Source organism: Plecotus auritus (genome assembly GCF_963455305.1).
Source record: "Plecotus auritus genome assembly, chromosome: 5".
NCBI lineage: Eukaryota > Metazoa > Chordata > Mammalia > Chiroptera > Vespertilionidae > Plecotus > Plecotus auritus.
The window spans coordinates 22,604,303-23,154,858 of NC_137776.1; the positions used below are offsets into that span (position 1 = coordinate 22,604,303).

The 550,556-nt window shown below is 48.7% G+C and overlaps 10 protein-coding genes and 1 pseudogene across 29 annotated transcripts; 7 read left to right on the forward strand and 4 right to left on the reverse strand.

Annotated features, from left to right (window-relative positions):
* Positions 1–96,326: 96,326 nt before the first annotated feature.
* On the reverse strand, positions 96,327–318,336 carry TNS1 (tensin 1). Of its 10 annotated transcripts, XM_080669586.1 has the most exons (36): positions 318,034–318,069; positions 295,256–295,314; positions 294,038–294,151; positions 275,130–275,244; positions 264,777–264,814; positions 205,079–205,120; positions 193,593–193,634; positions 192,719–192,769; positions 186,359–186,408; positions 184,153–184,333; positions 182,089–182,139; positions 180,853–180,975; positions 180,321–180,385; positions 178,763–178,846; positions 175,037–175,149; positions 174,601–174,661; positions 174,254–174,329; positions 173,518–173,647; positions 171,691–171,756; positions 170,465–170,581; positions 141,561–143,138; positions 130,335–130,531; positions 129,290–129,365; positions 125,836–125,928; positions 124,694–124,732; positions 117,493–117,691; positions 113,655–114,796; positions 110,600–110,686; positions 109,689–109,820; positions 109,235–109,327; positions 108,307–108,384; positions 106,467–106,538; positions 106,078–106,246; positions 105,290–105,358; positions 104,808–104,840; positions 96,327–101,748 (listed from the first exon to the last, which is right to left on the reverse strand). In XM_080669586.1, exons 3-36 carry the CDS (start codon positions 294,131–294,133, stop codon positions 101,604–101,606), a joined length of 5,703 nt encoding a protein of 1,900 aa, XP_080525712.1. In that variant the 5' UTR covers positions 294,134–294,151; positions 295,256–295,314; positions 318,034–318,069; the 3' UTR covers positions 96,327–101,603. The 10 variants fall into 10 exon arrangements, with proteins under 10 accessions (XP_080525712.1, XP_080525716.1, XP_080525714.1 ...); XM_080669590.1 differs by lacking the exons at positions 294,038–294,151; positions 295,256–295,314 and having other exon boundaries at positions 141,561–142,194; positions 142,534–143,138; positions 318,034–318,336; XM_080669588.1 differs by lacking the exons at positions 294,038–294,151; positions 295,256–295,314 and having other exon boundaries at positions 141,561–142,239; positions 142,534–143,138; positions 318,034–318,336.
* Positions 318,337–320,610: 2,274 nt separating this feature from the next.
* RUFY4 (RUN and FYVE domain containing 4) lies at positions 320,611–348,812 on the forward strand. The gene is made up of 11 exons (XM_080668707.1): positions 320,611–320,740; positions 320,842–320,945; positions 322,208–322,333; positions 322,679–322,785; positions 323,103–323,246; positions 323,695–323,761; positions 324,943–325,590; positions 326,291–326,397; positions 340,470–340,616; positions 346,596–346,706; positions 347,250–348,812. The coding sequence occupies exons 1-11, from the start codon at positions 320,695–320,697 to the stop codon at positions 347,350–347,352; spliced, it is 1,710 nt and encodes a 569-aa protein (XP_080524833.1). The 5' UTR covers positions 320,611–320,694; the 3' UTR covers positions 347,353–348,812.
* LOC308249512 (pleckstrin homology domain-containing family G member 1-like) lies at positions 335,506–338,839 on the forward strand (annotated as a pseudogene). Its single transcript has 2 exons — positions 335,506–335,601; positions 336,210–338,839. The product of its transcript is annotated as a pleckstrin homology domain-containing family G member 1-like (transcript).
* Positions 348,813–363,925: 15,113 nt separating the features above from the next.
* CXCR2 (C-X-C motif chemokine receptor 2) lies at positions 363,926–364,939 on the forward strand (the record flags this gene model as incomplete). Its single annotated transcript, XM_080668720.1, has 1 exon — positions 363,926–364,939. Exon 1 carries the CDS (start codon positions 364,010–364,012, stop codon positions 364,937–364,939), a length of 930 nt encoding a protein of 309 aa, XP_080524846.1. The 5' UTR covers positions 363,926–364,009.
* A 29,563-nt stretch (positions 364,940–394,502) lies between these two features.
* Positions 394,503–395,460, reverse strand: LOC308249599 (C-X-C chemokine receptor type 2-like; the record flags this gene model as incomplete). The annotated part of the gene is given in 3 exon segments (XM_080671144.1): positions 394,503–394,909; positions 394,912–395,103; positions 395,106–395,460. Coding segments are annotated over 3 exon segments (954 nt in total).
* A 20,210-nt stretch (positions 395,461–415,670) lies between these two features.
* Positions 415,671–445,206, forward strand: ARPC2 (actin related protein 2/3 complex subunit 2). Of its 4 annotated transcripts, none has more exons than XM_080669259.1 (11): positions 415,671–415,850; positions 416,053–416,134; positions 423,512–423,546; positions 425,293–425,405; positions 429,183–429,228; positions 432,043–432,229; positions 432,886–432,979; positions 439,423–439,549; positions 441,397–441,497; positions 441,824–441,924; positions 444,755–445,206. In XM_080669259.1, the coding sequence occupies exons 2-11, from the start codon at positions 416,061–416,063 to the stop codon at positions 444,777–444,779; spliced, it is 903 nt and encodes a 300-aa protein (XP_080525385.1). In that variant the 5' UTR covers positions 415,671–415,850; positions 416,053–416,060; the 3' UTR covers positions 444,780–445,206. The 4 variants fall into 4 exon arrangements, with proteins under 4 accessions (XP_080525385.1, XP_080525386.1, XP_080525387.1 ...); XM_080669260.1 differs by having other exon boundaries at positions 415,673–415,826; XM_080669261.1 differs by having other exon boundaries at positions 415,754–415,793.
* Positions 445,207–452,891: 7,685 nt separating this feature from the next.
* GPBAR1 (G protein-coupled bile acid receptor 1) lies at positions 452,892–455,976 on the forward strand. Its single transcript, XM_080669263.1, has 2 exons — positions 452,892–453,073; positions 454,807–455,976. Exon 2 carries the CDS (start codon positions 454,852–454,854, stop codon positions 455,842–455,844), a length of 993 nt encoding a protein of 330 aa, XP_080525389.1. The 5' UTR covers positions 452,892–453,073; positions 454,807–454,851; the 3' UTR covers positions 455,845–455,976.
* A 246-nt stretch (positions 455,977–456,222) lies between these two features.
* Positions 456,223–462,558, reverse strand: AAMP (angio associated migratory cell protein). Of its 4 annotated transcripts, none has more exons than XM_080668875.1 (12): positions 461,927–462,558; positions 461,004–461,206; positions 460,424–460,579; positions 459,617–459,736; positions 458,958–459,097; positions 458,561–458,705; positions 458,185–458,268; positions 457,954–458,069; positions 457,699–457,802; positions 457,457–457,547; positions 457,143–457,297; positions 456,223–456,705 (listed from the first exon to the last, which is right to left on the reverse strand). In XM_080668875.1, exons 2-12 carry the CDS (start codon positions 461,122–461,124, stop codon positions 456,630–456,632), a joined length of 1,308 nt encoding a protein of 435 aa, XP_080525001.1. In that variant the 5' UTR covers positions 461,125–461,206; positions 461,927–462,558; the 3' UTR covers positions 456,223–456,629. The 4 variants fall into 4 exon arrangements, with proteins under 4 accessions (XP_080525001.1, XP_080524999.1, XP_080525000.1 ...); XM_080668873.1 differs by having other exon boundaries at positions 461,004–461,209; positions 461,927–462,386; XM_080668874.1 differs by having other exon boundaries at positions 461,004–461,482; positions 461,927–462,227.
* Positions 461,376–532,304, forward strand: PNKD (PNKD metallo-beta-lactamase domain containing). 3 transcript variants are annotated; one of them, XM_080668876.1, is made up of 10 exons: positions 461,487–461,639; positions 462,411–462,579; positions 525,706–525,821; positions 525,937–526,049; positions 526,942–527,000; positions 527,732–527,824; positions 528,161–528,324; positions 528,997–529,083; positions 530,084–530,199; positions 530,407–532,304. In XM_080668876.1, exons 1-10 carry the CDS (start codon positions 461,573–461,575, stop codon positions 530,578–530,580), a joined length of 1,158 nt encoding a protein of 385 aa, XP_080525002.1. In that variant the 5' UTR covers positions 461,487–461,572; the 3' UTR covers positions 530,581–532,304. The 3 variants fall into 3 exon arrangements, with proteins under 3 accessions (XP_080525004.1, XP_080525002.1, XP_080525003.1); XM_080668877.1 differs by lacking the exons at positions 461,487–461,639; positions 462,411–462,579 and adding an exon at positions 508,702–508,921; XM_080668878.1 differs by lacking the exons at positions 525,706–525,821; positions 525,937–526,049; positions 526,942–527,000; ... (3 more) ...; positions 530,084–530,199; positions 530,407–532,304 and adding an exon at positions 464,079–464,742 and having other exon boundaries at positions 461,376–461,639.
* Positions 465,188–483,290, reverse strand: TMBIM1 (transmembrane BAX inhibitor motif containing 1). Of its 2 annotated transcripts, none has more exons than XM_080668879.1 (12): positions 483,181–483,290; positions 472,538–472,773; positions 471,139–471,233; positions 470,377–470,441; positions 470,153–470,206; positions 469,650–469,700; positions 468,871–468,910; positions 468,631–468,668; positions 468,388–468,475; positions 467,980–468,075; positions 467,001–467,054; positions 465,188–466,603 (listed from the first exon to the last, which is right to left on the reverse strand). In XM_080668879.1, exons 2-12 carry the CDS (start codon positions 472,731–472,733, stop codon positions 466,457–466,459), a joined length of 924 nt encoding a protein of 307 aa, XP_080525005.1. In that variant the 5' UTR covers positions 472,734–472,773; positions 483,181–483,290; the 3' UTR covers positions 465,188–466,456. The 2 variants fall into 2 exon arrangements, with proteins under 2 accessions (XP_080525005.1, XP_080525006.1); XM_080668880.1 differs by lacking the exon at positions 483,181–483,290 and adding an exon at positions 482,725–482,865.
* Positions 532,305–539,776: 7,472 nt separating the features above from the next.
* Positions 539,777–545,239, forward strand: CATIP (ciliogenesis associated TTC17 interacting protein). Its single transcript, XM_080669439.1, has 10 exons — positions 539,777–539,845; positions 540,001–540,093; positions 540,463–540,663; positions 540,959–541,014; positions 541,770–541,856; positions 542,033–542,200; positions 543,232–543,356; positions 544,153–544,229; positions 544,515–544,603; positions 544,816–545,239. The coding sequence occupies exons 1-10, from the start codon at positions 539,821–539,823 to the stop codon at positions 545,116–545,118; spliced, it is 1,224 nt and encodes a 407-aa protein (XP_080525565.1). The 5' UTR covers positions 539,777–539,820; the 3' UTR covers positions 545,119–545,239.
* The last annotated feature ends 5,317 nt before the right edge of the window (positions 545,240–550,556 follow it).

The window sequence follows — 550,556 nt, forward strand, 5'->3', positions numbered from 1 at the left end:
TATTGTGTGTCTTTTGACTATTTATTTAACCTTTACATGCCTCAGTTTTCTCATCTATAAAATGGTGGTGATAATGGTACCTACCTCATTAGATGATCATCATGTTTAACTCCTAGCATATTTAAAATCTAGCATATCTATTTCACTCTGGAGGTCAGCCACTATTATTCATTATTAATAACAGTATTACCATATATTCTAGGTGAATAACTGAGATGCAAAGGTTGTCAGGAAGGGATCAACAAACAGGAACAATGAGATAAATATTTGAAACTGGGAATGCATTAATGTGCCTCTTTGTGTCTTGCTCATTCTCAGTATTTGAAAAAATTTAATATGTTTTTGGGTAAGAGTTCAGGAAAATAGAGGCAAAAAGACCAGCAAAGAAGTCATGAAGAATCTGGAATCAAGAGGAAGAGAGCCTGGACTGGGCTGATAGTAAAAAAAATGGCAAAGCTGGGTCAGATCCAAGGACTGGGTCTTTGAAAGGTCCTTACCACAAAGTATTTCTCTCTGAGAATTTTTTCCATTGCCTGGAAAAGAACCAGTCTGTTTTCCATCCCCGGTCTCTGCAGAGTCGTTGTCATCACCACCCACTTTGTTCATACCCCTCCCTACCTTGTAAAGTCTTTCCTACTTTCTTCACGTTCCAAATCCTTCATGACCCAACTCCTTTCCCACTTCCTCTGAGACACTCCTTGGTGGATCCATCCCTCTCCTACTTCCTCCTCCCATAGCCCCTCATGTGGGCTGTGGTCAGTTCCACACCATTTACCACAAATTTGTCTTCATTCCTAGGCAGTTTGCTGTGGTTTCACGCATGCACGTTTTCTTCCCCAAACCAATCATAGTTTTTTTCCTGAGGGCCAGGACCACATCTTTCATTGCTTCCAGGCCCAAAGCTCTGGAAGAAATTAGACTGAGCCCCCAAGGAAAGCATAAAGGGTATATATATCTAAGCTTTGACTAATAACTGGAGCCTTTGCAGTAGGTCTTGGCATCCAGATCTCACTGCCCCTAGACCCTGGATGCATCCTTGTCTCAGATCACTAGGATGAGTGAAAATGGAAAAGGAAAATGTATGTGAGACTCACTGTCCACATATTCGCCTGAATCCTAACCCCACTCTAATGAAATTCCATGATTCTCTACTCCCCAGGGTAGCTCCAACTCTGCAGTTCTTCCTCCACCAGCAGAGCAGCAGGGGACAGAGGTGAGAACTAAGAGGACTTTCTCTTCCATGCCTCTTCACTTTCTCCCCTAGCCAAATATCAGTAGCAAGATGTTAGGAGGCAGAATTAGGTTGAGATATGGGTCAAATAACAAAAACACATATTAACAGGAATATTTAATGTACAATTCTAAATTTTAAATAAAAAATATCAACTGATGCCTAGCCAGTGTGCTCAGTGGTTGAGCACCATCCAATACATCAAGAGGTCACTGGTTCAATTCCTGGTCAGGGAACATGCCCAGGTTGCAGGCTTAATCCCCAATGGAGAGTGTATAGGAGGCAGCCGATCTATGTTTCTCTCTCATTGATGTTTCTATCTTTCTCTTCCTTTCTCTGAAATTAATAAAAATATTTTTTAAAATATTTTTTAAATATCAAGTGCAAAAGAATAGCATGGTGAGACCTAATTTAAGTTGACTACAGACTCAATATAAAACAATAAATGTTATTTAAAAAGTTAATGCAACCTGGATACTTCAATAAACACCTAATGGCCAAAACATTGAGGTAATATTTCCATTCAACTAAATGCATTAGTCAGACCAGAACTACAATATTTGGGATTTTTAAAGGAGGGCATAGACCATTGCCAGGGAAGGATAATGCCATAAAAGGGTCTATAAACCAAATGACAAAAGGAATATTAAAAGGAACTAGAAGCATTTAGCCTGAAGTATAAATGTCTCATGGCGATATAATCCCTGTTTTCAAATATTTGGAAAGCGTTCATGTAAGAAAGAGACTATTTATTCTGTTACTCCAGAATAGGGCAATTTCAATCTGAGAAGAAAGTTCCATGAGTTTTCTTAAAAATATAATGGATTATTTTGTGAGGTAGTGAAGTCCCCACCACTGGAAATATTAAGTAATCATGGTTCTTTTCAGAAGCCTGCTACTTCATCCAGGAGTTCAGTGTCTTTTTGCTGCTCTTAGACTATTCTAGATACCCCACAGAGGAACACAGGGACAGGAAAACAAGCTTATTCCTACAGAATTGACTTTTTCAGTCCTCCATTCCTTAGCCCAATAAGGATGCAGTGTTGCTAGATAAATCAAAAAGAATTAAGCTTGATGATTGGCTAACTGATGGAAGAAACATACCCTTCTGACCCCAGGAACAAAAGAACCATAGTCAAGGCAAAATGCTCAATGGTGTTTTGTAAGAGATTTCACTTTCTGAAGGAACTCCAGGTATCTAGCAAGGTGGTGGTAAGGACATTTTTAGGGATGTACACTTTGATCTACTAGATCACATCAAGAGTAGTTGTCCATTGCCCATTCCATGACAGAGACAGGAAGATCAGGCAGTGGCTACATAAAGCAGAAACCCCAGCTCTCCCACCTACCACTGTGTAACCTTGTGCACATGAATCTCCTGTCCATGCCTCTCTTCCTCATCTTTAAAATAAAGATGTTTAGCCCTGACTGGTTTGGCTCAGTGGATAGAGTGTCGGCCTGTGGACTCAAGGGCCCCAGGTTCAATTCTGGTCAAGGGCATATACCTTGGTTGCAGGCACATCCCCAGTAGGGGGTGTGCAGGAGGCAGCTGATTGATGTTTCTCTCTCATCAATGTTTTTAACTCTCTCTCCCTCTCCCTTCCTCTCTAAAAAATCAATAAAATATATTTTTTTAAAAAATACGTTTATCCTCATAGTACTTATGATGATTAAATTTTTGTGTCAACTTGGCTGGGCTATGGAGTGTCCTGATATTTGGTGAAATGTTATTCTGAGTGTTGTGTGATGTTGTTTTTAGAGATTAATCTTTAAACAGTAGACTGAGTAAAGCAGATTGCCCCAATTATGTGATTAGTCCTCATCTAATAAACTGAAGGCCTGAATAGAACAAACACCTGACCATCCCCCCAAGGAAGAGAAAATTCTCCTGCCTGATGGTCTTTGAACTGCGGCATCAACCCTAATCCTATAGCAGCCTACTACCTTCGGACTTGAACTGGTGCATCGACTCTGCAGAAGTTGGAATTGCCAGCCCATAACCACATGAGACAATTTCTTATAATAAATCTAGATGATAGATAGATAGATAGATAGATAGATAGATAGATAGATAGATATTTAAGAGATTACACTAAAATTAAGTAAGATATACTGAAAACATTTTGCTATATATCTGGTATAGAATAACTGCTCAATAAATGCAAGCTTTTTAATGAGGCCATTCTTGAAGAGCAAAATCATCTAATCAATTTCATTTTGAGAGAAAGAGAAAGACTTATGGACAGGACTATAAGATTGGGGACAGAAGTGATCACACCCCTAGGTGGGGAATGGCTGCAGCCTGGACATCAGTGGTGTCCTCAAGAGCTTCTAAACTCTCCCATTCAAGGATGTTCCTCAATGGTGGATATACCACCAGGTGTCTGGGGAGCTTCTAGAGCATGCCTCTCTTTGACAAAGATAATAGCACTGCCCTGAGACAAGGAGGGGGTTAGAGGTTCCCCAGCAATGCCTGGTACCCATCCACTGAGTTTCCCAAAACACTACTAGCTATCACTATCCTCCCTGATTCCAAACCAAAGCCTTTGTCCAAACTCTTCACACCTTCACCCCATATCCTCCTCCTCTTTTAGTCTCCCTGCCTTTCTAGGCCTAAAGCCTTTAGCTAAGTCCACCCTCCGCATAGAAATTGTCCCCATCATTCCAGGAGGGATCTCATCTGTCTCATCCCTGCTCTTATGGGCTCTGATAATTTCAGCCACTGTGATCACTTATTGCCACTTAAAAGGCCCTCGTGTATTGCTTACAGGGTCAATTCTCTCTCTCTCTCTCTCTCTCTCTCTCTCTCTCTCTCTCTCTCTCTCTCATCCTCATTCGAGGCTATCTTCCCATTGATTTTTAGAGAGTGGAAGGGAATCGGGAGAGACAAAGAGAGAGAAATATCGATGTGAGAGAGACACATCAATTGGTTGCCTCCTGTACGAGCCCCGACCAGTGTGGGGGATTGAGCCTGCAACCAAGGTACATGCTCTTGACCAGAATCAAATCCAGGACCCTTCAGTCTGTGGGCTGACACTCAATCCACTGAGCCAAACCAGCTAGGGCTCAATTCTCATTTAATTTGCACCCACTGCCTTTTTTGAACCCTGTAAGGACAGAGACCCCTGTGTCTTGCACCCTTCCCAGCATCTAGAGTAGTCCCAGACCTGTTCATTTACTTTGATGATCAGTATCCTTGCCACTCTTTGGCCCTCAGCACCTCATCAGTGTTCTCTAATCTGGGGCATTGATGCCCAAACCTGGATGAGCATCAGAATCATCTGGGGAACTTTTGTGAATTTAAGATCCCTGAGCCTCAGCCAAGACTACAGAAGCAGAACCTCCAGGGATGGGGCATTGCAATCTGAATATTTTTAAAGGGGCTTAGGTGATTGTGATGAGTGGCTGGGTTTGAGGACCACTGCTCTTAGAGATAAAGTAATCTTTTCCCATGGTCTTGAAATCTCCCCTCCAAATGACTCAATTCACCTAAGGCCAGGTTGTTAAACCCATCCTTCACTGCCATCAGGCCAGCCTCCCTGTGGCACCCACTCCATTCTCCTGTCCCTTGCCTTTCCCTCATCCTCCTAACTCACCAAACCACCTTCTTTTATCCTTCCCTCTGCTTTCCTTCCTTACCATGCACTTGCACATCCCTCCCCTCTCTAGCATCCCAGTTCCAGCCTCCTCCTGAATGGATCCTCATGTTGGCACTGTCTCTGCCTTAGCCTTCCTAACTAGCATGCGTTTCCAATAAAGGTTTGGGGGGGAGCTACATAAAATTTCTTAGTTTATATGCTGACTATTAAGAATAGTTCATCCATGTATTTGTTCCAAGATAAACACTCAGAATATGGCTGATTAGGTAGAATGTGCCTAAAATTCTATTTGTGGTCTGTCTCACATCTTGGAATAACTTCTCAAATAGAAAAAACATCTTAATTTAAATAACTTTATTGCCTTTGAGAACATGAGAGGAGTTTCAAAACGTTGCAGTCTTCCTAAATGAGGTCTCCCAATTAAAGAGCCAGTAGCCTTATGACATACTTGATTGTACTGAATTCTAAAATATCAGGATTGGAAGGAATCTTCAATGTCATCTTCTCCAAGGGCTGATAGATTCATAAAAAGTTCTTAGAACACATGTTGAGTGTTTGAAACTTTCTTTAATATGTTTGTTGTTTTACCAGGCGGGTGTGGCTCGGTGGCTGAGCATCGACCTATGAACCAGAAGGTTGTGGTTCGATTCCCGGTCAGGGCACATGCCTGGGTTGTGGGCTCAGTCCCCAGTGGGTGGCATGCAGGAGGCAGCTAATCAATGATTCTCTCTCACCATTGATATTTCTATCTCTCTCATTCTCCCTTCCTCTCTGAAATCAATAAATTTTTTAAGTTCGTTGTTTTGTCCACCAAGAGGTGGAAACAGTTAATGCTCTTCTCAGACTGTAACCCTTCACAAATTTCTGTCAATTGTTTGAGGAATTTGACCACAGGTTATTGACCTCCTATGGCAGGTTTCTCAACAGCGGCACTATTGATATTTTGGACCCAATAATTCTTTGTTGTAGAGACTGTCCTGAGCATTGCAGAATGTTTGATAGTATCTCTGAATTCTGACCACTAGAAGCCACTTGCACTCAGTCCTGCCCCTCAGGAGAGGGGCACAAAATGGTCCCCAGTAAGAATCACTGCCCTTTAGTGTTCTATTCATACAGTCCACATCCTCCAGAAGCTCACAGTGCAGCCAGGACATTGATATCTACACCAATATTCACCAAACCCTGTCATAAGCTCTGTAACAAGCACATGAAAAAGAAAGAGGGAGACCCAACTTTACCCTAGGAGAGTCAGAAAAAGCTTCACAGTGGGGAAACTTTGGGGTCAAGTCTTACAAAATAAGAAGGCATTTCCAGAGGAAGGGCATTTCAGGCTAAAGGAACTGCTTACACCAAAGGCATGGAGTTGCATGGTATATTCAAAGGATAGAAAACTATTCAGAGGAGCCCTGGCTGGTTTGGCTCAGTGAATGGAGCATCGGCCTGCGGACTGGAGGGTCCCAGGTTCGGTTCCGGTCAAGGGCATGTGCCTTGGTTGCAGGCACATTCCCAGTGGGAGGTGTGCAGGAGGCAGCTGATTGATGTTTCTCTCTCATCGATGTTTCTATCTCTCTATTCCTCTCCCTTCCTCTCTGTGAAAAATCAATGAAATATATTTTTTTTAAAAGAAAGAAAGAAAACTATTCAGAGGAGCCGGGGCTTAGAGTCCCTAGTGAGAAGTGACAAAGAAAGAAAGACTCAATCAAATTCTTACCAAGCCCTCTTGTCCCTTATGCATTGCCCCCACCTAATTTTGAAAGTGAATTGAGTTTAGAGCAAATTGAGCATGAGTTCTAGGTATAGTAAGTGGAGATTTATGGGGTTGCATCACACAGTATTGACCTCAAGTCTCACAGTTTCCATTCATCAGACCCCTAAACCAAAGATGTTGGTGTCAGTACATTGTGCATTAGAATGTTGACTTTAAACAAGATCACAGTGAAGGCTAGTCTCGTGAAAACAAGCCCCATTCACATACCTTTCTAGGACTGTCAATTCTCAGAAGCAGGGGATGAAGTCTGGGATGGACCGCCATTGCTGCTGCCTGATGTGGACAAGGAGACATAAGGAGATAGCAGTACCTTAGCGAGGAAAATGGTGATGGACAAAAGAAGTCTGGGCTGAGAGCAAAGACACCAGCTAGTGGCAACCTGGGTCTGCTGCCAGCTGTTTGAGTCCCTAGAATTCCCTGATCAGTTTTATCATCTCCAGATGGAAAGAATTACAATAACTCTCTACAAGACCCTAGTTTAGCCATATCATCTTGTTGGTCCTTGGTCCCCCAGAAAGTCAATGTGGAGACTGAACTGGACCACTGATTTGAATGCAAAAGAGAGTTGGATCACAGTCTCTTTTAGAAATGATGAAAGCTATACCTTGCCCCCATGCTCCAGAGGGAAAAAGTGTGTGTGGGGGGGGGCACATATGCAATTTTTTTTTATTTCAGGGCATTCTCAGAAGACCCAGACTGTATTATCCTTTCAAAGAACCCAGGTAACTTTGGAATCCTATGAGCATAATTGCCATAGCTCTGATACAAAGAGCTTCACATTCAGGTGTTCTTGAGTGGGGAGGTCACCTGCTGGTAAAAGGATGGATCTACCTTTACAGAATACACTAAAGGTTTTTACCAAAAGAAGAAGAAGAAGAAGAAGAAGGAGAAGAAGAAGAAGAAGAAGAAGAAGAAGAAGAAGAAGAAGAAGCAGCTCCCTGTCTGTAGCCATTGCTTCTGGCCTTCTCAACACCCCAGTGCTCCTCCCTACCAAACTGTCCCTACCCTTCTTCACAGTTTCTTCCACTAGTCTTCTTCTCATCACCATCCACTTTTGTGTCCTCCTATGCATGGCTGAATCACAATGAAATAGCTGCATATCTATACCCATATATTTTCTCCATAAGTTTGATTCTTTTCTTTATCTCATCCCTAACCACTCATTCAGGCCCTGCTCAATCTAGGCCCATTGTCAGTGTGAGTAGATGACCTCTGGAAGACCCTCCAACTGACGTATTTGATTCTATGTCACTGAGGAAACCAAAGAAAGGAAAATGTTTATTAAAATCAGTGAAATCTAACAAGAGGGTAGGGATAAGGGGGAGCGCCTAAATTCCAGAACTCTCCCCACAGAGAGAGGGTGGAAAAACCCAGGCCCTCTTGGCCAGACGTCCTCAGATCCTGGCCTCCCCAGAGCCACAAATCAGTGAAAATGTATATGTATTTTAATACACCCTCATTACAAATAAAAGTAGTGTTACATCAATACAGTGGTTGGTTAAAACAAGTTCCAATTTTGCTAAACAGGGAATGCATCGAAACGCCTAGAATAATATCAAGCAAGGCAGCCCCTCTGCCAAACTTGGACAGAGGGGAATTCACACTGCCAGAGAAAATCTGTTCTTCATCAATGTTTCAATATTCAAGGAAGCCGGGGACATTTTTCTGTGATTGAAGCAAATTGCCAGCTGCCAATGCTATGATTTAATTCCCTCTTTTTTCCCCCTCACTTGAAATAATTGCCACAGCATTTGGTGGGTCATTGAAGCCCTGTGTATAATATAGATTATAGCTACATGGAGGGATGGGACTCATGGGGGAGATAAGGGGGAGAGAAAGAGAGAAGCAGGAAAGAGGTAGAGAGGAGTCAAAGAGGTGAAAGAGGTGAGGGAAACACAAGAAAATGTAGAAAAATAGAATGAGAAGAAAAAGAAAAGATGAGCAAAGCAGAAAAATAAGACAGGGAAGGACTGAGAAAAATAAAAAAGTTGTGGAATGAGGGAAGGTGGGTAGAGAGAAAATCACACACAGAGAAGGGAGAATACTGGTTGGAGGTGGAAGAGATTTTTGAAGATCTTACAAATCAGTTTCCTCTCAGGTGCCAGGCAGAAGGTGAAGAAGGGGTGACAGTTTTGTCCAAGGTCACTGAGCTCAGAGCAGAGAGCCAGGCCATCTGACTCCAGTCTAATGCTTGTTACTCTTCAGCAGGTAGAAAGCAAGGTGAAAAGAAGGGAATTAAAAAAAAAAAAACAACCATGAGAATTTGCATGTGTGTGTATCTACATGCAGCATTTGGCATCCTCAAACACCTGTATAGTCTAATATAATCTAATATTCTAAAATCTAACATGACCTAATATAGCTTCCTGATTTTTAGACACTAGGAGCTTCTCATGCAATGTATCTAAGAACTAAAGGACATGATTTGCTCCCTCATCAAATCATAAACAGTGGGGAATGCTGAAGGGGACATCAAGTTGTCACCAGGCTAAGGCTTGGCCTCTGGGTGAACCTCCAAGTCCCCAAGACCTCTGGTTTCTGAGTATGGTAAGTATGCTAACAAGATCTGAAAATCCCAAGATCCACGGCCCCAGTCCTGGCTTTGGAAGGTTCAGTCACCTCTCAGAGATGGGGACCTTTCTGGCTTAAGCACTAGTTACTTATTTTCAGTCTGTCATTCAGTTAATAGTACTGTGCCAATGTTGATTTGTTTTCATGATGGTACTATGGTTGTGTAAAATATTCTTACTAGGGGAAGTTGTGTCAAGAATATATAAGACCTCAGCTTTGCAACTCCTGTAAAATTCTTTCAAAAGAAAAAAAAAGCCTTCATAATAATCTCAAAGGTTTGAATTTGGAAGTGTCCATCAGTCCCTGGGCCCCAGCCTCTGGACTCTGGTCAGTTGCTTACCTTTATGCTCCAACTCCTTCCCATACAACAAGGAGACCTACACGTACACATGTGAATACCCTAGCCAGCCTTGGGCAAACTACGGCCCGCGGGCCGGATCCGGCTGTTCTATCCGGTTCTCTTGCTCTCCCCTCCGCTCCTTTACTTTGAATTTATATTAGTTCACACAAACACTCCATCCATGCTTTTGTTCCAGCCCTCCGGTCCAGTTTAAGAACCCATTGTGGCCCTCGAGTCAAAAAGTTTGCCCACCCCTGGCTGCTTGTCCAAGCTCAGACCACAGTCTCCAACCCTGCAAATAACCTCTCCTTGGCCACCTCAGGGCCTAGGAATGTGTACATTGGGTGCGCAGGCTCCCTGAGGAAGACAGACCCGGGGAAGGCTCAGGGCCATTTGGTCAGGGAATTTCAGGGTCTAGGGTACCAGGAATATGGTCTAGAAGCAGGTGTTAACCACATGCTCCAGGGAGGCACATCCTTGGCATCACCCCCTGAGAAAGGGGCACAGGAGAAGAACCTTGAGGTTAAGGATGGCTTATCACCTTTTTCTGTCTCCATGAAGATAGAGTCTCTGTCCTCTGTGTAAGGAAGTAGGTCCTTTACTCTCAGGCCTGCTCAAATGCTCCCCAACCCCCTTTAGGAAGCATCCCCACGTTCATTGCTCCCCCGCAAACACAGAGGGCCATGACCTTGATTCCACCTCAATTCCCCAAACTCCTATTGTTGCCCTAAATAGAATTATCTGTGTTCAAGTCTTTCTGTTTCATCCACTAGATTGAGAACTTCTCAAAGGCAGGGACTGTGTCTCATTCATCTCTATACCCCTAGCCCCAAGTCTGGAACATAAACAACTGTTACTAACTGATGGCTAAATTGTTATATCCTCCAGAGAGCCAAGGGAGCATAGCAGAGAGGTTAGGAGATTATGTCAACTGAAATCAGACAATCCTGAGTTCAAATTCTGACTCACACACTTAATTGCTATGTTATTGTGAAACATTATTTAATCTCTCTGAGGCTTAGCTTCCTCCATAGAGTCATGGTCAGGATTAAATGAGACAAAGTTGTTGGAAGGACTTGACAGAACACCTGGCATTCAGTAAGCACTCAATAAATGTGGCAGAATGGCAGAATCTAGCCACCAGTATCATGGGTCAGACTTGGAAGAACTGGTTTGCTCACATCTCAATAGTTATCTTTATTTAGGTACAAGGAGAGCCTAAGTAGAAGATAGGTGACCAGAAAATCTATCCAGATGACCAGAAAAACTAGAAAATTGTGCCCCCTTCCTCTCCTGGAAGAAATAGCCTGGCGGTTGGATTAGTGACCTCTCCCTGCAAACTCAAGCTAACAAGCCTGCTGCTGATTGATGGAGCCCCAAACACTTCCCAAAGGGCTGACACTCCATTATCTCTTGCTTAGGCCCTCATATCTTAAGGTGGCTGGTGACAACTGTGAGACGCAATGGGGAGCTGACAAAGGAAAAAAGACTGTTTTCAAAAGATCAACACATCAACACCTGTTAGGCAAAGACAGACAGCTAACTCCAGCAGCCTGTGAATGCAAAAGAAAAATGCATGAAAGATGGATCCCTGGATGGCAGTAACAGAGACTGAGGACCAGAGCAAATGGCCCTATGTGGTCACAAGATTGGGTGGGGGTGAGAGTGGCAGTTCACCTATGGGTCCAGGAACAAGGTCAAATGAGAAGGTATGGCAGCTCAAAACTGAACCAAATAGATCCCAACTGCAATTAAAATGGGGGAAAAAAAGCAGAGAGAATAAGAAAGTAAAGGGTAAAATCATATCATATTTAAAACCCAAAGCAAAAATTTAAGAGAATGAGATCTAAGCAAATTAAATTTACATAAAAGAATTTAACTGGATAAAGAGCACATATGAAATGCAAAGTCAAAAGGGTACAGATGTAACTAAGCATAGACATTTGGGGTCCAATTCTGAGGAGGTAAAACAGTAGTGTTCTGGAAAAGTTGGTGTCTCTCATCATCCCCTGTAATTCAAAAATAACACTATGAGTTACAGCATTTACTGGTTTCCATAGTAACAGTGTGAACATTCCCACCATAACCAATTTCAAGCTATCAACATGACTATCACTGGACTTGGAGTTGGGAAGAAATTTACACAATTGACTCTCTTGCAAAACCAGCACAAACCTCCACGAGGACACCAGAGGAAATAAGATCAAGTTTGGGGAAAGTAAAGAGAAGCAGCAGCATATTAGGCATGCAGCCCCAAGTCAACAAAAGTGAAAAGAGGAGTTAAGAAATCAAACATCTTTCAAGCCCTCCCCAAAATTAACAGCGAATTTAGGATCAGATCCAAATTCCTCTACTCACTGGCTACATGACCTGGGAAAAGTCTTTCATCTCTTCTAATCTCAGTTTCCTTGCATGCAAAATGAGGCAAATAACACTAATTAGGGGATGTTGTCAGATTGGGGACAGATAATGATGTAAAGTGCCTGTGCAGTGCCAGGCTCTAAGGAGGCCCTGAACAATGTTTCTGTCCCTCTCCAGGCCTCTTTCTTCCACTCCCATTAGAACTATGTAAATGTGCTAGTCTACTATGAGCATATGTTTTCAGAAAAAAGTTCTGATTTGAAATATTCTATCCTTTTGTGTCCATGGGTACCAGTCATTTCATGGGGTCCTGATTTAGGAGTTCAGGAAATACGTTGAGCATAATATAATACTAATCAAGTTGTATATTGGCATTTATATAAAGATCTGTCTCCTCCTATGTATAGTGCATTAGCCCCTTAGGCAAGGATATGTGTTATTCTTCTCTTTATTCCAGGTTCAGTACCCAACATACAGTGGATTCTCAGTAAATGTTAATTGAAGAATGAATGAATGAATCATTTGTCCCCATTACATGATGCTACTGGAGAGATGACACTTTGGAATCAGATAAACTTGGATTTGAACCCTGATTCTGTCTGATATTGGCAAAGCAACTAAGTAAAATGGGATATATATAAAATGAGATAATAATTGTTGACTCATAGGATTGTTCAAAATAATGACAGTGACATATGTAAATAATTCTGCAGACTTTTTAAATTCCAATTTAATTTATATAAAGTGCACAAATTTTAAGCATACAGCTCAGTAATTTTGTTTATATCCATGTAAATACCACCCGGATCAAAATATAGAATATTTTTATCACCACAGAAAGTTCCTAGGGCAGTTTTTTTTTTTCAATCCTCACCCGAGGATATTTTTCTAGACAGAGTTAGAGTATTTTACCTTGTTTCTAATTTGAATCTTCTGATTATCATATAAGCCCACTTCCTCCTTCTGATGTGGGAGGACAGGGAGTTCCCTAGTAAGCAGAGAACAGTGCAACAAAATCCTTGACATAAAAACAATTCATAGCCTGGAGAGACATACAGAATTCCTCAGACTATATTGTATATGATGGGCAAAATATGTCTATAGGCCCAATTTTCTAAAATTACTTCTTTTCCATATTTTGAGAGATAAGACCCCCAATCCCTTTTTGTAGGCACAGCCATGTCCAATGTGTTCCTGAGATCTCAAAACTTCAAATACACTATTGTTGGTAACCCAGTGGTTCCTCTTCCTCTACAGGAGAGGGGGCTACACAAATAGGTTCCATCAAATAAGCATACTTATCCAAAAAGGACAGGACTCACTGTACACCAAGGGTGAGCAGTTTGTATTTAAAACAGTTGTCACTTTTTCAGACAAGAATACAACCAGTTAATTTCATCCCCCAGCCAGTCTTCATGCAATAACAACCCAATAGCCATATGGGAATCTAATTACTGGAGGTGGTACAAGATGGCCCACATACAAGATAGTAAAGATTGTGTGTGCGTGAGAGAGAAAGAGGAGAGAGAGAGAGAGAGAGAGAGAGAGAGAGAGAGAGAGAGAGAGAGAGAGAGAGAGAGAGAGAGATTGGGGGGGCAGTGAGTGGGGAAATTTTGTCATCCTAGACTCAATGGAAATGCCAAGAACTGGTTTTTCCACATTTTAAGTAAACTGAATTATAAGCTGAAAATATGTCAGTTTCTTGAAAAAGGTGTACAAGATACATTCCATTCCCAGATCAAATTAAACAATTTACTCCAAAGTAATCTACTTTCATGCACAAGACTCCTTGGAGTCTCCCTGCCATAAGCTAGGACTTAGCTCATGGGAAAAGTCCCCTTTTCCAAACACACAGTCCCTTCTCTGAACCATGTTCATTTCCCCTGATGAGTTTGTTCATTCTTACAAATGAGGGATTATTAAATTGATATTTTATTTTTCCTGTTTCCTTTTTCTCCTTACTCTACCTTTTTTGTAAACCATAAAGGAGAAAGTTATTCTCAAAGGTTAGAGAAACTAGGTAGTGTGAGGGAAGTTCTTTTGACTTTGGAAGGTATGCTAAGCCCTAGGAGAATGATAGAGAATCAGCAACAGAGTAAGATGGACATGTGGCTAAAACTAAGTGGTCAAGTTGGCTTCACTTGGCTTCACCCTAGATTCCCCACATCAGAGCTACCACAGGAGAACAAGAGACCTCTCCCAGCCATTTTAGAAGCCAGTCTTTCTGAGAGCTGGTTGACTCATAGAAATGCTTTAGAGAGCTGAACAGAGACATGCAAAACCCCCTGACCTTGTTTGATTGGCACCATCATTTTGGTCTTTGGGTGATTTTTTTTTAATCTGTTTTCAAACATCTTTCCAACAAACCTATTTCTAAAGTTGTAAATTTCAATATTAAACATTTAATTACATTCAACAAACAGCATATATAATCTGATTTCCTGGAATCTGAGATCTTCTCTGCTAGGCTACAAACAACCTAAAGAATATTGGCTTTTATCTCTGTATCTCCAGACCTCATCCCAGTGACTGGCATATAATAGGTACTTTAAAAAGATAGTGATTGAATAAAACAACGAATAAAGGCTCAACATAGTCCCAGCATTAGCTAGGCAGACCTTGGATGGAATGAATGAATGAATGAATGAATGAATGGTGGGAGAGAGAAAGGAAGGAACAGGGGGAAGGAAAAAGGGAGAGAAGGAGAAAAAGGAAAATAAAATAAGTAGCAAAATAATATACAACATTGGTTCTCCAGAAAGATAAAATTTTCCTGCATTAAATAATTGGGAAACAATGAAATTCAATGTGTGTAGTCCCCTGAGTTAGAAGACAAGTAAATAAGTAAAATTGAGTTTTCACAGGCAGAAAAAGAATGTGTGTGTGTGTGTGTGTGTGTGTGAGTGTGTGTGTGTGTGTGTGTGTGTGTGTGTGTGTTAGGGGAGATATGGGTTGGAGAAGGAAGGTAAACACCACATAGTCTACTGCCAAAGATAAAAGGGTACAGGTCTGATTTTGTTAGGTTGGCTGTATCTATTCATCAAACTCAGTTAATTGCTATAGTAATCATAATTCCTTTTTGCCTAAGTAAATGAAACCTAAAATATTTTTAGAGTGTATACCCTTGTTTTCTTAGCTCTTCTGAATGTGCTGTCAGCCAAAGACACTGGCCGCACCCCTCTCTTTCAACACTCTCCAGGGCTTTGTTCTACTTATCAAGCAAATAACTGGTGTGCAGCAAAGACTGTCTCCAGCTTTGGGGGAGCTGCTCTGTTGATTTGCTAATCTGTTTGAGGAACTGACAAAATCAATTATCTCTGTAGGAATCCACAGAAGTGATAGAGGCTCCTCAAGGCTACTCACTCCTTGCCTTTTTGAATGGATCAATCCATCCCATCCCCAAATGAAGGACAATACTGATGAGACACCCTTCCCCATTGCCTGTGTTGGCTGCCTCACTGTCAGTTTAATTCTATCACTAGATCCTGAAAGTTTCACTACATATTGATGGCAGCCTCATTCATATGACTTGCATTTCTTAGATTACATGCTGGGTTTAAGGGCATTTCAGTTAAACATTTAGAGACTCATTAAATATCACATAAGTATGCCTGTGCACATACACACACACAACATAAAAAATCCCATTGCTCACAGGATTCTGAAGTCATGCTTCTTGCCAAAAAAAAAAAAAAAACCTTACACCCTGCATAGGGCTTATACCTCTATGCCACAGAAACTGCTTTGAAAAAAACTGCTTTGAAAACTGAGCAAACCAAGAGCAAGGTGGGAGGAAGGTCAACTTATGTAGACTAAAAGAGAAAGCATGTTCCAATTAAATGCCTACATACTTGGTCATTGTCTAGATTGATTGTGACGTTCCAGTAACACAAATATATTTTTCTTTGAGTTCTACACAATGTATATATAAATCTTACATATTCATTCAACATTTACTGCCATTATTTATAATGGTCTGAGAGTACTGCAGATGTGAAGTCGATGCTTTCTGTTTAACATCAAAAACATCTAGAAGGTAACCACCCAACTCTGAACAATGACCCCAGACACAGAGAATCCCAACCCCTACTGTTACATCAGAAAAGCTTTTTTGAAAAATATTGATTGCTGGCCCCACGCTTGCATTTCTGATTCAGGATCTCTGGGAGGGAGGTCTTAAAAGCTTTGCTTTTAACCACACTCCCCCGCACTCACACTCCAGTGAACTTGAGCAGCAGGTAGTCAGGACTCACAGTCTAGTTAACGCAGCTGGGCTCTTAGCAGGTCTTCCACACAGAACATCTGCCAGCCTCTAGACCTCTCTGAAGGCCATACTCCCCAGGAGACCTATGAGAGGGAGATGAAAGATCTCAAAGAAGGCAGTTCTTTGGTCAAGACCCCAAAACATATTCATGGTAGAAATCAGCATACCCTGCACCTTTCAACAATGGCAACCTATTTTCCCACCATCCCTTCCTCAAATTGTCTTTCCACCTGTGGACTTCCTATGGACACAAGGGAGAGAAAAAAATGAAACCTTGAATGTCACTCAGGATTGTTCTTAGGACCTAACAAAGCAGGTTTAAAATTTACCCCTTCTGATGTTTGCCCCAATTCAACATTTACCCAGCCTCTAGCTTTTTACCTTTTCTCCAGCCCCAAAAGAGATGTTGCTCAGGCTAGTGCCATAAGCAGTGAGGACAATCTTGAGCCTAAAATAAGCCTCTTCCCTTATTTCATTTTGTATCATAAAACCCAAGAAAACCCTAGAGGCCAAATTCACCCCACCACTACCACTACCATTCATACTACTCTCTTTCTGGACTTTGAAAGATGGACTGTGCAAATCTTTCTAGTTCTCACTTTTTTATCTTCTGCTCTAGCAACATTCATCTCTCTTTCTCTTCCTTGCTTTTTTCTGCAGTTTTCCCTTTTTATGTTCTGCCAACCACCAGCAAATCCTAAAATTCTATCTCCTAGCACAGCAGAAAGACCTCAGCAGTGATACTAAACTGACCTCATACTGGGCTTTCAGACCCTCTCCTCTTTGAACCTCTTCCAGAATCTGTCACTCCAGGGACACATGCTCTTGTCTCTAAATTCTTTATAGCCATGGTCTCAACAGCATCCACAAGAAGGTCACTGACTGCCCTTCCCCATGACCTGCAGCTATATTTGTTTGTAGCCTTAAATAGTACAGGCTTCTTCTAAACAATCATGTCCCTGCCCCACCTCCCACCCACCACTCCTCATCCTTCAGCCCTGGGTCAGCCAGTGCTAACTCAAGGGCAAGTATGAAACAAATTTGCACTTCTCCCTCCTGTTCCAGGTCTCTCTTAATGCTAATTTTTTCCAGATTTCTCCCTAACATTCAGACATTTGTATTTGGGATTGCTGTTCACAGATGTATTTGTTTGTGCAGTTGCAGGCTAGACTTCCTTAAGTTCCTCTCTCTTCCCACTGAGAAAGGACCTCTAAACCTGGAAAGTTCTGTTCTGGAATCTTTGCTGCTGTCCGCCAGCACCTCCTATTCCAGAATCTACTCATGACTTGGAGAGGAGGTTGGGCAGAAGTGAAGCTCTGCTCTTCAATGGTTCAGGCTGCAAATACCCAGCCAGTCTACCCCACAGCACTCACTGATATTGGCAACAAACTTTGAGGCTGCTACCACCCCTCCCTCTGACCTCTGGCCAGTTCTCCAGCAGAGAACTGACTACAGTGCCTCCCAAAATAATCTGCAAACATTGCAAATTGAAATTTACAAGGAGCCCTGTCACATTTTTTCCTAAAATTCCAAATCCATAACATCTACAGAACTCCTTTCATCCAATTATTGAGCAATTCTGTGGATGGAAAAAGAACAGCAGAAAAGACCAATTCATCCTCCACCCACCCATTAAGGTTTTGATGTGTTTTTTTGTTGTTTGTCTGAGGCATTGGCCAGCAGCCAGGCCTGCCTCTCTCCCTGCTGAGGTCTGTGCACTTTCCCCATTGTGACCCCAGTTTTATTTTTTTCCATGGGTGCTCTGGCACATAAAGAAGTGATCACACTTGATTTGAGTTCCAAACATTCACCATGCTTTTGAAAATTAAGGACACCTCCAGGTTTTCATACACCCCATCATCCAGGGTCTTGTTGCCCAATGTATTTATTCATTAGGTGCTCTCTGAAATGTGGCACTGAGGGCATGGTCTGTGGGTCTGGAATCTGTGAAAAGGTGACTGCAATTGCATTGGCACACCCAGCTCTCCCTTAGCCACCTGTGGGGTTCCAAGTTATTTTGTATGATGCTAAGTATGAATCCATTTAGCTACTATATATATATATATATATATATATATATATATATATATCCATTGAGCAGTTTCAGGAGAAAGAAAATACAATGAATCCAGTCACTACCATGTCTCAGATTCCGAAAACTGGAGAATTTCTGCTCTCTATAATGTGAGTGGGTCAAAGTGATAAATGGATTGTTCTTTGCCATCTGACTAGTTGGCATCATGTAGACATGACTGGTATCTGATTCCACTGCCTTGACAAATGCTGAAACTATGTAGACCAAATTCCATTATAGCTTCCTCTGAGGGCTGTCCACATATATCATGCTGTATTTTGCTGCATCAAAGGCTTTGTGAAAGAAGGGGCCACCTGCTTAGAATTCTTATTGTCCCAAGAGTTTCTAGGAGAGCAGCAAGGGTCCCCTGAAAAGGCAGACTCCCGCTGCTGTTTACCCTCCCATGCAGACCTCTGGTGCCTGCAGAAAGAGACAGAGAGAGAGAGAGAGATTAATCCCAAAGCACTTAGACCCTGGGCTCAATCATCACACCCCAGTTACCCTGGAGCAGAGCTTAACAGACTATCCCATGATCCACAATGTGTTCCAAGTATTCTGGTCTAAATTCTGGTCTTCCTCACTTTCTCATGCTTAACTGGAAATCCCAAACTCATCCTAGGCTGGAACTCTGTATTCTGCGCTTGTGTAAAGCCTGGTGATTAGCATGGACCTCAGGCCTTGAGTGACCCCTCCCTTTCTAGTTTGGGTCCAAATCTTGCCTCTCTCTTCCAACTTGACAGGTTTCCACTTTGCCTTGCCCTCAGGACTCTTGGTAACCACACAAACCCAGACTAGACTGTCCAGCTCCCAGGCATGAAGCTGCCTCAGTTCAGTGACCCAGACCTGGCTACTTTTGATGATTATTTATAACTCTTCAGTAACTCTCATTTCCTACAGAATAAATTTAGTGTGACTTCCCCATGGTGTGCTCTAGCCATTGCTATGTCTCCACTCTGTCTTCATCTCTTGCTGCCTGCCCTCTTATCCCTACTAAACAGCTCCCCGGTCCTCAGAAATGCCATCCTCTTCAACACCTCCAGGTTTCTGCACATGCTGGCCCCTCTGCCCAGATCTCTATCCCTCTTCCTTTGGTTCATTTCTGCTTCCTTCAGATTGCAGTTCTAGATTTTCCAGGAGAAACCCTCCTCTAACTTCCACAGGCCTGTCTGAGTGTTTCACCCACAGCACCATGTTCTCCCTCTCTCAAAGCCCTTGTCACAAGTGCTACTGACAAAGTTTCTATCTTCCTAACTAGACCATACGCTTTAAGAAACTGTGTTCATCACAGCCAGTTGGCTTGGGGTCAATTCCTCCCAGTGATGCCAACAGCAATCAAGGCTCAGTTACAACAAAACTGTGCAAACAGCCCACACAGGGGCACGCCTAGAGTGCCTAGCTCAAGTGACTGGGGAGGCTAAGCCAGTGGACCACAAGGTGAGAAATATGAGTGACCCTTGAACTGAGAATGACCCTTGGCCAGTTACCCACAGTAAAAAAATGGAGATCTTAGTCCTACAACCACATAAGAACTGTTCCTGCCAGTAATCTAAATGGGCTTGGAAGCAGATTCTCCCCCAGAACCTCCTGATGAGAACATAGCTCAATTGACATCTTGATATTTTTCAACCTTTGAGACCCTCAACAGAGGACATAGGTAAAGTGTATTAGACCCTTGGAAACTGTGAGATAATAAATTTGTGTTGTTTACAGTTGTAAAAAAAAAAAAAAAGAAAAGAAAAGAAAAGAAAAGAAACCATGTTCAACTCACATTCCCAGAAATCACCAAGGTATTTAAGTACACATAATAGAGACTCAAATATTTGAAGTATGCTAAGCCTTTTCTGTGATGTGAAAATATAACAGTGAACACACAGGCTTGCCATCACACAGCTCACACTCTGAAGACAAAAAACAAGTGAATAAACATAAATGCAATTGGAGTTGTTAAGAGGGACATAAAGAAAAGAACCAGAGGGCTATCCTAGAGCATACTGGGAGAGGTGAAGCTGGAACACCTACTCTAGACATTGAGTGGTCAAGGAAGGCCTCTCTGAGAAGCTGACCTTGAGCAACGATCTGAAGCATGAAAAAGAGCCAGTGGTGCAAACACTGGGGAAGTGAAGTCTCTAGGCAGGAAAAAGCCTGGTATATTCTAGGAATGCCAGAAGGCTAGGATGGCTGAGCAAAGAGGGTAAATAGCATATTCTTCATACTATCACACCCACAGCATCAGAGGCTTAGACCACAGCCAATTTATCACTTGTGGGATGAGTCACTGTGGAGAAATGGTTTTCTTCCCTCCACTGGGAAAGGTGCTTGGTAACAGAGGAGTTCCACACACCATTGCTTTTTCTGCAAAACATTTCAAAGCCCCAAGGCCCTGCCTTTCAAGCTCAGATTCCAGTGCAGTGAGGTAAATCTGTTCCTATTTTTAAATTTAATTTTTAATTAATTAAAAGGAATCAACAAAGGAACAAAAATAAGTTTATTGGTGGGGATTTTTACCTGGTTGGGAAAAGATTTGTATGGGGAAAAAAAGAGGACTTGTCCTTTCACCTAGCCAATCAGGATGTGTCTTTTTGAGAAGATGAACTCTGAAGGTGTCCCTGAGATAAGTAGACTTCTATTCAAAGATTAGGAGTAAGGGCCTCCCTTAGGGTCAGAGCACACCCACTTTATTCCAAGGCCAAGTTTACACCTATGCACGCTAGATCTGGAATGTGCCCTGTTATCTCTTTCTGGTTTGGCTTCACCCTATTCTTGACCCAGAACAATCCCTAAGATAGATTGACTGTGAATAACTGTGGATGACAGCAGGGATGCTGGAGCCAAGAACTGTTTACATGTCCCTCTGAACAACCTGTTCTTTTGTTCCACCATCAGAATCAGAGCTTCCTCCCTCTGTTCCCCTCCTCCTCCAGCTCTCAGAGATGGTCCACATTCCTAGCTTAGGCAATGCATTCTTGCTGCCCTGACACATACCATCCGAGTGGGCCAAGCAGACCGTTGAGAGAGCCAACCTATCCACCCAACACTTGGCTTTGGCTGAGGGCATCAAGCCAGGTCATGGTGTCATAGCAGCTAAGGTCCCTTGATAAGCTGCATTGGCTCAACACTTAAAATGGATTGTGGCATTGTTAATGAAGTTGATGGGGGTTACATAAGACTATATCCCTCCAAAGCCCAGATTGAATGACTTTTAATTAAGACAAGCCTGGTGGTTCATTCTCCCCTCACTGTGGAGGCAGCTGCTAGATCCAAATTTGGAATGGGTTTCAATGGAGATAAGGTTGTTGGTTACAAGATGCACCATAACATAATTAGAACTTTTGGGTATGAAAGGTCTCAGGAAGCTCCTGGGTTTAATTCCATCATTGCTAAATCACCACTGATTCTGAATCATTTTGAACCAATATCAGTGCCTTCCATGAATAGGATTCATTCATTAATCCATTCATTCAGAAAGTGTAGTATATTACACCTCCTGAGTGTCATGCACTATGCTATATATGCAAGTAATGAGATGAATGAGACATGTTCCCTTCCTTCAAAGAGCTCCATAAGCGGCAATGCATATCTTTATTTCTCTTGAGAAAATGCCTGATAGACCACTAAATGAATCTTCCAAAGTCAATAACTACCAAAAGTCATCGTGAGCTATAATACTAAGTACTCTTTCTGCAGGGACAGTGGTGATAATGCTGGTGGCTGACTACCTTGGATTACTAAGTCATGTTAAATCAGGCAAATGTTTTTCCTCCTCCACAATGTTTCATGTGTCATAGGCAATTAGTAGTTTGACAAATAGAATTAAATAGAGCTACAGTCTCTGCAGTCTCCATGTGACATTACTTTATTATGGTTACTTACTATAATATTATTAATGACTAAATTTGAGTGCTCACTATGTACTAGGAATAGTTCTAAGTGCACTATATGCATATCTAATTTAATCATAGCAACCCCAAGAGGTAAATACTGTTGTTCTGTTTTTATCCTGACTTCATAGATGTAGAAACTGTGGCTTGGATTGACTTGTGTACCTGTTGTCTGCAGGGCTTTCTAGGGGCTCCATCTGAGAACTGCTGACCTGGTTCAAGCTCCTCCCCTTATGAAGCCCATTCATCCAGGCTTTATTGCTTCCAATCAGTGGCTACATTACTTTGCCAAGTGGTGGCCACAAACACACAGGCCCCAAATTGTGAGGTCATTTAGTCATTGAACAAATATTATTTTGTATTCCCACCTAATGAGAATACAGTGATGAAACAGATGCAGGCTCTGCCCTCAGGAAGCTTCCAATCTGGTAAAGTAAATTAGAAAAATGAACAGAAATAAGAGAAAACCAGGAGTAGGCACTGAACCCACTGGGTTGCCTGATGCCAGCAGAGGGTCTTGGCTGACACTGGCCCTTCAGCTCCCCTATTTCAAGGTCCCACACCTGTACCCATAGGCCCTGGCTCTTATTATGGCTCAGACCTTGGAACGGTGTCATCCTGTGGCCCAGGACCCTGAAACCCATCTCACTCTACCAGCATGCAGGTCATCAGCATCATTATGGCAAGACAGTGTCAAAAATTTACTTTTTGCAGCTCAGTGTAAATAGAGACAGATAAAACACCTAAATGAATGGCTAGGAGAGGCCTGAAGAACGACTACTTAAAATCTCATAAAGAATCAGTAAAAAGAGAAACAAGAAAGCATTAACCTGAAAAACCAAAAATTGAGCAATAAGGAACTGGAGGAGAATTATGGTTCAAGTGAAATTAATCTTTCCAGCATGAGAACTGGCCAACTCTTGGCTCAAGACAATGCCAGACCCTCAGGTCTCTCAAAAAAACATCATAAATTAGCAAGTTCCACCTTAGTAATCCAAGGTGGTTGCAAGGGTTCTTCATCCTTCAGTCTTCCCTGGGCTGGGTTGCATTTGGGATTTAGTACTCCAGTGATAAGTATATATTTGGGTTCTGTGCTTGTTCTGGTTGTGGGAATCTTTGTTTATTACCAAGAGATGAAAAGCACCAACATTATGATCAGATTCAATAAATTATTTCTCTCCAAACTCTTATCATCTGAGATGCAAAAGAGAATACAATCCCTGCAGAGCAGTTAAAGGCCAGGAACATAATGAAGATTAAAAGGAAAGACCAAATTCCTAGGGGTGTCATGTGGCTGGCTTCTCAGGGAGTAGACTAGATAATTTATCTCTTACTGGGAAGTCTAAGTCCCAATCCTGCTCCTGCGATTTTACTCATGGTAATATCCTTGAAACAAAAATCATTGGTTTCTTTCCTACAATCCATTAAAAAGGCTCAGCAACTAACATGGTCACCAACACCAACAATGACACCATCACTGGACAGATTGCCTCGCTGGCTTCAAGAAGGACATCTGAAATAGTGTCAAAAATTAAAAAAAAAAGAATAGGGAATGAAAAGACACTCATTGCCATTTGTTTGTATTGTGGTAGGAGTTGTTGCTTCACCAGCATATTTTTCTTCATCATCAGTATCCATTAGTATGTCTTGGACTCTACTATCTTCCTCCTTGGCATTATTGTGGCCCATGTACCTCCAGATCATTATCACTGACACTCATTAATGACAAGAAATGGATGGCCAAGAAGAACAGCCTGGTGAAGAACCTGAAGCAATGGAGACCCTCAGTCAGTCCAAGTGACAAAATTGACACTTGGACTCACAACAGAACCCATCTGTGGCTTGACCATCAGCTCTACATAGCTGACACACATGAAGAAGAGACAAACCAATTCTTGGCCTGAAGCTCTGGAATCTGGGCTTTTTTATTTAAGATAATAACACTGTATAATCAAGTTGAGTTCAAACAAGGACAGGAAAGTGTTCCCATCATTGAGAAAGTTGTGGTTGGAGATGCCTCGGGAAATGCCCTTGGAAATTCTCAGAGATCATTTTGGGTGATGTGATAAAAATTAGGAAATGAAACTTCAAAGTGTTTGAAATCCCTTTTGATTCTACCAGCAACTTTCAGCACCCCATACATGAGATGGATGACATCAATGACAAGTGTTTCCTCATGACCATGAGATCTTAGAGAAGTGTAGCACCATCTTTATCAATGTCCTGGAGCAAGCATCTGGACAAGGGCTTGGGTAAGGCCTTTCATACAGTGTACATGGCTAGGTGGCTTAGAGGAGCCACATTCTGGGTTTCTGTCATTCTACTTGCCAGCAATTGAGTTTCCAGAAACCTATTCATTGAACAGATACCATGACCTTTCTCACATCCAACTTCTGCTTTGTGAGCTCTTGTCAATGATTGATCCCCTTCAGTCCACTGTGCCAGAGTGCTGGGATCAATGTTGTTATGTTTACAGGTAATCGTCCCTCCACAGCCAAAGCTATTGCCAAAAGTATAGGTATCATTTCAGCCAACAATGAGGCAATAGAAGACATTTAAAAATGCCTCAACACTACTATGGAGCAAGTTAACAAATAGGCTGCTAAAGCCACTATGGTGACCAGTATGGAGCTGAAGGATACAAGTCAGGAACACTTGAATGATCTCAACCAACCACTCAGAAATCATCCTTGCTCAGACATCTCCCCAGCAGATGTTTGATGGGCTCTCAGAGGCAGGATGCAGATGTTGCTGTGACAAAGCATGGAATTAACCATTCTCCAGCTCTAAAGAAGGCACATATTGGGCTTGCCATGAGGTATGCAGTTTCTGATGCAACCAAAATGTAAGCACACAAATAACATCTGCTTATGGGGGAAAGTAGAGGAGAAACCAAGATGGCGGCATAGGTAAACACCTGAACTTGCTGCCTCCCACAACCACTTCAAAACTACAACTAAAAGGCAAAACGGACATCATCCAGAACCACAGGAAGGCTGGCTGAGTGGAAATTCTACAACTAGAAGGAAAGTGAAAAGCACACTGAAACTCAGAGGATCTGTGGAAGTAAAGTGCAGAGGTACGGAGGCACACATGGAAAGGGCTGGCAACAGAGTACACAGCTGGCTTTTTCAATCCACAGGGAGACACAAGCTCCCGACTGCTCTGAACTCCAGTTTCGGGCAAGACACTAGGGACCCAGACTCATACAGGGAGAAACTGGACTGTCTGGCAACAGGCGGAACTCAAGGGTGGCTTTCTCTCAGAGCTGCTTGCAGCGATTACCAAGGGACACTGAGACCCAGGGGCCTCTTAGGGCAGGGCTGATGGGAAGCCATTGCTGTTTGCTCTGCCCTGAGACTCCGCCCCATCCAAGCTGTGTGCAGAGGCTTTTGCATATAAATGGCCTGGTCCTTTGAAATCTAAACTTAGCTAACAAACTGCAGCTGAGTCAGAGAGACCCAGAACATCCAAAAGAAGGCCCACGGCCCTACAGCAGCTTGCATTGCTTCACAGCTGGGCCTCATCTGAGCACCTCCAAAACCCAAACAAAGAAGAGGAATCTGCAGATCTCTCCGTAGCTCCTGCTGGGTGGCCTCAGGCAGAGGCTAAATTAGTACCTCCTTGGAGATCCAAGAGCCAGTGTACCCAGGGGTCAGAGTAGGACCATCCAGATTACAACTCCTCAGATCCATAAGGGACACACTCGGGGGGGGGGGGGGGGGGCAGACTCAGTGAGCACCAAAGCCCCACTGAAGCAAGTCTTGCCTCATAAGGGTGTTTCCAGCATAGACACAGCTGATCCTCACAGCCAATTGGCCTGGAGGTCAATCCCTCCCAGTGATACCAACAACAATCAAGGCTTAACTACAACAAGACTGTGCACACAGCCCACAAAGGGGTGCACCAAGAGTGTCCACCTCAGGTAAATGGGGAGGCTGAGCCACTGGACCCTATAGGACACCTAGCTCACAAAGCCACTCTATCAACTCAGGGAAGCAGCCAAAATGTGGAGACAAAGAAACAGGTCACAAATGAAAGAAATGGAGAAAGCAAATGACTGGATATATAGTTCAAAACCACTGTTATAAGGTTTTTCAAGAATTTTCTAGAAAAGGTCGATAAATTTAGTGAGACCCTCAAGGATATGAAAAAGGACCAACTAGAAATTAAGCATACACTGACTGAAATAAAAAATAATATACAGAAATCCAACAGCAGACTAGATGAACGCAAGAATCAAGTCAAAGATTTGAAATACAAAAAAGCAAAAAACACCCAACCAGAATAGAAAAAAGAAAAAATAATCCAAAAATATGAAGATAGTGTAAGGAGCCTCTGGGACAACTTCAAGCATACCAACATCAGAATTATGGGGGTGCCAGAAGAAGAGAGAGATCAAGATACTGAAAACCAATTTGAAGAATTAATGACCGAAAACTTCCCCCACCTGGTGAAAGAAATAGACTTACAAGTCCAGGAAGTGCACAGAACCACAAACAAAAGGAATCCAAAGAGGACCACACCAAGATACATCATAATTAAAATGCCAAGAGCAAAAGACAAAGAGAGAATATTAAAAGCAACAAGAGAAAAACAGTTAGTTACCTACAAGGGAGCACCCATACGATTGTCAGCTGATTTCTCAGCAGAAACTATGCAGGCCAGAAGGGAGTGGCAAGAAATATTCAAAGTGATGAATAGCAAGAACCTACAACCAAGATTACTCTACCCAGCAAAGCTATCATTCAGAATTGAAGGTCAGATAAAGAGCTTCACAGATAAGAAAAAGCTAAAGGAGTTCATCACCGCCAAACCAGTATTATATGAAATGCTGAAAGGTATTCTTTAAGAAGAGGAAGAAAAAAAAAAGTAAAGATAAAAATTATGAACAACAGATGCATATCTATCAACAAGTGAATCTAAAAATTAAGTCAATAAAAAATCTGATGAACAGAATAATATGGTGAATATAATAGAATCAGGGGCATAGGAAGGGAGTGGACTGACAATTCTCAGGGGGAAAGGGGTCGGGGGGGTGCAGGAAGAGACTGGACAAAAATCATACGCCTATGGATGAGGACAGTGGAGTGGGAGTAAGGGCAGCGGGTGGAGTGGGAACCAGGTGGAGGGGAACTATGGGGGGGGAAGAGGAATAACTATAATAATCTGAACAACAAAGATTCAATAAAAAATAAAAATAACAAAAAAAATGTAAGCACACAGTCTTATTAAAAGACAATGACATCTTTGCATCTTTAGTCACAGAGTGGAGGAAAGCTGACTAATCATTGACAACCTAAAAAAGATTATTGCTTACACTCTGACCTAGAATATTTGCCCCTTTTTGACCTACATTATTGTTGGGCTCACTCTATCCAACTTCTTGTTCATCAATTTGGGCACAGATATACTGTAACTCCTCATTGCTTTATTTTAAAACTGAAAGTGACCTCATAAGCCAGCAGCTTCGCCATGAGAAGATGTACAGATTGGTGAACAAGTAACTTGTCATGTACTTCGGCCTGCATACTGGCCTCAAGCCCTGGGAGCTTTCGTTGTTTATGTCACCATGTGTGCACAGAGGGGATTTAGACCTAGAACTCTCATTAACCTTTTGGTAAAATGGAAAAGGGACAAGATAAGTTACTAGAAAGACAGCTATGGACAAGAATGGACAAAGTAGTAGAAGAAATACCTAGAATGAACTGGCTACACATTTGCTCTCATTGATATTATGAACCATTAAATATCATATCTGATCACCAGAAAGACCAGGATCAATTTCATCTTCCTTTCTGAAATAAAGCCATCTGGGTAGGGACTGCATCACAGCTCCTCATAACATTAACTCTATTCTATGGCTTTGAAAGTGTCACAGACCTGAATTCTACCATGTTCCTGGCTCAGGATTGGTTTGTGTTTATGCCACATGCCATTTTATCTTTGGGTGTATAAAGATGTGTGAAAACTTTTCATCAGACTTTACTTGGAAGCTGTCAACATATCCCTAGGACCATCTTTTTTCCCAAGTCTTTTTCACATTGGTGATGATCTTCAGATCTCTTGAGCAAAAATGACATCATCAAAATTTATACAAGTGAAAGACAAAAACCATGTGAAAGGCATTCAATTGATGTTTTATACTTTACAGCTGAGATTTAACTGGTTAATTATGACTTTTATGTCTATCTCCATCTCCTGTTTTTAAATATGTTAATTTTAAGGTGATGATGTAGGGAAGAAAAAGATATTTGTATTTACATAGGTTTCCATGGCATTAAATAGTCTTGTATAACCCAGATATCTGCTGGGTCTCCCTGCTCTGAAGCTCTAGGTAGCATTCTCCAAACCTCTGTTCTATATCCTATTGAAGAGTCGATGCCCTCCCCAAGATTTCCATATATTTCTGGGAAAATTGGTCACTTTACTCAAAAATTCAGCTCAACATTTGCAGGAAATAGAGATGGGAACAAGATTACATCTTAAGAACATGAACATCCACCACTTTGACTTTCAGACATTGCCATGACATGCTCCCTGGCCATATCACCCCTTACCCCAACCTTTTGCCATTTTACTAGTCCATTTTTGCAATACCTCCTCCCATCTCACTTCTACTCCTCCCTCCTGGACTGTCCTTCACCCTACCACTGGAACATCACTTTGGCTTCTTTCAAATCCTGCTCCAAAACTGAGCTCCAAGTCCACTTTCATATGCTACCTCAAGGTGCTCAACTGAACAACGGAGTCTTTCATTTACCAGGAAACCATTTTGGTTTGAAATAATATCTATTTCTTGTAAAACATTTGCAAAGCATTTTTCAGATGAACATTGTGTCAATCATGTTTCATGCTTTTAACTTAGATTTATTCATGTGTGGAAACACACATCTATGTTGACAGGTCCAGAGAGAACTCATTTTAAAGTAAAAGACATTTTACAAAACAAAAATACTAAGCTAGAAAGTATTAAGTGACATAATATTCATGGATCAAAATATCTGCAACTGACTTCTGATATTCCTTCTCAATTGTAATTTTCCATGATTCTGGATCAGATACCATGCCCAGTTAGAGGCATAAAGAAGTCTTCATGGAGCAGTTGCATCTGAACCAGACTTAGAGAAGAGACAGAGTCAAGATATGGGAAACATTGTTTATAGAAAAGTTTAACTGATTCCATTTTACTTTGAATGAATAAGAAAACTTTATAAGAAATCAATATTGGCACTTTGAAGTTTCTGGGACATTCTCAATTATCTTTTACCCTTTATTACTTGAAAAATTAGAAGATTTCACTGCCTAGCTTTCCACCCTTCCTTCCTTTAAACAACATTGATTGAGACCTTCTGTGTTTCAGGCAGTGTGCCAGGAACTGGAAATGCAAAGATGCCGCCCACAGAGGAAAGAGTTCAAGTCCAATGAGAGAAAGGAATAAGGAAGCAGCAGATCAGGCTCAGTCCTTCAGCTCCTGCATTCTTGCCAGAGTATCTGGTTTCTACCACTCAAATTTAGGCACAATATTCAGCCCCTTCTCTAGCACACTTGCCCGTAAGTTTATTCCCAGCCATTTGGTAATTTTAATAACTTACATTAAACCTTTCAGGAGTTAAGATCACCCCCAAAGTTTTTCCCATCTCCTGGCTGCCCCCTCACTTCATTCTCTTTTTTTTTTCTCTCCTCATTCTCCTTTCAGGAACAACACCAATTCCTCTCCTTGTCTAACACATAGCCATTCCAAAGGCATATATGTTACTTGAGCATACCTCTGGGTGTCACTCTCTACCCACAGTGACTCAAAGTGTTTCTTTCAAGTAAAAAATACAGGCCTCTCCCAAAAACTAAGTTCTGGAGAGGAAGGAAAGGGGTCTCCATCTGTGCTCAGAATGCAGTGAGTCTTGTCCAGTACATGACAGAAGAGACAGCTTGTTTGGTAAAGATTAAAACGAATTCTGGGAGTTGTCCATGGACTTGCCAATGTTTGGGTTATGTTTCAACCTTGATTGAGTACCAGGATTTCACATAGTGCCAACTCCCAGGTGCTTTGAGGAAGACTGGGTACATTATGCTTCCCTGTTTTTGTTTTTGGGTCTCTGCCCCATGTGTCTGGGGGTTTCTCCCATTAAAACCAGGACTTTTCCTCCCTCTGGGCCTCTGCACAGAACCAAACCCAAGGCTTACCTCCTGGGAGATGTCAAATCCATTTTAGGTCTAAAGTGTAGAAACCATTTATTCAAAAACATAGCAATAACTCTATGGAGAATGTTTGTGAGCTGTATCATTTCACTCTAGATTTCCTGATGGGAAGAGGTTATTTTGCTCAATCATGACATGGCAAGAACAAGTTATTTCTCTAGATGTTTCTGCATTGAAATGAAATGCAGGTCCATAGCATGAGGTGGATCTGAGGCTGTCCCCATTCCTAGGATGTACTATATTGTGGGAGTCTTTGTTTGCTCCCTCTGAGTCACCTCACTCTCTTTTTGCTATGTGCTTTTTACATGCAGAGTCCACATCTCAAATCAGGCCTTCATATGCAGTCTCCCAGTAGTTATGGCATTCTTGCAAAGACAGCCTGGATAAAAGATTCCAGAAAGACATTATCATTGGCCTCAAATAACTGAGGGCCTGTCAAATAGAAGAGGCATTAGATTTACTTGGTTCTGTGGCAGAGGAGAGGAATGGGGACAATAGAAAGAAGGTGTTAAAAAGCAAAAACATCCTCATTTTGTAAAAGAGAGTTTTAGAACAACACTACAATTGAACTATTTCAAATATCTGAAGTTAGGTACTCCCCCAGCTTCCCAACCCCAAAATGTATTTACAGCGGTGATTTGCATGGAGTGTTAGAATGTCCTCGAGAAAGAACTTGAACCATGGCTGAACTTGGGCTTTAGACATAGAAAAAGGCATGGTGAATTTAGGATGTAGAGGTAGAATATAGCAGGTAGAATGTGACAAGAGAAGTTAAATTTCAAAGGGAGAAGCAAAGGAGAATCTGCAATGGAGGCAAAAAAAATAGTGGAGTGCTGGACATAGCCCCAGGGTCTGGGTATCTCAGGGGTGAGAGTGGAGGTTCTGAGACTGTAGCAAAGTGATGACCCTGCTTTAATCTTTTCCAGTCCCAAGCACCCTGGTAGCATGTGCAGAGAGAGGAAAGAGCCATGATATCTAAGGACCCAAGGAATTCTTCAGAGAGAACCATAAAAAAGTAGCCCACCAAGAAAAGGAAACCATCTAGCTCTGTCTTGGCAGAAAAAAAAATTACTGTCAAGTAGCTTGGAGTAGCAGGGAGCACATCAGTGGTCTGGGGTAGAAAGGCCTTGACACGGGCTACAGGCCAAGTGCAGCTTCCGAGACTGAGCCTGGGTCAGAGCTGTAGGAACATCAGAATTACTGGCCCAGAGAGAGTAGTGGCCAGGTGCCAGAGTGACTGGACTGATTCAGGTGCCCACATGAGGTGATTCTTGCAGTGGCCACATCTTTTTTTTTCTAAAGTCAGATTTCTTCATGTGTAATTTGCTTAAAGTAAATTTTACCCTTTTTGTGTGTATAATTTAGTAAATTGAAGCACATATAGTTGTAAAATCATTACCACAATTAAGATACAGGACACCCCCAAAAAATTCCCCTCATGCTCCCTTGTAGTCAATACCTCTCTTCATCTTCATCACAGTACCAACAATATGTTTTGTTACTGTGTGTGTGTGTGTGTGTTTTCTATTTATTGCCTCTTTCAAAATGTCATATAATTGAAATCATATGTAGCCTTTTGAGGCTGGTTTCCTTCCCTCAGATAAGGCATTTGAGGTTTAGCCATGATGTTGCACATATCAGTCATATGTTTTTTCCTGCTATACTGGTAGTATTGCAGGTATGGGGACACCACAGTTTGTCTGTCCATCTACCAACTGATGGACTTCTGTGGATGTTTGGGTTTTTCCAGTTTTTTATGATTACAAATGAAGCATTTGGATGCAGCTTTATTGTGGACATCTGTAGTTGGTGGGTAATATCTAGAAGGGGATCACTGGACAGTACAATAAACATATATTCAACTTTATAAGAAACAACTGAACCATTTTCCAAAGTGGCTGGATCCTTTTGGCATTCCCACTGTGTCTGACTCTTATGGTGACCTCATTTGCACTCACAGAGTCTCAGGCTGAGAATATTGACATTCTACTTTTGTTGACCCAACATCCAGAAAGTCAAAAATGTCCAAAAGCAGAATTTGCAGCCCCTGGAAATGTGAGTTTCCTGTCCCTGTTGGTATCCAGGCTGGGTAATTGCTTGTCAGGGATGTGGTAGAGCGCTAGACAGTATCACCTTCCAGATCTCTCCCAACTCTGATCCTATGATGCTATGAAATGAAAGTCACCCTGGCCAGTGTTCTGAGACACCTGCCACCCACATTTTTACCACTTGGCTCACTAGACAAACATTCATCTTGATGTTTGACATCTTTATCAGTCTGACTGATGTGTTTCCCTGAGTCAGTATTTTTCATGCAATCAATTGGATCTCTTGGCAGTTTTTGCAAAAAAGTAATAAATTAATGGACCACCCACATACTGTTTCAGGTTCATTTGCTGACCTGTTTGGGAATGTAGATATTTTATTCAAACTCTCCATGCTTTAGCTTTCCCCCTAATCCTGCAGAGCACACTAAGAATAGGAATGGCTAAACAGTGATGTTGGTATTTATAACTAGAAAGATTGCTTTTACTTTGTCCACTTTGCCATGAACTCTGGAGTCTTACAGCCCTGAATTTGGATCCTGACTTTATTAACAATTGTGTGGTCCTGAACAAGTCACTTAACCTCTCTGAATCTTGATATAATGTACATTCTCTGCAGAGTATTAGTTATTGTAGGCAATGCACCTTCCATAGTGCCTGCTAGAGTCCACCTCTGGGGAGCATTAGTTTTGTTTCAACTGTCCCTGAATATACTCTATCACCACTACTTAAGAGAACTGTGGTCATCCCAGGCTAGGACAATAGGAAGTGTGGAGCTGGAAAACAGCACTAGACACAGAGCAGAATGCAGAAGAGGGCATGAGAAAAGTGACCACAGGGGCAGATCAGGGAGCTAAATGGGAGTTGGATGGGGGCTGTGGTGACCCCAGAGATGTGATCCATCAGCAAGCATTGAGAATTTTGTCTCTTTGTGGTGAAGCTAACCCCAAATTCTGGGTTTGGAACCATTGCCCATATCTGTCTCTGAGCTCCTGGCCAAGGACATCTTTCTGATTAAGAATTCACATTTCTATGTCTTCCAAGGCTAATTGACTCCTCTAAGCCATACTGGGTCTGTGGAAGGAGATATCCCCCAAATTCTTTGGGGACACCAGGACCACTGATATTGGGTAAAATGGTGACAGAGCAGTTCTGCAATGCTTTTCTCTTATAACCAAAATAGTGGTTAGATCTAACTAGGTTTTGTCAATCAGGCTTTTCCAGAGAAATCAGAAACTTAATACCTGTGAATTTTGTTTTTATAAAGATTTCCCTAGACCAGGCCTTTATCATTCTAAGAACGTAGAATGCCAAAGTGAATATGCCCCTCAGCTTTCATGAGAAACATCTGTAAATAGTTCTCTAAATCAACACAGTTTCTTTCTCATCTCCCATCTCCACCCCTGGTTTCTCCCCTCATTCCCTCTCCTGGCCATGTAGTAGACCAGGAGAGTGGGTTCCAGCCAACAACTGTGCAGTGAAGAATCCAAGAGATGGATGACCTGGTCTTGACCTATCCTGGATCTTGGGAAGTATGGGAGAATGAGAGCCCGCCCAGAACACCAGGGAGGAGAGAACACTTGATTGATTTAGAGAGAGAACATGCCACCTGGATCCCAACATTTCTGATTCACGCAAATTTGTGCAATTGACAGCTTCTCCTAGACTGTGCTCAGACTCTTCATTATAACATGAGAGTAATATCACCTCCTTGACAAGATTATTTGGGGAGTTAAAGGTTGTACACATAAAGCATCTGGCACATCGTAGGCACTTAATAAACCATAGCTACCAGAGCTACTTTTATCATCATTATTTTTCTTTTTGCTATAAGGGTTGAAGAAGACAATCCAGTTGAAATTCTAGCTCAGATGTATGTCTGAAAAGGAGGTTTAGAGCACAGGCTTTCCTGTCTCTATTACTATGGCCTGAATAGGGACATAAACAGGTTCTTTGTTTTTCATCAACTATGTCTTTGAGCAATAACCTCAGAGTGATGGATGAGCTAGGACTTAAATCATTTGAATGTCACTTTCAGCTACTTAGCTTTAAAAACATCTTATTAAGGGGGAAGTTAATGCAAGTGGCTGATTTCTCATACTCATTATTAATTTTTGGTTATAGACATCATTTCTCTAGGTCCTCCAAATGTTCCCTCATCCTCCCACACCCACCACAAATCATGGAAAATCAGGAGTTGGCCTTGGACACCATGTTTTGTCTCTGCTTGCAGCTCACAGGCAATACCTGTTTGTGGGACAAACAAGAGTCTGGTTTCCAAGGCTGTCAACCTGGAAGCCAATCCACTTGCTAAAACAATTAGAAACAGCATCTCAACAATGTGCAGCTAAGTATGAAGGCCTCTGCCTCCAGAGTAGCTCTCACATTACAAAACCTGGCAGAAACCATTTGCATGGAATGGGGGTTGGAGAGACAAGGCCCAGGTCACTTTGTTCCTGATACAGGAATCTGGGTGGCAGATAGAATTGTGTCCAGGTCCCAGCCTCAGATACCACTCAGCCAGAGAGCCACCCAACAGAATGGGCTGCTTCTCCCAAATCAGCCATCTTCCTCTTCCCTGACCCTCCATCCCATTTCTGTTTCCAATTGCTATATTAGAAATCAAACCTAGTTCTTTATCATATCATCAGGAGTTGATCCCAGGTAGAATAGAATGGTTTGAGGGCAAAAATGGAAGATAAAGTCAATATGGTAGGAAGAATTTAGACAGATCTCAGGGAATGCCATTTCTCTCTGATCCATAGTTCTAGGATCAGGATCATTAGGATGCAGGTCTTCTGAGAACCCCTGATAGTCTCAAAATGGATTAGAGGTGACAGAAGATAGCAGAGTGCAGGGGGTGGGGAGGAATACTCAAAAGAAGGCTGAAATATGGGAGCCACATAAGTGAACACGCTATCAGACCATTGAAGATGTCTTTCAAACAAAACCACCATAAATCAGCAAGAAGCAGAACTAAAAGAAGCAGGCTAATGAGAGTGTTGATCCTCTCTAATCATACATGCCTGATGCTCCATGTCCTCATTCCCAGGAAGATGATCCAGCACATTCCCTTTGGTGTTTATGCAGTCTAAGTTGGGATTCTATCACTTGCAATCATGAAAGCTCCAGCTATACATTAGCTATTGGTCCAAAGTCACACTGTGAGTAAGAAGCAAAGCTAGTCTGTTAACCAAGCAAATCTAGGCCTGCCTGATCCAAAGGCAGGATTTTTTTCCCATTCTCCACATTGCCTTCTATGTCCCTCTTTCCCAAGGCCAAGTTCATCCATTCCTACATCAGGGGCAGGAAAAAGGAAAATTAAGCTCACATATTTTGTTCAATAACAAACTGCCAAGAATTGTTTTAGGTGTTGGGACTACAATGGGAGCAGGTTTGTGAACAGACTGAATGGAAGGAGGATAGGAAAAGGGAGAAGAAAGCAGAACCTTCTGTGCAATCATTTATGGGTGTTCTCTCCTTTCTAGAGCCAGTATAGCTAAAGGTGCTACCTTCTGAGAAAGTGCATCCTTTAATTTTGTCTAGTGTAACTTTCCTTAGATTTCTAGCCAAGAACAAGCTCCACCCTCATACCAGTACGGAAACCCCACACTAGTGCATCTTTCTGTTTTCAACAAAATAGCTCTGCCTGCTTGGAGAACCAAGTCAGAAATCAAAATGCCCCATCCTAGGCCTTGAGCCTTCACTAACAGCCCCAGGCCCTGCATGCTTACTCATTTCTCATAGAAAAGTTAAACTCCTTTTGGAGAGAAAACTAAGCTACAGATGCTCCAAACCCAATTCCAAAAGCATTCCAGGAACAGGGCTCAAAGGGAGCCAAGGGAAGTGGAGCCAGGGTGGCAGGGCTGGGTGGGCATCAGAGAAGGGGAATGAGCTTCTGCCCTTCCATTACTTTCCAAGAGTGGTTCCTTCCAGCCAGACTGATTGGGATGCATACAGCTACCTCCTTCATGGGGTTCCAATGTTGGTTTCCTCTCCAAAGTTGCAGAAGGAGAGGACAGTCTTGCAAAAATTAAAACAGGACTAAGAATCCCTCTTCAGCTTTCCCTCAGCCCAAATGAAGTAGAAATGCGGTCAACAAAAATAGTAGAAAATGATATCATTAACAATTAGTACCTCAGCACAGGATTATTCAATAACATTGCCTAAGAACTAATTATTTGTGTTTCATGTCTCTAGCATTCTGGGAAGCAAATGTAGCCTAAAAATATAGAAACTGAGATTCTATGGGAATGTCAGCTGGGCACTTGTCTATGTTAATGGTCTTAACTCTGTTTTAAATATTATGATTTCTTTATTAAAGAAGCAGTATCTATTTTTTTGTAGGAAAAATAAAAACTTAATTACATAGAAATGTTTTTTTACAAACACCCTTAATTTATTTTCCCTCCAATAAGATGTGCATAAGTTCCAGATTTTTTCCTATGTATTTATTAATGCTTTATTTTATAAAAATAGAAACATACATATTTTTCAATCCTTTTCCCTCTCAATTTTATCAATAATATCTAATCCAGATCACCATTTTAAATGGCTATGTAGCATATCATCATATGGATATTTCATAATCTATTCAACAAATCCCTATATTACTTACTATTTCCAATTTTTGTAGTATAAACAACACTATAATAAGATTCCCATATTGCATATACAACTATGTGGATTTGCTTTGTCATTTCCTTAGGATAGATCTCTAGATATTTAAATAACATATAATACTTTATTAATTTTTTATTCATATGCCTGCCTTCCAGTATGGTTCTACCAAATTACATTTCCACCAAGTCATGAGTGCCTGTTCCCCCAATTCTCACTATTATAGTTATTGTCATTATTTTCCTTACTTCTTAGCTATATGTAAGTGTATTGATAACTACTTTGCTTTGATAGGCATACCATGAGAATTACTTTTTATTTTGGTTGTGTTTGTGAGATAAGTCAAACTTAATCATTGTCAGTTAATAGACTAGGAAGGAAACAAGATAGAGTCCACTCAGGTAAATGAGCAAAAGTCGGAAATAACACGGAAAAAAAAAATCCCCCAAGGGAAGAAAAGGAGATGCTGGAAGGTGACTTTGGTTCAGGCAATTTATTGTGCCTTTGACAAATAGCACCTGAGGCCAAGAACTCTTTCTGCACCATTGGAGGCCCTGGTTAGTTTTATAACATCCATTTTAAATTGATGTTTCCTATTCAAGTGATGTGTAGATTCAACTTGCAGATGGTATGCACATGATCAGAGTTATAGTTGCTTGGTCGGCAGAAGAAGACCACCCAAGAAAAATGTTAGAGATTCTTACAGGGAACTGTGCTGGGTCCTCACCTAATATGGGACCCCAACCCTCCCATCGATTAGCAGCTCTATTAACAACACCAGACTCTCAAACCCAAAATATGAAAGACTTATTGGGACCCACATGAAAGAAATGATAACATTTTGAAGTGCTTCTCCTGTGCTTATGATTGCATAACCTCCTTTAATTCTCACAACAAACGTTTGAAATAGATTTCATTATTTTTTCCACCCTACAGATGAATAGATTGAAGCTCAGACCACTGTGATTAAACCAGAACTTGAATCTGTGTCCTCTATTTCCAATCTCATTCCCTTCCCACTAACACCACTTGGTAGGATTTGAAGTAACACTGCTCACTTCTAGTATGGTCAAATGAAATTTCAAATGAGAGCCCAAGTGGTGGGGTGGGGGGGCAAATATTTTGTTGCACCAGATAAGAAAGAAAAGAATAGTGAGGTGACAATACCCAGAGTCCTTTCAAGTTCTGGGCACAAGGGAAGGGTATTTCCCTTCACTGGGTTATAGACTCCAATGTTTACAGAAATTCTGAGAGCTGGTAAGAAATCAATCTCTTTCAGACAAGTTAAATCTAAATTAATAACACCCAATTGGCTTCTCCCTGGAAAAGCCCATCCCAGGCCCATCTGGCTTAGGATGAGTTGCTTAGAAATCATGGAGATCGTGCAGGAACATGAGATGCTAATGTGAAACACCAATTATTTGGTCTCCTTCTTTCCACAGCAGCTTTCCTCTAGGGGGCTATGAGAAGGTCATGGCCACCAGATGTTGCTGAGAGGAAAAAAACTGATGCCTGAGCTTTCCCAGAAGCCTAATCCGAGCCTGCTGTACCCATGGGGCTCTCTCTGACAATTGCCATGGAGCTCACATCCACAGTGACTTCTCCAGAACTTCCGATTATGCATCTTCCTGAGCAGCAGGGCTCAGGGGGGGTGTGACATCACGACACAGATCATCTAGTGCTAAGTGTTTGTGGAGGCTGAGATGAGTCTGGTATGCTAGTTTGATGGCTGCTGTCTGAGACATCAAAGCAGTGAAAAAGTTAAAAACATAAGCTATCTTAAGATGTTCTCCAGAGTGGGTGAGGTCTCATAAGCAAAAGCCTGTAGAATTCTACCATCCTATCCACCTCCCCTTTATCCCACCCTTCTCATACTTTGCTGAACTCTCTGCTATTAGCCAAAGCCTCTTTCAACCTAAATTAAAGTTTTTACTGATGGAGCTTCAAAGCACTCCATCCCCTGGCCTCCTCCACCTTCTTGAATTTCTGTTAAAGGGCCATAAAACACCGCCTCTACTTGCAGAAAGACAAATGCCACATGGCTCTATCTTCCAACCTTCCAGTTCTTTTCCAGACCATCCCACAAAGCAGAGCAGTCCTCAAGCTTCCTGCTACCTAAGGTGCTTGAATCATCCCAAATCCCCAACTCTGGGGAACCTTCTCAGAACCTCCTTTATCCCACATACCCACACCAACTGCCATCATCACCACTCACACAAGCTCACATTCCAAGGCAGGCACTGACCACAAATGCCCCAGAGCCACATCTGCTAACCCACAGATTCACACATCACATTGCAGGAGCTCAATTATTTTATGACTAAAATCAAGCTCAGAAATCTTGTCTTCTCCACATTCAGTAGATTCTCTCTTCTTCACTCACCAAACTGCCTCATTTTAGCAAATTCTGAGATCCTCTGTGTTCCAAGGATTTACAGTCTTCCTTAGATCTCCATAACAATGAAGTGAGTTAGATATCATTATCCCCACCTTATAGTGGAATAAATTGAGGTTTAGAAAGACTGAGTGATTTGCGCAGGTTCACACAGATTTACCCAAGATCACACAGTTGTTCAATGGGGTTTAAAAAATAGGAACAAGAGGAAGATCAAATCCTGAGGGAGGAAACAGCAGGAATAAGCTAAGAAGGTAGCCTTATTGTTGAGGAAAATAGTTGAAGTTTTACATTATAGGCATTTAATGATGGCAGTTTTAAAGCAGAAAAGCAAAACTAGGCAGAGGAAAAGAAAATGTCAGTAGAAAATACTCTCTAAAAATCATTAGGTCTAGGCTCTTGCCTCCAGAAAAGACTTATCTTAAGCCACTTAGATCAGGTGGAATCATTTCTCAGAAATCCAAGCTGCTCCATGTTTATGTGGGAAGAAACACAATGTAAATGCCATAAACCCTCACCCGAGTCTTCCTCCCATGGGCTCATGGGCTCCCCTGTCTCAAGCTGCCCCAGGCCAGCCACACTGCAGCAATGGCTTGGTAGGCAGCTCTGATTTGAAGCACAAAGCTCAGCGTTCCCACTTGAGTCATAGTGTGGTTTCTGTGGGAAAGCCTATGCCTTCCCACACCAGACATAAGTGCAGGATAAATCCCACAAAACCTCCCACCCAAAACTGCATTAGGACCAAAATCCTGTGCATGAGCCCCTGGGCTGTTTCTGGCAGAAGGCAGAGCTGAGTCTCTGGTCACAGATGTGCACAGAACTCCCAGGAACTCAAAGTACCCCGAGACTCCAATAGCTGTGAACACACTCATCCCATTGGCCAAGCCAGCGCCCTCTTCCCAGGGGACTAGTGGTGGTCAAGAGGACACTATGACCAGGAGTCAGGAGACCTGAGTTCTTATCCCAGGCCAGTCACCAATCAGCTATGGAGCCTTGAACAAGTCACTTTACCTTCACCAGGTCTCAGCTCTCTTACCTCAAGGATATCAGCCCTCCCTACTCTGCAGGGCTATTGGAAGAACAAGTGAGAATATAGATGTAGAAATCATAACCAATTCCCAAGTCCATTTATACTTCTTGCTTGATGAGAGGCTGATAGATGATAGATAGATAGATAGATAGATAGATAGATAGATAGATGATAGATAGATAGCAGATGTTCTTCCTCAGATCCTCACAAGCACATTCATATTTTCAAGATGGTATGTCCTAATTTCTAGTCCAGAGAATAGGAAAATAATCCAATCCCAGAGAAATACTCACAACCTAGCAGAGTGAGTGATTAAGGATGTGCGCTTTGCAATCCTAACTCTACTTCTCATGAGTTGTATAACCTTGGACAAGTTATTCAGCCTCTGTTGGCCTCAATTTCTTCATCTGTAAAATGGAAATATTGATAGTATCACCTGTTTGACTTAGTCTCCAAGTAATAGTGAATGCTGGCATTATAAAAAAAAAAAATTCTGTCTTCCAGGCTCTAGCTCTGTTGCTCTGTCCTTACACTCCTCCCCATACCACACATCCCAAGTATATCTCATAGGTGTGACCCTGGGTATGCCTTGGATAGTTTGTTTTCTCCCTTGTCCCATGTCCACCTCCTGGCAAAAAGCAGATCTCCTGAGGCAGCCATAGAAACAGAGTTTGAGCCACCTCCAAACTGCTGGGGCTATCAGTGGCTGATGGGGAGACTAAGCAGAATGAGTGAGACCCCTGGAGAAGTGTGCTACCTCCCCCAGCATCTGACAATGAGAATCTGACAGTGGAACTCCATTGGACACAGTTATTGACTGTCATCTATGTTCATCAACATCATTGTCTACACCATTCATCAGCATGAGGGATGCCCCATGTGGTTTTATCTGACACTCCTAAGCCTTGGGAGCAAAGGTTGCATTCATTGCATGGAAGCAACCAGTTGAAATGTAAAGTGTTTGGCCAGACCTGCAATTCAAATTCACATAGTGTCTCCACCCTGCCACACTTCAAGCTTCTATTCCTCAGTTCTATTGGCTAACTTGTAACTGGGGATACAGCCCAAACCTGGAAGCACCAAAGGTCAAGGTTCTATGCCACCTTAGAGACCATCTGATCTACTCATTTTCCTGATGGAGAAAGCAAATCCCAGAAAAGGTAAGTTACTTACCCAAGTTTATAAGTTGGGCAGAGAGCAGCACAAGAATCTAGGAGAGGATAGAGGCATCTTCCCACTTCTTACTTGGGAGGAAACATGACCACAAAAAAGCGGGAGGTCCATTGTGGGATGAGGGGTGTTGGTTGAATTTCAGGTATATCACAGAGGGTGGATGAGCACTGACCAAGAATTAGAAAACCAGAGTCCTCCTGTTTAGACCAGCTGGATCACCCTGCCCCATCACTTCACCTCTCTTAGGACTCAGTTCTCTTTCACAAAATGGAGTATCCACCCACCTCTCATCTATGTAAGGAATAGATGAGAACGTTTCTTGAAAACCATAAGGCTCTACATGTGTGCCACCAAATTCTGCCCATCAGCACTGCCACCTTTTAGCTTTTGTTCCTAAGGCTTAGTGTAGGAACCAGGAAACAGGTAGAGGGGAGAGTTAGGCATGTTTTCTAAGCAGATCTAAGGCCAGGGACTTCTCTCAGCAAAAGGGCCCAGAGCACCAGGCTAAAGCCATGCCATTCACACAGGGCTCAGGTTGAGTCTAAGCAGATTTGATTTGAAAAGATTAAGAAGGAGGTAGAGTACAAGGAAAAGTTGATGACGCAGCAGTCCTGCCCACAGTACCACACTGCCCTCTGCTGGGAACCAGGGAGAAGACACCTAGGCTCGGCTAAGTCAGACAAATTGAATTCAGAGGGCCCAATGTCTTGGGATCTATCCCCCTGTCTCCACATAGTACAATCCTTCTCCAAGTTAAAACAGAGACAGGGGACAGCCCTCAACCCTCAGCAATCTCTTCTGCCCAGCCTAAATCTTCCTCCTGTTCTGCTGCCCAACACTCTCCACTCTGTCCTATGAGGAGTCTACAAGCAATCCTTAGTCTCTCGCTCTGAAGCCAGAATTTAACAGATCTAGAAAACAGAGCAGCCATCAGCTCCTGCCAACTCACTGTGTCCTTTAGAATAGGGTGGCTTCTCCACACTATGGGCATATTCCAGTCCTTAGGAAAAGCCCCTTGAGCTGAGGAGCCCTGCAAGTTACAGGGACGAACCAGAAATTCTGAGACTCCTGGGAACATCAGACACAGATTCTACAACTGACCTGGAATTTAGGGGGAAGACACCTAAGCCTGCATCGTGGCACCATGAGAGTACAATCAATGGCCCTTGCCGTGCAGACCTTCCCCCACTCCACCCCATTCTCTGGCCTTTCCCTGCCTTTATGGTTCAGAGCAGGGCACTCTGCAGCTGGCTGACCAGCCTCCAGGCATGGGCTCAGGCCATGCTCCCAGCGTGCCCTTGTATGGACCCGAGAGCTGCTGCAGCCGGCCTAGCCATGTGACGTGAGTGATTCATACACGCAGACACTCAAACCAGCTTGTCCATTCTTCCTCTCCCAGGCCATCACAAAAGGCACAGTCTCGGCAACTCAGGCTGGAAACGCTTCAGCACAGAGCTGCATTGTTCCCAGGGTCAGGAAGGGCTGGAGGCTGAAGGGAATTAGGAAGACAGGGAGCCCAGGCACAGGGTGGTTTTCCATGCAGCATATATCCCTCATGCAGGCCAATCCACTTCCTGTCCTGACTCCAGCTCTGGAGCTCAAGTTTACATCCTCCTTTAAAACCGACTTCAGGTTTGATTGTTGGCTCCTTTTATTTTCCACTCCCTGCATGTGTGCATGTCTTTGAAAAATATGTATATGCTGTTTCTTTTTTCCTCTCCAACACACATCATTCTTTAGAGACCATAATATAAATTTGGAGCCCAGCAACCCTTGTTTAGGGGGGGGGGGATGCTTTATTCATTCTCTTCTGCTTCCTACCCCCAATCAAACAAAGCCAGGCAGATAGATGGGACTAGAGGATGTAGTGATGGATGAAAGGGAAAGAGAGGAATCTGATCAGCATTAAGGGGATGGGGTAGAGTGGGGGTTAGGAGACATGGTCAAGATAGAGGCTGTCAGGGATTGGGGAAATTATTCCCATTCTTCTGAATCTCAAATATGAAAATCTTCTCCGGGCTGTTGCAAATAAGTTCCTAGTAAATAAACATTTGGAATGGGAAGAGCTTTCGGAGGCTAGGTGGTCCCATTCTGAACATCTAAAAGGTGTTCCTTCCTCCAGAGCAGGATCACGGCAGGCAAATCTGTCTGTCCAACTCATTAGAAAGAGCTTCTGAATATCCAATCAAAATCTGTCCGCAATGTGGTAGACTGTAAAATGGCCAGCATTCTACACTCCTCTTTGTTCCCACGTCCTTTGCATGTCCCTTAGCTGAACTGATTTAGTGACTTGCTTTAACCAATAGAATTCAGCAAAATTGATACCATGTCTTCAAAGAGCCTAGGCTTCATGGAACCCTGTCACTTCCCATGAGAACAAAATAAGGGTAGCCTGCTGAGGTTGATCAAACACATAGAGAAGACCTGTGTCATCCCAGCGTGGGCCATCTTAGACCATCCAGACCATGGCCAACCAGGCTGGCTGACCATAAATGCCACAGTGAGCCCCAGCCGAGATCAGCACAGCTGGCTCAGATCAGCAGGACAGCCCTGCTGAGCCCACTCCAAACTGCATGCCCTCATAATTATGAGCTTAAATAAGTGGTTGTTTTTTAAGTCACTAAGTTTTGGGATGTATTGTTTTGCAGAAAAAGTAAGATGATATACCCCATAACCACCCTCTAGAGCTATACAGAATAATCCTGACCCCTAATTCAGGGGACAGGTCTTGAATTATTGAAATAGCTAATTATCATTGCCTCTAAGTACCAGAATGGCTCTTAGGAAGTCACACAGACTAGCCCCTCCTTAGAGGAAAACCTTTGTTCCTAAGGTTCAGTGTAGGAAAGGGAAAGTCTGTACACCCAATGCATTCACTTCTTTCCCCCACAGTGCCAGCCCCTGGAGCTGCAGAAGAAGCTCTTTTACAGTTGATGTCAGCATCCTTCAGTAGCATCACACCACCTCACCTCCGACAGTCCCAGCACTCCAATATTCCTGTCTTTCTAGTACATTTTATTGCCAGTTAAGAGAAAAATGAAAGACTAATGTGAGGATGGTGCTAAAAGTACAGTGAAAATACTTAAGTTAATTAGGCTTCTTGAAGCCACTTCTAACCCAAATCAAAACTACCAAAAGCCTCCAAAACAAATGTCCTTAGTTTGTTTCCAGCGGAGCCCTTGCTCCATGGGCCACAGCAGTGGGAGGGTGGTCAGAAGCTGCTGGCTTCCAGAATTCGCCACGTGGAGTGAACAACAAATGCACTGAACTTGGTCTTGGAGTCTGACACAGAAGGTCACCATTCCCACCACAGGCAACAGATCGGGCCAATCGCTGCCCCTGTTTTAACCAGACACAGAGGGGAAGTGATGTTGTGGGCAATGGTTACCATCTGTGGATTTTCTGGCTGAAAACTTTGCTACAAATTTGCCAGTTTCAAACGAACTCTTGCAGCTTGGCTTCCTGTTTTTCATTTGTGCTCCCCATGTGTCACGGCACAATTATTCTGGGAGACCTTCTCAAAATGGACACGGTCTCCAATTTTCTTTCTCTAATAACAGTGAGGGAAATAGGGGTGAGGGAGGCAGAGAGAAAAAAATCCAAACCTCAGAAAAAGCTGAAAACACTTCTAAACTCTGTTTCAAAAATTTGAAAATCAAAATCGCCAAGTCACAGTGCACAACCCTCTACTCATTTGATCTGTTCCCCTGCTCTGGGCAGGCTGGGGAAACAGAGACCTTCGGGGAAGTGAGGAGTGTGAGCTCTGCTTTTAGGGCATGAAGAAAATTTTGAGCCTGGTCAGTGTGGCTTAGTGGTTGAGCATCAACCTATGAGCCAGAAGGTCAGGGTTCAATTTCCGGTCAGAATACTTACCCTGGTTGCGGGCTCGATCCCAAGTAGAGGGCATGCAGGAGGCGGCCAATCAATGATTATCTCTCATCGTTTATGTTTCTATCTGTTTCTCCCTCGCCTTTACTCTCTGAAATCAATAAAATATATTTTTTAAAAGAATATTTTGAAACTTTCTACCCTCAGAGTATGCACACACACATACGCACATGCACATGTATATGAACCTGAGTTTATCCATGCTTCTATCCATGCACATATCGACATACATTTGTGTTTGTGAGACTGCCCGCCAATGTGTGAGTGTGCATCAGTGACAACAGGGTCGAGTGGGTCCTGGTAAGATGCCCTCCACCAACAATTGTATTTCAACCACCTATGACATTGGCCATGACTCAAAGCAGAACAAAGAAAGGACAACTATCTTCGAACTCTTTTCTTTCTTTCACTGGACAAAAGTCTCAGTCCCAGTCCCCAAATCTATTCTTACTTTCGGCCATGAAAGAAGTTTGAAGTCTACAGTATGCTTATTTTAAAGGTCTTCAGAGCTATCTTGCTTTTGGATTTTGGAATAAATATTATAATGTGCATATGTGTGAGTGCGTATGCACACACACATACACACATGCACATGTATATGAGCCTGAGTTTATCCATGCTTCTATCCATGCACATATGGACATACATTTGTGTTTGTGAGACTGCCTGACAATGTGTGAGTGTGCATAATTAAATATCACTAGTATATAATGCATAACTAGGTATATAAGTAAACATACCTAGTAACACATTAACTTAGTACAAATGCCTGTGTGAGCCCACAGTGTGTGCGCTTGTTGGCCAGCATGTGTATAAAGTTGCTGTACATGTGTGCATGTGCATGCAAGAGTTTGAATGTTCTAAACATATTTCACCCCAACATATCTGTAGGTCTGTGTTCAAGATGGGGTTGCATGCATGTACATGAAAGAACACACCGTCTGTGAGAAGTTGTGCCTCTGTACATGCATGTGCCCTTTACAAAGCAAGGCCCCTTGTTGGCCCCATCTCCTCCCTTTCCATGAGCTCACAGCGTTATTTGTTTGCTTCCCTTTGGGATCTGCCAGTTAAGAGCAGGAATCCCTCTCCTGGGAAACAACACTCGTCCCTCTCCTCATTCGTGTCTAATCAGAGGGCTCTAGGTTCCAACCCATAAATGGCAGCCCATGATTGCAATGGATGAATTTCTTAATTGTCCATGATGCTTGCGGGTGCAGTGCAAACACAATGGTAGGTATTAGGCTGTGCAATCTGAAGCAGGGCTACATTTTGTGCCTGTGTGAATTTAGTGTTCCTGTGAGTTGGGAGGCTAGAGAGGGTTAGAGCCACCGAGAGGCTGTTATTATGGCCTGGCATGGGCCTACTGTTAGCTTCTTGAGACCATGAGACGATTTCACCACACTCCGGAATTGAAGCACACCCAGAATTTCCAAACCAGGGTACCCCTTCCATAGCATCTTCCTCCATACCCATGCTTTCTCTTTCACTCTCTTGCCCCTTTTCTCTGTTCCATCTCCTGATTTCTTTCCCCCATGTCTCTCCCTTTCTCTTCTTCCCTCTTATTTCTCTTTCTCTCTTTCCCTTTCTCTTTCTTCCTTCCTTCCTCTCTTCTCTCTTCTCCCTTCCTCTCCTCTCTCCTCCAGTTCTTAGCTCACAGCAGCAGTCTTAAAGCTGGACAATGATAAGAGCATCAGCCACCCCAGCTGCATTTCCCTTACTCCCACCTGTCCTCCACCTCCAGTCTTTCCCTGTGGTCCCCATCCAGCCCATTCATCAGAGCTCAGGGTCCCAAAGTAGAGACTGTTATTTTCTCTTATATCCAAGGCTTTGGTGATGTTGGAGTGGCCAAGCAAAAGGCTACCTTGATTCTTTATTTCCCTCTGCTTACATCATCTGATGCACCTGTGACAGCCAGTGCCCAACCCCTTGTTTTCTACCTTCATGGCTTCGGCTCACATGAAGGAAAATGAAGATCCAGAGACAGAGAGAGTATGCACAGACTCCCAGCAAGCCAGAGGAAAAGCTGCAAGTGTCTGAACTTAGGGCTCCCAGGTGATAGCTAATGCACAAAAGTGTTCCACCCTGGGCACAGATTGGAGGACATGGGTTTGAATCCTTCCGTTGCAGCATTTAAAGGAATTTGGAACAACAGCACACTGCCTGATTTCTGCCTAAGAATGGATTACAGTCATTCAAACAGCTCTTGTAAACATGTTGCTTGTCTCAATGTGTATGAGTGAGTGAGTACATGATGAATGAGTGAATAAATGAATGGGACATTCCTGGGGACTACGTCATATTAAATCTGGATGATGTCTCCTCAAAGTAAGGGAATGTGTGAGGTAACATCAGCAAGACTTGCCAACAGGAAGAGATAGCAGTCCTTGGGTAAGTCCCCTCTCCACATTGCACCCAGGTTTCCTTGTCTATAAAATGAGCCTTTACTAATAATCTCTATTGATCTTCCCACCAATAAAATCTTAGAGATGAGGAAGCTGTAGCATCATCAGGATGCAGGAGTTTCATGCTCTTTCATGTTTAATTTCATGTTTAAGCCGAAGCCATGAAGACATCATCCAGATTTAATATGATGTAGTCCCTTCATTAATATGATGTAGTCCCACATTTTCCTTCATGTGAGCTGAAGCCATGCATCCATGAAGCATCCTCTCTGGTCCTTCATCCAGCTATGACCGCTGGAAGCTCCTAGATGACCCCTGCACAGCCTCCTTGGCACCACTGAAAGACCATGGAACTGGCAATGCTAATGCCAGCCCTAATGCCCTTCCTGTTTATCCCACCTTGCCAGGTATGGGGGTCACTATCAAACTGGTGAGGAAGTAGGAAACTTTTGAGTTCCTGACCTCTAGTTGGTACAAACTCTGAGGCACAATTCTTATTCCCTCGTTCCCTGGCAAGATCCAGCTGAAGTTCTCCTTCATGTGTCTTTGCCTAAAGTTCTAAACTTGCTTGACTCTTGCCCCTCCTCTGTTCTGTATGCTTCTACCACTCAAGTTTCTCCTGGAAGCCCTTCATTAATGCATCACTCATACACATATATTTTTCTCCGGCACTGCTTCTGGAAAACTGATCTCAGATGATGACAGATACTCAAACTAAAGTGCCTGCAGTTAGGGGATGTAGTTAATGCGGTTATAAAAATCTCCCACCCATCTCAATAAGGCAGCCACTTTCCAGCTGCTTGACCCAGTGGGAATGGCAGCCACACTGCAAGATATCCTGCTTTAAAAAAACTAAAGGAATTCATGCTTTTATATAAGATCTCTTCATTTCAAGTGTAAGACACATCTGAGATCATTTTTAAAACATTATGCACAAACAAAACACATCCAAAGACTGGATTTAACACTCTTGACTACTAGATTTCAATATCTGACTTACTGATTCAAACACTCCAGTGAAATAATGATTGGAGGTGACTTCTACATCTGGTTAAGATGGCATCCAATCAAAAATCACCACACATTCAAAATTGCAGGAAAATACTACTCATATTGAGAAGATCAATCAACCTATAAAAAAAACAATCTGGAACTGACACAGATGTTAGAATTAGCAGACAAGGAAGTTAAAATTGTTATTATAGCTGTTTTCTATATGTTCAAAAATTCAGTGGAAACATGCAAAATATTTGAAAAACACTAAATCAAACTTCTAAAGATAAAAAGAAAAATGTCTGAGATGAAAAATAGAAAAATACACCCATTAGAATAAATGGTAAATCAGGTATTGCAGAAGAAAAAATTAATAAACTTGAAGACAGAGCAATAGGAACTATGAAATAATCCAAAAGGACACAAAGAGAGAAAAGAAAATTTTAGAAAAATGAACAGAGCATCTGTGAGCTATGGTCAACTTCAAGCAACCTAATATATGTATAATTGGAGTCACAGAATTGAGGTCAAGAGGTAGGGCAAAAACGTTTGAAGAAATACTAGCAAAAACTGTTCCAAATTTAATAAAAACTATACATCCATAATTCCAGGAAGCTCAATGAATGCCACCCAAAAGAAATAAGAAGAAAATCACACCACATATTTAAATTGCTCAAAACCAGTAATAAAAAGATGATCTTAAAAGCAGTCAGAAAAAAAGACACTTATAAACCAAGGAATATAGGTCAAAATATGAGCAGGTGTTTATCCAAAATAGTTCAAGTGAGAATACAGTAGAACAGTATCTTTAAAGTACTGAAAGAAAAAAAAAAAAAACGGGAATTCTATAACTTAGAAAAATCTTTCTTTAAAAAAGGTGAAATAAAGACGTTTTCAAGCATTAAAAAAAAAAAAACTGGAAAAAATTATTACCTGCAGATACACACAACAATAAATGTTAAGGGAAATCTATTCAGGTTGAAGGGAAATGAAGCCAGATGGAAAATGAATCTCACAAAGGAATGAAGAACACCAGAAATAGCACCTTGCACTATATAAAATTTTAACTCAAAATGAATTATAAACCTAAATGTAAAACTATAAAACCACATATATACAGAAAATACTGAAAAATATTTTATGATTTCCTAAAGGCAATTTCAAAAGTACAAGTGGTAAAAGAACAAATTGATAAACTGAACTTCACCAAAATTAAAAACACCTGCTCTTCCAAATCAGAAGAAAAAGATAAGCAACACATGGAGAGAAAATATTTGCAAAACATATAGTAGTTGATAAAATGACTTTGATACAGATTTACATGGAGAACTCTCAAAACTCAATAAGAAAATGAACAACCCTAAAAAACAAAAAATCTGAACAGATACTTCCTCCAAAGAAGATACATGGATGACAAACACACACACAAAATTCAACATCATTAGTCAATAGAGAAGTACAAATTAAAACCACAATAACATATCACTTGTTAAATTAATTACAAGAAGGCCATTAGAATGATGTGGCTCAATTACATGGCAGCCTATGTAAGCAAACCAAAACTTAAACCTGTAAATGCCTCAAGTTTACAAAATTGAAACTTAAGGAAAATCATAAACCAAACTAGCCTTTAAGTTACAGCCAACAATAATTTCCTTACTTTGCTTCCACCTTTCTCTATAAAAGTCTCTCCCCAAGCTCCTGTCAATAGCACTCCTAACCATTTCCAGTTTGGTACTACCCAATTCAAATAAATTTTTGTTCAAAAAAAAACTCTTAAATTTTGTAATATGCCTCACTGAACAACTATTAGAATGGCTAAAATTAAGATGATTAACCATCGCAAGTGTTGGTGGGGATATGGAGGAACTGGAACTTCCACAGCTGCTAATAGCAGTTTCTTTGAAAAGTAAACATACCAATAATACAATCCAGCCATTCCATTCTTGGATATTTATGAGAGAGAAATATTGATAGGCCATCTCCGGTACATATTCCGACTGGTAATGGAAACTGCAACCTTTTGATGTACAGGATGACACTCCAACCAATCAAGCCACCTGGCCAGGGCTCCTCCACTCTCTGTGGAGACTGGGTCCCTTCCCATTTAGAGAGCCACTGGGGACAAGATGTGCCCTTTAACAAGTCTCTTTCAGCACAGCTCAGAAAACTTGCTGAGGATTGCGTCTGGCCTCCACACCACGTCACCTGTGGACGTGTGCATTAGTGCTGCACTGTGAGACTTTGATGAATGCCACCCTGCCTTAGGGAGAGCCCCACAAGCGCAGCAGAACACACATCTTGCATTATAAACAAAGGACACAGACCTACCAGCCTTCATCCTACCAACGTGCTTAGCAAGCCAGACCAGCAGCTCAGTGCCAAATAATCACTTGGGGTAGGAGTGTAGAAAGATTCAGGGAGATAAATCATTCAGGCCCTACTTACCAGCACAAACACTGCCCAAGTCACAAGATTGGCTTAGAGGTGGAGGCACAGCTCAAAGTCTTTGGGAGTTCCAAGAAGGGAGTGGAGCCTTCCAGATGGAAGGCAGGCAGCAGGCATTTGACCCAGGTGGCATTTCTGTGCCCCAGACAGCCAAATCCTTGGGGATTTAGCTCCTGACTTTCCCTGATGAGGCACGGGAACAGGTGATGGAGGCAGCTGGGAGCACTTCTCTGAAGACCTTGAAGAGGAGACAGAGCTGAAATGTGGGCCCCTCTTTTCAAACCCTGCTCCATCCTCACTCACTGAGGCCTCCCATGCTGCCCTCCTCCATACCTCCTCTCCCAAATAGAGTTCCCAAATAGAGCCTGGCTGGATTTGCATGCTGAAAGGGTCTCACTCAGGACCTGAGAGTGACTTGGAAACCACTTGACTAAGAGAGAGCTCTGAGATCTCACCCACCTCTGCCCTCAACTTACCATGAGTCCTTGGGCCCGGGTGGGGAACGTGGGACTTCTCTGGTGCCTCAGTAATTCAACTGCACCCCTCTGCTCCCAGCCCTGAGACAAGTGCTGGGAATTCCTTTAAAAGGTAGGAAGAGATGAGGTATATAGTGTTAAAGTTGCCAAAGGAAGAACACATGAAGCCAAAAGGGGTAAAGACTTATAAATTTATTGTTACATCTGCTAGCAGAAGGGCTGAGGCCAAAACGGCATGAGCAGGGCAGAGTAGAGAGAGCAGGATATTTATCTCTTATAAAGGTCAGTCAGAGTAACCAGTGGGACCAGGTGCAGGTGGAGGCCAGGTGTAGGTGGTCACTGGAAACTGGATGAGGCAGTTTACTGGAAGCCAAAGGCTGTTAATCATGAAACCTACAATGAGAATAACAGGAAAATCTCCGGGAGGGGCAAGAGCCCCCACCAGGGCATAATAGAATGCAAGAATGTACCTAAGATTCCAGGGAGGAGCAAGAGCCCCAAGCAGAGCATAATAGAGTGCAAGAAGGTGCCTAACATATAGGACTGATTGGAAGTTCACTCTTCATCTCTCCCTAAAATCTCTCTGGAATGACTCCAGGCTTCTCGAATCTTCTTTCTTGAATGCATTCATTCATTCACTTACTTAACAAATACATATTACACCCTAGCTCTCTGCTAGGCCTACAGTCTCTCCCTCCTTTCAAAGTTTATTGTCTGCAGCTGTGCTTCTCAAATTGAGGTGGGTTGACCCACTGCAGCAAAAACATAAGGTGGTTGGAAGGGATTTCCAAGGGCTGCTCTCAGTCCCACTCCACACCGCCTCAGAATAACACAGTAAATTTGTGACCCAAGACATAAGCAGTGGTACACACAAGGCCCACTCCTGTGCATGTGACTTATGCGAGCACATGGGGTCTCTGAGCTCAGAAGGGCCCCATGTTGAGCTTGAAGTTCTACTGTCAAACAGTCTTGAAATTCTTAATAATTGTATGTTTGTATTTTGTAAGTGAAGCCAAATGGGACACTGGTTATACATGTGAGCACAGCACATATGGACATTACACTTGTCCACCATTCTCTGCCTCCCCATTTGAATACAGCAGTTGCCATCCCTATGAGCACAGAATTCCAGTGGATTCCTGGCAATTGAGAAAAACCCAAAGCAAATATAAGATAAGTGCATTATATCTATAACTAAATAATTTGGGAGCTGACAGCCTCAACAAGCTAGAACCAGAACTTGCCTTGAACATGAAGAGAAAGAAGTGGCTTCTAGGAAACATGAACAACCAAGGCAAGGCCAGGGGAAGGTAGAGCGATTCACAGATCTCTTTCCTTTTCATCTTTTCTCCTCATCAGTAAGGTGAAGGTAGAGACAGCTGGTATAATGTACTCATATCAAGAAGTAAAAGAAAAACAGAATTAATTTTGTGAGAGTTCCCACTAATAGAGTCAGGGTTAGGGTTAGGGTTAACTATGAAATACAATTGTGTCATTTCAGTGGCTGCACTCATTAAATGCACTTTTATCCAAAACTAGCATTGTACAATATAACAGTAAAATTCACTCTAACAATTTAATTTTTTAATTTTCAATTGCTTTAAACTACATTAAATAGTAAATTAAAAACACCTTGAAGCCCAAACCGGTTTGGCTCAGGGGACAGAGCATTGATCTGTGGACTAAAGTGTCCCAGGTTCAATTCTGGTAAAGGGCATGTACCTTGGACGCAGGTTCCTCCCCTGCCCAGGCCTTGGTCAGGGCACATGCAGGAGGCAATCAATGGTGTATTTCTCTCACATCGATATTTCTTTTTGTCTTTCCCTTTCTCTTACACTCTCTCTAAAAATCAATGGAAAAATATCCTCAGTTGAGGGTGGGGGGAAAAAAACCCTTAAAAAAAGATAAAGGAAAAGAAAAAAGCTTTATGTTTTAGTAGTTTAATAGCACTTTTTTCCTGCTGTATGAACAAGGGGCCTGCATTTTCATTTTTCACTGGAGCCTGCAAATTATGTAGCCAGCCCTGAGTGCACTTGTACAGGTGCATAGTGTAATGGTGGGAATTGTAACTCACCCCACCATTCTTTTGACATTGTTTCTGTAAATGCTGACTCTGACTAATATGTAGCTTGTAGATAAACAGAATGTTTTTATAAGAATCCTAGAAACTAACTTCAGTAGATAAAGACTCCAACCTTCAGTTATCCCAGTTCCAGGAGATTTGCTGACCTTCAACAGTAGAACCAAGATGACTCACACCAGACCATCACTTGACCAGTTTGGACTGTGCTGGCCTGCATGTAGAGAACTTTCCAAGGCTCTCTCCTTGATTTCTTTGTTCTGATTTCCTTCTCCCTCCTTATAAAAACCTCTGCCTGTACTGAGAAGTTGAGATGGGCTTTGCAACAAGAGTCACCCATCTCCTCAGGTGACCAGCACTTGAATAAACCACTTTCTTTTTTCACCAGCATCTGTCTCATGAGTTTGGTTTTTGTGGCAGCAGGCAGCTGAGCCTTGGTTCCGGTTACAATAGCAAATAAATGTTGGATAACATTCAACTGGATAATAGAACTTTCTGGGTGCCAGCGTTAGAGCAGTGGTGTGCTGGGCTGGCTCTTACAGCTCATACCAGCTCATAACAGTCGATATGGCATTTCTTCCCAAGTATGTACCCAACAATGTGACATCATAACTTGAAATCTGCCATGATGGGAGTATTTACACCATAGAAATGAGCAGATGCTACAGATCAAGACATTTTTTTTCAGAGAGCTAGTGTTAAACTTTTATCAGTACACAATTGGTAAGAGGCCATCTAGCTCAACCTCCTCATGATACAAAAAACAAGGGGGACATGACTGCCCAAGGTCCCACGACTCCTAAGGATAGGTATGTCATAATCCATTTCCAAGATCCTAACATGGAAAAGAGTGATCTTGGAGAGTCCACTGAAAACCCAGGGCCAGAATTCTGGCAAATATCCCTGTGTCAGGCACAATGGAGGCTCTCCTGGGATACTATAGGGGTTAACTGGAACTGATTGTCCTCTCCTTGGGTTGTCCTGTCATCAGGCATGAAGGGTAACCTTTGCTTATAAACGCTGTGTCTCACTCCAGAACATGCCTCCCAGTCCATAATTACTTTCAGAGCATGCTGTTTCCACTTAGAGAAACCTGAGCTTCCTTCCAAATGGCACCGTACATGACCTGAAATTACATGTTTGCCTTTCGAAATGGACACACAAGTCAAGCCCACGGCCCTGGAGTTACAGTGGACTGGAATGCAGGAGGTACTGGCAGGGAGCTGGCTGAAGCACGAGAGGCCATGGTGCTGGGTGAAGTCAAACTAAAAGCAGGGCCTCCTGTGGGTCCAGCTTCAATGAAGAGGTCTGCATTTGTCCCATCTCCACCCATACCTGGACCCACCCAAGGTATGGCTCTACTGCTCTGGCCACTGGAGACTGTTCAGTGCTCTGCTCTGCCTACAGTCTTCATTTATTAATGCAAAACACATCCATCAATAGCCTAGAATGTGACAGGCATTGGAGATGCAATCCTGAATGAAACATTTATCCTGTCCTGACGGGCTCACAGTCTGGTGAGCAAAACAGATGTGAAAGCAAATAATTACAATTTAAAGGAGTCTGTGATGTGATCCCCGAGAGAAAGAAGAAATGCAATGTAATTATATCTGGCCCAGCAGGGATGGGTGGGGTCCAGGGTGGTGTGACAGAAGAGGTGATACTCAATTTTGACAGTGAAGGACGGGTGGGACCTTTCAGGGTTTCAAACCACTTGCATGAATGTCAGTTAATAGGATTCTCATAAGCACACTGTCACAGAGAATAAGAAAGGTAGCATTAGCTATCTTTCGAGGGGTGAAAATTAGGGTTCAAGGTGACTTGTCCATGAATATATAACCAGGGAAGGAAAAAGAGGCTGAAAATAGAATGGATGAGAAAGAAGGTTAGACATTCGTTACTGTCTAACAAGAAGAGAACCTCTTCTTAGAAATCTGTAAAATAAAGCTGATTCTCATTTCGCCTAATAAAAGGGTATCCTCCATTTTCTTCCCACTGCCTCTTATCTCTCTCCCCCTCTGGCTTCTATCTTCTCCACAAATTCTCACCAGAGCCCCTTATTGCTGAGTGCTCCTCAGTCCCCATTTCCACCTTGTCTCCACAGACCAGCACCAGCGTGCCTGCCAACATGATGTAGAGAGCTGGGTCCTGGATGGAGAGTCTGGAGGCTCTCAGAACATAATCTCAGTGGGTTAGTGGGCTCCATCCATAGGTGCTCCCTGTTCCTCCCTGCTCTGCACCACCTGGAGAACTTGTGAAATACATTCTCAGGTCCCACCACTGGGGAGGATGGTTTAGTAGTCTGTGGTAGGAAATATCTAAGATTTTTAAATTTCCCAAGATAAAAATGAAAGAAGTACAGGTGCTTCTAATCCTACCAGCCGTGGGCAAACTACGGCCCGCGGGCCGGATCCGGCTGTTCTATCCGGTTCTCTTGCTCTCCCCTCCGCTCCTTTACTTTGAATTTATATTAGTTCACACAAACACTCCATCCATGCTTTTGTTCCGGCCCTCTGGTCCAGTTTAAAAACCCATCAAGTCAAAAAGTTTGCCCACCCCTGAATTAAGCAATGCCTGTAAGTAAAAAGGTGTCTCATACAGTGTTTTGCATTTTCATTAACATGAAAGGGGATAAAAATTTGCAAAGCTCTCCAGGTGATTTGAAGTATCCAGATTTGGGAACTAATCTTCAAGGCCCCTGAGAGTCATTTCATCAGTCAGCTCTATCTTACTCAGACCTTAGTCTGTGACCTCCTTCTCATCCAGATCTCTGGGGAGGAAGTGGTGATGGCCTCCCTCTCCCATTGGTCCCCATCGTCTGACTTCCCTCCCTGAGAGTGACCCCTCCCAATGACTCCACTCCATCCCATCTATTGCCCTTGCTTCCCTATTGTTAACTGATCCTGGCCACCAACAAAGACCTCTTTTCCTTATGTACTCCAGGGGCATAGAAACTTGCTGAGTTGATGACATAGTAGTGACAATATATTTTTTTATAAAAATAATACAGAACTTTGAACTGAGCTTTTATGAGGGGAAAAGATGGAGGTGGCAGGGGAGGTGGGGAAGAACAGGGATTCTCCTGACACCTTCACGGTGAGAAGAGACAGGAGACCAAGTATATTAGTTTGCTTGGGCTGGAGGCTAGAAGTCTAACCTCAAGGTGTTGGTAGGCTTGGTTCCTTCTGAGGGCCACATCATCTTCTCTCTACATGTGTCTCTCTGTCAAATTTCCTCTTTTTATAAGGATACCAGTCATATTGCATAAGAGCCCACTCTAATGACTTCACTTTAACTGCAATACCTCTGTAAAGGCCCAGTTTCCAAATAAGGTCACATTCTGAGATATTGGGGGTTAGGACTTCAACATATTAAATTGGGGGGCACACAATTCAACCCATAACACTGAGCTAAAATCTCGTCTCTTCTCACAACACTCAATGACCCAGCTCTTCCGCCTGTTTCACAGAAAGGCAAAACTGAGGCCCAGGCAGGGCAGGCTGCCTGTCCACTGGAGCTACAGTGACTTATTGGCAGGAGCCAGAAGCTGACTCAGCAACTCGGACTCCCAGCCCAGAGTGGTCACCACAGGCTCCTGTGAAGCCAGAAAGCAGAGGCTTCAGAACTGGAAACTGAGTGCATCCAATATCGTGTGGTTTGCTCAGAGAGCCTTTATTTACTTTAAAATATAGACGTATAGCGAGCTGCATGCCCTCCAACATATGTGAAACAATCTTGGTTCAGATGATCTGCAAAACCCCAAATTGTCCCCATTAGGTTCCCAGGAACCTCTTTGCTGAGCACAACCGGACCTCAAACCCCACTGCCTGGACAACCTCCAGTTAGTCATTCCGGTCACTCTGGAGTCTGAAAAATCCCTCACATGACCCCTGTCCCTGCCCCTCCCTTGCCACATCATCAGAATTCACTAAGCCCACACTCAGTTCATATCAGAAAATATTTTTTCCTTTTTTCAAGATTCTGAATTATCTTCTAGATGACAGAGGGCAATCACACCCCAGGTCTCCCAAGGGTGATCTGATGTTCCAGGGAAGGGACTTAGATTGAACCCTAAGAACTTCCGATGTGCCCAGCATAGCTCAGGCAGCTCTGGCCGGCCTCGAGCTGGAACTCAGGAGGCTCCTGCCGTAGCTACGCTGGAAGGAAATTACTGGCTGTGGAAATGCTGAGGTTATACCTGGTTCTCTCTGTGGCTCAGCTGAGTCCCTACATAATAAACTCAGCTGCCAGTGGTTTCCCTATGTGAGCATAAAGGCATGGAGACACGTACGAAGAGAATCAATTCATTTCTCCCAGGGAGGAGGAGTTCTCAGGAACAGCCAATGTAAATGCTTTCATTATCAGTCCTTTGTGAGGAAATTTGGGGTATGGCACAGTGCTCTATGGGATTCTTGGCCCTCTGGGCTTCACAGTCAAAAGCAGACACAGTGGAATAAACTCATTGACCTAGTGTATTGGTCATTTGCCTGTTTATCCACCCCCCCCCCACCACCACCACCCAACCACCACCACCACAACCCCCGTTTCCTCTCTGCTCTGTGCTACGTTGTAGAAAATTACAGTTCCCAGCCTCCTCTGCCCCTGGCCTGGGAGTCAGGAGAGAAGACTGAGGTAGGAGGAAGGGGGAGATCAGGCTATCTCTGCCCTCTCTCGCTGCTTTAAGCACTTTGGGCAGCTTCTATACCATGGCTCTAGCTGCCAACAAGGGCTGCCCATGGTTTCAGCTTCTGCCAGATGGCCCTGAGCTGATTGCCAGTAATGCCCCCTCCCCTTTATTCCTCCAGCCCCAGGGTGTTAGGAACTTCCTCTCCTGTCTCTGTGTAACCAATTCCCTGTGTTCAACTCTCTCCATATGAAATACTCAGAGAGGTTTCTGTTTTCTGTCTGGACCCTGACTGATACAGCAAATGACAGAAATCCAGTTCAAACCAGCCTGAAAAGAGGAGGAATGCATTGCCTCACAGAAGGAAACTGAACTATGGGCTGGGACGCAGCTGGGCCTCAGGAACAATTGGATCTAGAATTCTCTCATTGCCATCTCTGCTTCTCTCTGAAGGCCAGCTTCCCTCCCCCACGTAGTTTTCCTCCATGTGCCTGGGGGATGGCCCCCAATGGCTCTCAGACTCACATCATCAAGTTCAATGCCAGAGGCAACAACTGCTATTCCTTCAGTCCCAATTAAAAAGACACCAGGTAAAGACTGTTATGGGCCTAGCTGGGGACATGCTCACCTCCATGATCAAGGGTCGGGAACCAGTTGACAGAGTTCACTAGAACCACATGTTTGGGGGGCACCTAAGAAAATGAGCCCCGAGGCACCCCTTAAGTGATCGGTCTTATTGGGAGGCACAATCTCAAGGCAATGAGAGTGCAGGAGAGGAAAAGTAAGGCAGGGAAGAAAAGGAAGTGCATTTCCAAGTTGTCCACAGCTTCATGAAAGCTTATTGTTGGCATAGAATGGTCTAACATGATGTGGGCATAATCACTGTGCCTGAGAGCATCCCGTCAGAGGGAAGAAGAGAGAAAACTCGGTCTGCTGGACCCCTCCTCTCTTCTATTCTCCCCAGAATCGGGGAAGAGGGCCTCTGTGGGTCAGGTCACCGTGGCAGGAGCAATGAAGGTCATGGTGGAACTTAGAAATCATCCAGAGAGGGAACCGCTAACAGTAGTTGCAACTATGGGTGAGGTAGGTGAGGATCTCCATGAGCAAGCAGTGAGGCCTAAGAGAGAGGCAATCTGAGGTGATGCAGACATTAAGGCGAAGGGGTGAGGGGACAAATCCCAAAAGAAGGAAGCCCTGACCCAAGAAGGAAAGGGTCCTACAGAGACATAGCAACAGGTTTGGGCATAGGAGTTGCCAGATTGAACAAGAGGATGAACAGACACTGTCTATTGCATACACATCAGGGACAAATAAAAGAGGCATGGGAAGTGCAGAGAGAGGCGAAGAGGTGAGCTCTCTGGAGCTGTGCAGGTGTTCTCTGTCATGCTTTCCCTTTTCTGAGCACCAGCTCTGTGCCAGATGCCATTGCAAGTGGATGATGGTACATGGTCTGTGCCCACACAGATGCATTCTGAATGCAAGCACTTCTACCCTCCACCACCCTCACTAAGCCATCATCATCTCCCCACTGGTCTCCCATACTCATCACTGTGCTTTTCTGTGTGATTTGCTTCAATCTATACACAGCAGCCAGGTGGTCCTTTTAAAACCCAAAGCAGATCATATTTGCTTTGTCCCCTTCTTCAAGCCCCCCCAAAGGCTTCACATCACACTTCAAACAAAAGCCCCTACAAGATCTGACCTCTAGGCCTTGAGCCTCCTACCTACCATTCTTCCCTTCACTCTGCCCTGTCTCAGTCGCACTGGCCATTTTGCTGTCCCTAAAGCCCAGCCGGCATGCCCCATCCCGGGGCCTTTGCTCTTGCTGTTCCCTCTCCATGAACCACTCATCCTCCAGACATTTCCTTGGCCCCTGCTGTGGCTTCTTTCAGATCTCTGCTGGAAGTCACCTCCTTCAAAAGGCCTCCCTGATAACCTGAGACAAATACCACTTCTGCTTCACACTCTAACCTCTCAGTCTGCTTTCCTATTCCTCACATACTTATCACTCAGACATCATGCTGTGTGTGTGTGTGTGTGTGTGTGTGTGTGTGTGTCCCTGTTCTCCTTCCCCTTTGGAGTGTCAGTTCCATTCACTTAGGAGCTTGTTAGATTCCCTACTGTGGCTATAATAATGCCAGCATTACCAGGCTCTTGATAAATATTTATGCCATAGATGGATCAATCTGGTGGGAGATATTGATCGCTGAGGCATAAGTGCTAAAACAGATGTAAGAATAAGTGATCATCATCATGAAAGCCTTGGGTTAGATTCTTCAGCCAGAGGATCTGGAAAGTCCCAGGGGCCATTAGCAGCTGGGATCCATCTCGCTTGCAGTTTTCAAAGCAGTGCAAGGAAAATAGCAGACAAAGATCAGACAAAGATGACTGACCAAGAGAGACCAGACAACCCCTGGTGCAAGACAGTTCAAGGTGAGCATCAGGTGAAGTCATTTAGGACCCATGCATAAAACACTGTTTATTGTCTATTTTTAAAGTGCTTGCCATAGAATGTCAGTGTCAAAAGGTAGACTGAGAATCACCTACAGTACATGGTGGAGAACTGGGTCTCAGAGAAAGTAAATGACTTTTTTCCACTTGACACAGTGAGTTGGTGGCCAAACCCAATGTAGAGATTTTTAGACACTCCCAGTCTCTCAGCTGCTTAAAGGCTTTGGTCCCTGGGACATCCCTCCTTTCAGACAGATGTCTCTGAGAAACTTTCACACCAAGTTTTCCCAAACTAAGGGGAAATTTGGCTACAAAAAAGAAGCTTCATTGTATTTATGTTGAAAGCAACGGAGTGATTTGTCAGGAGACTGAGGGTTTTCTTACTCTTTAAAAAAATAGGTTTTGTAAAATCACAAGGGTCAAGACCACACTTGTCTGATTCACCATTGCATTGCAAGCGCTAGCCAGGTGCCTGGCACATGGTTGGTACTCAGTAATTATGGCTGACTTAATTGGTTTAGGAGATGGGAAACTAATTCCTTTGCAGGAAAAGAGATGAACACAACATTTGGTATTCTCTCCACTTTGCGTTCATATGGAGGGAAGCTGCGGGAGGTTTAAATTTCACACTGGCAATGGGAGTGTTAGAAAGACAAGCCAGAGGATGTCCCTGATTCAAATAATTCAGTTATGGATTAAAAAGCCCCATTCACCCCCTCAGCACTCAGATGTTTTTCTCAATTTAGAGAGTAAGAAGAGTTGGTGTGAAACTTGGGAGTTGTTCATAACCTGTAGGGTCAGAGTTCCATGAGTATGTCCCACGAAATGGCCTACTAGAGCTCTAATTATGAAATTATCAACATTTTCCAACTGCCCATTAGTATCAGAGAAAAGCTACCTCGTCATACTGAGGAATTTGCCTCTTTATTGACTTGCTTTTTAGGACTTCAGTTTACTCATAAATGGTTTTAATAAGCAGTTCTTCATGTTTCCAACATGAGGGAGTCGGTCAGGTGTCAGAAAGGGCCACCACTGCCTCATGCCCTAATAGCAGCTCACTTCTTTTAAGACAGGAACAAACCCCTTAGAAGCTCAGTCAGAAAATCTAAAAATAATCCAGATGGTGAGTATCCCAGTGGAAGCTGAGGACAGCACCGCCCTCAGAGCCAGGCAAGAGGGGCTTCCGCTCTGGGTCATTCTTAAAAGCCCTAATCTGGTCTTCCTCTGGCCTCAATGTTCTCTACAGGGTAAGGTTTTTTGTTTTTGTTTTTGTTTTTGTTTTTGTTTTTGTTTTGGGGGGGCGGGAGGGGCAAAGGGAATAAGCCAACCACAGTACTTCCTTCTGAATGCATTCTGGGTACCTGTGCAGGCTTCTGCCCAGGGTTTCTCCCAGGACTGGATGGAACCACTCCACTAGTAGGCACACACCTAGGCTTGAGGGGTGGCCCAAATCCCAGAGCAGCCCCCAGAGAGGCTGTCCTGAATTTGAGCTTCCACTGTCCTCTGACAGGAGGAAAAGAAGACTCCTGGGGAGTGCGGTGAATTGCCCAAGGTCATTGCAGGGAGGTCGGCCATTCCCAAAGCGGGAGAGAAAGAGAGGAAATCAAGGAACTTATGCTGGGAGAGGTGAGAAGGACTAAATGGGCTTCAGAAGGGCCTAGAGAGGTCACTGTCTTTGGCAAATGGTTCTCTTCAAGACTTTAGAGAGACAGGGGAGAGGGTGAGGGAAGAGGGCAGAGGCGGCCCTGGTTTTCCAGAACCTTGGATCCAGGTGTTGATGGAGTGGGGTTTGGCTCTGCATCAGGTGATAGCAGGGGCAGTGGGGCCCAGGGGAGTGCTCAGAGCCCTGGACCCTCAGACAAGGCTGTCAGGGCCACTGTGGCTTACAGCACCAGGCCTCTTTCACTGGGCTCTGTGCCTGGGGCTCACACTATTCAGGAGGCCCTCAAAAATGTGCCTATTTTAGTTTCATTAAGAACCATACGATACAGAAAGAAGAACAAAGTAGGTGGGATCTCAATACCAGATTTCAAGCTGTATTACAAAGCCACTGTCCTGGTACAAGAACAGACATACAGACCAATGGAATAGAATAGAGAACCCAGATATCGACCCAAACCACTATGCTCAATTAATATTTGACAAAGGAGGCATGAACCTACAATGGAGTCAAGACAGTCTCTTCTTCAATTAATGGTGCTGGGGAAATTGGACAGATACATGCAAAAAAATGAAACTAGACCACCAACTTACACCATACACAAAAATAAACTCAAAATGGATAAAGGACTTAAACATAAGACAGGAAAACATAAAAATACTAGAGGACTCCACAGGCAGAGAAATCTCAGACATAATGCCGAAGCAATTTCTTCACCGATACCAATTCTAGGACAATGGAAACTAAAGAGAAAATAAACAAATGGGATTACATCAAAATAAAAAGCTTTTGCACAGCAAAAGAAACCATCAACAAAACAACAAGAAAGCCCACTGTCTGGGAGAATATATTTGCAAATGTTATCACTTATAATGATTTAATCTCCAACATTTACATGGAACTCATACAACTCAATAAAAGGAAGATAAATGATCCAATAAAAAAAAAATGGGCAACGGACCTAAATAGATACTTTTCGAAAGAAGACAGAGGAAGGCCAAGAGACATATGAAAACATGTTCAAAGTCACTAATTATCCAAGAGATGCAAATCAAATCAACAATGCAGTACCATCTCACACTTGTCACAATGGCAATCATCAACAAATCAACAAATGACAAGTGCTGGTGAGGATGCGGAGAAAAAGGAACCCTCATGCACTGCTGGTGGGAATGCAGACTGGTGCAGCCACTGTGGAGAACAGTATGGAGTTTACTCAAAAAAATAAAAATGGAACTCCCATTTGAACCAGTAATCTCACTTCTAGGAATATATCCCAAGAAACTAGAAACACCAATCAGAAAGGATATATGCACCCCTATGTTCATAGCAGCACAATTCACCATAGCTAAGATTTGGAAACAGCCTAAATGCCCATCAGCAGATGAGTGGATTAGAAAACTATGGTACATCTATACAATGGAATACTACGCTGCTATAAAAAAGAAGGATTTCTTACCATTTGCAGCAGCATGGATGGACCTGGAGAGTATTATGCTAAGTGAAATAAGCCAGGCAATAAAAGAAAAACACCACATGATCTCACTCATTTATGGAAAATAAATAACATTATAACCTGATGAACAAAAAGATAGGTACAGAGGCAGTAAAGCATTGAACAGACTGTCAAATTATAGCGGGAAGGCTGGGGAGTGTTGGGGAGGAGGGGAAAGAGATCAACCGAAGGACTTGTATGCATGCATATAAGCACAACCAATGGACACAAGACACTGGGGGGGTGGGATGAGGGCATGTGACAGTGGGTAGGGGAGGTTGGGGGAAGGTCAATGGGGGAAAAAGGAGATATATGTACTACTATGTGTAATACTTTAAACAATAAAATAAAATTAAATAAATAAATAAATAAAATTGTACCAAAATAAAAGAACCATATGAATCAAATCAATATAATAGAAATGTACTACTATGTGTAATACTTTAAACAATAAAATAAAATTTAAAAAATAAATAAATAAAATTGTACCAAAATAAAAGAACCATACCTATCAAATCAATATTATAGAAATGAATATATAGTCATGAATTCAGCCTGAAATATATTTGTCTTTATACCAGTGTAGTCATAAAATAAAAATTTTAATATTTCTCTATGGAGGAAGGGGTTCACTAGGGCAAAGTGCTTCCGGCCTGCACAGATCCTGCAAGAGGCCTGGGGGCAGAAGCGCACCCTGGGGCAACACTGCTCAGATCTGAGGACCTTCTCAGCGCAGGCCAACTCCACCAAAGCCAGGAGCAGAGCAGTGGACTGAATGAGGCATATGAAGCATGGGGCAGCAGTCGGGAGCAGAGCCAGGATGAGGGGCCACTGGAGAGTACTGGTAACTGTGTGTGTCCACTGGCCCCAGAAGATGGCTGAGCATGTGGTTAGGATCACAGGCTTAGAATCAGACAAATCTAGGTTCCAATCGCTGCTTTGTTTCTCACCAAAGTTGTGACTTTGAGTAAAAACCTCGGTTTCCCAAATGTGGGTGATGCTCTCAGAGGGCAGCACAGAAACCCATACATACTAGCCGCTCAGTTCATGGTGACAATGAACGCTGACCATTTCAGGGCCAGATAAGAAGCAGGTGCCCACTGTGTAAATGAGAGGTACCTCCCATCCCAAAATATGCCCCCTCCCTGATCTCTCCTTCATATCTTTAAAACTGCCATGCAGACTCTTGTGAAAGGTAGACAAGAATCTGAAGGGCAGAGTAAGATGGTGAGCTTAGGGGAAAGAGGTGTGAGAACAGCAATGACACAGCCTCACTGTGCCCATCAGCTCAGCATCCAAAGGCATAAAAAGCACTGAGTGAGGGTCTCTGGAATAACCTGAACAGATGTCTAGCCCAGGACTGGAGAGAAAACAGAAGAGAAGGAAATACTAAGGAACCACGACCACAGCCCAGGGAAAGACAACTTGTGAAGGCCTCCACTCCCGCAAGTTGGGGGTTGTAATCCTGTATATTCAGCCAAACAGGTTGGTTCATCTCCGTCTGTGTCTGTGTGCCCTTCAGAGGTAACTTCATTCATCCCTCTGCCTCCAGGCAGGACTACTAAGAACCTCCGAGACACCAGGGGACCTACATACTTTTATATATACTAGAGGCCCGGTGCATGAAATTCGTGCATGGGGGGTCCCCTCAGCCCAGCCTGCATCCTCTCCAATCTGGGATCCCTCTCACAATCCTGGACCACTGGCTCCTAATTGCTCACCTGCCTGCCTGATCGCCCCTCACTGCCTCTGCATGCCAGCCTGATCGCCCTTAACTGTTCCCCCCCCCTACTGGCCTGGTCACCCCTTACTGCCCCCCTGCTGGCCTGGTCGCCCCCAACTGCCCCCCTGCCAGCCTGGTCACCCCCAACTGCCCCCCCTGCTGGCCTGGTCACCCCCCAACTGCCCTCCCTGCTGGCCTGGTCGCCCCATGCAGCCTGCTTGTTCAGTCGTTTGGTCATCCCTCACAAACCCCCCTGCCAGCCTGGTTGTAGGCAGCTATCTTATGAGGGTGTGAGAGTCAATTTGCATATTACCTCTTTATTATATAGGATATATTACTTCAGAGAGGAAGGGAGAGGGAGAGAGAGATTGAAACATCAGTGATGAGAGAATCATTGATCAACTGCCTCCTGCACAATTCCTAATAGGGGGCCAAGCCTACAACCCATGCATGTGCCCTGACTGGGAATCAAACCATGACTTCCTGGTTCATAGGTCGATGCTCAACCACTGAGCCCCACCGGCTGGGCCCTACATACTTTTAAGGTCTCAGCCCCTTTCTCTCTCCCTGCACATTTTAGACACTTTACAAATATGTCTCAGAAATTATGTCAAAGCCATAGAACTTTCTGGTGATCTGAAAATTCCACATTGGCCTCTTCCTTTCCTGCAACTCCCCACTCATTTGACTTGCACCTTTGAGCTCCCACCTACAGAAGACCCTCTGAGCAGGAATTTAATTCACAGAGATCATTTTCCAAACTTTTTTTTTTTTAATAATGGTTGATTTTCTTTTAACTTTTCATGTTAGGGTAAAAAAAATTTCAGCTAATTCCAGACCAACAACCTGTCTTACTAAAATATTTCTTTATTGTACTAAAATCAACCAAATGTTTTGTTTTTAATTTCCCAAATCAAACAACCTGTGTGGATCCAGGCTCTAAGCTTTGTACCCTTCTCCCAACCAGAGTATCCCTGACACGAAACACAAGGAAAACCAAACAAATGGGAGAGGAAGGGTGGGCAGAGCAAGGCTCATTCCTTCCGGGCCAGCTGCCTGATTTCCATCAGGCCAAGCCTGAGACGTCTGTGGTCCAGCCACGTGGTTGATTATGATTTGGAGGCTGACAGGGCTGCACAGGCATTTGCAGAAGCTAGAACCTCTTGAAGGCTGCCCACATGGAAGGAGGCAGAACTCATTTCAAAAAAAATCATATTATGAGATTAAAACATCGATCAGCCAGCATAAGGGCTGTGTGGAAAGAATCTTAGAGACAGTTTGTTCAAAAAAAATCCAGCTTTAGAAATCAGCACATAGATTTGGAATAAAGTACCTTGACCAGCAGGCAGCAGGGCAGGACTCATCCTGGCCAGGCCTAGAATCCAACAGCTGTTGCCCCCCTAACCCCAAGCTGTTTCCATTGCATCACTTTCCTCCATCACTCCAGCTGAGACCCCAAGCAGCCAAGGGGTCTCAACCGTGCTTGCATTTGAAGCATCAAAAATAAGCAGAACCCAGATTGTGTCCCTCACCCACCTTTTCCCACTCAACAACAGCTAAATGAACTCCGCTGAAAGTTTCCAAAGAATTTCACTTTGGGGCCAAGCCCAGAGATGGAAACTTTTAGCCTGGGAAGGGAATTTAGCAGGAAGCAGAGCAAGTGGAAACAGAAGGGCGGAATTAGGAGATAATGAGAGGGGCATCACGGCTTCCACACATCCGGCCAGCGAGATCCGGCACCACGCCTGGTCCAACCTGTGCTTTCCCCCCAAGTGGGGCATCCAGCTACTGAGTCACAGGCATGTATTGGTGCCCTGGCAGGTCAGCACTGGCCTTCTTCCCCTAGGCCCTGGGTAACGGGGTCTCTGGCCTTTGTCCTGTGTACCTGGACAGCTCATCATCACCCTGTACCCTCTCCTTCAGACATATCATGAGGGCTCTAGCTGGGCTTCCTCGGGGGCCCACCAGCCCTGACCTAATGTAGAGGAGAAGATGCCAAAGGGTCTTCGGGGCCTCTCGCTGGCCCCAGATGACAATGACCAAAGTCTTTCAGGCAAGAAGCCTTTTATAATTGCAGTCCAAGAAGCAGGGGAAATCTAGTGGAGAGATGTCTGGCCCACCAGGGCTGAAGTCTTGTGGGGCTTGAGAAGCTGAGGGGCCCAAAAGGGAGTTGGTGGGTGGCTGGATCCCAGAGGAGACAGGCTATAATTCTAAAGCCGAGAGGACTCCTGGAGGGGGAGCCCTCTTGGCAGCCTAGGTTTCTATGGGTCCCACTTGTCTCAGGAACCACAAAGCCAAAATGTAAAGGAATCTGTTTTCTAAGGAAAACACATACTTATAAATTCTGAGTAATTTCCCGTGGAACTAGGAAAAAATAAACACAACACCCCAAATGGTTTTTCGCTTACAAATGGTTTCAAGCAAAGAGATGTGGGAGAAGAAAATATAGGATCAGGGGAAACTCTCCTGATTCCAAACCTCAGAAACAGCCTGGAGGCTTGAGGGGGCTAGAGGGATAAGAGGTGTGGGGAGGGATTGGATGTGTGAGAGCCAGGCATGGGGGTGGGGTACCCAATTGCAGGGGCCTGCTGGCTCCTCTTCTAAGAACTCTTTGCCCACCCTCAGAGGACTGAGGAGTCACATCTCACACACAAAGGGGGTTTGCCAGCTAGAGGGGGACAACATGGAACCAGGTGCCATAAGCTCCGGACCGGGTTCAAAAGCCAAGTGCATTGTGGGAGTTAGCCATCCAGTGTTGTGCATCAGGATACAGGTGAGAGCAGGGGTCATGTGGCCATAGACTGGATAGAACAGACTGGGAACTGCCCAAGAGCCAAGGGAGGACAGTTACAAGGGGTGGTGTGGGGGTGCCAGATCACAAGCTTCGTTCCAAAGAAATCATAAAAGAGGAAATGGGTGAGTAGAGAATAGTGTGGTGGTGGGCATATCGATTCACTTTCTTGGGCTGGCCCAGTCCCCCCTGTAAAACAATAGGTACATGCATTGATTACTAACATCCCTTCCATACAATTCCACATCAGGTAGAGACAGTGAGGGGGGAAGATTTATAGAATTGGGGGCAAATGGGTGGGGGCCTGGATCATGGGAACTTGAGAGCCAAGAAAACTTGGAACAGCTAAGAGTCCATTTGCACTGCAGATCAGCCGCAGGGGGAACATCCTGACTGGCAGGGGTCCCGGGTAGTTGAAAGTTTGGCAGCTCCATCATTCAAGCAGCTGGCCTGGATTTTCGCTCAGCAGAAGATCTATATCATGTGGGGTTTCCAGATCTCCGGGTCCCCAAGGACCCCATTCTGCCTGGGTTCAGCCTGACTGTTTGCATCTCCCCAGCCAGTATTGACCTATCTGCTCCTTCTATACAGCACATCAACGGTAATAAGCCCTCTGGCCTCTCCTACTTCATGTGACCCTCACAGCAGCCTGGGGAGAAGGGATGAATCCTCATTCTCACTTTACAGATGAAGAAACTGAGGCTCAGACCAAACACATGCCTAGTACAACCAGTAATGATCCCATGTCTCTTGCCTCCTGCCCAGAGAAAGCACCCCACAGGCCAGTGGATGGGTGTCATTGTCTCCTGTGTGTGACAGGTTAGGGGGAAGAATGCCAAGGACAGGGGCCCAATTTCGACCTCTACATACCACCCAACTCTCTTCCCCAGGTCCTAGTGGAAGGTGCTGGAGGCAAGGAAACTCAATGACAAGAACACTAGGCTTCCCTGAGCCTTAGTTTCTTTATCTATAAAATTAGGGATTGCACCAGATTAGTAGTTTGTGATATGTTAAAATCAGATCCTTGCTTTCCCCCAAATAAGTCTTATTTTAAACCCTGATCTAAAACCAGAGAAACCTGGCCCATTCTAAATGAACCAGCCTAGGGACCTGCAGAGCTACAAGCCCATCAAACCTCCATGCATCCCCTGAGGCCCTTCCAGAGGACAGAGACCATGCAGAAAAAAGTTTGAAACCCGCTTCATGCTGCTCCACAGGGCCTCAAAGGGGTAGAACTTCTCTTCTTGAAGCCTGACCTGGGCCTCTTAAGTCTCCCTAAATGCTCAACCACCACAAAATGCTGTCAACTCCCAAATTTTAATGCCAATCTAACACCTATCTAACACCTACCCTTGGTTGTCTAAATTTGATGTATTTTGGTGCATAACAAATTACCTCAATATTTAGTGGCTTAAAAACAACAAACACTTATTATCACACAGTTTCTGAGAGTCATGAATCCAGGAGCAGCATAGCTGGTGGTTCTGGCTCAAGGTCTCTCACATGTTAAGAATCAGGATGTTGGCTGGGGCTGTGGTCATCTGAAGGCTGGACTGGAGCTGCAGGACCCAAGATGGTGCACTCACATGGCTGTTGGCCACATAGACATCTCACGACATGGCAGTGACTTCCCCCAGAGTGAGTGACACAATGGAAAGGAACAAGGTGGAAGCCATAATGCTCCTTATGACCTAGTCTTGGAAGTTATACACCTTTATTGTCATGTATTCAATTTATTAGAAGCAAGTTACTAAATTCAGCCTACAAGGAAGGGGAGGGGCATTGAACTCCATCTCTTGGGAAAAAAAGAGCATAAGAGAATGTGTGGATGGAGAAACCAAGATGGCGGCATAGGTGAACACCTAAACTGCTGCCTCGCACAACAATTTCAAAACTACAGCTAAAAGACAGAACGGACATCATCCAGAACCACAGGAAAGCTGGCTGAGTGGAAATTCTACAACTAGAAGGAAAGAAAGGGGCACACAGAGACTCAGAAGAGCTGCAAAAGGCTGAGGTACAGAGACACATGCGCGGAGAGGAAGGGCGGCTGAGTGCCTGGCTAGCTTTCTCTAGCAGGAGAGAGATGGAAGCTCCCAACTGCACTGAACCCTAGTTCCGGGCGAGACCCTGGGGACCCAGACTCATACGGGGGGAGTCTGGACTGTCGGGAAAAGAGAGGAGCACACGGAAACTCAGGGGAGCCGAAAAGGCAGAGGTCTGGAGGCGCGTGCACGAGTGCACACTGAGAGGACTGACTGCTGAGTGTGCCGCTGGCTTTCTCTAGCGGGAGGAAGATGGAAGCCCCCGACTGCACTGAACTCCAGTTCTGGGCGAGAATCTGGGAATCCAGATTCATTGGGGGAGAAACTGGACTGTCTGGCAGCGGGCAAAACTCGAGGGTGGCTTTTTTTTAGAGGTGCTTACAGCGATAACCGAGGGACACTGAGACCCAGGGGCCTCATAGGGCAGGGCTGACGGGAAGCCAAGGCTGTCTGCTCAGCCCTGAGACTCTGCCCCATCCAAGCTGAGCACAGAGGCTTTTACAATTTTGCAAGTCTTATCTCTTGAGGTTGTCTCCAGCATAGAAGTTCTCCCGGTGTAGACACAGCTGGTCCTCACAGCCAATTGGCCTGGAGGTTAATTCTTCCCAGTGATACCAACAACAATCAAGACTTAACTACAACAAGGCTGTACACACAGTCCACAAAGGGGTGCACCAAGAGTGTCCACCTCAGGTAAATGGGGAGGCGGAGCCACTGGGCCATACAGAACACCTAGCACACAAAGCTACTCTACCAACTCAGGGAAGCAGCGAAAATGCGGAGACAAAGAAACAGATCACAAACGAAAGAAATGGAGGAAAGCAAATGACTGGATATAGAGTTCAAAACCACGGTTATAAGGTTTTTCAAGAATTTCCTAGAAAAGGCCAATAAATTTAGTGAGACCCTCGAGGATATGAAAAAGGACCAACTAGAAATTAAACATACACTGACTGAAATAAAAAAATATTATACAGAGACCTAACAGCAGACTAGAGGAACGCAAGAATCAAGTCAAAGATTTGAAATACAAAGAAGCAAAAAACATTCAGCCGGAAAAGCAAAAAGAAAAAAGAATCCAAAAATATGAAGATAGTGTAAGGAGCCTCTGGGACAACTTCAAGCATACCAACATCAGAATTATGGGGGTGCCAGAAGAAGAGAGAGAGCAAGATACTGAAAACCTATTTGAAGAAATAATGACCGAAAACTTCCCTCACCAGGTGAAAGAAATAGACTTACAAGTCCAGGAAGCGCACAGAACCCCAAACAAAAGGAATCCAAAGAGGACCACACCAAGACACATCATAATTAAAATGCCAAGAGCAAAAGACAAAGAGAGAATATTAAAATCAGCAAGAGAAAAACAGTTAATTACCTACAAGGGAGCACCCATACGACTGTCAGCTGATTTCTCAACAGAAACAATGCAGGTCAGAAGGGAGTGGCAAGAAATATTCAAAGTGATGAATAGCAAGAACCTACAACCAAGATTACTCTACCCAGCAAAGCTATCATTCAGAATTGAAGGTCAGATAAAGAGCTTCACAGATAATAAAAAGCTAAAGGAGTTCATCACCACCAAACTAGTACTATATGAAATGCTGAAAGGTACTCTTTAAGAAGAGGAAGAAGAAGAAAAAGATAAAGATAAAAATTATGAACAACAAATACATACCTACCAACAAGTGAATCTAAAAATCAAGTGAATAAAAAATCTGATGAACAGAATAAACTGGTGAATATAATAGAATCAGGGGCATAGAAAGGGAGTGGACTGACAATTCTCAGGGGGAAAGGGGTGTGGGGGATGCGGGAAGAGACCAGACAAAGGTCGTACACCTATGGATGAGGACAGTGTGGGGGAGGTAAGGGCAGAGGGTGGGGTGGGAACCGGGTGGAGGGGAGCTATGGGGGGGGGGGAAGAGGAACAAATTAATAATCTGAACAATAAAGATTTATTAAATTTTAAAAAAAGAGAATGTGTGGACCTATTTTAAAATCACTGCACTGCCCAAGACCAGACTCATGAACAGCTTCTCCAATTCCAGTCCCATCCATCTGGTACCTATTAGAGCTACTGGTACCCACTAAGCACACCGGGAGACTGGAACCCCTCCTCATCTATGCTAACACCCCTTCAGATCTAATCCTACACCAAGTCTTCTCATGCTCACCTCCTAACATCTGGCTTCCACAGAGAAGCCAAAATGACCTTTACATAATGCACTTTTGATCATGTTCAACACCAATCCACCACCACTGCTTAAAACAGCTTCCTGATGCTTTCAGGATGAAGAAAAAGCCTTACTCTGGCCAGCATGGCCCTGAATCCTCCAGCCTCCTCTCAGACAAGGTCCCCTCTCTCTGCTTTTCAGGAAGTCCTTGAACACACCATTCTGCTCACCACAGTGTCTCTGCCATGCTGTCCCTCCACAGGAAAACACATCCTCCCTCACACCACCTTCACCCACCTTCCAGTCTCAACTCAATTCCTATTTTCCAAGGAAACCCTCTCAGACCTCCAGATTTCCTTAGAACCCACACATCAGTCAGTGATCACTTGATCAGTCCCTCTGTCTCCTGCTTGACACTAAGCTCCTTGCAGAGACCACACCTGCCTTTACTCACCACTGTTTACACAGCTCCTAAGCCAGTGCCTGGCATAGGACTGGTTTTCAGACACTGTTTATGAAACAAATAACTGGAATATTCTCTCAGGTACTTGCAGCAAGGGTTCCAAGACCCAGGGACTGGCCCACAGAAAAGGATCTGCCCTCCACAGCTTGCCTCATCCTTCCTCACTCAGTCTGATGGTGCTGACTCTTAGCTGGACCACCCCTCATACCCTGCAGCCTGGATAAATACTAACAGATACTGGACCCCTTCTGGGAACAGCAGAAGAGGCCTTCCTGCTTCACTCTGGGATTGGCTCAAGCTCTCCACACCTCTGAGAAAGTGATGGATGGGTTTCCTCCATGGCTTCCTTGGATGCCTGGGAAAAGCTCAGACTTGCCTGGCTTCCTCAAGGCTAGAGTTCCTGGAAGTCCAAACCCCTGGCCTCCTCCTCAACTGCCCTCCCTGAAACAGGGGTGAGGAATCCCATTCACTCTCCATCTGGTTTCCTCCCTTGCTCAACTTCAGCCACATCTCAGGGATGCTTTCTCCCCCAACTCTCCTACCCAGGCACCTTGAGAAGCAGAATATGGTGTCAGAAAGAGACTGTCTCCTAGATTTCTGACCAGCCTGATTTTGGCCTTGGGAAAAATCTCTTTTCTTAGTCTGAGAAAATAAGCTGACTCCTGCCCACCTCCTCCCCTAGATCATATTCAGTGATTCCTCCTGCAATTGCCCAATACTCTGCTTCTGCAATGATTTCCAAGTTACTTCTTCCCTAACTTTCCCCAGCTGCTCTCTGATGCTAGTGACACCCTGTCACACAGAAAGGTCTGCTCCTCCCTGGAAAATTGTACCATGGTTCTGGGCTGGGCACAAAACTCTGAGTCTGGCCCACAGAGAGAAGAGAGCCCACTTCTCACGTAATGTTCACACAAAGACCCTCAGTTTTGTCCATGACCTCCACAATGGCCCTCTTCAGTTTTTCTCGTCCACACAGCTAACTTCCTTATGTTGGGTCTCTCTGCCTCCATGCCTGCTGCTAGTGTACCTCCTGTTAGGATCCTGTCTGGTTTCTAATGTCTGAGGCTCTCCTGTTCCCACCACTAGAGTCACATGACATCACTTGTAACTCACCCTGTCCTAAATCCTAGAATAAATATTAACAGGAAGCCAAGAAAGAGAAGGAGTTTGAGCCCCCTCCTCCTACCCTGGACACAGCTTCCTGTGCCCTTGCAGCCATTGTTCCTGCATCCCATTCCCAGATCTACCCACTGGCCTCCCTCTTTCCTCGGGCCCATCCTGAGCCCCTGACTTGGCATCCTGCCTTGAAACCAGCCCTAGCAACCCAGATCTTGTCTCACTCTCATTCCTGCTCTTGCTCCAGGCCCTGCTGTCAGCTGGCAGACATCCCTGGTGTGACACCTGACTCTACCCTGGTCCTCTATCCACTCACTTGGACCATAACCTTCTATCATTTGTCTTCCAGCCTGAACCATCAGCCAGAACAGTCTACCTTCAGTTTTCCCTCTGCTTTCTTCCACATTTACAGGCCTCCCTCCATTTGTTCCATACAAATGTGTGGCCCAAACTACCCCTCTTCAAGCATCCCTAGGATACAATGTTCCTTTCTTTATATCCCTGTACTCACATTACTTATTCATTTAATAAAGTTTTTTATTGAGGACATAATCTGTGCCTGCCTTTATTTTATGCAGCCTTGAAGCAATGGGCTTAAAGCAATGAACAAAACAGCCAGGAAGCCCTGACCTCGTGGAGTTTGCATTCTAGTGAAAGCTCAGCAGAGATGGAGTCAAGTCCAAACAGAGATTTCCCTATGCCCGACCCCGAGGACTCTCTTCATACCAAGTGGAGTCAACCTTTCTAGGCCGCCATCGAGAATTCCAAAGAATCAAGCCCCTTATTGTCTCCTTTTAAGCTCAGCTCCTGTTCTAGCTATTGCTTTCCATCAGTTTCCCTTCTGGGGAAGGGCAACATGCCCCTTGGGCTTTTCCAATGTTTCTATTGCTTTTCCTTCCCCTTCCTGTACCTCCTCCTCTTCTAGGTCAAATTCACTGGTCAGTGCTTTTACCCCAGGAACATCTGCCTGTCTCCTCTCTGGCAACCCGTCCCCATTTCCTTTTGTCTCATCAGCACGCTAGCCGGCGCTGCCCTCCAGGAAGATTTTCTCCTCCCTGGAGGTGCTGCTGGAGTCCACAATGACAGGGCAGCCCAACGTTTCCCAGCCCTTCGCCAGCCCTCAGCAGATTTGGCCTGGGGCCTGTGCAAGCATCTCAGGAGAAGAAAATCAACTTTCCTGGACCCAGCCTCTGGCTTTCCAGTGCAAAGCCCACAGCCTCCGCAAGCCGCTGGCACGGGCTCTGGAAAGGACATATGGGATGGTAAACAGGACTGAGCATGTCCCACAATCTGCAGGCTTCACAGGCCAAAAGCCTGGCCTTTTCTGAGGAGTGGGCCTACACATTCATTCTCCTTTCGACCCCCATGTAGACTTGATGCATACTCATCCTAGGCTAAAGTGTGGACTTTGGCACCCCTGATCCCAGGGCAGCTGAGAGACTTCTAGGGCATCATCTTTCCTATAGGTCAATGCCAAAGAGATGACCATCCAGACTGAGAAGAGATTCCAGCTTCCAGATTGGGGGCGGCGGGGGGGGGGGGGGGGGCAGTCTCAGAGTCAGTTCCCCCCTCAGCAGGAAGGTTCTACCAGGGAAATGCTAGGAAGGAGTGAGACCAGTTCAGGAGGAGAGAGGGCCTGGCAAGCCCTCTGTTTTTGCCCATACAGCTTGGGTCTCGAGCCTCAGCTGCCCCCAGCCCCTAGCAGACAGGCCCCAGTGCTACCTCCCAGAATAGCAGCCATTACACAAGAGTCTAGGCAAGTGGAAGGGATCTGGGCCATGGAATGACCTCCTTTGTCCCCAAACTCCCGTCCCACGCAGGGAGGGGTGGGATAGAAGCAGCCTCCCTACACATATTCCATGCCTCCCCATACGTATTTCAACCAGAACACTTTCTTTCATCTTCTTTGTTCATTTAGTGGGGTTCCATTTTTGCTTTCATTTAAAGAAAAGTTACACAGCTAATGCACATCTCTAGACCAGATGATGCCCAAGGACGCTTCCATCTCTGATGTGCGTCATCTCACCTCTGCTGCCCCCTCTTCAGGTCCTGGAAGTAAGAGCTGACTAGCAAAGCTCCTCCAGGGCCACCTCCCTCCATTCTGAGCCAGCTAGCCCTCCCCTACAACCACTTTCACCAACTGCCATCAACCCACCTTTGTGTGTTGGTGCAGGGCCCCCATACCTGCATCATTGTTAGAAGGGGAGCACATCCAAATGCCTCAAAGGTCTTTCAAGATACCCCCAGAGAGATACTGGCTTAAGAGGCTCCTGAGAACACAACGGAAAGCTGTTGGCACAGTCCTGGGGCTGAGTTGAACCTGCCCTCCCAGCTGGCGTGGACACACCCTGACCATGCCCGAGCCAGTCCCCAGTGCCTGGACAGAGGGGCCTCCACTTCTCTTTGGCTGTAAAAATCGGGGGTTTAGATTTGCAATGTTTCCCAGAATATGATCGGAGGAACTTTAATCCCTTTAGATACTCCATGGAAAGAGGTTTGTCTGAACAAAAAATCCTGAGAAATGCTGCACTGTACCAACCTTCTTGGAGCTTCTGGTTGCCCATAGCATATCCAAGGCTTTGATGATCCTACAGTGCAAAGGGGTGAACAGGCAGCTTAGCTTCAGGTGATGTTTTGTGTTGGCTTCCATGCAGGGTCCTGTTCTAATGCTTTATCTCAAACCCTTTGGGGAAGGCACTATCATTAACCCTGTTTTATAGACCAGGAAACTGAGACAGGGGTTTTTCAGATATTCAGTGGCAGAGCTAGGATTTAAATCCAGGCAGATTGGCTCCTCAAGGGAACTCCTAACCCCGATGCCACAGTGCATAAATTCACAGGTGGCCAAATTGTGCCGTGGGATAAATGTGGCCAGCACAGTGCCACTGGGGTCAGCACTCTTTTCCCTAAACTGGAGGGACTGGGCTTCAGGTGAAAGTTATGCTCTTACAGGCCTCCAAACGGGAACATTCTCTGATCTTATTCTAGTGGTCAGGCTCTGGGTCAGCCTGCGTGGGACAGAAGTTTGGGGACAGGTGGCCATTTTAGCACTTCTCACATTAGATCTGAGCAGGTGGCTCTCATGAAGGCTGCACAAATATGGAGAAAAGACAAACAAAACAAAAAAAGAAAAAGAAAGTCCCTTTGAAGACAAAAGGGTGGGGGTGCAAATCCAAAGACGAAAAGAAAAGTTCCCCTTTGGGGCTCCTATCAGCCTGCCCAGAGCTGCAGCAGGTGGTCTGGGCTGACTGGGTCACAGGGTCACGGGAGTGGTTTGGGGAAACAGGCGGGTGGAGAGTGAGCACATGAGGGTCAGTGTGTGCCCTCAGTGAGCAGCATGCGCTCCCTTCCCTCCTCCAGATCCAGCCTCTGAGTCCCCAAGCCTGTCCCCCAAGGCCGGTGGCAGAGACCCCAGGCTCTTAACCCCAAGCCCAGTGGTCTTGGTTCTTCAGCAAGTCAACCTGTAGTTTAGCAGAAAGCACAGCGGGTGCAGGAGCAACACTGGAGAAGGAGACAGGAGGGATTCAGAACACCCTCCTCCATGACCCGCCCTCCAGGGGGTCTGGGCCTGGCTTCCAGGCTTCAGCGCTGACCAGTCCCGCAATTGCCCCCTTCGAGTTTTTTCGAATTCTACCTCCCCCCTTCTCCCTCCCCCTGGGAAGCCATGGCAGGCAGGCCTCTCCCAAGCCTCTGTTTACAAAATTATAAGCTTCCTTTGTCCCCAGCCTCCTCTGGTTACAAGAGTACTCCTCTGCTCTTCGGAGCTTTCTGGGGCATGGAAAATGTGACTTCACTCCTCAAGGATTTTCTGCCTTCACAACATGGCATTGGAGAAAGAAAAAGAAAAAAAGAACGTTTCTGTCCATTCCGGGTAGAAAAGGCACCAGCACTCCTGACTCCCAGCCCAGAGTCAGGACCAGAGGCCCCCAGAGGGTCCACAGATGGACAAGTGGCCTCACTTCCCCCACAGACTGAGGGGGGTCCTAAGGGAGAGAAGTGTCCAAGACAGAAAATGAACTCAGCCTGACTGGCCATTCCCTCATTAGACTAATTGTTATTTCGGTGTTTAGTTACTTTGCTCAGTAAGTCAACTACTTACTTGCTGTAAGCTCTTTAAGAGGTCTCTGGAGTCTGGCCACCTGGTGACTGGCCTGGCTCTGCCACTCGCTTGCTTCCTTACTTTGGGGAGTGGACCACCTCTCCAAGCCTCAGGTTTCCCACCTGGAAGATGGAAACAAGGCAGTACCAACCTGGAGGGGCTGCTGCAAGGACTAATGGGGTGCTGATCTACACAAAGAGTTTGGAAGCACACCCAGCAGATGGTAAGCACTCAATAAATGGTGACTGTTATTGTCACTCATTCCAGCAAATCTTTGCCAAGACAAATGATCTCAAGGTACCTGCAGTCTGGGACCAAGCCCTGGACTCTCTTTGCCACACCCCTTGCATTGGGCCTTGAGCAGTAGCAAGACTGTGATTGGCTCCCAGCAGAAAAGGGCCCAGTGGCATTCCCTGTGGTCAAGGCTCTGTGGGAAGCTATGGGAAATTCAGAATCAGCATCTCTAAATTGGCTGCGCAATTTCAGTTGTGTGAGTAATGTCATTTCTAAAAATGTCTTTGAATCCAGTTAAATCTGTCACTAAGCCCCCATCCCAACTGTAGGCAGGAAATTCAGTCTCAGTCCTTAATGAGACGCCTGCCCAACCTCTCTCACCAGCATCACGGGAAGGGGAGCACAGGTGGTCACTGGCCATTTTTCCCCACTGGTTACTTCTGTGACTCCTGGTCCAAAGCCACATGGTCCCCAGGATGCCAGGGCCTTCTGCTGCCTCTGGGCCAACTGGAGCCAGAGAACCCCTGTCCCAGACACATGGGGCAGTCACTCGGAGGTCCTGCCTGCCGTGGGCACTGCCAGAGGAAAGGGCCGCAGGGACGCTTCCCCCCAAAGGGCTCGCTTCTCAAAGAACTCAAGCTTCCAGGGGGAAAAAAAAAGGCCAGAAAGACTGGTCTTTGTAAGCAATCCCTGCTCTGTACCCTGCTGCCCCAGCCCCAGAGGCTTCCCAAGGAGCAGGCTGTCCACAAGGGAGGCAGGGGCAGCGCAGGGGGAATACAAGGAGAACAAATATGAGTCCCCCTTCTCACAGAGGTGGGTGACATGGCCTCACCTCCAAAGAGACGACTTCTAGGGACATGACATCTCCACCCTTCTTACTCGCACCACCACCCTCCACCCCACTCCCCAGGGCCAGAGGAGCAGCAAGTCACATGGTAATATTTCCAGGGTGACAGAAAATCCCCCAGAAGCTGGTCAGTCTGGCCCAGAGCCTTCCTGACTGCCGAAGCTCTCGCTGTGCCCTAAGCACAGATGACCTGGAAAGGGATGGGTGACTTATCACTGTGACCTCGAGGAGGTCAGGGTTATGGCAGAGGAACCTTTGATAGGGAAGACATGCTGGTCAAAAAAGGAACTTGGAATAATTTTAGGACCTACTATGTACTGGATGGTTTCACAAACATCCCCCTGTTCAGCACAACAGCACGAAATGAGCACTGTTACTCCCTGCTGATGATAAGCAAACAAAGGGTCTTGGCCCTGAAAAGGGTCAAGGTCACAGAGATGTAGTATGGCAGAACAGAGACCAGTATTCAGAACAATAATAACAACACCATGACTTATGGCACTGTAACTATTCCCATTTTACAGATGAGACTCTGAGGCCCAGCAATTCCATGAGCAGCGAGTCTCAGGAAGGTTGACCTGACACCTGGGCTTCAGCCTTCCATCTGTCTCCTCGGGTGAGGGGCCCTTGATTGGAAAGTCCAACAGTTCTGAGAATTAGTGGTCGGACCAGATTCCTGCAAATGAGTAGAGAGGCACCATCCCAGGGCACTAATGCCTCTGTATGGGACTTACAAACTCAGATTATTTTGAAATGAAATTTTTATTGAAATTAAAATACAGATTTTTTTAAAATCGATTAAAGCAGTGTTTTGAGGAACAGAAAACAAAACCTCTCCATTCCTCTTTCTCTCCTCCCCACCCAGGTCCCTTCCTCAAATCAATAGCCTGGAGTCCTTCATTCTTTTAAACAAGCAGAGGGATTTCTAAAGAGATGACCCAGAGGTGCTGGGCCACAAAGGAACACAAACTGTCAGAATGGAAAGAACCCTTCATTGGACAGATAGGAAAACTGAGGTCAGGAGCGACTTGCCCAGGGTCAGTTACTGAGGACACACCTGGGCTCACACAAATGTGCACACAGACAAGTCATGCACGCTCTCGCTCCTGCCTGCACAGCCCACACGTGCCCTCCCGCACGTACACACCACATCTCCCTCTTCTTGAGCCCACCCCTCATCCGCCCTGGGCCGCTCATTCTGTTTACTTGTGGGTAACGACTGCCCCCTCGTGGGCATTAGAGCCATCGCAAGACCTGTAGGCCTGCCTGGCCTCCTGAGCTCTTACTAGGCCCTCCTAAAATAAACCCAGTTACTGGGGCCAGGCTACTCTGGACTTCCATCAGTGTGGGTCAGGGTCTCAGGACTAAGGGAAAAAATAAAATAGCGACTTGGTGTTGCAGGTCAGGTTCCCAGGAGGCTGACTCCAAGGTGGAGATGAGCAAACAGGAAGTTTATTGGGGAGGGTTCTAGGGACCAACACCTGTGCAGGGGAAGGCCTGGGCTTCAGCACAGTCACCTGAAGGCCTCTGACCAGCTGAGCCTGCAGGAGCACTGACGCTGAGATAGCTCTTCAGAAGGGCGACCAGAGCAAGCAAGTAAAAGTATAGGACGCCCAGTTGGAATTTCAGATAAACGGTAACTTTTTAGTGTAAGTATGTCCTATGCAAGATGAGGAGGGTGTCTGGACCAGGCGGGTGGGAGTTGGGTGGCAGCAGGGAAAGAGAGAGAGATGGAACAAGTAGAAAATATACAAGGACAATGGGAGCCCAGGTTTTCACTATCAGAGATGGGAATAGGAACTACAGGCAGAGAGAAACAAGAATAAACCTTCTGGGATTAGAGGTAATGACGTGAACTCAGCTGTCAATATATAAAAATATTAAAATATGGAAGTAAATGTGTGTGCATGTGTTTGACTATAGATACATGCTTGACTGTATAAATGCATACATATGTACACATATTTTTGTTTGCTTGTTTGAATATTGTTAAAAGATCAACTGAGTCACATTAAAAATTTCAAGAGTTTAGTTGAGCACATTAAATTGGGCAGCACTAAACTGAAAGTAGTCAGGAGCACCCCACAGACAGGGGCTTGGGAGAGGTGTGTTTTTGTTTTGTTTGTTTGTTTTTTATCTTGTGAGGAAACTCCCCATTTTTAAAAAATATTTTTATTGTTGAGTGTATTACAAATGTCCCCCATCTCCCCCTCTTTGCCCCCCTCCACCCGGCTCCTGTCCCACCCCAGGCCTTCACCTCACTATTGTCTGTGTCCATGCATGTAAGTTCTTTGGTTAATCTCTTCCCACCACCTTCCCTCCCTTCCCTCTGAGATCTGTCCATCTGTTCCATGTTTCCGTGTCTGTGGTACTATTTTGTTTTGCAGAGCAGATGCAGACACAAAGCAAGTAAACTATTTGATTGGCTATAGTTGCCTTATTTGAGAAAGCCTAGCTGGCTGTTTGTGATTGACTGTTCTTAAGTTTCATTGTCTCAGATTTGAGTGCATTGACCATGGCTTCGGTTTTGGCTTGCTTAAGTAGTTTAATAAGGCATTAGAGCTCTCTATGTTACGGCCTCTTCTTTTAATTACTCTATGTATATCCATATATCCCCTACCTCCACTGAGAAGGCTTGAGAATAGAAACACCTCAATGACAATGAGCACATACCATGGTTTCTAAATACCATTGTGCATTAAAAGAAACCCAAGCTCCTTACAGAAATGGCCACTTCTAGGACCACAGCAGGAGAATAATGTCCACCACTGAGTGACACGTGAGAACATCCAACTGTAGCTTAAGTGCCTGACATTAAGCTTTCAATTGCTGAGGCATCCATTTCAAAGACCCTTTTCAAATAAACAGCTGTATGGCATAGCTACCAGCTGTCAAAATCAGTGACATACAAAGATCCAGAAAAATGTGACCCATTCTCAAGAAAAAAGACAACCAACTGGAGATCAATCCTGAGAACGACCAGATGTTGACATTATCCGACCAGGACTTTTAAGCAGTTGTTATAACTTTGCTCAACTGGGTATATGAAAATCTACTCAAAATAAGTGGGGGAAAGCGGGGGGAGACACAGAAATTTTAGCAGAGAAATAAAAATAATTAAATAAACCAAAAGGAAATTGTATCTGAAAAATTCATTACTGGAATAGAAAATGGGCTTACTCACGGAATGGAGATGACAGAGGAAAGGATCAGGGAGCTTGAGGAAATCAACCAACATGAAGAAGAAAGGAAGGGGAAGAGAAAAAAAGAGTAGTGCCATGCAGGACAATTTCAAAAGGTACTAGGATTCCCAAAGGGAAGGAGAGAAAGAATGGAACTGAAAAACTAAAGAAAAATGTTTTTAAAATCTCCAAATTTGGTGGAAGGCATAAATATGTAGATTCAAGAAGTACAGCAAACACCAAACCAGGTAAATTCAGATAAAACTATTCTTGGCTACATTGTGATCAACCTGCTGAACCTAAGAAAAAGAGAAAACCTTGAAAGGAGCTAGTGAAAAGGGAAACATTACATTTTCTTTGGACAACAGTGTGATCACAGATTCCCAGCAGTCATGGAGGTCAGAAACTAGGAAACAACATCATTAAAGTATGAAAATAAAATACTATCAACCAGAATTCTATATCCAGTGAAAAGAAATTTCAAAATTGAAAGCAAAACACACTTTCATATAAAAGCAACAGATTTCATTGACAAAGGACCTGCACCACAAGAAATGCTGAAGTCAGTTCTCCCGGCTAAAGGGATACCAGAGGAAAATGCCTGTATAGGAACAAGCAAAGAGCATCAGAAATTGTGAATATCTGAGTAAATATAAAGGCCAATTTTTTCTATTTGTTTATTTCCAATATATATGAAGATTATAAAATTGTCTTGTGGGGCTTACAATGAATGTGGATATAATATATACAGCAACTATAACATAAAGGAGGGTGAGGTTGGAAATTGATCTATACAATTGCAAGCTCCTGTATGTATTTGAGGTGGTACAATGGTAATGTTAAATACAGAGAAAAGTTAAGGATGTATCCTTAGAGCAATGACAAAAGAATCAAAGAGGTATAAAGAGATAAATTAAGCTGAATTAAAAAAAAAAAGCTCAAGCAATCCAAGAAGAAAGCAGAAAAAGAGAAACAGAGGCACTAAAAAAAACAAAGGGAGAGATAAACAAAACAAATTTTAAAATGGTAGACCTAAGTCCACACATATCAATAATTACATTAAATATTAATGGCCTTCTATGGCCTGAATGTTTGCGCACCTGCTCCCACCCCCTCCCCCAAATTCATATGTTGAAATCCTAGTGTTCAATGTAATGGTATTAGAAGGTGAGCATCACATTAGAAGGTGAGTTATTAGAGGCTGGGCATCACTGGACCTTTGGGAGGTAATTAGATCATGAGGATGGACCCCCTCTGAATGGGACTAACGCCCCTTCCTGTAGGAGAGACCCCACAAGAGCTCCCTGACCCTTCCACCAGGTGAGGGCACAGCAAGTGGACCAGGAAGAGGGCCCGCACTAGAACACAGCCACGCTGGAGCCTTGATCTGGAACTTCCCAGCCTCCAGAACTGTGAGAAATAAATGTTGTCCTTTCTATGCTACTCGTTCTGTGGTGTTTTGCTATAGCAACCCAAACAGACCAAGACATGGCCTAAACATTTAAACAGAAAGGCAGAGGTTATAAGAATGGATTTAAAAACAACAACAACAAAAGCATGACCTAGCACACTTGAAATATAACTACAGGGATAAGCTAAAATTAAATTAATGGGAAAAGATATAAATGCATAATCATAAGAAGATAAGCATGTTACATCTGTGACTGGGTACGGGGCAGTGACAGGCGGAGAGGCCATGCTTCCCATTGGTACATAACTTGCTTTGAACTGAGAAAAAGATGGTGGTGTTCTAAGAAACACAAACAACCAAGGAACCTATCACATTCTTTCCTATTCGTGTTACTCTCCTGTATTAGACAACCATTTATGCTGGAAATGATGACATAGAAGAAAAGAGAGAGATGAGAGATGAGCCCCTCAAAAGCATTCATTATTTCTGTTACTGTGGCTTTATTTCTAGTCTTTCCTTTTGGTTTTTCCTATGGTTTCCATCTTGATCTTGAAGTTACCCATCTCTCATCCATGCAACAATTCGGATGAATCTCAAAAACATATGGCTAAGTGAAAATAGCCAAACTCAAAAGGCAACTTACTTTATGATCCCATTTACATGACATTCTGGAAAAGGCAAAACTAAAAAGACAGAAAACCAGAGTACCAGAGGTGACAGGTACCAGAGGTGACAGAAGAGGACTGACTATAAAAGAGAACTTCGAGGATGACGGAAATATTATATATTTTTATACTGAAAATTCATATACCTGTAGACCTGAAATGGTGAGTTTTACTACATGTAAATTATACCAACAAACCTTATTTTAAAAAAAGACATAATGAAATGCCTGCCATTACACATACTCCAGAAGAGCTAAAATTTAAGAAACTGCCAGTATTAAATGAAGATGGAGAGCAATGGAAATTCTTTTACATAATTGGTAAAAGTGTAGATTTCTATAAGAATTTTGGAAAACTATTTGACAATGCCAACCACAGTTGAACATAAGCATACTCCAAGCCCCTCTCATTTCACTACAAGGCTATACACACACACACACATACACACACACACACACACACACACACAAAGTTATAAGAATGAACACCAAGAGACATGTATAAAAAAAATATTTGTGGAGCTTTATTCACAATAGCCACAAACTGGAAACACTACCATATAGGTGATAATTCATTTAACTCGGCACATTTATACATTGGGGTTTTGTGCACTTACTAGTATTTTACGCTTTTCTACACTTTATGAAAACATACTCCCTAGCACAGTATGCAAGGCCCTTTATGCTTGACCCCGCCCACCTCCACAGCCTGTTCTCTGGCTTACAGCCCCTGCCCCAGACGTACCATGGCCTCTCACCCTCCATGCCTTTGCACACTCTGTTCCACTGCCTGGACATTCTTTCATGTGTCTCACTTTATACTCCAGAAGGAAATCTCTACCTTGCACTTTAGAACCCAAGTCAGAGATTACTTCCTCCCAAAAGCCTTCTTTGAATTCTCAATTCACAAACCTTTTCTCCACCAAAGCTTACCTTCTGTTTTAACTTCTCATAACACCCTATGCTTTAGATCAGGTTTTATCAACTCAGCACTGTCGACACTTTGGGTCAGATAATTCTTGTTGTGAGGAACTGCCGTGTATGTTCTGGGATGTTCTTAGCATTCCTGGCCTAGATGTATCCCTAGACCCACCAGATGCCAGGAGCATCTTCCCATTTGTCAGTTGTGACAAATGTCATCCACGCAAGCAGAACCACCCCTCCCCCGCCATGGGGGCAAGCCACCACTCTCTAGGGCTTTGGAAGATCAATAAATAATATTATCCCTCCACACCTGAGTTCAGAAACAACTGAGATATTGATCAAAAGTCAGAAGATGAAAATCGAAACATTAGTGATAATGCCGGTTAAAGAATGTGACGTTAGATCTGTGGCCACAGGAACCTGCTCCTATATCACTGCAGCGAGGAGCACTGCTGAGCACCCACAGGCCCCTGCACAGGATGGGCCCCTGGCCACCTGGCAGGGAGGAGACTGCAATGCAAACATCCTGAGAGCCTGCTGGCTCCCAGGGGGCAGAGAGCAAGCATGGGGCGCTGGACTGCTAAGTCCATTTCTCCTCCCAGACTCCCAACCGGACGAGACTCTCCCCCTGGCATGAAAAAGACTGAGGGTGAGGAGGAGAGAGGCCCGGGTATTGCTCAGAAACCCTTCCAGGGAGAAATGGCTGTGCCCCTAACCCTTTTCCTCCACCCTGGAGAAGAATGTGTGTTTGCCACCTGGTCTCTCGTCTGTGTCCAGCATAGACCGTGGAGGGCATGGGCCAGCTCCGACTCATCTCTGCATCCTCAGTGGCTAGCACGGAGCCTGGCTCATGCTGGGAGCTCAGTGCAGGTCCTTTTGTTCTAGTCCCCACCACTGCCGCTACTGTAGTGTGCCTGGGAGCCTTAGAGCCCCAGAGTACCTCGGAGCAAACCACACTCTCAGCACTGCATCTTGAAGCTGCTGCTGTCTCCCTGCACCCTGCTCCTGCTCCTCACTCACGAGGGAGCCTGACATGTAGGAGGAGCTCAAAAGTTTTCATCAATTGGACATACTGCTCTTTGGGGCGCTTCCCCTGGTCTTCCTGCCTCGGCTTTGCAGTACCGCCATGACCACAGGAGGGCGACATCCTCTTCCCGATGCCTTACAGCCTCCACCCTGAAAACCAGCCCCTGTGCCAGGACCTGGACAGAGGTAGGAAGGTGGCAGGACTCTCCTTCCGCTGTCTTTAAAGGAGGGAGGGGATTCTGGACCAGGTGACTGGCCTCACTGGCCACAGCTGGATGTTTGACTGGCACAGACTCTAAACCAAGCCTCTCTTCCCAACATTCCCTTGAGATTGGTTCTCTCCTATTGAGCCCAGGAGCATCCCAGCCTCACCCTCCCACCCCCTAATTCAGGGGAAGTAACCCCTCCCTGAAGTGCTGCCTCAGAGCTCTCCCAGCTCCAGTCTGAGCAGGAGGCCCCCCATATTGACCCTCATGCTTCCCACCACCACCTCCTCTGCAAGGGAGTCGCCGCTGCCCTCTGTGGTCCTGCGTCCTGTGTCATCTGTGGCCAGGCCCTGGGTTCTTCCCACATGCGTCATGGAGACTGAGCCCAGCCTTGTCAGCCTCTTGATGCCTATTCTAGAATGTCCTATCACTGGATCTTTGGACCAGCCAGGCTCAAAGATGTCAAGTGACCTGGGAAAGCCCCTTCCCTTCTCTGAGCTCAGCCACCTTGCTTTCTAAGGGCCTGGTGAGATGAGATGGTCCCAGAGCTCAGGAGCCCTGAATTTTCTCTCTGAGTCCTGTGCCTGTAACCTCTCTCCCTCTCGTCTTTTCCCCTCTGGTCTCACAAGGACTTCTTTTTCTTGGGACCTACCCTCAGCAGGTTCATGCCTCCACCCCATCCACACCTTTCTAAATAAGCACAGTCTTAAAAGCAGAGAGACTTGGGTCAAATTCTTTTGCCAGCTCTTATGAGCTGAATTGTCACCTTCTCTGAGCCTTAGTTTGCTTATCTGTGAAATGAGGATGATAATGACCATGTTATTGAGTTTATCTACACTAATAAAAGAGAAACATGCAAATTAACCATCACTCCGCTATGCCCACCAGCCAATCAGGAAGGAATATGCAAATTAGAAAGAGAAAGATGACCTTCACCCAGCTGCTCCAGGCGCAGAGTGGCCTGCTATGAGAGGGAGGGAGGGGGCAAAGGGATCTATAGGAGCGGCACTCTAGCCACAGCGAAGACAAAGACTGCAGACTCCGGAGTCTGCAGCGAAAATGGCAGACTCCGGCCGGAGTCTACAGCAAAGACGAAGAAGGCGGCAGACTCTGGCTGGAGCCTGCAGCAAAGACAAAGAAGGCAGACTCTGGCTGGAGTCTGCAGCAAAGGCGGCAGACTCCGGCCAGCGTGAAGGCCTGGGTCCCAGGTGCCGGAGGAAAACCGGTGCTGGAAGCCAAGGGAAGAAAGGCCTATTGCACGAATCTCTTCATGCAACGGGCCTCCAGTTGTAAATAAAATCCTATGCATCTGACACAAGGCCTGGCACATCATAGTCAGTCAATAAATGTTCCTTCCCTCCCAATAACCCACACAAGCAGCGGACTAGACATTCTACATATATAATCACTAATACTGACATAACTTTGTCAGGAAGTCATTACTATCCCATTTTACAGACAAGGAAACTGAGATATCAAGAGGTCAGATAACTGGCCTGGGGTCATGAAGCCCAGATTGGAAGGCCTTGAAGGCTACTCCTCCCCCACCATGTGCTCATGCTTTCTGTGCAGATGAAAGGAGAGTGTTTTCCTGTCTTTGTTTTCCAGCTGGTTTACCAGTGCTTTTGTCCTGCCCCTTCAGAGTCACCCACCATCACTGCTCTTCAGGGAAAAGAGGCCTATTCACTTATTTTTATTTCCAATCAGATGCTCTTTCGTAAAGACCAGGGAGCAGTTTGGTAACATCGGAGGACTGAGAGTCCTCAAGAGAAACATGGATGTTCATTCTCACTAGCTTCCTGGGGGACGCTGACTTACAAGAAGAGGGAAGTAAACTAACCAGGCCCGGGGAGTACAGATGCCGGCATGCCTGGTTCTCAGACCCAGATCCCCAGGATGGGAAGCAGCTGCTTCCCGTCTCAGTGGGAGTTGGAACCTCCTAGTATGTGCTCAAATGGAAGGGTGAACAGAACAGAACTTCCAGGGCGCCAGGCCTTTCCAAAAGGCAATTGGAACTGAAGGAGAGACACTCACCTTCCTGCCAACTGGGCAGAGAGGGTGGACAGCAGGCCCGCTTGCAGGGGATGGGCAGGTTGGCCTTGCTGACCAGGGAGTAAGAACATGGAATAGGTCATACAGGGCTTCGAAAAGGCACCCAGAGACATCATCTGTCCGAGGGGCCCGGGCTAAAGAAGGGGACATAGAGGGGTTGGGAGGGGAATTTTCTTGGCCAGCCCCCACTGTGCCCAAGTATCCTGGCTGCTTGTCCAGTGCTCCTTCCACTGAGCCACACCTTGGGCCCAGGACCTCCCGGGTCCTGCCACCCCTGGCTACCTGCAGGTCAGTGAGTAGCTCTAGACCAGCTCCAATCCATAGGAGGGGTGATTGATGATGGGAACAGAGGCTTCCAGGTACCCTGGAGCTTTTAATAAACAGCCTGCCTCTTAGAGCCGGTTACTCTCTGATTCCAGCTATTAACCGTGTCTCTCAGCCAGCTGCCACTATGACCTCTTCCAGGAGGCATAGGAGTGCCTGCAGTGCCCCCTGATGGCCGCTGGAGGGAGCCATAGGCCCGTGCCTGCACTGGGAAGCCATCCTCCCGCCCTAAGGCTGGAGTGGAAAACCACAGATTACAGAATCCCTCTGTCTGGATTTCCAAAATCCTCCCTGAGCTCTCCCCCCATCCACCACCCCACGCCTAGGCCTCTCCTGTTCTCCGAGCTCTCCCCCCATCCACCACCCCACGCCTAGGCCTCTCCTGTTCTCCGAGGTCTCTGGGAAGAGAGGCTCCCCGGACTCCATCCATCCTCCACGAAAGACCGCTGTCATCAACCAGCCTGTCAACAGGTGACTCTGGTGGGTGGGGACTGGGAAGCTGCCCGGGAAACAGAGAAAGAGCAGTGATGGGAAGTGAAGGCACACAAAAAAAAACGGGAAAGGAAGAGGGAAAGAGCAGCTGGTTAAGGAAAGGTGGAGGCACTACACAGGCGAGAAGGGGAACTGCCTCCTCGGCTTCCCACTGTAGGTCCCAAACACCCACCTGTCTGATGAGGGACAGACACCCTCCCCAGGTGCCCACTCCCTGCCTGCCTGTGTACCCGCCAGCCAATCCCAGATTTGGGTTATTAGAGGCTGGGCATGAGCTCTGGAGCAGGAAGTGGAGAGCGGAAGTGGGTGAGATGCGGTAATGTAACACCCGGCACACAAAGGCTAACGCTGAGTCTCACCTGGATTTCACCTCCTTATCTCCAGCTGGGTAGAGTTCCCTGGCTTTAGTCCTCTGAAGGAGTGTCATTCAGAGGCGGCTTCTCCCTCCCAGCTGACACCTGCTGATACCCCGGCAGGGAAGATCCGGGTTCCATGTCACACAGCTTCTTCTGAGAGGCCACCCCAAAGGGGCTTCCGATTTCCAGGACAAATTTCTTTTCCTGGTCTCGGCCTTCCCCATCCCTGTTTCGCATGGGGAAACCTAGGCCAATGTGACCCCCTGACAACAGAGGGCAGAGCTCAGGGAAAGTTGAGGTGGACAGCAGTCGGGGTTTTAAAAAGCTGTCCACACTTGCTGTGTCTGCACTTCCTGTTCACACACCAAGTCACCAACTCCACACATTTTATCCAGACACTGCTGAGCCACTCCCTCAACCCCCACTCCCACCTCACTATCATTCTTTTCCCAAAGGAAAACACCAGGATGACCTCCTCTTGGGCAAATCCAATGACTTTCTCCCAGAGCTCATTTGACTTGATTCTAAGGGGGTGGCTGGACTGTTGACCAGCCTTTTTCTCCTTCTAGAAGATGTCACTCGGTTGCCTGCTAAGACAGCGGTCCTTCCAGGTTCTCCTTCCTTTCTGAGAACTCTGTCTCCTTCCCAGCACCCTCTTCCTTTCCTCCTCTCCTCCCCACACATGGATGTGCCCCTGGTCCCATGACCCTCCTCACTCCACGATGCCTTCAGACCAGGATGAATCTGAATCCACAAAAACACAATTTTTCTGTGGCTCAGCTTACGTTCTGCATCACATAAGCCTCTTCACTGAAGTAGTGAGAAACTTGAAGTTGTGTCCATTACTTGGAGCTTCGGTGGTGCCAGGGCATTGAGGCAAACCCATCTGGACCTCAAGTCTTCTGTCCCCAGAGGTCACCCCTGACATGTCCATCATCTGGTCTGCATGGCCCTGTGAGTCAGGCTATTCTCTCTGCAGTTTCTGGGCCACACGTGGAACACAGGAACCTCTGCCTTCTGCCCCCGTCCTTGTCCTCTGTGCTGAGACACAGGCCCACCCTTCTCCTGTGTCTCATCACTTCTATGGAGATAATGTTGAGAAGCCCATGCAGCCAGCCACCCTGGACACAGACCTTTTCTCTTTTCGTTTCTCTAGTCCAGGGAGGACCTTGGATGGTCCTGACTTGAACCAGCTACTCCCCCTCACCCTCCCCCCTCAACCAGCCTGCCATACACTGAGTGGCCAGATTATTATGATCTCTGAACGCATAATAATCTGGCCACTCAGTGTGTGGTGTGTGTGTGTGTGTGTGTGTGTGTGTGTGTGTGTGTGTGTATGTATATATATATTAGAGGCCCGGTGCATGAATTCGTGCATGGGTGAGGTCTGGCCAGCCTGGCCAGGGGGAGGGGATATGGGCAGTTGGCCGGCCTGCCTGCTGGTCAAACTCCTGGTAGAGGGGAAAATTTGCATATTAGCCTTTTATTATATAGGATATACACTGAGTGGCCAGATTATTATGCATTCAGAGATCATAATAATCTGGCCACTCAGTGTATAATGGGGAGGAAGTGGTCAGGTACCTCAACACACAGACACAGCCACTGGGGACTACCCCTGTAGGTCAGGTCCTTCCCATGAAAAAGGGCAACCACTGGGTTGTGCAACTGTCCCACATGGTATCATAGCTCCTGCACCTCATCTCCAGCCCTGACCCTTCACTTTTAATAGCCAAGTGAACATTTCCACCTGAAAGTCCCACAGCTACTTCTCTCAACACGTCCAACTCCGAACTCTTCCTCTGCTGCTCAACCCAGTGTTTCTCAGCTCAGCGTGTTGCCCATGTGCAAATAGTCCTCCCCAACTCTTCTCCTTCCATCACCCCTGTGTTTAATCAATGACTGAGCTTTTCCGACCTACTGCTGAGCATCCTCTGAGTATAGCCCCAGAAAGAAGCATAGTGCAGGCCTCACCTCCTGCTTCTGGAGCCACAGAGGGGTTCTCCTTCCTGCTGGCATTGGAGTGTGAATCAGAAACTAAGTTACTCCCAATGCTCACTCTCCTCTGCTTCTTCTAGCAACAATTCCCCAGAAGTATGGTTGAATTCATGGCTGAAGAGCACACAAGTAACATTTTCCAGCAGCCAGTTGAGGCCATGTGATGGTTTTGGCCATTGCAATCTGAGCAGATATAACGTATACCATAATGTAAACCATGTACTGTGTCCCGAAAGAGAAGAGCATACCTTCCCTTCCTCTTTCTGGCTTTCCGTGGACTGGAATGCAGTCGCGATGGCAGGGGCTGGTACAACCATAATGAACCACATATTGAGGGTGGCAGAGCACCAAAACTAAGGCACCCAGGGTTCCTGAACAACTTCATGGGAAGAGCTGTAACACAAGCTAAAGCCTTTACTCGACAGAGAAGTAAACTTCTATCACGATTAATATTTGATAATTTGGCATCTCTGTTATGGAAGATGAACTAGTATCCTAAATAATAGAGAGCTAAAGAGATCTTAAGCCCATTTCTGTAGCATTTTCAAGCTATGAGATCTTGGGGAAATTAATCTTTCCAAGCTTTTGTTTCCTTAGTTGTATATCTATTTCTCAGGGTCATTTTAGAAATAAATGAGATAACAGTAAAACACTTAATACAACATCTAACATATACTTGGAGTTCAACGGGTATTGAAACAGACAGCCCAGCCATCTTTGCAAAATGCCAGCATGATCCCATGGCCCCTTGATTAAGAACCTTCAAAAACTCCCCCTTCCCTTACAATAAACACCAACCCTCTCATGTGATTCAGGAAGTCCTCTTACCCACCCACCCTCTCTGACCCAGCCTCCCCAACCCCGGCATCCTTTGGCTACACTGACCTTGTTACCTCACTCCTTCCACAAACATTGATGGGGGCCTCCCTCTCGCTAGACACTGTGCTGGGGCTCCAGATGCAGACCTAGGTCCTTGCTCTTGGGGAATATCGTCTAGTGAGGGAGGGAAAAAAGATCAAATAAACAATAAATGTAGCTAACATTTATTGAGTATTTACTGTTTGCCAGGTGCTGCCCCAAGCCATTTCTACAGGTTCAGACTCTCACTTCCTACAACAATGCAAATTAGGTACCACTGTTACCATCCACATTTACAAGATGTGGAAACAGAAGCAGAGCAGTCAAGCAACGTGCCCAAGGTCACACAGCTAGTGAGATGGAGCCAAAACTTCAACCCAGGCGACCTGACACCTGGGTTAACCACTACTGCACTTAACCACTACTCCACCCGGCCTTCAAATAGAGGTCAAGTTACAATTGTAAACCCTGCCACCCAGGAGAGGCACATAGAAGCAGACACACCCTGCTCCTCCTGCCTCTGGACCTTGGTGCATGCTGTTTCCTCAGCCTGAAATGCCTTTTCTCCCTCCTCTGCCTAATTCACTTCTGTCCACCCTTCAGACCCTAGCATTTGGAAAGTGTCTGAAGGGACACTTCCTAAGGGACACCTTCTCTCCTCCCCCACAAGACCCCCTAGATCCATTTACAAATTCTTGCTTCATGGCTTTCCCCCTGGGCACTTATCCCATCATAGTTCCATATTTGCTGATTCTTTATATGTCTTCCCCACTCTCCCTTCCCCACTGCCATTAGACCTCAGTGCTACAAGAGACACGAACACCCCGGTATTGCTCAGTGCACATAGTGAGTGCTCAATATATATCTGGTGAATTAACCGACTGACTGATTGACTTACCTCAAGGTAGCCCCAAGGTCTCCACCAGCTCAAAAACTCTATGGCTGTAAGGCTTTCTCCATCTCTCCCGGGTGGTCTCCTGCCTTCCTCAAGTGCCTGTGCCCCATGTGGCCCCTGCTCCTAATGTCCCCAACCAGCCCAAGTTCCTGGGAGGAGGGGCGTGGTCCTGCCAGGTCAATGCAGGCTTTGGGCCTGGGGGAGGGTAGGGGGATGGCGACCTCACAGATGCCCCCTAGTTTCCCAGGACCCAATCCAGGAATGAGAGATTTCCCAAGACTGGCCCAGGAGTCAGGGAGTGGAGCAGAGGCTCGGAGGAGGGCCCAGACTCTGGACATCCTGTCTCGATGGCCAGAGATGATCTCTAAACCCCATAAAAGCTGGAGCCGTGGAGGCGGCAGTACCACCATCCCCATGTGCTGTGGTCTGGACTCAGGAGCCAGAGAGATCAATATCGCTCGGGAGGCTTTCAGCTCCAAGTCCTTTCTGCTGCCAAGTCTCCCCAGAGGCCCAGAGGCCCGAGGAAATGGTGCGGAGGAGGCAGAAGGCAAAGGAAAGGAAAGGAAGTGCATATTCCTTGAGGGCCTGCAGCCCAGCAGTAGACCCAGGGCCATCCTGCTTGCTGCATGTTCTCCATCCTCACACCAGCCCTCCGGGGGCGGCATTATCCCGTTTTACAGATGAGAAAACTGGGCCCAAATAGAGAAAGTTCTCCCGAGGTCCCAGCAGAGTCAGAACCAAACCCAGCTTTGCCTGGTTCTGAGGCCAGCGCTCTCCCAGGCAGGGCCCAGCCACACCTACACTCTGGGCTCGGCCGGGAAAAGGGGGCTCTCCGAGGCTGTGCCTGTGGCCACATCCAGGGTGGAGGCTAGGAAAGGTATTCCACAGGCCTTCTCCTGGACACCTGCAGGGACAGGAAGCTCACCCCTCTCAAAGCATCCCTTTCTGTTACCAGCAACTCCTCTTGCTCTGACCTCCCTGCAGCCCTCACCTGACTGGCAGGTCTGGAGCAAAGGCTCTACCTTTCTAATAAGCTCCCTGGTGATGCTACACAAATGGAAAGGTCCCTTGGGTCTCCTGTGCAATATGAGGTGTCAGGACCGCTCCCCTCCCTAACCTCAAGCCCGCTTGCTGCAGCCCCAGACATCTCCCCCTCCTTAGGTCCCCACCCTGCCTCACTGCTTAGTCCCCTCAAAGCCAGGTGCTACTAGCTCCTAGGCCAGCAGTGAGCAAACTACGGCCCGCGGGCCGGATCCGGCTGTTCTATCCGGTTCTCTTGCTCTCCCCTCCGCTCCTTTACTTTGAATTTATATTAGTTCACACAAACACTCCATCCATGCTTTTGTTCCGGCCCTCCGGTCCAGTTTAAGAACCCACTGTGGCCCTCGAGTCAAAAAGTTTGCCTGTCTGTCTCATCTCTCTCAGGCCCTGCACCAGGCCCAGCCATGGTACCCACATCACTCCACAGCTGGGGGGCATCAGAGGGTGACCTCCCCATCACACACCAGGAGCCCTGTCCACTCCCCAGAAGGCAGCCCCACTGCCCAGCGCCCTGATGACCCTGTCTGAGTTTAGTCTCCTGCCCGCCCATCACGCATCATCAGTCGTCCCTTCCCTTCTGAAGCGAACCCTGAGAGCTGAGGAAGAGGCAAGAGCTAAGCCAGCTTGCCTGGGTTCACAGCCTGGCTCTGCCACTCACTCGCCAGCTTTGTGTACTGAGCAATCTCGGAGCCTCTTTGAACCCCCATTTCTCTCTCTGTAAAATGAGGACAAGGACAGCCCTTATCTCGCTGGGTTTGTGTGCATGAGAAAACACACATGCTCAGCGAGGTCTTGGCACTTCGCAGGTCTGCCAATGCCAGCTGCCGCCAGTAGTGACAAGCACCAGCTGTGCCCATTAGAAGCAGTGTGACCTCTCACAGCCTCAGTTTCCTTATCTGTCACTTGGGTCTAATGCCACCTGCCTCATGGGTGTATTGGGAAGATGAGACCTGGCAAAGGCTAGCACATAGTAGGTCTGGAATACACGGTCCTCCACCATGGGCAGCAGCCGGGCTTCTTTGTTTTTGTATCCCTTACGGCCGTTCTCTGAGGACAGTCCGAGGGGCCCAAGGGGCCCAGGGATGCTTTCGGGGGTTGTGTGAGGTCAAAACTATTTCCTTAGTAATACTAAGCTCTTGTCCTTTTCACTCCGAGAGGCACGTGTGTGGTATCACAACTAAGGGAACCAGAAGCCTTCTGAGAGGAACCCGGCTGCCTTCTGAGAAGCCAGGCATGAGAGAGCTTTGGAAAACAAAAAGCAGTGTTACTCTTTACCCCAAGCTTTTTTGTTTTAGATAATATCGTTTTTTCATAACATTTCTATTTATGTTAACATGTAGTGAGCTGAATATTGCTATGGAAGGGAATTGGAAAACATTTTTTAAATGTTCCCAGTTTTCAGTTAGAGCATGGTGAGTATGGAAAGGTAGAACCCGTATGGACAAAAGCTCCTTGGGGTCCTCAGTAATTGTTTAGTGTAAATGAGTCCTGAGCCCAAACAGTGAGTGAGAGAAGCTGCCCTGCTGTGCTGGCCCCACAGGGGTCTCAGCACCCGTGTGCTCGAATCAGCCCCAAGCCACCTCCCAGCTGCGCTGTCAGCTCGATGGGGAGCTGGAGCTGCCACGTGAGCATTTGCGATCTCCCAGGGCACCCTGCACTGCGCTAGGCATGCCTCGCTAGGTACCACCCCAAACTTGCTGAATTGCAAAGAATTCACCCAGGACCACCGGATGGAACTTGCCTACGAACTGAGCTGAGTCAGAGCCGCGGGATGGAGACGCATTCCTGTTTCCCCACTTGAGCCCCTGGGTCCAGCTGTGCTTGCTTCTTGGTCACAGGGGCCAATACATTCCTTTTTTATTTCCTTAAGCCAATTTGAGTTGAGTTTCTCTTCCAGCAGAAAGAGTCCAGATGAAAAACTCATGGTCATCAGAACCAAGACCTGGAGGTGGGAAGCCGCTGGGAGGACCAGGTGAGTGGTCCAGCGGAGGCAGCCCGGGAGCCACAGCCAGAGCGGGGGGAGGCCTTGTTTTGCCCACCAGACACCTGGCAGACCCCTTTCCAAACAACACAGCTAGACAACAGCCCAGGTTTTCTTTCACTTTTTCATTTATAAAGCCATACAATGGATCGCAAAGAAACAAAGCCGCCTACAGGAGCGGGCAGCCTCAGTGTACAACACATTCATGTCCAGGGTAAGTAGCATAATCAGGGTTTATACAAGGCGGCCGAGGCTATAGGCACGATGATACAAAATAGAAAGTATATTTCCATCTATATAAATACACAGTCAGGGCACGGGAGGAGGGCGGGTTATTCTGGTTTTCCTGCAGAGGGAAGGCCTGGGAGGCAGGGAAGGATGGGGTGGGGTAGTGAGGGACTCCTTACATTTGTTTTGAATGACATGTCAGAGGAAGGGGAGAAACAGAGAGATGCATGCAGACACAGATGTGCTCCGCATGCGCGCACACACACACACAAACCCAACACGGACACAGGAGAGTCTCAACTGCTTAACACTGATTAGAAAACCAACTTGGGACATCCCTCTACAACTGCCTCACTGCTGGGAAGAGCCAGGCGTGGGAAATAAGCACAGGTCATCCCACATTTGGGACATCTGAAGACCGCAGAGCCCACCCCATTACCAACACTGAGATTCCACCCGTCGAGGCCCTACAGGCCTCGACTCCCGATTCCTTCCACGTCCGATGATATTGAACTTGAGATCTTCCTATTGCCCACCTCCTCCAACCCAACCCTGCAGATCCCTAGAGAGATGAGCAAGATATGCACACGCATACACACGCACTTGCACGCACGCGCACACACGTCCTGTGTTACCACTGCCAGGGGACTCTGGTCTTGAGATTCCGGGGCCTGGCCCTGGGTGAAGAGTGGCTCCAGGGCCCGGCCTCTGACCTCTCCAAGAACCCCAAGTGTGGGGAGACACAGGGGCTGAGGCTGCCCTTGGACTCGGGCATTGGCCCCCTTTGATCTCCCCAGGTCCTGAAGCTGGGAACAAAGGGAGGAGACCCCGGGGCAAGGTGGCAGTGCACGTCAGGGCATAGATGTTGTCCCACCTGTGAGGAGTCTGCCCATCTCTGCTCATGCCCATCCGAGGAGGGAGGAGAATGCCCCACTCATCTCCCTCCTGGAGCCCCTTCATGGAAGGGTCACGCTCATCCAGCCAGCTGCTCCTTTTATGGTGGCACAGCCACCAAGCCCATCACCTTGTCCTGCCAGCTTCTGACACGCCCAGGGACTCCCCAAAGCCCAGTGCAGGAGGGGTCCTACCCGTCCACAAGCTTGGAGCGGCTGCAGGAAAGGCTGCCATGAGGGCCAGATCAAGGCCTTTCCCAAACCCAGGACAAGACATGTCTGTCCCTCAAACACTAGCTAGACAAGGGAGCCAGAACACATGACCTCAGGGAAGGGGATGCCAGTCACCTTGGAGGCTGATCAAACAGCTCACTTCCTCCCTATTTCCCTTCTGGGGTCTGCTCTCCATTGTTCCCATGCCCCCATGCCCGGTCCTCCCCTCTCCTTCCACCTGGGAAGAGCCATGTGGCAGCACTGGGCCTGCCTCCCTGCCTTGGAGGCTTGGCTGGATGACAGCCAGAAGCAGGCGGGGCCTGGGGCCAGGCTGAGCCCGCCTGGGGCTGTGTGGCTGAGTCACAGGCTGACCATGCCTCTCCTGGACCCGCCCCACCCCACTCCCCAGCCTACTTTCAAGACCAGACAGCACTCTCCTGGCTGACAAACGGGTTCAACACTAAACAACAGCAAATATGTCGAGGGAGGGGGAGGAGAGAAAAGGATAAACATTTACACGATAATAACAATTATCAAAAGTGCTTTCTTTTTAAGGACATCTTTGGCAAGAATATACTGCAGTGCTGCGGTGTGTGTGTGTGTGTGCGTGTGCGCACTTGTGCGCATGGGTGCACGGGCCCAACCTGTGAGATGGGAGGACTACAGTGTCTTCCCAGCCAGTGTCTGACCCAAAGGGGGGACCTCTGTGGAGACTGAGGTGCCTTCCCCATTCCTCAGGAAAAGCCAAACTCTAGGAAACCAGCTCCCTCCAGAGTGACCCAGAGAGGGAGTGAATCAGCTCCCCAGTGCCCCTAGGTCCTGCTTGCGGGGTCACCCTCAGCTCAGGTCTGGGAGGTGGGCTGGCCATGCCTGGGAGGTGGGCTGCGGTGGGCGGTGGGCAAGCATGTGAGAAGGCTGACCCTGGGCCCGGGTCTGCCCGATGGTCTAACCCTCCGCTGGCCTCAGTGTGGAGAGGATGTCCAGACCAGGAGGAGAGTCCCGGGCTGTCCAGTGGGAGGTTAGATATTGACAAAGGAAGGGGTGGAATTTCTCCTATGGAAAAGAGAGGGGGAGGTGGGGAAGGGGGAGAGGGAATCCCAGGATCTGGCTTGAATGCCTCAGAAGGAAGAGCACTTTGGAAGAACCTTAGTCACCAAGCACAAGGTTTCAATCTTTGGGAAGCGGGGGCTGCTCCCCATCTTCGTTAGACACTCTCCTTTCTAACTCCCTGAAACAGTATGTCCACACAGATACAGCTTCTTGGAGGAGAAAAAATACAAGAGACACACACACTCCCCATGCCCACTACACTCACCCATGTCCCCCGCTGGCTCACACACCCGCTCCAGCCCTGGTGAGGGGGCTTCTCTTGGGACCTGATGGCCAAGGCCTAGGCTTGCCAGGAAATAGGGGGCCAAAGGAGATGGAACACGTGCACCCTTCCCTGCTAAGCCCCAGACAAAGTCTAGGGAAGGCCAAGGCCAGGGCAAGGAGACCCCTGATTGCTCCAAGGACAAAGGCCCCTACATTTCAGGCTTCCCTTATATATAGAAAGAGGGATGGGAATTGGTTTTTGCCCAGGGAGGCAATAAAGCAATATGGGAAAACAATAAATACTTCTTGTCAATTTACCTATTCTTTTTTCAACCTTTTCTTATATTTTATTAGCTTACAGAGTCTGTCAGTATGTCTCACATATATATTATATATATTTATATATCAGTACAATGCCTCTCTCTAGGGGACCCTCAGAGGCTTAAGAAGCCCCTCAAGAATGGAGTCCTGGTGACTTTTCTATTCGAGCTGAGAGTACTTGGGTGGAGGTCAAGGGGTTCCCAATTGCCCAGGTGGACTCCAGGCCCTTTGGCCTAAAGGCACGCCTTCTGCCCTCTGCTCACGGGCAGCTTGTCTCTGCTAGCGAAACCAAGGCAGAAGTGGGAACAGCAAGGCTTTGGTATTGTACACAGGCCATGTGGTATATAGGCAGCAGCCCAGAGCTCTGCTGAGTCACCTGGACAGCCCAGCGGAAGTCAGGCCCCAAACCCCGGCAGAGGGGAGGACAGGACCCCAGGTGTCCCCTGGGCCTTGCTGAGCAGGGCTCTTGGAAGCAGGTTCCCCAGGATGAGCCCAACAGGGGGACCCTGCAGGACAAAACAGAGCTGGGCAGATCAGGAAGGCTCGATCCCCAGCACCCAAAAAGACATCATGCAGATAGGCCGGTCTGAGATAAGGCTGGTGTGGTCTTGGCAGCCAAGAATGGGCTGAGGGCTGAGAGCTGGGGTGAGTGGCCTGCCCATCTTGCCACACAACTTGGGGAAGATGCCTGGAGGTCAAAGCCACTGTGGCTGATGGGTCACTTCCCCAAGGCTATGGAAATGCACGTCTCCATCTCTTCCAACCAATGGTCCCGTCTCCTGGCCGAGGCAGGGCGGTAGCCCCACTCCTGCTGGGGTCTTTGCCAAGGAGAAGGGGCTGGCAGCATGTGGGGCCAGTAGAGTGCAGGTGCAGGGACCAAGCCAGAGCCTGTCACCCATATTCCTGGGTGCTCCTGGGGAAGAAGGCTGGCATCCCCTCCCTGATGCTGGGTCACCCCAACTCTGACCTCTGGACAGTATGCACATGCGTGCAAATATGGAACATGGACAAGTACACTTGTTTATAATTCTAGCTGAGAGTCAAATATAAATCTGAGTGTGAGGATGTGGGAGCAGATATATACACAACCCCACATACATTCCCACGCAAACTATACATCAGAGGCAGAGCAGAGAGACCTTAGGTACCTCGGGTCTGAGATACTTTCAAAGCAAAAGTTCTGCCACGTGATGTCCCATGCGGCTCCTTTTGGTTTGACAAGGTACCCTAGAGGGGGCCAGAAAACGATTCTCTTGACTTGATTTCTCCTTGCAAAGCAGTTGGGCTATGGAGACATTTTTCCATTTTCCCCAAAAATATGGGTCCCCAAGGAGGCCAGCTCTGCCTCCTGTGAGGAGCTGCGTCCGCTGGGAGGGTGAGAGGGAGTTAGGTGGACCTGCTTCGTTTTGGAGACTTTGGGGGTTGCGCAGTAGCCATCTACCCAAGGGAATCCGAGTTATCCTCCTCCATCCTTTTCTTTCTTTCTCTCCCTCTCTACCCCGCCCCTCCACAATTCACTTCCCTCTCCCCATGTCACACTTTCTTCTCTCCTTCTCCAAAATTGGCCCAAAGTCCTCCTTCTGGATTCAGAGGTGGTCAGGATTCACGGGTCCCCTCCCCACATGCCCCATCCCCACTGCCCTGGCCCGGGGCATCGGGTGAGTTCATCTCTTCTGGCCGGCACTCAGCATGACCTTGGAGACAAAGTTGACAATGGCGGAGGCAGGCTGGTTGGGATCAAGCTCAGCAAAGAGGTGGCAGGCGTTGTCCGTGGTGCTGCCCTGCTTCCGGGCCACAAAGCCGAAGAGCCTGCAGGGGCAGAAGAGGGGTGACAGGTGAGTGGCGAGGGCAAGAGGGGCCAAGCCTTGGAGAGGTACCCAAGTGAGCAAGCTTATCTTCAGGCTGACCTCTCCCTGCATCTGTCCACATCTCCTAAGCACAGGGATTGGGGTGGGGGAGACCAAAAGAGAATCCTCTCTCTCTTCCACTGACAAGACAGTCAAGTGACAAGAAATGACAGTGGCACTGGTTTCAGAGGAGGCACAGAAATTCCCCTTTTGCAGTGGGGTGGAGGAGGAGTAGGGAGGAGGAGCTGCAGGCAAGTGACAAGACTGGACAGAGAGGTGGATACGAAACCAAAAATAAAATGGGGACATTCCTAGCTGAGCTTCTCTCAGTCCGTCTCAGCCCCACCCTCACCCAACTGTTCTTACACACCACACAAACACAAATGAATAAAATGCCGCCTGCCCGTCAAAGGGCTGGACCTCCTCAGACACCTGGGGAAGGTCGGGGAGACAAAAGGACAAGGGTCAGGACCTTCCCCCCACCACACACGCATTTCTCTTGGGCTCCGGAGAATGGGAGGAGAGGGAGGGAGACCCCACACCTGTTCCCCCAACCCCCACTCCCTGCACCAAGAATGGAGTGAGCTGGCATTCTCTCTGCAAAACAGAGTTAAAAATATGAGAGCAGAGAACAGAATGTCAACTCAGGTCCCCTCCTAGCCAGCGCATTGCTAATTAGAGTGAGATGGGGCAATCGGGACAGCTGGGGATTCCGATGGAAACCCCTCTCCCTGGGACTGGACCACAACAGCCAAAATTAGAAAAGTTGGGTCCGGCTTGCAGCCATGCACACGCATGTGTGTACACACCCTGGGCTTCCTACAGCTGTTTCAGGGCCTGGGAATCACTGAGCCAGAGGTCTGGGGTAATGGTCTAAGTAGTGGAAAAGCCTGGGGCCAGGAACAACCCCTGAGTCCCCTTTCCAGGCTTGCTGGGCTCCTTGGTGCAGTGGAGGACGCTCAGGGCACCAGCGGGGAGAGGCTCTGAGTTGTGGGCTTGAAGGCACGCCAACCCTTGTGGCCAGGTTCTGCCATGGTGGAGAGTCTGCCAACCTCATAGCCTAAACACCACCTGCCTCCCTCTCTTGATGTTTACATCAGCTCCAAGACTCCCAGGGCCAGCTCAACAATAGCCAAATCCTTTCTCTGCTTAGGGAAGTGGATCCAGGCAAGAAACCTCAACCCCAGGGGCATGGAGGAGCACTTACAAGGACCTGAGAGCTAGGCCCTCTTTACTTTGGGGCCTCAGGCATCTGTGTGCCTCACCCTAGTCCCATCCCCAGCCGGCTCCCTCGGCTGGTGCCCCCCCCCACCCCCTGCCCCAAGTAAGGTCAGGTCAGCAGGAAGCTCAGTGCAAAACCAGTTCCTGAATGAGGAGAATGAGTTACAGGCCTGGGACCAGCCCACTCCTGTCCCTGACCTTCTCCCCGCACAGAGCCCAGTGGTCAGTGAGCAGGAGCTTCCTCAAATAAGAAGTTCTGTCCTCCTGGTTGGTGGCAGGAACACAGAGACCTCAGTGAGCCCTGTGAGCCCAGGAGAAGGCTGAGGCAAGTGTGAGGCAAGCTTTGAGATGGCCGGACACCTGGGTCCTCCTTCCGCTGGGCTGCTAACTCGTCCTGTGACCTGGGGCACACTGAGGTCTCCTTCATTTCACATAGCCCCACTGCTGATCATGCTAACTAACTGCGGGTCAGTTCCATTCCTTCTTGACCGAGGTGGCCTCACTGTGACTCCTCCTCACTCTCCTCCTCCCTGCTTCATCCGTCCTCTCATTTCTTCCTTAGACAAATATTCATCAGCCCTTCCCACGTGACAGACATAACCCTGTCCTCAGGAAGCTTGCACTCTGGTGGCCATGCCTCCCTGTCCCCTCGAAATGATCTCTGTCCCACCCCCACACCCATTACTACCTATTCAAATTGTGCCTGTCTTTTAAGACCCATTTTTTAAAATGTAAGTTCTTCCCCCAAACCACCCTGACTCTCCCCCTGCCTAGAATCTGTCCCATGCACTCTCCTATGTGACATCCACAGACACAATGAGCTGCACCCTGGTGGCATGTTGCGTACAGCAGTGGTTTTAATTTTTTAACAGTAAAACTTCTCTTTTTCTAAAACAATCTTATATGAAGTCCAAATATAGAAAGTTGACAGCAGTGCGTGTTTATGGCTATAAATGTATCAATTCAACAGCACACCTTTCACCATTATAAAGTCAACCAGTAGAAATGTGAGCCCATATTTGCATGAGCCCAGCAGAGTAAAGTGTGGAATTACAGACCATAATGGTAATCTGTGTCAGCTTCAGCAGCCAGGTTATTCCCACACTTCGTCTGGGTTTTGTGATATAGAGAAAACCCTGACTCATACTGATACACAACTGCAAATTGTAACAAAGTTTTTCCTCCCTTCTTAAGAGCTCAGTTACAAACTGAGGATCCTAGGGTTCTGCGGAACACAGTTTGAAAACCACTACAGCATGTTAATGTTTATACATGTGTCCTATCCACTGTGCCAATGGCGGGACTCTTGGGGTTAGAGTTAGCCTTCTGGTCAGTGTGAATCCTCCCAGGGCTAAGTTCCTCTGAGGCACTTAGGAAATGCTGAAAGGATGGAGGCATCAACCAAAAAGTCCCAGGGTCTTCCCAGAATTCAGACCTTCTGGGCTCTCATGTTCTGATGAAGTCTAGCCCAGCCATGCAGAAGTCCACCCAAAGAGTAGACTGGGAATCAAGGAGGCCAGGATTGGGGCAGAAAAGATCATTTAAACAACTCTGCCCCACTGTCATCACCTCATTAAACTCGGCTTCCTGTCCAATTCCTCAGATCCCTACTGGCCTAGTCCTGGTAGAGGGAAGGTGACAAGATTGGAGGCAGAAGGCAAAAGACCTGGCTGCCTGGTCCAAAACTGAGTGACCCTCGCTGCCCTTTGCCTCCAGTTAGTCCTGGATTCTCAACCTGCCCCTGCTCTCCCCACCCCCAAAGAGACCAGCCAGCTGGGATGGGGGAGAAGTCACACTTACTTAGCAGGGGCACCTCCCTCTGTCTTCATCCACCTGTGGAGAGAAAGATGGTACAGCGTAATCCACTACACCTTCTCCCCGGAGCTCAACCCCGTGCATGCCCAGACCTTCTGGGGGAAGACAGAGGAGCCCCACTATGGGTTGGGGGGCATTCAGATAAAGAGAACTGTGGCCTGTCTCCCAAGGTCCCTCCCCAGTGTAGAGAGAAGCAGATTCAGGATCAGGAACAAGACAGAGGGGGCGAAAGTGGGCATTTGAGTCCCTGAAAGGGTCTCCAAATTTGTTGTGGAAAAAACTCAGAAGGATGCCCAGCACAATTACTTTCACTCTCACAGACACAGGCAGATCTTCAAGCTGAACCAAAAAATGCACACAAGCACACATACGTTCACCTGCACACACACGCACACACACGTGTGCACACACAGAGACTTCCGTGTTCTAGAGCTGGCTGGGAGGGAAGGTGTCTACATGAGACTCACTTTCTCTCCTGTGGATCCAGGTCACAGAAGGTGACAGTGTTGAGAGGGTAGTGTCGTCTGAAGAAGAGCCTGTGGTACAGACATCAGATAGACAAAGAGTGAGTGTTGAAGTGACAGATCAGGCCACCTTCCCATCATCTGTGGCTGCTGTAGGTCAACACAGCCTCTCCCTTGTGACCAAGATAACCTGGGCTGCTCACACTGGGGACATAAGCAATGCACGGAGATAGATAGATGTGTCAGAGAAACATCTCTCAAATGCTACAGGTTAGGAAAAGGAGAAAGAAACTGGCATTGAGGGATGAGAAATGGGGGTACCTTGGTGGAGGAAGGATAGGGGTGGGGGAACATGTTAGAGAGCATGGGAGGAAGGGTTCTGTTCTAGAAAGCAGGTACTTTTGTCAGTTGCATTTTCAGCTGTATACCCAATGCAGGCATATTTGTAGAAAGACGGAAAATGGGTAGATGGATAGGAAGATAGACGGAGGCATAAATGAGTGAAGGAATAAATGGAGGAGTATAGATGGGGGAATGAATGGATGCAGAGATGGATGGATCAACTGGTGAGTGGGTGAGCAAGGGGTGGATGGATGGATGGATGGATGGATGGATGGATGGATAGATGGATGGATAAATGGATGGATGGACAGGTGGCCGGATAGACAAGAGGATGGATGGGAGATAGATGGGTACAAGGCATGAGTCAATTGGTAAGTGGGTGGGTAAATGGAAGGATAGATGGGTCACAGGAGGAGAGCCTAACACAGAAGTGGGCAGAAGATTCTTACTTTCTCTGGTTGTCAGTCAATGTGATTCCTTGGGCAGACACTTTGAAGTGAACGATGGTGGCAGCTGGCGTGGGGTCAGCAGCCAGTGTCTCGGAAGTGGCTTTGGAGATGGCCTGGGGCCCAGTGAGTGACTCCATGTCCACAGAGTTGACGAAGAGCACATTGCAGGCTGGAAGAAACCCACCCAAGGAGATGTCATGGGAACTGGAGTGGGTGGGGACGACCCCCAGGTGCTCTCTTCAGGCCAATCTCAAGCCAAGGCACCTGAGCCCAGAAATGTGGTGTGCCCACCCAGAGACATTTGTGTCTGGGAGTGATGTCCAGCCTGCACCTGCAGGAGGGGACAGGGTAGAAAGGAGGAAAGGCCTGGGCAGGGTCTGGCCACTCACCTGCCCCTTGCTTTAGCAGGTCGGTGGTTGAGTTGGCAGGGCCCGAGCTATCTTTCGAGTCATCTGTGGGATCTGAGACAAAGATTTCATTCAGCCAGTAATTAAAACTCTAGACCTGGAAAAGATCCCCAGTCTGGATGGGCCTACGGCGAGCTCTGCAAATGCTTTGTGCAATGGATACTGCTTTTCATATCAGACCCTGGCAGCTGGTACATGCATGTCCAGTTGGAATGGTCAATACCTGCTTGCTGGTTGAGAGCTCTAGATTCCAACAGTGCTGGGTTGAGACCCTCAGCCCAGGACCTCCTAAGTATATATAAAGTGGAAATGATGGTGATAGAAGTGTTTCAGTGGGTTTTTTAAATGCTCCATGAATAGTGTTAGCCCAGTGCTTGGCATAAAGCATGCCTTCAAGTGGCAGTTGGTGGTATTGTTCTTTTGTATTGATGTCTGTGTAGATCAATAAATGTCTCCATTCATTAAACACTTAAATAGCACAATTATAATTTCAATATTAAAAAGCATCAAGTACCATTTACACCAGTGTTTTTCAGACTTTGCTGTGCAGACTTGTAAATACCAGAGAACCTGATTAGGTGGGACTTGAGAATAGTTGCACTTTAAACAAGGTCCCGGGGGTGTTGATGCTGCTGGCCTGGGGATCAGGCTTGGAGAACTACTAGTTTATACAATGTAAATATCAGTTTGATCATTGCTGAATTACTTTGGTAAATTCTGTAGAAATATCATTTAATTAGTGTCTAACTGTCATGGTTAATAATGCTATTTAAGTTGCATTTGAACTTTTAAGCTAATAATGCTAGTCAATTATCATTAATAATTCAATGAATCGAATTGGATACATAGAGACTATCAAACAATATTGGAGGTTTTCTATGTAGGCAAAAACCTCAGGAGCTCCAAGAGAGAAGAGGAAGTCCCAGGGGCACTTCTGAATATCTTATTATTGAACAGAGGGAGAAGGCACCTCGGCTCCCAGTTTCCAGACCTCAAATTCAGGGCCAAGCATATTCCCCTCCTGTGGGCACTGTGTACTTGGGGGCTGGGGATAGAAGCCTGTGCTATAATAGAAGCTTCACTTTGAAGAGCTTGGGGTCCACCTGCCATCTCCAAGGGTGGGACACCCCTCTGAGAGAAGCTGAAACCTCCTTTGCTGGCCCCGGGTCTCACTCGGATTCTCATCCTCTATGTCCTGAGGCTCTCGGGTTCCAATCAAACATCCCACAATCAAAAGTGGGCTCGCTCTTCCCTATCAGCTCAGTGTCGCCTCAGTCAGGGGACATCCTGTCAGCCACACAGACTAGAAACTCCAGGGACATCTGACCATCCCCTTTCCTTCCCACGCCATGCAGAGCCAGCCACCTCTCCTCTAAGATGTCCCTCCAGAGTGCTGTCTCCTGTCCATTCAGGCCAACCTCCCACCCCAGGGCGCCCCATGACCTAAATCTGCCGCCCCTCCCGCTCCCCTCGGCCCTGCCCACCGACTAGCAGCTCACCCTCTGTACAAGGTCCTCCCACGACTGTCTCCTGGGATGAGGCTTATTCTGATAATTCATTTGAATTTCTTTAAGCCTCCAGAGAATTTTCTAGAACAATCTGGCAAGTCAATTATGTACATTCCTGGAGTTAAGCTTTTTAATAAATGTTTCCTTTTTTTTTTTTAAAGTGGAAAAAAAGAGGTGGTTTCAAGTTTCCCCAGATGGCAAAATGACCCATGTCCTCCAAGCCTGGCCCAAGCTCTGGAGTGCTGGCAGGGCCAAGAAACGAAGGGGGCCAGTTCAAGGGTGGGCTGGGAGATGGAGGAGTGTCAGGTTCCTACCTCGGTTTGGAATGACCAGCTTACAGGGCAGGGCCAGCGGGATAATGGAGTGCTGGTAGACCAGGGCAGAGAGAGATCCTGTGGGGAGGGAAACGGCATGTCATAGCAGCTTTGCTGGAAGTGGGCTGGAGCACTGAGGGAGCCCACCACCCCACCATGATCAGCTTCTTCATTACCCTCCCGCATTCCACCAACGAAACTGAAAATCCACTCCCTCTTAGCGAGACCCAAGGGAGAATATCCCAACGGCTCATCCTAGCAGTCATAGGTTACTTAACAGCTTTCCTTTAGAGAAAGTTACTCCCAACATCTCTCCCAAGCCCCTCCATCTGCCAGGGCCCCTCTCAGGACAGTGCAGCAGAGGACTCAGAGAATCGTGGGATCAAATCCCAGCTCAGTCACTTATTAGCTGTGTTCTTGTGTAAGCCTAACTTCCATGAACCTCCATGTCCTCATATGTAAAACTAGAGGCCTGGTGCACAAAATTCGTGCAAGGGGCTCGGCCCTCGCAGCCGTGGCCCTCGCAGCCCCAGCTTCATCCTGAAGGACATCGGTCTAATTAGCATATTACACTTTTATTATTATAGATGGGACAATGGCACCTACCATGCAGGATTGTCATGAGATCAGAAGTAATAGAAGGGACCTAGACAGTGACTTTCACATAGTAGGTGGTCAATAAAGGAAACTGTTATAGCTATTATTCAAATTACAATGATAACAAGTCTCAGTGGGGTAGGACATCTATCAAGAGGAATCTGGCAGAGTGAAGGGACTGGAGGACAGAGGAAGGGAAACCACTGTCCATTTCTCTGCTGTGTCTAGGACAAGAGGGGTGGGCAGAACCGAGGCCGGGGGAGGTGGGCCCAGGGCAAGCCTGAGGCTCTCTGCAGGCCAACTGGGGAGACAGAAGTGGGGGAAATCTCACCAAAGTTTGGCTCGTTGGGGCAGCCCTTGAGCTTGACTCCTCGGGGGCCGGTCTCTATCAGGAAATGTCTCACCAACTCATGGGTCATGTCCCCTGGGATGAAAAGGAAGAAATGAGTACCAGTCACTTCTCATGGTGCCCTCCCAACACCTCCCACCATCGATTTCTGACTTCTCCAGTGTGCAGGGCTTTGACGGGAGAACCCTGGAATGGAGGGACTGCCTCTCCTTTCCTCCCTCTCAAGGAAACACAATCACAGAGACCCAATAATCTGGCTTCCCTGTTCTCTGACCCCAACCATCACCAAGCCCAAGACTTGCTCTGCTAAAGAGGGTTTAGCAGGGACCAGCTCCCATGAGAACTAGAAACCTGCCCAGCCCCCAGGTCCCTCTGGCTTTGAAGAGACCATATGGATCACCTAGTCCTGAGGCCCAGTTAGAGAAGACAGTGTTACCTTTCTTATTCTGCTGCATGATGGTCGGAGGGGGAGAAGACACCTTCATGGCCAGCCCATAGGCTCCTCGGAAGGAGTGGCTGTCACGGATGATGAAGGCCCCGGGCTCCTGGTCCTTCAGGAGAGCGATGGCTGGGTTGGGAGGGGATTGGGGGAGAAGAGGAAATAAGAAATTAATGGCACTGGCTTTCCTTAAGTCTCATTAGGCCTCTGGAACCTCATTCTTTCTTAAGTGAGAGAAGACTCTTTAAAGTGAGAATTCAAACACTCTTAAGGATCTTTCTATACTGGAATTGGCAAACTTTTTCTGTAAATAGCCAGATGTAAATATTTCAGGCTTTGCAGGCCATGCAGTCTCTACTGTAACTGCTCGACTCAGCCACTGCTACACAAAAGCAGCCACAAACAGGATATAAATGAATGGATGTGGTTGTGTTCAATAACACTATAGTTACCAAACAGGCAGCAGTCTGGATTTGACCTAAGGGTCACGTCACCAACACCCTGTCCTATGTCCACACAGACTTTCTCTAGGGGCCTGAGGTGGGCCTCATCTCCACCCATATAGCCCCAACTTTATTTTTCCGTAAAATATACAAAAATTTCCCACATCATGCAGATGGAGAGCTAACATTTCCTACTATCTTGGCCGGCCTTTTACTTTGCCCAGAAACCAAGACTTTGCTCATTTTAAGGATCCTTCAAAGAAGTGCTTACAATCACTGCTCTGCTCCCCCACACTTCACCAGAGCGACTGCTCTTCCTGTCTGACCTTGATCCCAGCCCTCTCTCTATGACCACTACCTACCGCAAAGAAAAAGGAGTCTACTTAAATTTCTTGCCCAGGGGAGGCCCAGAGGGCAGCAGCCAGCTATGACTTTGGATGGACCCCAGGGCCCCCCAGCACTCACCCTGCTCTCTGGAGATCTCGGGTTTGTACCAATACTTGGAAGTGTCCTGGACAAATTTCACTTTAGCCCGGGTCTCTGGGCTGTTGTCTAAAGGAGAAAAAAAAAGTGATATGGGTTAAATTGTGACCCCCCCAAAAAGATGTGTGGGGGTCCTAACTCCGATACCTGTGAATGTGACCTATTTGGAAATAAGGTCTTTGCATATGTAATCAAATTAAAATGAGGTATACAGGATTAGAATGGTCCCCAATCCAATATGACTGGTGTCCTCATAAGAGGAAGAAAAGATACAGAGACACAAGGGGAGAGCACCATGTGAACGTGGGGGCAGATTGAAGAGATGCGTCTACAGCCGAGGGACACAGAGCACTGCCAGCAATGAGAAGCCGGGAAAAAGGCCTGGAGCAGACGCTCCTCCCTCAGAGCCTCCAGAAGGAGCCAACCCAGCCAACACCTTGATTTTGGACTTTTGGCCTCCACTACTGTGAAAGAATAAATTCTGTGTCTTCAGCATAAAGTCTGTGGCACTTTGTTATGCTGCCTTAAGAAAGTCAGTCACCTCAAACATCAGCAGAGTATTGCTCAAGAGCCCTGAGCAGCTTTGGCATCCTCTCTGTCCACCACCAACCGTGTGCCACAGAGCTGCTCTCCTGCTGTCTGTCCACCACCAACCACCATGTGCCACAGAGCTGCTCTCCTGCTGTCTGTCCACCACCAACCACCATGTGCCACAGAGCTGCTCTCCTGCTGTCTGTCCACCACCAACCACTGTGTGCCACAGAGCTGCTCTCCTGCTGTCTATCCACCACCAACCACCGTGTGCCACAGAGCTGCTCTCCTGCTGAAGGGCTGGCACAGCATTCTCCCTGGGCCAATGAACCCCACTCCACCCCATCTCCTTTCTCTATAAGATTCAGACTAGACCCTTTTTGCAGCTTCTTTCCCACAGTCTAAGACACCCAGTTCTAGCCCCTTTCTCCAGAGGCTCAATGTCCCAACTTTATCATAACAACCTTGAGGACTGGGCAGAAAGAACATTTCGTTCCACTTCTCCCCAATCCCCTCCTCATTCCCATGTGGAAAGCCTGAGTTCTTTATCATAGAGGGCAAAGGAGTCGCTCCTGCTCTAGAACAAACAGGGTAAGGTTCAGCCTAGAATTTGAAAGCCATCTCATATGTCACATACCCCACTTCTCTGGCAGATGCTCCCACCCCAGACCCTCTGCAGACTTGGGATGATTTCACAGAACAATAGGTTCTAGAAGGACCTCTGAGAGCATCTAGTCCAACCTCCTACTCTAAAATGAGGAAAGTGAGGTTCAGAGGTGAGTGAGCTTCCCAAGCCCATGTGTGAGCCTTTCCATGGGTAATAGAACGGCTCCTGTTAGACCTTCCCGGGTGAGAAGACCCAGCAGCCAGTTCAGTGCCTGTTACACCATAGCTTCCTGCTAGGTATTAGGATGTGTGCCCCTCACTCTCCAACCTCTTCCTTTATCTTTGGGAACAAAAGGAAATCAAAAGAGGAATGGGTGAAGAGGGGAAAGGAATATTCCAATTGTACATGTTTCCTCTCCTTTCTTGAGAGAGGGGCAGAACAGAGGGAACCTATGTTGATGATGCAGTAAAGCTCAGGGCATCCAGACCAGGGACAGGGGTGGGTTGTGTGTCCAGTGCTTAGTCAATTTCAACCTGTCACTTAAACTCTGGTAGGCTCCTGGGACCTGTCTCTGGAGGACAGTGAGGGGCTAGATCAGCTCCCTCTCCTGAGCTGTGCACTGGGGGAGGCCACTGGGCTAGCCAGCTGGGCCGTGCAACTGTTGCAAGCTGCCTTTCTCTGCTCTGAAGCCCCAGCCGCTGGTGCTGGGCCTGTCTAATGAGCTGTCAGAGGCGGCTGCAGCCCCATGTGCCTTCCTGTGTTGACTCCAATGGCTATTTTAAGCAGGGAAGATGGTGGGAAACAGGAAATGTCCCAACTACTAGAAGTTTTGCATCCTCAAAGGAGAGGAGCTGGGAACCAGATGTCTCTTGTGGGCAGCAGGAAGCAGGGGCGTGCAGGGGCACTGTAGAGTCCTGGCTTGGCAGGCTCAGGGCAGGACCTAGTAGTGACACGTTGAGAATCCAGGCAGCTGGGGCCCATTCCAGGCTGCCCAAAGCATTCCCAATCTTCCTTGAATGCCTCAGGGCCCTGGGGTCTTCTGCACACAGGCAGGTTCCAGGTCTGGATGAGAAGCTGCATATCAGCTGAGGCCTTGACCTTTGTGTCTGGATAATGAGCCCTCTCAGCAGAAGCCAAGAGGCCGAGTTCTGGTGACGAGTGAAGAATTCAGTGTGCAAACCTGCACAGGCTTCAGTGAAGCCGGGTTGGCAGAAACTAGACTCCAGTGAAATGCCCTGGCCTTGGCCCGTATCACATCTGGCTGCCAGATCTATTATTAGTTATGTGTGCATAGTGGGGACCCAGATGGGAACAAGGGGCTGGCAAAAGGTTTGGCGGTCCAGGTTTGGAAGGCAGAGTGTCAAGGTTGTACTAAATCACCATAACCCTCAAGATAGGGAAGCCTGATCCAACAACTCCAATGTTTTAGCAGCACTAGTTTGGGTAGTATGGGACTGGATTGGCAGCTTGGCCCTGCCATTTCTTAACTGTCTGACCCTGGACAACGACTGAGCCCTCCAAGCCCGTTTCCTCATGTGTGGCTGTGAGGATGAATGAGAGACTGCTTAGCTCAGAGCCTGGTGCACAACATGTGCTCAACAAGTGGGAGTGGCTCCGGTAATCATAACAATAATACTAACATTATTATTATTTTCACCATCCTCCTCATCATCACCAGCAGCTTCATCCCTGCCCCACAGTCACCACAACCATAGTACAATTAATTCCGTTGAGGACACCTCCAAATCCCATTAAACAGATAAGGCAACTGAGGCCCACAGCCAGTGATCCACCCACAGTTGTCTGCCAAGAGGATGCCAGAACAGAGAGCAGTTCAGATACCCTAACTGGTGGACTTAACCTGTCAGCAGGAGACGCAGAGGTGAAGGAGAGGCCCACCTGGCATGGAGTACTTGGAGAAGTCAGGCAGAGTGTGTGAGAAGGAGACAGTGCTGCCCCCACTGGGACTGGACATGCCACTGGCGACAGGCGAGGACGACACCTTCCCATTGATGGTGGCATAGTTGGGGAGGCTGCCCACTCGGTCTCCCATGGACATCCTCCACTTCTCTGGCAAGGCCGGTGTTGGACTCCCTTGCCGGAAGGCTGCCGAATCTGGTGAAGGGGAGGTGGCGGGGCTGCTCAGGCCCGGGTAGTAGGCAGGAGACACAGGGAAGGAGGGCGTGGAAGGAGCCTGGTAGCCAGAGGCACTGCTCTGCCGGGACAGCGTGGGTCTCCGGTCCTCAGGGGTGGAGTAGCCACCATAGGCCACGTGCCGATCTAAGCTGGGGCTGCCAGGAACCATGGATCCAGATGCTCCAAGATGACGGCCCAGGCTGGGGCTTCCGGGGCTGGATATTGTGTTGCCATGGAGATTGGAGGCCAAGTTGCCCTGGTGGGCTCCGGGATGCCGACCTAGGCTGGGGCTCCCTGGAGTGGTGGCCACATTGCCAGGGAGGCCTGAGGCTTGGTAGGCCCCCGGCTGCTGGCCACGGCTGGGGCTCCCTGGAGTGACAGCCACACTGCCATGGAGGCCTGAGGCCTGGTAGGCCCCAGGGTGCCGGCCTAGGCTGGGGCTTCCTGGAGTGGTCACTGCACTGCTCTGGGGGCTGGAGACTGCATTACCATGGAAACCAGTTGCTGGTGGGCCCATCACCTGGCGGTGGCTCAAACTGGGGCTGCTGGGGGCAGCCATGCTGGGGTTGACAGCTCGGCGGCCAAAGCCAGGGCTGGAGGGAGTGTTGGTGCCCACTGTCCTGTGGCGTGCTTGAGGGCTCCCAGGGACAGCGTGGACACCAGACGCATTGAACTGAGGCCGGGCCTGGCTTTCTGGGGAGCTGAACTGCTGAAGTGAGTAGTCGGGGCTGCTGTAGCTGCTGCCCACGGTCGGAAGAGGAGAAGAACTCTGGTAGCTTCTCTGAGCAGAAGGGCTGGCCTGGCCCAGGCTGCCGGAGCGGAAGCCAGAATCCAGCAGAGGCTGGGTGGGTGTCCGGGGGCCCTGGTCACTGCTCTCCCCCGATGGGAAACTCCCCACCGAAGTGCTAGAGAGAGAAAGGGCAGAGTGAGATGTCAGCAAATGTACTTAATGAAGAACAGGTTTTCAGTGAGCACTCAGACCTCCCTCCCACCACTAGCAACAGCAGCAAGAGTTCCACTTGCACGCATGGGAATGTCAAGGCTTTTACATCATCCTATGGCACCATCAGAAGAAACTGAGGCTCAGATAGGTTAAGCAATTGGCTCATGATCACACGCTCATAAAAGACCAGGGTTTCGAGTCAGCTGTGTCTGATTCCAAAGCACATGTTTTTTCCACTGTACTACTCTGGCTCCTGAACCAAAGTCAAAGCGAGAAGCGCTCTTCCATCGAAACTGAAGGTGACTGAGTCTAATGAACAAAATAAACTAACAAACAAAATAGAAACAGACTTCTAGATAGAGAACAGACTGACAGCTGTCAGAGGGGAGGGGTGGAGGGGGGCTAGGTGAAAAAGGTGAAGGGATTAAGCCAAGGGGGAAAACTCATAGACACAACAGTTTGGGGATTACCAGAGGGAAAGGGGGATGGGAGAAGGTAGAAGAGGGTGAAGGAATGCATGGTGAAGGAAGGACACAATACAATATACAGACGATGAATTATAGAATTGTACGCCTGAAACCTATATGATTTTATTAACCAATGTCACCCCAATAAATTCAATGGAATTAAACTAAAAAACTGAAGGTGACTTCTTGTCAACTCCATATCACAGAAACTGAACACTGGAGAGGGGGCCAAACCACCAGGATCCCGTTCCCACCCTGATTCAGTCTCCCCAGGTGTGCCATCATTACCTGTAAATGTTGTGGGTGTCAGAATTGTGCTTTCATTCCTGGGTAGCTCCAAAAACCAAAGATAAGGAAGTCTCATCGAGGGAGATTTCAGCTCATTATAAGGTCTGCTCTCCAGCCATTGGACCTGGCCAGTAACGGAGCGAGCTGCCTTGCATAGTAATGAGACTCGCATCACTAGGAACATTTAAGCAAAGGCTAACTAACCTCTTGACCTGGCTGTTGTGAGGGAATATCTTCCATTGGAAGGTTAGATTAGAAGAGCTCAGAGGTCGAACCCAATTCTAAGACTGATAAAATTCAGTTGAGGAGAGTGTGCCTGGGGGAACGGCCACAATCAAAGGTTCTCCTCTGAAGTTAAGTCCAAGACCAGAGGGAAATATAACGCAATGGCCCGTGAGTTGGGAAACTTGGATTCTGCTGTTCAAGTTTTCCCATATGAAAAAATAAGGGGGTTGGGTGAGATGACCCTGATTCTTTCCAGATACAAACTTCCATCCCTCGATGACATGGCAGGAGAGACAAAGGTTGGCAGGGACCTCGCATGAGCAGCAGCTGCAGGGTGGTGGCAGGCAGGCTCTGCACCAGGAGGCCCAGGGGGAGGGGGAGCTCCTTACAAAGACTATGGGCCAAAGCCTGGAGCTGGCGACGGGGAGGATTCTCCAGGCAGCCAGCCCACTGTGGACCGGTCAGATAGGCTCAGGTCTCCTGGGTGATGTGAGGTGGGGGGGAAAGGGGGAGCCCCAGGCCAGAGCCAAGGGCAGGGTGAAGTCAGGGGTCAGACCAGGACAAAGTCTACCTCCCATCGCAGAAGGGGCCAGATTGGAAGAAAGGCCACTTCCTGGAAGGAATAACCTGTATTCTGAGGCGGGGAGGATGTGTCAGGCTGAGTGGGGCAGGAGTTCTGGAAGATCAATCCCAGAGGGAAAATGCTAGCTTCCTGAGCCCCGAAAAGAGCCAAGATCACAGCTGGAGGCATGTGAGTGGAAACTTCCTAATGTCAGGGCTCTCCGAACACCAGCAACGGTGGCTGAGGTGAGGAAGACTCCCCTTCCTTTCAAAGAAGACCATACCTCTGCCCAGAGGCAGACCTCCCGAGAAATGGAGCTGTCTGCCCCAGTAGGAGACTGGAGGGGCAAGGTGCATGCTGGGCTCAAGGTTTCAGAATTCTAAGAATTCTGGCTATGCCGTCCTTCTAGAAAAGCCCTCTCCCTCCCACCTCATCTTTTAACACCATGCTCATCCAGCCCCAGAAATCCTCCCTGCACCCCTAGTCAGAAGTCACGGCCCCTTGCTCTGGGCTCTGAGAACTTTACTTATGCGCCTGCTTTGGGCACATCTGATTGACGGGCACCATGCCCCAAGTCTGGCCGGGAGGCAGAGACATGGGCTCCCAACCAGAGGCCTTGGGTCTGAATCCTATTTCTGCTACTATTGAGCTGCAGGACTGTGAGCAAGCTACTTCACCGCTCTGTGCCTCAGTTTCCTCTTCTGGAAAGTGGGAGTGATAATAGTACTTACCTCATAAGATTGCTCTGAGGATTAAATAAAATAACCACAGGACACATTTAGCCAAGTGCCTGGCCATAGGAAGCATGCTCTACCTAGTGATTGCTGCTGCTGGATTTTAACCTTGGGGGAGGGACCCCGCCTGGTTCACCTTCGTACCCCCATCCCTTCCAGCACAGTTCTGAGTGGTGGGATTGAACTCAGCCTGGGGATTATAGCTGCCCACAGATGTGACACTCAGGGGATGCTCTCTCAAGGTGCCCTGAGGAGCTAGCTTCCTAGGACTGCATCTGGATGTTATTTCTGCCTGTCACACCCTGAGCAGATCCGAGAGGCCTCACCCATGTTGACACAGGCCTGGATTCTCACCCCCCACATGCTCCTCCTCCCTACTTACCTGTCAGCGCTGAGGATGGGGCTACTGGTAGAGAGGGGGCTAGGGGAGACAAAGGAGCTGCCCAGGGTCCCGTTCCTCAGGGGTGTGTCGTGGCCATAGGTCTGGGCAGCTGGGGCGCTAAAGCTCTTGGGCTCAGGGTCCTGAGATCGGGGCCCAGCCACTGCCGTCCGCACCACCGACTCAACGTAGCTCCGAGGCTCTGGAAGCAGCAAGGAGACAGACTGAGCACATATCCATAGGGTGGCATGTGGACCCCATCCAAACTGCCAGGGTGCCCACCTCTCCAGAGTCCGGCCTTGGGGACAGCCAAACACACAAAGGGCACTTCTGGGGCTCCTGCCCACCCATGCCCACCCCTCTTCCGCATCTTGGAGAAGCTGTGGGAGCCCCGCAGAACCTTTCCATGGCCTCGCTCAGAGCTCCCAGGAAAGGGATCCCAGCTCTGCCTCCGAATGTGGCCACCTCAGAATCTTCCCTCCCAGAGCCAGGATGTCCATCCCCTGCTGGCATCCCTCTCAGCTGCTTCTTTTCTTTCACAACTCTGCCCCCAGCCCCCCAGGCCCTTCTAGTACTCCAGGTACTCTAAGTACTCTCTGTGGACCTAGAACTCCAGCCGGCCTTGCCCCTATCTGGACAGCACCAGGGCTTACACAGGCTTCACCCCACACCCAGGATCCCAAGACAGGCTTGTTGTCCTAGCAGCAGGCCTGCGCCAGTGAGTCACGCCCAGCCCCTTCATGCCAAACACAGCCTCCTGCCTGACACACTTAGCATTCCTCCCAAGGCTGACACCATCGTCCCCGCGTGGTGTTCAGAATATCCTAAGAGGAAGGGGGTGGGGGGACAGGGGCCAGAAAGGTCATCTCACAGATGAGCACTCTGAGGCCTAGAGAGTGAAATGTCAGGAGGCCTGGCCAGGGCTCATCCAACTCCCCGCTCTGAAGCCAGCCCCAAACTAACTCGATATTAAGCAGGGAGAAGCAGCAGGACGCCCTGGGCTTCTCCAGGGACATGATGAGGGATGGATGACATCCTCCACCTCCAAACCTGGCACAGGGTCCCATCTCCCTCAGGAGGGACGTGACTGAGCACAGACCCACACTCTGCCCGCAATGCTGGCATCTGCTGAAACTAGCCTGAGGAACCGAAGAACCTGTGCACAGCCAGGCCCTGGCGCCTTTGTGGCCAGGACTGTGCTGGTCACTGAGTCAGAACAGCCCCTCCCTTCGCCCAAAGAAAACACTACTTTGGAACGAGCCTAATCACCACGGCGTTAGGGGCTCCTGGGTGTGGCTTCTGAAGTGACCTCAAGATCTGACATTGCATCCAGGCCCAGGGTCTGGGAGTTCTGTGTGCAACTCCAGCCAGAGGCTGCCAGCGGGTCCTAATTTTCACAGAGTTCCCTCCAACCAACAGCAGGGGCAGGATGTCTGCAAAGGGACAGCTTGGAGCAATCTATTCCAGTGCAGGGTGATGTAGCCCCAGCCACCTTGGCACTCAAAGCTAGAGTCCATGTGGGCAGCGGTCAGCGAGGCATCCTCAAGACCCCGCTCAACCAGCCCAGGCCACCCACCCACTTCACAGAAGCCCCAGGCCACATCCATTCCAAAGGCATTGGTGCTGTGCCATCTGTGCCCAAGGCCCTACTGGAACCAGGAGATGCCACAGAGGTCCTCTGACCCGGGGCAGGCGCACTTTCTTGTCAAGGACTTGGTAGTATATATGTTAGGCTTGGTGGTCCGACAGCCTCTGACACAACTACTCAATTCACTATTGCAGAGTGAGAACAGTTGTGGCAACAATGCATAAATCAATGAGCATGTCTGAGTTGCAATAAAACTGTCTTTACAAAAATAGATGGTAGACCAGATTTGACCAAGTTTGCTTGCCTCAGATCTAACCCATCTCCTCAGCCCAGAGAGGTGGAGCGATTTGTCCCAGAACACAGCCAATCAGTGATTGTGAATACTAGCACCACGGCCTCCTGATTCTCAATGGTGGCTCAGAGTGGCCTAGAGAGGGGCCACAGTCTCACGGGGGCACCCAGAACTGGCTGTTACCCAGAACCCCAGCCCATCACCAAGAGAACAGCCAACTCCACAGGGCTATTAATAATGATAAAAATAGCCCTGGCTGGTGTTTCTCAGTGGTTAGAGCACTGGCCTACACACTGAAGGCTCATGGGTTCGATTTCGAGTCAAGGGCACATACCTGGATTGCAGGTTTGATCCCCACTGGGGCACATGCGCGAGGCAACCAATCAATGTGTCTCTCTTACATTGATGCTTCTCTCTCTCTCTCCCCCTCCTCCTTTCCTCCCTTCCACTCTCTCTAAAAATTATTGAAGAAATATCCTCCAGAGAGGATTAACAAAATAATATTAATATTAATAATAATAATAATAATAATAATAATAATAATAGCAAACAATATATGAAGAAAGTATGATTTGGGGAATGTAAGTATCTTGCCCAAGTCATACAGAGGCAAGTGGGAACCAGGTGGTCTGGCCCAGAGCCTAATCGGGGAGTATCTTCAGCCTTGGGAGGCTGGCTGTGTGTCCTGGGGTAACCCAGCTTGGCAGAAGGGGGCCTCACACTCTCCCCGCCATTCCTCACTGTCTGAGACCACTCCTTCTGAAAATTCCTCCTGAACCCTTCCAGGCTCCCAGCCTTACCAGGGTCCCCACAGCACTCAGCACACCTTCTCTCCCACCCAGAGACGGCCGGAGGGTCTATCCGCCCCTTGTGCAGTACCTGACACCTAGTAGGCCCTAGATACGTGTCTGTCCCACAAACTAGCAGATGCATGATCTCTACCCTCCAGCCCTACCCAGGCAAAGGTGCGTCATAACTAAGATCTAAGAGGCACACATTCATTTTTCTCATTCCCTGGAAGTCTTGTTGACCGCAAAGCTCCAGCTAAAACCCACATGACCTCTGAAGCGTGTGCTCTTCTCCCACCAACAATGCCCCTGGGTCCAAGTAGACCTGGGTGAAGTCCCTTTGATCAATCTCTGCTCCTCATGAACCCAGAGCAAGAGGGACTTGAGGAAGTTATTTGATTTCCTGAGTCCATCTCAAGAACTGTTCAAAACCAACCTTTTAGGCCAAAAACTCAGTTTTCCCAAGTTTCCAGACTCAGATTTCTATAATGAAAATTCCTCCTTTTTCTGTCTATTCCCGCCCCACCCCACCTCAGTACCATGTACAACTTGTGGGCTCCCATTTTTCTAGTCCATTGCCTTAACCACTCAGTCACGACTACTGCATGGGCTCCCAGTTTTTCACTTGCTGGATGGGTGACCTAGGAGAGGCTACTGAACCTTTCCGGGACTCAGTTTCCTCATCTGCAAAATGGGAATGAGAATACGCACCTGCCCAGCCAGGATCAAGTGATAAGAGTTCCTTCTAATTCTTTCTTGGTGACTCCAATTAGCTGTTTACACTCAGCACCACCATTGCCGGCTTGTGCCCCTGCCGGGCCTGAGCCCCAACTGGGCCTGCGCCTGCCTCCCTCCACCCTCTCTCCTGTTGCTTCCCTCCTCTCCTCCAATCCTGGGGCAGCTGCACCCAGAGGCAACAGGGTTGGGCATGGGGGGGGAGAGGTGGGGCCAGGGAGGGTGCTTCATGTAGAACATTCCAGGAGCCCAAACCCATTCCAAGTGGCTGTTGGCGGCTGAGAGCAGCTGGAGACCCAAGAGAGACTTGGCCCCACCAGGCTAGGGGACTGTCGCCTCTTTACCCACACCCTAAAATGCATTCTCTGCCTCCTAGGAGAGTCTCTTCGCCTGGACAGGAGGGCGCCTGTCCACTCCAAGTAAATGAAGACTTGTGGGTAGGGGAGAGGGAGGAAGTAAAGAGACCCCTGATTCCCAATCCACAAGCTCAAAAGTCCGAATTTCAGACCTTTTCGATTGGGCCACATGCCACTCCTCTGAGTTCCCATTACACCCTAGCCCTGCCCCACTCAGCATTCCACCTGATGCTGAAATCTCACTCATTTTTATATCCTCAGTGCCTCAGTCAGGACCTGGCACATAGTAGTTGCTCAATAAGTCTGCATCGCACAGCACTGCCCTAAAATCCCAGGTGCCACAGTACACCCAGCACCAAGGATCTCAGAGCAGGAAGAATCCCAGGAGGGGACATTTCTAGACCCATGTGTCTTCCTTTATGCAAAATCGGTGCCATCTAATCCTCTGGGGGAGCAGAACCTAACCTGAACGCCCCCTTTCCCTTTCCTCCCTGTGTCACTGAGTAGATATTCTTGATGTTGGCCTCACATCTTTATTGCTAAAGGCTTTCTTCCTCTCCTTTCTTCATGAAAGAGTACCCAGTCCCCATGCCCAGTAAAGTCACTATTTATGCTCAGAGGTTGTGCCCTTGGCAACCACATGGGAAGGGGCATCATGATCCAATGTAGGATCTCAGCTGTTTCTGACTGATGTGTGGGCCTAGACAAGTCATTTAACATCCCCAGATGTCATCTCCTCCTCTGTAAAATGGGGTTCCTAGCACCTTCCTCTCAGTGTTTCTGTGATTATCAAACAAGATGTGAAGTAACTCCACATGGTCTTGTCCCTGCCTGTTGAACCCTACTCTGTACCACAGTCCCCCTAGTATCCCCTAATTCCAGCCTCCAGCTCCCCCTTGCTCTCAGCCTCACTGACTTCGTAGTTCCTACAAAAAAAAAAAAAAAAAACATGCTGTTGACTCCCACCCCAGGGCCTTTGCACATGCCCTTTGCCTCTACATGGAATGCTCTCCTCCCATCCCAGTTCCACCAAGTTAATGTCACTCACTCTCACATCTCACTTCTTCAGCCAAGATCAGGGCCTTGCCATAAGGTCCCATAAAACGCCATCCCTTCCCTTCAGAGCACTGATCTCGATATGTAATTCTGAGTGATCATTTAATTCTGGCTCCTGTTCATGCATATGCTCCATGAGATTAGGAACCATTGTATTCCCGGAGCCTGGCATAGGGCCTGTCCCATAGTAAGCACACAAAATATGTATTGACTAACTAAATCAATGAATGACAGGATAAATTAATAGAAAGCATTTAGCATGGTGCCTTGAACGGAGCAGAGTCCCCTGAAGTCTTTCTTTCCCCTGGCTGAGTAATTCAGCCTCTGACCACTTTTCTCACAGGCATTTTTTTTTTTTTCCCATCAAAGTGTCAGCAGGGAAAGCAGAGCTTCAGAGGGTCAGCAAAGAATGTGCTTTCGTCTGACCGGGAGGCAGTACATGAGTCAGGAAAAATGAAACTGGCTGCCCACAACCTAGCTCCCTGCCCCTGACCCACCCCACTTCTCAGGCCATGGCAGCAATTCCAACCCCCACGCTGCAATCCCAGGGTGCCGTGCCTGGATGCAGGAGGAGGGCTTTGAAACGGCACTTGACTAGGAGACAGGAGATATTTCCACTCTCAGCCCCACTGCCTTCTAACTGTGGCCTGGGGCACATGCCCCCCCCCTCCCCCACAAGCAGGACCTCAGCTCCATAGCTGTGAAGTGATGGGTGTGGCAGGGCTGATCCCTAAGAACCTTCCCCTCCTAACTCTGTGGCTTAAGGCCAGATAGAAGGGTCGGGGGGAGGACTAGAGGCCTTGTAGGTGAGAGTCATGCGTGTGGACAATGGGCAGGTCTCAGCTCAGTACTGTAGAAATTCACTCCTCTGAAGTGTCATCCCAAAGTGGAAAAGAGCCAGGCCTGTCAGCCTGTGGGACAGTCCCCCTAAACCTTCCCACAGGAGAGGGTTTGAGAGCCCACCAGTCTGTTGGAGTCAGCAACCACGAGGAGAACGTGGGTGGGCATCTGAAAGGCACGGACACTAGCTCTGGGTCCAAGCTTATTCTACACTCCTGTCCCAGCTTCCCTGCCTATCGGGAACCAGCAGCCAGGAGCAAGCTGCAGTTCACCCCGCTGTGGGATCGGTTGCTGGGGTGCCTTGCTCTGCAACCTCCAGGCAGCCAGGCGTGGTTGCCCAAACTCCGGCTGAAAGTGGGCAAAACTTTATGGAATCTCCAGCCATCCTGCCTGGGGGATGGCAGACTCAGAGCGGCACAACCCACGCCCGCTTTGGGGGTAGAGTATCAAGGCGGTAAGTGCAAAGGAAAGCAGAAGTGGGTTTAAGAAAACCAGGCCACATGGACCTAGGGTCCCCGTGGGAAGTCAGAACATCTAACACGTCAGGCTGGAAGGTGCTTCTACACTCATCTAAGCCCCCCTGGTAGAGACGGCCTGACCACACCAGGTGCCACCAAACCACACACCCAGGCCACCCAGGCTAGCACCCCCCTGTGTTTCACCTGCTGCTGAGTCATCATTTGAACTCTGTTCCTAATAACTTAAAGGCTTGCAAATAGACTGTGTCCCCATTCTGCTTCCCGTGTATAATGTGGAGCTCATCTAAATTAGGGGTTAGGCGGAGTCACAGACACGCTAACGCCTTGAAACCGCCAACATTATGTGTATGGTATCCAGATGCACAGGGGTGGGTCCATAGCTTTTCTGAAATCCCCAAAGACATCAAAATCCCAGAAAAACAGACCTCCTACCATCTGTGTTGATAAGACACCAGGCAAGAGCTTCAAGAGGTCAACTCATGGCTCTAAGACAGTGGTTCCGAGGGGTGACTGTCCCCTTAGGGGACACTGTCAATGTTGGAGACATTTTAATTATCATGAGTCGGTGGGTGCTACTGGCATCAGGCAGAGGCCAGGGATGCTTCTAAACATCCCACAATGCACAGGGCAGCCCCACAACTAAGAATCATCCAGCCCCAAATGTCCGTAGTGCGAAGGTTGAAACGCCTGTTCCGAGCTCTGCATGCGGACACCCAGGAAATGGAATGAGCCCCTGCCCTGTGTGAGTCTCCTCGCCCTCCAAAGGGGCTTGTTGTACCCCAGGAGGCTGGCAGAAATGCCAATGGGGTGGCAGCAACAGGGGGTGTTTTGTCAGCAAGGCACCTGGGCCCTGACTATGCCTGAACCCGAGCCACAAGCTCCTCAGTCAGGGCTCAGGCGGTTTCAGGGGGACAGCTCATCACCAGGGGGTAGGGACCAGGAGGCTATGTGCCTGGTCACTTGCGATGTGGTCAGCAAAGGGCTGCCCCCAGCCAGCCAGCCAGCTCCGTATGAAAAGCCATTCCCAGACCCAGACAGCGGGAAGCGGCACACAGCAAGCCAGCACTTACCTCCCGACGGCTTTATCACCTCCTTCCCCTCATCCTCCTCTGGGGAAGATGAGAAGAGAGGTGGGAGGAAAGAGAGGCAGGCGATGAAGAAGAGAGGGAGAGCAAAAGGGAGAGAAAGATCAATTAACAGAGATTACTTCTTGAGAGAGAATTAGCTGAGAAAAGGGAGGTGGGAAAGCAGGGGTGAGGCTAGGGCAGCGGTGACTCTCCACAGAAGTGCCCCGAGGGGAGGAGTGAGATCCACCCTGAGAGGACCCCGGGTTCCAGGGCGCCTGTGTGTGGCGGCGAGGTGCTCGGGACACACAGTGTAAAGAGGGCCTGGCTCTCAGGAGCTGCAGTTCCGGCCCCCATGGCTCTAAGTCCAAGCCATCCCTGTCACAGCCGCTGCCCAGGGCTCTCTCAGGCTGGGTCTCAAGCAGGGGAGTCCTGGCCTGGTGAGAGGCCGCCCCACCCCCTCTTCTGTGCCTGTGTCCCTGGCCATGCAGAACCTCCTGAGTGGGAGGCTGTGCCCGGCCGTGTGTCCGTGTGGGTCACACACATGCCAATGCGCTCCTACCTGGCAGGATCAGTCTTCTGGTGACTAAGGAAAAGAAGCCATGTTGCCCCAGAGTCCCAGCCCAGCCCTAACACCCGAGTCTAGGGAGCAAGTTCTGGACTCAGCCTGCTGGAAATGGCTACTGAGGGCCCAGGGCCCCCGTCTCTCCTTCCCCCAGAAGAAGGAGAGGAGCTGGGAGATGTGACAAGGAAGTGGGAGGTATGAGTGTGTGGGGGCATGCCTGCATGTGTGTGCACATGTGTATGCGTACACGAGTGTCTGAACACCGGGGCACGGGGCAGCCTGGCTTCTGGCAGAGAGCTGACCAATTCCAAGGAAACCGAGGCCAGGCCTCATATCCCCAAGTCAGAGGATGCTGGGAGTGGTGCTGACCCCACAAGTCAATGGGAAGGAAGGCTGCAAAGGGGTCTCCCCCCTCTCAACCCGGACCTCAGCATGGGCATAAACCCAGGCTGCCAACTTGTTTCCAGGAAGGTCTGGATAACCCACCACCTCTGGGCCCCCACCCAGGACCACAGGGGTCCTCCGAGTCCCCACTCCTCCCTCTGGCCTCCCCACAGTCTCCCTTCCAGCCAGAGCCACTCACCGCCCTTGGGATGCAACAGGATATCTGCTGGGTTGTGGGGTTTCAGGCCCAGAGCAGACAGAGGTGTCTTGGCCAGACCTGGAGGGGAGCGCACTGTGCGGGAAAGAAGAGGGGAGGCATGGGGAGTGAGTCAGGAGGTGCAGGGGAGGGGGGCAGGAGGGAGGGTACCCATTGGTGAGGGCTTGTTGGGAAGGAATGGGCCACAGGAGTGGGAACAGAGGAAACGGTCCCAGCCCAGGAGCGCTGCTGCGGCTACACTGCCCTTCCCTGTCGGGGTGTTTCTCTGCAGTTTGAAGGTAAACTGAGTCGGGATATGGTGTCCCTGTCCCAGCCTTGCCTCTCCACCTTGAGAAAATTCTTCCTTTCCCTAGGCCCTTAGTTTCTTCACTACAGTCCGTTTACATCCATGATTTAACATACATGCAGGTTTCTTTGGCTATCTCTGATTTTTCCCATGTTATTCCCTCTTCCTCCTCCTCACCCCACCCCCCCCCCACCCCACATATAGTCTTTCTAAGCCAGGTACTTAGATGGACTTAGAGAACAAAGGAAAATGGAGCATCCAGGGGGCACATCCTGTAATGGAAGGATGGAGGAGAAGGGGTCAGTGGAACCATGCCAACCTCAGGCCAGCGGCAGCCAAAGGTTTTTGACTCCCAGCCAAGCGTGTCCCTTGCACACCCCAGGCAGAATTTCTCAGCATGGGGCCCTCTATTCCCCAAAACCTAAGTGTTCTAGAAGAGGCAGAAGCGCAATCTCCACAATCCTCAGGCCAGAGCACCGCTCCCTGCACTAACCTCAGGTCCCTCCCAAGCCCCATGTCCAGGTCAGAAGTGTCACATAACACACGAGGTCAGAAAGGGCTGCCGGGCTTTGTCCCACCAACCAAGGAAGAGGCCGGACTCTGAGCTGATCTACAGAGAGATTGTTACACCCAGTCACGAGATTTTTCAATGGTGGCTGCCATGTATCCTAACACATCTCCAAGGAGAAGCAAGAAAAAGAGCTCTGTGTCTGCTATCCCGGTCATCAGGAGCCTGCGGAGGCCATGAGCTCTGAGGACACACAGCCACACAGATCCGCCAGCTAAGGCTGCCTGCCCCGCACCCACAGCCTCAACAGACTAGTTGTGGCCCTCAGTTGTCCAGGACCCCCCCAAAGCAGCTCTGGGACTCTCTCTGGCCCCACTTCCTTTTCCAAAAGACAGTGAGACCTACAGGAAACCAACAAAAAATACAATCTCTCAAGGCAAGTAACCTATATAACTTCTGTGTGTTTGCAGGTGTGTAGGTACGTGTCTGTGAGAACAGTGAGACATCATAGGGCTCCAGTGGGTAGCCCACTCCTGCACTCCTCCTCACTTTGTCCTCAGATGCCCAAAAGATAAATACATCACAGGGGACAACTGTGTACAAACACACAGCCGGGCATTGGGTAGGTCTAGGCGTGGTGTCTGTTGGTCCCTCCCTCTCCCTTTACACACAAACACAGAAGTATCTTGCCATAGACACTTATCAAGCACATATTAATGTTTGTCACACAATGGATTTCAATGCCCAGCCTCAGAGGCCAAGAAGAACCATGAAGGCTCTGCAGGCTGCAAGTGTGGGAGGTTTCTCTCATTTCCCCTCATGCATCTCCAGCTCCCTACTTGCTCATGTCCCCAGGCTGCAGGACCTGGCCCTTCTCTGAGGCGGAGGAGTGGGTGGCCCTAAAGCCAGGCAAAGCTTTTGCTTCAGGGAGAATTCCTCGCATTTCTCCGCCTCTGCCCTCTCTCCCAGCCCTGTGCATGGATGAAACCTCTGACTTATTCTCCCCTCCCCCTCCAGGGCACCCAGGACTGACCTAGGGGAGAAAGAGAAAAAAGGGAGCGTGAACAAGTGGTAAAACCCAACCCAAGCTTGGCCTACAGGGCTTCCGTCTCAAACAGGGGGATGGCCAAGATCTTGGCTGTTTGGACCAATAGGGAATTAGAGTAGATGTGAAGGTGAAGGGTAAGGCCAGGGAAAGAGACTCCATGGAGTCATAAAAGGCCACAGAGCTGCCTCTTGAGTAGATTGCCCAGGGCTTTGCACTGTCCAATAGGGTTGCCATGAGCCACACTGGGCTAGGGAGAACTTGCAATGTGGCCAGTCTAAACGCAGAGCTATAACACACAGATTTCAAAGATTTGGTGTGAAACAGGAGCACAAAATATCTTAATATTTATCATTCCATGTTGAAATGATAATATTTTATATCTCTGGGGTTAAATAAAATCTATTATTAAAATTTGTTTCACTGGTTTCTTTTTATATTTTTTAGAGATTGAAAAATACCTCATTACTATTTTTATAGTGATTTACCTGTTGAGATGATAATATTTTGGATACTTGGGGTTAAATAAAAAAGATTAAATTTAATTTCTCTAGTTTCTCGATATGTTTTTTAAATGTGGCTATTTAAAATATTTAATAACAAACGTGGCTCGTGTTATATTTCCTTTGGACAGCACCGCTTGAGGGAGAGCCATGGCCTCCAGTCATGACATCAGCCTCCCGCATACCCCAGATAATAGGCGACACAAGTTCTACTGGAGCAAGGGCCTGGTTCTGGTGGCAGCCACCAGGAGAACGCAGGGCCCACCCAGCTCTCCTCCTCACACCCCTCCCCTCTCATGGGGCAAATGCATAGAGAGCTTGGGCCCAGCCCAGCCAACCCAATCCCAGAGCAACACCAGTCCCCCCTCTTCTGCCAACCCAGGCCTCTCCCGGAGACCCTGGAGCCTTCACAGCCCAGTGTTGTTCCTTCACTGCTTTCCCACAAAGCGCTTCTCCAAGCTCCTCTGTATGGTCTCTTCCACCATAAAAAGGAGCACTGTCTCACTCCTGTGCTCATCCAGCCTTCTCTTTGGGTGGAAACCCCTCTGCCCTTTGGGGATTTGCCTCTCTGGTGAGTGCATTGGGGATGCAGACTAAATGCTCCTGCCTGAAGGCCAAGGATGGGAGAGATGGGATTCGGTAAGCCTGAGCATGTGGGGCCTTTCTTTCCTTGACAGACACTGAATGACGGGCCTGGATGCATACAGATATGGGCATTAGAAGCAAGAAGGTCAAAGGTTGTCTTGCTTGTCACAAAGAGTCACTTTAGGGTGTGGGATGTTTTGTATGGGGTATGCAAAGTCTCAACATCTAGGAAAACTCCACACCCGGGAGCCCAGGGGCCCCAACATCAGTCAGTGGGACCCTAAGGCTTCATTGCTGTCTCTGCAGATGTGGGGATGTGGACCACAGAAAAGAAGAAAAATGGGAGTGGAAGGTGAAATGAAATGAGCCACAGGGTGATTAGGGACAGATTGTGGCTCTGCTCAACTTTGCCAGCACTCCTGACCCCAAACCTGGAGTGCTTACACAGGCAGGGTCTGAGAGGGGCCTGAGGGGACCCAAGGAAGACAGGCTTAGTGGGGAGCTCTTACCCCCACTGGGCGGTGGACTGGATGGAGCAGTTACCTCCATCTCCTCGAAGGCCTCTTTGTAGCTGTGCAAGTGGGGCTGCAGGAGAAAAACAAGGAGAGGAAAGGGGGTACACTAGTAACCATAACCTTGAGAAGGAGGTGTTTCCCAGTTAACCAGGCCACAAAGCCCTTCGCCAACCCGACCCTCCACCCCTGCCAAGTAAACAGAGATCAAAGACAGATGCGCCCATATTCATGGCCCCTACAACTCCTTGTAGCCAAGAGAACAAAACGTGGTTATTTTGCCAGGCCATTTGTAAGGCACAGGCGGAATTCAGGAGCACCTGCCTTGGAAATATTTCAAACAGGGCCAAAGTGAAGGGCTGGGGGGCAACGGACACGGGTCCTAGCAGAAGGCAGAAGAGAAAAGATGTCCAAACGCCATTCATGTCCAGAATGACTCAGCCTGGATTTTATCGGACATGGACTACTCGCATCAGAACCTTCCAGAGTGCATGTTTAGAATGCAGGGTTTCCATCCCAGAGCTAACACGCTGGAACCTCTGGAGGTGGATTCGGGAGTCTACATTTTAACAAACTCCCGGTGATCATTATGCACGTTGAAGTTTAAGACCCAATGCCTCAAACCACTGAAATATCTCAGCAATGCAAAGGTTTGGGCATTTAAGTCAGATCTCCAGGGAAAACCCTATGCCTAGAAAGGGTTCAAAAACACTTTGTCAGACTATATGATCTGGTTTGAAGTTTACAGACTGTGGTCCCTGTGTCACACCCAGATCTTTACCAACCACTCAGGGAGCTCTTTAGGAGTCAAGAAGGGAACTCAATCTCAGTGTTAATGGAAGCCGCGAGGACATAAAAGCTATTTAGGGAAGGAAATGAGCTCCAAGTTCCACATGCGGGAGCCTTGTGTGAGGATGCGGGGAGGAAAACAATGACTAGGTTACTGACAGGTCCATGTGGCCCAGTAGACCATCATGTTGCTGGGGCATTCAGATGGGCTCTGCTACCTTCTGTGGCCCCAGGATGTGGCCTAAGGACTCACCTCTTTGGGTCGTCCTCCAGGATTGAGAGCAATTGTGAGAGCCAGCTCTGGGGACACACACTGGACTGGGGAGCGCACCCCAGGACTCCGGGGGGATGAGGGTTCTGGAGACTGGTTCTCATACTGTCCATCGCTGGCTGCCCGCCTCCGGAGAGGGGCTGGGGGCTCTGCAGGCTGCTTCTCCCGAGCCTGCACCCCTGGGAGGAACAGCAGGGCAGAGAGGGCCATGAGCATATTGTACAAGAAAGGATCAATGGGGCCTGATTCCCCCAGAGGAGACAGTGTACACTCAGGGACCATGCTGGAGCTGGGCCTGCCTCCCCTCTGCACCTCCCCCTGCCTCCCTCTGCCCACACTCTGGGTTTCTCTGCAGGGCGGGGGACCTGCTTAAGTTGGGCTGGCCTTCACCAGGAATCTACTCCGCACAGGGCTGGGGCCCAGAACACAAAGAACTGATACAAGAAACAGATGTCAACTCCTTCCAAGGCCTGGAGGCAGAGGGCCAGAGCTTCCAGGCAAATGAGGGAAGGTGGAGGGAGGAGAGACAGTCTCCAAGGCGACTGATCAAACAACAAGCAACATCAGGCCCATGGGGAAGAACTTTTGGAAAGAGTGCATAATGCATCATCTTGCAAATGGTGCTCCCAAGAAGGAACAAAGAAATGACTAAGTCTTGTTATAGTCTCCAGCCCAAACTGGCCCCTAGAATATTTCTGACCTTCTCCGGGGTTCCCCAACCTCATCTAGTGCACTTCTGAAACCTCTTACCAATTTCCCTTATGCCCGTCCTTAGCTACCCACCCCTTTCTTGCCCCCCAAAATGGTCCAGGTTCCTACACTGCCCCTCCCAGCAGAATAGCCTGCAGAGCTGGAGTCATGAGCTCCATCTGCTTTTCTGTTCTTCCTTCCACTCCTCAGGCCTGGGGATGCTGTTAACCCCACCCTCCTTCCTTCCCACTCTCTCTTCCCACAGCTGGGCTGAGGCACAGAACACATTGCCTCACCGAGCTGGCTCCAGAATCCTAGAAAACTTACCCCCGAGTTCCAGAGACCAAGGCCCAGGCTCCTAGTCCTGATTAGCTCGTGCCAGCTCTCAGCCCTGCCCTCACCCCCACCCAAGAGCAAGGAGGTGCTGGGACTTACCAAAGGTCACATGGGACTGAGAACCTGGCCACACCAGCCCCATGCCAGCACACCTGGGAACCCTGTCCCATGGCACACATGCACACACACAAACACATACACACACATACACGTACACGCACCGCACACACACATACACTGCTGGCCCCTGGGAACGTGCTGGTGCAGCTAAGCAGCAATCACCCTCCTTCAGACTGAATCATCTACCACCCAGAATGGGGTCTGCACACCATGGGCGGCCTCCCAGCTCCCGTCTGGCACGGCTGCTGAGGCTGCCATGAGAAGCACATGCTAGGAAGCCTTCCTACTTGCCATGAATAGTAGGCTGCCTGCTGCCAACTCCAGGGACAAACACATACACACACGCACACAGACACACTCCGACACACGCACTCATACTTGCCCGTAGTTAGGGGCCCTGTCTGGAGAGCTGCCAGACTGGCACACACACTTACAAATGCAGAAGGTACCCGGTGGTGTTTCGAGTCTCCACGTGGAGCTATTTATTGTTAGGGGGCAGCCTGCCTGCCATCTCAACTAAGAGAAAAGAGCCCAAATGGGGACAGTAATCTGGACTCAGAAACTGTTTTATTTAAAGAAAATAAGCCCCTCACTTTGAAGTGCCCTGACTTTCAGAATAGAAACTTGGGGATCACATCATCCTAACCAGGGGCCAGATGAAAGATGGGGTACATCTCCAAAAGTCTTGAGCAGCACACAGGGACCCCATTGCATACCAGGCCTTCAGCCCTCAGAGCAGCCACCTGCACCTCCCACCATGCCTGCGGGCGCCCCTACCCTGGGCTGCACTTCTCTCTTTCCCTCCGAGCCCCCTTCCCCTCAGTCTTCCTGGGCGCTTGGTTCAGAACTACTGCTGGTTTCATTCCTGGCAAAAACATTAGAGAGAAACAGACATAGCCATTGATTTTCTAATAATAATTGTGACAAAGGAGGCCCATTTGGAAAAGGCTCTTGGGGTTTGGAACTAAGTTCAGCCCCAAGGTTAACAGAAATGCATTAGGGCTGGTTTCAGTTCCGGCCGGCCCAGCCCCGCAGCCTCTTCCTGGCAGATCCCTGTGCCTTGGTGAGGAGTGGCCAGTTTCCCTGTGTAGGATCTGATGTCTGCCCTTGAAAGTGGGTCTGATGGAGGCACTGAATTTCGCAGAGGAACAAAGAACCTTCGCCCCAGTGTGCCCATGACAACCTCCATGTTCAGGTGGTTGCAATGCCTGGAGGGAGGCTGGGCTGCTGGAGGAGCTTACTGACTGTGGAGGGCAGAGACCCTCACAGAAGGCTGTTGGACACCTGAGAGCCATCTCCCCTCTTCACGGCCCCTCTCCAGTGCCACCAGAGCAGCACAGGGGGGCGTGGTCTGTCCAGAGGCAGAGGGACAACCAAAATGCCCTCCAAAGAGCTAGGGCGCTACAGGGGAGCCTTCCTCTGCAGGAGGGGAAGACCCCGCATTCCATTCCCATGGGACAGCCCCTCCCCCACAGAGCGCCCCACAGCACCAGTGCCCAGCCAGGGCCTCTCACATTCTTTGAACACAGTGTCTCACTGTTGTCCCCCTTGGCAGGCCCAGATCTGCCCCTCAGTGCCCAGAGAGCCATGTTCCCTCTCTCTTGTCTTTCCCTATGGGAGGGGAGATGAAGCTGGGCGGAGGGGAGAGAAGAGAGCCCCATTGTTCCCCAGCCAAGCTGGGCCGTCTGGACACAGGCTGACAGCCAGTGTCAGAGAGAGAACAGCCCTCCCTCACGTCCTGGAAACTGACCGATAATAAAAATAGGCCTGCTCCCCCACCCTCAACCCCAGGCCTTTCTGTCTCTAGGGCCCTCTCTCTCTCAGGGTCACCATGCCTATGTACTCCACTCTCTGCACGCACACAGGCACCATGCACATACACGTATACACACACGTGTGTGCACACATAGCCTTCACCCAACAGGAACAGCGGGAGGTCAGGGTCACCCTCAGAACCTCTCGTCAGCCCCTTCATACGGCAATCAAGTGTTCTTTAGGATAATGATGGGCCACACTCAGAGCCCTTTGTCATCCTCTCAGGGCTCACACACCGTGGGCACTGGGCCTTCCCCAATGCCTGCAGGACAGGGGTCACTTCAGCCCAGGGCCTCCACACGAGCTGCCAGATCTGAAGAGCAGGGCGCCGGAACAGCCCCATTTCCCAGGGGTCCTCACTCTGCTCCCCAGGACAGTGCTGAGCTTGGGAGCAGCTGGCTGCAAGGCTCCCCCCTAAAGTGGGCTAGACCTTTGACACTAAATCCACCTCATCTAGCACACACACACTCATACTCTCTCACACACACTCATACACACACACACTCACACACAATCATACAATACACACACACTCATACACACACACTCACACATAATCATACAATACACACACACTCATACACACACTCATAGACGCACTCACACACTCATACACTCACACACACACTCACACACACACTCACACACACACACACACACACACACACACACAAACACGCACTGCAATTCTGGGGCTGTAGTTCTAACACCATCAATACGCATCCTCTGGTAGGGTCCGGCCCTGACCGCCCATGGTCCCACAGACAAATATCCCCAGTGTCAGGCTTCATCACAGGCCTTCCCTTCAAGCCCATCCTGGCCGCTTCCACCCCACAGACCCAGCTCTTCCTTCCAGCCTTCCGATTTCCAGAAGACTGGATTCCTCAGCTCCAGGTGGTGGGGCAGGTGTCCGATGGCATGCCAGGGCTCCGGAAGTGAGGGGATCCGGGAGGCCACCTGCTGGGCCAGGGCACCAGAAAGCCACACGGCGATCACACTAGCAGCCCCAGGGCAAGCCATGCCAGCTCCCCTCAGGACAGGCCCACCACCCCAGAATGGCCCCGAACCCCAGGCCCAGCTGAACCCTGCACTCCCCACCACTGGGCCGAGAAAAAGGAGGAGGGAGAAGAGAGGAGGCAATCAGGGGCATTCTGCTAGAGCCATCTCCCTATTTTCCATGGACTGGGAGAAGGGAGGTCCAGAAAATACCAGATATTACCATTGGGAGTCAACTGTGCCCACCACCCCCTAATAAGCCTTTTCCCAGAACTAGTCAAGGTCACGGCATCTTCTCCTGGACCCAGGCCTGTGGCTCCGAGGAGCAGGAAAAGAATAAGGTGACTTGGTCCCCAGGTCTAAAAGGCTATAGGTCCATTTGTCAAGAGACCAAGGTAGACATAGTGAACTCCATCACTCTCAAACTGAGCATCTGGCCCTTGGTGAAGGGTCCCCCATGTTGGGAAGCAGGGCAGTGAGCCCTCCATTTTTCACGTGGGGAAACTTAGCTCTGAGTAAGTATCTGAGTAATAAAGATACTTGCCCAGGGTCACAGAGGTGGTCACATCAGACCCAGGACCACACCCAGGGCTTCTGACTCTTGGCCATGGGTATCAGAGATTTGGAATGAGGTCACAGCGGTGCTCTGTCCCCAGGGAGTGCTATACTCAGAAACGGACAGAGCAGTAGGAGCTGAGCACCACTCTTTCTCTCCTGCTGAGGCCCCAGACCTGGTGCTGAGCTCCCTCACTGCAAAGACCTGCGAGTCCACAGGGAGCCTGAGAGTTGGTCTCCTTACCCCAGACCCTGTTCCTAGCACGTAAGGCCAAGGCTGAAAGCATCAGGCCTGTGTCCATGCAGAAGTGGGAGCACTCACTCATGCAGAAGGAGAGAGGAGGGACAAGTGGGCAAAGAGAGAGATGGGGGCAGTGAGAAAAGGAGAGAGAAGGGAGCAGTGAGAAAAGGAGAGAGAAGGAGGCAGTGAGAAAAGGAGAGAGATGGGGGCAGTGAGAAAAGGAGAGAGAAGGGAGAAGGGGGCAGTGAGAAAAGGAGATGGGGGCAGTGAGAAAAGGAGAGAGGGGCAATGAGAATAGGAAAGAAATGGAAAGAAGAGAACAGAAGAAGGAGAAGAAAAGTGAGGAGGAAATGGAAAAATAAGGAGACAGGAAGAAAGTGGCAAAAGTTTGGAAGAAATAGTACATGAAAGAGGAGGGGAAGAGAGAAACTGAGAGCTGAGATGAGGGCCATGGAGTTATAAAGGGGAGAGGAGAGGAGAGGAGAGGAACCAACCAGAGAGAGAGGAAGATCGGAGCCGGTGGAGAGGAGGGTGCCGGTAGCTGACACTTAGCCCAAGACCCTGCAATCTGGCATTGTACGCTGCCCATACCACCCCGGGGGAGCCGGCAGGGAGGGGAGGCAAGCAGGAAGGGAAGGGATGACACCAGGCAAGGAAGGCACCACACCCATGGCACAGGGGACAGGTGGACATGGGACAACGAAGAACGCAAGGAACGAGGCATTAAACAAGACAAAACAAAACAAAAACAAAGAGAAAATCAAATTAGTTGGTGTTCTGATCACACTCTGGAGGGAAGGGGGGAGGATGTCAGATAAGAAGAGAGGATGGATCTAGGATCTTACTTCTCCAAAGGGCAGACAGATCTCCTGCTGTTCAGCAGATCACCACATCCCTCTATTTCTAACCCCAGCCTGGGCCCAGGAGATTTCAGTCCTGTTGCCCCACACGTTGCCTGCCCCTTACCGTCAGCATGGCCCCATCCTGGGTCCTCTCTCCTCTTATGGGCACCTGCCTCTTCCTGGATTCAGCTGTGACCATGCCAGGCTGAGCCCAAGGGCCATACTCCCTGGCATCCAAGCTTTGTTCTTCCATCACACCTACCATAGAAATCCTGCTCTGTGGGATTTTCTACTCCTGCCCAAAGCTGCTGGGCACCACTGCCAAGTCCTTAAAGTGAGCCTGCCTGAATGCACTATGAGGATCTGCTGTGCTATCCTTTCATTCACCCTAGCTGACTCCCAAGCCACCTTCACACTCATGGCCTCCTAGTGACCACTATCACTGGCTTCCCAGGATCCACGCCCTTTCAGCTTTCCTCCACACTTCACAAGCTGCTCCATAGCAGTTTCTCTGCTGATTCCTTCTATGCCCCTAACTGCTGAATGTGTGAGACACCAGACACACTCCTGGGACCTCTCCTCTACCTGTGCTCATCCCTAGGTGACGGCATGCAGCGGCATGCTTTACATGATAACCACGTAATGTTACTCTCACATTTCTAAGTTCTATCCTCTCCCCCTGAGACTCCTAACATATGTCCCAACATTTTGGATGTTTTGTGGGCATCTCAAATCTAACATGGCAAAAGTCACACTTACGATATCCCCTCTAAGCCAGCTCTTCCTATATCCGTATCCATCTCAATAAAGAGCAACTCCATCCTTTAGTTGCTAAGGTCAAAAACCTTGACTTTCCTATATCTGTATCTATCCTTTATTATTCCATGAAGAGGCATCTCACCTCCTGATATCTTTCTCTTACATCCCATTGCTAATCTACCTATAAGTTTTAATGACTCCACCTCAAAAATATGCCTACCATCTTGATCCAAATCAGCAGTCTCCTAATTGGTCTTCCTCCTTCCATCCAGGCCACACTGATCCTTTTAGAACAAGCCAGATGAAATCACTCTTCTGCCCAAATCCTTCCTAAGGCTCCTCACAACACAATGGGCAAAAGCCAAAGTTGATATGATCACCTACAAGGCCCATGTAAGCTGGCCCTCATTCCCATGACCTGACTTCATGTCCCATTACATTCCCCATAGCAGTTATCCTCCTGCCACAGGGCCGTTGCATGTTCCCTTACCACCCAGAAAAGCCATCCCTAACCATCCTATAAGAAGTGCAACCACCCACCCACTCTCAACCCCTCACTGGCACTTTGCTGCTTTATGTCAATGGCACTTATCACCCATCTGACATATTATATATGTCTTTGCTTATTTTTTTATTGTCCAACTCCACCATGAAGGCAAAGATTTTTGTTTACCACCATTTCTCAAGAGCCTAGAATAGCATGTAGCACAGATTAGGGGTTCATATTGGATGAATAATTGAATGGAGGGTTCTCAATTCAAGCTCCCAGAGCTTGACACTAGTATCTTCCTATATCTGTATCTATTTCTCCTTATTTCATGAAGAGGTATCTCACTTCCTGGATGAGCCTAAATTATCCACCTAGGCTCCTAAGCCTATCTCCTTTTACTTTTTTAGAGACCTTATTTTATCCATTTCTTTCTCTCTCATATCTTTTTCTTCTCCTTATTTTCTCTTTTCCTATATGTACAAAAAAGTTCTGAATATCTTGCTACCCTCTTTAGCTGCCATCTTCTCTCCTTTTATCACAAAACCACTCAGAAGAGTAGTTGACATGCTGTCTACACTCCCTCCCCACTCACTCAATCCCTCAGTCTGGCTTCTATCACCATCGCCCTACTGAAAATATGCCTTTGAAAATCACTGAGGCCACCTAATTGGCAAGCCCAGTGCATTTTTCTCAATGCTCCTTCTCATGACCTCTCTACAGTGACATTGCTGCCCTCCCCCCCACTCCTCCTCCTGGAAACCCTTTACTATCCTGACTTCTGTGATGACCCACAGTCCACATCTCCTCTCACCAGCATGAACATTCATTCTCAGTCCACTGTATGGCCTCCATTCCCATCATGGCTGTTTTACCCTATGTTCTTTTCTCTCCATGCCCAGTAACAGAGAGATATCACCCATGCCCAAAGCTTTACATTTCACCTTTATGAGGATGACTCCAAAATCTATAACTCTTTCAGACTCCAATTCTGGATATTCAATTGCCTTTCATACATCTCTACCTAGAGGCTCCACCATCACCTCAAACTCAGCATGTCTAACCCTGAAGTCTTCATCTTGCTCTTTCTCCTAACTCCTGGCTTGTTAATGGAACTATCATTCTATTTATATTCATGGGACTGCAGAATTATCTTTGATGTCTCCCTTTCCCTCACTCACATCCAATCAATTTGTAAACACCTACTTCTTGCACAGCATCCTTGGCATTCATCTCTTCTTTTTCATTTCCATGGTCAGCACCCTAATCCAGTCCCCATACCCAAGCTATCTAATATGCTCCTATATCTCCCAACTCAAAATGTCTCCTAAACTACAGCTTCCTAAACTACATCTCAGATCATGGCATACTCTCCCGATTAAAATACAGTTTCCTACACTGCCACTAAGTAAGATTCAAGCTCTTTAGTATGGCTTTTAAGACCAACCAGAGGCAGGACCCAGGCTACCTTTCTTGACTACTATGTTTTTCTGTCTTCACTGTGAAACCTCTTTCTCCAATGACCCTATTCACTTTCCAAAATCTTACCCATTGTCCAAGGTTCTGTTTAAAACCCACACTCAACACAGAGCCACTTCAGTCTCTCTCGCTGATAGTGATAACTCCTTTTTTCTCAATCCCACAGAACTTTCTCCATACTTCCCTTATTACTAATGACTTTAACATTCCAGTTCTTTTTTCCTCTTACTAAACTCTAGACTCCTTAAGGATAAGATCCACATCTTGCTTCCAACATGCATTGAAATCTCTATCTCTAGAGACATTTGAGATCAGTCTAGTCACAGAACTGGGATCAGAAGATAACTTGATTGGACTCACCAACTCTGACTCTTATTTCTTTTTCTTGTCTTATTGCACTGGCTAGGACATCCAATACAATGTTAAATGATAGTGGTGATAATGGGTATGCTTACTTTGTCCCTGGCTGCGATAATATTTCTAATGCTTCATAAGAAAGTATAGTGTGTGCTACAGGTTTCTGGTACCTACCCCTTATTAAGTTAAAAAAAAAACAACTATGTCATTATTCTCTGAGATCTAAGCTGAAATAAAACATAAGGAGTTGTTGGATCAAAGTGGAATAAACCAGGGACATAATACAGAGCATGGAGGATAGCCAAGTAGGAAAATGAAGACCTGAGGGAGTAAAGTCAGGAGAAACCAGATCAAGTTCATGGCCATGAAGACGTTCTCCCTCAGATCTGAGCTTCCTGGGTTACTCATGTTAAAGCTTATGTTCCAGCTTCCTGTGGAATTTGAATGAGCAGAAAGAGGTGACGCTGGAAATTTATCCTCCCTGGCTTCTAGACTATTCTGCACATTGATCCTGCCTATGTGCCTTTATCTACACTTGCATGGCAGACATCCTGAAGGGCTACTAAGGATCTGCTGACATAAGAAACACTGTTCATGATGGGCATGGACCAGAGAGACCCCTTTACAGGCCTGGAAACCAGGTATAACTGCCACTCTATGCATATTATCCCTTCTCCTGAGTCATACACAGTTGATGGAAGAAATGGGAGCAGAGATGTGCCAATAATATCACCCCTTTCCTGACTTCTTGGCAGCCAAAGACCGAGCAGCTACGAGATACAGAGGTTGAACGTCAAGACCTCAGAAGCTAGTAGGAGAGAAGAGGCTGAGGGGAGATGCACCACAAGATTGGCATCCTTCCTGAAACATTCAGGTATGCCTTCCTCTTGAGCACACTCCAGGAGAGCTATACAGAAGGGTTTTGTTAGGGGGAGGTAATTCATCTTGTTCCCCAGAGGAAAGTCCTCTGGATCCTACCCTTCATTAGGCTAGAGTGTCACTATTCCTCAGGCCACTACCCCAATTCTGTAAAATATTGGTAGAGTTCCATTCCCCTCCCTTCAAAAAGCCAGGAGGAAAAGTCTGGACCACTCCCATGGAGTCTTTCTTTCACTGCTAGGGTTACAGAGCTACTTACCCTGTGCTTTGACTCTTGGGTAAAAGCAATGATGTGCTGCTAGACTAGCTCTCCAGGGGAGAGCCCTAATTGCCAGTTTCAGTGGTGTAACTTCTTCCATTATGGCCAATTTCAAGTCATGGACAGTTGAGCTGGGGACTGTGCTCTGCTCTGAGTGTCCATGCCCCCACACCCAGGTCCAGGGCCCAGCCCAATAGCCAGCTGGCCTACTTCCCCAAACCCACCATCCATCCCCAGCAAGGGTGTTTCCCTCTCCTTGCAGCTGGCATGGTGACTCAGCTTCCCATAAATTTAGAAAAAAAGGGGTGCAGGGCAGAGTCAGCTGCCCAGATTGCTCTTCTCCTCCCTGAGCTTCCACAACTCTGTCAGCCGAGGAACTGGGCACAAGCTCCCCAACCCCAGCCCCAGGCTCTGGTTCACACCTGCCTGGGCTTTAGCTACACAACAAAATCAACCCATAGGATTCCCCACCCTGTTTGACTGCCCCCATGGAATGCTCATAGGCTTAGGCCAGTGGAAAGGAGGGGACCCTTCCTGTCGCCCCAATATGGCCAGAAGAGTCTGCCATTTCTTGCCTATATCTCCCCAATAAGCTCTTCCAGTTGCTCCACTCTCTCTCCTCTCTCCAGAAAGATAAACCCATTCACGTTCTGATAGGAAATGAAGCTTTGTTTCTCAGTGTCTGCTTCCCAAACAAAGCTGGTCCTAAAGCGAGGACCAACAGGACAGGACAACTGGACCAGAAGGGGGACGTGGGCCTCCCCTGAAACAGAGAAATATCCTGAAAGGACCCACCAGGGTTGGACACTCAAGAACCCAAGGGCTTCAGGATACCCTCTCAGGTTTTGTTATGCTCAAGAGGGAATTTGGGTCTATAGAGACCTCCCTCTAGCCTTCTCTATGCCTTCCCTAAGAAACTGAAGTCTGAGTACAGAGAGCACTACAGGCAGTTACAGAGGGCATTTCCTCTCTCCTTAGAAGGTATGTATTCCAGCCCCAAAGTCACTACCTCCAGGAAGCTCCCCTGATTGTCCCAGCTGATAAGCCTTGCATTTCCCATGCTCTAGGGCTTTGGTCTCCACCTCTGTTGTAGCACACATTGCACTGTTAGAATTACCTGACCCTCACTAGACTGTAAGTTCCTTGAGGACAGTAACTGAAAGACATTGATCTTTCCATCTCGATGCCTGCTTTGGAGCCCAACAGACAATGAATGCAGGAAGGGATGGCTAGTGTGGGCTCCTGCCAGCCTCTTCTCCAGGCCAAACCAGTGTCTGCTGAGGTGTGATGGCTCTGCCTGTACCTTCCCCCAGCTAGACCAACTGAGACCAAAGAGGGAAGATGTGGAGGGATAAAGGGGATACCCAGCACGGATAGTTCCTGAGGCTCTTACCTGCTACCCGGTGGGCCACCAGCCCCTCCAGGTTCAAGGGCTCCTCCTCCGGAGTTCGGGATGGGTCTGAAGTCGCCTCCTTTGGTGGGAGCTGAGGCTGAGCGGTGAGGCCAGGGAGAGAGGCGGGGGGCTGCTGAGGCCCTGGAGGGCTGTGGTTGGTTGGAAGGAAAGCAGGCAAGGAAGAGGAGGAAGCTGGGCTCTTTGGACGGTAACTCTGGTTGGGCCCAGCCGGGCATGCCTGATAATCATAAGGTGAGTAAGACCTGCCCTGAGGGACGGACTCCAGGGAGGCCCGTGGGGCTGGCTCAGGGGTTCCCAAGGAATGCCCACTGGGGATGTAGCCAGATCTGGACTGGGTCAGTGGATGGGTCTGGTAGGAGGAGCCAGAAAGAGGCTGAGAAGAGAGAGGGGAGGCCCCAGGCCAGGCCCCAGGGACACTCTGGGATTTGTGCAGCGGAGCGGCAGCCGAGGATGGCTCTAGGTCCAGCATCAGCATGTTGAGGGCTTCAATGGACTGCTCGATCTCCTGCTGGGAGGCTGCCCTCGGGAACTCAGGGAGGCCAGGCGTGGGTGTCTCTGCCAATGGCTGGGGGCCGGGCCTGCTGGGTCGTACACTCTCCAAGTGGGCTCTTTCCTGCTGACGAGGAGGCGGGTGAGGCTGCTGCTGCTGCTGCTGTTGCTGCCAGGAATTGAGGCCCCTCTGTACAGCCTCCCGACTGCTTCCCCCCCGGGCTGGTGCTGGGGGCAGCTGGGGCTCAGTGTCCGGGAAGGACTGAGAGCGGAACATACTGCTGGGGTCATGGCCATAGTGGGAAGTGGTCACTTGCTGTGCCCAGGTGGGGTGGGGGCCCTCCCGCTGGTAGCCAGCTAAACCCTCCTGTGCAGAATAGGAGGGCCGCATGGGAGCCAAGTGGCCCGCATGGGCAGGCACTGCCCGGCTGGCAGACTCATAGGGGTAGCCCCCACCATTCACCATAGGTTCCACGGCGTAGGGCTTGTCCAGGCCATTGGTCAAGGGGGACAGCGCCTCTGGATAGCCCCCCTCACTGGTGTTGGTGATCCCATCCAGGGAGGACAGTGTGCCCATGCTGCCCACGCTGTGCCCATCCTGGTTGGGCAATTCATCGTCCAGAATGTCTGTCTCCCGCTCAGATGCCAAGGCCCCACCGTTGACGTGAACCTGGGCTGGGACAACATGACGGCTGGCAGAGGGCACAGCAGGGCCTCCCGCCAGGCGGGACCGGAGGTGTTGGGTGTGGTACATAGTGCCTGGCTTCTCTCGTTCTAAGCCGAAGCCACTGAGCAGGCGTTCCAGCTCGCGCTTCTCCTCAGGACTCAGGACAACAGGGGCACTGGAGGGGCCGAGGGCAGGCTCATCGGTCTTGTCTGTCTTGGTGGAGGCTGTGGAGTTGCCGGAGTCGCTGCTCACAGACAGGGTGTGTTCCACGTGGTTGGGAGTGGCTGACAGGGCAGGACGTGTGGCATTGACAGCCCCGGTGCTGCCATTCAGGGAGTCCTTCTTCTTCACCTTGGCATAGAGGCTCCCATCTAGTGGCCCCTGCGTGTGTCCCACAACCTCTGCAAGAGAAAGAGCAGATGTCAGTGGGAAGCGGGGACAGCTTCTATTCTCCCGAGGAGAGGAGTAAGGGCTTCCATTCCCTGGATCCTAAAACCTCCTCTCAGTACCCTGAGATAGAGCAAGGCAAAAGGACTAAAGGACCCACCCAACACCCTGCTTCAGGGCCAGGCAGCAGATCTTAAGGTCGGGCAGGGGGTCTTGGGGGTTAAGTCACCCAGTCCAAATTTTGCCTCTGGCATCTTGCTAGCTTCCCAAGAACCTGGAAGTTCTGGACCAAAGCCAGCAGGCCCCATGTCAAATGAGACACATTCACTCTGAATGCTGGGGCCCATGAAGGTTCTGGAAAGGGATTGGGGAGGGGGCAGGGAAGCATCTTAAAGATGAAGAACAAAAGGCAGAGGTTTTCATCAGGGAGAGGTGCCCCCCGGTGTCATTTTGTCTACAGACAGCTCCCGGGCCCCCTAAGCAATACTTTCTCTGAAAGGAAAAAGTGAGTGCTGGGTGGCTCAAGGCCAAAGGGCTGACTCAGGAACGAAGAACTTCCCCCGCCCAGAGGAACTCAGTGATTTCACACCCTGTACAATCAGCAGCCCAACTCCCAGCCCAAGATACACACACACACACACACACACACACACACACACACACGCACACAAACACGCACGCACCTTCCCTCACTCCAAGGCAAGCCCCCACTTGGCAACAAAAAAAAAAAAGTTTCTCCCAAATACTGCAAAAAACCCCAACCTAGACCCAAACAGTCACACACACACACACACACACACACACACACACACACACAGAAAACTTGGCACAAAGACGTCCAGAGGCCTACATGCCAACCAGTAATCACCCAAATCAAGCACCCCGTGTTCACCCACATCAAATGCCCAGGTGCCCCCAGTCAGAAAGCACACTGTGGGTACATATATGCAAATACAAGTAATAATAATAGGTACCATGCAGCCAACACCTATTATGTGCCAAACACTTTGCTATATACTTTACACATACATTGTTTCTAATCCTGTGTGTTAGGGAGTGTTCTGCCTATTTCAAAGATGGAGAAACTGAGGTTCTGAGAGGTGAAACTAATTATTGGCAGACACATAGCACCTGGTAAAACTGGGGTTTAATATCAGAACTAATTTAAGACAATAAACATAAAACTAAATTAAAAACAGAACTTTGCCAAAACCGGTTTGGCTCAGTGGATAGAGCGTCGGCCTGCGGACTGAAAGGTCCCGGGTTCGATTCCGGTCAAGGGCATGTACCTTGGTTGCGGGCACATCCCCAGTGGGAGGTGTGCAGGAGGCAGCTGATCGATGTTTCTCTCTCATCGATGTTTCTAGCTCTCTATCCCTCTCCCTTCCTCTCTGTGAAATATCAATAAAATACATTTAAAAAAAAAAAAAGCAGAACTTCAAAAAGCACACAATTTTTATTATTCTACACTCACTGGCTCTCATATCTCACACATGCATACACACACAATAGAATGAACATGATAGGCAGAAGTATCCCAAAATAAATACTTAAATTTAAAGCCACAAACATTTCAAAAAACACAAGCTCCTCCCATGCCCCCTGATCAGCCCTGGGGCCAGAAGTGGCAACCTCTAAAAATAAATACTCATACAGAAACCCATGGCCAAAAACAAGTGGTCAGACAACCACAAAACAGGAACATCCTGATCGGCACACACACACACACAAACCACAGGCCAACCAAATGATGTCACCCATCGAGCGGGAGCACAGAGATGCCCGACAAGCATCATCCACACACACACCCCAGGCCAGCAGCAGAACCCAAGTGACACTGGCCAGAGTGTCACCACAGGACTCACGGGGACGGGGCTGGTCTGAGTGGGAGAGGGGTTTGGGCTGAGGTAGGTCTGAAAGTCCAGCAGCCTGTGCCTTGTGCTGGGACCCCTTGCAGGCTGCTAAGAGGCCACGGAAAGCACAGCTGCCTCTCCTGCTCGTCTCCCTGCACCCCTAAGGGTCACACTGTCAGATGAGAGAGCCTGACTCTCATGCATGTCTCTCCAAAGAACTGGGTGCCTTGCTACACAAAAATGCAGAGCCTCTAGCAAGCTGTTTCTAGAAGAGAAAAGTACTGAAGACAGGAGCCTTGCATCCACTCAGATTTCTGGGGGTGGTTCCCGGGAGGATGGGCCCCTCATACCAGTTAGTGGAAGTCTGAAGAGCTGTCTCTCCTCTCTGTGCCTGGAAAGCTGCTGACCCCACAGAAGCAGGCCCATTCTCAAGGCTGAGCCCCACTCGGCAGCCCACACCATGAGATGCCAGAATGTTCCTCCCGGGCCAGGGATACCCACCATACCCTACACCAGCCTTGGGCAAACTACGGCCCGTGGGCCGGATCCGGCTGTTCTATCCGGTTCTCTTGCTCTCCCCTCCGCTCCTTTACTTTGAATTTATATTAGTTCACACAAACACTCCATCCATGCTTTTGTTCTGGCCCTCCGGTCCAGTTTAAGAACCCATTGTGGCCCTCGAGTCAAAAAGTTTGCCCACCCCTGCCCTACACCCTCAAGTCAATACTCACCTGGTCTGGGAAGTGGGGAAAGCAAAAAAGCAAAGGATGGGGTGTCCCATGCCTTCCCATTTATACTTACATGGAAGGCAAAGAGAGGCACTGGGTGCAAATCTGAGAGTCCTCTCTCCTTCCGGGAGAAAGCAGACCCAGCCCAGCACTTCACTTGGGAGCATAAAAGAAGCAGTTTTGGCAGAAGAGCTAAGAAAGCATCCCCGAGGCTGGGAGGGAGAATTCACACTGATTCCCATCACCTGATATCCTGGCCCGGCTGGCCAGGCCCCACTCCTCATTGATTTTGAAAATGTCAATATTAAACGGATTCTGCCGTGTAATTTATCCCCACGTGGGCTCCTGTGTGCAGCAACAAGGTCAGGAATGATAACTGCCAGGCCACTAAGGCTTAGGAAGAAAATCGAAGATGTGTAAATAGTGTAATTAACTCCTGTTTGCTTAATACACGTAGAAAGGTCGATTTCTGCCCTCAAAGTAGGGCCTAGCTGCTCCTGATTACCCAGTGCTGGCCGAGTGCTCCAGGCTGTTCTGTAGCCTTCACTGGTCATCTTCCTTTGCATACCAAGGGGAGAAACTAAGGACAGACCAATCCAGGGTCTGTCCAGGCCCTGAGAGGGCTCTGCTGTGTAACGCAGTGCATGGGCAGGACCTGTGGGGCACCTACCCTGCTCCTCCCATCAGAGAGGAAGGTAAGTGCCCCTGCTCCCCACACCTTCTCCCCATCCACCACGGCCACACTAAGAGCTGTTTACCAGGACCACAAGAAGCCGGAACACAAGGTCGGTTTTAATCTATTATGGCAGGAAGGGCGAAAGAGAGGGGCGGGTAGAGCAAGGAGAAGGAGTGAGAGAGACTGGGGAAGGAAGAGAGGGAGTTTTGAGGAGGGTGAGGGCTCTAAAGCTGAGGGCCACCGGATCCATCTCAAGTCCCAGCAGATTCCAGGAATGGCCAGTTCAGTCTCAGAGGAGGAGTCAGACAACAGTAGAAGGGGGTAGAGGGAGGAACCTGACTGGTTGGGGCCGTGGGTACCAGCATGGATGACAATGGAATAGGGGAATACACTGCAGGGGAAACACAAGTTAGACAGGCCAGGGTAGCAGGCTCCCAGGCCCCAAGCCGTGCCAGCCTGGCCAGCCCATCATATGGCCGTCTCCCTGCCCACTTCTCTAGGGAAGCTGAGAAGTCCACAAGCGGCTCCACTTGTTTTCCCTGAATATGTCTCCCAGTTCTTCCCAGCAGCTACTCCAAGCCCAGGACTCCACCCTCAATGCTGACTTCGACTGCACCAAGGAGCCCTTATTCCAGGGCGGCTGTAATCCAGCTGTGCGAGTCATGCTTTTGGAGAGCTCTGAGGAAAATCCCCAGCTGACTTGGATGCCGACCTGCTCGCCAGGCTCCCTCCAGTGAGCTGCGCGGGAGCGCGTGGGGCCAGAAGCACAGTGCAGGCCAGAACTCAGGAAAGTCGCGTCCAGCCCATCCACTTCAAAAAGAACGAAAAAAATAAACATGGGATGCTAAGATATGGATTTAGGGCAGGTGTTTTCTAATTCTGATGTAATGAGAATCTCCTCTGGAGTTTGTAGATTCTGGGGCCTGATCTCCAAAGGTTTTTACTCATAGGTCTGGGGCAGGGCCAGGAAGCGGCATGTTAACTAGCTCTCTAGGGTTCCCACACACATGGTGGGTAACATCTTAAGGAGCCCTGACCCAGCTCTGAGGTTAAGAACCCTGCTTCTCTCACCAGTGTCAAGTGGGAAGGTTTCATTATGTAGATGTCAGGATAGGAGGCCCAACCATGAAGGCTACAGGGTGGCAGCCTGCTTGACTGCAAGAAAAAGGCTCCTCAGCGATGACTCAGTGAGGAGAGACCCCTCCCTGTCCAGCAGCAGGCCTGGTTTGAACTGTGGCTGATTTATTAAGGTTTTCAGGATGGGACCCTTCATGATAAAAAGTCCTTTGAGTCCACGTCCAGCAGGATAACAATTCATTAAGATACATTACCCGAAGCAGTGATGACCGACTGTCATGGAGGAAAATCAATGCTGTCCAATAGCAGAGGCACCGTGCCCACCCCGGACGCAGGTGGTTTGGAGGCAGACAGGGGCCCTGGCAGGTTGGGAGGGAATCTGGCTCCTTAAACGTGGGAATGAGGCATCAAAGGCCATATGTGTCTGGGAGGTAGTAAACTTTGACAAGGACTGAGGCTTGGCCAAGAGGCAGCCAGGGGAGCAAGTTCTAGACATGTTAACCCTTTAGCCACAGACTCCCCCAACTCTGGAGGGTGCCAGGCTGATGAGAGGCAACATGGGAGCCAGAGGATGGGGCTGAGTCCCAGGGAGGCCACAGGGATGTACTTCAAGAGAGGAGACAGAGAGGAGGCACCCCCTCCTGACCCCCCTAAGCCAGACACACCCATCATTCAGAAGGATGATCTCCATTTAAATGGCCAACTCAGCTTGTGTCAACCACTTAACCTTACAGAGCCTGGCCACACAGACTAAAAAGCCAACTTGCAGGTTTGCTGAGTGACAGGATTCAGGAGCTAAGTACCTTGAGGTAGGCCTGGAACATCCTCCTCTCTCCATTTCAACAGCTCTCATCACCCACAGGATAAAGCCCTACACACCACACCCCCTGCTGAACACACCAGACCTTTTTATCATCCGACCCTTGCCTGCCTTTTGAAGCCTAACCTTTGCTGTCCTCAATACTTTAAACACTCCCCCTCTCTACTCTTACTGCTTAGATGCTCTTTCCTTCTCTGTGCCACATGCTGTTCCCTCTCCCGAAGGCCCTTCCTCACCCTGCCTCTGCAACTCCCAACCTCCCTGACAAACCTCTTCCTCCTCCTTCAGGCTCAGGTGAGCTTCCCTGGGAAGTCATCCTTGGCCTAACCTCTCTCCTGTAATACTCCAGAGTCAGATAAACCACGTTCCCACTGCCCTTTGTACACTGAGTGGCCAGATTATTGTGATCTCTGAACGCATAATAATCTGGCCACTCAGTGTGTGTGTGTGTGTGTGTGTGTGTGTGTGTGTGTGTGTGTGTGTGTGTATTAGAGGCCTGGTGCATGAATTCGTGCATGGGTGGGGTCCGGCCAGCCTGGCCAGGGGGAGGGGACATGGGCGGTTGGCCGGCCTGCCTGCTGGTCAAACTCCTGGTCGAGGGGACAATTTGCATATTAGCCTTCTATTATATAGGATATACACTGAGTGGCCAGATTGTTATGCGTTCAGAGATCATAATAATCTGGCCACTCAGTGTACATGTCTACTGGGAACACCGATCATGTACTGGACAGTCATGGTTGACATCCAAGTTTGTCTTCCCCACTAAGCTGAGAGCTCCTTGAGGAAAAGCCTTTTCTCTCTCCCCCCCGCCCCCACAGTGACTGGTGTCCAGATGGTACCATTCACAGGTCTATGTGAACAGCACCTCTTGGAGTTCAGTGCATAACCACCATGGCTACACAGGATGGCCCTACAGAGCTCAGTGCCTGGCACACACTAGGTGTTCCATAAGTGCTTCATGCATTACATTAAATAGCCCAGAAAGATTTCTAGAGTCCTCTGAAAGAGTGTCACTGAGACACCCTTCTTCCACTGCCACCCAGAAAAGTGAAAAATCAGGGGTTCAAGGTGGACCACAAGTTTCTCCCAAAAGGAAGAAAAAAGAGAGGCATTCTACAGAGTTGGTTGTAGCACATGCTGGGCACAGTGGAGGTCCCCATAAACTGGCTGAGCCAGAGCTTGGCCCCTGGCATCCCCCACAGAATTCCCCAGCCACACACCACTCCAGGAAACATTAACTCTCTTATGCCAAGGACCTCTTGGGATAGTTAATGAAAGCCTAGACCCGTGGTCGGCAAACTGAGGCTCACGAGCCACATGCGGCTCTTTGGCCCCTTGAGTGTGGCTCTTCCACAAAATACCATGGCCTGGGCGAGTCTATTTTGAAGAAGTGGCGTTAGAGGAAGTTTAAGTTTAAAAAATTTGGCTCTCAAAAGAAATTTCAATCATTGTACTGTTGATATTTGGTTCTGTTGACTAAATGAGTTTGCCGACCACTGGCCTAGACCTATTTCCTAAAAACATGCACAAAAACACATAATTTCGGGGTGTTGATAGATACCCCAAAGTCCATCTATGAACCTTACATTAAGATGAGCACTTTTAACAGAGAGGGTGCTGCTTCTGGGGACCCCTCTCTGTCACCCGGGACTTCTGTGAAGAATGTCAGACTCCATCTGAGAGGAATGGGAGAACACACAGGAGGGAACCCCTTCCAGCTGGAGGAGCTCATGAAGGGGTCCAGCCCAGAGTGACCTCCTGGGTCTTCACTGGCCCAGAAGGGTGCATGTGAGGAGGGGGTGAGGATGGAGAGTCAGTGTGGAACCTCAGCCTATGGCTCAAGTTAGACCTGGGGTCCTCCTGAGACATCATGACAATGGCAGCAGGGACCACCTGTGGCCCAGTCTTGGCCTCCACCCATGCTGACCTCCCTACCCCATAGCTAGCTGGGGACTAAGGTGGCCCTTAGGTCATCGCAGCTTGCAGAGGGGTCTGGAACTTCTCGAAGTGGGAACGGGCTTCCCCGGAGCTTCTGAAGATCAGCAGCATCAGGGTTGAAGAAAAGTATCTGAAGGGGACCCACAGAGGAGTCACAGCCTCTGCCAAGCAAAGAGGCAGCGGACAGGTGCAGCTCAAAGAACTTGGTTCACGTGGGGAGGTGTCAACTGATGCCACACTGACAAGCATGGGCCTCAGGCCCTGTGGGCGGGGACAGATGGGTCCAGGCTTGGCACAGACACCTGTCTTTCTCGCTGTCTAACAGCACTCAGAGGGAGCCCCCTGCGCTTTCAGAGAGCAGACAGAGAACAAGATTCTCCTCGGGGCTGCTATCAAGTCCCCTGTACAAATGGCCTCGCCAGTGTCACCCACAAACCTGCCTCCGTGGGCCCAGGGAGGGTGGGTGGCAAGTGCCCCACCCCTGGCCATTCTGCTGATAAAGAAAGGAGGAGGCATGAGGCCCAATGTACAAATGGAGTCCATTCTGAATGTCAGCCTGTGGGCCTTGAACATGGAGAAACTCAGCACTGAAATCCAAATGGAAACTAGAGCCCCTCCCACTGGCACCTCCAGGCCCTCAGGGCAACAGAACTAAGATCGGAGAGGGACTGGAAAGTCAGCTGAGCCAAGAGAGCTTTGTAAAAGCCGTGGGATTTTTATAGCTGAGGGGTCTTAAGGGCTCAGTTCATCCACTGCCCACCCCTCATGTTACAGGGGGACAGTGAAGTTCAGGGCTCCCCTAAAGTCACCCAGCACAAAGTGCAAAAGGACTTGTCTTCCTGCCTACAAGTTCAGTGCTCCCCCCCCTCATGGCCTTCAAGGTGAAGTGGCTGGAGGAGCCGGGGGTGGGGAGTGGGGGGAGACTCTCCAATCCTCACAGTATAACATACGGGGTTTTAGTCAAGTGACGATGACGGATGTGTCCCCAGGCCCTCCTCAGGAAGGACACACAGATACCATCTTACTGGAAATTCTCCAGAGAAAGGGAGTAGGAGCACAAAACCTGATTGTGACCTTTATTTCAGACCCGAGGGACCAGAGCCTGGAGAGTGAGTGACCTGCCCAGGTCACACGGCAGCCCACGACCTTGCAGGGCAGGCCTCCTGGCCCTCAGCTCCCACCCCGGGCACTATAACCAGAGCCTGACACCCCCACTCCCCGCCTCGGCCTATCCGGGCACCAGATATCAAACACAGGACGGTAAAAATAGCTCCGATCCCACAACAACCGAAGTCCTTCTCTGCCAGGCCAGGGCGCCTGCCTGGACACTCAGAAATCCCTGGCCAGGGGATGGCCGAGCCACCAAGAGCTGTGCCAAAGTTGGGAGAAAGCCATGAATGGGAGCCTGCAGGAGGCCATTAGGGGAATGGTCAGCACGAGGTGCCACTGAGCTCAGCCTGCAGAAGGAGGGGCAGTTGTCCTGAATAAATATCCCGCTGGGGGTGTTTCAGGGGCATCCATGCCTCCCCCATGTTCCCTCTGCCCACCCCATTCTCATCCACCATGAGCCATTACCCCAAAAGGAGGAGGCCAACTCAGACACACTGCTCCCACCAACTCAGCGACCCTCAGACCTGAGTTGGCAGCTCTTACATGCCCAAGGGCAGCAAATCCTGGAAGAGGGTGGCCGGGTCCACACCTCCAAAGGGAGTATAGAGTGTCACAGCGCTGCACAGCCTCACACCCCTCCCCAGTCCAGTCCGTGGCAAATCCAGGACGAAGGGTGCAGAAGCCCCCACCGCCCTCTCCCCAGGTCCAGCAGAGCCACACAAGGACACACAGGCAACACAGCCGCCCAACAGGCACTTACCCTCTGGATGGAGAGGGAGAAAGGGGAGGGGAAAGAACCGCTCTGATTTGATCTCTGCTCCTTGTGCCTCAAGTTTCAAATAATTCCTACATGGCTGCAGCTCCCAGTTCAGCCTGTGTCCTCCTACTCAGCTCGCTGGGACTGTCAGGGTGGGAGGAGCCTGCCCGCCCGTGTACACACACAGCACTCCCTCCCTCGCTCGCTCGCATTCTCTCTCTCTCACTCTCCTCCTCCTGGCTCTGCCTCACTCTGGCTTGTAGGAAGCCAGTGGGATAAAACTCTGTCTGTAATTTCAGCCAGCTGGGTCCCCAGGGCTTCACTTATCATCCTGTAGCTATGCAGCTCTTGAATGACATCACAGTGGCTTCCCAAACCCTCCACATGGAGTGCAAGGCTCCAGACCCAGACCCAGTTCAGCCCCAGCTCAACCCAGTTCCAGCCCCAGTCCCAGCCCAGTTCCAGCCCCAGATCAATCCGAGCCCAGCAACAGCCTCAGCCCAGCACAGCCTCAGACCAGTCCAGGTCCCAGAACAGCCCAGCCCAGCCCCAGCCCAGCCCTAGTCCAAGCCCATGGCAGCCCCAGTACCCAGAGAAGAAGTGGGAAGAGAAACCCTGGGAGCAGAGCACAGGGGTGCAAGGGACAGAGAGGGGAGGTGAGAGTTCCTAGGAGGGTGTTGAGATTTATTTCCCCAAATTTTTCCACATTTTTTTTCCACTCAGCAAATGAAAGGCAGAACGGATGACAACAATTTTCCAGCTGCTGAACAATAAGGTGGAAATTTTTTCCCCTCTCTCCCCCTCCTTCCCCTCCACAGGGCAGAGTCTAGGAGCCAGGACACTTCCTTGGCTTATAAAAGGGGGGGACCACAAAGGCCCTGTACTTTACAGAGGTGTCCATGGGGCCAAATAGAGGGGCTAGAGTATCACCTGGGCAGGCCTCAGGGAAGGAGGACAGGAGCCCCAAAGTGAGATTCTCAAGTGCAAAGCTTTGGATTCTGGCCCAGCAACCTGGACAGTTTTTGAGGCCTGACTTTGAGAAGGCCAGTGGGCACCTGGCCCAGGATATTGATTCACCAGGGCACCTGACATGCTTCCAATTGACTAGCTATTGGTATTCAGTTTGTTCCCATCTCAAAATCATGAATGGCAGAGAGAATAACTTTTTTTGGAGTGTCAAACCATGTCCACTTTTACCCCCAACCACCTAGGTCTGAAGCAGTCCACTCAACCAAACACCCCACAAATCTGTCCCAAGTCTTCTCATCATCCTGATGGGCCCTAAAAAAGTGCCAGACATCCTGACAGCAGGACACGAAATGCCAACTCTTACCTGCATATTTTGACAACTTATTTGCACATCAATTGACTGTCCCAACCCAACTCCCAGAGTTGGTAGAGATGGCCTGGGATTTGCAGCTTTAGCACCTGTGTCTCCTCCCCACGGTCCCAGTTAAAGTGCTTGTGTGGCCACCCCACCTGGAGCCCAGCTTTTCAAAGCCAGGTCTGCTGGCACTGCAGGCTCCCCAAGGAGAGGCTGTCAAAGAGAGGCCACCTATTTCTCCCTCTTCTGAGCAGACACCTCATTCCGGCCCCCCTCCACTCTCTGGATGTTTTTTTGGGGAGTAAAGAAGGAAAACAATAACAAAAATAGAACCCAGTGCCCTGTAGGCTGGTCCCTATGCTATCTCAACTGCATCTTCACTGATGAGATGGGGAGACCCCCAGCCCAGTGTCAAAGACATCACAGAAACCATAAACATGGGTAGCGAAGAGAGGGATTCCATCCTCAGGCTCTGAAGTGGGTGCAGGAGGACTTCCCACTTTCCCAGGGCAGGACTGTTGTAAGAACACAATGTGGATAAACTATTCCAATCATCCAGCCATCCACCATCCAATCATCCCAAGCAGAACCACAAGGAGGAGAAAGGCCTGGGTATCCCACTGTCAAGATGTCACTCGGGAGAGGGAGGAGCTCAGGGAGTGCCCCGATGGAAATGCCCACAGACCCCTGCAGGATCCCCTCTATGCCTTCCAGCCCAGGGGAGAGGGAAGGAGGTAGAGGGAAGTTCAGGGCTGCAGGGGCAGGGCAGGCGCTGGGCACCCCTCACATGGCCCCAGCCTTCCAGGGTTTCTGCACACACACACCCCGCCCTGCCCCCCCACCACCCCCAACCCCCGGAAGGCAGTGAGCAAGGCCAGACTTGGAAGTATGTTCCCTAAGGGTAGGGCAGGAGCAAAGAGCCAAAGGATTACTCTGGAAGAGAACTGTCAACTCCCAGCAGATGTGCGAGTTGGACAAGGGTCTCGGGTATATCTACTCACCTCCCTCCTGCCTCTCCCTGCTCTTATTGCCTTGTGGGGCATAGACATCATCTCTAGCTGTCCTCATTTGGGAAGGATGAGGGAAGAATGGAGAGTGGACCCAAGATGGCTTGGGGAGCCAGGAAGAAGGAGAGAGTGCACCAGAATGGGGCAGACAAGTTACCTTTAATGCACATTCTCTCATTTGCTTCCACACCGAGGCTTAGAGGTTGCAGCTTGCTCAGGATCGCATTGCCAGTCTGACTCTGACACTCAAGTTCTTTCTGCTTCCCAGAGAGCAAGGAGAAACCAAAAAGGCGATGGATGGGCAAAGGGTGAGAGTCTGCAGGATCCAACAGGAAGAAGGGAGTGGAGAGGGGTGATAAAATCACAACGCTGGTTTAGGCCAACTAGCCCTGCCATCCAAGTGAGCCCTGTCCCCATCAAAGTTGTCCCCTGGGAAATGCTTGCATTTATCCTAATGACACTTCCAGGGCTCACAGCATTTCTGGAAACTCGCAGGGAACTGGTTCAGAACTGGTTCACAATTCACACCATGAAGCCGTCTCTGCATTTAGGTCGATCCCCATTCTTAACCCAAAACAGCCCCATTAAGTAGCATACATAAGTACTGGGTACCAAACTGGCCATGTGGTTTTATAATTACAGCTCCCGTCACTGCTGTGGGGCAGAGGTCTATGTGGCTCTACCCACACATGGATGCGTATGTCGGTGTGGGTAGCAGATCTGGATAGGTCTCTGCTTCCTTTCCCAAATGGGTCCATCCCTGCGCATGAGTTCAAGGAGGACCATGTAGGCATCTCCAGGGGGTCTCCAGGCAATCTCATGCAAGCTCACACACGAGCAGTGTGGGCCAGAGCAGGAAGTCACTGCCGCAGAAGGACAAGCTGGGAGTGACTCTCCTGACCCACAGAAGCCACATACCATGGACAAGCCTGGGCCCAAGCCTGGACAGGAGCCAGGAGCCATGGCACTTTCTAACCTCGGGCTTCTTTCTAGCCTAGTGTTACCTGAAGGGCACCTGCCTGGTTCTCGAATGTTCTCAGGCAGTGTATAGACATGGGGGGGCAGGGAGGCAGGAAGGAAGAAGGAAAGATCTGAGAGGCTCTGAGCTTTCATACCAAAATCTGATCTCACTGCCCCTGGAGAAGGAGAAGAACAAACATCAAAGAACACTTTGCTACTAACAGTGTGGTTGGTTTTTTTTAAAGCAATCAAGGCAACAGAAGGCGAAAATCTCCATGAAGCATCAGGGCATTGACTCGCTGTGATGATGATGTAAAGACTGGGTTAGGGATGAGAAAGGCAGTCCGACAGCTCTGTGGCCACTTCCCAGAACAAAAGAGGCCGCCTGTGGCCTGGATCAACCTCCCAGGGTCGGAGAGCAGTCCAGCAGGTCTGCCACCTGGGGCAGGATACCCCATGTCCCTGCAGGGGCGTCTTGTGGGTGCAAATAATGCTTGAGCAGAGAAAGGGAGGGAGAAGGAACGGGAGTTTGGGGCCAGATTCCTGAGTCCCCTTCATACACAGAACCTGCTAGGGCCTTGTCGGAGCCTCCAGAAGAGCTTGTCCTCCCACATCCATGCACCACGCTCACTCGCCCCATCTAGACAGATGTGTGGGTGGAAGGGCCCTCCTCAACATCAAGAAAACCCAGTCCTGCCACCAGTTCCTTTCTCTTATCCCTCAAAGGTGAGACAGTTCTCCTGGATGGCAGACTCCACCCTTCCCGGAGCAGCTGAAACCCTCTCTCCAACCCGGGTTTCATTTCCCTTATAGGGTGCTGCATGATGAACAGACCTAGAGAAGGTGTCATCTGGCAGCCACAGCAGGAGACTTGGAGTCAAGGGGCCGGAATACTAAGAAGTGATCTTGGATGGGCCTCAGTTTACTCCTCTATGTAATGGGCAAGCACAGCTGGATGATCCTTAACTTCCTGGCCAATTCTAGATGAGCTAGGATCAACTCAGAGAAGATGCTCAACCAGGCACTCTCTGGATCCCAGAGGTCCTGGACGCTGTGGGCCCATTTCTCCTCTCCTGCTTGGTCCTGCCTGGGTGGCTCCAGGCTCCAAACTTGTCTGAGACTATTTCCGTGGCAGCCACAGAGCCCCTGAGGGCCAGGACAGAACCGGTGATTTACAGGAAGTCTGGAAATACATGCCAGGCTGCAGAGGTTCCAGGGCCATGAGGGGCAATAAAGAGGCTGATTTATTTTCATCAGTAAAATGCTGAAACCCAATCCCTAGAGCGAGCTGACCTAGCAGACGGTGGCGAAGAGCTCATCACCCAGAGCAGAATTAGCTAGATCACAGCCTCCCAAGTCTCACCACTGGGGCAGGTGATGGGAAGGGACAGAAGGGGAAGCCAGGGCTGGCCAGCTGGGCTGATGTGGCTCCAGGTCCCTTGGGCTGGCCTCTCCCTACCCTGCCGCTGGCCTGCCAGGCTCTCTGGGATGCAAGCACCACAGTGGGCAGAGCTAGGCAGCCAGGCTTTCCATTTTAAATCAGCCCCTTATCCTCAGGAGGCTTAAAATGCAAGCTTCCGGGTCCACATGCCCACTTTTGTGGGGCAGGGCCCCTCAGACTTCTGCCCTTGTGAAGCCGTGGTCAGACATGGCGGCATCAACATCCCAGCTCTACATCTACCTGGCTGTGTAAACATTGGCAGGTTACTTACCCTCTCTGTGCCTGTTTCCTCATCTGAGAACTAGGAACGAGAATACTCAGCTCACAGGAGTGACGAGGAGTAAAGAAAAGTATCTCACATCTGGAGGGTGTACCTAGAAGGGGGAGGTAGGCTTTCCTCCTGGTCCCTAACCAAATTGCTGGTGGGGAGTGTCAATTAATACAACCCTCATGGAGGCCCTTTTGGCACTATCAACATTATATACGCATATATTCTTCCACCCAGCAAATCCACTGCTAGAAATTTGTCCTACAGGTAGACTTGCGCCAATGAAAATAGTTTATGTATAAGGTTATTCACTGCAGCATCTCTGAAAACAGCAAAGGATTGGAAAGAGCCTGAAAGTCCATGTTATTTAAATATCATAAATTAAAATACAAGTTAAATAAAACTCAGTACATATGTGCAGTGGGATATTACGCAGCTGAGAAAACTGAGAAGGCTCTTTATGATATGCCATTCGATGAAAAAGCTCAGGATTCCAGCCAAATCCTTACAGTGACTTCCAGACCCTAAGTGATCTGGTCCCCATTACCTCTGACCTCACCTCCTATTATAACATCCATTGCAATCACTCTGGCCCCTTTGCTGCTTCCAAACGTCTTAGATGGGCTCCTGAATCAGGACCTTTGCACTTGCTGTTCCCTCTGCCTGGGATGCTCTTCCTCAGATATTTGCTCAGCTAACTCCTTCACTTCCTTCAATTCATTGCTCATGTGTTTCTGCTCAGTGAGGCCTAAGCTAACCAGCTTTCACACAATTTCAACTCCCCACTCCCAATCACCCTTACTCTGCTCTATTTTTCCCAGAGTATTTGTCACTTGCTAACATGCTCTGTCATTTACTTATTACGTCATTTCAATTTTTTGTCTGCCTTCTTGCTCTAGAATATAATCATGACAAGGACAAGGGTCTTTATTTTGTTCACTGTTACATCCTCGGCATCGAGAATAGTGACTGCACACATAGTAGGCACTCAGTCTATGTTTGTTGAACAGGTGAGTGACTATTATTGAGGACAGCCCATGTACCAAAGTACACAGATGATTTGGCTTTTCTTCTTCTTTAATAGAGTGGATTCAAGGTTATGCCTATCATCACGTCATGGTCACTCTCCTGCATTCTGATACGTTTTCTCAAATGGAAGAGAAAGAAACAGCGTTACCGCTGCCCCCCAGGAGTCACCGTGACACAGCCTGGCAGTCACTGATGGCTGTAGCCAGGGAGGCAGGAGCCATGAAGGTGAAGACCCTGACAGACCCTGGGAGATGGCCTAGCTCTGCCCCCAACTTCTGTGTGACCTCTGCAAATCCCCCAAAACTAAGCAGAGGAAGAGCTCACACATGGGCATGGAGCCTGGGCATGCCACGAACACCCGGATTCCAGATCCATGAAAACCTCTTCCCATAAATGGCCCCAGAACTGTCCCTCAGACAGAAAGCAGGGCCTGGGAGAGTGGACCGTGAGGAAGGGGCTCTGTTGTCTGAAGAGAAACACACCAGCCGGAAGGCGGGAGTGAGCAAGTCAGAGACAAGCTTCAGGGACAAGGCTGCCTCTTGAGGCTGATGGAGAGATGGACCTGAAAAGCCAGGACAAGTAATGAAGGGGTTGAAGTCTGCCTCAGCGACCACATAGGAACCAGCTACGGGACAGCTATCCTGGGCGAGAGAAAGAGGGCTGGGTCCAACAAGGAATAATCCAGAACTACCCAGAAAGACAACCCTCACCACTGCGGGCAGGATACTGTGACCCACACCACACCCGGAGCTGAGGGAGCATGCATTTGAATTCTCAGCACTCACTCTGCCCCAGCTGGGGCTGGAAGCCAAATCGCAGGGTAGGGTCTGTACAGGCGAGGTGAGGAAAAGCAACAGGCCAAGCACACGTCCTCCCTGAGCAACCATCACTCAGCCATGTCCATGGAGCAACACATCCGGGCTCTGGGCACTCACTGGTCTTCTGCAGGATTTTGTCTTTTCCCTTCATCTGGTTCGTTCTCCCCTCTCGGGCTTCAGGCATGTAGAGGGCAGTCCAGCCAGGGAGGCCAGGCACATCTGATTGCTTTTCTTTCCCTCTGCTTCTTACACATTGAACAATGTTACTACACCACTTCCAGATTTGAAAAACAATTCTGTCCTCAAGGTCATCTACCTCCAAGGCCCAGAGCAAGCGTAGCCCCTCTGCAGAGCCATCCACCTCTGATCACCACCATCCCCAGAAGCTTCTTCTCCCCTGAGCAGCCCTGGCCCTTGGCCAAGATCCTTCTCCATTTGACTGTGGGTTGGAGTGGATGGGGCGCCTGCCTGGTCTCACTGCACCCCGCCCAGCCTTGTCTGCAGGCAACTCCAGGGCACGATTTCCATTGCACAGGACTAGCACAGTGCCCGCCACCTCGTAGGTGCTCTGAGAAAAGGAATGGAGGGAGGAGGGAATGGTGGATGAAAGGCAGCTCTCGCTGGGTAAGAAACAATATTTGATTAATGGAGACTTGAATTTCTTTTCTTGGACATGGCTAAAGTCGGTATCTTGGGGTCTTGCCGGGTCCAGCTAACTTGCGCGTGTCTATAGGTTTGGCAGGAGAGGAAGGAGGGAGGTGATGGCGGGGGAGAGAGCACGGTCTCCTCTTCCCCTGCCTCGAGCTTGATATCTGAGCACCACACAAGGGCAGACGGTGCTGCTCAGGCCACTGGCCAAGAGCTCTGCGTCCGCTCTGAGTGTGGCTCCGGCCTGCCACCCTCCACCTGATGGCAGAGATTACAGAGGACCAAAGGCACATTCACTCGGGAGGGTATCGGTTTACCAAATGTTCCACCGGCAGACACTGCTCCCCAAGCCTGCCAGCTGCCTCGCACCACAAGGCCAGCTGAGGGTTCGAGGGCATCAGGACAAACCCCGCCCGCCTGACAAGGAACAGCACTAAGCAGGTGTCAGGCAAATGCTGTGCCACCGGTGTCATCTTCTTTACCCACAAGGTCAAGCTGACCTTGCATTTGAATTCTCAGCACTCTGTTCCAGGAGGTCAGGAGAGGACTCCCCTCTTAGGGGAGGAGAAGGTCCCCAGATCCCTGTCAAGAAGGCATTTGATCCCTGCCTCTGTCGCTATCTCTGCGCAGCCCACCCCAACTGAGACCCTGCCCCCTTGTTTCTCGGCAAAGCTGACTTATCTGCCCAATGGGGCCAAGAAGACAAGGACCCAACCTCCTTGCCATGGCTGATCCACCCTCTCACAGCTGGGAAGTTCAATCAGGTGGCTAACTCACATCCCTCCTGCTGCAGTCTAAGCCTTTTGTCCAATATGACCTGCTAGAACAAGGACAGAGCTTCCTTCCAGTAGCAGCTTTGAATGTCTCTGCCCTTCCCTCACCCACCCTGAAGTCATAGACCAGAAGGGCTGGCCTTTCCCAGCAAAAATTTAAGTTAAGATTTCCCAGCAAAAATCAGTTTGGCACCGCATTCCAGGCTCTCGGCACTGGTGCTTAGAAAATCACCCTCTGCTCAGAGACAAGGGGCAGGTGTATCTCTCCAGAATCCCTGGGCCCTCTGCATGGGTTATTTGAGCCCACCTGCAGTCTTGTGCTCCCCTCTTTTACTGGTTCCTCCCATATCTACCCAAAAGTTCAGAAGGCAAGAATGTCACCCCTATGAATGTATGACACGGGGCTATTATCCCCACAGCCTAACTGACTCACTCCCACTGCAAAGGGGCCATCTGCTGCTCTCCCTCATCCTGTTGGCCCTGGGGACATGGGGCCATGCAGGTAGCTAAGGCAGCTGGAACAGAACTCCCGGGCTTTTGGGGAGCTGAAACCTGGCCTCCCTCTCTGTGTAATGGGGCAGGTTTTCCACCAGTGCCGGGGCTGGAAAGAGATCAGACCAAGCAGCCTAAAGCATTTCAGGCTGTAGATGAATAAGCTTTGAGATCAAGATTTAAAATGAGAAAAAGGATATTATCTTGGATAAGGCCCCTAGCCTCTCTGTCATTGCCTCCACTTCCTCACCTATAAATGGGAACATATAATCTGAAGTTAATATGAAAGCATTTGAGTCTCAGTTATGACAGAGGAAAATGAATGATGCCATGTTCCGAAAGTAGGAACTGTAATGTAAACCCTACAGAAAGAGATGACTGACTTCAAGAAAATGAAAAAAACAACCCACAGAATGGTAGAAAATATTTGCAAATCATGTATCTGATAAGGGACTTATTTCCGGAATGTATAAAGAACCTTTGTAACTCAGTAACCAAAAGACAAAGCCCCAATTTTTTAAAATATGGAAAGGATGTGAATAGATGTTTCTCTAAAGAAGACATACAATGGTCAGTTAACAAAGATGTCCAACATCATTAATTCTCAGGGAAATGCAAATCAAAACCACAATGAAATACCACTTTACACCCACTGGGATGGCCAGAATACCAAAGAAAATTATAAGTGCTGATAAGGATGTGGACAAATTTTTCACACACTGGCAGGGAGGGATATAAAATGGTGCAGCCACTTTGGAAAATAAATGATTAAACATAGAATTACCATATGACCTTGCAATTCTACTTCTAGGTATCCACCCAAGAAAAAAATGAAAACATAAGTCCATGCAAAATGTCGTACATGAATGTCAATAACAGCATTCTTTAAAACATCCCAAAAATGGACACAATGCAAATATTCATTACCTGATGTATGTATAAACAAAATGTGGCATGTCCATGCAATGGGACATTATTCAACAATAAAAATGAAGTACTGATGCATGCTACAATATGGATGACCCCTGAAAACATTACACCAAGTGAAAGCCACATACTGTATAATTTCGTTTACGTGAAATATCCATAATAGACAGATCTATAGAAAGTAGATTAGGGCAAGGGTGGGGATGGGGACAGAAATGGGGAGTGAGTGCTAATATATAGGTTTCTTCTGGGGGTGATGAAAATGTTCTCAAATGAAGTTATGGTTGCACAACCCTAAATATACTAAAATCCACTGAATAGCACACTTTAAATGGGTAAAATGATGATATTAAATTATATCAGTATAATATGATTTTATCATATAAAACTGAGAATAGTTATTATCAGCTGTTAAGTTTTTTAAAAGAGAGAAATGGCTGAAAACTGCTTTGTGGCTCTAAACTACTGCCTCATGCACATCCATTTCAGGAAATGGGAAGTCTCTAAGAGGAATTATTTTGCTATAAGTGCCACCTGCTAGGGGCTCTTCCCTCATCTCAGGGAGTCTGCTCAGCTCAACCTGAGTTGGCTGGAGCACGGAGAATGTGTGCTCAGGCCTGAAAGTCTGAAGGGTGAGAGGCAGGCAGGGAAACAGAGAGAGGGGTTGCCTTGGCCACCTCAATCCCAGGCTTTACTGAGGCCAAGAGTGCCTAAGGGCTCCACTGGACCAAAGGGAGAGAGCAGCCTGGGGCTGCCTCAGAGCCTGTCCGAGAGGGCCACCTGGAGGGCTTAGAGGACTTCAGCAGGAGGAGGCTGGAGGGATCCAGGGATGCCTGGGCTGAGGAAGGGTCGGGAACATCTGGCAGAGCTGCAGTCCCCAACCTGAAGGACACAGTGAGTGAGAGACTGATGGGGAGGTGGGGGGCATCTCTAAAACACCCACAGAAGTGCTGCAAGATAGAAACAATCAGCCTCTAGAGCCTTCCCCTGGCAAGGAAACTCAGAAGTCAGATCCACACAGAGCAGGCCTCTGCAACCTCACACGGGTGCCAAGCAGGCAAGAATATTCTGATCCCTTCCCTCCCCTCCTGTCTTCCCATAAGCCAGGGAAGCGGAGAAAACCTACTGAAACACACACACAGCTGGTGGCCAGGTAGGAGCGACAAGGGGGAAGAACGAACTATGCATGAAGTACCAAGGTCACGGCACTGGGCATATTCATGACTGACCAGAGGACCTTTTATTACCTGAGAGTGAACAGAAAGGCCCTGAGACTTGCCGTAATGTCATTCGGGGGCAGGGGAAGCAAAGGACAGGTGTAAAGAGCAGGGGTGGATAAAATAAATTGGTTTTATAATCACATCCTACCAGTTCTGCTTGTTCAAAAATAGTTACAAAACAGCAGCTACCTGTAGGTGTTTGGGGAGGAGTAACCAAGAAAACATACAGTCACTGGAGCGTGGCATAGGGTGGGCACAAAGGCTAGCTGTCATCTAATCGTTGTCTTTGTCGTCATTATTGTCATGGTTAGGGTTTTAGAGCTGGAAGTCCCCTTTGGAATCCATTCTCCCCAATTCACCTATAAGGCAACTGAGAGCCAGACAGGGAGAGTAAGTTTTCCAAGGTCACACAGCAAGTTGGTGTCAGAGGCCAGTCTCCTGACTCCCAAGAGTGGGACACCTAGAACAGAGCCATCTGAGGAATGGGACCAGGGGGATGTGGGCTTCTTCCTAAGAAGGGTAGGCTGGTATACATTCAAAATCACATTTCTGACTTCTCTCCACTAGCACTTTAATAATAAAAATAACAGACATAAATTATTGCCAGCATAGTGCATACCGGGCACTCTACTTTTCACATTTCACATATATTATTTCATTGAATCTTAATTCTATTCAGAAGGTACTGTTGTTGTACCCATTTTACAGATAATGCATTTGGATCTCAGAGAGGCAAAATGACTTGACCAAGGAACACAGTTATAAACAACAGAACTTGGAGCCACACCTTCTGATTCTCAATCCCACAGTCTTACTCCCCATAGTAGAGGTTAGTCTGTTCAACATTATTTCAGCTTTCCATCTTGCATGTACAACTTCCCTGCACTTGAAGTAAGGCATGGATGTATGACTTGCTTTGGCCAATGAAATGTGAGCAGAAAAAAAAGCATGTCACATCCAGGCAGAAACAGTACACAAATCATAATGTCCTCCACCCATTGATGCAGTAATGGAAGCATCTCTGAGATGAAGCCACCACCAGCCTAGAGTAACTAAGATGCACAGAGACCCCTGCCAACTCACACTGGACAGGCAGCAGGGGGGAAGAAATATGTTTTTGTTGGGTTAAACCACTGAGAATTTGGGGCTGTTTGTTACCCAGCATGATCAAACCTCTCCTGGCTGATACAACCAGAGCTACACTGCTTCCCATTCCACGCACAGGAGTTGGGAAGGTCTGAGAGGGAAGCTCGACAGGTGCATTTTAGCTCCTCACAAGTCATAAAAAGAAACAGTGATTCCATTTTTTTAAAAAAGGAAGAATCACTATTCCAACCCCCTCATTTTACAGGAAATGAAGATCTAAAGAAAAGGAGTTATCAAGGACACCCAGAACCCAAATCACCTGCCTCCCAGGCCAATGTCTGTCCGGGTCTGTCTCTGTCTCCATGTCTCTCACCTGTTTCTCTCCTTTCTCAGTCTCTGCCTGTTTACTGTGTATCTCTCCCTCCTTTCCTCTCTCTCAAAAAAATCAGAGAATCCTTGGATGAGTCCAGCTCATGAGAAGACACCACAGACTGAGACCCCTGGCTGTTGTGAGGAAGGCTCTTCCCAGCGCAGGCACAGAATTTGTGGGAGGGGAGAGGGGCCTACAGAGCAGGACGCTCTCCCTGAGGAAGGGATCCTGGGGGCTGAAAAGCTTGGGCACAAAACCAAGCCCCCTCGTCACAGCCCCTGGCTCTGGTGGGACTGCCCCAGAAACAACGGAAGGCTGCCGGGCATCACTCAGGAGGAGAGAAGTGGGTTGGTGACCAGCCCCCTTGCCACCTTCACAAGCTTGTCCTGCTCTCCCTTCACTCTTTTCTTTGGCCCTGAGCCATCTGCTGCTTTACTCAGCACTAGCCCCTCCTCCCGGTCCTTTCTGTAAATTGTGAGACCCCCGAAACAACTTGGTATCCAAAGAGGTCAGGGAAGGGTGGGAGTGATCCTGGGGAGGGAAAGCGAGGCAAATTAGGCCTGGTCAACCTTTGGGCCGCTCGGAGGCGGAAGGCAGCCCACATCCCTTGGTATGGGACTTGCTTCCGAGAAGGCTTGCCCTCAAACACTCTGGAGGCATCTGGAGACGGCTCTGTGCAGCATAGGCAAAAACACAGCCCCACTCCCACCCACGGGAGCTGAGATCTGGGCATGGGGCTTCAGAACTCAGGCCAAACAGCTAATGGGGCTTCTGGAGGCTGCGAAACGTGGTGTCAGCCAGAGCACTGAGCTGGCAGGCTCCAGACCAAACTGGAGAACTACAGAGACAGCCCGGGAGAAGGAGGCTGGTGGAGGACCAGACTGCCCTCCCCTCCACCCACCCTGGGCCTCTCTTCCTCCCCACTCAGGACCAAAGCTCAGGCATCCAACTATGGACAACCCAGAAAACTCCTTCCTAGGTGTTATGGGCTGAATTCCCTCCACCCAAAAAAAATCGTATATTGAAGTCCTAACCTCAGTACCTCAGAATGTGACTATATTTGGAGACAGGGACTTTAAAGAGGTAAATAAATTTAAAAAGATATGGGTGGGCCCTAATCCAATCTGACTCGTGTCCTTACAAGAGGAGATTAGGACCCAGACGCACCATGGTAAGGCACAGGGAGAAGACAGCTGACTATAAGTCCAGGAGAGAGGCCTCAGGAGGAACCAGCCTTTCGACAGCTTGACCTCAGACTTCTGGCCTCCAGAGCTGTCAGAAAATTAAAGTCCATTGTCTAAGCCCCTCACTCCATGTTGCTTTGTGGTGGCAGCCCAACCTAAGACACCAGCCCATCGGGCTCACCAGAGGGCACTGCTCCCAAACTAAGGGGTCCCTGAGATAGCAGGCAACCCCCTGCCTCCCAGTCACCTGTCCCAAGGCCTGGAAACGTCTGTGGTCAGAAAGTTCTTGACAATGAGCTTCCATTGACTCTTCCCCTTTCTTCGCTTCCCCCTCCTTCTAGCTTAAATGCAGGTGAGTCACAATGGTCCCAAGAACCCATGGTCACCCCAGCCTTGGTCCCCCATGGGGAAGCACACCCTCCCTTCTCCCTCTCTTTCTGGTTCAATCTCCTGGGCTTGTCCAAAGTGAAATGGGCCCTGCTGTGTGGCAGCAAGCTCCCTGTCACCTAAAGGTTTGAGAAGTTGGGGAGCCACCTGACATAGGGGTGTGTAGGTGCCAAACAAGCTGAGTTCTAAAGCAGATGGAAAGGGTTGTGGAGTTGAAGCCCTAGATTCAAATATCAGCTCTACTTCTTATGTCATGACCCCCGGCAACATCGCCCATCCTGCCACACCAGTGTGGTTGCTGGCACAGCAGGAGCTGAGATCATGCCAAGGTGGGTTCCACAAGTGGGGACTGTCTCCCAATTAGGCAGGTCCCTTCCCCTCCCAAGCCTCGGTTTCCCCACTGTGGCAGGATGGCATCAGATGGGTTCTATGGTTGGCCTGGGCCATGCCAGCCTGGGAGGTCAGTCTACAGAGAACAGAAGTCCCCGGGTGGCGCTTTCTTCCTTCATTTTGCCGCTGAGATGAATCAGGGCTGTCCTGGCAAGTGGAGGAATGTACTTCTCATCACAATGCACCACCTGAGTATGGAATTGGGAATGTGGAGGGTGGGGATGCAGGCAGCGAGGGAGGGGTTAAACACAGAACTGTGGTGACACTGAGGGTTAAGTCACGGTCACCTGAAGGGGTGCCCAGAGTAACAGGAGCTCTGACCCCAGTGCTGGCCGCCCCTCACTCCAGGGAGCGGACAAGGTAAGGCCCAGGCCAGCAAAGATTTCGTTCCAGAGTGCCTGGCTCAGTGCCCCCACCCTCCCCTGAGTCACCCAGTGGGCTCCAGAGGTCTTGGCCTGGCCTGGCCTCTCCTGTCCACTCCCCTGGCTGGCCTGAAATAGCAGAGGCAGGCTGCTTCCACAAATGGCCTCATCTCACCTTGGACACATTACCCTACACCTATTTTGAGAGGCCAGCCCCTCCCTCACCAGAGGCATTCCAGAGTGAGCAGCCCCTCACCTCCTGGGAGGTGGGGGAGAGACACAAAGGGATGCGTCTCAGTTGTTCCCTGCTCCGGAGACGTGCGAGCACCTGCCTCGGGGCCAGCCCGGCGGCCTCCAGGGTCCTACACTGCATGTACCACCACCTCTAAGCCCTCCCTCATTGTGAGAAGCAAGACCAGGGTGATCTGGTCTGCCCAGGGGTGAGAAGTGGGGGGTAAAGCAGGCAGACTCTCACCCAAGCTCAGCAGGGACCCAGCTATGACCACAGGACCAGATACCCAGAACAGGCCCCTGGAGATGCCAGTCAACCCAGGACTACTCAGTGGTTAGTGCTGGCTTTCACACTCAGATCCTCTCTTAACTAGCTAGGCCATCCTGGGCAGGGTACTTAAGCCTTCTGTGCCCCAGTTCCCCCATCTAACCGTATAATAGTGCCCACTTTCCAGGTGCCTTTGTTAGAAGAGATGGTGACTACCAAGTACTGGCACCAAGCTGGCATGTGGCAAAACCAGAGCTGGCTCCCAAAGCCAAGGAGCCTTCTCCCTCAGCCCTGCCTGCAGACTCTTGAGATGCTGCCACAGCAACTGATGTGCCAGAGACTCATGAGAAAACACAGCAGGTAGCCCCTCCACAACTGCTGACCCCCAAAAATTGTTCACGAAATCCCCATCTTATAGCAGAGGAAACTGAGGCCCCAAGAGGATGGCATCTTGTCAAAGGATTTGAACCCAGGTGGTTTAACTCCGGAGGCCACATTCTTAACCCCTATACTAACCTGCCTCTCCTGGAAATTGCTACGGTAACCCAAAAACATGGATACTATTACGGCCCCAAGTTTGTAGATGAGGACACTAGGACCACGGGAAGGCTAAGTAATCGGACCCAGGACATGCAGCGCAGAGGAGAGTGCTGGGATTTGGACCCAGGCAGACGGCCTGGAAAGCACACCTGCTCACCCACTGCACTGCAGTGCCCGGGGCAGCTGGCTGCTCCTGGTCCAGCAGTCCCAGAGAGCAGGCAGAGCCACTTGAGGTGCTTCATCATCCCCAGGCCATTCCCTAGCCCCATCACTCCAGGGAACGGCCAGGCCCCTTCCCACGCTCCAGCTTAAGCATCTCTTAAGCACCCCAGAATCTTGGGGATTAGAGGCCCCTACCCCAGCTGGCACGTGGGGAAACTGGGGCACAGGGACTTGTCCACAGCTAGGGAGACAGACACAGGCCTTCTGGTTTCCCTCTCTTGCCTGGAGAATTGGCCAAAGGAAATGCTTTTATCTCTGGGCCCCAGGATCTATTCTAGAGCCTTCATAAGTACCCCAGGCAGGATGGGGATAAGGCTCCTGCTCCCACGCCCCAGGGCTGCTCACAGCTTGCTTTCCTGTCCCTATGGGGGCTGCGGCCCAGCAGCAGCAGGGAGCACACCATGGGACATGTGGGGTCTGCCCTGGTGACCACCCCAGCTCACAGCTCCCCTCCCAGGCCAGGCCAAGGGAGAGGATGCCGAGGCGTGAGCTGCCTTCCCTGCCCACCCTTAAGGCATAGAGCCAATTCTCAGCCTCCAGACAGGAGCCCCTCTGACCCTACAGCCCTCTGTCCCTATAGGATGGCTGGCCTTTAACTGGCCAGAAGGTCCCTCTGGTTCCATCCCTGCCTGGGGAGCGGGTTTGCAGGAGAGAAGGCAGGCTAGGGGCCAGGAGGAGTCCAGGGCCTCCCCTCAGCCTCTCCCTCCTCTTCCCTGCCTTTCACTGTTCCGTCTTCCCTCTTCCTTCCCTCACAGCCCAGTGTCCCAAGCCCTGACCTTCCACAGCTGCTCCTTCTTCCCCCTTATTTTACCTTTTATTTGCCTGGCACTTTAGAGTTTACCAAATGTGTTTACATTTATCATCGCATTGAATCCACACCAGGGAGAGATAGGGAGACATTGAAAATTCCTTCAAATTGCCAAGTGTTCTTGTTAAAAATGCAAACATCCCCAGAAGATGAACAATTAGGATGGCAGCCACTGGTACCTCAGACTAATTTATTTCATCCTCTGCCTCATCCTCAGCCACTTAGCACAAGTGGATGGGGTTGGGGTGGGGGCAGGGGAAGAAGTAGTGCTTTGGGGGTGCTGCCTTGGCAGGGTGGGGAAGGCCCTGGTGTGGTGTCTGCACCCCTGCGGGGAGGAAGGGCAGGGAACTAGGGTAGGTCTGAGGACAAGCCTTCAGCTTTGCAGTGCTGCGCATAAACAACATGCCCTCACCAAGCCCTGAATTCTAACCCAACCACCGCCCTCCCCCACATCGCTCATGCTGGTGTCTCCGAGGTCAGAAGGAAAATCTGTATGCAAGAAAAGACTTAAAAGGCTTTCAGGGTGGAGTCCACAAATCCAGAACCTGGGAGAGGGAGGAGGGAGGCAGGGTGCGGGTGCCTGGTTCTCCCTAACCCAGCTCTGCCACGTGGCCCAAGGTCCCCTGCTCAGGGCAGCGCCCCCAGAACCAGCTCCAGCTGGAAGGAGAAGCCCATAGCCTGGGCGCTGATGAAAGGACACATACAGATCATGGGGGTCAATCAGGAGACCCTTCCTTCAAGGGGGTCTCCGTTACCCCGACAGAAAACTGATAGAGGGGTGGGCCTGAGAGTCCTCCCAGCTCCCACATTCCATGGTCTTGGGACCAAGTCAGGGAAACAAGCCTGTGGCCAAACCCCAGGCAGGGCATCTCAAGAGCCCCAGGATGTTCACTTTTGGAGGCCCCACCCTGCATCTCATCACATATTCAAATGAACCACATAAAAAAATATAACCCACATATAGCTCTCAAGAGTTGAACTGAGTTGCAGTTGACCATCTGACATAATGTTAGGTTTCGTAGCTAAACAAGTATTAATTTCAATCCTGTCGTTTTCTTTGCAAATTGTGGAGCCTATCTGTTTGTCTTCAGCTCTCAAACATTTTCGTTGGCTGTCGATGAAAGCCTGTAGGGCCTAGATGCTGTGTCTACATTCCCAGTGCTCTGACCCCAGAGAGCTTAGGCAGCGAGGCTGCAGAAATGCAGCAGCGGGACTTAAAAGAAATCTAACAAATGCTGTGTCGGCGTCACAGGGGGTACCTCGAGGTCCACTCAAGGCCATCTCCTTTAAGGAGCCCTCCCAGGTCACTCTAGCTAACAAGAATACCTCCCCTCCCAATCTCAGAGCACTTGCCATCCATGGGACTCATTTGGCACCAATGGCACACCCTCAAGGTGGCCGTTTAGCTTCATTTTTTTTTAGCTCTGTCTTCATTATTTAATACTTAACTCATGTTTGCCTTATCTTCTTCCACTGAACTGTGAGCTCTCCGAAGTGCCTCGGACCTCTCCTCTGCCTCCCCTCTGAGCCCAGAATGGAGTCCCACCAAACAAGAGAGCCCGGGCCCTGTGTGCGGGGGTTGTGCAGTTTGGAGAGACACAGGAGGCCACTGGTCCCACCTACCCTCCATGCCGTCATCGCGATGCCCATTCAAGTTGTCGTAGGAATCCCAGCGGATGAGGGGGTCAGAGGTGTTGTAGTCCACTGACACACTGGGCCCGTTCTCCAGGTGTTCCATGCCTAAAAGGATGGAGAAGGGCGGGAGGACAGTGAGGAGAAAGGAAAAAGAGATACGCAGCTGGAAAAACAGAGGAAGCCAACAAGATCCCCCGAGGATGCTCCCTACGGGACTTCTCATTTTCTTGACCCGGGTGGGGTGGGAGCAGTGGCTTCAGTTGGACGGAGAACCCAGGGGTCTGGTTTCTTGCATTCTTGAAAAGGCTCATACCAGGTCATAGGGGTAAATCAGGACAGGGCACTAAGGAATGAAGACCCCCTCCCGCAAGAGAAAGCTGGGGGACCCTCTGCTGAGTTCTTCTTCTTTCTTTTCTGTGTCCTAGGAGCAGTGCAGAGAGACCAGAGTCTGCCCCCGAGGTCAGTGGGAGTGTGGGAGAAGCAGGGCTCACAGCCTTGATATTGAGAGGACACAAGGTCATCCAGGCCATCTTCCTGCCCCCAACTTAAGAAGCTCCCCACTCTAGGTAAAAAGCTGAGGGGAGAGACAGAATCCCTCCTATACATCCAGAGAAAGCCCAGAATGAAGACAGCACAAGCTGTCAGTCAGACATTCTGGGGTGAGTCGCCTCCCTGAGCTAGCAGTCCTTTCTTTAATCTATCCAGAGTCCCCCTGTCTATAACCTAAGTTCATATCCTCCCATTCTGTCCTCAGATAAGATGGAGAACAACTGGTCTCCACATATAACCAGTCTAAAGGCTTAAAGGCTATTATTAAATTGGTCTTCTCTTCAGGTTGAATCACCTCAGTTCTCAGAAATGCCTATCATTTAGCCAGCACCTTGGAGTGTCCCCTCAGCCACACCCTCCATCCTCCATGGCCCTCAGTCTCTAAATATAATAGCATGATGACCTAATGGACTAGAACAGTTTATCCAACCCAGCGCCTCTCTGTCTGCTTTTTTATTTTTATTACCCAGAGATAAGTCACTGGTTCATGTTTAGCTGGGGGTCCACTATGATACCCAGATCTTTTACTGTTGGCCTGCTTTTCAATCACAGGTAACTTGACAATTATAGAGAAGATCAGTGGGAGAATGGTGAAGGAGGGGTGGGAATAAGCCAGGATAGAGGGGAGGAAGTGAATGATGAACGGATTCTAATTTGACTTATACCTTGAATTTTCTCTGGCCCATAAGAAAATACAAATTCCACCTTGCCATATTCTGGAAATCGATCATCTGAAAAAGGAGAAAGAAAAACAAAATGGGCAATCAATTTCTAAAAAGGACTCCATAAAAGGTTTTCTTCTACAAAAGATTAAAACAAAACACATACACATTGATAATATATTAAGTATTGAAATATATATATAAAATTAAGTCTCTTGCCCTCCCTTGATCCAGTCCTACTTACCTGAGGTAATCATTTCTAACCATTTCTATTTCTTGTTCTACTAGTGGTTACCTCTAAGACTCTAAATATTAGCCAGTTTTTATGTCACTATTTCTAGATACATGAGTTTTAAATAATCCCCATTGATTCACCACTATGAAAATGAATAATTTGGCTCACTTATACTACTCCTACCTCCCTTCTTCTAAAGTCTGGTATTATCATCATCATCATCATTTATTCTACTGATTACATTTGAAACTTTAAATACTATAGCTAAGCCTCTATTTCTAGACCCTATCCCTTTTTTTAGTATGTTTTTATTGATTTCAGAATGTTTTTATTGATTTCAGAGAGAAGAAGGGAGGAGAGAGGGATAGAAACATCAATGATGAGAATCATTGATGGGCTGCCTCCTGTATGCCCCCCACTAGGGATCGAGCCCACAACCTGGACATGTGTCTTGACTGGGAACTGAACCGTGACCTCCTGGTTCATAGTCCAACGCTCAACCACTGAGCCACACCAGCTGGGCTTGATCTGTCCATTTTTGACTCCCTCTATGTAGGTGAAGGAATTTGTGCCCCTCCCTTTCTTCCATCTTTCACCAACCCCACCTTTATTGTGTCAACTATTCCTTTATTGTTCCTTGTTAAGATTGATAACATTCATTCTGTTCTATAATTATAACAGGATCTTCTGCTTTTGTCCTCCTGCTTCCAGTGCAGGGAAAGCACATCACAGGACACATCCTTCTCCTGCACCAGCCAGACTACACGAGGAGATCATTCCCCTCCTCCTCCAAGTCCCAGCCCCGCTCTCTGCTCCCTGCCTGAGCCCAATCTGGACACAGAACATCATACACTGTGAAGTTATCAAGAATGGTGTCCACTCCCTGGGGCACCCATCATGCCTGTGCATGTCTATCACTGCAGGCATCACTTTGTAGTATCATGTTTGTGTGTCTCATTCTTCCATAAAACTGAGGTTATGGACTCACTCTTTCTCAAAGTCTAGCACACGCCTGGCACATATAGACACACAAGTGATGCTTGGTGGATGGATGGATGAATGGATGAACAGATGAATGGATGGGTGGATTTGGATGGGTGGGTGGGTGGATGGATTGATGGATAGGTAGAGGGATGAATACATGAACAAGTGGATAGGTGGATGAGTAGATGGATAGATTTGGATGGGTGGGTAGATGGATGGGTAGGTATATGGGAGGTAAGTGGATGGATCAACAGATGGATGGATCAGTGGATAGGTAAATGGATGGATAGATGGATTTGGATGAATGAGTGTATAGATGGATAACTTTAGATGGGTGAGTGGGTAGATGGGTAGATGCAAGGACAAGTGAATAGATGGATGAATGGATAGATAGATGTGGATATGTTCCAGTCCTGAATGTGATGTAGATAAAACCTCAAAAAAATAGAGAAAATAAACAAAGGAAGAAACCCCCCTGACCACCTTCCCTTCCCTCAGAAAACAGTTCCCCTTCACTGCTACCATGCTCCCCGCCCCCCCCCATAATTGCTCTTCTACCCTGTGATAGAATTATCCCTTGCTAGGTCTACCTCTCCACTCAATGAGCCCACCTTTGAAGGCATCATCAAGGTCCTCCTTCCCAAAAACAACGCCCAGGTCATGGATGGCACAGGTGTGGAACTGCACACGAAAGATGACGTCTCGGGCTGGGCTCCGGAACTTCTTGTGGTAGCACTTCAGCTGAGCGAGAAAGAGAGCAGAGCCCATCAGGCGCCCATGGGTGTGAAACAGGGTCCCAGGGAGCTTCTTTATCAGCTCCAAGACTGGGCCCCCCAGGCTCACCCCAAACCCAGTGAGGGAGAGGTCACCAACACAAACAGGATCTCAGAGCCTCTGGGAAAACTTCTAGAAGAGCAGAGAGTTGGAGGCTAGTCTTACCCCATGGGGACAAAACTGCCTCTCAAGAATTTCCTGCATACAGATCAGAATGGAAAAAGTAGGAGTGGATTTAAATTGATGGAGGAAGGGCTGAAGGTAGAATTGAGGGAGTCCTTGTCACCAGTAAGAAGCCAGGAGGTAAGAGCTCCCACTGGGAGACATTTCCCTGGAGCTGTTCCAGAATTAACGGTAAGCCCAGCAGAAGGGGCATCCAACTCCGAGGCCGGAGAATGCACAAGCATTGTCAGAGGCTGCAAGGCCTTGCAGGAATCCTGAGAGCCTACAACACTAAGACTGTTGGCCCACCAGGAGTGAGGTCTTGTCTGGAGAGGCAGGAGGAGCGCAGGAAGAAAAAAGGGAGAAAAATAAATGAGGAGGAGGGGCTAGAGCCAGAGGGGCAGCGCTCACCAAGATGTCTCCCTTCAAGAGCAGCCCAGGCTCGATGGTGATGCAGATGCTGGTCTGGCTGTCTCCTTGGACGTTGCTGTGGGGGAGAGGCGGGCAGAGGGAGAGGGGGACCGCTGGGGGGGCAGGCAGTGCTTTTCTCCCTGCTGCCTATCTGCCACCAGGCTACTGGGAAACCTTGCCGACTTCATCCCTTAGCCCTCTCCTGGAAGAGATTCAAGGCAGCCACCACCACCACACACACACACACACACACACTCACTCACACACACACACACACACGCCCCTGCTCCTGGTCCTCAGCCTAGGAGCTCTGACATCCAGGACTCTCATTCCTGTGGAATACTTACTAGATGCCAGATGTGTAAACAGGTTGCATGGCCTGGTAGATCCGGAGAAATGGCCGACACCCTGTAAGGAAGGGTGGTGTTAGCTACAACAGTAGGAAGGGTGGGAAGAGGGAGAGGAGTGAAGGAGGTGGGGGAGAAAGAAAGGAGGGGGAGAGAAAGGGGAAGGAGAAAAGATGAAGGAGAAATGGAAAGAGATGGAGGAAGAAATACTAGCTTTTCATCTGAAAGGCATTTTAAGTTGACAAAAACATTTCCCCATCCAGGTGCTGCAAGTTATCAAACCCATTCTGCAAATGAGTAGACTGGGGCTAAAGAAAGCTCAGGAAGTGGTGCCATTGAGACTCCAATCCAAACCTGTATTTTTACCATGGCTGCCTCTTCAGAGAAGGCAAAGGAAGACAGGAGGGGCTGGGAAGCCAGAGGCTGGGGTCAGTACCTCCTTTAGACTCGAAGTTGGGGATGCCATGCATGATCACATGGTGCAGAAACAAGGGCTTGTTGTTCATTTTGATGGTGCCAGAGAGCAGGCCGCTGAAGTAATGCACGTACCTGGAGCAGGGACAGGGGCAGCTTCAGCCAAGGAGGTCTGAACCAGAGCCGAGCCATCCCATATTCTCTTTTCCACCATAACACTGCCCTAGGTTGCCTGCCCAGCCCCCCACCAATGCCCCCAGGCCTCCAGGTAGCTGGGGTCTCAGCCCAGCACAGTCCTCCCTTGTTGTCTGGAGTTCCAGGTAGGGAGAAGAAGCAGGTTCTATAAGACCTGGAGCTGTGTCAAGCCAAACCCCCTACTTGGGGTTCTCCAGCGCCCCCTGGTGGTCAACATGAGCATCTCTTTCCTGCTTCACTCCCAGCGAGGAATCTCCTGCTAAACCAAAATTCCTCCCACACATCGCTGACAGGCATCCTTCAACTGCTCACTACTACATAAGACAGCCTGATCCACTATCAAATAACTCTGACACCCTTATACTGAGCCCAAACCAAGCTGACATTTATACCCACAGACCCTGGGTCAGCTCCACATAGTCCCACCAGCCACATGACACTCCAGCAAATAGTAAGAACATAATAATTATAGTCTTTCACTTTTTTAGATCATGCTAAGTGTATGAAAATCCATCTAGAGCATTTCATTTGGTGTTGGAAGATATCTAACTTCCACTAAGTACTTCTTAGGGTCAACATCTCCCAATTTTTTTAACAAAGATCTTGTTAGAAAAATGGAAGGATTAACCTATTCCCACTCCTTCTAAACAGAAAGAAAAAATTAGGTTCAGAAAGGCTCATTAGCCTCCCAAAGACACACAGCAAGAACACACAAAGTTGAGAGTGAATGGGGAGAGAAGGAAAAAAGTCTGACTCCAATGCATCTGCCAGAACAGAGGCTAATCCTTCCACCACTGGCCAGCACTTCCTCCTTCTCTGACTGGCCAGAGGACGCCAAGCTGAACCAATCAGAATGCATCTGAGACTCCGAGGGAGCCAACATGGGCTTTTGAAGTGGGTGAGACCAGAACTTGCATGACCATGATAATAGTCCCCTCCTATATCTTGACACCCTGGCCCATCTCCAGGCCCGTGGGCCTCTGTCCCTGGGCCAGGGTGGAGCCACTTAGGACAACCCTAGCAAGATAATCTGATGGGCAGCACCAGCTCCTATTCAGGCCCCTGCCCAGCCCCCAGCCCCATTACTCAAAGCGGAAACCTGGAATGGCGGGTTCCTATCAGAACTTCTGATCATGCCAACAGGATGTGTCTGTGTGCTGGGGACAATGAGTCCGGGGGTGGGGTGACAATGAATGGGGGAGCTGCAGGCCAAGCCCCTCCCTCTCTCTCTGCCTGCCCTCTTCTCCTCAACAGCCTCATTCCTTACCAGTGACACTGACAAGAAGGCGGGAAAGTGGCAAGGAATGCATGGTAAACCCAACAGTTGCACTTTCACATTTGGGCACAAACAGGATTACCCACCCATAAGCAGATGTGGGTGCAGATATGAAGTGCAAGGCAGACACAGATAATGTACACACATGTACACACACACACACACACACACACACACACACACCAAACACTGTGGAATCCCTGCATAATCCTATTCCTGAGAGGTAACACTGATGCCCATTCTCCAGGTTTTCAGCTTCAGAGATGCGACTACTCGGCCTGCTCTCTCCAAGCCACGTGCCACTATAACATCATGCTCCTCTATTTGTACCCCTTATCCTTCAAGGGCAAGGGCCAGACTCGTGACCAAGGCTGACAGCCATTAGTGGCAAGCCAGAGACTGAGGAGAGGGTACTTGAGTGACAGCTCTTCCCTCCCTGAGACTTCTTCTCTGGGAACACTCTCATGGATCCAGAGCTGCTGTGTCTGGCAAGCTAGCCAGAATTTTCTGCACATAAAGACATCCGGTTTCTGATCCAGCTGGCCTGAGGCTGCCTACCAGCTGTCTTGTGCCAATTGTAAAATACTGCGTTGCCTGAGGACTCACTCATTTCTGCTAGGGCTTCCCGCTCCAATGGCGGAAACCGTCCCCAGCAGTGCCAGCACACTTCTAGAAAGGCAAGCAAGGTACGAGTGATATGAGTTGGGGACACCCAACCCGGAGAGTCTGGGAAGCCCCCGGACATGCAGCGAGGGGGTCCTGCTTGCCAAGTGTTCCTAAGGGCTAGGAAAGCAATGGGACACTGTGACCTCCTTGCCTAGACCCTGTACCCCAGCCTTTCACTTAGATGCTTCCTTCTCCCTTCTCAAACCTCACCTCACACGCCACCTTCTCAGAAAGGTCGTCCCTTTGAATCAGCCCCTCATGCCCACTCCCATCACTCTCTCACCCATCATGTTCTGCTTTGGTTTACCCCCTTCAAAGCACTTCTCACTCTCTGAAATGACCGTGATGGCTAATTTCCGTGGGTGTCATCCACCAGAAGGTAAGCCCAAGAGGAGTTGCCTGAGAGATTTAGCACCATAGCCTTAGTCTGTAGCCCAATGTGACACATCAGACAGGTGTGATGGGCCCACAGCTCTGGCCACACAGGGGGAAGGCCGGAGTCCAACTCTCCAGTTCTCCACTCGGCCTGGGTCTCCACCTTTCTGGTTCCCACTCACATGCAGCCCCCCAAGGCCCACCTGATCCTGACACTACCTGTGCTTCCTGTAAATCAGACATCACTAAACAGCATGTCACCCACAGAGCTGAATCCAGGGGGAGCCCTCAGGATGGTGGATGGCACAGCCAGGGGGTAGGTCCCAAGTACATCTGGCTCTGCCACTACTCTCTGTGGACCCTGGCAAGTCACATCCCTTCCCTCTGGGCTCAGGCTTCTCTCCTGTAAAATGGGGATGCCCTGGATTGTCAAGTGGTAGGTCAGCATTATTCAGCTTTAGGCTCAAATTCCACTCCTCTGAGAGGTATTCCCTGACCATGGTCATTAAAATAGCCCTATTCCCCTCCCTTCAGCTCTCACCTCTGCAGCGCTTTCCTAGGACTAATCACGATCTGAAATTGTCTTGTTTGTGTATATCTTGTGTAATGTCCATCTTTCTCAATAGAGTATCACCTCACTAGGGGCAATGGATTTTGTCCCATTCAACTAGATATCCCTAGAGTTTAGAGCATAGCAGACTGTCTAAAATTTGCCAAATGAATGACTGACTCAGCCTCTGCCCTGCTTCCTGCCTGGGCTGTTGTGCACTCCATTGAGACCACGTGGTTGAGTGCCCTCGATAAAGTTTTTAAAGTACACCCAGTAAAAAGTGACTGTTATCGAGAGTGCATGTGACCTCCCCAGGCAGGTGGCAGGGACCTCGGTTTCCTGAAGACTCCTCCAAACACTGAAGCGATCCTGCTTCCAGGACCAAGAATGCCACTGCCTCCTCATACAATCTGCCTTCTTATACCCGGACCAATGTGTCCCCCACCAATGCCCCCACTGCTCTCTAGTACCAGCCTGAGGAGCCAACTGCCCTGCCCACCTGTGGGCACACACACAGCTGCTCGTGGGTTCACCCATGTCCCTGATTTCAGACCCCTCCAGACTGGCCCCTGAACATGCATATTTAGTACACGCCCACCGAGGCATGCTATTCCATCCCCCGTGGGTCCATGAGGCTAGTCCCCACACATAGCAAGCACACACATGTGCACTGGGCTGTGACCCACCTTCTCTGGGATGGCTGGCCAATGGGTACAATCTTATCCTCATAGAATCGCTTCATTGCAAACCGGTCCAGTGCCTGGTCGGCGCTAGGGGGAAAGACAGGTGGTCAGAGGAGCCAACATCCAAGCGCACGAGCCCCTCCGGCCCCCTCCCCCCTCCCCCCTCCCCAGACCTGCAGTGTCCTGCAGCCACCCTGTGCGGAGGTGCTTTCAGGAAAGGAGCGCCCTGGCAGTTCTCGACCCTGTGTGCTATACGGGGGCTTTGGAGCCAGACAGCTGGGAGCCTAGCACTAGTCCACCACTTCATCACTATTCTTAGGGCAGGTTATTTAACCTTCCTGAAAATGATTTTTTTTATTTCATGTCAAATGAGCGTGATAGTTGCCTTCCTCAAAGTTTGTTATGGTGATCAAGTGGGCTAACATCTCTAAAGAGCTTGGCGCTTGTAGGCACATGGTAGGTGCACAGCAAGTGCTCACCAGTAAGCAAAGATTAGGCTAAGATGGATTTCTTAAAGTTGTAAAATTGCCATCCTACAGGCAAGCCCTCCAAGAACCCTCTACCCATCCATCAGAGCGCTCAGAGAGATCATTTTAAAATGTAGTGACCGATCCCATAGCTTGCCCCTTCTTGACTCTCCCAACGACTTCCCATCACTCTTAGAATAAACCCAAAGTCCTTATCAAGTCCTACAAGGCTTGCCCCCTTCCAGCTTCACTTCCTACTCCTCATGCCCTCACTCACTCAGCTCAAAACATGCCAGCCCCTCGCATAGCATTCCCACCGCAGGCCTTGTCCCTTCCTCCTCTCTCTGCCTGGGAAGTTCTCTCCCAGACTTTATGTGACTCAGTCGGTCCCCCCTCCTCTGCCTAATTCAGGTCTCTGCTCAAATATCACCTCCTCCAGAGGCCTCCTCTGACCCCTGTCATGCTCTGGTCTCCATTCTTTCATAGATCTTATCACCTGCAATTACGGATATACTTGCTTATATACTTATGGGACAGTGGCCTGGCTCTGCCCACTGCTGTATCCCAGCACCTAGAACAGTGTGTGGCTGTTCAGTAACTACTATCGAGAGAATAAACCAGTGAGTAGATGGATCCCTCTGCTTCTCTGCAAAATGGAATCAAAACAGGGCACTGCTGGTTTACTAGTCTTGCTCCAAAACCCCTAAGTGGGAACAGGCCCTGCTGGCCAGGGACAGGGGGATGGATGAGATAACTCCCAGACGGTTCTGCTGGACCCAGACCTGATCCATCATTTCCTTAGGACACCCTCCCTGCTCACCCAGGAAAACAGAAGGCAGTTTGGCAAGAAAAAGTGGCCCCAAGAATCTGGCTGGATGGGGTATCCACGGATGGGCCTGTCTCCCAAGGCTGGGCAATGGGGGGATGGACTCTCCTCTCTCCTGCCCTCCACATACACTGGGGTGTGATAGGCACCTTCCTTCCTCATCCTAAGACCCTCTTACGCCCTCTGTCTTTATCCGCCCGCCCCAAGGAAGGGAGAAATCATGGGTGGGTCAATATGCAGAGAACGGGAGGCTCAGGGGCCCTCTTACCTGGCCGAAATGTTGCTGTAGTGCATGTACGCGGCAATGACCACTCCTATCCTGCCTCGGTTTCCCTGTAAGAGCCCCCAAACACAAAAGCCTTTATTTCTAAGGCCAGCCTACTGCTCCAGTGCCCATCCAGAGCCTTGGAGGGAAGGGGGCAGGGGCTGCAGAGAAGGGTGTAGTTCTAAGGGAGACCAGGAGGAGGGAAGGGATATGGGGGAGGGAGGGGGTGTGGGGGAGGGATGAGGTTCGGCGCTGAATCTCAAAGAGAAGAAACACAGCTGATCACCCACTACACTTGAGGGCCCCACACTTCCTGTGGGAGCCCCGGGGACAGGATCTATCATCCTTAGAAAGGAGAATACACAGACTTCCACACTCACACAGTCCAATGACACAGGCCAGGAGATACCCTCATCCAAGGATACATTCACGCATGGGCATGCGCACACACGGTCACACACACACACACACACACACATATACAAACACACACACACACACACACACACACACACACCCTGCAGCCGTCTCTGACCTTGTTGTGTAGAACGACAACATTGTGGGGGTCTGCGTTGAGCCAAGTGTCCATGGCCTTGCAGACACTGCAGATCTTCTCCAGGGCTGGGGTGTGGAAGTCAGGCCAGCCAAATTCCAGTACCTGCAGCCCAAGACAGGAGTGAGAAATGGCAGAAGCCCAGACGGTCAACCAGGGCAGTGGGGGCAGCACACACTCCACATGCTAGACCCGGGCAGTGGCCACCAGTGGCTGGGCCTTGGTTCCTGCCCTGCCTATCAGCCCAGCTGGGAGGTAGGGGTGTGGAAGGGTAGGACAATGGCAGTACCAGGGACTCTGTGCCTGAGTCTCAGTTCTGACACTGGCTTACTGGGGGCCCCAGCCCTTCTCCTAGCCTCAATTTCTCATGTGTGAGCAAAACAAAGGCAAGGTCCCTTCCACATGACTCTGACCTCAAAATGTGAAGGGGCCCCCAGCACTGCCCCCAAGCTCTGCTCCCACAGACAACCCCAAGGCCTGGCTCAGGGCAAGAGAGCAGAGCAAAGGGTTCCTGGCTGTTCGTGGCTCTTTTCCAGGCCCTGGCCACACACACCATTGATTTTTCAGGCCAGCCCAGAGAAGCTGAAGGAGACAGAGGGCAGATCTGAACCACAGTCTCCAGCTCCTCAAAACTTTTCTAAACTCACAGAACTTTACAGTAAAAGAGAACTTGTGCTTAGAAGAGCCCAGAGTATATACCTAATCCAGCCTGTCCACTTTCAGAGGTGCAAACTGAGGCCCAGAAAAGTGTGTCACCTCCCCAGGGTCACACAGCGACAGGCACCAGAATCCAGGAGCTGGCAGCAGGCACCATGCAAAGCCCAGCCCACAGCCCACAGGGTGAGCAAGTGAGAGCTGGCGGTGGGAAGGTCCACGTCGGCCATTCCCAGCCAGTTTAAATCCAAGATACCTTTCAAAGAAACTAACAATCTCACAGCTCCAGCCTCACCCAGAGATTCTAAGGGCTCCCCAGGGGAGGCAGAGCTGGGTGGAAATCACTGCATCGAGCTTTGCTTTCTGTAGTTCATATTATGGAAAAAAAAATGAATAAATTTCTTTCCCATTATCCAAGGAGAAGATGGCACTGTAATAGGCTTTGCAAACTGTCACAGCACTTTCCCTAAGACTCTGACGTGGGACCTGAGGAGCAAGGGGGACTGTCTGTTATCTCCCCTCCCAGGCAGGTAGACGCTCCCACCCTACTCGGCATGGGCTCACCTTGGCGTGGAGCTTCGTGATGTCAGGTCTCCGCTCAGAGAGGTTGAAAAGCTAGAAGGAAGAAATGGTAGAAAGGATCACAAGCTGCTCTGGCCCCTGCTGGAGATCCCACCCACACATGAGCTGGGATCCCAGATATACACACTGAGCAACAGGAACCCAACTATAGGTTCTCAGAATTGGGGGGGGGGGGGGGGGGAGTGAGGCGGGGAGAAGTATAGACTCTCAGCCACTCCCCTCTGTGAGCAGACGTCCAGAACTAAAGATGAGAAGGGAATGGAACCTGTCTCGGGTCCCATATTCAGTATTGGCCTTCTTTAGTTTCCATTCCACAGGTGGACTTTAGAAACTCACCCCTTGAAGATGCAATGGCTCTGTGGTCAGACACCCTCCATCAGAGGATGCAAACTGTCCTGGGTGGGCCCTCTCAGACCCTTGACATCCTCTCCCAGAAGACGTTCTCTGGCACCTAACCACAGCCCATGAGAATCCCCCAATCTCTGGAATTCCTGTCTCTACCTCTACCTTACTGCCTGGGAAACTCAAAGACCACTATGTTGTCTCCTGGGGAGAAAAGAGGACCCCATGGTCTGGAATAGGCAGGATGGAGGGGGGGTGGCATAGCACAGAGTCCCATGAAATCCTGGACTCCCAAAGTCAGGAAGGACCGTAGATGGCTTCTAGTCCACTCTTGAGCCCCATAATGGAACACGCTTTATTATGTGAACAACAGCTACCACTCGAGTATCCACACCCTGTCATATCCATGCTAAGAACTTTACATCTATCAGTTGGCTTCATTCTTTGAACCACCATAAGACATGGGTAGTATTATTAGACTCATTTTACAGATGGGGAACTTAAGACTTAGTGAGGGCTAAGTGTCCAAGATCAGCTACTTAATAAGAGCAGAGCCAGCATTCGAACTGAGGACTTTCTGATGTTTCAAACCAGGCTCTTCACAGCGTCTGACACAGCTGATGGATGGGTGTCTGTAGTGGGTTGAATGGTGTCCCACAAAAATTCACATCCCCCTGAACTTCAGAATGTGACCTTATTTGGAAATAGGGCCTTTGCTGATGTAAGTAGTTAAGGATCTGGAGATGAGATCATCCCGAATTTAGGGTGGACCCTAAATCCAATGGCTGGTGTCCTTATAAGAAGAGGAAAGGGCACACAGAGAGTCACAGGAAAGAAGGAAGGCCCTGTGACAACGGAGGCAGAGATTGGAGCGATGAAGCTACAAGCCGAGGGCCACCACGGATGCCGGAGCAACCAGCAACCAGGAAGAGGCAAGGCAGGTTGCTCCCCTACACAATTCAGAGAAACATGGCCCTGCCAATACCTTGATTTGGACTTCTAGCCCCCAGAGCTCTAAAAAGCTACATTCCATTGTTGAAGCCACCGAGTTTGTGGTAATTTGTTACAGCAGCTCCAGGGACCTAAGACAGCCTCCTACAGCCACCTCTGCTCACACAGCCAAGGGCAGCCCCTGAAGGTTGCACAGACTAGTCTATTGGTCCAGTCAATGTACCTCCCGGTAAAGTGGACATGAGCCCTCCTATAGAGCCAGGATTGGCCCAACCCCCCAGTCGGGCCTTTCTGACATCAGAGGAGACCACTGGCAGCCACTTCACCCACATTTGTTAGGTGACTCTCCTGGGCCAGGTACGGTCCCCATGTCAGCAACACAAGGTCCCTTACAATGCCTCTGCCACAACTCTGCCTTAAGACTTCTCAGAGGTGCCAACAAGGTGCCAGCTCTGCCACTTCCTGATACTGTGAACTTAAGCAGAAACTCCACCTCTCTGAGCTCTAACAAAACCTGCTTTCTAGGCTGTCCTGAAGGTTAAATATGCGGAAAGCAGTTGGAACAAGGCCTGGCTTGTAATAAGCGCTCAATAACATGAGCTCTTATTGTTATTCTTTCCTCCTGGTCAACACACACACATGTACGCACATGCATGCACACAAACACATACACATGCACACACACACAGCAGTGAGGTGGCAGGCAGAAAGGGCAGAGGGGCGCTGGGAAAGTGGCGAGAGGCCCATCCTCACCAGATAGTTGCCTCCATGTTTGGACTTAAGCATCTGGGCCACCTCGCGGAGGTTGCTCCGGAAATGCTCCTCGTTGGCTGTGCTGGGAAAGGAGACGGCGATGATCCTCTCTGTGACGTACACCAGGTCCAGCTCACAACTGTCCTCCATGGTCTGGCTCACACTCATGTTTCTGGGAAGACTAGCAGAGAGGGGGTTCTAGATCAGAATCTAGTTCCCCAGGGCAAGGACTGTACATGGCCCCCATATCCAACTCAGGGGGGTTGGTTGCTCCCAGACCCAGAGCCAAGGTCAGAGGCTTCCTCTGGCAAGGCCAGTGCAGCCAGCAAGCCCACCTGGGGCGCTGGAGAGAAAGAGCTGGGCAGGGGCTGGCAAGGATCTCAGGCTGTGTCAGAACCAAATGGTGATGACACCAATCCCAGGTACCCATCAGTTCTGTCAGCACTGCCTTCACCCGGATCCTAGAGGTCAGAGCCAAGGCCAGAGCTGGCCAGGAACCCAGGAGCCCAGCTCTGCCCCCTGACACACTGCAGCCTGGTCTGGCAGAGTGTCTCCAAGGCTCCTGGGACAGCTCTGGAAGGGGAAAGAGAGGCTGAGCGAGTGCTCCCCAGTTCCCTGGCTGAGTATTCTGCTGCCCTCCTTGGCTTCGGAGCTGTGGAGTGGGCGGGAGGCCTCTTGGGGGAAGGGGCGGCTCAGGTGACATGCTCACCTGGGCTCCAGGTGAGCCAGACCACAGCACACATTCCAGCCCTCCCCGGAGGCAGGCCAACTCCTGCCCTTTGTTCCCTGACTCCATCCCTACCTCTGGCAGCTCCCACCACTCCAGCACTGTGTGGCAGTGGCCTCCCTGATTGCTAAGAGCCCAGGAAGCAGAGAGTGCAGAGCCCCCGACATCCCAGCACCATCTGAGCTCCGTGGAGAGTAGAGAGCCACCTGAACTGGGCACTGGATGAGGGAGGGAGGGGCTCACATCTTGACACCTCATCCAGCTTCTCTTCTAAGGGGAGGGTCCAAGGACTCACTGGGGTGCTGATGGGAAGGGGAAATGGATCTTGAGACACTGGAATTCCATTCTGAAGCCCTGTAGCTTCTGGGGGCACCTCACATGCTCCCCAACCCGACACCTTCTTACCCATCAGCAGTCTCCTAATGTCTGGCTTCCCCTCTCTGTCTGAGGTGGACAACACTCACATTTCATTTTGATAACCTGTCACTACAGTAGGTAAAGTTGAGATTGGAGGGCAGCAGGAGGAATACCACCAGGGTATTTCAAAGTGATGGGGCGGCACTGGGAAGGACCCCCAAGAAGTAGGGCAGAATCCCGGTTTCCACTAGGTTAACTCTGAGACCAACTCTGTAGATGGGGTCTGGAGATGGAGGAGCTGGGGTGATGTGAGGCTTCTCCACGGTGGCAATGACGGGGATCAAGTGGTGGAAGGGCCGGTGGCTGCAGTAAGGTCCAGTGTGATTGGAGCTCTGAGCCCCGGCCATCCCTCATCCCCAAGATGAGCTTCTTTGAGGTGGGCTCCTCAAAGCTCCTACTCAGCTCACTGCCTGCCGCCAGGCAAAACAGCGCCACCGCCTGACCACCTCAGTACCGCACTCCGCAACCGTCCACCCAAGGTGCTTCTGGGCTGTAGGGGCAGGAGGTGATCTAAAGAGCAGATCAGGTGGGAGGGCAGCGGGCAGCTGGACCACAACTTGCTGGGGGTTTCAGCCACACACCAGGTCCCCTCTCCCTGGGACCCCATCTTCCTGGGGCCAGATTCTCACTCATCTCTGGAGCCTCAGGGGTGAAGGTGAGACAGAGAGAACCAGAGAAGCTGGACGCAGGGAAAAGAGGCTGTGTCAGCGAGGCACCAAGGCCCCTGTGTGACCTCTAACAAGCCACCTCTGAAACTGTTTCTTCATCTGCCGAATGGGAATAAAACACTTACCTTGCAGGGCTGTTGCAAGGACTAGATGAATCATGCAGGTACTTAAAGAATTCGGCTCAAGGCTGGCTTCCAACTAGAACCCAGAGCATGACCCTTTCCAAGCGGCATCCACCCACACCCTCCAGGGAGGGTGCCACGGCTGCCCAGGCTTCCTACCACTGGCTTTATGACTTCGGTCTCGGAGACCCAAAGGCATGACTTGCCAGGAACTCCCACAGTGACCTCACTGCCAGGACCCCCACCCTGTGCCCCCCACAGGCCAGGCATACCTGACGGGCTGGGGATGGGGCTGGACACTCGGGGTGACTCTGGTGGAGCCCTGGAAAAGAGAGAAGAGAAGCAGCATTGTGGAGGAGGCAGGCTGAGAGCTGTCCACGGGCGCAGTCAGGGTCACAGGCAAACGCAGATCCACTTCTCCTTTGTCTGCCAACATTCCAGCCCAGGCACCCTAACACCACAGCAACAAAGCAACCCAAAGCCAAGAGCAGTCTATGCCAATTCCACGTGAGTGTGCTTGTGAGCGTGCGAGCCCCCGGCGAGGAAGGAATCCCAATGTTGAGAAACGTGCCACGCCTGGGCTGGTGCCATCTGTACTGAGCACACACTCAATAAAACAGTTACTGACATTGGAAACTCATTTCATCTCGATTCACTGGCCATCGTAATAGTAACCCCGAGGGGAGGATACAGACTGCAAGCGTGAGAGAAGGAAAGGCGAGTGGTGGTACCCTCTCTACAGCTCTAAACCTTTCTCCTCCGACCATCGACATGCCACACTCCTCTTCTTTAAAGCAGCAACACGAGTCGTTCAATCAGAGGTTTAGAAACAGCAGCCAGGCACAACGTGCACCTATGGAGAGTGGCTCAGGCAGCAAATCGTGCCCCCGAGGACCACCGCCCATCGTATGCTACCCCCTCACCCTCTCCCATTTCCAGGGCTGTCAACTTATACAAAACCAGGCGAAGGGACCCAAGTTGGTGTCCAAAACATGCCAGGGTACCCGACGACACAGTGTGGAAGCCCAGGCTGAGTCCCTCAGCGCCCCACTGGGCAGCCTTCCTACTTAACGCTCTGAGCCTCTGGAATGTACATGTCAAGTGGGGGTATAGATTGTTTGAAAATGAAAAGGAATTACACATATAACGGTGACATACACTGAGTGGCCAGATTATTATGGTCTCTGAATGCATAATAATCTGGCCACTCAGTGTACTTCTCTTGAGTACCTCATTTATTTGATATCAAAGATACTATAAATCGTGCACCTGATCAGTTTTCCCCTTTGCACTGGCTGATAGAAAGCTCAGGGCAAATAGGTGGTTGATCTCCAGAAAAAGTCTAGAATACTTTTGGTACCCATTTGAGATACAAATACACTGAGTAGCCAGATTATTATGTGTTCAGAGATCATAATAATCTGGCCACTCAGTGTATATGTGGTTACTGTTATTACATCAAGTACAATTAAAAGGGCAGTTAGGGATACAATCAAACCTCCACCTCCAAATCAAACCCCCGCATCTCTTCCACCACCAACCGCCCATCCTTTTAGCCACCTCACACGATGCAGAATCGGATACCCAACACCCAGAATCCCAGGCCCAGCCAAGCCCTTGAGCCCATTGGCACTGTCCAAATATTCATGGGCCTCCCATGAACCAGCCTTTCTCAACCGCCAAGTTGCAACCACTTCTTGGAGGAGACAGGACTGCAATTTGCCAATGAGAGGGGAAACTGAGGCAACAGTGACTCACCCCCAAGTCCTGACGACTGGCAGGATTCACCCTCAGACTTCAGGCTTGACCCCCTTCAGCCCTCTCCAGGCCCTGCAGAGCCTCTGAGGTGGGAGGGGGTGGGCTTGGAGGCCCAGCTCCCAGCTGAGCCCAAAGTCAGGGCAGCCCCGCTAAGAGGACTCCCCATCCATCGGCAGGGAGCAAGCTGCACACCGAGTCCCCTCTGCCTGGGCTCCCACCCAGCCCGGAGCAGCTCAGCCTCGGCGGGCAGCAGGAGGAAACGCCAAGTGGGGTTGTCTGTCGGGGCAGAAAGTTTCTGTCTCCGCAACTCTCCTGGCCCTGAGGACTTGGGCTTGCATGAGTCAGGCGTTGGGGGGGGGGCGGGGGTGTGAGGAGGGTTGTGTTTGGTTTTCAAGCCCCAAACCAGGCTGTTCCAAAACTACCCACCCAGCGGAACGCAGAAACCCAACACTTCATCTCTCTCCACTGCGCTGGGCCCTGACGAGGAGTCGCTGAGCCTCCACAGGCCATGGGCCCTGCTCCAGGCCCAGGGCCACCCCGCTATAAATAGCCCCTTGGGTTTCATCTGTTACGGATCCACAGCCACGTTTGGAGGAGGCCACCACAGCTGCTTCAAACAACTGGAAGCCACAACTGTAGCCAAGGCTTGAGGTGAGGCCAGGACCACAGGTCCAGGCACAGGGAGCACAGGGAGACAGTGGGATACTGAGACGGGCCTGGCAGGGGGACTTGGGGACTGAGGGGGCTTGGAACTTCCACGGCACAGGGGTGAGAAGGATGAGCAGGGCAGGAGAGCTGGCTCCCGTTCCCCCCCCCCCCCTTCCTAACGTTACAACACTCCACATTCCTTAGCCTCCCCACCCAAAAAAAAGCCAGGGAGGATAAATAAAAACTTGGCCCCAACCGAGTCTGGCCATACCGCTTCCAGAGGTGATAAGGCAAAGTCCAAGCCTGCTCTCTCCAGCAGGCCGGCCAGGGAAGGGGGGGGGCGGGGCGAAGCTGCCCTGAACAGTGACCCCACCAGAGGATGGGGACGAACAGCTGGATGGTCATCCGCTGATGAATCACTGGGCTGCCCTCTAACTGATGGGGCTTCCTGTTTTCTACAAAGTTGGGGGGCATGTGACACTCGCTGGCAGAAAGCAGACGTGCACGGGTGACACGTCCGAGTGTCAGTGGACACAGAGCCACAGGGAGAACCAGAGAACCATGAATGGCGGGGATGGGGGAGCAGGGGGGGCTGTGAGCAAACACAATCTAACACTCAAGAAAACACAGGTGACCTCACACACAGGGCTGGAAACGGGCGTTCTCCAGCGTGCCTCAGCATGCAGGCCCTTTTCAGGAGGGCTGGGGGACGGGGGAGAGATGTGGTCATCTCTGCCACCCAGCTCCGTGCTCACTCCCTTTCTCAGTAAACTTTCACTGAGTGCTGCAGGCTGTGTGCCTGGCAATGTTCTAGGCACCAGGGGCCCAGGAGAGGAGGAGCCCTGACCTCAGAGAGCTTCTCTTCTATGAAGAAAGGTACTCATCACTGGAGCGCTGGCGGCAGCAGCCCCTCGGTCTCACTGAGCAATCTGTAAAATGGGTCCAGCACAGTTTCATGTGATTCTACATCACTGACCTGTTCCAATAAGAGCCCTTAGGGAAAACTACCAGAGGGCTCTACAAAGATTTTACTTTGAAAAGAAAATTAAGCTCTCTGTCTGCCTGTAATCCCATTCTTTTCCTCACTGAGGCTCTCAAAGCTCTCTATCCACAGGGCTTTGAACTTCCTCCCAGCCCCTACCAGGACATAGATCAATAATAGGACTTTTGATCCAATTCCCTGTGCACCAAGAAGAACTCTCCCCTATTGTTGTCACCAAAATAGTCTGTCCTTTGTTGAAAGGACACCACTAACGGAAATTCCACAGCGTCACCAAAACAGGGTCCTACTTCTCCTACTACCGGTAAGTTCTTCCTGGTGTCTAACCCTCACCCTTCCTACCTCAGGTCCAGCCAACTCTTTTTGCCTTGATCCTCACTGCTGATCACCGCTCAGCCATTCCCGAGCGCTCAAAGACTATGACCCTGTGCTCTGTGATCAACATTCTCCGCCGCCATACAGCAAGGAGCAGAACGCTGAGACCTGGGTGGGGTTGGTTAGAGCAACCACTGTGTGGGAAGAGTCCTGCCTTCCTTTGAGGTCCACAGACCAAACACAACAGCCCTGGACCAAAAGAAAAGCTGTTTCCTGAGCCCCAGTCCCCAGGGGGCACAGTTGGGAGGAGGGTGTGTAAGCAATATCAGGCAGCCAGAAATTGGTGACCAACCTACGTCAGGAGCCCATCCCCATTCCTATGTCTCCTCTGAGGGCAGTGGCCACCCCTCCCCCAACACCAGCCCCTCCAGCCACACCCCTTCCTCTCTCCTTCCTGCCCACCAGCCTGGATTTTTCCAAAACAAAGTGCGACACAGCACACCATCCACGAACTACACTGCACATCAGCCGTCGGAGGAAAACAGCCATTCCTGCCCTGAATCCTGGGCCACGGGCCAGAGACAGGAAAACAGCTCAAAAAAAACAGGCTTATTGTCCCAACGGCAGGCCCAGAACTTCAACCATGTCACCTTGAAAGCGGTCCCTTCACCTGCGGCAGACTGCAGGGAGCCCACCGCTGGGCAGGGGACAGACTCAATCAGCCTGAGGTCATCCAACCCACAACAGATGTCTGGGACCTTAAACTTAGGTTTCCTCTCCTTTGCAGTACGCAGGCCATTCCGGAACCTGCTTTGCCTTTCATGCACTCCTTAAACTAGACTAACAACCAAAACACCGCTGGTCTCTCCTCCCATATCCAGACAGGACACCACCCTTACCCACCCCTTACACACACATTCATCCCAGACCAACAAAACCCTCTCCTAAATAAAGCCTCCAGTCCCAACCAAACAGCCACCTCTTTCTTCCCCAGGACTAAAGTTAAACACACCCTCATGTCAAAAAGTTCTTCATGATGTCTAACTTTACTCTCTCCTACTGCAGCTTTACCTTCCGGGGTCCATCAGACCCAGGCTGGGATGTGGGAGCAGCAGCTCTAGGACTTGACTTATAAGAGTTTGTAGACCATTGGCTAAATGTTTTGGTTCACACACCATCACCCTGTTCCCCCACCAAGGTTGGGAGTCCTGGCAACACCAGATCCAAGCAGTGGTCCCGGGAAGAAATGGAGAAGGCATTGAGGCATCGAGCCCCTCCAAGCCTCTGTTTGCTTATCTACAAAATAGGGTCACAGCATCTGTCATAGGGGCTGTCATTGAGATAAAAAAAAAATACCCAGCCCAGCTCCTGGCCCTCAGTCATAATAGCAGTCATAAGACAGCTACCATTCATTGAGCACATATCATGTGCTTTGTGTGCATTAAGCTAGTTAATCCTCAGTAGCAGGTACACAAAAAATTAATTTCTCCCCTGCACTCCAGCCCCAGAAACATCACAAACTCAGACAAGGGCCCCTCTCCAGCACGTGTACCTGTGCTCGCAGGACCCCTCCTACCTTGAGCAGAGCCTTCCCCACTAATTTGAGAGGCATGCTCCCACTCTTCCTGAGGATGCCTCCCCTCGCTGTGCAGGCTGCCCCTGGACAAGGAGGCAGTGGCGGTGGGCTCACCGCAGAAGTGCTGCCGCCTGCAGAAGCTGCCTCCTGCTGCCCCAGCACCTCCCTCTGGGCCCTCCCCACCATGGGTCAGGCAGCTGTCAGATGATAGGGCCTCATGCCATCAACAGCTCCCCCTGTGCCAACCGCCAAAACCACTCCCTGTTCCTCTGCAGATCAAGGCGGGCAAGGATGGAGAGGCCAGCAGAGGGGCAAATTGTCAGAGAAGGGAAGGAAGAAAAAGGTCCAACTCTGTCGGGCGTCAGCTCCTGGGGTGTGAGGACAAGTCCCGCCACAAGCACTGCCCAAAGCAGGGTCATGGGAGAGCCCCCTCTGCCCTCCTCTGGGTCCTTCCACTTAAGAAATGTGCTCACTGACTTCCAGCAAAAATGCATGGCAGTAGGAGCGTGGTGGACCAGTCGGCCCACCTTCCAGGTTCTTCCTGAATCAATGGCACTTAAGCCATACAAAGGATCCTGCATTTTTCTCTCCAAAGAAGCAGAGCCTACAATTCCCCAAGATCTGATGACCCTCTAAGGCAGTGGTTCTCAACCTTTCTAATGCCACGACCCTTTAATACAGTTCCTCATGTTGTGGTGACCCCCAACCATAAAATTATTTTCGTTGCTACTTCATAACTGCAATTTTGCTACTGTTAATGAATCGTAATGTAAATATCTGTGTTTTCCGATGGTCTTAGGCAACCCTGCTAGCGGTTCTCAACCTGTGGGATCATCGGAAAACACAGATATTTACATTACGATTGACCACAACATGAGGAACTGTATTAAAGGGTCGCGGCATTAGAAAGGTTGAGAACCACTGCTCTAAGGGTTCGAGAGTCCCCCTTCATCTCTGCCCTTGGTCCCTACAGTGCTGACCATTCTCCTTGGTGACTGCTCACCCACCACCCAACCAGGCCTCACAGAGCCCACACTCCTCCCCACTCCCACCCTGGCAAGGGGATGGGCAAAGTGCTCTGGACCCAGCTGGGTTGGAGGCCAAGGCCAAGGCCAAGGCTGAGGCCCAGTGTATAAGTAGATGGGGTCTGCTCACCCAGCCCCTCCTCCCTTGCTCAGCAACTAAGCTGGGTAACCCTGCCTGCCCTCTGGAGAGGAGGAAGGGAAGCCCCACCAAACAGGAGAGGTGTGAGATATCACCCACCCATCCCCAGTCCCTCTGAGCACCAGGGACCAGCCACAACCTTCTCTACCCCTCCCCGCCCCCCATACTTACGTCTTCCTCAAGGCTTTTCAGAGTGTTCCCACCCCGGAAGGTTCCTTCTCCCTGGAGAGAGAGACACAAGATAGTAAGAAAGGGGAGTCAAAGAAAGTAATCAAAAGGCACTAGGTCTTTCACCTGCTGGGTTTGGCGGGGGCGGGGTGCGGGGGGGGGTGTGATGGGGGGCGGTCAGAGGATTGCAGAAAGGTCTAGATGGGGTGGGGTGGGGTGGGGGAGACTTGGCTGTTTAACATTTCTTTGTCCACTGAAAGCCTCTCAGAGCTAATCAAACCCTCTTCTCCGTGTCTCACGACAACTCTGAGAAATATTATTCTCATTTTGCAGATAAGAAAACTGAGGCACAGACAGGCTCATGATTTGCCTATAGTCACACAATTAGGAGCTCGGAGGTGTTAGGATTTAAACCGGAGTCTTCCACTCCAAGCCATTCAACTCCGGCCATTGCCGGAGGCACCTCACCGCTGCTAACCTCAGTTCCCACATCAGGGCCCACTGACTTTTTCCTCTTCCTCCTCCTTGAGATTGTCTGTGTCTCTGCTACATCAGAAAGATCTATTCGGAAAGATCTGCCTGGCTTTCTCAATTCCTACATATTTAATAAAGAAACCCACATTTAACCACGGGCCTCTCTCTCTCTGCTCCCACCCCTGCCTCTCCTGCTCGGCCCGCCTAGTTCCCCAGCAATCCATTTCCAAATGCACCAGCTCCCAACATCACCCATGGCCCCACCACTTCCCACAAGTTCCCCATATCTACTCCAGAAGGATGTCCCCAAACACATCTGTTCACTTTCCCCAAATCCCTCTTCCGCTTTCCGGCCTCCCAGGCTGCTCCCCGCCACCCAACCCCAGGGCCTGCTGTCACTCACCGTGTCCACTACATTCTTCGGTGCACTCTCAGTGTTGACAGGCTGTGGACAAAGGGAAAAGGCAGTGTGAAGCCTCAGGACAAACACCCCCAGATTGGCTCCCTCTCCAAGGCCGGTGGCCATGCGGGCAGAATGCTTTCAGGACATGACGCCAACCCAAGATGGAACCTGGCTGTCCCCAAGTTGGGAGGTACAGTTTGGAAAATAAAAAACTTCGTATTGGTACTGTAAACATCCACCTGGACAAACATCACCCAGGCCTCTGACTCAGGCAGTCGCTGACGGTTCAAAAAGGAACAAGGAGCGAGTAACCGTCACTGTGCCAACATGCCAGGCATTTTCATCAAGACCGTCTCAGCCACCACAAGCACCTGTGATGTAGGTACCATTATGACCTTTTTTTTTAAATCCTCACCTGAGGATATTTTTTCCATTGCTTCTCAGAGAGAGTGGAAGGGAAGGAGAGAGGGGGAGAGAGAGAAAGAGAAACATCATGTGAGAGAGACACATTGACTGGTTACCTCCTGCACACAGCCTAACTGGGAATGGGGCGTAAACCTGCAACCCAAATAAGTGTCCTTGACCCAGAATCAAACCCGGGACCCTCCAGTGTGCAGGCCAACACTCCAACCATGGAGCACACCAGCCGGGGCCCATTGTTACTTTTGAGGCCCACTTTACAGATATGCAGAAGTTAAATGAGTGACCCAAGTCATCAACTACTAATGGGGACAACAGGATTTGAACCCCACCTTGGGCTCTGCCCTTCTCCCTCTTTGTCTGAAATGGCAGCAGCCTGGGATGAGAGGCCTGTGGGTTCTAACTCTTCAAGGCCTCCCCCCTCATTGGCCCTGCCCCTTCACAGACCTCAGTTTTCATGCCCAAAAGCTCTGCTCCACCCAGACCTGACCCCTACATCCCTTTACTTGTTCTCACACCCAGGCCTTTCCTGGTGGAACAGCTTCCCCTCTTTTCCTACAAGCTCTCCTCCTCCATGAAGCCCTCCCTGAACATCTCAGCAAGGAGGACTCTCTCTCCCACCTCTCAACTCCAGTACATCTTTCTGTCAGTGCCATTTATCTGGTCATTGGCACATGAATAATCATATCATGGGAATATGTCTTGTTTTATTTCTGATTCTATCCCACCTGCCTCCAAAACATATTCAAAGCAGCATTTTTACGAACTCATTTGCCATATCCCTCATTCCAGGGCCTGTAATTATGGATAGCAGGCGATCAATAAACACCTATGCCCCTCGCCCCAGTGCCACCCTTCCCCTGCCCAGGCAACCTGAAAAATAGGCTCCTAGGACTCCCCCAAAATAGGAGAGAAACTTCCCATTCCAAGGCCACCTCCTGACCAGTTTCTAGGGCTCCATTTCCAACTCAGCAAAGTGCTTAGTGGGGCCCCTGAACCATGCAGAAGGACGTGAGCATGACTGCCAAGGTCATGAAACAGGCCTCTGCTGAGAGGAGTGTGGGCCCAGTTAAGACAGACTGTCTCAGGATAGGAAACGCCTGCCCTGGCCCCAGCCCGGGACCTGAGGGGCAAGCTGTTTGTGTCTGAAGACAGAGGAATGGACAGAATGACCACTGAGAGGGTCTGGCGCCAGGGAGAACTGGCCGAGGCAGACATGGAGGAAGAAGGCCGGCTAAGCTGAAGGCAGCCGTGCTCTTTCTGGAAATGGCCCAGAATTTACCCCTCCTGCCTGGAAAGAAGACGGGTGGCTGAGGCCAAAACTTCCTTCCTGGGGATGAAACCTCCTGGGAGTATTTCAGGGCCAAGGCAGCTTAGGATGAATGAGAGAGGACAGGGTCCAGGAATGGAGTTGGAGTTGGGGAGGCACATCAGGAAGCCCCTCTAGCCCTCAGGTCGACTCACCTGGAGTTTGAGGATGGCTCTGGAGGAGTAAAGATGACACATCACATCCTGTCCCAGCCAGGCCACCTCCCAGAGCCCCCCCTGCTGAGCCACAGGCCACTGGGCAGGGGGCAAATGAGACCCCTGAAAAATTCTGGCCCTCTGAACCCCACTGGTCCCTTTGATCCAGGGCTCTGTGGTGCTCCCATGGAGACCATGGGCTGGGTGGGACCACCTCCTCTCTGGCCCCTGCGGGGAGGAGGAACACACCTGGAGGGCAGATCACAGAGACATTCTATATGCAGAGTCTGCATAGCAGAGCAGAGATCTGAACTCAGCTCTCCCACGTCCAAAGCCCTCACTCTTCAGTCTGCTGAGCCAGCCTCTCCAGACAGGCTGTTCAGAAAGGACAGCAATGGGGTGAGATGGAGAAGCTGCAGAGGAAGTGCCTGCCCCAGGATACTGCAGGCCCTCAAGAGCCCTCATCCAGCGTTGGAGGAAACGTCCCAGGAGGCCATGACTCTCCTGAAGAGCAGAGTGTGAGCCAGGTCGCCTTGAACTTGAGCGTGACTCAGAAACACCTGGAGGGCTATGGACACACAGGGGCTGGGCCCTCCCCAGAGGGTTGATCCAGTAGAACCCGGGTGGGACCCGAGAATGTGCATTTCTAACAGGTTTCCAGGTCTTGGGGATGACCCTTTTTTTTTTTTTATAAATATATTTTATTGATATTTTACAGAGAGGAAGGGAGAGGGATAGAGAGCTAGAAACATCGATGAGAGAGAAACATCAATCAGCTGCCTCCTGCACACCCCCCACTGGGGATGTGCCCGCAACCAAGGTACATGCCCTTTACCGGAATCGAACCCAGGACCCTTCAGTCTGCAGGCTGATGCTCTATCCACTGAGCCAAACCGGTTTCGGCAGGGGATGACCCTTTGAGAAGCACTGATCTAAACAGCTAACTGTGTGACCTCAAGCAGGTCACTTCATCCTTGCTGCTCCTCAATGGGACAGAGTGGCTCTATGTTGAAAGAATCAAATGAGAGGAAGCACATAAAGCACTTAGAACAGGGCCTGGCACTTAGAAAGTGTTCAGTAAATGCTAGCAGTTATTTATCCTCTCCACCCCACACACTCCCCAGGCCCTCCTCTGGCCCACCCTGCCCCACCTTGACCCTCCTGCCCACCCCTCCCATGTCTGGCACAAAGCAGACCAGGGAGTCGAGTCAATATTAGAAACCACAGGCCTCAGCAGTGCAAGAGAAACTTCTCTCCCTGCCAACAATCATCTGAGCACCGTAACCTTGGCCCCCACCCCTTTCCCTGTGCCAGCTGGAAGCCGGCCACAGAAAGACGCTTGCCAGCCATCAAATGCCTTCAACTTACTGGTTGAGATGCTTTCTGAAGAGCTAAAAATTTCCAAAAACCCCTCCTGACCTAAACACCCAGCGTTTTCCTGCAGTGTTTGCAAACACAGCCCAGCATGCATGCTGTGCTCCCACCCTCCCCTCCCCAGTCCTCCGGGACTGAAGTCCTGCTTCTGTTTCCCAGGAACTGCCAGCTCTGGGCCGACTGGGAATGAAAAAAGTAAGGAACTGGTAACATGAGGGTGGGTCTCCCCTGAAGCCAAGCCTGCCCCAGGCCCTGGGCATGCTATAGGGAAGTTCCCAGACCACCCCAGCTGTGGACTCCTGAAGTGGCCGCCCCAGAGTTCCAATGGCTGGCAGAGCCCCTTCAGCAACACAGACACCTCACCCACTCCCACAAGTGCACACACACGTGTACACCCACACCTCCATCCTCCCACACCACTCCTCAGAACAGCTCTGAGAGGGACTTCAGACCCTGTCTCCACCCTCCTGAGATGCAGAGAGGTCTGACGGACCCAGGTTCTCAGGGTAAAGTTAATGGCAGGATTAGAGTTGGCACCAGTTTTTAAAACCCACTGCTGAGCTCACCTCGCAGCCCCTCCACCCTGTCCCCTGCCTCCCTGCGGGCTCTTCTCTTCCTTTCTCCTGAGGCTCAATTGCAGAAGGACCGAGCAGATGGAGCTCAGATGGGGACTGTCCCCATCTGTCTCTACCCACTGCCCAGTCCCAGAAAAAAACCTAGATCTCAAGGACCCAGACTTTCTGAGCAGCTGACCACAGCCCCAGACTTTCTGAGCAGCTGACCACAGCCCCACCAGGGGTCTTCAGAATGCCCCTGGCCTCCAGATTGGACAACTTGAACTCAGCTCAGGAGCAGATGGCAGGGTATGGACCTGGTGCCACTTGACATCCAAGTCTTGCTCTTCAAGGATCACTCTACTCTAGGATCCCAAACCCGGGAGTCTGGAATAAGGCAGGGACTCGGGTGAGGCGCTAAGGGCAGAATGTTTAAGGAGGCATCCATTTTCAGGCTGTTCCAAGTGCACCATCACAGCCCTGAGAGGGAGGCCTCCTTGAATTTTGCACCCCAGGGGCCTCACTGGCCTACCTCATCCTGGCCCTGGGCTGGAGATGCCTTTCATAATGTTAACACAATAACAACAATGACTCATTACGTGTTAATGCAGCCTTGGGCATACATATATTAGATTCTTGGCTTCCATGGTCATCAATCCTCATAGCCATCTGCATAACCCATGTGCACAAGGTAAGCATTAACCCATTTTACAGTTGAGGAGACTGACAGTCTGCCATATTAAATAACTTGTCCAAGGTTACACAGCTAATAGGTAGCTAAGAGGGCTGGTATTGGAACCCTGCTCCTTACATCCATCCCTTCACGCTCTGTCTCTCTTGGGAGATGATCTCCATTCAGTTCCTCTTATCCTTAAATCAACGGCCCTCCTGCTGGGAACAAGCTTTCTGTGACTTAAAGACTAATTGTCTCCCGTCCTCCAGAGGAAGAGGTCTGCAATACACTTCCATAGGAAGAGGAGGAAATGGGCTGCAGCAGGAGAGACTGAGGTCAGACAACAGAGAGAACTTCCTAAATGTGAGGGGCTAAGAACCACAGGGTGGATAAGGGAAGCTGCACATCTTTACATCTTTTCCTCAATTTTTCCCCCAAAAAAGACATGCATGCTGTGGGGGGGGCGGGGACAATGGGAGGGGGGAAGGACACATATGTAATACCTTAATGAATAAAGAAAAAAAGCCCCCCCCCCCAAAAAAAAGAGACATGCGTGCCCTTTCCATGCCTGCATTTACCCACTGCCAACTGTATGGGCCCCAGGAAGGGCCATTCTGCAGAGGTTGGGGTGGCTGAGATGACAGCCTGCAGGTTCATGCAGTAGGACATGCTGGCGGCCTGCAGGGAGGGTGGGCTGGGAAAAAATGTATCTGTGGGCTGCTGTTTTGGAAGAAGGAAAAGACAGAGGGCCATAGCGAGTGGGGGAGGTGCCCAAGCCTGGGGCTGGGAGGGAGGGGGCTGGCTCAGAATGCGGACTCAGCCTCCAAAGGAACATTCTGTCCAGAAATTCCTCACAACCTCTCCCCTTCCCCCCTCCAGCTCTCCCCACTCTTGCCCCCTGGGATGCCTGGAATCTGGACAATTTTTCAGGTCAAAAGACCTTGTGACATCACATCTACTGCCATGGCAACGAACTGTGAGGTCACGGCAGCGCAACCCATTAGGAGGGGAAGGAAGCTGGCGGGTAGGGCCATGGGGGCTGGAATGTCCTCAGCCCCAGGACCCAGAGCAGGTTATTCCAGGCTCACTTGTTCTAAAAATAGAACCCTAAGCAGATGAAGGGAAGGGGCTGAAAGCAAGAGAGAAGGGCAGGGCAGCACCATTTACTGGGCACTTAGAGGGGGAGTGGCAAGGATGGCACATTATACACCCCACAGCCTGTCTGGGGTTGGGGGGAACCATCAACAGATAATAACAAAAACAACTATTAGCAGTGGCTACGGCAGCAGCAGACGGAGCACTTTGAACCCCTTTTGGCAAATGAGGAAACTGAGTCTTCGGGGAGATTGGCCAGCTCTATAGGAGCTCAGGTCTACCCCTCAAAGCCTGTATTCACCCCGCACGGAATGTTACTTCCTACCATCCCGGGACCGGGAGCTGATGGGGGCAGGAGGGTGAGGGGCTGGAGGGAGGGCAGAGAGAGGCAGGGCTGGACCCCTCTAGGGCGGGAGGGAGGCCAGCAGCCAGGGTCCCCTGAGTATTTGGGTGAAGTTGCTCCAGGGGCCACATCCTCTCCCAGGCAGGCCAGGGCCACCAGGGAAAAAGAACAGGCTGGATGTGATAAATGAAACGTGATGCCTGATTTTCCTACACCCCCGGGGGAGGGGCCTGGGCAAGCCCACTCCTGTCCTCAGGCCCTTCTCAACTCACCCTGAGGGACCAGCACCCAGCTCCTGGCTGAGGCTGGGCAACTGCGGGCACGCCCACCCCATCAGCTCACACATGCTCGCCAGGCTGGCCCGGCCAGGCTGGAATATTTCTCGCCTCCTCCTACCAGCCTCCCCCCGAGGATGCTGTTCTACCTGTCAGCCAGGGAACTGGGAGTCTGTGCTTCTGTAGGCCCTTCGTCCAGGCCCCTCTGGTCGCCTTTGCCCATGCTGAGCACCTGTACCCGCCTCATCTGGTGTCCCCAGCCTTCCTCCTGGCAGCCCCCTCACCACCGAGCCACACCCCACAGCTGGCAGCTGACTCCCGGCTCTCAAACACTGCTTAGGGTCATTTCCCCACTCAAGAACCCATAATGGCTCTTAGTGCTTAGCTCATCAAGTTCAAGTTCCCCAATATGACTTCTGGACTCCTCCCTTATGTGGCCCCTTCCTCCTCGGGTGGATTCCACTGCCTTCCCCTCTCTCCTCTCTATCTGCTCACACCTCCTCTCTGCTCACCATGAATGCCATGCTTGTTCCCACTCAGACTGTTCCCACCAGCACCCCAGCCAGAGCCACCAAGGTAAGGCAACATGGCCTGGCCCTCTCATCTCCCCAGCAAGGACACTGGATTTGCCCCAGGCCCCATCAGTCTTGGTAATTTGTACCAAGGCCCTGCCCCTTCTCTGCTTCAGCCCTGCAACCTTCTGAAAGGCCCTCTCTTCTTCTTCTCTCCTCTTTTCCATTGCTGAAATCTTAAATTGGACTCAGAATAGGACTTCCTCAACCATTGCAGCACAAACTGATCACTTCCTACCCTGGGCCCCAAAGGCTACCTCTGGCCAGAACCCCCCAGCCAAGCACTAACTGTTTCCATATATAGTTCTCTCTCTCTTCCCCGCCCCCCCCCCCCCCAAGCTTGGTCCCCCAAGGGCAGGACACTTCATCGGATTGGGGCCTCTCCCAGTGGGGGTCATAGGGCAAGTGGTCAGCACATTCATGGATGCCTTGACCTCCAGGGACCATGTCCCTTCACAGCCCAACCTGAGGGCAGGACCTCAGTGGGCCCTGAGCATTTCTACCCAAGACTCCCCAGGAAGACACCCTCCCATCAGCAGCTGCCTTACCCCTAATAGGTGTCAGTGAGTATGTGTCCCAGTGACAACGACTCCCATGACTGCGCCCCGCTGTGCCATTTTAGGTGTTAGAGAGCGTTGCTGTTTCTTTAACCCAAGTCTCCTCCTCTCTATAGGAAGCTCTACCTACTAGGCTCTACTTTGGAGAGCAAAAGAAAGTAAGCAAATTTGCCCTTCAGTACCTTCTCACTCCCATTCTGTACCCCCTCTATCCCCCATATTTTCCCTCTCCAGACTAAGCCACTCTAGCTGTTGCACAAACTGGGGTGTCCACCCCCCTCACCACTCTGGGAATCCTCTTTGGAAGGCAATGCTCACAATTGCCCTCTTCTTTGAAGGCTTTCTCAGACTCATCTCTCCTGGCCTTGCTCCATTTTTAAGAATCTCCCAAAAACGAACCCTCAGTCCCCTCAGATGAAATTCATTAGGGCCTGAAGTTCAAACTAACTAAGTGATTACTCCCCCATCAGACACCCGACCCCACCCCACCCTCCAATTCACAAGGACATCTCAAGCCCCCTCCGTGGGGCTGGCCCGTCTCCTCCAGTCCAGGTCCCTTGGGTGCCAGGCTGCATGTGCAGAGAGCTCAGCATCCGGCCGACTTTGGTGGCCACTCATTTGGCTATCACCCTTGGGAAATTCCTTCTGACTCTTATTTTTCAGAAGTTGAGAAAAGCTGCTTCAGCTCTTTCCAAGGATCAGGAGTGTCCACGGCAAACAAGGGCTCTCCCTCTCCATCCTGCCCCGACCCATGGACCCCAGGAGGGACGTGACCATAGGACCCTTCTACCAAAGGCCTTAGGCAATATCTGTTGAGTAAGATGAAAACACTGGTTGAAGATTAAGCCACTTTGCCCTGGCTGGCCTGGCACAGGCTGGAAAGTGTGTTTGGCTGGCAGAGCCCTGAGGCTGGGCTGAAATCCTATGTCCTGGGATGATGGTCCTGATCCTGGAGTGGAGGCGGCGGGGGGGGGGGGGGGGTAGGATTCAAGCAAAGTGGGTGAGCTGGGGACATAGAGAAAATATGATAGACAGACAGTCACACAGTGTGAGGCAAGAGGGAGGGGGCAGGGGGGCCTGAGTCCAGCCCAGCAGAGGCTGAAGGGCAGGCAGAGAATGGAAAAGGAAGGAAAAATACAGCCCGCCCTTTCCTTCTTCTTTGAACCTGCTCAGAGCACTTGCCTCGCCCGCCCGCTGTGAGGAAACAGGTGCTAAGTGCTCTCTGAGGGGAGCCAAACTTTCTCCCCTTTCCCCTGGGCCACTTTCTCACTCCCTGGGGACAGCTGGAGGCAGGCCTCCCACCCAGCAGCAGTCCTGTTTACTGAGCACCTAATCTACCAGGCATTCGACTGAACACCTGTCTCCCTGTCACTCAATAAACATGTACTGAGTACCTACTGTGTGCCAGACCATAGGGATACAGCACTGAACACAACCCAGAAAAATCCCTACTCATGGAATTTACATGCTGGTGGGGGCAGGGGGAGCCTCTTAAACAAGATAAGCAAATAAGACTCACAAGCTTATCAGATGGCGATGCATGCTGGGAGGCAAAGAAAGCAGGGAAGGGAGATAAGGTTGTTGAGGGAAAAGAAAATGCTGACACTTGAATAATACCTGAGGGAAGGAAAGAGCCCTGAAGGTATCTGCAGGGGCGGGGTGGGGGGGGGGGGCGGGCGGGGAGGCATTCCAGGCAGAAGGAATAGCAAATGCAAAGGCCCTGAGGCAGCATCCTGACTGGTTTATTCAAAGACCAGCAAGAAGGGAGCAGAGTGAGCAAGGGGGAGAGCTTCTCAAAGGAGATGAGGTCAGAGAGGAAACTCTCCTGGAGGGCTGTGCCAGCCAATGGAAGAACCTTGGACTTTTACTCCCCGTAAAGTGGGCAGCCATTGGAGTGCTCTGAATACATACTAATTCAACGGGTTAATTGCTCCTTTTATTCTCTTAACCTTACAAGGTAAGTAGTATTTCCAACTCCCAATCTGCAGAGGGGAAACTGAGGTCAAGAGAGGTTAAGCAATGTATCCAAGGTCACATAGGGAACTGGGATCCATAGGGAGGTGGTCGAACTCCCCTGCTCTTAACCACTGTTATGGGTCGGTTCTGACTCAAGTGGGGGAACCTCTGGAAGCACAATCTAGTGTCACAGCCACTTCACCACCAGGTGGCTGACCAACCACCGTGAAGGGCAGAGCCTGGGCACAGGTGGGGCGCATCACAGAGATGAGACGATTCCCTGGCCTCCTTCAGGCAGGAGCCCCTTCTGGTGTTAACCGCAACCTCTCCAGCTGGAATGCCAACCATTCCCTCTTGTCCCAACCCCTGACCCTTCCTCACATAAACAAAGCTCACTCCTGGTGGCCAGGCATCTGGCTTCTCCCTGGAGAGCTCTAAACCCCAGACCCCTCAGCGGTCTTAGATCAGCCAAGGACATTCTGTTCTCGGGGGCAGAGTGGCAGTTGGGTTGGAATGATGAGAGGTCTGCTCACCCCACCTCACCCCTCCTGCTCGCCCTCCACAGTGTCTCTCTGAAATCCCAGAGAGGTTTCTCACTGGCAGCTCCAAACCAGGCCTACTCTCTGGCCTCATCCCTACAGCACCCGGCTGGCCCCCCACCTACACCCGCTGCTGTTGTCAGATGACCTTCCACTGGGCTCCGCACAAATAACACCCCACTTCTGGAGCGGCACAGCTGGGCAGAGCTGAGGCCCAGAAGGGAGGAGGGGCCGCTGCAAAGAAGGGACACACTTGGCAGGGCCTGGGCCCCTGTGCAGAGAGCGGTGGCACTGTGCTGGGCTCAGGAGGCGTCTAAGAGCCACCAGCACTTTCACATACTTTAATTCCATTCCATTAACAGCCCTGAATGGAGGGAATACTTATCAGCACTTAGACGGCCTTTCGAGCATCTAGTTCAGCCATCTCTGTGACAGAAAGGGAAACTGATGTCCAGAAAGAGGGCGGGACAGGACCATTGCCACATGGCAGAAGACCAGGTGGCCTGGCTAAGATTCCAGTATCCAGGCAGAGCAGGTCACGGCATAGGTGTGCAGACACCTGTAACTTCCGGGCCCCATGACAACCTTGTCCCTCCCCCAGGTTCCCACCCACATCCATGTAGTCACTTGCCCCTCCGCACCAGTAGGTCAAATTGTGACCATAGGGCCCCTCCATGACTCTCCTCTACACACATACGTGTGCACACACACACACACATATACACATGCACGAGCACACACCTGGAGGCATGCAGGCTCCTCTCCTCCAGCCTCTAGGCCAGGGGTGGGCAAACTTTTTGACTCCAGGGCCACAATGGGTTCTTAAACTGGACCGGAGTGCCAGAACAAAAGCATGGATGGAGTGTTTGTGTGAACTAATATAAATTCAAAGTAAAGGAGTGGAGGGGAGAGCAAGAGAACCGGATAGAACAGCTGGATCCGGCCCACAGGCCGTAGTTTGCCCAAGGCTGCTCTAGGCCCTGCCCACCTCCAGCAGTGGGTGAGGTGCAGGAGGGGCCTCTGAAGGGTAAGAAGGCAGTGAGAGGGCAGGAGGGAAAAGCTCCCAACATTTCAAATAAGCCCAGCTGGGATCAGTCCACAACTCACAGGAGCCCTGTCCTGTCCATGCTTTTCTGGAAGTCCCACTGGGGGAGGGGGCGGGGGAGTGGAGGACACCCAAGAGCAGAAAAGCAGAATCAGACAAACAATATGGAAGTGGAACAGGCCACCTGAATGAGAGCAGCTGCCCAGGCAGATGAATTCTGTGGGTCAAGCCATCCATCCCCCTGCCTCCAGCTGAAGGTACCTGACCCAGGACCAAGTGGGTAGGAGGAGATGCCATCCCCTAGTTCTGTAAACTCCAGGACAACAGGCACCTGGCCAGGCCTGCAGACAGGCAAGATGCCCTTTTATGGTTTTTTCCAAGGACTTTAGTCTCCAGATTGAAATAGGAGGCCCTGCATCCCATCAGAAGGGACCTCATGACTCATTTCCTCCCAGTCCAGCTTCAGCCTCTCGGAACAAGGCCCCCTCCTTTCCCTTACCTAATTACCCGGCACCCTTGGGGGCTGCCAGCATGCTTGGATCTGAAGTAAGCTGCAGCTGGGAGCAGAGGACAGAGGGGAGGGAGGGGCTGGCAGGGTAGGGAACCGACTGTCACTCACCACCAATTCATGGTTGGATGGAGGAATGCAGGGGGCAGCCACCTGTGGGAGGAACAGAGAGAGGCAAGGTTAGCATCTTTCATTCCTATAGAAAACCAGGGCCTCCTGAGATCATTCCACAGCCACCACCTCCATGCAAGACACCCCTTCCCTCAACTCACACACATTGACACTCTGCAGTCTTAGAGTTCATTGGAAGATTATGTGGCAACATGGAAAAATACTTAGGCAACACCGCTAGTGGGGAGGGGGACTGCGAAAGGTAAAAATGAAATGCACATCACTATTTTTAAATTCTGTAGAAATATGCAGACACTGAAAGACTGAAGGTCAATGCACCAGAATTTTCATAATGGGATTAAATGTTAAGAAAAATAAGGATTTATTTTCTTTGTTCTATTTTCTAAATTTTCTGCAATATGGTAAGATGTGTTTGAATTTTTTTAAAAACGTATTTAAGGTCTCTAGAAAAGGAAGAGTTGCCTCTTCGTTCTCCCCAGTGCCGAGATGTCTCACCCATAGGTCAGAGTGCAAGCAGCTGGCAGTTTCCCAAAGCACATGGGAAAAAGGTGGGTGACAGGCCCCTGCCAGCTCTCCCAAAGAAAGCCACCCCATCACTAATAAACACAGAGGCCTGGAGAGCTGAAAGCACCCTCTATGGGTGAGCTATTATTTTATCATCATCCTCATCTTTCTCTCTGATGACCTGGGGGGGCAGGGGGGGCAGGTGGCAACTTGGGCCTCCAGACAGAGGGAGGGGGGCAGGGTAGGAGGGAGGGCTGGATTGCTCCTACCCTAAGATAACATCCCTCAGCCAGGCCAGGCAGCCAAACCTCTACCCTGACAATTAGCAGGGGCCTTTATCAGAGACTCAATGTGTTCCTTTTTTCTAGCTGGGACACGTTTTTCTTGGAGCTCATACCTCAATCTTGGCTCCAATTCCTGACCCGAGCACCAGGCAGGGGGCCCACAGAGGGAACGAAGGGGGAGGCTCTCCCTGGGGCATGAGGATGTCTGGTCACAAGCTGTGGATGGCCAAAGAGGGGGTGGCTGCCTCCTCGGACAGTGGGAGACCCCCCACTCCCACCCCAGCCACCACCCAGTGGAGTAGTGACGGAGACAGCCCACAGCCCTGACTGGGGCTGGCTGTTCATAGAGGCCACCCTTAGCCAGGCCCTCCCTCCATCTAACTCATTCTGTCGTCTGACCAGCCTAAGGGATACCCCAGCTTGACACACCAGCTCAGAAGGGGACAACACCCACGTAACTCGTGCCCTGAACTCTGGGAGGCTGGAGAGGCTGAAAGCATCTCTGCTTCTTGACTCAGCCATGCTACAGGCTCCCTGTCCCCGCCACCTGCTCCCCGCCTCCCCACCCATTCTCCAGCAAAGTGTCCATCACCCTGGACACAACTTTATCCTAGGACCAGTGGGAAAATCACATACAAATTCAAAAAAAAAGAGATAATATCTAACACTTACTCAATATGTACTATATGGCAGGCATTAATGTCAGTGCTTTGCCCATGTAAAGCTACTGTTATACCTCTGGTTGAGGTGCAGGGGGCGCAGAGAAGTTAAACATTTGCCCAAAGTCACACTGCTGATCAGTGGGAGGGGTGGAGTGGAGGGTGCCAAGAGAACAGACCAGGAGGAAGGGAAGGTCCCAGAGGTGACTGTGGCCTGCAGGGCTCCCTGCCCACCTTGCCCACCAGACAAGGTCTCAGCCAGGGGACACTGCCCTGCCTGCCAGGGTCAGGGCAGGAGTCTGCATCTAGCAGTGGCCTCCTCCCTCTCTCCTCCCACCTGCTGCCCCAAACCCTAGTCTGGAGCTTGTAGGTTTCACCTGATGAGGCCAGCCCCCAGAGCTTCTCTCCCCATTCCTGCTGTCACCCGTGGCCAGTGCCCTCCGGTCCTTTCTTCCTTACACAAGGGTAGGTTTCCACTCTCCCTTCGGGACTGGGGTTGGGGAAGTGAGGGGGTTACGAACACATTTTGGGCAGGGGCAGCATGGGCAGGCATCCTCAGAGAAAAGTGGGAGGGTCTCTCTCCCAGCACCACCCAAAGGCAGTGCAAAGAAGGGACCCCACGTCTCTTCCCATTCCCCAGAGGTAGAGACAGCCCCTAAGCAGAGTCACCCCTTAAGGACTCAGATCTGAGGTGCAGCAGTGGGCCCCCAGCTAGAGGGCCTGATGCCTGGGTGCCCCCAAGACCTCCTCCACCCCTGCCCACAGCTGTGCATGCCAGCCAGTCTGCTGGCCAGACCACCACTAACTTTGTTGTGTGTTTCCCTGTTTCTCCTCTCTCTCTCTCTCTCTCTCTCTCTCTCTCTCTCTCTCTCTCTCTCTCTCTCTCATTTTTTAAGCAGAGAAATGTTTCCTTAAAAGGCTCTCTCCTTCCCTCCGGCACCCTGGCCCCTGGCCACCCTCTCAGGAACCTGGAATGTGCCAGGGAGAGCCAAGGCCCCCTGCCACTCGGAGGCCTGTGCCCTGAGGCCCCACACTCCTGGTGTCAGCAGTGACCACTCCCACTGCCCCGTGGGGACCCAAGCAAGGGTCCTCCTTCTGCAAAGGGGGCTGACTCCAGGGGGTCTGCAGGGACTCTCCATGCCAGCCCTGCCACCTGCCCAGTCCCAGGGCTGGCAGCATAGCGTTGCAGGGCTCGAACCCAGGAAGTCAGCCTCAGGTGTGCCTCCTCCATGTGTACCTCTAACAACCCACCTACACACTGCGGGCTAAGCGGGCCTGATGCTCAGTCTTTCATCTCTGAAGAATCTAATAATAAAACAGCAGCACAGCCACTACTCCCATCACACTTGTGATAGGCCAGCCCTGTTCTTCACACTTTGCATAAATTAGCTCTCCAATTCTCACAGCAGCCCTGAGCATCGCATTTCGTGGATGAGGAGACTGCGGCACAGAGAGGTGAACAAGCTGTCCCACAGAGGAGCCCAGATGCAAACCCAGCAGTCTGGCTCCCGGGAGAGACATGCCCTACCCTCTCTGCCCCCTGTGCTGACTCTCCTGTAAACACTGCTTTCCACGGAGCCGTTCACGACAGCAGTGACAGAGAGCTTAAGGAGCGCAGCTATGCAACAGCTACTGTCCTGAGCCCCATCCTTGGACTCTCTTGATCCTAATGAAAAATGTCTGGGGTAGATACTGCTATTACCCCCATTTCACAGATGAAGAAACTACGGCACAGAACAGGGAACGATTTGCCAAGGCCAGTGCAGCAGGGCAGTCTGGCTCCAGAGCCTGTGAAGGAGAGCTGGGGCTGCAGCCAGGAGGTGAGTGTTACCAGGCCCAGGCCAGGGCTAGTGCCTGGCATTCGTCAGCCCCCACCAGTACTTTCTGAACTTCCAAAGTCCCTGGGCACAACGCCAACAACAAGGATGTGTCCTTGGAGCCCCACCTCCCCCACCCCAGGACATGAGGGTCTAAAGCGCCAGTCAGCAGCCAGCCCAGGCAGGGAGCTCCCTCCCTGCATGACCCGGCCCTGCTCTCCTCTCCACTGTCATTCTGTACCCACCCTCCTTGTCCAGGACCCAAAGCCACATGTAAAGGTGAGCTCCTCTCAGTAAATGAACATCTAGCTCTGTCCTTCCTCAGGGCCTCTGCACATGCTGTTCCCTCTGCCTGAGATGCTCTTAGCCCAGCTGTGAGTACAGCTGGATCCTTCCCATCCTTCTGGCTTTGGCTTAGATGTCACCACCCCAGAGAGGCCCTCCCTGACTCCCTTAAGTTACACACACACACACACACACACACACACACACACACACACACACGCAAACACCCATATCTCTTCCTTTACAGACCTAATTACAATTCGTAATTACAGATGTGTTTGTTTCCTTGTCTATAATCTGTTTCCCTGTTTCCTTGTCTATAATCTGTTTCCCTCCATAGAAAACAAGTGCAATGAAGCATAGAACACATCTTGTTCATCACACTTGTCCCAACACATAGTAGGTGCACACTAAATATCTGTGGAAAGATGCAAGAGAGTCAAGGCCTGAGGAAGAAAGGCAACTGTAACCACTAGCAGTAAAATTCACTGCCATTTGTTCAGCACCTACTACTAGTACGCACAGGGCAGGAAGCCTCATCCTGCCATGTGATCTCTCTGAGACCCTCCGTCCCACAGTCAGGCATTTTGCTCCCATTACGCAGATGAAGAAAAGGAGGCTCAAAGGTCATGGCAGTTGCCCCTGGTCAGTCAGCTGGGAAGAGGGGGGCTGCAGGTGAAACCTTGGTCTGTGGGCTCCACGCATTGCTCCTTGCAGAGTAAGAGGAAACCCAGGCACCTCCTAGCACTGTGCCTATCACCTCACTACTGGGTAAGTGGCAGGACCTGGTCTCCAACTGGCTGACACTCCACCTCAGGGAAACCCCAGATTCCTAAACTTGCCATGCCCTCCAGAGGGGCTCCCATACCTATGCTCCCCCACCCCACCCCCTGGACTAGACAAGGCAGCCTTGTCCCCAGACAAAACTAGAATCCAGCTGAGTCTCTGAATCCAGCATTTTTTACAGTCCTAAATGGAAACATTCTTCCCCCGCCCCTTGCTCTTGCTAGTCTTTTTTTTTAATTGTGGTAAGATGTACATCACATAAAATTTGCCATTTTAACCATTTCTAAGTGTGCAATTCAGTGGCACCGTGCTATACAACCATCATCACTACCCAGCTCAGAACGTTTCCATCATGTCAAACAGACACCCCACATCCATTAAACAAGAACTCCCCATCTTCCTCACCCCCCTCTGAAACCCCTACTCTACTTTTCTGTCACTAAGAAGTTGCTTATTCTAGGTACCGCAGATAAGAGGAATCACACAATATCTGCCTTTCTGTTTCTGGCTTATTTCACTTAGTGCTAAGGACTGATTATGCACCCCCCAAAAATTCCTATGTTGAAGTCCTACCCCCGCGCCTCCGACTATGACTGTATTTAGAGATAGGGCCTTTATGAAGGTTATTACGGGGAAAGCAGTCTTGGCCGAAGCAGAAGGTGGCAGTTGCTAAACTGTTTGCACGCTCCGTGTGCCGGCACTCATGTGTTACCCTTCACTCCTGAGCCCCGAGATAGGATGTTGTCTCCTCATCTTACAGGAGCTCAGGCAGTGCCCGCAACATCCTGTGAGATCCAACCCAGCACAGCTACCACCTGGGTCAGCCCGACTCCAAAGCAGCTTTCGCAGCATGCCACCTGCCTCCATGGCCAGAGAGGCACACGGTGCAGAGGTGCCAGGGGCTGCGAGAACTCAAAGAGCCCTGGGGGGTCCTGGGCAGGCTTCACGGAGGTGGGGCGCCTGAGGCAGGCCTCCAGGACGCAGCGCTTTCATTTGTCTCACCCGCTCGCCTTGTAAGTCCTGTGAGGTCAGGAGGCCCATCGGTCACTGTCATCACAAAGTCCGGGCGCCTTGCTCAGAGCCTGGGATGTGGCTAAGGCTTTGAAAGGTGGAGATGGGGAAGGGCATCTCCAGACTCAGCCTGCACTGGCCAGTGACTGAGGAGAACAGTCCAGCACCTGGGAGTTCCCATCATGAGTCCTGGGCTCTCCCACATGGACAAGGCATGGAGGTGGGAACGCTTCATGTGTCAGGGAACCCCGTTTGGCTGGGACATAAAGTGGGGGACGAAGAGGAAGAGAGGGCACCGAAGGGCATATTGAAGGAGATGGAGAAAGAAGACTGGCCGCAAACTCTCTTTCCAAGTTGGACCGGGGGCAGCTCTGCATGCCCAGCAAAGAAGTGAGGTGAAGGGTGGGAGCTTAAGGCAAGCAGGAGACGGGCAGGAACACTAATAACAAGCGGGAAAGAAGAAAGTAGGGAGGAGGAGCCCCAAAGCCCAGAGACAAGGGTCCATCAGGGACCCGAAAACCTAGAGGCCTTTATCCCCACCCCAACAAAACACACATTTGGGCAGACCCCCCTCCTGCCTCTACTTTTCTCCCCCGACCCAGAGCATGGAGGGTACCTCTCCCCCACTCCCAGGGTGGGTGGTTCCCAACTTTGCCTTCTGCCCTTCACAGAGCAGTTGATCTTGCCCACAGCTTTGCCTGCTCACCCTCTGGACCACACTCAGGGAACCTGTGACCAGGATGTGGCCATTCTGAGTCCTGGTCACTGAGGCTACACCAGGGTGATCAAGAATAATGCAGATAGCCCCGCTGGCATGGCTCAGTGTTTGAGCATCAGTTTATGAACCAGGAAGGAGGTCATGGTCCAATTCCCCGTCAGGGCACATGCCCGCGTTACAGACTCAATCCCCAGTAGGGGGAGTGCAGGAGGCAACCGATGGATGATTCTCTCTCATCATTGATGTTTCTATCTCTCTCTCCTTCTCCCCTCCTCTCTGAAATCAATAAAAATATTTTTTAAGAGGATAATACAGACAATGATCCCAGAGGGACCCAGCTACCCCTCATTTATGGACAGTCCAGCACCTCAGAGTCACAGTACAAGTCCACTGGGCTCTATGAGGAAGGCCCCTGCGGCCCCTGTGAGCTGGACAAGGGTAGGGTGGGAGGCCCGCCAAGGGGACCAGGGGTTGGCTCGGGAACCAAGTGAGAGGTGAGTGTGCACCCCTTCAGGACCTGAGGGTGCTCAACAGTCAGGCAGCTACAAAGTGCCCTCGGCCTTGGGGAGTGGAGGGGCAGGGGCAAGGACAAGGCCAGGGGCCCAAGGGGAAGACCCCAGCCTGAGCAGCAGGCCCTGGGCAGGGGGTCCTAGGGAAGTGGCCACTGCCCTGGCTCCATTTCCTCCCCAGGACTGTGCCCGCCCCTCCAGGCAGCCTGTCCTCACAGAGCTGCTCCCGGCCTGCTTGGCTGTTTCCTTCCCTTATATAGTTCTGTTCGGGATCAGGAAAGGAAGTGCATGGAGTTCCTGGAGGCAAGAAGGGGCCTGTTCCCAGGGACACCTCGAGCTGAGTGGGGAGGCAGGAGGCATGCCCCAGCCCAAAGTCCCCTCCAGAGCCAGGGAGCCAGCAGGGGGAGGAGGGGGCCTGGCCCTTTCCCCAAACCCAGCACAGGTTCCAACTAAGAACTGGAGGCAGACAAGACACAGGGGAGTCCAAAAGGGCCAACCCGGACACTGCACCCATGGTCCCAGCCCCTACCCGCTCCCTGAAATCCTCCTGGGCCACATGCCTCTTGGACCACTGACCTAATCAACCTGTTTCCCAAGCTCCAGCAGTCCCCCCCTCCTTCCCCAATCCTCCCTCTTGTCTGGGGACCCTCCTCTCAGATCGCCCTCACTGGCCGCCCCAGCCCACTGCCAGACCCCAGGACCTGCAACACACTCACATCCAGGCTTTCCAGACAGGGAGCTCCTCTGCAGGCAAACACCTCCAGACCACTAGACACACACACACTCACACTCACACACACTCTCACACTCACACACTCACATTCATACACACTCATACTCACACATACACACACATACATACACATACTCACACATTCACACTCTCACACTCACATCCACACTCACCTCATACACACACACATGCACACACACATACATACACTCATACTCACACTCACATACACATACTCACACACATATACAAACTCACACATTCACTCTCACACTCACATGAGGTCACACAACCAAGGTCACACAACCAGTAACACACTCATACACTCACACACACTCACACACTTATATACTCTCTCACACACGCACAGACACATACACACTAGCCCTTAGCCCATCAGCCCAACCCTCCACAAGGGGAGAGCCAGGTGTGCCCAGCCCCTTGAGTTTGAAGGAATGTGGCATTTCAGGGCTGCAGCCAGAAGGTCCTGGCAATAGCAGAGGAGGCCTAGCAGAGCAGGCTGGGGGACCAGCAGGCTCCACTCACTGAAGATGGTCTCCTTCAGAGGCCTGCTGGCAGATGGCATAAGACAGCACCCAGATCAGCCCATGCTGGAGACCTGATTGCATTACATCTTCTCTGAAGATCTGCCGCCCCTCAAACCCAAGGTAATACCCCAAGGGTCTAGCTCAGGGGCCACACTCACCCATACCCAGAATCAGTGACTCCAGGAGGGCTGAGCTTAGCCAACTTCCTAGGATGGACTCCTAGTGAGCAGGAGACTCAGAAGTTCAGCAAACCCGTACTGAGCACCTACTGTGTGCCAGGCCCTGAGCACAAGAGAGTAATCCAGGGGTCTGAACGGGACCAGGCAATAGTCACAAGATAAGGGTGGGACTTGTGGGGCCACTGGAAAGCAGCAGCAGGATGAGAAAGCACAGCTGGGCCCAGGGCTTGGTTTGTCCATATCCTGGAGTCACGGCTCTGCCCCCCTCCTGCCTCCTCTTGGGCACCCCAGCTCAGCATTGACACCACCCTGCTCCCCCAGTTCTGATGGCCCAAGGTTGTTGAGCCAGAAACCAGAATGTTGGCCTTGAGGCCTCCTTCCCCCACCTCTCCCCATAAGCCTGGACAATTTCTCTGCCCAAATATCTCTCCCAGCCCTGCCAACCCCCAGACCCCTTAATCACGGAGATTACTGCAACAGCCTCCTATGACACGTCTCCTCGCCCTCAGTCCTGCCACTCTAATCTAGTCTGCACTCAGCTGCCAAGGAGCTATTTCCAAAATGCATATCCAGTCGTGTCTCTCCTGTGCCTAAGTCCTTGCGTGGCTCCCAGCATCGTGGGATACAGTCCAGATGCCCTAATATGGTCCTTATGGCCCTGAGGGACCTGGGGTGGCTCTCCTTTCAGTTCCATTCCTCACCTCTCTACCTCAGAGCCCTTGGTCCAGCCAGAGAAGCCCACTGTCAAGTTCACTCTGATTGCATAGTGTACACTCTGAGGTAGGGGCTATCAGCACATTTCACAGATAAGGAAATGAGGCTGCAAGAGGCCACATGCTTAGCCCAAGGTCACACAACCAGTAACGAATGGAACAGAGTTCCACTCTGGTGGCACGCCCAGCCTCAGCTCTGCCAGGGCCACACCAGTTTGCCCAGTTGGGGGCTACAGGAAGAGTTTCATGGAGGGCACACTGTGCATGGCCTTGAGGGCTGGGCTGAGGCAAATGTCCAGGGCCCTGGAAGAGCCTGATGTCCCCAGAGCCAGAGACAGGGGCAGGGCTGGAGGCCAGGAGGCCAGCCTGGAATAGGCAGCTGCCTCCAAAGTGAGACGTGGAAAGGCTCTGGGCTGGGGCTGGCCGCAAAGGCGAGAGCTTCAGGGGCTGTAAGCTGCAGGAGAAGCTGAGGGGCCCAGCCTGCAGGACTCAGAGGAAGCAGGGCCTGTTTCACAGCGGAGGTGAAGAACAGGCAGCGTGCCGTGCAGACTTCAGAGCTGCTTCTCCTGAAACCCAAAGAGCAGGAGAAAGCTCGGCCCTTCCTCCGGCCTGGGGAGGGGACACTGGTTCTGAAGCAGGGAGGTGGGTGCCTCGGCCTTCAGTACAGATGACATAGCTTCTAGGAAGTTCCTGAAAGGATCTGGGCAAGGAAAGGGCTGTGGCCTGTGGTCACGGCTCCAGTGGACAGAGGGCAGGAGAGGGGACAGCATGGGAAGGAGACCAGGCCTTCATTCAACAACACGAGGGAGGGGCCTTGGTGCCAGGCTCCCAGCTAGGGAGGCAGATGGATAGGAGTGCCTGGTCCTGGGGGGGCACTGTGGCCCCGTGGAGGAGGCAGGCATGCAAACAGAGAAGGATAAAAGTGCCAGTAACTGCTGTAATGGAGGTCTGAGGAAGGCTGCTGTTTCACTGGGGTTCAAGTTCATCTGTTTTTCCAGAAATTACACCCAGAGGGAGACTGCCACCCCACCCCCTCACTCCCCACTGAGGGTTTCTGTCTTTAGATGAGAACCTTAAGGGACAAAAGTCTTTGACCCTAAGCTGTGCTGTGACAGTAAGGCAGGAAAGATGCATGGGAAAAAAATCTAAGCGCCGGGGAAACCCAAGAAGGCAAAGGGCTCAGGAGCTGCTGAGGAGGGAGTGGTGGGTGAAGGAGAGGAGGGGCTGAGTCAGGGCCCCCGAGGGAGAATTCTAGGGCTGGGGCCACACTCAACCACACAGTGACAGCAGAGGGTCCCCTTGCCTTCTTAAAGCAGACCAGCATTGCTCCCCAGCCAGGACAGCAATGGCCTACGGGCCTCTCCCTTTCACACATGCTGGTGCCTCACAAACTGCAGGTGTTCATGGCCCTGCTTCCAGATCTCAATGATGCCATGGCTTGTCTGGGGCACCATCAATTGCTAACAGCATTTTTTTCCCCTTTTCATTTCTTTGTTTTTCTGGCTAACAGCTTTTGAGGGGAAGGAAATGCTATTTGAAATGTACTCTTCAGTTTTAAGATGCATTCCAATTTCAGAAACATTAAAATGTAAAGAAAGACATCTGGGATTTGAAGAGCCACCTTAAATTTTTGTTAGTTCTTCAGGCTCCCTGTGATGCCCACATTACTGCCCTGGGCTCTTGACCATTAGGAAGTCCTTCTCAATGTCTACCTACCTCCTTTTATAAAAGATTTAAGGCTGGCCAAAAAAGAGAGCAGGGTGAGCCCTGGCCAGGTAGCTCAGTTGGTTAGAGCGTTATCTCCATTTGCCACGGCTGAGGGTTTGATGCCCAGCCAGAGCATATACAAGAATCAACCAATGAATGCATAAATAAGTGTAACAACAAATCGATGTTTCTCTATATCTCTCTTCCCTTCCTCTCTCTCTAAAATCAATAAATAATTTTTTTAAAAAAGAGTAGGATGAAAAGCAAACCCAATCAATCCCATGTGACCAGGAGAAAATTCCACATCCTCAAGGCCCATCTGTAGCTTTTATGTTCCCTGAACCCCTAAAGCCACTTGTCGCCACTCCATACCTCTCTGAATCTAACCCAAATTGGGGCAGCTGGGAGCAAGTCCAGTTCTAAAAGCCTGGAACACCTTCTGTTTGTGGGTCCTCATTTCCAAATTCCTAAACTCACGGCGAGGCCATGAGTTTCCAAGCAAAGGGTGAGAGGTGTGATAGAAAACGCCCTGGACGGGGGGTCAGGCATGGATGGGCTCAAATACCACTTTGCCACAGACTGGCCATCAAGACCTGCACCTTCCTGAATCTCCGTTTCCTCGCCTATAAAATGGGGATAGGGATCTACTGCGCGGAATGGTTGGAGGACTAAACAAAGTTGATTGAGATGACACGAGTCAAAATGCCCGGAACATAGCACACGCTTAGTAAACCTTCGTTCCCTTCTATTGGGGTCAGATGATATCCCTTCTCTGGGCCTCAGCATCCTCACAGAGCAGTAAATTGTGTGGCACCTACTAGGTACCAGGCTCCAATCTAAGCATTTCATGTGTCTCAACTCATCTACTCCCCACTTCAATCCTGTGAGGTAGGTTCTGTTCTTATGCCCATTTTACAGAAAAAGAAACTGAGGGACAATAACAGAATAAGAAGAGGTCATTGATTTCTAAGGCCCCCTCTACCGTAAGTCAGAGCTTGGAACAGTATAATACAAAACCAAAGATTCCCATCGGAGAAAAACCACCCTTCTTTCTGAGCTCCTGACATGGCCTAAGCATCAGTGTCTGGAAATTCACTCATGTAGAAAACTCCTGGGCCCCAGATGGCAGGGACAGGAGTGAGTGTGATCGTTCTGCGCAATTAGCTCCAGTCAAAGGCCCATGTTCTGGAACCCCATCTGCTCTGATGGGAATCTTTGCACCAGGAGCCCCGGAAGCAGGAGGTCCCCAAGGCAGGGCAGCCCAGCGTCACGTTGCTCCTTTAAATCCATCTATGGCCCCATTGCAGGAAGCCCCCTCTCATTCCTAATTAGCGGGCAGCAGAGATTTGAAGCGAAGCCAGCACTGAGGGCCAGCGGAGGCCTGGCTGTCACCAGCATTGTTCGTCTCCATCTGACGCATATCCACCCTGCTGTAATATTTCCTTGTTCCCTGGGAGGACCTCCGAGATGCATGCATCTGAAACCAGGTCTGGAGGAAAGGGGGGTAGAAGGAGGGGCAGCGGAAGACCTGGCTCTGTCTGGCTCTGAAAACACAAGCAGATATGAAACGGACAGGAGAAAGAATACATCAGCTAAAGACAGTGACCCAGAGGTCTTGCCAAGGGGCATCCACGCAGCTCAGGCACCCTGAGGCACACATGGAGGCAGCAGTAGGACCACTGCCAGGTCCAGATGCAGAGTCACTGCCGGGCCACACCCTCGGCAAAGCCACACAGACAGGAACACAGCAGCCCCGCCAACACACCCACTGGAGGGGCTTTCTGCGTGGCCCTGACACAGTGGATTTCAGGAAGCTCTAGGGGGAAGTGACAAAGCGACCCACAAGGGCAGGCTGGGGGAGGAGAGAACATGAGCCAGCAGAGACGGGGTGCGAGTCTGGAAGCTCATCCCAACTGCCCACAGGAACCTGCCCACCCTCTTTGGCTGGGCAAGGGACAAACTCCCCTTGGACTCACCCAACTCACCTGAGCCCTGCCCATCCTTCCGGAAGAGCAGGTCAGGGCAAAGGCACATTCATGGAAGCTGGGTATAGCAGGTGTCAGACACAGGACAGCAAGTGTATAAACCACAGGGTGGATCTGATATGATAATGGATAAACATCCTGAAAATTATGGAATGCAGACATGCAGCAGGAATTCTAGGAGTGGAGGGGGTGAGGAGGGGCAAAACAGAGTTTAGGGCTGTGGGACAGCCATACATCATCACGATCATTACTATTTTGTTAATCCTCACCAGAGGATATTTTTTCTATTGATTTTTAGAGAGAGTGGAAGGGGAGTGACAAGAGAGAGAGAGAGAGAGAGAGAGAAGCATCGGTGTGAGAGAGACACACTAATTGGTTGCCTCCCGCACGCACCCCCACGTGGGCCAGGGATTAAACCTGCAATGAAGTTACGTGCCCTTGACTGGAAATCGAACTCTTGACCCCTTGGTGTGCGGACCGACACTCCAACCATTTAGCCACACTGGCCAGGGCAACCATATTCTTTTAAGAACTACTATGTACTGTGTACTTGAAACACAGTATCATATGTAAACGTTTCAACAACATGTCCAATAGGCAATTCTCCCTTGTTCCACATGAGGCCACTGAAACTCAGAGAGAAAAGTAAGTTTGTTCAGAGTCATAGAGCTCTGAGCAGCTGAGCTGGGACTCAAACCCAGGACAGCCAGACTGTAAGATCTATTCGCCCTCAGGCAAGCCAAGGCTCAGAACACAACATCTGGCAGCTATGGGACCCATCGGGTGTGGAGGTATAGATGGTGGGAGGGGCTGATTCTGAGAGGCACTCTCCGTGGGGGCGGGGGCGTGGACGTGGGGCCTGGACCCCCAGCTCCTAAGGAAAGCAAGGACAGTGGATCTCATGCTGCCATGACTCAGTGGCTGGGCCTCCAAGCAGCATTTCCGGAGCCCCAGACAGCTCTGCACAGTGTAGGAGCCACCTGCCCAGCAGAGACACTGAGCTGTTACTCATAACTGTTACTCACTCTTCTCTGTACCCCTCCCCTCAGCGCATCACTTATTCCCACTCTGTTTCCTGAGAGCGACCAAGGGGAGCCAGCAGATCTGCCTGGCTCCCTCCCTCGTTCCGCTAGCCCCAATCCTGCCAGCCCATCCCCACCTGAGTCACTGGGACAGAGACCCAGAGACTGGCCCGCTAACCCTGACAGCTGTTCCCCCTGAACTCTGTTCCAAGAAACGGCTGCCCTGGGGTAATGGCCACTAGGCAAAGAACCTTCCAATCCCAGGGCTGGAAGGGACCTCCCAGCATCCAGCTGTCTTCCCAGCAGATGCCCAAAGGACCACCAGGGCCCCCAGCTCCATGCTAGATGGCTCCTCTGATGGCCCCAAGAGCAGGTGCCTCTCTGTTCAGAAATATCCATGGACTTGCAGAAATTGAGCACTGGTTAGAAAGGCAGGACTCCCATAACTCATCTTGCCAAAGAGAAAACTAAAGCCCAGAGAGGGGAAGTGACTTGCTCAAGGTCACACAGTGCCAAAGGAGGACTAGTAACGGGCCACCTGACCCCCTGCCACCAGGCTCTCCACTGCCCCTTCCTCCTGCCCTGAGTCAGGGCAGGCCCCAGAAGTCTACCCTCACACCCTCCTGCTGCAAAGCAGCTACTAATCCCACAACACTGGAGACAGGAGGTCTAAAGACGAGATGAAAAGGGAGGAAAAGAGTTGCAGCCAGACGGAGGCTCTTAGTGCAGAGCAATCACCTTCTAATAGGGAAGGGGCATCGGGAGCAATCGGCCCCGGAGGCAGGGAGATGGACCACAGGCCTTCTGGAGGCCCTAGAGCTAAAAGGCCAGGCTCTCTGGCAAGTGATGATGGGAGGGATTCCTGAGGTCCCAGCTGGGGACTTGGGAGAGTCCTGGCCTCCTCTCTGCTCACCTCTCCTCCCCCCTGCTGGCCCCTGCTCTCCCAGGGCTCCAGCCTGGAATCCAGGCCTGGCCGCTGCCTCCGCTCCCACGCTCAGCTCAGCGCAGCTCAGCTCAGCTGGCCACAGCAGAAGCCGCTCAGGCAGCTCAGGCAGCTCAGAAGGCTCTCCAGAGAAGCCTCATTTACCTCTTGTGCTCCCCCACCCTCCTCTGGCAGCTGCCCTTATCCCTGCCATGAACCCCCTACCCCATCCCACCCCTTGTACCAACCACAGTAAGAGCAATAACAGTAGTAATAACCAAGGGCACACAGCACGGCCTGCATGCAGGACTCGGTTTTATTCGTTTCCCACATTTCACCAATGAGCAAAATGAAGCACAGGCAGATTAGGTAAGTTGTCCACAGTTACACACCCTGTGAGAGGTGGAGTCAGGATTCAAATGCAGACAATGTGGCTGCAAAGTCTGTGATCTTGACCCCCATGCCACACCACCTCGTGATAGGTCCTTGATCCAGGAAGTTAAAGCTCCTAAAATCCCTACTCCCTCGTCTACGCAGCCACTGAGCCCCTGCGACAGGCCAGGCACCTGGATTTTGCAACACCTAACATCCCTTTTGCCTCTGGACAGGCAGCCCCATGCAGACACTCACAGTCAGGTGGGGCCCCGCTGCCTCTGAGCAGGCAGGCTCCTCTGCCCTGGCTGGGGGACACTCCTGTTCATTCATTCATTGAATAGTGAGGGCCTACTGAGTGCCAAGCGGATGGCAAAGGATGCCTCCAAAAGGAGCCTTTCGGTTCCTTAGAAATTTGAGCTGCCTGCAGTCTGCCCTCATTCCCACCTGCTGCGGTCTGTCCATGCCCGTCTCAGCCCATGGGAAGTCTTGCCAAGGAGGGCTCTGTCTGGCCTGAAAGATCACCCAGGGAGATTTCAGTGCTTCCTCAGCCTCCTGATCGAGAGAAGTAAAGACTCCAAGAAGATGTCCCATCCCTAGGGCTGAGGATTTTGAACATGGGACTCCAGGGGCCCTGGCTTATGGCCTGTCCCAGGTCTCCCTGGGCCAGTTCATCTTCACCACTGCCCTAATCTCACCAAATGACAAGCTCATCAAGTTTCTCCTATGGTAATGCTCTCTGCTGCTGCCCTCTTTACCATGGCCCAGAGAATCCTCAAGACTGGACCCCAAGCTGCACCTCCAGGCTCTCTCCAAAGCCACCCTTCCCATACACATCACTTCCTGTGCCAGGCACTAAGCTAAGCACTTGACTAACAGGATCTCATCTCATCCCCATCGTCACTCCATGAGGTGGAATATTAACTGCATTTTACAGATGCAGACACCAAGGCTCAGTCCAAGGTCACTCAGCTAGCAAGCTTGGGAGTGAAACGCAAGCCTATCTGACTGTGAGACAGGGCTGGAGCCATTATTTGATCCATATTCACAGGTGTGCCACCGTGCCTTGGTGCATGCTTTCCCCTGTGCCTAAAGAGGTCTCTGTCCCTTTTCCTTCCTGCAGAACTCCTTCTCCACCTTCAAAACCCATCTCAAATGGCACCTCCTCTCTGAAGCTTTCCCCACTCCACCAGTTTGTGTACACTGCTTTCTGCTTGACACCCCCTCTGCACTTTGCAGAAACCCTCTCTCTGCTCCCCTTTCTCTCCCACTAGAGCACATTTCCCAGCCTTCCTTAGGAGCTGGGGGTCCAGGCCCCACACCCATACCCCCTGCCCCCACTATGTCCCCATAGTGTCAATGCCAAAAAGGCTTTTAAGTAAACAATTGGGGGCCTCATGTGCCCACAACCCTCCAGCCCCTGGGAAGGGGCTTCTCCCTGTGCCCACCCCCCTTCCTGATAGCTCCTCTCTGCTCAACCAGCTTGGCTGTTTCTGGGAGTCTCAGCCGGTGATTAGGGCCCTAATCAGCAGGACTTCCTGCCAGCCACTGCCAGAGGTGGGGGCAGGGCCGGGAGGGAAGCAAGGTCAATCCAAGGTGAAGTTTGAAGCCGGGACCAGGGGAGGCTCCTGCAGGGAGATGGATGAACTCACAGACTTCCAGCCCAGAGTCTCTCCAGCCCTTTGTCTTATAGGTAAGGACACTGAGGCACAGTGAGGAAAGGGAGTCATTCAGAGTCCAGGGACACAGCAAGAGCACTGCACCCCCCTGTCCTGGGCCACAGGGACACATCCTCTCTTACACTTCCCTTGAAGCCGTCTGCCCACCCCTCCACCCCCACCCCAGCACCAAGCCCCATAGTGCTGACCCCATAGACTGACTGCTCCCTATAAAGCGTTATGATAGACCAGGGGGATTGCTCATGTCTGGTCAAGGTGAAGGATTAAAGGTGAGCCCCTCCTCTACAAGAGCAATGGCTTAGAAATGGAGCAGAGGTGAGCAGGGGCTGAGGAGGGGAAGCAACATGGGGCTGGGCTGAGCTCAGGAACCCTTCCCAGCTGTCATCATCATCAACCCAAGCCCATTCTTTCTCCAAGAAAAAGCTAATGCCTTTTACAGCTGCAACTGGGTGGGCGAGGGGTCCGGAAGTGGAGCTTACCCTAACCTGACCCCAAGCAAGCCCAGCCTCCTTGGGTGGGAACCAGGCCTAGGTGGAGAGTGTAGCTTAAGCAAACCTTGAGGGCTGACCCCTGCTAATGAGGACTGTCAGGGGCTCTGGAAAGCAGAGGACTTCAGAGAGAGCAGGGGCCTGAGATGGAGAGGGTGTGTGGCCAGGAGCAGGCCCCTACCATGGGTTCAAAGCTTACCGATACAGCATGCAGGAAGGGCTGGCCACCGTTCTCCCCCACCTCCTACCAACAGGTGAAGGAACTAAAGTTGCAGCAAGGAGATGCAGATTAGACTTCAGAGAGACCTGAAGGGTATTTGCAGCAGACTTTTGGGAATCCCACTTTAAAATATAGATTCCACCCCTATAAGTATAGTCAGTCCATGGTCAAGAGCAGCCTGCCTGGAGGCCAGGGCAAGTCCTTGCCAGGCATGGGAGTCTCCAATCCAGTGACTCTCATCAAGGGATGGGACAGAACTGAAGAATGAGAGCTTGGACTAGTTTATAATAATGCATCTTGTTTACAGTGATGCAACTTTCTCAGAGTCCTCCATAAACACGGATTTGCATCTGCTCCCTGGGCAGACAAGGCCTCTGGAGGTCCCCTTAGCTCCCTGCTTTCCCCCCTCTCCCCTGAGAGAGAGAGAGAGAGAGAGAGAAAGAGAGAGAGAGAGAGAGAAGGAGGAGGAGGAAAGTCTGTTCTCTGGGCTCTGATGCTATGACCCCTTGAGGAAACATAATCCCACCATCTCCTCCACTCTCTGGTCCCATAATCCTCCCATTTTATGAGTGGAACAACCATGATAAGAGAGAACAGGGTCATCCCAGCAGTGGGCTCCTGGAAGAACACACCACCACCACCATCACCCATAGTAATAACAACTACTATCATTTATTGAGCACTTACTATGTGCCAGGCACTGTTCAAAGCATTTTAAATAAACTAACTCGTTGAGCCTCTCAACCACACCACGAAGCATATACTATTATTATCCCAGTTTACAGCAGAGGAAACAGGCTCAGAGAGGTTCATTCATTTGCCAAGGCCACACAGCTAGTCGACAGGGTCATCCTGCGTTGAGCCCAGCAGCCTGGCTCCAGAGTCACACTTTCTGCCTCACTCTAGATCACTCAGTGACTAGCCCTGTTTCCAGTTCTAGCCAATCCTCCCCAGGCCCTGTCTAAACCCCTCACCTCTCTACCCTCCTTAGTCAGTCAATTCCTGCTGAGCAGCATTCTGCCAGGCACTGCATGGATCACCAGGGAGACAAAAGGCACAGGCCTGCCCTCAAGGAGTCTGTAATCCAGCTACACACAGGAATCTTGCAAGGCCCAGGAAAACAAAGGGGTCCCATATTCTCTGCTGGAGAAAGCCTGGGAAGGGGACCCGGACATAGGACTGGGACCCTCCCATATGGAAGAATAGGATTCCATTCAGGCACTCCTGGAACCTCTCTGTCCCCATCAACTCTCCAATATCCCACCCTTCTGGACCAGTCCCTCCTGCCTCCCAGAACGCACAGCCTGAGCTAGAGGCTTCTAACCCAAAAAGGCAGGGATTACAGAGCCCAGCCTAGCCCTGGCTTGGGCACACCACTCCCACCCCACACAAGCTCCAGCTCCGTGAAGACCAGCCACCCTCCCCGAGGAAAACAAAGGTGCGGACAAGTAGGAAGAAGGCCAAAGCACCAAACCGGGTAAAGTCAACCAGGGCCCCAGCTGTGCCTGCTGTGATGGGAAAGTGCCTCAGGCTATTTGCAAGGAGGAAGGAGCTGGGCCAGTGTGACCATGCATAATGGAGGGGCACCCAAGGAGGTGGGCCTGGCCCACCAGGCTGGCAGCGCTGCCGCCCCCACTGCCCTCGTTCCAGCTCAGTGGTGCCCACACCTCTGCATGCCTAATAGCTTTGAAAGCTAGGAGCCAGGGCCTTGGGGGTACAGTGCTGGGGACAAAGTCCTGGCTCCAGTATCCCAAACCGCTTTCCCTCTCCGCACACCACACCCATTTCTGATCTGCTTTCTTCAGAGTCCAGCAACTGGGAGGGAGGGCTTTCCTGCCTGACTCCTCTGCCATCCCTCAGTACACATCCCTCAGCTGGGCCTCCGTGCCCTTTCTGGGGTGGAAGAGACTTAGGGCCCAGAAATAAGCCAAGAGCCAGAACTGCCTGCAGCTGAGAGCCTTTGTTGCCTCCCCCCTACTCCCCTACCCCACCCCCACCCCCGGACTTCTCCGAGCTCCAGGGCATATTCAGCATCTCCTTGTCCTGCCCCACACACCTGGCCATCGCTCTCTGAGTCTCTGTGGAACCAGAGTGAAGAAATTCTAATTCAGCAGCCCCACCTAGTCCCTGGCTCAAGACAGGGGACTGAAGTTAGACACTGGAAAGGACTTCATCCCTGACTGGAGGCAGGGGTTGACCGGGGTGACCTCAGACCCTACTCCTTCACTCTCTCTACTAAGGAGAAAAGGGGTCACGGGGCATCGGCTAGAGGGAACCCACTCAAAAGCCCACCTTGACACTCCCATCATGGGAAACCCAAGCCAGCGGAGGTTAGGTGTACAGGAATCTTTAATGCCAACACACACACACACACACACACACACACGCACACACACACACACGCACACCTAGGAAAACAGGTCTGGAGAACAGGGAGGTGAGGTGGCCTGCACCTCCCCTGCTCCCCCTGAGAGGCCTTGGAGAACACACTCATGGTTCCTACCCCTCCCACCCGCCGCTGCTAGTTACACAAACCACTTCAAGCTGCACCAACAACACTGTATTATTTACAAATTTGGAAACTGAGGCTTAAAGAAGAGCTGCCCCTGAGTTTTTCTGCATCTTGGATCTTGGCACTGCTCCTCTGCCTACCCTCTCCAGGCAGGCTGGGGAGGCCCCTTTTTGGGGGGTGCGCAAACTGGGCAGGGGTTCAAGCTGCCCAACCTGGAAGCAACCCTCCCTCTCCCCATCCTGGCACACTGGCTCTGAGTTAGCCCCTTAGCGGGGGAACGGGCTGTGACTTCAGGGAGGCAGGGGTAGAGGTCTGTGTTGCTTCTGACCCCAGAGTGTCACGCAGCCCACAGGTCTGTCCAGATACTGTGGGGTTAACCAGCAGGGCAAGGCTTGGAGCGGGACAAGAGGAATCGGAAGAAACTCAGGATCTTTGCAGGAAGCAGCTGGGGCAGACCGGTGGGTGGTTGAGCAATGGGTGTGAGGGCAGGGAGCAGGCTCTCTGTTCCCCAAACCCTGAAGGCCCTGCCCTGCAAGGTCCTAATCCATGCCCACCCAGGCCAGAGGCTACTCCCCTTCTGCTCCCCAATCCAAGTGTCAGAGAATTTCCCAATTCCAAGAATCCCAGGACCTCAGCATCCCAAGAGACCTTCAAGGTCATCCCTTCTAACCACATCCCAACTCAGGAATCCTTCTGAGCTGTTATCCAGTCTCTGTCTGAACTCCCCCCAAGATGGGAAGCTCACTACCTTACAAGGCAGCCCTTCTCTCGCTGACCTGCCAGGCTTGTTAGAAAGCCCTTCGTTAAATGTGAGCTGAGCTTCCTTCACCAACACAAATCCATTCTGCCCCTCGGCTTTCTGTTCCTACCTCAGAAGAAACGGAACTGAGAGTTCCCAAACCCCGAGGTTGACAAGAAGAGGATCACCAAATGGTAACCTCATCTCTGAACTCAGCTGAACCCCAGCTCAGCTCCCCTCCACCTGGCCACCAGCATCCTGGGTTTATCATGCTGGGCACCACAGCCCCCGGGAAGACTCCGAATTGGGGCTTTGAGGAAAGTGGAGTATGAAAAAGTATGGGATGAGGGAGTGGGGAGGACAGCCACAGGGTTCAAGGCCAGGAATCTGGAAGAAGAGGTTCCCCAGTTGCCTCCACCACCACTGATCACAGCCCTGGCTGTCAGCACTGGCGGTCCTGTTAGACTTTCCGAGACCACCCCCCCACCCCCCCACCCAGGCCCCGGCCCTCCATGGGCAGCAGAGTCAAGGCCAACCCCACACAGGAACCCAGCACTGGGCCCTCTCGGAGCCCTCCCACCCAGCTTCCCAACCAGGGCTAGGTCCAGGTCCTCCCTTCCACACCCTGGGCCAGGGGGGTCGGGCAGAGGTGGCTCAGCTGTAGCAAGCGCTGAGGTCCTGGGGGACAGTGAGGGTGGGGGAGACAGAAGTAGCTGCCAGCTGGCAGGGGTAAGAGCAACTTAAGGCCAAGTCAGAGCCACAATGGTCCCCACCCCACCCAGGCAGCTGCAGGAAGGGGCCAGGCAGAGACTCAATGGGAGAGAGTGCTCCCTCCACACCCTCCTGACCCCCCTGGCTTGGTTTTGCCACAAGGAACAGGCACTGGGGTTTCCAGAAGACGCCCCTGTTCCCAGAGAATCTAAACCCAGCTCCAATTCCCCCTCCTGGTTTCACCCACCACCGCCCATCCTGCCCTCCCCTCACAAGCACCCATCCTGTCCTCTAACCCGTTGCACCCCCTGCAGGGAGCCCAGCTTGGGAGCACAGCAGGCTCTCCTGGTCACCCTCGGCCACTCCCCTCACAGTTTCCTCTTGTAGGACACATCTGGGCAGGCAGTCCTGGCCCTGGTCCTGAACTGGGGGGTAAGGGACAGACAGAGATTAGCTCTATATGGATTCTCCAGCTTGGGAGGGGGTAGCAGGCAGGGCATCAGGGGGTCAGGGGTGGGGGAAAGGAAGGAGAGGGGAGTGAAAGGCAGCTGTGTGTGTCTGTTCATTAACCACCTGGATTAGCCATTTCTGCCCAGAGGGGTGAGGAAGGAGTAAGATGCTGATTGGAGGAGTGAGCAGGGGGCACTCATGCCAGGCTGTGCCCATGGGCAAGGGAGCATGGACCCAAGCGGAGAGGAGTGCTTTTTAACTCCAACCTTCCTGGGCCTGCCAGGCCCTCCCTGGCAGCCGTGGCCAGCCCTTGGGAGATGAGAGATGGGAGCAAGAAGAACCCCAAGGAGGAGAAAGGGGGCCCAATAACAGCTCCAGTGGTGGCAGGGAGAGAAACCAAGAGGAAAAATGCCTGCTCTCCTCAGGGTCCTCTCCCCCAGGCATCCCAGTGATGGGCCGGCAGCTGGGGAAGAGAGGGCTGGAGATGAAGTCCTCCCCACGCCCCCTTTCCTCGGCAGATGTGTCCCTGCCCACTCACCTCTGCTGTCATGGGTCCAGCAGCCACCGACACCAGTAACTACCCCAGCAAACAAAACTCCTTCTAACTGGCCTCTCTCCCTCAGAGCATGGACAACCGCACCCCAGACATGCCTGCAAAAATCTCCGACACATCTGAAGGAGGACTGACAGGTTGGCCTGAGGGGCTAGCCTAGCTCACAGACATGTGACCAGGAGGGCTGACCTCCTCCTCCCCTAGTTTACACCCCATCAGCGATCAGCGGTCCTGACAGCATCTGTAAGGACAGCCCAGCAGCACACGCACCCCCACACTCACCTTTCCGGTAGAGGAGCCCCAGGGTGGGGTGGGTCTAAGCTCACGGGACAGGGCGGTGGGCAGTGATGGGGCAGCAGCTGTGGCTGGCAAGAAGCTGGTTGCCAAGAGGAAGGCGTGAGTGAGCCTTGTGTCCAGGTGGGGAGCAGGCACAGGGAGCAGAGCTGGCCCCAGGGCCACTGCTGGGAGCAACTGAGCGAGGGCGCTGCTCGCCCAGATCCCTCCCCTGGTGGTGGCTGGCGGGCAAGCACGCACCGCCTCCTTCCCGGAGCCGGCCAGCAGCCCGCCCCACGGCCGCCTCCTTTAACCCCTGCAGCACTCACACCCAGCTCGTGCCAGGCTGGCAGCATCAGGGCACAAGCGCCTGGAGCAGGGCATGCCCAGCAGCCTCCCTGGGGACCAGCAGGGAGGGGCCAAAGGGCTTGTGGGGCAGAAGTAGGGAAAGGGGGCAGGACCCCATGGAAGAGACACAGCTGCACAGAAATGGCCAAAGGGCTGCTGGGTGGGCAAGGATGTTTGGTGAGATGATGATAATAATGATGATGATGATGACAAACAGCAACCCTCAGCTTTTATAGAGCACTCATTTTGTGACTGATGACCGAGAATCTCATTGATCGGTTTCCTTTGGTAAGCGCCCCAACTGGGGATCGAACCCACAACCCAGGTATGTGCCCTGACCAGGAATGAAACTGGCAACCCTCTGATGCACAGGATAATGCTCCAACCAACTGAGCCACCCCGGCTGGGCTAGAATCTCACTTCTGAACCTGTTTTCTCTTTATGGACACTTGTGACTGTGCATGCAAAAGTGATTTGAATTGAACTCTAATTAATAAAATGCATGCTTCAATTCCCTTTGAACACATCAAAAAATAAGATGAGTTGATGGATGGAGAGATAGAAATGGGAGAAAGCAAATATGCCAAAGTGTTCATTATAGAATCCATGGTGTTTACCATAAATCCTTTCAACATTTTTTTATGTACAAATGGTTTTATAATTTAAAAGATCGGGGGAAATGCGACTTGAAAAGTTTGGAGTGCCGAATAAATGACAAGAGTGAAGATGCAGATAGGGTTACTTGGAGGGGAAGGGAAAAGTCATTTGCTGCACACCTAATGTATGCCAGGCTCTTAAACAATTTCTCTCTCACTAAATCTGGGAGTCACCCTGCTATTTTAGCTGAAGAAGGTGACCTTGGAGCAGTTAGGTGACTTGTCCAAGACAACACAGGCTGGTATAGAGTGGGAGCCCTTCAGAGATTGAAAGGCCCTTCTTTTTCCCACCCGGCCCACCTCCTTGTGAGGTCCTGGGCCAGGGACCTGACCTATGGGCCTCAGTTTCCCCTACTGTACAATGAGATTGGAGCCAAAGTTATTCAAGATCTTTTTTCACTTCTAACACTCACCAATTTTATTAATTCAACCAAACCATTCCCCAGGCTTCAAGTTTGCAAAGAATAAAGTGACAGGGTAGGGGTCCAGAGGGACAAGCATTTGGGGGACCAGCGTCACAGGGGAGATGGTCAGCATATTAGAGAGCTGCTCCCCAACCCCATCAGGAACAGGGAAACCTTGAGGCTGGCTGGGAGAGGGGCACTTCTCAGGACCGTGTGTGGGGAAGGTGGAAGTAGAGGTGTCATTATACCCACCTCTCCCACCAGAGCAAGATGACCTCATCCCCTCCCAGGAAGTATGGGTTCCCAGAGTCCCAAATTCTGGCATCACAGAACCTACCAGCCCTGACAGCAGCCTCAGTCTGTGAGCAGTAGGTACTGCCAGAGCTAGAAGGAACCAGGCCCCACAGAACTCCCCTCCGAGACTGTTGGACTAAGTAAGGAAACCTGGCCCAGGCCTCCCAGACCCCTGCCCAGCCCTCTCCAGCCCCAACTCTGGGGCAAAGGTGACTCCTAATAGCCTTATCCTGCCTAACTCCACACCCCTGCAGACCAAGGGCTGCTCTTGGGCTGGATCAGTCCTAGCCAGAGGAGGGAAGTGAGGACTTCATGTCAGCAATCTAGGCTCCCCTAGAGGTGGGTAGCAAGTCTGTTATGAAAATAAAAGGTGCCCCTTTTGGGTCACAGCACAGCAGAAGTGTCATCCTCCCCATCTCTTCCCAACCCTCACCCACTGTCATCCCGATTGACATCAAATACTCCCTGCTCCCCCCCCACACACACACACACCCACGACACCCCTGCTCCCGACCATCTAGTCCCAGCTCTACAGCAGGGCATCCAGAGCCCCCTGTGATGGCACTGCCTCTTGAGTCTACTCATGAGTGCTCAGAGCTCAATTCAAAAACCACACCCTTCATGGATCCTTCTCCAACCACAACGGTTGGTAGGCACCATCCCCTCTGAGCACCCAAGGCTCTTGCTCATCTACTAATGCCAAGATATACACTTATTGGGTGCACTTCTGTATGTCCCATTAGTTGAGGAAAGATTTGTTTATCTTTCCTTCCCCTTTCCTAGTTTGTCCAGTGTCTAGCACAAGGTTGACTCATAACAGACTCTCAATAAAGGTGAAATGTATAAGTGAATGGTGAAGAGATGGACAGATGAGCGATTGGTAAAAAATTGAATAAAGGGGCACTTTTAATGCTTAATTCTGCAAAAGGTTGTACCAAGATCATTGTTGGCAGACTTTTATCTTCAAAACTATACAATCACAGGCAGAAAAACTGACCATGCTAAGACATGGGACCATTAGATACACGATGTCCCAAGTGCGTCCCACCCATCCAGGTCTGCAGCAGATCCAGGGCACTCTGAGAGACACCCTTCTCCAGCTGCTCTCAGGCAGGCTTTGGTGGTGAAACGCTCCACACACACACCCCCATCCCAACATTACCCCCTCTTTCCCAGCACCTGGGCACAGAATCATGAATTCAGCAAGTCTCTAGAAACCACACAGACAGGAAGTCAAGGAGCTAGAGGGTTTCAAAGAAGAGGAGCAGCCTTGCCCTTTATTTCCAAGAGCTGTCCCACAAATGATCATCCACCCCCGGTTTCCCCAGTGTCTGTCCTAACATCATTTACACAAACACACACAGAGTGAGAACTGCTTTGTGCAGAAGCCTGCTCAGCCCCTTTTCTCTCCACTCCCCACTCCTCCCCTCCTAGCCAATGAAGGCTCAGAATTCCCAGGGTTTCCCATCTCCCATCCCCCAGTCCCCTCGAGCCAGCCCAGACCCCTTTCCCTCCTCCCTCCCTCTCTCCTTCCCTCCCAACCCCATGTGCAGCACTGCACATCTGGTTCCAGTTGTGGTTGGTCCGTTCAGGGGTAGGCCTGGGGGTTTCTCATAAAACTGAATAACACCAGTGTTGGAGCCCAGTGGAGCTGGGGGATGGGAGGGCAGGAGGCCTATGGGGCAGAGGGAGAGAAGACAGCAGCAGGAGGCACGGAGACACACAGAACCCAACAGGAGCAGGGCAGTGCCTGGCATCTAGTGAGCAGTCAATGGATGCCTGTTCACAGGAGATAGAAGCTGGAGAAACAGAGGGCAGGAGCACCAGGAGGAGAGAGAGTGGGACAAAGAGGGGGTCAGAAACAGGGACCCAGAAGGAGGAAAGAGAGAACTGGGGGTGGGGGTGGCTGTGGAGCCACAGAGAGGTCATTGAGAAAAGCAGGCAAAATGAATTGTGTGTGTTGGGGCCAGGTGCTGAGTTAAGCCCTTCGTTGGGGAATGAGGGGACATAACAGAAAGGAAGACAGAGGGACACAGAGAGACAGAGAAGGACAAAGATAGTCAAGAGAAAGATGGCCCAAGAGTGTTGAATCCAGATTTCTCTGGCCGCTCAGCCCCCACAGTAGGGGGTAGGGGTCAACCTGGAGCTGCTCTCCTTTCTTCCTTCATTTTTTTTTTAAATTGATTTCTGAGAGAAAGGGAGAGGGAGAGAGAGAGATAGAAACATCAATGATGAGAGACAATCATTGATCGGCTGCTTCTTGCACACCCCCTACTGGGGATAGAGCCAGCAACCCGGCCTGTGCCCTGACAGGGAATCAAACTAGGGACCTTGCAGCTGCAGGCCGATGCTCTATCCACTGAGCCAAGCCAGCTAAGACTCCTTCATTTTATTTTCACCATTATTTAAGTGCCTGGCCTGCACCGAACCTTTCCCATGTGCTTTTCCTCGCAGCCCCCATGAAAACTTAGGAAGTGGCTCTGATTCTTTCCCAGACTTAGAGGTGAACTCCGAGCACTTCAGTGATTCACCCCAAATTACAGCAGCTGATGAAAGGACAGAATTTGAATACACATCTTCCAACTCAAGGCTGTGTCACCACATGACACAACTGGGAATTCTGGGCCTCAAGGCTCCTTCTGGAGGGCATCGTGTCATGTGACCTAAACTCTCAAGGGAACAGATTCCCAGCTTTTTATACAACTAAGGGGAAGTTCCTCTGAGCTGGGCTAAGAGTTGACCAGAAACACTCATCTTCCTAGGATGGGGGAGGGGTGGCCTCCAGGGGAGTTGCAGGGGCCACCCACTCTAGTGCCCTTGGCCCCCACTCTCTTCCCCCCTCTCAAAGACAGAGAAAGCAGGGCCACATGCCCAGGTCCCCTGGAGAGAGGCCCTGGGCCTCAGAATCTTGCTGAACACAACACAGATAGGTAGGAGCCAGAACCCTGGGGAGGTCACCTAAGGCATTGGGTCAATGTCTATGCATTTGGGTTGCATCCTCCCCGCTTCTGATCACTGCCCTCCCACACCTCCACAGCCAGAGATGATTGGGGCTATTCCCCAGGATGCTTTCATCTCAGGGTCACACCCTGGGACCCTCCTTACCAGGGTTCCTCCATAGCAGACTCCAGAAGCCATGACCACCCTGCTGTCCCAGAGCCCCTCTCCCTCCCTTCCTTCCTGAGACTGGACTCCACAGCCCAGGTCACTGGTCACTTCCCTTTCTATTTGTCATGGTCATCATGGTCGAAGCTGGACTGAGGCTGGAGAAGGGGCACCTCCTTCTTACCACCAGCGTCCCCTACTTACATCTCATTTGCACACATTTCCATTATCTCTCAAAGTGCAGAAAGAGGCTCCACTCCCCGCCCCCCAATCCAGCCCTTTGCCACATACTCCCCCAGGGAGGGAGAAGGGCCAGGCCTCCTACATTCCAGCTTCCTACTCTCAGATCTGCACCCTAGTCTGAAGGCAGAGGATCAGAAGACAGAAAAGCAAGGGGAAAACAGCCTGTGAACAGCTTGTTCCTAAGACACCTGCTGGCCCTCCCTCCTCTGAGCCTGCCTCAGTTTCCAGGCAGGATTCTTCTTGGGCCGACCCCAATAATGATCACCGGCTTCAGCCTGGATCTTTTCAGAGAGCCCATAGACCCCCCTCACAGAGCTATGTCCACCACCCTAACCCCAATATTATAAAGTTCCTGGACTGGACAGTCAAGGAATCCCCCAGACCTAGACTATCTGGATTTCAGGATGGTGTTGGCAGGAACAGTGATGACATGCTTGAAGACGAGGTAGAAAGCCAAGTGGATTCCTAGGGGTGTTGATTAATAGATCAGTGTCAACTTCCTGACTTGCCAAAGGGCTCCGTCCTCTGCCCTGGCTTGTCCAACATACTTATCAGTAACTTAGGTGAAGAATGGAGGTTTACCAAGTACACAAAGTGGGGGGTGGGGCAGAGGCAGAAAGAAGAGCTAAGATGCTGAAGTGAATTGAAATGCAAAACTGACTTTATAAACAGACTAAAATTAATAAGGGAACATTTCTCTTGGGGTTAAGTCCTGAAGTAAGGTTCAAAAGTTATTTAAAAAAAAAAACACACAGAATAATAGTTCATGTAGGGGAAGCTCTAAGATTTTGTAAAAACAGAAATTTAGTTCTGTTTTCTGTATCCTGCAGTAGGATACAGCTTCCCCCAAAAGGTAAATGTACTTTGGGTTACATTAATAAAGGTACAGAACCCAGACCAAAGGAGGTGCACTTTACTCCATGCTGCTCAGACACCATCAGAAATGTGTTCTCTTCTGTACTATATAAATCAAAGGACATCCAGAGGAGGACAGCAGTAAACACTCAGTAAATATGTGTGGAATAAAAACACAAGGAAGGTTAAAGAAATTGGGCCCAATTTTATTTCAGATGATAAAGAGAGGACACAGCAGGCATCATCAGATACATGATAAACTGTTTGGGAAAGTGAGCCAGGGAAAATTCTATTGCCATATACACCTCCTTGTCTCTCTGCCCCTTCATTTGTGAATTCCTTGAAGCCTGGGACTATTTCCCATTTATCTCTGAATGTCCAAGAAGCAGAAACAGTCCGAAGCTGAGCAGCTGCTAAGGACAGGACAGCAACCTGACAAGGCCAGGCCTGTGGTGCGGGTCAGTGGGGAGTATGCTGGGCCCAGCAAGAGAGCTGACCTTCAGCTAAGCCGGCTGCCAGGCTGGAGGAAGCAAGGAGCTGGGCCAGTGGCAGAACTTTTGGCTCACCACATGCTGTCCCAGGCTGGCTTTTATGCTTGTCAAAACATCCCTTGCCACTGCCCAGTAGCCTGTGCGGACTGGCCCCAGCCAGGCCCCTTGCCCAAAGTTTGGAGCTGCCCACTGGCCCAACTCCCACTAAACTTTGAGTTCCTCTCTATCCTCTCATCACCTGCATGGCCTTCTCCCACCTCCTCACGCTTTAGTGTATCTGCTTCCCTTTCCAGCACCCTTCATTCTACTGCTCATCTCATCCTTGCTTTTCCTTAACATCTAACCTCTTTCCTCCCATGTTCCTCTTAGGACAGTTTCTCCTTTCCTTTGCTCTGTGGCAATGAACTGCCAAAATTTCACCACTCACCCTCTCCCCATACTTTTTTTTTTTTTTTTTTTTTTTTTAATTCTAGAGCACTTTCAGGGTTGGAGAGAGCTGAAGACTTCCCTCCTGGGGACTTAGATTTCACCCCACAGATAGTAACAGTGATCACTTTGCTCCACCTTGAAATGAGGTGCTATCCCTCCCGGGTTTGAGACTCACAAAGACCTGGCCCCATCCTACCAAAGCCCAGGAGTGGAGGACAGAGAGTCCAGGCTTTGGAATTGCCTACCACGTCTGAAGCCTGGCCACCCCACCCACTGCCTGTGTGACCTCAGAGAAGTGACTTAACCACTCTGAGCGCAGAGTCTAGCACGGAGCAGTCCTCCATGCTCCCTCCATACTCCCCCCACATCCTATTCCTTCAAAGAAGCCATCACCCCCTCCCCATCCCACAGTCACGGCTCATCTCTCCTTCCTATATACCTCTTTGGCCCTGTTTAATAAACATTCAGATTTACTGAGTGTTTTCCGTGTGCCAGGCACTGTTCTTGGAGCTTTATGGATATTCACTCACTTTAACCTCCTAACAACCCTATGGATAGTGATCATAATTAATCCCATTTTCTAGATGAGAAAACTGAAGTTCAGAGACTTCAGCCGATTGCTACTACTCTTCTACCTGAAGCACAGCATCGAAGCACATGGGACCTCGGGGCCTGGCTAGTCCGCACCCTGTCCAATGCAGGGCTCTCCTTGGGCCTGGCAGAAGCTCAGCCAGCCCTGCACCCTCCAGCCCTCAGATTCCCTCCCACACCCAAGAGCTCCCTGCGGCATGGAAACCTGCCTCCTGTGGCTCCTGGTTCTGCTTCAGCAAGCAGATCCTTTCAAAGTGCATTCAAATCTCTCTCTCTCTCTCTCTCTCTCTCTCTCTCTCTCTCTCTCATATTCTCTCTCTCTCTCTCTCATATTCTCTCTCTCTCATGCTCACAAGCTCCCAGAGTAGTTGCTTCACAGGCTGGACAGTCCCAGCTCTTTCACAGTTTCTGGATCTTTCCACATTCCAGGTGTTCCTCTGGGTCTGGTCCGTTTCCAGTTGGCCCTCACTCATTCATTCATTCACCCATTCACTCAACAAATGCGGTGTAAGCGCCTGCAGTGGGCCAGGCCGCGTGCTGGGAGGCGGGTGGAACAGGAGCAAAGCCGGACAGAGCAGAGCGCCTGCCCTCAAGGAGTACTTGGTCCAGAGGAGGAAAGAGACACCAAACCAACAACAACACAAACACAAGAGGACGGCTGAGCCATGTGAAGGGAAAGAATGGAGTGCGGGAGGGAGGGAGGGAGGGAGGGAGGGAGGGAGGGAGGGAGGGAGGACTTAAAGCCTAACCAATGAGCACTTGTGTGCCAGGCCCTGTGATAAAGCTGCACACGCACTCACTCCCCCTCACACAGCCCTGGGAGTACATGTTATCCTAACCCTGCTCTTGTTCACTGAAGAGGCTCCAACATGAGAGGGAAGTCACTTGCCCAAAGTAAATAATAATAAGACAGCAAAGAAGCAGTGGTGGTGATAGAACTGAATCCCAGTCTGTACTTTCAACTGCTAGGCCATCTTATCTCTAAGAGGTTCAGAGAGAGATCCTTAAGGCTCGGTTCCCAAACTAATGAGCCACACGCATGCTGGCAGCAGCCCGACCCTGTGGAAGGCAGCGGCCCACCCTGGCATGGCCGGGATCCTAATACTGCGCTTTTATCTGTGCACCCCAGTGTCGCATCTGCTTCACCAAGATGGCAGTCACCCCAACTCCAGAACCCCCCATTTGCTCTCTCACTGATGTCGCCTTCAGACCTTTGGCCTTTACCCTGGTCAGCTTCAGGTGGTGAATAGGGCCAGTGGCCCGTCCCTCCCACAGGGCTTGCTTGAGACATGCTCCATGACGTGAGGGGGCAAGAAGGGCTCCAAACTCTGGGAAACAACCACCCCAGGCTCTACTCGGGCCACTCAATCAGGACTCACAATATGCCAACAAGAATTTAGAGCAGACCAGCCCACTCCTCTCCTTGTAGTGATGTGGACACTGAGGACTAGGGAAGCCAAATAGGGAGGCCCAATGTCACCATAAGAAGGAGCTCAGCAGGGTCAACCCTAGAACCAGGTGTCAAGCTCCCACCCAGTACCCAGGCCCCTGCATCACACTTGCCGCCGGGGAACCGGCATGGACCTCACCCGCACGGGGAGGGAAGCAGGAGCCTGTCCACTCAACCACAAGGAGAGAAGCAGCGGCTCTGGGTGGTGAGGGACCGTGGGGCCCAGGTAAAGAATGCTTGGGCTCCAGGTGCAGCACGGTCCTGCTCTCGGAGAGATGACCAGAACAGAGGTCAGGGTGGGAAAGAGGAGCAGGGCGAAGGGCCACAGCGGCAGCCCCTTCCTCGGGGTGCTCCTCCCCAGGGACCCCACGGAGACTGTTGTCGCAGGAACACCGTGTTCAGGCTGTGAGTCTTGGCTCAAGCACCCTCCCTGGCAGAGCTCCAGCTGCCTGTTTAATAATGTACAGCCAATCGGCCATGAACAGCAGATTCCAACAAAAAAAGTTTGGTGGTTGTTTTGTTATTGTTGGGTGTTTTTTTCCTCCTTCTTCTTCTTCCGGGTAGTCGATGGTGGTTATAAAAAACAAGTTTTGTCTGGCAGGCACCTAGGGCAATCTCAGCTTGCCTAGGATAAGGGATCCTGGCAGACCCCACCTGCCTCTACACAGGCGCCAAAGTGCCCGCTCCCACCTCCATACTCCTGGCCATGCCCTGGGCCTGCTACCCCAGGGAGACAGCCATCCTGGCACCTGGGAGTTCCAGGGAGGCCTAGAAGGATGTAAGATGTGCTGGCAGAGGCAGAGGGAGGGCAGGTAGGGGCCCAGCTCTAAATGGGCCCGATGCTTCCGAATTCCCTTCCTGTCCGGCTAGCATTGGAAGCAGAAGGTGGAGCTGGGATGGCCCACGCAGAGGCAAGGACCTAAGTCCAGAATGAGATGGCCAGCTCTCTTGGGCAGAACTGGGGGAGGAAGCAAGGATCCTGGGGCTCCTTGGGCCCCGCTCCTCTCTGTCGGACAGTCAGGATTCATGCTGGGATCGAGGAGCTCAACAGCAGAAGTCTCATAGGAGGGCCATTAAGACAAGACGTGGGAACTCAGTCCTGGAAGAAGCTGCATGGTGAACAGATAGGTCCTGAGCTGTCTGGGGTGGGCCCGGGTGAGAAAGCCTGAGAGACTCTCCTTACCTCCCAGCCTGGCACTGCCAGGAATATGAACAAGGCAGTGCAACATGGTGGCCAGAGCTGCCAGGGGCCAGGAGCCTGGATCCTTAGGGCTTCACCTGGCTCCGTGGTGACCCGGGGCCTATCTTGTGCCCTCTCTGGGCTTCTATCTCATCACCATGAGAGGAATCAGCTGGGAGTCTCCCATCCTGCCTCGGGTTCCCAGCCAGAGAGGGATTGTCAAGGCCAGATGCAAGATAGGACAGAGGGTCCGTAATCCTGCTGATGGTGGCCATGTGTTATCATTCACCCAGTTCTTAGTATGTTCTAGGCACAGGGTTTTTTCACCGATGACTCTGCTAGGCAGGTACTATGATTGTCACCATCATACAGAGGAGACTGAGGCTCATAGAGGTTAAGTAACTTGCCCAAGGTCACAAGGCTAGTGAATGATAGGGGTAGGTCTTGGGACTTTTTACCATGCAGCCTTGGAGATTGCAATCAAGGGTTGTGGCCCCAAGTGCCAAGAGCCCCAGCAGCCCCTCTTGTATGCCCTGCACATCTGCCTGCTGCCCCGTGCCCCCATCCAGCCTCCCAGCCTCTCATCATGCCCTAGCAGGGTCATCAGCCTCCCCTCAGTCCCTTACTTCCCTCCCACTCCCTAGGCCCCCTGCCCTTCCTGCTTCCCCCAGGCAGGGGCACACACAGACACAGACACACAATCATGCACACTCACACTGACTCATACACACTTGTGCACACATGCATGCACAGATACTCACACACTCCACACAAGCAAATGCGCACACATGCGCACACACACACACACTTGCTTCTGTACAGGTGCACATGCACTGTCTTTGCACACAGACTCCCATGCTTAAAGACCCCTAAAGATCTACACTGACACACACACACTTGTACCCGCACAGGCACATGCCCTTACACACATTTACACATGGATCCATGCACACTCACACATGCACACTCCCATGCATGCACACAAGCTCACACACATAGGCACATGCATGAACTCCAGCCACGGGAGATTTACACAGACACCCGCGGGTGGTCCGGGCAGGCAGAACTGGACAGGTGTCTGCCATGCTACCAGGGTGGTTAGTCCAAAGGCGAGAGGCTGCCGGCTAATAATACCGCAGTGCATTCCTGGCCGAGATAAGCGGCCCCAAGCATCCTCGGCACGTTCCGGCCTCAGTGTCTCACCCCTGTGGATTCCACCCACCCGCAACGCCATCCAGAAGGAGCCCCGGACGCCGGCGCCGCCAGTTCAGACACCTTGGCCAGGGGCCTGCCTGCTCCCCTCCATTCTGCATCTCCCTCTCCAGGGACCCCAGGCCCACTGTGGGCCTCAGTTTCCCCTCAGAGACATCCACACAAGAAAGAGAGAAGATCTGTGTTTGGGCTGAGAAGTGGGCTAAAGTACAACCTGTCCTTCCTGCATTCCAGTCCCTCCAGGCTGGGCAAACACACACCCTCTATGGCCTGTGGTAGTAAACACACCGTCAGGACAGACCTGGGGGGAGCTAAAGGAGCCCTCATGCTAGGGGAATTTCGGGCAACTCATCTCACTAGTCTCTCCACAACCCAATGACACCATTGTTAGGGCAAGGGGGAGGGGGAACAAGGAGGGCTGAACGAAGGGCTGAGACTTGGGAAATAAGGCAGGACCCTGAGGATGAGATGGACATACAGAATCCTGAGGGCCATAGAAGAAGTGGCGGGAGCGGGGGCGGGGGGAGGCGAAGTTACACAGACACAGAAAGAAAAGTCAGAAGAGAGAAAGCAAAGATAGAAAGACATAGTGGTGGCCCTGGCTGGTGGCTCAGTGATTAGAGCATTGGCCCACACACCGAAGGATCATGGGTTTGATTCTCAGTCAAGGGCATGTACCTGGGCTACAGGTTCGATCCCCAGCCCCAGTCAGGGCACATGCAAGAGGCAACTAATCAATGTGTCTCTCTCACATGATGTTTCCCTCTCTCTCTCCTTCCTTCCCTCCCTCCCTCCCTCCCTCCCTCCCTCCCTTCTACTCTCTCTAAAAATCAATGGGCAAAAATCCTCAGGTAAGAAGAGAGAGAGAGAAAGAGAGAGGAAGGAAGGAAGGAAGGGAGGGAGGGAGGGAGAAGGGAGGGAGGGAGGGAGGGAGGGAGGGAGGAAGACACAATGGTGGGCCCTGAGATACCAAAAGGCAAGAGGCAGCAGGGAGAGATGTGGTCATACACAGAGGCAAGGAGCTGGAAATGAAAGTCCTGTAGGACCTTGGTGACCCCAGGCAGCCCTCACATCAGTCTCTCTCCCTCCTTGTAACCCAATCCATGTTCTAGGGCCACAGTTCTAAAGTCTGTGCACACACGCACTTGAGCACACACACACACATGCACATACACACACCTCACACCTAACTCTCAAGGGTCCCCCTCAGCGACTCAGTCACTGAGGTCAAAAGCTGTTGGCATTTCTCACAGAACAGTGAGGCCATGAGAAGGGTTGTAGCTTCCCCAAAGGTGCCCAGGATCACAGGGAGAATGCTGGGAGAGGGCCCAAGTACTCCCTTCCCCTCAATTGCCCAGGAGACAATCGCACCAGCCGGCAGATCTGAGCACGAGGCCTCGGAAGGAAGCAAGGGGAGGGGAGGAGAGGAAGGCTACAGGCCTCAGGAACTCTAGGGCACAACTTTCCCAGCCCCAAGAACATGGGATCAGGGAGGATCAGAAAAGCATCCCAAGCTTGAGTCCAATGGACCCAGCTCAGAGAGGGCAGGACCTTGGCTGGCAATGAAAGCAGAGAGCACAGGGGCACAAGGGGTGGGGCCACCGTAGGGAATGCAGCTGAAAGAGGGGTTGTGTCCCACGAAGCATTGGCCACCCCCAGCCAGCTACCCAACAAGGCAGCAGTGCTCCCCAGAGCCGCGTGACCCCGCAGCCAGCCCCTTTGGCCAGCTCCTCCGGCACTGCCCACTCGCCCCTGCTCTGAGCAAGCCAGGCAGCCTTACATGGACATCTGAGGGACCTGGTATTTATCAGATGAGGCATTGAGGGAGACAGGCACATGAGCTTCCCCTTCCCCTGCCAACTTCACCCCCAGGTGCCAGTCTCTCCTTCCAAAGCCCCATTCCTTCCTGGGGACAAGGCGATGGGAAGGACAGGCCAAGGCCAGAGAGGAGAAGCTGAGAGTGAGAGGGCTGCTGGGCTCTGGATCTGACAGCTGGCTGGACAGGGCATGATGAAGGGAGAGGAGAGGGACAGGAACTAACGAAAGAGAGATCCCATGTCATCAGTTGATCGGTGAAAAGACAGGCAATGACATATGTAGATGCATGGCTATTGTAGAAATAGAGAAGCTAGAGCATAGTTTCCAAGTTCATCTGCTTGATTCAAACCAACCAACTGAAACAAGACATTTTTGAGATAATCAGAGAAGATGGAACACAGACTAGGTATTAGCTGCTCTAAAGAAATTATTATTAATTATGTTGAGAGTGATAATGGTATTATGGTAATGTTAAAGTTAAAAGCCCTTATCTATTAATGATACATACTGAAGTATTTACAGTGAAATGATATAATGTCTGAGAGTGGCTTTAAAAACACTCCAGCAAAGTAAGGGGGGAGAGTGTAGAGCACAGATGAATGAAAAACAGCAAAAAGTTGAGAGCTGTTGAAGCAGGGGGTGGGTACAAGAGAATTCAGTATACTATTCTTGCTATTTCTGTATGTTTTAAATCTCCCATAATAAAGAATTTACAGGCCAGCCAGCGTGGCTCAGTGGTTGAGCGTCGACCTAAGAATCTGGTCACAGTTCAATTCCCTGTCAGGGCACATGCCTGCGTTGTGGGCTCCATCCCCTGTGTGGGGCATGCAGAAGGCAACCGATCAATGATTCTCTCTCATCATTGATGTTTCTCTCTCTCTCTCCCTTCCTCTCTGAAATCAATAAAAGCATATTTTAAAAATAAAAAAAGCATTTACTACAAAAAAATAGAAGGGGGCGGGGGTTCATCTTATCCATGTTTCCTGAAGTGTGGTATACAAGATGACTTTAATTGGAAGCATGCCTCAACAATTTTATTTTATTATTTTTGTACTTAGGAAGGAATTAAGAATGTATAATTGTAGATTAAGCCCATAAACTCAATCATTAGAATGAGTAAAAGGTTAAAAAAGCAAATCTTTTTTTTTTTTTAATGAAGTAATAGCGTAGGATGGTGATGACTGATATGGTAGAGGGAGAACGAATACGCCTGACAGCAGTTGGGAAAGCAGCAAGCTCCCTCTGCGCAAACTCTCGTCTGCATCCTGCATATGCGGGTGTGCCGCCGCCCTGAGACACCAGCCACCAGGGCTGTAGCGGGAGGAGAGCTGGCATGGACAGTGATGTCGGTGAGGTATAACAGCGCTTATCCAAGGCTCCGTGCTTCCATTATCTCCAATCCTCCCACAGCCCTCCAAGGTGGACATCATCGTGCCCATTTTACAGGTGGGGAAACTGACTCAAAGAGGATACATGACTTTTCAAGGCTCCACAGCCAGTGGATGGCAAAGCTCCTATTTGAACCCAGTCAAGCCTGCTAGTTGAGCCTTGAAGGCAGGCAGGTAACAAGCTGAGCAGGAGCATAAAGCAATGAAAGAGTTGGAAAGGAAGACAAGAATATGTGTGTGTTGGAGAGAAGGCAGGGAGGGCCTTGGCTGTGCAATAGGTTTGGGGTGCCTGGACAGTTGTTACACAGAAGTAGCAGAAAGGGAAAGACTACAGCAAGCTGAATGGAGGTTAGACCGCTCGGGGACGTGGAAGGTAGAAATGGAAGGCTATGGGTCCTTGGTCAGCACCTCAAAACATCACACTTCTGGGCTTTGGGCTGGAATATACCAACTAGTGTAGAAATATATATTATTCCATGCCTCCTGGAAGTTCTAGCTGGTAGTCAAATGTGTTTGATAAATAATAATGGGGGAATGAGTAAATTCTCAAAATGTGAGGTTCACGGGGGAAATATTAATAAAAGAAGACAAAGGGTTAGGGCAGTGCCCTGGAGAGGGCTGCCAGCTTGCCTGGGTTTCTAACTTGACACATTTAGGAAGCGGGAGGGGGTGTTAATGATAAACCTTCTTCTGCAAAGCTCTCAGCACCCAGGAGGTCCCCATCCATCTTTCCTGGCAGCTGAGACATCCCAGGGAGGCCCCGCTCCTAGAGCAAGTCTTGCCTCCCATTCTTGCATCTTCTCTCAGGACCATGGTCCTGTGTTGAGAACCAGGGTTATGGGAGCCTAAAGCTGGAGGGGTTGGGGGGATGGAGAGAGGGGGTGTTGGCACTTCAACAGCAGCGGGGTTCTGGATCCACCCATTCATTAACTGTGTGAGGCTGTGCACGTAGCTAGACCTCTCTGAGCCTCAGGTCCCCCTCCTGCCCTCCTTGTCCAAGCTAAAACTGGAAGAAGAATAGCAACTTCCTCACAGGGCTGTTTTAAGAATTCGTTGACATGACCCATGTAACCTGGTACAACTGCTTAATAAATGGTAGCCACTGTTGTTATTATTATTGTTGTTGTTATTTATTGCTGTTATTATTAACTGTCCTATCTGAGATCCATAGTTGGGCCCTTTGGTACTCAAGGCTCCGATGAGACTGGACTAGGTGGGCAGCAGCCAGGACAAAGGAGGCTGAGAGGGGTGAGTGGCAGCAGCCCAACCTCATCCTCCCCAGGAATGCAGGGCTGGCGGCTGGGGTGGGGGGCGAGGGGAGATGCCTCGCCGCTGAGGTCAGGCCCTATTCAGAGCTGGCGGAGAGTTTATCATCCTTACGTGTGGGGAGGTGGGGGAGGAGGGAGGAGGGAGGAGGGAGAGGGAAGGAGAGAAGCAGCTGCAGAGAGCAGTGGCAGGACTCCCTGTGGGGGAGGGACTCACTCCTGTGAAGGGGTCCTGGGAGACCCCACCCCCCTACCCTCTTCCCCACCCCCACCCTCCAGCAGCCAGTGCGGCGGGGAGGGGGGGCAGGAGGAGTTCCAATTTCACACAAAGGAGACCCCCCCCCCTCACATCCCAGCCAGGAACAGGGCATTCACCCTTCAAAGTGAACCATTTCCAAAGCTCTTCACAGCAACCTAGCAAGCTAGAGATTGTTTTCATCATCTCCATCTTACAGATGAGGAAACTGAGGCTGAGCTGGCCGAGCTCACTGCCCAAGGATGCTCACTGCCACCAGTCCCATCTCCTGGAGCTAGGCACCGTCATCCCACCGCCCAGAGGCTGGGCTCACAGAAGTGGACTCAGGGGTGGCGTGAGAACAGATGTCTTAGGGGGCACAGTTGGCCTGCGCTGTTTTTCCCCAGGTCAGTGCCAGGCAGGATAGGACTCTCCATGTCCTTGCAGCTCAGCACATCATCCTGCCCCCTAGAGACACACACCCACCAGTGCAGGAAGGCTGGGCCCTCCCCTTGCCACACACACCACTTTCCTCAAGATCCCAGTCCAGGGCTCCCAGCAGCTCCTCGGTCCCCGGGCCCCTCCTTGACTCCCCACCACCAGGGGGCACCCCCTCAGACTGAACCCACCCCCCAGCTGTGGCTCCTATCTGTCTCCTCCTCGATTGTCCTCCATGAGACTAAGAAAATGATCTTTCCCTCAATGGTTGTATCTGGCACCTACTCCTCTACTGAAGCAGGAACTACCCTTGGCCTCAGTTTCCCCTTATGGAAAGGAGGACAGTTGGCACACAGTAAGGTGGGGGAAGGCCAAGGCCCTCTCAGCAGGGGAGGTCTTTGGGATATATCAGGGTTTCCCCCTTCTCACTAGTTCCCACATCCCCTTCTCCAATTCTGGGAAAGCCAGGCCTCTCTTCCCCACCCTCCAGCAGCCTAAAGAACTTCAGGAGCCCTGCTCGGCAGCTGGGACCCCCTTGCAGGGCTGTGGTGGTGGCTAGCTGGGATGCAGAATAATGATGGTGAGTAAAACAATGAGATCTTTTGGCCCGTTTTGTGGAATTAAAAGAATAAAATCAGTCCCAGAGGTCTCCCTGCATCTCCAATTATTCCCCATGTGACCTCACCTCAGGATAATTCACACACACACACACACACACACACACACACACACACAGAGGCACGCGCGCCCACAGCCACAATTCCTGCCTGGGCTCTGTGGTTAACCTCTTTGGTCTCTCTGATTACCCTCTTCCAAACTGATCAGATTAGAGGAACTGCCGCATACAGCACCTTCGCCTCTCCTGGAGCAGAGGGGTGCCCCAGGTGTGTCCCCGGAGGTTGGCTGCAAGTCCTGGGAGGTACCTGAAGCCAAGCCCTGTGGAGGGGGTGTCCCCACTCAGGCTTCCAAGGCAGACATTTAAAATCCTTCTTTGGATTCCCCCCACCCGCCCAGGACAGTAATGATTCTCCCACCTTACAGGTGAAAGGAGGGATTTGCCCAAACTCTCACAGAGGGCAGGAATCAAAGGTCAAGTCTGGAAACTAAGGAGGCCTGGACCAGAATGGCGTACTTTCATCCCTATACAGCCTGATGGGACCCCTGTTTTCTCCACCCGCCCACCCATGTTGACATGTGAAAAGGTAAATGACTTGCATGCTTCCCATGGAATGGGTGGGTATGATGGTTAGTTTTCTGTGTCAAGTTGGCTAGACTTTAGTACCCAGCATTTAATCAAACACTAATCTAGGTAATGCATAAAGGTATTTTTTTTCTTTTTTTTTAAATATATTTTTATTGATTTCAGAGAGGAAGGGAGAGGAAGAGAGAGATAGAAACATCAGTGATGAGAGGGAATCACTGATTGGCTGCCTCCTGCACATTGGACTGAGCCCACAACCAAGGCATGTACCCCTGACTGGAGTTGAACCTGGGACCCTCTGGTCCACAGGCCGATGCTCTATCCACTGAACCAAACCAGCGAGGGTCGTAAAGATATTTTGAGATGTGGGTAATATGTACAATCAGCTGACCTTAAATTAAAAAGATTACTCTCAATACTGTTGGTGGGCCTCACCCAAAGAGCAAAAAAAAAAAAAAAAAAAAAACTCCCTTGGATTTGAAATTTTGCCTCAAGTCTGCAACATCAACTCCTACCTGAGTGTCCAGCCTGCCACCCTGCCCTATAGATTTCCAACTTGCCTGTCCCATATGGTTCTGTTTCTCTGGAAACCCCTAATAGGAAGTAAATAAAAGAGGTCAAGAACTTAAAGAAATTCCAATGACAATAACTAGGTCAATCTGATCCAAGAAAAATAATGGTTACACTATAAAATCAAGTGCATATCCAAGCTCCATACTGACATAAATAAAGAATTGAATAGCCCAGCCAGTGTGCTCAATGGTTGATCAACCCATGAACCAAGATTCCTGATCAGGGCACATGCTCGGATTGTGGGCTCAGTCTCCAATAGGGGGTGTGCAGGAGGCAGCTGATCAATGATGTTTCTAACTCTCTATCCCTCTCCCTTCCTCTCTCTCTAAAATCAATAAAAACCTATTTTTGAAAAAGAATTGAATAAATAAACCAACGGGGAATAAGGGACAATTCTATATAGCAGAATTCTAACTAATAAATGTCGAAGGAATGAAGGAAATCGAAAATCAAATAAACCCAAACTCAGGGGCATTCTACAAAAGAGCTGACCGGTGCTCTTCAGAAGAGCCAAAGCCACAGGAACAAAGCAAAACTAAGGAACTGTCCCAGCCTGAGACATGGGACTAAAGCAATGTGGGGTCCGGAATTGGATCCTGATCCAAAAAGGGGTGGTAAAGGAAACACTGGCCAAATTCTACTAAGGTCTGTAGATTAGTTGATAGCATCCGGTTAATATTTATTTCCTGGTTTTGGTAATTGTGCAATGGTTCTGAAGAGGTCAACATTAGGGGAAATTGAGCAAAGGATACATGGGAACTCTTTGTGCCATTTTTGCATACTTCCTGTAAGTCTAAAATCATTTCAAAATAAATAAATAAAAATATTTAAGTCAGTCCTAAAGAAGACACAGAATAAGGGTCGGAATGAGAGCCAGAGGACAGGTAAAGAATTAAGTCCTTGGCCCTACCTGGTTTGGCTCAGTGGATAGAGCGTCGGCCTGCGGACTAAAGGGTCCCAGGTTCAGTTCTGGTCAAGGGCACATGCCCGGGTTGCGGGCTCGATCCCCAGTAGGGGGCATTTGGAGGCAGCCAATCAATGATTATCCCTTATCATTGATGTTTCTATCTCTCGCTCCCTCTCCCTTCCTCTCTGAAATCAATAAAAATATTTTTTTAATAAAAAAGAATTAAGTCCTTGGAAGGGAAGAGATTCAGCTGGGGAAAGTCTGCAGAAGCACCAGGGAATCAGACTAGGGCTGCTCAGACGGAAAGGGCAGCAGAGGAAGACTGCAGACTGCTCGGGGAGCCCAGCAAACAGACATGGCCCAGGGAACAGGTGACACAGGTGGAACACATGGGGATTCCAGCTCTGGAAGCATCACCTGGACACAGGCAGACTCAGCATCTAATGATAAGAGCCACGATGACACCACCACAACCACAGTTGTCACAAACCACTGGCTACTGTGCGCCAGGAATTGGAAACACTCTTCAAATCTAGACAATTTAATTCTCACCACAACCCTGCAGGGAGGTCTGTACGACCCAGGTTTATAGATGAGGAAACTGAGAATCAGGGCACTTCAGAAAACAGTCGGAGATCCCTCAGCTGTAAGCAGGGGAGGCAGGAAACAAATCCAGTTCTGCCTCAAGTGCTCCAAAATTTTAGAACAAAGAAGACCTTGACTGCCCCAGTCCAACCTCCTTCCCACAGCACAAGACGGCTGCTGAGAGCTTACCACCTCACAAGTCAGCCCAGGACAGTGGGGACTATTCTAATTGTTTTCCCCAGAGGTTCAGGCAGGCTTAGTAATGCAGAACTTCCGCCACCCAACCCGACTGCAGCTTCTGTCCTGGAACCCCAGGACAGAAGAGCGATAATAGCAGTTGCTAAACATTTATTGATCTAAGCACTTTATATGCATTCACTCGTTTAATGCTCAAAATAATGTTACAGGGTGTAGGGACTATTTCTATGACTCTTACAGATTAGGCCAAGTCACAAAGAGAAAACGACTTGCCTCTCTACACAGATAGTGAGCATTGGGTCGGGTTCCTTGCCACACCACCTCCAGGCCACACTCTCCCTCGAGGCTCTCCCAGAGTTGGGGTCCACTTCCTGGGTCCTGCTTCCATCACCTTCCTGTGTGAGCACATTGCTCAACCATCTCAGCCCATTTCCTCCCTTGCCCTGAGGGATTATATTAAGCCTACCTTTTATTGTTGTTGTAAGAATTAGATTAAACGGATCCTGTCTGTGCCAGGATAGAGGATCTTTGTAAACCGGGCATTAACGATGGAATTCAAGCCCGAGTGATTTTCCAAGTACAGGAGGGGGCACTGGAGCTTTTCTGTGCTCCTCCAATCACGAATGACCCACGAGTGACCTTCCTCCCGTTTCCTTGAACAGAACCCGGTTTGAACCCAGGCACCTCTGGACACCCTCGCTTGGGTGCCCTAACCCAGCAGGCGGAAACAGGCCAGGGGGTTAATCTGTGACTTGCTCTGTGCTTCGCTGTGGCCCAGAACACACACACACCTCTGCTTCTAATGTGTCCTGCCCCACACTCCCATCAGAGCGGGGAGACAATTGGCCAAATCATTCATCAGCCAGGAGCCAGAACCCTCAGAGAGAGGGCATGGGACCTGATAGATCCTGGGCAGAGAGGAGAATGAAGGGGCCAGCAGGTGACCAAAGGGGCCAACAGGTGACTGCAGGTGGAAGAATCAATGAGAGGAAAGGGGAAAGGAGTATGGGCCACGGTCATTCTTGTGGGGCTGGCCAGGCCTGCTGGCTGGTGCATTTCTGGGACACTCAGCTGTTAGTTATCCTTGGGTCTCAGAAAATAGAGTAAGAGTTCTCATCTATTGAGAAAGAGCCTCTCATATGCCAGGGTTTTCTCTAAAAATCCTGCAAGATTGGTTGACATCAATGTCGCCATTTTTATATCAATGAGAAGACCATATTTGGAGGATGAGGGACTTGGCTGATATAACACAGGAGGTAAATGGCAGAGTCAAGATCTAGCTGCGCCCAAGGCCCCTGCTCAGGACATCCAGGCTCTGGAAATGATTCCAAGTCAATGGCTTGGAGGCTCAGGGTAAGACTGAGTTTCAGCTGCCAGGGAGAGCCAAGCAGGAGCGATGCTGGGTTTTCGGGTGGCATCTCAGGGCCTCCCTCAGGACCAGCAGCTTCTCTCAGGCAAAGGCTGGTGCCCAAGAGACAGGGGGCTGCAAGCCTCGCTGCCAGGCTCACCAAGCCCCACAAGAGGAAAGCCCACCTATCCCTCACTCTCCCTGCTTAGCCAGGCTCCAGCAGGCGCTGCAAGGCCCCCCCCCCCCCCCCCCCCCAGCTACAAGCTAAAAGCATCCAGGGAAGCTGGCACAGGCCAGGGGTCCAGGAGTCACTCCTTCCCCTCCCTCACCACTGACAGGGCTCCTGATCCAAGCCGGCCCCTCAGCCCTCTTGTTCCACAGGCTCCTGGCCTCCCCAGATCCTCACCCTGTTAGTGGGAGCCTGCTGACCTTTGTTCCCTCCCGCACAGCTCACCACTCATCCTGTTTTCATAGGACCCCCAGGATTTCCCTCTCCTTTCTCCCTCTCTGGCTCTAATTCTCCATCTCCCATTTGCCCTTCTCTCCCTGATGGAGGTTCTCACCCTCCCCCTTACTAACTCCTTTGGTCTCTCAGATGCAGCAAACGCCCCACGTGATGTTTACACAGCCCCAGAGTCAGAAATGCTGAAAAATACAAGACCTTTTGGGAGCCACATTCCAGGAAAATGAGAAGCCTGTCACAGCTCAGTGTCACTTTCTCCCCACCACCCTTGCTCACTCACCTCCATGGGGGCAGGGTGTGTGTGTGTACTGCCTATGATACACTCCAAGCCTACTAATTAACCCCTGAAGGTCCTATACTCTATTACCTCAGAGAGAACTTTACGCAGACTGAGGTGGGGGAGTGGTTGTTACAACTTCTTGCAAATGTTTATAAAGCGGAGAGGAAATGGCTTCCCACCCAAGGCCTACTTCATCCTTGCCCCCCTACCTCAAGGGAAGCACTAGGGAAGCAGAAGCCAGGCAAACAGAGGCCATAGAAACCAGCAACTTCCTGGGGGCCAGTACCCAGTAGAGGCGAGGAGTTTCCAAGGGCAAACACAGGTTACTCAGGTGTTGTCAGGGGACCCTAGCATCAGAATCATTGGGGTGCTGGATAATAATGCAGTTGAGTGGGCTGAAGCCCAGATCCACTGAACCAAAGCTGAGAGCGGCAGGGATATGCTTAACGGGCCCACCAGGTCAGGCTGAAACCCACTGACAGGTGATGAGAAGGAATGGTGATCCACAGCTCTTACCCTTATAAATCAGAAAACAAGCCACAGCAGTAGAAAGTGAAGCCTAAAGTGGAACAGGGGAGGTCTCCTGCTGTAGTGAGAAGCCATAGGTTTGGAGCCAGACACTCAGACCTGAACTGGAACCCCAGGTCACTGGCTGCATGGCTGGTGCCAAGTGTTTCACCTCTGGCTTCTCATTTGACAGTGTGGCCAGTTACATCTGTTTTATGTGTAATTTTTCAAGGATTCAATGAGATGAGGATCAAGTAGCCACCGTTCAGAGCACACTCAATAAACAGTGGCTGTAAACAAAGCACTTACAATGAAAAACCCTGTAAGAGTAAGAGAGAAAGTAGGTTCTTTGAAAAGGTGAAGAAAGTTGACAAACCTTTAGCTAGATTGACCAAGAAAAAAAGAGAGGAAACTCAAATTACTAAACTCAGAAATGAAAGAGGGAACATTACTACCGTCTTCACAGAAATCAAGAGAATTTTGAAAGAATGCTATGAACAATTGTATGTCAAAAAACTAGAGAACTGCCGAAACCGGTTTGGCTCAGTGGATAGAGCGTCGGCCTGCGGACTGAGGGGTCCCGGGTTCGATTCCGGTCAAGGGCATGTACCTTGGTTGCGGGCACATCCCCAGTAGGAGGTGTGCAGGAGGCAGCTGATCGATGTTTCTCTCTCATCGATGTTTCTAGCTCTCTATCCCTCTCCCTTCCTCTCTGTAAAATATCAATAAAATATATTAAAAAAAAAAAAACTAGAGAACTAAGGTGAAATAGACAAATTCCTAAAAGATACAAACTACCAAAACTGACTCAAGAAGAAATAGAAATCTGAATAGACCTATAACAAATACAGAGATTGAATTAGAATCAAATAACTACCCACAAAGGAAAGTCCAGGCCCAGATGGCTTCACCTGTGTATTCTACAAAATATTTCAAGAATCAATAGCAATTCTTCACAAATTCTTCCAAAAAGTGGAAGAGGAGCAGACACTTCCCAGCTCATTCTATGAAGCCAGTATTACCTTGATACCAAAACCAAATTAAGATATTACAAGAAAAAGAAAACTAAAAACCAATGCACCTAATGAAAAGAGATGCAAAGACCCTCAACAAAATAAATGTACAAGAAACAGAACCCACGCCAAAACCGGTTTGGCTCAGTGGATAGAGCGTCGGCCTGCGGACTGAAGGGTCCCGGGTTCGATTCCGGTCAAGGGCATGTACCTGGGTTGCGGGCACATCCCCAGTGGGGGGTGTGCAGGAGGCAGCTGATCGATGTTTCTCTCTCATCGATGTTTCTAGCTCTCTATCCCTCTCCCTTCCTCTCTGTAAAAAATCAATAAAATATATTAAAAAAAAAAAAAAAAAGAAACAGAACCCAGCAACATCTATATATATAAAAGCCTATGCGACCAACCGACCAGCCAACTGGTAGCTATGATGCGCACTGACCACCAGGGGGCAGATACTCAACGCAGGAGCAGAAACCACAGGCATGGAAACATGGAACAGACTGATGAATCTCAGCGGGAAGTGGGGAATGGGGAGAGCAGGAAGAGATTATCCAAAGATCTTATATGCATACTAGAGGCCTGGTGCACAGATTTGTGCACTGGTGGGGTCCCTCGGCCTGGCCTGCACCCTCTCGCAATCCAGGACCCCTCAGGGGATGTCAGAGAGCTGGTTTCGGCCCGATCCCCACAGGCCAGGCCAAGGGACCCCACCAGTGCATGAATCCGTGCACCAGGCCTCTAGTATAATAAGAAGAAGTAATACCATAACCAAATGGTATTTCTCCCAGGAAGGCAAGGTTGTTTTAACAGCTGAAAATCAATATATGTCAATAAATAATTATCGCCTTAACTGGTTTGGCTCAGTGGATAGAGCGTCGGCCTGCGGACTGAAGGGTCCCAGGTTCGATTCCAGTCAAGGGCATGTACCTTGGTTGCGGGGCACATCCCTAGTAGGGGGTGTGCAGGAGGCAGCTGATCAATGTTTCTCTCTCATTGATGTTTCTAACTCTCTATCTCTCTCCCTTCCTCTCTGTAAAAAATCAATAAAATATATTTTTTAAATAAATAAATAAATAAATAAATATCAAGAATAAGATAAGGATTTCTGGCCCTGACCGGTTTGGCTCAGTGGATAGAGCGTCGGCCTGCGGACTGAAGGGTCCCAGGTTCGATTCCGGTCAAGGGCATGTACCTTGGTTGCGGGCACATCCCCAGTAGGAGGTGTGCAGGAGGCAGCTGATGGATGTTTCTCTCTCATCGATGTTTCTAACTCTCTATCCCTCTCCCTTTCTCTCTGTAAAATATCAATAAAATATATTTAAAAAAAAAAAAAAAAAGATAAGGATTTCTGCTCTTGCCACTTCTAGTCAACAATGTAATGGGGGTACTAGCCAAGACAATTAGGTCATAAATAAACAAACAAACAAACAAACAAACAAATGGCATCCAGGTTGGAATGGAAGAAGTAAAACTGTCTCTCTTCACAAATGACATGATTTTGTATATAGAAAAATCTAAGGAATCTAATAAATGAGTTTATCAAAGTTATAGGATAAATCACCAAATACAAAAATCAATTGTATTTCTATACTCTGGAAACGAACAACCTGAAAATGAAATTACAAAAAAAGTTTCATTTAAAATAGCATCAGAAAGAATAAAATAGTTAGGAATAAATTTAACCAAAAAAGTTCAAAACTTACAATACTCTGAAAGCTACAAAACAAATGGAAAGACATCCCATGCACATAGATCAGAAGACTTAACAGTGTTAAAATGGCAACACTCCCCAAATTGATCCTCAAATCAATTAATCCCCATTCGATTCTCAGCTGGCTACTTCGTAGAAATTGATAAGCAGATATTAAAAGGAGATGCAGAAAAACCAAAAAATCTTGAAAAAGAAAAACAACGTTGGAAGGTTCACATTTCCCAATTTCAAAACTGACTATAAAGCAACAGTAATTAAAATAGTGTGGTGCTGATATAAGGATAGACATATAGATCAATGGAATAGAATGAAGAGTCCAGAAATAAACTCTCACATCTACGTTAATTTATTTTTGACAAGGTTGCCAAGATCATACTGTGGAGTAAAGAATAGGCTTTTCAACAAATTATTCTAGGACAATTAGATAAGCACATGCAAAAGAATGCAGTTAGGTCTTTACCTCATACCATATATAAAAATTAACTCAAATTGGATGAAAGACCTAATTGTAAGAACCAAAACTATAAAATTCTTAGAAGAAAACATAGAGATAAATCTTCATGACCTTGAATTTGGCAATGGATTCTTAGATATGGCACCAATAGCAAAAGTCATAAAAGAAAAAAATGGATAAATTTCACTATCAAAATTTAAAACTTGTGCTACAAAATAAAAAAGCAACCCACAAAATGGAAAAACATATATCTCAAATCATATATCTGATAAGAGACTTGTATCCTCAACATTTAAAGAACTCACACAACTCAATAAAAAAGACAATCTAATTTTAAAAATGGGCAGAGTTTGAATAGATATTTCTCCATAAAACATATACAAATAGAGAGAAACCAAGATGGCAGCATAGGTAAACACCTAAACTGCTGCCTCGCACAACAATTTCAAAACTATGAACCACAGGAAGGCTGGCTGAGTGGAAATTCTACAACTAGAAGGAAAGAGAAAAGCACACTGAGACTCAGAGGAGCTGCAGGTGCAGAGGTACTGAGACGCACACACGCAGAGAGGACTGGGAACCGAGTGCACAGCTGGCTTTCTCAAGCAGGAAGGAGACAAAAGCTCCCGAATGCACTGAACTCCTGCTCCGGGCGAGACTTTGGGGACCCAGACTCATACGGGGTGAAACTGGACTGTCAGGAAAGAGAAAGGCACACTGAGACTCAGAGGAACTACTGAAGGCAGAGGTACCGGGGCGCAAGCGTGGAGAGGGCGGGCAACTGAGTTCGTGGCTGGTTTTCTCAAACGAGAGGGAGACAAAAACCCCCGACTGCACTGAACTCCAGTTCCGGGTGAGACTCTGGGGACCCAGACTCATTGGGGAGAAATTGGACTGTCTGGCAGCAGGTGGAACTTGAGGGCGGCTTTCTCTCAGAGGTGCTTGCAGCGATTACCATGGGACACTGAGACACAGGGGCCTATTAGGGCAGGACTGATGGGAAACCAATGCTGTCTGCTCCATCCTGAGACTCCGCCCCATCCAAGCTGAGCACAGAGGCTTTTGCAAGTCTTGTCTCATAAGGGTGTCTCCAGCACAGAAGTTCTCCCAGCGTAGACACAGCTGATCCTCACAGTCAGTTGGCCTGGAGGTCAATTCCTCGCAGTGATACCAACAACAATCAAGGCTTAACTACAGCAAGACTGTGCACACAGCCCACGAAGGGGTGCACCAAGGGTGTCCACCTCAGGTAAATGGGGAGGCTGAGCCACTGGGCTTTACAGAACACCTAGCACACAAAGCCACTCTATCAACTCAGGGAAGCAGCAAAAATGTGGAGACAAAGAAACAGATCACAAATGAAAGAAATGGAGGAAAGCAAATGACTGGATATAGAGTTCAAAACCACGGTTATAAGGCTTTTCAAGAATTTTCTAGAAAAGGCTGATAAATTTAGCAAGACCCTCAAGGATATGAAAAAAGACCAACTAGAAATTAAGCATACACTGACTGAAATAAAAAATATTATACAGAGATCTAACAGCAGACTAGAGGATCACAAGAATCAAGTCAAAATTTGAAATACAAAGAAGCAAAAAACACTCAACCAGAAAAACAAAAAGAAAAAAGAATCCAAAAATACGAAGATAGTGTAAGGAGCTTCTGGGACAACCTCAAGCGTACCAACATCAGAATTATGGGGGTGCCAGAAGAAGAGAGAGAGCAAGATATTGAAAACCTATTTGAAGAAATAATGACCAAAAACTTCCCCCACCTGGTGAAAGAAATAGACTTACAAGTCCAGGAAGTGCACAGAACCCCAAACAAAAGGAACCCAAAGAGGACCACACCAAGACACATCATAATTAAAATGCCAAGAGCAAAAGACAAAGAGAGAATATTAAAAGCAGCAAAAGAAAAACAGTTAGTTACCTACAAGGGAGTACCCATACGACTGTCAGCTGATTTCTCAACAGAAACTATGCAGGCCAGACGGGAGTGGCAAGAAATATTCCAAGTGATGAACAGCAAGAACCTACAACCAAGATTACTCTACCCAGCAAAGCTATCATTCAGAATTAAAGGGCAGATAAAGAGCTTCACAACAAGAAAAAGCTAAAGGAGTTCATCACCACCAAACCAGTATTATATGAAATGCTGAAAGGTATTCTTTAAGAAGAGGAAGAAGAAGAAAAAGGTAAAGATAAAAATTATGAACAACAGATACATATCTATCAACAAGTGAATCTAAAAATCAAGTGAATAAAAAATCTGATGAACAGAATAAACTGGTGAATATAATAGAATCAGGGGCATAGAAAGGGAGTGGATTGACAATTCTCGGGTAGAAAGGGGTGTGGGGGGTGCGGGAAGAGACTGGACAAAAATCGTACACCTATGGATGAGGACAGTGGAGGGGAGGAGTAAGGGCAGAGGGTGGGGTTGGAACCAGGTGGAGGGGAGCTATGGGGGAAAAAAGAGGAACAATTGTAATAATCTGAACAATAAAGATTTATTAAATTTAAAAAAAGACAAAATAAAATAAAACATATACAAATAATCAATTAGCACGTGAAAAGAGGCTCAAGATCATTATTTATCAGGGAAATCAAATCAAAAACCACAATGAGTGAGGATGTAAAATGGTACAGCTATGTTATGGGCTGAATTGTGTCCCTCCCAAAAAAGGTAGGTTGAAGTTCTAATCCCCAGTACCTCAGAATGTGACCCTATTTGGAAGTAGGGTCTTCAAGTTAATCAAGAGGTAAATTAAAATGTGGTCATTATAGTGGGCCTTAATCCAATATGTGTGGTGTCCTTATAAAAATTTGGACTCAGAAACAGACAGACACACAGAGAAGATGAGTGAGGACACACAGGGAAAATGCCATTTGAAGAAAGAGGATTGGAGTGATATACCTATAACCCAAGAAACACCAAGGATTGCCAGCACACCACCAGAAGCTAGGAAGAGACAAGGAAGGATTCTCCTATAGTTTTCAGAGGAGTATGGCCCTGCCCACACCAGGATTATGGGTTTCTAGCCTCCAGAATTGTGAGAATAAATATATGTTATTTTAAGTCATGCAGATTAGGGTACTTTATTACAGCACACCTAGAAAACTAATACAGTTTGGCATTTCCTCAAAAAGTTAAACACAGAATTACCATGTGACCCAGCCATTCCACTCATAGACATATACCCAAGAGAAATGAAAATGTATGTCCACACAAAAACTTGTACATGAATATCCATGACAGCATTATTCCTATTAACCAAAAGATGGAAACAACCCAAAGTCCATCAGCTGGTGGTATACTTGTGCTGTGGAATATTATTTGGCCATAAAAAGGATATGCCTTGAAAACATTATGCTAAGTGAAAGAAGCCAGTCATGAAGATTGTACATTCTATTAGTTCATTTATATGAGGTCTCCAGCATAGAGAAATATGCAGAGACAGAAAGTAGATGACTGTTTGCTCAGGGCTGGGACAGGGGTGGGGGAAGGGATAGAGGGATTGAGGAGTGATAGCTATAGTGGACAGGGTTTCCTTTCCAGGTGATGAAAATGTTCTAATACTGACTGATGATGGTCACATAACACTGAATATATTTTAAAAAACATTGAATTGTAAACTTTAAATGGGTGAATTGTATGGTATGTCAATTATACCTCAATAAAGTTGCTAAAAAAAAAAAAAAAAACAGTAAGAAAGGCCCTTGACCCCAGAAAGCGTTACTATGCACTTGGCACTGTGCTCGGTGCTGACCAAGACAGCAAGGACAGACATGGGTCACCAGAAGAGGTAGCCCAGCAATTCTCAAATGTGGCTGCAAAGGAGACCTACCTTGAAGATACAGTTTGCATACAGTAAATGCATGCCTTTTAAGTCTATAGTCCAGTGAGTTTGACAAATGTATAAATCTGAATAACCACCACCACAATCAAAACGAAAACATTTCTATCATCCAAAAATAGTTCCCTTCCATCCTTTTCCCTTCAATCTTCACACCACCCCAGTTCCAGGAAATTCCTAATCTCCTTTTTGTCATGGTCATTTTGCCTTATGGAGACTGTCATAAGAATGGAATCATCCAGTCCATCCTCTTGTGTATATGGCTTCTTTCGCTCAGCACAGAGCTTTTGAGATTCATCCACGATGTAACAATAATTCATTCCTTTGAATTGTTGACTAGTATTCCACTCAACAATTAAATAACGTGGAATACAAATCCTGAGCCATTCCTTTGAAATCCCCAACAGGAGAGAAATAATTGGGGACAGAAAAGAACCCTCTGTGACATAAGGGTGGGGACTAAGGGAAGCTTAGAACTTGCTTCTTTCAAGAGATTTTGGAGGAGAGCTGGGACCATTATATCACAATTTGCATGTCTATCCACCTGTTATGGAATATTTGGGTTTCTCCAGTTTGGGGCTATTGTGAATAAAGCTGCTGATTATTTATGTACAAGTCTTTTTGTGGCCACATTTCCACTTCTCTTGGGTAAATACATTGGAGCGGAATTGCTGGGTCACATGGCAAGTGTATGCTTAACCTTACAGAATGGTCAAACTGTTTTCCAGAAAGCTTCTACCATTTGACACTTCTACCGGTGGTTGTCACTTTTAAAAATCCCAATGCACAGGTCATGACCCAAACCAATTAAATCAGAATCTCTGGGGAGTAGGACCCAGACATCAATATAGTATTTAAAGTACATTAAGGTGATTCTAATATATGGACCAGATGAAGCCACAGATGTCAGGTACCTGAGGCAAGCAAACAAGCAAAAGACACATTATATTCGCCTGCATAGTTTTCATCACTCTTCCTTGATGATGGGGAGAGAGAAGAGGAGCAAAACATATGCAAGCATCCAGTTCTTTTTTTCTTTATTGTTTAAAGTATTACATATGTCTCCTTCTCCCCCCCCCCATGCCCCCCACCGTGCACTGACACACATACACCCCCACCAAAGTATCCAGTGTTTGACACCAGTGCCCTCAGCAAGCTTTGTTGGTGTCGCAGATTCTCCCCACCTTCAATGAGTTAGGAGAAGGCAGGAGGAATACAAAATAATAAATATTTCTTACTTTTTGACCACTTACTTTTGAGTTTGACATCTTAGTTGGGTTATTATTCACAGTGCTCACAAGAGCTCTACAAAATAGGTTTTACTGTAATCCCTGTGTTACAAATGAGGAAACTGGGGCTCAGAGAGGTGAAGCAACTTGCCCAAGGTCACACAGTCAGTTACTGATGTAGTCAGGATTTAAACTCAACATCTGTCTCCAAGGCCAAAGAGCTTAAAGCTGAGCTCAGAGCATTCGATGGGACCTGGGGCCATGAACCTCCCCCAACCCAGCTATTCCAGGTAGTAGGAAAACACAACAAGCCTCCAACACAACTGAAAGAAAGCTGCAGGTGTGTTTATGAGAGAGCAGGAAAGGTGATGTGTTATGTGACTGAAAGGTAAGGGTTAATTATGGGATTTCCTCTTCTTTCAAGCTTAAAGAATGGGATTTAAACCCCTATAGTACAGGGGAGGAGACCAAGTCATTGCTACAGCCTCCACCTTCCCCCTACCTGGTACTTGGGATAGGGAGGTGCCGGCCCTGGGACGAGGGTAGGAGAGAACCAAAGGGATGGGTCATTTACCTGCCCAGCAGCTGCCTGGTCCTTTCATTGAACTCTTAGCTGACCTGGAATGGACAATGAGCATTTTGCTGGAAGGAGTTGTTCTTGTCAGTGATTTCAAAACAAGGGACAAATCAGGAGTTTAAAAAATGTTTCTCAAAAATGTATCTTGGGATTAGAGGAAATAGTGTGGGCTATGCAGGTACTCTCTGTTATCTTTGCAACTTTTTCATAATTCTAAAACAACTCAAATTAAGTCTCCTTAAAAATAACAAATTAATGCATAGTACCTGGAGATTGCAGAATCATGTAGCAGAGCAGTGAGGAGAAAAGCCAAACAGAAGAAAATCTGCTATGTATATACACACTGCACACGCTAACATAAAGTAGAAGACAAATCCTGGGCCATTCATTTAAATCCCCAACAGAAGAGAAACAATTGGGGACAAATAAGAACCCTCTGGGACATAAGGGTGGGGACTAAGGGAGGCTTACAACTTGCTTCTTTCAAGAGGAGCACTGGGGGCAGGGGGGGGGGCAGGGGGGAGGGCGCGGTGTGGCTACCACGAACTGTGATGCGTTTCAGGTGCCAGACCCAGCCCCTTCTCTCTATACATCTCTGTTTCTCTCACTGCCTCTCATTTTCTCTTCCTTTCTCACCTGCTCTCCATCCATTTACCCCAGGGCAGTGCCAGAATCATGTAGAAGGCCACTGTGCACAGATGTCCTTAGTCAAGGTGGTTACCCCTCCCCACCAGCCCCGGACCTCAATTGGGATCTGCTAAATGGGGTTACCACGAGCCCTGCCCACCTCACAGAACTGAGAAGTGGGGTGAAAATGTGTGTGTTATGAAGTTCTGTTGTAGACACAGGTGATTCAATATTCACAACAGGTTTGTTCATAACAGCCCCAAACTGGAAATAACCCAAACGGCAATCAACAGTAGCATGGATACATACATTGTGGTTGATTCAACACAGGGAATATAACAGAGCAATAAAAAAGAATGAACCACAAGAACACAGATGAGCCTCCCAGACATAATGTTGACTGAAATAAGCCAGACACAAGAGTAAACATACTGTATGATTCAATTTATATGAAATTTAAAAAGAGGCAAAACTAATCTCGGATGTTACAAGTAAGAATAACAACTACCTTTGGAGGGATATTGACTTGGAGGGGAGCGTATGAGCTGCTTCTGGGATGCTGGGAATGTTCTAGATCCTGATCTGGTTCATGTATATGTGCCAACTGATCAATTCGTGTACTTGACAGTATGTGAGTTATACCCCAACTAGAAAAGGTAAATGACTAGAATTACTGTTTGGAGCATTTCTGTGTGAGGAGATGGGACAGCTTTGTGGAAGGGAATTAAAAAGTGGTTTTGCTGTTCCTTCTCTTTCCTGCTCTCATCTGTCCCCCCTCCCCACCCTCTCCCTAAGTAAAACCTCTCCTTTCTCAACATTCCTTTATTCTACCCTCCTTTACTCCTTCATTAGAACCCCTACTATGGACCAGGCACTATTCTAGAAACTGAGGATGCAACATATCTTTCTACCCTTATTGGTGCAATAAACACGTATTTAACACCCACTCTGAGCTGAGCACTGAGGCCCTCTACCACCACTGAGCATTTCCTCTCAAGCAGGTCCAAGAGGTGAGAAACTGGGCACAGACTATCCAGGCTCCTTCCCAGTCTTCGCCTGTGGTTCCAAAAAAAGGAGAAAGGTGCCTACTATGTGCAGATGTGCATTTAATCCTCTACCATCTAGCTCACATAGCTGGAAGGCAGCAGGGGTAGAGTTCAAACTCCAGGTATGTCTGATCCCCACCCCACTCCCATGGCCTTCCAGGAGCCAGGTCAGCCTAGCCCTCTCTCCGGGCACCTGTGGCTGACAGCTTCTAAGATGGCACCATTGACTCTTGCCTCCAGGTATTTGTGTCCTTATATAAGCCCCTAAATGGGCATGGCCTGTGTAACCAATCAGATACTGTAGAAATTACAGTGTCTTTCTTCCAAGACTAGGAAATAAGATATCTGGCTTCCACCTCGCTCTTTCTTGAATCGCCACTCCAAAGAAGCCAGCCGCCATGTTGTGAAGACACTCAAGCAGCCCTGTGGAGAGGTCTGTGTGGCAAGTAGCTGAGACGCCCTGCCAAGAGCCAGCCCCAACTTGCTAGCCACATGAATAAATCACCTTGAAGGTGGATTCTCCAGCCCCAGTCAGGCCTTCAAATGACTACAGGCCCAGCTGGCATCTTAACTGCTACTGCATGAGACTCCAGGCCAAAACCTCCAGCTAAGCTGCTTCCAATTTCTGCCCCACCGAAACTGTATGAGATAATAAACATTAGTTGCTGCTTTAAGTTACTAATTTGAGGATACTTTGTTACATTGTATTGCTATATATAATTAATTCAGCCCCGCTCCAAGCCATGGGTTCAGGCTATGGGAAGAGTCTACAACGGGTGGGGAACGTCTGGCCCGTGAGCTATATAAGGCCCACAAAATCATTTGGTCTGGCCCTGCCAAGACATTAGGAGTGAGTTAATTAAGTGTTTGACCAAATATAGCAGGCTAATTTTTAAGTTGATAATTTTGTATGGCCCAAGAATGATGTTATAAATATCCAAATGGCCCTTGGTCCAAGGATGATGTTATAAATATCCAAAAGGCTCCCCACCCCTGGTCTACAAGGTGGCATAGGAAGGCATCCAGAACAAGCCATTTACTGGAGCGGTGGCCAGAGTGGGCTGAACTTGAGAGAACAAGAGAGGACCAACCTCAGCAACAAATCCCCAGTGTGTTGGAGAAGAACTGTGAAATAAGAGACCAAACAACGCAGAAATCCTGGCGCCTTCTTCCTAGAAATTTCTCACACACTTCATCTATCTTAGTACAGTAAATGGAACCACGTGCACCCAGTTATTCTGGCCAAAAACCTGAGAGAGATCCTTGAGCCCATTCTCTTTCTCACACCCAACATCCCATCCATCAGCCAGGCTCTGGGCTCTACCCCAGAATGCATCCCAGACCTGTCTCTTCTCACAGTCTTTCCTATGAGCACCATGCACTAAGCCACCAGCTTCTCTCACCTGGGCAACATCAGTGGCCTCTTGGCCATCTCCCAGTGACTACTCAAGGCCAGAGTGACCTCCTTAAAGTGGAGATCTTCAGATCATGTCACTCACGCTCAAAACCCCTCCAGGGCTCACTAATCTCCACAACACATCTTCTTTCAAGCCTGACAAGCTCATCCAACCTCAGGGCCTTTGCACTTGCTCTTTTCATCTCTCAGATCATCATGTAACATCAGTTGGGTCCCATCTTGCACAATACTTCCTCTGAGTTTTCCTGGGCCACCTAAGCCTAAGCCCTCCTTAACCACTGCTCTATCTCATTCCTTATGGGATTTGTTTGCCTATTTACTGCCTGTCTCCCCTATTAGAATGTCAGTCCCACGAGGGCAAAGGCCTTCTCTGTCTTGTTCACCTACAACAGTGTCTGGCACACAAAAAGAGCTCCGTAAACATTTGCTTACTGAGTCCTGTCTCAGGTAGGGGGATGGATGAGAGGACCTCCAAATGGTTATAAAACCCAGAGGACAAGCTCTGCTGTGTGCTCTGAGGCTCACATCACCCTTCTCAGCAAGAGGAAAAGGCAGGCCAGTAGTAAGAGTGTGGTTTATGGGGAGACTTGCCAGCTGGGCGGGGCTCACAGCACCAGTGGGTTCCCTTTGCTGCAGAGGAAAATCCTGTAACAAACCCCATCTGTCTGTCCAGCCCTGCCCTGCCAGTCCATCTCGCTCCTGCGGCTGGCCTTGGCTGGGCAGAACGGTGTTACTGAGCCTGGTGTATCCTGAGCCCCCAGCATGTGCCAGAATTGCTAGGCAGGCCACACCCCCACCCAGAAGTCACCTTTAGCACCCCTCTGTCTCCAACAGGAGGTGACTGTGCAACAAGAGGCTAAGTCTATCACACCTCTCCAGGTCTCTGGGCCCCCCATTGGCCCTATTCAGACCCTTCTCTGGCAGTATATTCATCCCCTTATCCTCTCTAACTGTATCGGCTGCTGCAAGAGATGGGAGGCGAAGGGGGAGGGGCAGGTGAGGATCAAAAAGGAATGTCTGCTGGTAGGCAAGATGGGGTAATTAGAAGAAAGCACAAGGTCCCGGGACAGATATGACTGAGGAATTACACTGCGATGCCTTGGGAAAGTCATTCAACCTTTGGGTGCCTCGGTTTCCTATGGATCTTTTGGCCTGTTATATGCTCTGATGGAATTAAAAGAATGAAATCAGATAATGCATTGAAGTGCTTTCTAAGGTCAAGGCACTGTACAAGATGTTAGTTAGAGAAACAAGTGTTGCCCAGCTGGTGTGGCTCAATGGTTGAGCATCAACCCATGAACTAGGACATCTCCAGTTCGATCCACGGTCAGAGCACATGCCCAGGTTGTAGGCTCGATCCCCAATAGGGGGTGTGAGGGAGGTAGCCAATCAATATCTCTCTCTAATCAATATTTCCATCTCTCCATCCTTTCCCTTCCTCTCTTGGTAAAAAATAACAAATAATAATAATAAAGAGAAACAAGTGCAGGAAGGGCGGTAGAGAGGAGGTCGACTGGGGAGAAGTCGGAAGGTTCTGGGATGAAGAGTGGAAAATCTCGGCTCTGGATGAAGAGAACAAGGAGGGGTATGGAGAGAGAAGCAGTAACTCAATCCCCACCGTAGGAAGCAAAAGCTGAGGGAGTCAGAAAGGCGGAAGACAAGGGAGGGGCAGAAACTGTACAGATGTGCCCCCTGTGATCCAGGCCCTCTGCACCTCTGCTAGGAGAACACTCCAACCTGGAGTGTACAGGTCGGAAGATGCCCCAGCAAGGCTGTTTGCTTTGCTTGAGCAAGGACCCACAGGAGGAAGTGGGTTCCCTCGCAGACTCCCTGCTCCATCAGCACCCTTCTCCATGGTAACACTTGGCCCTCGGAGCTACCAATTGATAATAATCCACTGCTATGTTTCTGAGTGCCAACCATGTGTCAGGCACTGTGCTGGACACTTCACACACATTATCCCATCTCATCCTCATAATAACCTTTTCTTATTCATGTATCTTTGAGGATGAAACAGGCTCAGAGAGGTTACATGACTTGCCCAAAGTCACCCAGCTAATAAGGGAGAGAAAAGCAATACTAGGGAGAGTGCAAAGATTGACGGCATCTGAAAGGTTAAGGCCAAACATCTCCACCTCCCAAGAGCTGATGGCTTGGGATGGATTATTTGGGAAGGAAATTACTCCAAGAAGCCACCACCAGCTGCTCCCTCACTCCTCTGTCCTGGCCTGAGAGGTTGCAGCAGGGGTCCAGCCAGCTCGGCCACCCAGGACCCACCAATTCCTCTGGTCTTTTTGTCTCAGTTTTCCTCTCCCACCAAGATCAGCCAGAAAACACTGATGGGGAAACTGAGGACCAAAGTGGGACCTGGTCAATAAAGAGAGTAGGATGGTGCTTCAGGAGGTTCCAGGAACATTGCGACCTTGACCTCCAACCCTTTCCCACCTCGTCCTCACTTCCCCTACCTATCCCTTTTGCGCTCCAGGTCTGGTGATTGCGACCCCCTCCCGAGTTTTTCTAAGCTGCCGAATCAGACCAACCAGGGCTCTGCGCCAAAGCAGAATTGAAATGCATCCCCTCCCCCTCGACGCCCCCACCCTCCCAGAGAGCTAGGAGAAATACCTCCAAGGCCCCTCTCGGAGCTCAGTCTCCACCAGCAACCTCCAGTAGCCAGAGAATGGAGCCGTGCCTCCCATCCAGATTTAACTCACCCCCCTGCTGACTCCCCCAGGCCGTCGCCTTCACCTTGACCTGAACCCGTTCCTGCCCCAAGCTTTGCATAAACAAAGAGAGGAGGAAGGAACGCCCCCAGCACCGTCCGCCCCACCGGAGCCCCCTCTCCAGTCCAGGGACCCGAGCCCGTCAGTCGCTGAGCCCCCGTGGGGGCCCGCGGCCCCTTACCTTAGCCTGGCATTTCCGATGACAGGAGAAGCTGCAGACTGCAAGAGGGCGAGACACAGAAAGAAAGTTTAGCCGCGAGGTATGAAATGGAAACTCAGGCGAAATCTCCTCCCACCCCGCCTGCAATCGCGCTCGGAAGGGAAGGAGGGAAGGAGGGGCACAGGGAGGAGGGGGCGGCGGGGGCGGCGGCCGCAGCTCCCTGGGGCCTGCAGGGCGGGAACGCCGGGACTGCGGACCCTCGGGCTGGGCAGAGCCTCCCCCAGGGCCAGGGCCCCTCCAGCGGGCGTGGGAAGATAGGAGGAGCAGGGGGAGGGGAGGGGACCTAGTCCCCTGCTGGATCCTGGCTAGGGCCAGAGGTGGCCAGTTCTCAGACAGGACCCGTGCCAAGGAATAAGAGGGGCCTTCTCCCCTTACACACACCCAGCAGGCAGCCGGCACCCGGAACCACCCTCACACTCACTCACCCCCAGAGAGTCACATAGACCCAATTCATGGTGCAGAAGAGGGCCCATGACCATATATACATACACATTCACAACCATACGCACTCACTCATAACCACATACACCCATACTACACCCATGCACTCAACCATATAGGCACACATAGCCATACACATACATATAGCCTCACACATGCACACGCAGTACCCAGTGAGAAACCTCTGACTGGGGGGGGAAGGGAGGAGTGTGACCAACACACACACAATTTCATAGCAGACCCTCAGAGTGCAGCAGTCGGACAGACATGTGGACAGATGCTCACACAGCATGACTTGAAACACACACACACACACACACACACACACACACACACACACACAGGATTTGCTCCTCCCTCCTACTACCAGAAGCTGGAATCAAATTTCCTAAGGGGTTCCCTCAGCCTGGAATGTCCCAGCCCTGCCCACCCCACCCCCAGGGCCCTCCATGCAGGGGCTTCGTTTTCCCCGTCCCACCAGGTCCCACAGATGGGGTGTGGAGTCTTGAGCTGAGCTTATGTACTGACTTGGCCTTATTGGCTGCTCAGTACCTGCTGAGGCAGGTGGGTTGGGGACACTGAGAGGGGAAGGCAAATAACTCCAAATCCTGGACAGCCACAGCCCCTGGCTACAGCCAGCTGTCCAGGCCTCCCCAACCTGATTTTCAGCAGTACGCAGAAGAAGAGACTGAGGCATAGATGAAGGCTCAGAGCTACCCAAAGAGATTAGGGCTCCCCAAACTAAGGCTTCTGATTTGTCTGTGAGTGTGGGTGTGGGGAAGAGCTGGGAGGCACAGTGGATGGAGACTGGGATGTGACCTTGGCCCTGGGCCCTACCCTGGGACCATGTTCTCCCAGAGCCTAGTCCTGGCCCCAGCTCAGGCATATGACTCAGCCAGTGCTGAGCAAGGCTTTCCTGACCCCACCAGCCAGCCCAGCTCAGAGACTTCTCCACCCCGGCCACGTCAGGACATAGCCGCCCTGGCCACCCAAGTCAAGTCATGCCCATCTGGCCAGCTTTTCAGTTTCTCTCTCTCTCCCCCACCCCCACTGCCCCAGGTGGCAGCTCCCCTCCAGAAGGTGTTTCCATTCTGACAGCAGCAGCCCCACCCTCTATGCCTTCTTTTCTGGCCCTGGAATGTGGAATTGAGAGCCTCAGGCCTTGTGGCTAGAGCTTGGACTCAGCTCTCCCAGCCAGGCCAGTCCCCCAACCGCCACAGCCTCCAGCCAGAGGAACCTTTCCCCATCCTCCTCTAATCAAATCCCAGGCCTTCCAGAGTAAGTCTGGGCCCTCCTCTGGAGGCCTCACTCGCTGTCCCCCACCTTCTCATAGGTATTATCACAGAGGACACACCTCCCGCCACCACCTTTCTTCCTAAGATGTGGGCTCCTTCAAGGGAAGGATCTCTCTCTAATGCACACGCACACTACACACAGCCTGACACTCAGTAGAGGCTTAGATGTTGGCTGAGTTGGACCTGACTGAAGAGCTCCCCTGAGTTTATGTGCACCCCTACTGAATCATGCCCACCACCACACTTTTTTCCTGAGCCACAACCCTCCCCCCGAACATCTTATATTCAACCACAGAGGCATCCCTAAGTGTCCACTCTGGGCCTCCCAACCCCAGTTTATCCACAAGGAGCACAGTGGGAGCCAGGCCTCCATCTCCCTCCCTCTGACAGTTCCGGTGCACTAAGCTCTTGCCTACCTCAGGGCCTTCGTACTTGCTGTTCTAGCTGCCTGGAATGCTCTCCCTCAGTCCAGCTCTCCATTGTTCACCAAGCCAAATCCTTCTTCTATTTCTCGAAGCCCCTGAAGCCATCTCCTCAAAGAGATGACCACCCAAATTACAGTAGGCTTCCCCATTATTCTTTATCAGCAGCACCCTAATCATTTGTTTCTTGGCACAGCTCACAATCTGAAGTCATTTGAGTAATTTCCGTTCACGTATGTATAGTGTATCTCCCCACACTAGACTCGTTAGGGCACAGGCATGCCTATCTCACTCACACCGTATCCCAGTACCTAGAACAGTGTCTGCTCTAGGCCCACAGCACTAAACAGCATCTTTGTGTAAATGAGGAAAAGGCTCACCCTCTGGGTTGACCAGCTGTATGGATACACAGCTGAGTACAGTGTCCTTGTGGGAACAGCAAGAAGGTGCTTATTCTTCATTGGGACCCAGCCTTGTACCTGGGTTCATGGCTTGGTGAGCAAAGCATGGGCTGATTCCAAGAGCTCTCTTGGGTAGATGCCTTTGGCACTGAATGGCCTACGTGACCATACAGGGCAGCCCTGCCTGTCACACAGTGGGCAGACACTCAACAAGTGCCCTTGAATGGAGGGCAGATGGAGAAATCATTGGGCAACTGCAGTACAATGGGCTGAATGCTCCCTGTGTGCTGGAATGCAGAACTTGTCCTCAAAAGTGGGGAGTGAGGAAAGACCTCCCCCTGGCCCCCCGCCCAGAAGACAGAAGCTCAGTAAACTGAACTCAAGTGGCAGGTGTGGCCAAGCCCTGGAGGACAGATTTTTACACCTTCAGACCTGGCTGGCGTGGCTCAGTGATTGAGCATTGACCTATGAACCGGAAGGTCACGGTTCAATTCCCAGTCAAGGCACATGCCCAGGTTGCAGGCTCAATCCCCAGTGTGGGGCATGCAGGAGGCAGCCAGTCAATGATTTTCTCTCTCTCTCTCTCTCTGAAATTAATAAAAATAGATGGAGGAGGAGGAGGAGGAGAGGGAGGAGGAGGAGGGGGAGGGGGAGGGGGAGGAGGAGGACTGGGCCCCTCTAGGGATGGTGCCTTTACATCTTAGTCACCTTTCTCAGGGCTTCTCCCAGGGCGGGCAGCATTTCCTGCTGCAATGTGCATCCTCCTGCTGCAGTTGGAAACTTGGTCCTACCAATCTGCTGGCTTCTCACTTCCCAGATCAATGGCATGTATGTTACAGAAAGGGAAACTATGGCAGCCAGCCTCCAGGGTGGCCCCAGTGTTTCTCGCCTCCTGGTATGCACACGCATCTGTAGTCCCCTCCCATGACGAACAGGGCTGGTTTGTGTACCCATTCGGATAGTGGAGAAATGATGATATATGACTTCTGAGGTTGTCATCAGAGGTTGTCCCTGTGGCTTCAGCCTTGGTCTCCTGGATCACTCACTCTGGAGGAAGCCAGTTATGTCATGAGGACACTCAAGCAGCCACGTGGAGAGGGCCATGTGGTGGACAGCGGAGGTCTCCTGCCACCAGCCAGGGCCAACTTGGCTGGCATATGACAGCATCCCGTAGAAGTGAATTCCCCAGGCCCTCGGGTGTCTGCACCCCAGCTGACGTCTTGACTGCAACTTTATGTGACACCCAGGATCCAAACCACCCAGGTAGGTCACTCATGAATCCCTGACTTCAAGAAACTTGTGAGGTCATAATTTTGTATTTATTTTAAACTGCTAAGCTTTGGGGTCATTTATTACACAACTACAGATAACTAATGCAGAAACCAGGGCACAGGTTCCCTCAGAAAGCAAGCAGACAAAAGGTGATGCTGGGAACTGAGAACAGAGGCCATCTCCTGAGTCCTTCCTTGCGCCCTGGGTACCCGCATGCCCCTTTCTGTAACTTCTTCTTCCCTGTCCTCACCCTGCCAAGAAATTTGTCATCATGGCCCAGAAAGTAACTCCAAAGAGGCTGTTGAATCTCAACCTTCCTCCCAGCCCACCACTGTACCAGTTCAGACCAATTATCTTTCCTCCAGCCTGCCTCTCTTTGATCCACAGAATTACAGACTATTCTCAAGTGCAAACTGATCATGTCACCAGCTTAGAAGCCTCTGTCCAGCTCCTCAGCATATTTACCTGGACTTGTGTGGCCTGGTCTTGCCTCCATCTCTGGCTGCTGCCCCAAAGAGATCTGTTTCTGCTATACCAAGTTCCCCAGAAGAATTTTAAGTCTGCAAAAAGCAAACTCATAAACATCCTTCAAGGCCCAGTTCAAAAGGTCCCTCTCTGTGTTGTCAGGCATTCAAAGATGGTCCCTCCCCACTCTGTGCTCCCATATCCCACTGCTCACATCCCTTGGAAAGCTCTTGACACCTCAGAGGACTAAGTAATCCTTTATGATTTTTTCTTTCTCACATCCAACTGCTGCTCTAAGGAAGGGAGATCCTGTTCAACTCTATAGCTTGGAATCCTGCCCCTCCCCCTAGCTCAGGGTCTGACGTACAGGTGAGACTCAATAAACATGCAGTAAATTTCAAACTGGAAGGATTCTCTCCAGGCTAATCCCCTGAGACCAGGGCTGACATTGTGGGATAATGGGATAGATATCAAGGAGGGTGGAAGAGCCCCCCTCTTCATTCAGCTCCAGCCCCTGCTGGGAGAGGGCAAGTAAGGACCATGGTCAGTGCTTCCCGAGTGCTTCAGTACAAACACTGCTTATGCCCAAACCTGGTAAGGGGGTGGGGAGACTAAGGGAGTTCATTAATCCTTCATCCATTCATCACTGGTCCTGCTCTCCATCTACCCACTTACCTACTGGCTGTGTATAGACTGGCTCTCAGCTCAGAGGTAGGTCACGCCCTAGCTCTGTGATCTGGGGCATCCCAAACACTCTGAGCCTTCATTTCCACATCTAGACAATGGGGGTCCTAATAGCATCTACCTCACAGGGTTGTTGTGAGAATTAAATGAGTTAATATGTGTGGTTGGCCCAGAGCCTGCTTTCTATAAGATGCTATTAGCAGCAGCATCTTCATCATGTTCGTTGCCGGCATTGTTATTACACAGAAGAGCCCCCCTCTCTGAGTCAGGAGACCTGGGTTCCAGGCCTGACTGCTACACATAGCTGTGTGACCTGAAGCAAGTCACTCTCCGTCTCTGGGCCTCGGACTCCAGCTCAGAAAATAAGGCAGTCAACTGGCACCTTCACCTGCATCCTTGTCTTCATCAGCTGGCTCAATGTTTAAAACAGAAAGACTCTTTCTTAGTTGGAATGCCTTTGACAGAGCAGCATGGGTCCCCACCACGCCCTGCTGTCTCACACTCATTTGCCAGCACTACCCCTGAAGGCCCTTGCGTTCCAGCCCCTGGAACAGATGGTCTCCACGCACGCTTCCAGCTGTGAGAGCCCAACCTCCCCCTCCTGGCATCCCTTAACACATCTCAGGATCAACCCCACCTGAGTGGACAGTGGCCTCCCCCAGTTCCGAAGGAAGGTGGTGGCCTCTCAAGACAGTGGCCCTGCAAAATGAAGCCCCCTAAGGAGCGACCCTGTCAAACCAAAGCTCCACGGAGCCCTGGGAGCCCCATCTCCACCCATGGGTGTCAACACTTGCCCCCATGCAGCGCACAGCAGGTGGCCTGAGAGGGCATGGGAAACCCCATTGTGGGGAGAGTTACCTGATGGGCACAGAACTCCACCCACAACCCCAGCCCTTGGCCAGCTTCTGCCTCACTAGACTTCGTATACTCTGTCCTGGAGTGGCTTCCTGCCTCTCGGGAACACAGGAAACTGACATTGTTGGGATCTAAATGGCCTTTTCCTCCTGGCCTCGGGTCAGAAAATGAGCACAGAGCCTGGTGTGCACCTGAGCCCAGAGCTAAAGGCCCACACTCCCGGCCCACCTCAGCTCCTTCCCTAGCTGCCCACCTGCCCAAGGGCATCACAGCCCTGCCCTGCCCTACTCATCTTCATGCTGCCCTGGAGGTGTGTAATAGTTTATATCATGTGTCAATTTGGCTAGGCCATGGTACCTGATATTTGTTCAGCATTATCCTAGATGTTTCTGTGAAGGGGTATTTTTTGGGGGGTGGGGGTAAGATTAACATTTAAATCAGCAGACACTGAGTAAAGCCATTACCTTCCAGAATGTGGTTGGACTTCATCCAATCAGTTGAAGGCCTATATACAACAAATGGCTGATCTCTCCAAGCAAGAGGAAATTCTGTTAGCAGACTGGTTTTGGACTCAAATAGCAACTCTTCCCTGGGTCGCTAGCCTAACGGCCTACCCTGCAGATGTTGGACTTGCCAAGCCTCCACAATTGCATGAGCCAGTTCTGTATAATAAATATCTATCCATCCATCCATCCACCCACCCACCCACACATCCTGTGAGTTCTGTTTCTCTGGAGAACCCTGACTATTACAAGGTGTCTCAGAGAAGTGGGCATGGGGTGGTTCTGAAGTTGGAGCAAGAAGAAACCTGTAGATCGTCCCATCCAGTGGTTTTCAAACTTTCATTTTTGCAGCCTAACTCTCAGATTAACTCAATGAGGAATCTCAATGATCCGTTCATATTTATTTAATACTTGTTATATGCCAGGCCCTATTCCGAGCACTTTGTCTGTTATCTCTTTTAATCCCTGCAGTTACCCAAGGAAGGAGTTCTGCTGTGTGGCTCACTTTAAAGGTGAGGTAACCAAGGCTCAGAGAGGTGAAGCAATCTGCCTAAGTTCTTACTGGTAAGGGGCAAAGCTGGGATTTAAACCCAGGACGTCTGAGCCAAGTGCAAGACCACCACACCATCCTACCTTTGAATATATTTAACTCCTAAAACCAGAGCTGCTTTGGTTGAAGTGTGCAGGTGTTTCAAGGCCTCAGCCCCTTAAGCTTTTCCTTGGATTTCCCCTTTATCCTTTCCTCTCAGGCCTCTAAAGTAGCTCCAAAGAACACAACTCCTTTTAAAGCCATTTGGGCCTGACTGGTTTGGCTCAGTGGATAGAGCGTCGGCCTGCGGACTGAAGGGTCCCAGGTTCGATTCCGGTCAAGGGCATGTACCTGGGTTGCGGGCACATCCCCAGTGGGGGGTGTGCAGGAGGCAGCTGATCGATGTTTCTCTCTCATCGATGTTTCCAACTCTCTATCCCTCTCCCTTCCTCTCTGTAAAATATCAATAAAATGTATTTTTTAAAGCCATTTGGAACTTCTGATCTAGTCCAGCCCCTCTTTCAGGGAAATAGAAAAGCCAGTCCCAGAGAGGTTAAGTGTCTCACCACGGTCACACAGCAAGGCTGCCTCTGATGAGTCCAAGGAGGTCCTCAGACACAGGGGAGAATCTGGAACCAACAGTGAAGTAACGGGAAAAAGAGCTCCTGAACCAAGGTTTCTCCAAATCCAACCAGTGAGGGCTTCTGGGTAGACTTGTCCCATTAAGGGCTGGATTGTCCTCCCCAGGTTCATCCCACTCTGAGGAAGCTGCCCCCACTTTCCAGGCTGACTGAAGGCACTGAGAAATGAAGTAGTCTACGTCTGGGCCTCAGTCCAGGTCCAGATGGCAGCCCTTGGGCCTTTGAGCTGGTATTCTGGTCTCTTCCATTGAGTTTCAGCCTAGTGGGAGGCTAGTGCCCTTGAGGAAGGCCCTAGACCCCCTAATGCACTGTCCCTAGGACCTGTGGGAAACCCACTGTTTGAAGTAAGGAACTCCTACACATCCCTCAAGACCCAGCCTACATATGCCCTCCCTGCTAAAGCCTGACAGGAAAATCTCTGCTAAGTCAGAGACAGCCTTTCTTGCATACAAAAGTGTCAGCTTTGCCACCATATTCTAAGATCATCTGGTGGCATGTCTGTCTTCCCAGGTCAGGGGCTGGGTCTTGGCACCAGTACCTGACACAGCATCCAGCCTAGAGGGCAGGCACTCAGTTCATCACTGTGCCTGCCAGTGAATCAGCACCTGCACTGGGAGACTTATCCAGCCTATGCAGACGCCAGCAGGGAGTTTTGCAGGCCCTCCCACTGTCTGGCCCAGCCCCTTGTCTGTAGATGAGGAAACTGAGGCCTGAGCAGGGAAGTGACTTCTGAAGTCACAACAGCTGTGTGAGTGACAAGGCCAGAAATGGAGCCCAGGCACTGACAAAGGCCCTGGGCCATTATCTCGTCCACCTCTGCCCCACTCACACTAGTACTCATTTACAGCCACACACAGAGCCTCGGTGTTCCCCACCATAACCCCCGGCAGGGCAAGGACAGGGTTTATTATTAACCCCATGATACATGGGAGGAAACAGGCTCAGTGAGGTAGAAGACTGGCTGAGGTCTCACGGTGACCTCATCGCCTATATATCTGTCACACTTACGCCCACATGTCTCATCACCTTAGTTCTTCATCTGCCTCGTTGGTCCTTGAGTCCTCAGAGCCAGGATGAGACTCCAGGTTCCCTGACTCCTTTCCCTGCCTGGTCTCGCACCTCACACCCTCAGCCATATTGCATTAAACAGTGAAGTGCAGGAGGGTGAGAAGTGGAAGAACCATCGAGGTTACAGAGCGAGCACGGTGGCCAGAGGGGATGGGATGAATACCCCAGCCTCTCAAGTTCTAGCGAAGTGTTCTCACTGCCCCCTAGCCTGCAGCCACATTCCCCTCAGCAGCACAAGCTTTGGGAAGACTATAAATCCAGAGGTTTGACATTCTATACACCCCACCCACCCATCGCCCCTGGCTGCTAATCCAGAGGGTTACCACGTTATAGCCCAAGACATGAAATGAAGACTGAAAGAGGAACCAACAAAGCCTTTGGGTTGGGCTTGGTAAATAAAATGTGGCTGGGATTTTAGGCCACATTGATTGCCCCATCAACCAGGGAACGATCCATACCTGGTAGCCCTGGATGAATGGACGGACAGAGGGAGGGAAGGAAGGAGGAAGAGGTGGGTGGATTAGGGGTCTATCCATCTCATGCCACCACAACCTCATGGTTCCAAAGCGCACAGAAAGTGGGCCTACTCATTCAGCTCCTACCAATAAGCCCAAGTGGCCCCAACCCTTCCCCACCCCCACCCCCCCACCACCCTCCCGGCCTGGTGACCCTAGCCCTCTTACTGACGACCCTCCCTTGCTGGGCTCACCCCCGGCCCTTTCATGGCCCAGTCCTGACACCTGGTGGTGCCCCTGGAGTATGGACCTGGCTTTCTTCCCACTTCTCACTAACTCACCCAGAGCTGCCAAACCAGCCTGGCAGCTCACTGGCCACCTGACTTCCACTCCAGGTTCACACCTGGCAGAACCAGGTGAAACTGGGGGCATCCCTGCTCACCTTGGGAGCCTTCCATTCACATGGGGTCAAATTCCCTCCTCAACCTGGACCCTCAAAGCAGGTCAAGTGGGAAGCCTAGGACTACAGACTATCACAGAACACAAGGCCAGGAACGTGCCGAGGTCTCACATTGAGTGTGCTGGGACTTCCTTCTACCCCACCCCTTGCTGCCTCCTTGCAGCACAGCTGTGGGAGTCGCTGGGGTGAAGGGAAGGCATACTTGGGAAGGAAGGAAGGAACTGAGGGGAGGGTCAAGGGCTAACTTAAGCAGGTTCTCTGGTGGGGTGGTGATACAAACAAAATACGAAAACCCACCCTCAGCAATTCCTTCCAGACTTCACCCAACTCCCACCCAAAACCACCACCTGACCAGCCAGAACTCTTAGAAGGAGGGTGACACCATGTGGCTGATTTTAGTATTGCAAAAGTTCCCATTGGCCCCTAAACTCAACCCTTCTTGCGTTAAAGACTATAGCCCTTTGCCTATGGAATGCCCTTCACATGAACAAGGGAAGGACTGTGACTTGGTGTCTTTGTAGGACTGCCGGTGCCAGGCACACAACACTCACACACCTTCCACATGCCATTCGCTCATGTTACACCAGTCATCCATGCACAGGCTACATGCCATTTCCATGCCATCCCTCACCTGCCATGTACCAGCCACACACATCCACATGCTTGCCATCCAGTGTGCTCTGCATCACCCCCCAAATGAGAACCAGGCACCAGGTGGGGACCCCAAGGAAATCCACAAAGCCAAGTCCCAGCCTGACTGGCCCCAGGCCATCTCATTCCCGGGAAGACATGCTCCCATCCTCCTGCCCCATTAGCTGCTCACCTTTGCAGGTGCAACCCTCCCGGGTGATGACCTGCCGGCAGATACCACAGGGCTTCACCTTCTTGAAGGTCTTCACCTTGAAGTGGTGACTCTTGGGGGCCTCCAGATCCTCTGGCTGTGGGAGGAAAGGTACAGTGATCAGGCCTGGTAGCAGGCTAGAGTCCCAGGGAAGGAGTTGAGGGATCTGGGGAAGACATAGGAAAGGACTAGGGAAAGGGAGAGGCAAGAGCCCTTTCAGGTGTTATACGCCTGAGCCTGTTTCTGGGAGGAGGTGCCCAGGGAAAGAGAAAGCTGTGGGTGGGACCCAGACTCCCAGGTGGGGTCAGTGTACTGAGGCCTAGATGACAACTGCAAACCCCAGCAGCTGGGCACCACAGGCTCCTCCATGGTTTCTTAACTACTTTTTAAAATTTACTTTATTAACAAAGTACACTCATTTAAATGCATTGCTCGATACCAATTTTACATATGTATGCCCTATGAACCACACCCCAGAAGGTTCCCTCGTGGCTGTCCCATTCACCATCCCCCCAGGTAAAGACTACTGTGACTTCTATCACCAAAGATTCATTTGGACAGATCTTTAAACTTCACATAAATGGAATTATACAGTATGTACTCTTATACCTGGCTTCTTTTGCTCAGTCCTGTTCTGTGAGACTCACCCATGTGGTTGGTCACACAGAGCAGTAGCTCCTCCTTTTCATTACTATGTAGTACTCCATTGACTAGATTAGAGTTTATTCATTTATCCATCTACTGTTGGTAGTCCTTAACTTTTACCCACGTGCACGGAATGCCATGCCCCTCAGTTCTCTCTCACCCTCACTACCATCCCCTGCCCCAACCCAGAAGTCTTCCATCTTTATTTTTATTTTCTATTCTTTATATTAGCAAGATCTCAATATGTTAAATATTCTATTTAAAGCGATACCACCACACACATGATATGAGAGGCAGGCTAGCAGTGCAAGCCTTCTCTATATCTGACCTACCGTGAGCTCCTGGACCAGTCAATCACCCTCCCACCAAAACCACGGGCATCACAAGGTGGGGCACCACACCCCTCAAGCTCTGACAGTCTGTCTTTTGTAACACATATTGGCACACACCCTGGGAGCAAGCCCTGCACCCACGCCGCTAAGAACCACCCTCCTCCGGCCTGAGGTCCCCCATTCAGAGGACTCCCCAGAGAAGTCATCCCTGCCTGCAGGCTCCATTCCTCTCCAAGGCGCCTCACTGTGGTGTCTAATCTGGTCCATTCCCCTACTCCAGCAGCAGAGGCCCAGGAACATAGACACTGGCAGCTCCCTCCTTCCCTCTCCCAGGCACAGAGCTTCCGACACCATCCGCACACACATGGACACACACACAGACGCGGTCACAGACCCTGCAGCTCCAGAGAGGGGGTTCTGCTCTTCCAAGTCCCCTCTCGCACCCTGCCCCAGGGCCTCCCAGCTCCAGGACGGGGCTGGAGGGGCAACTTGTTCAGAGCACGAACGGTGACAGTCTCACACACCCAGCATGTCCAGGACTCCTATCGGAAGACACTGTAGTGGTGAGTCCTGGGGAAAAGAGACTGAGCCATGAGAGACACAGAGAAAAACAGACAAAATGAGAGAGAGAGACAGTAAGCCAGAGTAACAAAGATAGAGAGACTGTGGAGGAGAGACAGAAAGAGAGAGAGAGAGGACAAAGACAGAGTGAACAGAGACAAAGACAGAGACAGACAGAGAGAAGACAGAGAAAAGCCACAGGGAGTCAGACAGAGAGGGGGAAAAGACCAAGATAAAGGCAGAGACAAAGAAAAGGACCAACAAGCCCACACAGAGAACGTGGTAGATTAGATAGAAACACACAGAGACTGTAAAGGGAACCGGAGAATCAAAGGGGGACAGACAGACAAAAGGACACAGGAGCCAGCTGGAAGGGGCCCCCAAAGACTAAATCGGGGAAGATCTGAGCATCAAAATACATAATGACAGGAATGGCTTAAATGAACCCATTCTGATCTGTGAAATAATTGGATAAATGGAAAGATGAGGAACAGAGCATTTATAAGACTCAAAGCACCTCCCCACATCATACTTGTAAATTACCAGGGGGAAATGTAACTTTTCCTGGCAGACTCCACTTTAATCAAGTGATCAAAGGTAACGGCACCAGTGGTTGAGTGCCACAGGGGGACATACAGAGAATGAGCATCGCTTCTGCCACAATCCTGCCAAAGAGACACAAGCCCAAGCTAATCATGAGGGAACATCAGCCCAGCCCAAACTGAGGGACAGTCTACCAATCCACGGCTTGGGCTACTCAAAAGTGACAAGGTTGTGAAAGTGGAGGAAAGATGGGGTGGATTTCCAGACTGAAGGAGACTGAAGAGGTGCGACAGCCAAATGCAATGGCTGGTTCTGAATTGGATTCCTTCCATGCCAGAAAGGACATCATTGGACAACTTATCTGAGGATGAGATGGTAGTCACATATCAATCAGTTTCCTGACTTTGATGGCTGTGTTGGGTTAGGCAGGGGAAAGTCCTTGTAGGAAAATCAGGAAAGCATTTAGGGGTGGTAGGCATCGTGTCAGCAACTTACTCTCAAATAGCTCAAGGGAAAAGAAGGTCGCCCTGGCCACATGCCAGGTGGCTCAGTCGGTTGGAATGTCATCCTGTGCCCCAAAAAAGTTGTGGGTTTAATCCCCGGTAGAGCAACCAATCGATCCAATTGATGTTTCTTCTTCTCTCTCTTCTCTCTCTCTCTCTCTCTCTCTCTCTCTCTCTCTCTCTCTCTCTCTCCTCTCTCTCTTTCTCTCTCTCTCTTTCTATAAGCATGTCCCCACGTGAGGATTTAAAAAATAAAAATAAACATATCCTCAGATGAGAATTTTTTTTAAGGGTCTTTGCATTGCATTTGCAACTTTTTTGAAGTTTGATATTGTCTCAAAATTTAAAGAGACAGGCAGATAGTGGGAGACAGGATGGAGCAGATGCAAAGCCCAGGGAGAGGTGGGGAGCAGAGACAGGCATGGTGCCAGGAGCCCAGCAGTGTCCTCTGGTGGCTGGGCCAGGCAGCAGGGGCTGGGTCTGAGATTCCAGAGGGCTGGGTTTTAAGAGTGGAGCTTCCAGCTTCCTCTGGGGTGGGTGAGGGTGGGGGCAGAGCACTGCCCAGCCCTGGCCTCACACAGTGTCCCCATGCCACCAGGAGGGGCAGGAAGTCCCTGCACTCTGAGGTCTCACCAGCCTGTTTTCCCATCTCAGCTCCTGGCTGGCAGCCTCCGGGTGATCTCTGTGGCAGACATTCCAGGGAGGGGGCCCAGCCCAATGTCAACTGCAGCAGCCCAGGCCTGGGGTGAGAGGAGGGGCAGGGAGGGGACTTGGGGGTTCCATTTAAGGCCTGTGTGGGGAGGCAGGCAGGAAGCCCTACAGGCCAATCAGCTCAGCCCTACTCTGGCACCTCCAAGTCCGCCTTTCCCACCCCACTAAGTAAGGCAGAACTCCCTGTTCCCAGCTTACACCCCAGACTTATCTGCCTACACCCCAAATCCAGCCCTTCCCAAAGCCTAGCTGGGCCAGTGGAATCTCATGAAAGAGCGTCCTGGCCACCCGGTGAACAGATGGGGAGCAGGCGGAACCTTCCATGCTGACAAGCAAACTCCATCTTCTCTCCTGGGCCCTGGGTTTGCCTGCCCAACCCCATAAAATCTGAGTTTACAACATCTCTCCCCGTACAGGCTCAGAGAGCAGAAACAGGGTTGCAGATACACCCCCGCCTACCTCACACCACTCCCAGCAGCCCCGGACCCAGCCCCACCCCATCCTGTTCTCCAGCTGAGGGGACACTAGGATGGGAGTCTAGAGACCTGTGCTCTAGGCCAACAGCCTTGAGAATATCCGTGGCCTTCTCTGGGCCTCGTAGTCCCCAAATGAAAATGAGGGGTGGGCAGAGTAGGGGAAACAGTGGGCCAGTTTGAGATGGAGGGACGGGAAGCTGGGGGCAGGACATGCCGACGTGTACAGAGAGTGAGATGTCTAATGAGATGCCCCTTCCATGAGGGGCTGGAGTACCCTGGGGGGCAGAAAGGAGACAAGCAGGGCCACCCCCAGACTGTAAGGACTCTGCCAGCTCTGGCTTCCCTGGTGACCTTGGTGGAAGAGTCACCCACACATGTCTAAAGGGGTCCAGGATGATGGAGGAGAATGTCTAGGCTGGCTAAGCCTCTTATCTGCAAATACCTGGAGGGGCCGTCATTATAAGGAGGCACCTAAGTGACCTGTGAAGTAACTGAGGCAAAACAAAGCCCAGCGGGCAGAAGCCAGAAGGAGGCATGATTAGACGAACGTCCCAACAACCACATGGTGAAATCCTGACAGAAAGAAAACAGGGTTCTGGTACCTATCTTGCCCTGGCCCAGGGCTACTCTGCAGGTACAGGCAGAGGGTGTGAATGAGCCCAGAAAGTGCAGAGCTCCATGGCTTGTCATGACAATGACCACCGTTTTCCTGACAAGTGGCAGACAGCCTCACAAAGCACTCCCAGCCCCCGCTCTTGCTGGATTAACCCCTAAGGGGCCTGAGGAAATGCAGGGGCAGAGCAGGTACTGCCACACCTCCCTCCAGAGCCAGAACCCAGACAAGGAAAGTGGTCCCAGCCCAGAAGTCATCCTGCCCCATCCTCTAAGCCCAGAGCCCTGTGACAAGCCCACTCAGCATCAGAGGGCTTTCCTGGCCCTCAGGGGGTCCTCTCCCTCCCAGCTTCCACTCAGCCAAGCTGGCCTGCCAGATGCACGTCCCAGCCAGAGGGGTGTGGCACATCTGGCTTGGACAGCCTTGGCAGGAGGCCTTGGCCCTGGGATGGGAAAGGCTGTTTGTTGGTTCCTCCCTGCCCCATAGGGAGGAGAGCTGGGTGGGGGTGGGGTGGAGGGGATGAAAACCCTAGGGGTCCCTCAGCTCAGGAGCTCCTGCTTCCTCACCAAGGATCTTCCCCAGCCCTGCACCACACACACCCCCAGGCCCTCTGTGCCCAGCACTAGGACCCCTGGATGATGTGGCGAGAGGGCAGAAGTCTGGGAGCCAGTGAGCCTCATGAAAGAGAGTCCCCAAAACTCAGGCCTAGGACAGCCCTGGAGGGTCAGCTCCCCTCTCCCTGCCTCCTGGCCCCCAGCCCTCCATGTCTCATCGCCTCAGGTTGAGAGGCCAGGGCCTGGTTGGCATCAGCCATCATTTCTAGGGGGGAGACTTGGACTCACAATGGAGAGGTAGGCCTGCATCTGGGAGTCCCCTGAGCACCTCAAAAGCAAGCTACCCCAAATCGCACCTCACCTTCACATACACAGCAATGTTCCTTACCCGCCCACCCCCCCACACACAATCCCCTAGCCAGCTAATGTTCTGACCGGGGTGTTCTTGGTCACCCCGGGTGGAAAACTCTGAATCACTCTCAACTCCTCCCTGCCCTCCACCCTCCAATCAAACCAGTTGCCAGACTCTGTGAATTTTGCTTCCTTAAACATTCTCTCCTCCCTCCTGTGCTTGTTAATTCCACTGCCTTTGCTCTCCTGGAAGCCCTGTCCTTTTTGCCCAGAGCTGTTGCAACAGCCACCAGGACCCCGATACAGGGTCCTCACACATCCTCCATGCAGCCTCTAAGGAACGCAGCTCTCTGAGGTTACTGACACCACCATTCACCCCAAAATGCTCCCATACATCTAGGATACAACCTGCACTCCCTGGAGCCAACAGGGGAAGCAGCTGGCCCATACCCAGCCCACCCTGCCATCTCAATCCCGCGCACCCACTCCCCAGCTCCCTGCCAGGCGGCCACCTCTGAGCCTCTGCTCTGCTTTCCCTCTTCCCAGGATGCCCTTCTTCCCTCCTCGGCTTTTAGCTTCTAGGCATCCTTGAAGGCCTCATTCCCACTTCATCCTGCAGGAAGATTTTCCCAGGTACCACCCCCTTGCCACCACCACTGTCAGAATCAACCTTCCCACCGCTGTCTTCGCTTTTTGTTTCAAAAACTAAAAGCTCCTGAAAAGATGAACTCTTATATGCCCTTCACCTGGACTCACCCGTTGTTAACATTTTGCCACTTTTGCCTGCTCTCTCTTTCTCTGTGTCTGTCCCCTGCCCCAATGTAATGGTCACACTCGGGGAAATTCAGCAGCAGCACCATACTACCTAACATTCGGTTCTTACTCTAATTTCTCCTTTCGCCCCAGCGGGATCCATTCTAGCGGGCTCTTTGTTTTGGTTTTTGTTTTGGACTCAGGACCCAATCAAGATCCTGTATTACATTTAGTTGCTGGGTTTCTTTCATATGCCTTAATCCAGGCCCACTATTCCCCCTTTTGATTTCTCTTTTATGACATTGATGCTTTGAAAAGTCCCCACTAACTGTGTTGCAGAATGTCCCTCAGTTTGCATTAGTCTGCTCACTTCCTCATGATTCAGGCTTAGCATCCCCAGGCATCCCTTCCTGTCCCCAGTGGCACCTTGGTGCCCCCATCAAAGCCCTCCATGCAATGTGAGTCACCCCTGCTCCCCCACATAGCTAGGTGACCCCGGGCAAGTTGCTTAACCCCTGTCTGCCTCACTTTACTAATCTGTTAAATGAGCTAATAATAGTAACACCCATCGGTTGCTGTGAGGATTAAAGGAGACGGTGCCTGAAAAGCAGTTGGAACAGCACCTGACACATAGTAAGCGTGGCCTGTGTTTCATATTGTCATTGTTGTGTGTGCACTGGACCAGTACTTTGGCTCCACGTCTCCTGGGTTCCAGGACAAGTCTGAAGGAGCGAATCCAATGGACTTGTTGCCACGTGTCCCCTTGCGTAATTACACCCTGCTCCCACTGACCTGCCCTCCCGGGAGAGAACCTGGGGTCAGCCTTTCACCAGCTGCAGACACAGGTGCTGGCATTGCTGGCTGAAGGAAAGCTCTTTGACTCTGAGCAGGCCTGGATCTCCACAGGAGGGCAGAGGGTGGAGAGAGGCACTGAGTCCCTCCCATGGGACAGAGGAGCACGTGGAGACTTGGCAGCTCAGGATTCCATCTGGTGACCAGTTCCTGGACTGGATGGTCTCTCCCCAGCATCCTGCTCTCACTCTCTCTCCTCCTTGGCTCCTTCATAAACTACGTCCCAAAATTTCTGAGCCTTGAGTCCCTAGTCCCTTTTTGTGCCCAAAAATGAAATCATCCGCTGGAGGAGGAGGGCCCGGCGGGGGGGAGGGGGGGTGGCGGGCACAGTCTGAGCCTCATTAATGGGCTGGTGCTGGGGAGAGGCTGGGGCTGCTCCCTCACTGACTCGTCACTACGTCCTGCCATGAGGTTGAGGAGTTGCTCTGGGACACAAGGCACAAGGGAAGGCGGGGTGGAGCAAAGATTCAAATCCGGGCCTGTCGGAGGCAGGGTCCCAAGTCCCTAACCACGCATAACCACCATTTCCCACAGTCTGTCAACAGCAGCCTGTCGGGGGCCTTCTGGAGAAGACCTGGCAGTTACATCATCTGTCCAAAGGCCAGCTATTGGCCGGCTCAGCCGGCTTAGCCATCCTTAGTCATTCTCACTTCCTCCTCTTGCATTACCAAGTTCTCAGCTTCATCTTTGGATCTAGTTTAAAGTTCATCTCCAAGAGGTCTTTCCTGATACCTCTGCTCTCCCCCAGGCCAGGTTAGGTCCCTCTTGGTAACACCCATCTTATCTTAACCACCAGCCTCAGCCCAACATCTGCAGGCTTCTCGAAGGAAGTTGGCACTCCATGACCCTTGGTGAGGTGGATGGACTGGTCCAGGGGTGGGTGCTTAGATGGCTGAATGGCTGGATGGCTTCTTCATCACAGCCCTTCCCCAACACCATTCCCTATCCCTGGTTGCTCCCTAGCAGTCCCCTCCACCCAGCGCTCCAATGCCCCCAGTCCACATCCTTCCTCTTTTCAGGAACCCATCGGTCATGTGGCTTGGGCAGGAGTCCCTTTCACCACAGCTGGAACCTGGAACTAGTTGCCCCTGCCTATCACAGAATTGCAGTGAGGGTCAAATGAAATTGTACACAGTAAGGCAAAGAGAGGTTAAATAACTTCTCACACATACACACACACACACACACACACACACACACACACGCACACGCACACACCACTTCTAAGTGGCAGGGCCAGGATTTGGGCCTGGGCAGGCTCACTTCAGAATCTGAGCTCTGCCCACCGTGCACACTGCCTGCAGATGCCTGCCTTTCCCGGGCCTTCTCTTACGACCCCATCCGCACTGGTCCCACATGCCCTGCCCTGGAGTATTCCCTGGATGGACAGCTGTAGATGGGAGGCAGCAGACCAGCTGCTAGCTCTAACTCTAATTTACTGCATAGCCGTGCACCATATAATAAGAGCTATCATTTCTCAAGGTCTTACTGTGTGAGACACTTTTCTAAATGCATGTGTGCATTAGCTCACTTAAAACCCAGCATCCCTATAGGTAGATGGGGAAACCGAGGTACAGAGATGTCAACTACTTGCCTAAGCTCACACAGCTACCAACTGGCAAGGCCAGGATGAAACCCAGGCCTGGGCCAGCACACTATACTTCCTCCAGATGCTGCCAAAAACCAGTGCAGCTTTTCTCCCTGCCTTTGTGCCTCAAATGACATTTTGGAAAACTTTGCAACAAGAGGGTTCGTGTTAGACCCTAGTGAGTGACATGCAGCCCAGCCTGGCTCCCAACATTACGGTCAGGAGGCCCCGGGTGGACATGGCCCTCTCAGGCAAATGACACTCCAGAGAGAGTGAGTTCAGGGCCAGGGGTCAGACTGGAGTCGACATGGCAGGAACTACACCCCAGGAATCCGGGGGCTCACGAGGACCCTTCTGACAAAAGTGTGTGCTTACTCCTGGGCAGGACACCAACTCCAGCAGAGAGAACACTTCATTGTCTGCAGCTGCAAGTGGCCTCAGAGAATAACGTCCAAGCTTTTGTGAGGTCCAGGAAAGGCCAGTGTCCAGCCTGGGGCCACACGGCTTGCTCTGGGCTGGGCCAGGGCTGCACTTAGCCCAGTCCTGCTGCAGGGTTCTTTCAGCCCCGCCCTAATATGCCCCTTCCTGGTTCCTAAGAGCTGGGCGAGCCCCTCTGAAAGGAAGAGCCTGCAATCCTAACACCATCAGCGCACCAAAAACCTCGATTAATAGGCATGTAATTATTTTCTAAATAAGCCATACTTGAATATGTAATGGCAAATGGGAGCAATTGCTGAGAAAATCAAGTTATGCATAATATATCCCTATGTTCCTTGGCTAATAAAGTGCTTTTTATTCCTAGAGCTTGTTAAAACTATGCACTACAGATACATCACTTGGATGAAAGGGTTGCAGCTGTCCCCATCCAGGGACATGTGCACACATAGACACACAGGCATTCATACTGGGGCACAAGGCCTCTCTCTTCCAGGCCATGCCTCAATTTACCTCCTGGAGGCCACAGACCCACTCAGTTCTTGGCCCCAGAACAGTTAGGCAGAGTCTCTGGGAAGTCAGGAGCCTCAGAGGGGGGAGCCTGTCCTGCAACAGCCATCCCAGGGACACCCTCCCCTCACCTGAGATCTAGGATATGGGGGATCCCACAAGCCAAACAGCAGGTTTCGGAGTATGGCAGGGACCAGCATTTACTGAGCACTTACTATGTGCCTGGGCACCTGTCTTTTGACATACATTACCTCTCTCCCTACTCCAGCCATTTAAGAAGTAGATTATTCTCCCCACATTACAGAGCAGGAAACTGAGGCTCAAGAAAGCAAATGTTTTACCTAAGGCTGCCCATCTGGTAAATGATGGAGCTGGGATTTGAGCCTAGCCCTGTCTGGTGTCAAAGTCCACTCACTTCCCAATACCAGGTGCTTCTCAGGACAGAAACAGCCCCTGGGCAAAGTTTCCAGGACCTCCCCACCCCCTTTCCATAATTGGTGCCATCTATATACTGCTTGCCACAAATACACACTCCACTGAGGCCCCCTCCCCCCCACGAGGGAGGGAGGTGGCTGGTACACTGCCTTGGGCAACTGGAGGAGAGGACAAGAACCTTGACATGGCCAGAACTGTGCCCGGATCTGTCCAGTCCACACGTCCCCAAACTCTGGCTCACCCTGACAATGGGCATCCAGGCACAACCCCTCTGCCAGCCCATTACCCCCAGCCTCTTCCATTCCTGTAAGATAAGTGCCCACTAGGCTGCGCCACAGAGCTGGGGAGGGACAGAGGCTGGGATGGTACCAGGAGTGAGGTTAGAGAAGCCCAGTGGCAGCATCCACGCCTCCCTGGGTTCCCGGCACCTCTCCCAGCTCTTAGGGAGGGCCGTAGCATCAGTAGGGCACTCATGCCTACCTCTCAGCAACTTCCTCCCCTTGTCTTCATTCCGCCCATGGCAAAACTGAGGCTCACAAGGGTGGAGCAATTCTCCCATGACCCTTCAGCAGACGTGGCCCTTCCTCCATCCACAGTAGCACATCACCCCTGGAAGTCTAACGGCTACCCTCCACACTGCAGGGCTCCCTCACAGACCACCTCATGGAAGAGAGCCTGGAGGGCCTAGAGGGTGAACTTGGTCAAGGATTTCTTTTACAGATGTCAACACCAGCCCAGCAAACCACTGCTGCATCCTCTGTGCAGGACACTCCAGGCACTGTCAAGCTACTAGTCAGACCCCTCCCCACACGAGCCCCAACTCATCCAGACTCCCTCACTAGCCCCTCCCCCACCCTTCCCTTCTCTGCCCAAGTACATCTGGTTGCCCAAGTCCCTTCGCCCACACTGTCCTCAGCCTGAGCTCGCCTGGCCCACAGAGGGCCCTGCCGAGGACTGGTGGGAACAGGGAATGTGGCAGGAAAGGCCACATCTGGATTCTTGTCCTGAAACCCCCTCCCCCAAGCCAGCCATCACTCCCTCAGAAACCAACATTAACCTCGGCCAGGGATGACTTCCTCGCCCTCCTGACCCCTGTGCATGCCTTCGCCAAGACAGCCCCGGAGCCCCTCTAAGGGGTCTCTAGCCCCCGCCCCCACCCCTCCTGCAGCAGTAAACCCTCCCCAGCCCCACTCTGCCCCTAACTGGCCTCAAGACTTTTAACCCTCACCATGTGGCCCCAGACCCTGCCTGCCCACCGCTTGGCATCCTCACCCCAACACATGCCTTCCTGAACCTAGGAACAAGGAGAGAGAAAGAGGAGGTCATGGCTGCCTCCAGGGCGGGAGCCGGGGGGAGGTTAGGGGCTATAGAGGAAGGGATGGCAACAGGTAGAAGCTGAAATGGGGTCTAGAAGGGATAAAAGTTATAAATCAGGCAGAACTCTCCCCAGCATGGCTTTTTTCACTGTCGAAGTCAGTATCTCCCTATTCCCCAGGCTCCTACCAGTGCCCCTCCTCAAACTCAGGCTGAGCAACTAAGGGGGTAACAGGAGGGGCAGGAGAGGCTCCAAAAAGAAACACACTTTCTGGTGGCTTCCTGCTTCTTATAGCTCCTGTCTCAACTGGGGGTGAGAGCAGTGGGGTGGGGTGTATTGAGCTGTAGAACCAGAGCCTGGGCCTTGTTGATGGGGAAGACCACAGGCTGAGGGTCTGCTCAAGTATGTCTGTCCTTCTGTCCATAGGGGCAGAGAGGTCCCACCACCACCTACACCAACACTCCCCCCCAAAACAGGCTCTCAGACTAAGGATAAGGGGCTGGGGGTGCAACACCCCAGCTAAAGCAACCAGACCTACCCAGAGCATGCAGGACAGACAGATCCACGTCATCTTCGGGGGGCCCTGGACTCAGGCCACGACCGGGGCCTGCAAACGACACTCTTGAGCTCACAGACCCTCGAGCAGGCAGACGAAAGCTCTGAGTCCCAGGCTGCTGCTCCGCGTAGCCAGCATCTGTGGGCCTCTGGCCCTGCCTGCCTCCAGCTCCCCCTCCCTCCTCCACCCCCACTCCACCCCCTTGTCCCAGCCTCCTGTCTCCTCCCTCCGCTAGGCTCCACTGGTGGCGGTGGGAGGCAAAAGCCCTGTTATGCAGGGAGTGTGAAGGAGATAGGGCAAAGGGAAAACTACTAGAGACGCCCCCCTCTCCCCACCTGCACCCCCACCCCCAGACATACAAGTCCTGTGAGCCACCAAAGCTTCTCCTGCCTTCTGATCTGCTGCTGGCAGGGCTGGAGTCTGCTCTCCTCACTGCACAGCCCTCCACCCCAACCATTAATGAATGGACACAGACGTAGGACAGCACAGTCTGCACTCCCCAGGGTTCCTTGGCACTGTCCCATCTCAAAGGACACACGCAGGCCCTCCTGCCTTTGAAACACACACTCATTTGCACACACTCAGCCACAGGTCTTAACACAAGAGAAACCAAGCCTGAGACTGCAGGAGAATGGCCCAGCCCCCAGGCTGTGCATTTCATTCCAATTTTTTTTTCCTACTTCTTTTTTTCCTTCTTTCTTTTCTCCAAACATCTGTCCCAGCCCTTCCTGCCCTTCCTAAAGGGAGCCCCGCTCCAGGCTCCCGCGAGAGTCTGTTTTTCTTGACTGTACCCTGGGCCAACATTTGGTTTGCATTTCCCCACTTCCTCCTCCACCTCCCCTCTTCCCCCTCCCAGGGCCCAGTTTTCACCTCCCACCACTCCACTGCCTACTTCTCCCCATAGTGTCCCATGCGTTGCCCACCAGCCCTCCTCTCCCCTGTACCCTTTCCCTTAGCCCAGGGACAACGGTTGGGGTCTAGAGGGTGGGAAGAAAAGGGGTGCAGGATCCAAATGTATTCCCAGGGAGCTCTACAGAGAAAGCCAACAAAATCTGCCCCGGCCCTCACTGTCTCGATCCCCATATACACATCTCAAAAAACTTTCCTGCCGGCGTTCTGGCCTGGCTGGACCAAGAGAGGGTGGGTGGAGCTGGTGAATCACCAGTTCTGCTTTTTGGAGCTTTCCAGGGGAGAACAAGAAGGCTCAGCCCCACCCCCTTCTGTAGACAGACACACCAGGACACACGGTCCAATTCACATAAACACACAAAAGGCCAAAGACAGGGCCACACCCAGAGTGGGCACTCTGAGACCATTTTCTTGGATTGAGTAGGTTGGCAAGAAAGCCCTCTTGTTTGTGCTCCTATGCAGACACAGGAGGGTGCTGTACGTGCCCCAGGCCACATGTACTATAGTTACATATCCGCTGCCTCTCTCCCCCACTCACCCAGGAGCAGGCCCTGTCACTGTCTGTCAGCACCACACACAGTGCAGCCCCAGGGTTCCGTCTCTACGGCCCGCCTCTCCCCTGAGGTGGACCTGCCCAACCAGGGGCGCTGGCTCCCAGCCCACAGTCCAGCCAAGAATTCTACCTGGGATGAGAGGGAATCCCCGAGAATGAGAGGGAAGCATTCACACTTGGTCTGGGAAAAGGCTGTGATATGTGGTCATGCAGGTGGTGCCCTGCTCAAGGAACTGGCACTCTATTGCCTGGTGATGCCACGAAGTCGGGAGGCACTGAAGCAAGTCTCTCATCTTGTCCTTCCTGGCCTCAGTTAAGAGTCTTTGGTCTGATAAAGGAGATAGGGCGCAGGATCAGGGTCCCTTCTCACATCTCTCCAAGTCTTTCTGCAGAGGTATGGAGCTGCCAATGGTTCTGCCCTCCTTCCCTTGCCAGAATCGCAGGGCCCCTCAGGACCCCTTCCTAAGCCTGCTGGGGCTCAGCTGGCAGTTTAGCCAACACTGAAATGGACCAGTGTTCCCCATGTAGCTGGCCCCGCAGCCACCTCTGGGGATGTCCACACAGAGACACTCCCACAAACTCTCCCTCTCTGCTGGCTAGGGCAGGGAGGAGGGGCCTCTGGTGGCCTCTCTGAGAGCCCTGAGCCCACCCCTGAGCCACCATCCCCAGCCCTGCCAGCCTCCTCCCTGCAGTTGTCTTGGGAGTTCTGAGAAATCACCTTGCAGCTTCCCAGAAATGCTGCAAAATGAGAGCAAAGACCAAATCACAGTAACACCAACTTGTCTGGCCTCCCACACAGCCCAAGGGGGCCCTGCGGCCCCCAGGCCAGCTCCCTCCCCAGTCCTCTCAACTGGAAGTGAAAATGGGAGTGCAGGACCCTGGGCTAGGGGTCCTCTTGAAGAAATCCTGACCCCAGAATGCTTCCACCCCTTTTTTCCAAGACTATGGGGGTCTCTCCTGTATCTTAACCAATCATTTGGAAGTCACTCCTGCTACCTAACAACCATCTTCCCTGCTGAATGTTCAACTCTGCCACCTGAGGTGTCTCTAACTATATATAATGGCCCTGTTTCAAGCTTGTTATCTATTATTTATCCTTCACAGTCTGGGTCCCCTCCCCCACCCACACACAGAGAAAGTGTCTTGGGCAAGGACATGTCCCGTGTTTTGCATCCCCAGAGCCTGCCATACAGCAGGTTGACATAGTTGAAAAAGGAATGAATCAATCTATCAATCAGTGGGTCCTAAGGAAGTTTTCTGCTCTTACGATCTACTATCCCCTCCCCAAACCTTTCTTCTCTTCCCCTCTGGCCCCCTTCAAAGGCCCTTGGGCATACTTAGCGTGCACACCTTTGCACATGCTTGTAACACCCACTCATCTTCAGCACCATCTCCCCCCACCACCCCTACCCTGAGCTCTCTCAAGCTGCAAACTCTCCAGAGGCCAGAGTATCACTCATCCTGGGGTACACACCCCTGCCTGGACCAGGGTTTCACATGCAGCAGACATCAGACACCTGCTGGTGGGCTGGCTGGGTTTTCTGGGCTGAAATCCCAAACGCCTCAGAACCCACCATTACCCTGTGCAACACCACCCACTGCCCTGGCCATTTCTGCAGCAGGTTTGTGTATAATTCCACTCTCCCCTCTGCACACAGAGCCCTCACCGCTCACCACCCACTGCCCTCCAGCCCCTGGGTCAGCAGCCAGCTGAAGAAACAGTCAGGACTGCAGGCTCTGGGGCTGGCCCTGGGCCCAGAGGCTGGCTGCGCTGAGGCAGCAGGAAGGGTTACTGAGGGCAGGAATGAAGGTGATGGCCTTGTAAGCCTTAGCCTGGCACTCCTCCCGTCTGCCCTCAGTTTCCTCACCTACAAAATGACCAGCTGCTGGTCACTACAGTCCCTTCCAGCTCCACTGTCTGTGATGCCACAACTATCCAAGGCCATGGCCCAGCTCCCTCCTATTCATTCTGCCTATCATTTGACACTTGTCCATCAAAAAGTTCTTCCTGTTGTCTAGCCATCTCTTATTGTGGCATCGAGCCTTTCCTCTGTCACTACTGGTCACAGAATCTGAGTGTCACAGAACATCAGAGATAGAAAGTCTTCAGGCTCAGACAGTGGTCACAGTCAGGGTAACGAGTAAAGTTCAGAGCCTTCCAGGGCCCGAAAGAAGTTAAATGAGAGGAGCAGGCAAGGGGTCTTTAGGGACCTGGAGAGTTCAGGCCCCGCTAAAGGGGATGCGCACTCCTCAGGGAGAGCCACTGTGCCATCAGCTACAGAAGCCCACACCGTCAGATCTTTTGATCTATCAAGAGAAGCCTCAAATCTATATCATTATATAAAATCTTTTCTATAAAATATGAGAAAAAATGCATATATTTAAATGTTGGTGTTTTCTTTTTTTAAACCATTCTGCCTGCCAAATTAAACACCTTCTACCGGGGGTGGGGGGTGCCTTTGGGGCATCACTCACCTAGTCCAGCCCCCTTGTCTCACAGTGACAGCACTGCAGTGGAGAGAGGGGTGGGCAGGAAGTCCCAGGAAGCGTCCAGCTGCCCAGGCCAGGTGTAGCTTGGGGCAGAGGATGAGGGTAGGAGGGAACACACAGAGGTCCAACAAGGACAGGGCTGCCGCATGGGTCAGGATGACTCTAGATGTTTTTCCTAAGCACCTGCTGTCCAGTCACTGGCATGCCCTCAGTTTTCTCCTGCCAACCCTGCAGCCCACTGCCTTCCACACTGGGCTGCACACACCAAAGCCTTCCTCCCAGCCAGCCCCAGGGGCCTCCCATCAAATAAGGGGGTGCAGAGCTGGTGCTGGGGTTCCTCTCCAACGTCCAACTGCAGATACCGAAAGCACAGGACACAGGAATCTGACACCAAAGCACTCGGCAACTGTATCTATACGCTTTTGCCCCCTCAGACTCTGCCACTCTACCCACTGCCCCGGGGGGAGAAAAAAGAAAACTAGCCAGGCATTTAATGTGGTACTGCATGTAAGCCTCCTACCGGTTCCCAATTCACAAATGCAGCAACTGAGGCGCAGAGAGGTACAGGAACTTGCTCAGAGTCACACAGCTAATAGGTGTGAGAATGGAGTCCAGGGCATCTGGCTCCACATTTTGCAGGGACCAAGAATTCCCTGTTGCTCCTCAGCAATACAGTCACCCAGGGCTTAGGAGTTATGGTCCCATATTGTGGTGCTGCATTAGCCAGCTCCCCATTCTGCATCCAAGGGCTGGTGCTGCAGCCTCAGAAAGAAATCAGCTACTCAGGCCCAGCTCTGGCTTGGGTCAGGGGGTGATGCCAGAGGGTGGGGGGGACCAGAGGGACACAAAGGACAGTGCTGCCACATGGGTCAAGATGAAACCAACCGGCTCTCCAGTGACTCTAGAAAAGCCAACAGAAAAACCATAGTCCTGGCAAGACCTGGGGCCCAGGATTGAGTGAGGACAGGGTCTGGCACCTGCTGCCCACAGGTAAGCCAGGTTACATCACCTGCTCCCCATACACACTCAGCCTCCGAGCTCTGGATCCTCAGAGCCCAGCAGAGCCTCATGTACCACTGCACAGGACGCTCACTGCACAGGAGTACAGCCAGGATGTGAGTGGAGACTGAAGTCCTGTCCATGCTCCTCTCATCAAGCCTGGCATGAGAAGCATCAGACCAAAGCAAGGGCACTTGCCCGAAAGCCCACCAAAGCACCCTAGGGGTAGAGGAGGTCCTGCCCCTGGCCCCCATGCCCATTACTGTTCCTCAGTCTGGATGTTCCCTGGCAGGTAAGGCGAGGTTCCAACCAGGCCCTGTCTGAGCCTCAGCTCCCCCAGTTGACACAGGAAGGAGTATCATTCACATCCCGTTCCCCTGCCTCCCCCCACCAGCATCCTGGGTCGGGGGAGTGTCTGGGCTTAATTCCAACAATTTTTAATAAAATCCTTCCCAGAGTCCGATTCAGTGATCTTGATCTCTTCCCCAGCTCTAATTTCCTGCCTGACTTGGGACCTCAAAGGCAGGCAGAAGGCCATTGCAGCTTCTCATCCAGGCCCTCACCACCAGCCTGCAGCTCAAATCCTGGCCCAGAAGGTTAGGTCATCCTAAACCTCTGCAAATGAGGGGGGGATAGATTGCTAAGTGGCCTGGGGTACCACTGACCTGATCCTGTGTGGCCATTTCCCGCTGCCTTTTCTCAAATCTGAAAACCCGGACAGCATAGCATCTGAATTCAGAGCCCACTGGAATGTGGATGGGGCTCCATCCCTGCAGCCCACAGCTGCAGCGCCTGCCTCCCAGCCAATCCTGGGGGACGATGCATTGTGCTAAAGATTTCAAAGCACTCTGTGGGTGCCTGGGGCGGAAGCCTGCTGGCACCTCTCCCCACTGCGGAGTGGCTAAGAGGGAAACTGAGACCCAGGGGCAGCCCCTGGGAGGAGGAGCTGGACATACAAACTTCTCATGGAGTGGAAGGATGCTTCCCATCCATATGATGGGGAAAATGGATACTGGGAGAAATCCTTTCCTCCCCCTTACCCCAGATCTGGCCTGCCTGAGGTCTACAGGAGGTGATCCGCATTGAAAAGACATCATAATAATAAAGATATCCTTGATTCTTATTGAACACCTACTATGGAGTAGGCACTTTGGCAAATGCTTTAAATACATTTAATCCTCACAACAACCCATTCTATACCAGAGAAAACTAAGGTACAGGCAGACTCAGTAGCTTGTCAAGGTCCACAGGTAGTAAATGGTAGAGCGGGGCAGACTCGCTCTAAGCTGGCACTCTTAACCAGAGAGGTGCCTTCAGCCCCCTCTCTCATGACAAGGCCCCTCTGGTTCCCTAAAGGAGAGGACAGGGGATCAGAAAGCCAGGACCCCAGTCCCTCATGAAGGCCTCCTGGAGCTCAAGGTCATGCTCTTGGGGTTCTTTCTGCCCCTCAGGGGAGAATTGAGGTTACATGCAGTTTTTCCAGTTTCTTACTCTTTGAGTCAGCTATGCCCCCACCTCTGCCTCACTCCCTCCCCCTGCCCACACACACACACATGCATGCTCCCAGAAGGCACTGTCTATGATCTTCTCTGCGAGGATCCCAGAGAGAAAGGTGGCCAACCAGGGCACCCCACCCCACAGCACTACAGGTCCCACCAGACCCCTCCTCACCCACTACCTCAGCTACTGCCCCACCCTGGTGCCCCAGCCCCCATCTCCTTCCCGTCCAGTTCCCGGGTTCCTCTATCCCCCTGAATAGATGGGAATCCCCCCTGACACCCACAGCTTTTCAGCCCCATTTCCATCTCACTCTGTTAGTGCCCAGCTTTCATGCTGGGTTCTCAGTGGGGACCCAGAAACTCGCCCTCCCTTTCATAGAAATGGGAAGGATGCTTAAGGCCCCCAGGCCCTCAGGCCCCAAGTCTCCACCACCCTCCCACAGACGCTGGTGCTATCCTTCAGACTTCAAACCCGGGATAGGGAAGGCTGTGCGCTGGGGAAAGGCGGCCACTCCCCCTTGTGGATCGGTGCGGCGTGGTAGGAGCTCTCAGGAGTCCCCAAACTCTGTTGACAGGCAGGCTAACAACGGTCAAGATGGGGTTTCCGCTGGGGTGGGATATGGTCAATGGAAGCCCAGGAGGCTGAGGGAGGAGAATGCCCGTTGGGGTGGGTGGGGCAGGTGCTAGGTGAGGCAGATAGAGCTTACCTGGCTGCGGAGGCAGAAGCGCAGGGGCAGGAGGCAGGAGAAGAGATACTTGCCCCATCCAATCACGCAGGAGAAGCACCAGCTCAATCGAGTCATGTTGACGAGGGTGGGTGCCTGGGGCACGAGGGTCAGGGGAAGAGGACTGGCTGCTGCGGGAGCGGATGTGGGGGTGGGAGGGGGGTGGGCGAGGAGGTAGACAAGAGCCCTGCCCCGGGGCGTCCTGGATCCTCTGCCCAGCAGGAGCAGCCCCAGTGTCTGGATCGCTCTACCCAGAGGAGGAGGAGGAGGAGCATGTTGGGAGCCCAGCAGTGCGACCCCGATGTGCCTCCATCTCCCCGGAAACCCCTGCGGGAGGCGCTTCCACCCTCCGGGACTTCCTCCACTGCTCCCTCTCTCCTCCCCTCCGCGTGAGCGTGATGGCCTCCGGCCTGCCTGCTTCCCGGGCGGGCTGCGGGGCGGGCACAGGCACCCCTGGAACTTCGGAGGCACAGGGAGCGGCGCCGAAGCTGGTCGGGACAAGGCGGGGGCGGCGCCAGGCGTCCACCTGCGGGGAAGGCGCAGCGACGGCAGCATTGTGCTCCCGCTGCAGTGAGCGTGCGCGTGTGTGCGTGAGTGGATTCCCTCCAGACCTCACTCCAATTCCCATATTGCTCCCCAGAGCATAATGTGATTAACTTAAGTGGAAGCCACTGGCTTCCACCACTGAAGCCAAAATATCCATGGACCCAGGGGTGCACATGGGGACACTGAACACAACCTGGGCCAGCTGTCCCAACTCACTGGCATCCTCTGACCCTGCCCACACCCCACTCCTTTGCCTGAATTTCTCTCCAGCCGACTCCAGGAGAGAGGGAGCTCCACAGGTTGGAAGGGACCCTGCCTCAGAGGCTGAACCAGCTCGGATGAATGAGAGCTGGACAGGTCACCTCCAGCTGGAGTCTCCTGCTCAGGGTCATGGGTTTCACTGCCCTGTTCACTTTCTGTGCTGCCTGTGCCCACCATCCTTCCCCACCTCTGCTGTGCTCAGATGATGTGAACAGAGGATGGGCCTCTCGGGGAATACTGTTTGGGGTGACCATTTTGTCATCCTGGAACTAAGAAGAGGGAAGAAGACAGAGGTGGGAGAGAGGTGCTGGACTCTGACAAGAGGGAGAAAGAAATAGAGAGACACAGAGAGACAAAGACAGAGAGAGACAGGCAGGAGACCCACAGACATACCACGGAGAGGTGCAGAGGCAGCCATGAGCTTTGTCCCTGGTTCTGTTGCTGCAGAGAAACTGGGAGGGCAGCCAGCCAGCCAAGCCAGAGAGGAAAGGAGGGGTGGGGGAGCTGCCAGGGCCTCTTCTGCAGCAACAGGCCACTGGAGCACCAGCAGGGTCCCCTCCCCCGCACTCCCACCCACTATGGTCTGCTCTCCTGGGCCTGGACTTCCCTGGACCATCTCAGGGCCATTTTTCCTGGAAATGCTGTCTCCCTGGCCCCTTCCTCAGGGAGGATGGAGACACAAAGACAGCCTTGTGGGGCTGTAACCAGGGGCTCCTTCCTGAGGAGCTGAGGTTTCTCTGCTAGCTGACCCTGACCCAAGCCCCCTTTACCCTAGCCCACTCAGCTCCCCACCCCAAGACAGGGCAGTAGGCACAGCGCTTTGGAAGATATTGGGCAAAAACACAGTTAGGGAAAAGGAAGAAGTCCCTGCTAGTGTATAGCTGGAGAGAGGAGAAAGGCAGACAGGTTCCTCAGTCCCTATCAGTCCCTCAATAAGGGGGACCCCCCCCCCTCTCTCTCTCTCTCACACACACACACACACACACACACACACACACACACACACTTGAAGGCTCTGTATGAAAACTGGTGAGGGGAGGGAGGATGCATCAGGTAAGTGGAGTAGAGACTAGAATCTAGTTCTAGACCCTTGTTACTTAAATTAGTGGATCATTAAAGTGAGCCCATCCCTAGCAGGCCCTGCCTTGTTCATGCCCATGATCTCCAGCAAAGTGCCTGGTGCTACTGAAGTCTGTTCCAGGCCTGAAGTGGTGGCCTTCTTCCAGTGTTGTGTGTTTTTGTTGTTGTTGTTTGTTTGTTTGTTTGTTTGTTTTTTGGGGGGTGGGGGTGAGGGCTGCCATCTCCACAGTCTCGACACCCAGGCACCAGAGGAAGTGGATTATGATGTGAGATGGAGAAAATGGGATTTAATCCATAGCAAGTGGAATGAAGTTTAATGGAAAGGAATAACGTGTTGGGTTTTTTTTTTAAATAGAAGAAGTTCTTCAGATAGATCAATGGAAGTGTGGCCCATCCTAGACTAGAGAGCAGGACAAGATGATGTTCTTAAGAGAATTATTAAAGTCTTCGCAGCACTTAGAGCATAAAGGCCCTCATCAAACATAAAAGGAAGAAAAAGAGGGGGGTGGGAAGAAAGAGAAGGAAAAGATGGCTAAATCCAGCCCTTCCAAAAAGCAGATCCTGTCAAAAGGGCTCAGAAGGGCAGAGAGTCCTTCATTTCCATCCACTGCCCAGCAGGAGGTGTCCTTAACCAGTGACTCTCCAGAGAGGAAGCGAAGAGTCAGCAGCTGATGGGGACGTGAAGTCAGGCCTGTCACTGCCTGGATCTTCTGCCCAGATTCCCCTCCCAGCCTCTGGCCCACCACGCCCCACATAGCTTCCTGCCAGGTGTCTCAACTCCTAAAGGTCAATGTAATCCTCTCCTCCATGTGCACAACCTTAACAGGACACAGAAGTACATCCTTGGGAATTTGGTGCCTCAAGGAAAATCACAAGACCTCTGTTCTTTTTTATCACTAGAGGATTCCCAGAACCTCCTGGAACGTTTTAACAAGGACCCCTTTGCTTCCTCTTTTACCTAAACTTGTATGTTTTGTAGGGGTGGGGAGAAGTCCAATCCCAAAAGGTTGCCTCTCAATCCCTTTCTCCCTCAGAGGACTCAAGGCACCAGAAACTGCATCTGGCACCTGATAGGAAGCTCGAGAACTCTCCCCTCCCTCCCGTCTCTCCTTCTAGGTCCCCTGAGCACCAGGGACAGAGATACAAGGCTCCATAGAACAGACTAGATTCAGATGCTCAGACACAGGGGACCATATATTAGACGTCAAAATGTGGAGTAAGTGAGGGATCAGGATGAACCTGGATAGGGCCTGCTCCATCAAATGGGCCTCATGTCAGATGCAAACTGCTCTTCAGCCCCCATGTGGGTGCCTGATAATAGCCCCCAGCTCCTCACCTCTCCCTCCAAGTGGAGCTTTTACAAAGGTGGCCACCATCTTTAGAGGGGTAAAGGATTCTCTGGGAACTCCCTGCCCTGCCCAGGCTCCCTCAGACCCCAGGACTGTATCCCAGCTCTGCTACACCCCCCCCCCCCGGGACCCCAGCTCTTTCTTCCTTTGCCTTTTCTCCTTGGCTAGAGTCCAGGCTGGAGGCAGGCTGTGCTGTGGGCCTGGCCAGGGCTTGAAGGAGGAATAATTTCTTCTCCATACCCAGTCTTGTTCACATAGCCTGGAGACCCAGATGCTGAGTGCAAGCCAGGGAGGAGATTCTAGAGCCAGTTAGTATGGAGGCCATGCTGGCAAAGAGGGGACTGCTCTGGGCCTTTCTCCCCAAGATTTCCCTGGGTCAGAACCCGGAGAGCACTCTTTTCCCTGGAGAAACTGGAGAAGAAGAGGAAACTTCCCAGAGGCAGTCAGCGAAGGTGTCAGGGAAAACAGAGAGCAGGTCAGAGCCACAAGCCCCCTGGGGACAGGCCACAGGAGGAGGGCCCACCTGGCTCAGGGCAGGCACAGAGCTTCCTCTGTCCTGGCCCCCAGGGCCACTGTGCCCCCGGCTGGTTTTGTCTGAGGGGGGACAAAGGCAGCTCCTGTTAGGGGAGAATGGCTTGGGCATCTGATCGGAGGCTCCGTCTCGTTTTCACACCCAGAAAGAGATGTACAGAGGCCGCTCCCCGGGGACTCCAAGCCTTTCTTCCCCATCAGATGGGGCCAGCTCCGGAGGCCTGCGTGCTCTCCAGGCACTTTCTCACAACTCGAGTTAAGAGTTTCACCACCTCTAGCCACAGTGATTCCACCTGTGGCCTCCAGAGGGCTCTCACTTGGGTCTCACCTCCCAGGCTGGGTTCCCCAGAACCCCAGCACATCCATGAGGGAAGAGATTCATCAGTTCACTCAGGGTTAAACTGCCCAACCATATACAAAGTCCAGAACTCACATGTCATACTGTCCCCTAGTTTTCTCTCCTTGCAACAAAATAGGGTCCCTGCAGAGGTGGGCTCCCATCTCAGATATGTGCCAATGTCCTCTTAGTTCCCACATCCTCTGACTACCCCACCAAAGTCCTTACTTGTCTTCCGGTCCCAGACTGTGTAACAACAGCAGGTGCATTTCTTCATGGCACTTCACAATCTCTTCCTGATAGATTCGCTCACCTCCTCTCCTACCAGAATGCCAGTTACCAGAGGACCTTGTCATTTGTTCACAGTTGCATGAGTTACTTGGTAGATTGGCTGGTTGAGTGCATGAATAAATGAATGCATGAATGGAGGGAGGGAGGCCAACCCTACTTCCAAATCCTTTGGATCCCTCTACAGCCCTGGATTAGAGGCCAGTAGGGAATGTCATTTTCAAGGTCCTTGAAATTTTTATACATCCCTACTCGACCCACCCCTGACGAGGGACCCCATCTCCATGTTCTGTAATAGCTCCTCAATATCCAGTACTGATCCTAATTAAACTTGAAAGAGACCCAGCACCTTCCCCTGCTCCCCAACCACAACACACACATGATTGACACATGAGGATGCTGAGGCAAAGTGACTGGCTAGAAAGGGGTCACATAGCTAGAAAGTAGCAGTGCCAGAACTGGATCAAAGTCCCCATTCCTGGTTCATTGCTTTCCTGCTCCACAACCTTATAGAGGGAGGAGGAGAGGAGGAAGAGAAGAAGAGGAGGGGAGAGGAAGGACAAGGAATGTGTCTCCCAAAGAGGTGATTCCGTAAGTTCTCTTTCTCCCCTTCACCATCACTAACCCAGGTCTCTGACCCCTGACAGGCAGGAAGTTCCTCCTGATACCGAACCTCTAGCCCCCCTCTCAAATTCCAGACTATTTCTTCTTAGCCTGCCTTACCTGGGAAGGAGAACTTGGTCACTCTTTTCTGTACAATAAATGCCTTCAGACACTGGCAGCTCATTATCCAAACCCTCATCCCCACCCCCACCCCTCTCTAATCTGCAAGCTGAAAATCCTGGGTCCTCTGGGCCCCTTTCCAAATGACTTCCATCACCACCCAGCAGCTGATGGATAAACGGTGGGTGGGGGAGGGGTGGGGAAAGACCTGGAATGATGGTGGTTATTGATCCATTGGAGAGCCCTAGCCTGGACTCCCTCCCAGGGCAGGCAGAGCATCTGGGGGTGGAGAAATAAGAACAAGGCTCCTGATGTCATCCTGGTCATCCCCTGCCTCTGGGGTGTTCATTGCAGGGCCCAGCATGGAGACTGCAGACCTAGGAGCTGGGCCGCTGGGTCTGAGCCCAGGCTCCTGCAATGAGATTAAAGCAGGGACTGTCTAATTGATTCTGATGGAGCTGGGAGAGGGAGTGAGATGAATGGAGAGTGCGGGAGGAGAGGGAGAAAGGAGGGGGCAGGGCAGGGAACAAGGGACAGAGGAGGGCCAAGTCTGGGAAGCCCAATTGCATCAGAACTAGCTAATGCAATCACAATCCCCTGCCCCTACCCATTTCCACACAGCCCCTCCCCTCCCTGGGAAACCAGCCCACTGATGCTGAGGCAAAGTGACTGGCTAGAAACTGCAGTCTCCATGCTGGGCCCTGCAATGAACACCCCAGAGGCAGGGGATGACCAGAGACTCCCTCTGGAGCCCAATGGCAGCCCTGTGGTTAGGAGCCAGATCTGCACTCAGCCTCTCGGGGGAACTTCATTCCCAACCAGGTGGCCAGGGCTGGTCCAGGGGCCAAGCCTAGAACAAGCTCCTGGGAGACCTCAGATCCTCTGGGAAGTGAATCTCTCACCACTCCCAGAAGCCAGGAGAGCTGGCACCTCAGTGTGCCCTGGTCAGACCCTATGTCAGACGTGGATAATATGTGGCTTCTTGTTCTCCCTCATCAAAGGGTCTTCCTCTGAACTGGATAGGGAGGGCAGGGAAGGCGGCTGGGTGGGGGCAGCTCTGAAGAAGAGCTGTATTAACCCCCCCACCCCCCTACCCCCGCAAGTCCTAGGAACTAAGGCACAGAAAGGCAAAGGTAGTGACAGGGACTGGCAGACAGCTAGAGACATCAGAGGACAGAGGCGAGTGGAGGCAGATACACACAAATAAGCAGACGTGCACCTACCCCCCATTCTCTACCAGACAACTTCCCCCATCACACTCACTGGCACCCCTCACCTCTCTCCAGCCAAGTCATCCTAGGAAAATGGGTGTGAGTTCAAGAAATGGGACCCGGGACTCTTCAGTTCCCCACTCATCCCAGGACCCTCCAGAGACTGGGAAGTAAGAGAAAGCAGATGTGAGAGGAGAGAAGGGGAACAAAACAGAAAGGCGTGGGTGAGGGGGGGTAAGGAGCCAGGGGATGAGGAGGGCTCTGCCCATCACTCAGAGAAAGGCAATGAAGGCCAGCAGAGGTGGGGGGGGAGAGGAAAATGAGTGACAGAGTGAAAGCATAGGATGCCACCAGCCAGCCAGGGAAACCGAGGCAGGAAACAAGGTGATATGGCTGCATCCCAGGCTTCAGAAGCAGGCAGGGGCCTGGGGCTCCCAGAGACTCCCTCCGGAGCCCAATGGCAGCCCTGTGGTTAGGAGCCAGATCTACACTCAGCCTCTCGGGGAACTTCATTCCCAACCAGGTGGCCAGGGCTGGTCCAGGGGCCAAGCCTAGAACAAGCTCCTGGGAGACCTCAGATCCTCTGGGAAGTGAATCTCTCACCACTCCCAGAAGCCAGGAGAGCTGGCACCTCAGTGTGCCCTGGTCAGACCCTATGTCAGACGTGGATAATATTCCCACAGCCCCTCAAATCAAGGCTGGGGCTCTCCTAGGGCCTGCGGACCTCCACTCACGCCCTTGACCTAAATGGTACATTGTGGCTTCTTGTTCCCCCTCATCAAAGAGTCGCAGACACACCTGAGCCTGGCTTCTGGCACTTTCTATTCTCACTGTCTTGTAGCTTTGGAGCAGAGCAAGGCAGGCCCCACCCAAGACAGACCAGGGATAGGAGGTTCCTGAGGCAGCCCCCTTGGGCAGCCCAGCCCCAGCCTAGCCCCATCACGAAGCCATGAGGGGTGAGGAGTCGGATCCAGGGACCAGAGGCAACACCTCTGACTAGGCTCCCAGCCCTCTGGGAGCCCCAGTGCCATCTGGGGAATTGGTTCTGTATTTGCCTTTCTTCCCTCCCAGTGCAGTTGAGAGGACACCAGGATAAAATGCATGACATGTCACCTCCTTTGTGCCCTCCCGCAGGGAAGAAGCCAGGAACAAAGCCAGCAGAGACCAGGGTCCGAATCCTGGCCCTGACCCTTTCCAACTGTGTGACCTTGAAGAAATTATTTCCCCATTCTGAGCCTGTTTCCTCTTCGGTAAAATAGAGACAAGGATCCTAACCTTGTGGGGTAGTTGTGCAGATTAAATTAAATGTGAAAACACCTGGCACCAGACCTGACTCATCAAGGCACCCTCAGGAGCTGCTGGGCAAATATCTCCGAACCTTGGGCCAGGAGGGGCACCCTGGGGTGACTTGAAAAGCAAATTCACCTGTCCCCCAAGCCTTCCTGGGTCTGGTGGCTGCACATTGCCTGCTCCACCTCCACTAGACAGAAGCTACCCGCCAAAACCCTCAGCAAGAGCACCCTGTCTGGAACACACAGTTCACCCCAACATCCGGGGAATGGACACCAGGAAAAGGAGCCAGGAGTTGAGCAGGATGAAGCCAAAATAGCATTGTTAGGAGATGGAAACAGGCCAGAGGAGAGGTGGGGGAGGGGGGCACAGGAGCCCAGAAGAGGCTGGAACGCAAGAAGAGAGGACTTGAAGGTGCTTCTCCAGCAGAGAAGACAGAAGAGGAAGCATATCAGTGAGTTACTGAGCTCCCACCCCACACTGAAGACAAACATGAGGAAATGAGTCATGCCTGAAACAGGAGATCTCCAAGTTAGACAACGGGCAGAACTTCTAGTGAAGCACCACACTGCCAGAGAAGCCCGTTTCCTCCCTACTATTCCTCATTCTCCTCTGAACCCCAAAAGAGTTTTGAGTTTTGAACTTTCCATGACTCAACATAAAAACCTCAGTATTAGAAGTCCCTGCTCACTCTAGCAGGAAAATAGGCTGGCCTGCTCCCCTGGTCCCCAAATCTCCAGCCTCACTTAACTCAGCACCCTCTGTATGGTTTCTCTTATAGAAACCAAAACCTATTCCCACCATCTGTGGTCATCTTATATCCCAGGGGTCGGGAACCACTTCCCATCCAGACACCTACTCCTTACCCTCAGGAATCCCTCCTCTTCCTCACCCAGACCTGATTCTGTCCAGCATTAACCTGTCCCCTTCCTTAAGCTTCCTGTCTTGGGGGGTGGGAGTGGGAGTAGGGGGAGGGACTAGAGCGAAGGGTACACAGGCAGAGGATGGGGTGGAGATGGGGGGAGCTGTGAGCCCTCTTTAAAAAAAAAAAAAAGGCTGATGGAACACCATTACTGTTCCAGAAAGTTTGTAATGAAAGGACTGGGAATTGGTTAGAAGGGTGGCACATTTTGTTTAAGGGGCCCAAGGAAGGAAAAAAAAAATGGGCCCGGAAAAGAGGAATTGTACACAGCATACACATGCACACATAACATACATGCCCTGGAAGGACACGGCGAGTGTATGGGAGGACACAGCCCAGGGCTAGGACCAGGGCAAGAAAGAATGGAAGGGGGTAGCGTTGGGCCCCCTCACAAAGAGGAAAGCTGTTGCTAAAGGAAGTTTCTGACCATTTTGGACCCCAAATAACATGCAAACCAGATGCAAAAGAATATGCAAATGAGGGCTGACAGGAAAGTCTTGTCTATGCCATGCTTGACTTTCTATACCGTAAAAAGATGTCAGGATGGGAGCTGTCCTGGAGGTATGAACCACCCCCAGTCCTCCTCCTCAAGCCCCCCATCTCCCTGGAGGACGCCTCTCTTTCCCTGCAGCCTTGGGCCCCAGGGAGGGTTGACTCATGGGGCCTCTCCCCACCTTTGTGTCTCTTTCTAGGTCCCCAGAGCTCCTCATATCTCTGCCTCTCACACCCCTAACTTCCTCTTCTGCAAGGGGTGTCCCTTAGCCTCAAAGAAGGGGAACCTGCCTCCCATGGAGAGCAGCTTTCTGTTAATGAAAGAGGAAGGGAGGCAGTAAAGGGAAATCAATTAATCAACAATCATGGGGGCAGGTCAGGTGCCCTCTGCCCAGGTCACCCAGGGTCCCACCAGGCCTTAAAGTATTTCTGGAAAGGAGACCGCCCAGCCTCCCAGATCATTCTATTCTCTGGCCTCACAGCCCTGGCTGGCTGGGAAGTGCTTCCTAATGTCTGACCTCCTGCTGTTTCCAAGCCTGTTCACACCTCACCAATCCATCAATGGCCCCAAGGCCATAGCTAAAACAGTTAGTTGCTCTAGGATCAAGAGCATGGAGCAGCCCCTGCATGAGGGCATCAGAAAAGGCTGCATCCTCTGCCCTCCTCACTGGGCACAGCCTTCCCGCTGCCCATCTTGCTCTTCTGCAGGTGAGAGAGGCCTCAACCCTAAGGAGTGAAGTGGATACTGCGGGTAATGCGAGCCAACTGAACACACACGTTGACTTTTGCTCGCTCTTGAAACCCCTCTAAAAAGCAGTAAAGATTTTGTTGTTGAAGTTAGGAACGATGTTTGGCACAGCACAACCATTGCTAAAATACTGCTGGTCCAGTGGGGCAGTAGCTACTGTGCACCCACCCTCCCAACACTTTAGCACCTCCCCTGGACCTGAAAGGTGCAATTCTCCAGCCTCCCAGCTCAGTCCCTCGGAGCTCTTGTTAAATATTTTGATTATCACCCCGACAACAGTGTCAAAATTCTGGGAGCTGGAGAGCAGATGTCTGAATGGGAACCGTGAGCCCGAGAAAGCTGAACTGGCTGCAGGAAAAGCCAAAAAGGGGCCAGATTCTTCAACACAGACCCTTCCAAAGGCTCAAATACCTTTGGGGTGCAGGGGAATGTGAACCTAAATCTGGAAAGCTGGTAGAGCAATAAAGAAGCGATTATGTTTCCAAATCCTGTCCCGATGCCCAGCAGGAGGCAAAGGTTTATTTTCCAGAGAAGGTAAACAACGGGCCCTGATGTGGGCCATTGGGCGCAGTTGAGGGAATGAGAATTGATAGAAAAGAGGGGGTAAGTGAGTGTTTGCTGAGCCTGAGGCAGCCAGGTCAGTGCCTGCCCCCAGGCAGGAGGGTGGAAGGTTCCCTGGGATCTGACAAGCGCAAAGAGGAGAGTCTCAAAGCAACTGACAGCAGTTTCCCCAGAGCGACAGCCCTAAAGCCAGGCCTCCCGGGTCCATTTCCACCCTCAGGGCAAACAATCTTGAAATATAAGCCAACACCAGGGCTACCAGGCATCTAGGAAAGCCTAGCAGAGAAGCAATAGAGGCGAAGAGAGACCTGGAGACAGCAGGTGGAATGGAGGGAGAAGAAAACTTCAAGATAAACAAGTATTAATATTCTCAGAGAGCTCAGAGAAGAAAGTGCACTCATGAGACAAGAACAGGAGGCGACTAAAGAGAAAATACTCAGAGAACACACACAAAGAAGCTCTTGGGAATTTTAAACACTGAGCCCAGCCTGAGGCCCACGCTAGGCACCCAGCCCACATCTGCCCCTTCGCCCTCTGCACTCCCTGGCAGAGGCCAGGCATTTCTCCCCTCCCCTCAGGGCCCCAGAGTCTAAGATGGGAGCAATACAGAGACCAGAGAGGAAATGGAGACCCAGACACAGGGAGAGACCCAAGGGGCCAGGAAGAGACAGAGGGTCCAGGGATTTGGGTGGAAAATGGACGAAGATTGCCAGCTTGGTGAGTTTATGGATGGGGTCCTGGAGCCCTGCCAGCCACTGACTCGCAGTAGGCCCAAGAGACAGAAAGCCCCTTACACATAGGAAAGCTGATGCTAGAAGAGGCTGAGTCATTGCTCAGGGTCTAACGCAGAGGAAGTGCAGAGCTGGGGAAGAGAACTTCTGTCTTAACCTGCATGCAACCAAACCATCTCAGTCTGGAGTATCGGTGCCTCCAGTCCGAGAGTAGACTTGGGTTCCAGTCCAGACTATCTACTCTTACCAGCTAGGAATCCTGGGTTGATCCCGGCACTCAACACACCTCTCTCTGCCCATGTGTCAGCCACCAGCATCAGAGAGTTCCTCCCAGACCCTCCAACCAAGCCTCTGGCTGCAGCGGGGTGGTGGGAGGCCTCAGGGCCCCTGCAGAACATGTCCCCCAAACAGACCATGAGGGCTCTGAGGGCTGGACCCTGCCTCTGCCCCAGACTATTCTGAAAGTACACCAAGCACAAGTCTATTTTTAGCCAGGCCCAGTGGGCAGCCAGCCACTTGGTGTTATTCTAGACTGTGGGGTCATCAAGCTGGCCGAAGTACAGGGGAGCATGGCTGAGGCTTAGGAAACAGCACCTCTGGGACGAGGAGCCCCACACAGAGGGAGGGGCAAGAACAGTGGGGCCCAGGGCACTCAGTCAGGGCCCAGAAGGGCTGAGTTGAGAGCAGAAGTCAAAAAAAGGCTAAATTACTGGGTTGGCAGTGGGTGACAGGGCCTCTCTGGAGCAGGGAGGGGTGCCTCTCCAGTCTCTCCTCAGTGAAAGGGGCAATGCCAAGGAAGGCAGATGCCAGGATGAGGACAAGGAATGGACATGAAGAAAGCAAAGTGGGAAAATAGGGAAGGGTCAAGGGAGGGAGAGGAGAGGGAAAAACAGACAGGGAGATGGAAGGAGGGAGAGAATAGAGAAGTGGAGGTGGTGAGGGGTGACAGTACCCACTTTGGGGCCAGAGGTCCATGACTTGCCCTTCTCCCCTCCTCAAAGGCACCCGGTCTCCTTTCTCCCTCAGGGCCTCTCAGCCTTGGTTGGGGGCCCCAAGACTGCTCTGCCTCCCTGAGTCCCTTCAAGATTCCTCCCTGCCCCCAAGTTACATAGAAAATATGCCAAATTGGGACCTGAACGCATGCAAGCGTGCACACATATGCACGCACACGCATGCACGCACACACACACACACACACACACACACACACACACACGGCCTCCTGGGAAGAGATAGGACAATGGGGAAGGGCTAGGGGTGTCCCTTTGTCCCCCTGTCTGGCCTTGGGAGCTCAACTCCACACAAAGACCTTCACAAAGGGCTTCTGGCTCCCAGAGGAGGAGATAAATGGGGGAAGGAGGGGGGAGAGGGGAGACCCCAGAGCTGGAATGCCCAGTCAGTGTAGTCTGGGAAGCAAGATGGGGGCTGTTCTCACAGCCACAGAGGCCAGTGGGGGATGGGACTCGTGCTCAGGGGGCAGGGAGAAAGGCAGAGCCAGACTGGCTTCCTGGAATAGGCAGTTAGGGTGCCAACCTGCTGGAGGTAATTTAGAGAGAGGTAGCTGGGCTTCTGTGCCCAGCCTGAACAAGGAGGCAACAGGCCTAACCCTACCCCATCCCCAAAGAGTGTGGCTGCCACAGGTGGACCCCTCACCACTCCCCACACTGCCTCGGGTCTAGCTAGAAGACGGGTGTGTGTCTTCAGGGCTGAAGGTCAGGCCAGGGTTGGGGAGGGTGGTCTCCGGAGGACTGACTAGTCAAGCAAGGCAATGCCTTCTTGCTCCAAAGAGACCCCTGATAACAAGAGAAGCACCTCCTTTAGTGGTACTGCTAGGAGTGGGGGCATTGTCCTGCTCAGTGGAAGGAGGACAGGCAAGATGCAGGAGAAAGGTCAAGTGGTCAAGGAATCCTAAGACCTGGCTCACGTTCCACTCTGCACTAAGTGGTGAGACTGTGGACAAGTCACCTCCCTGGGCCTCGACCTTCCCATCTGTGAAATAGGGAGACAATGCCTGCTCACATCATATCAGTTCACATCAGGGCTGTTGTGGAGCAGCGTGTAAGGCTCTTTTTAGGGAGTTTATTATCACCATTGCTAAGTGACCTCTGGCCTGCCTGCCAAGTCAGGGGTCTCCCTCATTCCTACCCTTGCTTTCTGAGAGGCGCTCAGCGGTGAAGCCTTGGCCAAGCCAGCAAGTGAAGGGGTTAACCAAACGACCTCAAAGGCCCCTTCCAGGGGAAGGACACTGGTGTTTATTGGGGGCCTACTATGCGCTAGGAACTTTACACATGTTAGCCAACTGAATCCCCTCACTAACCTTGCAAGGTAGGTGCTCTCATTCCCATTTCCAGAAGAGGAACCTGAGGCCCACAAAGCCAGTCAGTGCCAGAGCCCAGATTTGTGACCAGATGAGCCCAAACCCTGGATCCACGCTTTTCCACCACAAGTTCATTCTTTATTCTGTTGCTATGGTGCTCTAAGCTCCTCTGTCACCATCCTCACCCCCAGTCCCTGAACCCCAGGGCAGAGCTCTCAGAACGGCCTCCTCCCTCTTCCCCCATCCCCAGGTGACCTCAGGATTCAGGACTCCGAAATGCAGATGGTGGCAAAAGAGGGAAAGGAGGTGCCAATGCCAACAGAGTGTAGACAGCTCAAACTGTGCCGCCTGCCCACTGTGTCCCAGAGCCTGGTAGACACTGTGAAGCTGGCTCTTCCCAACAGCCTGGGAGGTGGGCGCTATTCTCTCCATTTCACAGATGAGGAAACTGAGGCTCAGAGATACTACTTTGCCCAGGGCACCCAGCCAGGAAACAGTATGCAAGGACTCATCCAGCTGCCTGTCCCCAAGTCACTGCTCCCTCCACTGCATGGCTTCCTCTCTGAGCTGAAGCCCTGGGAGGGGCCATGTCCAGTCATACAGGCAGCTCAGGAGTCCAGCAGCAGAATGTGGGAGACCCACAGAGAACCTCTCCCCCTCCAGTGCTACCTCTAACACACTCACCCCCTGCTGCTTCGCTGCAATTCCATTAAGAAACAAGGGAATAAATTAGCCCTGCTTAGCATATTGAGTGGCTGGGGTTCAAGAGGCCGTCTGGGTGGCTCACACATCTCAATGCAGTCTGCCTGCCCTGCAGTAGCCAGGAGCTGGTGGCGGCAGTGGCAGGGGGACCCTGGCCAGGCTGGGCCTGGTCTGACCTCCCACAGTTGGCCTCAGCTCAGTGTCCAGAAACACTTGCTCCTACTCCAACTTCATTTCCCTAATGGTGTCGCAGCTTGGCATCTGCTCTCACCCCCTGTGCCACACTCTGGCCAGCCCCAGAAAACTCCAAGGTCACTGTCAGGGATAGTGTCAGGATGCCCATCTCCTCCTCTCCCCCCACCCCTCAGTGCACTTTGAGGTAGATGGCTCTGTCCAGCGGGGAGTGGAGAGCAGCACAGTGCAGTCCCCTGAATGCCCAACACCGGACTCTCACTGGCCCAGTGCGCCTTTGCCTCCATTTGCCCCACAATGCTGAAGTACCACCAGCAGGAAGGAAAGATGGGGGGACAGGGACAGAGAGTAGTGTCAGAGGCCAAGTGGAGTCAGCCCTCTGCCCCAAGCACAGCCACTCCATCCATCAGGACTAGGGCAAAGGATATGAACTCAACAGCCATGGCCCAGGCTAAAGCCAGGCCCTAAGGGAAGAGACCTGGCAGCCAGGCCAAGCAGGCCCAGGCCTGGAAGGGAGCACAATAGCCTGGGGCCCAAGTTGCAGCCTCTTTCCAGATACTTGGATCATCCCCCCTGCACCTTCAACCCCCCTTGGGCCCCTAAGATAGAAGGCCCTGTTCTCTTCCATATCCCAACGCCCTGTAGCAGCCGCAAGCATGCACCTCACAGACCCCCTGCTGAAGGGAGCAGGACTGACAAAGGCCCCAGCTGTGCACTTTCGAAGTCATTGCTGTGCTTGCGGGGGCCATGCCTCCTGGGGCTGCTCCCTGCTCCCTGCTCAGTGAAGTGCACGGGTGATTCTAAGGCAGCCCAGTCCTGAGAGACACCAGACTTCTCGGCCAGTTTTTGGCTCATGGATTCCCTTTGCTGAACTCTCCTTAGAGTGCATGGACATCTAGGACACTTCTGTCTAATGCTCATTCCCTCCATCTCTCCTTCATTTAGGGTAAGTCTTACATCGCCGGCTGAAGGCTCTCCCAGCCTTTCCTGGATCCTTCCTTCCACTCGGGCATTTTTCCTAATAAAATCTCTACACATTTAATCCCATCCTGTTTCTCAGAGGATGCAGACTAATATAATCACTCAATAACCATCACAACGGCAATAGCACCTACCCCTTATTAAAAACTATTAATGTGCCCCACACTGCTTTGAGTGCTTTTAAGGGAAGCGAAGGATACTAAAGAACAGAGGGGTTATGTAATATGCTCAGCAATGCACAGCCCTGAAGTGGCAAAACCTGAATTGAACTTAGTTTAACCCCAAAGGCTACTAGTATAACTACTACTCCACACTGCCACCTCTACAAGAGAGATGCCATCATCCCTGCCTCCTGCTTTTAGGGTGGGAAAGGGACTTGAAACTCCGGAGGAGTAAGCATCACAGACTCCCAGAAAGGAACAGAGATAGAGTGTGAGAGAGATTTAAAGAAAGAGAAGGAAATGAGACACTGAGGAGAGTCAGTTCTGGCCCCCCAAGGATCCTGATCCTACAAGCTTGAGTGCCTCTTTTCCCCAGGGCAGGGACAGGCTGAGCTATTGGACCAAAGGAAGCAGAAGGAGAAGGGCAATGTGGCTCTAAAGCACTTTCTGACCCCACCCACTTCTTGCCATCCTTGGCCAACCACCCCCAACTCGCCCCCCTTAGGCATGTGACTAGGGTGTGCCAGAGGTGCCAGCCAAGGAGCTCTGCAGCAAGGCTTCTCGCAGCATCAGGGCCCAGGAATCTTGATCCCTACCCGCCCCCTCCATTCCCCATCCTCCAACCCTTCCAGGGCAGGGCAGCAGACCTAGCCTGGTCTCAGGGTCCCAACAAAGCCAGGCCTGTCCCCTGCCCAACCTCCATGGAAGTGACGTCTGGGCTGGGCAGCAGGTGAAACTGAGCCAAAGGAACATGGCAGAGAGCCAGCTGCACCTCCTCCAGGTGAGCTCTCGGCTTAACTCCTGGCCTGCCAGACCCCAGTTCTTGGGGATGCTGTTTAGGGGACAAAGGGGTTAGTGGACGTAAAGTCAGGGACATGGAAGGGGAACCAGCATCCCAGGGGCACCCCTACACACACACACACACACACACACACACACACACATATCCCCATCTGGCCACGTGAGAAAGACCCATTAGCAGGCTCAAGTCACTCCACTCCTCCCATCATCCACCTTCCACCCTGTGTCAGGGATAGTTTAAAATGCAGACTCCCCCCATTGGTTGACGCTCCCAGGGGCTCTCTATGGACCACATAAGTCTAAAGTCCAAATTCTTTAACTTGGCATTCAGCCTTTCTCATCCCCAGCTTCTGACCAGGCCTCTGCCCTCCCACCTTATACATCTCCCTTAGGGAACCACACACTTTCACTCCTCTGGGCCTGACTAAAATGGCCTCGCCTCCCCTCAGTGTCAGTGAACTCCTACTCACCTTGAAGGACCCAGTTCAAAATGTCAGCTCCTCCAGGAGGGCTTCCCAGATTGCTCCAGGCAGAACAGTCCACTCCCTGCTCTAGAACCAGTTGACAGCGTGTGCAGGCCTTCCTGCACATTGTCTCAGGTTGGTGTGTTTGGGTGTCACACAGAGGTTGAGGGCTTACTGGACAAACCAAGTGGTACATTGAGAGGATAGGTAGGTGAGAGGAAAGGTGATAGATACGAGGATGAAGAGTGGATGGGTAAAAGAAGATGGTGGATGGATGAACAGGTTGGTAGGAAGATAGATAGGCTGAGAGGTAAGCAGACAAATGAGAAATGAGAAGCTTCTACTGGGTACAGAACCAACATGTCACACACACAAGGGCCCACAGGACATCTGGGCTCTGGTTGCCAGAGGCTCTGAGGATGGGGTCTAAGGGACCACCTGGCCATTCTTTTTTTTTTTTTTTAATATATTTTATTGATATTTTACAGAGAGAAAGGGAGAGGGATAGAGAGCTAGAAGCATCGATGAGAGAGAAACATCGATCAGCTGCCTCCTGCACACCCCCCACTGGGGATGTGCCCGCAACCAAGGTACATGCCCTTGACCGGAATCGAACCCGGGACCCTTCAGTCCACAGGCCGACGCTCTATCCACTGAGCCAAACCGGTTTCGGCCACCTGGCCATTCTTGACAACTGTGGTTTCAGCTGTGGCAGGAGTGTGGTGAATTGTGATTTGGTCAGGACACCCAGAAGTTTCCGGAAAGGAGGTGCCAAGAAAATACCAAGAAGAGCTGAATAGAGGCAAAAGCTTGTGCTGAGGCCAGAAGACACCCCCATGGGCCTCCTTGTGACTGCCACGCACTGCCAGCCCCAGCTGATCACCATGTCTTATCTCCCTTCCCACTCTCTTCAAACCTTGAAAAAGGTTTTCTGTCAGTTGACCTCCTCCAACCCTGTAGGCATTCCTATTTGACCTCTAACCATGAACTTGACCCAGAGGTCTCACTGTAGCCCATCACTACATCCCTGCCTCCCCACTGAATGCCCAGAAGGAGTTCCGGCCCAAGTGGAGGTCCAAAGCCAATAGATGATCCTCATCTTTTGCCTGGCCTCCACCTGTGATCTCTCTTTTGCTCAGAGGTCTCTACCTGGCCCACTCTCACCATGCATCCATTTATCCATTGGGCAACTCTGACTGAGCATCTAGATGCTGCATGTCCATTGCTAACTACGTTCCTGGGATACAAAGTTCACTAAAATTTGGCTCAGTCCTGAAAACACTGGCTCAAAGTCTTACTGGGAAGACAGACTTGTGAACAGATAGCATTAGAGGCATCCTAACACTCTCTTCTCCTTGGCCAGAAAGGAAGTCTAAAGTTGTGACCTCTCCATCCCCTCTCCCTAGGGTCGGCTGGAGACCCAGCTTCCTGTTCTGGACTCTAGAGCTACTCAGGCTGGGAGACAGAAGAGCTGGCCAGAAACACCAGGGCTGGGGTGTCTGAGGTGAAGGGAGTCAACTTAGGGATCAGTCTGCAGTGGGACCTGGAACCTCAGCATCACCTGGGTTCCCTTTGCTCCCCAACACTCAGCTTCTCAGCAGATGGCAGCCTCTGCTTCCCACTCACAGGCTGCTTCCCCTCCAGGGGCTGCCTTAGCTTGCCTGCCCTTGGCACCACACTTGGCCCTGGTGCCAGGGGCCCTTGACAAGTTCATACATCGAACAAGGAGGCAGTGGCTGGCTTCCTGCCTTTTAGAAAAGAAAGACTAGAGGGCATGGTCCTATCCCCAGACTCACACCATCCAATCAACCAAGGACCCAGTCCTATCCCCAGAGAGTGGGTATGGCTGAGAGAGGTGGTCAGCTGACCCCACCCACCCCCATGCCAACTCAGCCTCTAGAGATTCTTCTTCCTTCACCTCCTACACTTGAGCTCCACATTAGAGGTCGAGCAAGATGAGGAAAGTCACTACAAAAGGACATATTAGGGTGTTAGAGATCCTCTCCCTTTCCTTCTTCAGGATGTCTCTCATCCCAAGATGCCTGGGGTACTCCCTGGAGAGAATGATGCCTTTGATTCTTGAGATGCTTGGGGTGAATCTACTCAACAGAAATGAGAACTCAGAGCCACCAGAGGCATGCACGAAGATGTTCATAGCAGTGCTACCGCAAAAGCCTCAGACTAGAAAGAACCCAAATGTCTGTCAGTGGCAGAACTGACAAGTGAACTGTATATCTTTACATGATGGACCACTATCCAGCAATAAGAAGGGATGATCTACCACCACACACAAGAATATGGACGGCATTCACAACCATAATGTTGAGCAAAGGAAATCAGGCACAAAATAACACATACAGTGTGCTCCACTTATAGAAAGTTCTATATAACAGGCAAATCTTTGCTGGTAGAAGTCAGAGGGGAATTAGGGACTGGAAGAGGACAGGAAGGAGACTTCTAGGTGTGGGCAATGCTCTATTCCTTGACTGAGTGCTGCGTACATTGGGTACGTGAAGTTTATGTACTTCCTGTGTTATGAAACACTTCAGTGAACTCAAATGAAGGGATGCCTGGTGAAGCCTTATCAGCTACCATCTTTGTAAGATGAGGGGAATCCTTTCTACCTCTCCCTCCCACCCCACCTCCAAGTCCTGTCCTTTCTCCCCCTAAATCAGTCTTGGCCTCACCCTCCACCGAGCCCTCCTGATGGCCCACCACCTTGCTAACTCGAACCACCATTATCACTCACCACATGACTGTGACCACCTCCCCGAGGTCGCCCCGCTTTGCCTCTCACCCCTTCCCATCCGTACACATACCACATGGATGTCAGGGCTTAGGAGGAATCTGGAACTGGCAGAGGGAGCCTTTGTAAAATGATATAAGAACTCCCAACTCTTCTCCATCTCAGGACCTCCAAGTGTGCTGTTCCCACTACTAGATGCTTGTCCTCATTAACTGCTACTTGCACTTGGGCTCCTTGCTGAAATGCCACTTCCTCCAGCTCTCAATCTAATTCCGATCCATTGGTATCTCCTATAACATCCTTTTCCCTAGGACTGTTTCCAGTAATCTCTGTCTTTGTGCAATCACTTGTTGAGTTTGTTCTATCTCTCCCACTGGATTAACACCCCCTCTGAAGGCAAGCACTGGGCTGTCTGCTTTCCTGCTCTATCCCCAGCTCCTAGCTCAGTGCCTGGCTTAGATCAGCCGCTCAAAAATGCCTGTTGACTCAGAGACTAGATCTTACTTGTTCCCACCATAAAAAAGAAAGAATAATGTGGCATGATAAAATTATTAGCTAATACTACTGTGGTAATCATATTGCAATATATAACTGTGTCAAATCAACATGCCTTACACTTTAAACTTATACAATGTTTCATGTCAATTATCTCTCAATAAAATTAACATTTTTAAAATACATAAACTTACAATGAAATAAATTCTATTCAAAACTAAGGTAATAAATACCAAAAAACTCAAAACATAAATGCTGGTTGAATAAATGAATGGCCAGGTCCAGTCTTACAGGTAGCATTTGGAGAAGGGAAAAGTTGCCACTGGGAACAGAACTCCCACATGTCCAGGGTCAGGACACCTGGGTTGTGGTCCTGGTCTGTCACTTACTGTGTCGCCTCAGGCCAGTCATTTCTCTCCTCTGGACCTCAGTGTGCTCAACTGTGACATGCAGGGGTTGGAGGGATCAGGACCGTGGGTAGGCTTGAGGGGATGTATGACATTGTGTGTGTGTGTGTGTGTGTGTGTGTGTGTACAGTGGCTGTGTATGTGTGGACATGTCCATGAGCATTTCCTGAGCAAGAGCAGCCATAGCTTTAATCAGATTCTCAAATAGATCTGTGACCTCCCAGGATTCACCAAGGTCCTTTTTCAGCACTGGGGATTCTATGATTTATAGAACTAGAGAGAGGAAGGAATGCAACCATAGCAGAGGGCATTAGATTAGAGCCAGGGGTCCTCAAACTTTTTAAACAGGGGGCCAGTTCACTGTTTCCCTCAGACCGTTGGAGGGCCGGACTATAGTTTAAAAAAAAAACAACTATGAACAAATTCCTATGTGCACTGCAGGCCCGGGACGAGTCGGCTGCTAAGCAGGACAGGCAGCGGCACCCGGTGGGCCGGATAAATGTCCTCGGCGGGCCGCATGTGGCCCGCGGGCCATAGATTGAGGACGCCTGGATTAGACCCAGTGCTTCCATCAGGAGTGTAGGACCCCACAACAAGCAGGCAGGGGAGGCTGCAGCACCTGCCTCCTGGGGATCTCCTAACTCAGCCGGTCTCTGGGCTACTGGACAGAGGCCAGATGAACTGACCCCAGGGACTGGCTTTCGGAGAGAAAAGGTAGAAGCAGCCTAGAGTCTCCCTCCCTCTGCTCCCACCACCATCCGACAAGCACGCACTTGTATTGGGACACGGCAGAGAGTGAGGAGGCGAGGCTGGCACCTGGAGATGCCCTCCAGGCCCCTTGGCGCCCAGGTCAGAGAAGGTTTGGCGGGAATGCTTATGAGGAATGCCAAGCCCCACCTTCCGTTCTCCTGAGGCTGGCAGGCTGGCATATGTTGCCAGAGGAGGGCTCAGTGTGTATGGCAATCATAGGACCCGGAGGAGGCCACCAGAGGGATACAGAACCACACCTCCAGGCTCCAATAATCCAGAGCAGGGGCTCAGGGGCTTGGGAGCAAAGAGGAGGAGCAGGTCACAGATTCAGGACAGGCAGAAGTGGTGTGGGCAATGGGGCCTGAAAGCAGAGAGAGGGCAGTGTGGTCTGTGCAGAGGACAGTCTGCTTAGGGGGAAGACTGAGGACAGCATGCAGGAGAAGAGGGCAGTAGGGCCTGGCAGGAAGGGGCTGCCCAGAGTGGAGAGAGGACGGGAAAGGCTGGGGGTAGGGACAGGTGATTTGAGCACAGCCTGTGACCCCAGGAGAGGAGCTTGGCCTGGGGAATGGGGATGGGGGTTAGGAGGAGGGGAATGGTCTGTGGCAGGAATGGTGGCATGTTGATGGCAGGATGGCAGTGGGAGTGCCCTGGCTGGGAGCCCAGATGCCTGAGTAGCTTCTAAGCCCTGACTCCCAGGGGGGCTGAGAGCCCAAGAGATGTTTATCCTCCACAGTCCACAAGAACTTGGTAAAACACCTCCTCTAGTGAGACGGTCGCCTGGCTACTCTTTCCTAGGTCACTGAAGTGTCATGAGAGTTGTAATATGAATGGGAGGTGAAGGGGGCTGGCAAGGAAGAGAGCAGCCAGCAACAGCCCCCACCTCTGGAGCCAGAGCCAGGGGGCAGTGGGCACAGGCTGGGGCTGGATGGAGAGTATAGTCCTGCAGATAAAGAAGGGAGTGAGTCATGGGTGAGAGCCAGGCTCTCTCAAGAGGCAGCTCAGAAACCAGCTCATCTGAATGCAGACAGACACTCGTCCCCATCCTTGTCCCTATGGCTGTCACACACCCACACACACTCCCCTCCCCCTTCTCCTCCCCTCTCCTTGATCACCCACCTCCAGTGCCCTGCTCCTTCCTCCATCTCAGCAGACAGCCTGTCCCTCAGCCCACCTGGCACCTCCCTCACAGCTGGCTGCATGGGAGTGGAAGAGGTAGGGAGACAGGGAATCAAGGAGACCCACCAACAGAGAAAGTAAAGTCAAGAAATATCTGGGGCCCTAGCTGGTTTGTTTCAGTGGATAGAGCATCAGCCTGCTGACTGAAGGGTCCCGGGTTTGATTCCAGTCAAGGGCACATGTCCCAGTGTGGGCTCGATCCCTGGTGTGGGGCTTGTAGGAGGCAGCCAATCAATGATTCTCCCTCATCATTGATCTTTCCATCTCTCTCTCCCTCTCCTGTCCTCTCTGAAATCAATAAAAATTTTTTTTTTTTTAAAAGAAGGGTCTAAGATAGAGACAGATAAGGAAGAGGGGCTGTGAAATCACTTCCCCTGAAAACTCGAGGCTCTAAGGAAGAAGAGGAGCCTGGATGACCTCTGGAGGGATTCTGCCACACCACCTTCCCTGGCTGGCCCTCTGCCCCTTTGCCAGGACTGAGAAGCAGCAGTCTGGGAGGAGCAGCCAACGCCCCCCAGCCAGCACCCCCAGGCCTCATCCTGCCCCTGGGCCCCAAGCTAGGCTCAGGCCACCAGCCACTGCAAGGGCTCAGGCAACAGCTACACCCCAGGCGTGTCCCTCACCGTGGTCTGTCACCATGGTGATGACCTGGCCAACACTTAGGAAGGACAGAGAGTTCTGTTTATAAGTACAGCCTTATGCCTGGCACTGTGGAATACAACCATGAATATGCCATAATTTGTGCCCTGAGGGGCATCCAGGCAAGTGGGGCAGAGGGATCACTTTGAGACATGTGTGTGCAAGCACACGCACATACACAAGTACACACACACACACACACACACACACACACACACCTGGCCTCACTGGCTACCCCGGTGAAGGGGGAGAAGGGAGCTCGGATGTAGCCATAACTACATTTTGAGTCCCTCACACACTGTGTACCCAAGTGGAGAGATATAAGGCAGCACCATAATCCAAACCCCGCACAGCCAACAAATCTTAGAAGGCTGCAGCTCTCACAGCCCCGAACAGGGAGGTAGGCTAGGATTATGCCGGGAGCCTAGAGCAAACTGTACAGTCCCCAGTGACCCCAAATATCTCCCTCTCCTCCTCCTGGGAGAAACCTAGTGCCCACACGTGTACCAGACCTGGTGCTTCCCAGACAGATGCCTCAACCAGAACAAACACCAGCCTGTCACCACCCCGAGGGTCAGTTCCCCACTTGCAAGGCTCCAAGACTTACCCAGACAGAGAATGCAGGAGTGAGGGTCCAGCTGCCCCCACCATCCTCAGGGCAGTCTTGCTCTGGTGGGGTCCTCCCTGCCTCAGAAGGCCCCTCCCTCCTGGCTAGAGAGCCCTGGTCAGGGACAACAGCCACAGCTCCCAGGAGGGACACCCAGGACCAGCTCAGGTGAAATGAACACTTTCAGTGCCTTTCCCCAGCCCTGCCCGTCTTGAAGGGCTCCTAAACCCCACCTGAACTATTTGCCCTTTTAAGGGTCAGGTGCTACATCACCCTCCTCCCAAGGGCACTAGCAATCCAGGTGAGACCTCACCTAACTCTGTGCCTTCACCTGGTCCTAATCCAACCCATCCCCCTGGGGCAGCCTGCCCTTACTGCCCACCTCTTTCCTGGCTTGGCTCCTTACCTGTCTCAGGTGAGCTGGGCTCTGCCCACCACCCACTCCCCCCACCCATCGCCGCAGTGCCTACCTGAGGCAGGAGCCGCCTGCTCTCGGCGCGAACCAAACCCCCGGGCTCCCAGCACCGGCCCAGCGCCGGGCCCGGGGAGCTCCCCGGGGGGCTCCCCGGAGGTTGGGGGCCGCAGGGGGGCCCAGGCTCCAGCGCCTCGCAGCACACCAAGCTCACGGTGCAGCCCATCCGGCCGGGCGCCCCGCGGGCCTGTGCCGGGAAGGGACGCGGGCGCCCCGGGAGCTGGCCCGGCCCCCCAGCCCAGGGCGCCTCCGACGTGGGAGGGGGGCGGCGACGCCCCCAGCCCGTCCCCTCCCGGAGCCTTCTCGGCGGCACCGCCTGGAAGCGGGGGAGTCCGGGGCGGACGAGGGGCGGTGACACGGGCGCCGGGAGCAACCAGTGACAGAGGGAGACCCGAGGGCGGGGACGCGGGGAGGGGCGGTGGCAGGGTCCCGGGGGCTGGGGCGCGGGCCGGCTGAGTACTGGAAGGCGAGAAAGATACCGACGGAGCGACGGAAGAGGCAGGAAGCAGATAAGGAGAGATAATGAGGGGGAGACAGGGACGCGGGGGACAGGAAGGGGAGACAGAGCCTCTGCACCGGGCGACCAGGTCCAGAAGGGGGAGAGACAGGCCGGGAGTGGCGCAGGAGAGCAGGGCCAGGCGCGCGCCAGGGCTCACGTGAGCTTCCTGGGGTTTGTGAACAGTGTCCTCCCAGGTGCCTGCTCCCTGTTCTCTGCCCCCAGCACTAGCCTTTGGGTCACCCCAGCCTAGAAAAGCGAGGACCAGGCGGTGGGAAGACCTGAGCTCAAGGAGGCAGAGCACACCCAGGGTGGAAGGGCCACAGCCCACCTGGGCAGCGTACCTGGCCCATTCCTGGAGACAGCACCTCACCAAGGGTCACTTCCCTCCTTTTAGGGCTGAGTACCAGGACTGGAAGGATGGGGACCCCCTCGAGAGACTGAGGTAGGGAGGAGGAGAGAGACAGGTGATGGGGCCCTTGCCTTCCCCTCCCCACCTGCATCACACTCCAAGTGGCCTTAAAAAACTGGTAGCGATCAGAGCGGGCAGCATCCCAGCCTCTTTGCGCCACCTGGTGGTAATGAGGAAGAAAGACAAAGCAAGGGGCCGTGATGAGAAGGGAAGGAAACTTGAACAGCAGCAGTTGCTGCTCCCCACACCTGCATGAGTCCGTGTTTGGCCAGCTAATCATCCCCATCTCAGCCATTCTGCCCTGCTGCCCTTGACCTTGCCTCTGCCACTTCTCCCCGTAGTCTTCTGCTCCTCCCCCTCGGAGCAGGGTTTCCCCTCCAGAGTGCTGGCCTGGGCCTGAGTCACCCGCCCAAGCTGCAAACTCTGAGAGCTGTGCAAGGACTATAGCCACAAGTGGCAGGCTCAGACTGCAGCACCCGCTCTCCATGCCTCCACTAGCCAGGCCTTCCCAGGTGAGTACAGATAGACTCCGGGGTCTGGGGGAGGCTGGAGGAGGGAAATGATGCCAGGAGGGAGAAGCTGAGGAATCTTGATGGGTGTGAGGGACAGGACAAGATGCATATAGGTATTCATGGATTTATAGTCAGTCTGGTCTGGAAGGGACTTCAGGGACCCTAAATTTGAACCCTTGGTCTACATATGGGGAAACTGAGGCCCAAGAAAGATGAGTGACGTGCCCAAGGTCACAGTGAATTCCAGGGCCACGATGGAGACCCATGTCCCTTGACTCCCAGCTCAGTGTTCCCTGAATGCCATCCCCCACCCAACCTCCCTCCTTACTCTCCTTTTCCCCATCCTATCCTCTCCACTGTGCCCCACTGCTTCTTCACTTTCACCCACCCCCAAATTCCAGCAACCAACCACAGCTTGGGAGGCAAGACCCAATGCCCAGTCTTTCCTACCCCATGCCCAGTCTTTACTCCAGGCTCTCAGAATAAGCCCACTGGCCCTCAGGGGCCACAATATTCCTCTCTGAGTTCCAGGACCCACTGGGGGAAGGGGAGCAAGCTGAGATTTAACTGGGAGAGAGCAGCAGGATTAAAATCAGGTGTCCCACTCCCCACACCCACTCCCAGCTCTCTGGCCTCGCCTTACTTCTGCCTCCCTCTCCCCAAAGAATGCATATTTTCCGCTCAGCTGGGGATCAGGAAAGGATGAGAATGTGTCTCAAGGATGATGACTCTCTGGGAAGGCTCCCTATGGGAAGAGGGGTGACGGTCCCTCAGCCCAGCATCCATATGGCACGAACACTAACAGGCTCACTCACATCAAGTCAGGGCTGGGAGCACGGGCCCTGGGGGCACACAGACCTGAGTTCAAATTCTAGTTTCACAACTTAGAGCTTTGTGGCGTTGGGTAAAAGACTTACCCTCTCTGAGCCCCCTTTTCACCTTGTCTAAAATGGAGTTGATAACCTGCTAGGATTATTGTGGGGACTGAGGGAGACAAAGATGTCAGGCACCAGGAACTGCTCTTTAAGTGGGGGCCACGCCATCACCTTCCCACACTGGCCTACAAGAAAGAGCTGGGGTTTTATTCTACCAGTTAACTCACTGTGACCCTAGAGCCATCCCTTTCCTTCTCTAGGCTGATTCTTCCTTCGTGTAAGGAGAGGATCGGACAGCCGAACCCAGAGGCTCCTTCCAGTGTGAACTTCTAGAGCCATAGGAATCATATCATTTCAAATATTCATGGCAGAAGAGGGGGCTGCCCTCAAGGTCACCAGGGACCTGAAAGGTGAGAGATTTTCTGGGACTGAACTGAGGGAGAAATGAGGGGTCTTGGGAGCCTCAGAGACCTCACTGCCTGATGTCTGATATCCACCATCCTCCTCACAGCTGCTGTCTCTGCCATCCTCCAGGGCTACGGGGGTGGGCATCGGGTGACAGACGCCAGCGCTGAGCTGCATGGACTCTGTGGCTGCCTGGAGCGGCTGCTGCAGGTGGGGCCCTGCCCTTTCCTACCCTGTCCTCCCCTCGGGTCCCCTCCCTTCCTCTCTCTCCAGGCTCAGATAACCATGAGGGCTTTCCCAGATCCTGAGGGAAGAGCCACCCTTCCTTTGCTACCAGCACCACGTTGTCCCCCTCAGTCAACAAGACCTTCCTGACATCTAACCTCACTCATGTAGCCTGGGAGGGGTGGGGAGGCAGGGCTGGGGCAGGGTGGGGCTGGGGGAAACCACCCTGCTGAGGACTACAGTTTCAGAGGCACAGATGTCCTAGAGCTGGCCCTCCTTGCTGCTGGTTAGAGCCCCAGTCATCACTATCACTAGCTTTTACTAAGCATGTACTATGTGCCAGGCTAAGCCTTTACATGCTCACCTTATGCAATTCTCACTCTAATCCCCTGAAGTGATTCATGACCTGCCCATCCCCCATATTATACGTACACCCTTCCTACTTACCTGATTATGTGTGTGTATGTGTGTGGTGTGGGGGTGGGTATGGGTGTGAATGTGTGAGGTTTGTGTATATGTGGTATGGATATGTGTGAGTCTCCTGCCAGTCTGCCCTCCATCTGCTGCCCTCTAGTCACACTGGCCTCCTTGATCTTCTAAAGCACACCAGGAATGCACCCACCACAGGGCCTTTGCACGTACTATTTCACCTGCCTGGAATGCTCTTCCCCCACAAATTTAGATGGTACACTTTTTTATTTCCTTCTGATTTCAACTTGAATAGTATCTCCTCAGTAAGGCTTTCTCTAACCACCTCATCTAAATTTTTAACACACACATATCACATACACCACACATACATACCATCACATACACACATGCGTGCACACACCACCCAATTCCTATTCCCTTTTTCTGCTTTATTTTTTCTCCTTAGCAGTCAGTACTATCTAACAGTATATATCTTTACTTTTTCAGTTTGTTCATTTTCTGTCTCCCCTTCCAAGATATAAGCCCATGAGGTCAGTTTGTTCATTGCGGTCTCCCCTGGACTTAGAACAAGTCTGGCACATAGTGAGTGCTCAGTAAGTATTTCTGGAATGAATGAATGGGAACACTGAAGTCTCAGAGAGGTCAAGCAGCTTGCTCCTGGCCACACAGCCAGTAAGGGCAGAGCCAGGACCTGAGCCAGGTCTGTCTGCACAAGCCCTTGCCCCTCTGCCCTGTGTCCGCTCAGCATGCTGGGACACAGGGTGGGTTCTAGGAGGAAGCATTTCTATAATTCCTTTCCCTCCTCTTGCTCCCAGTTTGACCAGAAACAGCAGAAGAGCTTCCTGAGACCTCAGAAGGATTACTGGGATTTTCTTTGCACTGCCCTAAGGCAGCAGCGGGGGAACACAGAGCCAGCCCTCTTTGTTCACTCACAGGACAAGGTACCCAGGGCCAAGTGGCAGGCAGGCTGGCCCCAGGATGATGGGGTCCTGCCACCAGGTCCTTGATGGGGATCACTTGGGGGCCAGGGGACCCAGGCCTGCCCGAGGCCCTTTTCTTATCCATCCCAGCTCCACTGACCATAGACACCCCCCGCCCCCTGCCGCCCCACCGCACCGGTCCTCAACTCTCGTTAGTGCTGTCCTCAGCACCACTCCAGCCACCCTTTCCTCCCATAGCCTCAAGTCCCATGACACCCTTTCTCATCGACCACCCATGCCCTCTCTGTGCTGGCTGAGTTCCCCTGGCCTAACACCACCCCACTTTGTCCCCTGTGTGCTCTGCAGTTGAAGACCCCTCTGGGAAAAGGCCGTGCCTTCATCCGCTTCTGCCTTGCCCACGGACAGCTGGCCGAGTGTCTGCAGCTCTGCCTCCTGAACCCAGAGCTCACCAGGTGGGGCATGCTCCTGCTCGTACCTGAGCCCACTGTCCCTCCTTCAAGAAAATTCCCCCTTCATCCCCACAAGGATGGTTTAATATCAAATGAGAGAGAGGAGGGGAAAGTCAAGGAAGAAAGAGCAGATGGGAGGTTAGAAGCCCAGTCATGAATGACACTTCATCATGATACTTAGGCCCTTCACTCCCCAAGGGCCACAGCCCTGCCTGGGGAATTGTCCCATTACGGTATGCAGCAGAGGTGGATTCTCTGAGGTTGGGGGTGGCAACAGCACAAGGGCCAAAGGCCACGGATGCTGATCACTGTGAACACAGGGAATGGTATGGCCCCCGGAGCCCTCTGGTGTGCCCTGAACTCCAGGAGGACATCCTGGACTCCCTCTATGCTCTCAACGGGGTGGCTTTCGACTTGGATCTGCAGCACCCGGACCTGGATGGGGCCTGGCCCATGTTCTCAGAGTGAGTGGATACACTTAGAGGGAAGCTTCTTTTCATGTCTGCTGCCACAGCTACCACCCATCCCAAGCAAGCCCCAAGCCCTCAGCCTCTAGCACCATCCATTTCTCCCTTCCTTCTTGCTTTCTGAGCCCCTGAATTTCCACCTCCCTAGCCTTCAGGATAATCTAATGATGCCCCTTGATGTTGCATAGAATATACTCTCTAAAAAGTTGTTGGGTGGCTGGGATAGAGTGTTAGAAGGATGAATGGATGGTGGGGTGGTGAATAAAAGGAGGGTGGGGGTGCAGGGATGGATGAAGAGGGGGATGCATGCACGAGGGTTGGGGGGAAGGAAGGTGAAAGGGTGGTGGGATGAATGGGTGGTTGGAAAGATAGGATATCCTGCATCCAAGAGCCAAGACCACTTCTGGAGAGAGGTCCAGGATCCCTCTGCCCCTTTTACTTTCAGGTCCCGCTGCTCTAATTCCAGCCGGACACAGGGAAGACCCAGAAAAACCAAAGACTCCCCAAAGGAGGTGCTTCTGCCTGACCTTCACTCTGAGTTGCCTCTTCTCCATCTCTGCTGGGACCCCCCGGGTTGAGCAATAACTGAGCCCTGCGCCAACTGGACAGACAGACAGAAAGGCCAATGTGTGGACCTGGGGACTGGGGACCCATAGAAGCGAAGACTCATATTCCTAAGTGGTGGGGTATCAGGGAGAGAAAAGGATGGCTGACATCATCTGCGGAAGCCAGTGGGGCCCAGGGGAGGAGGAGCTGCTAGAGAGGGTGACCAGAAGCTTATAGGAAACAGTCCAGGGAAACAACCTCTTCTAGATAATTTGCAAATGTCTCATTCAGTTCAGAGACTGGTTGATGAAGAGCCAGATCACCTGGTTCAAATCCCAGCTCCAGCCCTTACTAACCACGGCCCTCCAGCAAATTATTTGCCATGCTCGCAAGGTGATTGTGAGGATGCTTTGAGACAGACCATGTGTAGCACAGAGCAAGGCTCCTGCCACGTGCTCAGTAAGTGGTAGTTTGCAGTTATAATCATTCCACATGCTCGCCCTGCACCCCCACCAGCTTCCAGGCACCAGGTCCAGAAACTATGAGGACTCAGTCTCTGACCTGAAGGACTTCCAGGTCTGTTCAGGGAGGCAGACCCTAAAGGAATATGCTGCAACATGACATGTGAAGCATAGGGATGCAGACGTGCACAGGGGGACGTGGGGTCCAGAGAAGGCTTCTTGGCACAGCTGACTCTTAGCAGACTGTTGGTCAATCTAAGTTTTCGTCACAACCCTACAAGGCAGGTATGATTATTCCCATTTTGCAGACAAGAAAATATAAAGAAGTCAAGTTCGGAGGGAAAGATCAGAGGAGATGGGTGGGAAGAACTTAGGGGAAACCAGATTCATGCAGAAGGTAGAAATGAAGGAGGGAGAAGGGTGTGAGCTAGCGGTGAGGGAGGAAATGAAATTGAGAAGAGAAGCACTGCTGCTCCCTGATCAGGTCAAAGCTGGGGTCTGGGATCAGGTTGCCTGGTGTTAACATTCAGATTCCTGACCCTCCCTCAGATCTGCTGATCAGTGGGAGGGCCTGGGAATCCATATATTTAGCAAGCTTGTTGCATTAGGGCTGTGGATTTTCCTATGCACTAGCTTGGTGAATTGGTGCTGAGAAGAATGATGATGGGTTTGGGGCTTCTCTGCAGATCTCAGCTATAAATGGAAGCCCCAAAGGAGTCCAGCCAGAGGAGGCACACACCAGCCAAGACAGCTGTCTGCGAGATGCACCAGGGGAAGACCGGTTGGCTGGACCCCCCACGTCCCAGCAACACAGGCATCTTCCTCCCTTTTTGGAAAAGAAGAAAGAAGATCCCAGGAGCCTCAGGGCCCCCCACAGCATGTGGGAACCAGAGAGGGAGAAGCTACAGCAAGACCAGGAGATGGGAGCCCCACGGACAGGGATCTGCCTGGAACACTCAACACCCAGCATCCAGGGGCTAAGGGAGAGGGCCAGTCAGGCTCTGAAGGAGGTGGTAGGGACAGAGGGTGAGGGCCAAGGGGTTACGCTGAGTACAGAGGGTCAAAGAACAACAGAAGGGAGTCATGAAAGGGAAGCAGAGTGGGGTCACGACCAGAGGCTGCTGGTCTCCAGCCCCAGAGGAACAAATGAGGGCTCCATGTCACGCAACAGGCAGGAGAACAAGGAGCCTAGCATTCTAGGGGAGCCCAGCATCCTTCAGGGCCTGGGAACAAAGGAAGGCTCCACCACAGAGAAGCCACAAGAGCAAACAGGAGTGACCAGTGTGACCAGGAAGGAAGAGCAAGCAGAGGTGGCCTTGCAGGATGTGGTCAAGGTGAGAGCAGTTGAGCTCTGTACCTGTCTGTTCTCCCCAATATAAAGTGGCCCATAGTCAGAGGTCTTCAATGGTAGCCTGGGGATCATTCCAGCCCACAGATCAATATTTATTAGCACATACAGGATTAGGATTATTGTTATTTGAGGATGTCTTTTGAAAGATATGCATTCTTAAATTTACCATAGTCCCCACCTCTGCCCATTGCCTCATACCAGGCTCATTTTATTCATCAATACTGCTACCTTGCCCCTAAAAACATTTGCATTTGCGATACCTTTCCAACAGTTCTCCAGGGCAGTTGTTTTTCTTGGGTTTCATAGCTCTCATTCTCAGCAGGTTTCCTGCCAATATGTAAATCCTACTGTTGCAGAACACAACTAGTTGCTCTTGTTGTAGATGGTCTTCTGGAGGTCACCCAAGACTGTTTATAAGCCTTCCTTCAGCCTCCTCCTTAGCCAGAGTCTTCTGGGTCCTTGAGCTTTGTAACTTCCACCCCTCAATGAAGGAAGACATGGTGGCTCCATGCTCACCCAGGGGCAGAGCCAGGCATCACAGTTCCCAGTGTTATCCCCAGTCCTGCCTTCCACCCAAGGGTGGTCTCACATGGTCTGAAGTCTCATGGGGTCCTTTGTCAAGTCATTTTTGGGCTGGAGTTTCTGACCCTCTTTTTCCTTTCTTCCTTCCTCCCCTCCCCCAGACCCTCAGACATAGGCTGCAGAAGACCAAGGAGCAAGCCCGGCACCAGGAGCAGCTGCTGAAGGAGCAGGAGAGGGAGCTGAAGGCACTGCAGGAGCAGCTCAGCAGGTAACCTTGGCAACCACTAGCACACATGGGAGTGAGAGCCAGGAGGCTGGGGGGACAGGCAGTGCTTCATGGCTCCTACTGGCATTCACGGTCAGAAAGCATCTTCTGAGTTCCTCCTGTGCACCAAGCCCTGTGAGGGTACAACTTTAGATGCTGAGGCTTATAGGGCATTGTTCCTGCTCTTAAGGACTCCCACTTTCCCCTCCTATCCCTTCCCCTCCCCCTTGCCTGCCTCCTCCTTCACTGGCCTCCCTGTGTAGCCCCCAGGACAGATCTACACCTCCCTCCCTTCCCTTCCATACTCATCTTGGCCTCTTTCTGCTGCCTCTTCGGGGCGACTCCTCTCTCTTTGAAATCCACTCTGCCTCCCTGCCCCACACACTCCTTGTGTCCTCTGTCTCTCATTTTCCTATTCCTCATTGTACAACCTCTCTTTCACACCCTGGGTAGTCAGAATCATAACTATCCAGCACTATGTCCTTGGCACTGTTCTAGCTGCTTCCTCATAACAGCCTTATGAGGTAGGTTCTCTAAAAACCCCCATTTTATAGATGAGGAAACTAAGGCTCAAAAATACTATACAATTCACCCTCCTGCTATGTCAGCAGCTGCTCCTGGTGCTAAAGATTCCCATGATTCAGGCCCAAAGTGAATGCAGGGCTTTGCCCACCCAAGGGTTTTCTCTGGGGATTAAGCTGGGAGGCTCCAGCCTCAGGCTGCTCCCAGCAGATTGCTGTCCTGCCACCTGTCATCCCATCCATCATTGTCATTCCACAAACACTTGAAGTGCTTGTGTCAGGCCTGTTCTATGTGCCAGAAGTCCTCTTGGGGGCAAAACAGACAAAATTTCCACCCTCACGGAGCTTACATTCTAGTGGGCAAGGCAGTCAGTAATATGATAAGCGAGTAAAATACATGGAATGTCAGATTACAATAAGTTCTAAAGGGGGAGAGAATAAGTCAGGGGAGGGGAATAGGAAGTATCAGGATTTTATTAAATAAGGCAGCATGGTCAGGGAAGGCCTCCCTGGAAAGGTGAGGTTTGGGTAAAGGCCTGAAGGAAGTGAGGCATGCGCCATTTGGATGTGTGGTCGAAGAACATTCCAGGCAGAGGGAACAGCAAGAACAAAAGCCCTGAGGTGGGAAGGAGCATAGCAAGTTCTAGGAACATCAGGGGACCATCATGGCCCCGGTGGAATGAAGAAAGAAGGGGATGTAGGGAAAGGTCAGGCAGGTAATGGGGACCAAGTTAGGGAGACCCTAGTAAGCATCAAAAAGGCCTTGGCTTTAATTCAGAGTGAAATGAGAGCCACTGAGAGTTCTGAGCAGGGAAGGGACAAGATATGACTATTTTAATGTTGAAAAATATGTTTATTTGCTTTTTTAAACAACTCAATGGTTTTAATGTATCGAGAGTTCTGCATGGATCACCACAATCAATTTTAGAGCATTTTATCCCCCAAGGAAAACCCTGTACCCGTTAGCAGTCACTCCTGCTTCCGCCTAACCACTCAGCTCTAGGCAACACTATTCTGCCTTCCATCTATAGATGTGCCTATTCTGGACTGACCTGTGTTTTCAAGGGCTCTGTGAAGCTAGTCTGTGGGGAAGCAAGTGTGAAAGCAGGGAGACCAATGAGGAAGCTGCCCCGCCGTACAGGGAGGGCGATGGTGCTGGGACTGCTCTGGTCCCAGTTCAGGTGTGGAAAATCTGCTGGATTCTGAACCAAGTGCAAGGTCAGGCTTCCTGAGGGATTGCGTGTGAGGTCTGAGAGGAAGACAGACGTCAGGAATTACTCCAAGTTTTCTGGCCAGGAAAGCTAGAGTCACCATTGACCAACTGCTGTGCAGAATAAGTTTATGGGGAACATTCAAAAGTTGAATTTGGAGCATGTTAAGTTTGAGACACCTGTTAGACACCCAAGCGGAGCCTTTGGGGAGGCAATTAAGTGTGCCATTCAGGAGAGAGGCATGGGCTCGGCGTCTATTGGAAGTTATTGAAATGGGGTGGTGAGTAACAGAAGCTCCTAAGGCATCAAACTGGTAACAGGTTATCTCAGCACCAAAGAACGCAAGTGATATGGGGTCCATTTGGTCAGCCAACAATATTTATTGTGCCTCTACTACACCATGAGCTATGGTGGGGAGATAGCAGTGAACAGAACAGGCAACGTCTGCTCTCACAGACCTGGGGAGACAGACAGTAGATCAACAAGTAGAAATACAGTGACAGGTAGTCATAGGCACTGTGGAGAAAAATCAACCCAGGAAAGGAGGAAAGGGGAGAGAGAAGCAGGACAGCCTTCTAGATTTAGGATCAAAAAAAACCTTTTCTGAGGAGATGACATTTAAGGAGAAACCCCAACCATGGGAAAACTGGACCAGGCAGGTATCTGGGGAGGAATGCTCCAGGCTGGGGACCAGCAAAAGCGAAAGCCCAGGAGAAGTGTGCTTGGGAACAAGCTGGCTGTGTGGCTGGAGCAGAGGGCGTGCCCATGCTGTAGGACGCTAGAAGAGTCTTTGGCAGGGGCTCCCATGGGCTGACTTAGGTTTTTAAAGGATGACTCTAGCTATACCGTGAAGAATAGACTGAGAGTAGGCGGGGGTGCAGAGCCCAGGCTAGAACTATAGGGAGGACAGCAGACCGTCCCAGCAGTAGGCCCCAGAGAAGACCATCCTGTAGTTCCTATGAAAACACACTTGGGCCCTGGCTGATATGACTCAGTGGTTAGAGTGTCAGCCTGAGCACCAAAGGGTCACAGGTTTGATTCCCAGTCAAGAGCAGGTTTAATTCCTGCTCCTGGTCCAGGCACATGCAAAAAGCAACTAATCAATGTGTCTCTCTCACATCAATGTCTGTCTGTCTGTCTCTCATCCCCTCCCTCCGCTCTCCTTTCTGCCCTCCCTCCTTTTCACTCTCTTTAGAAAACAATGGAAAAAATATCCTCGGGTGAGGATTAACAAAAAAGAAAGAAAGAAAATACACTTGAAACTGAGATATGGGACTGCCCTGGGGTCACTGGGCAAGTAAACTATCTCAGAAAAATGAAATCAGCAGCTAAGAAATGAGGAAGCTGAAGACTAAAATATTCATGAAAAGTAAAAACATGGCCCTGATCCAATGCCCAAACACAAAAACACTCTTTCTTAAGGCTGCAGGGACAGGCTTTTTGGAGTTCCAGTGGCTCTCTGTTGTCAGCTTGATGTCATGGCCCACCCAGTTTTCTTCCCTGGAGCAGACTACATTACAGCATTTTAAAAATTAACAATTCAATTCATTGTCAAGCCTCTCACAAGCTTCTTCTTCCCCAAACACACTCAGGCCCAGGGTTGTGGGCACATACATCAGCGGTCATGGGACACGCACCACCAGAGTGATGGAGTAAGAGGTGGGACCTTTGTATTTCTAGTTCATAGATTTCTTGGAACCTTCCAGGAAGCCACTAAAGACAAAACGAAGAGGCAAGAATAAAGCTAAGGAGGTTCCAAGCCCAAAGCTGAAACATAAATTTAAGAAAGCCATATGCTTAATATTACATTTTATAATTTAAAAGACAATGTAACATAATTTTTCAAAATATTTTAAAACTAAAAAATCACCCCATATTCTATACCACTTTCCTGCCTTCTCCAAGGACCAAAATTATTTTCAGCTGGACACAGCCTGCCCAGCCTGGGTTCCCAGATGCTCGCCTCCCCAAGAGAGCTACCATGATTGTGGATATTTTAAAATGGAAATATTTCTATTAAAAATAGCGCCAGAATAAGTGAAAGCTACACTGACACTCCAAGGATGAACTGGAAATACAACTCAAATACAGAAAAAACACCGTGAAAAATCAACTGAAGACTTGCTGGAGAGAACCCTGATAACCAAGGACAGAAAGTAGAAACTGGTAGGAAGGGCAAAGATTTGAAAGGGGTGGCTGGGCTCCCACAGACAGCAGTTGAAGGTCCGGTAGGGATATCTCAGCTGTGGGGGGTTCCCACTGAGAACTCTGGGATCTAAACCCAGAACTGGGCTCCATAGCCCAGAGCACCAGAACTGAGAAAGCTGTGAAAAGTAGCAGGGTTGCTGTCTGCCAGCCAGAGACAGCTGAAAATGCAGGCACACTCTTAAAGAGCCAACACACAAAATTTTGTGTGTAGCCACTCACCTTGGGCTCTGTTAGAGGGAAGGCAGAGTGGACTGGAGCTGTGTGAGGAGAGTCCAGAGTTGGGGACTTTGGGGTTGGTGCTTGGAGGGCAGCCACCCTGGTTTCCTGTGCTGAGTCATTCCCTCATGCTGCTGAGAACATCTTTCTCCTACAGACCTTTGCTATCCAGGTGGTTTTGGCCTGGGGAAAAGACAGTTGCCACACCCTGTTGGGAAAACTCTGGTCCTACCCTGTGGTACATAGCCCAAGGCCAATCAAGGCTGAAAACAATCAGACTGCAGATCTCTGGAGGCTTTGAGTCTTTGCCTGACTCCTTCTGGGCCTGGGGCTAGGAAAAGCAGACCCTGGTGCACATCTTGGAAGGACCAAGCAGAGGGAGCCACTAGCTGTGGATTGCTGGCAGCCCCAAATAGGGCAATCAGAAATAGCATCTGACACTGTCCTGCATTAGAGATTAGGAGTCATAGCAAATCTACCTAATACATAGACACAAACCCAAACAGGTAGCCAAAATGGAGAGACAAAAAAAAAAAAAAAAAAAACCCTAATTGAAAAAACAAGAAAATTCTCCAGAAGAAGAGATAAATGAAATGGAGATAAGAAATTTATCTGATATAGAGTTCAGAATAATGATAGTAAAGATGTTCAACAGCATAATAACTATGAAAAAAGAACAGTCAGAAATAAAGAATGACATAGCATTAATAAAGAACACATTGGAGTGAATACATAGCAGATTAGGGAAAGCTGAGGATCGAATCAGTGAATTAGAAGGCAGGGTAGAAAAAAAATTAATCAAAGAACCGAAAAGAAAAAAGAAAAAAACAATTAAAAAAACAGGAAAACGGCTTAAGGGAGCTGTGGGGCAACATGAAACGTAATAATATTCACATACTAGGTGTCCCAGAAGGGGAAGAAAAGGAGCAAGGATCGAGAACATGTTTGAAGAAATAATGGCCAAAAAATCCCCTAACCTGGTGAAGGAAAAAGTCATACAAGTTCAGGAGGCACAGAGAGTCCCAAGCAAGAAGAACCCAAACAGGCCCATGCCCAGACACATCATATATATAAAATGCAAAAAATTAAAGACAAAGAGAGAATCTTAAAGGCAGCAAGAGAAAAGCAATTTGTTACCTACAAAGGAACTCACCTAAGGCTGTCAGCTGATTTCTCAACAGAAACTCTACAGGCCAGAAGGGAATGGCATGAAGTACTCCAGGTAATGAAAAGCAAAGATCTGAAACCAAGATTACTATATGCAGCAAGGCTATCATTCAAAATAGACAGTGAAATAAAGAGCTTCCTAGACAAAAAAAAAAAAAAAGGCTAAAGGATTTTATCACCACTAAACCAGCACTGCAAATGTTAAAGAGACTGCTGTAATGAGAAGAAAGAGAGAGAGAAACATAGGCATACAGAATTAAAATGGTAATAAATAAGTACCTATCAATAATAACCTTAAATATAAATGGATTAAATGCTCCAATCAAAAGATATAAGGTAGCTGAATCGATACAAAAACATGACCCAATTATATGCTGTCTATAAGAGACCCACCTCAGAACAAAAGACTCACACAGGATGAGAGTGAGGGAATGGGGGGGAAATTTTTCTGGACAAATGGAAATGAAAAAATAGCTAGGGTAGCAATACTCATATCTGACAAAATAGACTTCAAAATGAAGGCAACACAAGAGACAACAAAGGCCATTACATAATACTAAAGGGATTAATCCAACAAGAGGATATAACCCTGGTAAACATATATGCACCCAATATAGGAGCACCTAAATATATTTTAAAGACTTCTAGAGACTTTAAGGGAGAAATCAACAGCAATACAGTCATAGTGGGGGACTTTAACACCCTGCTGACTTCACTGGGTAGATCTTTCAAATCAATGAAACAAAGAGCTGGTTCTTTGAAAAGGTAAATAAGACTGATAAACCATTAGCCAGATCCCTCAATAAACAAAGAGAGGGGACCCAAGTAAACAAAATCAGAAATGAAAGCGGAGAAATAACAACTGAGCCCTAGCCAGTTTGGCTCAGTGGGTAGAGCATTGGCCTGTGGATGAAAGGGTCCCAGGTTTGATTCCGGTCAAGGGCTCTTACCTTGGTTGAAGGCTCCTCCCCAGCCCAGGTCCTGGTAGGGGCTCATGCAGGAGGCAACCAATCAATATGTTTCTCTCACATCGATGTTTCTCTCTGTTTTTCCCTCTCTCTTTCATTCTCCCTAAAAAAAAAAAAAAAAAAAGGAAAAATATCCTCAGGTGAGGATTAACAGAAAAACAAAAAAAGAAATAACAACAGACACCACAGAAATACAAAGGATTGTAAAAAAATATTATAAACAACTATATGCCAACAAGCTGGACAATGTGGAAGAAATGAACATATTCCTAGAAAAATACAATCTCCCAAAACTGAATCAGAAAGAATCAGAAAACTTGAATAGGCCAGTAACAACTGATGAAATAGAAGCAGTAGTTAAAAACTCCTAGCAAACAAAAGCCCTAGTTCAAACTTCACAGGGGAGTTTTACCAAACATTCAAAAAACTAACACCTATACTTCTCAAACTATTCAAAAAAAATCCAAGAAGAAGGAACACTTCCAAGCTCTTTTTATGAGGCCAGCATTATCCTAATTCCAAAACCAGACAAAGACACTACAAAGAAAGAGAATTATAGGACAATATCCTGATAAACATAGATGCTAAAATCCTCAACAAAATATTAGCAAATTGGATCCAGTAATATGTTAAAAAGATCATACATCATGACCAAGTAGGATTTATTCCAGGGATGCAAGGCTGGTATTGATATTCACAAATCAATAAAAGTGACACATCACATAAACAAGTTGAAAGACAAAAATCACATGATCATATCAATAGACACAGAAAAAGCATCTGACAAAATCCAACACCCTTTTTTAAAACAATACATTTTTATTTATTTCAGAGAGGAAGGGAGAGGAAGAGATATAAACATCAGTGATGAGAGAGAATCAGTGATCGGCTGCCTCCTGCACATCCCTCACTAGGGATCCAGCCCGCAACCCGGGCACATGCCCTGACTGGGAATCAAACCTGGGACTCTTTAGTCTGCAGGCCGACGCTCTACCCACTGAGCCAAATTGGCCAGGGAAACACCCATTTTTTTATAAAACTCTCAGCAAAGTGGGAATAAAGGGATCATATCTCAACATAATAAAGTTCATATATGACAAACTTACAGCAAACATCATTCTCAATGGGCAAAAACTAAAGGCATTTCCTCTAAGAATAGGAACAAGACAGGGATGCTTTCTGCTTTCACTACTCTTATTCAACATAGTACTGGAAATCCTAGCCACAGAAATCAGTCAAGAAGAAGAAATAAAAGGCATTCATATTGGAAAGGAGGAAGTAAAACTGTCATTATTCACAGATGACATGATATTGTACATAGAAAACCCTAAAGACTATACCAAAAAATTACTAGATTTAATATATGAATTTGGCAATGTAGCAGGATATAAACTTAACACCCAGAAATTGATGGCATTTTTATACACCAATAATGAATTCTCAGAAGGAGAAACTAAACAAATAATCCCATTTACCATTGCAACGAAAGAATTCAGATACTTAGGAATAAACTTAACCTAGGAGGTAACAGACTTGTACTCAGAAAACTATAGGATGTTGAAAAAAGAGATGGAGCAAGATATAAACAAGTGGAAGAATATACCGTGTTCATGGATTGGTAAAATCAACATTTTTTAAAGCAATCTACAGATTCAATGCAGTCCCTATTAAAATACCAACAGCATATTTCACAGATCTAGAACAAATACTCCAAAAATTTATATGGAACCAAAAGAAGGACCCAAATAGCCATAAACTTACAGCAAACATCATACCAAAACTAAAACCTTTTGAAAAAGAAGAACAAATTTGGAGGGATCACAATACCAGATATCAAATTATACTGCAAAGCCACTGTAATCAAAACAACCTAGCACAAGAACAGGCATATAGATCAGTGGAATAGAATAGGGACCCTAGAAATCTACCCAAGCCATTACTCTCAATTAATATTTGATAATGGAGGCAAGAATATACAATGGAGTCAAGACACTCTCTTCTATAAATGGTGTTGGGAAAATTGGACAGATACATGCAAAAAAGTGAAACTAGACCACCAACTTACACCATACACAAGAATAAACTCAAAATAGGAAAAAGACTTAAATGTAAGTCAGAAACCATAAAAATCCTAGAAGAAACCATAGGCAGCAAAATTTCAGACATCTCTCATAGCAATATGTTTACAGATACATCTCATAGGGCAAAGGAAACAAGGAGAAAATAAACAAATGGGACTACATCAAAATAAAAAGCTTCTGCCCAGCAAAAGAAACCATCAACAAAGTGAAAAGGGAGCCCACCTTATGGGAGAACATATTTGGCAATGATACATCGGATAAAGGTTTAATATCCAAAATATATAAAAAACTCATACAACTTAACAAAAGGAAGACAAACAATCCAATTTAAAAATGAGCAAAGGACCTAAATAGACACTTCTAAGCAGACACACAGATGGACAAAAGACATATGAAAAAATGCTCAAAGTCACTGATCATAAGAGAGATGCAAATTAAAATGACAATGAGGTATCACCTCACACGTATTAGAATGGCTGTCATCAACAAATCAACAAACAACAAGTGTTGGCGAGGATGTGGAGCAAAGGGAACCCCAGTACACTGCTGATAGGAATGCAGATTGGTGCAGCCATTATGGAAAACAGTATGGAGCTTCCTCAAAAAATTAAATATGGAGGGAATCTAGGCGCCGAGGAGGCAGGTGGGAGGGAATAGACATGCAGAGATCCTGAGGCTGAGACAGCATATCTTAAAGGGGGCATTGGTTGTCAGTGGTTCACACTGGCGAAAACGTGGGATGGAGCTGGGGATGGAGGTGGGTGTGGGGGTAGGGGTGGAGGTAGAGGTGGACGTGGAGGTGTGCAAGGTGAAACATAAGGAGATGTGGCTGGAGGTCAGAGAGGGGCTTGATCATGAAAGGAGGGTAGGCCACATAAAGGGTTTGAACTCAATCCTGTAAGCTATGGAAAGATATCAAGCAATTAAATATTTGCCTTTAAGAACAGAATTCTGGCTCAATGTGGAAAATGAAGTAGGCAGGGAGACTAGGAAGGAAGCAGTCTCTCTGGTCCAGGTGAGAGATGCTGAAGACTGGATTAAGACAGTAGTGACTGGGGTAGAGCATTAATGGGATCCCACAAGATGATGGATGAAAACAGGAGAAATTAGAATGATGTCAATAACTTGGGAGGGTAAAATCAATGACAGCTAAGATAAATACAGAGGAAGGGGCAGATATGGGGGAGATTGCTGTGCTGAGGTTGAGGCGTGTAATTTTGCTGGGTCTGTGGGAACGCTGGAGGAAGGTTAGACTGGCAGCTGGCATTTGAGGTCTGAGGCTTGGGACAGGTCCAGGATAAGAACATGAAAACTGAACGTTATTAGCTTATAGGTGGTAGTTAATGCTAAGGAAATTGCTGTACAAGTTGGTAGGGCAGGTGTTGTGTTATGCGACTCCTGGTTACACAGCTTAATGTTCACCTTAGTTTTTGATGGGAACCTTCCTCAAGATCACATAGAGTTTTGAAGACCAGTGAAACAGCACAAGACATCCAAAAGATTTCCAGAAGGGAAGGCTCTCCCTAGCAGAGGTCGGCAGGACCATCTCCCGCCCAGAGGAACAGCCAGCCCAGCAGCTCTGCCATTCTCAGGGTGCTTCGCGGGGGTGGGGCCATCAGAAACATCTGAATGGACCACCAGATCAGGCAAGCCTTGTTTCCCAGGAGGACGAGGAGGAGGACGATGATTACCAGATGTTTGTGCCAACATTTTCCTCTTCAGATCTGAACTCCAGCCGACTGTGCAAAGATAGCACTTCCAGTCGCCCTTGCAGTTGGCACCTGGGACAGATTGAGTCCACAGAGACCACCAGCTCCGACCACAGAGTGGTCAGGCTGGCCAGCAGTGCTGGCGAGAGCAACACGTGCCCTCCGGAAATAAGAATCCGGGACAGTGATGGCTCTCAGTACAGTCTCCGAAGGGAACTGCAGAATGACCCTAAAACAGAAGGGCAGGACGGAATAACACCCTTCAGGTCATCTATAGAGTTGACTATGGATGACATAGACCATGTCTATGATAACACAAGTTATGAGGACTTAAAACTCATGGTTGCTCAATGGGAAGCAGCTGAATCTACTGCCCCCAAATCAGCCAGGGACTCTGTTCGACCCAAGAGCACCCCAAAGCTAGCCTTCTCCAAGGGGCACACTGGCCACAAGAAGAGCCCTCTGCACACAAATAGAGGGGGGCCTCCGACAGGTCGGGAGGTGTCGAACCAGAGCATACATGAACTTGAGGTGATGGAGGAGAACAGCTATGACACCATCTGGCTCCCACACCCACCCTCACTGGACTTCAAATGCAGCAGCCTCATGTGTCCCAAGAGGAGCACCTTCCTGGGCCTGGAGACCAATTTCACATGCTGCAACAGCCTGAGGTTCCTCGTGTCCCAGGACAGCCTCCAGCTCAGCGAGGACAAGAAGCTCTATCACCAGCGACCCTCGGACAACAACTACTTGAGATTGCCGTATAACTCCTTCAGCTGAAACTTGCCCATAACGGATAAGTCTATATCTGATTAACTGTCGGAAGAGGCAGACAAAATCTGGAATGACCTGGAGAATTACATCAAGAAAAACAAAGTCAAAGCTAGAGACCACTCCTCGCAGCATTTTCTGTCAGCAAAGACAACGTGCCAGACAGGCTGCACTCGGAGAGCATGCCCAAGCTGAGCCAGGACGCAGCCTGGGCCCTGTCACACTGCAGGACAGGACAGGCAGGGCCAGCCAGGCCAGCTGCCCACTGGGAGAAGACCTCCTGTCTAAGGAAGGCTCCTTTCTGAGTCTGAACCAGCTCTCTCTGGCCAGCAAAGTGCCTCCCATTGAAAATCCCTATGACTTGGTCAACAGCAGTCTGTCCCAGACAGACCTGGACAGCCCTGACCCTGGGGTGGATACCACAGATAAGACCAAGAGCCAAGTTTTTATGATGGCGAGGCAGTACAGTCAGAAGATCAAGAAGGCAAATCAGCTTTTAAAAGTGAAAAGCCCAGAGATGGAGCAGCCACCGGCCAGCCAACCACATAAATCTGTGCACAAGGATCTGGCTGCCATCTTAGAAGACAAGAAACAAGGAGGGTGGGTCCACCATCAGTGCAAGGAGTGCTGAGTATTCCCAACTTTATGACCAGATTGTATTCAGAGAGACTATGGTAGCGAGGATTGGCTATTGCATTCAACCTATAGTAATGGAGAATTAGCAGATTTCTGTCATCGACCAGGGAAAGACTTGAAGCCAAAATATCCTACTTTGGAGAGCAACACAAAAAATGTCCTAAGACAGTTGTCCACAGCTTGCTCCGTGCCTTCTCTGCAAACCTCCAACCATCTGCTGGGCTCCATGCAGAGACACAGTGTGTGGTCAGTCAGCCCAACAAGGAGAACTCATGTCAAGGCCATTTTTATAACTCTTTGGGTCAAAAAGGAATCAGCACTAAATCTCAGCCTTATAACAGATCCTCATCTTCCTCCATCTTAATAAACAAGTCAGCGGACTCCATCAACTACCCTAAGGAAATGGGAAGGAAACAGATGTTGTCTTTACACAAAAGTTCAAGGTGTGGGAGTCACCAGGATTTGCTGCCAGGTATAGGTGACTTGTGTCAACAGGGTACTAGAAAACGCTCAGATCTCACTCTCTAGGACTCACCAAAAGTTCTGGCATTAAATAAAAATTTACCCTTAAGTGCCCAAATAGCTACACAGAACTATTTTTCCAATTTCAAAGAGACTGAAGGAGACGACGATGACTATGTGGAAATAAAGTCAGAAGAAGATGAGTCAGAGTTAGAGCTATCTCACAATCGTAGAAAGGAATCTGACCCAAAGATTGTGGATGCGGGCTTTTCTGATAATGTCAGCAGCAACAACACGTCTTACTCTTTGAATAGTCTGTGCACTCCCAAAAAGCCAATGAGTGGCAAACTTAGGGTTTCACCCTATCTGATACCGTTGGACAATTCTGACAAACTGAATGACTATCTTTGGAGGGGCCCATCTCCCAATCAGCAAAACATGGTCCAGAGTCTAAGGGGAAAATTACAGTGTCTTAGTTCTAGAAGCTTTGCCTAAGGTTCTTAATAGCAGCTGCCCAAATTAACTTCTTCATATGCTCATGAATTACAGATTCTGAGGTGTGTTTTATATGTACCAGATTAAAACAATTTTGTAATTTTAAAAAATTAAATATGGAAATGCCATTTGACCCAGTGATTCCACTTCTAGTGGAATATATCCTAAGAAACCAGAAACACCAATCAGAAAAAACGTATGCACTTCTATATTCATAGCAACACAATTTACAATAGCTAAGGTCTGGAAACAGTCCAAGGGCCCATCAGCAGATGGGTGAATAAAAAAGTTGTGGTACATTTACACCATGGAATACTATGTGGCAGTAAAAAAAAAAAAGGAGCTCTTACCCTTTGGGACAGCATGGAGGGGCCTGGAGAGTATTATGCTAAGTGAAATAAGCCAGTCAGAGAAAGACAAGTATCACATGATCTCACTCACATGTGGAATCCAGTGGACAAAATAAACTGATAAACAAAATAGATCCAGAGACATAGAAGTATAAAACAGACTGCGGAACCTCAGAGGGAAGTCAGGGGAGGGTGAGTGGGTGGGAAGAGATCAAAGAACTTGTATGCATTTATGCATAAACCATGGACACAGACAATAGGATGGTGAAAGCCTGGGGCAGGTGGTGGGGGCACCTAGAAGGTGTCAATGGGGGAAAAACGGAGACATATGTAATACTTTCAACAATAAAGATTTAATTTTTTAAAAAATTAATAAAATGGAAATATTTTTTAAAAGAGAACAAATAGAAATGTTGGCTTGACTCCTCTAAAGGAAGACACAAAACTAGATCCCTTTTCATTTCTCTGAAGTTGGTGAGGAGTCAGCCTATGTATCAGTCCACACAGTACTCAGTTTGGTGTGTGGTGTGGTGTTTGTGGAGTGTGACATGTGCTATATTGAGAATGTGCATGGTTTTTGTAAGTGTATGTGGTACTAGTATGTGTGGTGAGTACATGTGATGTGTGTGGTGTGTGTGTGTGCCATGTGGTATGTGTGCTGTGCTATCAATGTATGTGTTATGTGCTGTGTTGTAAGTGTATTTATAGTGGGGGGGTCGGTAGATGTGATGTGTGTATAGGGTGATGTGTGTATGTACAATGTGAAGTGTGTATGTATGTGTATGTATAATGTAATGTGTGTGTATAGTGTAATGTGTGTGTATGTATAATGTGGGGTATGTGTATGTGTAGTGTGGTCTGTGTGTATATAGTGTAGAGGGGTATATGTATAGGGTGGTATGTATATCTATAGTGTGTGGAGTGTGGTATGTGTATGTATAGTGTGGTGTGTGTATGTATAGTGTGGGTGTGTGTGTTTTGTGGGGGGGTGTATGTGTAGTGTGATGTGTGTATGAAGAGTGTGGGTGTGTATGTATAGTGGTGTGTATATGGGTGTGTGTGTATAGTGGGGTGTGTGTGTGTGTATAGTATGGGTGTATGTGTATCGTGTGGTGTGTGTATGTATCGTGTGTAGTGTCTGTGGGGGTGGGGGAGAGGTGAACTTCAACTGCAGGGGGCACCACCAGCTCCCCCAGGGCTCCCTGGCAGGCAGAGGCCCAGCCTAGCTCAGTCAAAGCTGAGCTTTTCTTCTCAGAACTCAGTCTCCCCTTTGTGCCCAGGTGTCAGGAAGAGCGGGCCGGTCTGCAGGCAGCGCTGGAGCAGTGGCAGCAGGAGGCTGAAAGGAGGGACGCCATGTATGAGGAAGAGCTTGCAGGGCAGCGGGACCTGATCCATGCCATGAAGAGGCGGGTGCTGGAACTGATTCAGTAAGTGGGGGACAGTGGGCAGGGGTGCAAATGGGGAAATGGTATGGGATATAGAGGCTGGGGAATAAAAATTCTGCTCCACTAACAACTACCAAGCAGGATTCTGGGCCTTTTGTATATACTAACTCAGTGGTCGGCAAACTGCGGCTCTGTTGACTAATGAGTTTGCTAACCACTGACCAGCCGTGGGCAAACTACGGCCCGTGGGCCGGATCCGGCTGTTCTATCCGGTTCTCTTGCTCTCCCCTCCGCTCCTTTACTTTGAATTTATATTAGTTCACACAAACACTCCATCCATGCTTTTGTTCCAGCCCTCCGGTCCAGTTTAAGAACCCACTGTGGCCCTCGAGTCAAAAAGTTTGCCCACCCCTGGACCTAGACTCTCGATTCCAATAATTATAGGCTGTTGTTGCTCCTTGTGATTAAGCCCCTATCCCAGTGGTCAGCAAACTCATTAGTCAACAGAGCCGCAGTTTGCTGACCACTGTAGTAACTCATTTCCCTTTTTTTTTAGCAATGCCCTGCTATTATTACCATTTTACAAACTGAGGGTCAGAGAGGCTGACTTGGCCACCAAGGACACACAGCATATAAACTGCATAGAGTCCTCTGACTCTAAGGCATGTCCTCCACCCCAACCCAGCCCACATATACACATACCTACTAAAGTTAGGAGAAGGAAAGGAACCCACAGGCTAAGAAGGAATTGGAAGAAGGGGCAGGTTAACCAAGAGGTAATCGCATGTCCTATACCAGCCTGCCTACTGGACTTCCTCAGATCACTGGGCCTATGGGCCTGTCTTGGGTCAGCTGTCCTAGGTTCCAAAGGCTGAGCTCACCAGAATCAATTCCCAGCCGCTAAGCTCACTGAGGGATGAAGATGTGTAAAGCCTGGTCTCTGCTCTTCAGTCTAGTGGGGAGATAATTCACAGGTATGTCATCCTTTACCCAGTTCAGGAAGAGACCACTGCGCGCAGGTCCCATTAGAATTGGAACCCTGCGAGATCATCTACTACTAAATCCTCTTGCACAAGTGATATTAAAGGTGAGAAAAGGCGTGATCAACCTGAAAGAACAAACAAAAAATGTAAGGAGTGATGTCCTCCAAGGAACTGTCAACTGGGCGGAAGGGGTATATAAAAATTTAGCTATGTATCTCACAAAATAACTTAAGTTCTCTAACAATAAAAGACAAATATAGAGCGAGATATAAGACTGTTAAAGAAAAATAGATTTCATGGTAGAAGAAAAATATATACTCCCAAAGTGTTAGGAGTAGGATTAAAACTTAGCTCTGAGCATCTTGACAGCAGAATAAAAAAGGGAAACACAGAAAATTGCCTAAAATTCACTGTCCATTCAAAGGAAATATACCAGTTCGTGAGAAGAGACAAATGTTTTTCCTAAGTGCTAAGGAAATTTGCCCCAAGATCCCAAACCATATAATACTAGAGGCCTGGTGTATGAATTCATGCACGGGTGGGGTCCAGCTGGCCCCGCCCCCTGGTCAAACTCCTGGTTGAACTCCCAGTCAAACGCCCAGGTCTAGGGAACAATTTGCATATTATCCTTTTATTATATAGGATAATGTCCCTTGCATAAGCATTTTGGGAGATATGGCCCTAAGTAAAAAGTGGGGGGAGCCAAGGAGGTTGACTTCTGCATCAAGATGCTAGACCAACCACACATCATCTATTCTCCATCCTCAGATCTCACTAAAATGATTGTGAAAGAAAAACTAACAACAGAGAGAAAGGTGGAGAAGCCAACCAGAGATGAGAGATTCCAGCTAATTTCCAGAAGCCAAAAAAAAAATGGATGGAGAAGCCCAGTTAGAACTTCAGGGTCCAGAGACACCAGGAACACATATGGCAGAAGTGAGATGAGGTGCAGAAATCAGGGAAATTAACTGAAGAAGTGGATGAAAAGACCAATGTACACCCCCTGCTTTCTGCCTGCCTCCCCAACTGCACAACACCCAACAGTTGAGGGATTTTCTGCCAAGCAAATAATTCAAAGGTCCTTATCTGGAGAAAGTTAGATGCCCCAAATAAAAGAGCAGTGTGTTCTGGCTTTTGAGAGACCCGTGTGGCAGGTACCTCCCAGCCCAGCGCCTGCTAAAGGGAAGCCTGAGTCAACTACCCCAGCGCTCTACTTGGAGCTCCACCAGCTTTTCTGCCTCTTCTTAAATGTGAAATGGCAACCAAGCTTTCGTAAGCATTTCAGTCAGTCTAGAAGATGAAGGGAGAGAGACAAAGATAAACAAAGAAAGCTCCATCTCCCATGAAACAAGAGGCTGTGAAAAGCGACCACCCAAAGATGAGAAACATTCTTGGAAATTAAAATATCACTGAAATTTTTCTAAATTCACTAGGATTTGAAGAGAAAGATGAGTCAATCTCTCAGAAAGTAGAATAAAAAGCATAGAGAGATGGGACACATGAGAGAAATATTTAGAGACATAAAGAATCAATCCAGGAGTTCCAATATCTTCTCCAACTGAAAGGAATTCCAGAGAGAGAGAGAATAAAATAGAGAAGACTATCAGATAAAAATATGAGAGATTTTCCCAGTTCTAATGGACATAGATCTTAAAGATTTCATTGAGTGACCAGCACAATGAATGAAAAGGGGGGTAGGCACATCTAAATACATCATTGTAAAATTTCAGTAAAACAAAGATAGGAAGACTATCCTAAAAGACAGGCCACTTATGAAAGAAGTAGAACATAACAAATTTTAAGAATCAATGGTGTAATACTTTTAAGTTCTGAAAAAAGCTGAATTTTGCCCTAGAATTCTATGTCCAGCTCAACTATGGATTAAGTGGGGAAGGCAATAGAGGAAAAGACATTTTCAGACAGAGAGATCACAGAAAAGTCACATCCCACACAGCCTTTCTTTTTTTTTTTTTTTTTTTTTTTTTTTTTTTTTTTAATATATTTTATTGATTTTTTACAGAGAGGAAGGGAGAGGGATAGAGAGTTAGAAACATCGATGAGAGAGAAACATCGATCAGCTGCCTCCTGCACACCCCCTACTGGGGACATGCCCGCAACCAAGGTACATGCCCTTGACCGGAATCGAACCTGGGACCTTTCAGTCCGCAGGCCGACGCTCTACCACTGAGCCAAACCGGTTTCGGCCCCACACAGCCTTTCTTAAGAAGATAATTCAGGATGTGTCCCAGAAAAACAAGGAAGCAAGCCAAGAAAGGAGAAGATGTGGAATTCAGGAGGCAGTAGCTCTAGGCCAGGAGAGAACAAAAGGGAATTCCCAACATGACTAGTGGGCAGCAAGGCAGGGAAGCAGTCAGTCCAGGCTGTAGCACAAGTATTGCAGGCCCAGGAGAAAGGTCTCAGGGAAGAAAGAGAATCAGAAAAATACCTAATATGAAGAATTGGGGTGGGCAAGAATAATTAGGCTGGTCTGGCCAGCGTGGCTCAGTGGTTGAGCATCGACCCATGAAGCCAGGAGAGCACAGTTCAATTCCCGGTCATATCACATGACCAGGTTGTGGGCTAGATCCCCAGTGTGGGTCATGCAGGAGGCAGACAGTCAATGATTCTCTATCATTGATGTTTCTATATCTCTCTCCCTCTCCCTTCCTCTCTGAAATCAATAAAAATATATTTTTAAAAATAATAATAATTAGGCTATGTTAAGGCAAGTTATGCAAGGAACAAAGAACGGCAATTAGACACAGTGCAATATATAGATGATGTCTCATAGAATTGTTCACTTGAAGTTTATATAATTTTACTAACCAATATCACTTTAATAAATGTAATTTTGAAAATTAAAATAAAACTCTGTAAAAGAAAGGCAATTAGAAAGTCCTAGAAAAACAACAAATTCCCAAGAAGGGAAATATTTTTTTTAAATATGTTTTATTGATTTTTTACAGAGAGGAAGGGTGAGGGATAGAGAGTTAGAAACATTGATGAGAGAGAAACATCGATCAGCTGCCTCCTGCACACCCCCTACTGGGGATGTGCCCACAACCAAGGTACATGCCCTTGACCAGAATCGAACCTGGGACCCTTCAGTCTGCAGGCTGATGCTCTATCCATTGAACCAAACTGGTTAGGGCAAGAAGGGAAATATTATAGAACATAGCTCTGCTTGAAGCAATATGCTTACATATTGTCTAATTATATAAATACTAGTCGCTGATTTTTTTCACCTAAAGGCAAAGCACAAAGAATGATTATAATTATACAACAAACATAAATGTTACCACCTAAACAATATTAAATATAGAACGGAATCCAATAGAACTTTCTATGAAGATGGAAGTATTCTATATTTGTCCTGTCCAATATGGTAGCTACTGTCACATATAGTGATTGAGTACTTCAAATGTGACTGGTATGACTGAGGAACTAAAGTTTTCATTTTATTCAATTTTAATTAACTTACATATAAATTTACAAAGCCACAGGTGGCTGGTGGCTATCCTACTGGACATTGCAGGAACAGATGACAAGTTAGGAGGTGGGAGGAAAAAGGGATGCTGGCCTCATTGTATTACAGAATGGCAGTCCTAAGATGCTACCTATAGTTAATAGAATGAGTGAGAAATAAATGTGTGAAAATATTCTGTAGAAGTCCAGTAGTAACCAATTGAGGAATCAAAAATAGGGATATAACTACATGGGGAGGAAGGATGAGGAAAGATGAGGAAATGATCATAAGCTGTCCTCTGACATCAAGGTAAGGAGCTCTATAGAAGATGTTCTCTCTTGAAAGAACAAGAAGGAGGGATATGAGCATTTACTTAAATATGAAAGTACTATCAGGAAAAAAGCTAAAAGATATAAGTGGTTTGCCACAGAGAATGGGAAAGTGTCTATTGTCTATGTTGTTCAATTTTTACATCATAGGCATGTATCATTCTGATAAAAATTTAAAACAACCCACCTTCTTTCTTTCTTTTTCTTTTTTTTTAGATTTTTATTGATTTCAGAAAGGAAGGGAGAGGGAGAGAGAGATAAAAATATAAATGATGTGAGAGAATCATTGGTTGGCTGCCTCCTACACACAGACACACACACCCCAACCCCGGGGATCAAGTTGCAACTCGGGTATGTGCCCTGACTGGGAATCGAACCATGACCTCCTGGTTCATAGGTCAACACTCAACCACCGAGCCACACCAATCAGGCAAAACAACCCATCTTCTTAACACATCCTTTAAAAAAAAAAAGAACAATGAAGATAGAGTTGGGTGTTTTTGGGTTGGCTTTTTTTGCGGGGGGGGGTGGGGGGAGAAGCATAAACATCTATAACTCCAAAGCAGTTTGTACCAAGTGCCAAATAAAAGATCATAGGCATTATATGCTATAGGAGTCTGGAGCAAGAAAGCCCAGGGCCCTCTACCATCAGGGAGCACTCCTCAGAGGAGGCAGGCTGTGAACAGGTTCTTCAATAGTGGGTTAAGGTTATGATGGGCCACGGGGACCTATCACCATCCATCTAGTCTTCCCGGAAAAATTGGAGTCTCACTCTTATGTGTGTGAGTCTCTCACTGTTTCTTCATCTCTCTCTCTCTCTCTCCCCCCTCCCCCCCCTCGCCATCGCTATGTCTCTTTCTCTCCATTTTTCTCTATATTTGTCTCTCCCTCTCTATCTGTGTCTTGGTCCCTGTCTCTGCATCTTTCTCCCTGTGTCTTTCTCCCACTGCATTTGTCTCTGTACTTCTCCATGTGTCTTTGTCTCCTTCTCCGACTCCCTGACTCCCTTTCTCTCTGAGTGACTGTCTCCCTCTGTCCCTCTTTGTCTCCCTCCCCATTTCTATGTCTGTCTTTCCACCCCACTGTTTCTCCATCTCTTTTTGTCTCTGTCTCTCTATCTGTGCCATTTCCAACTCTATATCTTTTCCTCTCTCTCTCTCTCTCTCTCTCTCTCTCTCTCTCTCTCTCTCTCTCTCTTTCTCTCTCTCTCTCCCCCTCCCCTCCCCCTCCATCTACCCATCAGAGAGAAGGACAACCTATGGCAGAAGGTACAGCAACTCTCTTCCGTGGCCCCTGGATGCTGTGTCAGCTGTAGCAAGCTCTTTGGCCGGCTGTCTCGGCGGTACCCATGCAGGTAATGGGTGGGACAGCCCAGTTTCCACCAGCCCACAGTCCCCTGCCCACTCCAGGGAAGGGAGGGACACAGAAACTGGGCATCTATGAAAGGCTACTTAAAGCTGGCCACTCATATTACCCAGAACTTAGCAGAGACATGAATGAGAACAGCAGAGAAATGTCAGACAGGAAGGGCGTCTGGTAGATGGGATGGTGCAACCTTCTGAGAATAGATTGATTAATGGGCTTCTCGTCTGGGAAGAGATTTCATGTACAGTGGAAGCTGCTCCCCTGGCCTCCCTCTGGGAACACAGTGGCAGGACAAGCAGCAGGAGAGAGGGAAGTGGGCCATCAGGAGAACCTGCCATTTGGAATTAGAGGACCCTAGAGGAGTGGGGCAGCGGGTCACCCTTTGAGAAAGGGAAGGCCTCCTGGAACAGCGCCAGGGCTGTTCTGCTAGGAAATGAGAGAGAGACAGTTGGACTTGAAGATACTCAAACCCCCTGACCCCCTTCCCTATACACACCCATGTGCTCCCCATTCTTTCCACCTTTGCTCCCAGGCTGTGTGGAGGCCTGGTTTGCCATGCCTGCTCTCTGGATTATAAGAAGCGAGAGCGCCGCTGCCCACCCTGTGCCCAGAAAGGAGAAGCCCAGGTTGTCTAACCAAGACCCACCCAGGACTGGCCATCCATTCCACCCTCCCCTCAGCACTTTCAGCACCTGTGATCTGACCAGTACTACCTTCCAGAACTTGGTGACTTAGGCAGATGGCACTCAAGGAGCCAGACTGTGGTGTGGAGAGTGGAAAGGGCCAGGCTGACAGTCAGGAGACGGCTTAAGCCCTGCATCTCCCACTGATGAGCTGGGTGACTCAGCTCTCTGGGCTCTTTGGTAATGTGAGGAAGTCGGGCGTCATCCACTCTAAAGTCCCTTTGGCTTCAGAAAATCCTTGACTAAGAATAAGACCCAATGGCCTTGACTTTCTCCTCCACACTCTCGCCTCACCCAGACCGCCCTTCACCACACTGCACTGTCTCAGGGTCCTCAGGAGCATCCTGTCTGGAGTCTGCTTCGGGCTCTGTTTTTGTCCTGCTTTGTTTTTATCATCTTTCCTGAGGCACTACTAACATATAACACACTTAACATAAATTTTACAATTTGATGAGTTTTTACTTTAATTTATACCCATGAAGTCACCACCATATTCAAAATAATGAATGCATCCATTAGTGCCAAAGTTTTCTCCTGCCCTTTGGAATCTCTCCATCCTCCTCCCCTCCCCCAACTCCCAGATAACCACTTACCTGCCTTCACTAAAGACCAGTTTGCATTTTCTAGAATTTTATATAAATAGAATCATATGGTCTGTTTTCTTTCGCTCAGCATAATTATTTTGAGATTCATACACATTGTTGTTCATACTCACAGTTCCTTTTTTTACTGTTGAGTAGTATTCCACCGCCTGGATATAGCACCATCTGTTCACACATTTACCTGTTGCCAAACATTTGGGTTGTTTCTGATTTGAAGCTATTACAAATCAGTTTCCTATAATCATCTGTGTACAAATCTTTGTGTAGACATATGCCTGTATTTCTCATGGGTTAATACCTAAGAATGAAATGGTCAGTTCATATGGCAGGTATGTGTTTAAGAAACTGCTGAGTTATTTTCCATAAACATTATATGTTGTATCATCCCACCAGCAGGGTGTGGGCGTCCCAGCTGCTCCCCAGGGCATTTGGCTTGGGGGGCAGGAGAAGAGACACAGACATGGAACTTGGGCCTCTCTATCCTTCCCCTCCAACCACTGTGGTGAATTAAACAGTCCCAAGTTGTGAGGCTAGAGGGAGGGGCTTAGTCTAGGTCAGTGGTCGGCAAACTGCAGCTCGCGAGCCACGGTTTGCCGCTCTGTTGACTAATGAGTTTGCTGACCACTGCGTAAGGCATTACCCTTATCCAGAAGTTTTGACTTCAGGTTAAAGACATTAGTACATTATTAAATGTACTAAGGCAGTGGTCGGCAAACTCATTTGTCAACAGTTTGCCGACCACTGGTCTAGGTGACTCTATTTATTCAGTGCTCACTTGCTAGACTTTAATAAAGACATTAAGGATTCGTGTAGCTCTGTGGCACAAGTTATATCCTCTGACTGTCCAAGAAGTCTTACACAACTCGTTTCATTCACTGGGCACCCAATTGTGGTGTTTCCGAAAATACTGTTTATGAAGAAGCATGGGCCCCACTCTGTAATAGGGCAGACTCTCGGGCCCCAAGCAGGTATGCAGGCTGTCCCATGCCTCACAGGACTGCCACAGCCTCTGCAGTGGTTGAGCAACTCTGTGGCTCTGACTAGAGCCTGTGGACCGCCTCTCGAGGTCAGGGCCACCTAGAGTTGCATCCCATTACCATCTTATGGAGCAAGAGTTTTGCAACAGCAGTTCCTGCCCTGGAGAGCTGATGAGAACTTCTCTTTAGCAGAGTCAGCAACAAGGTGGGCAGGGAGGGTCAGGGAATGGAGGGAGAGAAGGGTTGAGGGGGCAGAGCTGGGACTCCCAGAGCAATTAGGTCAAAAGAATCAGCATGCCGCCCTAACCGGTTTGGCTCAGTGGATAGAGCGTCGGCCTGCGGACTGATGAGTCCCAGGTACGATTCCTGTCAAGGGCATGTACCTTGGTTGTGGGCACATCCCCAGTAGGAGGTGTGCAGGAGGCAGCTAATCGATGTTTCTCTCTCATCGATGTTTCTAACTCTCTATCCCTCTCCCTTCCTCTCTGTAAAAAAATCAATTAAAAAAAAAGAAGAAAAAAAAAAAAAAAGAATCAGCATGCCTTCCTGGAGGTCACACTTGCTCAGATACTTCTATTAGAACATGGAGTTCAGACCTGCCTGGTGAACTAATGGGGTAGAGGGGACCTAGCAGAAAAGCCTAAGTTCAAAGCAGAAGCAAGATGCTCCTGGATGAGAACTCATCAGGAGGAAATCAGGGGCCAAGAATGGGAGAAAAGTCCCCCTGGTTGGGAGCAAAGGAGGGCAATGCTGGGAATCAGCCTCTAGCTTAACACTACTCCCCAGAGGGTCCCCTGTGCTCACAGTCTGGGGGTGCCCCGGGCGACAATTATTTCTCTAACTAGAGGTGTGGTGTAAGAAATTCGTGCACTCGGGGGGTGGGGGGCACGTCCCTCAGCCCAGCCTGCGCCCTCTTGCAGTCCAGGAGCCCTTGGGAGATGTCCAACTGATGGCTCCCAGTGGTTCTCAACCTTTCTAATGCCGCGACCCTTTAATACAGTTCCTCATGTTGTGGTGACCCCCAACCATAAAATTATTTTCGTTGCTACTTCATAACTGTAATTTTGCTACTGTTAATGAATCGTAATGTAAATATCTGTGTTTTCCGATGGTCTTAGGCTCTACAGCAGCGGTTCTCAACCTGTGGGTTGCCTAAGACCATCGGAAAACACAGATATTTACATTACGATTCATAACAGTAGCAAAATTACAGTTATGAAGTAGCAATGAAAATAATTTTATGGTTGGGGGTCACCACAACATGAGGAACTGTATTAAAAGGTTGCGGAATTAGAAAGGTTGAGAACCACTGGCTTAGGCCCACTCCCTGTGAGCCTGGCTTCTGGCTGAGTGGCGCTCCCCCTGTGGGAGCGTGCTGAACACCAGGGGGCAGCTCCTGCATACACACACACACACACACACACACACACACACTAGGGGCCCACTGCACAAATTCGTGCACCTTGTAAGGAACTGTGGACCTCAAGGCTGCAGTGGGCACCAGTGGTGGGTCTCGGCCCATCCTCTGCACCCCCGCCCAGCCCCTCCACTGCAGCCCCCAGTCCCCTGTCTGCCGGCAGCCCCACTCCTGCTGCCACTGCTCCCACACGCTGACGGCGCCTGCCCCACTCGCACCTGCTGATGGCGCAGAGCAATTGGGGCTGGCGTCAACAGCGGGTGCAAGCGGGGCTGGTGCCGTCAGCTGGTGCAAGCGGTGGCTGCTGCCCCGATCCCCCCTCAGAAGCAGGGGGCGGTAGAGAAGCCCTCAGGGGTGATTGGGACCGGCACCAGGTGCCAGAAGTGGGTGTGAGCAGTGGCTCCAGTGCCAGCTGCAGGTGCAAGCGGGGCCAGCACCGGCAGTGGGTGCAAGCAGCGGCTCCAGTGCCGGCAGCAGATGTAAGCAGGGCCGTCGCTGGCAGTGACTGTGAGAGGCAGCTGCCGGCCCCAATCACCCCTCAGGAGCAGAGGGAGGTGGAGAAGCCCTGAGGGGCGACTGGGGCCTGCAGCTGCTGCTCGCACCCACTGACAGTGCCAAGTGATCGGGGCCGGCACTGGGCGCCAGCAGTAAGTAAGAGCAGCGGCTCTGGTGCCAGCAGCAGGTGTGAGCATTGGGTGGAACCGCAGAGCATGGGAGCAAAGAATTTTCAGTAACCACCAGAGGCTCGCCCCAATGACAGCAACCAGCAGCACCCTACCTTGGTCTGGCGCCCCTGCTCACCTGCTCCATCATCCCGCTGTGACCGAAGACCGCCATGTTCCACACTCTACCTCCTGCTGCCCACGCCCACCATGTTCCGTGTGTACCCCCTGGTGGTCAGCACACATCATAGTGACCACTTGTTCAATTGTTCCGCCGTTCGGTCTATTTGCATATTAGCCTTTAATTATAAAGAATGATACCTGCTTTCACAAACCTCACAGTGTGGAGTCAGAAGCAGCCAAACAGATGATTACAAAGCCCTGTAATTGAAGACATGATAGAGGAAGCCCAGGTGTGCTGTCCATGGAGGTGACCACTGGGCTGGATTTGAAAGGAAAGGGGGAGTTGGCCAGACCTAGAGGGTGGGAAAGAGCATGCCAGGGGAAGGAAATGCATGCCAGTCCCTGAGGAGGAACCAGAACAGTTCCTCGGGGAAGTGCAAGTAGTTCCCTGTGTCTGAAGTTAAGGGTTCAAGGAGGTGTGGCCTGAAATGAGACTGGAGAAGCACACAGGGATCAGATGCAGGAGCACCAGGGACACAAGTCAGGAGTATGACACTGAGGGTAATGGGGGTCCTTACTTTAGAGAGATCATTCTAGTAGCAGAGTGGAGGATAAATGGAGGGGGGAAGACTTGAGGCAGAGAGTACTTAGGAGAATAGTGGTAGTAACAATAGCAGCAACAGCCAACACTACCAAGCACCATTTTAAGTGCTTCACACATGTAGACTCATTGAATCCACAGAACAATAGGTGCCCTCATTATCCCCCTATTACAGTTGATGAAACTGAGACCTGGTGAGATTAAATATTTGCCCAAGCCCTAACCGGTTTGGCTCAGTGGATACAGCATCTGCCTGCGGACTCATCGATACCAGTCAAGGGCATGTACCTTGGTTGCGGGCACATCCCCAGTAGGGGGTGTGCAAGAGGCAGCTGATCAATGTTTCTCTCTCATCGATGTTTCTAACTCTCTACCCCTCTCCCTTCCTCTCTGTGAAAAATCAATAAAATATGTTTAAAATAAATAAATAAATAAATATTTGCCCGAGGTCTACAACCAGTAAGTGACATGGCTGGTATCCTAAATCAGCCCGGCTGTGGGCTGTGGAATCCACAGCTATTACCCGACTTTTATATATATATAGATTTCAGAGAGAGGAAGAGAAAGGGAGAGAGAGACAGAAACATCAATGATGAGAGAATTATTGATCGGCTGCCTCCTGCACATCTCACACTGGGGATCGAGCCCACAACCCAGGCATATATGTGCCCTGACCAGGAGTCGAACCGTGACCTCCTGGTTCATAGGTCAACGCTCAACTGCTGAGCCATGGAGCCTGGGCTATTACCTGACTATTGCAGTAGCTTCAGGGAGAATGAAGTGTTGCCTAACCCTGCCAGGGAAGATGTGAGGAGAAGATAACTAAGAGAGATGTTAAGGAGAGAAAGAGGGAGGTGAGTGTGAGATGTGGGGACAGGCATGGATGAGAGGAAGCTCTGGGAGAGAAGTACGTGTGAGTTTGCAGCATCTGTGGAACCTCACGGGAGATTTTATGAGGTAAGTGCATGTAAGAGTTTGAGCTGAGGAGACAGCTTCAAAGAGAAGTTGGGAATTATAGGTATGAGAGATACTGACAAATTGGGTGGTCACCAAAGCCAAGGAAGGAGGTGGGCTGGCCTAGGGAGAGCAGGTAGAGAAGAGGAACATCTGATTTCAGGAATTAATTGAGAATAAAGTAACAAATGAAACCAAGAGAGGTTCAGGTGAAAGAAGAGAATGGGGTCAGTGGGATTAAGTGATGCAGAGATCTAATAAGATAGCACTTGACAAGTAACCATTTCACCATAAATAAATTTAAAAAGCACACAGCAGGCTGGGGAGAAAATAGTTTACCATAACTGACAAATGTGAGATAGTGTGAGTAGAGAGATTAACAGGCCCTTTTATAAACTGATGGTGGGAGAGTAAACAGGCACAGTCTTCTCAAAGGGCCATATAGTCTTGTTTATCAAAATTTAAATGTGCCCAGCAAGCCCTGACCAGGTGGCTGGGTTGATTGGAGCATCTGCCCATACGTCAAAAGGTTACAGGTTCAATTCCTGGTCAGGGCACATACCTAGGTTTCGAGTTCGATCCCCAGGCATGTACAGGAGGCAACTTTTTTTCTCTCTCTCTCTTTCTCTCCCTTTCTCTCAAATAAATAAAACAGAACATACCTTCATGTGAGAATTGAAAAAAAATAGTTTAAAGAATTTACACATCCCCAAATATGAGCCAGCAAAATTATACTTAAGCTACTGAAACACACAGAAATATTCCCAAAGATGCTCATAGGAAGAAGCTAAGTATCCATCTATAAGATAATCATTATGTAAATCATGATACATACATACCATGAACCACTATGTCGTCATTAGAAAGAGTGAGATGGATCTCTATGTAATGAAGAGGAATAGGTCCATGATACGTTCTTTTTTAAAAAATATTTTTTTATTGATTTCAGAGAGGAAGGGAGAGGGAGAGAGAGACAGAAACATCAATGATGAGAGAGAATCATTGATTGGCTGCCTCCTGCACGCCCCACACTGAGGATCGAGCCCAGACCGGGAATCGAACCGGGACCTCCTGGTTCATAGGTCAACGCTCAACCACTGAGTCATGCTGGCTGGGCCATGATACATTCTTAAGCTGCAGAAAATATAAATAGTTAAATACGTTATATTTTTATTAAGGAAGGAAAGAAAGAAAACATGTTTGATCTGTATGGGGAAATCTGGGGAAAGGCAATTTATTAGTGAACAGAGAGATAGAAGGGAATCTTTCGAGTTTTACTTTATAGGCTTTTGTATCTCCTATTCTTGACAATATGCATGCTTCATTTTAATAACATTAAAGCAGTCTTCTTTAAGAAAGGGGCTGTTGGGTTCAGTAATCCAGAGGTCATTGGTAACGCTGGCAAAAGCTGTTTCAGCAAGCGGTGGGAAGGAAGCTAGTTTCAGTGGGTTGAGTAGTGAACAAGAGGCGGCCAAGTGGACACAGCGGCTTTGTCAAGAAGTTTACTTGTGAAAAGGAGGGCACAGGGGAGCAGTACCTAAAGGAGCCTAGTACAGAGGAAAGGAGAGAAAGACATAAAGAAGGTGGTTGAAGGGCAAAGCGCCGGGAGGCAGGATCCTCCAGGATGTGAGAGGCACTGGGTCCCGCCGCCAGGTGCAGGAATTCACCAGAAAGAGAGGAGGGACAGTACTCACGCTGACCCTAGAAGAAAGGAACAAAGTGCCTGGCGAGTTCAGGCAAGTCTGTCAGCTGGAGTCTGGGATTACCTGCAGCTTCCTTTTATAGGAGGTGAAGATTTAAAAAGCACAGAGACAGAGATGGACTAGGGCAGTGGTCGGCAAACTGCGGCTCGTGAGCCACATGCGGCTCTTTGGCCCCTTGAGTGAGGCTCTTCCACAAAATACCACGGCCTGGGTGAGTCTATTTTGAAGAACTGGTGTTAGAAGTTTAAGTTTAAAAAATTTGGCTCTCAAAAGAAATTTCAATCGTTGTACTGTTGATATTTGGCTCTGTTGACTAATGAGTTTGCCGACCACTGGACTAGGGCAAACCTCCACCTTCAGACTGGCAGTCCCCTCCATAAAGTCTGATTCACTTTTTTCCTGCCCAACAGCCCTAACTGCTACCGAGTCCTGAGTCACAGCGGAAGTACCAGAAGTAACTTCAGTAGCAACAGCAGCCGTAGCAGCAACAGCAGGTAAGTGGGCTGTTCAGTCTTAGAACTGCTGGGGACATATTTCTGATGGAAGGGACTTGGAAACCTCAGTCTGGGTCCCCTAAGAACTGAGGTGATGAACTTCAGACTCTTAGAGCTAAAAATAACTGTCTTTGCCAGACAGCACAGTACAAAAGAACTTTCTGCTTATAGAGAAAAACAGAAATACTCTCCATCTGCACTATCCAGTATGATAGCCACTAGTCACATGTGGATCCTGAGCACTTAAATGTGGCTCATGTGACTGAGGAACTAATTTTTTTAACTTAATTTAAATTTAAGTAGCCACCTGTGGCTAGTAGCCATCATTTTGGGCAGTGCAGATCTAGAACAATCTCCTCATTTTCCAATGAACCACATTAAGGCTCAGAGACAAATGACTTGTCTAAGCTCACACTAACCATTCACAGCAGAACCAGGATTGGAAACTGGCTCTTTATTCATCCCACCATCACCATGCATGCAGTGGGCTCAGTGGAAATGAAATCAACCGAATGAAAATCAAGAAGTGGGCCGGTTGGGAAATGTCAAGTCTGGGCTCTTTTTTCTATGCCTTTCATATTCAGTTGTCTGGAACTGGGAGGTACCTAATGGAGTTCAGAAACCTCAGGCTGAGATATAGCCCCTTGTGATAGTGGACAGAATATACAATTTGGAGTAAGGTTAAAAAAAAAAAAAAGTCTTTAAAACTGCTTAACACCCAGTTCATCTGTGTCATTCTAGGTGAGTTGCCTAAGTCCTAGAGACTTAGTTTCCTCATCCAGGAAGCACATGTTGTCATGAGGATTAAATGATATGGATTCTGAAAAGCACTTTTTTCAGAAACTAGATTCTCAGAGGTACTCAACAGTACAGCTAGTGTGACTACTGTTATCCGGGTACGATGTACCTTGAAGTCAACCTGGACAATGGACTGGCTGCTTTCCCTTGCTTGGGGATGTAGCGGGAGAGACAGCATGCTATTAGTTGACAAACTATTTCAGTAAAAATGATCATAACAAGAAATGCAAACATCATGCTTTATATCTATCTTAAGTGCTTTTTGAGTAATCTCTCATTTTATCCTCAGCCTCATTTTACAGATAAGTAAACTGAGACTCGGAAAGGAAAGGTCACTTGCCAGGAGTTGCTCAGCTAGCAGAGTTCTTAACCACCACTCCCACCCTCTTCTCTGTGTGTAAGGAGCTTCTGCCTGATGTTAGCATCGCCTGACCAGGAGTCATTGCATTCTTCTCTAACAAGGGAAAGAAAGATATGACAAAGAATGTTTGCTAAACAGTGGGACTCAAAGGTTCTTTCCTTGGGGTAGGCAGCTTGGGTGAGTTGGCCACAGGCTCTGAACACTCACTGGACGAGAGACAGGCATAAGGAGTAGTGGAGGGATTGAGGTCGCTAGGTGTGAGCTTAGGAGGGAGTGGTGAATTTGTGTTCACTACTCTGCCTGTATTTATCCTTTCAATTGCAATCAATAGCAACTGTGACATAATATATTCTTACTGTCACTCAACACTGTTTTCAAAAATGTGTTAGGACTTGAGTGGGATTTTAACTTTCACCAAAAAACTTCCTTTTCCAAATTAGATAGTCTTGGCTCCAAAGCTGAAAGCTACTGCAGACTCAACCTCAAGTATACAAGCCAAGAACAAAGAGCAATGACCTAAGAGGGGCTCATGGTCAAAGCAGATGTCTGGGGGCTGAGGTGAAAGACAAGGAGAGGTGTAATGGGGCCCCCATTTGGGGCTAGGGGTTCTCAAACAGATGTGGCATAGAGAAGGAATCTGTGAGGCTTTAAAGATTCCTGGGGTGCCGAAACTGGTTTGGCTCAGTGGATAGAGCGTCGGCCTGCGGACTGAAGGGTCCCGGGTTCGATTCCGGTCAAGGGCATGTACCTTGGTTGCGGGCGCATCTCCAGTGGGAGGTGTGCGGGAGGCAGCTGGTCGATGTTTCTCTCTCATCGATGTTTCTAGCTCTCTATCCCTCTCCCTTCCTCTCTGTGAAAAATCAGTAAAATATATTAAAAAAAAAAAAAAAAGATTCCTGGGGTAAGTGGGGTGGAAACAGGGGGCATTAGATCCAAGGAAAAAAGCTACCTGACTTTCCAGAAACTTGTTCCATCTCCTTTGTCTTAATGAGCTGTTCTCCTTCCAGGTATGAAAGATGTTTAAGAGAGGTAGTGCTGCTGGATAGCAAGCCCAGGGAAGCCTGAGGCAGCTAGAGTGTGGAGAGAGTCAGACAGAACAGAGGCTACTGAGATCAGGGCACAGATGAGAGAAATCTGCCCTAGCCGGTTTGGTCAGTGGATAAAGCATCAGCCTGCCTGTGGACTGAAGGGTCCCAGGTTCAATTCTGGTCAAGGGGACATACCTCGGTTGCAAGCTCCATCCCTGGCCCTGGTCAAAGCGTGTGCAAGAGGCAACCAATGGATGTGTCTTTCTCACATTGATGTTTCTCTCTCTCTGCCACTCTGTCTCTCCCCTTCCCTTCACTATCTCTAAAAATCAATGGGAAAATATCCTCAGGTGAGGAGTAACAAAAAGAAGGAAGAAAACAAAGATGAGAGAAATCTGTGCAGTCCTGGGCAAACCATTTCCTTTGTGTGGGTCTGTCTCTTCATCTGTGAAAAGAAAAGATTGTCTAGGAAATGCCACAGGTCCTTTCCCAGTATGAACCCTTCCAGTCCATAAAATGTCTAGTGATCAAAGATCTGACCTGGGATTTAAATATTCACGTTATCAAGAGTATCCTTCACCCTCCGGGACTCCACCCCACAATTGAGCAATCTCATCCACCACTCACTTCCTCCACTGGGTTCTCACCACCGCCACCCTTGCAGTCAGGCACATCTGCTCTTCGGAGGAGTCCTACGGGTGAAAAGCCCAGAATCCTGGTAAGTCTTGGTACACTCACCCCTCCTGCCATTCAGAATGTCTCTGTTCTCTGTCTCCCTGGACACCAGCCTCCCACTTATTCCAGGCATCTTTCCCTACTCTTGGTGGGTCTCACCCACACCCCTAGGTCTCTTTATTCTCTCTCTTTAGGCTACCCTGTCTTCAAAAAGAGGGTTTCTGCACCTTTCCCCTACACCTCTCTCCAACAACCACTTAGGGCAACTCAATTCCCATGCCCTTCCCTTCCCAACTCAGCCAACTCTTTCTCTTTGCTTTGGACAAAAGTGGTGTGAGAAAGGACCAGACACTGTAGAGTCCCTCCTGCCATATATTAAATGCAAATATATGTGGATGATATTTATAGAGAAAAAAAATACTGGAATTGTATTAAAATGACAGACTTTTGTTGTTGTTGTTGTTTAAAAGATTGCTATAAATGTTTGGAATCTTATAAAGTCCTCATTCTATAGCATTCTCATGAAATAAGCTAGAATCATCCCATTATGTTATTTCTGAACTACCGCGAGTCATTAAGGAGCTGGCAATTTTGCTGAAAGAGAATCTCCTGCTGGGTCACCAAGAACGTGACTGAGTGATCAGGAGGGGCCAGCCAGTTGCAGGGAGTTTGGTTTATCATTCCTAAAAGGGCTGTTTCTTTCATTCTGGGCTTAAGGAATAGCAAAGAAAACAATGTACAGACATCAAACAATGGGAGTGAACTGTACACAGGTTGGCTAATGATATCTCAAGAATTTAACTTACAGGTCTTACACCTATGGATGAGGACAGTGGGGGGAGGTAAGGGCAGAGGGTGGGGTGAGAACCGGGTGGAGGGGAGCTATGGGGGGAAAAAAGAGGAACAATTGTAATAATCTGAACAATAAACATTTATTAAATTTAAAAAAAAGAATTTAACTTACAAATATATTTAATATATGACCTATGATTTTGGTATTGTTGTTGTCAAATGATCCTGTGTAGTTCTTAACTAGCTGGGTATTCTATCATACATACTACAGTTGATGTCATCTATTATGTATAAGGGTAATGGCCATTGACATGGCAGCCCACAGACTGGGCAGTCCCCAGGATCTCTTTAATGGTTCCAGAGAGTTCTCTAGCTAAAGAATGGCGCCATATCTGTCAGGCAATATTGACAATCTCATCAAAAGTGCTATTTCCACTGTGTTGATGTTTTTCTGTTTCTGTCTCTTGGAGGTTCCTAGAGGGCTTTGGTGGTCAGGGCAGAGGCAGAGCTACCACTTCAAGCTGGGTCTGTCTGTTCTGAGTAGTCAGTTGCAATGTTATCCTCAAGTCCTTCCAATCACCTGTTGCCTTGGCAATGTCATCACCAATCTTTTTGGGAGACTGATCCAAGGAGCTGACCTTGGGGTGGAGGGCAGATATGGCACCCACTCTCAGATACAGAACTTTGATCTCATTGAGGTAGAACTTAGGGCACATGGTGGAGGGGGGCGCTGGTATTGGAAGAACATGGATTTGGGATGAATGAAGAAAGTTGCATTTGGCCTCCTCTGATCCTAAAGCTCAGAGGTGTGATTTTTTATTTTTTATTTATTTATTTATTTATTTTTTAAGAAGCAGGTCTGCAGACTGAAAATGTAGAGGGGCCATTTGCACCTAGTTGGAATTTTGGCTGCAGGACTTCGAGGCTCTGGGACCACAGGCTGGTCTCTGAGCCTCACTGCGTCTATCTTCTCATGGTTAAACAGGGGCTTAATCATATCTATTTGTAACAATCAAGAGAGATCATGTAGCCACAAAGTAGATCTCAAGTGTCATCTTCCTATCTTCCTTTCCTTTGTTTCTCCCTTTAACAGCCAAAACATCACCTCTAGGGATTGGGTACAAAACAAACAAACAACAAAACATTCTCCCCACCCCCCTCCACTCATCCCCACCCCCACACCTGGCCAGTGGCTGGAGGTCATGGCCCTGGCCGGGTGGCCTGGTTCTCCTTTCTGAATTCTCTACTTCCGTCCTGACTTGCATGGGAGTGGAGCTCACCCATATACCTGCAGCCTGGCCCCAGCACAGTCGAGCACCGGATTCTCTAGAATGAGGGTTCATCTTATAACAGGACAACCAAGGAGTCCGGGCTGCCTGTCACTACTTCAGCCAATTAAGCAGAGACATGGTTGAATCATATATGAGTGTTTATTCCAATAATGCCAGCAGTATGGGAGAGCAGCAGGTCATCCACAAAAATCTGCTCTGTACTCCATCGTAAGTCAGCTGCTTATATTGGATAGAGGGACAAAGATTACGTGGGGAAGTAGGAATTACAGGCATGGAAAGCAGGCATAGAACAATCATTACAGGTTACAAGTCATGCAGCCTGGGGCAGGGATTGCAGGAGAGTGGGTGCCTCCGGGCTTCCCAGGACCAGCTTACAGGTAATAGGGGTAGGGGTTGTAAAGAACAGGCACCTCCTGGATTAGATTGTTTCAGCCAGGAGGCTGTAAATCTTTCCATAATGATAGGCAGTTCTTGGGAAAGGAGGATGGACTACATTCCGATGTTAGCTCCCACGTCCCAAGGTGTACAACTCTCAGCGAGGTTAGAACATGCTTTCTCTGATATTTTGCTGCCTATGGATTCTTCTAAGATTTTTATGATCTTACGCTTAAGATTTTTATCCATTTTGAGTTTATTTTTGTGTATGGTGTAAGTTTGTGGTCTAGTTTCATTTTTTTGCATGTATCTGTCCAATTTTCCCAACACCATTTATTGAAGAGACTGTCTTAACTCCATTGCATGCTCTTGCCTCCTTTGTCAAATATTAATTGATTTCTGGGTTTTCTGTTCTGTTCCATTGGTTTATATGTCTGTTCTTGTGCCAGTACCAGGCAGTTTTGAGAACAGTGGCTTTGTAAGATAGCTTGATATCTGGTATTGTGATCCCTCCAACTTTGTTCTTTCTCAGGATTGCTGCGGCTATTCAGGGTCTTTTTTTATTCCATATAAATTTTTGGAGAGTTTGTTCTAGGTCTGTGAAATATACCGTTGGTATTTTAGAATGTGCTTTCTCTAATCAGAACAGAACCCTCATGGTTAACAGAGCATAATTAGTATTTCTTATAATTGTAGCTGGTCCCCAATATTCTATTTCTGTCCCTAACAATCAATGAAGCATGTTTGCCTGCTGCTGCCTCTTCTCATTGGGAAGTTTCTGCAGCTGCCCCAGCCCTGCCTTCTCACAGCTGATGTACATACATGTGGGGTTCTTCTCTCTACAGGCACAAGCTCTCTGCACCCACCAATGATCATCCTCTTTCAAAGGTGGGTCTTCTTCTAGGTCATTTATTCCCTTAAGCACATCTCTGATCATCTGATCATAGAGGTGAGTCACCCTTGACCTGATAAGTAAACTGGACTTAACCCTGGGGCTCTGAGCAAACTTGCTTTTGATCAAGGTACTGCAGAGCCAGTGATTTCTCTCAAGTCTTGCTGACAACACTGGCCAAACCAGCTCTATTATCTGCCTCTTCCCCCTACCACCCCATTCGCCTGGCCAGACAGGGCCACATCCTTATCATCACATCTTTCTACATTCATGGACTGATTGAATCTGCTCTATCTGTGGTCTCCATGTGCTGAGAAGGCCATTTATCTGGACCCCATCAGTTAGGGGAGAAAGTAATACCTTCTCAGAAAAGTGAAGACTAAGAATTCCATCACTCTAGGAGAAAGGGGCATTATTTTTCCAATTTCTCTTAACATCACTAAGCTTTCTTCTTTGCTACAAATGATTGACAATAACAGGCTTTCTTCTGCTAAAGCAAAAAACTTCCTAGGAGTTTTGTTGTTGATGATGTTGTTTTAATATTTGTATTTGCTTTGTACGGCTATATGTCTTTGGTTAATCTTTTTTTAAATTGAGATATAATTCACATACCATTAAAGTCACCCATTTAGAGTGTACTACACAGTAATTTTAATATATGCACAAAGTTATACAACCATCACCACTATCTAATTCCAGAACACTTTCATCACCCTGGAAAGAAATCCTGTACTTATTAACATTCTGCCTGTCCTGACACCCCCGTCATCCCTGGCAACCACTAATGTACTTTCTGTCTCTACTGATTTGCCTAGTCTGAATGTTTCACATACACAGAATCATACAGTCTAAAGTGTTTTGTGTGTGGCTTTTTTCACTTACAATACTGTTTTCAAGATTTATCCGTATTGTAGCGTGTATCAGAATTTTCTTCCTTTTTATGGTTGAATAATATTCCATATTTATCTATTTATCAGCTAATGGACACTTATATTGTTTCTACTTTTTGGCTTTTAAGCTGCCATGAACATTCATATGCAGGTTTTTGTGTGGACAGAAGTTTTCATTTCTCTTGGGTATATATCTAGGAGTGGAAGTGCTGGGTCATATGCTGACTCTATGTTTAACTTTTGAACAACTGACACCTGTTTTCCAAGGTAGCTACACCATTTCACATTCCCACCAGCAATGTATGAGGAGTCCAATTTCTCCACATCTTCCTCAACATTACTATTGTCCATCTTTTTTTATTATTATTATGAGCATCCTAGTGAGTGTGAAGTAATTCCTGAGACTTTTATGTTTTTCTCTTTAACACTGGGTTCCATTTGGAGGAGGATTAGAGACTTGCATATGGTCACAGGATGCTCATACCTTATAATAAAGAAATGGCACAATGGTGATGTATTTTGTGGTTCAAAAGAAAGTCAATTAAGTAGCTGGTTTACTTTAGTCCATTGCCTCTTTGAAAACTGGGATAATCTTTTAAAGAGGCTGCAGCTTCCCCCAGAAGCAAGCTCTCCACTGATCCTGTAACAAGGGCAGAATCAACAGAGATGGGTTTATCTGGGTGTGCTGGGGAGTTACGAACGGATGAAGGTATGCACTGGCAGGACAAGAAGAGTCCCCACCAGGACTGGGAAGCCACCAAAACAAGGATAGTATGTCTCCACCTGCCTTCTCTGCCTCTTGCTTCCCCTTCTCCTTATTCTGGGAGCATCCTGGCTTTCTCTGGCCCCCTGCATGGAAGAATAGGACTGTCCAGAGCTCCCATGATAATCTGTTACATTCCCACCTACTTGGAGAATCAGTCAGTCAACCACCTGCTTATGATTTTTAATATGTTTTTTCAAACTATACAAATACTCTCAGAGAAGACCTCCTGCCTCCCAAAAGAACAATGCTGGAACATGTTAACTGAGTAAACTTTCTTCTAGCTCAAGGATCCCGAAACACTATGCTGCTACCACTCAGTTTTTCTAGAACACTCTTTTTTTTAAAAAAAAAATATATTTTATTGATTTTTTTACAGAGAGAAAGGGAGAGAGATAGAGAGTTAGAAACATCGATGAGAGAGAAACATCGATCAGCTGCCTCCTGCACACCCCCTACTGGGGATGTGCCCACAACCAAAGTACATGCCCTTGACCGGAATCGAACCCGGGACCCTTTAGTCCGCAGGCCGACGCTCTATCCACTGAGCCAAACCGGTCAGGGCTAGAACACTCTTTTTAAAATAACTTACAGAAAGTTGGACAAAGGGATTATTCTCAAAGTTTATAGTTAAACTCAATTGGATTGCCTGCTTAATACCCCACATTGAGAACTGAATGGCACCGCACATTTCTGACATTAAACTCAGTCTCTACAGTCAGGGATGCTCACCACTGAGGTATCCAAGAAAATAGGCTTGGTAGATATTATTGAAAGGAAAGTTTCCACAGTGATGTGAGTGATGGCAATGTCATGAAAAGTGTTAAGAACCTCTCTCTGACTTTGAAGGGAACTATACGCTTTTCATGAAACATACCACTTATAACTAAATGTGCCTCAGAATGTTACAGTTAGTGTCCCTACTATTTCCTGAAGTGAAATTTACTTTCATGTAATATACAAGTCAATGCAAAGAATCCTATCCAAGCTTTGTGAGCAGAAAGGCTAGAATCTGGGGAGACTTTCTTGTACAGTAACACTCATCTCTCTTCTCTAGATCACAAATATGGACTACATAAATGTAAAAGAATTTCTGGAGAATTACACCTGGGACGAGTATGCCAATTACAGTGACATCATTGACATATCCTTTGCACCAAACTCTGTCCTATGTGAGCCAGAATCTCTGGATATCAACAGGTTTGCTCTGATGGCCATCTATGCCCTGGTCTTCTTGCTGAGCCTGCTGGGAAACTCCCTGGTGATGCTGGTTGTCTTATACAGCCAGGTCAACCGCTCTGTCACTGACATCTACCTGCTGAACCTGGCTATTGCCGACCTGCTCTTTGCCCTGACCTTGCCTATCTGGGCTGCCGCCAAGACAACGGGCTGGATCTTTGGCACACCCCTGTGCAAGGTGGTCTCACTCCTGAAGGAAGTTAACTTCTACAGTGGAATTCTACTACTGGCCTGTATTAGCGTGGACCGCTACCTGGCCATTGTTCATGCCACACGCACTCTGACTCTGAAGCGGCACTGGGTCAAGTTCATATGCTTAGGCATCTGGGCTGTGTCTCTGATCCTGTCCCTGCCCGTCTTTGTCTTCCACAGGGCCGTCTACCCACCTAATTCCGGCCCAGTCTGCTACCTGGACATGGGTGCCAATACAACTAAATGGCGCATAGTGATGCGGGCCCTGCCCCAGACCATTGGCTTCCTCCTGCCGCTGCTGGTCATGCTGTTCTGCTATGGGCTCACCCTGCGCACATTGTTTCAGGCCCACATGGGGCAGAAGCACCGGGCCATGCGGGTCATCTTTGCCGTCGTGCTCGTCTTCCTGCTCTGCTGGCTGCCCTACAACCTGGTCCTGTTGTCAGACACCCTTATGAGGATTGGGATGATCAAGGAGACCTGTGTTCGCCGAAACGACATTGGCCGGGCCCTGGATGCCACCGAGATTCTGGGCTTCCTCCACAGCTGCCTCAATCCCCTCATCTACGCCTTCATTGGTCAGAAGTTTCGCCATGGACTTCTCAAGATCATGGCCATCCATGGCCTGATCAGCAAGGAATTCTTGGCCAAGGAGAGCAGGCCTTCCTTTGTTGGCTCTTCTTCAGGGAACACTTCTACTACCCTCTAAGACCCGTGCTGCTGTTGTAGCCCCACTGGGCTTTTCCCCTCCCATCAGCACCCAAGCCTCATGACTATAGTCTACTGGCTATTCACAGTCTCTGTGTCAAGACAGCCTCACATTGTGGTCACAGAAAGTTGCTGAGGCTATGACTTTACCTGGTCCCCTGATCTGGTTCAGAAAGCCTGCCCTGGCTCCCCACCCCTTACTGTAATTACTATGTCAACTGCTAGGGCTCTGTCCATCCTACCACTGAGCCCATAGTACTCTGTCCTCTGAGACATTTCAAAGACATCCTTTTAAGTGAGTTCCAAAAGTTCCCACCCTTGGGAGTCATTAGTGACAAACACCGTAGTTGCTTCCCTAACTCCCACTTGCCTTGCTTGCTAGCAAAGTCTGTTTCTCTTAAAAGAGGCCAAAAATGACAGATATTTACTTATATGACTTCCCTAAGCTAGGAGTGGCCACATCGTCCAGTTATGGGTAGAAAGACTTGTAGGCAAGAGTGTGCTAGTAAACCAGTCTCCTGGGGGGGGGGGGGGAGGGGGAAGAGGGGGAGTCCTGATTTGTAGTGTTTGCCAAGTCTCATGTTATAAATGTTCCCACCATGCAATTTCAAGGGTGGTGGTATTCAACAACCAGCTCACAGAATTCTAGAAAATGTAATAATCTGTTTCCACAAGCAGGTGCAAACTGGCTTCAGCAAAAACATTGTTAAGAGGAGTCTGCTGGGGCCAGGGACTCTCGGGAAATATTCCTGATTAAAAAAGGAGAGATGCATACACTTACACATCCTTGGATCTTGCCTTGGAATATGGTTATAGGATATGGTATGTGGCACTGAGGTGCCAATTGTGTGACAATGAGGCAAAAAGCCTAACACACGTAGGCTGATGGAGCCAAAGGATAAAAGAACCTGAAAATCAAGAGCCCACAAATAAACCTAAGCAAGCATAATAATACAACTGGTCCCTTACCTTATATCAGATACAAAAATTAACTCAAAATAGATCGAAGACCTAAACATAAGAACTAAAACTCTACAAATCTCATAAGGAAACAAAGGGGTAAAAGCTTTAAGACATTGGATTTGGGCAATAATTTATTGGATATGACACCAAAAATATAGGCAACAAAAGAGAAAACAGTTAAGTTGGTCTTTATCAAAGTTAAAAACTTTTGTGCATCCAAGGATACTCTCAACAGAGTAAAAAAGCAAACCACAGAATGGGAGAAAATATTTGCAAATCATATACCTTATGAGGGGTTAATATCCAGAATATATAAAGAATTGCTACAACTCAACAGCAAAAATAAAACAAAATAAAATGACATTTAAAAATGGGCAAAGGATTTAGAGAACATAAATTTCTCCAAAGAACACATACAAATAGTTATGGAAATGTATATACTAATAATTATGGAAATGGATATCAAAACCACAATGAGGCACCACTTCACACCCATTAGGATGATCTTTGTTAAAACAAACAAAAGAAGTGTTGGTGAGGAAATGGAGACACACTGGAACCCTTGTGCATTGCTAGTGAGAATGTAACATGGTGCAGCCACTGTGGAAAACAGTATGGTGGTTCCTCAAAAAATTAAACATAGAATTATTGTATGAACCAGCAATTCCATTTCTGAGTTATAGCCAAAAGAACTGAAAGCAAAGACTCAAGTAGGTATTTATACACTAATGTTCATAGCATCATTATTCCAACAATAGCCAAAAGGTGGAGACAATCCAAATGTCCATCAATGGATGACTGGATAAACAAAATGTGGTGTATATATATCCAATAGAATATTTTTCAGTCTTAAAAAGGAATGAAATTCTGATCTATACTATATCATGAATAAACCTTGAAAATATTATGCTAAGTGAAATAAGCCAGACACAAATACTGTATGATTCCATGTATAGGAGGTACCTAGACTAGTTAAACTGATAGAGACAGAAAGTCAAATAGTGGTTACCAGGGGATTGGGGGAGGGGGAAATGGGTAGTTATTATTTAAAGCAGGGGTCCTCAATCTACGGCCCGCGGGCCACATGCGGCCCGCCGAGGACATTTATCCCGCCTGCCAGGTGCCACTGCCTGTCCTGCTTAGCAGCCGACTTGTCCCGGGCCCGCAGTGCGCATAGGAATTTGTTCATAGTTTTTATTTAAACTATAGTCTTGCTGAAACCGGTTTGGCTTAGTGGATAGAGCGTCGGCCTGCGGACTGAAGGGTCCCGGGTTCGATTCCGGTCAAGGGCACGTACCTTGGTTGCGGGCACATCCCCGGTGGGAGGTGTGCAGGAGGCAGCTGATCGATGTTTCTCTCTCATCGATGTTTCTGACTCTCTATTCCTCTCCCTTCCTCTCTGTAAAAAATCAGTAAAATATATAAAAAAATAAAAATAAATAAATAAACTATAGTCTTGCCCTCCAACGGTCTGAGGGACAGTGAACTGGCCCCCTGTTTAAAAAGTTTGAGGACCCCTGATTTAAAAGATACAGAATTCAGTTGGGGATGATGAAAAGGTTCTGGAGATGAATAGTAGTGATAGTTGTACAACTATGTGAATATACTCAATGCCATTAAACTGTACAGTTAAAATGCTAAACTTTGTTATGCATATTTAACCATAATTTTTTTTAAAAAAAACCTACTTCAAAAAGACAAACCCTGGAACTACCTACCTATAACTTCCTGTTAAGTGAAATAAATGTTTTTTTGCACAAATCACTTTTATGTTTTGTTGTTATTGTTGTTTTATTGATTTCAGAGAGAGGAAGGGAGAGGGAGAAAGGGAGAGAAACATCAATGATGAGAGAGAATCATTGATCGGCTGCCTCCTGCACACCCAACCCGTGACCTCCTAGTTCATGGGTCAATGCTCAACCACTGAGCCACACCAGCCAGGCATGTACAAATCACTTTTAATTGGGTATTTCATTACTTGCAACAAAAAGCATATAAACTGCTACATAGAAGCCGGGCCAGTGTGAGCAGAGGTCCCTATTGGGGGTCTTTATAATAAATAAATCCCTTTGCTGTGTATTAGGTGCATGGAGAGAAGGACTGAAATAGAGATGGAGACTAGCCTTTCTCAGCCCAAGCCTCCTGCTGCTGAACACGTATTATGGAAAGAAATGTGCCCAGGATCGTCTGGTGCTTCTCCTGTCCTTGGGTGAAACAGTAGTCAGGTGTGTCAATGCTGGGACTCAGAAGGGCACAACTATCACCACTCTCTATCTCCAGAACCTTTTCATCATTCCAAACTGAATTTTGTACCCTTTAAACGAGGCATGTGGCCCGCCGGCTGCGAGTAAGTCCACCCAATCAGCCGACTGGATAGCAGGGAACCAGAGCGCTTTCTTGAGCTCAACCAGCAATTCCCACTTTGAGTTTCACTTCACTCTCCTGTCTCCCACCCTTCACACACACACACATCATTCAGGGTTTGACAAAAGGGAACCCCAGATGAAGAAATTATTGAGAAGATGTCACCCAGACAAACAAAGAACTTGACTCATTCCTTACCGTGTGTAATGAGTGCCTGTTGCTCTATCTCAAAACCCAGGCAGAGCTCCTGGTCATAGGCCTTATCTCTGAAGGGCCTCAGGCTCTGAGCAGCCTGCTAAGGAAGTAAGAAAGCAAGAGGACCCAAACTTCATAGTCACCAAACTTTTACCAGGTTCCACTCTCTTCATGGTAAGGGGATAGCAGCCATGGCTATGAAAAGAGGCCTATGGGGCAATATATATATAGATTGATTTCAGAGAGGGAGAAAGAGAGAGAGAAACATCAATGATGAGAGAATCATTGATTGGCTGCCTCCTGCACAACCCCCACTGGGGATGGAGCCGAAATCCGGGCCTGGGCCCTTGACCGGAATCAAATCTGGAACCCTTTAGTCCACAGGCCAAGTTTCTATCCACTGAGTCAAACCAGCTAGGGCAGTGGTCGGCAAACCATGGCTCGCAAGTCACTTGTGGCTCTTTGGCCCCTTGAGTGTGGCTCTTCCACAAAATACCACGGCCTGGGCGAGTCTATTTTGAAAAAGTGGCATTAGAAGAAGTTTAAGTTTAAAAAATTTGGCTCTCAAAAGAAATTTCAATTGTTGTACTGTTGATATTTGGCTCTGTTGACTAATGAATTTGCCAACCACTGAGCCGGGGCATCATCAAAGCGCTCTGCCTTTTGCATTCAGCAAACAGGATTAATTCAGCAACAATAATCCCTTGTTCCAAGCTCACGCTACGCCAGCCACTGTGCTAAGCTCAGGATCAAGTATGGCTGTGCTGCTCTCGCCAAGCCTTCAGAACAACTTCTGACTCAGCAGGAGGGAAGGCAGGGTAATGAGTATTTACCAAACATCTCAGTTGCCGGAGGGACCAGTGGTGTTCTGACTGGGCAAGATAGACCGACCAAACAGCTACCTGAGATGACTGTCAGTGGGAGGAGGCCAAACCAAGTTTCACTCTGGTTCCGGGACTCTGCTCTTTCCTCCTCCAACAAGGGCTAGAGGAAACCTGGCTCCCCATGACCAATAAGAGAATAAAAGAAGCCCAGAAACAATGAGGCAGAGACAGTGTTGCACTTATGTGAGCTCTGTTAATATTCTTCTTTCTCTGTCTGCCTCCCTGTTTCTTTCTCTTTCTCTTTCCATATTTTTCTCTTTTCATCTCTCTCTCTCTCTCTCTCTCTCTCTCTCTCTCTCTCTCTCTCTCACTCACACACACACACAGTCTTGGCACAAATAATCTACCAAATAAACCAGCTCTAGGACAGGGCAAACCCAGGGCCTGCCTTTGAGTCATTGATTTCTCTCTTCCCCACCCCACCCCCATGTTTCCAGGACTGAGTCCTTGTGTCAGGGCCCAGAGCCATCCTGCCTAGAGCTGCCTGCTCAGTCTTGCTTCCAGAAGCATGTTTCTCTACTTACACTAAGATCGTCTGTCTTTCTTCTCTGTCCCCTGAGTTTATGACATCTTCCTCCACCAAAATCCCTTCCCCAGTCTCTGCAGGATGCACTCCCTTTGTTCATGAAATAGGAACACCCTCCAGTCTCTCAGGTGACATGAAGAAGTACCCCAGTTTGCATGTCACGTTGAACTCATTTCATGTAGAACCACATGGAGAACCACATCACATGCAATAGCAGAGAGACCTAGAGGTCCCCTTGGTCACCCCTTTCAATACATAAATGAGGACACTGGGGCCCGAGCAAAGCAACTTGACCAAAATCTCCTGGCTGGATAGTAGCAAAGCCAGAATAAAAATTTCTAGTTCAGTTCACTATTTAGATATTTTGCTTTTCTAATGGTGACACTTCAGGCACCTGACAAACATATGGGAAAATATATACTACATGAACTTCTTAGAGCATCCCACTCAGACAGGTAGCCAATTTCTTCAGTGCCAAGACTCATGTGGCCTTGCTGGTGTGGTTCAGTGGTTGAGCACTGAGCATCAACTTATGAACCAGGAGGTCATGGTTCGATTCCCAGTCAGGACACATGCCCAGGTTGTGGGCTCAATCCCCAGTAGGGCAGGAGGCAGCCGATCAATGATTCTCTCTCATCATTGATGTTTCTATCTTTCTCTCCCTCTCCTTTCCTCTCTGAAATCAACAAAAATATATTTTTTTAAAAAGACTCCTCTGGGCCCAGTGCTGGGGTTGCTGGGGTCTCAATCATTTGACAAAAGGGCCGGCTGAAGTTAGGGGCACAGATGTGGAGCAGGCTCAGATGGGGTCAGCCTATTCCTGACTAGCAGGCCGGACAGTTAAAGGGACAACCAAGCCCAACCCAAAGTTTAAAGGCAGGCAAAACTAGCCCTGGCCAGGGTGGCTCAGTTGGTTGGAGCATCATCCCATACACCAAAAGCTGGCAGGTTATATTCCCGGTCAGAACACATACCCAGATTGTGGGTTTGATGATGTTTCTCTCTAACATCAATGTCTCTCTCTCTCTCTCTCTCTCTCTCTCTCTCTCTCTCTCTCTCTCATCTCTCTCTCTCCCCCTTTTCCCTTCCACTCTCTCTCTTTAAAAAAATAAAAATAAAAATTTTCAAAAAGAAGAAGTGGGGGGTGGGAAGGGGATGTGGGAAGGACCTGAGATCACTGCCTCAACTCAATGCCCCTCCCCCAGCAGCTTCACAGACAGGCAAAGGCACCTTCCTGGAGAAGACAGACACACCACGGATTTCCCAACAGTCTTGCAAAGTCTGACACGTTCCCCTAGCCATAAACAACAGACCCCACTTCTTATCAAAGCTGGCTCTGTGCCAAGCTGACCCAGAGGTTGGGTCAAACTTTTGATTCCCATGAGGTAGTATCCAGCGGTCGCCAACCAGTGGTCTGTGGACCACTAGTGGTCCGTGAGGTCCGAAAGGTTGGCAACTGCTGGATAGCCCATGTTTTTTCTCTATTCCACTATAGTAATAATACCAACTAGCATTTCTAGAGGACTTTCTAGGACTTCAGCATTATGCTAAGGGGTTTAGTACACTAAGACTACACAGCCGACTATGGCACTTTGGATGCCTCTACTGCCCACTGCCTACCACCACCTTGCCCAAGGGTCCAACTCAATCGCCAAAAATGCATGAGCATGACTTCCAGGGAACTTCTGAAGGGCTCAGGGGTCTCCATGTTATAGCAGCTCCTAGGGATCAGGTTCAAGGTTGCACAGAAACACTGTTTAAGGAAAGATTTCTGCTAATTCAGCTTAGGACATATACATATAATGTGTGTTAGTCACATCTTACTCTATGCAAATGGAACGCCCTTGGGCTATACAGTGTTCAACCTGCCCACCTTTGAGTGGTATCCCTGAACTACTTTTCCTAAGTCTAGACTATCTGGGTAGAAGAGAGCTTAAAAGATCTACTTCTAAACTGACAGGTGAGCAACTTGAGGCCCAGAGGAGGTAGACACTTGCCAAAAAGTCTTAAACTACAAGTGACAGCAGCACTGGCCCCTGGTCTCCAGGTTCCCCATCCATTGCCCTCTTCACTATACCAGGAAACCTCCTCTCAAGTTGCTGGGGACTGACCCATAGGACTGATGGCAGGACCTGTAAGATTGTGCCCATGACCTTTTCCTTCCAGTACCTGTAGATAAAGATTCAAGGGGAAAGAAAGCACAAAAACAAAAACTCAGAGGACAGTTCTAAAGTTACTCCTTCAGCCCTAGCTGGTTTGGCTCAGTGGATAGTGTTGGCCTGTGGACTGAAGATTTCCGGGTTTGATTCCAGTCAAAGGCATATACCTTGGTTGCAGGTTCCCTGGCCCTGGTCAGGGTGCATGCAGGAGGCAACCAATCGATGTGTCTCTCTCACATCAATATTTCTCTCTGTCTCTCCCTTCCACTCTCTCTAAAAATCAATGGGAAAAATATCCTCAGGTGAGGATTAACAAAAAAAGTTTTACTTCTTCATTTATTCATGCATTCCCATCCATCACACAAAGCAGGTAAACATTTGGAGCTGGTTTAGTGGTGAACATTGGCATGAGGACAGCTTCATGCAAGAGTTTTTAATACCAAGAAGCCATACAATCATACAGAGGTTTTGTTTGTTTGCTTATTTTACATTTTTAACAGATTTATTGAGGTGTAACTGTAGGTGTTTAATGTATCAAATTTGATGATTTTGGACATATGAATGCACCCATGATACCATCACAGTAATCAAGATAATAACCATATCTATCACCTCCAAACGTTTCCTTGTGTCCCCTGTGGTTTTGAGGGGGTTTTTGGATTTTGCTTTTTGTTATAAGAACACTTAACATGAGATCTACCCTCTTCACAAGTTTTTAAGTGCACAATGCCGGGTTCTTAATTACAGGAACTATATTGTTCCGCAGATCTCTAGAGCTTATTCATCTTTGAGATACCTCTCAGGAACTCCTCATGTTAGACTCAGTCAGTAGCCATCTGGAAGGCACATACTAAGAAGTGGCCTCCTTTGAAGCACCTAATTACTAATAATCATGATCTGAGCAAAAATAGAATTTCATATTAAATTCACACAGAGCCATAGCCCTCTCTGTACATCTCAGTAGATTCTTGGAGTTAGAGCATCTCTTCTTAGAACTGGAGCTTACCTAATGAAACCTCATTTTATGGAAGAGGAAACTTAGCTTCAAAAAGTTGAAGTGAATATTTAAGATCACATAGCTACTAAGTCTTTCTTTTCTTTTCTTTCTCTTTTACTTAATTAGAATCATTTTTCCAAATCTTCAGATTCAGCTTGTGGTGTACTAGGACCCCCAAATAGAACTCTTTGTACCCGTCACCCTGATGCTACAGGAAATTTCATAAACTCCTCACATATCCACCACTCACAAATTTCCTTTGTCTCCTAAATTTCATTTCTATAATACCTGCTCTTGTTTTAAGGGTCTAGCACAAGTTGGATACGTAGCAGGCATTTGATACATAATCAGTTAACTAGTTATTTGATTCTTATTAACATATCCTATATAATAAAAGCCTAATATGCAAATTGGCCAAACAGCAAAGGACCGGGTGGAACAACTGGTCGCTATTACATGCACTGACCACCAGGGGGCAGACCCTCTGGCAGGTGCCAGAGGCCCCTCCAAATTGCCCCGCTGGTCGCCCCACAGAGGGAGGTAACCAGTGGCAGCAGGGCAATCAGGGGGCTTCACCCTGAGAGGGAGGCTACTGGCAGCAGCAGGGCGATCAGGGGTGGGGCCAGCGGGCAGTGCCAGGCCGGCCAAGGCAGGTGCCAGCAGGGGCCCCCCAATTGCCCCGCCAGTAACCCCACAGATCGGCCCTGATCACCAGCCAGGCCTAGGGACCCTACCCATGCATGAATTTCATGCACCAGACCTCTAGTGTTTTCTATAATGCCTTGGGGAATGTGGACAGGAGACAGTACCCACTGAGTATCATCAGGATCCCAGCTAAGTGGAGTGCACAAGAATGCTGGCAAAGTGGGCAGAGGGGCACTGCATGCCCCTGAGGCCTTACTTGCTTAGTCCCCCTCCATCTTTAACACTTACTTTCAAAGTTGGAGCAAAGCCAGCTTTTTCAGGAAGACAGCGTTGTTGTTTACAATTTAGGAACCAAGAGAGGTACGGATGTGGCCTCATAGGTTTCTGTTGGGCAATACAATTTCTTCCCATGTCGGAAGTGACTGGATTTCTTCAGAAGCACCTTCTCACTCACCTTTTTTATCTTGCTTCTCCCACCCCACTGATATGGACCTGGTTAAAACAAAGGGTTTCTAACAGTATCAAGATTACCAGAGGGAAAGGGGATTGGGGGAAATGAAGAGAGTAAAGGGAGTCAAACAGATGGTGACACAGGAAGACTAGACTTTGGGGGGTGAGCACACTGTGCAATATATAGAAGATGTATTATAGAATTGTACACTTGAAACATGTATGTTTTTGCCCCTGCAAATTTAACTTAAAAGAATAAGGGGGTGCTAATTCTGAGATAATGTGATGTCACTCACTTCCAACACACACGTATATGCACACATATGTAAGCAGCATAGACATACACACTGTGAATTAACTAGAAATCTGGTCAATGTGTCCTCCAGGTTGACATTTAAAATTCACTGACAGCCCTAGCTGATTTGGCTCAGTGGATAGAGTGTTGGCCTGCAGACTGAAGGGTCCTGGGTTCAATTCCAGTCAAGCTCATGTGTCTGGGTTGCAGGCTTGATCCCCAGTAGGGGGCATGCAGGAGGCAGTCAATCAATGATTCTCTCTCATCATTGATGTGTGTGTCTCTCTCTCCCTCACCCTTTCTCTTTGAAAATCAATAAAAATATATTTTAAAAAATGAATAAATAAAATTCACTGGTACAAAGTTTTAACAGTGCTTATCTTTAAGAAAAGGAAATAAAGAACAGGAAGGGAAATTATTTTGATTTTATGTGCTATTTGAATTTTTACTGACATCATATCATGATGGTGGACTCAGGAAGCATGGGAAGCAACAACACGTGCGTGCGCACACACACACACCCTACACAGAAATGCTAGATAACCTATTTTTTAAATATATTTTATTGATTTTTTACAGAGAGGAAGGGAGAGGGATAAAGAGTTAGAAACATCGATGAGAGAGAAACATCGATCAGCTGCCTCCTGCACATACTGGGGATGTGCCTGCAACCAAGGTACATGCCCTTGACCGGAATCAAACCCGGGACCTTTCAGTCCACAGGCTGACCCTCTACCCACTGAACCAAACTGGCCAGGGCAATAACCTATATTTTTAATATTTAAATAAATATCTGACACAAAAAGCAAAGAGAGAAAGAAAGCTTGATTTCTAAGGGCCAGAAATGAAAACTAAACTTAGAAATGTATTAACTTACACTAATCATCCGAGAGATGCAAATCAAAACAACAAGATACCATCTCACACCTGTCAGAATGCCTATCATCAATAAATCAACAAACAACAAGTGCTGGCAAGGACATGGAGAAAAAGGAACCCTTGTGCACTGCTGGTGGGAATGCAGACTGGTGCAACCACTGTGGAAACAGTATGGAGTTTCCTCAAAAAGTTAAAAATGGAACTTCCATTTCACCCAGTAATCCCACTTCTAGAACTATATCAGGGGTGGGCAAACTTTTTGACTCGAGGGCCACAATGGGTTCTTAAACTGGACCGGAGGGCCGGAACAAAAGCATGGATGGAGTGTTTGTGTGAACTAACATAAATTCAAAGTAAAGGAGCGGAGGGGAGAGCAAGAGAACTGGATAGAACAACCGGATCCGGCCCACGGGCCATAGTTTGCCCACGGCTGGACTATATCCTGTAGACAGCACCTGGGAAGGCACATTGAGCATTTCTTTAATTATTGCCAGCTGAGTCCAGTGGCATTGGCAGAGCCACATCCTGGAAACACACCATGCCAGAGGCGGGTACGTTGTCAGCCTGACCCTTAGCTCAGGTGCCAGGGGGTGGGTTTCAATATCTAAGTTCAGCCAGGCACAAGGAACGGACACAATTATCTGGGCTTAGCCAGGAGTGACGATTACAAAGAAGCCACAAGAATGAAAAATTACATCTTGATCTTTAACCATGATTTCACATAATTTCCAGTTGTCCCGCCCAGTCCCAGCTTTCTCTACTGTCTCTGTATCTATCTCTTTCATTTTCTCAATTTCCCGTCACCCCTACTCAGGACTCCTGTCTGCTCTCTAGCCATGCTGGATGTGGTAAAGAGAGAAATATTTATAATATCCCAAGAAAATAGAAACACTAATCAGAAAGAATATATTCACCCCTATGTTCATAGCAGCACCATTTACAATAGCTAAGATTTGGAAACAACCTAAGTGCCCATCAGCAGATAAGTGGATTAAAAAAACTGTGGTACATCTCTACAATGTAATACTACTCCGCGATAAAAAAGAAGGAACTTTTGCCATGTGCAGCAGCATAGATGGAAATGGAGAGCATTATACTAAGTGAAATAAGCCACTTGGAGAAAGATAAATATCACATGATCTCACTCATATGTGGGATATATCTGGTACGTCTGGGTTCCAGACACCATTCTGAACCCAGACCTACATCCAGGACCCAAAAACCAATCCCAGGGCCCTGATGTCAATCCCAGGACATGGACCTGTATCCTGGGGCCAAGACGACCATCCTGGGGCCCAGACCACCATCCTGGGGCCCAGACCTCCATCCCAAGATCAGACCTTAATTCTGGGCCCAGAACTTCATGGCAGGACCCTGACGGGACTCAGACCTCCATCCAGGGCCATCACCCGGGGCCTGGATCTCGACCACGGGGCCCAAACCCTCATCCGGGGGCCCAGACCCCATCCCAGGTTCCAGACACCAATTCCAGGATCAGACCTTACTTTGTCAGGACCCAGCACATCATGGCAGAAACCCTATTTCCATGGCAGGACTCCGACCTCTATCTGGGGCCCTGACCTCCCTCCAGGGCGCTGACTTTAATCCTGGGGCCCGGACCTCCATCCTGGGAACCAGACCTCTATCCCGTGGACCAGACACAATCCCAGGACCCAGACCTCCATCCCGGGATCAGATCTCAGTTATGGGCCCAGATCTTCATGGCAGGACCCCTATTTCTATGGTGAGACTCAGACCTCTATCCAGGGTCTTCAGCTACTTCCATGGCCCTGACCTCCATCATGGGGCTCGAACCTCTCTCCCAGGACCGAAACCTCCATGCTGGAGCCCAGACCCCCATTCCAGGGCCCAGATCTTCACCCCAGGATCCGACTTCAATTCAGGGCCCAGAACTTCATGGCAAGACCCCTTTTTCCATGGTGGGATTCAGACCTCCATCCAGGGCCCTGACCTTCCTCCGGGGCCCTGAGTTCAATCCAGGGACCCGAATCTCCATCCTGGGACCCAGACCTCCATCCTGGGACCCAGACCTCCAGCCCATGGTTGAGACCCTCACCCGGGTTCCAGACTTCCATCCCAGGATCTTCATCCCAGGATCAGACTTCAATTCAGGGCCCAGACCTTCATAGCAGGACCCCTATATCCATGGAGGGACTAGGACCTCCATCCGGGACCTTCACCTACATCCGGGGCCCAGACCATCGGGAAACACAGATATTTACATTATGATTCATAACAGTAGCAAAATTACAGTTATGAAGTAGCAACGAAAATAATTTTATGGTTGGGGGTCACCACAACATGAGGAACTGTATTAAAGAGTCGCAGCATTAGAAAGGTTGAGAACCACTGGTTTAAAGTATTACATATAGTAGTACATATATCTCCTTTTTTTTTCCCATTGACCTTCCCCCAGCCTGTCCCATGCCCTCATCCCACCACCCCTCCCAGTGTCTTCTGTCCATTGGTATGCTTATATGCATGCATACAAGTCCTTTGGTTGATCTCTTTCCCCCACTCCCCAACACTCCCCAGCCTTCTGCTGTAATTTGACAATCGGTTCGGTGCTTTACTGCCTCTGTATCTATCTTTTTGTTCATCAGGTTATAATGTTCTTTATTTTCCATAAATGAGTGAGATCATGTGGTATTTTTCTTTCATTGCCTGGCTTATTCCACTTAACATAATGCTCTCCAGGTCCATCCATGCTGCTGCAAATGGTAAAAGTTCCTTCTTTTTTATAGCAGTGTAGTATTCCATTGTGTAGATGTAACATAGTTTTCTAATCCACTCATCTGCTGATGGGCATTTAGGCTGTTTCCAAATCTTAGCTATGGTGAATTGTGCTGCTATGAACATAGGAATGCATATATCCTTTCTGATTGGTGTTTCTAGTTTCTTGGGATATATTCCTAGAAGTGGGATTACTGGGTCAAATGGCAGTTCCATTTTTAGTTTTTTGAGGAAACTCCATACTGTTCTCCACAGTGGCTGCACCAGTCTGCATTCCCACCAGTAGCGCACGAGGGTTCCTTTTTCTCAGCATCCTCGCCAGCACTTGTTTGTTGATTTGTTGATGGTTGCCATTCTGACAGGTGTGAGATGGTACCGCATTGTCGTTTTGATTTGCATCTCTTGGATAATTAGTGACTTTGAGCATGTTTTCATATGTCTCTTGGCCTTCCTTCTGTCTTCTTTCTAAAAGATTCTATTTAGGTCCGTTGCCCATTTTTTATTGGATTATTTATCTTCCTTTTATTAAGTTGTATAAGTTCCCTGTAGATGTTGGAGATTAAACCTTTATCAGTGATAACATTTGCAAACATATTCTCCCATACAGTGGGCTTACTTGTTGTTTTGTTGATGGTTTCTTTTCCTGTACAAAAGCTTTTTATTTTGATGTAGTCCCATTTGTTTATTTTCTCTTTAGTTTCCATTGCCCTAGGAGCAGTATCAGTGAAGAAATTGCTTCGGCATATGTCTGAGATTTCTCTGCCTGTGGATTCCTCTAGTATTTTTATGGTTTCCCGTCTTATGTTTAAGTCCTTTATCCATTTTGAGTTTATTTTTGTGTATGGTGTAAGTTGATGGTCTAGTTTCATTTTTTTTGCATGTATCTGTCCAATTTTCCCAACACCATTTATTGAAGAGACTGTCTTGACTCCATTGTATGTTCATGCCTCCTTTGTCAAATATTAATTGAGCATAGTGGTTTGGGTCGATATCTGGGTTATCTATTCTATTCCACTGGTCTATATATCTGTTCTTGTGCCAGTACCAGGCTGTTTTGAGAACAGTGGCTTTGTAATACAGCTTGAAATCTGGTATTGATATCCCACCTACTTTGTTCTTCTTTCTCAGGATTGCTGTGGCTATTCGGGGTCTTTTTTTATTCCAGATGAATTTTTGGAGAGTTCTTTCTAGGTCTGTGAAATATGCCGTTGGTATTTTAATGGGGAGTGCATTGAATCTATAGATTGCTTTGGGTAGTATGGACATTTTAATGTCCATGAACATGGTATGTTCTTCCATCTGTTTACGTCTTCCTCTATCTCTTTTTTCAATGTCCTGTAGTTTTCCGCGTATAGGTCTTTTATCTCCTTAGTTAAGTTTATTCCTAGGTATCTTAATTTTTTTGGTGCGATAGTAAATGGGATTGCTTTTTAGTCCCTCTTTCTGTAAGTTCACTATTGTTGTATAGAAATGCCATGGATTTCTTGGCGTTAATTTTGTATCCTGCTACATTGCCGAATTCATTTATTTTTTTTTAAAATATATTTTATTGTTTTTTTACAGAGAGGAAGGGAAAGGGATAGAGAGCCAGAAACATTGATGAGAGAGAAACATCAATCAGCTGCCTCCTGCACACCCCCCACAGGGGATGTGCCCGCAACCAAGGTACATGCCCTTGACCGGAATCGAACTCGGGACCCCTGAGTCCGCAGGCTGACGCTCTATCCACTGAGCCAAACCAGCCAGGGCTCATTTATTAAGTCTAATAGTTTTTTGATGGAGTCTTTGGGGGTTTTTATGTACAATATCATGTCATCTGCAAATAAGGACAGCTGTACTTCTTCTTTTCCAATTTGGATGCTTTTTATTTCTTCTTCTTGTCTAATTGCAATGGCTAATACTTCCAGTATTATGTCGAACAGGAGTGGTGAGAGTGGGCATCCCTGTCTTGTTCCTGTTCTTAGGGGAAATGGTTTTAGTTTTTGCCCATTGAGTATGATGTTGGCTGTCGGTTTATCATATATGGCTTTTATTATGTTGAGGTATGATCCTTCTATTCCCACCTTGCTGAGAGTTTTTATCAAGAAAGGATGTTGGATTTTGTCAAATGCTTTTTCTGCATCAATTGATATGACTGTGATTTTTATCTCTCAATTTGTTTATGTGATGTATCTCGCTTATTGATTTGCGGATATTGTACCATCCTTGCATCCTTGGGATAAATCCTACTTGGTCATGGTGTATAATCTTTCTGATGTAGTGCTGGATCCGATTTGCTACAATTTTGTTGAGGATTTTGGCATCTATGTTCATGAGGGATATTGGCCTGTAATTCTCTTTCATTGTGTTGTCTTTATCTGATTTTGGTATTAGGGTGATGCTGACTTCATAGAATGAGCTTGGAAGTGTTCTTTCCTCTTGAATTGTTTGGAATAGTCTGAGGAGGATAGGTTTTAGTTCATTCTTGAATGTTTGGTAAAACTCCCCTGTGAAGCTGGCCCCGGGCTTTTGTTTGCTGGAAGCTTTTTGATGACTGCTTCAATTTCTTCCATAGTTATTGGCCTATTGAGGTGTTTAGATTCTTCCTGATTGAGTTTTGGGAGGTTGTATTTTTCTAGGAATATGTATTTTTCTAGGAATATTCTTCCTGATGGAGTTTTGGGAGGTTGTATTTTTCTAGGAAAATTTCCTACAGGTTGTCCAGTTTGTTGGAATAGAGTTGTTCATAGTATTTTTATTTCCTTTCTTCTGCTTACACTGGGCTTTTCTTGTTGCTTTCTTTCTAACTCTTTGAGTTGTAGGGTTAGGTAATTTATTGCCATTGTTTCTTGTTTTTTTGCAGTAAACTTATAGAGCTATGAACTTCCCTCTCAAGACTGCTTTCGCTATGTCCCATAGATTTTGGATTGTTGTGTTTTCATTGTCGTTTGTTGCCATAATGTTTTTTATTTCTTCTTTGATCTCTCTGGTAACCCAGTCATTGTTTAATAGCATGCTATTTAGTCTCCATGTGTTTGATTTTTTTGGATTGTTTTTATTGTAGTTGATTTCGTTTTATGCCACTGTGATCTGAGAAGATGCTTGATATGATTTCTATCTTCTTAAATTTGAAGAGACTTTGCCTATGACCCAATATATGGTCTACCTTTGAAAATGACCCATGTGCACTTGAGAAGAATGTATATTCTGTGGCTTTGGGGTGAAATGTTCTGAAGATGAAGATTAATTCCATCTGGTCTAGTGAGTCATTTAGGATTGATGTTTCTTTGCTGATTTTTTGTTTAGAGGATTTGTCCAATGGTGATAGTGGGGTATTAAAGTCTCCTACTATGATTGTATTGCTGTCAATCTCTCCCTTGATATCCTCCAGGAGTTTTTTTATGTATTTGGGTGCTCCTGTATTGGGTGCGTATATGTTTACAAGAGTTATTTCTTCTTGTTGGATTGCTCCCTTTAGTATTATGAAGTGGCCTTCCTTATCTCTTTTTATGTCCTTCATTTTGAGATCTAATTTGTCAGAAATAAGTATTGCTACCCCAGCTTTTTTTTCATTTCCATTTGCCTGAAAAAACTTTTTCCATCCCTTCACCCTCAGTCTGTGTGCATCTTCTTTTCTGAGGTGGGTTTCTTATAAACAGCAGATATATGGGTCATGTTTTCTTATCCAATCTGTTACCCTATGTCTTTTGATTGGGGCATTTAATCCAGTTACATTTAAAGTTATTATTGCCCTAACCGGTTTGGCTCAGTGGATGGAGCGTCGGCCTGCGGACTGAGGGGTCCCGGGTTCGATTCCGGTCAAGGGCATGTGCCTTGGTTGCAGGCGCGTCCCCAGTGGGAGGTGCGCAGGAGGCAGCTGATCGATGTTTCTCTCTCATCGATGTTTCTAACTCTCTATCCCTCTCTCTTCCTCTCTGTAAAAAATCAATAAAATATTTTTTTAAAAAATAAATAAATAAAGTTATTATTGATAGGTACCTGTTTGTCGCCATTTTTGTTTTTTTGGGTTTTTTAAAAATATATTTTATTGATTTTTTACAGAGAGGAAGGGAGAGGGAGAGAGAGTTAGACACATTGATGAGAGAGAAACATTGATCAGCTGCCTCCTGCACACCCCCTACTGGGTATGTGCCCACAACCAAGGTACATGCCCTTGACCAGAATCGAACCCGGGACCCTTGAATCCGCAGGCCGATGCTCTATCCACTGAGCCAAACTGGCTAGGGCTGTTTGTCGCCATTTTTACTCTTTATTCCTGTGTTCCTTCTTCGCTTCCTATTTCTGTTTGTTTTTTTGTTGTTGCTGTTGTTTTTTTGTTTTTTTTTGTTTTTTTTTACAGCAGACCCTTTAGCATTTCTTGCATTGCTGGTTTGGTGGTAATAAACTCCCTTAGCCTTTTTTTGTTTGTGAAGCTCCTGATTTCACCTTCAATTTTGATTGATAGCCTGGCTGAGAACAGTATTCTTGGATTCAGACCCTTCCTTTGCATGACTTTGTATATTTCATTCCATTCCCTTCTGGCCTGATGTGTTTCTGTTGAGAAATCAGTCACTAGCCTGATGGGGGATCCTTTGTAGGTAACTTTCTGTCTTTCTCTGGCCGCTTTTAATATTCTTACTTTGTTGTTGGTGTTTGCCAATTTAATTATAATGTGCCTTGGTGTCAGTCTTTTGGGGTTCATTTTGATTGGGACTCTGTGAGCTTCTTGGGTTTGTGTGGGGTTTTTCTTCCCTATATCAGGGAAGTTTTCTGTCATTATTTCTTCAAACAGGTTTTCTATTCCTTGCTCAGTTTCCTCTCCTTCTGGAACCCCTATTATGCAGATGTTGTTTTGTTTCATGTTGTCCCGAAGTTCTCTTAGGCTCTCCTCCTGCTTTTTAATTTCTTTTTCTAGAAGCTGCTCTATTTGAGTATTTTTTCCTACCTTGTCTTCTAGCTCACTGTGGTCCTCCACTTCTTCTAGTCTACTCTTGATGCTTTCTATTGAGTTCTTTACAGCAGCAATATCATTTTTCATTTCTTCTTGGTTCTTCTTCATTTCCTCTTGGTTCTTACACGTATTGTCGAATTTGTCTTCCATTCTTTTTATCCACCTTATGACCATTTCTCTGAATTCCTTCTCTGACAGGTTGCTTGCCTCCATTTCGTTTACTTCCTTTTCTGGTGATGCCTGCTCAATAAATGCCTACTTTATTCTTTCACATGCGGGCTGTTTCTTTGTCTCCCCATGATCTTTCTTTTCTGGGTGTCTGGTTATGTACTTCTCTCTCTCCTGCATTGATTTAAAGGCACAAAATACAACACAACAAGGTACAATGCACAAGGCACTGAACACAAATGTATTCACGATATTAATAACCCCAAATAAAGGTGACCACCAGAGAAAGGCGAATTAGAGGATAGGAGAGAAAGAAGTGGGGGGAAAAAAGGAAAAAAAATGAGTGCAAAAATGAAATTGGGAAAAGGAAAAAAAAGTAAGAGAGAAAAGAGAGAGAATAAGAAAGAAGAGGGAAAAATACTATATATATGGGGAGAAAACTCCAATAGAACAGCCACTAATCCCAACAAATGCTAGCAACAAGTACCTGGAGGTGAATGCAAACTACAAACAACAACTAATATCAAGCAAGGCGAGGGAAAACAGAAGCAAAAAACAAACAAACAAACAAACAAAACAAAAAACAAAAAGCAAAAGCAAAACAATCTCACAAACAAGCATAAAAATCAATATAATCAACAATCAAGCAAACAACAACAAAAGGACAGAGAGAAAAATTTTTGGATAGTGAAGAAAGAGAAGAGAGAGGTGTGTATGGATTTGGAGCAGGGGATTGGAAATTAGATATATAAGTAGGGTGAAATTTTAACAAGGGGTAAAAAGAAGGAATAGGGAAAATCTAAAGCAGGAATAGGGTAAGCGAAACAGGACAACAAAAGGGGGAAAGTGAGAAAGAGAGTGTTCGCATAAAGGTAAAGTTGAGATAGAGTAAAATGATGCTAAAGAAAAGATGAAAATAGAATGTAGAACACTAATCCCAAAGTAAAATCAAGAGAAAATAAAATGACACTTTTTAAAATAAAAAGGTAAACGAATAGTAGTAATAATACTGATTGAAAATAAAAATGTAATAATTAAAAAGGTAAATCAAGTGAGGAAAAAAGAAAAAAATTTAGTTTCTTAAGTAAAAGATGAAAAAAATAAAAATGTGTAGTAGTGAAGGTCATTCACCGCCTCTACTGTTCTGTTTGGCACGCCTGTTTCCTAGTCAGGACAGTTTTGAAGTTCCCTGCGTTCCGCTGTTCCTCAGTGTTGTAAGCCAGTCCTGATTTTTAAGCAGGCAGCACGTCTCTATTTCATATTTTCCTTTATTTGTTTTTACACAAAAGTCAATTTGTGATTCAACCCCTGGGTGGCAGTGTTTCCGGATTGACTTCTGGGTCTATAGGTCCTCTCTAGCCAGTGTTTAGATTTGTTTTCCCTGTGGCACTTAATACCAGTTTGGTGGAGTGGGTTGCCCCATAGCTAGTTCTCTGATAGTTAGTCCCCACTCTGATCCCCAGGTTCCAGAAAAACAACTCCCCCCTGCAGTCTCTTAGAGCAACCCCAATTGGGTGATCCTATGTATTGGGCTTAGTAATCAGAAGCAAGGATTTAAAGAGGAAAAGAAAAAAAAAAGAGCCAGAGTAAGTGTGCGAACTCCAGGGCTGCACGCAAGTCTGTGCAGTCTTTTTTCCCCTTGGGTCTAAGCAGCTGGCACACTTTTAAAAATTTTAGGCTGTCCTTTTGCACCCAGATCAAAATGGGTTGCTTTTTAGAGTTCCCTTCTGTTAGCAACTCTGCGGACCCCTTCCACATTCACGGATCATGCCAGCCCCAACAGCCATGGATTTTCCTAGGTGCAGACTTCCCCAGGTCTCCAGCTCCCGCCGTGCGCACGTTTCTCTCTCCTGCCAGGACCAGAGACCTCACCTTATCCCAGGCAAAATCTGACCTTTCCTTGGTGGAGTGTAGAGCTCCTCTGAATCCACATGCTTGCGCTGCCACTCGGGGACCGATGTTCTCGGGTTTGTAGCTGTTCGGTGGGTGCCGTAGTTGTAGATTTTCAGGCTTCCAATAACATCCACTTTCCCCTTCAAGATGGCGCAGTCTCCGCGTCCGAGCCGGTCGCTCCAGGAGGGAACCCAGCAGCAGTGGGGCTGCCCGGTCAGGGGAGCCCTGTCCAGCAGTCCCCCACAGTCTCCTGGAGTATAGCTGTCCCTCAACTCACCAACAAACACTCCCTGTGTGACCACACACTCTCCCTTTGTTTTCTCACTCACACAGTATCTTGCAGTCTGCATTCCTGTCGGCAGCCATCTTCTTTCTCCTAAAATAACTGTCTTTAAATCCAGGGGAATTTTGTATCAAAAAAAGAGGACTGGAAGAATGTTTTTGCCTTGAATTCCTCTGAAAATGACAATGTGTTTTTTAAGGCATAATTCCACAATACACAAAAATAAACAGAAGAGAAAATAAAAGATAAGAGATTTTTTTAATAGAAGTCAAAAAGTAGATGTAAAGTGGTAACTGAGTTATCAGACCAGAAGAAAAGACACAGAGACAATGAAAGGACCTGGAAAAAAATCTTGAAAAAAACAACAACATCATAGCTCCAGAAAGAACAGAGGAAATGCTACATCCATGAGGCAAGAAAAAGGTGCTATAAAAAGAAACATTAAGGAAAAGAAAAAAAATCCCATTGGAAATTTAAAATTGGATAGCAGAAATTTTAAATTCCAGTGAAAGGACTGGGAGATAAAATTAAGGGTAACTTCATGGAAAGTAGAAAGATGAAGATATTGGAAAATAGGCAGGAAGTGATAAGAATATTAGAGAATCAATTTGGGGACTCAACACCCAAATAAAAGAAATCCTAGAAAAAAATGAATAGTGAAAACTAAGGGGGGAGAACCAAGATGGCGGCATAGGTAAACACCTGTACTTGCTGCCTCCCACAACCATATCAAAATTACAACTAAAATACGTGACAACTGTGCTCACTTCGGCAGCACATATACTAAAATTGGAACGATACAGAGAAGATTAGCATGGCCCCTGCACAAGGATGACACGCAAATTCGTGAAGCGTTCCATATTTCAAATAAATAAATAAATAAATAAATAAATAAATAAATAAATAATAAAAATAAAAAATAAAATACGTGACAACTATCATCCAGAACTGCGGGAAACCTGGCTGAGTGGAAGACCTACAACTAGAAGAATAAAGAAGAAAGAGCATTGAGACTGATAGGAGGTGCGGAGGCGTGGAGGTGCGGAGGTGCAGAAGGGGCTGGCACCCGGGTGTGCCACTCTTTAATCGGGAGGGAGATACAAGTTCCCGTGTGCTCTGAGCTTCAGTGCCGGGCGAGACTTTGGGGGACCCAGACACATATGGGGAGAAACTGGACTGTCTGGCATCAGGGCAGGAACACGGGGGCAGCCTTCTTCCAGACTGAGGTGCGTGCAGCAGTGGTCAGACCTCTCTGGTGCAGGACTGACTGGCAGCCATTGCTGTTTGCTCCGCCCTGGAGACTCCCTGAGACCCCACCCCACCCAATTTACAACCCTACTCAAGCTGTGCGCAGTGGCTTTTGCATATGAATGGCCTGTCCTTTCTCGGTCTAAAACCTACCAAGCTGCACCTGGGTCAGAGTGCCCCTAAGCTATCTAAAGAAGGCAAAGGCCAGCACTGCAGCAGCCTGCCTTGCTTCACAGCTGGGCCTCATCTGGGCACTTCCAAACCCCATACAAAGAGGAGGAATCTGTAGATCTCTCTATAGCTCTTGCTGGGTGGCCCCAGGCAGTGGCTGATTTTGCACCTCCTTGGAGATCGAAGAGCCAATGTACCCAGTGGTCAATGTGAGACCATACCAGATTACAACTCTTCACATCCATAAGTGACACACTCAAGGGGCAGACTCAGTGAGCACCAAAGCCCCAATGAAACATGTCTTTCCCCATAAGGGTGTCTCCTGCACAGAGCTCTTACACTGTAGATACAGCTGGTCCTCACAGCCAATTGGCCTGGAAGTAAACAAACACAGGGAAGCAGCCAAAATGAGGAGACAGGAGAAACCAAGATGGCGGCATAGGTAAACACCTAAACTGCTGCCTCACACAACAATTTCAAAACTACAACTAAAAGACAAAACGGACATCATCCAGAACCACAGGAAGGCTGGTTGAGTGGAAATTCTACAACTAGAAGGAAAGAGAAAAGCACACTGAGACTCAGAGGAGCTGCAGGAGGCAGAGGTACTGAGATGCGCGCACAGAGAGGACAGGCAACTGAGTGCGTGGCTGGCTTTCTCAAGTGGGAGGGAGACAAAAGCTCCCGACTGCGCCGAACTCCAGTTCCAGGTGAGACTCTGGGGACCCAGACTCATACAGGGTGAAACTGGACTGTCAGGAAAGAGAAAAGCACACTGAGACTCAGAGGAACTTCGGAAGGCAGAGGTACTGAGGAGGAACTGAGGAGGTACTGAGGCACGCGCGCGCGCAAAGAGAGCGGGCAACTGACTGTGCGGCTGGCTTTCTCAAGCGGGAGACAAAAGCTCCCAACTGCACTGAACTCCAGTTCTGGGCAAGACTCTAGGGACCCAGGCTCATTCGGAGAGAAACTGGACTGTCTGGCAGCGGGTGGAACTTGAGGGCAGCTTTCTCTCAGAGGTGCTTGCAATAATTACCACGAAACACTGAGACACAGGGGCCTATTAGGGCAGGGGTAACGGGAAACCAATGCTGTCTGCTCCATCCTGAGACTCCGCCCCTTCCAAGCTGAGCACAGAGGCTTTTGCAATTTTATAAGTCTTGTCTCATAAGGGTGTCTCCAGCACAGAAGTTATCCCAGCGTAGACACAGCTGATCCTCACAGCCAATCAGCATGGAGGTCAATTCCTCCCAGTGATACCAACAACAATCAAGGCTTAACTACATCAAGACTGTGCACACAGGCCACAAAGGGGTGCACCAAGAGTGTCCACCTCAGGTAACTGGGGAGGCTAAGCCACTGGGCCCTATAGGACACCTACCACACAAAGCCACTCTACCAACTCAGGGAAGCAGCGAAAATGCGGAGGCAAAGAAACAGATCACAAGTGAAAGAAATGGAGGAAAGCAAATGACTGGATACAGAGTTCAAAACCACGATTATAAGGTTTTTCAAGTATTTCCTAGAAAAGGCCAATAAATTTAGCGAGACCCTCGAGGATATGAAAAAGGACCATCTAGAAATTAAGCATACACTGACTGAAATAAAAAATATTATACAGAGATCTAACAGCAGACAGGAGGATCGCAAGAATCAAGTCAAGGATTTGAAATACAAAGAAGCAAAAACCACTCAACTGGAAAAGCAGAAAGAAAAAGGAATCCAAAAATATGAAGATAGTGTAAGGAGCCTCTGGGACAACTACAAGCGTACCAACATCGAATTATGGGGGTGCCAGAAGAAGAGAGAAAGCAAGATACTGAAAACCTATTTGAAAAAATAATGACCAAATACTTACCCCACCTGGTGAAAGAAATAGACTTACAAGTCCAGGAAGCACAGAGAACCCCGAACAAAAAAAAATCCAAAGAGGACCACGCCAAGACACATCATAATTAAAATGCCAAGAGCAAAAGACAAAGAGAGAATATTAAAAGCAGCAAGAAAAAAAACAGTTACCTACAAGGGAGCACCCATACGATTGTCAGCTGATTTCTCAACAGAAACAATGCAGGCCAGACAGGAGTGGCAAGAAATATTCCAAGTGATGAATACCAAGAACCTACAACCAAGATTACTTTACCCAGAAAAGCTATCATTCAGAATTGAAGGGCAGATAAAGAGCTTCACAGATAAGAAAAAGCTAAAGGAGTTCATCACCACCAAACCAGTATTATATGAAATGCTGAAAGGTATTCTTTAAGAAGGGTAAGAAGAAGAAAAAGGTAAAGATAAAAATTATGAACAGCAAATACATATCTATCAACACGTGAATCTAAAAATCAAGTGAATAAAAATTCTGATGAACAGAATAAACTGGTGAATATAATAGAATCAGGTGCATAGAAAGGGAGTGGACTGACAATTCTCGGGGGGAAAAGGGTGTGGGGGGTGCGGGAAGAGACTAGACAAAAATCGTACACCTATGGATGAGGACAGTGGGGTGGGGTAAGAGCAAAGGGTGGGGTGGGAACTGGGTGGAGGGGAGCTATGGGGGAAAAAAGAGGAACAATTGTAATAATCTGAACAATAAAGATTTATTAAATTTTTAGAAAAAAAAAGATTTCCCAAACTGAAAAAAAAAATGCAGAGACAAAGAAATGTGTCACAAATGAAAGAAATGGAAAAAAGTGAACTACTGGATATAGAGTTCAAAACCACAGTTATAAGGTTACTCAAGAATCTTCTAGGGGGAAACCAAGATGGCGGCATAGGTAAACACCTAAACTGCTGCCTCGCACAACAATTTCAAAACTACAACTAAAAGACAGAACGGACACCATCCAGAACCACAGGAAAGCTGGCTGAGTGGAAATTCTACAACTAGAAGGAAAGAGGAAAGCTCACAGAGAATTGGAGGTACGGCAAAGGGGCTTTGTGCGCGCAGAGAGGAAGGGCGGCTGAGAGCCTGGCTGACTTTCTCTGGCGGAAGGGGGAAGGAAGCCTCCGACCGCACTGAACCCCAGTTCTGACTGCACTGAACCCCAGTTCCGGGCGAACCCCCGGGGACCCACGCTCTTACGGGGGGAGTCTGGACTCTCGGGCGGAGACTCGAGCTGGGAAAGGCAGAAGTCTGAAGGCGCACGCGGGCCAGTGCGCACAAAGGCTGCGGAGGTTGCCACAGGCTTTCCCTAGTGGAAGGGAGTCAGAGGATTCTGACTGCACTGAGCCCCAGTTCTGACTGCAGTGAACCCCAGTTCCAGGCGAGCACCTGGGGACCCACGCTCTTGTGGGGGGAGTCTGGACTCTCGGGCGGAGACTCGGGAGCCAGGGAAGGCGGAGGACTGAAAGCGCACATGCGCGCAAGGGCAAGGCTGACAGGAAGCCAAGACTGAGACTCCACCCCATCCAAGCTGAGCACAGAGGCTATTGCAATTTGGCAAGTCTAATCCTATAAGGCTGTCTCCAGCACCGAACTTCTCCCAGCATAGACACAGCTGATCCTTACAGCCAACTGGCCCGGAGGTCAATTCTTCCCAGTGATACCAACAACAATCAAGACTTAATTACAACAAGGCTGTACACACAGTCCACAAAGGGGTGCACCAAGAGTGTCCACCTCAGGTTAACTGGGAAGCAGACCCACTGGGCCATATTGGAAACCTAGCACAAATATCTACCTTACCAACTCAGGGAATCAGTGAAAATGCGGGGTCAAAGAATCAGATCACAAATGAAAGAAATGGAGGAAAACAAACGACTGGATATAGAATTCAAAACCACGGTTATAAGACTTTTTAAGAATATCCTAGAAAAGGCCGATAAATATAACGAGACCCTCGAAGATATGAAAAAGGACCAACTAGAAATTAAACATACACTGACTGAAATAAAAAATATTATACAGAGACCCAGAAACAGAATAGAGGAACACAAGAATCAAGTCAAAGAATTGAAATACAAAGAAGCAAAAAACACTCAACCGAAAAAGCAAAAAGCAAAAAAAAAAAAAAATCCAAAAAGTTGAAGATAATGTAAGAAGACTCTGGGACAACTTCAAGCGTACCAACATCAGAATTATGGGGGTACCAGAAGAAGAGAGAGAGCAAGAAACTGAAAACCTATTTGAAGAAATAATGACCGAAAACTTCCCCCACCTGGTGAAAGAAATAGACTTACAAGTCCAGGAAGCGCACAGAACCCCAAACAAAAGGAATCCAAAGAGGACCACACCAAGACACATCATAATTAAAATGCCAAGAGCAAAAGACAAAGAGAGAATATTAAAAGCAGCAAGAGAAAAACAGTTAATTACCTACAAGGGAGCACCCGTACGACTGTCAGCTGACTTCTCAACAGAAACTATGCAGGCCAGACGGGAGTGGCAAGAAATTTTCAATGTGATGAATAGCAAGAACCTACAACCAAGATTACTCTACCCAGCAAAGCTATCATTCAGAATTGAAGGGCAGATAAAGAGCTTCACAGACAAGAAAAAGCTGAAGGAGTTCATCACCACCAAACCAGTATTATATGAAATGCTGAAAGGTATTCTTAAAGAAGAGGAAGAAGAAAAAAGTAAAGAGAAAAATTATGAACAACAAATACATATCTATCAACAAGCGAACCTAAAAATCAAGTGAATTAAAAACCCGAGGAACAGAATAATCTGGTGAATATAATAGAATCAGGGGCATAGAAAGGGAGTGGACTGATAATTCTCAGGGGGAAAGGGGTATGGGGGTTCATGAAGAGAATGGACAAAAATCATACACCTATGGATGAGGACAGTGGGGGGGAGGTAAGGGCAGAAGGTGGGGTGGGAAATGGGTGGAGGGGAGCTATGGGGGGGAAAAGGAGAAATAATTGTAATAATCTGAATAAAGATTTATTTAAAAAAAAAAAAAGAATCTTCTAGAAAGCTCCAAGAAACTTAGTGAGACCTTCGAGGAACTTAGTGAGACCTTCAAGGATCTTAGTGAGAATGCCAAAAAAACGGAAAAGGACCAGTCAGAAATTAAGCATACACTGACTGAAATAAAGAATAATACACAGAGATTCAACAGTAGACTAGATGATCCCAATAATCAAGTCAAAGATTTGAAATACAAGGAAGCAGAAAACACCCAACCAGAAGAGCAAAAAGAAAAAAGGATCCAAAAATATGAAGATAGTGTAGGAGCCTCTGGGACAACTTCAAGCGTACCAACATCTGAATTATGGGGGTGCCAGAAGAAGACAGAGAGCAAGATACTGAAAACTTATTTGAAGAAATAATGACCGAAAACTTCCCCCACCTGGTGAAAGAAATAGACTTACAAGCCCAGGAAGTGCAGAGAACCCCAAACAAGAGGAATCCAAAGAGGGCCACACCAAGGCACATCATAATTAAAATGCCAAGAGCAAAAGACAAAGAGAGAATATTAAAAGCAGCAAGAGAAAAACAGTTACCTACAAGGGAGTACCCATATGATTTCAGCTGATTTCTCAACAGAAACTATGCAGGCCAGACGGGAGTGGCAAGAAATATTCAAAGTGATGAATAGCAAGAACCGACAACCAAGACTATGCTACCCAGCAAAGCTATCATTCAGAATGGAAGGGCAGATAAAGAGCTTCACAGATAAGAAAAAGCTAAAGGAGTTCATCACCACCAAACCAGTATTATATGAAATGCTGAAAGGTATTCTTTAAGAAGAGGAAGAAGAAAAAAGTAAAGAGAAAAATTATGAACAACAAATACATATCTATCAACAAGTGAACCTAAAAATCAAGTGAATTAAAAATCTGAGGAACAGAATAAACTGGTTGAATATAATAGAATCAGGGGCATAGAAAGGGAGTGGACTGATAATTCTCAGGGGGAAAGGGGTATGGGGGGTGCAGGAAGAGACTGGACAAAAATCGTACACCTATGGATGAGGACAGTCGGGGGGAGGTAAGGGCAGAGGGTGGGGTGGGAACCGGGTGGAGGGGAGCTATGGGGGGAAAAGGAGAAACAATTGTAATAATCTGAACAATAAAGATTTATTAAATTAAAAAAAAAAGAAATATCAGTCTTTTATATTTTAACTAGGGGCCCAGTGCACGAATTCGTGCACCTTGAAAGGGACTATGGGCCATGAAGCTGAGGTAGGCACCAGGGCAGGTCTCGGCCCATCCTCCACACCCCTGCCTGGCCCCTCCCGCTACGGCCCTCCTCATCCCTCCCCTGGTCTCCTGTCTGCGGGAAGCCCCACTCCCGCAACTGCTCCTCCCACACACTGATGATGCCAGCCCTGCTCGCACCCACTGAAGGCATGGAGCAATTGGGGCTGGTGCCAGCAGTGGGTGCAAGCAGGGCCAGCACTGTCAGCAGGTGTGAGCAGAGGCTGCCGGCCCCAATCTCCCCTCAGGAGCAGGGGGAGGTGGAGAAGCCCTGAGGGGCGATTGGGGTCAGCAGCCACCACCGCTTGCACCCACTGATGGCACCAAGCAATTGGGGCTGGTGCTAGGCGCCGGCAGTGGGTGCGAGCAGGGCTGGTGCTGGCAGCAGGTGTGAGCGCCAGGTGGGACTGCGGCACACAGGAGCAAAGAATTTTCAGTAACCACCAGAGGCTTGCCCCGATGACAGCGACTGGCACCCCGCCTTGGCCTGGCACACCTGCTCACCTGCTCCACCATCCCGCCATGGCCTACGCCCGCCATGTTCCGTGCACGTCCCCTGATGGTCAGCACACATCATAGCGACCAGTCGTTCGGTTGTTCTGGTAGTTCTACCGTTCAGTCTATTTGTATATTAGCCTTTTATCATATAGGCTATGCTATGTTATTTCAGTACCAATATCCTGGCATTTTTACAGATCCCAAATCAAAACCTTTTATGTCTTGAGCTATACCCAGAGAATTACACATTGCATTAACAAATCTAACTGAACATTGGTGTACTTGTTAGAAGACAGTTCTGACACCACCCCTCTCCTTATTGCTATTTGATTCCCACTTTTCAGTTACTAATGAGGCCAAGCATCTTTTCAAGTGTGTATTAGTCATTTGTATTTCCCCAGGCCCAATATTAACTTATTGAAGCCCCTGATGAAGTTGTCTTTGGGATGGAGGAAGTTGAGCATTGGGGGATACAGTAGGGAAGGTGGGAAGAGGATTCAGGGATGGAAAGAGAAGAAAGGGAGGTTCCCAGGGCCAGTGCCCAGCCTTCCTTCCTGGATTCTTTCTGCATTCTTCTGTCTTCTCTCCTTAATCAAATCCATCTCTTAGGGATTGAGCCCTAACTCCTTCCTCACCATCGTATTTGGAGAGTCTCAAGCTAAGGCAGGCGGAGGCACCTCCATCCTGGTCCTGGAAGAGAGTCTTAGACAATATTCTAGAGAGGATGGTGATGGCTTTTTGTTTCAGCCACTAACTGGACTAAATAGCAGTGGCTACTGTTGTAGTCACTAACCCACCCTAGCCATTCACCCTTATTTCTGACACTTCTCCCTGAGACTCACCAACCCCCACATTCATCCCATTCCTAAGCCTCCCTCCATTATCTGCTCCCAATGCCATCTTGAACCTCCCTAAATCTCACTCACATCATTGCCAGCCTTTCCCTATTTCTAAATCTCTCCCAATACTCTGACCCTCCACCTTATCCCAAGTTGCCACACCATCCCTGGCTCCCCCCTCTGACTCTAACCTCAACCCTGACCATAATCCCAACCTTGATCTAAATCCCATTCTTGAACCTTACGCCATCCCCAACTACAACAGCAGCGGGGGTCTTAGAGGGTAGTAGAAGTGTTCCTTGAAGAAGAGCCAACAAAGGAAGGCCTGCTCTCCTTGGCCAAGAATTCCTTGCTGATCAGGCCATGGATGGCCATGATCTTGAGAAGTCCATGGCGAAACTTCTGACCAATGAAGGCGTAGATGAGGGGATTGAGGCAGCTGTGGAGGAAGCCCAGAATCTCGGTGGCATCCAGGGCCCAGCCAATGTCGTTTCGGCGAACACAGGTCTCCTTGATCATCCCGATCCTCATAAGGGTGTCTGACAACAGGACCAGGTTGTAGGGCAGCCAGCAAAGCAGGAAGATGAGCACAACGGCAAAGATGACCCGCATGGCCTGGTGCTTCTGCCCCATGTGGGCCTGAAACAATGTGCGCAGGGTGGGCCCATAGCAGAACAGCATGCCAGCAGCGGCAGGAGGAAGCCAAAGGTCTGGGGCAGGGCCCGCATTGCCATGAGCCATTTAGTTGTATTGTCACTCAGGTCTTCATAGCAGACTGGGCTGGATAAAGGTGGTTGATAGACTTTACGGAAGACAAAGATGGGCAGGGACAGGATCAGAGACAGAGCCCAGATGCCTAAGCATATGAACTTGACCAGTGCTGCTTCTGAGTCAGAGTGAGTGTGGCATGAACAATGGCCAGGTAGCAGTCAGCGCTAATGCAGGCCAGTAGTAGAATTCCACTGTAGAAGTTAACTTCCTTCAGGAGTGAGACCACCTTGCACAAGGGTGTGCCAAAGATCCAGCCCTTTGCCTTGGAAGTGGCCCAGATAGGCAAGGTCAGGGCAAAGAGCAGGTCGGCCATGGCCAGGTTCAGCAGGTAGATAGTGACAGAGCAGCTGGCCCGGCTGTATAAAATGACCAGCATCACCAGGGAGTTTCCCAGCAGGCTCAGCAGGAAGACCAGGGCATAGATGACGAACACAGCATACCTACTGAGTGTCTCAGTGTCCATGAGACAGAGGCTATAATATTTTTCTGTGGGTGGTGTGCCGGTGATGTTTTCAAAGTAATCCCATTCATATGAAGGAAGCCAAGATTTGATCTAGTTGAAAAATTAGGAAAGAATTGTGATTTATAACTCAAATTCAAGTCACTCTCATCAAGAATATGAGAACAGACCTAGCTGGTTTGGCTCTGTGGATAGAGCATTGGCCTGCAGACTGAAGGGTCCCAGGTTCCATTCTGGTCAAGGGAACATGCCCAGGTTGCAGGTTCAATCCCCAGTGGGGGGCATGCAGGAGGCAGCCAATTGAAGTTTTGCTCTCACATACATTATTTCGCTCTTTCCCTCTCCTTTCCATTCTCTCTAAAAATAAATAAAGTTATCTGAGTTTTCTGCTCTATGGATGACAATGCTTATTCTCTTCCTTTTCTAATATTTATTCCTGCTTGTTTATTCCTTACATTCCCTAGCAGACTGCCTTTGAAAGCTTCCAACTTGCCTGACACACTTAAAGGGGAAAGGATTTGACTTTTTACAGTAGATTTCAGAATGAGTCCACTGGAGGAAGGCTCACAGGAATCTTCCACTTAGGAGGAATTTGGGAGCTATCTGGTGGGAAGGACTGTGTACTTAAGCTGTGTTTGCAGAAAAAGCACACAATTTTTACTTATATTGTAAGCTCCTTTGGGGTGGCCTGGGGGCTGGTGGAGATGTTGATGGAGATATGAAGGGAGAATTGAACCCCCTCCATACCAGCCACCAGCATTTCCTTTGCACAACCACTACCAACAACTGGTTGATTAGAACGGCCCTGGAGCTGGGGGCATAGGCCATCTGGGGTCTGACTGGACAACAGGGGGATCATTGGGGCAACTAGTGAATGGAGGAGGTGGGGTTCATGTCATTCTGCTCCTCTCTCTGTTCTGAAGGATGGCTTCACTGGGAACCTGCCTCAGCTGCCCCAGCAGCTAATGTCGTCCCCTGGCTTTACACCTCTGCCTTACTTTAATCACTTCTCCATTATCACATGAACCCTACTGTACTGTGATGCTGTGTTTACCAGTCAGCCCTCCCCACTAGACCAGGGATCCTCTCCGAGTCATCTTTGGATCCTCCACCAGGGAACAAGTGCTCAAACCAATGGTTGTGCAATGACACTAGACAGATCTCCTATGATTTATGGATCATGGATTTCCACTAGGATTCAGAGTGTCAGTCACTGAGGGTACATGGTCATGCCTAAGGTGTGCCTGAAAGCTCCACTTACATACAGCCAGGCTGGTCTGTCTGGCATTGCTCTTTCCAAACCATCCTCTATTGTTTAAGGCAGGGGTCCTCAAACTATGGCCCGCAGGCCACATGCGGCCTGCCGAGGACATTTATCCGGCCCGCCAGGTGCCGCTGCCTGTCCTGCTTAGCCCGACTCGTCCCGGGCCTGCAGTGCGCATAGGAATTTGTTCATAGTTTTTTTTTTAAACTATAGTCCGGCCCTCCAACGGTCTGAGGGACAGTGAACTGGCCCCCTGTTTAAAAAGTTTGAGGACCCCTGGTTTAAAGTTAGTGCCCATCTGTTCAAGTGCAAATTATGCACCTACCCATAAATACCAAATTTATCATGCCACTGGTGCCTACATTCTGCCCCCGGGCAAGCATTATTTTTTTTTAAGGCTAAGTCATGCTCTCCACCTGGTTCTCTTATCATTTATAACTAGTAGCAGGAAGTGTAGGAGACCATTGCCTAGGGCTACCCATGCTTTGCTTTTACTGCCCTGGGACTATTGTGATCTAATACCTAGACTAAAAAGGACTTGAGGATGGGAAAGTCCCCGAAGGGAGTGGACATTCCCCCTATTAATCATCTAGAGAAAAGGTAGCTCATGAGGCAGAAAGTAGTGACTGGACACAGAGAAAAAGAGACTGTCTGGGGCCTGGACTGCAAAACGCCTGCAGGTCAAGAGGCAGCTACAGGGAAAGAGAGTGTTGGCCACCAGGGGGCAGCAAGGGACCCACTGAGAAAGACCAGGACAAGCAGCCATATCTTTTTTTGAGCAGCCATATCTTATATCTATTTTTAAGCCCCTTGTGTTTAATTTCTTTCTGCTTTTCCTAATCCCTCGGTCAAGCCAGTTCAGCATTCCAGTCTATTTAGACTAATGACCGAGAATTAGAAAAGACTCTGGTCCACCCTCAAGCCTGGAGGAGCAGCAGTGGTAGCTTAGGTCTCCAGTGGGAACACGATCTGGGGGTCAAGAGTCGAAAAGAATCTTTGCCTTCATGGCAAGAAAGAGCATTTCATTGATTAGGGGGAAGGGCACATGTACATGGGCATGAGATAATGTTTTATCTACTTGAAAATGTTCCAGCAAGTCTACCCACCCAACTATCTTTCAACCTCACTTCCCACTTCTAACTGCTCCATCACAAACAGATCTGTAATGTTCCTAATGGGAAAGCATTTTTCCTTTCTGTGCATAGCATCCAATGCCACAAAGACACGTGGAGGTCATGCGTCGTGATATGTGAAGCCTGAATGCCACTCTGATGGCAAAATGCGGAGGCCTCTTCTTGTCACCCTGTCTTTTAAATGGCAGCTTCTATGCAAGACCACGTGAACAGCACAGTATGGCTGTGAGTATATCGATGTTGCCGCATGTCAGAAGAATCAACTTAAACCTGAGGACCAAATTGGAGGCAAAGAAGGGGGAGAAGAGGATTCACCCCCCTCCCCAGGGATTACCCCCATTGCTAAATGAGAGGTTCAAGGACAAGCATGCGGCCTAAGATGATCCACTCAGAGCCAAGTTCAGGTTGGCTGTTTAACAACACTGGAAAAAAACATGTAGTCTTGTTGCTGCTGGACGTCGTTTTCCTACCATAAATGGCAAACCAGTCCAAGGACAATAACTAACATACGGAGGAAGGCAGAGCTCAGAGAACCAGAGAAACAGGAGCCAGGGTCCTGAACAAATCAAGCGCAGAGGTCATCTTCTCTCTGTACTTTTCAGTTACATGAGGCAATAAATTCTCTTTATTGTTAAGACCTATTCAAGTAAAGTTTTCTGTTACCCACAACCAAAACTGTACCCAACTGAGAGAGTTCTAGAAACAAAAGGAGAGGGGAGGAATGATCTAGAATGAGAGGAGAGGGGAGGAATGTCATTGCATCACAGGGTCCTGGCTGTGACGGTCAGGATAATGGCAGGACATAACAGAGATATGACCTCCTAGGTGCAGACCTCCTGCCCCCAATTGCCAAGCTCTGGTGGAAGCCAGAGAAGAACTTTGAAAGTTGAGTACATGAGGGATCCAGAAATCCCTGCTTTGAAGTCACACAGACCATAATTCAAACACTGCCCACCCCCCTTTATTAGTTTGTAATCTTGGACAAGTTTGTTAACGTGTATCAAAGTATTCTTATCCATAGACATGGGGATAATAAAACTTGCCTCATGGTGCTGTTGTGATAATGAGATAAGAGTACAGGATCTAGAGCCAAACCACCCACTTCCATGCAAATCCCAGCTCCGTCCCATGGCCAGTATGTCCATGGGAAGAGTAGATACTTGCCTTGGGCCTCAATTTTCTCATCTGTAAAATGAGGATGAAAGTAGCACCTAGCTTATAGGATGGATATGAAGATCAATGAGTTAATACATGTAAAGTGCTTAGCATAGCATCTCACAGATAACAAATGTTTAATCACTTTTATCCATCTTTATACAAAACTCCCATGGTCCTATTGGGAAAATATGTACCAAATGCACTAAACAATACAAACCCTGACCCTGCAATCCCACCTAATAAAAGGGAAGGAAGAAACGTAGGAGGGAAGGAAGAGTGGAAGGACAAGTTTATCACAGGATTGTTCATAATAAAATTGGGTAATCATTTCAATGTCTTTCAAAATACTGTTATACAAAGTATAGTAGAACTATAAAATGGAACACTATGCTTCTATTTCGATCACTGTATCTCAAGTGCCTAGGAGGCATCTTAGTAATCAGGGTTCAATAAAAAGTTTTTGAAGAAAGAAAAGCAAAGGGATGAAAGATGGATTATATTTCTAGAGATTGGAGGACCCACCATGACTTGCTTTCTGTTTATTTCACCTCCAGCCCCTGGGAAATAATGCTGGAGGGAAAGTGGACTCCACCATGGCCATAAAGAAATGACTTAGCAGAACATAAGACCTCTAGCTATACTGGAAAACCAACTTAGAAAAAGCAAAGGAGATAAAAAAGAATCTAGGCCTGATTGCCAGGGACTGTAGTTGCAAGAACAATCCAGTAGAGGGCAGCATTATCTTCGGTGGGGGTGGTGAAATAATCCAGGTGAAAATACCTTGTACTCCCTAGAAGTTGGATTAGACAACGAACATCTTGCACCTAACACCACCCTTGAAAGTTTGAAAATCTTTTCCATTCTCCCCTTCAAGTCCTTCCAGGTTAGACTTTAGCAAGTGCCAGAGTATGAGTGCAGTTTGAGATGAGCGGTTGAGGTTTGTCACCCACATATGGCACTCAACTAATCACTGGCTTCAAGAACTTAATAGTCCTGTTCCTGTGGTCATCACCCTTTTCCAGCCCACTGACCCTTCTTCAAGAGCAATGTGAACCCACACTTTCAAACAGCCTTTGCATACTCTCGACAAAGCAATGAAAAGGTATAGTTCAGAGAACTAAAAATTTTTCCATTTTCTTCTAGCTCACTTTTTGGTCCTCCAGCACTTAGATCGGCCTGCTATCACAAAATCCCATGGACTCGGTGGCTTAAACAACAGCTATTTATTTCTCACAGTCTGAAGGCTGAAAGTCTGATATCAGGGTGCCGGCAAGCCTGTGTTGTGGTGAGAGCTCTCCATCTGGTTTGCAGACAGCTGTCTTCCATGCAGCCGTTTGCTTGCACAGTGCAGAGAGAAGGAGCTCTGGTCTTTTCCTCTTCTTATAAAGACACTAATATCTCGTGGGGCCCCACCCTCATGACTCCATCTAAATTTAATTGCCTCCCAAAGGCCCCACATCCAACAACCATGACATTGGGGGTTGGGGCTTCAACATACGAATTTTGAGGAGACACAGACATTCAGCCATAACAAGCATAGCATCACAATTTGAGTAGGATGATTTCCTTCCCCTGTAGTGCTCTCTTACATATTCATGAGGCAAGGTTCTAGCAAGTTCCAATAAACTTCTGTCTGTCTTTAGTGCAGGCTTGCTTGCTTGTTTTCTCTTACATGGAGGTAACTACTCGGAGCTCTACCCTATGTGACCCAACCAGCATAAGCAACAGTCTGACAGGTGTGGCTGCCAACGTAGTATCCTTGGTTGCAGTAAAAACAAACTGTACAAATAGTTACCTGGGAGTGAGGGGTTGGAGATGGAAACTGGGCGGGGAGAGAGGGAACAGGTGGGAAGAATACTTTTCATTAATAGTTTTTAATAGTTGAAACATGTGAACTGGTTCCTATTTAAATATTAAGTGTAAAATATAAACCTACAGCCGAAACCGGTTTGGCTCAGTGGATAGAGCATCGGCCTGCAGACTCAAGGGTCCCGGGTTCGATTCCGGTCAAGGGCATGTACCTTGGTTGCGGGCACATCCCCAGTGGGAGGTGTGCAGGAGGCAGCTGATCGATGTTTCTCTCTCATCGATGTTTCTAGCTCTCTATCCCTCTCCCTTCCTCTCTGTAAAATATCAATAAAATATATATTAAAAAATATATATGTATATAAACCTACAATGTTAAAAACGAACTTAAACATGGAGTGGGGAAATGCGGTGCTGCTGAGCACCTCCTTTAAGTGCTGGTCTGCAATTGTATGTCTTCTGGCTACTCTGTCTCCACTTTCACCCAGGAAGCCAAGGAGGCCTTCAGCCAATTCCAGGAAGCACCTGGCTGGGCCCCGGGTTAGAGACCTGTTGCTTCTCTTCATTCCCTCCACTGCAGACCCTTGACTCCAAATCAGCTCACCCTGGACTCTCTTGGTCCTTGTCTCCTTCCCGTCACTGGTCTATCTAGCTTCTCGTCAGTCCCTCCACTGCAAGCCAGGGCATCCTGGCACCTCATCTCCCTCTTGGCCCTCTCTGCCTGCACTGTTTCCAGATGTGATTCCAGATAGCTCCATGAATGTGCTCCTATACTCTTCTAGGTACCAAGGTGACATCACACCCTGGGTTTTTATCTAGCCCTGGCAGTGAACTCTCAATGACTTGCATTGTCTATTGAAACCCTCTTATGTGCCCTAGGAACATCCTCATTTTCTTTCATTTAAAATAAGGCTCTTGATTTATACTTGACTGTACATAGATCCAGCTTCCACTGAAATTACCTCTCATACTAGTAGTCGTAAAGCCACGGATGCAATCAGACTGAAGGTGAGTTTCTTTGGCTGCACAGAATTGGTTCCTTTGTTCATTTAAATTAAAATTGGTTCCCAACTCTTAAAAAGTTAGACATTTTCATATTAAAAGAATCTGGGTTTCTATATCCTCTTCTAAAATTTAGAAGATCTGGCAATACTGAGCCCATGGGGGGTGGGGCAGGGAACCTGCTAAATTGGTACAGAGAAGAGATCCTAGAAACACCATTCAATTTTAAACAAAAACCCCAAAGCAATCAAATGGGAAAAAGAAAGTTTTAGCAACAAAATGGTGCTGGAATAACTAAATATGGGAAAAACACAAACTTTGACCCCTATATAGTACACAAACATTATTTCGAGATGAATCATAGGCCTAAATGTAAAAGCTAAAACTGAAAAGCCTTTAGAGAAAAACATGAATGAGTATTATCTTCATAACTTAGGGTTAAGCTAAAGGCTTCTTAGACAAATAAAATAATGCAACAACCATTTTTAAAATTTTTTGATAAATTAGACTTCATCATAATCAGAAATTTCTACTTATCAAAAAGACAACGTTTAAAACAGGAATAGACAAGCCGCTGCCTGGGAGCCAGCACTGACTCGGTGGTGGTAGAAGCCATGGCTGGCCGAGGTCTCCCCAAGAGAGACCATGGCGTGAGAAGGGAGGAGAGCCATAGCTCCCAAATGCACTGATTGTCCTTGTGCCTCTCACACAAATCTATAACTCAAATGTCTCATAGCTTCCAGCCATGTTAAAGTGTAATCAAGACAATAAATTACATGCCTAAAGTTTGGAAATAGACAAGCAGGAAACTAAACATTCCCTAGGCCTCTGAAACCCAGATGCACGACAGAGTCAAGCTGCCTCCTGCCTTTAGACACAACCCAGAAACAGAGCTGATGGGTGACATTGACAGGCCCCGGAGGAAACCCATCTCTCCTGTATTTATTCCTTTTGTCCCCTTGATGCTATTTAAGGAATAAACATTTCCCCTTAAAGATGGTCCTCCTAAGAGTACAGAAATGGCATAAAGAACATACTAGTTGTCAGAAAACCTGGTTTAGAATTACATTAAGTTGGACAACTTAACCACTCAGAACCTCTTTTTCCTCTTGTGTAAACTAAGGATAATAATTGCTGTAAAGAACAAAGGAGAAAACACTCTTTTTTAAAATATATTTTATTGATTTTTTACAGAGAGGAAGGGAGAGGGATAAAGAGTTAGAAACAACGATGAGAGAGAAACATTGATCAGCTGCCTCCTGCACACTCCCCACTGGGGATGTGCCTGCAACCAAGGTACATGCCCTTGACCGGAATCGAACCCAGGACTCTTCACTGAGCTAAACCAGCTAGGGCTCCATTCTTAACATTTTTGAAGAAGCATGGTAGCTCGACTGCAATAAAAACATAATACAGCCCGACTGGTGTGGGTCAGTGGTTGAGCATCGACCTATGAACCAGGTCACAGTTCAATTCCCGGTCAAGGCACATGCCTGGGTTGCAGGCTCAATCCCCATAGCGGGGTGTGGAGAAGGCAACCAATCAATGATTCTCCCTTATCATTGATGTTTCTCTCTCTTTCCCTTTCCCTTCCTCACTGAAATCAATAAAAATATTTTTAAAAAATATAGAAGCAAGATCATGAGATAGGCAAAGAAGGTGCTCTCTCTCTCCCTGTGACCAAAAAGGCTGACCCAATCCTGTCAGCCACAGCACCTGCCTTGGATGGCTTTCTCTTTTGTTGTTTTTTTTGTTGTTGTTTGTTTTTGTTTGTTTGTTTTTTTGTTTTTATTGATTTCAGAGAGGAAGGGAGAGTTAGAAACATCAATAATGAGAGGGAATCATTGATTGGCTGCCCCCTGCATGCCCCTCACTGGGGATCAAGCCCACAACCCGGGTACGTGCCCTTGACCACTGGAATCAAACCTGGGACCCCTCAGTCCGCAGGCTGATGCTCTATCCACTGAGCCAAACCAGCAAGGATATCTCTCTTGATGTTAGAACCTGCATGATGTCAATGGTGGATGAATCCTCTCTTTCCAGTTACCACTCATTCCCTCCTCCCCTACAGCCGGATTTCTATAAAGAACTGTGTGTTTTCCCTCCTTTTTCTCCTAATTCTCAGCCCATCAAGTTGGCCACTGAGCTCCACCCCTCCACCAAAACCAGTACTCTCCTTGGACAGCTCTCAGTCCTATCTCAATTTCCCAACAGCATTTAGCATTACACTCTTGTGTCTATCCTTTCATGGTATCCTTCACCAGTGTTTCCTTTCCAGCCTGACCTCTCACTGTTGGGGCTCCCAGCACACAGTCCTGAGACCCTTGCTCTTCTTCCTGTACCCTCTTTCCTAGGCAACCTCATCCAGGACAGTGTGTTAATCACTGTACAAATACCAATGTCCTGCCGAAACCGGTTTGGCTCAGTGGATAGAGCATCAGCCTGCGGACTGAAAGGTCCCAGGTTCGATTCTGGTCAAGGGCATGTACCTTGGTTGCGGGCACATACCCAGTAGGAGGTGTGCAGGAGGCAGCTGATCGATGTTTCTCTCTCATCGATGTTTCTAACTCTCTATCCCTCTCCCTTCCTCTCTGTAAAATATCAATAAAATATATTTTTTAAAAAAAAACAAAACAAAACAAAAAAACAAATACCAATGTCCTCCAGGAGACATTTGCTTCATCGCTATAGCCACGTGTCTTATAGATCTCATTCATTCATTCTCATTCATTCATGTCTCATAGATCTCATTCATTCATTCTGTTCATCACCTAAATGCTCAGGAGCTACAGGTACTGGATAAAAGAAACAAAGAACTACAAACCTGTCAGAATGGCTGTCATCAATAAATCAACGAACAAGTGTTGGTGAGGACATAGAGAAAAGGGAATCCTCATGCACTGTTGGTGGGAATGCAAATTGGTACAGCCACTATGAACCTGTTTCTATTTTGTTAATTTATTTTGTTCATTAGATTTCACATAGGAGTGAAATCATACGGTACTTGCCTTTCTCTGACTGGCTAATTTCACTTACTATAATGCTCTCTAGGTCCACCCATGCTGTCCAAAGGATAAGATTTCCTTCTTTTTTATGGCTGAATAGTATTCCATTGTGTAAAGGAACCACAGCTTAAGGCCACTGGAATTTTGATAAAGGGTGCATTGAATCTGTAGATGCTTTGGGGAAGTATTGCCATCTTAACAACAGTCTCCCAATTCATGACCATGGAATGTCTTTCCATTGATTTAGGTCTTCTTTAATTTCTTTTAACAATGTTTTGTGGTTTTTAGTGTACAGACCTTTCTCCTCCTTGGTTATACTTATTCCTAGGTAATTTATTCTTTTAGATGAAATTGATTTCTTCATTCCTTTTCAGATTGTTTCTTGCTGGACTATAGAAACACAACTGAATTTTGTGTATTGATGATCTTGAACACTAAAAGTTTGCTGAATTCAATTATTAGCTCTAGCAGTTTTTTTGGATTCTATGGGACTTCCTTTTTTTTAAAATATACGTTTTTATTTATTTCAGAGAGGAAGGAAGAGGGAGAGAGAGATAGAAACATCGATGAGAGAGAATCACTGATTGGCTGCCTCCTGCATGCCCCCTACTGGGGATAGAGCCTGCACCCTAGGCATGTACCCTTGACCAGAATCAAATCCGGGACCCTTCAGTCCACAGGCCGAAGCTCTATCCACTGAGCCAAAGCAGCTAGGGCTATGGAATTTTCTTTATACAGAATTATGTCGCATGCAAATAGAGATAGTTGAGTTCTTGTTTTCCAATTTAGATGCCTATTTATTTTTATTGCCTATTTGCTCTGGCTAGGACTTCCAGTACAATGACAAATGGCACTGGTGAAAACAAACATCTTGTCTTCTTTCTGATCTGAGAGGAAAGCTTTCAATCTTTCCCCATTGAGTATGATGGTAGTTTTAAGGTTTTTCTCATAAACGTCCACTATCATGTTTTAAAAATTCCCTTTTATTCCTAATTTTCTGAGTATTTTTATCATGAAAGGGTGCTGAATTCTGTCAAATGTCTTTTGTGCATCTATTGAGCTTTTTTCTTTTCCTTCATTCCATTAATGGGATGAATTACATTCATTGATATTCTTATGTTGAAACAACATGCATTCCTGAGATAAATTTTACTTGATTGTGCTATATAATCTTTTTTTTTTAATATATTTTATTGATTTTTTACAGAGAGAAAGGAAGAGTGATAGATAGTCAGAAACATCGATGAGAGAGAAACATCGATCAGCTGCCTCCTGCACACCTCCCACTGGGGATGTGCCCGCAACCAAGTTACATGCCCTTGACCGGAATCGAACCTGGGACCCTTCAGTCCGCAGGCCGACGCTCTTCCACTGAGCCAAACCGGTTTTGGCTATATAATCTTTTTAATGTGCTGTTGAGTTTGGTTTGCTAGTATTTTGTTGGGTATTTTTTTTAAATGTGTTTTTATTGATTTCGGAGAGGAAGGAGAGGGAGAGATAGAAACATCAGTGATGAGAATCACTGGTCAGCTGCCTTTTGCACGCCTCCTACTGGGGATTGAGCCCACAACCCGGGCATATGCCCTTGACCAGAATCGAACCCGGGATCCTTCAATCTGCAGGCCAATGCTCTATCCTCTAAGCCAAACCGGCTAGGGCTTGTTGGGGATTTTTGAATCTATATTCATAAAAGATAGTGATCTGTAGTTTGCTTTTCTTGTGGTATCTTTGTCTCGGTAACACTGGCTTCATAGAATGTATTAGGAAGTTTTCCTTCCTCTTCTGTTTCTTGGAAGAATTTGAGTAGAGTTGGTATTACTTTAAACATTTGGCAGAATTTACCAGTGAAGCCATATAGTCCTAAACTTTTCTTCTTAGGAAGTTTTTGATTATTGATTCAATATCTTGTTATAGATATGTTCTACTCTTGAGTTTTGGTAATTTGTGTCTTTCTAGAACTTGTTCATTTCATCTACATTATTTAATTTTTTGGTATACAGTCATTCATGATATTCTCTTATTTTAATTTATGTAAGGTGTGTATTTTCATTTCTCATTTTAGTTTTTTGCATCTTCTCTCTTTTTTGTCTCAATCAAGCTAAAAGCTTGTCAACTTTGTTAATCTTTCCAAAGGGAAAATCCTTTTATTTCATTGGTTCTCTTTATTGTTTCTCCATTCTCTATTTTATGTATCTACTAGTGGCCCGGTGCACGAAATTCGTGCATGGGGGGGGGGGGGTTCCTCAGCCCAGCCTGCACCCTCTCCAATCAGGGACCCCTTGGGATCAGGCCTAAACCAGCAGTCGAACATCCCTCTCCCAATCTGGGACCGCTGGCCTCTCACACAAATCTGTACAGAGAAGAGATAGCTCCATGAATGTGCTCCTACACTCTCCTAGGCACCAAGGTGACAACACACCCTGGGTTTTCATCTAGTCCTGGCAGTGAACTCTCACTGACTTGCCTGATCGCCCCTAACTGCCCTCCCCTGCCGATCTGATCTCGCCCCCAACTGCTCTCCCCTGCCGGTCTGATCTCGCCCCCCAACTGCCCTCCCCTGCCAGCCTGATCTTGCCCCCAACTGCTCTCCCCTGCTGGCCTGATCGACCCTAATTGCTTCTGCCAGCCTGATCTCGCCCCCAATGGCCCTCCCCTGCTAGCCTGATGTCACCCCCAACTGCCCTCCCCTGCCAGCCTGATCTTGCCCCCAACTGCCCTCCCCAGCTGGCCTGATCACCCCTAACAGCCTCTGCCTTGTCCTCTACCACATGGCTTTGTCCGGAAAAAAGTCAGACATCCGGAAGATGGCCAGTCGACCCAGTCTAATTAGCATATTTCCCTTTTAGTACCTAGTATAGATAGATTATACAGAATAGGATTGCTTAAATGGGGGGGGGAGCCTTTTTCATCAGGAGGAGATGCTCTTGGCAGATAAAAATACATAATCCCTATATCTGGACTGATAGCCAGCCATATGCACTATATTGCCAAACCAGTCATTAAGAAATTGAACCACTTTCTTACATCTTACACCAAACAGCTGTTAACCTTAAAACCCCTCATTAGCCCCCACCTTAGGTTCTGCTTTCGCAGTTCACCCAGATTTGGTTCTGATTGGTCAGGTTCTATGCCATTCAGCGTCAAAAGCTCCACCTCCTAGGCAACCATTGGCTCCTCACACTTCACCCAGATTTGGTTCTGATTGGTCGGTTTCTATGCCAGTCAGCATCTCCGGGCCTATCAACAGGCCTGATCAGAGAGGCGTAGCTACTGGCTAGGCCTGGAGAGAAAGCATGAGGCAAGTGCTGATCAACAGCTGCCACGGAGGCTATGGATCAGACCCTGCTTCTCTCTCCAGGCCTCTCTTCGGGCCTGATCCACAGCCCCCTAGGCAGTCAGTGCTGGGTCGGGGCGCCCACAGCGGCAGCAGTCAGTTGAGCCTTCAGTCATTTGGGATGTCATGGACCCTGGGTTTTTATATATTAGGATGCGCTAACCTTTATCATTTCCTTCCTTTTGGCAGCTTTGGATTTAGTTTGCTCTTCTTTTTCTAGTTTCTTAAGTTATGTAGTTAGGGTGTTGATTTGTGATCTTCTTTTTTAATACAGACATTTGAAAATATAAATTTTCCTCTGAGCACTGCTTTCATTGCTTCCCATAAGTTTTGGTATATTGTATTTTCATTTTTATTCATCTCAAAGTACTTTCTAATTTATCTAGCGATTTCTTCTTTAATGTATTGGTTGTTTAAAAGTGTTGAAGAAAATATTTTATGATTTCAATCTTTTAAATTTATTTAGATTTTTTTATGACCGAACACTTGGTCTATCCTGGAGAATGTTCCATGTACCCTTGAGAAGAATGTATATCCTGCTGTTATTGGAAGTGGTATTCTACATATGTATGTTAGGTTTGATTGGTCTATTGTGTTCTTCAAGTCCTCTTTTTCCTCATTGATCTTCTGTCTAGATCCGTGGTCAGCAAACTGCGGCTCACGAGCCACATGCGGCTCTTTGGCCCCTTGAGTGTGGCTCTTCCACAAAATACCACGGCCTGGGCGAGTCTATTTTGAAGAAGTGGCGTTAGAAGAAGTTTAAGTTTAAAAAATTTGGCTCTCTAAAGAAATTTCAATCATTGTACTGTTGATATTTGGCTCTGTTGACTAATGAGTTTGCCGACCACTGGTCTAGATGTTTAATCCATTATTGAAAGTGGGATATTAAAATACAACTCCAACTATCTTACCTAATGATATTCCATGCAAATAGAGAGATGGGGTTGCTATAAAAAAAAAAAAGATATTCCATGCAAATAGAGAGATGAATTGCTATACTATGGTGGTCGGCAAACAAAATCTTTTTTGTTGTTGTTGTTAATGTAAATTGACCGTACCTCCGCTACGCCACCAGCCAATCAGGAGTGATATGCAAATTAACCCAACAAAGATGGAAGTTAATTTGCATACACAGACGTCGAGTGACGGGGGTGGGACGCAGGCGTTCTGCCCCACCCCTGATCTCTCAGGGCCTCTGGGCAGCGTGGGAAGGCGGGGCCGGAGCGGAAAGAGGCGGCTCCAGTGCCTGAGCAGAAAGGGGCTGGGCCGGAGTGGAAAGGCTGTGCCGGCAGCCAGGGAAAGGAAAGCCCATTCTAGCACTAATCTTCGTGCATCGGGCTTCTAGTTATTATAGAATTGTCTATTTATCCCTTCAATTCTATCAATATTTGCTCCATATAGTATAGGGGCTCTGTTATTTATGTTTATAATTATTACATCTTCTTGATAAATTGGCCCTTTAATCAGTAGATAATGTCCTTTTTGTCTTTTATAACAACTTTTAATTTAAAATCTTTGTTGTCATTGTTAATAATAGTATAGCAACCCCATCTCTCTATTTGCATGGAATATCTTTTTTCACCCTTTCACTTTCAACTTATTTGTCTCTTTGGATCTAAAGTGAGATTCTTGTAAGCAGCATATAGTTGAATCATGCGTTTTTTAAATTCATTCTGCAGATTTCTTTATTTTAATAAAGTGAGTTTAATCCATTTATACTTAAAGTAATTACTGATAGCCCTGGCCAGTGTGGCTCAGTTGGATGAGCACCATCCTGTGCACTGAAAGGTTTGATTCCCGGGTTTGATTCCTGGTCAGGGCACATCCCCGGGTTTCAGACTCAATCCCTGGTAGGGATCATGCAGGAGGTGGCCAATCAATATTTTGCTCTCACACTGATGTTTCTCTATCTATCTATCTATATCATTATCTATTTTTCTCTCTTCAAAAATCAATTAGAAAATAATAATGCCTGGCCAGTGTTGCTCAGTGGTTGAGCATTGACCTATGAACCAGGAGGTCATGGTTCGATTCCCAGTCAGAACACATGCCCAGGTTGTGGGCTTGATCCCCAGTGGGTGGCATGCAAGAGGTAGCCAATCAATGATTTTCTCTCATCATTGATGTTTCTAGCTCTCTCTCCCTCTCCCTTCCTCTCTGAAATCAATAAAAACATATTAATTTTTTTAAAAAAGAAAACAGTATGCATAGTTATGCCAGTAGTGGCCCCATATATCTCATGCTTACCAAGTATCCTGATTAAATCATTTTCTCCTGTGCTTGAGTTAAGCTCACATTGGGTTTTACAGTAACATGCTAGGAGCAATAGGCTACACCAGCCTTGGGCAAACTACAGCCCGTGGGCCGGATCCGGCTGTTCTATCCGGTTCTCTTGCTCTCCCCTCTGTTCCTTTACTTTGAATTTATATTAGTTCACACAAACACTCCATCCATGCTTTTGTTCCGGCCCTCCGGTCCAGTTTAAGAACCCATTGTGGCCCTCGAGTCAAAAAGTTTGCCCACCCCTGGGCTACACCATATAGCCTCGGTGTGTAGCAGGCTATACCATCTAGGTTTGTGTAAGTGTGCTCTATGGTGTTTGCAAAATGACTTAATCATCTAACAATGCATTTCTCAGAACATATCCCCATCGTTAAGTTGTGTGTTAAAAAAATGTGGATGCAGCTAAGTTGATACCACACCTAGGCCCTAAGGGTTGAGGAGAGGGGATGGTTATCAGGACCTGGAATGAAGGAAAGAGCTTTGCTGAGGTAGCCACCTTGAGAGAAGCAGTGACATTTGGTCAGCCTGAGGCAACAACCTCACAAGGAAGAGGAAAAAGAGGATTTAATACTCTGATTCCTCTCTCTCTCTCCCACTCGCTCCTCACTTCTTCCTTCACTCACTCCCTCCTCTTTCTGGGGCTTCCTATTGCCAACCAAAGCCCAAGTGCCAGGACACCCAGTTGATGTGGGGGTGGAGAAGAGGGAAGAGTTGATCCAGAGGACTAAATGGAAGATAGCCAGACAGCCCCTCCCACCCCCAAGATGACCTCCAGCCTCTATCTTTAAGACTAAAACCAGCAAATTTCTGGCTATTTTAGAACAGTTTTTCTGCTTTGGTCAACAGGGTTCAGCAGAATGAAAGTTTAATCAAGAAGCTGCTCTCATTATTTTTAAATAGAGTGTCAGTTTCCTCATCTACAAAATGAACTAGTAGTAGTACCTTCTTCTAAGAGTTGTCACAGGGATTCAGTGAGATGGTACATGTAAGGCTATTAAATGTACCACCTAGCCCAGAATAAATCCTCAACCCCAATAAATGTTAGCCATTATTAAGTCTCCAGCCATCCATCTCTCAGCACTTCCCCCTTCCAGCTGCACACCACAATTTACGGATCTTTCACTTTCTGCAAGATGTCATGCTATCTGGCCCGAGTCTTCATTCATTCCTCTCTATCTGCTGGGATAATTCTTATTTTAAGAACAATCAGGGAACATTTGAGATCTTGCTCCCCAGCACATGTCATCAGTTTGGCTCAAATAAACTCAAAAAACTTCTCTAAAAAAAAAAAAAAAAAAAAAAAAAGAACAATCCAATATATTTTTCATATCCATTCTTTTCAAAGGCTAACAATACCAAGTGCTAGCAAGGGCAGGGAGCAATGAAAACCTTCATACATTGCTCATGGTAGCATAAATTGGTACAACTACTTTGAAGAGCAATTTGGCAACATCTAGCAAAGTTGAAGATATCTGTAGCCCACAATTACATTCCTAGGACCATACTCTAAAGAAACTTCACACCGGTACAAAGAAAATATGTATAAGAAAGTTCAAAGCGGCATTGCTTATAGTAGCAAAAATACTGTAAAGAATGTTAATCTCCTCCAACAAGAGAATGAACTAATACCTTGAAAATCATAATGGACAATCTTACATTGGAATGCTACATCACAGTTAAATGTAGCCCTGGTCGGTTTTTCTCAGTGGTTAGAGCATTGGCTCTGAACCAAAGGGTCTTGAGTTCAATTCCTGGTCAAGAGCACATACCTCAGTTGCAGGTTTGATCCCAGCCCTGGGGCACATGCAGGAGGCAACCATCGATGTGTCTCTCTCACATCAATGTTTCTCTCTCTCTCTCCCTCTCCCTCTCCCTCTCCCCCTCCCCTTCACTCTCTTCCTTCCCTTCCACTCTCTCTAAAAATCAATGGAAAAAATATCCTCGGGTGAGGGTTAAAAAAAAAAAGCTACAGGTAACAACATGGGTAAATCTCAAAAACACATTGTTGACTAGAAACAATTTTCAAAATATTACAGTATGATACAATTAATAGTTTAAAATCATGAAAAAATGCTATACATTGTTTATAGATTGATGCATATGTAGTACAAGTGTAAAAACAGGCTTGTAAAGGATAAATACCTAATGCAGGGAGATTGTTACCTTTGCTGAGTTGGGGGAGAAAGGAGAGAAAAGAATGGACTTGGATGGGGTTTACAGGAAGTTTTAACTGTATTTCTTTTTTTTTAAAGCTCAGAAGCAAGTTTAATTATAAAATGTTAAGATTCAAAGAAGCTGGGTAGTGAGTACCAAGATATTTATTTGTTCTATTTGTCATTAGTTTAAATAAGCCAAAAGTAAGATGAAGACAACTGATTGAAAATCTGTTCTAGGTGCCCAAGCAGTCAAGTAAACTATCCCTTTTCCTACCCAGCCTATCCCACTTACACACCTTCCTTCATCTCCTCCACCAGAGGTCCATTTGCTATAGACTCTAGCTCAGTGGAAGGCAGTGCGTAGGCACAGGGCTGATAATGGCATTAAGTGGAAGTCAGCTGAGACTGAAAACATTCTTCCCTGTGTGCCGAGCCAGCACGGCCATGGGTGAACCTGTACTTAGCCTCACATTGGGCACCATATGTGCCACGCCAGCACAGCCAGGTTTGGTCAGCCTGAGAGGGGGCGGTGAAGGATTAAGAAAAGACAGACAAGAGAAGAAAGCTAGGGCTGGGTGGGATGCTACCCTCTCTGATGGAAAGACAGTGCCATAGCCTGCAAGCCAAGTCTTTATTTTATAGCCAAATTCCAGGAGGCAAAGTAAGGGTGTGGTCAAGATGTTTACAACATGCTCCTGAGTTTCGAATCTACTCAATTACATGCACCTGATCAAGCTTTGTTTCCTTGCTGCACCTCCCACAGTTTATATCACTTAGCCACGTGGGACCACAGGTTCGGACCATATGGTCAAGCTTACAGCTATAGCCTTAGGCTATAATTGTGCTGGGACTTACACGTGGCTTTGCCACGAGAGGATTGTGCCCTCTCATTAGTCCCATGCTTGAACCTTTCCAAACGCTGTAGTTGCTCTCCACATCCCTGTTCTCATACACTCTGGGAATACTCACAGCCAAGCTTTTAAACCCTAAACACAACTGGATGATTCTCCTTTGGAGAAAAGATATCCCAATGTTGATATTTGTGGGCCCCCAATGAAATCTGGCACATAATTGGTGCATCTTATAGTGAAGCCCATCAATTCAGTGCTTCTCACAACGTAATGTGCATTGTGATCTTGTTAAAATGCAGATTCCAAAGGCTGTAGTTTATAATGGGGCCTGAGATTCTGCGTTTCCAAAAGCTCCCAATGAAGCCAATGCTGCTAGTCCCTTTTACGTAACACTCAGCCTCCACCAAACTGTTTTACAGCCTCCTTGTCCTTAAATATGAACAGATTGCTAAAGTAGCCAGTCTTTAGAGGATGGCTAGTAACATAAAAGAGAGACCAAAACAAATTAAGTAGCATAAAGATAGACCCAAGGAAACAGATCAAAGCAGAAAGGAGAACTAAAAACATATCCTATATAATAAGAGGTTAATATGCAAATAGACCAAACAGAGGAACAACCAAACAACCGGTCGCTATGACATGCATTGACCACCAGGGGGCATGCGCAGAACATGGCAGGTGTCGGCCATGGCGGGATGGTGGAATAGGTGAGCGGGGGCGACAGACCAAGGCAAGGCGCCTGTTGCTGTCATGGGGTGAGCCTCTGGTGGTTACTGAAAATTCTTTGCTCCCACATGCCATGGTCCTGCGGGTGCTCACACCCGCTGCCGGCCCCAATCGCTCAGCACCATCAGTGGGTACCAGGGGCGGCTGCTGGTCCCCGATCGTCCCTCAGGGCTTCTCCACCTTTCTCTGCTCCTGCTGCAGGCTCCAGCCCCAAGCATCAGCATGTGGGAGCAGCGGCGGGGCGCTGGGCTGCAGCAGACAGGGGACGGGGTGCCAAGGCAGGAGGGGCCGGGCAGGGGTGTGGAGGATGGGCCGAGACCCACCCCTGGGCCCACCACAGCCTCACAGTCCACAGTAACTTTCAAGGTGCACAAATCTGTGCACTGGGCCCCTAGTATATTATAATGTCCTCAAAGAGAAGCTATTCCTATCCATAAAATGTATACTATGCTCAGAAAGATAGAAGATATTCCTATCCATAAAACAAGGATCAAATAATACGGGGAAGGGCCAGTTGGGGGAAAAAGATATTGGAAATTAAATACGCGTTATTTAAAAACATTAATGTCAAAACGTTAACACATAATTTAGGGGGACCTACAATGTCGTGAAGTTTATCCATGGCTGGTAAGTAAGGAAATCTGTTTTAAAGGGCTCTATGGGCCTTGAGGACAGGTGCTAGGGTTGTTTTTTTGTTTTTGTTGTTATTGTTCATTTTTTGGATCCTAATCCCCCCTTCTGCCCAAGAGCACTTAGCAGAAAATAAATAACTAGGTTTGTTAAATTCTCCCTGGAGGAGACACACAGGCAGAAGGTGCAGATGAAGCACAAATATGAGTTCAGATTCCGCGCATAGATGAGTAAGAAAGCATGTGTGGCAGTGGTACTGGAAGGCGAGGGACAGGCAAAGATAACCTGTTGGAGTACCAGGAGGCAGCTCCCCAGGCTCAGAATTGTAGGCATGACAGGAACCCAAGGAGGCCCATCCCAGGTGCCTTTTCACCTACATGACTTCGCATTCCTTTCCTTCGTTGCCCTTTAAACAATTTATAGTTATAAAATTGAGTTTATTGTCTGTTTGCTCTACCAGACTATAGCTCCACTAGGGCAGGACCTTGCCTTCTCATTCACCACTGTACCCCCAGCACAGAGCAGGAGCCCACAAAATAGTGTTGGAGAAATGTGTGCCACTGGACAATCATTCGTGTGGCATGAGGAAGGAACACATCGACTAAAAACAAGCTGAGAGCAAAGCCGGCTGGTAGATGACAAGGACGAGCTACTTGCGAGTTTTCTGAAGTGACAAGACCGGAAAGATGGAGCAGGACCTCTGGAACGAGCGAGCGGGAGGGAGGGGCTGGAACCACAGCGAGCTAGGAGCTCTACAGGGGCGGGACGAGACCCGGTCTGTAGGAAACTGGAGGTGGGGAGGCGGCATCGCAAGCACAGCCCTCCGGCCTCCCGCCCCCGCGCGCCTGCGCGCGCGCGCGCACACGAGGGGTCGAAGCGGAAATGGCGCCGCGGGGCCGCGCGTCCGGGCGGCGAGCGGAAGTGGGTGTGAGAGCGGAAGTGGCCGGCTAGAGCCGGGGGCTGGGCGGGGACCGGTCTTGTGGGTGAGGCGGCAGCAGCGGCGGCGGCGGCGGCTCGGCAGGCGAGTTCAGGCATCTGGGGCCAGGTCGGTCCGGTGGGTGGGTGGGTGTCTCCACAGTCAGTGCGTGCATCTTCCCCTTCCCTTACCCCGATCCCTCTCCCCTTAATCCCTAACCTCCTACCCCACCCAGACCCCTCCTCAGGGGGCAGCAGGGCCGCTCCCTCTGTCCTTCCTTCCCTTACCCATCCTCACCCGCCCTTGTTTCTCCTTCCCCTGCCCGGGGCAGCCGCCGCCATGATCCTGCTGGAGGTGAACAACCGCATCATCGAGGAGACGCTCGCGCTCAAGTTCGAGAACGCGGCCGCCGGGTGAGCGCGCGCACGGGGACGGAGGGTGGCGGGGGAGGCAGAGTTGACCCCTGCTGATCCCAGCGTTCAGCCCCCGAGACGTGGAGGAGAGAGATGGGGGACCTGGCCGGGTGTGGGGACTGCCCCGGCGGAGTAGACGTGGGAGGCGATTGGGTGCGGAGGGGTGAGGGGCAGAGGTGCGTGGGGAGCGGCTCCGAGGAGGATGCGGAAGCAGTGAGTGGACAGGAGTGCGCGTGCTAAAGGGCAGGAGACCTGTGGGACGTGAGGGCAGCCTGGGCCGGAACTCTCATTGGAGGATGCCACTGCCCTCTGTAGCAAGCATGGGACCTCTTCTCCCCGTATTCCCCGTCATTGTTAGGAGGAACCAAAGACAGCCCATACGGATTGGGTTGGAAGGAGTTTTCAGGAATTCCCAGAGCTGGAGGAGGGAAGGAGATTCAGGCCCAGGTCTTTCAGCCTTCTCGCACCACCCCAGCTCCTCGTCTAAAGGAGCAGGAGGGGAGACTGAAAGCAGACCCAGTCTCCAGTCTCGCTGCCAGAAAAACGCCATCTCTCTAGTTTCCCTTCCCAGAACCCTACTGTGAGAGACACTGGCCATTCTGTTACATATTTCTCAAGCAAAGCTAATAGTCTCCCCATCCGCACCCTTTCCTTATCTCTCTTCTTAGGTTCTCATTCTCTTTTCCCCACCCATTAGGCTTTATCTGGTTATCTTTTACATTCTTATACCAGCTCCCTGATCTGTGATTTCTTCTGTGGTAATTCTGGCCCAGGTACACACTTGAAAGCGACCAGTGTATAAAGGTCTTAGATAACCTTTTCTACCATTGGCCTTTTTAAACGTGGGCTTAGGACAAATTTCCAAGGCAGCCTGCTCCGTCAAACATAAGAATCAGTAGACGACAACCTCCTCCCACAAAGCTGCTTTGCTTTTAAAACATGAGGCAGGAGATTTTAGCTTCTAATTTTTGGTGCCCTGTGGTTAGTCCCTTTGCCCATTTCCCCATTTGTGAGGATGGGCTTCACATTTTACTTGCACAGTTGAGGAAATAAGTGCAAACTGTTTCTGATGAGCATGGAACTAGTAATTGGAAACTTGGTGCTTGGAGATCCATAGATGGGAGAGGATTGGTGGAAGGGAAATTGTAAGTAGTCATAGGAATCTGTGGCTTGGAGGCGTTAAAAGAAAGATACTTCTAACCCACTGTGTCTCCTATATTGTGTCTCCTATATCTTTTTTTAACGTATCTTTATTTTTTTTCTTTATTGATTAAGGTATTACGTATTTGTCCTTATCCCCATTGCCCCCACCACCACCACCAATGTCTCCTATATCTTTTATAAGGCCACCGATTTTGATCTGTAAAACAAAGAACAGCTTTCCTTGAAGTAATGTGTACAGTGAACAGCAGCTTTGTTTCCTGCCGGGGGCTGCAATTACTTATATTTTAGGCTAACTTGCTTCTTGTCTTAAGCCTCCACTTACCAGTTCCTTTACATTTTAAATGTTGAAGCGAATCAGCTCAGACTTACTTTGGGTGATTGCTCTCTACTTTTAGGGTAGTGTAGCACACAAGAGGAAGTTAATTAACTTCTGCATTTTCACAGCTGATCCTAAGTGCATTCTCAAGTCCAGACTAGTAGAGAAATGAGACCTAGGTGGTTATAAGGTGGTGCATTTTCAAGTAGGAGCATGCCTTGTACTGTGGGAGTCTGTTCATATCTATTTGTGTACTAATAACTTGTGGTTCCAAAATATAGCCCATTATTCAGAACTTCAGCTCTATTCTTTTTAGAAAATTACTCTTAAAAGGACCAACTAACCATTTTAGAGGACTTAAAGTAGTCACTCAAGTCTGGAAGGCATAAGTTATAACTTCTAGGGCATTTCTTACAAAGTATATGTTGTAGCAGTGTTGGGCCAGGACAACAAGGTTTGGCTTTTATTCTGGCCCATCTTCCCTTAGAGACGTGACTTTAAAATAAGTGGGCTCAAAACATTCTGCTGAAAAGCTCTTTGAAAAGAGACCATGATATCCAGTTTAGGAAGTAGGACTTTCCTGGGATTGCACATGTAACACCCTAGTGTGAATTTCCAGGCATACAGGTAAGGTGAGGCAACAGTGAAGTAGTTAAGTATTTATGAAGGGCACATGCCTAGGGTAGAACTTCCAGCAAAGGTTAACTAGTGTGATAAATCATAAACATGTATGGGGTCCTACCAGTGCTCAGCACCAGCAGGACAGAAAAAGGGGGCCTTTCTGAGAGAGCCCATTGGCAAAGTCAGCTAAAGGGTGAAATGTGTTGGGTTGAAGATCAGAGAAATAAATGAAGGAAAAGGAGTAGCTTGGAGGAGAAACCCTGGAGTTTTGAAAGGCTTTGCCTGTGTGGAAACCTGCTGGAGAGGTCAGCTCCACCCTACTTTACTCTTCTCAGAGCAAACCACTTGGGGAGATTATAGTTCAGATCAACCCTCTCCAGAATGAATCTTCCAACTCTGTGATAATCCTATATGGTAGCCAGTAGCTGTGTGTGGCTAGTTAAGTTTAAATAAGAATTAAAGTGAAATAAAGTTAAGTTCCTCACACTAGTCACAGTTCTAGTGCTCAGTTTGCCCATGTGACTAGAAGCTGTGGTATTTGAACAGCACAGATGTGTAACATTTCCATTCTCGCAGAATATTCTAACGGACAGCAAGCACTCTTCCAGCTACTGAAAATGTAAGCATGAGATAGTCTTTAAACAGTTCTGTGGCATATAATTCAGAACACTGGCAGTAACTTTCCTTTTGAGGTTGGTCTTTTTTTAAATGATGTACCTCAGATCATCCTATTGGGTCTTCTCGCCTGTGACATCCTACTAAAAGGCTAAATTTCCTTTTGGTAGTCACTCATTGGTTAAAGCAGTCCTGTCATCTAAACTGTTTAAGAATACATTTGGTCATGATAACATGTTAATTTGGAGGCAGTTCCGACAAAGCCTAAGATTCATTCCAAGCAAATTGCTTTTTATTTTTCCCTACCACACTCCTGGGAGAATGGCTTATTGGAATGATTCATATATCCTCACAAAATGATGATCATTGGTAAGTTGTCTTCCCAATAGCCTACAAACTAAGTGAAAGTGACTGATTAAAAAGCTATACTCACCACTGCAAATAACCTCATGTGCAGGTCTTGTCAACAGCGTTGCCTTTTCAGTTAGGAATTCTTACCCAGACCCCCCAATTGAAATAGAAGTAATCTGTCAAGTTAATTAAATTCTCTTGTTACTCTGTACACACCAAGAACTTTTTCAGCCTCAAAAGCTAGGCTGTCAACTTAGCTAGAGTCTGGAGTCCAAGATTGAGAAAACGCTGTCAAATGCAAATTGCTGTTGATTTTAAGTGCATTCTGGCTCCTTGCCACAGCTGTGCATATTGTGGGGTGGTGTGGTTCTGTGAGGGGGAGTGAATCTCAGTAAGCAAGCATTGCCAATTGGTGTGGGTGAGGACTGTGGGAAGAGATATTTGAAAAAGAAAGGAATAAATTAAATCTTGCTGATACCTTGTTCTCATTCCCAGCTATACTGCATATGTGCTCAGAGATAAACTGGTTTGAAGTGACTTGGAATTAGGACATTGTAGGTAGTGGCTGATTTGCTAAAAAGATCTGGTTGGTCTTTTTACAGGTCATTATAGTTACACACTGTTGCCTGTCATCTGGCCTCCTTGGGACTGCTTTGGGCATGAAGCCCCTGAGCTACACTCCCCCAACTGATGACTCCTTCAGGGCAGGGTCTATCTTTTTAATCATCTTTCCCCACCCCCACTGGTCTTCCTCACATACATATTGTCAGTTTGGTAAGTGTTTTCTTGAAGTAGATAAAGCCAGCTAGCATGGTTCTTTCTTTAGGAGCTTACTGCTTTTCTGACATTGTGTAAATTGGCTTTTAGATCCTCTTCTCCTTATTTTGAGATATGGCTTTAGCAGAGAGTAGGACCACCTCTTATCGAATATGTCTATTTTTGTAGGCTTTACTCAAAAAACATGATGGGAGCCTTATAGAGGGCTTAAAGGAGAATGGTTTAAAAACCTTTATAGTAAGATAGCAGAATTGAATAATTCCTTTAATTCAACTCATGGAAAGGGATAACTAGAAGAGAGACTTGAGTGCCCAAAGGGAATTGGATATATTTGGGAGTAAAAAACTCCAAAATCCTTAATGAAAAAAGAGGATTGGATAATACAGTTGCCAGGGTGTTTTGTTTTGTTTTTTTATTGACTGATTAGTGACATTTTAGAAGTTTTCTTAGAAAAACAATAGAAGACTTTTTTTTTTCTAAAGAATTTTAAGGATAGTTCTTGAAATCCAATTGAATGAATATACTATGTTTTAGTGTCTTGTGCTGTCCAGTCAGTAACCCTGAGGACTTCTTCAGCTGGCTTGTACTGTTGATCCATTGCTGATTCTTGGAATTACCGCAATTCCAACACATTTCCCAATTGTGGCTTCAAAGTCTGGTCGCTGACATCACCTAGAAGAAAAACTAGTTTATTGGTCATCTTCTGTGAACCAGGCACTTTGCTATACCTGTAATATGGCTTCATTTGATTTCAAATGTGCTCTTTGACAGCAGTTCCCATTTACAGTAGAAACTGCTCTTGAGAGTTATGGGCAGTAGACATATATTCTAAGCATTGTGCACCCAGCACTGGTGATTTCTGACCTTATTTATGATATGTCACAAATAGATTGGTACATTTGGGTAAATGGCCTAGCCTCAAGGTCCTGCCACTGGACTGCCCTAAGGGCTGTGAGGATCATTATCTCAGCATAGCTATAACTTAGTCATAAGACACTGATTACAAAACTTTGCTGTGCCATATCATCTCAGTCCTCACAACAGCCTTTGAGGTGGGTGTTTTAATCTCCATTTTCTAGAAAAGGAACCTGAGACTCAGCGATATTGGTGTAACATTGCCTGTGCTTACATAGCCAGTAGGTGATAGAACTTGCATTGAACCGTCAGCCCTGAGGAACTTGGTTTTTCTGTGATTAAACTCACCCTCACTATATGAAACTTTAGCAAATGGTAGAACCGAAAATAACCGTTTATCTATTTGGCCTATTAAGGTTAAGTGGACCAAGATGCAGACCGATCTTACACCCCTCGGCTCCATGATATTTTTAAGCCACAGGAGTAAACAACAAACACCTGGTCTTGGAATTCAGACAGATCTTAATTATGGGATATTTCACACTCAGTACAGTCTCCTTGTTGGAGAGTTCTCGGACCTCTCTAACTCCCAGATGACTTCTCTGGCAGACTCCTTTGGCCTAGTGCTCTCTGCAGCCTGTCTCTCCTCTGCAACCTTTTGTGCAGCCATAAATAGTAAACTAAAATATTAATGGCAGTGATTTGACAAATATTCTCAAGTCAGGCAGAAACTACATAGAACAGATCTTAGCGACTTATCTCTCCTAGGGAACTCTACAGACTAGAGAAATGTAAAATTTCAGAGTCACAATGTTTCTTTGGAACCCTTAGGTGATTTATTTATAGTTGATTCTTCTCAGTCTGTTAATGAAGTGGGAGAATGAGGAACTCAGTCCTTCATTGGCTGAGTTAAAGCTTAGGTTTAAAAAAAAAAAGAAAACCACCACCACCTACTTACTACATGATGCAATGTCGACTTTTATAAACCCTCCCCCCTTTCTGGCACAGCCTGCCTTCTCCAGGAAAATATGCTTCAGTGCTTCCTCCTGTTTGTGCAGCCTCTTAACATCTCATTCAAATGGACCACAAATTAAAATGCACTTCTTTCTTCTTTGCTCTTCTTTTCTAGAGATAAGGAATGGTTGTTGGCCATTCCTTGCCTTGGTTCTTGGCTTCAGTTTCAAATGAAAGAGCAGAAGCAATTTAAATGTTCATCTCATTCTTTTAATCATATTCTGAATTCATTGCTTTTTCATAAACCCACTTGATTCTTCCATTCTTAGAGATACCAACATGTTTTTCCAACATGTTTTTCCTATATGGATGGCTTTGATTTTTCAACAGAGCTTACATATACTCAATAGAAGCCAGTTTTCTTGAAAGGCATTGTTGAGCCTCAGCAGCAGCTCTTTTAAATAGTCGATTCATAAACCACATTATATATTCCGTTATTTCCCAGCAACCCTGGAGGGCAACTCAGTCTTGGTTCCTTTTACAGGTAAGGGAGCATGAAATCCTGAGCAAGTTAGGCAAGAATAAATGTGAAAATGTGTCTATCTTATCTACTGGCCCATAAAACAAAGTGTTAGTGGTAGCCAGCTGGTAAACAGTTTCATTTGTTTCCTACCATCAGGCTTTGAGAAGTGGGAAGAGCATGTAAAGTAGCTTTTCACTGGGGGTTAATTGACTATTATTTATAGCTAGGATGTATGTCATGCTTTCTAGGTAATAGTTCAATAGCATTTATCAAATAGAAGTCCATGAACCAGGCTAAGCTGGGAAGCGCACAGAAACTATTAGGCTTATTAGGCTGTCTGCCTTCCATGATAGGTTCTTTCGTGTCTGTTCTCTTGTTTTATCGTTAGCAGTTCTGTGAGGTAGGTGGGATCACTTCTGTTCTTCCATTTTATAGATGGGTAGATCAGAAAATACAGATGTATAGATAATAATCTGTCTGAAAATATGGTCCTGGTGGAAAAGCTACAGTTGGAAAACAAGTGTCTTGACTGTTCTCAGCAGTTTCACAATGTTGTTTTGTGCTACACTTTGTATGGAAGTATAGCACTGCAATTACAAAACAAAACTAGGGTAGAACCAGTCAAAGGTGGCTTCATGAAGGAGAGCGGTGAGTGCTTTGGTGATAAAAAGGGAGAAGGAAAGATGTGTAGGAAGACTTATATATTGGCTTTGAAATGGAATAGAACTTTCTGTTTTGCTTTATGGCCTGAAATCATCCTTTTACTTTAAATAAATTAAAAGCATCCTATATTCTATTTAGCAGTTTTCCTGCTGAATGTACTACCTCCATCACTACTGTCCTGTGGGGAGGCATTGACCAAAAGATGGCATCTTGTGGTTCATAAATACAAACATGTATATCAGGATCTTAAGGAATTCAGAGCTGAACTACAACAGCTCTGAGCACCAATCACAACAGAGATTCCACATTAGCTGGGAAACAAAAGCTACATCTGTCCTGCTTCCTTTTTTTATCCTCCACCTTAAGTAAATCCAAAGGTTTAGGTGCATGAAAAAATGAATTTTGTATTCAGATCAACGGTAAGCATAAGATTGCATCAGAGTGGTCTGATCTTAAATTAAGCTCAGGAGCCTTTGCAAGTCCCCTTGAAGGCAAGCAGCAATACAGTTACCTTAACTAAAGAACTTTTGTTTTGCAGAAACAAACCAGAAGCAGTAGAAGTAACATTTGCAGGTAAGTGTCTTTATCTCAATTCTGTAAAGAGAAGACACAATTAAAAAATAGAAAACACATTTGTTCCTAAAACAAGACTTGACATTTGGAGCACCATCCCTTAAATTGTCAAGTCTGTATGAGGTCTTTATTATAGATGATTTTTTAAAATATTTTTATTTCAGAGAGGGAGGGAGAGAGAGAGATAGTAACATCAATGATGAGAGAAAATCATTCATCGGCTGCCTCCTGCATACCCCCTATGGGGGATCAAGCCCGAAATCCAGGTGTGTGCCCCGATCAGGAATCGAACTGTGACCTCCTGGTTCATAGGTTGACACTCAACCACTAAGCCACACCAGCCAGGCTATAGATAATTATTTTATGAATTTATGAACTATATAAAGTTACCTGCTGATACCTTGGAAGTTCGGGTTTAATTTTGTGGTACAAAATAAGGTTTTACAATTTTGCAATATTAAGATGTTATCTTCAAATAGCCATCATCTCAGTTTGCCTAGAACTAGAGTAGTGGGGAAACACAAAAATGCAGAGACCTATTCAAAAAGTTAGAGAGAGATGTTATGTTTCTATTCCCTGCAAAGAATTAAGCGATAATACTACTTTCTTGCTCTGTGAACTTTGAGTTATACAGCCACCCTCTGTAAAATGAGGATACTTGACTAGATAATCTTGGAAGCTGAAGTCTGAAGTGCTATGACTTTGGCGGTAGACACGGTCCCCATGCCCTCCTAGCTAGGAATGCTAGATCTCCCTAAAGAGATGGCAGTCATCACCTCGTTTCAGGAACTATGTAGGGCAAGTTCTCTGTATACTACAGGAAGATAGAAGCCAAAGAGAAAGGAGGCCTATAGATAGAAGAAACTTAAGCGATAACCAAATGCAGTGTGTGGGCCTTGTTTGGATATGACTTCAAATAAGAAAACAGTATTAAAAACTTTTTTGAGACAGACAGCATTTGAACATTTGACTAGATATTTGATATTAAGAAATTGTTTTAAAATCTTAGGCATGATTGCCGAAACCGGTTTGGCTCAGTGGATAGAGCGTCGGCCTGCGGACTGGGGGGTCCCGGGTTCGATTCCGGTCAAGGGCACGTAACTTGGTTGCGGACACGTCCCCAGTGGGGGGTGTGCAGGAGGCAGCTGATCGATGTTTCTCTCTCATCGATGTTTCTAACTCTCTATCCCTCTTCCTTCCTCTCTGTAAAAAATCAATAAAATATATTAAAAAAAAAATCTTAGGCATGATAGTGGTATTGTGGTTATGGTTTTTTAAAAATTCTTCTATTTATTTTCTAGAAATACATTCTAAAATATTTATGGTGTGATGTCTGGGATTTGGGTTAGAATCAAATCCATTGCGGGGGGGGGGGGTGTCTAAATAAAACAATATAGGCCATGTGTTGATAATTGTTGAAGTCATATAATGGGAATAAAGATTCATTATACTGTTCTATACATGTTTGAAGTACGTCACAATAAAAGTTTTATTAAAAAATTTTCCAACACCAAGCTGTGATTAAGGTAAGGATAGCTTTGTAATTTTAGAAAAGAGCAAAGAAATGGGTACTTAACAGTTCTATCCCAGTGTTTCTGCTGACTGCCCACGTGGATTTAAAATAAATGTCATTTTACTTATATGCCTTCTAAAAAGAGGGACTTTCTTATCGCTTGCAACAGATAGGTACTTTGAGATATTATTCCCCATTCCCAAGTTAAGCAATCTTATTTACTTTACTTACAGATTTTGATGGGGTCCTCTATCATATTTCAAATCCTAATGGAGACAAAACAAAAGTGATGGTCAGTATTTCTTTGAAATTCTACAAGGAACTTCAGGCACATGGTGCTGATGAGGTAAGTTCCACATCATTTTCCTTGGGACTCTTGTTTTCTCCTCACCTTTTGTTGACAACTTCCACCCAGAGAATAGATCCATGGCACTGAATTTCCCCCACTGGCACTGGCCACTCTGGATAGCTTGCTCACCTAACAGGGTTTTGTTTTTTTGTTTGCTTTTTACTCTAGAGAAATAAAGATGTTCCCTAACCATTGAAAACAAAAACAGCTTTAGTTCTAAAAAAAATACAGCAAAGAATACTCTTCGTTGACCGATACAAAAATGGCTATCATGAGAATGAGATGGGTTCCTTTCTATTTCTATAACAGTGTCAAGCAGGTATATTAATTCTGGCCTGTTTAAAATTTATGATCATAGTTTTTCATTCTGAAAATTTAGGCACAAATCTTCCCTTTAAATTTTTAAATTTAATATTCTATAGAGCTGGCCTCTTAAAGTACCTCTTCTTCTCCATGACTGCCTTAGGGGAAATATGAAAGGGTGCCATGCGTTGTGAAACTCTCGGTGGCCATGCCTTATTCACTGGTTTCTTTCAATAGTTAAAGTAGCAGGTTTGGTTCCTGTTGAACTATATTTGCTCTGAGGAGAGCCATTTATGGAAGAAAGAAACTGCTATTACACCAGTGTGCGCACATTGTGGTTGGGTCTCAAAGCAGGAAGTATGACTCAGTTCCTGAATCAGTTTTCAAATATCTTTTAGTTTTAACAAGCTAGGTTCTCCTTAATCTGGTGAATGAAGATACAGCCATTTCTATTATCTTTCTGATTAAGAGTAGTAGCTCTTGATTATTTAAAATTTATATAATGAAAAGACTGCAAAAGAATATGATAGAAATCTCAATTCTTTGGTTTAAAAATTAAAATTATATGTTAACCAAACAATGCCAAGAGCCATAAGCAGTCACTTACCTTAGTTATTCATATGCAGTTGATTGGCCCCATAAATTCAAGGGAAGAGTCAAAACCTTTTCTGATTTGCCTCTTAAGTTCAAAGGAAGAAGAAATGTTTAGAGAGTTTGTATTCATAGTTATTTTATCTGGGAAAGAAATGCTTCAGGAAGAAGATGTAGTGATATAAAGAATTATATTAAAAATAGTAGCTGATTCTTCTCTTTACCAGATAGAGAGCAAGAAGAAACAAGTGGCTACTAAAGTGGCCCTGCTTAGATTAACTGTAAAATAGCTACCTGAAAATAATTGTTAAACAGTTGAATAGCCAACCAAATTGTGTAATGATTTTTCCCTAGGCAGCCCTCTCTCTGTAAAGATCTAGGTGCAATAATAATCTTTAGAAGGGAAAGAAGTGTTAGTTAAGCTAGGTTTCTTAAATCTTCTCTCCAGTCTGCGCTTTCCTTCCAATGGAATGCCAGAACATATTGCTATTCTTAGAGCTACCACAAGGGTCAAAGAACCACCCCACCCACTCAAGTGGGTGGAATGAGTACATTCACAGTGTTGGAGCAGAGGGCACAAGTAAGTGGCTCCCAGGGTTGGTTAAACAGTGACCAGCGTGCGATAACCACAGGAAGCTTGTTACTTTGTCACAGGCCCTTTCTCAAGGCATAAAGCCTCTGCCTCTATGGTGGGAAGGTTTGATGGGGTTGATTGATAGGTTACTATACCATCTCCTGGTGTTAGGTTGGAAGAGTGGGCACAAGTTGAAAAGTGAATCATAGTTAAAAGTGCAAGTGAAGTAAACCAGGTGCATTGGCTGGTTTGATCAAGAGGAGGGAGCAGAGGAGTTGAATGTGGTATAAATTTGGCTCTAAAAACCTTTTATTTATTTATTTTTTAATATATTTTATTGATTTTTTACAGAGAGGAAGGGAGAGGGATAGAGAGTTAGAAACATCGATGAAACATCGATCAGCTACCTCCTGCACACTCCCTACTGGGTATGTGCCCACAACCAAGGTACATGCCCTTGACCGGAATCGAACCTGGGACCCTTGAGTCCGCAGGCCGATGCTCTATCCACTGAGCCAAACCGGGCAGGGCTAAAAACCTTTTAGATCTTAGAACTTAGTAAGCCTGGAATTAAACCTAATCTTAGGAGCTGTGGTTTCTCCCATATCTGATTTCCCCTTCCTCCAAATACTAATAGTGCACATAGTACAGAAGTGTAGCTCAGGGGCAGTGTGCTAGTTAAGATTCTTACAGGATGTGCATGTTACTTTTTTCCCCAAAAATTCTTTAGAAGAAGTGGTATATAAGACACTTGAAGATCATGACCTTGAACCTTTCCCCTTTAGTTCCTCTTCTGTGAAAGAGATACCTCACAGTGGCTATATGGTCACCAAATAGGAACTGTATGTGGCATTATTTATCTTTTGCCTTTATACAAACTGATATGATCACTGGTTCATGCTTTGAGGTCCACCCTATTATCCGAGCTTTGCAGGTTGAGGATTTCTTCCAGCTAAAGGAAAACGGTTAAATAGTATGTGGAATATTAAAGAATACCTAAGAATGGGAGCACGGAGAACCTCACCATGCAATAATTTTCTCAAATGGGACATAAAATATATGGTCTGCTGCTTTTTAAAAAATATCTAGAGAGCACATTGGAAATAAGATTAGAAGAAAAACATTGATATTCATTCACATCTATTTATTGCTTGTCCTGATATGCGGGTGTATGTAACTGAGACCACAGCAGTGAACAGCACAGAGTGCCTGCCTCTATTGAGCTCCACTCTGTTGCTGCCTGTGTCTACAGTGTTTTTCTCTAGCTAATGCAGTTCTTTAAAACATGCAGGTATAACTTCTGTAATTAAAACAGAAGTTTGTGCTTTATTGATTTTAGAGAGGAAGAGGGAAGGAGAGAGGGAGAGAAACATCAATGATGAGAGAGAATCGTTAATCAGCTGCCTCCTGCACACCCCACACTGGGGATCGAGCCCGCAACCTGGGCATGTGCCCTGACCGGAAATTGAATCGTGACCTCCTGGTTCATAAGTCAGCACTCAACCACTGAGCCACGCCAGCTGGGCATATAGCTATCTTTTTAGCACTTAATGTGTCCCATGTGACATTAAGTCAGAACTGTTCCTTCCAAAATAAAAAGTTTGTTTCTTAACCCATGGCAGCCTAAGAGCAATTTCCACCAGGTGAAGCAGTCACACTAGCACAGAAAAAATAGGGAGATGTGAAAAGGTTTTATCATTTACTTCAAAAAGCTGGACAGTAGCTAGCAGTAAGTATTGGTTTGGGGAAAATTGTCTTTCGAGAGTACAGTCTTCTGTGGACCCACCAGTATAAATAACTGGCTAAGATTCAGTTATCCATTGTCTTGCCTTTAAAAAGCTTGTGGTGAGCTAAATAATTTTAAAGCATGCAAAATGAGCAGACTGATTGGAATCAGTTCCCAACAATTGTGATTTTATCTCTTCATTCACCTGGGTTAATGATTTAGCCGTACTTACTTGATAACTAACATTATCTATATTCACTTGGCATGAATCCTTCTGCTCTATTGAAAAAAAGATGTTTACGTGCAGTGTGTGATCTGGAGGTTGTGACCAAGTCCTAACAGAGTAAAGGATGAGCCTTGATTGAAAATCAGGTCCTAGGCTAACCTTTTGGATTTAATCTCAGTTCTGTGAGTGACTTGCTTGGTATCTCAGATAAATCTGCTTCCCTCTCTATCGTTTCCCATCTACCAAAAGAAATGAAAAATGCTGGCTTAGGAGAAGCTTGGCAAACAGTGCTTTAAAAATAATGAAATTATCATGACCTTTGGATTAACATATTTGTTTTTGTATTTTCTTTAGTTACTAAAGAGAGTGTATGGGAGCTTCTTGGTAAATCCAGAATCAGGTACGTGTTAATAAACATGACTGGAGAGACATGGAAAGAGACCTGCCCTGTTTGTACTATGCTTTTTTTAGCCAGCAGATTTTGTTTATTATCTTACAAATATTTCTGTATGACCCCAGTTCCCACTTCAAGTCTCCATAAAAATAGCTGTTAAGGGGCTTTGTATTGTTCAACAATGGTACACAGTGTGGTGTACAGTATTGGTGTATGTTTTTTCACATTTACTTAAAGGGTCCAGTTGACTCTTTCTTATTAATCTTTTAGCCAGAGAGCTCCCTTTGTGGTGATTAAGATGCCTTTTGAAAAGACTAAGCAAATATTGATTCCCACCCCAATCCCTAGTAATACCTTTTTCTGTACACAGCACATTTTGGAGAAGGAAAGGAATATTCACAATTGTTCTCACATTTTCAAATAACAAAAATGGCCAGAGGAATTAAAGAGCACTATTGCCATCCTTGATAGCTATGTTATACTGCTTTAAAGGAAGTTTAAAGTGGAAAAACAATATTTTCATCCCTAAGTGATGAAGTAATCATCTCAAATTTTGAGGCATTTAACTGGCCCCCATAGTCTGGACCAGGTAGTAAGACCGTTTGAGAGTAATGTTAGTTACTCAAATATTATTGCTGTGGTACCTTGATTAATACATTGTTTTAAGAAGGAAGATGTGTCTATCACTTTCTTTTAACAGCAGTTACTTTTGCTAGCATATTTCCTTCTCTTTTCCGAAATGGCCCTGCCTCACCACTCCCCTTAGAATACTTGCTGTCTCATATATGCTGGTCTAGAAGCAAAATATCAAATACAGAAAGGTGCCTTTGGAATGTAACTTGTTACTAGGAGTATTTGTGGATGGGAGCTTTAACTGCGGTCCATAAGTAATGCTGAATTGTGTTAATCCCCAAATTGATGATACCAGTATATCGCAGAAATAAAAACCAAAGGTAAATAACACTGTAGACTTCAAGAGGAATCAAGGAGTTTCAGACAGAGCTAAATCAGAAAAATCACGTAGGAACTCTTGAGCATGCTTGTCACAGCTCAGATCCTAAAGTCTATCAGGACAACCAGAGTAACACAGAGAGCTTATGTTTTTGTACCTGGGCCTTTTTCCCACTTCCTACTAAAGCACAGACATTGCCAGCTTAGAGACCTGTGTTCACACAAGTACAAAACATGTGAAAAACAGCATCTCTCCTCTTTTTTATGGGTTTACCTGGGCAAGTTTGGGAAATGCAGCAGGGCATACTAGATTTTTTTTATTTTCTTCATCCTCATCTTCGTCACATAAGAAGCCTTACTTAAAGTCTGACTTCAGCAACAGTTTTATTTGGCTTCTTAAAGCTAGCAAACCTCAACTTTAAATATTTTCTTTTTTTATCTAATCTTGTAGTCTTTTGCTTACTGGTTTTTGGGTCCCTAAAATGGAATAATGCTTGATATTATTTAATATTGGAGGGCCAAAAATGTGCTAAGCACTATCTAGAACAGAGATTTACATAGCTTATGATCTCAATGAGGATAGACTCAACAAAAAACAGACCCGAGGAATGTTCTTGGGAAAAAATTAAATTAAATTTTCAACATATTCAGCAATATGAAATCCTTTGCAGTTCTGGTAAAAGTATTCCCATCAGTTGCCTAGAATATGAAATGATCCTCAGTGATGTACAGATAGATATTTATCTACAGGCATTTGGGCACATATTAATCATTTCATTATATAGTCAAGTGTGCCAGCCTTGTGTGCTGCATTTGTACTCAGTATATGCTGTAAGGAGCCAGGATAGTGTAGTGGTCAGCAGCCTTGGATTTCAGTCCTGTTCTGCCTCATTTATTGATGACTCACTGTGTTCCAGACACTTTAAATATTGTACTTTTCTCTTAAGTCTCCCAATAGTCTTCCCCATCTCACCACCCCCTTTTTTATGTTATAGATGCAAGAATTGGAGAGGTTAGGCAATCTGTCCAAGGTCACAAAAGTGGCAAGGCCAGGATTTGGCTCCAGTTCTGTTTAGCTCCAAATAGAGTTGTCTCTACCTCTCTGTCATGCTGCATTTGTCATGGCACTTTGCCTGTTTGAAGCTCTTTTTCCCTCTGAAATGAGAATAAACATCTGACCTGCCTGTTTCAAAGTATTCCTATGGAGACCAAATGAAGTAAAATACTTTAAAACATTTTGAAAAATTTAGTGTATACAAATAAAAGCTACTGGAGATGTTTTTTCCTAGATTTTTCCATATCCTGCCTCCTTCCACAAAGGACTTGCAATGGTACATAAAGAGGTATATTTTATTATCAGAAAGATACACAGTGTCCTGCCGGTGTGGCTCAGTGGTTGAGCATAGACCCATGAACCAAGAAGTGTCTCTCTATACTTCTCCCATCCTCTCTCTAAACTCAATAAAAGCATATTTTAAAAAAAAAAAAAAAAGATGCCCAGTTTGTTGACACTTGGCACATTAAATCTCAGAGAAAAATTTTACTCAGTCCCCTTCACAACTGTGCGTAGAACACTAAATTTCTAATCAAAGTTTCCAGAGTATGTCTTCCCATTTATTTGTAATCAGTCATCTTCGATATTGATTCAAATTTTTGCATAGCGTTTGTTAATTAGCTGTATATGTACAGTGATGTTACAAGAATTGAGATTTTATTTCACCTCATTTGTCCTATGAGGTTGGTGTGAATGGACAGCATTCTACCGGGGTTAAAAGTATGAGCATTGAGACAAAATAAAATGTCATAAGAACTTGGAAAGTTTTTGTGTTTTTTTTAATAATATCATACTGGGTGTTTTTTTCCCTCCAGGATACAATGTCTCTTTGCTGTACGACCTTGAAAATCTGCCTGCATCCAAGGATTCCATTGTGCATCAGGCTGGCATGTTGAAACGAAATTGTTTTGCCTCTGTCTTTGAGAAATACTTCCAGTTCCAAGAAGAGGGCAAGGAAGGAGAGAACAGGGCAGTTATCCATTATAGGGATGATGAGACCATGTGAGTATAGAATATGGTCCTAAAGCCTGGGTGTGGCTGTTGCACACACTTATCAAAAGACATACAGCTAGGTCAAACCTTAGACTCTGTTGTGTGAACCCTCCTCCCCCGAAGTGTCTTTCTCATAAATTCTTTAAGCCAGGATGTATGATTTGAGGTCAGAGGGGAGGCTACTTCCCTAGTCTCCAGTTTTGAACATTGGCAAAAGATGGAAAGAGAATCCAGTGCTTTCCTTTAAGGTACCACTGTTCTGAGTCCCCTTCAGTAATATAGCCGGATAATTAGGAGGTAGAGGGTGCCCATAGGTTCTGTGTTATTGCAACTCTTGGATCATCTATATGCTGTGAGTTTCATTGTATATAAAGAAATAAAACTTTTAAAGTGGTGTTCAGAGAATCACTAACTCAAGATTCCATTTCATACCATATGGGCAGAGTTAATAACATCTGCTTTGGTGATTTTCCTCTCCTGCTGCTCTCAGGCCATGCATTTATTATACGGACTTTGTTGGCCATAACTACTTAGTCTCACTGGGCACACCTTGTTTTATGAATTAAGAGATTTGTGACTTTACCCTCCTAATTTACTTGTAGATCAAGTTCATAACAAAACCCCATTCTGATTCTGTACTTACTCATGGGTTTTGTTCCCCTCAGGTATGTTGAATCTAAAAAGGACAGAGTCACGGTAGTCTTCAGCACAGTGTTTAAGGATGACGACGATGTGGTCATTGGAAAGGTGTTCATGCAGGTATGGAGTGGACGTCTTGGGGCAAAACCATAGCGTGGTGTTTTAGAACCTGGCACCAAAACCCACCATAGGCACAGAAAAGAGAACTGTTAGTTCTGTTGATGTTGGACCTTGTTAAAGATTTAAACAAACAGCCCCCACCACTGAATGTTTCTTAGTGGTTTTAGTCTTTGTAGGACTGGACTAGAGGGTGATTTGAGTATTAAACATACTAACAATATGACTAAAATATTAAGCATCCTTCCTGCCATGGGGGTCTTTGATTTAAAGCTTGGTCACACTTCCTATCCTCTTGTATTCATCAGATTTCTGACAAGGTCTATTGACTTTTGTCACTAGATTTCTGAGTCTGATACCTGCTAACCAGTTGCTGGCTCTGGGACATGAGAGCCCATGATGAAGTGTATCCAGGCTGATTTCTCCTGAAATGGCTTGGCATTCAAAATCTAGTATAGTGGTTAAATTTTCAAAAAACTTTATGTTCGTTCTGTTCCTTGGCAGGGTGATGAGATTTAAGAATTCTGGGACAGAGTTTTTTTTGCCAAGTAGAGTTGAAAGATAGTTGTGCTTAATATAGTGAGGATACTTGATTACGACGTGGCTAGGGAAATCTTTAAAAGTGATCTCAATTTGATCCATCTGTCATGGCTTTTTGTGTTTAGACTAAAGAATCAGAAACTCTAATTTTGGAGTCCCTATGCAGAAGAATTGGAATATTAATACTTCTAGCCTTTGAGAGTAATAAATTTTGTATGTATGTTTGAGAGAGAGAGAGAGAGAGAGAGAGAGAGAGAGAGAGAGAGAGAGAGAGAGAGTGTGTGTGTGTGTGTGTATGTGTATGTATCTTGGGTCCAAAATGTAAGCCTCCAGACAGGAGTTTCATATATTTTTGTGCAGAATTGACGGGAATTAAATGCAGTAGCTCAGAAATTGGGGTAAATCCAGACCAACGAACTAATTTTAAAAGCTATGAAGTATATATTTAGATTTGGCTGGTTTTTACCAATCTTGTTCCATTTTATTCCAGGCGACATCTTAGCTTCTTTTTATACTCTAAACAGATCTTATCTTGGAGAGTGTACTGGAGATTTGTTCCCTAGGAGAATTTTGTGTATTCTTTTTTTGTGTATGCATATAAACTCCTCCCTCACAGTACATGTGGTAGAGGACTTGTCTAAAAGGGAAAACAAAGTCTCTGCATTTTTGCACTGACAGCATCTCCAGTTAGTGACTGGCCTGGCACCGTGCAGGCTCATATGGTGTCTGGGAATGTGAAATGGCTGTGCTCAGGAAGCCATCTGCCTGCCTCCCTCTCCAAATTTAAAGTCTGGGGTCACTTACTTGAAATGACCATAGAAACCTAGACTGACTTTGCCAGTTTTTTCCTCAAAATAAATAATCTGCGCATTTTCTTGGACCTAGTTATTTTAAACTTCTAGGAGAAAGAACAGTGGATGCCTGGCACAGAATGTTGTGACCTGGGACACTGAAGTCCCTCGTGGTCACTAGTCTGCCTGCTATGGGCCTTTGTGGGTTTTCCCACGCCAACATGTACTTCTAGCCTGGTCAGAACACAATTCCTGCTTTTGTCATTTGGCAGACACACTCTGAGGGATGCTTACTGCCTGTAGAAAAAAGACAGGGAGTTTCCAGTCCCCATTCACACAAATGGTCTAGTGCAGGGGTGGGCAAACTTTTTGACTCGAGGGCCACAATGGGTTCTTAAACTGGACCGGAGGGCCGGAACAAAAGCATGGATGGAGTGTTTGTGTGAACTAATATAAATTCAAAGTAAAGAAGCAGAGGGGAGAGCAAGAGAACCGGATAGAACAGCCGGATCCGGCCCGCGGTCCATAGTTTGCCCAAGGCTGGTCTAGTGCCTGGATTTGGTGCATTATCTTTGTAGGCCTGTAAGCTGATGTATGCCCACAAAGAGAAAGGCTGGTAGGTGTCATCATTTCAATGCTTGTTCTGTGAGAAGCAATTAAAAACAACTCTTTTGGAGATTGGAGTATGGTAAACTAGAATTTTTTCTTATTACATAGATCTTAAAGTCAGTAACTAAGAAAAGTTAAATGGAAACCACTGGGTTCTGTATGTTGAGGGACAAGACACAAGCAATCTGCCTCTTCAGATATTTGTGAAGATACTATTTTGAGGACCCTTGCTATTTGTATATATGTGTGATTATATATATAATATACTAGAGGCCTGGTGCACGAAATTCGTGCATGGGTGCAGTCCCTAGGCCTGGCTGGCGATCGAAGCACAAGCATCTGGCGTGGATGGGCAGGTCCCAGCTGATCTCTGGGCCCCCAGGCCCCCACACGCACCTTCTGCCTGAGTCATCGGGCCCCTGCCCGGCTCCCTCAGTGCCTGGGAGCCCCGCTCGCACCCACCTTGGCTTGGTGCTACCCGCTCACCTGCTCCACCATCCCACCACGGTCCCGCTCTCGACAGGGCCTATTGGGGCCAGCAGCGCCTCCACTGCCACCCACTGCCAGCACCGTATCGCTGACGCCCACCATGTTCCGCGCCACCCCTTGGTGGTCAGTGCACATCATAGCGAGTGGTCGAACTCCTGTTCGAGGGGACAATTTGCATATTAGGCTTTTATCTATTTTATAAAAGGCCTGTGGCCCTAATGCCATAACAACCAAAGACTGGCGCGGGTGGGTGGGGCTGTGAGCGCAGCGAGGCGCACATGGGTAGGCGGGGGCTGCACAATTTCGTGCACTGGGCTTCTAGTTATATAATAATATATAGGATATTTTCCTGACCTGGGAACAGAGTCAAAGTCAATTTTTTTGTTTGTTTGTTTTGTTAATCCTCATTGGAGGATACTTTTTCCATTGATTTTTAGAAAGAGTAGAAGGGAGAGGAAGAGAGAGATTAAAACATCGATTGGTTGCCTCCCACACAGGGCCCTGAACAGGGCCATAGATCAGGCATGCAACTGAGGTACATGCCCTTGACCAGAATCGAACCTGGGACCCTTCAGTCCTTGGGCCATCGCTCTATCCACTGAGCCAAACTGGCTAGGGCCAAAGTTAGTAATTTTGGTAGATATTGCCAAGCTCTCCTCCACAGAAGGTGTACCATTTTCCCTTCCATCCGTTTTAGCATGCCCATTTCCCCAGAATGTGTTGTCAGACTTTGGGATTTCTTTCAATCTGATGGATTTTAAATGGTATCTGTTCCATTATGAGCAAGGTCAAAACATATTTTCTTTCTTTCTTTTTTTTTATGTAAAGGAAGTTGTCAGGAAAAGTGATTTTTATTTTTTTTATTTTTAAAAAAATTTTTTTTTTATTTTTTTTGATATTTTACAGAGAGGAGGGGAGAGGGATAGAGAGCTAGAAACATCGATCAGCTGCCTCCTGCACACCTCCCACTGGGGATGTGCCTGCAACCAAGGTACATGCCCTTGACCGGAATCGAACCTGGGACCTTTCAGTCCGCAGGTCGACGCTCTATCCACTGAGCCAAACTGGTTTCGACAAAACATATTTTCTTATGTTTAAGGTTTTTTTTCCTTTTCTTGTGAGGTGTCTTTTTATGTTCTTTACCCATTTTTCAGTTGGGTTATTGATCTTCTCTATTTCTTTATATAGTAGGGAGATTAGCCATTTGTCTGTGATAAGAGTTGCAATTTTCCCCCCAGTTTGTCATTAGATTTTGTGGTCTTTTTATTCCCCCATGCAGAAGTAGTTCATTTACACATAATTAAATTGATCAATCTTGTCCTTTATGGCTTTCTTGATTTTGAATCATAGAAACTCCTTTCCTACTTCAAGATTATAAAGAAATTGACCTAGCCCGGCCGGCCTGGCTCAGTGGTTGAGCCTATGAGCCAGGAGGTCACGGTTCAATTCTGGGTCAGGGCACATGCCTGGGTTGCAGGTTTGATCTCCAGTAGGAAGTGTGCAGGAGGCAGCTGATCGATGATTCCCTCTCATTGTTGATGTTTCTATCTCTCCCTCTTCCTTCTTCTCTGAAATATATTTAAAGAAAAAAAGAAATTGACCTGTATTATTTTTCTAGAACTTTTAGTTTCATTTTACACATAAATCTTTTTATGATCTGTGTGGAGTTTCTCCTGGTCTGTAACATAAAAGATGGACCCATCCAGCTATCCATGGCTACCCACTGGTCCCAATAGCAATAATTTAAAAGCCCATGTTTATACTACTGATTCAAGATGCTACCTGTATCATATACTAAATTTCTGTAGATACTTGGATTTATTCTGAACTTCTGTAATAAATTGTGCTGTGATAGAAAAAGAAAAATAGTATTGTGATACTTAAGACCTCCTACATGGAGGGAGAAAAAAGAGATAGTATTGCTGATACATATGTAACAAAGACACTAAGGAAAGAAACTATTTGGGTGGTTGGTGGGTTGATTTTTAAGTGTTAAGAGAGAGAACCAAAGAGAAAGACATGACATTTCTAAAGAAGTACTGTATATTTGTTAAGTCTTAAATGTATTATTTCCTATATGCAGAACTAATGAAATAATAATGTCACCTCAGATGATTTATAAATACCCCATCTGGATGTGAATGCCACATTTATAAGTGAATTTTGGAGCCTTTGAGAAACTTACTAAACACAAGAAAATGCTGGCAGATGGTTACTATCTGTTTTGTTTTCTCCCCTAAGGCTGAAGAGTAAAACCAATATAAGTTAGAAAACCTCCCAGCCCCTTTGCATAATGAAAGGTGTTTTCTAGAGATGGGCAAACTCTAGAGTTTTGCTTTAGGAATTTCCATTTTGAATGATCTTAACTCCTTTTCAGCCTCTCCAAATAGTTTTCTTTTGGAGAACAAAATTCAAAAGGGAGTAACCTAACGCAGCTATGTTGATTTATTTTCCACCAACTGAGATCCCAGAGTAGACATTAGAACTCCTCAAGTGTTATCCTTCCTTTGCCGTTAATTTGCTGGGGGCTTCCTGATCAATGTGTATTATTCTTACCTCCAAATGGAAACATGGTTTCTGTTCCTTCCTGTAGAATGTAAGTCAGCTAGGGTAGAAGTGCTTTCTTTCATTCAGCAATCCATGTGCTAGGCAGCCTCTTTGAAGGACAAAGGAATAGCTAGGAATAAAGCAGAATCCTTGGCTTGAGGAACTCACAACCTGGTAGGGAAGCCAGCTACGTTACTAAATAGTGCATTGTCATAGTAGAGGTTTGTAGAAAAGACATGGGAAACCCCGGGAGAGAGCAGCCAGCTGCCCCAGGCTGCTGGAGATGGCATTATAAAAGGTCATATGTTAGCGTAGTAGAAGAGCGGCTGTTTAAACATGCTTTTAGTGCTCATAAAACTCAGGTCTTGGTTAAGCCCTTGGTTCCATCCTTCTGCCATCACTCAGTGACTTTGGATCATCTGGTCTTCCTGGCATTGCTAGAAAATCTAGTTCAGTTCTTACAGATCTGGGTTGAGACAGGGATGCCTTGTATCACTTATCTGTTTACACAGGAATGTATGGATTGGAAAAGCTTGAGACTTGGAGATTTGAACAGGGATGGTGTGGCTGATTGTCTTATCCTCAGTCATTTTGCTGTAGTTTGATAAGGATGAGTGGGCTTGTTTTGTTAAAGGTGATGAGCTCTTATGCAGCATGGTGGCTATTTATTTAGTCCAGGGCCATTCAAGAGCCAGAATTAAACATTAGGTTTTCATTTTTCATGTCACACGGTCTCCTTGTATCAGTGAACACTAAGACAACTCAGCTTCTTTAACTGCGTTGTCTTCTGCCCCATGAAGAGCTTAAATTTCATCTAAAGTTCTCATTGATGAATTCTAAATAGTAACAGGATCTAAGATATTTCAGTGAAACAAGACTTGTGTTAACACCCAGAGCCCAGAGAAAATGTGGTATTCATGAAACTGAAAGATGTGGAGATGAGGGTGAGGGGAGTGATAAAAAATCGGTCTGCTCATCAGGACTTATCTGCAAAGATAAAAGGAGTTGAGACTTCCTCTTGAAGTCTTAACCAAGTTTAAACTTGGGTTCCATTCATCCAGAAATTTTAAAGATTTCCTGAAAAATACCACCTCCTTCACATTGAATCAACAAAACTATTAAGTAGTAGCCCTTATCTTAAATGTAATCTGGTTCTCCCAGTGCTTTGCAATTTGTCATCTGTTTAATCTCAGATATGATTCTATCACCTATGATATTCTAAAACAAGAGAAAGGGAAGAAGATTAACAATGGTTTTCATCACATTTTGAATATTGAACATAAGTACATTGTGATTTTTACTTTTTGAATCTGAAGAGCGTTGTTAGCACCAGCACTTGTAATATTTCACATTAGGTATAGTTGAATTTTAGTCATCTACTGAGATGAAAGGTCACACCCCACAGGGCAAAACCCGTAACATAAGTTGCTGTTCATCTTACACCAGATTCTCTTTGCTTTGTCCTGGCAGGAGTTCAAAGAAGGACGCAGAGCCAGCCACACGGCCCCACAGGTCCTCTTTAGCCACAGGGAACCTCCTCTGGAGCTGAAAGACACCGATGCTGCTGTGGGTGACAACATTGGCTACATTACCTTCGGTAAGCAGGGTGAGGTCACCATGTTTGTGTGCCTTTGATGCGTTCAGACTACAGACTGCCTGCCCTGGACAGACCTTTGTTAAATGTTAGGGGGAGGGGGCAAAAGCAGGCATACCATGACTGTAAGTGGGGGTGTCACAAGACACTAATTACAGGTCATGTACTGTAGTCATCTCTCCTTTTTCTTGTTTTAAATCCTAAGGGGAGGGGTAGCCTCTGATGTCAAGTGTTGGGAGTAAAGCATTGGTGAGCAGCTGGTGGGAGTTCTCTGCCATTTGCATTTCTTGGTTTTTTTGGAATTAGGCTGAAGCTCCAACCATGATTCACTTATTCCACTTTTTCCACTGAAGGAATTCAGGTCTTCCCATCTTACAGCTGCTTCTGCCTAGTGATCTGGCTTGGCTCATTGTTAGAGCTGACAGTTTGGAATAACAGTGTGTACACACACTGTACCTCATGCCCTAAAATGTCCCCTTTCGTGAAGTTTTCATTAATTCACCTCAGTGCTAAATGGGGTGAGTGGATTTACCCTATTTCCTTACATCTAAACTACACATTTTTTCTTTTCATGAGGTCAGGATGCAGCTACCATTCATAGTATATCACAGTTTAATTGGCAGCATATGTCTCTATGGTACATAAACTGATGGTAAACTTCTAGCCATGAGCATCTTGGGTTCTGTACAGTGTACTTATCCTATCCTGGTGGTCACTTCTTTTCAGGGCACATTCCTTTTCATTTCAGCAAAACTTCATACTTAGGATTTTGCTGATGGTGAAACCATTGAGTAGAGTAGGTGCGGGAAATAGAGAGGATTCAAGAAGCCAAAGGGCGCAGGGGCGGGGTGCAGGTGCAGAGGGCTGAGTGTCTGCACAGGTCTTCAGGTGGTCAGTGCTATGGGAGCTGCTTTTCTCAGCCTCCATCCAAAGCAGTCCCTCCTGCCTGTCCTCATCAAGAGAGTTCAAGTCCTTATTGTTTATACCATAATGTTTGGTTTTCACCATAGGAATACAGGGTCTTGTCTGAATCTAGTTTCTCTGAAGGTTTACTCTACTTCAGCACTAAGGACATAGTACAGGCAGAATCTGGCTGTTTAACCCTAACAGGACCAGGGGTACAGAATACATACATACATGTCACCATCACCCAATATATCTAATTTAGCCAGGTTTTCCAGCTAACAAGAGTAGGTGACAAGGGGCTATGTCCTAATCCTGATTTCTTTCTTTTTAATATATTTTTTTTATTGATTTCAGAGAGGAAGGGAGAGGGAGAGAGAGAGATAGAAACATCAATGATGAGAGAGAATCATTGATCGGTTGCCTCCTGCACACCCCCTACTGGGGATCGAGCCTGCAACCCGGGCATGTGCCCCTGGCTGGAATTGAACCTGGGACTCTTCAGTCCGCAGGCTGATGCTCTACCACTGAGCCAAACTAGCTGGGGCCTAATCCTGATTTCTTAAGGTAAAGTATTTTCTTCCAAGTTAGTAGATAGTAGTATCACCTTTCAAAGAGATTGCTGAGCTGCAGAGGCATGTGGCAGGCAAGGTTTTATTATTTTGCACAGCCACTGGGATGAATGCCAGGGCCACGCCCTTTCCTTGGGGAGCTCTGTTTTTTGCCATGATCTCCTCCTTTTTCTGAGTGTCCCCATTTGCACTCACTGGCACCTGCCCTAGTTAAGGTATTTATCCCTTCCTGGTCTCAAGGAGGAAACCCTGACAGCCTGGGCATAAAATGAGTGGATGATACTTAAGCAGGAGATGGGAGCTGAGTGTGGGTTACTGGTCTTCCTGCCCTTTGGCATTGGTGTTATATGCTGACTCCTTGTTTGTGCCCCCCAGTGCTGTTCCCTCGCCACACCAACGCCAGCGCTCGAGACAATACCATCAACCTGATCCACACGTTCCGGGACTACCTGCACTACCACATCAAGTGCTCTAAGGTGAGAGGAGCCACAACATCTGGGCTCCTGTGCTCTCCGTCATTCTCTCCACCAGAGCTGATAACAAAAAGTCATCCTGTAGTCCAGGCTGTTGCTGTGAACTCTAAGTAGATGGTTCTAGAGATCAGAAAATCATGGTTTTGATTTATCTCTCCCCCAACCACCACTCCCCCTAGCAGAGAGATGAATCTATGTCTCCTGCTTCCCTGCAAAGCCCTGTGTCAATCCAGGGGATGTTACCAAACCTTCCTGATAACTTCTAGTGAAAGCAAAGCTGTCTTTCTAGTACGGGACTCTGCTTCAGTACTCGATGTGTTTGCCCCCAGGCCTATATTCACACACGTATGCGGGCAAAAACATCCGACTTCCTCAAGGTGCTGAACCGTGCACGCCCAGATGCCGAGAAGAAAGAAATGAAAACAATCACGTGAGTAGGGCGATCCCATAGCAAGACCACCTTCCTCTCCTGAGCTCACTAAGCAGGAAATAGTGGGTGTTGGTAGCCTGGCCCTTCAGGTATCTGGGCAGTAGCTATCCATATGTGAGGCAACAGAGTTGGGCCTCAGCTACCAGACAGACTAAAGGTGGGGTGAACAGGTTTTCATTTCTGAATGAGCGGGGCTGTTTCCTTATTCCCACATATTTGTGAGCTAGAAGAATGGCAGCTAGAACACAACGGGACCTTTTTACCCAGATAGGCTGTGTTCTCTGTGGGCCTGAGTTGAGGTCAGTGTTGTCCTTCTCAAGGTCTTCCTGGAGAAGGAGTAATTTACTTTAACAACATTTACTTGAATAAATGGGCCTGGAAACACACACCAGTGTTCTTTTTCCTGGTCTGCTCCTCGGCAGGCATTTTGAATGGAGAAGAGGTTGTCTTTATCAGGGATGGAAATGGTGAGTGTGTACAGGAGAGGCCTCTTGATCTAGAGCCTGGAGATTTAGGTCTTTGTGCAAAGTGCCAGGACTTGGCTCCTTTTCTGGTGAAGTTTAGGCAATCCTGTTCTTAAAATAAGGCAATAGGTACTTATTTGCTGTCTTTTGTGCCCATTGAATTACAGTATTGAGGGGACCTAAGCCTCCCTCTCCCACTTCCCCCCAATGCCCCTCACAGCCGGTGTATTTGCCAACACCCAGTACTCTTGCAGATAATCTTTGGTAGGTATGCTATGCATAAAGCTTCACGATCTCTCCTCTGGCAAGTTAGTTTCTGCTGCCACTTGACTGGATGAGAGGAGTATCTGGGTCTTAATGTGCCTGAGCAGAGGGTTTTCAACCTCTGAAACACCAGATAGCAGTTAAAGTCGCCCCTGGCTTCTTCAGGCAAAGGCTTTGGAGACTTCCGGTCTCATTAGGAAATTAGTACCAAAGGCCTTTCTCTGAGGTAGCTCTGTGCCTCCTGCCCAGAGCCCGAGTGCTGTTCAGCCTGTAACTAGATCCTCTGCTTAGAGAGGTGTCCAGGTACCCTGGCAACAAAATGGCAGCATGATTCCTTCTGCAGCTTCTGGCCTATCCTAAAATGGGGCGGCGAATGGGAGGAGGCAGAAGCAGGTATAAGTGCTGAGACACACATGTTCTTTCTGCCCCTCCAGAACCATGCCTCCATCCTGGAGTTTACAACCTCCCCTTCTTTCTCTGCTCGCTTTCCACAGGAGTGCTTTTCTCACCAGGCACCACTTTGGTGACCTTGAGTGTGAGGCAACCCATTTTGTGCCACTTTCAGAGCTCAGGGGAGAGAAGGCATTTTGGTAGAGCCCAGGAGGTGAACAAGCAGCTAGGGACAGCAGAAGGAAGCCTGACCTGGCCAGCCTGTCACACACCAAACACAGGGCATCACAGGGAGTCACAGGGCTGGCTGCTTGTCCATTCAGGAGATGAGCCCACTAGGCAGCCACTGCCCAGTATCTTCCCCCACGCCTCTTTCACCCTGCTACACAGCCAACAGGTGCTCCTGGGGGTCGCTGCAAAGTGAGTGCAGTTGTCTGAGGGGCAGGATAGAACAACTTTATCCTGATAAGGGGACTGGGAAAGGATGGGTCATTGAAATGAATAAATTGCCCATAAACCTCCTCCCTGGGACTTACAAAGAGCAGCTTTGCCTTTTTCTGTCCCTTAACCTCTCTTTGGCAGAGATGGGCCCCAGAAAGAAGGGGGAGTCAGACAACTGCAGCCATCCCCAAAACCAGATTATGTTACTAAGGGTGTGCAGGAGTTAACTGGTTCAGCTGGGCAGGAGAAGCCAGGACACCCACACACACACTTCCTGATACAATAGAGCAGAAGGGGTCTGCAGAACCATGAACAGCATGTAATAGGGTGGCAGGCCTGCTTCAAAAAATGGCCCCAGATCAGAAGCCAACCATTAGCACACAGTGCTCTGCCAAAGTCAAAGGCTCATGAACTTTTTATTGGAGGTGGGATGGATCCATTTGGGGGTGGGTGAGACATTCAGGGCAGGAAAAATTTCCCATAGTTCTCAGCTCTTGCTTCCAGGCTGCTTTAGCAAATACTGCTCTCTGTCATCGAAAACCCGCCTATTCTCAAAGCTACCCTTGTGGGGAAATAGTGGGTTGAACACGACTCAGAAGCCTAGCCAGGCAGGTATTCTGTAACCAAAAGTGTAATTGAGGGTTACTTCCTTGATCATTCTGCCTCCATGGTGAAAGATTTAAAATGGGATTGCCATCTGCTGCCCAAAAAGCTATAAGCTGTGTAGAAGGAGCCTGATCTCTACCAGGAAAAGGCTTTGAGCCTACTCTGAAATACAAGTAGATCTAGGCCAGTGGTCGGCAAACTGCGGCTCACGAGCCGCGGTTTGCCGCTCTGTTGACTATTGAGTTTGCCAACCACTGCATAAGGCATTACCCTTACCCAGAAGTTTTGACTTCAGGTTAAAGACGTTAGTACATTATTGAAATGGTTTTTTTTAAGTGTTTTTCCCTAAGGCAGTGGTCGGCAAACTCATTAGTCAACAGAGCGGTCATGTGGCTCGCGAACCGCAGTTTGCCGACCACTGATGTAGGCCATCCAGAAACTGTGGACAAATGATTCTCCTTTCTACTGGGGACGATGAATGTCCTCGTGGACTTAGCGCAGGTATTTCCTGGTACCTGAAAGTATTCAATAGAACGAAAGAGCTGGTGGAACCTTTCCACCTCGTGCTTAGTGTCTCTTTGGGATCCCATCCCTAGTTCAGGAGTGTGGGTGGAAGATAAGGTGAGCCTGAAACTAGCCTTTACACTTATTCTCTGCTTTTAAAGGGGGAAGACGTTTTCATCCCGCTAACTCTTGGGAACAGGAAGAGGAAGCTGCTGGCAACTGAAGGCTGGAACACTTGCTACTGGATAATCGTAGCTTTTAATGTTGCACCTCTTCAGGTTCTCAAGGGATTCTCCATTTAGGTTCCATTTTGTACACGTTGGAAAATAATCTGCAGAAACGAGCTGTGCTTGCAAGGACTTGATAGTTCCCAAGAATTAAAAAAAAAAAAAAATCCACTTGATCAACTTAATTCCTTTTCTTTATCTTCCCGCCCTCACTCCCCTTCCTTTCCCCCCTCCTTCCAAGCTCTTTTGCTTTGCAATATATTACTGGTAATGAGTTGCAGGATAATGCAATCCTAACTTGTTTTCTCCTGAGTATTTGAGTTCAAAACTCCTGTATCTAAAGAAATACGGTTGGGGTCATTAATAAAGAAAATCTTTCTATCTTACATGAGAATTTGCTGGGTTTCTAGACTGAGTCCAAAAGAGAGGCGAGATGGAGGACGAGGAACCTGCAGACCTGAACTGGAAAACCTCGGGCTCCAGAGCCCCTCAGCCTTCCCTTAGAGAGAATGGCTAGCTAGTGAGCTCTTGGTTGGCATTTCTGAGTAAACTTGAATAAGTTTGCTCTAAAGCTCTGTTACTAAGTCTGTCTGGCTGTAGCCAAGAAACTCCCAGGACAGTGATAGGCACATTAAAGTGTGTTCTGGATTATTCTTTTATCATGAATAATGTATAGCATTTCCCCAGTGTGTTCCAGGAAGTGTGTAATTCTGCAGGACATTGGTAGGTATTTAGGTGTGGATCTGATGCAAACGAAGTGGCCACATTTTTCTTTCTCACATAAAAGCCCAAGAGACTGGCACTCCAAAAAAACTCACTTCAGGAGCTTCTTGCCTAGCAAATAGTACAGAGCCTAGCAAAGTATGCTGTCCCTTAGCAGGACTCTGATCCCTAAAATAAACTTGGTTCAGAAAGTTTGTTTGGTAAAGAACCATGAGGAGAATTTTAGGAGCACCCAAAGTGGCCTGAGGACCATCCTAAAGGTTTCTATCTCCTTTCCCTGTTTTTAGAAAATATATTTTTATTGATTTTTAGAGAGGAGGGGAGAAGGAGCGAGAGAGAGAAAAACATCAATGATGAGAGAGAATCATTGATCAGTTGCCTCCTGTAGGCCCCACACTGGGGATCAAGCCCGCAACTGGGGCATGTGCCCTGACCTGGAATCAAACCGTGACTTCCTGGTTCATAGGTCCGACGCTCAACCACTGAGCCATGCCGTCCGTACTCCTTTCCCTTTTAATTTGTCTCCATCTCATGCTCAAGCTGGGTTGAGGCTCGTGAATCATGAAATTTCTTGACTGAATCACAACCAGCATTTTTATTTCCTGTACTATCTTGAGATAATTTTATCTCACATACAATTGTAAGAAGTAATACAGAGATCCTGTGTACCTTTCACCCCTGGTAACATCTTGCATAACTAGTATCATAGCCAGGAAACTGATGTGATTACAGTCCTGGCATCACTCAAATTGTACCAGTATTACATGCACTCATTTTTGTTATTTCTATGCATTTTTATCACATGTGTAGCTTTGTCATCAGCATTTTTAAAAAACAGAATAGTACAGACTAGATCAATCAGTGCATCACACCTATTAAGGGTAAGTACCAATTTTGAAATGTGTTTTCAGGTATATATGCATATCTTGACTGGATTGGAAAATGTTTTACTGTAGCTCATAGTCAACAAGTTTGAAAGCCATTTAGTCACCTAGACTTCATTTGACTTCATTTAAATGGGTCCTTAGCTCAGGATGCAGTCAGGGAGTTATGTGCTGGTGCCAACAAACATGTACGCTGGAGAGTCCTGTCCCCTTGCTTGTGCTGACCCTGTGGCCTCCAGTGGGAAGAGTATCCCACTTGAAATCTGCCCAGCATTTTCCTGGGACATAGCCCCTTGTCACCTACTCTTGTTAGCTGGAAAACCTGGCTGAATTAGATATTGAGTGATGTTGATATGTATGTATGTATTCTGTACCCCTGGTCCTGTTAGGGTTAAATAGCCAGATTCTCCACATCTCCCCAGGAGCCAACTGCAGTGCTTTTATCAATTTCCAAAGGGAAAAGTATTGCTTGAACTGAAATAGCACCCCTTAATAGCTAGTAGGGGTTTTCAAGGGTAATTTTGACTAGGAGCAGTTTTTGCTTTCCTGCTGGGTTTAGAGCACAGCTCCGTAATAAGTTGGAATTCATTTGTACTGTTAGCCAATAGTGGAGATCAGATTTCTGAGAATCTGAAACCTATACAATCTATAGATGGTAAAGCCAAGGTTGCTTAGAAAATACAGAGTTAGGGAAAAAACAAGGCATTGCAAATTTTTTACAGCAGTAGATCCCAAGGCAGTGTCTTTAAAAGTCCGTGCGGGTGAAGACTCTCTCCAGACTTGCTCCTTCGTCTTCACCTGTGTCAGGACATACTTGGTATTAATGTAGAAAGACCCTTTGTGGACAAAGGCCCACTAACTTCAGCCAAGTTCCTGTGGACTGTGGGAGGAAGGAGGCCTCAAGATGAGGGTCAGCTTTTGAAGATAACTGGATATCACATAGGCAATTACAGTGCCTATAATTATTCTTGATAATGCCATCTAATAAATCTTAAGTTCCATTCTTATACACTCAAGGGGATCAGAAGTGGCAGGACTGCTAAGGAAGCAAAGTCCAACATAAGCCAAGGTCCTTCCCAAGAGAGTTGGTATTTTTCTCTGCTTGGGTGCAATGGGAGATGAGGAGGGTGTTGGGACACTTTGTGCCCGGGTAAAGTGGGACCTGTGTATGCTAAGAACTAGGAGCTTGGGCCTGACCAGTGTGGCTCAGTGGTTGAGCATTGACCTATATATAAGTCAGGAGGTCACAGTTAAATTCTGGGTCAGGGCACATTCCTGGATTGCAGGCTCAATCCCCAGTGGGGTGTGCAGGAGGCAGCTGATCAATGATTCTCATCATTGATGTTTCTATCGCTCCCTCTTTCTCTTGGAAATTAATTAAAAAATATATATTTAAGATCTAGGAGCTTGGCAGAAAAGGCAATAAGGCTAATAGGAAGTGGAGGGGTGGGATTAAAGGACAGGAAGTTGAAACCAGGAAAAGGAAGTAGTGCTAGCTGCTGCATCAGAGGTGGTACTTAGCAGTTGCCATTTCAGTCCCCTTTGGTCTCATTCAAAGTTGGAATGATAGGCACTCATCCCAAAAGCTACAGAGGCCTAAGACCCAAGCCTGGGTCTACTGTGGTGGGGCGGGGGGGGTGCTATTTGAGTTCAAGCAATACTTCTCCCTTTGGAAATAGATGAAAGTGCAGTTTCCTTTGGCTCCTGGCTGTTTAACCCTAACAGGGCCAGGGGTTCTTCTGCTGTATAGCTGACTTAGGGCTTCCTGAAGCCAGGATCCTGGCCATTTCAGTCACACGATTGTGTCCCGAACCTTTTAGAGACTCCCAAGAGTTAGTGAAGGGTTGAACAGCAGCTCAAGGAGGATCAGCAAAAATCATATATCCAAGAGAATGGAATGGGCCAAGGAGGCCCAGAGCGTTCCCTGCTAGAGTCTGGATTGGGTACCATGATGCAGACTTTACCTGAAGAAAGGAGAACTGGGTGGGGCTGGGGTGGTAGAGCCTTCAGAGTCAGCTGAATGGAGCATTTGCAAGCTGCCTGCACTAGGACTCCTTTGGGCAAAGGAGAAAAGGCAGATGAGTCAGTCCCAGGAATTGTGGGGGAGCAGAGAGGAACTGGATGATCCAGTAAGGAAGAAACAGCGAGGGAGCAGGGGATAGAACCCAGGCTTCCCAGTTCCCACCGCCTAAGCTGTACCCCTTCACACGTCATCCCACACACAGTGTTTAGACAGAGCAGCAAGAAGAAACACAGACATCCTGGATCCCTTAGGGAGGAGGCCAGAGCTGGGAACAGAAGGAGGTCTGTTTATTCCTGGCAGTCCAATATCCGAGGGGCCCCACACCCACTTCTGTCCAGACTCCAGGATGAACTCTCCCAGAGCCTCTGACTTCTGCCCGACAGATAGCGTGGGGCTGAGGACCATCTGTTGGAACCCAGTGTCCCCCACCCACCGGCTCCCTTGAGGATGGGTTTGAGGCTAGATGCTTTCCTCTACCCACTTTGTCCCAATGTAAGTCCTGCCTCTCCAGGACCCCTAACAGCTGTGCCTCCAGCCCTTCAACCCTGATCTCCCCCAGAGAACCCCAAAGTCCCCTTGCTTCATCCATTTGGGCTCTTGGGCGAGGAAGTGTTTCCTAGTGTCTCACCTCCAGCTTTCTTGCTGCAGTTTTAGCCTGTTGCCTTCCATTTCAGGTCTTAAGGGAGTGTAACTGGCTTCTCTCCCTCACCCCAAAGCCACCCTGGATACGATGTAAAAATGGGGGCACAACACCTCTGGCCTTTCTAACCCTGAACTTGCCCTTCCTCTCACTATTCAGTCATGCACGTCTTAAAGACGTTTGACTCTGGCTGGTGTGGCTCAGTTGGTTGAGTGTCACCCCATGCACCGCATGCACTGAAGGGTTGCTGGTGTTCAATCCCTGGTCAGGGTATCTCTCCTTCTCCTCCCTCTCTCTCTGAAATCAATAAAAACATACTTTTCTAAAGACATTTTGGTCTTTTTAGAACTGCATATAGGATGGTGGTCCCATAAGATTATGCAGATGTAGCCTGACTGGCAGCGCTCAATTGCCCGGGTTGCAGGCTCAATCCCCTGTGTGGGGCATGCAGGAGGCAGCCAATCAATGATTCTCTTTCATCATTGATGTTTCTTTTTTTTATTTTTTTAAGGTTTCTGAAAGGTTTATTGAAATAAATTATCTTGGCCTAGACATTTACTCATCACTTTTTTTTCAATTATTTTTCAACATTCTAAAAACTTTCCATTTAAAATACATTTAACTTTGCCAATAATTTTAGGTAATACTGGATTCTCCCCCAAAGGACTATCATAACTGTTTTCAAACAAAACAAAAAAACTTAATCTGATAGGATATAAAACTGAACTATGTAACCTATCACTGCATGTTTCAAATCCTTAAAGTTAAATGTGGGATGAATTTGAAAAGGGCCAGGACCTGCATCAGCTCCAAGCAGGTGGATGCAACATCTTATCTTTCCACGTTTAATTACACCAACAGGAACACAGATATGAGAATGAAGGGCTCCAGAGAAGACAAAAAAGGTAGCTTTTATTTCTCCAGCAAAGCACTCCAGAATGTCCTCTACATCTTGTAAGGCCTACATTTTCTCCAAGGACAAACCCACAGCCGCTGGCATTGCCTAATTTACTTGACCAAGGAATTCAAACCATAAATCAAAGTTTGCTACTCAACCCCTCAGTGCTGGGCCCCCCCCCCACATACACACACACACACATCTGGGGGCCAATGGCATGCAGAGGAGAGGACAGACACTGATCATTGATGTTTCTATCTCTCCCTCTCCCTTCCTCTCTGAAATCAATTAAAAAAATTTTAAATCCTATATAATGAAAGGCTAATATGCAAATCAACCAAATGGCAGAACGACCGGATGCTATGATGCACACTGACCACCAGGGGGCAGACGCTCAACGCAGGAGCTGCCCCCCGGTGGTCAGTGCGCTCCCACAGGGGGAGCACCGCTCAGCCAGAAACCGGGCTCACGGCTGGCGAGCGCAGCAGTGGTGGCGGGAGCCTCTCCCACCTCTGCAGCAGTGCTAAGGATGTCCGACTGCTGGCTTATGCCCGCTCCACATGACATCCCATAAGGGCTCCCGGACTGCAAGAGGGCGCAGGCCGGGTTGAGGGATCCCTCCTCCCGAGTGCATGAATTTCATGCACCAGGCCTCTAGTGTGTGTATGTATGTATGTGTGTATATATATATATATATATTAATTGATTTCAGAGAGGAAGGGAGAGATAGAAACATCAATGATGAGAGCAAATCACTGATTGGCTGCCTCCTGCACATCAGACCGAGCCCACAACCCAGGCATGTGCCCTTGACTGGAATCGAACCCGGGACCCTTCAGTCCACAGGCCGACACAAACCGACTAGGACTAAAAAATATTTTTTAAAGGATTATGCAGATGTAAAATTCCTATCTTCTAGTCATGTAGCAAAATGCATTACACAAATACCATTGTGTTACAAGTGCCTACAGTATCCAGAACAGTGACATGCTGTTCTGGTTTGTAGCCTGAGAGCTGTAAGGGAACAGAATTTGTCACTCGCAAATATGTCTCTTTAGCATAAGGATTATTTTAGGCTGGTTAATTTTAAGAAACCCTCTGACTTGGAAGAAACTCTGAAAACCAAGTAGAAGTTACTCTTTGTAAAAGATATTTGTGCTTGTAGGGACCTCTCCACTTGTAAGGATGTCTCCCTCACTGTACCAGGAAGAGGGAGAAGTACCTTATATCTAGAAAGTATTATCAGTGTAGAAGACCTTGACTGACATTTGCATAACAACCTTACCCCTTGTTTACTGCCCTTTCCCCTCTCCCCCAACATCCTTTGTCTTAAGCTAAAGATGGTATTTAAGGTGATGGCTTCAGGCATTTTGGTGAGTTACTCAGATTCCCTGGGTAGCTCCTAGCTCCCAAGTATGCATGTTATGAAATTGTTTTCTCTTGTTAATCTGTCTCTTATTACAGGGATGTCTCAGCCAAGAGTCCAGAAGGGTAGAGGGAAAATTATTTTTCCTCCCCTACAGAGCTATAGGCTGTACTAACCCTTGGAGAGTAGTAGGCTATACCATATAGGTTTGTGTAAGTAAATTCTATGATATTTCCACGACGACGAGATCAGCTAACAACCCATTTTTCAGAATGTAGCCCTGTCATTAAGTGACACATGACTGTACCTAGTTTCCTTAGTTTCCCTGTGGACCAAAAGCATCGCTGGCCTCTTGCTTTTCATAGGCAATCTGCCTTTCTCAGGGGAGTTCTTTCTTAGAGGGGAGGATTGGCTGGAGGGAAGGGACATGCAGAGAAGGGCAGAAATCCTAATAATGTTAATAACTGCTACCTTTCATTGAGTGCTTATGTGCCAAGCACTGATCTAAGTTTTTATCACATATTTCATTTAGTCTCAATGGGTGAGTACAATATGAGCCCCATTTTGCAGACGAGGAAACTAAGGCAAGAGAACTTTAGTTACTTGCCCAAATTTATACAGCTAAAAAAATAGGATCTCAGCCAGGATTCTGAGATCCAAAGCCAGGCTTTCTGATTCCAACACTGGCTTGTGCCTCTTATTCATCGAGGAAGGAGGAGAGAGCAAGAAACATTGATTTGTTGTTCCACTTATATTATGCATTCATTGGTTGCTTCTTGTATAGGCCCATAACATTTCCACAACAACCCTGAGAGTGGCTTCCCCCATTAAGTGTCAGGCACTGGGATCTAATTAGTTACATATGTTATCCCATAACATTTTCCACAACAACCCTAAGAGTAGCTTTCTTTCTTCCCAATTTACTGGTGGGAAAATTGGAGCCCAGAGGTAGCTTGCCCAATATCACACCCCCAGAGCTATTTGTAGCTTGTAGCCCACAACTTGACTCACAAAGTAGCTGAGGAAAACGCAAAATGACTTCAGATTCTAGAAGGCAAGGCTGGCTTTATAATCTGAAAGGTCCATCAGGCAATAAGATGGGGGGCAGTGAAGATCCTCAACCCTCACCCCACTACTGCCACCATTACACACACACACACACACACACCCCTTTGGCAGACAGGTAGGATTATGGAGCTCAATATGCAGCTGGCTGGCCACTCTAGTATAAAGCTCATAAAATGTAAATGTATTAGCTGGGGCAGAAAGTGGGGAGGGATAGAAGGAAATTATTCATTAACTGGAATGCATTTCTCAGATCAGCTAGGCAGTATCAGGGGAGGGGGTCTCCAAACTGAGTGACCTGAGAGAGGATCTGCCCCCTAAGTGACAAGCTATGGCCAGTAGCTGGAAAGGGGAAGATCGGGTCCAGCAGGAGAGGAGGAAGACCTCCCACTTGCTAAAGCCAGGGTGTGCCAGGTCCCACCCTCAGAGGCGGGGCTAGGCTAAGCCCCGTGGCCACAGTTCCATCCCTCCAGAACCCAGGCAGGAGCAGAGCCTGGGCTGCCACGAGCCTGGGGCCCTGCTATCCCAGAGTAGAGGCACCATGCTCTCCCCAGCCAGGACATCAGACATCTCCAAAGGCCCTGTAGGGCCAGCTGCAGCAGTTCCCTGACACAGGACAGCCCAGGCTGATGAGCACCTGTCTCCAATTGTCATGTGAGTCGCTACCCCCCTCCCCACCCCAGACCTCAGCCCCAATCCTAAAGAAGCCATTGCCACCAGAGCCAGCAGGGTCATACTACCCACACACCACTGGGAAATTGCTCCTGGGGCTGGCCCTTCTCTTCTTGCCGCTCTGGTGGAGGTGGGGTAGGGGACTCACTCAGAAGGGCTGGAGCTCCAGCCCAGGATCCAGAGGCTAGATTGGAAGTAAGATACCCTGAGGTCTTGTGGGGTTTAATAAAGTTGACATGCAGGGACAAAGGGGAACAGAAACCGGAGGGCTGCTGAGAAGAAAAGATGTCCTGAGTTAGGGGCAAAGAGAAGATTGAGGAAGAGAAAATGGGGGAGGGGGAGGGGTGCAGCAGTTTGGAAACCTCAGCTTCTGAGTCAGGGTGGCTGTGGGGAGGGGGCAGTAGGAATCCTTTCCATATTGACTTTAATCCTAGCAACAGCAGCTGCTCCCGTGGACAGAAGCAGGCGTTCCCACAGGGTCCAGGACCCCTCCCCGTTCCCTGATGTGGCAGTGGGGCCGGGGTGCTGGCAGGCTGAGAACAAGGAGCCAAGTGAAGGAAAGGACAGGGACAGAGCATAGCTGCAGAGAGGCCAGCTCTGTCCAGCAGCTCCTCTCCCCTCTCCTGGAGGTCAGCTTCAGCCTCAGGGTGTGGGAGGTGTCCTTGCTGCTGGCATCTCCACATTCACTGCCAATCCTCTCTCCGCGCCCCCTCCCCCCCACCCACTCACTTCTACCCCCAGCAACTCCTCTCTCTCCTCTAGTTCCCAGGAAGGGACCTGTTGCTAGTGGTGCAGATGAGTCAAGTTTATGGGCTGGAAGTCCTATCCAGAGGCTGCTCACTCATCTGTAACCAACTGGCCACAGGGCATATGGGGATGGTGGTGCAAGGAACAGGACATCCCACTTGCTGCCACCATTGCCCTGACCTCGCCACTAACTCTGATGCTAGGTGAACCCTCCTCTGCCTCACTCCTGCCCCCACCCCAATCCTAATGCTCTGGTGCCAACCAGGCTTCGAGCATCTGAAGACAGGGACCCCTCTCCTTCACCTGAGCACCCACTCCTAGCCCGGAGGAGGCTGTCAGCTTTGGCTGATCACTACACCAACCACACCCCGTCTTCCCTTTTGGCTAATTTAGAGGCCTTGCCAGTGGAGGCAGGGATGGGCAAGATGCTTTGGGGCTGGGTGGGTCCATCTTTCAGTCTAAACAGGCATAAGCACAGCTGCCCAAGGGGGCCAAGCAGATAACAGAAATGGGCGAAGTGGCCTGAGGAGGTCCCCACTCCAGCTGGTCACTACCATACAGGACATGGGTGTTGCCACAACTGATTCCTTGCTTTTTTTAAAAAGTATTTTTTTATTGATTTTAGAGAGGCAGGGAGAGGGGTAGAGAGATAGAAACATCAATGATGAGAATCATTGATCGGCTGCCTCCTGCACGCCCCCTACTGGGGATCGAGCCCGCAACCCAGGTATGTGCCCTTGGCCAGAATCAAACCTGGGATCCTTCAGTCCCCAGGCTGACCGCTCTATACACTGAGCCAAACCGGCTTAAGAGAAGCCAGAAATAGAAATTTTAATTGGCCATTAATTGAAAAAAAATGTGTATACAGCCTAGTCCATTGGGCTGCAACCTCTAGATTAATATGTATTCCCGAGAGGACGGTGACCCGCAGCCCCACCCTAACTCTGGCCACCCCATCTCCTGTCCAGGTATGTCGGCCGTTGCTCCAGATTTTCCCTGTCCCCAGACCCAAGATGACACCCAACAGCACCAGGGAGGTGCCCGGCGCTGTTCCCATGGGAGCCTTTGGGCTCTCCCTGGTCCTGGCAAGCCTCATCGTCGTGGCCAACCTGCTCCTGGCTTTGGGCATTGCCGGGGACCGCCGCCTGCGCAGCCTGCCTGCTGGCTGCTTCTTCCTGAGCCTGCTGCTCGCTGGACTGCTCACAGGGCTGGCACTGCCCACACTGCCAGGCCTGTGGCGCCAGAGCCGCCGAGGCTACTGGTCCTGTTTCTTCCTCTACTTAGCTCCCAACTTCTCCTTCCTCTCCCTGCTCGCCAACCTGCTTCTGGTGCACGGGGAGCGCTACATGGCAGTGCTGCAGCCTCTCCGAGCCCCTGGGAGCGCTTGGCTGGCCCTGCTCCTCACCTGGGCTGGCCCCCTGCTCTTCACCAGCCTGCCCGCTCTGGGGTGGAACCACTGGGCCCCTGGTGCCAACTGCAGCTCCCAGGCTGTCTTCCCAGCCCCCTACCTCTACCTCGAAGTCTATGGGCTACTGCTGCCTGCCGTGTGTGCTGCAGCCCTTCTCTCTGCCCGTGTGTTGGTCACTGCCCATCGCCAGCTACAGGACATCTGCCGGCAGGAACGGGCAGTGTGCCGCGGGGTGCCCTCGGCCCTGGCCCGGGCCCTTACCTGGAGACAAGCAAGGGCACAGGCTGGAGCCACACTGCTGTTTGGGCTGTGCTGGGGACCCTACGTGGCCACCCTGCTCCTCTCGGTGCTGGCCTATGAGCAGCGCCCACCGCTGGGGCCTGGAACTCTGTTGTCCCTTGTTTCACTGGGCAGTGCCAGTGCAGCGGTCGTGCCTGTGGCCATGGGGCTGAGTGATCAGCGCTACACAGCTCCCTGGAGGGCAGCTGCCCGAAGGTGGCGCCGGGTGCTGCGGGGAAGAGCCTCCCGGAGCAGTCCTGGCCCCGGCACTGCCTACTGCACCAGCAGCCAAAGCAGCATGGACCTGGACTTGAACTAGGGGAAGGACCTCTGCTCACTCCTACTAGAAGCATCCATCCATCTCAGCCACGCCTGTCTCCACTTGTCTGCACACCTCTCTGGATCAGAGACCCTGCCCTTTTTTATTGGTGGAATAAAGCTCCTCTGGCTGAGTTTATTGGTATCTCATTCCATATCGCAGAAAGGAGAGGCAGGTAGAACAGCTGTGGAAAGAACCTAAAATAATGGAATCAAGGGAGATTCCAACTCTGGATAGAGCAGCAATTGTAGATGAGGCTGCACCACCGGCAGGGAGGGCGAGCTGAGTACTGAAAGTCCAGCACATGTGGGGGCCTCACCCTGATATGCCCCTCACCAGTTCTTCCTCAGGTCCAGCCACCACAAAATCCACACACATTGTCTCTGGGAAGTATATTTTATTTACATTTTTAAAATCTGTAACTAATCTCTCTTCCTCCTTTCCACCCCCAGAGACTTGGGAAGGGAAAGAACAGGCACCTCAAACACCTACTCCCCACATACAAATAGGCACCCCATGACGCACACCCACAAATGAAAGTGAAAGAGAAAGGTCTGAACCTCCCTCTGAGAGATCCCCCAGGTCTGGGGAAGGAGGAGGGGCCTGAGGGGTGAGGGGTGGGTCTCTTAAGAGAAGAAAGGGACAGAGGGGGCAAGTCAGTGTGAAGGGGTTGGAAAGTAGTCCAAGGCCCCTCCCATCCTCTTCCTTCATACCCTCCTGCCTCTGCTGGTGAGGGGTCTCCCTTCACCTCCTCAACACCAGACACAAAGCAGAGGCTGCAGCCACTAGCGGTCAGGTCTCTGGACACAAAATACTTTTGCTTTGTGGTCTCCTGATGTGGTCACCACCAGGGAGGCATCTCTGTGGACAGAAAGAATAGGCTCATAGGGATGGGGGCCTTGGGGCTGGCTCAAGCCCATGACCCAGGGGCCCTCTGGTGGCCCTCTCGAGCACATCAATTCTATGCCCTTGGTGCCTAGCACCAAGCTGACACACCCGTGTCGAATGAACACATATGAAGCCAGCAGTCAGCGAGGGAATGAGAGGAATCACAACATGGGGGAAGCAATCCCAGCCCCTCGGCCCCGGGACTGACATGAGACCCAGCAAGTCACTGTCAACCAGAAGAGGCAACTCCCTCAGGCTTCCCAGCACTCCTGCCTCGAAAGCCACAACTAGGTCTTGGGTCCCAGCTTCCCTCAGGAAACCCCTCCCACACCCCCAGGTCCCTGTGACCCTCCACATGCTATCCCCGCCTTCTAAATACAGAAACCCCAGCCCTTGCCCAATTCACTTACTTGCTGAGGGCAAAGTCCAGGATCTCAGCCGTGTGGCCCCGGTAATCAGTCAGCAGGCGGCCAGTCCGAGCGTCCCAGAGGCGCACAATGCCATCCAGACTGCAAGTGTAAACCACGGCGGTGCCCGCCTCCCACAGCAGCTGCACGATGCCTGACTGCACGGGTGCAAGAGGCAAGGTGGACGTGAGAGGAGGAGAGCTAGGAGGCATCGCAGGGAGGGAGGGTGGGAACATGGGCCATAGACAGGACCAAGCAGGAGCCAGGTCTGGGGTTGATGCTGACAGAGGCCTGGGCCTCCCCACAGGTGCCTGTACCTGGTGCTGACATTGGTGCCTGAGTGTCTGCGTAGACAGGTCATAGATGGCCAAGGTCCCATCCAGGTAGCCAACAGCTGCCAGAGGCATCCTGGGTAGAGGGGAGCACCACAAAGCTCACAGAGGGACCTGGGCCCACGTGCCCTTCGTTCCTTCCTGGTCTCCCCGCCCAGGCCCCTCCCCAAGCTCAGTCCCTCTCATCTCCAGGCAGCCTTCAGGCCAAAGCCTTAGCTCACACTCACACACTGCAGAAGCCCAAGGATTCCACTGAGTTGGACTCGCTCTCCTCCCCTTCTCCCAGGTTGGGCTGGGAGGCCACAGACTCAGGCCTGAAAACACCCACCACCTATGAGCCAGAGGAAAGTATCAGAGAAGGTCCTAGAAACATGGTCCTCTAATAGAGAAGGAAGGTGGAGAGGCAGGGAGGTTGAGTAAAGGATAAGAAAGGGAGGGGAGAAGAGCGGAAGGCTTCACAGCAAGGCTTCAGTTCCACTCACCTTGCCGGTGGTGGCACTGACCAACTTGGCCTGGCAATCCACAGAGCCAGTTAGGATCAGGCTGCCATCCTGGTTGGTGGCGACACAGGTCAGAGGGCCCTGGTGACCCTCAGTCCCTAGGATGGAGCAAAGGAATAAGTTAGACTTCACCCTGTCCCCTCTGAGTCCTGTCCCAGGTCTTAGCCCCTCCCCCACAAAGGCCGAGGCTAACACTTCCCCCAACTCTGATACCTTTTAGTACATGGATAGGGTTTCCCTGCTTCAGGTCCCAAATCCTGATGGTGCCATCTTCATAGCCGACCACAGCTCTCTTTCCTAAAGGGCCAGAAGTACAGATGAAGAGAGAAGGACAGACCATACACTCAGACATAACCAAAGAGGGAATTGGGGGTATGGGCGGGAGCCAAGAGAGAGAGACAAGAAAGTGAGGGAGCTAACACTACCGAGGACCCAGCAGAGGAGACTCAGTTCAGGGTGGAAAAGTGGGAGCTGTCTGCTCTGGGGCCTATGAGGTCAGTGCTCCTGAGAACAGGCTCAGAGTGCAGGCTGAGCCTTGCGTCCAACCTCTCTGCACTCAAGAAAGGACACTCGGGGGAGCTTATCTCACCATCAGGGAGGACTCGGCCACAGGTGGCTGGGCAGTTGGGACCCTGGAAGGTCTTGCAGTCACCATTGGGGACCTTCCACATCCATGTGTTGCCATCAGCAGTGCCCGCCAGTAGGATAGGTGCCCGAGGGTGCCACTCCATCCACTGGACAGGGAGGAAGAGTCAGCAGGGAGGCCCATCACCCCATCCCACCTAGGAACCTGTCTTCTGAGCCCCACCAAGCTGCCTCTGCTTCTGAGTCAGGGAGGACAGTCTAGGTAATAGGCACAGATATTCTTGCTGTACCTTGAGAGTGCACTGGCTTGGAGATGGCTTGGTCTGGTAAAGGTGGAGCCAAAGCCCCAAGTTCTCACCCACTACCAACCAAGGCCCCTGAGTTGAATCCACTCTAATCACCTCCAGGTCTCCTGCTTCAAAGGACCAGACCTCCTCCTTGGTGTCCACCTGCCACACTTTCAAGAGGCCACTCATGTCCCCTGTAGCCACTAGGGTAGAGTCATGGCTGAAACCCGCACAAGTCACAGAGTCCTTATGGCCTTCAAAAAAAAAAAAACCAGAAAGAGAACATCAGGGCACCTAGTGCTTGGGGGCACATGACCTAGGTATCTGGCCTCCTGAAAGGACCAGCTGAGAGAAAAAGTGGATCCCAGCAGAATAGGTGACCAAATTCATTGTAGTTTCAGGAATCAACACACCCAGGTCTCCCCAAGGAAGACAATGCTGGCCCTCCACTCAACCACATGTAGCCTAGGCCTAGGTCTTATCTTCTGTCCATTCTGTACCTCTGCCTGGAATACCCACACCCTTCCCTCTTCCCAAATACCCCTACATCAGCCTGTGTCTCCTCCTCTCAAGCCTTTTCCAGACTCCCTTGCCCCAATCAGTGCCTCCCTCCCCTATATCCACAACAGACTATGCTATTCCTCTTCAGAGTCCTCAGGCCCAGCATAGAGCTTGCAAAATGGGGGTCAATAAATGGCTGTTAGATGCACAACTGTTGCAGGCTAGCCCCGGAAGACTTCCAAAGGGACACGACCTCAGCTGGGCCCCCTCACCTGCACACTCAAAGAGTAGCTCCCCATCGCTGAGCCTCCATACGAAGGCTTTGTCATCTTCACCCCCTGTCACCGCCAATGTGTTGGTCTTGGGGTCCAGGCTCACACAAAACACAGATGCTGTCCCAAGAGATAGTTCACAAGTAAGGGGATGGGGCTCCCACCTAGGGTTCTGTCCTTCAGGACCGGCAGGAAGCCCACCCCCTTCCACCTAAAGAAGCATGTCTTTCCTCCTGGAAAAGAAGGATGCATCCAAGTTCCTTCTAAGTTTCAAGCATCAGATAGTTGGAGAAACCCCTCCCCAAGCTTGCCAAGCTCAAATCCTTCTCCAGAGCAGATTCCCCCTTATGATACTGCACCCTTCACCACCCCACACTGATACCATGGACAACAGGAAAGTATATGGGCAGGGCTTACAGCTCTCAGCATGGGATGCCACCAGGCTGGGAACAAACAGAGGGAGGAGAACATCGTGCCACTGGTTCCTTATTAAGAGCTAACATTTGAGGATTATATAAAACATGCTCAATGTAACTTACACCGAAGTAACGTTTTAAAAGAAAACTAAGACCCAGGGAGACTAATAAAGATCATAAATTGGTAAGGAGCAGAGGTAAGATTTGAACACAGGTTTCTCAGCTGACTCCAGGAGCCAAGCTCTCCTCCATTCCATCACATTGCCCCCTACCTGTGAGTTCTTCCAGATCAGGGCCAGCAGTTCCCTCAGAATGCTCGGTACACAGCCGACATGGGATGCTCAAATGCCCTCCTGGCCTAAGTTTATGATGGATCTCCTGAGAGACCTACCTGAGTGCAGTGCAAAGGTGACCTCGCTGTCGTCTGGGCCCTCCATGCTGCCAACCACCCCTTCCTGGGGTTCCAGAACCCAGCCCTCCTCGTTGCCCTCTTCCTCTTCCTCCTCTTCCTCAAAGTCCACATCTTCCATCTCCTGGGCTAGATCATCTGCATTGGTCAGAGGGTCAAAAATGGGGCTTAGCAGGCGGGAAGAGGGATGGAGACAAGTGTGGGGAGGGCTGAGGTGGGTCATGTGTTAAGAGAGTGAGGTCAGACGAATGGGATGAAGCGGGAGCGAGGTGTGTGGGACAAGGACAGGAGACGCTGCGTACCTGGCGTTGGCCAGAGACTGGAAAGGAGGACCGAGGGGATGATGGGAAGGGGGTGTGTGAGGGGAAGGGCCGGAGGAGGCGTCAGGGGAACCCCCACCCGGCCAGGCCCGAGCACTAAGTGTGGGGGTGGGAGGAGGGGGAAGGGCGAAGAAAGTCGGTAGGAATGACCGGTAGGGTGTAGAGGGGAGGGGGAGAAGCTGGGGTCATAGGCCAGGGGTGAGCGCCTCCTGCCCCACGGCCTGAGGACCGGCCATTCTCACCCGGGTCCGGCGGACCGGGATCCAGTTCTACCACCTCGATAATCTCTTCATCACCATGGAAGCTTAGGGTCTCCAGTGGGGGGGTGTCAGCGGCAGCCCCGCTTTCCGATTCGGATTCCATGCGGCGAAAGCAGCCGATCCACTTCTCAGGGCCCAAACGCCTCCCAGAGTCAGCGCTGCGCGACGACGCGGAACTCGGGCCCCTCCTCCCCGGGAGGAAATAGGCGTAAGCAACTCTCCGGAAAGGAAGAGGGACAGCCGTTTTGCCAATCAGAAAAAGGGTTGATAGCATAACCACCAATCATAGAGCAGAGCTGGGAAAGGGACGGGGCGTGGCAGAGAGAGAACCAAAACTCCGCCCGACCTGACTCCGCCCCTGACAGAAGGGAAACAAGCGAGCGTGCGCGCCTCCGGGTCTCCTGGGAGGAGTAGTTCGGCCGGGTCCGCTCCGAAGGCGTTGGGGAGTTGTAGTTTCTGATCTGTAGGCGGGACGGAAGGAGCGGGGGAGGCCCCTTACGCAAACTACAATTCCCGGCGGGGACCGCGGTGTAGGGGGGTGGGGTCTGAACATGGCGGCGGTAGTGGCTGCTACGGCGCTGAAGGGCCGGGGGGCGAGGAATGCCCGCGTCCTCCGGGGTAAGGAGAGGGACCCCGGGGAGGGCAGGGTGGCAAGGGATCCCCCCCCTTTTTTTTACATCCAGTCCGGCTATAGCAGGAGTTCAGGGCTGTTGATTCCTGCTCGCACCGCTCTGCGGGGTTAAAGAGTTTAGGGGCTATATTATTTAGCCGCTATAAGGTGGTCTCTAGAGGTCACCCAGTCCGACCCTCTGCCGTCGGGTTACACACACCTCCGTATCCTCGCTGCGAGAGCGAGTCCCCAGGAAGCCTTCTAGGCTCCCGCGCTCCAGGTGTTTGACACTCACCGCAGTGCAGAGGAAAGTCCTGAGCGGCTGGAGGCTCGGGTTCTAGCCCCGGGTAATTAGCAGTTTGACCTTGGGCGAAGTAGTTCGTCTCTCTGGGCTTCAGTATCCTCTTCTATGAAACGGGGGGGACGGAGTAGACCACCTTTAAGCTCCCTTTCCGTACTAACATTTCTGCGGCTTGAAAACATTTTCGCGGATTTCCTTCATGCATCTCATGTGAGTCCCACTGCAGTCCTTCCCATCCCGTCTTCTAAGGAGATGAACAACGAAGCTCGCTCTCCTGGCACCAGGGTGATGAGCCCACAGTGACGTGGAGGTGGCTTCCCTAAGGTGTCACCTCGATGGCGATTTTCCCATTTCCCTTCGGATTCTCCCTGGCACTTGTTACACCATACTGCAGTCACTTCTCTTCCTCAGATCGCCACCTCTCCTTCCCAGGCTTTCACCTCATCCTCCTACTGACCTTCTTATTCTCTGTCCACAGGGATTCTCTCAGGAGCCGCAGCTAATAAAGCTTCCCAGAACAGGACCCGGGCACTGCAAAGCCACAGTTCCCCTGAGTGCAAGGAAGAGCCTGAGCCCCTACCTCCTGAGCTGGAATACATTCCCAGAAAGAAGGCCAAGAACCCCATGAAAGCTGTGGGAGTAGCCTGGTGAGTTTTAACTAACCCTTTGCCCACCGGTAGGGAGTGGCACCAGGGGAGGGCAGAACCCAGAAACTTCTCCAAATTTCAGGTGGTACGCTGAATCCAGGGTTGTGGGGGACAGAATTGCTGGCTGCAAGGACTGGAATCTCAGAGGAATGGGGCAGGGGAGGGGGGGAAAGTATGTGAAATTGGAGAGAGAGTGGGTTTTCTGTGGAGAAAGCTGAGCTAATCTGATATGAATTTGGTTCCCTGGTCTCATCTTTTTTGGAGAACTTGGGGTGAGACCTAATTGGGGTTTTATCTCGAAGGTGTTTAACACATCATTATTCAGATTTGACTCTGACCTTAATACATATTATTGAACAATATTAAAGGAAAAGGAGTAAATTACCAATTTTTTCAAAGGGATCTTATCGTAGCAGAATTTTAAAAAAATTTTTAAAGATTTTTGGAGCCCTAGCTGGTTTGGCTCCATGCATAGAGTGTCGACCCCCTGGTCAAGGGCACATGCCTTGGTTACAGGCTCGATCCCCAGCACCCCAGCCCCAGTGCGGGAGGCAACCAATTGATATGTCTCTCTCACATAGATGCTTCTGTCTCTCCCCTTCCCTTCCACTCTCCCTAAAATTCAATGGGAAAATATCCTTGGGTGAGGATTAACCAAAAAAATAAGTTAAAGCCAATAAATATAAGGCAAAAAAAAAAAAAAAAAGGATTTTTTGAGGGAGAGAGAAATAGCAATGTGTGGGGAATCGAGCTTGCAACCTGGACATGTGCCCTGACTAGGGAATCGAACCATCAACCTTTCGGTGCATGGGATGACACCCAACAAACTGAGCCACACCCGTCAGGGTGGGAAATCACCTTTTTTTTTTTTTTTTTTCAGCACCTTAGGTGTTCCAGGACTTTACAGTGTAAGGTTTTCATCTTTGATAAATATTACGTCTCCATTTCACAGATGAGAGAACTGAGGCTCAGAGCTGGGATTCTTACCAGGTCTTTTGACTCCATGCCGTTTCTCCCCACACCAAGGTGCTCCCAAGTAGCAGTTACTCAGATTAAGAAGGGTACTCTGGGAGAGGATGTTGGGCAGTTTAGGCAGAGAGAAAATTTGCCAAGAGTCGAAAAGGGAAAGAGGATGGGCCATCTGGAGAGTCATGCGTAGACTGTATAGTAGGCTTGCAGGGTTCATGTTGAGAGGTGTCAGGCTTACAGGGGAAAGGAATGTAGAGGTGGGTAGAGACCCACCTACATGGGCCTTTTGTGCCATGCCTGGGTGTTTGGACTTGGCAGGGAAGTGATGGAGAGCTGTTAAGAGATTTTAAGCAGAGTAGCAGCAGGATCTGATTTGTATAGGGCCCTCCAGCAGCCAACGAGGAGGCTAAAATAGATATGAGGTATTGCAGTGTTCATGAGATCAATGAAGCTGGAATGAGATTCCCCCCAGCTCCTCTGACTCAGGCCTGGCCCCTCCCCAAACCCCGTGCACATCTCCCCACCCCTAGGGCCATCGGCTTCCCCTGTGGTATCCTCCTCTTCATCCTCACCAAGCGGGAAGTGGACAAGAATCGTTTGAAGCAGATGAAGGCTCGGCAGAACATGCGGGCATCCAACACGGGCGAGTATGAGAGCCAGAGATTCAGGGCCTCCTCACAACATGCCCAGTCTCCTGAAGCTGGGTCTGGGGTGCAGACCTGAGGAACACTGCAGCCCTCCCCTAGACTGAATTGACTGGCCTCCAGACCACGAAATCCTTTGGGTTTGGCTGCAATTCTAGTCCTTGCCTCTAAGGTCCACCAGAGGGCACACGAAGCCCAGGCTGCTGTCAGTCCTTAACCGCCCCCCCCTCCATCCCCCTCCACCCTGCTCTCCCTCCCCTCCCTGAGAAACCAGTCAAAGGCAAATAAAGTTATTGAGTGTGTGAGTGGAAAGGAACTGGGACTGGATTTTTGAGTCCCTTGGGATGGGAGGGACAGAGGGCGGGGTGGGTTACTCATGTGAGCCGTCTCACTGAAGCATTCAGTGTTCCCGGATTAATGGTTGGGGAAACCACAGAGACTTAACAAGCCTAGATGCAGGCCCTGGAGACCAAGTCCTCAGAGCTGCTGGCCAGGAGGGCGGGGTCTTTCTCATCTTTGAACAAATAAATAAATAACAATCAAAGAGGGCATTGAGGGTGTGAAAGAAATGAAGCAGTACTCCTTGTGGCTGAGTCCACATGACTCAACCTCCCTGGACCTGGGTTACTTTAAAAGGTTTTTGACTAGTGATTTCTAAGGCAGGGGTCCTAAACCTGAATCTGCAGTCCACCCCCCACCCCAACCCAACTGTGAAATTGTGTGTACACATACAGCTTTGTGGGAAAGAGAGGTTATAGCTCTCATGAGCTTTGTAAAGGGTCCATGATGCAAGAAAGGTCATGTTCTCTGAGTGGTCCCTGCCAGACCCAGTAATGCAAGTCGAACTTCCAGCAGCCTTTTGCATCCATCACCAGGAAGTGCTGGGCAAAGTGTATTTGGTTATCTTAGAAAAGGTGGAAGATAACAAGCCGGAATGCAAAGGTAGGAAGTGGATTGGCAGGACCAGACCAAAATTGAAGAAAACCAGAGCCAAATGGGTTTTAACTTCTAAATGTAAAACTTTATTATATTTCTAGTTATGTCTTTTTATATGATATACTTAGGACCAAGGACTTGGAGAAGTCCTACTTATACCCTTAAGCTGATTTGGTTTCCACCCCACCTGATAGAGTGACCTTAGAGTGACCCTTGTTCCCCTTCCTCATTCCAGCTTGAGGCACTTGGTGTCACGAAGAAAGCAGGAACTGGCTAGAGAGATGGGGTCTGAGTCTAAAATCCCTCAGTAGGCGTTAAGAACAGAGGGGAAGTCTCATTCCTCTCAGGCCCTCCCTAGGTTAGCAGAAGTAAAGAACAATATCTGTCAGACTGGATGGGCTACTCCAAGGCATCCCAACCCAGTCTCTTCATCCTGGTTACTTCCTGGCCACACATGATCCTACAAACCACCCCATCTCCTGACCTTTGCCCCTCACTTTATGCCTTGAGCAGCCTTGAGTATGGAAAGCCAGAGATCCCTCTGACAGAGCTCAGAAGCACCAGGGAGGCCCCCCAAGCAGCTTTGGAGAATGGGAACCTGATGGCTGCAAATGGGCCTGCTCTCTGCCATCACCACAGCCATGAGGAAGCCCAGGGTAGACGCTGCTCTGTATTGGCCCCTGTGCTTGAGTTTGCTCCCTGTCCTCTCCCTCCCCCACCCCAACCCAGATAAACAATATATACATGCATCAAGAGAGGAGCTGAAGCAGGGGGACCCACAGCAAAGATCACTTATACCTCCCTGAGCAGGGAGCCACAAGGTGTGCCAAAGGAGTACAGGATAATGGCCAAAGGGTCCAGCAGGCGGGACAAACCTCTTTGGCTCTGTTAAGGGTTGAGGGAGGAAATAGCTCCAGCTACCTAGTCCAGAAGCCTGTGGCAAAGGTGGGTGGGGGAACCTCATCACCTTGAAGAGTCACGTCTACATCCATATTCCCTTTTAGTTTTAGAAGAGGCTCTTTCATCCCTCCCCGCTCCAACCCCAGCAGTTAAGAAGAATTTGGTGCCACATGGTAGAGGGAGAAGGCACATCTTCAGCCTAGTCCCTGCCAAGTCCATCAAGGGCAAGAGTTAGTCCCCAGTTCCTCCAGCCCCACCAGGTGGTACCCACACATCCACAGCCACAGAGGCCACTCACCCAGGACAGAAAGGAAACTGGGCGTATTACTTTAGGGGAAGGAAGGGCATCTGTGGCCCAGACCCTGGTCACAGGACCCAGCCCTCTAGAGTTGGGAGAGTCCAAAGTGGAGCAGAACTGGGGGTGCTCTTTAATCGCGACTCCCCACCAGCTGCAGCACAAAGGTGAAGATGTAGATGATGTCGGTGTAGATCTGCAGGGCGCCAGTGATGTAGTCCTCTGGGCTGATGGTGTGCTTCCGGTTCCCCAGGACCAACTGGGTGTCGTAAGCCAGGAACTGCAGGGACAAGCATGAGTGAGATCCCAGGGTATAATGCCAGAACTCGTTTCTGGTCAGCAGATCTGTACCCAGAGCCTCTGCACCATGCAGTGTGCTTAGGGGACACATTAATGAACAGCACAACACATGGTCTCTACTCTTAAGCAGTTCCCAGTCTAGAAAAGAAGAGACACTCTCCACAGTCCGCCTGTTGAGTGTTCTGCTGCAAGCAGTGTGGACACAAGAGGGCAGGGGTTCCCAGAAAATCAGCAAACCTCTTGACAGGGGAGATGGGGAAGGGTAGTTGTGGCCACATTCCCTGCCTCCCAAGTAGCCTAAATTCATGCTCCATCCACTCAGTTCCTCTCTTCCCTCCCCTCAGCTCCCCTTCCCAGAGAGTCGGGGCCTTACTCACCAAGGTAAAGCAAATGGCCCCCAGACCAGCATAGACCATATGGAGCCAGTAAATCTGATGAGAGGGAACAGGAATGGTGTTAGAAATCTTAGCAAAGCACAACCAAAGTGAGCTGTCAGGACCAGCTTCCCCTGGGATTCTGGCATCCAAGGGGATAGATCCAGGAAGCTACCTACACGAAAGGACTACCTCTGCCTTCCAGATCCTAGAAGAAATTAAGAATGGTAACAGATTTGGCAGAGAAAACAGCCCATCCTCCAGTGGCCATATGAAAACCAATCTCCAAAGTGAGTAAGGTACAGAGGTGTCCATATATTTCGGGGAAAGAGAAGGTTGAATTGCAGCTCTGGGAGGGGCAGGCTCAGGCAAGCACTGGTCAAAGAGCCCCATCATCTTTCCCCAGTCATAGTCAACCTTCAGGGGAATGCTTCTTGCAGCCAATCCCGGGAGGGACAGACTAAAGAAGAGGGTTGGGAGGGCAGCCCCAACCACTTTGATGAACATCAGAGTCAGAGAGTACCCCAGGCAGCCCTGCTCAACAGCCTTCCAGGCCTGTCCACTGAAGGGCAGGCAGCCCTCCTGTTCACATGCTTCCCCTTCCAGCTCTGTGCTCCCCTCTGTGCCATGGGGCTCCTCTCCCACCACCTCCTAGGACCTGGTCTCAGCTGCCAGATCTCATCCACTACTTCCCATGGGAATTCCGTGATGCTGTCCAAGGCTTCAGGTGCGATGGGTCCTAGGGCCGCCTGTTGCTGAAGAGAAATAACTATACCCTAACCCAGTGGTCTGTTGACTAATGAGTTTGCCGACCACTGCCCTAACCCAAAGGATGGGCCTCAGCACTGGTGCCTCTGCTGGCCAGTCGAGGGTCCTGGGAGCCAAAGCCTGCCCAGGGGCCTGTGGGCCTGCTGCGCTCGTTCTACAGAAAGTCTCCCCTGACCACTGGGTTCACTGACCCCAGCTCTCCCGAGACACTCACATATTTGAAGGACAGCACGATGGCAGTGACAATCCCAGTCACCATCATCACAATTCCCAGGACACAGAAGAGGCCTGTGCACGAGGTGAAGTCCACCTGCCAGGAAGGAGGAATGAAGTTTCTGTCAGATCAGTGTCACAACTAGCAGGCCAGCCAGACTGGCCCTGCCTCCCCCCACCTCCCAGGAGTCCCAGTGCTGCCTCCTGGGGGGCATGGGAGTGACATTCTAAGGACTGACATAGGGAGAAGTTTTGTAGGTGTAGTAGCTCTGAAGTGAAGGTAATAGGGTCTCTAAGGAAATCCCCAGTCTAGGGGGTCTGGGCCCTCCCAGGCCTGCTCAAGCACTAAGCCTTTCAGCTCTAAGAAAGGGGGGTGGAGAGGCCAGGGAGGGACCCCCCAAACCCTCACCTTGGTCTGGAAGCAGAAGATGGTGACTGAAATAGACACCACAGCAGTGATGATCATTGCGATGATGACGGCTTTGGTTTGATACATACTGAGGGGAGGAAGAGGGAGAGGCCAGAGGCATAAGCCACATATGACTGACTTCAAAATCACCACTTCTCCCATGCACAGGACTGCCAGCCCAGGGATGCCCGCTCCCCCATAACACACACTTCCCAGAGCATGGTGGTTTGTCCCTGAATGTACCTGGAAATGGTGCCCGTCATGAAGCCCAGGGCAAGAGTCTGAGGGAAGGAGAGAGACAAGAGTGAAACACTTAAGAGAGGCATGGTCATGGCAGAGTGTCAGGGCTGGGAGTAAATGTGACTGAGGAGACAGGCGTAAGGATATGGTGGCGGAGAGAACCAGACACCTTCCACAATGGCATCCCCATCCCTAACCCTCCCTCACACCATCTCCACATCCTCTCCACGCTTCTAGACTTACAAAGACGGTCAGCAGGATGATGTTCCATGGGAAACGGCGTCTGAAGGGAAAGAAACCATAATTAAGTGACTCAGGGCCAACCAGGTATCAGAGTCCTTTAGCAGAAGGAAGGTCTTGGCCCAGGTGCTTGGAGAATTAGGCCTTGACTTGGGGGGTGGGGGGGCGCAGGGAGGCTGGCTCAGCCTTTGGTACCTGCTCAGGTGTTCTAGGCAGGGACAACACAGGGCAATAGGACAGGTGTGGGCTGTGGGGCCACAAAGACCTGGATTCATTTGAGCTTTTACACTCTGTGTGACTGGCAAAGTTACTCAGCCTCTCTGAGCCTTGGGTTCTTCCTATTTGTAAAATGGTAAAATTTACATATCTTGCAGGGCTGCTGTAAGAATAATGGCTACATAGCTAAATAGATCCCACACAGGCAAGGTACTTGGTTGTTTTTTCAAACTGTAAGAGAAAGTTTATTTAGAAAGTTACAGAGGTAGTTGAAGTGAGCCAGCTGGGCTGCATAGGCTCAGGAAACTAGTTATAGATGCTAAAGGGCCCTTGGAGCTTAGGAGAGAAAGGCAGAGGTAATGTGCCTGGGGAGGGGGTGGGGAGAGGGAAAGGCTGGGGGCACCAGGCAAGGTACTGTACACACCTGCATGTAGCTGCTATCATCCTCATTACTGCTTGTAAGTCTTCATTCAGCTGCTATAAGGAGTCCCCTTTCTGCCCAAAATATTTGGCCCCACTCCTGCCCCCTGCCATCCCTTCTCTTTGTCTAAGTCTATGGGACTCACCTGGGTCCCTGGCAGCAAGCAAGGGTCAGGTAGGTGGCCAGGAAGACAGCACTGGGGAGAAAGAGACAGGAAGTAGTCCACAGGCCTGGTCAGCACTAGGTCCCTCCTGGCCCCACCTGACAGCACTCACCGGGCCAGCACGTTGGAGGCCCACAGAGCTGTTTGGAAGTCTGGGGGAAACTATCTAGTGGGACAAGATTACCCCAGCCAAGGGCACTGTTACGGGGCGGGTCTGGCCAGGAAGAGGGTGAAGGAGGTCGGAGTAGACAGGCTAACAGACTGTGGGGACCATTTTACTTTATGTGTGTTGCCACCAGTTCCCCACCCCTGCTCTTAGAGGAGTCTGTGCTGCTCCTTGCTGGGTGGCATGCACCCACACTTCCCAACAGAGGTGGCAACGTGGAGGGCCCCTCATAAACAGTATCTGGATCCCTGCTCTGAGAAATCCAGAGAGTTGTCACCACCACCCCCCTTGCCCCAAGCAGAGAGGAACACAGACTCACTAGGATACGTAATAGACAGCCACATTTCTCCTCACAAACTCGCCAACTGGCTTCCTGTGGAGCAAGAGAAGACAGGAGTCACAGCTGTTTCCTCGAATTGCCCACATCCAGCCCTTCTTCCGTCCCTCTGAGTCAAGGGCTCCCCACCCCAACTCCTGGCAGGTACCCGAGCAGGCCCAGGACCCCAGAGCTCCAAAGTGGGGCAGAGAGGCATAGAGACTCACACAAAGGTGAAGATGGCGATGATGGCCACTGTGATGAGCAGCTGGACGGAGATGATGCTGTAAACCTGCAACATAGACGGGTCAACATCCCACACCGCTGGCCTCTCCCCAGGAAGCAGCCAGCCCCCAGGCCAAGGAGCCCAATGACTCTTCTCCTCCCCTGTCTATTAACCGTGAGAGCCTCCTTTTTAATTTTGAAGGATCCACTCTTTGTTTCCACTCGAGAGCCCTCCCCAGCTGCAGCCAGGTGGAGAGGCTGGCTCCAATATTATCCATATCCCTGACACCCCGTCCCTGTCTGACATCCAGCCTCAGTTTTCTGCTTGCTTCCCCTGCCTCACTGCACAGCCAGTGTGGCCCTGCAGTTGCAGCCGTTTAGGCTGACACTGTCAGGTATCTATCTACTCTGAGCAGGATGCTGTGCACACAGGAGATGGAGAAGTGAGGGTGAGCTACCATCATTTCTGGCTTCCAGTTGCTTACAGCCAAACAGGAGAAAGAAATCTGGGGAGGACAGAACACTTTGCAGAGTCTGCTGAGATTTTTCCAGACTAAATCTGCCCGACCCCGAAACAAGGTCACAGAAAGAGGAGTGAAAGGTTAGGGAACAGGGATGAAAGAGTACAGGGCTAGAGAGAACCTGGAAGACAGCAGCTATTTCCATGGGAATGAGTCCCCAGGCTAACAGTGCCTCCCCACCAACCACCCCATTCCCACAGCCCAAAGGGCCCAGGTACACCTGCCTCCCAGCCCACATCTCACCTTTCGAATGAAGGTGTGTCGGACTTTCATGTCATCCCACTCTCCAGCCCCGAAGCTGTCACTCACTGCTCTCTCCTCGGCGTCATAGCCTGGGCCTGGGGACAGATCATGTATGACCAACTGGGAACATGTGGCCTCAATCCCAAAGCCTCTGTGACATTATCTCAGAGTCTCGGGTATCTCCAGCCAAAAACCAAGTGTTATAACAAACTCCCCGCCCAAGCCAGGTCCTCTAGATGCCCACAGAGTGACCCATCAGCATGCATTGAGGTCTCCTGGGCGAGGGTGCCCAGCCCACACCTGCATGCTCTGATGTATAAACACATGGTTGCAGGCACATGAACTAGAGTATCAGCCAGAGGAGCTGCGAAAGCGGGGTCAGAGCAGGGGACTCGATAGGAGGAGGAAAAGGAAGGTAAAAACACTGCACAGCCCTAGCCAGTTTGGCCCACTGATTAGAACGTCAGCCCTTGGACTGAAGGGTCCCAGGCCTGATTCCAGTCAAGGGCATGTACCTCGGTTGGGTTGCAGGCTTGATCCCCACCGCAGTCAGGGCGTGTGCGGGAGGTAACCAGTCGAAGTGTCTCTCTCCTATCCATGTTTCTCTTTCTGTCTCTCCCCCTCCCTCCCTCCCTTTAAAAATCAATGGAAAAAATATCCTCAGATAAGGATTAAAAACAACAGCAAAAAACACAGCACATGTGTGTGCAGGGTGGAGAAGAGTGTGTAGACCATGATCTACCTCAGGTCAACAAGTAGGACTCAGAGAAAACAGACATGCAGGGATATACATTCACAGGACAAGACAGGACTGGAAATGTGACTGACCACTGATATTTGCACCGAGTGGCCAGATGAGCCTGGGCTGTGCTCCAGGCCGCACAGCATTCCTGGAATGCCTGGGGACTACTTTCAAAATCCCGTGTGTGGGCTGCTCAGGAAAGTCACTGCCTTCTCATCTTATCTCATCTCAAAGACCAAACAGCATTTACTTGCCAGGGTGATTACCAAACATCCAAATGACCTCTGGATGTTTACAAAAATCATGTTACCTTAAAGGACAAGGATTAAAAAAAAAAAAGTACCTCAGGTTCCAAAGGGAGAGAGGAACTGGGTGGGGTGGCGCCCCTAGTTAGGAACGGCCACCTAGTAATTAATTACTTCACCCAGCCACTTTCTCTGTGGTGTAACTTCCGGTGGGTCTTATGCACTCAGACTCCCTGCTGAATAACGGGGCTAACAGGTGGTCCAGGGGAGCTAGGTACTGAGTAGGGAGGAAACAAAGATGGGAAATGGAGATGAAAAACCGGGTTAACAGGAAGTTGAAAAGGAACGAAATGAGGTGGCTCAGTGCTGCCAGTGCTCCTCCCACCCACCGCCAGCCACACTCAGGACTCACCGTAGTGCATGGGCATCGGGTGCACGGGGGGCATAGGCTGTGGGTAGCCAGCAGGGTGACCATAGCCAGGCTGTGGGTAGGCAGGGTAGGCAGGGTACCCGCCAGGCAGGACAGAAGGCTGCCCATAGCCCCCATGGGGTGGCGGGTACAGGGGGTTGCGGTCCTCATACGGAGGGGGTGCGCTGGGGTTGGACATGGCCACTCAAGGGCTGTGGGGAGACCCCAGTGGCTGGGACCTGAAATGGAAGACAAGAAAAGCAGTCATGAGTGCCTGGGCCCAGCTCACCCCACCCCAGTCCAGGTGGTCTCTGTGGAAGGAGACCCTCAAATTGTCTCTCAATCATGGGGTGCCATCCTCTGCCCACAGGCCATCCTCCCCATTGCTATAGTGCCCTTGGCCCACCAGCTCAGCCCCTGCCCCTCACCTTCACACCAGCTTTCTGCCCACAGCCCTCCCTGAGCAGCATTCTGCCATGGGGGGCGGGGGGGGAAGGGCGGACACAAGAGTCCAGAGGGATCACTGGGCATCAGTGGGGTAAGCGATAGCAGGGGCCTGGGAACTCCCCTGTGATCATTTAAGAATGCCTTCTAGCCCTGGACAGTGTGGCTCAGTTGGTTGGAGCATTGTCCTGTACACCAAAACGTGGCAGGTTCGATTCCCAGTCAGAGCACATACCCAGATTGCAGGTTTGATCCCCAGGCGGGGAGCGTGTGGGAGACAACAGATAGATGTTTCTCAAATTCATGTTTCTCTCTTTCTTGACCCCCCCCCCCGCCCCCCGCCTTTCCTCTCTCTGGAATCAATTTTAAAAAATAAAGAAAATAAAAAATTTTAAAAAGCTTTCTAGTGACCAGGGAAGAAGCCCAATGTCCAGCAAAGCCTGGTGAATCACAAGGCCAGCTGGGACGCATTGAAGGGTCAACCCAGCCCCCATGGCAGCTGGCAGGAGAGTCAGGTCTGAAAGGCAGAGCTGGGGAGGAGCCAAGGCAGATGGTGGGGGAGGAGGCGAGGACAACAAGCTAGCCCTGGTGCTGGAGCCACCAGCCCCAGCGTGGGAGGGCAGAGGGCTATGGACAGTGGCAGGCTGAGTCAGGGGACGCCTGAGGCCTGAGGGAATGGGTGCACAAGGCTAGCCACCAGAGCTGGGAGGTGGCGCAAAAGGGCAGGCCTGAGACAGAACTTTCTGGTTCTTTCAAATAACAGCCTAGGCGTGTCAGATGGGTGTGTAGCAGCCTATGGCTGCCACTGCTCTCTTCATGGCCTTGTCAGAGATTGGATAGTGCTTGCAGGGCCTCAAAGCCCCCGGGGAGGGGGAGACACTCGTTTTGAACCCCAGGGTCTCTAGTGTCCCTGTGATTCTTGCCTGTCTCCACCAGGGGCAGCAGCTAGCAGGGAAGAGGGAGCCCTAAGGATTCATGCCACAGGGTCCAGTCACTACCTTCTCTGCAGGAGGAAGAACCCCACAGCCAGGGGAAAGTTGAGGACAAGGCCCCAAATGCTCAGTTCAGATGAGGGAACCAAGGCTCAGAACAGTGAAGTGATTCCCCGTGATCACCGAACTGGCAGGTTAATGGTGCCACCAGAATCTGTCTTCTCTATTATGCTTCTTTTCGTTTCTATTCTTTCTTTCTACTTAATTTATTGATTCTTAGAGAGAGGAAGGGAGAGAGACTGAGAAATATTGATTTGTTGTTCTACCCACTCATGCATTCATTGGTTGATTCCTGCATGTGCCCTGACAGGGATCGACCCTGCAACCCTTGCATATGGGGATGATGTTCCAACCAACTGAGCTACCTGGCCAGGGCATATTATGCTGTGTTCTTTATGCCTCTTATGCCAAGTAAATGTTCCCTGGGACTGGTATTCCCCTCTTAAGTGGCAGAGATTAGGGCTTGCGAAGAGCTAAGAAGGAGGTCCCTGGAAGACCCCGATTAGGGTCAAGCCCTGATAGAGTCTGGGCCCCTTGACAGAGCCACCACCTCCCCCTAGGGCAGTGCTCGGCAAGCGAGCCGCAGTTTGCCGACCACTACCCTAGAGCATCCTCCAAGGGGCAGACCTTTAGGATCCCACAGAGAGGAAGCACCCCCAGATCCAGGTCAGCAGACAGCCTCAGAGCTTCTGCTGAAAAGCCGGCTTTTTAGGGCGCCTGCACAGTTCAGGGATCAGATAAAGGACTGTCTTATCTCTTCTCTCTTATGACAATTGGGATAATCCAGAGAGGAAGGTGGCAGGGAGGGTGGGGAGGCAGGATTGAATTACAGGCCAGGTCTCTAAATGGGTTATTTTGAGGAAAGCTGTTCTCCATCTTCCCAGAGTAAATGGACCAGCGCAGCAAGAATGTGTCAGGTCAGAAATAAGAAAGATGTCCCTGACAGCAAGGGTGTTGACACAGCAAACCAGGGCATCAGAAGTGGGGTGTGTGCTGGTCCTGCACCGGGGAGTAGAGTGTCCTGAGGAGACTGGAATGAAAGGAACAAGGGAGGACTAAAAACTGGGTATGCTGAGTTTAAGAAACCGAGATATTCACTGTTTTTGACAGTGTTTTGTTTAGCCCTAGCTGGTTTGGCTCAGTGGATGGAGTGCCGGCCTGCCTATTCCGGTCCAAGGCATGTCCCTGGGTCGCAGGCAACCAATCGATGTGTCTCTCTCACATCAATGTTTCTCTCTCTCTAAAAATCAATGGAAAAATTTCCTCGTGTAAGGATTAACAGCAACAATAACAAAATGTTTTATTTATGTAAGAGAAAATACTCATAAGTCGTTATATGTGTCTCTTCTTAATAGACTTTAAAAGAGGAAGAAAGAAAAACTGGGGTCCCCTTCTGTAAGACAAGAGGCTCCTTCACCCTATATCCCTCTATCCATCCCCTTCAAAAGTCCCCTTTTAGCCCTAGCTGGTTTGGCTCAGTGGATAAAGTGCCGGCCTGTGGACTGAAGGGTCCCGGGTTCAATTCTGGTCAAGGGCACATGCCTGGGTTGTGGGCTCGATCCCCAGTAGGGGGCATGCAAGAGGCAGCCAATCAATGATTCTCATCATTGATGTTTCTATCTCCCTCTCCCTTCCTCTCTGAAATCAATAAAAATATATAAAATAAATTAATTAAATTAAAAAATATTTTATTGACTTCAGAGAGGAAGGGAGAGGAAGAGATAGAAATATCAGTGATCAGAGAGAATCATTGATCAGCTGCCTCTTGCATGCCCCCTACTGGGGATTGAGCCTGCAATCTGGGCATGTGCCCTTGACCGGAATCAAACCCGGGACCCTTCAGTCCACAGGCTGATGAGATGCTCTATCCACTGAGCAAAACTGTCTAGGGCAAATATATTTTTTAAATCCCCTTTTAACTACACCAAGAGAACAGTGGCCTGTTTGCAGGAAGAGAGATGGGTTTATTTGTCATTATTGCCCTCATCTCAGCACCCCGGACCATTTGATGTCCACCATCCAGATGGTGGCATATAGGTTAACAGGCTGACCGCAGCAGGGGGCACTGGCAAGAAAGGCCCTGTGGTCAGAAGCTCCAGCTGAGCCACCAGTGTCACCAGTACCCAGTTCTGTAGCCTCCTCAGGGTACACCTCTGTGAAATGAGCTGAGTGGACCAGGCGGTCCCTGACTCATTTCCAGCTCTAACAGACTGGAATCCTGGAACTCCCCTGAGAAGCCAGGCTATGCAGTGCCTGCCCTGTACATGGCCAGCCAGCCACTCCTCCTTCCTTCTTCAAAGCTGAGCCGGACAAACAGGTCCCTCTCCAGACTACAGGGTGAACCAGGGAGAGCAAGGCCGGCCTTAGATGGGCCACGAGGATCTAGGGTTCCAGCCCAGTGCAGAGGGCTGCTGACTCATGAGGACTCCCTCTGCACTCCTGCCCTCCCTCTGACTCTTCTGGTTTCAGAGGAATTCACTAGTGGCTCTGCCTGCTGGGGATACAGGAGGTCACAGTCCAATTCTCTGGGGCCTCAGCCACCAGCCATGCTCACCAGAGACTGGCACTGACCATTTCACCTCACTATGCCTCAGTTTCTCCAGCTGGAAAATGAGTTTTATATTATAATAGTACCCTCCAGAGAGTTGTAAAAATTAAATGAGAAAATACACATAGAACACTTAGAACAGTGCCTGACCTCTGATAAACAATAAATGTTGACTATTTTTAGTTATTTCATTAAATCCTCACAAGAGGCCAACAGGGTAGATAATGTTATTTTCCCTATTTACAAGTGAAGGAATAGAGGCTTAGAAGAATTAAGTCACTTGCCCAAGGTTACTTAGCTAGGGTATGAGGAAGTCAAGATTTGAGCTCCAAGTCCAACTCCAGAGCCCATGCTATTAGAGCCCCTGCTCAGATCCCTCATTCAAACACACTGTCTGTTCAAACTTCTCATCACTTCTCATGGCTTCCCCTCCGAAACCCCCTAATGACAATGGAAGGCTTACAGAGCACGTTGATTCTAGACCACCATTCAGCCCCTTTCATAATCCCCCAGGTCCCCAATTCTGTGCAACCACCAGGAAAAAAAGAGGGTAGTCAGAGACAGAGATTCTTACTGGTAAGAGTTGAAATGAAACTCACTCAGATAGGGTAAGCCCACCCCTCGCTTTGCCAACCAGACAGCCATAGGGAGGCAGAGTGACCTGCCCTTTGTCACAAAGCTGGACCTGGGGTCGGGTATAGAGGCCTGGGCACGGAGAGGGAGTGTCCAGGCCATCAGGGAGAGGCTGAGCTCAGCCACACTCACCTCTGAGCAACGCCAGACTACAGAGCCTCGGTCCAAGGCTGCCAGTACCAGCAGTTCTGAGCCTGCTCCCTGGCTGCTGCCCCACCCTCATGACAGCCCTGGCCACCTCCTCATTGAGCTCAGCTGGGGATGAGGTTTGGGACTGGCATTGGCCCAGGGAAAGGGGGAAGTGGCCAGTGTTTACTTTCATAGCTATGACTACAGGTGGGAGCTGGAGAAGAATGTACAGTTGAAAGGGAAGGAGGAGAAATATCTAGAGAGTGAGGATAATTCAAGCCCAAAGACTAGGAACCAGTAATCAGGTCATCTGGAGGGGCTCACAGTCTCCAGAGGCTAAAAAGGACTATTAAGGTTCCCCATTGGAAGCCAGAATTTTCCTAAAACACAGTGAGCATTCAACTCCTACTGGATACACTCCAGTGACAGGAGCAAGACTGTTCTACTTGCAGGCAGCTTGAATCACTAGAACATTCTTCGTCACAATACCTATTACCAAGACATTCAGACTCTCCTGTCCTTGTCATATCACAGATCTAAGTTTGCCCCCTCTCTTATGACCCTGATCCCTCATCAGAAAGGAGCCGGCACCTCTCCTTTCTCCTGCAAGACCCCCAGACCCAGCCTGCACAACAGTAGAAATGGGTGGGCTCAGATGTAGGACTTGCTGGCTGTCAAGTTTTCAGGTGCAGCGTCAGGAAAGCATCTCAGGAAAGTATGGCCACCATACTCCTAGCCAGTTGAGGCCCAGGCCCAGGCTCCCCTGGGGGCATCTGAAGGGTTAAGGCTCTGGAATCTACAGAGAGACTGGTGCTACTGGGGTTACAGCAAGAGGGTGTGTGTGTTGGAAGGAGGAGGGGTGGAAAGGAGCAGCTGACTGGTCCAGGCAGCGTGCCCTCCTCCCTGCCAGGAATGGATGCCCAGAGCCAGAGTGGAAAGAATAGCTCAGAGTGCACATCTCAGGAAACCCCACCCAGCAGACCTAGGAGGGCAGCCCCTGGCCCACTGTAACCAGGCCTCTTATTACAGTCTCTTTTCCTCCCTCTTCCTTTACCTAACCCAACTCCCCCACCCAAGAAAACACTTCACCCTCCTACCCCAGTATATAGCCACCAGGGCAGAGGAGGAGTAAAAGGATACACCCAGGAGTGTCTGGGCATGTCACCAGGCCTGACGCACACAGACCAATGGGCCCAGAACCCACTTATCCTCTGTGCGCCTGGCCCCTGGGATTAATAGGATGACGCTGAGTGGATCTAAAAACTGAACCATCAGAACTGGGTTGGACTTTAGAAATCATCTGGTCATTTGACAGACTAGGAAATCCCAGAGCCAAGAAAGTTCCTGTCCCAGCCCACGACAAGCCCTCTGGGTCATGGGTTTGGAACTTCATTCCCAGCCCTGCCCACTGTCTGAGAACTCAGAGAAACAGAAGGCAGCACACACACCCTGAGGCAGAGCCAGAACAGTCCACTCATTTCCCCAGTTCTCTATGCCTCCTGCTCAGAAATAGATAAGACTGTCAGCCCATGACTTCCTTCCCAGTCCAGGTCTAACCAGGGCACTCACTCCAGTCAGAGAGTGAGAGGGGTGGCTCCAGTCTCCAAGCTGCCCTGGAGAGCAGGGAGGACCCAGGCATCCACAGCTCCCCCATTACCCTTCACTGAAGGCAGAATTGTGTCATCAGTGTGGTAATCTCAAAGACCCCAGGCAAGTCAGTGGTCAGAGTGGCCTGGGAGTGCAGTATAGGGAATGAGGAAGCTATTAGGCAGGAAAAGAAGAGAATCACTTACAGTAAGTAGTAAGTACTGTGTACTTACCATGCAAGACTTGGGCACATGGGATCCTCACAGGCTCCTGTGAGGTGCATATTCTTTTTATATTGATTTCAGAAAGGGAGAGAAGCATCAATGATAAGAGAGAATCATTGTTGGCTGCCTCAGGCACACCCCCTATTGGGACTCGAGCCTGCAACCCAGGCATGTGCCCTGACTGGGAATCAAACCATGACCTCCTGGTTCATAGGTCTATGCTCAACCACTGAGCCACACCAGCTGGGTGAGATGCATATTCTTATTCCCACTCTACAGATGACAAAACTGAAATTCAGAGAAAAACAGATCTAAGGTCCCATAGCAGGTGGACAGCAGAGATGGGTTTGAACCTAAATCTGATGTCTGATTTTACACCTGCCTAGAGCAGATGCCTCTGAGACTCCCCACCAGTCACCTGTGTGATGAGGTCAGCACCCAAAGCGGGCTGAGGTAGAAAAGATCTTTCCTGTTGATACTAGTCCCCTCCCCCCTGTAGAAAGTCCATCCAGGCCAGGGCCCTGGGTTAGGAGGCAGGGAGCTGAGTTCTTGTCCTGGCCCAGGTCCTGACTCCACTGTGTGAGTCAGGATAGGCCACTTCACATCCCTGGGCTCAGTTTTCTCATCAGTGAATGAGCACACTGAACCAAAAAATCAAAGTCCATGCCAACTCTAACAGTCTCTGATTCTGAATGAACAGCCCAAGCAAACCAGAACAGGAGACTCCAGGGCAGAATGACCTACTTCCTGAAGAATCTAGGCTGAGGTCACTACTCATGTTAACTGTTCTGGATGACCGTCTACCGAGGCAAAGGCATGTGGCATGTTCTGGGTATGGGAGTGGCCAAAACTTCTTCTCCTCCCGAACTGCCCCTGAACACCCCAGCATCTCCTAGGAGCTCACTCACCCCAGAACCTGAAGAGAAGCAAGGTAGCACTAGAAAAGAAAGACTGAGGCAGAAAGCCAAGAAACCTGGGTTTAAGTTCTAACTACCACTAACTAGTTGTGGGAATCCATGCAAATGACCTCCCCTGGCCTCCTTTTCACCCAGGTGGGGGAGAGGAGGAGGGGCTTGTTACTGGGACCAGAGAGTGGAGAGCTAGAATCATCACCCAGGCCTTCCCTGGACTGCTCTAAAGAACACAGCCCAGGAGATGGGAATGGATGAGCTCTGAAAACAGATCAGTCTGAAAAGCAATCCATATCCCCTTTTGGAAATTCACAAGGCACAGTGGCATAGTAGGCTGCTGAGAAGTCCTGCAGTGAGCAAACCTGTTCAACTTTGTTTAACCCAGTGTTCCTTCACACTTTCTCAAACCCGAAACATTTTTATCAAAGCACACCTAATGAATAATATTCAATGGATGCTGGGCAGGCCACCTTTGTTTTACAGATAGACCCAACCTTGAGAATGACTCATGTCCTAACTCCTCATATCTTTATTTTTTTCTTAATGTTTATTTATTGACTTTTTTAAAGTATTTTTTTTACTGATTTCAGAGAGGAAGGGAGAGGGAGAAACATCAACGATGAGAGAGAATCATTGATTGGCAGCCTCCTACACGACCCCTCTCCCCCCCCTCCCCCACCCCCACAAAGGAGCCCACAACCCTGGGCATGTGCCCTGACCTGAAATTGAACCGTGACCTCCTGGTTCATAGGTTGACACTCAGCCACTGAGTCACACTGGCTGGACTATTTATTGATTTTAGAGAGAAGAAGGGAGAGAAAGAGAGAGAGAAACATGGATTTGTTGTTTCATTTATTTATGAATTCACTGGTTACTTCCTGTATGTGCCATGAATTGGGATCGAACCTGAAACCTTCTCAATATCTTTTTTTTTTTCAATTGAAGTATAAATGACATGTAACATTATATAAGTGTCAGGTATACAACATAATAATTCAATATTTATATATACTGCAAAATGGTCACAATAAGTCATTATTATCCATCACCATACAAACTTACAAAATTTTATTTTTTGTGACAAGAACTTTTAAGATTTACTCAGCAACTTTCAAACATGCACTACAATATTATTGACTAACTCCTCATATCTTAAAACCTCGGCCCTCACACACAGCCTCTTCGAGCAGTCACATTAAGTACCAGGCATGCCCCCTCTCAGAGAGTCAGCTAGCTGAGTGCCAGGATGGATCCTCTGTGGGGGTCCTTCCTCTCTTCCCTCCCCTGCCCCCCAAGCTGCTATTATAATCTCCACAGTAGGATTTACTGCCAAGGCTGGGTGACATCTCCAACTAGCATAGAGCCAGGAGACTGGCATTCCCTGACATCACCTTCATGTAATAGGAAAAAATACAAATCATTACACACAAGGACTCATTCTTATCTTCCTCCCTGCCCACTGCATTGAGTACTGTCTAGGTACCCAGCACTGTGGACTTCTGGATATCATTTCTACTTCAAAAAAACAAACAAACAAACAAAAAAACACACACCCAGGTTTTAGCTTAGAATCCCCGAATCTTAGGGTTGGAAGATTCTGTTAAGGCCATGCTCTCCCCAGGCATTTCCAATAGAATGCTCCAGAAAGCCCACCTCATTTTGCTAGCGGAGGCCTTCCCAGAGAGCTGTATAAGCTTGAGCTTCCACTCCCTGGCCCTCCCAGTGCAGTCCTCTGAGGACACTTGTGTGTCCCCTCTCTGCGGCCTCTGCTCTTTCTAAGGGCCCAGGGTGAGAAGTTGGGGGGATGGAAGTGCTCTGAGGTGGACAGCTTGCAGCTAAGGCCCCCATTCCCATGGGAGGAGGCTAAACTGAGGTGGCTATTACCTCAGCCTGACATGAGGTTCTCCCCACACTTAAGGTGTAACCCATCATTACCTCTCTGAGGTGCCCATTTTTACAAGTGAGGCCCTGAGATCATGGCATAAGGAGACAGTAAATCAGGGCCCTTGACACTGTGTGGTCCCACCACTTTTTTCTAAGTTACAAACTGGGTCTCTGGGTCCTCATGACTGGAGAGACAGGGAGCGCAGGCAAGTGAGAAGGAAGCATGGCTGCCTCTTTGTCCCAGACTAAGCGGCCCCAAGGAAGCACCTCGCTCCCCCTGCCACCACTGGCCAGGCCCAAGACGCCAGCTTTGAAACCAAAGCTCACCAATGAGATGAATATTTCAGAGCCCCAGAGAACTGGACACCTGAGGGACCTTCCATGACACGTGTGTGGCTCTGACCCTGGTTCCCAGGCCTACTCCTACTTGTCCCATGTCCAGGTTCCTCAGGTAGAACCCCACGGCTAGAGGCCACAGTGGGCTGAGAGGGGTAGAGACCCCCCAGGGACAAGAACTGATGCGAAACCCACAAGATCAGGGCCAAGACTCCCAGCATTCTTCCTCTACTTGCCCTCCCACTGTCCCCTGGCTTCTTCCCCAGTCTCACTTGTTTACCCCTTTTCCATTTTCCTGCTTGCTTTTTACTCTGACCCAAAGAGGCCAGGAGGAGAACAATACTGCCCCTGTAGCTTTCTGAACCCAGCCTGAGGAAGTGGCAGGAAGCAGGCAAGGTGAGACAAAGCCATGGTGACGGAGGTGCCCACTTCCCCACCCACGGACAGGGGCTGCTCACTATTTGCACCCTGTCTCTTCCCCCACTGACCAGTACTCTTTTACCTGTCTACACCTGGGCTGGCGTAGGGGCAACTTGAGGCCGGGTGGGTCCCACGCCACCTCCTGCTCCCACCAGCTGAGGGCCATCAGAGCCTTCATTCCACGCACAGCTGGCCACTCTGGGAATGGCACTGTGGACACGCCCTGCGACAGACACGCGCAAGAGGGGCACATGACACCCTCAAACCCTGGCCACCCGCCGGTGCCCACAACCAGCCGCTCGGCTCCCAAAGATAAACGGGTGGCACCCGCCTGCCCCAGGCGCAAGGGGAAAGCGAAACTCCAACAGAGAGAGCGACGGATCCGCGTTCTGGCACCGACTGCCGGGGCGGGAACGGCCCGGCCCGCCGCGCACTCTGAGAAAGTTTGGGGGCCCCGGCCCAGCACCGTCCCAGCCCTGACTCAGTCCCCGCCCGCCCGCAGTCCCCAACTCCAGCGGGCCGCGGCCCCCTAACTTGCCTGGCAGATCCAGACGGTGCGTTCCCGTCCTCCAGGCGTCGCAAGTCTGGCACCGCCCGCCCGGGCCTGGGCTGGGCTGGTCTGGGCTCTGCGCCCCGCCCCGTCGCGTCGGCCCCTGGGGCGGGGTCTCCGGGCGCCACCAGTGGGGAGCTGAGGTCCGCCCCGGGTCCCGCCCGCGCCCGGCCTGTGACCATGACGAATTCGCTAGTCCTGTATTTTCGGATTTAAAGGCAATACGTGATCACTGATGGAAACTTAAAAAAAACAAATACAGGATGAAAAGCACTTCATTCCACCCACTCCCGACTCCCAGCGGGAAGTACTTGCTCTTGGTGTTTCTTTGCCTTTACGTATTTTACTTGTTTTTCAAGTGATGTCATGTTGTATGTTTTGTTTATTGCTTTTCTTTACTATTTTATCACAAGCATTTTCTTGTTACTAAATATTATTCAAAAGCAACTTTAACCCTGGCCGGTGTGGCTCAGTTGGTTGAGCTGTGTCACATGCACCCAGAGGTCGCTGGTTCCATTCCCAGTCAGGGCACAAGCCTGGGTTTCAGGGCTCCATCCCCAGTAGGGGGCGTGCAGGAGGCAGCCTATCAAGGTTTCTCTCTCATGGACGTTTCTTTCTCTCCCTCTCCCTTCCACTCTCTTTAAAATCAATAAAAACAGATGTATTCTATCACATAGCTATGCTGATTTATTCTACAATTAACTACTGAAAAACATTCAAATTGTTGCCCATTTTTTCATTATTAGATATGTTTGCGATGAACATCTTTGACAATTCTAAGCTTTTAAGCCAAATGCACTTTTTAGGTTTAAAACTTCAAACATTCAACTGTAGAGGTGAAACTTAGAATCCATGGGGACCAAGACATTTCCTGCTTGAAGCTGATTCAACCAGGAAAGCAGCTGTTAAGAGCCAGAGTCCTGAATTGATATGTAAATTACTACTGTCAGTGCACACCCTTGGGCTGAGGGGTTTGCACCCCTCTCTCAACCCTCACAGCCACAAATGGAAGGAGGCACTATCAGTCCGATTTTAGAGATGGGGAATGGGTTCTGGGGAGTTTAGAAACCCTGCCCGAGATTACACAGTTCCCAAGTCCATGTTTTTTCCATTACACCAAGGCTGCCGCTGCTGGTGGCTGAACAGCTTTATTTAAGGTGCTTATCTCGTGTTAATAGCTACAGATCAACACTATCACAAAATGTCTTCACAAGCCTGCTGACCCTTTTCCTTTTTGAATGGATGAGGGTTGACTTGACAAAACACATCTAGAAATGAATACAGCTAGACAACCAAGACAACCTGAGCAATTCCTGATTCCAAACCCCTCACTAAGCACTTTTCCTGACATTATTATCCCCTGTGGCCAGTCGAGCTCCTTTAAAGAGCAAGGCTTGGGAAGGAAGGGCCTGGGCTGGACTTACTTGAAGCTCATATGCATACTCAGCATAAGTGAAAGCAACCTGTTTACTACTAAACATAGTAAGCAAAGTTGCCACTTAGATTGTATGTTTCAGGCTAATCAAAATAGAAATGTTTCTTTTTTTTTTTTTAATATATTTTATTGATTTTTTGCAGAGAGGAAGGGAGAGGGATAGAGAGTTAGAAACATCGATCAGCTGCCTCTTGCACACCCCCTACTGGGGATGTGCCCACAACCAAGGTACATGCCCTTGACCGGAATCGAACCTGGGACCCTTCAGTCCGCAGGCCGATGCTCTATCCACTGAGTCAAACCGGTTTCGGCTAGAAATGTTTCTTAAATTGCCTTCCCCCTCCACACACACTGTATGTTTATTTGTATAGGTAGATATACCTTAACCAGGAGTTACTTTAGGGGAGTAACAGGTGGACATCATGGTGAGCAAACCCCCAAGCACTCTAACCTGTTATCGAACAAGGAACTTGCCCCTGAGCGGGTTTACCCGCGCCAGCCAGTAGAGTGTGAATTCTTGACTTTGTGTAGAAAAAATTTCACAAGCCCAGGTGAGTATGAGGGTACATTTATTAAAGCTGGGGACAGTAGAACAGGAAGGGCTTAGGTGAGGGTAGAAGAAGCAACAGGAGAGCCTAGGCTGGATTGCCTTAGCTCTCTGGGAGTCAGAGAAAAGAGGGCCTCAGAGACAGGTTCAGGGGATTAGCCTGGGATGAGCTGCCACTGCCATTGCTCCCCTAGTTGCAAGGCTCTTGGGGTCCCTTAGAGTTTAGTAAATGGGTACCTGTAGGGGAAGAAGAGGGGGAAGGTAATGACCTGGGTGTGCTACCCAGAGCAAGAGCCAGCTGGGTTCTTTATCTTGAGGCTTTTATCTCTTTTGCAGGTGGGAGTCTTAGGGGAGGTCTCAGGAGAGGGTTTCAGCAGAATATTCATCAGTTTTCCAGGTGTGTTCTTCCAGGGTCATGGTCTCTACTGATTGGTCAGTACCAGGGCAGGGTCGTTAGTCGCTGTCGCTGGTCCTGGCATTGCCCACCTGGTTTTTCTGCTTTTCTGAGCCTGGAGCTGAAATACAACTAAGGCTTAGATGTTATGTCTAGTCAGGTGACCTTCTGTATCTGGCTGTAAATTGCTCAGCCAGTTTTTTCAGCTTTGTCTGTTTCCCATTCCACTTGTCCTGGATTACTGGTCTGTCTCAAACTACTATCAGTGGAAGAGGAGTTCTTGGGGTGCCATGAGGAAAATAACTTCCTAAGGCCCCCACGGGATGATGGGGTTTCAGCGAAAGCTTTATTAATGATGTAAAATTAAGGGGGTTCCCCTCCAAACTCCCATCTCTGTCTGTCTTGCCAAGGAAGAAGTCCAATCTTGTCTTCAGCAGGGCCAGAATTAAGGCCACTGCCCAAAATTTCTGTTCCATATTATTAAAGTCTAGTTCAGCATCTGGCTAGCTTAGCTTATGTTTCCAGCTACAGTCCATTGGGTGTGGAGTCCACATGGCCATGGGCCATGCAGCTGCTTCAGGCCACATGGCTATGGAGAGAGAACATTCAAATACATGGAGCAATAGAGAAAAGGGGAGGAAACTCTTCGGAGATTTTTAACTTTCCAAGATTTTGTGTATTTCTGATGGGGTTCACCCTTTAGCCAATCCACTGTTTCCCAGGCCAAACTGTCAGGCAAGCACCTCCCCTTTGTCACTGACTTCACTGTGCATGTGCCCATCTCCCCCTTTGTTCGGTCCCTTCCCCCAGTGATCTGCAGGGAATGGAGCGGTGGTTCCCTGGGGAGCATGAAGCTGTAGCTTCCTGGTGACGCTGCCAGATGACCATGCTTACAGTGTCTGATTCTCCCTTTGCTCTCTTCCTATTATTAATATTAATAACTAGCTAATTATGCTGATAACAAAACCATTCAATGAAAGTTCAGTTCATCGGGACAGAAGGCCTCATTTTAGGAAGTCTCCTTCCAAACTGTGAGATCACCAGCAAGAGTTCATGGAACAAGTACAGTCCTGCTCAATTTCATTCTCCCCCTTGATCACAGTGTGAAGCCCTAGGTGAACTGCAAAGTCTTGTAGAATCTGGCCAGACCTCTGATATCCCTGCATGCTCTCTACACTTTGGCACCTTTCCCAGAAAGCACCCTCCACTTTCTAGAACTTCCAAAGCAGAGACATTTCCAAGGACATTGTTTTCCAGGCAGCATCACATCTGCCCTGTGGGAAAGTGGAATGTGGGGACACACACAGACAAACCACACAAGCCTTGCTTTGGGCTCTTTCTCCTGAATCCATTTTCTGATCATGGAGTCAAGATTATAATCCTAAAAGAGCATCTGAAGCACCAGGCCCAGAGTGAGGGTTTACAATAAGCATTCAATAAATGATTTCCTTCTCTTGACCCCTTTTTAACTCCCGTGTCAAGGTAAGAAGCATCCAAACCTGTAGAGAATTTTTATGAGTTGACTTGAGACAAACTGACAATTGCTGGGAAGCAAAATCTCAAGGGATTGAGAAAGTGCTCCAGAGAATGCAGTTTTGCAGCTTATTTTATACATTAGGATCAAAGGAGGAGATGTAGAGAGGTTACATGGAATGTGTTGATGGTACATTAAGGGGGCAGGAGAAAGCAAAGTGGGAAAAACTCTGGGACTGGATAAAAAGTGAAACAGAGACACATACTTCTTTTACAGTAGTGGGTATAGGATAGTTAATAATGACCATCTACAGCACATAGAGATGGTATGCAGGGAACAAGATAAAATGAGGGGTTCTGTGGTCTCATGCTCTAGTGGGAGATTGTGCCCTGAGGGGTCTGAAAAAGATTACTCTGACCATCCAAAGGTATGTTATCATAGATGCAAAAAGATAACAGTCAGCTCAGTTAAGGTAAAAACTGACCTTTGGTCAAAGAAACTACAGACCCAGGACATGACTGTTCTCCATGACTCACTTTTTCTGTTGTTCATCCATTTATTCAACTAAACATTTGTTTATTTACTTATCTCAGACCACTGACTCAGATTCAGAAGTTTCCTCAGAGCAAGGGCAGTGAGAGATCAGATTTGGGGGCTGACCACCAGAGCTAGAGATCCCTCCATGATTCACTTTTATTATTTAAAAATATTTTTTTATTGATTTCAGAGAAGAAGGGAGAAGGAGAGAGAGATAGAAACATCAATGATGAGAGAGAATCATTGATCAGCCACCTCCTGTACACTCCTTACTGTGAATGTAGCCCGCAACCCAGGCATATGCCTTGACCTCCTGGTGATGCTTAACCACTGAGCCACGCCGGCGGGCCTTCCATGACTCACTTTTAGTTACGAATTTTTATGTTCAAACCAACCTATGTGGTTACTTCCGGTCTATTTGTAAAGTCCTCCATGCAGGCCTCTTCTGAGTTTGTCAGGTTTAGTATGTGGTCCCTTTTTCATCCAAAAGGGAACAGCACCTGAAGCGAAGGGCTTAGGTCCCTTTGTCCCAGCAATCTAGGACTGGGCAGATGGAGTGTGGTGGGAATGGTAAGAAACAGAACTAGGCAAGAGGCAGGGGGCCAGGAATTGAGATTTTTACCTGGAGAGCAGTGGGGAGCCGTGAAACTGGCAATAGCTATTTGGAGGGAAGTTGGGAGGGTAGGGGAGGCATGGTAGTGCCCCTGGGGTATAGTCACCAACTTCTGCGGATAAGGATGAGGACAGGCATGTCGATGTAAGAAACATCCAGTCTGTAGAGAATTTTCATAGGAGTTTATTTGAGCCAAACTGACTAATATGCCAGGGAACAAGGTCTCAAATGCTCCAGAGAGTAAGTTTGCAGCTTCTTTTATGCATTTAAGATTAAGGAAGGGAAGATTGGAGAAACCAAGGTAGGGACTGGGGATTGGATTGTAGGATGGTTAGCATGATTATGTGTTCTCTTGAGGGTCAATACACCCTTTGAGGAGTATTACTTCTGGTATTTCAAAGGTGTGTTAACCTTGGCACAAAAACAATGGACAGGCTGGCTTAAAACTCTTCAAGAAGTTCTAGGTCTGTGTCATGACACCAACCATGACCTGCCCAGTTAGGAATTTGATTAGCTTACCCTATGAGGTTACTTTCCATTTTCCTTTTTTTAAAAAATCCACAACCAATTAAATTTGAACTTCAAACAAATAATTTTTTGTATAATTATGTTCCATTGTCCCATACAGCATTGGGGAAGTATCCTTGCTTATTTGAAGCTTAGATTTAACTGGATGTCTTGTATTTTTCTGGCAACCCTACCCTAGGAGGAAAGTCAAGTCAGTGGCAGCAGGAAAGAGGCTGGAGGAATGAAAGGGATCAGGCTGATGTTTATTTTAGGGAAGGAGTAGCCAACGTTTAGTGATTGATGAGATGAAGGGTGGGCCCCTGGAGTGGTTTCCAAGAGCTCAGGCGGAACTAGAAGGAGTGGGTGGGAAAACTTAACTGGATTGGTGGATTCAGAGAACTTTCTCGGCAGCCAGGCCCTCTGCAGCCCAGCCCCAAGGTTCCACTAATCAGTCTACAAATTTCTCCTGCAGTGTGCCTGATATGAGAGCTTATGGTTACTCCACCCAGAGATGGAGTTGCTTAAACAAATGCACTAACTTTCTCAAAGAAGTTGCCTTTTTTCAGAGCACTTTGTATTTACTGAATGAGGCATTTAACCCAGCCTGGGGTAAATATGGTTCTTTCTCCCACTGGAGGGCAAAGACAAAGTCTCATTCATCTCTAGGCCTCAGCACAGCCCTGCCCCATCATCTGTTGAATTGAGGGAAGGCGAATACTATAAATTAGGTTCAGCACAAGGCTCTCAGACAAAATGACAGATATATTGGGGGAGGAGGGGAGGACAATTAGAGCTATTCCCCCTAAAAATTAGCCTTATCCTATATAATAAAACCCTAATATGCAAATTGACCAAACAGTGGAACGACCAGACGCTATGACACACACTGACCACCAGGAGGCAGACGCTCAACACAGGAACTGCCCCCTGGTGGTAAGTGTGCTCCCACAGGGGGAGTGCTGCTCAGCCAGAAGGCGGGCTCATGGCTGGCGAGCATAGCAGCGGTGACAGGAGCCTCTCCCGCCTCTACAGCAGTGCTAAGGACCCCTTGGGAAATGTCCAACTGCCAGCTTAGGCCAGCTCCCCAGAGTCGAAAATACCCTGAGGGGTCCCAGACTGCAAGACACACCCCGAGTCGGACATACCCGGAGGGGTCCTGGACTGTGAGAGGGTGCAGGCCGGACTGAGGGATTCCCGCCCCCCCCAGTGCATGAATGTCGTGCACTGGGCCTCTAGTTATCTATAAACATTAGTTAGCACTTTCATAAACAAGCTAGAGGCCCGGTGCACAAAATTTGTGCATGGATAGGGTCCCTAGGCCTGGCCGGTGATCAGGGCTGATCAGGGCCTTCTGGCTGCCGCCAGCTGGGGCCTCCCTTCGTTCCGCCCCACCCCCTGGTGGTCAGTGCACGTCATAGCAAGCGATTGAACTCCCGGTCTCCCGGTCGAACTCCTGAGGGAACTCTTTGCATATTAGGCTTTTCTTTTTTTTTATATATATTTTTTATTGATTTTTTACAGAGAGGAAGGGAGAGGGATAGAGAGTTAGAAACATCGATGAGAGAGAAACATCGATCAGCTGCCTCCTGCACACTCCCCACCGGAATCGAACCTGGGACCTTTCAGTCTGCAGGCTGACTCTCTATCCACTGAGCCAAACCGGTTTCGGCTATATTAGGCTTTTCTTTATATAGATAGATAGAGAATAGGAAGAATGGTGGGTTTGGATGTCCCAGGAGGGAGGCTTTGTCATAGCTTTGCCACTGAATAACCATGAGGCCCATCTCTTTATCTATATAGTCAGTGCTTCATAATGATGGTTCAGTCAAGGACGGACCACATATGCAGTGGTCCCATAAGATTATAATGGGGCTGAAAATTTCCTATTGCCTAATGATGGTGTAACTTTCTAACATTGCAATGCATTACTCATGTGTTTGTTGTGGTGCTGGCGTAAACAAACGTATTGTGCTTCCAGTTGTAAAAGTGTACTGCACATACACTCTGTACAGTACCTAATACTTGATAATGATGATAAATGACTATGCTATACTTTTTATCATTATTTGAGAGTGTTCTGTAAAACAGTATGTGGTTGTACGCTGGCAGCAGCCTCCTCCATCACCTGCTTACCAAGCATCTTGATTGCCTCATTTTCTCTTGTGCTTGATTTAATCTCCTGTTGTTTTGTACAATAACATGTCATACAGGTTTGTAGTCCAGGAGCAATGGATTATACCATATAGGCTAGGTGTGTACCTGGCCATACCATCTATACTTGTGTAAGTGCACTCTGTGATGTTCTCACAATGACAAAATCACCCAACACATTTCTCAAAGCATATCCCTGGCATTAATCAGTAATTGACTATATATGAGTCTAAGCATACTGCTCTTTCCTACCTCCTATGACTTTTGAAACCTCAGATAAAATCATCTATGTGAAAGCCTTGAAAAATGAGGGGACATTAGTGACTCTGCCTGCTATACACAACTACAAGTGGGTTGGGCAAGAGCTCCTCTTACCCAAGAGAGAAAGTGCTGCTGCCATTTGCGGAAAGCTGGGCCAGGAACCAGCCTGAGGGCCACAGAGCTGCAACCAGGACTCAGGGTGATGCTTTCCAATCTTTCTAACCATCAGAACACCCAGAGGGCTTTTGAAAGTATTTGCTAAGGGATTCTTTTTTTAGATCTATGTATTGGAATCTTCCGGGAAGGCTGAAACAAATGCCCCCAGGTGAATCTGATTATCAGCCAATTCTGGTGCCCTAGAGACCTGGGCTCTGTTGAAATCGCTTTAGTGGCTGTGTGACATTTGGGGTTATTACTACCTTCTCTGAGTCTTGGTAGCCTTATTGTTCCAAAGGGAACAATATAGGGTGGTAAGGATTAAAAACAATAGTTTTCAAGTGCTTGGGACATAGCAAACACTGTTAATTATTATTATTGGTGGTGAGATGGAGGCCTAGTGATTCAGTGTGTAACACAACCCGAGTTTGGCCAGTGGTGTGATTGCGTTTGGAAGACTAAACAGGGCCTGGATGATGAATTTGCTGAAGCTCAGGAGTGTGCCCTCCCACCCTGCCAGCTCCATCATGGACCTTGGCCTCCTAGGTTATCCTGACCTGCTGGGGGATTCCTAGCATTTGCAGCCCCCTCCTCATATTTCACTTGCATTTGTCTAAGCAACTCCACTCTCAAAAAGAAATGAGCAACCATTTTATTTCCTCTTATTTTATTCTCAGCCCAAGATAGTAGCTACCCTAGAACCTTTCCTTACCAATAACTGCACCCCTCCATCAAGCACCCTTCACTCTGACCACCATATCCCTCTCCAGCGCTATGACCCTGATTCCAACAACTCCATGTTGATCCACATCAAGATTGACAATCTAGCTTGGCCCACATGGCTCAGTGGTTGAGCATCAACCAATGAACCAGGAGGTCATGGTTGATTCTCAGTCAGAGCACATGCTGGGGTTGTGGGCTCGCTATAGTACTTTCAACAAAAAAGATTTTTAAAAAATTGACAATCTATACATCTTATCTGCTGTTCTTTGTCCCGCCCAGCCTCACTTCCCTTCTTAACCAGCTTAGATCCATTATTACAATCACTCCTCACTCCTTTGCCTCTCTCTGCCTGTGATACTCAGCAGGCAAAACCCCAGCTCTGCACCAACACAGCTGAAAGGGAGGAGAAAAACATGCAGGTGCTGACTGATCTCACCTCCAGCTCATGAAGACTTAGGTTTTTCTGGTTCCTTCATATTAACATTCCCATCCCAGGTAATTACTCCACCCTTTGTCCAATCTTTTTAAAACTCCAACACCTTCTTTGCAGCCTCACTCTCAACCTTGACCTTGCTTTCCTATGTCACTGAGCAAAGAAAAGCAATCAGAGAACTGCCACCTGTATCTCCATTTGGCTATCAAATAGGTGACTGTTTCTCAAACTGTAATGTGCAAACAAATCACATGGCAATCTTGTTAAAGGCAGATTCTGCTTTCATAGGGTGGGGTGGAGCGCAGAGTCTGCGTTGCTTAGGAGCTCCAGGTAATGCTGCTGCTGCGTGGACCATACTCTGAGTGGTAAGGTCAAAGGCATCTCACCACTTCTAATCCACATCACTATCCCTACCCTAGTCTGAATGAGGATTCCAGCAGCTTCCTCCATCTCCCTCTGATAGCCCTCCTTCCCGCCCTCGTGTGCAGGTTCAGAAGGATCTCCAGCCTGTGAGTGCTGTTGTTGAGACAGACTAGTAAGCCAGGACAAGAATGGGGAAACTGAGACAGATAGTTAAACAGCCAAGCAGTTTACAGCCATCTAGTAAATTGCAAAATCCTCATCTTCTGTAACCAAGGATACGTTAAGAGTACATAGTTTACACTTCTCCCCAACCAGAGGGAAATAGCTTAAATCACCCTACTCAGGGAGACAGATAACAGAAATCCAATTAGTGCCATTTGCCAATCATACCCTAGCAAGCACTGGTGAAGTTAAGGGGATAAACCTCGTGAATATTCTATTGAGATCCTCCCCTAAGGCTTCCCCTAAAACTCCCAGCCTTTAAAACCCCTCAAACCTCACTCTCCCCAAGGCTCCAGCGTGTGTTCTTCCTACCAGGAGCATGCTGGCGTCTTTCCCTCCCTCCTCTTCTTCCCCCACAGGCATGCGTGTTCTCATCTCTAAGGGAGCCCGCAAGGCTTGCAACCAGGGAGCAATGGGCAGCAGCAGTTCATTCTGGGCTAACCCCCTGACCCTATCCCCGAGGCCCCCTTTTCTCTGACTTCTTAGCCAAAACAGCCCAGCCTAGGCTCATTTCTCCACCCAGTCCCTCTCCTGTTGCTTCTTCTATCCTAGGCTCTTCCTGTCCCTGCCCCACTTTTTTTTTATAATTCTCACCTGAGGATATTTTTTTCCATTGATTTTTAGAGAGAGTAGAAGGGAGGCACAGAGGAAGGGAGGGAGAGAGAGAAAGACATGGATGTGAGAGAGACACAACAATTGGTTGCCTCCCGCATCCACCCAGACCTGAGCGGGGGATCAAACCTGCAAGCCAAATAACTAACTGCCCCTTGACTAGGAATTGAACCCTTGATCCTTCAGTGTGCAGGGCTACACTAACCACTGAGAAACACTGGCCAGGGCTCACTGTCCCCATTAATAAATGTCCTCCTGGATTCATGCTGTAAAATATTTCCTGCACGAAGTCAAGAACCCACACACTACGGGCTGGCCCTAGGCAGATCTGCTCAGGACCAGGTCTCCTTTCTGGTAACAATGTGACAAATTTCCCCCCCCCCCCCTTTTTTTCTCTAATCAGAAATTTAAAAGAGGGTCAGAGCAGGCTGGAGGGGGTCAATGGGAGGAAAAAGGAGACATGTAATACTTTCAACCATAAAGAATTATTTAAAAAAAGAAAAAAATTTTTTAAATACAAAGAAGAAAAACCCCAAAAGATTCATCATACATGATAAAGTTGTCAAGAAATTCTGTGAGCCATATAATTTCAATTTTCCAATAGCCGCATTTAAAAAGTAAAAAGAAACAGGTAAAAATAATTTCAATATATTTATTTAATCCAACATATTTTAAAATATTATTTCAACATTTTAATCAGTATAAAAATATTACTGGGATTTTTTTCATGCGACATCTTTATTTTTTATAATCTTTTCTTAAAATATATTTTTATTGATTTCAGGGAAGGGAGAGGGAGAGAGAGATAGAAACATCAATGATGAGAGAGAATCATGGATTGGCTGCCTCCTGCATGCTCCACAACTGCGCATGTGCCCTTGACTAGAATTGAACCTGGGACCCTTCAGTCTGCAGGCTGATGCTCTATCCACTGAGCCAAACCAGCTAGGGCTTGAATGTTTATTTAGATGTTATAAAGCGTACAGTTGAAAAAGTAGATTCACATACCCAGGTTCTTTATGTGAATTAAAAACATATTTGAGTGTTTTCCAGTAACTGAAACAATTTTCCATTTTTATATTTAAATATAAATGAATTAAAATTAAATAATTTAAAATTCAATTTCTCAGTTGTACTGTACTAACTATATTTCAAGCCTATTCAATAGCCACATATGGCTACTGACTACCATATTGGACCATACAGACCTATTGCAGTTATCAATCCAGGGAAGACTATAGCGGTGAGAGCTTATGTCATAATTTATCTCAGATAGATCCACCCGCCAGATGCCTGCCCTAAGGCCTGCACTCAGTACTTTTTATTGAAATGAATTTATTCCCAAGTTAAAAATTGTTTCTATAAAGACACAATCAGTTCCCAAATATGACCACTAGGGAGCAGGATCTAGCTAGCATCACTTGACAAGAAAAAGGGGAACCCTAACAGTTTTCTAGATAGCTGGAGGATCCTTCAGTGCCGTTTTTTTCATACTGCTGGTCATGACCTATTCCTAAAATCAACTAAGGGGTTCGTAGGAACATTTACAAAAATAGACTAGAAAAAATCAGAATACAAGCACTACAGTCACCCCCAGCCCCCACCCCATCCTCAGTTTCTGCATTAGGGGATTCAACCAACTGCTGATCAAAAATGGGGTAAAAAATGTGAATGTTGTTGCTGATGTGTACTGTCATCATTCTCTAAACAATACAGTATAATAACTATTTACATAGCATTTATATTGTATTAGGTATTATAAGTAAACTAGAGATGACTAAAGTGTATGGGAGGATTGTGTAGGTTATATGCAAACACTATGCCATTTTATTTATTTATTTATATGTGGTATGTGTGTGTGTGTGTGTGTGTGTCAGTGTGCATGTGTGTACAGGGTGGGCAAAAGTACATTTATAGTTGTCCATATGGAAAATAATACAATAATAAATAATAATACAAAATAAACTCTGCATTCCATGTACTCAACAACTGTAAGCCCACCCTGTGTATGGTGTGTGTGTGTGTCTGTGTGTGCACAGTGGCAGGCATGCTGTGACCATTTCCAGGAAGGTAAAAGAGCTTGGGGTGTTCTGGAAACTTCAAGGAGACCAGTGTGGCTGGAAAGTGGTGAGCACTGGGGTGTGGCTTAAGAGGAGACTGGGGTGCCGAAACCGGTTTGGCTCAGTGGATAGAGCGTCGGCCTGCGGACTGAAGGGTCCCGGGTTCGATTCCGGTCAAGGGCATGTACCTTGGTTGCGGGCACATCCTCAGTGGGAGGTGTGCAGGAGGCAGCTGATCGATGTTTCTCTCTCATCGATGTTTCTGGCTCTCTATCCCTCTCCCTTCCTCTCTGTGAAATACCAATAAAATATATTTAAAAAAAAAAAAAAAGAGGAGACTAGGGAGGTGGGTGGAGGCCAGATCTATAGGACTTCTGGGGGTCATAAGGACTTTGGATTTTATCCTATAGGGAATCTATTGAATGGTTTTGAACAGGGGAAGGACATGATTGGGGCCGTGTTTTAAGAAAATCCCCCAGCTCTGAGTGGAGGATGGGTTGGAGGGTAGAGCATGACAGCAGGGAGGTCATCTCAAAGCTGTCTCAGTTATCAGGTGAAAGGTGATGGCCAGCCTCCACCTCTGAAGAGTCAGTACACCCCTGCCCACTGCCATCCCAAACCCACACGTTGTCTTTAGCCTCGCCTGGCGGGCTCTCTTCTGTTTGGCCCCCATGTCCATCTCCGCCCTTCACTGTGCGTGGAGCTGGCCAGTGCGGACACATCAATGGGCTGGCTCTTCGTCGGTGGAGAGCCCCACAGAAGAGGGAAGGAGGCAAGGAGTCCGTGGGGTCAGGTTATTTGGTCTTCTTCTCTGAAGGGTCACCAAGGCCTGGCTCATCCCTCAACCAAAGGTGACAGCTCTAGTCAGATGGCCCTGCCCATACAGCTCTGTCCCTCCAGGTTCCATAACTGCTCCTCCCTTCACCTGTCAGGCCTGGAGGTGGTGACAGAGCCCCACTGTCAGCCCTGGGAACTGCACTGCCCACAGCCTTGGGGCGTAGTCCCTTCATAAAGCTGTCTTCCAGTTACCAGTTTGAGTGTGTTATCTGTTTCCTGGCAGGCTCGCTACCCTGGTTGGCAACACAGTATCAGCAGAAAGAGCCTGCAATGTGGGGTCAGATAAAACCAGGACTGAATTCTGGCTCTGTCACTCATTAGCTCTGTAATGAGGTATGTCATTTAGCCTCCTTGAGCCTCAATTGTTCATCTCTAACATGAGGACACTATTACCTTCCTTATAGAGTTGTTAGGATGATGAAATAGTACTTGTAAGGGCTTGGTGCAGGCTCAGGTCACAGTCGACCTTCATACATATTTGTTTCGTTGTTCTTCCTTCCCTGCAACCCAGCAAACACTTATTACCCTGCATGGGTCAAACAGAGTGCTAGGCACTGGGGTAGGGAGAACAGAAGCACAGGGAAGACACAGTCCTGTAAAGGAGATACAACCCCCCACCCACACCCCCAGGATTCCCCCATCATTCAAAGTGGAAAGAGTAAGGGTTACTTTTCAAGCCACTTATTTCTTTTTGACTACTATGTGGTAGGCATTTTTCCGGGGTCTGTAGATGGAGTAGTGACCAGAATTGCAAAGAGTTGTGGTAATCAGAAAGGGGTTGAGCCCTGGCCAGGTAGCTCAGTGGGTTAGAGCGTCGTCCCAATATGCCAAGGTTGGGAGTTTGATTCCTGGGCAGGGCACATACAAGAATCAACCAATGACTGCATAAATAAGTGGAACAACAAATTGATGTTCCTCTCTCTCTCTACCTTCCTAATTCTCTAAAAACAATAAAGTTTTTAAAACTTAAAAAAAATGAAAGGGGTTGAAAGAGGAGGTTGAATTAATTTTAGCTTTTAAGGAGCTGTACCAAAGGTAGGGCATATCAGTCTCCCTGGGGACTGAACTCCCCTGCCCCTTCCTCCCCTGGAAGAGCCTGCAAAACTCCCCAGACTGAGAATCTGGGTCTTAATGAGTTACAGTTACTCCTGGGAGTGATTTAGAGCGCCTCAGGTGTGCTGGGGCTGAAGGTACCTTGAGAAGTGTGCCTTAAGGATTCCCCCAGGTGTGGTGGGGCAGGTGTAGTGGGGGGCAAAAAACCCCAGGACTGTGACCAGCGCAGGTTGACTGAAAGGGGGGCACATGACGGCAGTGGGAGCATACAACACCAGAAAACTGGGTTGAGATGGTATTAAAAATCAAGCAATGTGAATTTAATTGTGTAGACACTGGCTTTGAGCAAGGGACAGACTTGATTCGATCCTGGGCTTCCAAAGGCTTTGACAACTATGTAATAAGGTGGACGGGAGCTGGAGGTGCCTGCAATGAACCAATTAGGGTGATGGCACTAGGAGGGGAAGGATCACACCCTTGGCATGCACTCATAATATATCTATCAGAGCACCCACAAGGCCAGACGAATGATACAAAATGCAATAACATCAGTGAACATTTAATAAGTAACTGATGAATTGGACACAGCATCCTTTACTTGAGTAACCATATTTAATCCTCAAAATAGCTTCCTGCAGATTACCTGACCCTTTACAGAGAGAGACTGAGGCTCTCCTGCCTGCCCCACCCCTGGGGACAACCAGGAAGAAGATGGGCATTTAGATTTGGAACTCAAGAGGGAAGTTAGGCCCAGCAGGTGTGGCTCAGTGATTGAGCTTTGACCCATGAACCAGGAGTTCATGGTTTGAGTCCCGGTTTGGGGCTCGATCCCCAGTAGGGGGCGTGCAGGAGGCAGCCTTTCTATGATTCTCTCTCATCACTGATGTTTTTATCTCTCCCATCTCTTTCTATGAAATCAATAAAAACATTGGGAAGTTAGGGTGGACATTTCTCCCTGGGAGTAATGAGTTATATTTCAAGTGATAGCTGAAGTCAGGGGAAGCAGTGAATGAAACTGAGAAGAGGAAGAGGCCAAGTAATGACCTCTGGGGAAACTGGACACGTGAGTGACAGCAGCAGCCGGGGAAGCTTGTAAGGGACCTGAGAGGAGAACCAGAAGACAAGGAAGGTGAAGAAAGAAGAAGGTTCTGCTCAAAGGTTAAGTGACAGAAACTGAGCAGTGACAAACAGGTTTGAAGTTCAAGGGGTCAGAGCCAAATTAGGATGGAATAGTGGGGCAGAAGCTCAGTTGAGTGGCCTGAACTAGATGGGATGTTTTATTGTTTTAATAAAATGATAGTTTTTATTAATATAGTAATATACTTTTATTATTGAAGGTCAGAAAATATTTTTTAAGTTTTAAAAAAAAGAAAACGAGTGCCCTAGCTGGTTTGGCTTAGTGGGTAGAGCGTCAGTCCGCAAACTGAAGAGTCCTGGGTTCGATTCTGGCCAAGGGCACATACATTGATTGGAGGCTCAATCCTCGGCCTTGGTCTGGGTGTGTGGGGAGGCAACCAATGGATGTGTCTCTCTCAATCGATGTTTCTCTCTGTCTCTCCCCCTCTCTTCCACTCTAAAAATCAATGGAAAAATATCCTTGGGTGAGGATTAACAAAACAAAACAAAATTAAAAAAAGTGCCCTAGCTGGTTTGGCTCAGTGGATAGAGAGCATCAGCCTTTGGACTGAAAGGTCCCGGATTCAATTCAGGTCAAGAGCACATACCCAGGTTGCTGGCTCGATCCCTAGTAGGGGGCATGCAGGAGACAGTTGATCAATGATTCTGTCTCATCATTGATGTTTCTATCTCTCTCTTCTTCTCTGAAATCAATAAAAATATATTTAAAAGGAAGGAAGGAAGGAAGAAAGAAAAAAAGGGTAAAAAACAAGTGATACCACATGAGCCCTTCAATCAAAGATCATCACTGGTAGCATTTTAGATTCTTTTCTATGCATCTTTATTTTAGCAATCATATCAATTATACAAAATTTATAGTTTTGAATCCTTTTCCACCCCCCCCCAATACTTTATGTTAAAATGTAAAATTTTACCCACAGTACTAGTTTGAATATTTAGGCTGCAAGTATCAAAAAATACACAACTAAAAGTGGCCCAAACAATAAGTACAATTTTTATCTCACAGAATGAGAAGCCCAGGGATAGGGTAATCCAGATTGGTTATTCAGGGGCTTGGTTATGTCTTCAAGGACATTGGTTCCATCTCATGTTTGCTCTGTCATGTTCAGTGTGTTCGAATATCCTTTTCAACTGCTCCCTCATAGTCCTAAAATGGCATCACGGGCAGATGACGGCACCCTGCAGCAAGAAAAGAGCGTATATCCCCTTTCAACAACTAGGAAAACCTTCCTAGAAGGCCTTCAGCCTATTTCCCTCCCCATCTCACAGCTGTGCAACCTGAACTAATTGGTTTGATCTCTCAGGGCCTTAATATTCTTATCTGTGCAATTTGAATTATAATTGTATTTGATTCATAGATTCTTATGAGAGATGAGACTTAATCTGTGTAAGTGCCTGCCTCATGATTTATACTATATAAACATTTGCTATTATTATCTAATGGCAAGAATTGTGTCACATTCCTTGGTCTAATCCAGTGGTCTGCAAACTCATTAGTCAACAGAACGGCAAACCGCGGTTCGCGAGCTGCGGTTTGCTGACCACTGGTCTAACCAATCACTTGGCCAGGCAATGAGTATACCAGTTGGCTTGGAACAATCAGGACCACCTACCAGAGCTGGGGAGGGGCTTACTTGGAAGCTATTGTGGTTCATAGGAGCGTTGGCAAAACAAGGGTTAACAAAATAAAAAGGGGAGTGTAGAATGGGGTTAATAAACCAACAGGATCTGCCACATCCTATTGTGTTTTTTTGTTTTTATTTTTGTTAATCCTTCCCCAGGATATTTTTTCCACTGCTTTTAGAGAGAGTGGAAGGGAGGGAAGGAGGGAGAGGGAGAAAGAGAAAGAGTAGAGAGAGATAAACATTCATGTGAGAGAGACACATTGATGTGACAGAGAGGCATCAATTGGTGAGAAACCCAAGTACATGCCTTTGACCCAGAATCGAACTCACTGACCTTCAGTGCGCAGGCCAACACTCTAACCACTGACCACACTGCCCAGGGCCATAATGCGTGGTTTTTTTAAAAAATAACTTTATGAACATATGAACACAATTCTATTTGTATGTATTTTAGTGTGGTTTTTTTTTAATAAGAGATAATTCTTTTTAAAATATATATATTTTTTTATTTCAGGGAAGAAGTTGGGGGAGAGAGATCGAAACATCAATGATGAGAGAGAATCATTGATTGGCTGCCTCCTGCACACCCCACACTGGGGATCAAGCCCAAAACCCAGGCATGTGCCCTGACTGGGAATTGAACTGGTGACTTCTTGGTTCCAGGAAGACCACTGACCCACACTGGCCAAGCTGGTGTGTTTTAGCTTTTTAAAAACTTTTTATGTTGAAGTTATTTCAGAATTAAAAAATATTTGCTAAAAGTGCAAGGAGGTTCCATATATCTGTCACTTGGCTTCCCCAAGTTTGCATTTTGCTTAACTACAGTATCAGCATCAAAACCAGGAAGTTAACACATTCAATTCTTAGACTCTATCCTCTCTACAGTCTTTATTCAGATCTTGGCAATTGCCTCATCGTCCCCCCCGACTCCGCCCGCATGTCCATTTTCTGTTCCAGAATCACACATGTCATTGGGTTCTAATTATAAACACCATGTAAAAGCTTCACAGAGGTTCACGGGACCTAACTCTTCCCTTCCGGACCTGATGCTGTTTACAGTCTCACTATTGTGTACATTTCAAATGATATATTTTAGGGCAAGTCCTTTGGGGAAACCTCTAAAACAGAATTACTGAGTCAAAGGATAGGAACATTTTAAAAGCCTTGATGCATATTGGGAATTGCATCAAGAAAATTTACCAATGACACCACCACAATGTATAAACACCCATCTTTCCATATTCTTAAAAACTTTCAGGATTTTATTAAGTTTTTTAAAATTGATTTTTAGATGGCACACGCATGCGTGAGAAACATTGATTTGTTGTTTCACTTATTTATGCTTTCATTGGTTGATTCTTGTATGTGCCCTGACCCAGGATGGAACCCAAAATCTTGGCATATTGGGACAATGCTCAAACCAACTGAGCTACCCGGCCAGGTCAGTTTTTATTAGTTTTTAATCTTTGCTGTGTTTTTTTTAAAATGTATTTCTTTATTGATTTCAGAGAGGAAGGGAGAAGGAGAGAGAGATAGAAACATCAATGATGAGAGAGAATCATCGATCGGCTGCCTCCTGCACACACCCCACTGGGGATCGAGCCCGCAACCCAGGCATGTGCCCTTGGCCGGAATCGAACCTGGGACCCTTTGGTCCGCAGACTGACGCTCTATCCACTGAGCCAAGCCGGCTAGGGCAATCTTTGCTGTTTTGATAGATAGAAATCATATCTCATTGTTTAGCTTGCATTATCTTGATTATAAGTTATAACATTTTTCATATATATACCATTTATTTATCCCTTTGTTCCCAATTGGGGTCTTTGTGTTTTTTCATTTATTTAAGGTCTTTATATATTAAGTAGAATAACTCTTTTGTAAATTTGAGGCAAATATTTTCCACATTTTATTTTGCTTTTGCTTTTGTTTGTGTTATTTAAAAAAACATATAGAAGGTTTAATTTTTTTAAAGTAGCCATAAGAGCAATTCTTTCCCTTGTTAGGTCTGTTGCCTTTTGTCTAAGTTTAAAAGTAATATATACCTATTAAAGAAAATTAGAAAAACACTTTTATTGCTTTTAGCCTGAGAAAATCTTCCACTATCAGAGATCAGGAATGTATGTAATTTCCTTCTAACAGTGTAAGGTTTACTTTTATCTTCTTAAACTTGAAGTCACCTGGAATTTATTTTGATGTACTCTGGGAGGCACTGGTCTAGATTGCTCTTTTCCAAATAGCTAGTCACTTATCCAAGCACCATGCCTTTCCAGCACCATTAATAACTAACCTTTTTGTTCCCACTGTCTTTGTCAGCTACGGTTGCAATAATGCTGTGTAACAAGCAAATCCAAAACTGAGATGCATACAGCAATAGCATATATTTTCTCTCATGCATCTGTGGGCAGGCTGGGTTTCAGCTGATCTAGGCTGGGCTCTGCTGGGTTGCACTGGTTTCCAACCTGTGAGTGGGGCCAAGTCAACTCCATGTACCTTACATCCACCTTAGGCCAGCAACTACCTGAGGGATGTTCTCAAGGTGAAAGGAAAGGCACAGAAACAGAGACCAAAGTAACCACAATAGTACATTTAAGACTTCTCTTTGTAACATGTCTATTAAGATTCCATTGGCCAAAGCAAGTCACGAAACCAAGCCAAACCTCAATGGTGTGGGGAAATATATTTCACCTCCATGGAAATGATGCACAGTCACATGGTAATGGGTATATTTACAGGAAGAGACTAAGAATTGAGAACCAAAATGTAATCTACCACACCTAAGGAGGCAGACTTTCAGGAACCTAGGTTATCTACGTATTTATATATATATAAAAGCCTAAGCGGCCCTTTTGACCGGTCGACCAAATGACCAGTTGACCGGTCTTTATAATGCACACTGACCACCAGAGGGCAAACGCCCACTGCAGGAGCTGCCCCGTGGTGGTCAGTGCACTCCCACAGCCAACCTCCCATGGCCGGCCAACCTCCTGTGGTCCCTTCCCCCCGGCCGGCCGGCCCCAATCGGCCCCCATCGCCAGCCAGGCCGAGGGACCCCACCCGTGCACGATTCGTGCACCAGGCCTCTAGCATATATATAAAAGCCTAAGTGACCGAATGACCAGTTGACCAGTCACTATGATGCACACTGACCACCAGGGGGGCAGATGCTCAATGCAGATGCTGCCCCTGGTGGTCAGTGCGCTCCCACAGCGAGAGTGCCGCTTACATGACTGATGGGTGCTAGACGCAGGGCTCGTGGTTGGCAAGCGCCACTGCGGTGGCATGAGCCTCTCCCAGTTGATCAGGACTGACTTGGCACTAGCAGGACCAGGATGAGCGGGAGAGGCAGACAGGAGCAGCAGGCAGCATTGAATTGCCGGTTTTGCCCGATCCCTGCAGGCCATGCCATCCCACCGGTGCATGAATCCGTGCACCGGGCCCCTAGTGTTGAGATAAAGGCAGAACAGAATCTATAAAATGACCCAAGGTTAAGGGAAGCTTTTAAGACAGGGAGATAATCCCTGCGCATATGGTGAGGAGAATGGTGGCCAGGAGAAACACTGCTTAAAGATAGGAGCAAGAGGGGCTAATAGTACTTCCTCTAAAATTTTTAAATATAAGTAATAAAATTTGGAGAGGGATGGGTAGGCACATGAATTATTTCCTCCAAGAAGGCAATTAGCTGAAAGCAAAAGATTGGAGGGCCTGAGGTTTTCAAAAACAGCTGTGGATAATGAGAGGCAACCTCAGCCATGTAAAAGCACTGCCAAGCATTGGTGTAATGTCCCAGGAAGGCCCGATTTGTGAAGGCCCTGATTCACATGAGACAGTCGTTTTCTCCCGTCCATGAGGTTGGAGCAGAAAAGGTGGATTGTCAGGTTGGTACAGGCAGGTCTGGAGGTTGGTAGACTGAGGTTGGAGGGACAGGACATGAGGAAGCTGACAGCTGGTGAGTGGTTTAAAAGATGACCTCAAGTTCTCACTAAGAGGGAAGCCATGTAGGCTGGAGGGGCTGAAGGGCTGGAAGAAAAATGTTTTGAGGGGCCAGAGATGGAGGGGTGCATGTTGTGGGAGTGAGGGAGTCAGGCAGAAGGACATCGGAGTATAGGTTCTCAGACGTAGAAAGTTTCAGGGAAATCAGGGTGTGATCATGTGAGTAGGCTGTGGAATTGCATTTGAAGGCCTTGGAATTGAGGTCAGGAACTGAGGCCAAGGCAGAGTTCAGAATCGCTGAGGCAAGATTCCTGGGCCCAGCCAGACCTATTGAGTCTGTATCTCTTGGAGAGGGGCCCAGGATTCTGTATTTTAACAAGCTCCCAGTGTGGTTCCTAGATTCCCTAAAGTTGAGCTAAAATGTTGAAGGAGCCATACTTGTTGGAATTACCTGGTGGCAGGCATCAGGCAGGAAGTCTAAAAACACTGTCGAACTCCTCAGAGCCTGGACTTGGTCTGTGGCTGGACTGATGAGGAGGGTGGAGAGTTTTTAAATGAGGCAGGAGGAGCAATGATCTTGACCTGGAAAGGCATGTGACAGAGGTAGGAGGCAGAGGATGTCAGGGGGCTTTATTTCTAAGCAAACCAGGGTTCTGGGGTGTACAGCACAACAGCTCAGAGGGAAGCCCACAGTGGGATGGTGAGCTTGGGGTAGGGGCATGAATTGATGTGAATGGGGCTGGGCTGAGTGGAGCCAGATTATCCTAGCCACCACTTCTGCACTTGGCTAACTGTTCTAAACTGAACTTCTTCACTCTGATCCAACATGGTATCTCTTGTCTCTAACATCCAAACAGCTCCAATCATCTCAGCTTCTTCATGATTGTGTCATCGTGGTCATCGTGGTCGTCATCATCATCATCATCATCATCATCATCTGTTTCCTGAATGCCAGCCAAACACCAGGCATCAAGCTTGAGCTAGGATGTAAAGATGAAGGCAGGCTCTCCATCCTAAGGGGAACTTCCAGGCGAGTTGGGAAGGCAGGATTCAGACACTAGAGAGAGACAGACTAACATGGCGAATAGATAGGAGATGACTTAAGAACCCCACCCCCACCCCCCAGGAACCTGGAAGGAGGCTTGCTCTTTGTGAGTTAAGTTCTAAGACCACCACATCATAGGACAGAACTGCATGACTGCCAGTCACCTGACCCAGGTTACTAATGGGTCTCTCCCTAGGAGAGTCAGAGGCAAACCTTAGCCTTGGCAGTATCCCCCAAGCTACTCAGGGAAAGAGGTCATGGGCAAAGACCTAAATTGTATGGGTCCCCAGACTTGGCTCTCCCGCAACCTTCCCTAATGTTATGAAATATACAGCTACCAGGCTTGTTCTGGCTCACTCTTCACAAGCCACCCAACTGAGTCAAAGAACTGGAGAGAAAGTTTCAAGTGGAGAGAGCATGAGCAAAGGCCCTGAGGTGGGAATGAGCCGGGCACATTTGAGAAATAGTGTGGCTGGTTTGTGGTGAAAAGGGGAAGAATGGCATCTGATGATGGGGAAGATATGGCTTGGCCCCATCAAGCAGGGACCTTGGAGTTGACATTTCAAAGATTACTTGTGATGGGTGGTGGGCACACAGTGCGATATACAGATCTTGTAACATAGAAACCCACACCTGAAACCTATATGTTCATGTTGACCAATGTCACCCCAATAAATAAATAAAAAACCAAAGAACACTTGTGAGTATTTAGTATATGTCTGGCACTGGAGATTCGAAGATGAAAAAAAAAAAAGAAATCATAGTCCCTACTCTTAAGAAAGATAATAAAGCCTTCAAGACTCTATTTTTTTTTAATATATTTTATTGATATTTTACAGAGAGGAAGGGAGAGGGATAGAGTGCTAGAAACATCAATGAGAGAGAAACATCGATCAGCTGCCTCCTGCACACCTCCCACTGGGGATGTGCCCGCAACCAAGGTACATGCCCTTGACCGGAATCGAACCTGGGACCCTTCAGTCCGCAGGCCGACGCTCTATCCACTGAGCCAAACCGGTTTCGGCAAGCCTTCAAGACTCTAGACTCTGAGATAAACATGTAAGCAAAATATGTGGCATAGGAGTATTGCATTGAATGATGCTATACTGTATGTACAAGACCTAGAATTGGCACAAGGGTGGGAAGCATGTTTAAGCCCATGCTGGGGTGGGAATTCTGGAGAAAAGCTTTCCTGAAGAGAGCATACCTCATCTGAATCTTTGGGGAACAAAGAATGAATGGCACTTTAGGCAGAGGGCACAGCCTGTGCAGTCATGAGGGTATGAAGCAATATGATGGGTTCAAGCGAAATAGAAGTTGTTAGGTATTAACACAGTGCAAGAGGGGGCGAATAATGAGGCATCAGCCTGGCAGGCACAGAAGATTCTCACGGGGCAGAGGTGAAACAAAAGCAGATTTGGAACAGAGGTTGGAAGTCTCCCAGAACAGTCCAGGGGAGGGGAGGGTTGGCTTCCTGAGTCTGCATGTGTCCCTAAAACACCCACCCTCACTCCTTATCCCCAGCCCTGTCCTAGCTCTAAATATTTCATAAAATGCATCTTAGATTATTATCTATAATCTTGTTAATGTATGTGTGGCTAGAGATTAGAATTTGGTCATCTCTGTATTCTCTGCTGGCTTATGTCTGAGCCTGCATTTCCTGTTTCAGATGACATGGACTGTGTTTTAATTTCTCAATATAATGCCTGGCACAGCCTTATCTGCAGAAAGGTGTGTTCATAATGCCTTTTGGTGAGGCTTCATAATTCTTTACTTTGCATGTAGAGACACAGATTTAGAGACGTACAAACTCCCTTGGCCTGGAAGAACTTTCTGCAAATTAGCTTGTCAGTCTTCTGCCCCCTTTGCCTCATCTGCAGCACACAGGTAGGAAGCTAAGGGTAGGGGTTTACTTCAATTCTATCTTGTTTATTGAGAGCACTTTATGTGTCAGGCAGTGAGAAGAAGCTGAATTGTAGGCAAGGAGACAGGGAGGGAGCAGGCCATAGGCTCTTGCTCTCAAGATGTATCCACATGAAAGAAACTTTATGTCTGGGGTTTCTGAATGAAATTCAGGATTAGGTGTTGGGATTACAATTCAGTTTGGGGATTACTTAGCCCATCTGTTGGGTTTTTGGGGTGGGTGGGGAATGAGACCTCCAGTTCATTGTGCATGAAGATCCTATACTTCCATACTCTCCACGCGGGGGTAGGTTGAAGGGGGAGCGGGGGAGGGTTCAGCCTTTAGATTGAACTACCTAATCAGAGTAAAGAAGAGGGAGAGAGAAAAATGTGTGATTTGGGGGTCAGGTTATCTAGTACCATCTCACCTGCTTCCCTCCAACCACCTCCCAGTGGGAGAGAGAGCTAGCTTGACTGTTTGCAGCATTTCCTCCCCTTCCTGTGCTGGGTCAGGGCTAAGACTGGAGCCAGGAGCCCAGCCATAGCTCTGGTTTGCCCAAATTTGTAGATGTCACCACGCCTGCCCTTACATCTGCTTCCATCCCAGGGACCATAACAGTGGGGGTTGGGTGGTGGGTAGAGACGTGGAATTTTTTGGTCCTGGTCCTGTCTCTGCCACCCATTGCTGCATAACCTTGGTCAAGTCACTACCTCTGAGCTTCTGTGGCCTCTTATCCTTCAGGGTATGACTTACATGTCATCTGCTCAGGGGGCCCTCCCCCATTTAAACTGGTCTTCTGTCCTCCATATCACTGGCCCCCAATCACACACATGTATGTATGTATGTATGTTATGTGTATATATAACATATACATATATGTACATGTATAACTATAAATACATATACACACAATTATGTTTGTCTGCTTATTTGGTTTGTTTCTCTACTAGATTAAAATTGTAGGCTCTGGGAATGCAGAGACTGTGTGTCTTTGATCCTTGTATCTTCAGACCCTAGCACAGTGCCTGGCAGATAGGAGGACATAGAAAAGTAACTTAGTGAATGAATAAATGAACGAATGGCCGCTGACCCACATGATCTCTCAAGTTCCTTCCAGCTAAAAATTTTCATGAGTCTAAGGTTTCCCTCTAAGAGGTCCATTCCAGGGCCCCTCCCAGAGTTCCTCTACAGGGGGGAAGGTGAGAGTTGCGTGGAGGGTGGGCTGCAAGCCTAGAGTCCCTTCGCAGGATTCAGGCGAATGTGGACAGGGATCGGCGCAGGTCCGAGGGTGCTCGAGTCCCGCCTCCTGGCCGGCCAGCGGGGGCGGGGCCGGCCGCCTTTGACCGGGTGGCATTTGAGGGGTTCGCCAGATCGCGGGTGGCGAGGGGGCGGATTCAAACGCGAGTCAATGGCAAGGCGGGGCCAGAACGCCCCCATCACCCCCCACCAAAGCCTGCTGGCGCAGGGGGCGGGGCCTGGGCCGTGCCGTTGCCTAGCAACGTCCCGCCCCGCCCCCGCCCCCCTCCTTGCAGCGGCGGGCGCCTCCCCCCAGCATGGCTTGGCTGGGCTGGCCTGCGCCGTGCCTGTGGGTCGCCAGCTGCGGGCTGCTGCTTGTCCTGGTCCTGCTCCTGAGCCCCCGCAGCCGCCGAGCGCGGCGGACCCTCCGCGGCCTGTTCATGGCGCGCAGCAAGCGGCTGCTCTTCCGAATTGGGTTAGTGCGGGGCGCCTGGAATGCGGCGCTCGGGAAGGCGGGCTCGCGGGGACTGACCGGCGGCGGCCGCGGGAGGCTAGGGGGTTAGTGCGGGTGAGGGCTGGGGGATCCGCGTCCAAAGAAGAGCGGTCGGAGAGGCGGGCTAGAGAAACCATTGATCTGGGGGGAGAGAAGTCGGTGGGTTGGAAATTGGTATGGACTGGTAACGGAGGGTTGGAGGGGCAGTCCAGGGTGGCCAGACATGGGGCGTGAGGGGACATCTGGAGAAAAGAGACAGGTGTGGGCCGGAGTCGGGGAGCTGGAAAAGGAGGGTAGGCGCAGTATCCCGGGTCCAGAGACCCGGTGGACAGGTGCAGGGGAGATGGAATGCCGCGTACCATCTAAGTGACATTTGAATACGCCAACTCCTTCCACGCGTCCCTGCCCCTCTCCCCACCACCCAGCTCCCCACCACACAACACAAGCTCTCCTGTCCCAAGCAAGTGTCCCAACCCTGTAGGTCAGTCTGTCCCCTTCCCCCTATCCTGGCCTGTGTGGGAAGCCCTAGGCTGTGAAATCCCACCCTACTTAACACTGCTTGACTTGTTAAGGTTCACTGACCTCCAGTGACTTTTTACTGTCCAACCCCCTCCCTACCCTGTCCTCACTCCCTACCCTGTGCTCACTTGTCCATTCCCCCTACTTCTGCCCCTTCCTAGGCAGGCAAGAGTGGCTAACCAGCTCTGTTCTGCCCTGAGACACCGAGAGACAGGGAAGGATCCCAAGAAAAAGATTTCATAGGGTCCCTATCCCCTTCCCACCACTAGCAGGGCCAGGGGGCAGGACCTCAAGTCCCAGTTTAAGGACAGTGATGTTGGGGATGGGAAATGTGGGAGCCCTTGCCACAGGCCAGTTTCAGGGGAGGACCTAAGCTTGGGAATTTCCTGAGCTTAGAGAAGACATTGTACAATTCACTTCTCCTCCCTAGACAACCACAGATATCTTCAGGTGCTTCAGCCCTAGGATTCTCCTCACATTCGGTCTAAAAAATAGAGATATAAGGGCCTAGTGGGAGAAAACTGGAAAATATGGCGGGGTTGGGGTGAGTCTTGTGTGTGGGCCTTTTGGGGCACTCACATTTCTAATAGCCTAAACGTTGGTCACATTCTTGATAATGCACCAACCAAGTCACCATTGCTCTGATAATAGGATTAACATAATGAGATAAATATTGAAATATTTTCATATTTGGGATTAAAAAAATTGTCTCCCCACAAAATTTTTGGAAATTTTATAATTCTTTTGGGAAGGGATTTTTAAATCTACTTCTGATTTTCAAAATGGGTAATGTTGAAGTCATCATACAAACAGCCTGAGGAAGTAGAAAGTAGAAGTTTCCACAAGGAACTGGAATTAGAAATCCTGAGATTAGAATTCCCAAGCTGGCCTTCTCAGAATCCTGACAGTTGGGGTATTCCTAGAATTTTGGATCTGGGAGTTACCCAGTTGCCAAACTTGGAATTCTCAGAGAGTTTATTTGGAATTCAGTATTCCTAAGGGTTTCCTGTATCTGCATTTCAAGGTTGCCTTGGAATCCACTCCCCAAATTTGCAGAGCAGAAGGGTGTGCCTGGAGTCAGAGTTCCAGGTCCTGCCCCTCCACCGTCTGGGAAACAATTGGTCCAGTCCCTGGAGGGAGAGGCTGCTGGCTGCTGGGAGGGGCAGGGGGTGTTAGCAGGAAACAGGCTAGGGAAATAGGCAGGTGTTGATGCTGTGGGGGTGCCTCCAGGAAGGATGGAGAGGGAGGGGTGGATGGGACAGGACATGATGGGGAGGGGCAGACAGAGAAGAACAAAAATAGAGGAGTCTACTGGGGGCTGGAAAGCAGCAGTGGAAATACTAAGTAATGTTATCATTAGTAACAATAATCACTGGTGTTTGACAATTTTATAAAGGGCTTTCCTCAAACACAACCACAGTTGTCTTGGGATGGGGATAACTGGGCACAGTAGAAGGTAGATGTGGGCCAACCTGAGGTAGACGTGCGCATTTGGGATTCTGCAGGGTCTGGGAAACAGTGAGTATAGTAGTTAAGCAAATAGCATGTGGGGTCAGGCAAATCTGCTTTTGAATCCTAGTTTTTTTGCTTAGTAACCATGTGACTTTGAACAAATAACTTAGCCTCTATGTGCCTCAGTTGTTTGCATCTGTAAAATGGGCATAGTGATAGCGTTTACCTACTGGGGCTTCTGTGAGGATCAAATGAAATTGTGCATATATGTGCACAGGGCCTGGCTCATAGTAAGCATGCAGGAAGTGTTAGCAATTGCTCATTCTGTAGCATGGGGAATAGGTGGGAGGGTACATGGTGCTCCTTCTGGAACTTTTTACATGCTTCTACTCCAGGCTTCCAAGCCTGTTCTGCCAAGCCACCCATCAGGAAATCCTATGTCCCCTCATTCAGTGAACCCCTAGCTGCCCTGGGTCAGGATTGTGGGATCACAGATGTGAGCACAATCTAGTGGCTGTTCTCAAGGAGCAGGGGAAGGAGCATGTGAACAGGAACCCAAACCGGGGCAGGCATCAGGGCATGACAAGTTCCCCAGGAGTGAGTAACAGGGTGTGCATGAGGAGGCTGGGATCAAGCGTGTGGGCTCTCCCAGGTGTGTCCCCTGCTTCATGTCTCAGTTTCCCTTTTGCCCCTTTGCCTTCTCAGTGTTGTTGGGTAGGGAGGGCGGGCTGCAGAACCTGGCCCTGAGCAGAAAATCTGTCTGCAGAGTGGGGTTGAATGGGGAACAAGGCTGGGCCCATGCAGGCCTGGGAATGTCTGCAGAGCTGACTAAGTGGATGGCAGCCAGCCTGTGGGGCTGCACAGCCCATTCTCCCTCCCTGACCAAACCCCCCTCTCCATTTCTAGGCATAGAGGATTTTTCTTTAAAAAAATGTTTTTATTGATTTTAGAGAGAGAGGAAGAGAAAGAGAGAAACATCGACCAGCTGCAGCCTCAGCATCCACAGCAGCCCCTCTGCTCTCCCCCTATCCAGCTTCCCCTCTGCTGCCAGGTTAGTCTTCAAACCCTGGCTCTGAGCAGATGGCCCCTTCCCCAAGCCACACTGTCTACAAAATGGAGTCCACACCCTCACCCAGGCCTTTGGGGCCCGCCGACACCCCCTCCAAATCTGCCCAGTTCCATTACCTCTAGGCCATGAGCTTTTCCATACTTCTGTCTGAGAGCCTATCAGATCTGCCTTCCTCCCTACATCTCTACCTGTTGCATCCTCAAAGCTCACCTTCAAAATATGTCTAAAATCTGAACACTTATCCCCACCTCCACTGCTCCCACCCTGGGCCAACCCACGGTCAGTCCTCACCTGGCCTCGCTCCTTCAGCCTTTGTACCTCTAACCAGAACAAAACTGTTTAGATTTAATTTAAGCCCTGACATTGTTAAATGTCTTTTAATGAATGAATGAGTGACAAGCTTGGCCCAGGTGCCATCTCCTCTGCCCAGCCTCCCCAGTCCAAGTTCGTCTCCGCCTCCGAGGAACCCCTCTTTGTTTTCCCTCTCAGGGTTTTCATCGCATGTTCTTGCTTTTCTTGCATTAGGTGTTCACAGGTCTGATACCCCCCTGGACTCCCACAGGCCTGGCCCAAGAGCAGGACTCAATCAAGAGGGCCTGAGATTGGCAGGGGATAGAGCCGAAACGGACAGACCAAAATCAAAACCAAACAAAACCCCAGGGGCCTAGGCTGGGCAGTTGGCCTGGGATCATGGGCAAGGAGACAAAACTAGTTCAGGGCTCTCTGCCAGGACTGAGAAACCACAGAGAGGCCCCAGCAATTCCTGTGCCTCTAGAGTCTAGCCCCTTCCCCCCTCCTCCCCTCCCCCCCCCCCGCCCCCCGCCAGCCCTCAGCAGCAACTCCTCCTCCATCTGGGAAAGATGGGCAACGTGTGGAAAGCCCTCAAAGTCGTCAGAAGACCATTCCCGGGATGGGCATGGAGATGGTAGACACAGGCCCCATGAACTCGGGGGCAGGCCTATGTTTTGACCACATGCAGGCACTGCCCTTCTCCTGGGTGTGGGGAAGTACCCTCTGCCTGCCAGGCCTGCTGGAGCTTCAGGAAATTCACCCTGTAGGGCCTAGTTAGCTGTCTCTTTCTCTTCTTCAGTTTCCTCAGCTTTGAGAACTCTCAAAACACGGAGCTGCTCTCTTTGTTCCTCAGGGGCTTGGGAGCAGTCCCTGGCTGCAGTAGAACTCTGTGTCCTGGTGTCTGCAAGTGCCTCCGCCCTCAGCCATTCCTGGGTCGGCTTTCACAAAGAATGAAAGCCGACTGTGGCTAATCAGACACAAAGCCTTCACCACATGTCCTTGCTTATCCCTGCATTAGGTGTTCAAAGGTCTGGACTCCCACAGGCCTGGCCCAGGGAGCAGGACTAGAACAAGAGGGCCTGGGATTAGAATGTGGGAGAGCAGGGAAAAGCTAAAAGAAACAGACCCAAACCCAAACCAAACCCAACCCAGGGCCTGGGGCCTGGGGGGGCATGAGAGGAGAATCCCCAAATCCTCCCTGACCAGAGGCCTCACCAACTTAGCTTGCCTGTTGGGTCCTGGTGGAATCTGGGGCCCCACCAGGATTGGGGGTTATTTAGAGAGTGCCAGAGGGAGGAAGGAAGGGGTCAAAATAGGTGACCCTGCAATAGGGGCTTTCCAGGTCATTCTGTTGAATGCAGAACCCCCCCCCCCCCCCCCCCCCCCCCCCCCCCCCCCCGCCAACCCAATGCCATCTTGAGGCTGAGCCTAGGGCCTAGCTGGGACAGACACTTGAAAGCCCTCAGGCCTGCCGGCCTGCCCAGCACAGGGAGACTGCCCTTGGGGAGGAGGGGAAGAAGAAGAGCTTCATTGTGTGTTCTCCACTGTGTGCAGAGAGAGGAGGTTAGGGGGCGGGATGTGTCTCACTGTCTCCAGCTGTCCCACCAGCCTCCCATGGGGGCTGGAGGTTCAGACTCAGATATCAGAGAAGCCATGCTCCGGTTCAGTGTGCCCGTGACCCCTCACTGGGGCAGCTGGTGCTGTGTCCGCAGCCCTAACCCCCAGGGGAGGGCCCCCCCGGGACAGCTGCAGGGCTCACCCCAGCCGGTGGCCCCCACCCCCAGCCCTGCTCTTGCAGAGTGGTTTCTCTGTCTCTCCCACCTGGGTCCCAGAGGACCAATTAGAAAACATTCTTTCCTTTTTGGTGAGGTGACTGTGGGTTGAATGAGAATTTAAGAACGGGGCCAAAGGAGGAAAAGACCAAAATCTTCGTTTTTAGCCGGCACCCTGGATCATTCTAGAGCCCAGCTTTCTGCCCCTGCCTGGGGACCCCATGGCAGAGCCTGAATCCCACGTCAGGTCGTCTTGTAGGTCACAGTGAGCTTACTGGGCTATGCTTCTTGCCTCGGCAGCAGAAGAAAGGAAATTATAGGGCCCATTCCATGGGGCAGTGGCGTCCCAGTCACTTCCCACCTTCATCTTTCACATTTTCCCATCTAGGGTCTTGTTCTTTTTTCCTAAATTGTCTTGCGCATCTGACTCACGACACTCCCCCGTGAACCATCAACTCTGTCCTAAGTCTGGGACTGGGAGTCACAGGGCAGATTGGAAAGGGATTCTCCGGTTCAGGGGGTCTTACCCTGAGGTCCATGGGCTCTGACCCTCTGTCCTTGTGGAAAAATGCTGCCTATGTAATGGGTTGGTCCCAGGAGATGATTCACAGTGTCCCAGGAGTCCCAGGGGCCAGATCCTGGGCTGCGTGTCTGGTCAGGGTGATAGGTTATTTTCCTCAGCGAAGGCTCCCCAAGGAGTTGGGTCTGTCCCCAAATAGCTCCTGCCCACACATCTCATCCTAGCCCCTTATTTGGGTTGGGGAGGATTTTAGCGGTTAAGAATGCAGGCTGTGGGGTGATTCCCTGCCCCACCACCCACTGCTCTGCGATCCCGAGCAAATCCCTTCTTACCTCTCTGGGCTTCACTGTCCTCATCTGTGAAGTGGAGGAGTAGTAGTACCTGCCTCGGGGTTAGTTGGAGAATGACAGCAGATCATTGACAGGGCTGCTCACAAGGAAAGCTGTGGAAAAGGTCACTGTTATTAAAGATGAGCCAGTGAGCTCCAGAGAAGCAGCCTGACCTGGTGGGCAGAGCCAGGACTGTGGACTCAGCTGCAGACCCCCTGTCTAGTACTCCTTCTAGCTCTTCCACTTAAGGGACTCTGGGTCCAGACCCCAGGGCTGGGGAAGTTGGGATTTTGTGGCCCAATGACACAGTCCCACCCATGTCCTTGGGTCTAGATGACCTGCTTAGCAGAACAGCCTGCTTGGCCAGTTGTGTGGGTGCCAGAGGGGAAGGGGAGGGACTTGGAAGCAGGTGGGTAGGAAGGGGAGGGGAGAGCAGGGGCAGAGGTGGCTGTAGCTCGGGCCCCAAACATCCACACTGGGCTTCGCAGGGTCCCCAGGCTGGCATGAGGCCAGCTGCACGGGGTGCCGAGTGGACAGTCCATTTCAAGTGCCTGGTCGCTTTAATACCTGCTTGCCCAGCCCTCCCCACCTTCCTGGTCACTAAGTATTTTGAGTGCCAGTTCTGTGCTGTGCTGGGGCTGGGGCTGCAGCGGGTGCTGAGGAGCCAGGAGGAGCAGGCTGGGTCTCCAGCTGAGTCCACCTGCCCTCCGCATGGTCCTTACCACGTGGTAAGGCCCTGCCTCTGAGGGGCTCCCTCCCCGTGGAGGGGAGAGGCCGAGTGCTCCTGATGGGGGCAGGAAGGAGGCTTTCTGCTGGGATAATCAGGAGCTGCAGGGTTTGAGCTGATCCCTGAAGGAAGCTTGGGATTCCAATAAGTAGAGAAAGGCATGGAGGGTATTCCAGGCCAGAGACCTGCAGGAGGATGGTAGTTTTTATTTTTATTTTATTTATTTATTTATTTATTTTTTAAATATATTTTATTGATATTTTACAGAGAGGAAGGGAGAGGGATAGAGAGCTAGAAACATCGATGAGAGAGAAACATCGATCAGCTGCCTCCTGCACACCCCCCACTGGGGATGTGCCCGCAACCAAGGTACATGCCCTTGACCGGAATCGAACCCGGGACCCTTCAGTCCGCAGGCCGATGCTCTATCCACTGAGCCAAACCGGTTTCGGCTGGATGGTAGTTTTTAAATTTTAATGAGTTATTTCAGGTATTCAAAAAAATAGATAACAGTCTCTCCACTACCCAGCTCAAGAGATACTGCAGACCCTGTGAAGGCCTGGGCCCACCTCCTCCTGCCTCAGAGGGAGCCTGCATGCTGCTCTCCCCTCAGCTGCCGTGATTCTTTACTGTGTATGTCTACATCCCAACCAATATAGGCGATGGTTGGGCACACTTTGGCATTGTTTTAATCCTCACCCAAGGGTATTTTTTCCATTGGTTTTTAGGGAGAGTAAAAGGGAGGAGGGGGAGAGAGAGAGAGAAACATCCATATGAGAGAGACCTTGACTGGTTGCTTCCCGAATGCATCCTAACCGGGGCGCAGGGATCAAACCTGCAACCGAGATACATGCCCTCAACTGGGAATCAAACCCACAACCCTTTGGTCTGCAGGCCAATGCTCTAACCACTGGGACACATCGGCCAAGGCTACATCCTTTATTTTCCTGGCTGTGCAGTTCTCCACGGTCTGATTGTGTCACCACTTATTTATCCATTGCGCTGTTGGTGGACATTTGGGGCTTTTTGCTTGTTTACTCTTGGGAGCACAGGGTCTTCCCTGGGCCACAGAGCGGGGGAGGCAGAGACTTGTTTCCATCCCAGTTCAGGCCTGACTGGGCGTCGGACACTCGCCTGTCAGCAGTGGGGAGCCACTGAAGGCTTCAGAGCAGGAGCGGGACTCGGTCAGCAACGGTGCTGTGTTTGCCAGTGGTTTGCAGTCAGGATTGAAGGTAGAGAGCTGTGTAAAGGAGGCTTTCACAAGGGCCTGCTCCTGGGTGAGCCCATGGGGTGAGGGGTAGATGGTAAACCTTTTCTTTTTAATTCTTTATTGTTGAAAGTATTACATATTTCTCCTTTTCCCCCATTGACCTCTGCCAGCCCGCTCCCACCTCCCAGCACAGGCCCTCACCTCCCTTGGTTATGCTGATATGCATGCATACAAGTCTTTTGGTTGATCTCTTACCCCCTCCTCCCACCCTCCCCTGCCTTCCCTCTGAGGTTTGACGGTTTGTTCGATGCTTCTGTGTCGCTGGATCTATTTTTGTTCATCAGTTTATGTTGTTCATTATATTCCACAAATGAGTGAGATCATGTGATACTTATCTTTCTCCGACTAGCTTATTTCGCTTAGCACAGTGGTCGGCAAACTCATTAGTCAACAGAGCCAAATATCAACAGTACAACGATTGAGATTTCTTTTGAGAGCCGAAAACCGACTTCTGCGCATGAGCCACGAAGTTTCAATCGCACTGTACGTGAGCGCCCGCACGTGGTATTTTGTGGAAGAGCCACACTCAAGGGGCCAAAGAGCCGCATGTGGCTCGTGAGCCGCAGTTTGCCGACCACTGGCTTAGCATAATGCTCTCCAGGTCCATTCATGCTGTTGCAAATGGTAAGAGTTCTTTTAGAAGGTAAACTTGAGGGAAAATCTGTTTTGGTCGCATATGTCAGGGAAGGGTTAAATCAGAGCTCACACTGTGAAACTGGGCAGATGACAGGGCCTTTCCCAGAAGGAGAGGCAGCAGGAGGAAGAGCTGACAAGCATGGTTTTGGACGTTGGTGATTGTGACACAGCCATTATGCAGAGATGGAAGAGGAGCCAGATCTCAGAGCCTGGAGAGGCACGTGGAAGTCATTGTCAGGGGAGGACTGGGCTGGGAGCTTGGAATGAGTGTCCCATGTGTTACTGGGTCCTCAGGCCCTGCATTCCCCTGCTTTGCACTGTGATCCAGACTTCAGGGCCACCCTGTCCCTCCCCCGTGCCTCCCTCCCCCACAGCCAGCGGGTCCGGCACCCATCTCCAGCTTTCTCATCTCCAACACCCTCCAGTCCAGGCTCTTGCCATCTCTCCCACTCAGCGACTCCGTTTCCCCTGCCACCTTCCACTGCACCCCTACACAGCAGCCAAGTGAACCCTTAAAAAGGGAAGACAGAGCACATGCTTCCCCACTTTAAAAGCCACCAGCAATTTTCCACCCCTTCTCTTTGGCCTGGCCCCTGCACTCCTCTGCTCTGGCTCTCTCTGCCCTGCTGGCCCTGCCTCGGCCTTCTGGAGACTCCGAGGACACACCCCACTCCTGCCTGCTCAGGACCTTAGTGCTGCACCACCCAGGCTGTCTGCACTGCTGGCTCCCTCTCATCTGTCCATTCCCAGCTCGAAGGTTGCCCGTGGAGAAGAGGCCTTCCCTGACCACCCTGTCCACAGTAAGACAGACCTCTCCCCTTCCATCACCAGCTATAGTTCACTGCTTGTTTGTTAATTGGTTTTCCGGTTTGGTCTGTTGGCCGCTCCACTCGCTATGCTGGCAGCAACCCAGCTGCCTGGTTCTCTGCTGCTTGTACCCTGTCTGGCATGTGCAATGAATATTTGCTGAAAAAGCAAATGAAAGAGAGGGGCCTTGTTTACTGCAGCTTCTTAATGCACAGCCCCTGTCCTCGTGGATCTTGACCTTCGTTGGGGGACAAAGCACATATGAGCATCCAGAAAGGGAACGCAGGGAGCACTGAGCAGCCCTTCCCAGGTGTGGACGCCTTCTGCTAGCAGCTGTGAGGGGCACCTGGCTGAATGTGGGAAGGAAACAACAGTTGCTCAACACTTTCCACTGCCGGGTCCTGACGATTACCATTTGTTACCTTGTTTTATGTCACTTAGTCCTCACACAGCACTGCAGGGGTAAGTCCTGGCAACATGCTAAGGACAAGGAGCTGACCTGTGGGACCACTGACTTGCCCAAGCTCTCAGGAGCAGGACTCCAAGCACAGATGTGAGGTGGTTTCGGGGCCCAGAGGAAAGCAGGATTTTAAAAACTTACTTATTTACTAGAGGCCCGGTGCACAAAATTCCTGCACTGAGGCGGTGGGGAGTCCCTCAGCCTGGATTGCGAGAGGGCGCAGGCCAGGCCAAGGGACCCACCGGTGCATGATTGGGGCCGGGGAGGGACACAGGAGGTTGGCCAGCCGGGGAGGGACCACAAGAGGGCTCCAGGGCATGTCCGGCCAGACCCCAGCAGCAAACTAACCTGCTGGTTGGAGCGTCTGCCCCCTGATGTTCAGTGCATGTCATAGTGAGTGGTTGAGCAATCTTAGCATATCATTAGCATATTACGCTTTGATTGGTTGAATGGCTGACTGGATGACTGGACACTTAGCATATTAGGCTTTTATTATATAAGATGATTAATTTTTAACTTTTTATTTTGAAATTATTTCAGACTTGCAAAAATAGTACACAGTATTCCCACATGCCCCTCACCCACCTCCCTTGAATGTTAACTTCTTTCATAACCATAGTACTGTTATCAAAAACTAAGAAATTAACATCAATCTAAATTATTAACTACTTCCAGACCTTATTGAAATTTCACCTATTGTCCCACTAATGTTCTTTTTCTGGTCTAGAATCCAATCCAGGATAATTAGGTTGTTCCCACCAATCCCCTCAGGTTGGGCATCTCCCATGCCAGCTCTTGTCATCACTGACACACCCACGAAAATCTGCAGCTCCCACAGCTCTCTCGCTCGCTCCCTCCCTCCCTCAGGGCTTCTGCACTTCCTCCTGTCCGGTTCTTGGAGAGCTTTCCCCAGATTTTCACTTGACCTGCTCCCTTCTTCTTGGAAAGTCAGCTCCAGAGAGTCCTTCCTTGACTCTCGTATATAAAATAGCTCCTGTCATCCTCCTCTGCCCTTGGCACTATGTTTATTGTCCTGTCTGTCTCACTAGAATATAAGGTGCAAGAGGACGCTGACTCTGCCTACTCACTGTGTGCCCAGAGCAGGCTAATCACAAGGTCTCACTAAATACTGGTGACTGAGTGAGAAAGTACGAAGTGGCTGAAACTGATTAAAAAATAACAACAACAGTCCTGGCCAGTATGGCTCTGTTGTTTGAGTGTCATCCAGTGCACCGAAAGGTCACCAGTTCAATTCCCAGTCAGGGCACATGCCCAGGGTGCAGGCTCAATTCCTGTTTGGGAGGGTGCATGCAGGAGACAGCTGATAGATGTTTCTCTCTCATGTTGATGTTTCTCTCTCTCCCTCTCCCTTCCTCTTTCTCTAAAAAAATCAATAAAAACATATTTTTAAAAAAGAAGAACAGAATGGTAGTTACAAAATAGTCACACGGATGTAAAGTGCAGCATAGAGATTACAGTCAATAATATTGTGCTATGTGTGGTGTGAGGTGAGACACTTAGTATATACTTGTCTAACCATATGCTGTACACCCAAAACTAATACAAAATAATATTGAATGTAAACTGTAATTGAAAAAAATAATTTAAAAATAAAAGAGAAAGAGGGCCTATGAAAAATGGACATAAAGTCACAAAGGATGACAAAACCCCTCCATCGTGTGTCGAAATTCCCAATCAATACAAGTGCATGAGCACACAACCAGGGGCTACAGTGATTGACTTTGGCTAAGTCACATCTGCCAAATTGTCACAGGAACCTGCCTGGTTTTGAACAAATTGTTTGTAGACAAATCAGCTAGCTCTTTACGAAGGGCCTGAAGAGTGGTCACGCCTGCACCTCAACCCCCTTCCCACACCCTAACAATCAGACTAGCACGAATTTTTCCATTAATTTTTATATGGGACAGTACCGGTTTTATTTTATTTATTTATTTATTTTTATTTTTAATAAATCTTTATTGTTCAGATTATTACAGGTGTTCCTCTTGTTTTTTCCCCCATAGCTCCCCTCCACCTGATTGCCCACCCCACCCCATGCCCTTACCCCCCGCCACTGTCTTCATCCATAGGTGTAAGATTTTTGTCCAATCTCTTCCCACACCCCTCACACCCCTTTCCCCCTGAGAATTGTCAGTTCACTCCCTTTCTATGTCCCTGATTCTATTATATTCACCAGTCCATTCTGTTCTTCAGATTTTTTATTCACTTGATTTTTAGATTCACTTGTTGGTAGTTATGTATTTGATGTCATTTTGTTGTTCATAATTTTTATCTTTACCTTTTTCTTCTTCTTCCTCTTCTTAAAGAATACCCTTCAGCATTTCATGTAATCCTGGTTTGGTGGTGATGAACTCCTTTAGTTTTTTTCTTGTCTGTGAAGCTCTTTATCTGACCTTCAACTCTGAATGATAGCTTTGCTGGGTAGAGTAATCTTGGTTGTAGGTTCTTACTGTTCATCACTTTGAATATTTCTTGCCACTCCCTTCTGGCCTGCATAGTTTCTGCCGAGAAATCAGCTGACAGTCGTATGGGTACTCCCTTGTAGGTAACTAACCGTTTTTCTCTTGCTGCTTTTAAGATTCTCTCTTTGTCTTTTGCCCTTGGCATTTTAATTATGACATGTCTTGGTGTGGTCCTCTTTAGATTCCTCTTGTATTGGGTTCTGTGCGCTTCCTGGACTTGTAAGTCTATTTCTTTCACCAGGTAGGGAAAGTTTTCTGTCATTATTTCTTCTAATAGGTTTTCAATATTTTGCTCTCTCTCTTCTTCTGGCACCCCAAAAATTCGGATGTTGGTATGCTTAAAGTTGTCCCAGAGGCTCCTTACACTATCTTCATATTTTTGGATTATTTTTTCCTTTTGTTTTTCAGGTTGGGTGTATTTTGTTTCCTCATATTTCAGATCTTTGGTTTGATTCTTGGGGTACGTTGATCTACAGTTGAGTTTCTGTATATTCTTTATTTTAGACAGTGTATGCTTAATTTCTGACTGGTCCTTTTCCATTTTTTTGGCATTCTCATTAAGATCCTTAAAGGTCTCACTAAGTTCCTCAGCGGTTTTTAGAAGATTCTTGAGTAACCTTATAAATGTGGTTCTGAACTCTATGTTGTCCAGTAGTTTGCTTTCCTCCATTTCTTTCATTTGTGACATGTTTCTTTGTCTCCGCATTTTGCTGCTTCCCTGTGTTGATGGAATGGCTTTGTGTGGTAGGTGACCTATAGGGGCCAGTAGCTCAGCCTCCCCAATCACCTGAGGTGGACGCCTTTGGTACACCCCTTTGTGGGCTGAGTGCAAAGTCTTGGTGTAGTTAAGCCTTGATTGCTGTTGGTACACTGAGAGGAATTGACCTCCAGGCCAATTGGCCGTGAGGACCCGCTGTGTCTATAATGGAAGAACTGCTGCGCTGGAGACATGCTTATGGTGCAGGACTTGTTTCAGTGGGGCTTTGGTGCTCACTGAGTCTGCCTCTTGAATGTGTCACTTATGGATGTGAGGAGTTGAAATCTGGTGTCTCACACTGACCACTAGGTACACTGGCTTCTGGATCTCCAATGGGGTGCAGGTCAGCTACTGTCTGAGGCCACCCAGCAGGAGCTACAGCGAGAACTACAGTTTTCTCCTCTTTGCTTGGGGTTTGGAGGTTTTGGAGCTGTCTGACCCAGGCTGCAAGTTTGCTAGGTTAAGCTGCGATAGGGTAGGCCATTCATCTGCTAAAGCCGCTGCTTGGAGCTTGGGTGGGTTTGTAGGTTGTGCAGGGCGGGGTCTCAGGGCGTCACTAGGCTAGGGCATGGCAAACAGCGATGGCTGCCAGAAAGCCAGCTCTGTGTCTCTGATCAAGTCCCACGCCCCAGCGCAGTAAACAATTATTCCTGCGGGCAGCCCTGCAAGCAAGCCACCCTCACTTTCCGACTCGATGGCAGACAGTCCAGCTTCTCCCCGTAGGAGTTTGGGTCCCCCGCGTCTCCCCAGAAACTGGAGTTTGGAGTAATTGGGAGCTTGTCTCCCTTCGGGTTGAAAAAAGCAGCGCTCCCAGTCGCCTGCCGCCAGCCCAATTCGCGCGCCTCCGTACCTCAGCTTTTTAGCGCTTGTGCACGTCTCAATGCTCTTTTCTCTTTCCTTCTAGTTGTAGAACTTCCACTCAGTTAGCTTTCCTGTGGTTCTGGGTGATAGACATTTTGTCTTTTAGTTGCAGTTTTGAAATTGTTGTGTGAGGCAGCAGTTTAGGTGTTTACCTACGCCGCCATCTTGGATCAGGCTTATTTTATTTTTTTAATTAATTTCTTTATTGATTAAGGTATCACATATTTGTCCTCATCCCCCCATTCCCATCCCAAACCCCTCCCCACACATGCCCCCACCCCCCTGTTGTCCGTGACCACTGGTTAGGCTTATATGCATGCATACAAGTCCTTTGGTTGATCTCTCCCCCTTATCCCCACCCTCCCCTACCTTCCCTCTGAGGTTTGACAGTCTCATCAATGCTTCCCTGTCTCTGGGTCTGTTTTTGTTCATCAATTTATGTTGTTCATTATTTCCCCTAGATGAGTGAGATCGTGTGATACTAGAAATACACTTATAAGAACCGAAAATGAGACAAGCAATAATTGTTATGCTGGGAGGCAAATGAATCAGTCTGTAGTGAGTTTCTTTCTGGGCCAACAGTTCTTTTGAGTCCCAATTGCAATGTCAAACAGTTCCTTATGTGTACATGTCAGCGATGAGATTTCAGTTCTGGATGGTGGACAAATGTTGGTAATGCAGGTCCAACCCTCTCTAGTTTGGTCCTGGGCAACCTGCTGCGACGCACAGCTGCTGACTGCTAGTATGGCAAGGCATTGTCAGCGTCTTCCATCTCTGGACTGTTTCTCTTCTGTCTTCATGGCTGGAGCAATTCCTCTCTGTTGCAGGAATCCACATGGTCTTGGAGGTGTTTTCTGAAAATATACAAACATATTCTCGACCAAAAGTTAATAAAGGAATCTTTTCTATAAATTTGACTTGGGATCCTTTTTTGTTTTTTGCCCAAACAATTTTCCTTTGGCTTGTTTAGACACCATGTGTGTTTTTCATGGGTGTCTTGCTGTTAGCATTACAAATGAAAGTTAATTTTCTAAAGTAAAAATTTTCTAGATGTAATTTACTTACAGGATATTTTTCCTTACATGATATTCTTCTACTATCCCTCCCTTTTTTATTTAAATATTAGGAGGCTTTTGGAAATTTTATAATGTAGTCTTGATAGCTTTTAAAGTACCGGTTTTAAATGCAAATGTGAGGACATTTAATTCCCATGTGGAATCACTGGAACTACATAATTCACACTTCTCAGCTTGTGTAGAAATACGTGTTTTGTTCTGACCAAACCACTGGAACGCTGCACAAAACTAACTCAACTGTTTTTTGTTTTTGTTTTTGTTTTTTTGTTTTAAATATATTTTATTGATTTTTTACAGAGAGGAAGGGAGAAGGATAGAGCGTTAGAAACATCGATCAGCTGCCTCCTGCACACCCCCCACTGGGGATGTGACCGCAACCAAGGTACATGCCCTTGACCGGAATCGAACCTGGGACCCTTCAGTCCGCAGGCCGATGCTCTATCCACTGAGCCAAAACGGTCAGGGCTCAACTGTTATTTTACCTCTTGACACACACACCACATTCTACCTTCACACTCTACCTTCAGCTCATGGATGAGCCAGGAAGGACTGATGAAAAGGAGAGGACAGGTCGGTGACCCCCTTTCCCTTTCCTTCTGTAGCATCATTTGCAGCTTAGTTGGTTGAATTATTCAGGGGCGTAACTTGCGTAACTTGCATAATGTGGTAGGGTTCCTTGGTCATTTGTGTTTCTTAGAACCCCACTACTTTCTTTATGCCTTTGAAGCAGATTCTGGTTTGAACTGAAGGTGTGGCCTCTCCGGACAGTCAGTGCCCCCATCACTCAATTGTAGATGGAAACTCAACTTGTATCACTTTGAGTCTGGTTGAATTCCCATACATAACAGGTCTGCCAGAATTCTGTGCTCACGGGGCATTGCAAACACGGTATGTGTATGGGGGAGCAAGGAACAGAACATACATGTTTTGTGTGTATCACCTATGCTTGTGTGCATGTTCTGTTGTCCCATCAGACTTCACACAAGGTCAAAGGTAAAATTATGGATTTCAAGATGGGAACAGCAGAGCATCAAACCAAGCAGGGGCCACACACCGGAGAAGCTGGCCCTGCGTGCTGCATTCTGTATTTGTAGGGTTCTGTCATTTACAAAGCCCACATCCTTTTTGCAGCCTTTTCACCGTGTTGCCTGGGATGGCCTGGCAGAGTGGCCAGAAGAGGGAGGAAGTGTGGTCAGCCCATCCAACCTCATCTCTCCCTGCTTCCTCCACCAAACAGCCAAACAGAACTTTCTAGTTTCCCTCAACAAGCCCTGCTGTCTGCTGTTATAGTTTCCTCTACCCCAGTGGTTCTCCAAGTTGTGGTCCCTGGGCCAGCAGCGTTGCCATCACCTGAGGTTATTAGAGCAATGCAAATTCCCAGGCTCCTTTTTCAGGTGGTTCAGCATTCCCTGGCATCATTGTGATGCATCACTGCTCTTCCTGAAATATATTTCTCACCTATTTCAGCTTCCTAACTCCTCCACCCCTTTCACTGAAAAAACTCACACTCCAGGAGTCGGTTTGAATTCTTCACCTCTCCCTGATGGGCTGCAAAAAGGGTGTGTCTGTCTTGTTCTCCATCTTGTCCTGAGTACTGAGCAGGGCAAACAGTAGGCATACAATAAGTGATGGTGGCGTTGCATTGACTCAGGGGTGGCCAGCTGAGGGGAGACATGGGGCCTGGGCCTCACGGAAGGTCGGGGGTGCGGGGCTGAGCACAGACATCCCTCCCTGCAGGTACAGCCTGTACACCCGCACCTGGCTTGGGTACCTCTTCTACCGACAGCAGCTGCGCAGGGCTCGGAATCGCTACCCCAAAGGCCATTCCAGAACCCAGCCCCGCCTCTTCAATGGTGAGCTCTCACCCCCAGCTTTGCCCACTACCCTCCCTGTCTACTCCCTGTCACGTACCCCCAACTGCTGGGCTCCCTGCCTGTCACCTCACCCACAACCCACTTCTGTCCCCAGGAGTGAAGGTGCTTCCCATCCCTGTCCTCTCGGACAATTACAGCTACCTCATCATCGACACCCAGGCCCGGCTGGCTGTGGCTGTGGATCCTTCAGACCCTCAGGCCGTGCAGGTGAGGGGCAGGGATCCCTGGGGTCACCTTGGGGACTAGCAGCTACCCTTTACTAGAGAAGGGCTGATCCTGGTCCCTCTGCCAATGGAACATGCCCCCTCCACATGCGCTCACACACAGAAACCCCCACAACCACAGCCTGAGGCAGGGTCGGTGGGTGTCCAGGGCTTAACTGGAGGAAGGGGGGAAGGCAGCAGCGAGGGAACCAGACCCCAAGAGAGCAATGCTGATGCAGGACTGTGGGTCTCTCATTCTCTGTGGCTCTCTTTCTGGCCCTCTTTCTTCTCTCCTCAGCTCTGTCTGTCAGTATCCGGGACTCTCCATCTTTCCCTCCCATTTCTTTCTTTCTTTCTTTTTTTTTTTTTAATAATACATTTTATTGATTTTTTACAGGGAGGAAGGGAGAGGGATAGAGAGTTAGAAACATCGATGAGAGAGAAACATCGATCAGCTGCCTCCTACACACCCCCTACTGGGGATGTGCCTACAACCAAGGTACATGCCCTTGACCAGAATCAAACCTGGGACCCTTCAGTCCGCAGACCGACGCTCTATCCACTGAGCCAAACCGCTTAGGGCTTTCCCTCCCATTTCTTATTCCTGTGTGTGCTTATGTCTCTCTTCCCCTCTCCTCCACCTCCTCGCCTCTCCTATGTGTCCATGCTGGGTCTCAGCTGCCACCTCCCCTTCCCCAGCCCTTTTCTCCTACCCCCTTCTCATTCTCTAGCTCTACCTCTCTCTCTCTCTCTCTCTCTCACCCCTCCCTCTCCCTCACCCCTCCCTCCTCTCTTTTCCTCTCCTCTCCACCCAGCACCCACGCCCCTATCTCTCTCTGCCTGGAGCCTCCCTCTGTGGCCTGTTCCTCAGTCTCAGTAACTTCTCTCTCTTCCAGGCTTCCATTGAAAAGGAAGGTGTGACCTTGGTTGCCATCCTCTGCACCCACAAACATTGGTAAGGAGCTGCGTGGAGGTCCAGCTACACATGCTCTTCCCTAGCTGACTCTTCCCCGGTTCATCTTGTTAGGTCTGAGCTCCATAAGGTCAGGCCGGGCTGGGGGTCAGGAGGTCAGGATGGGGGCCACCACACCTCATGAAGTACCGGGGCCCTAGCAGAGAGGGAGGGCAGTGGGCCTCCCACTGCTCCACTTATCAGGCTCCTGAAGCCCCAGAGGAGGGCAGGGCAGACACTTATCTCTCGTTCCATGTTCCATGGGCACTTCTTACATGCCTGCTCTGCCCTGGGCATGGGTAGACCTTGTGATCTCTTCTCTCAAGAAGATTATAGTGCAATAGGGGAGACAGCCATGCATGAAAGTGTACAACAATGACAAACGATGACATCAGTGGCAGTTGGCACAGGGTATAGGGGGTGGTGGGCACCAGGTGGGGCATAATCAGATCCACTTGGAAGAATTAGGAGCTGGTGACCCAGGAGCTGAGAGAGTCCAGAAAGATTAGTTGACATTGGCCAGTGATGGGGGCTGGCGGGGGGGGTGGTGGTGGTGGGGTGACATTCTGAAAAGGGAAACAGCTTAAACAAAGGCCCGGAGGTATGGACAGCTCGGCTCAGTCCAGCAGCCAGGACATCCAGGGCTCACAGGCCCGGAGGTGCCACGGGAAGAGGAGGCGAGGAGGCCTAGTGCAGTTACCCCTCAAAGCCTTCCCTGTCCCTGCTGTCTACAGGGACCACAGTGGAGGGAACCGTGACCTCAGCCGGCGGCACCAGGACTGTCGGGTGTACGGGAGCCCTCAGGACGGCATCCCCTACCTCACCCAGTAAGTCCCTGACCCAGGGGTGGGATGGCACTTCCATGGGCCCATCCCTGAACTTTTAGTCGAGTATTTTGCTGATGCCTCTCCTGGCCTTTAGAGAGCAGGTCACAGCCCATTTGAAGACTGACACTGCCCACCCCCAACTGATTGAGCCATGCTCCCCAAAGCAGGAAGAGGGGAGGGTTTGGATCTGAAGTCCTAGGCACTGGGGGTGCCTTCTCTTTTTGGTGTGGAAGCCCTGACTCCTGCAAATTTCCCAGCCCCTTGAGCCTCGGGTAAGGCAGGACCAGGTTGGCATAAGCTCTAGTACCTTCTCTCCCCTGTTGCCTTGCTCCTCAGTCCCCTGTGTCATCAGGATGTGGTGAGCGTGGGACGGCTTCAGATCCGGGCTCTAGCCACCCCTGGCCACACACAAGGCCATCTGGTCTACTTGCTGGATGGGGAGCCCTACAAGGGTCCTTCCTGCCTCTTTTCAGGGGACCTGCTCTTCCTCTCTGGCTGTGGTGAGTTCCCCCAAAGGCAAGAGGGAGGATGAGGGGTAGAAGGGAGGGAAGAGACCAGGGCAGGGGCCCAAGGACAGCCTCAGTGCCATGCAATGCAGTAAAGCACCATTTTTGTACAGACGTTGCCTCGGCAGTTACTCCGATTTGGGGAACTGTTACCTATGTTACCTGAATTTCTTTTATATTCTCACGACTTCCCACAGGGACTGGATAGAATGAGACAATGCCTGTAACTGAGTACAGGGCATTTGTTTCCACTGGGTGGAGCCTGATTCTCTGATACAGTGACTCGGGGACTAAGTTACAAAAACTTGAGAACCCCTGAGCAAGAGGATGATGGGGATCACAAGGCCCAGGCTGTATAGAGTCCCAACAGGCAGCACTAGCAAAGAAGGAAGTGCTCCGTGGAAAGGAGCAACCTGACAGGGCCATGCTTGGGGTTGTTAGGACCCAGCTTGAAGCCTGGCGCCCCCTCTCCACCTGCATGTCAGTATGTGTAGTGGAGGCCTTCAGGAGGGCTTGGCTGGGGGTGAATATATGGGCCCAGCTCCCTGGTGCATGGTTGAGGGCTGGTGGCTCGAGGTGCACAAGCTGGTCCCTGTCCCACTTCACATACCTTATATCATACTGTGTTACCCTGGTGTTTTATAACATACCCCCTGACCCCACCAGGACGGACCTTTGAGGGCACTGCAGAGACCATGCTGAGCTCACTGGACACTGTGCTGGGGCTGGAAGATGACACTCTGCTGTGGCCTGGTGAGGTGCCCCCTTCCCCAACCCTTCCCCCTTCTAGAGTCCCCCAGACCCAGCTCCCTTCTTATTGGAATACTGGCTCTGTAACGCCTCTGCTTAGCCAGAGCTGAGGATGAAAACTCACCTTTGCTTTTGAGGGGAGAAGTCAGTAAATCCAGTCTACGTGTATCCATTGTCTGCATCCATATCCACCCATTGTACGTCCAGCCATATGTGTATATGTATGTACATTGCATGTCCATATATATATATATATATATATATATATATATGTACATTGCATGTCCATATATATATATATATATATATATATATATATATATATATAGCATGTCCACAGTTTCTTTTTTTTTAAAATATATTTTGATTGATTTCAGAGAGGAAGGGAGAAGGAGAGATAGAAACATCAATGCTGAGAGAGAATCATCAATCAGCTACTTCCCACATGCCCCCACCAGGGACCGGGCCCGAAATCCAGGCATGTGCTCTGACCAGGATTCAAACCATGACCTCCTAGTTCATGGGTCAAAGCTCAACCACTGAGCAACACCTGCCAGCGCATGTCTACAGTTTCTAAAACACATTAACCAATATCTCAGTTAATCCTCAGGATATCTCATTTCATCCATTCATTCACACTTTCCCAAGCACCTAGCATATGCCAGGCTCTGTTCTAGGCACTGGAGACACACCCTTTAGTGGCATTATTTACTCCACTTGCCAAAGAAAACTGTAGCCCAGAGAGGTGCCATGACTTGACTGAGGTCGCAAAGGTGGGCAGAGGCAGAGTCGGGCTAGAACACGGTCTCCTGGCTGCAGATCTGGTGGATTCCCCTGAATTGCTTCTGCCTCTTCACACGTGGCTGATTTGTGCCCACCTTGCCCAGGCAGTGCTGCCCCTCCTCCTGGGTGTCAGTACCATAGGCCTGGGGGCAGAGAGGACTTTTCCTGATCACACACCAATCTCTCTCTGCCCTGCCTCTGGCCCCGTGGGGGTCCTTAGGTCATGAGTATGCAGAGGAGAACCTGGGCTTTGCTGGTGTGGTGGAGCCTGAGAACCTGGCCCGGGAGAGGAAGATGCAGTGGGTGCAGAGGCAGCGGATGGAGCGCAAGAGCACGGTGAGGGGCCGTGAGGGCACTCCCCGGAGGGAACCCTTCCTGCTGAGCCAGGCCTTTGTGCCCCTCCCAGAGCTCTGACATGTTTGCTTCCTAGGCCTTCCAGTGAGAACTCCTGGGCCCCAGGACGGGGCAGGGGGCGGGAGGCTTCCCTTGTTGGGTACATTTTCCAGATTCTCCCCACCAAAGCCAGCTGCTCTGGTCCCACAGTGCCCATCCACCCTGGGAGAGGAGCGCTCCTACAACCCGTTCCTGAGGACCCACTGCCTGGTGCTGCAGGAGACTGTGGGGCCGGGCCCGGGCCCCGCTGAGGACGATGGCTACTCCCGGGCCCAGCTCCTGGAGAAGCTCCGCCGGCTGAAGGATCTGCACAAGAGCAAGTGATGTCCCCCAGCACCCCCCAGCCCACCCGCATGGTGGGGAGGCCGCCCATCGCCCACACAAACCACCCTCATTGCTACCAACACCACCTCTGTTAGTGCCACGGTGGGCATCATTCCCCAACACTCGTCATGGAGACAAGGCGGGAAGACCTTGAGGCCCAGGGAAGGGACTGCTCCAAGTCTTGGAGACTCCATGGTGTGAGGCTGAGCTGTCAAGCCTAACAGGAAAGGAGGGGCCCTGGGGCATCTCCAGACCTAACTGAAAGGGTCCCCTGCTCCTTCCCCATTCCTGCGCTGGCAGTGAGCACCTGGAGGCTGCGATGAGCCCCTCCCTCAGGAGGCAGCCACTAAGCCCAGGCCACAGGAGCCATGAACAGGTTGAGTGCATCCCCCTTCTCCCACTCAGGGTTGGGAAACTCAGTCTCCCCAACTGGGCTCTGGTTTACACTGCCCCTCCTCTCCCACCCTGCCCCATCCCACAAAGGCATTTTCCAACCGAGCCATTTCTGAGAAAGGTGAAAGGGATGGAAGTCTGGCTGTCTGTCCAGTCTCAGCCTCAGTGGCTTCCCTACAGCCTGGAAGAGGGAGGGTCCTGGTTGCCAAGGAAACCTTGACTTCAGGCTCAGGAGACACCTGAGGGTGCTGGATTGCAACCCAGCAGTCTTGTAGGTCACACGGGCTCCCTGCACAGCTGGCCTGGTCCTGCCCGCTGGCCTCTGCCCCTGCCCTGGGCCAACAGCCCCTCCCTTCCAGGCGAGAGAGAGCCATCGTCTGCCATGGCCCGCAGTTTTGTCAGTATGGCCCTTATTCTTAGGAACTTCTGCCTCCTCTAACTTCTGCTTTATCCTCAGCCCCTTTCCTCTTTTAGTTATTAACAACATTCATCTGGCCCCTTGCAGTTTGCCAAGAACACTCTGTGTCATTTCTCATTTGGTCCTTGGCCCCATCCTGGCTGGGGGAGGGGTCTGTGAGGCAGAGTTCAGAAATGGAAACCTGGGAGCAGAGGCCTCTCAAGGGAATGGCAGCTTCCAGGACCCCAAGCCTGGGCCCTGCCCTCTGCTCAGCCCTCCCTCAGCTCAGCGTCTCCTTTGGTCTTGGGTCCAGGTTCCTTTGGGGCCTCATGAGGAACCCTATGGTCCTCAAGCAGGTGTACCTGGGTCAGCCAGGGGCCTTGTCTTCCTTCCTCAGGCTCTGCTCACCTCTGGCAAGCCTCCAAGATGCCCCGTGCCCTCAGTTTCTCATCATCATCTGGCCTCTGCCTCCCTCTCTAGCCACAGCCTCTAGTACCAACTCTAGCAATACTACCGGAATAGAGTTCCCTGCACCCCAAGATATGCAGTTTCCTGCCTCTGTGCCTTCGCTCATGCTGTTTCTTCAGACTGGAATGCCTTTCCCTGCTCCTCCTGCCTTGTCTGCCTGGCAAACACCTGTTCATTCTTCACAATCCCCCTCAATGGCCCCCTCCTCCAGGAAGACAACCCCATGCTCCCCCTCCAACCCCCCCCCCCCCGCCCCAGGCTACCTCTGCTCTTTGTAAATGCTTCTCTGTGGCATTTATCACTCTGTATTACTTGTTTACACGTTTGTCTCCCCTTCCAGACTGTGAACCCTTCAGGGCATGGACTGTATCTTATGCATCTCTGTATTTCTGCGCCTAGCACGGTGCCTGGCACACAGTAGGCGCTCAATAAATGTTAAATGAATGAATGATTTAAGAGAAGCTTGATCGCTTAGTGGGACTGTCTTTATTGCTGGTTTTGTTCTGTCTGGGTTACAGGTCCACCAGCTTGGAGTTAACTGTGCTTCAAGAGCTTTGGCCAGAAACAACGCCATGAATATAATCTCCTATGGCTCATGTGCATCTGTTCAGGGCTTACAACTCGTTTACCTCTGTGTCTTCTGAAGCTTGAGATGCACAGGTGTGCCCTGGCCACAGGGAGATGTTTTACATGGTCACAGCACAGCAGTGGAAAGCACTTCAAGGGCAAGGCCTTGGCCTCTCTTTGATGCCTCTCTAACTAAGGGCCAGATGCCACTGTCTGGAGTTAAATTTTAACAACATGGTTTGGGGTTAATATTTTTGACAAGTGACACCACTTTTCAATTCAGGACAGTAATTAAAGGTATTTATTGAAATAAGAAAATAAGGAGCAAAGGTGACACTTGGCTATGGCAGAATTCTTTTTTTTAAATATATTTTTATTGATTTCAGAGAGGAAGAGAGAGGGGGAGAGAGATAGAAACATCAATGATGAGAATCATTGATTGGCTGCCTCCTGCACACGCCCCCTACTGGGGATTGAGCCTGCAACCCGGGCATGTGCCCTTGACCAGAATTGAACCCAGGACCCTTCAGTCTCAGGCTAACACTCTATCCACTGAGCCAAACCAGCTAGGGCTATGGCAAAATTCTTGAAGGTGGCGCTGGTATGGCTGAAGAATGAAGCACTGGCTTAGCTCCACATTTCCCTGGGGGCAGCTCAAGGCATAGTCTTCCCACCCCTGGCCATACCTCTCCTCCCTCTGAGGTGCTCCTCTTCACCCCAAGTTGGGGACCATGGCACTGGCCCAGGCTGTCCTGGATCAGGGCGGCAGCTGGGGTGGGGGTGAGGAAAGGGGCCTGGTCCTCACCCTCCTGAAGAAGGGCAGTTGTCTGTGCTCTGTGATTGTCTCTGTCACTGCTGTCTTGAATGGGCCAGGTCACTCTGGGTACCCAGCTTTGAGGGGCCCTTGGTGATGGTTCTCTAACACTGGTGACACATCTTCCCAGGGCCTTGGGTCATCCTCCCACAAAGGCATCTGTCCTGAATGATGACACATGCTTCTCCCACAGCTGGAACTGACCAGCAGCAACCAGGCCACTTGCTCCTTGCTTGCAGGTGTCACTGGGCTTTGAGACCTGAGTTCTAATCCCAGCTCTGTCACTCAACATCCAAGTGACCTTGGATAAGTCACTTCCCTGACCTCAGTTTCCAATGGAGATGACAAGCATGAGTGAGTCAACCTTTTCAAGGACAAGTGACAAATACTTAACAGAAAGGAGCTTAGACCAAAAGGGAAATTTATCAGCTCATGAAATCAAGAAGAGTAGGATTATGTCATGGTGAGTTCAGGCATGAATATGAATAGTATCATCACCATTTGGATCTGCTTTCTTCTTTATTGGTATGGTTCTGTCAGGCTGTCTTCCTGCAGCAGAAAGATGTTCTCTAGAAGTTCCAGGCTACTAGTTCATATAATTTAGCAGAACCCCCAATAGTCCCAGGGATTGAGTTTCATTCACCCAGTTGGGGTCATGTGACCAACCCTGAATCAACCATAAGGATAAGGTATCCGGACCTCTCTGACTGGCCAAATAGGTCACATGACTATACCTGGAAGGGCAGTGTCAGACCCAACTGAAACACAGTGCATTGAGAGTAGGGAAAGAGTCCCCCAAAAAACCAGTAGGTCTGATACCAGAAATGATGCAAGGCAGCAAAATCACAACCCTTCACTAACAATTCGACTTACTATTAGGATAGTCTGATGAGAAACGGCATATGAAGTCACTTGGGAAAATGTTATATCAGACTTTAGATGCTATAATTAATTATAAAGAAGAAATGGAGGTAGACATATGGTCCCCAAGGTGTTTGAAGAAAAATATAGAAAAAAAACTTAATGTGATTCACATATGAAAGCGATAGGGTTTGCTTTTTTTAAATTTTATTTAAATCCTCTATTTTTTTGTTAACAACTTTGAGATATAATTTACATAAACACAAAATTCACCCTTTTAAAAAGTGCACGATTCAGTGGTTTTTAGTACAGGCAGTTTTCTGGCAATGGCTGCAATCTAATTTTAGACATTTTCATCATCTCAGATAGAAACCCTGTGCCCATTTGATGTCACTCCCTGCCTCCATGCCTCCACCTCACCCCCAACTAGGCAGCCACTGATCTACTTTCTGTCTCTAGATTTATTCTGGACATGCCATATAAATAGAATCATACATATGTGGTCTTTTGTGACTGGTTTCTTTTACTCAATATGATTTCAAGGTTCATCCATGTTGTAGCATGTATCAGTACTTTATTCCTTCATGGCTAAATAATATCCCTTTGCATTTATACACCACATTTTGCTTATCCATTCATCAGCTGATGCACAGTTGGGTTGTTTTCGCCTTTTGACTATTATGAATAATGGTGCTATGAACATCTGTGTACAAGTTTTTGCATAGACAGATGTTTTCAGTTCTCTTGGGTATATACCTAGGAGTGGAACTGCTAAGTCATACAGTAACTCCATGTTTAACTTTTTGAGGAACTAGTAAACTGCTTTCCAAAGCAACTGTGAGTTTTCCTAATGCCACTGATGGCTCACGTGCAGGGAGAGGCTTATTCATAAATCACTTTGGCTTTTAAAAAGTAATGCGCCCTAACCGGTTTGGCTCAGTGGATAGAGCCTCGGCCTGCAGACTAAAGGGTCCCAGGTTCGATTCTGGTCAAGGGCATGTACCTTGGAGAAACCAAGATGGCGGCACCTATACTTGCTGCCTCTCACAACCACATCAAAACCACAATTAAATGGCAGGACAACTACCACCCAGAACCACGGGAAAGCTGGCTGAGAGGAAGTTCCACAATTAGAGAGGTGAAGAAAGCTCATTGAGACTGGTAAGAAGTGCAGAGGCGCGGAAAGTGCTGGCACCTGGATGTGCTGCTCTTTAAACCAGGAGGGTGATGCAAGCTCCCGTTTGCTCTGAACTCCAGTTCCGGGGGAGACACTGGGGGACCTAGGCACATACGGGGAGAAACTGGACTGTCTGGCATCAGGACAGGAACGCGAGGGCGGCTTACTCTTAGAGGTGCTCGCAGTAATCATTGTTCCTGCATGGGGGCGCGGGACTTCTCCCGTTCAGGGCAGCCATTGCTGTTTGCTCCACCCTGGTGAGTCCCAGAGACCACGCCCCACCCAATTTACAACCCCACCCAAGCTGTGTGCATCGGCTTTTGCATATGAATGGCCTGTTCTTTTGCCTAAAACAAACTGCAGCTGGGTCAGAGAGCCCCAGAGATTCCAAAAGAAGGCCCACCACCTGGCAGCAGCAGCGGCTTTGCTTCACAGCTGGGCCTCATCTGGGCACTTCCAAACCCCATACAAAGAGGAGGAATCTGCAGATGTCCTGTAGCTCCTGCTGGGTGGCCCCAGACAGTGGCTGACCTTGCACCTCCTTGGAGATCCAAGAGCCAGTGTACCCAGTGGTCAGAGTGAGACCATACTGGATTACAAGTCTTCACATCCATAAGAGACACACTCAAGGGGCAGACTCAGTGAGCACCAAAGCCCTACTGAAGCAAGTCCTGCCCCATAAGGGTGTCTCCTGCACAACAGATCTTCCAGTGTAGACAAAGCTGGTCATAGCCAATTGGCCTGGAGGTCAATTCCTCCCAGTGATACCAATAGCAATCAAGGCTTAAGTACAACAAGACTGTGCACACAGCCCACAAAGGGGTGCAACAAGAGCATCCACCTCAGGTGACTGGGGAGGCTGAGACACTGGGCCCTATAGGACACAAACCACACAAGGCCACTCTGTCAACTCAAGGAGACTTAGCAGCTACCTAATACCTAGAAACAAACACAGGGAAGCAGCCAAAATTCAGAGACAAAGAAACAAGTCACAAATGAAAGAAATGGAAAAAAATAAACTACTGGATATAGAGTTCAAAACCACGGATATAAGATTACTCAAGAATCTTCTAGAAACCTCCAAGAAATTTAATGAGACACTCAAGGATATGAAAAAGGACCAATCAGAAATTAAGCATACACTGACTGAAATAAAGAATAATATACAGAGATCCAACAGCAGACTAGAGGATCCCAAGAATCAAGTCAAAGATTTGAAATACGAAGAATCAAAAAACACCGAACTGGAAAAGAAAAAGAAAAAAGAATCCAAAATATGAAGATAGTATAAGGAGCCTCTAGGACAACTTCAAGCATATCAACATCTGAATTATGGGGGTGCCAGAAGAAGAGAGAGAGCAAGATATTGAAAACCTATTAGAAGAAATAATGACAGAAAACTTCCCCCACCTGGTGAAAGAAATAGACTTACAAGTCCAGGAAGCGCAGAGAACCCCAAACAAGAGGAATCTAAAGAGGACCACACCAAGACACATCATAATTAAAATGCCAAGGGCAAAAGACAAAGAGAATCTTAAAAGCAGCAAGAGAAAAACAGTTAGTTACCTACAAGGGAGTACCCATACGACTGTCAGCTGATTTCTCAACAGAAACTATGCAGGCCAGAAGGGAGTGGCAAGAAATATACAAAGTGATGAATAGCAAGAACCTACAACCAAGATTACTCTACCCAGCAAAGCTATCATTCAGAATTGAAGGTCAGATAAAGAGCTTCACAACAAGAAAAAACTAAAGGAGTTCATCACCACCAAACCAGTATTATATGAAATGCTGAAGGGTATTCTCTAAGAAGAGGAAGAAAAAGGTAAAGATAAAAATTATGAACAACAAATACATATTTATCAGCAAGTAAATCTAAAAATCAAGTGAATATAAAATCTGAAGAACAGAAAAAACTGGTGAATATAATAGAATCAGGGGCATAGAAAGGGAGTGGACTGACAATTCTCAGGGAAAAGGGGGCGTGGGGGTGCAGGAAGAGATTGGACAAAAACACCTATGGACGAGGACAATGGGGTGGGTAAGGGCATGGGGTGGGGTGGGAACTGCGTGGAGGGAAGCTATGGGGGAAAAAAAGAGGAACAACTGTAATAATCTGAACAATAAAGATTTATTATAAAAAAATGGCATGTACCTTGGTTGTGGGCATATCCCTAGTAGGGGTGTGCAAGAGGCAGCTGATTTGATGTTTCTCTCTCATCGATGTTTCTAACTCTCTATCCCTCTCCCTTCCTCTCTGTAAAAAATCAATAAAATATATTTTAAAAATAAAAAAATAAAAAAAATTAATGCTCACTTTCTTAAAATGCATATTTTAAAACATAAGCATTTCAAAATTCTTAAGTTCAACTTACAAGCCATATCATTCTAATCACAAATCTAATGAATATTAATAACTTCTAAGAGGGCTTTGATTACTAAATGGTCTTCTTTTTAAAATTAAAATGGCTTTAGGCAGTTTATATTGCACTTATTTATCCTATATATAAGTAGATTACCATATTTTCTTTTAAAAAATATATTTTTAAATTTATTTGAGAGAGAGAGAGAGAGACATCAATGTGATAGAGAAACACCCATTGGCTGCCTCCTGCAGGCCTCCTACTGGGGATCCAGCCACACTGGCCAGGGCCATATTTTCTTTTTTAAAGTAATTGCTATATATTGATTACATCTCAATAAAGCTGGAAAAAAATAAAGTAAAATAAAAAGAACTCAGTTCTCTTAAAAATTTTTTAAATAAAGTAATTGAGTGACAAACTAACCTCCCAAGTACTTTTATTGCAATTGAATAAGTAAACATTTAAATACAGTAAATTTGAAGATTTTTTTTGTTTTAATGTTTTTACAATCCCAGTAAGAATTTAACTTCAAAGAACAGCCTAAATAAAAGACTCAACTGTCTGATTTAAATTAGAATTTCCAGGCTCATCTTTTAAGCACCCCACCATGCTAAATTGTTTTAAACATTTTAAGTACTTGAAATACCAAATATGCACAATGCAACACACACACACAAAAACCCCACACATTAACACTGTTAGTTTGATTCTCTAAAGCAGTTCCACACATAATTCTAATTTTTTCTAAAGTTGATAGATAATTACCCAGTAAAAAGCGATTTGAAGTTTACCTTCCCAAGTGATATGGTATGTGGGAGGGGGTGGGGAGTGAGGAACATGCCTCCTTAGCTGACTAAGATTTTATGTCAATGCCCTAGCCAGTTTGGCTCAGTGAATAGAGTGTCAGCCTTCGAACTGAAAGGTCCCAGGTTCGATTCCGGTCAAGGGCACATGCCCGGGCTGTGGGCTTGATCCCAGTGGGGGGCTTGATCCCCAGTGGGGGGCTTGCAGGAGGCAGGTGGTCAATGATTCTCATCATTGATGTTTCTATCTCTCTGTCCCTCTTCCTTCCTCTCTGAAATCAATAAAATATTTTTTAAAAAAAGATTTTATGTCAAGATTTTCTTTCATTTACTTATTTTAAAATTATAGTCAACATACAATATTATATTAGTTTCATGTGTACAACATAGTGATTAGGTATTTATATACCTTACAAAGTTATTGCCTCAATAAATCTAGTACCTATCTGTTACCGTATTGTGCAATAATATTGAGTCAATAATAATTACAATATTATTAACTCAATATTATTGCACATTACATCCCTGTGGCTTATTTTATAACTGACAGTTTGTACTTCTTAATCCTTTCTTTCACCTTTTCCACCCACCTCCCCACCTCCTCCCAAGATGTTTCTTCTGTGTGACCCTATCAGGTTGAGCCCCTTTTTATAGCCACTCACCCAGACCAACACTTACAAGTGGGGATAAGTTAGCCCAGAGCCTGGGGTTTGAATACATCATAATTCAATTTTCAAGCCTTTGTCTTTAATTACTACCCATGTTATGGCACCATTTGTTTAAGTTCAATGTATTTACTGTTTCATTTCTCTGAATTCTGACTCTGGAGCCAGACTGCCTTGGGTTGAGTCCTGGCTCTGCCAGTTACTAGCTGTATGACCTTGGAAAGACATTTAATCTCTTGGTGCCTCCGTTTTCTTAGCCATCAAATGGAGGGGGAAATGTCTGCTCACACGATTATTCTGCAGACTGAGATCATGTACGTGAGGCCCCATGGAACAGCGCCTGACCTGGGGTCAGCAGAGTTTATGAGTTTGCTGTGACTGTCACTGTACCACCATCTCTGTTACGTGTTAGGACTACAACGTGCAGCACTATTCACAGGACATCCAATTGGGTTCTGTGTGTGTTAGGGCAGTCTAACTCAGGACCACAACATCTAAGGTCATTCTAATGACCCATGTCATCCTCTTGCCTCTTAAGTATGTCACATGCTCCCTCTGCTGGACAATATCTCAGGCTTGGGCTGAGTCCCAGAACCCACATGCAGTTCCGACCAGTTCCTCTAAAATCTGGGTGTTTGGGGAAGTGGGTAATGGCCCTTTAAGAGGCAGTAGCTAGCTCCCAGTTGCCATGGAGACAGCTGGAGACAAACCGGGTGGCAGGCAGCAGGCAGCATGTCCTCTAAAGTTCAATCCAAAGGTGGGAAGAGGGCTGCTGGGGCTGGAGAGGGGAGGGTTACCTTCTCCCTCACAACCTGCCCTCAGGTAGTCTTGGAGGAGTCTGCTCTTGTGACCATTGCTCACCCCTGTCCTTCTCTCTGGGGTCGGCCATACCAGCTTCTTTTCCCTCCATAGGCCCCAAGGCCAAGGACCAGCCGGCCCCAGCTCCAGAGAATCGGCCACCCCCAGAGGCCAATGCTGAAGCCATGAACTTCCTCAACTCCCTCAGTGAGCCTGGGCAGTGTGTGTGTGTGTGTGTGTGTGTGTGTGTGTGTGTGTGTGTGGCAGGGGGTGGGGGGCACAAGTGTGGAGAGGAGGGGAGAGAGAAGGAAGGCCCAGACCTGGCCTGGTCTCTCTCAGCCTTGATTCTCCTGGGACTCAGAAAGGGTTGATTTTTGTTGATATTTTTCAAGGGAAGACCAGGGACATGGGGGTCGCTGGGGGTGTCTTCACCTGCTGGCTTCTGTAGAGGCTGCCTAGGAGACGGGGATGAGGAGAGAGTGGGTAGGGACTGTGGGGCACTAGTAGCCAGGGGGTCAGAGAGTTGAGGCTTGGAGCTGGGGCTTTATCTGTCCCCATGGAACCCCCCTCCCCCAGGGCAGGAGGAGATGCAGAAGCTGTTCTTCTCCGAGACTCTGGCCATGGTCTCGAACACAGGGGAGCCTCAGGGAGAGCTGACCATTGAGGTGCAGAGTGGGAAACACGAAGACAACATGGGCACCATGTCGCAATGCGCCCTCGTGCACGCCTTTACCCGTGGCTTCGTGGACAAAATGCTCTGCGGAAACTCTCTCCTGGGTAGAGTTCCTGCTGCCGAATGCCCTCCCCCCCTCACCCAGCATCCCCCACACACCCCTCCTCCATCCCCAGGACCTTGCTCAGGACCAACCCTTGGTCTTCACCATGGGATCAGAATGAGGCACAGAGAGTATGAGGGAGGTGGGGGAGACTCAAGACAAGAGCATCGATTTTGTCTAGTTTTTTGCTGTGGCCACACTATACCTAGGTCTTCCAGCCTGGGCCACCACCCTCCCCTCCTGCAATCTCCAACACTGTCTCCCTCAATGGCACTGTTCCCCTCCTTCTACCCCAGGCTATCTCACGTGGAACCTGGAGATCATGGAACAACATAGTCAGGAGTTCGTCAAGGTACGTTCTGGAGCCTTGAACATTGAGAGAATAGAGACCCTGGGAGAAAGAGAGGAGGGAGGAAGGGGGTTCAATAGAATGTCACCCTAACTCTCTCCTCAGTTACCCTGTAATCCCTACAAAAGCCTGGGAAACGATCCATCCAGGGAACAGGAGGCCAGCAGCAGGTTGCTTCTGATGACCTTCTAATACACGAACGCTGCGTCCAGCCCAGCTGGACCCCCTCCAGCCTGAAAGCCGGGCATCTCCTAGGGCAGTGGTTGGCAAACTGCGGCTCGCGAGCTGCGGTTTGCCACTCTGACTAATGAGTTTACTAACCACTGTCGTAGGGCCATGCAGGCTGACCTTTCCCAGGACCTGACCTTTCCCAGGGGCCTGTCACCACTTGCCTCCAAATTCTCCTGCTCTGTGCCTCTCACAACCGCCCCAGCCGCTTCATTAACTTCTGGAACGTGACCTGTTTACACTGTGGAAGCCCCTTTTGCCTAAGAACCTTCCCACAGAAACCATGCCCATCTTTTAAAGCCTGTATTTGAAGTGTATTTGCTTTTTAACTTTATTCTGAACCATAGCATGACTTCTATTCTTGGGCTTTCCTACACATGGAAGGTTTTCTATCCAAATCTCCCCTTGGTTTTCTCACTTATAAAGGAGAGTGAACAAGGTGACTTCTGGGAAGGGGCGGTGGGGGGGGGGGGTAATTCGTATACAATCCTGGGAGTCCCTGATTCTCCTCTCCATGCTCTGGCCCTCAGTTCCACGTCCTCCCCATGGAACGGAAGACAAGTTTGCTGAAGCAGGGAGACCAGCTGGCCATGACCAGAAGTATCAAGGAGGGTGAGGTGAGGGTGGGAGCCAGGGGGGGACTGTCCTCCATATCCTCTGGACACCAGGAGACCAAATTGCATCAGAGCCTGAAGTGGGGCCTCAGTGAGGACTGTATGCCCAACACCTGGCTTGCCCACCCTCCCTGTCCCTTTCTGGATCTATGTTTCTAACCCATTTTTGTCCTGAACAGGAAGTGAGGAACGAAGTGACATTCTTCCCCTGGCACTCAACTGCGGGCTTCATCTCCCAGGCTGCCAACCTGCTGCTGCTAAGGGTGATGGCCTGGAGGCAGATGGTGCCCAGAAATGCCCGCTTCCTGGCCTTGGACATGGAGGGCAAACTCTGCTATTCCACTTATGTGAGGGATCGCCCAGGGGGGAGGGGACTTGGCCTGGGGAAAACTAGAAGGGGCAGGAGAATGCTGAGGTGGGGGAAGAGAAAACTGCAGAGTGGAAGGGGGTGGAATGGGGATAACACCAGGGCAAGGGACAGGGGCTTCCAGAGGCAGGAGAAGGTAAGGCCTCATTTGCTAGAGAGACAATCAAGCGTGGGGCAGGTGGAGTGAGAAGAGGAACTAAAAGGTGAGCAGTTGAGGGAAACAACACTCAGTCCAGGAAAAAGAAACATATTTTTTTAACAACAGGAAATGCAGTATCTCCAAGTACACTTAAATATTCTGTATTATGTCTTAACCCTGAAGGGTCTTCCTTTGGTTTTTTGTTTTGGCTAAAATTTCATAATCAACATACCTAGGACTCCCTGAAATGTGTGATTTTAAATCCGTACCTCTGGACACACACTTTGGGGCTGATTTGACCAACTTGGTGAATAACATTTTAGTCTTCTCTATCACATGTTGCAGGGGGCCCTAGCAATGACACAAACAGGCACATGCCATTTACCCATGTTTTCTTGGAAATACGTGTTTCACGTTAGCACTTTTCTCCCCATGGCTGCAGCCCTAACAGGGGTTTATGTTTTAGTTCCAGCAGGGCCTCCTGCCTGCAGCATGAGGGGCCACAAATCCTAGTCTAGTCCCACCCCTCAGAGCTTCACCCTCCCACTGTCCCCCCACCTACACATACACTCACACCTAATTGGTTGATCCTCATCCTTGTAACAGAATCTGCCAACCAGAAGCACTTGGTCATGGAGAGGGGATGGGGAGGGATTGGGGCAGGAACCGGCTGGAGCTGGCTATGAGGGGACCCCCAACTTAACTTTGGGGGTACAACTCAAATCTTGTGGCGCCTGGACAGCCAATTGTTGTTCATCACTGGTGAACAAGGACTGAAGCTGTAAGAGGGAGAAAAGGGCCGGGGAAAGATTGGCAGAGAGACCTGGTGGGCATCCACCTCACCTCCTTCTCTCCTTTGTGGCTGCTGCCAGCAAGCCCTGGGCTCCCAGACCATCCAGGTGGACCGTCAGCAGGCGGAAGTATTCATCGTGGAGCAGACCGTACACTCAGATGAGGGCATCCCCTTTTCCTGCCAGTTCTACCTGCTCTCTGACGGGTGAGCTACTTACTGAGGGCGGGCCAAGGGGGCAGGGTGAGCACAACCTGGGAGAAGGAAGACCACTGTTTCTGGGGACACCACCAGGAAGAGATGCTGTTGAGAGCTGAGTGCCCCTGCGTTATCCACACCATTCACCCTTTCTTCACTCGTTCACTTACTCTCCTGACCCTCATGGTGCCTCCCAGACCTCTCCAAAGAGCCCTAAACGGCAGAGGACGCTCACACCAATTCCACAGGACCTAAGACAGTTAACGCAGGTGCTGGGTTTAACAATGAAAAACACCAAGGTTTGAACAACTCAGCACTCAATAAGATGCTGGGAGAAGCATTCTGGCACACTACTAAGCTGTCATCAGCAACATGCAGGCGACCAAACTGCGAGACAATTTGGGAGGGGGAGAAGAATTTGTTTCTTGAAATTTCTGAAGAGGTATTGACATACTCACTACACGGAAAACAGGGTAATCAGAGCATTCTTGGACTTCCTCGTTCATCACTTAGCGTGTTGTTGCTGTTTTGCACATCACTTATCAGAGGCTCATGATTTTTTTTAGTGATTACAACTCTAAAGGTTTTGGTCCAGTCCTGGTGCACCAGCGTGTATCTCCAGGGGTAGGAACAGTGCACAGTTTGAAAAGCAGGGGCCATTACTGGGGAATTAGAAATGAACTTGACCTGGGAACGCAAAGATAAGTGGGAGGACAGCAGTAAAGGGAAGCCCCCAGGACAGCTGCCTTTCAAGGGAGTGGGCTGGTCGAGGAAAATGCACACCTTCTCCTGTGTGGCACTCCAGGCACCTGGCCAAGCGAGTCCAGGTGGGCTCCCCCGGCTGCTGCATCATCACCAAGATGCCCATCTTGAGGGAGGAGGGTGAGTGAAGCCTCTAGTTGGTGGGAGAGTGGAAACACCTAGCGACCCCCCGCCCCTTGCAGGGGCTGGAGTGAGGGTGCTATGGGTACCATCAGAGCCGGAGATCCGATAAAGAAGCTTTGCCCTCCAGCCCTTGACCCCAAGGCAATTAGGGGAGGATCATTTTGCAGGGACCCACTTCCCTGGGGTTTCACCTGCCTGCAACCTGGGGTGCTCTTGGGCATTTCTGTGCATCTGAGGGAGGTTCTGGGGGTAGATACACAACCTTCCTCCCTTGGCTCCCAGATGAGATTGAGCCTCGCCCAGTGTTTGAGAAGAAGCCCCTGGATTGGGAGGAGGACATAGAGCTGTACTCAAGGTTCCTGGAACGGAAGGTGAGGAGAGGCCGCTGCCAGCCTGGGGTGCCCATACCCCCCCCCCGCCCCCGCATAAATCCCACTGTTACTTATCTCTCTTCCTACCTGGTTGCAATGCACACCCCAAGGGGCTGGGAGGCCCCAGCGTCCCTAAGTGCCCTAGTGGCGGGGGCGTGGGGGGGGCTCCTGGGGTGCGGGGGTCCGGCCCAGCTCAACCTCGTCCCCGCCAGGAGGAGCTGCGCCTCAGCCACACCAGGTACCTGCAGCAGCACCCCGACGGCCAGGCGATCGTCTCCGACTTCCTGCTCTTCCTGCTGCTGCGCCAGCCGGACGACGTGGTCACCTTCGCCGCCGAGTTCTTCGGGCCCTTCTCCGTGCGCCGCCCGCCCACGCCCGCTCTGCGCTCCTCCACCCCGCGCAGCCCCTTCCGCTCGCTGGACCCCGCGGCTAAGCGCGAATCGCATCAGGCCCGAGCCCTGAAGCTGGGGCCCGGCAGGGACCCGGAAGCCTTGCTTTCCCTGCTGCGGTTTTGATGCGAATAAACCGAGCTGGAACCTTCCCTGGCCAGCCTGGTGTCTTGACTAAGAAGAGGAGCCATTGACATCGTCTATCGAGAGAATCTCAGCGTTTCTTCCTAAATGCTATTTTCATCATTATCCCCATTTTACAGATAAGAAACTAGAGGCACAGAAGGTTCAATAACTCTTAGAGTAAGCACGTGGGAAGCTGGATTCAAATCTGGAGGTTACATTCCAAAACCCACACTCTTAGTCACTCGGTTAGCGGGGTGGGGTGGGGGGCTTCTAGTCACTCAGGATCACACTGGATACCACTTAACATAACTGCCCGCTCCCCACCCCAAGAAAAAGAGCAGATGATCGGGGGAGAGATGGAGAAGGGACCCTGACCACCGCTGGTCTTGCTCATCTCTCTGAAGCCTCCCAAGCACCGCTGCCAGCTCTCACATCCCACCCCCTCCCGGTTCTCACTGACATACGGATCCCCACAAACTGCGTGTGACGGGTCCCCATTTATCGGCTCCGGGAGAAAAAGAATGGACAGGTGGTCACTACCTCCGTTAGGTTCCTTGCTTAATGTCAGTCTATCCAGGAGCTTGTTCCTGCCCAGTGCCGGCTGCCGCTCAGTAACAAATGTTAGGCGAGCTCCCAGAAGGCAGCTGGCAATGGGGGTGCCCTCAGTCAATTCATTCATCCAACTTCCTGTTGCTCAGAGAAGTTCTGCATTCTGGTGAGCAATACCAGCCAATATCTACAAGGCTGGGAGTGGGGGCTAGTTCATGGCCCAGGAATCAGGGAAGGAAGGCTTCATGGAGAACTGTCACTTGAGCCTTAAAGAATTAAAAAAAAAAATTTTTTTTATTGATTTCAGAGCGGAAAAGAGAGAGAAATATCAATGATGAGAATCATTGATCAGCTGAGAGAGAAAGAGAGAAGAGACATCAATGATGAGAGAGAATCATTGATCAGCTGCCTCCTGCACATCCCCCACTGGGGATCAAGCCCACAACCGGGCATGTGCTGACTGGGAATTGGACTGTGACCTCCTGGTTCATAGGTTAACCTCAACCACTGAGCCATGCTGACCGGGTACCTTAAAGAATTTTTAATAATATATTTTATTGTCCCCCTCCCTTATGTTCACTAGAAAAACCTTAGAAAAAGGTGATACCCCAAGAGAAGAAAGTGAATTCACTTCAATTCTTCTACCTAGAGTCAGCTACTCTTCAGGTTTTGGCAAATATCCTCTCTATTCTTTTTTTCTAGCAAATGGTGGCTGGTGTTTGTTCAACAATTACTCTGTCAAACACTTTTACATAGAATGTTTGATCTGGTCTTCACAGTTCTAAGGGACTTCATTTAACAAAAAGTGAAATCATACAATAATTGATTCTCATACAGTAACTGGTAATTGCATACTTAATTGTATTCTTGAAAAGTTTCAAATATTAGATAACATACAGATAAAGCTGGAATCTCCCTAGGTTCCCACCCCAATTTCCTGGTGTTTTGTAACTTTTTTCATGTGTTTTAATGGGTTCTTTCGTTTAGCAATATATTTTGAAAATATTTCCCTGTCACAGTCTTCTACAGGGTGTCCCAAAAAATGTATATACACTTGAACAGCTGATAGCTCAATTGATGTTTCTTTCTTTGCAGAGTAAACCCATTGGAATTAATAATTACTCAAAGTGTGTATACATTTTTTGATGATTCTACCATAATGTAACCAATCTCTCCCCTCCCCGCCTTTTTATTTTTTACTATCATAAACACTACTGCATTGAATATCCTTGTAGCTAAATCTTTGCATATATCAACAATTATTTTCTTAAGGATACATTCTGAGGAGTGTAATTGTTGCATTGATATTAAGGCTTTTGTTTGTTTGCTTTAACAAGTTGCCAAATTCTACATGTGTAGCATTTTTATTAAAGGTCCGATAAAGCATTCCAGAAGAGAAAATGACATAAGCAGAAGAAAGTGAAATGTATGTGCATGGTCTAGAGCAGGACCATCCAACAACACTTTCTGCAATGATAGGAATGCTCTGTACCTGCAGTGTCCAATGTAGTAGCCACTAATCACATGTGGCCACTGACAGCTAGAAACGTGGTTAATATGACTAGGAACTGGAGTTTTACTTTAATTTAAATTCATTTCAATTTAAATAGGCACATGTGGCTAATGGCTGCCATATTAGATAGCACTAGAGAGTAAGCTCCTTTCATTCAATCAGGCAAGTAGTTGAACAAATATTGGACCCCTTCCAAGTGCCAGGATTATTTGTGGTGCTGGGAGATTCAGCAATGACAAGACAAAGTCCCTGTCCCCAGGAAACATGGAGAGATGGACAATAAACACAAAAAGATGATTTCAGATGTGAAATTTCAGACATTTATGAAAACAAATAAAACCGAGTCATAAGTACAAAGTGACTCAGGGTTGGAGAGGTGAGGGTGGAGACTTCAGGGGTTTCTGGGGTCTCCATTGAATGACAAGAAGTCAGACCTGTGAAGAGCTGTGGAAAAAGCATTCTAGGCAGAGGGAACAGCAAGTGCAAAGGGTCTGAGCATGGCATGTTGGGAACAGAAGGCTGGAGCCCAACAGGGTGGGAGGGGCTGGGGATGAGAGTGCTCAGTCACCCTGAGGTAGGCAGGGCCCTGGCCAGTTCTCTTCATCTGTGGAGAACTGAAACCGAGGCTGACTCAGCCTAGTGCACCCAGAACATTTCTGCAGAGATCCAATAACTCCCTCCAACCCCAATAATCTGCAACAGTGGGAGAGAGGGGAGGGCAGGAACATCCGACCCACAGAGCGCCTTGCTGTCATGCGTCAGATGACTTGGGAAGGAGTCGACTTTCCTGCCTGCTCTGTGACATCCATTTCAAAACTGGGTTGTTTTTAGATGCTATCACTTGTTCCTGGAACTTCTATGACCCCTCTCTTCTTGCTCCATAACACTAAGAAATACGTTTCTCTGAGCAAAGGGAAAACAAATCTTTAGCACTTCATAAGTGCCAGGAATGCTTTCGGCATTCCCATCCATAACTTATGAGTGGTCTGGCTTCTCCACATCATTGCCAGCGTTTGGTGCTATGACTGTTTTTTATTTTAGCCATCCTTATAGGGGTGTAGTGATATCTCATTATGGTTGTCTTTGCACTTCCTTAATGGCTAATGATGCAAAACATCTTTTCATGTGTTTCTTTGCAATCTGTACACCCTGTTTGGTAAAATGCCTGTTCATGATTTTTGCCCATTTATAATTGAACTAGAGGCCCGGTGCATGAAATTTGTGCACTGGGGGGGGGTGTCCCTCAGCCCAGCCTGCACCCTCTCCAATCTGGGACACCTCGGGGGATGTCCGACTGCTTGTTTAGGCCCGATCCCGCAGGGCCTAAACCAGCAGTCGGACATCCCTCTCACAATCCAGGACTGCTGGCTCCTAACCATTTGCTTGCCTGCCTGCCAGCCTGATCGCCCCGTAACCGCTCCCCTGCCAGCCTGATTGACACCTAACTGCTCCCCTGCTGGCCCAATCGCCCCCAACTGCCCTCCCCTGCCGGCCATCTTGTGATGATGTGGAAGCAGCCATCTTGTGGTGGCCATCTTGTAATGAGGTGGGGGTGGCCATCTTGTGGCGGCCATCTTGTGATGACATGGCACAGCCATCTTGTGACAACATGGGCAGCCATCTTGTGATTACATGGGAGCGGCCATCTTGTGGCAACCATCTTGTGATGACGTGGGGGTGGCCATCTTTGTGGTAGCCATCTGGTGATGATGTTGGGGTGGCCATCTTGTGATGATGTGGGGGTGGCCATCTTGTGATGACATGGGGGTGGCCATCTTGTGACAATATGGGGGTGGCCATCTTTGTGATGACATGGGGTGGCTATCTTGTGAGGGCGTGATAGTCAATTTGCATATTACCTCTTTATTATATAGGATTGTTTGATTTTTTTACTGTTGAGTTTTTTTTTTGTTGTTTTTTTAAAATATATTTTTATTGATTTTTTACAGAGAGGAAGGAAGAGTGATAGATAGTCAGAAACATCGATGAGAGAGAAACATCGATCAGCTGCCTCCTGCACACCTCCCACTGGGGATGTGCCCGCAACCAAGTTACATGCCCTTGACCAGAATCGAACCTGGGACCCTTCAGTCTGCAGGCTGACGCTCTATCCACTGAGCCAAACCGGTTTTGGCTTTACTGTTGAGTTTTAAGAGATTTTTCTATCTCTAGATACTGGTCCTTTGTCAGATATGTGGTTTGCAAATATTTTCTCTGAATCTTTAGCTTGTCTTTTTATCTTTTTACAGGGTCCTTCACAGAGCAAAAGTTTTTAAGTTTTATGAGATCCAATTGATCAGTTTCTCCCTTTTATGGATTATGCTTTTTGGTGTCAAGTCTAACAAGTCTTTATTTAGTCTTAGATTCTAAAGATTTTCTCCTACTTTTTTTTTCTAAAATTTTTACATTTACATTTAGGTTTGTGTTTCACTTTGAGTGAATTGGGCTTCATGAAATTTCACTTCACGCATGCAGGGTTCAGTATCCAGCAACAGCTCCAGGTGCAAGGGGACTGATATGCAGGTTTCTAGTCCTCTAGCTCATGTAGCTCCCACTCTCTGCTACTCTGTCAGAACCTCTGCTCTTAACCATTACACTATAATGGTTAAGTTAAAGGTTGTACAAAGTATTGATCAGTTGTTAATCAATTGTACTTACTGAGTTCCTAACTATAAGTAAGGCCCAAAAAAGATACAAAAAAGACATCTGTCTTAGTCATGGTTCTTCAGAGAAACAGAACCAATAGATAGGAAGTGATAGACAGAGAGATAGATACATACATACATAGGGAATTGGCTCACATGAGTATGGAGGTTGAGAAGCCCATTGATCTGTGCAAGCTAGAGACCCAGGAGAGCCGATGGCACACATAATTCCAATCTGAAGGCCTGAGAAGGAAAGGTACGTTCCACGGTGTAAGTTCCAGTCGAAGCTAAGTCTGAAGGCAAGAGAAAAAGAATCCTAATTCAAAGGCAGTCAGGCAGAGAGAGAGAGTTCTCCCTTACTCAGCCTTTTGTTCTATTCAGGTCTTCAGTTTTCCAGATGAGGCCCATCCACAACAGCAATGGAAATCTACTTTACTCAATCTACCAGTTCAAAGTTGATCTCCTCCAAAAACACCCTCACAAGCACACCCACATATCCAGTCACATCCTGGTCCAATCAAGTTGGCACATAAAATTAACCCTCACAACATACTACACCAGCCCCAACCCCAGCCATGCCCGCATGAGCCCAAGGCAGTGATTGGGAAATGTGCACAAACCTAGTGGTCAGGGACAGTGACAGGAGCTTGAGCAATAGGATTGCACAAATCACGATGCTGCTCTCTCCTGTCTGACTCATCATTCGCCCCACCCGCCCCATCCCCCACTTT

Excerpts from the sequence above, each read along its gene's own strand:
- CATIP (XM_080669439.1), top strand. The coding sequence starts at position 539,821 with ATGTCCTCTAAAGTTCAATCCAAAG. Across the intron at positions 541,015-541,769 it reads ATAGTCAGGAGTTCGTCAAG|TTCCACGTCCTCCCCATGGA; the intron begins GTACGTTCTGGA and ends TCTGGCCCTCAG. Across the intron at positions 541,857-542,032 it reads GAAGTATCAAGGAGGGTGAG|GAAGTGAGGAACGAAGTGAC; the intron begins GTGAGGGTGGGA and ends TGTCCTGAACAG.
- TMBIM1 (XM_080668879.1), bottom strand. The coding sequence starts at position 472,733 with ATGTCCAACCCCAGCGCACCCCCTCCGTATGAGGACCGCAACCCCCTG. Across the intron at positions 471,234-472,537 it reads CCCGATGCCCATGCACTACG|GCCCAGGCTATGACGCCGAG; the intron begins GTGAGTCCTGAG and ends ATCTGTCCCCAG. Across the intron at positions 469,701-470,152 it reads GCTGTCTATTACGTATCCTA|TGCTGTCTTCCTGGCCACCT; the intron begins GTGAGTCTGTGT and ends CTTTCTCCCCAG.
- TNS1 (XM_080669583.1), bottom strand. The coding sequence starts at position 318,201 with ATGGGCTGCACCGTGAGCTTGGTGTGCTGCGAGGCGCTGGAGCCTGGG. Across the intron at positions 110,687-113,654 it reads CTCCAAGTACTCCATGCCAG|ACAACAGCCCAGAGACCCGG; the intron begins GTGGGCCTCTCC and ends TTTCTCCTTTAG. Across the intron at positions 108,385-109,234 it reads CCCCAACGAGCCAAACTTTG|GATCTCTCTCTGCCCTGGTC; the intron begins GTGAGATTTCCC and ends CCCTCCCCACAG.
- ARPC2 (XM_080669259.1), top strand. The coding sequence starts at position 416,061 with ATGATCCTGCTGGAGGTGAACAACCGCATCATCGAGGAGACGCTCGCG. Across the intron at positions 416,135-423,511 it reads TTCGAGAACGCGGCCGCCGG|AAACAAACCAGAAGCAGTAG; the intron begins GTGAGCGCGCGC and ends TTTGTTTTGCAG. Across the intron at positions 432,980-439,422 it reads TTGGAAAGGTGTTCATGCAG|GAGTTCAAAGAAGGACGCAG; the intron begins GTATGGAGTGGA and ends TTGTCCTGGCAG.
- GPBAR1 (XM_080669263.1), top strand. The coding sequence starts at position 454,852 with ATGACACCCAACAGCACCAGGGAGGTGCCCGGCGCTGTTCCCATGGGA.
- PNKD (XM_080668876.1), top strand. The coding sequence starts at position 461,573 with ATGGCGGCGGTAGTGGCTGCTACGGCGCTGAAGGGCCGGGGGGCGAGG. Across the intron at positions 528,325-528,996 it reads GCTCTTCCTCTCTGGCTGTG|GACGGACCTTTGAGGGCACT; the intron begins GTGAGTTCCCCC and ends TGACCCCACCAG. Across the intron at positions 530,200-530,406 it reads GGATGGAGCGCAAGAGCACG|TGCCCATCCACCCTGGGAGA; the intron begins GTGAGGGGCCGT and ends CTGGTCCCACAG.
- RUFY4 (XM_080668707.1), top strand. The coding sequence starts at position 320,695 with ATGGCAGAAGAGGGGGCTGCCCTCAAGGTCACCAGGGACCTGAAAG. Across the intron at positions 322,334-322,678 it reads TTGTTCACTCACAGGACAAG|TTGAAGACCCCTCTGGGAAA; the intron begins GTACCCAGGGCC and ends TGTGCTCTGCAG. Across the intron at positions 346,707-347,249 it reads TCTCGGCGGTACCCATGCAG|GCTGTGTGGAGGCCTGGTTT; the intron begins GTAATGGGTGGG and ends CTTTGCTCCCAG.
- AAMP (XM_080668874.1), bottom strand. The coding sequence starts at position 461,295 with ATGCTATCAACCCTTTTTCTGATTGGCAAAACGGCTGTCCCTCTTCCT. Across the intron at positions 458,706-458,957 it reads TTGAAGCAGGAGACCTGGAG|TGGATGGAGTGGCACCCTCG; the intron begins GTGATTAGAGTG and ends CTCCCTGTCCAG. Across the intron at positions 457,803-457,953 it reads TCAGTGCCACCACCGGCAAG|GTGGTGGGTGTTTTCAGGCC; the intron begins GTGAGTGGAACT and ends TCTGGCTCATAG.